The sequence below is a fragment of the Natator depressus genome, chromosome 2 (genome assembly GCF_965152275.1).
Source record: "Natator depressus isolate rNatDep1 chromosome 2, rNatDep2.hap1, whole genome shotgun sequence".
NCBI classification, from domain to species: domain Eukaryota; kingdom Metazoa; phylum Chordata; order Testudines; family Cheloniidae; genus Natator; species Natator depressus.
In genome coordinates, this window is record NC_134235.1 from 226031788 (window position 1) to 226608503 (window position 576716).

The following is a 576716-nucleotide window of genomic DNA, read 5'->3' on the forward strand; positions in this document are numbered from 1 at the left end:
GACCCAGTTAAGGGCTACCACTGAGCTTCTCCAGGAGAAGGAAAAGGAAAAGCAGACAAGCCTGAGAGCATGCTAGGGGAAGGACTGAGACCCTGGGGCAGACTACAGGGCGACACCCAGCCCCAGGGAGGAGGCAGGGGAAAGTATCATCCTTTGTTTTTGTGTTTATGGGACTATTCCCCTTTTGTTTGCTGGAGGATCACACCATAGGCCTGACCTGAGGCCTACCCAGGAAATACAGCCAAAGGAGCACAGAAAGGGGGAGCACAAATGCTGCCAGAGTAGGATGAGGCTGACTTACCCCAGGCTTGTCATCACCAGAGGGGCAAGTGCTTGATTTGGCGAGACGAAGGAGATGCCTTGCCACAGCGTGTTTATACAAAAATGTGGTTGACACAAAAATCCTTTATATCCTAATCCACTATGTTAACTGTCTGTGATGTCAATAGCTCCATCAGTACTGCCCTCAAGCTTAGATGCTTTGTAACAGTATTTGAGGATGCTGGTATCACAGAAGTATGCATTTTTCAGGGTATTTCAACATGTGGTGCTACATTAATCACATTATCAGCTGCAGCACTGAGAGTAAGAACTGCATTCGGGCTCATCTCCTCTGGAGCTGACAGTAGATATTCCATTATTCTCTTTTTCTCGTTCCTCGTCTTCTGAAGGAAGAATTTGATTAAGCTGATTCCAAGATGTAGCAGCTACTATGGGTATTTTGAAAGTGCTTGTCTAGTGATTGAATGGAATGAGTGATGCTCTTCGACGGGCTCCAGGGAAAGTGGGCAATGTATGGAGAGTAAGATGAATGAGGATTAAGCTGCCTTTGCAGAGGAAAACAGATTCTGGGAGTGACACCATTTAGGAAATGGAAAACAAGGGCTCAAAGACTCAGAAGAATAGCAAGGAGTATTAGAGGAAAGAGGACAAAGGTGTTTTATTAAACCTGTATTTGATCTAAACTAGTGCAATAGCTTAGGCAGGAAGTCTCTGGCAATTTCATGGTCTGGACGATATCTTAACAGAAAGTCCAATTCAGCAAGGTTCTTAAGCACCTGCATAACTCTCAGCATAGGAGCAGTCCCTTCTATTTTAGGTGCACCTGGTGCCTATTACCATAGTATCTGGGCATCTTACACTATTTTATGTATGTATCCTCTCAAACCCCCTATCAGATAAGACAGTGCTATTATCCCCATTTTACTTCCTCTAAACCTTGCTTCTCCACCTCTAAGTGACTCATCCCAGGTCTCCCAAGTGCCAAGCTAATCCCCTATCCCTACACCATCCTCCTCCTCTGCACATGCTTAAAGTTATGCATGTGCTTAAAAACCTTGATGAACTGGAGCCACAGAGATTGCCTCATGGTCACCTTCCTTCCACTTGATGACTGTAGATGATTTCATTCATAATTGTGGGGACCATGTACTCTCTCATTCTCAACTGCATAACATTCTTATGGACACTACCGCAATTGTTTGCATGGGAAAGAGCTGGTTTGGGCGCGTGGAAAAGAAGGAATTAAAATTAATAGGTCTCCTGTGTCTTCATCTAAATGTGAAAAATGTTGACCAAATCAATTGTTGATTTATAAAAAAAAACCTGAAAAAATTAGTGAATATCACTGATACTTTTTCACCTATTTTGTTATTTAAAAATCATTAACCAGCTTTAATTTTTAAATGTGTGATTTATGGTTTAGAAATAGAGGTGACACAGCACCACGGAGCAGCTAGCTCTCTGTGGATCGCCGCTGATCCACAAACCACAGCTGGGGAACCACTGTCCTAATACGCTGAAATCTGCATAGCACACTGCTGTTTAAAACAACAAAAAACATTGCACTTTCCACTCCCAAAACCTCTCTTATTTTTTTTTTAAGTCCACTGTGATTCTTTTTTTTTTTTTTTTGCCTTCTAATTCCTGATTCCTCAAGAAAATAAAAGATCTGAGTTGAAAGAAGACTCATTCCAGGCATACACATGAACTCCAGATGGGAGTTCCACCAATTAGAGAAGCAGATGAGGTGACCGTTGGGTCCTGATATGGCAATTGCTATGTAGTGGGCATAGAATTGTTGACCTTTGGCTTTATCAGCTCAGACCTCTACTTACTGAGATGAAGGATAAATTCTAACTGAGCCAGAAGTGAACTAGCAAACATTTGAACAAGTGTAATATTTGAAGCAGGCAAGGACAGTAATACACACAACCCTGCATTCTCCGTTGGCTATGGCAGAGCCCATCTTTGGGCTCAGGACAAGAGATAGCGTTCACAGGATTTCACTGCAGTTAAATAATACAAACTTGTAATGAACTGTAGTTGCAGGATAATACTACCTAACTTCATACATGTTGCAGGAGAAATAGACCAAAAGAGCAGGCCTCTAACCAGAGCTAAAGAAACAACTTCAGTAACTTACTCAGCTTCCAGCCACTCAAGAAGTCTGATCTCCTGTCTAGTATAAGGCAGAGGTACATATACAAGCCAATTCATTACATGCCTCATGTTATTTTTAGTCACACTAGCTGATAGTTAAATTTCAGAGTGGGTGGGGGGCGAGAAAACCTTTTGAAGTGATAAACACCCATTTTTTCATGGTCTGTGTGTATAAAAATATCCTCACTGCATTTTCCACTTTTATGCATCCGATGAAGTGAGCTGTAGCTCACGAAAGTTTATGCTCAAATAAATTGGTTAGTCTCTAAGGTGCCACAAGTACTCCTTTTCTTTTTGAGAATCAGGTGTAGTGTACTGTAACATGTTAGGCTTCTGTACAGATTAAAAGTAAATACCATGTGTTTAAAACTTAGATTGCAGTAGGAAAACAGCCATTTTCAAAACTTCATCGGGGTCACCAGCCAGTGCCAGACTGAGAGACTGCTGAATACTCAGCAGCTTTCTTAGAATGGGCCTAAGCCTCAATATCTTTGTTGGGTGAAAACTGCCTTTGATTTCAGTGAGAATGGCCGACTCAGACACTGCACCTCTGCTTTACGGTCCAGATCCTCAACTGCTGTAAACTGGAATTGCTCCATTGACTGCAGAGGAACTACTCCAGTTTACACATGTTGAGAATCTGGCCCTATATTCCTATATTTCCTTTACTATAAGGATCCTGTGGTTGTTACATAACTGGAGCTCTCAAGTGAATTTCTAGTATGGGCTTCCACACAGCAACAGGGATTGCGGGAGGGGAGAAACTTTGTTAAGTGATTGTAAATTCACAGCTGCAAAAGGTAGGAGGACTCACAGGCAGGTGAAGTACCCGGAATTTTTTTTTTTTTGGTCAACCACCAAATTATATTGGCTCTTTTAAATGGACCAAACTCTTAGCCAGGGTAAATCACTATAGTTCCATGACTTCAATGGAGTGTTGTGATTTTACTCCAAGGGAGAATCTGTCCCTACGATCCTAAACCTGTCATCTTTAATCAGGCAAACTTATCTGACTCCAATAAAAGCATGTCTAAGTAAAGACTGCAAGACTTGGCCCGATACATGTTAGTGCCTGGCAAAAAACAGTATTATAGATATGACTTGTTACGTGTAATAGCTGGAAAGCAGAACAGAACACAGAATGTAAGGAACATGATCTCTTTCCTAAGAAAAAACTGCATATATATCTCTAAAGCATGTAAAAATGTTAACATACTTTGCTGGAAACAATTCTGGAAGACTTATTCTACTATCAAATTTGTAAAACCCATTTACAATTCACTTTAATGATTAAGATTGCAAATGTTTGAAGTATGTTTGAAATAGTTGTAAACTATAGACTGTGCAAAGAATCCTTTCTGGCTTCAAAGCACCATTCTTCTCTCACACACACCCAAAAAGAGTGAGCAAATAAAAAAGAAAAGAAATGGATGATGGGCCATAAAGGGTTGGAGTTTCTTCAGCACAATAAAGTCTTACTTTCTCCTTTGACTGGACAGTATGTTTAAGGTGGACCTCATGATATATGTTAAAACTCATGGTTGCCAAAACACATGATAAAATTAAATTTAGACAATATCCCCAGATTTTGAAATAGGATATTAGCTATTTAGGCTTTTATTTTATAGTAAAAGGAACTAATGAGAGGATTTTGTTTCCTTTTCATCATCTGTTCTATGATGCTGTGTAGCTAATTCTTACCACCACATTAATTAACGTGGAGACTGAATCATAACTGTGGCAAAAATATTCCTTCAGCTGAAACTTCCCAGGTGCAGCCATGGTCTGAGAATAAATTAGGTTTACCAAATTTGACAAAATTTAGCATGGTTCTTTTTGAGTTACCAGTATTCAAATAATATTTTTTGTTTAAGATGCCTTTTTGAACTCTGATAACTCAAAAATGGCTTTGTCTCACAAACTCTGCTTGGAACAATCAGTCTTCTATATGTATCAATCACTTCGAGTTAAAAAAAACAATGAACCTGATTTCTCCTTGACTTTAGTAGAGGTACTCTTGATTTACACTGGTGGGCTACTGAGATCGAACTTTGTCCTAACATGTAAAACTGACATATATGATTTACTGAGTAAGTTGAATATGATTTACTAAGCATCACCTTATCATTTTCATAGTGATATCAACACCCCCGTGTCAGAAAATAAGATGTTAATTGATAACATGACTACTGAACACTTCACACTGGTGGCTCGTTGATTTTAATATTGTAAACTTGTCACATCCATTTCAGTCAAACAGTGTTGAAGGAACAAGCTTTGGACTGTAAAATTCCTGAGCCAAATCCTGATGCTTTTACTCAGGTTTACTCAGTCCTTACTCAACCAAAACTCATACTGATTTCGTTAGATTTTGCCTGAGTAAAGGCCTTATCATGTAAATAACTATTGATGTGAAACATATTTTCTTGCTACACATAACGTGAGAGATGTTTATTTGCAATTTTATGTTTAGGGAAAGAACAGTAGACTGAGAAGAGACTAGGAACATTTCTGAGTGTAATGCAGCATATATAGAAACCTGCTACTGAGCCTGGAAATGTTACTCAAGATGAACAAAGCTCAACATCCTATTTAGTAATAGTAACCCTTAACTCTACTGCTTAGACAAGTAGAGGTAACCGTGTAACAATCATAAATAAACAATGGATGCATAAATATGTATGTTGGACTGTTGCAGTTGACCTTTTAAGAAGGATGTAACAGTTTCCCCTTTCAGGAGCTGGAAACTTGAAAGAGGTTGTCAGGACTAGGACTACAGCTAACAGAGAATCTGCTGCTGCTCCATGGTGGAGCTAATACCTAGGGATCCAAAAGTTCCAAGATAAAGATTTAGCTGGGATGGGTTCTGACCAAGGAAAAAAACATCAAGTAAGTGAACAAACAAAGTGAAATCCACTGAACAGGAAAGAGCTTTGGAGCTGTTCAGGGAACTCTTGTTTAATGAGATCCCTACCCCCATCTCAGTGCTGCTCCCAACACTGCCCTCTTTTGTACACTGTGGTTGAGCAGGGAGCAGTTTTAGGGCTGTAGTAATCCTCTTGCATGGACTGAGTTGGAGGTTAACATGGGAGACTAACCCCCATCCCACCGTTTTAAAAATAACACACCTGTCTTTTTGGATGGAGCCACTGCCACAACTCCCTCCATTTTGCAAAATCCGAAGAGGGGACTCCTGCTCAGGTTCAGCTGGTGCCTTATGGCAGCACCTCTCTGCACAATCCCCCATCTGGACATATCTCAGGAATTCTCCCTGTTTTGGAAACTTTCCAAGCAAAGCAGGGAGTCCCATCACCAACTGAAGGAAGAAAATCTTCACTCTGACTTGCCAGCCTGCACTTCCCTTTAAAGAAATATCCCCTATTCAGACTGCCAAGTGTGCATGACACATGTATTTTGCAAATCTGTCGTGCATTGCCACACACCTGGTAAATGTCACACATTTTGAGCTACCCTTCCTCATGCAATGGGGGAAGGATGAGCCCATGGGTTCAGTGATGTTGACAAACTAGGCCAGCCTAGGGCCACAGGCCAATACACTTGTGTTAGTGTAGATCAAAGCAATTGTTAATGTATAAGTGTGTATTCAGATGTTTAAACTTCATGAAAGCTAATGGGTCATTATTTGTATTGTTCTCCCTTATGGATTCCTGTTATAATGTAACAGCAAACATTTACATTTTTGTATAACCCTGTAACTAAATTGCCCATCAAAGAAATCTTTTTAACAGAAAATGCTAATTTCAAAGCAAGTGGTCATTTTGTGTGATGATCAAGGTCAAAAAGTATAAGTGTATTCCTCACTGTCATCAAAGAAAAAAAAACAGATGGGTCATCTTGCTTTCTGTGTAAAGGAGCTATAAATATGATTCAAGAAATGATCCAGCATCTCTGACTGTTTGGATACGTACAGGGAAGGTACCAGATGCAAAGCAGAGATCCCCAGAGACAATCTGGGTTATCCTGAAAGGGTTACTTTTACCTTTTGGAATTACAAACTGTGATTCATCTGTTCATATGTTTTGCCTGCTTTAACCTCTCAATAACTCTAATTTCCTTTTCTTAGCTAATAAACCTGTAGTTAGTTTACTATAGAATTGGCTACCAGCTCTGTCTTTGGTGTAAGGTCTGGAGTACCAGTTGATCTGGGATAACTGACTGGTCCTTTGGGACTGGGAGAAACCTAATGTGGTGTGATTTTTGGTTTATGTGTCCTTTATCCCTAAATTCAGTTTGTCTGGGTGGCAAGATAGGCTGGAGAGCCTATGGGGACTGTCTGTGACTCCATGGTAAGACTGGTATAGTGAAACAGGAGCTCACATTTGTTAGTCTTGATTAATGTAATTACAGGACACACCACCACCGTGGCGTGTCTGCCCTGTTTTCTGATCGTCTGCCTTGAGGCAGGCATTCACAGTTGTGAGCCACTTCAGACAGCATGATAGATTCTATTACTTGCTCCTCTAGTGACTGGTCTTAATATTTCTGTGTATTTCACATCTCATTAACTAAACTGTTGGTCCTGGGGTGCATTTACACATCCCTGTACTGTTTCAAGTCTGAGTCCTTTAAGACTGAGGGACTGAATTCAGGAAGCACCTGAGTCATGTGACTGCAGGTGGCAAGCAACATCTGCTGTAACTAGAGACTGCCTGCCCTGAGTAAGGAGAGAGCCAGGATCAGTGAACAACCTGCAGGAAGTAGGGGAAGCATGTGTCTTCACTTCCCAGCTTGCAGAAAGCAGGGAACCATCTGTGATTAAGTGTTATGTATTATGTAGACTTTATATTTTCTGTTGATTAATAAACTCACCCTGAGGAAAGGGACATGAACCTAAACTGGATTATCCAGCTAGGCCACCTGACACTTGGTGTACACAGGCCTCATACAACCAACTTAAGGAAGGTAACAATAATCACCCATTTAACAGATAAGATAATTGAGTGGCTGAACCAGGTCTATGCAGGTAAAACTGAGAATAAAACCCAGGTCTCTAATATGACAGACTTAATTTGCCACACAGAGACAGGGCATGATGATGACCTGTTCTGTTAATTCCTTCTGGGGCACTTGGCATTGGCCACTGTCGGAAGACAGGATATTGGGCTGGATGGACCTTTGGTCTGACCCAGTATGGCCGTTCTTCTGTTCACATTGCCTTTCAGAAGAAATGGGACAAATTATTTGCAATCTAGTGCACACTAACACTAAGTTTTATGAGTCTGCAACTATCTCCATGTTAATTTGCATTGTCCTTTAGCTCAAGTGGTAGATATTCATGCTCAGAGACCCTAGGTTCATTCCTTGGATGTGATGCAAACAGGGGTTGTGTTACACTTAGCTATACTGTGTCTAACTACTAGACAACACTCTGCTCCCAGAGCCAAGAGTAGAGCCCAGGAATCCTTGTCCCCAATAGTCCAGTGTTGGTTCACAAATGATTATACAACCAGTGACACAACATTTTGTCTCTCTCCCATGAAGAGCTGTTCCTTATAGACCATGGCAACATGCTTGCCCACTTCAGTTACAGCTCAGGTCTTCTCCTTGGGGGTTCAGACTTTGCTGATGACCCATGTTGCAGAAGAAAAATACATGTAAGTTAGGCTGAGGACCGTGGAATAAATTTTGAAATGACTTTATATTGCAAAGCATTGTTTTTAGAGGTGAATGCGTGTGTGCTGTTAATATTTGGTTTATTGTTGCAGGTTTAGTGTTTGTATTTTGGTTAATGGGAGCTGTTCCTTGAAGAAAAGGATGGGCATATATTATAGACCTCGTGTGAAATGACTGAGAGCAGGAGGTAGGAGAAGCTGTTTGTGTGTCCAGAGAAAGGAAGACCGTGCCTGTGTAAGTGCCAAAAAAAGGTCAAAACTTGATTTAATAACTTCTCTTCCCTGAAAGCAAGCCCCATTCTCAAAGATGTAACATTAGCGTTTATTAGGGGACTGGTTGCCTCAAGGCACTGCTACTGAGGTACAGTGCCTTCTGCCTATTAGGTCACCTATTAGAAGCCAGCCCAGCTCTGCGGGGATTAAAAACTGTGCCCATCTAATGGATGTTTGGTAGCTCTGACATATGATGAGTTTGGGGCTTAGTTTCAGCTCCCACATCACAAACTCCCACCACACATTGGACTAGTTAGCAAACTTGGCTGAGAGACAGGGCTGGATTACTTCATAGGCAGACTAAGCACGTGCTTAGGGCACCAGCAAAGCAGGGGGCACCAAAAAAAATGAGATTTTTTTTTTAAAAATTGATATTTGATATTTCAAAAAAAAGTATCGAAGTAGTCATCATGGGAAAAATCAGAACTTTCTTAGACTTTCTTACACTCCACTACACACACTTCCCCTGGTTTTCTGTTCTCTTTTTATTACTTATCCCCACCTAAACCAGAGGGGCGTCCTACTAACGTAGATCGAAATAATGCAAGGAAATCAGATCCTGTCATGTATTGCAATAAATTTGTTTTATTATTGATATATTCTTCTGAGTTATACGTACTTGATTAGTTTTCTTTCTTATATATATATATATACACATTAAAATAGTGTACATTGTGTAATTTCGCGCATCTACTTACTACGCTATAATTGATACACTTGAAGCTCATATGAAGGCGAGAGGTGAAGTGTAAAAAGAAGTATCAAGTAGATTTTCTTTTCTAAACAATATGGACTTATCTGACAAACAATATTCACAAGGTTCCCAAAAGCTAGTTGACTTACCCTGTTGACTTGAACATGAATCTCTGTGGAGAAATACGGCAGTTCCACTGTTATATGCGGGCAAAGTTTAATGAAACAGAAAAAATGAAATTCAGTCACATTGATCTTCATGACACAATATTGAAAGATGGAATACAATGTATATTTCCAAATGTAGAGATCGCACTATGTGTTTTTCTAACATTGATGACTACTAACTGCTCCGCAGAATGCTCTTTTTCTCAGCTGAAAAGAGTAAAAAACCCTCAGAGAACAACAATGTGTCAGGACAGACGTGATTCACTTTCCCTATTGTGCATGGAAGCGGACATGCTTCGTCGAGTCAGCTTCGATGAACTTATCCAGAATTTTGCAATCAGAAAATCTAGAAAGAAGCTATTTTAATTTCAGCATACATGTAAGTTTTGTGTCATTTCAAAAAATAAAATTTTATTTTACGGTATAGTATTGTTTTTATTTTGAATTACATAGGGGGGGCATCATAATCTTTTCAGTGCTTAGGGCCTCTGAAGGTCTTAATCTGGCCCTGCTGAGAGACCAAGAACTCCAAGAGCCATGGAGGCTGAGCTCCCTCTGTTACCCAAGAAGAAGCTCTCCCTACCTTAGGGATGAGGCATGCTGACAAGGCAGTGTGTGTGTGTTGCCCTATAGATATGCTTGACAAGACTGTACCAGCACTCCAGTAATTTTAAAGCCAGAGTTCAGTGACGTTAATTAGTTGCAATTAAGCAAATTAGCTCATTTGCATAAAATGTCATGCAAGGAGCTTCACAGAACATGGCAGCAATGCCTGCTGAATGGGAATCAGCCAAGAAAGAGCCCTTCCCCTATAGAATGCTGAGGGAGGCTCATGGCGTGCCCCAGTCAAATCTGAGCTGTCACAGATTCACAGCCTGGGAAGGGCAGAGAATATGATGTCTTCTAAAAGTGTAATACAGCTTCTCCTGAAGGTTGCTATATTTCCCTGCTTAACTAAGGCTGTGTCTTCACTAGAAACACTGCAGTGGCACAGCTGCGGCACCACTGTAGTTGTAGACACTCACTACAACCATGGGAAGGTTTCTCCTGCCACTGTAGTTAATCCACTTCCCTGAGAGGTGGTAGCTCCATCAACAATATAATTCTTCCATTGACCTAGCGCTGTCTACACCGGGGGTTAGGTTGAGCAAAGGAGCTGGCTCAACCCAATTTTTTCAGTGTAGATCTGGCCTAAGGAAGCTGCTTCCCTGCCAATAAAATGCAGAAAAGTTGTGGCCCTTTAGTGAACTAGCAACCACAGAAGCAGCTGTGGACTGAAGAAAGCCCTACATTTTCAGTGGAGAAACTCAAAGGCTATGTCTACACTACACATAGTAGCTCTGTGAAGACACTCACTACAGCAATGGAAGGGTGTGACGTTCCCCTGTAGTGTTATCTGGACCGGTGATCTGCTATGTCACTCCAGTCCAGTCTTACCCTGCTCTGCTGTGAGAACCCCCACTCCTGGGCTGTTCACACACAGCCTGTAGCATGTAAGCTGCTCCTTGGATTGTGCAACCGAATGACATTAGCCAATATCTCTGGTCCCAGACACAACTCTAGGAACCTCTGTCTTGCAGTGTCCAGTTATGCCTGCTGGATTCTGCAAGCTTATATGAGTTCATCAGTTTAACAAAGAAATAGATATGTACCAAGCTTGTTATCACAAGGGGAGTCTCTGACATGCTTCAAACCTAAATCACATTGCTTCAGGAATAAACAAACAGATTTATTAACTATAAAGATAGATATAAGTGATTATAAGTCAAAGTATAACAAGTGGGATTTGGTCAAATGAAATAAAAGCAAAACACATGCTAAGCTGATCTTAACACTTTCAGTGTCCTCACAAACGTAGATGCTTCTCACCACAGGCTGGCTGGTTGCCCTTCAGCCAGGCTCTCCCCTTTGATCAGCACTTCAGTTACTTGATGGTGATTTCTGTCAATGGAGGTGGAAGAGAGGGTACGAGCATGGCAAATGTCTCTCCCTTTTATCATGATCTCTTCTCTCTTGCTTTTGCTCCCCCATGTTCAGAGTCAGGTAGGCATTACCTCATTGCAGTTCCTGACCAGTGCAAGATAGTAGTGTTCTGGGGTGAAAAGCTGGGGAACTGGGGGAAATTGTCTGGAGCCTGTTGTTGGTTCATGCGTGGCTGGCAACACATTCATGTAACTCAATTGGGTGTGTCCCTGCCTGTGTAAGTACAGTACCTCTCAGAGGTTTGTAGCTTCACAACAGTATCACAGAATTACAGAGTGAGAGAGATACTCCTTGTTCGTGGGACAGAGGGCTCAGCAGTCCGAAGGTCCAGGTTGCACCCCAGGAACCCGTCACAATACCATTAAAACATTTTGATTTACAACTACATAGAGACTTTACTCTAGATTTGGTACATCTTTTTGCTACCTTAAATGTTTAGTATATATAAACTTCTCTTATCAAAACATGTTTCACATCGACATATTATTTATTAAAGGAACAGTGTGAATAACAGTCATTGAATTACACTGCTTATTTCAGATCAACCTGGAGAAAATTTCAACTTTGTGTAGTGAAAGGAACTGGATCTTAAGTTCCTACTCCCCTAAGTCTCTTGAAAATGAAACAACAGCCTCCTAGGTTACATAAGCTGTTCTTCAAACTTTTAAAACTAATAGATTTCATCTCCTCCCTCCTCATTTTTATTCATAGACTGGAAGAGAAAGACAAGTTTTACTGCTTTTTAGCCTTCCAATCAATTCTCAACTTTGAATGAATTTGTCCAAATGAAGAAAATATTCTTTCGGTGTCTGCTGAAGAGGCTAGTGCTGTCAAAAACTGGTTTAGCACTTCAGTAAGTTCTGGTTCCAGGTGCTTACCTGGTGACTTCCACCAATACAGCAGGATGACCTTCCTTAAAATATCATAAAACATGTACTGCTTGAATGGTTCACCAACAACCCTGAAATTTACTATGGGTGGCATGATTGATGAGTAATTATTAGATGCCCATGTCAAGGCAGCAACACCTTCTTCAGCAGTTAGGCATTTACTCTGGTACATTGGGTTGAAAATACTGGGAAGAAACTAAGTGTTTGATCCATCTTCTTCTTTACTGCCTGCAGTTTAACTTCGTTGTTGTGTATTTCTTTCTTCAACGTATCTTGAAGTTCTTTCCAAATTCAACAGCATAAGCTGTACAGCAGCAATCTTTCTGCGGTTTGTCCAGTGCTACGGAAATAGGTTTCAGTTATTCAGCATATCTTCAGTTATTCAGCATATCTTCTACATTTCTCTTTAGTCCAATGTTGACTACTTTGGCTGTGATAGTTCCATTTATTTTGTCATGAGTTTCTTCACAAATTGTCCTCAGAATAGGTCAGTTCTTAATAAATAGCTCAAAACAGTCAATCATTGAATTCCATTGTACATCTTGGGGGAGAATTAGTTTGGATTCTCCTGCTCTCTTCAGTGAAACTGAAGGTTATGGAAGTATTTTGCAATTTCAGCAACATTTTCCTTTATTCCTGGAGTTGTACTTAAGTCTTTGGCTAAAAGATGCATCAAATAAGCACTGTACCCTTATGTTATAAGTTTCAGGTTCCCTTCATTATCTTCTTTCTTATCTTTGCTACATTTGCAGCCTTGCCTGGGATAAAGCTACACACTTGATACTTGAATTTTTGTTCACAGCTTGTTATAGCTTTTACTTCTACTTCTTGTAAGTATTCTGCTGTATGGGCATTTCCTGATGTATCAATTGTTTCTGTAAAATAGACAACCCCCTCTCCTGTTGTCACACAAGCACATATTACTGGATCATTGTGTACATTGCTCCACCATCAAGACTCAAATAATGAATTTCCTGTCAATGTTTTTTGCACACTGTTCAATTTCCTTCTCATATACTGTATCCAGTATATGAGATATATATACTCATATAGTGGATACAGTATATGAGTATACTTCCAACAATGTCTGCTCTGCCAGGTGGAGTGTAGCCTGGTTGTAACAATTGAACCAGGTCAATTAAATGTTTGTTCTGAACTAGCGTAATGGGGCGGTCACCCCGCTCCAGTTTGGAAGGGGTTAAAAACCAGCTCTGGGAAAGGGCTGCCCTGGGGAGCCAATCATGAGTGGGCTTGTGGCAGCCAATCAGGGCCTGGCTGGGCCAGTATAAGAAGGGTTCCTGGGGAGAAGGAAGTCAGTCTTACTCCAGCAGTGGAGCAAGAAGGACCTAGCTGCCTGGTAGAGACAGGGGTACCTTGGACAGAGCAGTACTGGGAAAGGGCAGGCTGAGCTGGCCTGGTGATTTTCCAGGCTGAAGCCTTGTAGCAAAGACCTGAGGAGGTACTAGGGCTGTAGGGAGGCAGCCAGCCAGGCCAGGAAAAGGCAACAGGTCCAACCGCCTTGCCAGTGATTAGTGTCCATTTCAGACTGCAAAATGTGCCTGAGAGAAGGATCTAGATGATGACTGGCAGTAGCCACTGAGGCAAGGTGGGCATAGGGGGTGGGGGTTCCCCTGGAAGGGGAGACCCAGAGTTTGGGGGCACTACTCTGGGGCAGCACCCAAAGGTAAGGGGCACTACAGTCTAGGACGGACATGGGGCCAGAGGTGGTGGAGACAACAGGGCAAGTAACTGAGGGTGAGAAACCAGCCAGAGGAGGGTGCTCCTGAGCTAGATGAGCTAATTCCTGGACTGACCAGCAGGAGGCGCTGTGCCAGTGAGTCAGCGCTTTGCTACAACTAGACAAAAGGGAGAATTTGTTGCATAAATGAACTCAGCAATCTCTAAATCTATGGAATTTTGCTGGTCCTGATTACAAATTTATCTGTGGCTTTACAGGATAATGAAGGCAGTCCCTTACTTTGTTTTTGTTATCAGTAACTTAATGTTTCATTGCAGCACTGCTGGTGGTACCAGTAGATAACTTTGAAGTTGTAGACATTGTAACTGATGGACATTCATAATCCCTTATGTCTAAGATGGACCCTGAACAAAATGGGGTTTTTTTTTAAAGTCACATTCACTCACTGTGAGTGCACTGCATTTAAAACAAACAAACAAACAAACAAACAAAAAGATTGCAAAGGAAAGATTCCTCCTACTTCAGCTGTTTGTACCACAGTTTATATTATATATATTTTTTTCTAAACCAGTTTTATAGGGAAAACAATGCACAAATCATAGGGATTATCTAAATCAATGTAGACCCTTATCTCTAGCAACATATGAAACAGCTTGAAGTTTTTTTAAATGTTAAAATTCATAAATGCCTAATAAAACTTTAAACAGGAAATCTTCACCGGTTTGAGCAATAAAAAAATCACTTCCAAAGTCCAGCAGTAACAGTAAAAATGTTATTGATAAAAACTCCCACAACAAACATCAATTATATTTTGAACAAAAAACACTTTCAAATTCTTAAATAAGCAATCCAGCTAACTTAGATTATTGTCATAAATTTGTGTTTTCTCATCTACTAGCATAGTAAGACCTGGTAGGCAGACCCTAAGAATGGTGCAAAAATAAGTCTACTATCCAGTTGCTCCACATAGTTCAGACATGTCCAATCATCATCTGCAAAAACCTTGTCTTCTGATCAGCATTTCTCATAATGTTGATTCATTCTGACAACCAGGTCTTCAGGCCTTGCATCTTTTTACTGAACTCTTTACATTTGGTACGTGTTCCTTTTTTTTAACCCAGAAGTGCAGTAATTTCTTGAAAATATTCCCAAATTGGTGGGGGGAGGGGGAGGTGTTATGACTTGTAGCTATGGCAGGTTTTTTTTCCTCCAGTGTCCAGGTGTTGAAATCAACACTAGAGGCTGCACTCCAAAGAATGTTGTCCCTTCTTCCCCCACTGTTGGCACTAATGTTGCTTCTTTCTGGTAGCACACTCTGTTCCTGCTCCCTTGTTACATAATTCCCACTCCCCTGTTCCCAGAAACATAAAAGAATTAAAAACAGTCTGGGACTTCTGCTCATATAACCCACATGCCATTTGCACTACAGAATTTTATTTGTTTAGAGACTGAGAGGCAGTTAAATTAATGGATTTCTGTTTGTTTGAATCCTTGTCTGTGTACACATGCAAGGAGACAGAGGAACACCATTTACTTGAAACATCCAGATGCAAGAGCTAGTAGTTACTGGGTAGATCAGTGTTTTTCCATGAGCTGGAGAGTAAAGTTCATGATGGGTGGAGTCATAAATATTCATTATTTGAGAGGTGATCCAACCAGAGCTCAGGTAGGGAGAAGCTATAAAATAGGTGTATGATTCCACACAGATGGGGTCAGTGGATGATCCTGTTGAGATACCTTATGGCGTCTCCCGGAGTCAGAGGCCCCGTCCCAATGCCTGTGATGTCTTTGCCAGTCTCTTGCTCCCAGTAGCACAGCCCCTGAGTCCCCCACAGGATCAAGCCCTTAATACAGTACATGACCAACTGCAATATTCATAAAGCTTGCCCTCAAAAATTAGATGATGTTCCCCTGATTCTTTATATAGAAAAGCAGCTTTTAACTCAAAGTTTTTGATACAGGCTCATGGATTAAGCATATTTACTTTTTATTTAAATGTTTTAAGAGATTATAATTTTAGTCCTTAGCCCTATTTTGTATTAAAGTCAGATTTCATTTTAAACAGGTTTATGTTTAAAAAGAAAAACTTCTTATAATTTAAATAACAATCTGATTTCCTCCCCTGCCCCAAACAAAAAAAAAAAGGGGTTTTTTTTTCTCCATCTTGCTGCATTGCTACCGCTTAGTTAAGACATACCGGTATGTTCATTTCACCCAAAAATTTAAAGGAACATTCCTGGAACAGAAACACTTCCAAAAATCAGTGACTACTTTCAAACCAATGCAACCTGAGTTCTTTTTGAAACTCAGTCAAATACTTTCACTCCTAGTTATTATTGACTTTAATTTTGGTCATTTTTGTTTAATATTTTTATAACTAATCTGAAAAACATGATCTACAAATAACTGTACCTAAAAGACTTCATGGTCAAAAGATTTATAAGATTAGGTCATGGAACAGTTGCACAGTAAGGGCCGCACACTACAGTTCTTGGGTGGAACAACCCTTGCAGACAGGACAGTCTATGGACCCTAAAAGCATGGTGTATTTCTTAATTATACTAAGACACCACATCTACAATAGAAGGTATTGTTACTTGTGGTCCACTTATAGTGAGCTAGCACAAGCAGCCAACATTTCCCCAGGTAATGACTGTAGGTACAACTTCATTATACATTAAAAAACCCACATCTGTTTCTTGGTGGAAGAGAGTACAGAGGTAGCTCCTCTCTTGCTGCTGATGCTACAGGTACATACCATTTTCTCCTTTCCTGGATGTAGGAAGAAGAGACACCCCATCCCAACAACATCCTCTCAGAATGACTTCCAGAGTCAACATGGGAGGAGTCCCTCTGGGGGCTATGTGTGTACACACCAAGGAACACAGTCACCTCACCAGCACACTCACTCTTTTGTCATGATTTTAAAAAAGGTAGTATACGTGTCAGTTCTGGGTAGCTGCATCTGAATTTCCCCTTTACGGTCCAACAAGAGCACCTGCTGTAAGCTGCAGGCTTCTCAGCCATCCCCTCTCTCTGGTGGAGACAGGACTCTCTCTTCCCCTGACCTGGGTATTTCCAGGCTGCCCAGGCTCCTGACTGTACAGTGTCATTCCCCAAAAGACAGAATGTTACAAGTCAACAGCTCTAAATTACCACACAACTCTTGTGAAGCAGGTGCTTTTATTCTTAAAGTAAACGCATTACAGAAAAAAAAAATAGTGAAACAATACAAGAACCAAAATACATGCTAATAAGCTTACCAGAGATCACCCCAATTCCAGCCATGGCCATGGCTGGTGACTAGTCCTACAGACCGCACACAGGGCTTTTTTTCTGTGGGCACAAGCTAATCATAGCTTCAGCTCAGAATCAGCTCTCCAAGTCTTATGGGGCCTCAGTAGGTCAAAGACCTGCCAACCCTTCTCTCAGGGTTGGGGGCCCCCTTTAGCTCAGAATTCCTATCCGTTTGTTGAATCAGAAAGAAGGCTCTAATTTGGGGTTTTTTGTTTGCTTGTTTTTGTTTTATAACTTGGGCTATATAACCAAAAATCCTTTCTTTTTCTGTTTATCCCTGGAGAATCAAGTCTGAACCAGTATTTCTGAGCCTTCTGCCCAGTGGCGGTGTAGTTCTCTGGAGGTATTCCAACCAGAGGGAATCTGCCTAATCATGCCCCTGCCCCACAGTTCCAAGAGGACTGTGGTCCCTCTCACTCATGGAAATACATACAATCCCTTATTCATGCGCAATATCTTGCATTTTTAATATACAGAACTCCTAGGATACTTAATTCAACAAGGGTAGCCCAAGATATTGCAGGATTTGTCATATATGTCAAATAATGTGAAGGGGAAAAATATGTGGTTAAAGCTCTGCTCTACCAAGATGATGCAAAAGCTGAGAAGGCTGTGGGGTTGAAAGACTCTGATACAAGAAAAAGAAAAAGTGAAACCCGTGTGTGGGCGAGAGAGAGAATTTGAACGTAGTGAGGCAGTTCCAGACAACAAATGGGTCTCTCCTAGCCTCCTGGGATGATTGATGATACAATCAGGAATGCTGGAGTTAAGTAGGAAGATAAGAATTTAGGACCATATCCTTGTCTGATGTAAATCAGCGCAGCTCCATTGATTTTAGTGGAACTACACTGATATAGGCCAGCTGAGGAATGGCTCCTTAGAGACATAGGACAATATGTAAAGGAGGGAGTAAAACAACATTATAGAGATGAAAAATTATCCTGTCCAAAACAAGTTAAATCCATTGAGTCAAAGAACCAACAAGGAAAGGTGCCTTCTCACTATTTGTTATATTTTATTAATATAAATGAATAAATATGCTCTACCTTTGCTATGAATGCCTCTTATCAATGACATATTGCCATTAATCACAATAGTATTATTAACTTTCACCTGATTTTTTTTCCTGGCACACTATAAGGTTTTACTTGTCTTTTTACACACAAATTATACCAGGACGTGTGTCTTGGTTGCCTTTTATAGTGCAGAAGAATAATGTATTTATTTTTCACCTTTGGAGATCTATGTCCTAATTCTAACTCATCAGAGCACAAGTGAAAGTGAATTTGATGCTCTTATCCTAATCCCTATGTATCAACATCAGACAACCACCACCAAAGTGGATTGTTTCAGTTTATGATTGTAAGTTGTCAGAGCTGTGTGGGGAATCTTGTATGATTCCTATGTACAGATTGCTTGCGCTCAAGACAGTATAGTCCCTCACTTTTTTCGAGTACTAGAGTATTTGTGAGGCAAGTATAAGGAATATAAATCTAAAATGATAAATCCAGGTAAATAATAATATTTAGCACCAAGCTGCAAATGAAGAAAGAAAAATTGGCTTTCACTCATTTTGGCTTCTTTAAAAATGCTTTCAGGCCTTCTTCATACACCATAATCTACAAAGGAGACTTTTTTTATATGAGAAAAGCTGTGTATAAGACATTCAGATCTTTCCTTCACTGGAAGACTCTAGTGTGACTGAAGAATGAGTGAATGTATGCCATCATAACAATGCTGACCAAAACAGAGGACGTTTTTACTCAGACTGCTAAAGGTTCATTGGTTCTTATTTTACTTTTGTTCTCACCTTTTTAATGTCAATGCCTGATTAACACTTGCAAGAAAGGATGTCTTTGTTGAAGATTCAATAGCTGCTCCTTCCATGAAAATGTGAGAGTTCACGATTCGCATCTCTAGCACCAGCAAAAGCTGGGAAGACTGGACTTGCATTCCTGGTACTTCTAAGGTTAACGAACAAAACCTAGCAGGTATTCTTTATGCATCATAAAGTTAAAAAAATCAATTTTTAAAATTTCACCTTTTTAAAGATCATTTTCAAGTGACTTGGCCAAAGTCTGATTGTTTGTGGCAGGACCCAGTTCTCCAGAGGGAATTCCTGACCCCACTGGACTAAATGGCAAAACTACCATTGATTTCAATGGAGCGAAAATGTCATCCTAGTCTTCAATTTAGCACATTCTCTCCTCTTCAGTTTCTCTTTCTAGTACAATGACAGCATTTCTAAAATTATTTGTTAGCAAATAATATCTGGACTGATTGATAAATCTTTCTGCTAATCTCCTGCAAATAATAAAGACCCTTAAGAAGGACGAACACAATGGACCCAAGCGTATTTATCTGTGTCAGAGATATAGTCTATTTCATAGTGAATGACTGTGCAAAGTTCTGCTTATAGGGAAAATATGCATTAAGACATGAGTGTTTTGGTATGCTTTATGCATTAATGTGTCAAGTCATTAAAGGGTAAAACAATTGTAAGAGAGCCAATACATTTTTAATCTCACAAACAGTGGTATAAATTACATGAAGATAAAATCTCATGGCTGCTTCTTTTAGTGGTTACATATTAATAGTTAATTTATTTTTGAAGCGCAGCAGCCCTATTTAATTATCATGGGTTGAAAGGGTTTGTGGCATATTAAGGTTTCTCCATGAGAATTGCTATAGCAATTGTCTGCTTAACTGGTTAATACAACCGGGTGAGTTCTAGCACAAACTGGTCTCTATTTCATTTGTGTGCCTGAGACAGTCATATGTGCCTTCCGCTAGTTTAACTCGCATGGACCCTTGATCCTTCAAACATTTATGTACGGGATAGGATTATTCAGAGTGCATTAAATTAAGCACGTGGATAAAACCTTGCAATGTATAAACCGTAGTTCCGATACTGTTTAGTACGGAACATCTATCACAACCATTTACTTTGCATCAGAAGGGGCTGACTTGTCCAGAAAGCATTACTAGTGACACCTCCTCATTAAAAGTGTTTCTTGGGATGAAATATTCCATATGCATCTGCTTTGCACAAAGAAAAAAAAAGCATTTTGAGCAGAGGCATTTATAAAAATCAGGATCCCTGTTCCATAGACTTTGTGCGATATTTCCAGTACTCACCAGTGTAAGGGTTAAATGGAAGGGGCTCTGGTTGGCTACAGTGATACTTTCCAGAGCCATACCGTGACCTTCCCCACTTACACTGGCTGCTGCTCTTTCAGCCACCTCCTGGCTATCAAATAGCTCTAGGGAGCAGATTGTCACTATTCCTTTCCCTTGAACACCGCTTATTCTCCAACCCTCTTTCCCGATCTCCAGCTGATCTAAATGCCAGAAACTGACATAAGCAAAACTCAGGACCAAGCCAGTTTCTCTAACTAATACTCTTCTTTGCACTTTAGATGGCAGCAGCAGGACCATGAAAAACTCACTGAGTTGGGAGGAGGGGGACGGTTCAGGGACATTCCTCCCACCAATAACCAAAATGCCTCTTTATCCTCCCGTCTAAGCACAAATCCTTTTTTAATTTGATTCCCTTTCTCCATCCTCCACCAACTCCCCCCCCGCCCCCCCTCCCACACGAACGCTACCTACGGACACGCTGCTCCTCGCAGAACCCCCCGCTGTGTTTGCTGGGGGCCGGGAGAGCGGTGCCCTCCGGCAACCCGGGCGCCAGGGCGGAGCTGGGCTCGCCCGACGTGGGCTGGGGGGCGCTGGGCGCGGAGCTCCAGCCGCCCCTCCCGAGGAGCAGGGGGTCGGGGGCCCCCCCCCTCTCTCGCTATCTCAGCCCCAGGAAAGTGCAGCAATTGGGCAGGTCGTTTCCGGCAGCCTGGCCCCGAGAAAGGGGCGCGGGGCCGCTCGGGGCACCCAGCCGGCGGCGCGCGCTCCCCACGTAGGGCCAGGCGCCCGCGCCAGCCCCAAACTAGTTCCCCGCGCGGCTGGCCCCGCCAGACACCGGCTTCGCCTGCGGGGCTCCTCGCTGGGACCCCCATCCCGCGCCTTCGCCGGGACTGCAGCCGCCCGCTGCGAGGAGCCGGCTCTGCCTGTCTGGCCTGAGCCCACGGGGCTGGAGCAACAAGACGCCCAGCCGGGGGTGGGGGGAGAAACTTATTTTGTTTCCTCCTCCCCTCGAGCCGCGCAGAGCTGGGTCGCTCCCGTGCCGGCGCTGACGGGCAGGGGGGAGGTTTTGCCTTGAACTGCGCGTGGACAGGAGCCACCAGCCCCCCTCCCACTGGGCGGGCAGCGGGGGTCCGGCCAGCCGCCGCCGCAAGGAGGGAGAGTTGGGCGCTTGGCGGCCGGAGCTGGGCTTGTCCTCGCCAGCTGCTGCGTTCTTGGGGCTGCTCCCGCCGGAGGGACCGAGCCAGGCGTCTCCCCGCGGCTGGAGGGGAGCCGATGCGAACCAGAGGCGTCCCGGCCGCGGCTAGCAGTGGGATCTGCAGGACGCTCCCGGGGCCCCCCCGCAGGCGAGCGGCGCAGCGAGCGAGCCCGGCAGGCGCGGGGCGATGGCGAGCCCGAGGCACGGCCACTTAGCGGCTGCAGCGCTCTTCCTTGCCCAGTGCTTGGCAGCCCGCTTCCAGCTCGTGGACGGGGAGGCGGCGCGGCGACCTCAGGGTAAGGGCTGCTGCTGAAGTTCCCGTGGCCGGGCTGCTCTGGAGGTGGGGGGAGCGGCCGCTGGGGGTGGGCGAGGCACCCGGCCAAGCACACGCCGATCGGCAGCCCCCGACCGTGGCCTCTGATCCCACCCCTCCCCCCAGGCGCCAGTGCTGTGTGAGGCCAGCCCCCGCTCAAGCCCCCCCACCCTCCCGTTGCTGAACGGCCGAGGAAGATGGTGTCTGCAGTGAGATGCGGCGCTTTGCCCCTTCCCCCTGGGCCCGTGGGAAGATCGCTGCCTTGTAGCTCATGGAGCTGCGACCTCCCCGCCCCCTCTTCCCGGGTTTATTGTGGGTAAATCGGGAGCCGCTCAGCTGAGGGTCCGGGGGGGATCTTCCTCTCCCGAGTCCCAACTTCTCACTAGGGCGGGCCCCAGGAGTCTCAGTCCCAGCCACGATACTGGGGCGGTGGGAGAGCCGCGCTGCAAAGGCAGAATGGCCTTAAGTAGTCCCCGAACTGGGCTGAACGCTCAGGGAGCCTGAGTCTCCGGAGACCTGTGACCCGGCCCCGGCCCCCATCGCCTTTCGGAGAGACCCTGCCTTTGTAAAGCGCAGCAATAATTGCCACTTCCCCGCTCTGGCCCTTCGCTCACCTTTGTATGGCCAGCGGCTTGCAAAAGCGAGCCCCTGTTCTCCCTTGGGCTCAGCGGGTTCCTTGCTGTTACTAAATAGGCTGCTTTCTCCATGTGGTCTCTAGTAATGGGTGTTGTCTTCACTTATGGCCTGATTTTCAGAGGTGCTGAGCAACTGCAGCTCCCTCTGACTTCAGCTGGAGTTGAGGTTGCTCCTTACCTCTCAAAACCAGGTTATAAATGTCCCTGGTAAACTTTACCTCCCCTCTTCAGCACACATTAGTTCAGGTACTGGCAGGTGCTTAGCACCAGCCCTTTCCCTGGCACCATGGGCTGACCACGTTTGCTTGTAACCCTTTTAGGGTCCTCTAGTTCAAAACTTTCCTAGAGACACCTGTTAGTGCATCAGGCCAGCCACATGTAGTGGATGCTCATCAGCTACCCAGTCTTTCCCAAAACGTGGTCCCCTTCCTGGTCATCATATCTCATAGACCTCTGCATGCATGTAATCCATCGGGGGAACTGCCAGGGAAATCTTGGCATGCTTGGGAAAAGTTGGGTGATGAATCGGGTGGGGTGAACATTTTTTAGCATATTAGGAGGATAAGAATAACAATTGAAAGCTGCTGTGTTTAACATTATGGGTTAGGTTTGGAAATGCACGTATTGTATTATCATTAAACATCCATCTTTAGAGACATAAGGACACTTTACTTTCCCTCTCCTGCCACCCAAAAAGTTAACCCCAAACTGGGTCCTGTAGCCCATCTACAAATAGTCTGTAAGAAAACTAACCCCATTTTGCACAGAAGGTTTGATACAAATGTGAAGAGTTGAGTTACTCGAACAGGATAGATGTAGGAGTTTTAAAAACATCCACTTAGGGCTATGTCAGACAAGGAGGGCTTACCGCTGAGTTCAGGAATTGCTAAATGACAAGGTAGCCCAGCAGGTTGCTGAGGGCTCTTATGTCAGTTCAGGGAAAACCCAGAAGGAAGGTTTTAATATACTCCTGTTCAGCATGTATGTGTCCAACCTGGTGCTACCATTTCTAGGGCTTTGCCTTTAGGAAACATACACTAATATTATTTACAGTAAATCACTGGAGAAAATAAAGGAAAGAGGTGGGGCTCTGAAAAAAAAAAGATGTAAGGCTGTGTCTGAGCATGTGAAGTTCATTAATCTTCCACTGTAGGTGTGTTTGTGCAGAAGAAGTGTCAATAATTTCTTGATTAAATACAGTCTGTTGATGAAGTGAATGATCAATGTACACTGCTGGTCATTCATTGCTGATTTAGGCTTTAGAGTTGCATTATTTTAATAAAGTCTATCTCAGCACTAAATAGAATGGCATATCATCTGCTCATTAATCTTTTATTGGTTTATTAATGTGGTGTGTCTTAACAGGTTAAGGAAAAATATTTAAGCTTTGAATATGATCTATGGTGTAAAGTACCAAGATGATTATTATACAGGTGAATTTTATTTTTGTGTTTAAACAAGTCCTGATGAAATAATCTGTAAGAGATAATCTTCTCTCATAACAGTAAAATGGAAATTTTAAATGACAATTTTTGACAGGCTGCTTGTTGTGAGGTTTGTTACCTTTTAAAATCCTGTTTCTGAAAATATGATGTTACTGTCACAAGCATGCTGCTGAAATTCAATAATAGAAACTGAAATTCATTCAGCCTTAATATGTATGGTTCTTTCTTTCTCTGATAGAAAAGCACAATAGATTAATAGACTATATTTCTTACAGCAAGTAGAGAGTGCTGTTTTGCAGAACAAGGAGACCTGAATGCAACAAAAAATGTATTTTGAAAGTTATTCCATGAATTTTTATATCCATATGTCCAAGAAATACCATTTTGAAAATGAACATCTGTATTCAACTTCAGTTAATGTGGTCTGAAATGTAAAAAGTGCCATTTAGAAGTTTTACTTATACACTAAGGTCGATACCATGCCCCTCAGACACGTTTAAATGTAGTCTTCTAAATTTTAAACTGAACCAAAAATCTTTGCAGTAACTGCAAATGCTTAATGGGAGTTTGATTATAGTTTGTGTCTGGGCTGTGCATTATTTACATTCTCAGGAGTAAAATACATTCTTGCAATTGAAATGAAATAAAAATAGAAAGGAATGCAAACAATACATGTGGTATAGGTTCTTGAATACCTGGATTAAAGAGAGGATTTTATGGAATGTTATCAAATGAACATCATGATTTCATATAAAACTGACCTACAGTTTGCTGAGCCATGGTTTTGTATAGCTTTTGCCAGCAGTTCAGAACTAGTCCCTTCAAACTTCCTGAGATAATAATCATTTGTCTAGTAGCCTTGAGGTCTGATGTTTAGCAATCAGTAATTTTATAGCAAATGTGTTTGGCTGTAAACAAACAAAAACATTCCTGGTTGTGGAATTAAATTTGAAATATTTGTGCTGCTGATGAATAGGAAGGATCTCCACTAGAGGGCAGAACTGTTGTCTCTTGCAACTTCGTCTTTCAGCAGACAGGGTTCTTTTCAAAAGGCTTCAGATCAATTGTCTTATACTATCTTTTTTCTATGTTTGTGTTTGTATAGAGCGTCATTTTGCTGACTAGAAATGCACAGATCAGTGGTCAGGGTTCTTAAATGTAAGATTTGGGTATATGTGTGTTTTAAGATAATCACAATGAATATGAAATAAGTTCAGTGAACTGAAAAAAAATGTTCTTTTGGAAGTTAGCTGAACAATTAAAGCTTCCGGTTGTCTAAGTCAGGGGTTACTAATTGTTGAAGTATTCCCACAAGAAGCCTTGAAAATGTTACTTTTCTGAAAATACGATCAGTCAGAATTAGGAGGCTCTTATTGTAATTTTTATTCCATCAAAGTGTGTTCCAGTGTTTTGGTATAATTTATATTAATTGACAAACAACCGTTTCAAAATATTGCTATTTAGAAGGGGATAGAACAATTTTTATTATTAGATTAACCTTTAGCTAATACTCAAACATTCAAACCTGTTGCACTGCTTGAGTTGCTTGTCTGTGTTACTTTTTTCTCATTAGGCCTTAGGAGACTTTGCTGATTAATATTTCATCTTAAATTAGCAAAAGAAACAAAATATTAGGCAGTACATATGTTTGGTAACTTCTGTTTCTTTTGCATTAAAGATTATACCTTATTTCTGTGAGTTAATGATATTTGTAAACGAAAAATCAAATAGAGAAATGCAGGTGTCCATTACTGATACTTGGGTTTAGCAGTAAAGCCAACACATGTCCTATATAAGTAGTACTTAGAATTCCCTTTAAGGAACTCACCTCCGTTTATTTACATCCTTACTTTTCCTACTTTCTCCCCTTAATTGTATTATCATTTTTTCTAAATGTGTGGTTTGAAATATTGCTGATATACAAAGGTGTTTGTCCCAGATTAGACACACACACTATCAGGTTGATTTGAGTCTCTAAATTCAGGTTTTGTAACATGTTTCTACAAAACCTGCAGTAAGATCAGTAGTTATAGTTCACTGACTTTTTAAAAATTACTCTGAAACCATCGTGTTATCTGTAAACATTCCCTTGCATCATTTGCATCAGACTTGTGACTGGCTCTAAATTTGAAGTTGACTATAAGGCATAGTGGAACTGACTATTGTCCCTTGTCCAAGCTGTCAACAAATATAATTAATGATGAAAAGTAAATCAGACTTTTAAAAGTTGTCATTTGGGTAATTTAGTTTATTACCACAGGTAAATTAATGTAAAGGAAAACATTAATGGACTGTAGGGGCCATATCCTACAGTTTTGTGAAAACCCCAGGGGACTCATGGAAACTCCATGAGATTCAAAAATTGCAATTTCATTGGAATACTTTGAGGGGAATGGACTTGAGGGACTGTGAAGGAGGTAGCAGGTGTATCCGAGGTATCCACTGGAAATGAGAACTGCAATCCCATGGTGAACTAGGCTGTATATAGAACTGCCTGCCACACTTCCCTGAGAAACTGTGCTGTTCTTCCTCTGCGCTCTCACAAAGCTTAAAAGGGTGCAGTCTTGGAACTGGAGTTAGTGTTTCCCAAAGTACTATTGAGTCCTGTGCAGCTATCTACTGGAAATCCACGCCACTCTGAGAGAAACATGCTACACAGAGCATGTCTGAATCAAGCTGGTTTTCTTCACAAAGCAGATAGAAAACTTCTTCCAGGTTGAAACATTTGACTGTGTTTCTGATAGAAAAGGCCCTCTGGGTTCACCAGACTATCTGATGCCCTGAACAGTTTTGCTGGTTAGGACTGTGAGTACACCTGCAGAAAGAAGACTCCAACACAGCCACAGTTTCAAAACCTCTCTAAGCTGCAATCTGTCAGACTTGGAGCATGATGGCTCCCACTGGTGTTAAACCATGCCCTATGTGTTTCATACGTAACAAGCTGACTGTATATCTAAGTGATCTGCAAGAGTGATTTTTAAGGTGAAAATGTTATTAGAGTCTCCAGATTGAGAGCAGAGGACAAAAGGTACATTGATGGGCCCATTTCGGAAAGCGTAGGCATTCAGTTTTTCACACAGTTACTTCAAAAAAAGAAAAAAGAAAAGGAGTACTTGTGGTACCTTAGAGACTAACAAATTTATTTGAGCATAAGCTTTCATGAGCTACAGCTCACTTCATCGGATGCATGCAGTGGAAAATACAGTGGGGAGATTTTATATACACAGAGAACATGAAGCAATGGGTGTTACCATACACACTGTAACAAGAGTGATCAGGTAACGTGAGCTATTACCAGCAGGAGAGCGGTGTGGGGGGGGGGAGCTTTTGTAGTGATAATCAAGGTGGGCCATTTCCAGCAGTTGACAAGAACGTGTGAGGAACAGTGGGAGAGGGAGGTTAAACATGGGGAAATAGTTTTACTTTGTGTAATGACACATCCACTCACAGTCTTTATTCAAGCCTAAGTTAACTGTATCCAGTTTGCAAATTAATTCCAATTCAGCAGTCTCTCGTTAGTCTGTTTTTGAAGTTTGAAGCGCTAAGATACAACCGCATTTGCTCCAACCCCTCAGACAGCGACAAACACCTACAAGATCTCTATCAAGCATTCTTACAACTACAATACCCACCTACTGAAGTGAAGAAACAGACTGACATAGCCAGAAGAGTACCCAGAAGTTACCTACTACAGGACAGGCCCAACAAAGAAAATAACAGAACGCCACTAGCCATCAGCTTCAGCCCCCAACTAAACCTCTCCAACGCATTATCAAGGATCTACAACCTATCCTGAAGGACGACCCATCACTCTCACAGATTCTGGGAGACAGGCCAGTCCTTGCTTACAGACAGCCCCCCAGCCTGAAGCAAATACTCACCAACAACCACACACCACACAACAAAAACACTAACCCAGGAACCTATCCTTGCAACAAAGCCCGTTGCCAACTGTGTCCACATATCTATTCACGGGACACCATCACAGGGCCTATTCACATCAGCCACACTATCAGAGGCTCGTTCACCTGCACATCTACCAATGTGATATATGCCATCATGTGCCAGCAACGCCCCTCTGCCATGTACATTGGCCAAACTGGACAATCTCTACGTAAAATAATAAATGGACACAAATCAGACCTCAAGAATTATAACATTCAAAAACCAGTCGGAGAACACTTCAATCTCTTTGGTCACTCGATTACAGCTCTAAAAGTGGCAATTCTTCAACAAAAAAACTTCAAAAACAGACTCTAACGAGAGACTGCTGAATTGGAATTAATTTGCAAACTGGATACAATTAACTTAGGCTTGAATAAAGACTGGGAGTGGATGTGTCATTACACAAAGTAAAACTATTTCCCCATGTTTATTCCCGCCCCCACTGTTCCTCACACGTTCTTGTCAACTGCTGGAAATGGCCCACCTTGATTATCACTACAAAAGGTCCCCCCACCCGCTGCTCTCCTGCTGGTAATAGCTCACATTACCTGATTGCTCTTGTTACAGTGTGTAAGGTAACACCCATTGTTTCATGTTCTCTGTGTATATAAAATCTCCCCCCTGTATTTTCCACTGTATGCATCCGATGAAGTGAGCTGTAGCTCACGAAAACTTATGCTCAAATAAATTTGTTAGCCTCTAAGGTGCCACAAGTACTCCTTTTCTTTTTGCGGTACAGACTAACTCAGCTGCTACTCTGAAACAGTTACTTCAGTCACTCAAGCAAGTGTACACACAAATAGCTAATTCTGTTGCAGATATAATTTTCAAAACTGTATACATGATTAGGCTTATGCATGTGCATAAGTTTATGTGCATAGGCTTATGCGTGTGCATTTCGCATACACAACTGCATGCCTATACTCTTTCAGAATTATTGCCCTATTAAGATGTTACCCCATCCAAAGGTAAGATATCTTCCTATCTTGAAGGCCACTGACAGACAGTCACCAGCTTAACAATGTCTTCTTCTAGAGAAATTAGAAACGCAGCTGTGTCTGTCAGTCTTTATGGGTGGAGCAATGATGAACCCTGACCTCAGCTTGGATGATTTAATGATACAACCACAATAAGGTTCTGTTTTCAAAGCCTCACACATCTTCACCCCAAATCTTAACCCCAAGTATAATTACCTATATGTATACACCTAGAAATCATTTAGGTTAATAGAAACTGTTACTAAAATACAGACAGTTGAGAGCCGTCTGTCTTAAAGTAGACCTCTTGCTTTTTCATACTTCCTTTCCCACAGTGGTAAGTTGAATATGATACAAATCAAAATGACTAGGGTAATTTTCATTTCTTTTGGGAGTAATTCCTATCTAATTCTATCCATGGTCCCCCCCCCCACTAATTTAACCTGAAGCCAGAGTTTAAAATAGACTCAAAATAGTACCAGGCTTATCATTGCTCTGTGATGAAATTTAAGTAGGTCATAACAACACTCTAAAACTCAGACAGCTTATAGCAAAACTTCATTTAAAGCAATGTTTGGGGAGAGGAGATGGGGAGGCACAAAGAAGAGGATTTTAGGATGTGAGCAAATAGCATTCCTTCTCATCTAGTATTAACTTGCCAACAGTGTGAGATATCATCAGATCACTGAAGGGCTAATTAGAGATGGGGCTGAGAATGCGGGGGGGGCAGTGGATTCTAACTTGTTGTTCCCCAATTGGCAAATGTCAGTATTACCAAACTAGAGCATTACAGAAACAAAAAGGAACTAACATCCACCCATGAGATTTCTTTCCACCCTGAAATGTATGGAGAAGCCACATCAAGTTCATGTTTCTGTGTCTTGGTGCTCTTTATGGCAAATGATCATGAAACATACCAGAAAATGCTGTTAGATGCTGTTTGTGAATGCTGTGTGGTTTGTTTAATCATGGAGCACTACCTCACTTAATTTTGTTCTGGCCCTCCTTGATACAGCCCATTTTAGCCTGGCCTCACATATCTTTCCCTCTGCAATCTGCAATCTGCTTTGCTGAGTGTATTTATTAATTCTGGGTTTGAAAGACTTTATGTAACATAGTGACTCCATTGACTAGAACACAAATATGTGGGAACGTATTCTCTGCTCATAGTGGTCTTATTCCCTTTGATATCGTGTTTGTGTTGATTTCAATGGGAGCGGATCAGGTCTCAGCACTGATACAGGAGAGACTATTTTGGATCCCCAAAGCACTTACACATGCATGTAACTGTAAGTATGCAAAAAGTGCCATGGCTTTGCTGGATCGGGACCTGTGCTCCTTTGTCAGCAGTATATATAGTTTTAACCTAAGTTTTCTAGCATTTCAGTGACTACGTCCAGAAAAGAGACTTTTTAATGTCTAGTTTATTTAGAGTTTCTCCCTCTTGAAATGGCTTTGATTCTCAATTGTTTTAGGGGCTTTGGACTTTTAAAATAAACATTATTGGAGTTCCACAGTGGCCAGTTAATACCTTGTGCTTCGTGAATAGCATTGTAGAGACATTTTATTAGAGTGTATGTATTTCATATCTATCACATGTACTGTATCTTCATGCAGTAATTGATCATTGACCTCTACTAAGAAATGCTCACAAGTACCTGCACAATGTGTAACCCTCTCCATTATCCCAACTTTAATAACACTTTAAATATGTGTTCTATCATAATGAGTAGATGCTGGAATTTCTGTACCTTTTCTTTGTAGGTGTTCCATTGTAATTTAACTTTAGTCAGTGGCAACCTATACTAAGGTTCTGTTATAACTTTTATAGCTTTTACAGTTCCTTCTTTAATCCCGCTAGAGAATAGAGCAAATTCTGTCTGGGTTACACCTATGCAGCTCAACTGACTTCAGAGGGTAGGATTTAGCCCAATGACTTTTCAGTAGCAATTATGTTACTGCTGCATCTTATTGTTTTCTTCTATTAAATTATTATTTTGGCTCTTGTTTTTGATCAGACTGTGACTCTTGCAAATCCTGAATGGGCAATATCCAATTTGGGTTTGTAATTCTGACTTTCCTTTGTATGAAAGCTCTGGCTGGACTGATTGTAAAAGGCAACCTTCTCTCATTGTAACAGTTAGTAAGTAGTATTAGCCAAAATTTTCTAATCTGAGTGCATCAAGTTAATCTTGTAAATCAATGTTCAAGCACCTAAATTTAGTAGCCTGATTTTTGAAGGTGATGAGCACCTCACGTTGATCTCAGAGAGATTTTCATGTGCTCAGCCCCTCTGGCACCACATTTATTTATATGCCTAAATATGTATTTAGAAGCTCAACTTTGAATGCTCAGAAATGTTGTCTGAAGCTGCTATTTTCCAACCATTAGAAAGAATTGTGTAAGAGTTTATTTTCACCCTGATGTTGTTCAAAGTTTTGTCTGCTTTGAAGGTGTCATGATTGTGCCAAATCTATATTTAGATGTTTTTGTTCAAGCTCAAGAGCATGATTACAACTTCCTGTATTTTATTACTGTTTTGTTGCCAAGAAATGGAAGGTTGGGGAGAGAGTGGTAATATTTATATAGGGCCTGCATTGCTTTATGCTCTGTTTCCGGAGAGTCAGCAGAGGGAGTGGAAGACAATGAACAAATCCTGTCCTGAAAACCATACTTGTATCATATAAAATGTTGAGTTGGAGTCAAAGTCTGTTTTTTGGATTTCTGTGTGGCTCTCTTTGATGTCAGTAGAAGACTTGATGTCTGGAAAATCTGTGCCCCCCCCTCACCTTGTGGACATACAATGCCAAAGTTGGGCCCTGATGGTGAAATCCAGGGGCTTAGTGTCCAGTCCGACTAGTGAGCTGAGAGGTGGATGTCTCCCTGGAAGTGACAGTGAAGCAGAAGGACTCTTCCCGTCATTGTCCACTGCAGAGCTGTTTCATGAAGACCACTTCAGCCCAGTGGATGAGGTAGCATTTGCTGTCCTAGTGCATCTTTGTAACAAGGGGAGGACTGGAGGATCAGGGTGGATTTGAATCACTAGTCAGGAAGTGATTAATCATGTTTTTCTACATAAAAGTGCATTCTTGTTGGTTGTTATGACCTTAATACATATTCTTCACAACTCAGAGATAGACGTAGGTTTCATTTTTAGAATGTACACATTGTATATTTTTAAACAGATTTATTTTGAAAACTTTTCAGATTAGTTTTACAGCTATATCAGAAAATGAATGATTGTTTGGTTATTTCATTTACCAAAGGTAATTGAAGCAGATATTTATGAAGTCATTGGGAGCTGAACTATCTCCAGTTCAACAGGTTAATCATTAATATTTGGAGGATTTTCTTGCCATCTGTATTAGGAGGAGAACATCACCAGACAGACATTTAAATTGTTTTATTTAACTAAAACAACAATGTTAGGTATTCTGGATTTTTTTCTTCAACAGCAAACATATAATATTTTAACAAAACAAGCATATGTCCCTCGCTTCTCACATTTATCTCCCAACTTCTTCTCCTTGTCCAGATCTGTTCCACCCCCAACAATCTTCTATTCATTGCACTTTTAGAGAGAGGTAAGGGATTGACTCTGTGTACACAGATTTGCAGAGGGACAATAGAGCTGAGGTCTGTTTTTTCTCACCTCTATATATTATTTATTTATTTAAAAACATTTTTGCTGTTAACAAGCATGTTACCTCTGGAGACACAAATCCACAGTTCTCAAACTGCAAAACTAAGCATCTCTGATGGTATCTTCTAGACTGAGCACTGAGTCCCACTAGAAAGATTAACCTAAATAATCTATGCAGAAGCCTGTTGAGCCCCATAAAATGTGGTCCCTAATCCATGAACTATTGGAACTCATTTACAAAACTTTTCTTAAACATTACATGAATATATTGTCTCATACTCTAGAATTAGAATTTATAATCCCTATTCCATGATGAGATAACTTTGAGCTATAGTTTTAATAGGGTTTTTTCCCTCAAAAAGCATTTTATCAAAAAAAATCCAATTGAAATTAAAAAAATCCCGTTCTTTTAAAATCATTAATTTTTATCCACCCTGTGGAGGATATACTTAAAGGTAGCTATCTAGGCCCTGCTCTTCACCCATGGCATGCCACTCCTCTCTATGCACTACCACACACAGATTTCCTGCAGAGTTGGGCTCTGAACTGTACACTTCCTCCTCTTCCGCCAAACACAACATACTTTCCTTGCCTAGAAAACTGCACTAGTTGAATTGCTACAGGTACCTCTGTGACACCCAGGCTGGGGGACTGGGAGTACCTCAATAAGGCAGCAGGTACAAAGCCTTGTGAGCTATATAAGAAACAGGGTAGGTGTAGCAAAACTTGCTACTGTAGATGGAAAGAAATAAAATCAGTTCAAATGGGCATAGTTGTTTTTTTTAAGTCTGTAGGTATTACAAGCCCTCAAAGAGAGAGTACAGAAATGGAAAGGGTAGAGAATACTGGACAGCTCCCTTTAACACCAGTGGTTATTTTGATTAGAGTGGGTCAAAACGTTTTCAGCACAACAGTTTTCCATTGGAAAATGCAGTTTTGTTTGGATTCTAACCAAATTTTCAATGAGAAGGTGTCAAAACAAATTTTTATGACTTTCACATTTTGTTTCAGAGTCAAAATGTTTCATTTCAACTTTGTTTTAGTTTGTTAAAGCTTTAATGATATTTTATTTTAATATATTTAATATTTTATAAGGTAAAGTTTCAACATTATGTAAGAAAGCAGTTTCTGAATCACTTTTTTTGGAGGGGGTGAGTGGGGGATTTCCATTCTGCGAGAAATTTTGATTTTTTGCTCCACCTGGGAATATAAACACATTTTAAAATGTCAGAATTTCTAAGGGCTGGAAATTCCATTTTCTGACCACCTCTAACTATGAGTCCTCATTGTTGAGCGTTTTTGACCACATGCTGTGATCTCTTTCAAAATCGATCATTTTGCTTTGTGAAAGCTGCAGTTTGGGTTGTTGTGGGATGGTTGAAATGAACAGTCCAGCTGGGTCATTGGCCTGGGGTTAGTGAACTCCTGGCTTTATGGCATATTGCTCATTCAGGCTTGCTTCTTAGTTAATATTGAAATTCATGAGGGAATTAAATTAAAAGAGGGCACATTCTCCAGATTGCAGCTGCGGTAAAGATAATAGACTTATGGGTTATTTGCAGCGAAGACATTTATGGAATGGAAGCTTAGCATTTTATATATTGCAAAACCCTGGCCTCAGTATCAGCACAATTTATTACTGGATCCTAATCAGAACACATACATACTGATCCAAATGATCTTCTTAATATAAAGTAAATAGATACAACAAATTACTTGCTTATAGATTAATGCCACCTTTGTTTATCTTTTCATATATTTTACCATCTTACTAATTTTTCAGATTTTTTTTTAACCAAGTATATTTAGCCAGTATATTTAAGACAATATTTTATAATTGAAGTGGTGCAGGGGTTGCATGATAAACAGTGGAATATGTTTCTGAATCTGAAATGCAGAGATTTCAAATTTGAGTTCAACCAAAAAAACAAAACAAAAAAACCCCACCCCAACAAAACAAAACCCCCCAAACCAAAACCTTCTCCAAGAAACAAACGAAAGGAGAAACAACACCAGATTTTACTGACAAAAACTGTATTTTTGGTTTCCCAAAACTTTCTCCTTCACTGCTAATGCTGCAAGTCATTGGCGGCATTGCCTTTTTTCCAGTATAAAAAAAACAACAAAAAACGACGGACAAAACAGTGTTTAGTATACCTCCTTTACTATATCCTGTTTACTTACTCTGCCTTGGTCTACACTAGGAGTTGAGGTCGAATTTAGCAGCGTTAAATCGATTTAACCCTGCACCCGTCCACACGACGAAGCCCTTTTATTTCGACTTAAAGGGTTCTTAAAATCGATTTCCTTACTCCATCCCCGACAAGGGGATTAGCGCTGAAATCGGCCTTGCTGGGTCGAATTTGGGGTACTGTGGACACAATTAGATGGTACTGGCCCCCGGGAGCTATCCCAGAGTGCTCCATTGTGACCGCTCTGGACAGCACTCTCAACTCAGATGCACTGGCCACGTAGACAGGAAAAGGCCCGCGAACTTTTGAATTTCAATTTCCTGTTTGGCCAGCGTGGCAAGCTGCAGGTGACCATGCAGAGCTCATCAGCAGAGGTGACCATGATGGAGTCCCAGAATCGCAAAAGAGCTCCAGCATGGACCGAATGGGAGGTACGGGATCTGATCGCTGTATGGGGAGAGGAATCCGTGCTATCAGAACTACGTTCTAGTTTCAAAATGCCAAAACCTTTGTCAAAATCTCCCAGGGCATGAAGGACAGAGGCCATAACAGGGACCCTAAGCAGTGCCGCGTGAAACTTAAGGAGCTGAGGCAAGCCTACCAGAAAACCAGAGAGGAGAACAGCCGCTCCGGGTCAGAGCCCAAAACATGCCGCTTCTTTGATGAGCTGCATGCCATTTTAGGGGGTTCAGCCACCACTACCCCAGCCGTGTTGTTTGACTCCTTTAATGGAGATGGAGGCAACACGGAAGCAGGTTTTGGGGATGAGGAAGATAGCTCACAGCAAGCAAGTGGAGAAACCGGTTTTCCCAACAGCCAGGAACTGTTTCTCACCCTGGACCTGGAGCCAGTACCCCCCAAACCCACCCAAGGCGGGCTCCCAGACCCTGAAGGTGGAATAGGGACCTCTGGTGAGTGTACCTTTGTAAATATTATACATGGTTTAAAAGCAAGCATGTTTAATGATAAATTTGCCCTGGCATTCACGGCTGGTACAGCTACTGGAAAAGTCTGTTAACGTGTCTGGGGATGGAGCGGAAATCCTCCAGGGACATCTCCAAAAAGCTCTCCTGGATGTACTCCCAAAGCCTTTACAAAAGGTTTCTGGGGAGGGCAGCGTTATTCCATCCTCCATGGTAGGACACTTTACCACTCCAGGCCAGTAGCACGTACTCAGGAATCATTGTAGAACAAAGCATTGCAGTGTATGTTTGCTGGCATTCAAACAACATCCGTTCTTTATCTCTTTGTGATATCCTCAGGAGAGTGAGATATCATTCATGGTCATCTGGTTGAAATAGGGTGCTTTTCTTAAGGGGACATTCAGAGGTGCCCGTTCCTGCTGGGCTGTTTGCCTGTAGCTGAACAGAAATGTTCCCCGCTGTTAGCCACGCGGTGGGGGAGGCAAAATGTGACCTTGGAATGAAAGCACATGTGCTATGTATGTAATGTTAACAGCAAGGTTTACCGTGAAAGAGTGTACCCATTGTTCTATAAAATGTGTCTTTTTAAATACCGCTGTCCCTTTTTTTTCCTCCACCAGCTGCATGTGTTTCAAGGATCACAGGATGTTGCTGCAGAGTATGGTTGAGCTGCAGGAAAGGCAGCAGGAGCACAGACTGCCACTACAGCCCCTGTGTAACCAATCACCCTCCTCCCCAAGTTCCATAGCCTCCTCACCCAGACGCCCAAGAACGCGGTGGGGGGGCCGCCGGCCACCCAGCCACTCCACCCCAGAGGATTGCCCAAGCAACAGAAGGCTGGCATTCAATAAGTTTTAAAGTTTTAAACTTTTAAAGTGCTGTGTGGCCTTGTCCTTCCCTCCTCCACCACCCCTCCCGGTGCTTCTCTCCTCCACCACCCCTCCTGGGCTACCTTGGTAGTTATCCCCCTATTTGTGTGATGAATTAATAAAGAATGCATGAATGTGAAGCAACAATGACTTTATTGCCTCTGCAAGCGATGATCGAAGGGAGGAGGGGAGGGTGATTAGCTTACAGCGAAGTAGAGTGAACCAAGGGGTGGGGGGTTTCATCAAGGAGAAACAAACAAACTTTCACACCGTAGCCTGGCCAGTCATGAAACAGGTTTTCAAAGCTTCTCTGATGCGCGCTGCGCCCTCCTGTGCTCTTCTAACTGCCCTCGTGTCTGGCTGCACGTAACCAGCAGCCAGGCGATTTGGCTCAACCTCCCACCCCGCCATAAACCTCTCCCCCTTACTCTCACAGATAGTGTGGAGCGCACAGCAAGCAGTAATAACAGTGGAAATACTGGTTTCGCTGAGGTCTAACCGAGTCAGTAAACGGCGCCAGCATGCTTTTAAACGTCCAAATGCACATTCTGCCACCATTCTGCACTTGCTCAGCCTGTAGTTGAACAGCTCCTGACTACTGTCCAGGCTGCCTGTGTATGGCTTCATGAGCCATGGCATTAAGGGGTAGGCTGGGTCCCCAAGGATAACTATAGGCATTTCAACATCCCCAACAGTTATTTTCTGGTCTGGGAATAAAGTCCCTTCCTGCAGCTTTTGAAACAGACCAGAGTTCCTGAAGATGCGAGCGTCATGTACCTTTCTCGGCCATCCCATGTTGATGTTGGTGAAATGTCCCTTGTAATTCAGCAGTGCTTGCAGCATTATTGAAAAGTACCCCTTGCGGTTTATGTACTCGCCGGCTCGGTGCTCTGGTGCCAAGATAGGGATATGGGTTCCGTCTATGGCCCCACCACAGTTAGGGAATCCCATTGCAGCAAAGCCATCCACTATGACCTGCACATTTCCCAGGGTCACTACCCCTGATATCATCAGATCTTTGATTGCGTTGGCTACTTGCATCACAGCAGCCCCCACAGTAGATTTGCCCACTCCAAATTGATTCCCGACTGACCAGTAGCTATCTGGCGTTGCAAGCTTCCACAGGGCTATTGCCACTCGCTTATCAACTGTGAGGGCTGCTCTCATCTTGGTATTCTTGCGCCTTAGGGCAGGGGAAAGCAAGTCACAAAGTTCCATAAAAGTGCCCTTATGCATGTGGAAGTTTCGCAGCCACTGGGAATTATCCCAGACCTGCAACACTATGCGGTCCCACCAGTCTGTGCTTGTTTCCCGAGCCCAGAATCGGCGTTCCACCGCATGAACCTGCCCCATTAGCACCATGATGCCCACATTGCCAGGTCCTGTGCTTTGAGAGAAGTCTGTGTCCATGTCCTCATCACTCTCGTCACTGCGCTGACGTCGCCTACTCGCCCGGTTTTGCTTTGCCAGGTTCTGGTGCTGCATATACTGCTGGATAATGCGTGTGGTGTTTAATGTGCTCCTAATTCCCAAAGTGATCTGAGCGGGCTCCATGCTTGCTGTGGTATGGAGTCTGCACAGAAAAAAGGCTCGGAACGATTGTCTGCTGTTGCTCTGACGGAGGGAGGGGCGACTGACTACATGGCTTGCAGGGTTGGCTTACAGGGAATTAAAATCAACAAAGGGGGTGGCTTTGCGAGAAACAGAATGACCCCCTCAAGGATAGAACTCAAAACCTCAAGGATAGAACTCAAAACTGGATTTAGCAGGCCGTTGATGTCATGGGGGGAGGGAGGAGAAAATGAATACAAAACAAATCTGGTCTATTTCTTGTTTTGATCCACTTCATCTACCTTTATACATCTTGCTGGCAGCAGACTGCAGTACGACTGCTAGCCAACGTCATCTCCTGGATGCTCGGCAGAAGACGGTGCCGTATGACTGCTAGCCAACGTCATCTCCTGGGTGCTCGGCAGAAGACGGTGCCGTATGACTGCTGGCCATCATCTGCTGGCTGCTGATTAAAAGACAGTGCACTGCCGGTAGGACTGAATCGCCATGAGACGAAACTTAAAAGGGGAATGACCTGGCTGAGTCACTCCCATGTTTGCCCAGGTGCCCCTGACCTCATTGAGGTTGGTTAAAAGAGCACCCTGGACTACATCAGTGACAGCTACCAGTCATACTGCACTGTCTGCTGCCAAAAGGCAATAAACTGCTGCTGTGTAGCAATGCACATGTCTGCCAGCACCCAGGAGACATACGGTGACGGTGAGCAGAGTGGGCTCCATGCTTGCTGTGGTATGGCGTCTGTATCGGTAACTCAAGAAAAAAGGTGCAAAACGATTGTCTGCCCTTGCTTTCACGGAAGGAGGGAGGGAAGGGGGGCCTGACGATATGTACCCAGAACCACCTGCGACAATGTTTTAGCCCCATCAGGCATTGGGATTTCTATCCAGAATTCAAATGGGCAGCGGAGACTGTGGGAACTGTGGGATAGCTACCCACAGTGCAACGCTCTGGAAGTCGATGGTTGCCTCCGTACTGTGGACACACTCCACTGACTACATGCACTTAGAGCATTTGTGTGGGGACACACACAATCGACTGTATAAAAACGCTTTCTACAAAACCTACTTCTATAAATTTGACCTAATTTCGTAGTGTAGACATACTCGAATAAGTGTGGTCTGGCAAAGCAAAGCCACACTTGCTGGAGATTCAGCTCATTAGACTTTGTTAGTCCCTCATCGGCACCCTATGCAGGATTATGTGAATGCTCACCCTCTTTTTTTCCTCATTCAACCCAAATTAAATTGGGACACTTCTTGGAGAAGCCTAAATGATCTAAAACAGGTGTTGTTCCTTTGATATTAGTCATAAAGTTGAGTTTGAATGGAAAAGAATACTATTATCTATAACAGGGGTCTCAAACTCAAATGACCATGAGGGCCACATGAGGACTAGTACATTGGCTCGAGGGCCACATCACTGCCCCAGCTCTGCCCCCACTCCACCCCTTCCATGAGGCCCCGCCCCTGCCCCACCTCTTTCCACCCCTTCTCTGCCCCCATTCCAACCCCTTCTGCGCGCTGTGCTGGACCCGCCCCCCGAACCCCTCCTGCAGCTGAGCCCCCTGCCACACCCCACACCTGTTCTGCACCCTGACCCTCTGCCGCACCCCACACCCGTCCTGCACCCCGACCCCCTGCTCCACCCCGCACCCCTCCGGACCCCCTGCCCTGAGCCCCCTGCCACACCCCTTCTGCACCCTGACCCCCTGCCCTGAGCCCCCTGCTGCACCCCGACCCACTGCCCTGAGCCTGCTGCCGCACCCCGCACCCCTTCTGCACCCCAACCCCCTGCCCTGCCCCCAGTGCGCACCTGGCCAGGCCGGGCTGGGCTGGAGCCGCTCTAGATAAACGCTGGGGGCGCCGCGGGAAGCTGGCGGGCTGCAGAAAATAACCCCACGGGCCGCATGCGTGTTTGAGACCCCTGATCTATAATAATTTTTCATTAAGAAGCCCCTTAGACCTGCAAAAGAGGCTAGTTCTTAATTATAATTGACGACTGCTAGGATTGGCAGTTCTGTTGTGAGGGACTTGGCCACACAAGGTCCAACCTTTTGGGCAAATTTCACTTTTTGGGGGAGTAGGTTGGGGTGTGGAGTTCAGATATTTCAGCCGCTGTGAATTGGTCTCATCCTTTAATGTTTGCAACAGTCCAAGCCCAAATCTTGCAGCTTTTCTCATTTTGATCTGTGAACTCTCTATCATCCAGCACCAAAGTTGCTCTTCCAGAATGGGCTTATGATTCATTTAATCCTTGAAATCCAAGTCTGCAAATCACTCCTCCCTATTCCAGGCCATGTTTGTCTCTAGGTCTGTCTAGTTACCCTCATCACCATAGTATTTGAGCACCTCACTAACATTAGTGAATGTATCCTCTGGGCAGTAGGGTGATATTGTCCCAATTTTACAGATAGGGAATCAAGATTTGGAGACTGTGAGTAATTTGCTTAAGGTCACATGGAGGTCTTTGACAGAGCCAAGATTTAAACAAACTCCAAAGTCTGAACCCTATGGCCATCATCCATTCTGCTTCATAGCAAATGAATCATTTTCTTCCAATATACTCCCAAATTTCACCAACGTTCAGGGGTTTGGCACCCCCAATCCAGGGCTGTAATTGACCCCAGCTGACTCTAAATTCACAAATTCAACTTGTGGAGGCCACAACTTCACTTCTATCTCCTTCTATCTAAAAAAATCACAGGCCAGATGGCCAGTGACTTTAGTCTTTCTGTTGGGCCCCATCTGACTTCTCATTCTACTGCAGGTGTTATTTTAGAGCTCCCTGTAAATTGCACTTCCTACTTCTCTGTGCATCCATGAATGGAAAGCCTGAATTGAGGAAGTAGCTACCTGTGAACTTGACTTATTTTTTCATTTGGTTGAAGTTAGGGAGGAAGAGAACTGCAGCTAGGGTCTAATCCTGCAAGGTGCCAAGTGCCTGCAGTTGTTCATAGACAGTCATTTGTGTGCACCGTTCTGTAGGTGCACTCCTTAGTGCGTGGGCATGACAAAATTTCCATATAAACACAGGGCCGGATCCTCACACCCACTGAGAATCTGGAACGCTGTTGCTATCACTAGCTTGTACTATTGACAATGCCCACAGAATTGCAAGAGCAAATAACTGTGTTTGTAAGACTAAAGGCCACAGCCTGCAAATTTGGCCTCTGAGAGTTATACTTATGATGAAATAAAGGAACAAGCCACAATAATTCTTATAAATTCTAGTATTATATTGCACAAATGTAATAGCACCACTCACTGGGAGTGTGTGTTCCATGAACTTTTAAGCACAAGCATTACCAACATATGCAGTATAGCCTGTGCTTGTCGTGCTCTAAAATAAATCATGTTGACGTTTCCTGCAGAGTGAAAAGGTATGAATCCAAATGGAGTCAACCACTATGCCATCTAATAAAATCACTGTTCTTTGGTGTCTGCTAGTTTCGTAGTGATGTGCCCTGGTGTATACCTTACAAGAGCTGTGGTAGGTGGTTGAGAAATGGAGGCAGAAACAAATTTCTAAAAGTAACTCTTGTATTTATCTTGCAATGTTTTTCTAAACCTGAAAAAGGGATTCATGTGATCCTTTCCAGAGGATCAGTGAACGTCAAAAGATGGATGCAGTCCTTTGAAATGTCTCGGTTTACATCTTTAGGCTCCCATTCAGGGAAGCATCTCCATTAGAACCACACTAAAATATGTGCTTGATGTTTCATTAAAGTCAATGGAATTTAAAGCATGTGCTTAATATTAAACACGCTTAAATGCTGCCCTGAAAATGAATGGACTTAAGCACATGTTGTATAGTTTTTTTCTGAGTCAGGGCCATAGAGCTCAGTTTGCCATGAGCACAGTACATTGCTGGTATATAGTTGTAATATCCCAAAAGGGTCTCTAGAAGGAATTATACTCTGTAGGCTTGTAGAGAAAGAGATTTATGGTGCTGTCTCCTCCATGCACCATTGGGGTGTTTTGCAAACAGGAGGAATACAGAGAGAGTAGTCCCTGCTTTTCTGTATGTGCCGTCACCATACTCCCCCATAAGGGCCAGGAATGATCTTACTTACGGTGTACAAATGATATTTAAGAGCTATAAAAACAAAATATCCTCTTATATTTTATAATCTCCTGGTAATGAGGGACTGAAATATGGCCTGATCTTGAGAGGTGCCTCAGCTGCCATTAAGGTCAATCTGTGGAAGTGTAAACACCTACCACATGCTACTACTTTACTTTAGATTAATGGTCTTTACACAGACAAAATTCCCATTAACCTCAGAGAATGGTTCAGAAATATTAATGAATCATCATCCTTCTCCCAGGTGTGCGTAGATAATACTCTGATTGTAAGCTTTTCAGGACAGGGAAGTTATCTTCAGGTATGTCTGCAAAGGGCATAGTAGTCAGTAGGTGCTGTATAAATAATAATCTCCTCTTTGTAACTTTGGATATGTGCCTTCTCTGTTTGTATTCAAATCCCCTTCTCTTATCCTTATTGCACTATTTGATGGTGCTGCTGAGTGAAGGTGTATTCCATACTAATGTTCTCACTGAATTTTAAAAACTCCTGTGCCACAGAGCACTACCCATGTTCAGTGACCTTCTGCACTGCACAACTATGTCTTGTGGATGGTAATAAACATCATACTCTGTAAGCACTGATCAACACTGATGCTGCTTAGCTGGGCCAGCCCATATTCCCCACCATGACACTCTCAGCCACCAAAACTGCCCCTCTTTTGTTGGGGAAATGCCTTCTGGACTTTTATTTAGAATTAAATATTTCGAAGACCATTGAATTCCAAAGTATTTTTAATACCACTACATGGCTGGTGAACACACTGTCGCCAAAAGATTCAGTTGTGCGTTAAGGTTACCCATGATGGACATAAACTGAATAATCAGCCAGACCTTCTGAAACACCTAGCGAGAGATGGGTCCAGGTGGCATTCGATCTGCAAGGAGGCTACTACCCTTTGGGATGATGATAACCTATTTGAGGCTGTCAACAAAGGAGGAGGGAAAGAGAGAGTAGTTGTGCATTTATTGTAATAAAACACACAAAAGAATTGCTACTCTTTTAGGCCCTGATCCAGCACAGCTCTTAAGCTCATGGTTAAATTTAACAACTTGCTTAAGTCTCATTTTAAGTCAATCACACTTAAGTATGTACTCAAAGTTAAGTACATGCTTAAATGTGTTGCTGAATCTTGGCATTAGCACTTACCATATCCAGAAGTTCTGAAAAAAATGGTTAAAGAAAATAATTTGTGTATCTATAGAGGTGTTAAATTAGCAAACTAGGGCTTAAAGTCCGCCCTCTGATAGAAGTGATTGTATTCATTTTTGGGAGCTATGTGTTCCCAATTGAAAGGAGACTTTAGCTGTAAAGTTTTTGCTTTAATTCCATACTGTCTCAACATTTTCTAAATTTTATGTGGAAGGTTTTAGTGTAGGATTTTTGGTCATAATTTTGTTAGATACCATTTTCGTTAGTTAAATATGGATTGTTTCCCATGAAAGACTGAATAGATGGGAGTCATTTTATTATTGTTAGAAGAACGAGGAGTACTTGTGGCACCTTAGAGACTAACAAATTTATTGTTGTCACTTTTGCTATTGTAAATGCTATATTGTCTTTCTTAAACATACTGATATACTTTTTGAAGATGTTTTATAATTTGGAGGTCCTAGGAAACCTGAAATAGTCTAGTTGCCTTTCTGTTTTTTATTTCCAGTGTTTGAACTGTGTTATTAAAAGCTGAATGTGAAATTGGTTTTAACCACAATATCAAAGCAAAGTGCATTAACTTTTAGCGCCTCAAGCTCTCCTAAATACAAAAGAGGGGATAAAGAATGTGAAGTCGTCAGATGGAAGTGAGAGCTATTGGAAATCTACAGTAGAACCTCAGAATTACGAACACCAGAGTTACAAATTGACAAGTCAACCATACACCTCATTTGGAACTGGAAGTTTGCAATCAGGCAGCAGCAGAGGCCGAAAAAAAAGAAAAAAAAAGTAAATACTGTGTTAAACATAAGCTACTGAAAAATAAAGGGAAAGCAACAGTTTTCTTCTGCATAGTAAAGTTTCAAAGCTGTATTAAGTCAATGTTCAGTTGTAAACTTTTGAAAGAACAACCATAACATTTGTTCAGAGTTATAAACATTTCAGAGTTACAAACAACCTCCATTCCCAAGGTGTTCATATCTCTAAGGCTCTACTGAATTGGAAACTAAAGGGCTGCTTTTTCTCACCTATTCATTTGAGCAGTTGTACTGATCTCTGAAGAAGTAGTTGTTTGCTTGAAGCTTTAGACTAGAGGAAAGGGACCAAAAGATCCAGTTGTTGATCTAATGGACTTTTAAAGAAAAGTAAAGTCACTCTGTTCTTTAATCTTCTGCAGGAAGCCAAACAGGCGGGAGCTGGGGAAGAGTCTAGGCAGACGCTCTTCAAAAAAGCAGAGTAGCTACAGTGCAAATGTGTTCCTTATTCTAATTCAGTCCCTGGTTTAGCGTTAGAAGAAAATGATTCTTTCTGTGATTGTTTAGCATTGTCGCATGACAGTCACATAAAGGAGGATCTGTCCATTGCATACTTCTGAGAATGTCAAAACCTTCTTTATAATAAAGGGCATATGAACTGGAAGAGGAAGCTGGTGTTTGTTCCCTACCTGTATTTCCCTCCCATGGGACTGGTCTTATCAATGGTTGCCTTGTAAAAGTGTCTGAGGAATGAAAAGACTCATTGTCTGCACTGTGCTGTTCTTCTAGGGATTCCTGAGAAATGTGTCTTTGAATTACTGGACACCTGTTTTAGCTAGGACAGGAGGAGGAAAAAGCCTTCCAGTCTGTAGCATTTCTTTTAAGATTCCATTGGTAATATAACCATATAAACATGCTTTACTGAGGGGGAGGGGAGAGAGAGAGAGAGAGAGAGAGAATGAATAATGATGATAATGACAAGGCTAGGGTCAGCTTTTTTGGCCCTACAGTAATTTTTTGTATGTTTACAACTGTACCGTGGCTTGGACTGCACTTTAACAAAGTCTCCTCTGACCATAATTCTGGTTCTGTGAGCAGAAAGGACTATAATATAACCAGAAGTCATGCATTCATTTTATAGGGGATGTTGAAATGTCAGTGTATGCTTCTATAAATGTGCACCCATCTGCAATTGTGGGCTGCATTTCCTTAACCTGTTAACTGGCACATAAGATCATTTATCTTAGTTTCCCAAGGCAAATCACTTGCAGTCTCATATTTTCTCATGAATCATAGAAAATGTTTCTGTCTTCCTAGACATCTCCCTCCCACCCCTGCTTCTCTTTTCTTTGGTTCTTGTTCAGCTAGGGACTTTGATGTCCACTTGCCAGGGTATTAGTAGAAAGCTCACTGACTTGTAACCACTCTTGCTGTTTATATTTATCCATCCAAATGGCATTGGAAGAATAATAGCCATCCTACAGAACAGACAGAGAAATCCTGTAATAATTTTAAGATTTAAAGTCATGTCACACACACTTTTACCTGATATATATGCGCTAATATATTTTACTTATCACCTGTCAACTTACAGAAGATTGCTCAGTATTTTGGAATAATAACTTGTTTATAAGCTTTTCTGTGGTTCTCCTTACCATTCTATTTGAGTGCCTCACACACAATGATGGAGTTAGCCACTAATCAGCCACATCAGATAAATTGATGTTATTTGTTCCCACTTTACAGATGGGGCATTGAAGCACTGATAATGCTTTACCCAAGATTATGCAGACAGAATGTGGCAGAGTCAGGAATGAAACCTAGGTCTTCTGATTCTTAGTCCAGTTTTTTAACCACCAGACCAAACGTTGTGCCTTCACAGCAACGGAACAAGAGATTACAAAAACCTGTTAATTAAAACACAAGCAGGTATCGGCTATGCAGTTTATGTTTGAACTCTGGTCCACACTTCCTTACTGGCAGCCTCTTCCTGTCTCTTAACAAATCTTTAATTCCTAATTTAAAATGTCTGGCAACCCAATGGCAGGTTGTTCCTCTCTCTGCTTCCATAGAGGCAGTTGAGATCTGTCACTGAGGGCAAAGCCACCTTCGTTCAGAACAATGGCTGGATTTGTTCTGTCTCCACAAGAGGTAACAGGCTGTCCCAGAGCATAAGAGGCCAGGAAAAAGTTTATTTAGGTTTGACAATTTTGATATTTTATTTCTTTGCAATTCTAAATTTCAAAAATATCTAAACGGCACCACAGTTCTTCTTTATCTTCATCTTCCTCAAAGGAACAATAACATAAGCTACATAAAGTCAAAGAGGAAGGCAGAGATCCTAGCTTTCCTCCTTTTCTTCATTCCCAGAGGTGCAGTCAGAATTTGTCGAGATGGTAGAAACCCAGTAGAGGGTTACTCCCTTCAGCTTCCTTTAAGGTTATGCTAAGAAGGGTCCTAAACACCTTTGCTATCAGCTCAGAATAAGACAATCTGAGGAAAAACGTGTCCTTAAGGGTAGCAAAACTGCTATGAAATATTCCCCTTCTGTCCAAAGAGGAAACTTTGTACTCCTCTCCAAATAATCCTTTTAGATGCAATTTATTCTGAATGGGAATTTCTTTGTCTAAGCAGGCAAATTCAGAAATGTTGTAAACATTATTTGAATTTCCCTAAAGCTGATGTGGCCATTGCCATATCAGTAAAGGGCATCATCCACGCTCCTTTCTGAGGAGGATAGAGCCCCCACACAGGAGAGTAGAAAGAGAAACATCAAGATGTCTTATGCAGCTCTCTGAATTTTGATAGGGTTCTCTTGTCATGAAGTGGATCAAATCTACTTGATTCACATCCTTTCAATTCCCATCCTTTTAAAGGCCAATATTACAGAAAATATCCTTGTCTGTTTCTTTTGTATGGGTTGTATTCCTGAATGACCTTTTGTCTTTAGATCCATGGTTTCAGACATTGTCACATGCACATCTAGTAGAACCTTGACTCCTGGTGTAAACTTTTATGAACGCTTTGAAAGGCAGTTGCTGCAGTCTCCCCTCTTTCAAGTAGTCTAGAAGCCATATTCATGGCCCATTGGAGATTTCTTTTAAACAGGGTAGTGGAGAAGTAAAAGCAGCACTGCAGTCTCCCGAGGGAGATGGAACAGGTCAAAAAGGGGAGGAAGATTCAGAGCCAGCTTTGCTTCAGAAATCTCTGCCACCTCAAACTACTGCATGACTCTCTTCCCTAGAAGTCTAGGAAAGCACAGGGTGGCATCAATACTTTAGTCAGCTATGCATTTGCATGACATTTAATGGGTGAATCTGAAAGATACTTCAGAGAGGCTATTCTTTGAAATTGAAATACCTGTGGAAGGAGAGATTCACCCAGTCTCCTACATTAAAACAAAACAAAATAGTATCTGATAGAAGATACAACAGTGTTGGATTTGAAAGCCTGTGTGACTGGAGTTGCTGTCCCTTTGCATCCCCTGTGTTAGGGTTCCCAACTTAAATCTGCAGTATTTTCCTTTGCATCTGTATTCTTGCACCTGATGGAGAGGCTGCATCCACAATGTAGGGTATGTCTGGAAGACCCTATACGTGGCTATTCCCTGACAATATGATTTTTCTCCAATAGTAAAATGAGCATGCTCAGTGTTTAGGGGATATGCACAGAGGCATCATAAATACTTTGTGGTGACTCTTTAATGAGCCTCCACATTTGTGATTGCAGCCATCAAACTCTGCTCTCAGATGCATGTCTCTGCCTCCCAGTGGTCTGAGGTCAGAATTCTGAGTGTTTTCTTTCCCCGAGAGATGGTGATTCCTTCAGGAGGGTTAAAAGCAAATTTAGCAGGTAACTGTGTACAGAGTGGATGTTAGTGCGCTTGACGTATCCAGGCACTTGGATAAAACTAGAGGTCTAAATGTTCCTGAGCTTCTAGCTTCCTAGGCTTTAGAAATAAATATCCATATACAAAAGAGCAGGAAAATACAGAGAGTGAATTCTAAGCAAAATCATTCTCGATTTATTGTTTTCACTTATATTTTGGTAAAAGCCAAAGGGACAGATCCTCAGGACTGGCCATTTTGGCATGCAGCTCAGCTTGGGAGGAACCACCTTCTCTGGGCCACAGCCTGGTCCTGATGTGCAAGTTGGAGCAGTCTCAGTATTGCGCTAAATTATGTTAGTGGGAACAGCAGACAGAAATTGACTGGATAAAATGGTTCCCCAGTCATGTCCCTGTTTCCCCAGCAAAGTCCTCTGTGCCAGCAGGAAGGCCGGGAAGGGGTGGCTTAAGAGCTACAGTAGTAGTCCTGTGCCAAGTGTGGATATTCCCCATATTAGAGGTATCTTAAGGCTTCTGGTTAAGATGACTTTGCAGCTCCCACAGATGGTGTTGGCCCAAAATCTGTCAGGTGCTGTTCATGCCAAGGGGAAAGACTCAGTCCTTGCCCTGAAGGGTGTATAATCTAAGTATAAAATTTACATGAATCATTCATGTATTGAAATAACCTTGTTAAAGGTATGTCAAGTTGTAGAAGAACTGTTTCACAAAGAAACGGTGACCAAACACCAGCCAACTGTGAGATGCTGATTTTCTTGTGTACGTTTAAGCATTTCAGTATAATTTATAGCCCTTTCATTGTATAACATTAATGGCAAGTACCATTTACGTAAAGACCTGCTATTAATTAAATGCCTCAGCCGGTTGTCTTATTTTTCCTTTTGAAGAACAGTTATCTAGTTTGGAGATCTAATTAAGTCATCAACTAAAATTGTCTGGATTCAGTAAAAATATTTTTTTTTCTTGAATCTTCAGAGTATTTATAAGTGGAAAATATAGTAAGTTTTCTATTCTTTTGTTTATGCTGTTTGTCCATTGTTATCTTTGATAACCTCCTTGGAACATTCAGAGCTCTTTCAGCAGAGCTGATAACATGTGACTCTGGTTAATATGAAGAAATTACCTTTAAAGTCATAGCATTTAGTTTTAAAACTGTTATGGTGTGATTTCCTAAGTACTACATCCTCAGGTATTTAGCACTGATGTCAATAAGATCTAAATGAAGTAATCGCTTTAAGAATCTCTGTGTGTGTAATCTACATGGGTATATTTTGAGTTCTGTGTATATAGGCTTCTATTGTATTCACTTCTAATAACACCAGATAATATGAAGGCCGTGTAGTGACCTGACAAAGCTTTTCAGCTGGAAGCAAACTGGATTCCAGTCATTTAGTCTTTGGAGACAAATATCAGAAAGGTGATGTAGAGCAGGGGGTGCGAAAAGTACAGCCCACAGGCTGGATCCGGTGCATCAGGGTTTTGGATCCGGCCCATGGGATTTCCACCCCCTTGCGCCACGGGCCCCGCACCGCGGCTGGAAGCAGCCGGCACCAAGTCCCTGTGGTCCCTGGGGGAGTGAGGGCAGAAGGCTCCATGCACTGCCCTCACCTGCAGGCACTGCCCCCCCACAGCTCCCATTGGCCGGGAATAGGGAACTACGGCCAATGGGAGCTTCAGGGAAGGTACCTGCAGGCGAGGAAAGTGCGCGGAGCCCTTTGCCCATCCCCCGCCTCCAGAGGCTGCAGGGACGTGGTGCTGGCCACTTCCGGGTGTGGCGTGGGGCCAGGGCAGGCAGGGAGCCTGTCTTAGCCCTGCTGTGCACCGCGGCCACCCAAGAGCCGCTCCAGGTGAACGGCGCCGGGCTGGAGCCCGCACCCCGAACCCCTTCTGCACCCTAGCCCCCTGCCACACCCCACATCCTCCCATACCCCAACCCCCTGCTCTGAGCCCCCTGCTGTGCCCCCCTGCAGCTCAACACCATGCTCTGAGCCCCCTCCTGCACTCCGCACCCCCTCCTTCACCCTAACCCCCTGCCTTGAGCCTCCTGCCGCACCCCTCACCCCTCCTGCGCCCCAACCCCTTGCCCTGAGCCCCTTCCTGCACACCGCACCCCCTCCCACATACCACACTCCCTCCCGCACCCCAACTCCCTGCCCCAGCCCTACATTCATGGCCCTGCATGCAATTTCCCCACCCAGATGTGGCTCTCGGGCCAAAAAGTTTGCCCACTCCTCATGTAGAGTATAATATTCGGACCCTTGTGACATTATGACTTCTGATCTCTCATTTCATGTACTTACAGTGCATTAGAGTGTGTATATCTTTAAAAGAGCTGTTCACTTTGATTCGTGACTTGAGATGCTTGTACCACACAATTGGTTCTCTATCTGGCCTGTGGAAAGCTACTGGTCTGTAGGACACTTTCTTGTCATCTGCAAAAAGCTGGCTGGTCACAGGGTTCAGGCGGTCTTTATTTCCAGCTGGTAAATTTCATTTAAAGAAGACTAAAATACCTTGTGATTGCCACTGGATGCAAATTGGATAGGATGTTTTAAGAAGGCATTGGGGTGCTTTATTGTGGCAGTGTTGATAAAATGGTAATTTTTCATCATGGATGATGTTTCATTAAGAATATTACTAGGACATCACTAGAAAGATAACATTTGAGTGTCCATTAAGGTACCATTTAACTAGGTGCATCCAATTACCCTTTCTGCATTTATCTTCTGATAGAAACTAGGATTGTCATAGCCTTATTTCTGAAAAGAAATATTATGTGGGAATGAATATGGAAGGTTTAGGCAATCATCTCACTGGAGAAACCAGTGCATGCTGAATATGGGACCTAGTCTTTATTTACATAAACTGCACTGAATTTTTTTGGTTAAACCTGCTTCTTTGCCTCATTTTTACTCTTAACTTGCCCAGTTACATGCTAGTCTCCATGGTCTCTTTCTGTAATAAGAATGTGATTGTGAGCATTTAATGTATGTATTTCCCAGATGAATGAAGCCTATTACTGTTTGGAGGATGTTATTTATATACATGTTTTTCTGTTTATTAAAGTTTTACTTTGACTCAGTTATATATTTTGATTTATTCAGGGGAGGACAATTCTGTTTGTTCTAGTATAATTGCTCTGTTTTCAGTAAGTCCACTGCTTTTCTTATAGGCAATAACTAAGTAATCTGTGGAAGACTGCAAACCTCCTCTAGTAATGATCTTTTATTGAAATTTAAAGATTATGATTTGATTGAAATGTTCATTATAGGGAACTTAGTTTTAAAATATGAGCAAGAGTAGAAATTAACATGTGCTGTAGAAGTGGGGAGAAAGCTGTTGCTGCTGGAACTGCTTTAATAAAAAGAAGGCCTTCAAGCTCTTTGCAATTGTAATTTGCAAGAATTTCTGCGTAGTATGAACTCATTTTTGCAGTTTAATAGTACTTGAGACTATGCACAAATAAAATGCCTAAGCACTGGTAACGGGACATTGCTCATCACACTTACTGCAATATTTGGCCTGTGCAATGATTTCAGTATTTACAGATGATAGCCCAAACCCTATTGCTCTTATTCTGGCAATACTCCCAATGACTTTAATAACATTTTTTCTCAGGCTATGTCTACACTACAGCTGGGATCGACACTCTGAGATCGATCCACCAGTGGTCGATTTAGTGGGTCTAGTGAAGACCCGCCAAATCGACAGCAGATCTCTCTCCAGTCGACCCCTGTACTCTGTCCCTGACAAGAAGAATAAGGTAAGTCGATGGGAGAATTTCTCTTGTCAACCTCCCAGAGTGTAGACCTCTCGGTAACTCGACCTAAGGTACGTCAACTCCAGCTACGTTATTCACATAGCTGGAGTTGCATAGCGTAGGTTGACTTACCGCCGTAGTGTTGACAAAGCCTCGGTGAGGTTTACAGGATCAACCTTACTGAGCAGTTTGGGCCAAATTGTTTCCAGTAGTCACTGCCTGTGTGTGCAAGGGGAGGGAGGATGTAAGGAGCCCATGGAGCTAGTTAGCCATCCTTGGGGAAGGGGGTGCATATTTTCCCTTAGTGCAGTGGTTCTCAGTCTTTTGTACTGGTGACCCCTTTCACACAGCAAGCCTCTGAATGTGGCTCCCCTTATAAATTAAAAACACTTTAAAATATATTTAACACCATTATAAATGCTGGGGCAAAGCGGGGTTTGAGGTGGAGGCTGACACCTCGCGGCCCCCCACATAATAAACTCGTGACCCCCTGAGGGGTCACGACCCTCAGTTTGAGAACCCCTGCCTCAGTGGAAGTGCAGCAACCATGCCCCTTCTGCACCTGGGAGGCATTGTAACTCACTGAAGCACAACACCTTCTGGAGCTTGCCTTTTTTGACTCCCATGCCTTGTATCACCATCCGATGGCTGGGGCTTAATGCCACAGTGGAGCCTTCAGTTTCAGGACCTTGATCCCCAGAAGAGGAAAGTTCTTCTAAAGGCTGTTGTTCTGCTCCATTTGAAATCAATGGCAAAACTCCCATTTAACATAAAATGGGAGTTAGGATGAAGAACTAAGGTTGTAGTAGACACCAAGGGCCCAGTCCTGCAGTATCAGAATAGTAACCATCAACTTCTCACACAAACTGAGCAAGGACTGCAGGATTGGGCCTGTGGAGAGAAACAATGGTCTGTTTATGGAGCGTGTTCGTTTCCCACCAGCAGGTGGTCTCATTCTAAAGTTTGCATGAGATCCAGACTTTACTTACAAAAGTAAAAGGAAAGATAAGCTTAGATGACATTGAAACAAGATGGTTTGAATATGCGACTCTTAAAATACTGTTCTTCTATTCAAAGAATAAAGAACTGAAGAAATTGGGAAGTGCCTAATGAGTTTTGATAAATAGAATGAATTGGCAGATATGCTCATGTAATTTCCTGCTCTTGAGAGCTTTATGACCTCTTCAGCCTTAACTGTCTTTCTTTTACTGCAGTCCTCCATCTGTTAAAATAAATGAATCTCGGAAGGAATCATTGTAAGAGGAGAAAGCAGCTTCATGCTATACCTCAGCAAGCTATGTACCAGCATCCCTGGACTACTTCTTCATTAGGACTGTAAAAAGATGTTTTTTTTAGAGAGTCTAATTATAGATCCAGTGAAACATGAATAAAGAAGAATCTAAGCAGGGCCACAGATATTAAAGATACTTATGCAAAGGATTTTCTGTATTGGAGAGCCTTCCGTGGAATAATATGTTCAGTAGGCTGGTCTGTAAATTTGTGATGATCCAATCAATCTCAAGAAACAAACAAGCAAAATCCCTGACCTGAACTTCAGCCTAAGTATTGAACTGTGTGTCAGCTCTTCTTTAGGTGTGAAAATTCTCATTGAAGGAACAAGTTTACTCTGTGAGCCCTAAAAGGCTTACTACTTTTTATAGTCTGTCAACATTTTTTCAAAATTTGACACTTTGAGAAAAAGTGATGATTTTACCTCCCTGCCATGGATTTTTAACAGCACTGCTACTTTTACTGCAGTCCATCTGAGGAGCCTAGAGAGTATCTTTGCTGCACTGGGTATTGCCATCCAATGGCATGAAATCTTAATGAAAACAGGAAGCAATGCATTCTGGGATTCTTCTGAGGTTAACAGGAGTCAGAATACAGGAAGAAAAGCTGGAGAAGGGAAAAATCAAAAGACTTGGTTAAGCCTATTCTGATCAAACCCTATGTCTTTTGAGGTTCATCTATTACTAGTTTCAATGTGAAAGTATTGACTGCATAGTCACTTACACTCAAGAGTTCTTGTTCAGCTTTCTACTTATATATCCCCCCATAACAGTTCTTCCCAAGGTTTAAAAATAGAAATAATAACAACAATCTCTCTCTCTTTTTCTTCCTCCCCAGATAATAGGAGAAATAGTTTGATTATGTTTTGAGTATGTATGAAGAATTTACTGGGGGAAAGCTAAGTTTGAACAATTGTTTGCTCTTGGGCCAAAATTTTCAGATTCAAGTTTCAGCTCCATAATAAAAGTGGCCTGATACGTTCTCTCTCTTTCTCTGCCCCCAAGGTGGTTAGCACCTGCAGCTCCCCCTGACTTCAATGGCATTTGCTGCCCATCTCTGAATGTCAAGCTGACTTAGTTTAGGTACCTCAGCATCTATTTAGAAGCCTAGAGAAAGTGGGTGTGTGGAATAAGTGAATTGTTCACAGGATCTAAAGCACAGTCAGTTGGCATGTTCCACCCTTGCAATGCACATACAGCAAAAGTCCAAAGAGAAGCTTAAACTGAAAGCAGAAAGACTTGAGTCTAAAGTAAGTGCCACAATTCCGGCTGCCTGGAGAGCAGGCCAAAGGAAGGGTTGTCAATGAGCCACTGCTTGCTAGGTTACCAGTAATGCTGCCTGTAAACATGGTTTATGTCATATTATGGCTGTTTCTTCTCTACCCATTCCTACTGAAGTCATTTCTTAGCATCACACATTGCTTGTTTGCATGTAATACAAGACAGTGACATTTTCACACATTGGCCATGCTCTTATGATCTCTTTTCTCTCGTTTTTATGAGTCTGCTGTACCCTTTCCTTGATAAAACCTGGCAGATTGCCATTAGTCCTGTCTATTCCTGGCTGCCATCCTTCTCTTGCTTGTCTGCCCTACTGGCTATTGCACAGTCTTGATGGCATAGCATAGTTAAGCAAAGAATTTTCCCCCCTTTTTGCAATGATACTCTGACTTCTCCTTACATAGATATATTCCTTGGTACTCCACCCTGTGAAGACTGCACCCACACCCTTCAGTACACTGTTCAGGGCCGGCCCACAACATTTTGGCACCTGAGGCTGGAAGCTCAAATGATGCCCCCATGCCCCCTCGCTTGGACCAAAACTTTGAAAGATCTCAATTCTGCCTTCTTCCTGTTCTACTCCTCTCATGGTACTGCTCTGCTACCTACCCCAATAAAGGAGAACTAACAACTTAAAGTACCTTGTTCAAAAATTTTAAGTAACACTTCACTTTCAAACGCCTGAACAGTAAATGTAACTTTTCTTGTCTGCATAGTAAACACTGGCATTTTTATCTGTTTGAATAATCAAAGTGGTGCTTTCCGTGCCTTCTTGGTTGCAAAGATTTGAACTGCTTCCTGCTGAAGGTCCACAGTCTGGGCCAGCTCATGCTCTGTTGAGATGGTTGCAAGGCCAACCAGCCTCTCCTATGTCATTGTGGAGCGTAGATGTGTTTTTATTAACTTCAGCTTGGAAAAGCTGTGTTCGCCACTGGCAACTGTTATAGGAAGTGTTAGAAGTATGCGCAGAGCAACAAAAGCATTTGGAAAGAGGGTGGTCATCTTATTTGTGCACATATATTCCAGAACAGCCTTTGGAGTTGATCCTGCTGAAATGTATCTTGAAAGGGCTTTCAGTTCATTACCTAAATCACTCGCATCAGTATAACGCATGTCATCATGTGTCAACACTGTCTCTAGTGTCCTGCATTGCTGGTGTAGGTATTCTTCAGGTATAGTGAGGAGTTTTGGAATATCATACAACGTCCCAAATATACTGCTGTGTTCCTTGAGCTGCACGAAACGTTCTTCAACTGACTGTATTGCACAATCTAGCACCTTGTTAAAGAATTCAACTTTTAGTTGTCGTTTGGGGTCTCTTATGGGATTATCCCATGCCTCATAATCAAAATGTTTTCTTCTTCGGTGACTCTCGTATTCTTGAACGGGTGGGAAAATAGCTTCAGTGTGAAGTTTCTCTGCTAATTTCTGTGCAATCTTCAGAACATTCTGAAATCCCTCATCTGACCAGTAAGACTGTAGATATGACTTTGCTTTGTCCAGTTGTTCCATTGCTCCAGATATAACAAGGTCAACACCTTGGAGTCTCTTGTTTACAACATTTATTTCAAACAGTATACCATGCCACAACACTAAGCCACACAGAAATTGAAGTTATGTATGTTTCTGGTGATTCCATTTCCCTCTGCCACTGTTCTCCTACGAACAGTTTCTGTCATAGCATTATCCTCCATAATGGCAACTATGGCATCATCTGTCTTCCCAATTTGGTGTTTGATAGGCTTTATCGCCTCCACTTGACTTTCTCATCCTGTGGCACTCGGTGGTTTCAGTGTCAGAGAGGATGTTCCCAGATGTTGTTTTAAAATTTGCCATCGATAAGTTGATGCAGAGAAAAATACATAGATGCTTTGGATTTCATTAAAAAATTCAGCAGCCTCACTAGAAGCTGATGCTGCATCACTAACCACCAAGTTCAATGAACGAGAACTGCACGGGACAAACAAAATCTTGAGGGTTTAACTCTCGGATCCGTGTCTGCACTCCTCTGTTCTTTCCTCTCATGTTGGCAGCATTATCGTAGCCCTGACCTCTCATGTCTGCTATTGCAATTCCCGTATCTTCCAGCTTTTTAAGAAGCACATTTGTCAGACTGTACTATCATCAATGTCAATAAATTCTAGAAAATGCTCTCTGACAGTCACCATTGCAGGGACATTTTCACTAGGTTCTGTTGTTGTTACAAAATGCACCATTAAAGTCCTTTGTTCCGTATGGCTGATGTCAGGTGTGCAGTCCAGAATAACAGACTAATATCTTGCTGACTTCAGAGCCGCCACAATCTTCTGTTTTGACTTTTGTTGCCAGTAACTGTATGATCTCATTTTGAATTGTTTTTCTAAGGTAGTGGTGTGTATACATTTCTTGGGTAGTGACTCTTCTTAGATGCTCCTGGAGTACAGCAACAAACTCAGCCATCAGCTCCACAGTTTTAAGGATGTTTCCATTGTTTGGCACATACAGCTGATCTGAAGTGCCACGCAGTGCTAGGTTTTGGTAGCAATCATTCTCACAATGTCAATGAGCCTTTTCAGAACATTTTGCCAGTAAAGAGACTCTGATGCAATCTTCTTTTGATGCTGATCATCTATGGTGGCCTTTAACCTTAGTCTCATCTCAAGCTCTTTCCACCTATGGAATGCTCTCTGGTGCTTTACTGCCTTCTCATGGCATGCCAGACTTCTAGCCCAATTTTTCCAGTCCTTTGTTCCTGTAGAACCCAATGTAGCTGGAACATTAGACTGGAAGAGTTGCAACAAAACAGTATGCAGCATTCTGGGTTTTTGAGTACATAAGCCATGGTCTCTCCACTTTGTCACCATTGGGAATTTCATGCCAGTAATATGTTGGATGGAAACGTCTATTTTCATTGTCTTTGGGAACATGAAGTTTTTCACTTGCTGTGGCCCATGCAGCATAAGGAAGTCCCTCAGGCTACTGCTCAAGTGGGTCCACAGTCCTGGGTCATCTAGACTTAAGGAACTAAACTCAGCAGCAGCTGTTTCTTGCGCCTCCACCACATGCTTCTCTGATCTACGCTTTTCTTCAGGAATGTGCATGGTTACATCCATTTGAGATGGAGATATGGATGCTGCAGTAGCTGCCAGGTCACCTGCACTCTGACTAACTGGAAGATCAGGCATCTCCTCATCACTCACATCCTCACTGGGGCCGGAAGGCTCACCGTGAACATTTGTGTCTATGTATCTCAGGAGATCTCCTTCCTGCTTAGGTAGAAAAGCTTCCTTTGCTTTCTTTCTTTTTCTGAATGCTGTCCCAGAGGGGAGTTTTCTTCTTTCACTCATGACTGCTGTTCTGTGCCAGCTATAGTGGCTCTCAACACTCAATTGAAGGGGACAAATAAGCAGGCTGGTAGCAGGGTCTGAGTGAGGGAAGATATCAGTGTCTTAAGGGCCTAACTGGCTCCTACTACTTCAGTTGACTGCCTGTTCTCCTCAAGTGGGTTCAGGGAAGCAGCAGGAAACAGGAAGCTCCCTGAGCCCTGGTCTACACTATGAGTTTAGGTCAAATTTAGCAGCGTTAGATCGATTTAACCCTGCACCCGTCCACACAACGAAGCCATTTTTGTCAACTTAATGGGCTCTCAAAATCGATTTCTGTACTCCTCCCCGACGAGGGGATTAGCACTGAAATTGACATTGCTGGGTCAAATTTGGGTTAGTGTGGACGCAATTCGACGGTATTGGCCTCCTAGAGCTATCCCACAGTGCTCCATTGTGACCACTCTGGACAACACTCTCAACTCGGATGCAATGGCCATGTAGACAGGAAAAGCCCCAGGAACTTTTGAATTTCATTTCCTGTTTGGCCAGCGTGGCAAGCTGATCAGCACAGGTGACCATGCAGATCTCATCAGCAGAGGTGACCATGGAGTCGCAGAATCGCAAAAGAGCTCCAGCATGAACCAAATGGGAGGTACGGGATCTGATCGCTGTATGGGGAGATGAATCTGTGCTATCAGAACTCCATTCCAAAAGACGAAATACCAAAATATTTGAAAAAATCTCCAAGGGCATGAAGGACAGAGGCTATGACAGGGACCCGCAGCACTGCTGTGTGAAACTTAAGGAGCTCAGGCAAGCCTACCAAAAAACCCAAGAGGGAAACGCCCTCTCAGGGTCAGAGCCCCAGACATGCCGCTTCTATGATGATGAACTGCATGCAATTCTAGGGGATGCCACTACAACTACCCCACACCTGTACGTGGACTCCTGCAAGGGAGTCTCGCAACAGGGATGAGGATTTTGGGGACGAGGAAGATAGCACACACCAGGAAAGCGGAGAAACAATTCTCCCCGACAGCCAGGAACTGTTTATCACCCTGGAGACAGCACCCTCCCAATCTGGGCTCCCGGACCTTGAAGGCGGAGAAGGTACCTCTGGTGAGTGTACCTTTGTAAATATAATACACGGTTTAAAAGCAAGTGTGTTTAATGATTAATTTGCCCTGAAGATTTGGGATGCATTCGTGGCCTGTACAGCTACTGGAAAAGTCTGTTAACGTGTCTGGGGATGGAGCGGAAATCCTCCAAGGACATCTCAATAAAGCTCTCTTGGAGGTACTCCTAAAGCCTTTGCAAAAGTTTTCTGGGGAGGACAGCCTTATTGCGTCCTCCATGGTAGGACACTTTACCACACCAGGCCAGTAGCACGTAGTCTGGAATCATTGGATAAGAAAGCATGGCAGCGTGTTGTCCCGTTGTTTGTTGGCATTCAAGCAACATCCGTTCTTTACATCTCTGTGTTATCCTCAGGAGAGTGATATCATTCATGGTCACCTGGTTGAAATAGGGGAATTTTATTTAGGGGACATTCAGAGGTGGCTGTTCCTGCTGGGCTGTTTGCCTGTGGCTGAAAAGAAATCATCCCCGCTGTTAGCCACGCAGTGGGGGGAGGAGTGAAGCGATCATCCCAGAGAATTGGGTGTGTGTATGGGGTTTAGTTGGATTTGTGCTGCATGTTAACCTGAAAACATCAGCCCCTCCTTTTAAATGGCCAATGTGTCTTTTTAAATACTACTCTCCCTTTTTTTCCTCCCACAGCTGCAAATGTTTCATCGCTGCCACTAGCATCTCCATCCCAGAGGCTAGCGCAGATAAGAAGGCAAAAAAAAACCGCACTAACAATGAAATGTTCTCTGAGCTCGTGCAGTCCACCCAACTGAAAGAGCCCAGCAGAATGCATGGAGGCAGACAATGGCAGAGTCCAGGAAAGCACAAAATGAACATGAGGACAGGAGGCGGGAGCAACAGGAGAGGTGGCGGGATCAAGAGGAAGGGTGGCAGCAGCGTGATGAGAGGAGGCAGGATGCAATGCTGAAGCTACTGGAGGATCAAACTGATATGCTCCGGTGTAGGAGGTGCAGGAAAGGCACAGACCACCACTGCAGCTCCTGTGTAACCAGCCGCCCTCCTCCCCAAGTTCATAGCCTCCTCACCCAGATGCCCAAGAATGTGGAGGGGGGGGGCTTCGGGCACCCAACCACTCCACCCCAGAGGACTGCCCAAGCAACAGAAGGCTGGCATTCAATAAGTTTTGAAGTGCAATGTGGTCTTGTCCTTTCCTCCTCCCTCACCCCACCCAGTGTGTCCCTCCTCCCCCACCTCTCCCGGGCTACCTTGGCAGTTATCCCCCTATTTGTGTGATGAATTAATAAAGAATGCATGAATTTGAAACAACAATGACTTTGTTGCCTCTGTACGTGGTGATCGAAGTGGGGAGGGGAGGGCGGTTGGCTTACAGGGAAGTAGAGTGTACCAAGGGAGTGGGTTTTCATCAAGGAGAAACAAACAGAACTGTCACACCCTAGCCTGGCCAGTCATGAAACTGGTTTTCAAAGCTTCTTTGATGCTTCAGTACACCCTGCTGTGCTCTTCTAACTGCCCTGGTGTCTGGCTGCACGTAATCAGCTGCTAGGCAATTTGCCTCAACTTCCCACCCACCATAAATGTCTCCCCCTTACTCTCACAAATATTGTGGATCACACAGCAAGCAGTAATAACAATAGGAATATTGGTTTTGCTGAGGTCTAAATGATTCAGTAAACTGCACCAGTGGGCTTTTAAATGTGCCAATGTCCAATTAAATGTCCAAATGCACATTCTACTATTCTGCACTTGCTCAGCCTGTAGTTGAACAGCTCCTGACTACTGTCCAGGCTGCCTGTGTATGGCTTCATGAGCCATGGCATTAAGGATAGGCTGGGTCCCCAAGGATAACTATTGGCATTTCAACATCCCCAACAGTTATTTTCTGGTCTGGAAAGTATGTCCCTTGCTGCAGCTGTTCATACAGACCAGAGTTCCTGAAGATGCGAGCATCATGTACCTTTCCCAGCCATCCCACGTTGACATTGGTGAAACGTCCCTTGTGATCCAGCAGTGCTTGCAGCACCATTGAAAAGTACCCCTTTTGGTTTATGTACTGGCTGCCTTGGTGGTCCGGTCCCAAGATAGGGATATATCCAAGATAATAGATATCCATTTATTGCCCCACCACAGTTAGGGAATCCCATTGCAGCAAAGCCATCCACTATGACCTGCATATTTCCCAGAGTCACTACCCGTGATAGCAGCAGCTCAGTGATTGTGCTGGCTACTTGGATCACAGCAGCCCCCACAGTAGATTTGCCCACTCCAAATTGATTCCCAACTGACCCAGCTTCCAGAGGGCTGTTGCCACTCGCTTCTCAACTGTGAGGGCTGCTCTCATCTTGGTATTCTTGCGCTTCAGGGCAGGGGAAAGCAAGTCACAAAGTTCCATGAAAGTGCCCTTACGCATGCGAAGGTTTCGCAGCCACTGGGAATCATCCCAGACCTGCAACACTATGCGGTCCCACTAGTCTGTGCTTGTTTCACGGGCCCAGAATCGGTGTTCCACGGCATGAACGCCAGGTTGGCCAAATTGCCGGGGCCCGTGATTTTAGAGAAGTTTGTGTCTATGTCCTCATCACTCTTGTCACCGCTCTGCCATTGCCTCATTGCCTGCTTTTGCAGGTTCTGGTTCTGCACATACTGCATGATAATGCATGAGGTGTTTACAATGCTCATCACTGCTGTGGTGATCTGAGCGGGCTCCATGCTTGCCATGGCATGGTGTCTGCAGGAGAGCAGAGTTGCCGGGGAAGCGGTGGTTGGATGACCAGTTTTGCAGATGTACTGCATGGTCTGCTGCCAGGACACAACAGCCGAGTGCGCTGCACGCTTGCCGTGGTATGGCGAGGCAAGAGCAGCCGAGCAGAGTTGCAGCGGAAGCAGCCATGTGAGACCACCAGGAGAGCAGAGTGCCAGCGGACGCGGTGGATGACGATGGTCATATAGAGGACCTGCAAAGTGGATTCGTAGCATCAGGAAAGCAGAGTTGCAGCGGAAGCGGTGGATGACGATGATGGTTTGCAGACCTACTGCACCGCTGCTGAAAGCAGCATGGTGCCTGCATTGAAAAAAGGCGCCATTGCTTTCACGGAGGGAGGGGTCGACTGACGACATGTACCCAAAACCACCCGCGACAATGTTTTTGCTCCATCAGGCACTGGGAGCTTAACCCAGTATTACAATGGGCGGCGGAGACTGCGGGAGCTGTGGGATAGCTACCCACAGTGCAACGCTCCGGAAGTCGACTCTAGCCTCGGTACTGTGGAAGCTTGACGCTAGCCTCAGTACTGTGGACGCACTCCGCCGACTTAATGAGCTTAGTGCATTAGTGTGGACACACATACAATCGACTGTATAAAATGGACTTCTATAAATTCCACCTAATTTTGTAGTGTAGTGAGAACCTGGTGTTAATCAGTCCAGGCTTCTGGGGGTGCTAGAGAGGTACATAAGAGGCTCCTGCTCCTCTCTCTCCCTGCAGCTCCTGCTGCTTTCTGTTATTCCCTCTCACCTTTTCTCCTGCCTGCCTGTTATATCTCTTGTGCCCGCCTTGCTCCAGCACAGCCCTCCACCATCTCTGTGCATCTAGAGCAGAGACAATACACATGCACCAGCAGCAGACACAATTTTCTACACTCTGGGTCCTAGTGGCGCCCCCCCCACCCCCAGTCAGGCACCTGAGGCAGGCACCTCAGTTCGCCTCATGGTAAGGCCAGCCCTGACACTGCTACATGTTGAGAGGAAGGCTGGTTGTAGATTTTAAGATCAGAAAGGATTTTATGGTCCTCTAGTCCGGTGGTTCTCAACTGGGGGTCCAGGGCTGCCTGAGCCGGCCCTGCCTTTTATATGCCGAAAGCCAGTCATTGTGGCACAGGTGGGCTGTGGAGTTTTTATAGCATGTTGCGGGGCCTCCGAAAGAAAGAAAGAAAGAAGGTTGAGAACCCCAGTCTAATCTGGGCTCTTGCGTAAGAGAGGTCAGAGAACCTCACTCAGTAAATCCATCTCTACACCCACATCTTGTTGGGCTATAGTATATTTTTTAGAAAGACATCCAAAGCTTGATCTTAAAGACTCTGTGTGATGAAGAATCCACCACATTTCTTGGTCTTGTGGTTAGGGCACTGGACTTGGACTCAGGAGATCTGCTTCAATTCCCAGCTCAGTCACATACTGTCTGCGTAAAAGGACTTAACTGAGATTTAATCTCTGTGCCTCCGTTCCCTATAAGTAAAATGGGGATAATATTTTCTTTCTCTTATGTTTTGTCTGTCTTGTCTATTTAGATTGGAAGCTCTGTGCAGCAGGGACTGGCTTAGTCTGTGTACATACAATGTCTAGCACAAGCAGGCCTCAAACATAATTAGGGCCTCTAGGTATTAGCATATTACAAGTAAGCAGTAATTATGAGTATAATAGCATTCAGTTATGCTGTTCAGTTTGTCATGTCTTTGAGCCCCGTTTTGACACTAACCTGCTTCTCTGCACATAAGGGAAAACAGGGACTAAGGAGTTCACATGTATGGCACATGTTGTTGTATCTACTCTTTGAAATGGCAGGATATGTGAGTGAATATTATTAATGTGTAATCAGTCTGAGAAGCTGTACTTTTTTGTACTGGATGTCAAAGTCAGATCATTGTTGGGTGAGACTAAGAACCAAAGGTTTCCTTTTAGTGCTGGTTTGCTGTATAATGGCTTTGTGTTTGTTTGTTGAAGCACTTAGTAGATTTACAGTATCATATACCATGTCATGATTAGCATCTAAGCATTATAACAGGGCAGCAGATGTAAGAAAATGTTACAATAATAATGACACTCGCATAAAAGACACATTTTGCTTTAGGTAGAAACCTGCATAAAATCCTTACAAAATGCAAATGCTCTGGTATTTTGCCTGTCACACTAGTTTAACATATTCTTTAAAGTAACTTTTGTCAGTCTAATTGGAGAAAATTAAATAAATGAAATTCTACACTTTATTGGGAGACGCTAGAATGTATCCAGAAAGCAATTGGGCCAGATTCATGCTGACTAGATAAATCAATTTGTAGCTCCTTGCACCTTTGGCAATAGTGGAGTTGTGTCACTGTCTTCCCAGGGTTCAGCTGTGGAGGCCACTATAATATCAAGCATTCAAAAGTCATGAGTCTGGCCACAGGAAATCACCAAAATGGCTTAAAAAACATGAGATTTTACAAATATATATTTTTACAATTTTATTTGTGCTACCGTTTTTGAGCCTTTAGGATGCATGTTTTTACAGCATTTATGTGGAACCAGGGGAGAAGAAAATGAAATATGAGATTCTTATGTGATCACAAGACTCCAGCAGCTGGGGCTTTAGGAAGAAACACCAAATATTCCAAGACTTATGATAATGTGGTGACAGCAGCACTGTGTCTGGTTGGGGTGCATAGAAGCCCCAGTGGCAGAGAGGTGTTGAATCAGCTACCCTAACCCTGCCCTTACTTGGGCCAGCTCTGGCTGCTTTTGGCTCTAGCTCCCAGAGATTCTGCATAGTTTATATTATTGCTTCCTCACTCTAGGTGAGCTTGCCGCAAGTGGGGTTCCACAACCTGGTTTGTTCCAGCTCATATATCCAGGTTGTTAAGCTGGCTTTTTTCAACCCTGTTGCTACACCTTGCTATATAGAGAGTTTATCGTCTTCCCATATGATCTGTTCAATATTTTCTATACTTTCGCTGTTTGGATTTGAACTAGGACTGTCAAGTGATTAAACAAATTAATCGCAATTAAAAAGTTAATCATGATTAATTGCGCGATTAATCACACTGTTAAACAATAATAGAATATCATTCATTTAAATATTTTTTGATCTTTTCTACATTTTCAAATATATTGATTTCAGTTGCAACACAGAATACTAAGTGTAGAGTGCTCCTTTATGTTTATTTTTATTACAAATATTTGTGCTGTAAAAACAAAAGAAATCGTATTTTTCAATTCACCTCAATCAAGTACTGTAATGCAATCTCTTTATCACAAAAGTTGAACTCACAAATGTAGAATTATGTACAAAAAATAACTGCATTCAAAAATAAAACAATGTAAAACTTTAGGGTCTCAAGTCCACTCACTCCTTTTTCTTGTTCAGCCAGTCATTCAGACAAACAAAAAGAATGAGGGATACTAGTGGCACCTTAGAGACTAACAAAATTTATTTGAGCATAAGCTTTTGTGGGCAAAAGCCCACTTCATCAGATGCATGCAGTGGAAAATACAGTAGGAAGATATATATGTACAGAGAACATGAAAAAACGGGTGTTGCCATACCAACTCTAATGAGACTCATCGATTAAGGTGGGCTATTATCAGCAGGAGAAAAAAAACTTTTGTAGTGATAATCAGGATTTTTGCTGATACAGACTAACACGGCTACCACTCTGAAATCAGACAAACAAGTTTGTTTACATTTCCAGGAGATAATGCTGTCTGCTTCTTGTTTACAATGTCACCTGAAAGTGAGAACAGACTTTCACATGGCGCTGTTGTAGCTGGCATTGCAAGATATTTATATGCCAGATGAGCTAAAGATTCATATGTCCCTTCATGCTTCAACCACCATTCCAGAGGACATGTGTCCATGCTGATGATGGGTTCTTCTGAATAATGATCCAAAGCAGTGCCGATCAACGCATGTTCACTTTCATCATTTGAGTCTCCTGCCATCACAGAAGGTTGATTTTCTTGTTTGATGGTTCAGGTTCTGTAGTTTCTACATCAGAGTGTTGCTCTTTTAAGACTCCAGAAAGCATACTCCGCACCTTGTCCCTCTCAGATTTTGGAAGGCACTTCAGATTCTTAAACCTTGGGTGGAGTGCTGTAGCTATCTTTAGAAATCTCACATTGGTACCTTCCTTGCCTCTTGTCAAATCTGCAGTGAAAGTGTTTTAAAATGAGCAACATGTGCTGGGTCATCATCCGAGACTGCTATAATATGAAATACATGGCAGAATGCGGGTAAAACAGAACAGGAGACATGCAATTCTCCCCCAAGGAGTTCAGTCAAAATTTATTTAATGCATTATTTTTTTTAATGAGCGTCATCAACATGGAAGCATGTCCTCTGGAATGGTAGATGAAGCATGAAGGGGCAGACGAAAGTTGAGCATCTCTGGCACGTACATACCTTGCAGTGCCAGCTTCAAAAGTGACATGCGAACACCTGTTCTCACTTTAAGTTGACATGGTAAATAAGAAGCTGGCAGCATTATTTCCTGTAAATGTAAACAAACTTGTTTGTCTTAGCGATTGGCTGAACAAGAAGTAGGACTGAGTGGATCTGTAGGCTCTAAAGTTTTACATTGTTTTGTTTTTGAGTGCAGTTATGTAACAAAAAAATCTACATTTGTAAATTGCACTTTCACAATAAAGAGGTTGCTTTATGGTACTTGTATGAAGTGAATTGAAAAATACTGTTTCTTTATCATTTTTACAGTGCAAATATTTGTAATAAAAATAATGATTTAAAGTGAGCATGTATTCTGGTGCATTTTGTATTCTGTGTTGTAACTGAAATCAGTATATTTGAAAATGTAGAAAAACATCCAAAAATAGTTAATAAATTTCAACTAGTATTCTATTGTTTAATGGTGCAATTAAAAATAAATTTGTTAGTCTCTACGGTGGCCACAAGTACTCCTTTTCTTTTTGCAAATACAGGCTAACACGGCTGCTACTCTGAAACCAATTAAAACTGTGATTAATCGTGATTAATTTTTTGAGTTAATTGCATGAGTTAACTGTGATTAATCAACAACCCTAATTTGAACATTTGTTGTTCCTGCGCAATTCTAACTATGTGGCTATATTCTGCAGTCCTTACTTGAGCAAAACTTCCATTAACTTTAGTGGCTGTGAGATTTTACACATGGGTTTTGCAGGAGGTCTGAATGTGATTGTGATGAGTACACTGGTTTATTTTGCAGCAGAAGTCAAATGGTGTAAACAGATCTCACTCCCTGAGGGCATCAAGGACAAAGTTTAGAACAGCAGGGACAAAGTCAAAACAATTTGGTGGTTAGGAGACTCTCAAGAGAAGCAGTAGGTGCAAAAGGTCATTATTTGCTAACAGTTAGAGCAATAACTCAGAATATGCCCTTAGCTGAAACTTTGTATCCTTTTAGTGTCAAGTTACTATCATGGGTTTGTTTTTTTTCTCCCTACAAGCTCCTGAGAGAGATTTTGAGAGAGATTTCCTGGTATTGATGGGGGCAGTGGCACCATTTGAATTGTAATTTCCTGATTTGTTTAATAAGCCTGGCTTCCTTTTTAAATCTCAATTATCTTAAAGCCGTGGTCTGTAGCTATAGAATATGGCACTAGTGTATCATCTGTGTGCATTTCCAATGTTTCCCTCAGAAACCTGTTTGATGAGATATCTTTAATGTGATCAGTGGTTAAGATTTCCAATCTTGACAAGACCTGTCATCTTAATGCTGACACAAAAACTCTGTGTATGCATGTTAGGATTTTGCATAGTGCTCATCTCCATATTATTGGAGTACTTTCAGTGTCTGAGAATTTTTGATGTATGGATTAGATAAAGTGAGATGGGATTTCTGTGTGTATGTGTAACCCATTTTCCAAAGTAGATTACTTTCAGTACTTTATTTTCTTCAACTTTCTTAGTTACATCTCTCACTTGCAAAATCCTTTATCCTCCTATATCAAATTTTCTCCTCCTTTGATGGATCTTATTTTAGGTAACTTGGAGATAATTGTTCAGGAAAATCACCACTGCAATGCTATGGCTGCAATTATCTCTTGCGTTCTACTTTTGGAACTGCATTTTCACAGTTTCTAACATCATGAGATGCTCCTGGTTGAGTTATAGCCTTGTATTCAATTAGAAATATTGTGGGTTTTTGTACACAGAATATGAAGAGAATGGCTGTTTGCCTGTAAGCACCTGCTTAATTCTCTTGCAGTCTATCTCCTCATTACACATGTGCTGCTCCTCTCGTCATTCATTAATCTTCCTTGTGAGTTGCATGTTCAATAATTCCTGTTTTACCAGGTCCCGAGGAATATATGTAGTGTTTTTTCTTGGTACAAAATATGAGGTTCTTTTATTTTTTCTGGACATTGCAAATTGAAGTCATTATCAATTTTCCCATCTATTGTTGCTATCAAATCATAGCTAATCTCTCTCTCTCTCTCTCTCTCTCTCTCTCTGATTGTAACAGTTATTTATTTGTTTGTGTTGCTGTAGGGCCTACAATGCATTCAGCAGTGTTCAATAACATATTCCCTGTCTTGAAGACCACACAGTCTGAGAAGAGTTTATAGGGGGAAAAGTACACCAAAACTGAATGCACTACCTGACTATCCAGAATCTATATCTTCTTGTTGAGGTCTCTTTACATAGGATCTTCACCCTAGTTTCCGGGTGGGTGGTGTCAGGCTGGGCTCTCCCACCGGAAGTTGGGGGAAGAAGTATAAAAGGCGGAGCCTCCAGCTCAGTTGGAGCCCAGCCAGGTAAGGAGACAGACATGCCTGGCTCACTGCAGGTCTTTGTCACTGCTGCTAAGCCAGGCAGCGCCCTCACCCAGGAGGAGACCAAGTCTGCAGGGGAGCTGCTGGGGGAGACAGGGACAGATGCTTCTCCCACACTGCTGGAGTGGGACACTGAGGAGGACCTCTGCTGCCCTGACAACTCAACCGGGCTTCCAGAACTGCCAGCCATGTCAGACACAGAGGAGCTGCTGGGACTACCACTAGCTGTATATCCCGGTGAGACGGAGGGTGACCCCAGGATCCAGGTACACCCCCAAGGAGAGGGTAGGAAGCAGCCCAGGGACAGCCGACTATAGTCTGGCTGTGCTGCTGCCTGTACCCAGGTCAGCGTGTTGTGGCTGGATTCCCTGCTGACCCACTGTTAGGGCCCTGGGCTGGGACCCGATGGAGTCAAGTGAGCCTGGGTCCCTAAACCCCTACTGCTGCCAACCCCATGCCAAGGATGGCAGCTTCCCCACCACAAGCCAAAGGGCTTGTGTTGTCTGCCATCGGCCAATGCTAGGACAACAGACTGCTTGTATGTTCTGCCCCTGCCTGAGGGCCAGAGCCCATAGGCTGCTTGGATGCTTTGTCCTGAGGGCCTGAGACTACAGACAGCATGTTAGCTCTGCCCTGCCTCAAGGCCTGACAACCGCCACCACGCCACAGTAGCTATCAGTGGAGGTATTTTCTCTTTTTGGCTTTAATGTGAATTTAGTGCTCATATATAAAGGTGAACAGTCAGCTGTGAAAACTGAAGTTATCTGGTCACAAAATGGACGTTGGCATTGCACAGCTATCACACTGGCCCCACAGTGTGCTATCCATGCCCAAGAATGTAAGTTGGTCTGCATACCCATTCAATCACTGGCATCTCTGCTAAGACTGCTGACAAGCAAACTAATTATGATGTGGTCACCCTCACTAAGGGCCTGATTCCACCCTGTTTATTCAGATTGGATAATATCTCAATGGGGGCTCAGTCCAGCTAGGTGCTGAGCACGTTTTCCCCAATCCAACAAAGCACTTAAGCATATACTTAACTTTTAAACACATGAATAGTTCCATCTAGCATTCACTGGTGTGTTTATCATCCTTTTGGGTCAGTGGCCAGTAAGCTCTTTCAGCTTTATTATAATGCTGGCTGTTCATTCTCTTTTATAAACAGCATTGTGCCTCCCCTAAAAATGAGCAAACAGGAAGCAATTGATTTCACAGCCTGTCCATGTTACTGAGTTTGATGGCGGATGAGCAGAAGGAATGTGCTAGGTAAACTTAACCCAAGATCTCAGCAAGCATTTTGCCTAGCTTAGTGAACAGCAGATATAGTGAATGCACAATTCTGAAATGGCAAGCTGTCTGTTCATGCATTTTTAGGTGCCACAACTTTGGGATCCTATTCTTGTTCAGATTACTTCTTCGCCTGCAGTGATGAGCCAAAGCTTATTATGTTTTAATTACAGGTTTCAGAGTAACAGCCGTGTTAGTCTGTATTCGCAAAAATACTATCATGCTATTACCAGCAGGAGAGTGGGGTGGGAGGAGTTATTGGTTCATGGTGTCTGTGTATATAATAATGTCTTCTGCAATTTCCACAGTATGCATCCGATGAAGTGAGCTGTAGCTCACGAAAGCTCATGCTCAAATAAATTGGTTAGTCTCTAAGGTGCCACAAGTACTCCTTTTCTTTTTATGTTTTAATTATCTTTTGACTTGTTGCTGAGGTATTTATTTGTATATCTCTGGATTTTAATTCATGGAATAGCCATGGGGATTGAACTGTGTTCTTGAAATGCCTATTCCTTTCTGGAAGAAAGAGTTGGTATATGTAGTCTGTAAATAATTTAAAGTGGAATCTTTCTGAAGCAGAATGTTGTCACTGTAGTAGAAATAAAGTTGTTAAATTCATAGCCAACTATTTTGTCTAAAACAGTTTTATATTCTCTACAGTGTAATAATTAAGGGATGTTTGAAATCACCTCCATGACTTCTGGTAGGAAAGCAACAAATTCACTTTTGCATGATGATGTGGTTTTCTGTAGTACTTAGAACACAGGTGGGCAAACTATGGCCCGCGGGCCACATCTGGCCCGTGGGACCCTCCTGCCCAGCCCCTGAGCTCCTGGCCCGGGAGGCTAGCCCCCGGCCGCTCCCCTGCTGCTCCCCACTCCCCAGGCGCAATGCTCTGGGCGGGGGGGCTGTGAGCTCCTGGGGCAGCGCAACTACAGAGCTTGGCCTGACCTGGTGCTCTGTGCTGCGCAGTGCGTGTCTGGCTCCAGCTGGGTGGCGCGACTGCCTCCCCTGGTGCAGCCGCGTTGCCAGTCACCAGTGCTCCAGGCAGCGCAGTAAGGGGGCAGGGAGCAGGGGGTGTTAAATAGAGGGCAGGGGTGTGGATGGGGTCGGGGCGGTCAGAGGGCGGGGAACAGGGGGGTTGAATAGGGGCAGTCAGGGGCAGGGGTTTCAGGGGCGGTCAGTGGACGGGGAAAAGAGGTGGCTGGAAGGGGCAGGGGTCCCGGGGGGGCAGGCAGGAATGAGAGAAGGGGTTGGATGGGGTGGCAGGGGGCAGTCAGGGGTGGGGCTTCCAGGGGCAGTCAGGGGACAGGGAGCAGGGCGGGGGTGGATGGGGCAGGAGTCCCGGGGGGGGGGCTGTCAGGGGGTGATAATGGGAGATAGGGGCCAGGCCATGCCTGGCTGTTTGGGGAGGCACAGGCTCCCCTAACCAGCCCTCCATACAATTTTCAAAACCTGATGCGGCCCTCAGGCCAAAAAGTTTGCCTGCCCCTGACTTAGAACCATGTTCTCCCTGCAGTTTGGATGACTAAGTCTGATGTTTCCTTCATATTTTCAGTCTTGTTGGGGAAAGAGGGAAGCTGAAAGTGCTCGTAACTAGCTGTGAATTAGAGCCATAATAATATAACAGCATGGGTACACTTTGTTCTGCTTATTTTTAAGAGTCCATATAAATCTAACACAACAATGACCTCTTTGTTTACTTACAAAAATAACTTGGTAGAGAAATTACACAGAATTCTAACTAACTGCAGGTGGGTGGGTTTTTTTGTTTCGTTTTGTTTGTTTCTTTTGTGGGTTTACAGATACAGGGGTTGGTCATGCATCATTAAAGCCTATGGGAATTTTTCGGTTGAGTTGAATAGAAGCTGGATCAAGCCCGTACTCTACAATTATCATTAAATTAGCGGCTAGAATTAGATAATGAAATAGTTTTTCAAGTTAGAAGGTGTTGAGCTGCATCTAGTAAAAAATCTTTAAGAATAAACTCATGGGGGTTCATGTTAAGAGAACATGCCACCTTTGTAAAACAGTGAAGAGGGCCTTACCAAAGCTGTTATTTTGTGAGAAGTACATGTGAGCATTCTAAAAATGTGTGTGGCAGTGTTTAGATAGAGCATAAGTGCCTATATATATATAATGTTTTACAGGTTCACGAATTTTCCAAAATCCATTATTGTGAAGAGAATTCTTTTTTAAACTAGGGGTATGTCTACACTACGAAATTAGGTCGAATTTATAGAAGTCGGTTTTTTAGAAATCGGTTTTATATATTCGAGTGTGTGTGTCCGCACAGAAAATGCTCTAAGTGCATTAAGTGCATTAACTTGGCGGAGTGCTTCCACAGTACCGAGGCTAGAGTCGACTTCCGGAGCGTTGCACTGTGGGTAGCTATCCCACAGTTCCCGCAGTCTCTGCTGCCCATTGGAATTCTGGGTTGAGATCCCAATGCCTGATGGGGCTAAAACATTGTCGCGGGTGGTTCTGGGTACATATCGTCAGGCCCCCGTTCCCTCCCTCCCTCCGTGAAAGCAAGGGCAGACAATCGTTTCGCGCCTTTTTTCCTGAGTTACCTGTGCAGACGCCATACCATGGCAAGCATGGAGCCCGCTCAGCTCACTGTCACCATATGTCTCCTGGGTGTTGGCAGACGCGGTACTGCATTGCTACACAGCAGCAGCAACCCATTGCCTTGTGGCAGCAGACGGTGCAATAGGACTGGTAGCCATCATCATCATGTCCGAGGTGCTCCTGGCCACGTCGGCCAGGAGCGCCTGGGCAGACATGGGTGCAGGGACTACATTAGAAGTGACTTGACCAGGTCATTCTCTTTAGTCCTGCTGTCAGTCCTATTGAACCATCTTATGGTGAGCAGGCAGGTGATACGGATTGCTAGCAGTCCTATTGCATCATCTTCTGCCGGGCAGGCAAGAGATGAGGATGGCTAGCAGTCCTATTGTACCATCTTCTGCCGAGCAGCCATGAGATGTGGATGGCATGCAGTCCTTCTGCACCGTCTGCTGCCAGCCAAAGATGTAAAAGATAGATGGAGTGGATCAAAACAAGAAATAGACCAGATTTGTTTTGTACTCATTTGCCTCCTCCCCCATCTAGGGGACTCATTTCTCTAGGTCACATTGCAGTCACTCACAGAGAAGGTGCAGCGAGGTAAATCTAGCCATGTATCAATCAGAGGCCAGACTAACCTCCTTATTCCAATAAGAACAATAACTTAGGTGCACCATTTCTTATTGGAACTCTCCGTGAAGTCCTGCCTGAAATACTCCTTGATGTAAAGCCACCCCCTTTGTTGATTTTAGCTCCCTGAAGCCAACTCTGTAAGCCGTGTCGTCAGTTGCCCCTCCCTCCGTCAGAGCAACGGCAAACAATCGTGCATCTGAGTTGAGAGTGCTGTCCAGAGCAGTCACAATGGAGCACTCTGGGATAGCTCCTGGAGGCCAATACCGTCGAATTGTGTCCACAGTACCCCAAATTCGACCTGGCAAGGCCGATTTAAGTGCTAATCCACTTGTCAGGGGTGGAGTAAGGAAATCGATTTTAAGAGCCCTTTAAGTCGAAATAAAGGGCTTCATCGTGTGGACAGGTGCAGGTTTACATCGATTTAAAGCTGCTAAATTTGACCTAAAGTCCTAGTGTAGACTAGGGCTAGAAGATTTTGTATGATTAAGAACATAAGAACGGCCGTACCGGGTCAGATCAATGGTCCATGTAGCCCAGTGTCCTACTGTCTTCTGACAGTGGTCAGTGCCAGAGGCTTCAGAGGGAATGAACAGAACAGAGCAATTAATGAGTGATCCATCCCCTGTTGTCCACTCCCAACTTCTGGCAGTTACAGGCTTAGTGTTCCATCCCTGATCATCTTAGCTAATAGCCATTCACTGACCTACACTCCACATATTTGCCTAATTCCATCTGAAATAATATTGAAGCACCATGCCATGTTTATATCAGAATACTAGAGTAACTCTGTTCAGAATGACTGCTTCCCCTCAAAGTATAAACTGCTGAACTCTTTTAATCTGTGACTTTGAAGCGGCAGGAGAGTCTTTGAAGCTGAACGGCTGTACAAGGACCAAAGCATAAAAAAGAGAATCACTGGGGGAGAATACTGGGCTTCATACCACTGTAATTCCTCAAGTAGAATGCAGGAGTTCTGCCAGCTGAGCACTCTGTCATTACTATTATCCCAGGGAATGCGTGCCACCTTGATAATTTTGTTCAAAGTATAAAAATCTGAACTTTGCTTCACTGGTGCAGTAGTTGGCTGTGGAATTCAAACTAGTTACACAAACAAGATTGTCATTTAGCTTATCTGAAGAAATCACCTTTCCTGCTGTTCTCGGAACAGACAAAGAATGACCCTATCTCATTATGGAATGTGGCGAGGAAATGAGGACAGAATTAGGAATTTTTCCTCTTGGGCTGCTGGGCTAATTTATCGCTTCTAGGTATGTCACCATCACATCTCTCTTTAGTCGAATCCATGTGAGCACTTGTAGGGGCGAATCCAGTAAACTCTTTGAGACTGTTTCTTCTTGGCTATGTGCATGTATTTCAAAAATCCTGATTTTGGTCAGCCTCTGGATTTAGGGCACTGCTGTACAGACTTGACAAATTTATCAGGCATCTACTAGCTATAGTAGTATGTAGATTCAGAAGACACAGTGGAGGGCATCCTCGGTGAGGTTCAGAAACAATGCCTTGGGAAGGAGCCCAGCTCTTCACTTCTTCCATCCATCCCCAGCTGATCAGAATTGGGAGAGTGCTGGGCTTTCTCCTGGTGTGCTGTTCCAGGACCCTCAGCAGAGGCTCCATTTCTAAAGGTGATTAAATTTTTGAGACATTTGATGCTCAATTCCCAGAGGGAAAGATGGTTAGGAATAAGAATGGGAACACCCTGTGTAATCTATATGGCTTCCATCACCTTAGAATCAGAGCAGGATAGAAAATAATACTGAAAACGTTATAGTGCCATCATATCAATCAGTGAAGCGATATCCAGTTAATGTCATCTCCTCTAAAAAAACAAAAAAAACAAAATGAGAGGGTATCCAGAGAAAGGCTATGTAAATAGCCAAAGGCATAGAAAAACTTCCAAATGAGGAGATACTGACAATTTGGGGACCGCGTAGTTTTGAAGGAAACAAATGAGAGAAGACATGATAGAGGTGTCTTCTCCTAGATGGCGCTACTATACAGTGGGTGCATAACTGGTTGAAAAAGCATTCCGAGAGAGTAGTTATCAGAGGTTCACAATTAAGCTGGAAGGGCATATCAAGTGGGGTCCTGCAGTTCTGGGTTTGGTTCTGTTCAATATCTTCATCCATGATTTAGTTAATGGCATAGAGAGTACACTTACAAAGTTTGTGGATGATACCAAGCTACGATGGATTGCAAGTGCTTTGGAGGATAGGATTAAAATTCAAAGTGATTTGGACAAACTGGAGAAATGGTCTGAAGTAAATATGATGAAATTCAGTAAGGACAAATGCAAAGTACTCCACTTAGGAAGGAACAATCAGTTGTACACATACAAAATGGGAAATGGCTGCTTAGAAAGGAGTACTGCACAAAGGGATCTGGGGGTCATGGTGGATCACAAGCTAAATATGACTCAACAGTGTAACGTTGCAAAAAAGCAAACATCATTTTGGGATGTATTGGCAGGAGTGTTGTAAGCAAGACAAGAGAAGTAATTCTTCTGCTCTACTCTGCACTGATGAGGCCTCAACTGGAGTATTGTTTTCAGTTCTGGGTGCCACATTTCAGGAAAGATGTGGACAAATTGGAGAGAGTCCAGAGAAGAACAAGAAAAATGATTAAAGATCTAGAAAACGTGACCTATGAGGGAAGACTGAAAAAATTTGGTTTGTTTAATCTGGAGAAGAGAAAACTGAAGAGATAGAACAACAGTTTTCAAGTACATAAAAGTTTGTTACAAGGAGGAGGGAGAAAAATTGTTCTCATTAGCTTCTGAGGATAGGACTAGAAGCAATGGGCTTAAATTGCAGCAAGGGTGATTTAGGTTGGACACTAGGAAAAATTTCTTGTCAGGGTAGTTAAGCATCAGAATAAATTGCCTAGGGAGGTTGTGGAATCTCCATCATTGGAGATTTTTAAGAGCAGGTTAGACAATCACCTGTCAGGGATGAACGAAACAGCTGTTTTGCAGCGGCAAGCACTGGGAGGAGAAGCGGGGACGCGGTGCGCTCAGGAGAGGAGGCGGAGGTGAGCTGGTATGGGGCGGGGCGGAGAGCTTGGGCTGCCGGTGGATGCAGAGCACCCATCAATTCTTTTCCATGGGTGCTCCAGCCCCAGAGCACCCACGGAGTCGGCGCCTCTGTGTGTGTGTGTGTGTGTGTGTTTTTGTTTTTAGTTATACACACACATACAGCAAAATGACTGACCAAGTATTCTACAATTATACTAATAACATAGTAAAAACATCCTGATGGATTAATAATTAAATCACATGGTGTTTTAATATTGTGTGCTGCAAAGAGCCGCAGGAGACACAGTAAAGGGCCACTTGCGGCTCCCAAGCCTCAGTCTGAATATTACTGATCTAACACAATGGTGTCCTGGTCCATGACTGAGGCTCCTAGGCACTACAGCAGTACACATTATTATTATTATTATTATTGTATTTTATGTTATTATTATTGTTATTATTATTAAATATAACAAAATATAATAATAATAATAATTAATATTAATACCCTTTCCTCTCACTGGAACCCAAAACAAGGACGTGGTCTAATCTTAATGAAATCACATTTCTCCCTTTTCCTGGGGTATGTCTTTGACCACTATCTGTGCAGGAATATTGATAGTATTTCCAAACCAGCAATAATCTGTTGCCAAGAGAATGCCTATATGCCAAGATATACTCAACATAATATAGAAAAATATGGTCAAGTAATGCAATGTAAAGCAATTACAAGAATCATTTTCTAGTACAAAATATTTAATATCTCTGTGGACCACTCAGTTTCATTCCTTTGAAAATGGGCGCATTTTCTTGGTCCTATCCCATCTTGCTTCTCTTGCCAGCATTTGGGGCTCCATTTCCCCTTGTTTTTCACCTGCTCTTTCCTTCAGAAATGAGCAATGGCTGTCTAACTTGATGGTGTACACCAGGGGCAGGCAAACTTTTTGGCCTGAGGGCCACATTGGGTTTCCAAAATTGCATGGAGGGCTGGTTAGGGGAGGCTGTGCCTCCCTGACGGCCCCCCTGGGACTCCTATCCCATCCAACCCCACCTGTTCCCTGTCCCCTGATGCCCACTGCACCCCCCTGACTCCTGCCCCATCCACCACCCCGTGCTCCCTGTCCCATGACTGCCCCTGAACCTCCTGCCCCTGACTGCCCCCCACCGCCCCATCCAACCCCTCCTCTCCTTCCTGACTGCCCTCCCGGGACCCCTGCCCCCATTCAACCCCCCTGTTTTCCGTCCACTCACCGCCCCAACCCCTATCCACACCCCCGGCCCCAGACCACCCCCTTGAGCTCCCCTGCCCTCTATCCAACCCCCCCCCCCCGCTCCCTGCCCCCTTACCGCGCTGCCTGGAGCACTGGTGGCTGGTGGCGCTACAGCTGTGCCGCCACACAGCACAGCGCGCTGGGTCAGGCCGGGCTCTGCAGCTGCGCTGTCCCAGGAGCTCGCAGCCCCGCCACCCAGAGCATTGCGCTGGTGGCAGTGAGCTGAGGCTGCGTGGGAGGGGCAACCGCGGGGGAGGGGCCAGAGGCTAGCCTCCTGGGTCAGGAGCTCAGGGGACTGGCTGGAGGGTCCTGCAGTCCATAGTTTGCCCACCTCTGGTGTAGACCCTTTCAATGTTTAGCGCATTTTCTCTTTTGTCATCCTGCCTCAATATTTGAAAGTACAGTAAAGAGAAAAATTCTTTAGTCTTCTATTGCTTCAACTCCTATCCTCGCTGAATGAAATTGTAACTGACTAAACTCGATGAGTTTTTGTCTTACAAACTGTTCCATCATCTAGAACACTAAGGGACAGTGCTGTTTTACTTCGGAGTTTCAGCACTGTCTCCTCTAGTGCTTGATACCATTGGTAGAGTCTTGTTTTGTTTTAATGCTACAGTCTGGTATATTGAATGGAGAGTGGCAGAATCGTGCATTTTGGAAACTAGTTTTCAGGCTGAGTTTTCCTTTTAATCTTCACTTCTTGCCCTTGTGGTTGGGTTCATCCATGTGGAAATAGAAAAGGAGTACTTGTGGCACCTTAGAGACTAACCAATTTATTTGAGCATGAGCTTTCGTGAGCTACAGCTCACTTCATCGGATGCATACTGTGGAAACTGCAGAAGACATTATATACACACAGAGACCATGAAACAATACCTCCTCCCACCCCACTCTCCTGCTGGTAATAGCTTATCTAAAGTGATCATCAAGTTGGGCCATTTCCAGCACAAATCCAGGTTTTCTCACCCTCCGCCCCCCCCCCCCCACAAACTCACTCTCCTGCTGGTAATAGCCCATCCAAAGTGACCACTCTCTTCACAATGTGTATGATAATCAAGGTGGGCCATTTCCAACACAAATCCAGGTTCTCTCACCCCCCTCCAAAAACCACACACACAAACTCACTCTCCTGCTGGGGGGCAGGATGATCACTTTAGATAAGCTATTACCAGCAGGAGAGTGGGGTGGGAGGAGGTATTGTTTCATGGTCTCTGTGTGTATATAATGTCTTCTGCAGTTTCCACAGTATGCATCTGATGAAGTGAGCTGTAGCTCACGAAAGCTCATGCTCAAATAAATTGGTTAGTCTCTAAGGTGCCACAAATACTCCTTTTCTTTTTGTGAATACAGACTAACACGGCTGTTCCTCTGAAACCTGTCATGTGGAAATAGTTGTTGTTTAATTGGTACTTTTGTTATGGATGTTTGAATAAGAAAAAAAATCTTAATTTAATAAGAGAGCTCATTTACCAGAGCTAGATCTCCCCAAAAAGATCAGTTCAGTCTGTTCTTTGTTAATTGCCACTTTCATGTTCCCATGCAGAGTGTCTAAAACAAGAACTAGACTTCTTAACTGCTGCTTGTTCGATCATTGTAACTGCAGCATAAAGATTTTTGACATAGTTCCTTGAGAGGGGTCTTTAAAAATACCTAGGTTATTCCACTTTAGCTACCTTTGGGGAATAGGCACAAGCGAGAAAAGAGCTGCTTATCAGTGCAGGTGATTAAAAAGCCACCCAAAAGGGCTTTTGTCATATAATAAAGCATAATCTTATATAGCATGTGTCACACACAAGTGTTGCAGGATGCTCCACAGCTGATTGCAGTCTTTACGCATAAATATAAGAAGATTTTGTCGGTTGCAATACATCATACAGGTGACATCTCTAGTATTGTGCTGCTCTTATTAGGCAACAAAAAGGTCAAAAGAGCAGCCTGTAGAGAAGACGATGAATGAGAACAATTTTTATAAAACTGTCTACCAGCTTAGAAACTGCTGTCTCACCTCCAGCCCAGGATTCAACCGTAGATATGGTACAGCAAGGTAAAGAATGGAATAATTAGTGGTAATTTAAAAGAAACTAGGAAGACTCAAGGATTTGATTGTTCTGTTGGAAAGAGTTCTAGAAGTCATAGGTTAATGAGAAGCAAGGAGATTTGAGATGGTATTTGAAAGGATTTGGGGCATAAAGAGAGTGTCTCTTCCTGGAGTTAATGGCAATTTGAAGAGATAATTTATGGGGACAGAAACAACCTGCTGTTTCAGGATCCGAGGAATAGTTTTCTAGCAAACGTAACTGTTTTTGGTAGATTAAATCAGTTTCTGCAGCTTTCGGAGTGTCATGCAAAGCTGAAGAAAGTTGTTAATTAGAAATATATATAAATATAATATATAATATGTATATGGGAAAACAAAACTAAAATCCCTCTATCCAGCTAAACTTCCATTTTCTCTCAGAAAATTCCAAGTAGTGAACAATCTAGACATAAGGAAATAAATAGTATACAAAAAAAAGAAAAGGAGGACTTGTGGCACATTAGAGACTAACAAATTTATTGCTCAAATAAATTTGTTAGTCTCTAAGGTGCCACAAGTCCTCCTTTTCTTTTTGCGGATACAGACTAACACAGCTGCTACTCTGAAACCTGTCATAGTATACAGAGTGGCTCATTTCAAAAGACACAGTATTTGTTGAACTAACTTTGTACATGTTTCTGTGGCCTAGAAATCAGATAGATAGGAAATCTTGGAAGCACTAAGTTTCTAGTTTCAGAGTAGCAGCCGTGTTAGTCTGTATTCGCAAAAAGAAAAGGAGTCCTTGTGCATTTCCACTGAATGCATCCGATGAAGTGAGCTGTAGCTCACAAAAGCTTATGCTCAAATAAATTTGTTAGTCGCTAAGGTGGCACAAGTACTCCTTTTCTTTTTAAGTTTCTTGTGATATTTTAGGTATTTCCTGTTTACTACAAGGTGAGAAATATCATGAGAATGATTTCTCATATATCCAGTAAGGTCATCTTTGATACTCAAAGAAATGTCAAGTTTGGACCAGTCCTCATTTTATGCTTACTGAATTTGAAGTGACTGTCTGAGGAATGTTAGTGCAGTGCACAAGAATTATAATCAGTACAGGAGAAGCAGTGAAAATACTTTTTGTCAATTGCACGAAAATTAATTTATCAGAATAATTTAGGTATTGGACACATTTCAGAAAGACCATTTATATAACTATTCTGAACAAGCTGTTTAGCTTTGGAGCTGTTCTTTCCATTTCTAATTTATCAGTTTTCATTTTGAGAAGATAAAAGATGCAGCTAAAGACTACTGATAGTTTAAAAGGCTTCTGTAGAACAGACAAGGGATGAAATGTTGAGCCTTTTATTAGCTGAAACTCTAATTCTCTAACTAATGGATAGGTAGCTTTTGTTCCTCTCCTGCGTGTGTCACATTTCAATGACTGTAATAATAGTTGTATCCCACATTCCTTATTTCACAGAATTTCCATTCTATAAAGATCAGTGAATGGCCTCTGATGATTGAAGTGGTGTTGATAGAAGACATTCTCTCTGTCATACCAAAGCATTGCACTGTTGAATTTTTTATTTCATGGAACTTAAAGGGATTGAAAATTATTAAAATTGTTAAAATTTCTGGCATCAATTAATACTGTGATCAAATAAACATATACAAGATTATCTTTATGAAACCAATAAATATTATCAGAGGTCCAATCCTGCAAGCTTTCCTCACAAGCAAGTTCTGTTGAAGCTGATAAGAGCTTTGTACAATTAAGGCTTTGAGGATCAGGGCTGAAATCCGGATCCCATTGAAATCAGTGTTTGTTTTATCATTGACGTCAGTGGGGCCATAATCTCATCCCAGATTCCTAAGTTGATACAGAGCCCAAAAGATAAGTGTATATTATAATATTATGTGGATTCACTAATGGCAACAATTACTTTGCTCAAACATTATGTTACAAGTGATATTATTTTCTGTGCATTTATGCCATGAAACATTTTTCAAAACCTTTATAAAGTATAGGGATGGATTCTGAAAACCCTAACTCATATGAATGTTCCCACTGAAGTCAGTAGAATTACCTATGTGAGTACGAACTACATTAAAGAGTAAGGGTTGCAATAGTTTGCCTACAGTATTAGAAGTATCATAGGTAGGCTTGGCAGAATTCCAATTTTTTAAATAATTTCAATGGATAATATTGGTGTTTGATCAAAATTTTAAAAACACATACAAAAAACAATGTAAATTTTTACAGTTATGGGACATTGTCGGGGGGAAGGTTGGACAACAGGGGGATCAGACAATTATTTAATTACAGAAGACAAAGATTCAAAAAGCTAAAGGATTATAACCATTACAACAAATTGTCAAGATCACCTGTCAAAATATACAAAGTAAGTATCCTTAAATCAAACTGTAATATGTTATCAAGCAGCATTTTTCGTACTTTATCCTATCTGTAGACTTCGATCATTATCGATGAAAATTTTTTCTCATCAGTTTGTGTGTGGACAGTAAAATCCACATTTACCGATAATTTTATCCTTACAAGCTTGATCATAGGTAATATATTAATGACTCAGAGCAGAAAAATAGTGTGTATAGTTTTAAATGGCCAAACACTGAATGTAGGCAAGGAATTGTTTACAGTTCCTTGACAATAGAAGATTAATGCAGGTGGACAGTGCTGTTGGAATGCTAAGGTACAAAGAAATAGTTTGGGTAAAGTTTAAACTTTGAAAGAAAAAAGGTAAGTCCTGGAAGGGGATAGTGAGGGAAGGAATAGCTCAGTGGTTTGAGGATTGGCCTGCTAAACCCAGGGTTGTGAGTTCAATCCTTGAGAGGGTCATTTGGGATCTGGGGCAAAAATTGGGGGTTGGTCCTGCTTTGAACAGGGGGTTGGACTAGATGACCTCCTGAGGTCCCTTCCAATGCTGGTATTCTATCATTCTGTGAAGGAAAATCAGTATATTTATTTTGTATTGTAATCATACATAGTTCAAGTATAAAAAATAAAACAATAAAACCCCCAAAGTTATTTAAAATGATGCAACATCCTTTGAGGATCTGTTTAAATACCGACACCGTAAACTAATTACTAAAATGTAACATGATTTTCTTCTGTACCCATAATATGCTCTCTGCTGTGTATAGAGTGAAAAACAAACAGCTCCTCTCCCCATTGTCTGCCCTGAAGACCTTACAGTCTTATAGACAGACAGACAGAGCTGTAAGTGCACTGAGGATTTTCTGATGTTATCCCACTGTTGCTCTGGCACTGGTGCTAAAAATGGTGGGAGCATTGCAAGATGTCTGAAAAACACCACCAGCTGGTGTACACTAGCAGTGCCACCATTGCTAGCACTAGCAGCGGGAGCAATACAGAAAGTCCTCAGTGTAGACAAGGCCACAGAAAAGGCAATGCACTGGAAATGCCTTTTTAATTGTATAAATGTACTATTTAAAAAATATTCCTCCTGTCTTCCTTCCCGGAGTAGCTTCTATTTCCAATATATTTTCAATTTTAAGGGGTTGGTTGCTGCAAAGAGGTTCTATAACTACTACAGATCCAAATGTGTGTTCTGTCATGAAGTGAGTCTAAGCAACAGAGATGTGGAATTTCAGTCATTTGCCTTGCAGATATTCTCAACAGACCCATGTCTACAGTAGAAAACACCCATTGAATGGATGGGGCTTGATGTGTCTTTTGAATTAATAGCCTGATAGATTATAAAAATGAGGGATGCAATCAATGGACAATGGCTCTTTCACAGGCAGAAAAATTTGTTTCAGAAGAAACAAATAGTGGGTCAGACTTTCTGTTCCTGATAAAAATCCTAGGGACCTTTTATTACTGAGTTTATGGAGAAGGACTTTGCAAGCTGGGTACAAGAATGTTGAAAGATATTTTCAGTCCTGTTACCAACACTGACTGACTACCAGAAATGCAGTCACCACCCCTGGAAGGATTTGGGGATGCATTCATAGCAGTCACTTTACTCTTGAAGAGATTAGGTAGATCAGTCACTATGCCCAAACAAGGAACACGTGTAGATTCATCACACATTGGCTTAGCCTGTGTTCATGTTTTCCTTTCACACCAGGTAAAAGGGTGGTAGGAAAGTCTTCAGGGACACTGCTCAATTCTGTGCTTGAAGGGCACCTTGAGAAAGAAAGGTTGGGGTGAAATCCTAACTCCACTGAAGTCAATGGGAGTTTGGCCACTGACTTCAGTGAGGTTGGGATTTTACCCCTGATCTTATTCCTTTCTGTTTGCTTTAATAATAGGGTGTTAAACGATTACAAAATTAATCATGATTAATTGTGCTATTAAATAATAGTAGAATACCATTTATTTAAATTTTCAAATATATTGATTTCAATTACAACACAGAATACAAAGTGTACAGTGCTCATTTTATTTATTTTTATCACAAATATTTGCACTGTAAAAAACAAAAGAAATGGTATTTTTCAGTTCACCTAATACAAGTACTATAATGCAATCTCTTTGTCATGAAAATTGATGCTAATTCTACATTTGTATGTACCAAAAAAACCTGCATTCAAAAATTAAAATAATGTAAAATTTTAGAGCCTACAAGTCCACTCAGTCCTACTTCTTGTTCAGCCAATTGCTAATACAAACAAGTTTCTTTACATTTATGGGAGATAATGCTGCCTGCTTCTTGTTTACAATGTCACCTGAAAGTGAGAACAGGCGCTTGCATGGCACTGTTGAAACTGGCATCACAAGATTTTTACATGCCAGATGTGCTAAAGATTCATATGTCCCTTGATGCTTCAGCCACCATTCCAGAGGACATGCATCCATGCTAATGACAGGTTCTGCTCAATAATGATCGAAAGCAGTGCGGACTGACGCATGTTCATTTTCGTCATCTGAGTCAGATGCTACCAGCAGAAGGTTGATTTTCTTTTTTGGTGATTTGGGTTCTGTAGTTTCTGCATCAGTGTGTTGCTCTTTTAAGACTTCTGAAAGCACTCTCCACACCTCATCCCTCTTACATTTTGGAAGGCACTACAGATTCTTAAACCGTGGGTCGAGTGCTGTAGCTATCTTTAGAAATTTCACATGGGTATCTTCTTTGCATTTTGTCAAATTTGCAGTGCAAACGTTCTTAAAACGAACAACATGTGCTGGGTCATCATCCGAGACAGCTATACATTAGGTATATGGCAGAATGAGGGTAAAAGAGAGCAGGAGACCTATAATTCTCCCCCAAGGAGTTCAGTCAGAAATTTAATTGACACATTTATTTTTTTTAATGAGTGTCATCAGCATGGAAGCAAGTCCTCTGGAACAATGACTGAAGCATGGAGAGGCATATGAATCTTTAGCACATCTGGCATGTAAAAATCTTGCAATGCCAGCTACAACAGTGCCATGCAAACACCTGTTCTCACTTTCAGGTGACCTTGTAAATAAGAAGTGGGCAGCATTATCTCCCATAAATGTAAACAAACTTGTTTCTCTTAGCAATTGGCTGAACAAGAAGTAGGACTGAGTGGACTTGTAGGCTCTAAAGTTTTACATTGTTTTGGTTTTGAGTGTAGTATGTAACAAAAATACATTTGTAAGTTGCACTTTTATGATGAAGAGATTGCACTACAGTACTTGTATGAGGTGAATTGAAAAATACTATTTCTTTTGTTTATCATTTTACAGCACAAATATTTGTAATAAAAATAATATAAAGTGAGCACTGTATATTTTTTATTCTGTGTTTTAATTGAAATTGATATATTTAAAAATGTAGAAAGGCATCCAGGGCTTTGGAGCAGTGCTCCGGCTCCGCTCCAGCTCCAGGCAAAAACTTGCAGCTCCACTGCTCCGGAGCTGCTCCACGCTCCAGCTCTGGGCTTTGCTGCAAAGCCCTGAAGGCATCATAAATATTTAATAAATTTCAATTTTGTATTCTATTGTTTAACAGTGGAATTAATCATGATTAATTTTTTTAAATCATGATTAATTTTTTGAATTAATCACGTGAGTTAACTATGATTAATCGACAGCGCTATTTAATAAGCAAGATTTTTTTCTGCATCTGTGTCCCTGCTTGTCAGAATGGCAGCATGACAGATAGAACTCCATGGAATTTATAAAGACTGGAACTAGGAATGGAAGGCATTGTAAAAATGAAAATAAATATGTTGGAACTGGAGGAGCATCTTTTATTTTATTATAGGGTTAATCAGAGATATGGCTGGTAGTTTTACAGTGGCAACTATCTTGAATTTATTCATAGTATACTTAGACATTGGAACTAGTCACTGAAACTTTACTGCCTGGCATGCTTAAGCATTCACAACTGCCAAATATGTTCATGTGTTTTTCCTCCGAACAATAAACAATGGTAAATTTGTGGATGCCCTATCCCAGGTCATGAATCATAAAATCTCCTGGTATTTCAAGCTTCTGAATTATAGTATATATGACACTTGTTTCCTCCAGGGTGCTGGTTGTCTAGTTAAAGGCAAGCTTAGTAGCATTTGACACAGTGGTGCAGGTACGGTCCAGTACGCTGTACCAGTAAGATATTTATAGCTGGTACGGCATAACGGAAAGAAACAGGAGGAGCCCGCCTCCAGCCCCACCCCGCACCCAGCTCTTCCACACAGCCACATCTCCTGAGTCCTCCTGCCTGGGGTCTCTACAGCAGGCCTGCTAGAGGACTGGGCCGGGGCTGGGGGCAGTACGGCAGCTGTGCCGGAGGAGCTGCTGGAATTGGGCTGCCCTGTGGCCTCACGTTCTTCTCCTTTAGCTGTTGCGGTTCCGGAGAGCCCTGATCTCCAGGGAACCGCAGCGGCAAAAGAAGCAGAATGTGGGGCCACCAGACGGCCCCACGCTGGCAGCTCCTCCAGCATGGCTGTTCTGCCCCCAGCCCAGCCCCCAGCCCTTCCACACAGCTGCGTCTTCTGAGTCCTCCTGCCTGGGGTCTGTACAGCAGAAGTCTCCAGCATAGCAGGAGGAGGACAGAGAGCCCCCCCCCCCATTAACGTGGGATGGATGTGGATCATGGGGAGGGGACAGGGAGAGCATGGGGGCCCCAGGCTGGGGGCAGGGAGGAGTCACGTGGGGGGTCGTGTGGGGAAAAAGTTGCGTGCTCCATCCCTTTGTTTCCCCCTCATGAGAGTAGCGTACTGGCAAGAAATGATTTCTACTTGCACCACTGATTGGACGACTAAGGCTGATGTATTAAGAACTCTACAAGACGTACAAAATAATAATTCATGTTTTATTTGAGTGTGATGCCTTGTACAATGCAGTATGTTTTCTGTTGGATCAGTATTCTGTGCTATATTATTCAGCATCATCTCTGGCTCTAAATCTAGCATGTTGCCCTGGCTCCCAACCTTAACTGGCAAACTTCTTCCTCCAGAAAGCCAACATTTTTTGGGGGCAGGGGTGGGACATCTGTAGATAACTATGTGTGAGTCCTTTGGTTCCAGCAGTCTTTAATTGACAGAGGAATCAAGAAAACTGCTGTCTCTAATATACATGTACTATTTTTTTCAAGAGACTGACTGGATGAGCTGTTCATATTTCCTCCTAGTAGTTGAGTGATCTGAAGCACATGCCTTCCTTTACAGACCGAGCTCTCCTTGTTGCAGATACAAGTAGCTTATTTCTTGCTCTCTCGTGTTATTTCTTCCACAAATTATTATGCGTTCTGGTGGGTTTCTTCATTTGCTGAGAAATGGAACAAAATCATCTCTGATTAATGGGTTCTCCAGACTATTTGTAAATATATTGTTATCCTGGCCTTCCTCTAAAATCTTTTTATTTTCCATGTGTCTTGCCAGGAACTCAACAGACAAAGAATTCTTTTTTTCCTCATGCAAAGACAGGGCCACTAATTGTGTCAGTATGTTCATCTAATTAACATAAACTAGGATTTGGGGGCCTTCCAAGGGGAATTGAAATATAAGGTAGAAGACTTAAGGAAGATTTCCTGTCCCAGTCCATCACTTCCCAAGCCAGTGGTAGCTGAGGATATAGTGGAGTTCTGCAGGAAAGGAATGCCTTTGACTGATAAATGAACAGCATCCATAGCTTCAAAAGGAGCCCTGTCCAGGACTCAGCTGAAAGCATAATGGGAAAGTAGTAAGAGATGAGCTGACCACTATTATTTCTGTGAGAGAGAACTTGCAGAAACCTGGTTTGCAAAGGAGAGCACAGAAGTGCTTGGATAGGATGTGATTTCTGAAAACCTGAGTTAGCATGTTCTGAGTGGAAAGAATGAGGTGTACTTGTGGCACCTTAGAGACTAATACATTTATTTGAGCATAAGCTTTCGTGGGCTATTCTATCTGCTACTCAAGATCCATAAACCTGGAAATCCTGGACGCCCCATCATCTCAGGCATTGGCACCCTGACAGCAGGATTGTCTGGCTATGTAGACTCTCTCCTCAGGCCCTACGCTACCAGCACTCCTAGCTATCTTCGAGACACCACTGACTTCCTGAGGAAACTACAATCCATCGGCGATCTTCCAGAAAACACCATCCTGGCCACTATGGATGTAGAAGCCCTCTACACCAACATTGTAATTTCTTTCTACTGTATTTTCCACTGCATGCATCTGGTGAAGTGTGTTTTAGCCCACAAAAATCTTATGCTCACATAAATTTGTTAGTCTCTAGGGTGCCACAAGTACTCCTCGCTCTTTCTGCTGATACAGACTAACATGGCTATCACTCTGAAACGTGTTCTGAGTGTCTGTCTGCAAGCTAGATATCCTTGAGCATGTTATCTTTGATCATAAATCTGAACATACGTTGTTTTCCTCAAAGAGTTTCTGGCATTCCTTGCTTTCTGGGTCATTGAGAGCTTCTATAGTCCAAATAATTTCTGGAGACTCAAAAAGTGGGTTTTTTTTTATTGGGGCGTATCGATGATACAAAGAAGACTTGAACAAATATGATGCTCAGTGTTATCAGTCTGATATATTAGAGGACTCTATGTTCAAGTGCCTAAACCAGTTCAATAGGTCAGTGAGCTGAACCTAAAGCATTCCATTCTTTTTTCAATCCTAAACCTTAGTGTAACGCCAACAGACCCTGGTCATCAGCGGGCACGATTGAACTGGGGACCTCTGAAGCTTAGTGCATGAGCCTCTACTTCATGAGCTAAAAGCTAACTTGCTCTTAGATAAGGCTGTAGAGCAGACTCATTTAACTTGCTCTAAGTTGTCTCAGTGCCACTAGGTGGGACAGAACACCACACCCAGAAGGTGTGTGTGGGTTACAGTAGCACCACTAAAGATGTGTTTTCACTTTCTGGAAGTGATCTGGACACAGGTTTCAATCTAAGCCATTCCCATCGGGGAAGAAGTCTGATACCTCTTACCATCTTTAGTGGGGGAAGGTACTCTGGTTGGACAGCAAGGAATGGGAAAAGTTCAAATGCATGCACAGTAGGAAAGGGACTGTCCCCTTCTTAGTTTCTCTGCTTAGATTGGCTCGGTAAACAGGGATGGGACCAGCTGATTGGCTGCTTTGTGCCCCTACTTGTCTATTTCAAATAAGCCTGGGCTTTGCAAAACCTCTTTTGCTCTAGTTAGTTGACCTGTCTGCCCTCCTTCCTTCCCTTTTAGATATAGATAAGGAGCTTTGCCACTTAGGTTCCTGCAGCTCTAAGAAATTGCCTGTTTTTAGGAGTCAAAGGGGGAATGTTCCTGTTGTGCAAAATTGCCATGTAGCACATTCATTTTTTCGCCTTCCTTCTGGTACCATAGTTGGGTTAAAAACAATAGGATTTGAAGTTATAATGCTGTGACTATTACTGACTCGTCACAACTTGCAGCCGGAGTGCACTGCAGGTAAAGGCTAAAAGGGCTAGTTCTCAGATGTGAATTGTGATTCACATCTGAGATGTGAAATCTGATCCAGGATTGTGAAGTTGGACATTGTGGTCGTGTGGGGGAGAGCTTGAAGTCTTTGTGAACTGAGGATCCCTCCACCCTGCCTTGTGGCCTCTAACACTCCATCCTCTTTACCTTGAATTATTGTTTGGTTTGTGGTAAAAGTCCTGTAACCTGCACTGGAACCAATGAAATGGCTGGTATGTGAGGGCTGGGGTGGACATGTAGTTCCCCTCACCAACATATAATAAAGTTGCAGCCTGCCATTTAAACTCATCCCACGTGTCTGTCAGTCATTCGTCTGCTTGTCCTGGTCAATGCCTTTTTTGTGGTGTTTGGCAGTCATATGAAAAAGCTGCATAATTCTCCAAGTCCTTACTTCGACAGATTAAATAATTCCATTTTCCAAGCAGCGTGATCAGAAATCTGGGAACATTCTTTGAGGTTTCATTGCCTGCTCTGCCAGAGAGATGTGACAGATTGGACGAGGAAACATCAAGTTTGCTCTCAGTGCAATGTTTGGATACAGTTTTTTGGGCAGCTGATCAGCCAGGCTTCTCTCAAGGCATTTCAGAAAGATGTGTATTATTGAAAAAAAAAAATGACAGACATCCTTCCTTCTCTGTTTCTGTTTGAATATAGGAGGGCACATAATCTAGCCGCGGGAACTATTGCCAGATGTGTACTATTCCCCTTGCTTCACTGATTTATTTAGTCTAATAGAACATCAACCTATATGTTAACAGGAAGTGTGGTGGTGACTGATGGTTGTATTGTTACCTTGAAGTTGCTCTGATGCTACCAATGATTTTACTTAATTACCCCCAATTTCATCAAAGGTGCCTATTCCCAGTTTTTTCAATGTGTTTTAACGATATGGAAAATTTGAAGAGTTAAGTTACAAGCCATTTGCTGACTCTAGAGGTGCATGAAAAACATGAGATTCAAAAAACAATATCTTATTTTCAAGGGGCTTTTTCAATGCATTTTAACGCAAACTAATGAATTTACCTGAAAATCCTCAGAAAATTTAGTCTTTACTCAGAGATTATGTGCTGTAAATTTGGGGACGATACACTCTATTCTTTGTGTGGCACAAAGAGTAAATCTTTCAGAAACGAGAATTAACTGGAGATTGTAAGAAGTGCCGTAAAGATTGTTCTGTTAGAGCATAGAATGAATGTTAGAGTGGCAGACCAATTCGCTCTGGGAAGTAGCAGTGGTCTTTGAATTCTAAGATGCATTCTTTGCTGCATTTTTTTTTTTTAAACTCTAGCTAATTTTACCTTCTAAAAGATTTACTGAATGGCTGTTTTTGTTTGGATCAGTCTTCCATCTATTTCCTTTGTTTGTAATTACTATTTTTGAGATTGTTCACTGTTTTTATTACCCTTGCTGTGCAATTGATGGATGATGGTCACTGTTTGCTGCCTCTCATGAATTATTACTTCTGACCACAACAGTGGCTATAACACAGAAGAAAGGCAAAACATATTTTCTTACCTTTTTTTGCAGTTTTGCAGTTTTTTGCAGTTTTGCTTTCTGTGGTGTTGATTCACTGTTTTGAACAGACCTTTCCTATGCTAATCTAATAACCTATGTATCTTTGGTTCAGCACTGGATTCCCTTTGCAGTTTCTCCAAGTCGAGGCAGAAGAGTGTGTCCAACAAGGCAAAATTGTCACAGAATGTCATGTACATAATGGTTGTGGTTTTGTTTTTATTGGTTCCAAATTGTACTATATGTAACTTTTATATATATGAGTTTTATATCTCCTCTGCTTTGGGGACCAGTGGCTCTGGTGCTGGAAGTGAGAGGTTCCAACTTTTGTGTTTTTTTTTTTTTAATTTATATTAAGGCAAAACTGTCTCCATTCAGCTAGATTGGGCAGAAATAGCTATGAATTATGATATTTTGATTACTGAGTAGTGGATCCAGGTGAGAGAATTGATTATACCCTTTTACATCCTGAGTCAGGGTATTAATAGGCTACAAATGGAAATTTTTCTAATTACTAAGAACTTCACTCACTTTAATACTAAAGTAACCATGTTTCATGCAAATTTAGTGTTCCTTCAGTTTTATTGTTGAAAATCATCTGCCTCAGAAATTAGGAATCGTGACACTGAAGTTGTAGAGAGAACTACACTAAAGAACAGGTTCCAGATGGTAGCCGTGTTAGTCTATATCAGCAAAAACAACGAGGAGTCCTTGTGGCACCTTAGCCCTGGTCTACACTAGGACTTTAGGTCGAATTTAGCAGCATTAAATCGATGTAAACCTGCACCCGTCCACACGATGAAGCCCTTTATTTCGACTTAAAGGGCTCTTAAAATCGATTTCCTTACTCCACCCCGGACAAGTGGATTAGCGCTTAAATCGGCCTTGCCAGGTCGAATTTGGGGTACTGTGGACACAATTCGACGGTATTGGCCTCCGGGAGCTATCCCAGAGTACTCCATTTTGACCGCTCTGGACAGCACTCTCAACTCAGATGCACTGGCCAGGTAGACAGGAAAAGAACCACGAACTTTTGAATCTCATTTCCTGTTTGGCCAGCGTGGCAAGCTGCAGGTGACCATGATGGAGTCCCAGAATCGCAAAAGAGCTCCAGCATGGACCGAACGGGAGGTACGGGATCTGATCGCTGTATGGGGAGAGGAATCCGTGCTATCAGAACTCCGTTCCAGTTTTCGAAATGCCAAAACCTTTGTCAAAATCTCCCAGGGCATGAAGGACAGAGGCCATAACAGGGACCCGAAGCAGTGCCGCGTGAAACTGAAGGAGCTGCGGCAAGCCTACCAGAAAACCAGAGAGGCGAACGGCCGCTCCGGGTCAGAGCCCCAAACATGCCGCTTCTATGATGAGCTGCATGCCATTTTAGGGGGTTCAGCCACCACTACCCCAGCCGTGTTGTTTGACTCCTTCAATGGAGATGGAGGCAATACGGAAGCAGGTTTTGGGGACGAGTCAGATAGCTCACAGCAAGCAAGCGGAGAAACCAGTTTTCCCGACAGCCAGGAACTGTTTCTCACCCTGGACCTGGAGCCAGTACCCCCCGAACCCACCCAAGGCTGCCTCCTGGACCCAGCAGGCGGAGAAGGGACCTCCGGTGAGTGTACCTTTTAAAATACTATACATGGTTTAAAAGCAAGCATGTGAAAGGATTACTTTGCCCTGGCATTCGCGGCTCTCCTGAATATACTCCCAAAGCCTTTGCAAAAGGTTTCTGGGGAGGGCAGACTTATTGCGTCCTTCATGGTAGGACACTTTACCACTCCAGGCCAGTAACACGTACTCGGGAATCATTGTACAACAAAGCATTGCAGTGTATGTTTGCTGGCGTTCAAGCAACATCCGTTCGTGTGTTATCTTCAGGAGAGTGAGATATAATCCATGGTCACCTGGTTGAAATAGGGTGCTTTTCTTCAGGGGACACTCAGAGGAGCCCATTCCTGCTGGGCTGTTTGCCTGCGGCTGAACAGAAATGTTCCTCGCTGTTAGCCACAGGGAGGGGGGAGGGTTGAGGGGGTAGCCACGCGGTGGGGGGAGGCAAAATGCGACCTTGTAATGAAAGCACATGTGCTATGTATGTAATGTTAACAGCAAGGTTTACCCTGAAAGAGTGTAGCCAGTGTTTTATAAAATGTGTCTTTTTAAATACCGCTGTCCCCTTTTTTTTTCTCCACCAGCTGCATGTGTTTCAATGATCACAGGATCTTCTCCTTCCCAGAGGCTAGTGAAGATTAGAAAGAAAAAAAAAAAAACGCACTCAAGATGAAATGTTCTCCGAGCTCATGCTGTCCTCCCACACTGACAGAGCACAGACGAATGCGTGGAGGCAAATAATGTCAGAGTGCAGGAAAGCACAAAATGACCGGGAGGAGAGGTGGCGGGCTGAAGAGAGTAAGTGGCGGGCTGAAGAGAGGGCTGAAGCTGAAAGGTGGAGGCAGCGTGATGAGAGGAGGCAGGATTCAATGCTGAGGCTGCTGGAGGATCAAACCAGTATGCTCCAGTGTATGGTTGAGCTGCAGCAAAGGCAGCTGGAGCACAGACTGCCACTACAGCCCCTGTGTAACCAACCGCCCTCCTCCCCAAGTTCCATAGCCTCCACACCCAGACGCTCAAGAACGCGGTGGGGGGGGGCCACCGGTCAACCAGCCACTCCGCCACAGAGGATTGCCCAAAAAAAAGAAGGCTGTCATTCAATAAATTTTAAAGTTGTAAACTTTTAAAGTGCTGTGTGGCATTTTCCTTCCCTCCTCCACTACCCCTCCTGGGCTACCTTGGTAGTCATCCCCCTATTTGTGTGATGAATGAATAAAGAATGCATGAATGTGAAGCAACAATGACTTTATTGCCTCTGCAAGCGGTGATCAAAGGGAGGAGGAGAGGGTGGTTAGCTTACAGGGAAGTAGAGTGAACCAAGGGGCGGGGGGTTTCATCAAGGAGAAACAAACAGAACTTTCACACCGTAGCCTGGCCAGTCATGAAACTGGTTTTCAAAGCTTCTCTGATGCGTACCGCGCCCTCCTGTGCTCTTCTAACCGCCCTGGTGTCTGGCTGCACGTAACCAGCAGCCAGGCGATTTGCCTCAACCTCCCACCCCGCCGTAAACGTCTCCCCCTTACTCTCACAGATATTGTGGAGCACACAGCAAGCAGTAATAACAGTGGGAATATTGGTTTCGCTGAGGTCTAAGCGAGTCAGTAAACTGCGCCAGCGCGCCTTTAAACGTCCAAATGCACATTCTACCACCATTCTGCACTTGCTCAGCCTGTAGTTGAAGAGCTCCTGACTACTGTCCAGGCTGCCTGTGTATGGCTTCATGAGCCATGGCATTAAGGGGTAGGCTGGGTCCCCAAGGATACATATAGGCATTTCAACATCCCCAACAGTTATTTTCTGGTCTGGGAATAAAGTCCCTTCTTGCAGCTTTTGAAACAGACCAGAGTTCCTGAAGATGCGAGCGTCATGTACCTTTCCCGGCCATCCCACAGTGATGTTGGTGAAACATCCCTTGTGATCTACCAGAGCTTGCAGCACTATTGAAAAGTACCCCTTGCGGTTTATGTACTCGGCGGCTTGGTGCTCCGGTGCCAAGATAGGGATATAGGTTCCGTCTATGGCCCCACCACAGTTAGGGAATCCCATTGCAGCAAAGCCATCCACTATGACCTGCACATTTCCCAGGGTCACTACCCTTGATATCAGCAGATCTTTGATTGCGTGGGCTACTTGCATCACAGCAGCCCCAACAGTAGATTTGCCCACTCCAAATTGATTCCCAACTGACCAGTAGCTATCTGGCGTTGCAAGCTTCCACAGGGCTATCGCCACTCGCTTATCAACTGTGAGGCTGCTCTCATCTTGGTATTCATGCGCTTCAGGGCAGGGGAAAGCAAGTCACAAAGTTCCATGAAAGTGCCCTTACGCATGCGAAAGTTTCGCAGCCACTGGGAATCGTCCCAGACCTGCAACACTATGCGGTCCCACCAGTCTGTGCTTGTTTCCCGAGCCCAGAATCGGCGTTCCACAGCATGAACCTGCCCCATTAGTACCATGATGCATGCATTGGCAGAGCCCATGCTTTCAGAGAAATCTGTGTCCATGTCCTGATCACTCAGGTGACCGCGCTGACGTCGCCTCCTCGCCCGGTATCGCTTTGCCAGGTTCTGGTGCCGCATATACTGCTGGATAATGCGTGTGGTGTTTAATGTGCTCCTAATTGCCAAAGTGAGCTGAGCGGCCTCCATGCTTGCCTTGGTATGGCGTCCGCACAGAAAAAAGGCGCGGAATGATTGTCTGCTGTTGCTCTGACGGAGGGAGGGGCGACTGACGACACGGCTTACAGGGTTGGCTTCAGGGAGCTAAAATCAACAAAGGGGGTGGCTTTACATCAAGGAGTATTTCAGGCAGGACTTCACGGAGGGTTCCAATAAGAAATGGTTCACCTAAGTTATTGTTCTTATTGGAACAAGGAGGTTAGTCTGGCCTCTGATTGATACATGGCTAGATTTACCTCGCTGCACCTTCTCTGTGAGTGACTGCAATGTGACCTAGAGAAATGAGTCCCCTAGATGGGGGAGGAGGCAAATGAGTACAAAACAAATCTGGTCTATTTCTTGTTTTGATCCACTCCATCTATCTTTTACATCTTTGGCTGGCAGCAGACGGTGCAGAAGGACTGCATGCCATCCACATCTCATGGCTGCTCGGCAGAAGACGGTGCAGTAGGACTGCTAGCAATCCGTATCGCCTGCCCGCTCACCATAAGACAGTTCAATAGGACTGACTGCAGGACTAAAGAGAATGACCTGGTCAAGTCACTCCAAATTTAGTCCCTGCGCCCATGTCTGCCCAGGCGCTCCCAGCCGACGTGGCCAGGAGCACCTCGGACATGACGAGGACGGCTACCAGTCGTATTGTACCGTCTGCTGCCAGAAGGCAATGGGTTGCTGCTACTGTGTAGCAATGCCGTACCATATCTGCCAGCACGCAGGAGACATACGGTGACGGTTACCTGAGCGGGCTCCATGCTTGCCATGGTATGGCGTCTGCACAGGTAACTCAGGAAAAAAGGCGTGAAACGATTGTCTGCCCTTGCTTTCACGGAGGGAGGGAGGGAAAGGGGGCCTGACGATATGTACCCAGAACCACCCGCGACAATGTTTTAGCCCCATCAGGCATTGGGATCTCAACCCAGAATTCCAATGGGCAGCAGAGACTGCGGGAACTGTGGGATAGCTACCCACAGTGCAACGCTCCGGAAGTCGACTCTAGCCTCGGTACTGTGGAAGCACTCCACCGAGTTAATGCACTTAGAGCATTTTCTGTGGAGGGACACACACTCGAATATATAAAACCGATTTCTAAAAAACCGACTTCTATAAATTCGACCTTATTCCGTAGTGTAGACATACCCTTAGAGACTAACAAATTTTTTTGGGCATAAGCTTTCGTGGGCTAAAACCCGCTTAATCCGATGCATGTAGTGAAAAATACAATAAGCAGTAAATATATCACAGCACATGAAAAGATGGGAGTTGGCCTCATTAGCACTGACCCCCCACTTGTAAGGCAATTCAATTAAGGTGGAAGTGGCCTATTCTCACTCCATGCATGTAATGAAATGGGTTTTTGCCCACGAAAGCTTATGCCCAAATAAATTTATTAGTCTCTAAGGTGCCACAAGGACTCCTCGTTGTTTTTACACTAAAGAAGTCACAGCAAAGGAATGTATCTACAGCATTTCAAGGTTCCTACATGAGTACACTTTTCTTTGTCCCTCATTTTTGGGTTTTTGTCACACATTTTGTTTCACATTTGGGCTTTGGTAAGTCATGGAAGTTTAGAACTAGGCCAAGTAACTGAAGCCTATGCAAAGTGCTCAACTAGTGTGATTTATCTGTTTTGCTGCCTGCTTTTCCTCATTCAGAGCTGTCAGTGGTTCTGACCCTCCCCTCTGCTTCAAGCAATGCAGTACAGAAAATAATTTCTTTTTCATTTGCTTTTTCTTGGTAACAGAGTAAAAAGCTAACTGTGTGGTGTGGCTAAGAATATGCCAAACTGATTTATAGCTATATTTAAGTCTTTGAGGGTACGTCTACACAGCCCTCAGCTGCGAGCCTCTTAGCCCAGGTGTGCAGACTTGGGCTAGTGGGGCTCACATTAGCGCTCTAAAAATAGCTGTGTAGACAATACTTTCCTAGTGGCTTCTGGGAGAAAAAGCAGAGCCTGTATCGTTAAATGCTCCCTCCTCCCCAGTACTTTCCATTCCTTGTCTCAGAAGCTATTTTTAATTACTTATTTTGAAGAGATTTTTGTCTTCCTATGTAGATATTTGTGCTAAAGTTGTATTGACACAAACATCTGCACAAATCCCAGTTCAAAATAAATATTTAGTTCAGGGAATTATTACAAAAACAGCTGCCTGCTGACATGTTCCTGCAGGGCTGGCAAGACTGGCATTCTGCACATAAGTTTTTCCTCTGCCAGTTGTGTAGAGACAGCTGGGTTGCTTAGAACTTGCATAGCATGTTGTAAGGAATAAAATATCAGGCCAAACATTCTAGACAGATTGAGCATCACTGCCCCACCTGAATCGATCCTCTGTGCATGTATGACAACACAAATGGAGCACTCTATTATTACTGACACCAAGGAGGGACTTGTCAGTGGCAGACATCACTTCACATTGCCTTCCAGTTAAATCTAAGAGCACAATGGTGCAAGGAGAACAACACCTGTTTTATTAGATCTCATTTTAAAAATCCCATTCTCACTATTCTCTTCAATGAATGGCAATTTTGTGCACAGAATGAAGGACAAGGATTTTCTATAGGCCTTACTTGGTAATTGTCCAATAAGCATTTTCATATTGCAATGATAAATGTCTGATGGATGAAACAGAGGGAGAGGCAGGGGTCATCAGTAGCTTTAAGAGGATAACAACACATGTTTTTTTCAGTTTTTCAGTCTCTGAGATAAGTGTATGTGTGACTGTTCTATATGTAAGGGGACTGTTGCCCCCTTACTAACATTCAGTGGGGGTGTTTTAGTTGCTAGCTCCCAGTACTCAAAGGGGAAGGGTCGATGGGGAATCAGGACCCTGAGACGGACAGTCCCCAGGAACAATGGGGAGAGGCCAATGCTCCAGGTCAGCCTGAATGACAGGGTGGGCAGGCTAATCAAGGAGTAAGGAGGCCACGGAGGTCCTGTCCTCCATGTGAGCTGGAATTGCCTGGGCCAGACAGAGTGGGGCAGAGCTAAGGAGAAAGCAGGGGCCCAAGCTAAGCTGGGGAGCAGAGCTGTGCCAGATCCTGAGGGACCAGAAAAGCAGCCCAGAGAGAGCAGACCCTGTCCTGGGAGCAGAGCTGCAGCCTCAGAGCCAGAGGCACAGCCCAGAGAGAGAGCAGACTTGCCCTGGGAGAGAGCTGCAGCCACCAGAGCCAGAGGGGCCAGAAAAGCAGCCCACGAAGCAGGTCAGTGCTGGGAGCAGAGTCACAGAAGCAGCCTGCAGAGCAGACCTGTCCTGGGAGCAGAGCTGTAGCAACCAGAGGCAGAGGGGCCAAAGAAGCAGCCCAGGGAGCTGGAAGCAGAGCAGCAGCAGCAGTGCTGAGAGCGAGTGGTGGAGCTGGGTCCGGTGAGCAGCTGGGGAGAGCAAGGGGGACCCTGGGCAGTAGGCCCAGCACAGGGAGACGCCTCAGCCAAGAGGCTCTGCAGGCCAGGCTTGGATCGTAACCCCGACAGGGAGGGGGCGACACTGGGAAGAAGGGTCCTACCACTTAGAGCCTGAGAGCGTCTGGCCACCACCAGAGCAAGTATCCAACCCACAGCATCCCTGCAGCACAGCCAGGGCCTGAGAAGGAGGCCTGGGACTTACAAGGAACAGACTGTGAACTGCCCTGACATTCCAGAGACACTGTTTGTGATGTTCCCTGCCACAGAGCGGGTTGATGTGTTTCCTTTAAGCTTTCCCATTTTTCTGTATTCTTTTTAAAATTAATTGTTGATTAAATAATTTGCATTTGCTTTAACTTGTATGTAATGGTCAGTGAGTCAGAGAAGTGCCCAGGGCAGAGAGAGTACCCTGGAGTGGGCACACCCTAGCCCTGTCCTAGGTGACCACAGCAGGGTTGGGGGTCGAGCCCCCCAGGAATCCTGGGCCCAGCCTTGTTGGGGTTACGAGGACTCTGCCAGACAGGAGAGTGGAAGGGGAGTCCTCAAGGGCAGGGAGGCCACTGGGTAAAGGAAGTGGGAGCGAGGACTCAGATCCTTTCGCTAGCCCACTTCACTGGAGTAGTGCAGAAGCCAGGAAAGTTCCCCACAATAGCGGGACTATTCCCCCGCTTACATATAGGAGTGCACACTTTAGTTACGTGAGCTGAGTGCCTTTCTCATGAGTGACATATTGAATAAAATTGCCAGGCACAGTCAGTGCTGGTCAAATGATGACACATTTGAGTATGCTGATCACAGTATCATATATAGATATATTATGGCCAACACTTCCAAATATTGGAGCTTAACATTAGGCTCCAAAATCCATGTTTAGGCACCTTGGCCTGTTATTTTTAAGTGGTACTGAGCACCTGCTACTGACATTAAAGTCAGTGACAGCTGCAGGTGCTTACTTAGCTGCTCTTAAAATCAGGCTTCTTTTATCTAGAAGCCTAAATATGCATTTAGGAGCCTACTTGAAGCAACCAGGTGTGCAGACATTGACCATTTGCTACAGAGCAACAGCAGAAATGAGCCTAAAACTATAAAGTTTTGTGTTATCTACATTGGCTCATGTTAATATTGGTAGAAATACTGGTAGATTTATTGAAAGTCTTTATTTTCTACTAGCATGTTAAAATATATATTTGTATAGACAATATGAAAAATAGCCTGATTTATATTTTTAAGTTAAAGGGGTCTTCAGCCTGGTATTTTACAGTGGAACAGTGAAATACATTAACTTTTGTGACTTTGAGCCAGGTCAGGTGATGGTGCTAGGAAATAAAGATTAATACCCCTGCATCCATTACTGACTCCAGCAATTCTGTAACAGACACAATTAATTATAGTGATCAATTTAGTGAGATATTAGGGGTGTGTGTGTGGGGGGGGCGGGGGGCGGGAGTCCTGCATCTTCCCATACTACTTTGCATCTTACCCAAGCAGGAAAATTCCGCAGAATCATCCCTCCACATGATGGTGCTGTATGTAGGCAGTTCTTTTCCAGCAAGCCAGCAGTAGAGGTTTGGAAGTGACTAGAATCAATAATATCATAGAGTGTAAGGCCAGAAGGAACCATTGTGATCATTGCATAACTCAACTTTGTTTCAAATTGCTACTTTCAGCGCCAACAGAAAAGAGATGCCATGTGTTGAGGGATAGTTTTCCTTTGATGGGGACCATGCTGCTGAATATAGGGTAAGGATGATATTGGATATAATGGAACAAATGGCCAGTGAGACAAAACAAAATGGGGATGGTTTAAGAGAAAGAGAAACTGCAGTGCTACAGTAATGGGACTGGAAATTAACAAAAATCCCTTCCAAAACAAAGTGCATTCCCCAAAATATGTTGGAGGGACCCATGTGATAGAATAGGATGATGCAGTAATTACAATGGATCCATGTATCTACTTTGTTAAATCAAGAGTGCTGTCTTGTTTCTTTAAAGTAAATTAACGGCAAAAGAACCTGAGCAGTTGTGTTTATTGCCATAGGGGTGAATCTTCTTCATACATCTTTCCGGGTCATTTATTAACCAGTTCAGCCATGTACTTGGCACATCCCTTTCTGAAGTGCCAGTACCCAGTGGAATTTTGACACTTCCTACCACTGTGATGGTCTGCAGCACAGATTGAGGATGGTAGCGGTATTTTAAAAAGAAAAGCAATTGAAAGTGAGCAAACAATGCCATAGCCGTAGTCTGCATCAAATACTCTTTGCAACACTTAGCAGTTTTCTCCAAGGGACTTGCTCAGCCTGAACTTCCTAGCTGTGATAGCAGACAATAAGAACCTACACTTCGATGCTTTCAACTCTCCTTCATTACAGGCATCGTATTCATTGTTATATCATATGAAGTGTTGCCTTGGAGGAGTTGTTTATGCCTCTCCCCCCCTCCCATTTTTTATGGTTACTTACACTTCACTCACATGAAACTGAAATGAAAAGCTTCTTTGTTTCCTTTCGCTCTTTACCACATTGTAGATTTGACCCTTAAAGCTAAGGAAAACTAAAGGAATTAAGGTGAAACTTCCTGAAATAGGATCTGTTTGAAGGATTTGTGTGACAATGTTTGTACATGATGTGTGAAAGGTTAATCATCCAGATAAGGAAGGGTAAAGAGGACAACCCCTAAACATGCTGGAAGAACATGGGTTTTGTTTTGTTTGTTTTTAAAGTCTTAATATCAAGCAAATAGAAAATGAACACTAGAGTTTAGTATCTGAAATTTGGCAGGACAATAGCCTATAAAGTATGTTAATGGATTGGTCTGCTTTGGGAGAAAATATTAAATAACTGTCAGGGAAAAAAATAAACAATACAGATATTTTGTTTAGAAAATTAGCTACTGAACCAGTAATAATACTTTGCAGTTATATGCCATCCTTCATCTGAGAAAGTGCTTTCCAGTGGTGGGTAAGTACTATTTCCTTTTACAAACTGGGCATAGAGATGCTGAACGATACGTCCAGGGTTACGCAGTGAATCAGTGGTGGTAGGGACTAGCACCCAGGCTTTTGAGAGTAGATTGAGGAACAGACCCACGCCTCCTGATTCCCAATCCGTTGGAACCAGTTGCCTTGTAATTTTTTTTCCTAAGGATAATTTTCTACAGTTTTCTGTATGTCAAAGATGATTGAGAACAAGACTAATAAAATAAAAAGATTTTCATAAAAGAACTTCTGGCATCATTGGATTAGCTAGAGCTTAAATGTAGGAAAGTAGCAATAGTGATCGTTTACTGACACAGCTTTCTTTCCATCACCTGGTGATACTGTGGGATAGCCAAGATAAACTGTGCAGTACAGCAGTTCTCACATTATATCCCTGAGCAATATGTGATGGTGGATCAAGTCCTAAGCTGTGAATCTGGAAGTTCACATGCCAATAATGAACAGTTAATCCTGTCTAATTCATAAGATCAATGAATTGCTATGTAAATATTGTAACACATACATGTTGGGGGAATTAGCTTGGATAGTAAGCACTAATCCTCAAGTCTAACCCAACTGAATTAAAAACAAGGCTTCTCTAACAAGGTTAAAGCAAAACTGTCTGGTTCCTGAGGAAGCAAGTTAATACTCAATAACGGATGTTTCTCAGAAGTTACCACAGTCAGATGCCTGTGTAAGGAAAAACTGGCAAATAGCTCAAAGGTTTACCTTTCTTTCTTTAGAATCCATTACATCACAAAACCAAAATACAGATGCATTATACATGGATGATGCTTTCAAGTGAACCAATGGAAAGTCTATAACTCGTAGACATCCAATATTCCTTGGAAAGAACACTGGCATAATGTGATTGCAAAGCAACATTTTTAAGATGTATAATTCTTTATCTTCTACTTTGGGTTTATGAAAGTGCAATATTCATTCTGTTAGTCAAGTAGAGAAACAAAAGACTTTGGGTCTGATTTCAGATGTATTCGTAAAGATGCAGATAGGTGCTTAGTGGGATTTTCAAAAGCGCCTAGGTGCCTAACTCACATTTATTTCAGTGAATATATGTGCCACCTTCGCAGGAAAAGCGAGAGCTCTGATTTCCCATGAGGCAGTGCATGACATTGCCATTAGTTTACTGACTGGCATTAGAGTTTAGATGTTATAGGAATGTGGTGTTCACTTAACATATTAGGGACTTGATTTTCAGTCAGTTGGTTGGCATGCAGATACACATCTGTTTTGTGCTTATGGTAGCAGATACACGTGTATGAAAGTGACACCCAAATATGGCTATAAAGATGCTTCTCTAGCTACATGTGGGTGCACATTGGGAATTTGTGTGTGGAAAAAATAGCCAGGTATTCGCACACATGCAAATATTTCCCGACAAATGTACTGTAAATTAGGCCCTAGGAGTAGAATTCTAATTCAGAAATTGTTGCTGTGCTATAAAAAATGTTTATCTACATAAGTAGTAATTGTAGTTTACCTTAAAGATCCCAGGCAGATAGAAAAAACTCTTACCTGTCAGCTTATTAGAGCAAAGAACTAATGTCCAATATACCTCTTCATGGCAGTGTCTGGAAGCAGCTAGAGCTATCAAACATCTGGGACTATAGTGGAAATTCACACCTATTATTTTCCTGCGCCACAGAGGGTTCTTCCAGAGCTGACAGTGCTAGAGATATAACACCCATGAAAGAAACATTTTAAAGGTTACAACCACTTCGCTTTTCAGACAGGCTGACTAGGAACTATGACATACTTTGCTTTCGGGATTGTTGGATCATCAGATGCTAACACTTGAGGGGGAAAGAAATTGACAGCTTTTCTTTTTGAAGTGGCCCCGATCTCCATTAGAGGAGAACTGACTACCAAAGAGACAATAGAAATGAGAGAAGGAAGATCTTCAATAATTCCTTACTCCCTTGTAATTATCTGGTTAGGTAACACAACATAGAATATCTTTTTTAGTAAATGCTGCCTTGGAAGAAACCTGGAGGAATATAAATTCTGGAACAGTTGGTAACTTTGCAAAAGTAACTTTGTTGAAAGCTGCAGATTCCTCCACAGAAGACATGGGTGTTATTTTTGGCTTTTGGAGCTTAGATTCCTTTTTTGTTTTTATTAGTTTAAATGCTAATTTGGATCCATATTGCTTGCTAGTGCAGAGTTTTCCCACTGTAACTTGGGTACAAAACCACAGAGAAAGAGGTAGACTTCTGGATTGCCTTAGTACTTACCAGATAAATACTTAGTGATCTCCTGACATATGGGCTGTGTCAGGCTTTATCCTTTCCATGTGGTGGATTTGGGCAAAAAGATAGGATCAAAGATTGTTTTGGATTTGTGAAGTGATGAGTTGCATATCCATCCATACAAAATCTGGTGTAGTCCATAAGCCTGCTTTATCTGAATGGAGCATTGTTCTTCTATAGACACAGCTCTCAGCTCAGATTCTCCTGGCTTCAGGAATGGGCATTTGAACAGTTATTCTGATAGAATGGATTCTGAAGCATTACGTTCTTCTTGACCGTGTGAGTTTTGCCAAAATAAGGCCAGACTAAAAACTAAGGAAGGACTTCAGGATTTGATCTCTGATGTTGTTAATTATTTATTTTGATGTTAACCACGGGAGCTAGTTGCTTCTATACAAGCTGCATTGAATCACAAGCTGTGAAGAATGCCTAATACATTGTTCAACTTAAGTTTAATTTTATCTTTTCCTATTGAAGAAGGCATGAAGGTCATCACTGTTTAGCAGAAAGCATACAACACAATACAATAGTAATCTCTGAAAAGTCAATGTTCTGTTTTCTGCAGTGTTGTCAGGTTCTTCTCAAATCAACATAAATGATCATCAAAAATGTGTAAAGCAGAGTAGATATTGATTTATTTCAGTTAGAGGAGGGAATAGTTTTCTGAAAATAAGGGAACTAATGAGAATTAAGTTCTTTAAAGCATATGCTAGTGAAAAGACCTTGAGTTCCACTTTCTACAATTTCTGAAAAAAAATTCTCTGCTAAAAACTTTCTTCACTTAGGACAGTCACATTTCTCATAGGTATTGCCAATAACTTCAGCGTAGAAGTAATTCTGTACTTACTGGGGACTTTCAGCTCAGGCCAGTGGTGCCTCAGGCCCATAGTAAAGATTATTTTTCAGATGAATTGATGATAGGGCATTTTTTTTCACTTTAGGGTATAGAACTATCAGACATTCAGAATCCTTTCTCTTAATAAAAGTACCTTTTGAAACAGGGTTCAATAAAGGCTAGGGAAAAAAAGAGATGGTTTTGAGTGGTACAAATATAAAAACTTTTACAAGAGTCTGTTTCTTGGCATGCTAATGACCAGGATATGGAAAGTGTGCTGGGTCTTCTCCTTTGCATGGGAAATTAACAAGGATGTCAGATTACCATTGAGTCCCAAGTGCTAGGCCCACTTCTGCACATCAGCCAGGGACCACATGGCATTTATTTGATGGTTTTTTCGTATACGTTATTTACCTTAATAAAGCAACCAACACCAACATCATGGCCAACAAGAACAGCTTGACTGAAACAACAGTAATTGTTTCTACTAAAAGAAAACAAAATTTGCTGAGAAATCTGGAGTGAAGCAATGCTCTGACAGAAGTTGATTTGCATTTCAGATTTGGAGTTATGTGCTTTAAAAGGTTACTGGCTAATAGTTAACACCTGAGAGCACCTAAACATCATATGACACATTTCATTGGAATCCCTCTTAAATTCTTGATGTATTTGCAAGCTATTTTTAATTAGGAAGTAAAATAACTTAAACCTTGAGGGAGTCTAAATATTGCTGAAACATTGGCTGACTGTAATTCTGAGCCAGATTTTTGCAAAGCACATGTACAAAACTCTGTAAAAAAACAGCTTCTCTGTCCTCCTAGCTTCCATATCTGCAATTTCCAATGCATGCACACATCATGATTTGTACACTTCATGGCTGGATGCATGAGCTAATCAGGAGTTTGTGTGAGTGCACATCAGGTGCACACACTTTAGGAAAAATGGGCCTTCCAAAAGTATTCTTGAAAATATATCATGGAGACACAAATAGTTTAATGTATAATGTGAAGTTAGCTGATAGGAGCTAAACTGCAGGCTTTGAGTCATTGTGTTACAGTATTGTGTAAATTTTGTATAAATTAAGAAAGGAATGTATGTGGGGTTTTCAACCTTTTTCTTTCTGAGGCCCCGGCCAACATCCTATAAAAACTCCATGGCCCACTGTACCAGCCACAACAACTGGTTTTCTGCATATAAAAGCCAGGACTGGCATTAGGGAGTAGCAAGCAGGGCAATTGCCGGGGCCCCATGCCACAGGGTGCCCCACAAAGCTAAATTGCTCAGACTTCTGCTTCAGCCCAGGTGATGGGGCTCAGGGCCCCAGGCTTCTGCCCTGCATGCCTGGGCTTTGGCTTTCTGCCCTGGGCCCCAGTGAGTCTAACACTGATCCTGATTGGCGGACTCCTTGAAACCTGCTTGCAGCCCCTCCAGGGGTCCCTGGATCCCTGGTTGAGAACCACTATTCTACAGTACAGATAATTGTTCAGATTTTTGGATTAAAAAACACTAAGCATGGTAGGATTGTAATCATTAGGCATATAAATAGTTAATTTTGTAAAGTTCAGCTATTAAATTAGTTCTGGAAAATGGAGAAAAACTGTAAGTGGAAGGACTAGGCAAGAGAATTTTTCTAGACTGTTGTTTCTCTCAATGTGTTTGCCACTTTCATATGGAATGCAAGGAGCATAACTGAAGGCAGAGCTTGTTGTTGTCACTGATTTCTGTTACCAAAATATGACAGGAAGGAAAGAATAATATTGGAGTGATTAATGCTGCTAGGTTTCTTCCATTCCGCGAGGCAGAGGTCTAAGTCACTGAGCACAAGATTAAAGGTACAAATGGTGGCTGAATGGCATGGAAGGAGATAAAACAGTCAACTTTAACAGAAAGAAACTTGTGGAAGTTTAATTAAAAAAAATTCATTTTCACGGAAAATTGTTTCGTTAACAATTGAAAAAGACTGAATAAGTGTGCTGCTCTGCCAGTTTTTAAATGAACCTTTATCCTATCGCATCTAGCTAGCTACAGGGCTATTTGAAAGGAAATGGCTAATGCTTTGTTGTTGGCTATGGCAGAGGGAATAAGGGCAGGTCTAGCCAGGACTTCTGTAGCATTTTGGGGGTTGGCCCCAGAAAGAGCATGTTCTGGAAGGCAACAGCAAGGCCTGCTGAGAAAGGGACAGTACTCACCAAGGCTTCCAGTGTGCTCAGCATGAGGAGATGTGGGGGAGGGGAAGAAGAGCAGCAGTTTACTGGAGAGACTCTCCTGGGGCTAAGGGACTGGACAAATTTTGGTTCCCTGCTGAAAGGGGCGTTGGGAGAGGCTGTGTGGGAAGGAAGTTGTTGGAAGGTCTAGGAGGAGGCCTAGGAGCAAGATGCAAAAGTACTGTGGAGATGGGGGAAAGCAGGTGAAAGAAAATTCCTGGTGCAGATACAGTAGTGTAGCTTTGAGGCCTGGTGAGTGCAGCTGCTCTTCTTTTGGGGCCTTACAATGGAACTTGCAGAGAGGGGGGAGAAAGTCCTTCCTTCATGTTAGGGGAGTTAAGCGAGAGAAGCCCTGCTTGATGGGAGACTATTTCACCTTGGGAATATGCAGGTCTATTTGGTGAAGCTCCTTGCAGCAAGAAACAAAGGTCTATTTAGCCAATGACTATTGAGCTCCTTCAGTTGATGGCAGAAGTCTTGTTATCAGAATGTCTATTTGGGTTTTTTTCTTTGGAGGTGGGGGCTCTTGTTAACCCCAGAAGGGGAAGACTTTTTTCATCCGTCTTAAGGGCTAATTTGCTAAACTGCTAGTCCAGCACGAGACTGAGACACCGCTGACATCAGAACAATAAGTTGTACCTGCACAGGAGGGGATATAAATTTGTGTGTGTTTGTTCATGGCAATGAGATGGGAAATAGATATGGAGAGAACAGAGATTTTTTTTTTTAAATCATTCATTGGCGTTTTCAAATGGAGATTAAATAGCTATTGGTTCAACCTCCTTGTGACTAATTCTTTCTTGTATAAGACTGGATAGCTTGCTGCCAATCACCAATGGGAACTAGCAAGTTAGGGTTGCCAACTTTCTAATTGCACAAAACCTAACACCCCTGACCCTTCCCTGCCCCTTCCATGAGGCCCCGCCTCTTCTCTGAGGCCTCGCCCCCTGCTCACGCTATACCTCCTCCCTGTTGCTCGCTATCCCCCACCCTCACTCACTCACTTATTTTCACAGGCTCGGGCAGGGGGTTGGGATGCAGGGAGGGTTTGGGCTCCAGCTGGGGGTGCAGGCTTCAGGGCAGGGCCAGAAATGAGGGGTTTGGGTATGGGAGGGAGTTCAGGACGGGGGCAGGGGGTTGGGGTGGGGGGGTGGGCTCTGGGGTAGGGCTGGGGATGAAGGGTTTGGGGTGCAGGAGTGGGCTCTGGGCTGGGGTAGGAGGTTGGAGTGTTGGAGGGAATGCGGGCTCTGGGAGAGAGTTTGGGTGTGGGAGGGGCTTCAGGGATGGGACGGGGGTTGGGGCATGGGAGGTGGCTCGGGGTGCAGGCCCTGGGTGGCACTTACCTCAAGGGGCTCCCTAGAAGTGGTGATATGTCCCTTGGCAGCTAGGCAGAGGCGCAGCCAGGTGGCTCTGCACATTGCCTCCACCTGCAGGCATTGCCCTTGCAGCTCCCATTGGCCGCGCCTCCACCTAGGAACTGAGGGATATATCGCCACTACCGGGTAGTCATGTGGAGCCAGGTAGGGAGCCTGCCTTAGCCCCGCCAACTGGACTTTTAATGTACTGGAGTTGCCAGGGTCCCTTTTCAACTGGGCATTCTGGTTGAAAACTGGACACTTGGCAACCCTGTAGCAAGTACATCTGTGAAGAAGAGACTTTGCCCCTTCTGACTCCTTGCCTTCATATTTTGTCTTATCAGAATATAAAATAGGGGCTAAACTAATGAGTGGGCGGGGGAGGAAAGTGTCACTGTCTAATATAATTCAAATGATGTTATTGGTAGGCATTTGGTTCAGATTCCTTATTGTGTTTTCTGATTCTGGGGATATCTTTAAGTATTGTCACTTCTTACAGCACAGCACCTAAAAACATACCATATTTCTACATAAGCAAAAGTAGTTATGGGGTATGATGTAAAGGTTATGGCCTAGCTCTTTGCCATCCCTTCACCCTGCCTCATTCCTCTTCCTTTCTGTATCCTACTCTGTCTTTTATGTTGAGTGCTTCTAAAGTCTGGAGAGCAAAGTTAGCAGAGCTTTTATATAGCAAAAAAGGTTAGATGCCCCATCCACGTAGGTTGACATCAGTCTTCACATGCTTTGAGACCTGTAAGATACACTCACTCACCTGGTAATATCTCAGTTTTTTCACAGAAAAATGGTTTCTGTGCTCCATACATATGAATGAGAGCCTGAAATCGCAGTCCTGTGCCTCCTGATCTCACTTTTGATTTGAGTCAGAATACCAGTCTTGTCTTTGGAATAGTCTTCATGCATTTACTGTTGAACAATATCATCTCTATAGTTTTCCCAGGCCTTGGAGCCAAGGCCTATGTAGACAAACCTGTTGCTGTCATCCCTGGCTGTGTTCCTGTGTTGTAAATGCTGAAGTGAAAAAGTGTGTCTCAAGAGAATGTGAAAAGAAGCTGCCAACACCCTCTACAGGGGTGGATGCGGGGGGGATGTGTAAATGTTGATGCCATAAGCATAGAAAACCCCAGCAATAGTGCATTAGATGCACACAATTAGTGCACTATGTTGAAATGGTGTGAACTGGAGCAATCTGGCAAGAATCCTTAACACCAGCTTAGAGTCAGAAATTCCTAGGCCAGGAGGGACCATTGTGATCATCTAGTCTGACCTCCTGTATAATACAGGCCATAGAACTCCCACCCTTTCACCTGTAAAGGGTTAAGAAGCTAAAATAACCTCACTGGCTGGCACCTCACCAAAATGACCAATGAGGAGACAAGATACTTTCAAATCGGGAATGGGGGGGACAAAGGGTTCGTCTGTCTGTGTGATGCTTTTGCTGGGAACAGATCAGGAATGCAGTCTCAGAACTTCTGTTAGTTAGTAAGTAATCTAGCTAGAAATGCATTAGATTTCCTTTTGTTTAATGGCTGGTAAAATAAACTGTGCTGGATGGAATGTATATTCCTGTTTTTGTGTCTTTTTGTAACTTAAGGTTTTGCCTAGAGGGATTCTCTGTGTTTTGAATCTGATTACCCTGTAAGGTATTTACCATCCTGATTTTACAGAGGTGATTCTTTTACCTTTTCTTTAATTAAAATTCTTCTTTTAAGAACCTGATTGATTTTTCATTGTTCTTAAGATCCAAGGGTTTGGGTCTGTGTTCACCTATGCAAATTGCTGAGGATTTTTATCAAGCCTTCCCCAGGAAAGGGGGTGTAGGTCTTGGGGGGATATTTTTTGGGGGAAGACGTCTCCAAGTGGGCTCTTTCCCTGTTCTTTGTTTAACACACTTGGTGGTGGCAGCATAGGGTTCAAGGACAAGGCAAAGTTTGTATCTTGAGGAAGTTTTTAACCTAAGCTGGTAAGAATAAGCTTAGAGGGTCTTTCATGTAGGTCCCCACATCTGTACCCTAGAGTTCAGAGTGGGGAAGGAACCTTGACAATAGATTTTTAGAAAAACATCCAATCCTATTTTAAAATTGTCAATGATGGAGAATCCACGACTATCTCTGATAAATTGTTCTTATGGTTAATTACCCTCAGTGTTAAAAAGTTAAGTCTTATTTCCAGTCTGAATTTGTCTAAATTCAATTTCCAGCCACTGGACTGTGTTATACCTTTCTCTGCTAGATTGAAGAGCCCATTATAAAATATATGTTCCCAAGATAGTACTTATAGTCTCTAATCAAGTTACCTCTTAACCTTCTTTTTGTTTAGCTGAATAGATTGAGTTCCTTGAGTCTATCGTTATACAGCATGTTTTCCAATCCTTTCATCATTTTGTGGCTTTTCTCTAAATCCCCTCAAATATATCAACACCCTCTTTAATTGTGGACACCAGAACTGGACACAGTTTTTCAGCAGTGCTTACACCAGTGCCAAATACAGAGATAAAATCTCCCTACTCCTACATGAGATTCCCCTGTTATGCATGGAAGGATGGCATTAGCCCTTTTGGCCACAACGTTGCATGGGTGCTCATGTTCAGCTAATTGTCCCACAACCCCCAAATCTTTTTCAGAGTCACTGGCTTCCCAGAAATAGAATCCTCCATCCTGTAGGTATGGCCTGCATTCTTTGTTTCTAGACGTATACATTTACATAGGGATGTATTAAAACTCGTATTATTAGCTTGTTTCCAACTTGCCGAGTGCTCCAGATTGCTCTGTATCAGTGACTTGTCCTCTTCTTTATTTACCAGTCCCTCAATTTTTGTGTCATCTGAAAACTTTATCAGGGACGATTTTATGTTTTCTTCCAGATCATTGATAAAAAAGTTAAATAGAGTGTAGGGCCAAGAACTGATCCTTGTGCATCATTGGATCCGCCATGGAATATGCAAGACAACTTTCACTGCAAGTTAACACTGTTTTGAGTAGCCATAATTTACAATACAATATGTTTGGTTGGAGGTGTGGTAGGTAAATTAAATTGCACAAAAGAAGTAAGATGCGTACAGCATAGAAATAGTTAATCGTGGCAGTAATATTTTGGAAAGACATACACAGTTACCGTGTGGACAAGCATGTGCTTTCTGACTCTTCATATGAGACTGATGCCAAGAAATTAGATTATTGGGGAACATGCTAGTGGTGGGCATATTTACACTGTGATGTTCTTCCTCCTTCTACACCTTCATGGACCGCATCCGTTGCTGACAACATATGCTGTGCTGGTTGTAGAGGTTCTGCTGCAGCATATTTTTCTTTTCTTTTCCTTTGTATTTGGTGGTTTATTGTCAAATTTTAAACTTAGAGGCAGAAAAATCTGAATATTAATATGGCAGAGCCTATGAAATTGAAAATCCGTGTCTTGTGTGTGAAATGGACTATAATGTTATACAGTCAGAAGCATATGATAAATATAAGTGATCAGTTTAATTTACCTTTCTCTGTATACTTTGTTCCCATTACTGCTAATAGGAGTTATGCATGCAGATCCAGAGTAGAATATACCAGACCTCAGAATGGCTAAATTATGCAAACTGGTACCTTTCGGAAAACGGCTTTTTTTAGTTTTATTTGTTATTGTACATTACCATTAATCTTGAATCTAGTGATCAAGATTTAAGTGTGTGTATGCACAGGATTTTCAAACTAAAGACTTTGGCAACTGTTCATCCCAGAGTTAGGTGTAATTTAACCTTTATGGGACAAATCTTGCAATCCTTATGCTTTGTTAAAACTCCCATTGACATCAACAAGAGTTTTGCCTGAATAGATACTTAAATACTACAACAGTAGGCCTTATTTCTGATACATATCATAAATGTTAAGCATTAACAATGAATATGCTGTACAGCGCTTGAAGTTATGCAGACATTTGTCATCACCCAAACTATAAAACCCCTCCTTTTTTCATATTAAAGGCATGTTTCATGGCTTGATTTACCTTTACTGGCATAGCAGTTTGCTGCACAGTTTTCTAAAAGTGATACTCAATCTTAACTCAAACAGATTGAAGCACTCCATAATTTGAAATGATAGCCTGGGCTTTCTGTCCTTGGCTTTCAGTCCTTGGCTTTCCCTGGCACTCTCTAGGAGCCATATTATTGCATCCTTCCATATCTGATTGGTTCTGGGAGTAACATTGTTTGGAGGAAGTTTTGAAGCCGGTGTAACTTGCAGTGTGTAAAAGTAACAAGTGAATACTTCATTAAGAGACTAAGAATTCCAGTAAATTCTGGTGAATTCCAGTAAATCAGTTACCTGGGCTTGGATCTGAATATTGTACCTTGGAGGTCACAGGCAACTATGTTAGATACATGTCACCCCATCTCATTCTCTCCAGAATATTTAAGAAGCCAATGTTAAAGCTGTGGTTTCTCATCCCTGAAAAGGACATTCTATCTCTGTTTGTTTGTGTAGTAATTTTAGCAATTTGGCAAACTTGTCATAGATCCTCCCTGAGATCCTATTGTGGAATTAGCTGGCAAATGAGCTTTCTCTTAGAAATTATTCCAGTTCTCAAGGTGGGATTATGGAAACCTCAAATATTGCATGTTTTTCTTATTCTCTTCAGTTGGAAAACATCTTTCTTGGACTTGCTAATTCATTAAGACTTGGGATAGGCTATTCATCACCTGGATTGTTTCGAATTTTACTCTTAAAATGTTGGGTATGGTATTCTCTAATTACTGTATTTTTTAACAAGGGAGGGACTTGTTTTATTTTAATTGCACAGTTGTCTCAGGAATCATCTCACAATGATGGTGTGGTGTAAGGTGGCATCATGAATGAATCCTGTAGCTGATGCTTTAGTCCCGATTTACGTACAAGGAGTACTATGATAATTTAAAACAGAATAAGTATGAGACTCAGAGAAAGGGAATGACAAGTCCTGTCCCATCTTGCATGGTGGCCATAAAATGACTGTGCTTTGTATCTCCAATGTATGCATATGTGGACGAAGAAATGACAACAAATTTGCAACTAGTGAAGTAACAGCTTGATCTATATGAAACCTATTACAAAGTACATACCATACACTTTTTCTGCTTCTAGCAAAAATATGCTGGGTTATAAGAAGAGCTGGGGAAAGGGAAAGGGAACCTGAACACACTTTAAGCATGTTTAGGGTAAACTCATCAGGGACTGCTTCAAAGATCAGATCCAAAGCCTTAGTAGAAACTTAAGCTAGTTTTCTGCCACTGCTGTTACACTGGCCACACTGATGCACTGTACATGATTCTCAACTCTGCTTCCCTTGGGCACTATAGAGCTGGGCTCCAGTTAGTAATCACAGTCCTGTGTAGAGGAGTGTGCACAAAGGCCACACCCTCTGACACTGGAACAGGAACCTTGGTGGGGCTGCTCCTCATCCTTCAAGCAAATTATGGGGAAACTTCCTATCCTCATTCCTATGTAGTTCATCTACCCCTTTCCTCTCCCTCTCTCCCCAACACACAGATCCTGCTTACTCGGACTCTGTCCAGTGAGAAGTTGGAGTGGGAGTGAATTTTACCCAGTAGTTAAAAATCAAAGAAACAAAGAAAACTGCTGCATAACTCTGATAATTTTTTTCTATCCAGTAGGCAGTGCAATGGTAGGCTTTGCAATTCATGTAGGTTTTTTGAAGTATTTTGCCATTTGTTCATTCTTCTGCAGTATCAACCCCTATATTAAGGTTGCCTAACATTTCCCATGAAAAAAATATGACTTTTGGAGAATTTCTAATGTCTCATGAAATTCTACTGTTTTCATCACGATTGTGAAAAATTGCAAGGGGATGGTCCTGTGATCAGGGAGGTGCTCTTTTGTTGTCTCCATGAAAAACCAGGCAGGTTTGACGTAGCTATTAATTATTGATAATTCTCATTTGCAGTTTGCATTACGCACAGATAAGCTTGCTAGAAGCTAAAATCGCTCAGCATTCCATTAGCACTGAGCATACTCCCCAGTGTCTCACTTCCCCATGGAACTGAACATCCAGATGGGACTCTGGCAGAATGTTCAACACTTCTGAAAATTGGGCCCAGATGCCTCATGAGGAGACCTCAGTTAGAGGCCACCTGTGAAAAATTTCATTTTAAGTGATCTCCCCAGCATGACAGAGGAAATCTGTGACAGAGGCAGGGACACAATCCAGTTCTCTTGTGTGTCACATCTTCCATAACCACAAGTCTGTCCTTTTTTTTTTTTTCCGCAGTCCATGTCTCATTCTCTACCTGTCTGTCTTCCGACTTCTAGAGCAAATGAGGGAAGCGTCCTACAGAAAACCTTACTCAGTACACAGCCTTGATTTACTCCCAAAGCACTGCCCATTGTGCTGAGTGAGGCAAAGGTCTTGTAAAGAAAATAGTATGTGATTGTTTAATTAAAAACTTTATCATAATGCATGCACAGAAGGGGGAAGAGGATTGAATTAAATCTGTGTTGGTGTTTCCTAACTATTGAGTGCTTCACTTTCCAACATTAATGGCAATCATTTAGTGTACTTTTTATGTGATTATAAGACTAAAGTCGACTTTAGTTACTGATGATCCATGATACCTCTTTGACAAGGGATGCAGATAGTTGGCTCCATTTTGTTGGCCATAGAGCCATATTTTCTAGTCTATCTCAGCTTTCTTCTCCTGTCCATCTTTTGGTCACTGGTACTGATTGCCTTTTTTTTTCAGTGCATGCACTGGTGAGGAATATTGATCCTATAATTGTGTCTCCTTGCACTTTGTATTGATTAAAATAATTACACTGGCCCAAATTCATCCCTGGTAAACTCTAATGAATTAATTTTTGCATGTTATTGATTTACCAGGATCATCAAATTGCACATCTGGCTCAGAGTTACAGCTGATGATCAGGTTTTTTTGAAAGATGTCCTGGGCATTTATCCACATTCATCCTCTTGTACAGAAAAAGAGGACTTGAGTCTCCAAGGCTGTTAATCCAGTCCCTTTCACAACCCTCACAGTAACATATTTTCATTTAATTTGGAAGAAACTCAGTCAAGTGAAGTTGGTGTTATTTGCTGATGATGATAAACTGCTTTTATGACAGCATCATAATCCTAAAGAGGTCAAGGCCTCTAGATATGTTTAGTGATCAGAACCTGATATATTACACAGGAGGGGCAAATGGAGATCAACTTTTAGTCACACAAAGTTGTTTACCTCAGAGAAAAATGGGCAAGAGCCAGTGAGGGGCAATAAATGAAACAGACTTATGATCTAGGAATTAGTAACTGATTAGTCTGAAAGAAAAACCTATGGTTGTCGATTAATTGCAGGTAACTCACGTGATTAACTCAAATTAGTCATGATTAATCACAGTTTTAATCACAGTGTTAAACAATAGAACACCAATTTATGAAATTTATGAAAGTGTACAGTGCTCATGTTATATAATTTTTATTACAAATATTTGCACTGTAAAAATGATAAACAAAAGAAATAGTATTTTTCAATTCACCTCATATAAGTACTGTAGTGTGATCTCTTTATCATGAAAGTGCAACTTAAAAATGTAGATTTTTTTTGTTACATAACTGCACTCAAAAACAAAACAATATAAAACTTTAGAGCGTACAAGTCCACTCAGTCCTACATCTTGTTCAACCAATCGCTAAGAGAAACAAGTTTGTTTACATTTACAGGAGATAATGCTGCCGGCTTCTTATTTACAATGTCACCTGAAAATGAGAACAGGTGTTCCCATGGCACTGTTGTAGCCGGCATCACAAGATATTTACGTGCCAGATGCGCTAAAGATTCACATGCCGCTTCAGCCATCATTCCAGAGGACATGCTTCCATGCTGATGACACTTGTTAAAAAAATGCATTATTTAAATTTGTGACTGAACTCCTTGAGGGAGAATTGTATGTCTTCTGCTCTGTTTTACCCACATTCTGCCATATATTTCATGTTATAGCAGTCTCGGATGATGACCCAGCACATGTTGTTCATTTTAAGAACACTTTCACAGCAAATTTGACAAAATGCAAAGAAGATACCAATGTGAAATTTCTAAAAATAGCTACAGCACTCAACCCAAGGTTTAAGAATCTGAAATGCCTTCCAAAATCTGAGAGGGGATGAGGTGTGGAGCATGCTTTCAGAAGTCTTAAAAGAGCAACATTCTGATGCAGAAACTACAGACCCCAAACCACCAGAAAATGAAAATCAATCTTCTGCTGGTGGCATCTGACTCAGACGATGAAAATTATCATGCATTATTCCGCACTTCTTTGGATTGTTATCAAGCAGAACCCATCATCAGCATGTATGTAAATATCTTGCGACCCCGGTTACAACAGTGCCATGCGAACGCCTGTTCTCACTTTCAGGTGACGTAAACAAGAAGCGGGCAGCATTATCTTCTGCAAATGTAAACAAACTTGTTTGTCTGAGCTATTGGCTGAACAAGAAGTAGGACTGATTGGACTTTTAGGCTCTAAAGTTTTATATTGTTTTTTTTAATGCATTTTTTTGTACATAACTCTTCATTTGTAAGTACAACTTTCATGACAAAGAGATCACACTATAGTACATGTCTGAGGTGAATTGAAAACTACTATTTCTTTTGGTTTTTTACAGTGCAAATGTATGTAATGAAAAATAAATATAAAGTGAGCACTGTACACTTTGTATTCGGTGTTTTAATTGAAATCAATATATTTGAATATGTAGAAAACATCCAAAAATATTTAAATAAATGGTATTCTATTATTGTTTAACAGCACAATTAATCACGATTAATTTTTTAAATCATGTGACAGCCCTAAAAAACCCTTAAATCTTGCTGCTCAGCAATTTTAAACCTTTGTATTAAAGCTGGTTATAACTTTTTTTTTTAAAGAAAGTATTATCAGGACACAGGACTAGAGTAGTGGCCTGTCTCTGGGGTAAGGAAAAGAGGCAGTCATTACATCTGTGATATATGGAAGATCTGCCTCGTCCTATGTGTAGCTCAGATTTGTTCACTGCTATGCCTACAAATAATTTATCCATCCAAAGATGTATCAGTGCTCATGCAGGGTGCATGAGTGTGGTGTGAAATAGTCACCATAGGCAAATAAGTGAATTCTTTGAAGGTATGTGTGGGTGTACGGGGGTGTGTAAGTGTAAGTATTCTGGGAAAGCTTAAAAAGCTCTGTTTCATATGCATTTGGGTTTCATGACTGTTCTTTTGTCAAAGGTGAATCCTACACTGCATGGAGGGTCTTTGCATGGATGTTTTTCCATTATACAGAAGCAAAGGAGGCTTTCTGGAGCTCAGACAACACTATTTGCCTTTTGCTGAGCACAGCTGCTGATGTTGGGTGGGGCGGGAGAAGATTGCTTCAAACTGCTATTTTTTCTTTTGTGTGCTTCTAGGGACTAGATGTCAGTGCAGAAAGCAAGTAGAAATCCTTTTAAAACTAGGTGCAAAGGATTTGCCATACTGGATGGACCAATGTCTAATCTGATTGGGCCGTCTCTCTCTGACATTGTTTAATGCCAGAAGCTTCAGAGTAAGGTGTAAAACCCACATCTTGCATCTAACTGCAATATTACTCTTTAGGGAGATTTTTCCTGGCCTTAACTGGTGATCAGTTTATTCCTAAAGCATGCTTACTGAGAGCCTACCAAGCTACTTAATTCATATAGCTCTTCGTTCTTATTTTTGAAATCTTATTTTAGTTGCATCTATACTGTTCTGTAGTAGTGAGTTTCATAGGTTAGTGTTTCAGAGTAGCAGCCATGTTAGTCTGTATCCGCAAAAAGAAAAGGAGTACTTGTGGCACCTTAGAGACTAACAAATTTATTTGAGCATAAGCTTTCGTGAGCTACAGCTTACTTCAATGGATGCATTCAGTGGAAAATACAGTGGGGAGATTTATATACACAGAGAACATGAAACAATGGGTATTACCATACACACTGTAACGAGAGTGATCAGGTAAGGTGAGCTATTACCAGCAGGAGAGCGGGGGGGGGCACCTTTTGTAGTGATAATCAAAAAGGTGGGCCATTTCCAGCAGTTGACAAGAACATGTGAGGAACAGTGGGGGGGGGGTGAGAATAAACATGGGGAAATAGTTTTATTTTGTGTAATGACCCATCCACTCCCAGTCTGTATTCAAGCCTAAGTTAATTGTATCCAGTTTGCAAATTAATTCCAATTCAGCAGTCTCTCTTTGGAGTCTGTTTTTGAAGTTTTTTTTGTTGAAGAATTGCCACTTTTAGGTCTGTAATCGAGTGACCAAAGAGATTGAAGTGTTCTCCGACTGGTTTTTGAATGTTATAATTCTTGAGGTCTGATTTGTGTCCATTTATTCTTTTACATAGAGACTGTCCAGAGCTTGGCCAATGTACGTGGCAGAGGGGCGTTGCTGGCACATGATGGCATATATCACATTGGTGGATGTGCAGGTGAACGAGCCTCTGATAGTGTGGCTGATGTTATTAGGCCCTATGATGGTGTCCCATGAATAGATATGTGGACACAGTTGGCAATGGGCTTTGGTGCAAGGATAGGTTCCTGGGTTTGTGGTTCTGTTGTGTGGTTGCTGGTGAGTATTTGCTTCAGGTTGGGAGGCTGTCTGTAAGCAAGGACTGGCCTGTCTCCCAAGATCTGTGAGAGTGATGGGTCGTCCTTCAGGATCGGTTGTAGATCCTTGTTGATGCGTTGGAGAGGTTTTGTTGGGGGCTGAAGCTGATGGCTAGTGGTGTTCTGTTATTTTCTTTGTTGGGCCTGTCCTGTAGTAGGTGACTTCTGGATACTCTTCTGGCTCTGTCAATCTGTTTCTTCACTTCAGCAGGTGGGTATTGTAGTTGTAAGAATGCTTGATAGAGATCTTGTCGGTGTTTGTCTCTGTCTGAGGGGTTGGAGCAAATGCGGTTGTATCATAGAGCTTGGCTGTAGACAATGGATCGTATGGTGTGGTCTGGATGAAAGCTGGAGGCATGTAGGTAGGCATAGCGGTCAGTAGGTTTCCGGTATAGGGTGGTGTTTACGTGACCATCGCTTATTAGCACCATAGTGTCCAGGAAGTGGATCTCTTGTGTGGACTGGTCCAGGCTGAGGTTGATGGTGGGATGGAAATTGTTGAAATCATGGTGGAATTCCTCAAGGGCTTCTTTTCCGTGGGTCCATATGATGAAGATGTCATTAATGTAGCGCAAGTGGAGTAGGGGCATTAAGGGACGAGAGCTGAGGAAGCGTTGTTCTAAGTCAGCCATAAAAATGTTGGCATACTGTGGGGCCATGCGGGTACCCATAGGAGTGCCGCTGATAGGTTAGCTTGTATGCTGCACACATTTCCTTTTGCTTATTGTACCGTGGGAAGGAGAAAATAGGCCTGCCTGGCTGACCAATAACTTTGTTTATTCAGCAACATTCCTCTTCACTACCCCCGCATCCCAATCAAATGCAAAAGTGCTTCGGGGTACTAGATGACATCATAAAAGTAAGTTAGTATACATTTTAAAACATGAGACTAAAAATATCATGTTGTGAAAAGTCAGATGAGTATCTCCTTCCCAAGCCAAATAGTCCTTGTCTTTTTAACTTCTCCTAATACAGAAGCCTCTCTCCCTGCTTCCAGTTATTTTCATAACCTTTTTCTAAACAGCTTGTGTTACTGCCATGTGTTTTTTTGAGATTTGATGTTAGAGAGGAAAGCAGTAATGCTCGTGGGACCATACCACTTATTTATAATATTGTGAAATATTTTGTATTCTTTGAGTTCTTCTAAATAAAGCATATGTACTTATTCACTTTTGTAAGGTTCTATACATTCCCCAGACGATGCGATTAACTATCTCAAAATGATGCCTGGAGCTTTTTTCTGAGGGGACAAAATTTGTACAGAACCTTCCAGTGTGATGTGTAATCACAGTTGTTCCCTGCAGCATGCATTGCCCTGTCCTTGTCTGTGGCAAATTTCATCTGTCCTTGTGTTTTCAAGTTATTTAGTTTGGACCCCGATCCTGAGAGATGCTGAGAATCTGCCTCTCCCAATGAAGTTCTTCCAGCATTATTTACAATCCCCCTTAGTCTTTAGTAAGTTTTCACATCATCATTCACCCTTTCTCCCAGTTTATTAATAATAAATATATTGAAGAAATCAGGTCCTGAACCCTGGAATAATCTATTATTAACTTCTCATGTTAAGAAAGGACTGTGTATCTCTGCTTTGTCTTTCCTATGACTTGACCAGCGGAATGGTGACTCTTCATGAGAAAGTGCAGCAGCAGCCTGCCATGAAAGGGTTAACAGGATTTGGGAAGTCTGACACTCAAGTGAAAAAAAACAAAATAATTAACCAATTAGTTTGTGGTGGGGAGAAAAAGGCAGTAGCTTTTTCTAATCACAGTTAGACATTCCAGGCAGGGCATGTGTCATTTTGAAACAGCATTAAAGCTGAGGCAGCTGAAGGCATAAGACAAACAAGGCATGCGGGGTCTAGAATTATTTAGCCCAGCCTACACTCTTTCATGTTTAATTGCTTAATTACAGTTTACTGTACATTCTAATAGCAGAGACAATGCATCATTCAGGCTAAAGCAATGCATGATGCTCTGGTGCTCACTGCATTTTTTCCAGACTCAGTGAAATTCATTAATGTGCCCAGTCAAGTAAATGAAATGATCTTTTGTGCCTTTCGCTTTTATTCCTATTTTGTTTTCTCAACTGACTGGCGACCTTTTTGAGTTAACAGCTTTGCGAATAAAGGGAAGGAGGGAATGGCAAGTGATTAATGGGATTATTTTCTTTTGGTGGGTACTGAGGATGGTAAAAATATTGGAAAATGATACTGATCAATCCAATGTTTAGCAGAGAACAGTAGATTTCCATTTTTCAAGCAGGAGTCCTTGATCTGTTGATTATTGATCTATCTTGGCTACTGGAGCATGCTATTTGGCAGTTACTGTATTAACACACTATTGAATTGCTGGCTTTTCTTTCAGGGAAGCTTTAACACCTTACTGGTGCTTAAGAAATTCTTTGACTATTTATTAAACTGTTCACAATAGGCCAACCTAAATCCTTTTTATAGGAATGGTTAATTTAGGAACAAATTATGTAGCTTGATTTATACAATGACTTAATAATTTCAATGTGTATTGTCCATCACCATAATTTCACAGGGGAAAAATACTCGCTGGGGAGTACTTTTATGACGTGTTAAGCTAATTGTCAGCTTCTGGCATGCTATTCTGAATTGCACAGTTTCTATGGCATATTACAAATGACAGACCCCAAGGCCCAGAGCGCTCTCTTCCTGTGTCCTGGTGATTTCAAATGCTGTCATCAGTAAGGCCTAAATTAAACCTTCGAAATAGTGAAAAGGATAAATGTTAGTTAGATGTTCATTAGAAATGTCACTGGCTGGTTTTGATGATACACTTGGTGGGAAACAAGTCCTGTTAGCAGTGGCATGAGTGAATCCTGTAGGTGTCCCTTTGGCCCTGATCATCCCATCCCACGTGCACTTTGCAAGAGAGGAAAAGAGCATAATGGGCAGCAGCTTCATTGAAAACAGACACACAGGGTGAGACTCTGTCCCCACTGAAATCAATAGCAAAACTGTAACTGACTCCATTGGGGCCAGGATTTCACTCAAGAGTGTATAACAAGTTCAATGCTCTGATGCCCCTCCTGAGTCTTTCACAGAGCTGCTGGAGGCTGTAGTGGAACTGGGCAGGCTTCAGGGGGAGGCCTGTTCCTTCCTCTGCTGTGAGGCCTGTCTGATACCCCCCCCCACCAAAAAGACTGCCAACAGATAAGTGAGGCATTGTTCCCACTTGGCAACACACTCCACTCATTTCCCAAACAACTGCTGGTGGTGGATCAGCCATTGCCAAAGAGCCCTTGAGGGGATGGGGATAATGAAGGCCTGAAGATCCCTCTCTCTGAAGACCATACTGGTATGTGGGGTGGGGAGGGAGGCTGATCCTGTGGAGGGAGAGCTATTCAAAAAGGAGGTTGCTGCCATTTTGTTTTGGATGACTGAATCCAAATTTATTTGTTAGTCTCTAAGGTGCCACAAGTACTCCTTTTCTTTTTGCGAATACAGACTAACATGGCTGCTACTTTGAAACCCTGTACTGTAACTCTGGCAGCATTTGGATCCAGAGCTGAATGGAGCCACCTTGGTCAGCCTCTAAATGTTGGTACTACTTGATCTTGATTCCAGTGTAATATGTAGATTTGTTATGCTGAGCCTGGAATTTACATGCATATTTTATTCCCTGTATAATGCTAGGAGCAGGACAAGAATCATATAAAGGAGAAATAGAGAGTATAATTTTCACTTGATAATGGCACAAGTCAGCATGGGAAGCTTTGCCCTTATAATCCAAAATGAAACTGACAGTAGGGATGGTTTTGTCATTGGGAAGGCAAATGCTATGCTATGCTATGAGTGTTTTACAGAAATGCAGCTGCCTGGGTCTGTCCCTCCATCTGCAGCTTGAGCACTAAAACAATTATTTTTCAGTGCTCTCTACATTTTTCTTCCGAGCTGAACTTTTTGTCTGCTAAAATTAAGTTTTAATTTTAAAAAATATATACACTCATGAAAATGTTGAGTTAAAAGGAAGTGACAACAATATAACCTTAAAGGGACCACTCAAAGTTGACAAGTTCAAAATGTAATTTATTTTATGTTAAATCTCCCCCCACTCCTCCAAAAGTGCGTATGTGTGTACATGAGGGAGGACTTCTCTTGATCCTGTAAAAAAACCAAAAAACTATAATCTTGCTACAGCTAGAGCTGTGATGTTGATAAAATGTCATGTTGTACAACAAACAGCAACAAATCCAGTATTTTGGTTTCTTTTCGATTACAGCTGTATGCAAGGACGTTGTGTTCTGCCTGCCCATTCTTGTGAGGGGGCAGAACACTGAAATGTACCATAATCCTGCCATGGGAGTTGTCTGAAGAATGAGATTCTTGTGCATTTCAGAACTATATCTGGTGAAAAGGACAGAACTGACAGATGGAATTAAGAAATGCTTGATCCACCTACACACACACACAGTCACACACAGACACAGACACACACACACACACACACCCCCATGCATCCAAACCAACATACAACTAGTGTGACTGATTTTAGGCCTACTAGTCTCTCGTCCTTTTAACTGCGACAGTCTGAGCAACACACTAAAGCAAACACAGATAAGGACATCTAGATTTTTTTGTTCTCAAACTACTTCTATTTAGATATAGTTGCTTAGGCCCATTCCTACTTGAATAACTTTACTCATGTGTGAGAAGTCCCTCTTACTTGTGGAAGTATTTGCAAGATCAGGCCTTTATTGATCAAGTAAAGCACTTGAACTTTAAATAAATTAACCTGTTTTCCCCTTCATATTCCGTCACTCCAGTATGTATGTGTTCATCACTGAGATTTAGAACTGTACCTTTCTACTCTTCTGAAAGTAGAGTTCATCCTAAACTATGTGGCAGTCTATATGTCAAAGTTCCTGTATCTTTAGGTATTAAAATCTCATGATTCTTGCATGGGCAGGGTTGGAATCAGTGATTTGATAGCACTGAAATAAAACAGAACATTGTTCTGAAACTGCATTTTGCCATGCGTCGTGCTCATGAAGCTAATAACAGAGTGAAGAATCCAGTGAAAAAAGAAACACATGTAGGTATTAATTTCTAGCTCACAGTGCAGCGGGAATTAGACACACAGCTCTTGCTGATATTAATTGAAGTAGTGTTTCTGATTCACCTTTATAGTCTTAGGTTCACATCATCACAGCCCGCCATTGAGAAATCGTTATTTTCGTCATTTATCCAAATACAATTCTGATTAATGCACTTTGGTGGTGGTTATTCTTGAACATCGGGAGGAGAGGCTTCCAGGACTTTCTGTCCTACACACTTTCTGGTCCTTTGTTGGTAGTGTCAGTGCTACAAGCATTTGAAGTCCTCACAATGAATCCTCTGTAGTTAATACAAGGTTAATAGAAACAGTAAACAAGCAGTGTTGTTGAATGGTTGATTGTAATTTTGCTACATAATTCAGTAAAGAGATTCACAGCCTCTATTATTTCAGGTATCGCAAGTTGTATACAGTTGTGATCAACATGCACTTAGTTTATAATATATAATCCCAGATACACAGAATCTCAGCAGCTACATTGAACCAATTAAATTACCAGTTTTGGTTTTCTTACTGTTGCCAGGGGTGAAGTCCCTCTTTGCTTTCTCAGGGAGTAGCATGACCGAAGTTGGTGGGATTCTATTGTAGGTATTTGAAGACTCAGGTCTGTTTTATCATCTGTCGTGAGGGATTGGTACAGACCTTCATCACTATGGAAAGCAGTTACCTTGTTTTTGATATGACTGCATTTGTCAGTCGCATCTCACTAGTCGTGCTTATACAGGATTTCAGGAGGGCTGGCGTGGAGGATTGACTTAGCGAACATTCTATGGAGGTTTTTGCTGTGACAAGCACAGATTTTTGCAAGGCCCAAGTGCTCATGTGATTTAAAATTACACAATTCCTAATCCTTACAATATTAAGCCTTCTAGGTCTATGGAAAGCTGCTACAGTGGAATAAGCTGTGGCAGCGCTGCAGTCTATATATGAATAAAGTCTCTGTAGTGATTTAACCTAAATATACCAGTACATTGTATCTACTACAAAAAAGAAAAGGCAAATTAAGACTAATGGAGAAGCCAGAAAGCATTGTTAGCTAGAGGTGGATACATGTCCCAGTCATATTCATCTGCTAGAATGGAGAAAGTTCTAAACCTAAATCCACATAATTTCCTCAGATCCCATCTTTACAAATGCATGTTAGTCATGAGTACAAAACTGTTTAAAAAACGTACATGTGCAAGCTAAGCAGGCTAGTACAGAAATAAGGTTTGTAAGACCATACAGCAATATTTGTGACAACACAGTTTCCGGACAATAACCGTGAAAAGAGATTGTGCAGAAATAGTATTTCCCATGTACAACATCTCATCCGCTGGCTGGCCTTTTTTCTATGGTTCTCGTGATAACAGCTGCCCTTCTTCTTGTTTTATAACATTTTTATACCATTCCAGTAAGGAATGTATCTGTGCAAAATTACTGCATTTAAACTGAACTCCTATATTGCAACTGGATTATACATTAAAATATTCAAGCTCTGACTTTCTCATTTATTTTCTGTTCGATGTGACAAATCTTTATTATAAATAGTCAGTAATCTCTCCATACCTAAGGCTGCAATCAGCTTCCAGTATAAAGCCCTATTTTGGGTCCCCTGCAACTTTTGGAAAAATAACTAGGCCTGAAAATTGTCATGCTTACCCTGAAGGTGAAGGAGAATATTTCTGCAATTTTTGAACAAAATTGGCAAAACCATTTGAGTGGCAGGTGTTAATATGTGTTTCAAGTCAGGGATAATATTTTAATGTATACAAAGAAAAATTCATAGTTATAGAGGATACATGCTGGAGGTCTCATGCTACTACTAGTAAAATATCCTTTAAAAGGAAACAGTAATAATTTTAATAATATGCTTTTTAGTCACTCTTACAGAATGGGGGAGTGTATTTTGGAAAGCAATGACTTTAGGGGTCATGGTGTATAATAATCTGAACATGAGCTCCAAGTGCAATGCTATGGCTAAAAGAGCTCTGCAATCCTTGGATGCATGAGCTGGGGACTATTCAGTGAAAGTAGGGGTGTAGTATTTCCTTTGTAGTAGGTATTAGTGACACCAGTACTGTGCCCAGTTCTGGTGTCCGTACTTCAGAAAGGATATTGGTAAACTGGAAAAGGTTGAAAAAAGAGCTACAAAAATGATTTGAGGTCTGGAAATCCTGCTTAACAGAGAGAAACAAATAAGCACAATCTTTTTAACTTATCCATGATCAAAAAATACCTACATGGGGAGAAGATTTCTGATAGTAGAGAGCTCTTTAATGTAACAGACAAAAAGACATAATAAGATCCAATGGCTGGAAGTTGAAGCTAGACAAATTCAGACTGAAAATAAGCCACAATTTTAACAGTGAGGGTTATTTAAACACTGGGACAACTTACCTAGGCATTTGGTAGATTCTGTCACTTGAAGACTGTAAAGCAAGATTGGATGGCTTTCTGAAAGATATAGTATAGCTCAATGGGAAGTAATGGGCTTGTTGCAGGAATAACCAGGAGAAATTCTATGGCCTGTGTTCTGCAGGAGGTCAGATTTGATGATCACACTAGTCCCGTCTGGCCTTAACCTGTGAAGCTGAAATTTTGACTGCTGTCTAATGGTTCTTTGTCTACCTCTATCTCAAAAATAACTTGTTACTGCCACTTCATTCTTTTCACAGAGTGAAAGCTAACGTGCTGCCTATATTTCAAGAAAATAAGCAGCATTTGAGCAAAGTTATGAACAATTTTATATCACTGATTTCAGTAGGAGCAGGATACAGCACTACATATTTGAGAGCATGATGCACTTCATTGTCTGATTGCAGCTTAGAAGGAAGAAAACTTCCTTCTGTAATTTACTGAGGTTTTCCTTTGGCTACAGTGTTAGGAGATTGTGGTTTTGGAACTATGGGGCTAGGGTTCTGTTCTGTTGTGGCGTATGGTCATAGCCTGTTGACTGTTCAGGTTTATTTATCTCTCCCTTTTGACTGCATAGAGAGAGAAATCCTCAGACTTGCACTTTTTATAGGTAAGTCTCGTTCAAAACCAGAATTTGTTCTGAAAATTTTGAATGGACTGCTTGAAATTAAAGCTATTAAAATAGCTCCATCTGAACTTTTTTGTGAAGCATCTAATAATTTTTCATGTCCTCTGTATACCCAATAAAACCACATTACATCACAACTTTCAAGGTTTATCAATGTCCCCCAGCCATACTGGGGTGTAATCCATGTGCAGCACTGAGGTGCAGAACCATTGTGACACAAACCATGGATAAATGCATATAGAAAAATATGCTTGTAACATTGGCTTGTGCAGCAGGCAGTTGGAAAGGGAAGGGCTAATAAGAGTAACTGAAATCGCTCCTCACGAATATACTGTGTACAATCGATACATCCCTACTCTTTGATTTGATCATTGAAAGAATCCATCAGTGACAGGGTTGCTTGTAGAATATAATCTCTGCCAAAAAATTTCTCTGCTCCTGCTCCATCAACTTTAGCTATGGAGAATTGTGCCTGCCACATATCAAATAATGGCAATTTATGAAACACAGTACTGTTTCTTCCCTTGAAACTGTCTGTTGTTCAAGCCAGTGTCAATAATAATTTCATCTTGCTGCATTCATAAAGCACTTATCACTGTATTGCTACACCACATGAGGCAACCTCTGGTAGCAACCTGCATGGACCTGGCAGGGAGGAGTACATGTTGCAGCGGGGAAATCTTTGGAGGAGGCATCAGAAGATTAGTCTGTGTCCACATGGCTTGAATGGTAGCTTCAGGTTCAGTGTCTCTGTAAAGAGTTCTCTTAATAAAAAGCCAATTTTAGTTTTATAAGCATGGAGTCCTCTTGTGTTATTAACCAGTGTGACTGGGTGCCTGGGATGAACCACACTGAGAATACCACACTTAGGGAAGACTGCACGAAACTGGGCAGACAATCCTCCAAAACTGGTGGTTTATGCTATAATTAGATTCACCAAACCAGTATCAAAAGAACTTCTGTAGTACCGCACTGGTTAGCAAGAAGCGAAACACAGTTTCCTCTACCCATCCAGACAAATTGGTCCAATTTAGTGAGAGGTTACTGAAAACCTCATTTACCATATGTGAGGTTCTACCAATCCCAAGAGATCAGACACTTAGCTTGAGGTCAATATGTATCTCAGATCTTACCCAACTATCACACTGTCAGCCAATCCTTAGTGACCTAACTAAACATTTATTTATAAAAGAAAAGAAGAGCATTATTGAATGGTTAAGGAATCATGTGGATACAAGTGATTTTCAGTGTTCAGAGTCCAGGATCCATAGTAATGATGTAACAGGCTGCTGGCTTGCAAAAATCTCTCTGGTAACTTCCAAAAGATTGGAAGGTCCTCAGTCTATAGTTCAAAATACTCCTTTTAGTTGTAAATCCACAGTCCAGAGAAGTGGAGCAGGAATGAGGAAATTGGAGGTGTCTCAGGTATCTTTTATATCTTCCACCATGTACATGGAAATTTACTGTCCCAAACAAAGCCCACAGGCCCTGTGTATGGAAAGTTACTGACAAAGATGGAGTCTGAGGTCACATGTCCGTGTCACATGCCCCTGCGTGTTTTGCTGAATCATGGGGGTTGCCATTGGCTCCTTGCAGTCTGAGGTGTCCTCAGGAAGAGCCATCTGGAGAGTTGATTCTTCTTAATGGCCCATCAAGCTTGAATAGTCCATTCACAATGGGCTGGTGAGACTGGATGTAAACTACCTTTTTGGTGTCACCTTGAATACAAACACATTTGAGGTACAAATACAGGGCCAATATTCATAACTTCAGATACAGTGATGATACATGGATTTAACAAGGATAATCTTACTTGACAGATTTTAACTTTTCCATTGACACCTTCCATGATACAATTTGTATAAGATTTGTTGCAATTGTATAACAATGGTAGCAACAAATGGTGATCTTCAATCATACAGCATCACACCCAGCACACATACATGAAACACCTAACCTGCTGTAAACAAAGGAAGTGGGAATTTAAGGGATGATTTTGGCCTTAAGCTATTAACAGAAATGGTAGATCATTTGATTTAACAAAATTGCTCGTGAGAATGATTGCAGGGGACCTGTATTATGATGTCAGCACCTAGATGCTACTATGCATTAAAAGCACCGAGAAGTGCTTACTGTGGATTAAATGTGAAGCTGGCCAAATAGGGTTTGATCCTGTGCTTCCTCAAGTCAATGGCAAAGCTCCCGATTAATGGTGCAAGGTCAGGGCTATAATGCAAGAAAGGGGTTTAGCTATTTGGCTGAATTTGTAAATCACAGCTAGCAGCCTCCTGGGCTGTCTCAGCAGCATTCCTTAAAATTGGCATGGAAGCTGAAGAGCTTTCATCCTCAGGGAAGGGTTGGGGAACATTTGCAAACAATCTGTTTTTGTCCATGCTGTGCCTGTGCAGTGAATAAAAAAATGGCTGTAAGTCTCTACCAACGTTAGCCAATCACTATATATGTGCACCAATCTCACTTAGAAAAGGGTTAAAAAAACAGATGAAACACTTTTTCTGTATGTTTGTGGAGGGGAATAAGCAAAGATTTACAGTAGATGGAATTTGCAAAAGCGTAATTGTGGGAAAATAGGCCATATTTTGTGTCTCATGGTATGTCTACTCAGAAATTGAAAACCCACAGCTGGACCGGGTCAGCTGACTAGGGTTTGTGGGGCTCAGGATGCAGGGCCATAAAATTGCGGTGTAGACATTTGGGCTCAGGCTGGACCTGAGCTCTGGAACCCCAAAGGAGGTGAGGATCCCAGAGCCTGGGCCCCAGCCTGAGCCCAAACGTCTACACCACAACTTTTTAGCCCCACAGCCCGAACCCTGTGAACCCGAGTCACCGGAGATGGGCCAGCTGTGGGTATTTAACAGCTATGTAGATATACCCTTAGTGATTTTCCCCATGTCCCTTTCAATCATAGAGAACTGAATCATCAGTATAGCTCTGTAAACATTATAAAGAATATACATTTGTCCCTTTTTAGTTTATTATATGAAGTTCAGTAGACTTTTAATATTAAATAAAAAATAATAATCAAGGTGCAATCACTTTTCATTGGACTCCCACATTTGTATTTAAATCTTTTATACAGAGTGCCTTTTTGGGTCCTGATGTCTTGTCACTGCATCTATCTTTTATCATGATTTAAAATGAGAGAGCGAAGCATTTAAATTGCATTGTTTGGCATCTGAAAATTCCCACACACCTTCTCCAGTTACATGGGGATGGGCAAAGTGATGTTTATGTAAATAAAACAATGATATCACATACTACAGTCTAGTCTAGGTTATATAATTTAGGTAGTTCTATGTTATTTAATCCCATAAGGAGGGAGAGATCTTGTAATTAGTGTACAGTGGAAACTGGAGATTCTTGAAAAGTAGCAGTTTCGTATGTGATCTTGCAGTTATGTAAAAACATTTACCTCCCTGCTGTGTTTTCACTTTAAGTAGTTCAGCTGTACATATGTATATAGGTTATTGCATATGTTATTTTCCCCAAACTGATTTCAAATTATGTTATTTTCAGTAGTAGAATCGAAGATGTGAATGAATGACTCTGCAAGGGCTCTCCTGTTCAGTATTCCTCAGGCTTTCTCCTTGAAAGCATTCAAAGCCTATATCCAAAGACCATACTCCACTGATGCTCTGACTTCTTGTGATTGCAGTCCTATTGGAATATTATTATTATTATTATTATCATTTATCATTTATTACTGTTTGTTTAACTCTGACAGTGTGCTGTGCAAGACCAACATATCAAGAAAGTTCCTGCTACCAAGAGCCACAATCTAGACAGATATAACGCTAAAATGCACTGGGAGACCCATAGGAAGGAATCACTTTACAAGTATTTTTTTAAACAATTATTAACCTGATCATTTTCATATTGTTTCTGTTATGGTGGTACTCCAAGGCACCACTCAATCATTGTGCTAGGTGCTGTACAAACACACAGGTAATCGGGGTCCCTGCCCACAAGAACAGATCCCCATCCTGCAGACACTTACACACATACTTCACTTTAAGCACATGACTTCTGTGGGTCTAATCACAGCAGGATCAGTGCTGAAGTCAAGACAAAGATATAAAGTGCACTAAGAGGGAAGTGGTGAGGAGAGGTCGAGGATAACCGTGATAAGATCATAGTTAGATAGGATACTATGTGCAAATTCAATGGCTCTGAATCATTTGAGCAATTGAGGCTAGATCCTCGGTTGGTTTAAATTGGTGTAGCTCCATAAAGGTGTGGGTTGGGGGTGCAGCAGCACCCCCTGGCTTGAAGTGGTTTCCATCATACACAGGGTTTACAGTTTTGTTTAGTGGCTTTCGGCACCCTCACTACAAAAATTGTTCCAGCGCCCCTGGCTCCATAGAGTTCTAAAGAACAATTTAAACAGGCTGAGAAACTGGTGCCTGGTTTCTAAAATACTTCCCTATCAAACTGTAGCCCTGTGTGCTCCCTTACCAGTTACTCCCATCCTCCTCCATCCTCTGACAAGTGTCTCTTGACTCCCTGCTTCTTAGTTCTGTAGTATTTTGTTGTTTTGCCCCTACGCACCTATCTAGCATTATTAGTTTGGGTGTTTTTAAGTGATATATTTTACCACAACTCCCTCAAACAATTTGTCTCCTCCTCTTGTCTGCCTACCGCATATTCTGTTCTGTTCCATTCAGATTCCTACACCTCCCTCATCACTGTAGTACCTGAGCACCTTCCACTTGGTACCTTAAATGATGGGACTAGTATCTGTCATATGCAGTTCACTCTTTCTCTCATCCTCTCCCCAGGAGGAGAATTTTGTGTGCAGCATGGTGTTAATTTTGTTTTATAGACTACAATACTGTGCACGTATAATGTATTTATATTAGTGAAGACAAGGCCAAAGACATGCACATTGTATTTGGAACAAAAGGTGGTGAGGTTTGTGGTGGTTCTTAGGTCCTGTGGAAGTTTGTTCCACAGTCTTGGACTGGCCCCCAAGAAGGCTCAGTTGCCTGCATGGACAAACTTTTACTTTTGTGGTAGGTTGGTTCTCATCCCAGAGCTTTCTGAATTCTGGGACAAGGTCACTGAGTGCCTTGAACATAAGGAATGAGTGGAAACAACTAGGGCTATTTGCCCCCTAAATCTTGGCTCTGCAAGTGTGGGCAGGGCTTACCTATCCTGGTGCTGCTGGCAGCCACTAAAGCAGCTGCTGTGGACTCTCTTTCTCAGAGGATGCTGAGGCCTTCATAAAGGGCCATGTAAAACATTTTGTTTGGGGGCCTAGTGGAAGAAGTGAATCTCTGACAGGGATTTGAAGGTTGAGGGCCTCTGGCATGCTGGGATTGAGAACCTGTTCTACATATAGTGGACAGACTACATGGAAAAAGGCACAAAGTTGGGAGTGAAACAAGGAGGTAAAAGCAAACCAGATATGGATTTGGTTTTGCAATTTGACTTTGAGATGCATCCTTATTGCTGTGTTAAAACCTGTGTAAAGATGCAGGCCTGTGAAAACCCCAATCCTAGAAGCTAACATCAGAAAATGTATTTTCAGTGTTGAGATGACAGAATGCTGATGGGTGTATTTTTAACAGCCAAGTGTAAAATTTAGGGAAAACTTAAAGTATACTTATGGGTAAAGAAATCACCTTTCATTCACATCAATTTTATACCACTGTAAATCTGTCTTCAGTGGAGTTACTCTTGATTTACAACCCCATTAGAGAAGAATCAAGCCCAGAGCTTGTTAACATTAAGGGCATAGTGCAAAGCAAATCTGTTTACTCAGGCTTTTGCATGTAAAGGCGCAGTATATTTATATGCTTGAAGTCAGTAGGAACTTTTCTTTATTAAGCTTTGAGTAAAGGCTCTAGAACTTGGTTTTTGTTTATTATGGGGTGAGTTTATGTAATAATTGTTATATCCTTTTAAAATGGAATATATAACCAGAGGCAGCTGTAATGGGTGCATTTTAAAATTAGAAGACAAATCAGCCAATATATGTGACTTTTTCATTAATCCAAAATAATCTCTAAATATCTGTTCCATCATAGGCGACTTTTAAATTATCATATGCAACGAAGACATTGTTATTTGCATGAGTGGTAACATCTACTTTTTGCTGAAATGTAGACCATTTTATCTCATGGGTGTTAAGATTTATAGTTTTCTATCTTTTTGTTCACACGACAGAAATAAATACTCTAGAGACGTTCAGCGATGCCAAGGCCAGAAGGTACCATTGTGATCATCTAGTCTGGCCTCCTGTATAACACAGGCCATAGAACTTCCCAAAAATAATTCATAGAGCATATCTCTTAGCAAAACATCCAATCTTGATTTAAAAAATTGTCAGTGATGGCGAATCCACCCACCCCTCCATAAATTGTTCCTGTGGTTAATTATTTTCACTGTTAAAAATCCACACATTATTTCCGGTCTGAATTTGTCTAGGTTCAACTTCCCGCCAGCCATTGGATTGTGTTATATCTTTCTCTGCTAGATTGAAGAGCCCGTTATTAAATAATTGTTCCCTGTAGTGGACTGACTACATGGAAAAAGTCACAAAGTTAGGAATGGAAGAAGGAAATAAGAGCAAATCAGATATGGACTTGATTTTGCAATTTGACTTTGAGGTGCATCCTTATGTATTTCTGTACGTATACTGCAATCAGGTCAACCCTTACCCATCTTTGATAGACTCAAACAGCTCGATCTATTTAGTTTATCACTATAAAGCATGTTTTCTAATCCTTTAATCAGTCTTGTGGCTCTTCTCTTAACCTCTCAACATCCTTCTTGAATTGTGATCTCCAGAATGGGACACAGTGTTGCAGCAGCCTTTCTCCTTCAGTAACATAAAAGATACTGTCATTTTGTTCATCATCCTGGGACATTATAGCAAGGCCATTTCCTAGCAATTACTAGCATCATTTAGCAACCATTAATCAAAATTGTGCACACATTTTTTCATCTTGAATTCATTCAAGTTGCACTTAAAAATTCACTCGTTTCATGAGACCCACAAGTAATCTGTTTATATTTTAAAACAAACATGCAAAAGAAACCCCACTAAGTCATCTCTTCCTCTGGATTTCCCAATACATCTTACCTTTGTTCCTTAAGTTCTGTGCAGCAGCTGGCCTAATAAAATCTTTATTCCCTGTGCATTAATGCACATTTGGCCAGTTGCAAAAACAATCCAGACATGAATGTGTACATCATCAGCACCTGAATTAAATAGAGTAACTTTGCTGGACTTGAGATTAAACTGGAAAGTAGGTGTGAGAACCTCTAAAGCAAAAAAGCGAGAAACAAGGTGCACTTTTCTAGAGAGTATTGCAATATACAGCAGTCACTGGGAAGGGGATATAAACTCTGGAAGTAGAGGAGAAGCTCCCTGGAAATACATAGTTTCCCAAGAGAAGAAGGAAAAAGTCAATGAGGCATAACTCTTTTATAAACTGGTCTCCAGAATGGTAATACCTGAACTTAATGGTACCTCTTTTCCCCTTGGTTTGTTGCCTTTTGCTCAATTTGTAAGACTGCATTATTGCAGATCTTCTGAATTGCATGCTTAATTTGGATGGAACTGGAATGGCGTTGTCATTGTTCTGTGTACGGACTTTCTCCCCTGAGGCGAGATGATTGTCTAAAATGCAGTTTCAGGCAGGGTATTTCTACAATATCCAAGCTCGGACACTATGACATTTTAATTTTAGGCTCTGGTAATCCAGTATCTCTCAGTCCTCAAGTTCACTGAATGTTTTGATAGAACTCAGGGCCCAGATTAGTTCTGAGAAATTATTTCCAATTTTAGTCTCTCAACAGCAAAACATGAAGACCAGCATTCTGCCAGACTTGCTCATTCCTAACGGGATCAGGGCACCTTTTTTGCTTAGCAAGGCTGAAACGTCTGTCCCTTTTAATAGTGCTTACAAGAAGTCACACTCATTTAGTATTCCCACTGCAAGAGCTATTAAATAAACACTCCTTAATGAGAGTTAAAATTACAACACAGAGAAATGTGCTAGTTAGCTTGGAGTCACTTAAAAGGCTTAGTACAAAATCCATAATATTCCAGCATAGATGGAATATATTTTTCACTGTTAAATCAATAGCCTGCAGTGTGTGTTTACAAACTGGCAATGTTTATGTAATGAATCAGATTGTCTATGGTTTATTCATCTGGCATCAGTCATACTGTGAACTCCAAAACTACTTCTTAAGAGTCATCCCTTTCCCTTTTTCTGATCCCTCTGTAAATTTAACAATGGGAACTGGGTCTTTTGTTTACACCACATATTCAGTGGGAATGACTATACTCCCCGTCCTCCTCTGAACTCCTTGTAGACTAAGAAACAGAACTTGCAGTTTTCTCTTTCATACTGTTTGATTGCTCTTATTCTAGAGGCAGTCTGTGAATGTTCTCATCAATTGTCCTGACCCAAGGCCTGTTTGACAGAAATTATGACTATGCTTTGTACCTAAAAACACAGAAAGACCATATTAATTTTTATGTAGAATATGTATGACATATTTATTACAATGTTTTAAATATAAGCTTCATTCATCAAAATATCGTCTTATTGTACATAAATCTTTAGTGTTGCTTCAGCAGTCAAAAAACTGTAGATACAACCATAGATTTTATAGATATGATAACTTGAGGGTGGAGGGTTCAGTGCATTAGGAGTTGACACATGCAGAAATTTGCACTCACACATTTGCCCATATACTTCCTGAAAGTCAGGCATGGTATACACACGTATTCAAAAAGCCATCAGCAGCACTGTGAAAATCAAACCAAAGAGATTCTCTTCTCACCTGTCCTCTTTCTGGACTTTCTCCCATTTATAAAAAATAGAGCTGTTTGAAAATTTTGGATGAAAAAATATCCTTTCCATCCAAAAAGTTCACGGAAAACATTTCCCCTCCCCAATCACAACATTTTTACCTTAAAAATATTTCAGGGTTTCAGTTGCTGGTTTTTGGTTTTCAAAAAGAATCACAGGAAACTCAGGGGAAAAAAGTGAATAAATAAAAAATATGCTGTGTAAAATTGGGATTTTTCGACCAGCTTTGAGAGGTCTCCCAAGCTCACCTCATCCTACAGAGTCACAATGTATCTGTCTGTTCTAAATCTTTGTATTTTAAAAATCCTGTTAATCTGATCAGATTTCTCTATCCATCGTATGCTCATCACCATGGTACCTAATGGCCATAGCTCTCACAGTACACACAAAATAATATTTGTGTTGTTTTCTGTAAAATTTTGACACCAGAATTTCTATAAATCAATAACATTCTAACATGCTAAATCTCATTTGTTTTTCTTCTGTACTCTTTCTTCAATTAATGTTTCCCCATCTTCTCCAGCATTTTTCCCCCCTTCAATAACTTTTCTTTTTCCCCTTCGTCCCTTTACATAATGAAATCTCCTGTGTCTGGGGTCTAGTAAACAGCACAGTTGTATCCCAACACCAGGGGTGAAAGTAACTTAAAGGACTTACCGGTACGCTGGAGTCCTGAGCGGGGGTATGGCCTCGACCGGAAGAGGCGGGGACTTTAAAGATTTAAAGGCCCCGGGGCCTTTAAATCACCCCCCCCCCCGGAGGTCCCAGCTGCAGAAGCGGCTGGGAGCGCCAGGGCTCAGGGTGATTTAAAGGGCCCGGGGTTCCAGCCACCGCTACAGCAGCGGCGCCCCGGGCCCTTTAAATCACCGGTGGAGCCCTGCCACCACTACCCCAGGGTTCCGCAGCAGAGCTTGAGAGGTGATTTAAAGGGTCCAGGGCTTCAGCTGCTGCAGGGAGCCCTGGGCCCTTTAAATCACCGGTGGAGCCCTGCCACCGCTACCCCAGGGTTCCGCAGCAGAGCTTGGGAGGTGATTTAAAGGTCCAGGGCTTCAGCTGCTGCAGGGAGCCCTGGGCCCTTTAAATCACCAGCCTGGGGAAGCTGGTCCAGTCCGGCCCGGCATACCAGACTGCACCGGCTTACTTTCATCTCTGCCCAACTATTAAAAAGAGTTTAATCATACTGTTCATGAGGCTGAACTGTTTTTTAACGGTGTTCTTGAACTGGGCTAGAGCTCTGCAAAAGTCTGAGTGAAGCAGTTTGGAAGCACAGTTAATCTTGTCTGTACTGCAAGACTGAACTGTTAAATGACTATCATGTTGTAATGGGTCTTCAGCATGATAGATTTTTTTGGAAGTTGACTACTAGGAATGGGTGTTATACTGAGTAAGTTGAAAGGAGTCTAAGTTAGTGTGATATGCAAGTTTAGGGAGCTGGAAGTAGGTATAATTTACTCTAACCTAATTTCTGTTCAGACTTTTTAGACACATCTGTAAATAGGTCTCATTGTATTGAAATTCTGTTTTCACTTACACCTGAGCAACATCACTGAAGGCAATCGATATGTCCTGCAGCATTTTTATTACTGATGGTAGTGCACAAGCCAGAAAGAACAGAGTTTGACTGTCACATCTCAGGCTAAGTAGTAGAGCTGACAGTTTGAAACAAACAAACCTAAAAAAACCCAAAAACTTTTGTAAACTGAGATAGTTTGATGCGTTACTAATGAGATTAACAGAGGTGGATCCCAACAATGCCAGTTTGATAAAGTCACTTTTCGGGGCAGAAGTGCAGTTTAATGCTTTATAGTCATGTAAAAGCAAGGACGGACGTCTCCTTGTCTAGGCACTTAATTCGCAACTGTGTGGCACTCACAGAGGAAGGATGGTCCAGTGGTTACAGCCTAGGACTTGGGAGACTTGGGTCCACATCCCTGCTCCATCAAAGACTTCCCGTGTGACCTTGTGCAAATCATTTAGTCTCTCTGTGTTTCAGTTCCCCATCAGTAAAATGTGGATAATGGGGTGTTATGAGGATAAATACATTAAATATTGATAAGCACACAGATACTACAGTGTCTTAGATTGTCCTTATTGCTGTATTGTCTGAGTGCCTGATGGAGGGGTATGCATATGTATACACAAAGTGAAAGTAGCCAGTTTATTCCTGTATTGGGAAGTCAGATTCGATCCTTCTTTCCTTCTGCTTTTGCTCTACATGTAGGAGTATTTTTAGTGTCTCTGATTTTGATTCAGAGGCTTGATGTAGCCAGAGAGCCTTTCAAACCACCACTACTTCCTCCTCGCTTATTCTATGTGAGTGACCAGATTGGGAATTTCTAGATGAAAGCCCCTATGCTACAAGTTATTCTCAGACTCAGAGGAACATTGAATGAGACTGCATCCCAGGCAGTATAATACACATCTAAAGCCAACTGGCAGTTTTAGTAACTTTTCTTATTTTAGCATTCTATGATTTAATTTACTTGGGGTTTGAACAGGGTATTACAGGACACAAATGGTGACTTTGAAAATATGTCTTTTAATAATTGGCTATCAGTACTATATGGAATATATTTATTTGAGTTGCATGTACACTTTTAACAATTTTCTTTCTGTTCTGTTTCCGTAGATGACATTCTAATTCTGCTATGTAAAAGTATCACGTTTTCAGCATAAGCAGTATCTAATGTGAATTCCTTTAAAAAAAAACTGATTATGACTGATTAAAAAGCATGGTGCTGCAGTCTTGCTTTAGAATACAGAACACTCTCCTTCTCACAATGACATGAGATCTAGCAGATTTTAATACTTTCATCTATTGAGTTTTAAATCCTGCTTCCCCCCCCCTTCTTTTCCACTTTCCTTCACTTTTCTCACTGTTCGGGTCCAATGCAGTGCAGTGCTGCCCATTCTGCAGTCCTGTTGCACTTACTCAGAGTTGATAAGGCTCAGAACCTGACAGTATGCACTCAGCTCCTAACAGGATCAGGCCCTTACTGTTCTAAATCTTCTCCTGTGCTCTTAGTGTGGAAACATAACTCTAATCTTTCAGCTGGAGCTTTCACTTGGTTCTGTTTCTAAAAGGAAGTGCAAGAATGAAACTAGACAGGAATCACAAGAGTGAAATGGGAGATGTCATAAAAGGAGATAAATATACAAAACACAAAGAGGAAGTTTTAAAAAATTAAAATTGATATTACATGGAATAAACCAAAGATGGCAACTTGCTTCGTATTTCTCTCTCCCACACTCATAAAGCATTCCATGTATTTGTATTAAATTGTTTTACACTAATACTTACTGGCTCTAAGTAAAATGGGGATCCCCTTACTCTAGACTGTACAAATACATAATGAGATGCAGTCTCTGTCCCAAAAAAGCTTACAAACTAAATAGATAATATAACTGGCTGGAGGCGTCCACATTCTAGATTTTGAAATTTGTTTTTGTTCCATGTTGGAATGTAAACAAAGCCCTTAGAACTTTTTTAAAAAAAATACACTTGTGTCAAGATGTCTGCTGTCAGAGTGAAACACCACCTTTTTGATTCAGGAAGATAAGAGAACACAGAAGTTTTTTTTAATCCTAGCTCTCTATGAATCAGGTATAGTAGGGATTCAAATCTGGGTCTTCCACATTTCAGGCTAATTCTGTAACCCCCAGGCTATGCTGGATCAGGGGAGAAAATATCTTTCTGTCTCTCACTCTGTCTCTGTCTTCCTCTCTCTCAAGAGCCCTGAACCAAAAAACTCTCCTGACGAAAACTTTGTTGAAACCAATATATTTCTGAGAAACATTTGGGCTTTAACATTTCATTTAGTCAAAAATGATCCAGTCAGCTCTAATAGACAAAATGTGAGAAAGGAAGGATTACTATTCTTTTATGTTGCTTCTAAATCTGACGTGAAAATATTGCTTACATCTTTCATCTCAAGACGTGAGAACATTTTGAAGCCTGGGAATAGGACTACTCACAAGCTTTAAAGTTAAAGCACATGCTCCAGTGCTTTGTTGGATCAGGATCTCAGACACAAGTCAATGGGAATTTTGTCATTATCTTCTATGGGAGCAGGGTTGAGTACTTAATGAGCAAATATTCTTACTGGAAAATTCCCACATGGAAGAAGCCTTCTTTGCACTTGTGTATTACATAGTACTGCTTGGCTCAACGTTTCCCACAGATTAATTTATCTCTGAAGGCTATGTAATAGTGGCTGTAAAAATAGGCTTTGGAGTAGTGGGTGTAAAAATTAGTCTAATATGTTTAAGTTTCTATGTAAAAAGAAGTGGCTTCCACTTCGAAATGACTAATTATGTATATTCTGATTTTTTTTCATCAGACCCAATGTGTGTTGGTAAGAGCCGGACAATAAGGAATTTCATCCAGGGGTTAAGGCATCTACTGGAAACTGGGAAAAAGCAGGGAAAATTGATAAGCTTAATCAAGGGGAAGAAAGCAGAATTTGGGAGTAGGCATTAAAAAAGAAGTTAAATAGGGCTTCAAAAGTGTCTGAAAGTCTGACTTTCTGTATTACTTAAATGGTAGCCTAAGTGATACACAAACTCTCTTTGGCTTTGAAACCAGCTTTTGTGTGAACAATAGTATCATTTAAGTAGAAGTTGCAGTAAATAGCAGAGGAGACCCAACTTTAATGATCTCTTAATCCTTTTTCTTCACGGATATATAATAAAAACATTGGTGGAAGAGTTTTTTATGACTTGCTGTACTTTCGTGGTAAATTTGTATAATAAATGGACCACAGTATGATTTTGAAGATGTAAGTTTCTCTGCATGTCATTTAGAATATAAAACATGGCATTTTCAAAAGTATATATATAAACTTTTATTTAAAACATTTTCTAAAAACATCTTTATTTAGGGAGAAGGGGTTTTGATTGGTTGCTCTCTTATGCTCTGGTTTTGTTGGAATGATTGTCAAATCTATAATATGTTTTTCTTCTCCCCAAGTGCCGTGGATGGAGGGGGGGAAGCCCCAGTAATAGATACTACTGTCTGAACATTAATGGTACTCATCTCATTTTCATTTACATGCAGAACATGATTAAAAACACATTATTTTTCATGTAAATTCTTGCTAAAGGGATGTGGGTTCCTGGCAGAGACTGTCCAAATTATCCAATTTAATGGGGATCCTGCTGCAAAACATCTGGAGATCAGGGAAAATTAGAGAGGCAATAGCAGCTGTTATAATTAATAGATAATTTTAAAAACAAAAACAATTACCACATTATACTGATTTTTTTTGAAGCAGCCAATTAAATAGACATATAGTCAGCATACAAGAAGAGTAATCTTAGTTCATATTCCCCGTACATATAGATGATTGTTAAGCAGACAATTGTCTCAGTCTGTAAAATACTATAGTTCTTGAGCTCATTATATTTTTGGCCCAGGGTCTAATCCTGTTGCAGTCCTGAACGCTTCCTGGTGGGTAGTGAGCATCCTCAAATCCCAATGACCTCAATGTGCTTCATAGAATCAGACCCCTAATCAGATTAGGCTTTTTTAAAAAAATTTTGTCAGCAGTATTATCTAGCTCAATATGGCAAAGGCTGAAGTGGTGCTGATAGGAAAAGAGAAGGTTTTAATAGAGTTCGTTGGGCTGGTTGGAGGGGAATCTAGCTGGAGTTCTGACCTCTCTGTCCCTTGTATACAGATGACCTCCTGTTGTCAAGATTGTACACACTGTTGGAATCTTTTTGGAGTTGTCTCTCCTCAGAGACTCCCAAATGGTAGCAGTGAGCAGAAATACCTTTTTTTCATCATCAGGTAGGGAGGAAGTTGTGCCTTCCCAGTCATATCTGGTGAATCTGACCTCACTGACCAATATTTTGACTTTTCCAGGCTTAGCTGCTTTACTGTGCTTTACCTGGTACTGGCTATAAAGGCCATAGGGATGCTTCAGCTGGCCCAACACATAGTGGTCTCACATACATGAGAGCACATCCCACAGTTAGTCCATGTTCCCGATCCAGTGCTAGGTTTGTTGCCAGCTGTTGGTGCTAGACAATAAAGCCTTCATTGTTCTGGTTTCCAGGATCTCAGACTACCTTTCCATTCAAGACACACCTTGACATTTGTGATCAGTGTGGTGATGCTATGGCTGACTCAAGCCAGCTTGAAACTCTTGGGCATCCAAGCACATAGGCTTTCAACTGTGAAATTCCTGGTCCTTGGAGATCAGGATGAGCCTATGTCTTTACATTGGCTCCATGTTTAGGACACAATATAAGACCCATTGAATAACACAAGCCTTCCAGCAACGAAAATGACTACAGAATGGTCAGCAAAGCCTTCACCATAGGACAGACATGCAAAGAACAACCATCCTACCAAAAAGCCGCAAAATCCATGCCAACCTAAGAAGTGCGAACTTTATGAATGAATGGTGCTTTTTTAAATTAGGGAGGTTTGGTTTAATAACTTCATAATTGACTTGCATTTTTCAGCTGTAGTGATATTTCATTCTCTAGCTTAGGGATGTAAACAAATATTCACCATAACCAAAATTATACCACTTACTCTTAGGGTGATGAGAGTTGATGCCATATTTTGCTCTGGATTATTTTTGGTTTACAGCTGTGTAACACCATTGCCACCAATAGCATTATTACTAATTGACACCAGTGAAACAGGTCAAACATTAGCCCTTTACTACTGGCTATCCATAACATAAAATGTGTTCAGAGCTTTAGAAATTTACAACGACTCTATGTCTAAATGTAAGGATGTGATTCTCACTATTTTTCAGACCATCTAATTTACCATGGCTTTCTTTTAGCACTTCAAACTTTATATAGATATAAGTCTCTAAACTGTAACATGCCTAGATGGATTATTTTTGTTTGTGTTAACAAGGTATTAGTGTTGTTCATCACTAATGTTTCTATTCATGCCCAAGGTGCTGACAAAACATTTTCAGCATCAAAGGCCACCTGTATGAAATTTTATATATTAGAATTTTCTTGAGCCTTGGTAGGCCTCTGGGTTGGGGTGACATGGCATGCCATGGTCTTGAAAGGATGTTGGATAGGAAGGAGAAGAGCTCCCCACAGAATTTTTGTGGGACTTCCAAGGAGCCTGCCCCTTCTTTCCCATGGTGTTCTGGAGTGACAGAATGCTCTGGGATTTTGGAGATAGTGGAAGGAAAAGATGTGCAGATCCTCTAACTCTCTCCTACCCCATCGGTGGCCACGCTAGGGTTGTGGGACTAGAATACAGTAGAATCTCAGAGTTCTGAACACCTTGAGAATGGAGGTTGTTTGTAATTCTGAAATGTTAACAAAAATGTTATGGATGTTCTTTCAAAAGTTTACAACCGAACATGGACTTAATACAGCTTTGAAACTTGACCATACAGAAGAAAAATGCTGCTTTGTTTTAGTCCACGTTTAACACAATACTGTACTATATTTGCTTTTTTTTGTCTCTGCTGCTGCCTGATTGCATACTTCCAGTTCCAGATTAGGTGTGTGGTCGACTGGTGGTCAGTTCGTAACTCTGGTGTTTGTAACTCTGAGACTCTACTGTAACTTTCTGGCAGCAGCATTGCTGACACTTTGCCATCTTGGGAAAAGGATTCATTGTCACTTTGTCCACCATGCATCTCCCCAGCCCCAGCCTGAGTGATCCAGGCTGAGTTCTGGGGAGTAGATTTGGTGGTTACCTATATGGGCTATATAAGTAGGAGCATTGCCAGCAGATCGAGAGACGTGATCGTTCCCCTCTATTCGACATTGGTGAGGCCTCATCTGGAGTACTGTGTCCAGTTTTGGGCCCTACACTACAAGAAGGATGTGAAAAAATTGGAAAGCGTCCAGCGGAGGGCAACAAAAATGATTAGGGGACTGGAACACATGACTTATTCGGAGAGCCTGAGGAACCGGGCTGCCCGGGGTGGGGGCAAGAGGGGCAATTTTGCCCGGGCCCCACAGGGGCTCCCACGAGAGTTTTCAGGGACCCCCATGATAGTTTTCGGCGGCACTTCGGTGGCGGGGGGGGGGGGGGGTCCTTCAGTGCCGCCAACACACCCGAAGTGAAGGACCCGCCGCTGCTTCTTCCGCTCCGGGTCTTCGGCGGCAATTTGGCGGCGGGGGGGCCTTCTGCTCCATGTCTTCGGCGAAGTGCCCAGAAGACCCAGAGCGGAAGGACCCCTGCCGCCTGAATTGCCCCCAGGCCCCCCTGAATCCTCCGGGCGGCCCAGCTGAGGGAACTGGGATTGTTTAGTCTGCAGAAGAGAAGAATGAGGGGGGATTTGATAGCTGCTTTCAACTACCTGAAAGGGGGTTCCAAAGAGGATGGATCTAGACTGTTCTCCGTGGTAGCAGATGACAGAACAAGGAGTAATGGTCTCATGTTTCAGTGGGGGAGGTTTAGGTTGGATATTAGGAAAAACTTTTTCAGTAGGAGGGTGGTGAAGCACTGGAATGGGTTACCTAGGGAGGTGGTGGAATCTCCTTCCTTTGAGGTTTTTAAGGTCAGGCTTGACAAAGCCTTGGCTGGGATGATTTAGTTGGGGATTGGTCCTGCTTTGAGCAGGGGGTTGGACTAGGTGACCTCCTGAGGTCCCTTCCAACCCTGATATTCTATGATTCTATGATGGATTTATTCTTTCCTAATGGTTGAAATGGTCATGCTACGTTTGTATTCTGTTTTCCATGGGCACTCACAGTAATCTTATGCTGGACTTTCTTTCTGCTTATTGCTTTAGTTTTAAAATAGGTTTGACTATATATAATTGATGTTGTTTCTGTGTGTGTAATGATGTGTTGAGTAAGCTTACTGCATTTTGAAGTCTACTACACAGTTTGATTGTTTTTTGATTGATGTATGCTGTAGTTTTAGCTCCCACTTATTTTTTTGTTGTAAACAAGACTGTATTTTCCATAGATTTTTAACCTTGTTAAATATTTTGATAGATGATAGTTTTAACAGTTAGAAGTGGGAGGAAGTGGGCTTAGTTCCTGAGCTGTTGGGCATTATTTTTAAAACGTTGTGAGCAAGAAATCTCTTACGATGACATTCTGTTTAAAATTTCACAAATTCTGCCTTTTGATTTAGTAATAAATGAATATTGTTAATGTGGGCTGTGTTTCCCTCATGGTGTGGAATGGCATGATTAATCTGAAATTATATAAAGTACTGTATTTCATCTGAGGATCAAGTTTGCAACATCCTTTTGAGGCATAGTCTGTTAAATGGATTTGTAATCTGAATCCTTCCCGCGCTGTGAGGTATTGCTTAGGGCATGAACAAAGCTCTGCTTATTTTATATATGGATAAAAGGGATTGTTCAAGGTCATGCCATTGACAAAGTCAGAAAAGGAACCCCATGGTCCTGGCTCAACATCTGCTGCTCTCTCCACCGTACCCTGCCTCCCTAAAAATTACCGCAATGTTCAATAACTTGACTTTTTCGATTATTATATTGTTCAGTGGGTACAGGTTTTTCTACTAAGAGATAAGATACTCTTGGTTAATAATGCAGAAGAACTCCATTTTACAAACTTAATTGGGAATTGAGGAGTTCATAAAATCAAAAAGTTCATTAAACTGAACAAGTTATGGTAGATGCGGTGGGTAAATTGCAGTATGGCCATTGCACTAGATTCTTCCTGTCCTTCAAATCATTGCAAACTGACTTACAATGCATTGAAGACATTGGAGTGTGAAGGGACATTGACTTGGTCTTCATCCATATTACTTCAGTTATGTGATTTCCCCCTGCTCCACCTCATGTCAGGGGAAATGTTTCATATAACTGGTCATTTGTAAGACTGATGTTCATAAAATCAAGATTCTACTGTGTTATTACTAAACTAATCCCTACTTTTGCATTGTGCATAGGGATCATGCCTTAAGATAAAGCCAATCCCCTTCTACATGCCTGGCCCATAATGTGGACTGATGCATTCATGCGTGGGTTTGGTCTGGTCAAAATCATGATCCTCCCTCCTCTCCACCCCTTTTGAGGCAGTGCAAATTCAGAGACTAGAGTGATAGCCTCAGTGTTAAATCAAGATGAGTGAGAACCAGGCATCTCTCTTTGACTTCCTTCTGCCTCCATTTGTCTCTCAGTTTGGCAAATCTGTCTACAAAAACAAAGGCCAAGGTGCTGACTTCATTCCTCTAGCAGGCCCTATTACTGCCTGCCAAAGGCCCTTCTAGCAAAGAAAGCCAGGTCACAAGAGAGAAGCTCCCTAAGTCTCCACTCCCTGATTCAAAGTTGGGATGAGTTGGTAATCAGAGGAAGTTGGGATGAGTTGGTAATCAGAGGAAAGCCCGTTTATATTCTGTGTATGTGTATGTGTTTGTGAAAGACTCATCCAATTCCTCATACACATGCAAAGGTCAGTCAAAACCTGGCCCATAATTGGCTCGAACTTCTAATGTTTTCCTTGCTGGTAAGAAACGAAAAATAAGTTTTAAATAAGTACTTGCTGTACCTGACTCACAAACATTGTGGGCATTAAGACTGGGTTTTTTTCTTTATTCTACAGAGAAAGCAGTAAAAGCATAGGCATGACACTTGGATGTTTTAAGGCTGGAATTAGAAATGAAGAGCAGCATTCTATTCTTGGAGTAATTCTATATAAATTGATGGAGTTCTCCGAGATTTACAACAGAACAAATGAATTCACAGTTTGACCCAATGTAAACGTGCTTCTAAATAGTGATTCTAGATTTTTAAAATCAAGTTTAGTCAAGACTTTGCCTTTTAGAAGTTTTTGGCCACACACAGGACCCTCTTCATAAATGATTCATTTCCTTATGCAAAGACCATTGTCATTGTTCTAAAAACACTCTGCTGCATGCCCCTGCAAGTTGATTTATCTCACAATAAAATTAAAATTCATCCGATGCATCTTCAATTAAAGTTCTTCTTTTAAGAACCTGATTGCTTTTCATTGTTCTTAAGATCCAAGGGTTTGGGTCTGTGTTCACCTATGCAAATTGGTGAGGATTTTTATCAAGCCTTCCCCAGGAAAGGGGGTGGTGCACATTGTTAAGCACCCAATCTGAAAATTTTGGACTTTCATAAATGGTGGTCCTATTGTTTTATGAAAACAATAAACCATTCTATCTAGATCTTCTCTATCAATAGAGGTGCCAACAGATACATTAGATCTATTTGACCTTGCCCACCTTCAGATTTGTAATAACAGAAGTTTAATGGGTATGTGCCAGAGAATGTTGCAGTGATCTAATAGTTGTCATGGAAACTCCTAAAATGCATAGTCTAGAAGTTTTCCTGAAAAGAGAACACATGTCATTTGGGTAGTTGGGATGGATCCTTTGCTTGTAGCTGCAGTGAAGTCCCAGGCTGCTAAAAGGCAAAATTGTCCATCTGTGGAGTGAGTAGCAGGTTTGACTCTGGATTTGACTGCTGAGGTTATCAAAGAATAATATTTCCAGTTCCCATGACAGAATTTGGGATGGCTGGATAAGAGAAAGCCATTTAATGATTTTTAAATAGAGAAGTGGTTATTGCTTATAATTAGAGCTGCTCAGGAAATTTTGAAGAAAAATGGATGATTCCACTGTCTCTCCCCCCACCCCCCATTTTTGGACCATCTCTTTATAATTCAGCATAACTTTTAGTTTGTTATTCCTGTATAGAAAGAACTACTTAGTCCTTCCGTAATTGTTCTTTCAAGCCCAGTTCAGTTTTTCTTTTCTGTTTTTTATAAATAGCCTTTCATTAGCTGTGGACTAATATTGAATGCTTTTTTTAACCTGTTTTCTCCTGAACAAATGGAGACTGCTTTATTTAAAGTAACAAAAGTAATATACCATGTGGGTGGGCCAAATAGAGTTTAATATGACCATTTTCAGTAGTACTACACCATATTATTGAAGGATCCAGGAAGACACTCTTGGCCCTGGCAAACTTAAATAAGAGTTAAAGGCCAGATTGTAACTGTGACTGGCTTTTGTGGGGCAAAGCTGCAGAGAGGGCTGTTGGGCATGCATGTGCAAAGCCTCTCTGTGCTGGCCTTCTGAGTGAGGGATGGAGAGCTTGTTTTTAATGCTTCAATTATTTTTATTTAAATATTGGTAACTACCATACCAGTACCCAGAGTCTGGTGTTGACTGCAGCCCCTCCTTGCAGTTCAGAGCCCTTGCCTTCCAAAATGGAAGATTACCTTTAGTCTCCAGAGCCATACCCACATCTTTACACAACTGTGACAGCTGTTGTACATATCCTCCACCTTGTGTGGCCTGGGCAGATCACAATAGCAGCCCCTAGGACTAAGGACCCATTGGTACTTACTCCCTCAAAGGAACAAATTACCCAGGAAGGAGAGGGAATATGGCCCCCATCCTCTCTTCATTGACTGGTGGAGTGAGACCTGCACACTAAGAAAGCAATCTGCACCATCCTTATGTATGGCATGGAGTGTGCATCCACTGGGCAATCTGGGGGAGGTTTGAGGCTGGGGGCACAGTCTCTCCTGGTGCTCCCCTGTGGTCGCATGGCTCTGTACTGCAAGAGGCACAATTTAGTCTTACAGCCAAGTAACCTGTTCTATTTTACCATCTGTTGCAAAGATCTATCATTGTACAGCCAGCTGCTGGATAAGGATCAAAGATTGGCACATTTTTATGCCCACTTTCCTTTTTTAGAGCATTCTGTGATATATTACATTAAGCCCCTGTGCTTAAACTATTTCACAGTTAAAATAATAAGCTGCTGTCAGTTTAATGGTGCTCTAGAATTCAAGTGTTGATTTTAATAGGTTCATGCATGAACTTCTCTCTTAGCATGTCTAGTCAGAACATCCTTCTTCTCAGATCAAACAGTATACTTTAGAACTTAGAATGTCCCAATCAATTAACTATTCCACAGATGTTCTAGAGAGAGTGTGTAATTATATAGCTTTTTACTGCTCCAAAACTGCAAAATCTTAAAATCTTGACATCATAAAGGCATTGGGGTATTAGATATAATACAGGATTTTAGAAATCTGGCAGCCTCCAAAGGCATAGTTACACTGCAAAAAGAAACAAATAAAAAAACCCCACAACCCACAGACACAACCTGCAGCAGCAGGTCTGAGCCCAGGTCAACTGATCTGAGCTAGTGGGACTCAAGCTATGGGGCTAAAAATAGAATAATAGAATCATATGACTGGAAGGGACCTCGAGGTCTTCTAGTCCAGTCCCCTGTCCTCAAGGCAAGACCTAGTATTATCTAGACCAGTGGTCTCCAACCATTTTACGCCCAAGATCCCTTTTTGAATCTAAGGGCAACCCAGGATCTACCCTGCCCCTTCCCCGAGGCCCCATCCCTTTCCCAAAACCCCTCCCCACTCATTCCACCCCCACCTCTCTCCGTTGCTCGCTTTCTCCCACCCTCACTCACTTTCACCGGGCTGGGCGAGGGGGTTGGGGTTGGGGTGCGGAAGGGGGTGTGGGCTCTGGGCTGGGGCAGAGGGGGTTGCAGTGTGGGAGGGGACTCTGAGCTGAGCCTGGGGTAGGGGATTGGGGTGCAGGAGGGGGCTCTGGGCTGGGACAGAGTGTTGGGGTGCTGGGACAGAGTGCAGGAGGGGGCTTGGGATGCTGGCTCTGGGAGGGGGCTCAGGGTGGGGCTTGGGGTACAGGAGGGGATTTGGGGTGCTGGCTCCAGGAGGGGGCTCAGGGATGAGGGTTGGGGTGCAGCCTCCCACCAGGCAGAACTTACCTCTGGTGGCTCCCAGTAGGTAGTGGGTGCAGCGAGGCTAAGACAGGCTCCCTGCCTACCCCGGCCCCACACCACTCCCAGAAGGGGTCAACGCACCCCTGTGGCCTCGGGAAGGCGGGGGCATGTGGCTCCATGCGCAGCCCCTCTCTGCAAGCACTGCTCCCACAGCTCTCCCGGCCAATGGGAGCTGCGGGGGCGGTGCTTGCAGGCAGGAGCAGTGCGTGGAGGCAGACCTCTGCCCCCCCCCACCCGTGCCCGCTGCCAGGGCCACAAGGCTGCGCTGGCCGCTTCCAGGAGTGGCTTGGGGCTGGGGTAGGCAGAGAGTCTGCCTTAGAGGCAGCCACACTACACCACCAGAGATCGAGTTGACTGGGAGATCCTCTCCCAGTCGACCGGTTGGTGACCACTGATCTAGATCATCCCTGAAGGTAAATGTCTAACGTGCTTTTAAAAACCTCCAGTGACAGAGATCGCACAACCTCCCTATGCAATTTATTCCAGTGCTTAACTACCCTGACAGGAATTTTTTTCTAATGTCCAACCTAAACCTCCCTTACTGCAATTTTAAGCCCATTCCTTCTTGTCCTGTCCTCAGAGGTTAACAAGAACATTTTTTTCCTCCCTCCTCCTTGTAACAACCTTATATATACTTGAAAACTTTTATCATGTCCCCACCTCAATCTTCTCTTCTCCAGACTAAATAAACTGGATATTTTCAATCTTTCCTCATAGGTCCTGTTTTGTAGACCTTTAATAATTTTTGTGCTCTCCTCTAGACTTTCTTGAATTTGTCCACATCTTTCCTGAAATGTGGTGCCCAGAACTGAACACAGTTGAGGCCTAATCAGCACAGAGAAAAGCAGAAGAATTACTTCTCATGTCTTGCTTACAACACTCCTGATACATTACAGCAGGGACTGATATACGGGTCAACTGTGGGGCAAACCTGCAACCAAACCAGGGCTGCTCACTCAGCTGCCCCTCCAACAGAGCCGTGGTGAGTCAGCACTGAGGCATGCAGCAGTAGGCTATCCTGGAGTGGAGCCTGGGTCAGATGACCCCCAAGTTCAGGTACTTCCCCAATCTGCCACAGCTGCAGATCAGTCTGTGCAACAGTCCTACCCAGCCAGGAGCCCTTCTGCAGCCTTGCAGCGTAGCAGACTATAGAATCCTAGTCTGCTCCTGATCCACTTCCCGCTCCAGCCTTGCCTGAGTCCTGTTACAGTCTTGTCCTTGCCCTACCCTGACCTTGCTCCAGCCCTGTTACTGACCTGCTCCACCATTGTCTCTGATCTCGGTTCTGATCGTGGCTTGTCCCTGGATCTCGATTCCAGCACTACCCCCAGCCCAGTCCTGACCCTACATATGGCTTTGACCTGCACTCCAACCATTAGACCTGAGAATTGGGAAGCAGCACCTGACATCAATTGGTTCATCTTTGCATTTGAATTACAACATGTATTTCTACTCTTAGATGAAGGATCTCTTGTTATATCGCATAATTCAATCATAAGCCTTCATTTTATTAATGGGAATTAGGCTTGCTAAAAGTATCTCCTCAGGTATTTTTACTTCTTTGTCAGCTTTACAGTATCCACAGTTGCTCCATTTGGATACAGATTGAGTGGTCTTGGAAGGGAAAAAAAAGTTTTAATAAGTCTAATTTTCCTTTTAATTGTAAATTTTCTTTGAAAAGAGTAAATAGCTAAAGGGCAGCACTTTATTGTCTGTAGCAATATATTGTTAGTAAATCACCCTAGGGGTAGGATGGATGTGATTGTCTACTTAATCGAAGCATCAGCAGGTGGAATTCTCTTTTTGTGCTAAGTTTTCATAATGGCGAGGCAATGTAATACACAATTACTACCAAAGACTTATTAAATGGTTTGCTCCGTGTTCTAAAATGGAGAGAAAAGATGCACATCAGTTTTTTTGTTTGTTTGAGATGTTCTAGGAAAAAAAATCTGCATGCAAATTTTCTTTTAAAAACAAGTGGTTTATGTATAATATTATTGTTGTTACCAAGAAAGGTATAAAGAAATATTAAATACATTCCTAATGATAAGTGAAAGCTAGTACAATGAAGGTTGCAAAACAGTTTCTATTTTAACTCCCTGTTTTTACGAGCTCCTAATTGAAACACATAAATAAATAAAAATATAATGAGCTGATATTTCCCATACCTCATTCATGTCCAAAAGTGTTTTTTCCCTGAACTTCCCTCCTCCTTTGCTGTCTCCCACCACAAAAAAGTGAATAAATCATTTTTTAAAAAAACTTCTGATACATGAAAGAAATACTTTTCCCATTGTGCTTTCTAGAATATAGTAAATAAATAAAAAGCTCTAATGGTATTGTTTTAATAGGGTTACAGATAAAATGAATGAAGTTTTAAACTTGACCAGACTTGTTACTGAGGACTAGAGCTGTTGCTTCGTAGCAAATATATTGGTTTTACTATAACAACTATCTGAATGTTTGAAAACTGTATACAAAGCATGCAAGAGAGAACTTTACTTTGACAGGTGCCATTTTAAACATGGGTGTGCCTTTGCATGTCTGCATAGTTAATTAAGTGCACACTTGTTGGCTTAAGGAACTTGCAAGCTTGGGTCTTTATGTGACTGGGTGCCTGGGATAGACCACACTGAGAATGCCACACTGAGGAAAGACTGCAAGAAACAGGGCAGACAGTACTCCAAGACTGGTGGTTTATTCTAGAATTAGATTCACCAAACCAGTATCAAAAGAGCTTCTGTAGCACCACACTCGTTAATGAGAAGCCAAACACAGTGCCCTTTCGGCATTCCAGCCCTTGGTTCCCATCCAGACAAATTGGTCTGATACACTGAGAGGTTACTGAAAACCTGATTCATCATATGTGAGGTTCTGCCAATCCCAAGGGTTGGACACTTGCTCCCTGGTCAGTGTGTATCTCAGATCTTACCAAACTATCATCCAAGTGATTTTCAGTGTTCATAGATCAGGTTCATAGCTGGTTTTGTGCATTTTTAGTTGAGTTCCAATTTCCATCCAAATGCAGCTTGACACAAATAATTAGTATAAAAATTAATCATCATCCAGTAAATAATAAACCCATCACTCAATGTAATAAAAAAGTAAAAATTAAGAATCTGAATAAATGTGTGTTAAGCTATATAATTGCTTAAATAAATGTGTATAAATATAGTATATCCTCCTGGTTAGCAAAAAGAAATGCCAAATTATACCAGCCAAAGAGAATCAACCTGTTTTTAGGAAAATCTCAAAAGGACAAATGCAAAACCAAATTAAATTCAGTTATTTAAATCAAGGTTTCCTGCTTGCTGATTTAAATCAATACATCCTGACACAATGTGAGATGTCCCACTGGCTTTGATGGGACTGTTCAATCTGTAACTTTAAGCATGTGCTTCAGTTCCATTGACTTCAATAGGACTCAAACATGTGCTTAAATGCTCTCTTGAGCAGGGGTTGCTTTCCTAAATTAGGAACTTAGGCTACTAAGATCACTCTTATCTTCAGCCCCCAAGTATTTTTCATTTACATCTGTCTTCTATCTATATTAAGTATTTAGATGACACAGCGGTGGATGTTGTAAAAGCACCACTACCAAGTAGGTTTTGAATATTCTGGTTCTGGACAGGATTGGAGGCCAGAGTACCAAGGTGGTGCTTTTGTTATGTATTTCCAACCCAACTAGAGGTGGGAAATGTTGGGGATCTTGCAACATCTCCTGCCTTGGTTTCAGGTAAGAGAGGATGGAATAGTTGAAGCAAGCATCTGAACTTTGGGATGTTTGTCAGGGCAGTATAGTTTTGCAGAAGGTTCCACTTGCATTTTCTAGTCATTCTTCTCAACTTTTCATGTAGTCAAAACTCATCTCCTAAAAAGTTTTATAATCCATTTCAGAGAACCATCACCCAGCAAGAAATGTATTAACTTGATACACTGTCTTTCTGAAAGCACTTTGGCACTAGCTTGTTCATGCTGTTAATGAATAATATATCATTGTAGAGGTCCTCCTCACTGCTTTATGCAGAAATACATACATATGTTAAAAATAAAACATTTGGAAGAATAACCACATGGTAAAGGGCAGATCACCTGAGGAGAAATCCAGACAATTGGTGGACTAGTATAGTTATGAATAGAGCCCTGAAATCTGCAGATATCCACTTTATAACCATGGACAATTTTTGCAGATCAGATGCAGATACAAATTTTGTAGTCATGCAGGGCTCTAGTGATGAAGGGGAGCACCAAGGCCACAAGGTAGAGTAGGTTGAGGGAAGGGGGGAAAGTAATAATCCAAAGAGAGAGAAACCAGTGGTGTAGTACAGATATAAAAAGGTATGGGTACGTCTAAGTTTCACGCTGGGTGTGATTCTTAGCTTGAGGGGACGTATTCATGCTAGCTCTCAGCTAACTCATTGAGCTAGTTTATTATAAACAGACAGTAGCTGCAGCAATGTTAGTGGCAGGAGGGGCTAGCTGTCTGAGTACATGCCTAGGGTCTTGGATGGGTATGTACTTGGAGAGGCTAGCCTCTCCTACCGGTCGTGATGCTTCAGCTATACTCTGTTTTTAGCACACTAGTTGGATGAGAGCTACCATGGGTCTCCTGGAGCTGGGAATCACACCCCCAGTTTGAAATGTACATGTCCCATATGAGGCAGAAGATTCAGCTAGGCAGTCAGCCATTGTCAGACAAGTCGAGGTTGCAATATGCCTATGTGTAGTAAGTCATCATGATTTTATCTGTAGGAAGACAAAGTACACTTAGCACTAAAGTTGATATAAAAGGATGTTTTCATTATTGACAAACTGAGTTTTATAAATTCACTGATATCTCACTAAAGCACCTTACATTTTATTTTGAATGTTACAGGAATAAGGTTGAGATGTCAGCACTTTTGAACTAGACCACATAATAAAAAGGAAGGGTGGAAGTTGCTTTATTTTTGAGCTTGTCAATTTGTATAAAATGTGCCATGGATGACTAGTTAAAAAAAACACTAACAGCAATTTCTTATGCTTCTGTATTCTCAGTCCACCAGGCTGAACTGATGGTTTTTTTCTCAGCTCTCCATTTAAAAGGCAGCAGCAACAGTAGCAGTTGATGACAGGGCTGGATTTTTGGTGCCTGCCTCTCTGCTCTGCCTTTGCACTCAGGAGGCAGCAGCTCCCCAGTCTTGCTCTGCCTCACTGAGTTTGGGTCATGCAGCAGTGCTCTGCCCTTTTTATTGTTCTTTACTGACAGTGTTTCAAAAGGTTGGTAAAGAGAGGAAAAAATAATCGCAGTATAAACCTAACACCCACTCCCCCAACATTCCTAAAGAAGCTATTCTATAAAATATGTGGCATATACAGTATACACGGTGGTGAGGATTAGGGCTAGGTTTCATTGGTGCTGGTTTGGGGTGACCTGCATGACTCACTTCTTGGCTTTGCAGTTCGTGAGTAAGGAAGCCATCCCCCATTCATGTTGATAAAGGGCCTGATTCAGGAAAACAGGTGCTTAATTGTAAGAATGTTTTAATTCCAGTTCAAGTCAATGGGATTTATTCATGTGCTTAACTCTATATACTACACCATCAATTATTCCCTGTAGATAAACGTGTATGTACACACAGTATTTAATGTTCACTGAACCCAAGGGTTATTTCATGTAACCACTGTTTAAGCACAGATCATCGACGGGTCTCACTAAACTTGGCAGCATTACAGGGATCGTAATTTCACATTCTCTAATGTATTAGACCAGCAAGTCTTTTTGTCTGCACGAGGCATAAAGGTCTTTTTCTTTCTTACCACTTTCAACGAATTAAGTTATCGTGGAAATTACAAGGAAAATCTCTTCCAATTTCCTGTCTGAAGTGCTGTCCCAAAGAGCAGCATAAAAGCCTCAAACTCTTGGAGATGATCGAGAAAAAGGGATTGTTAGAGCCTGAGATTTTAAACTTTTGTTTTCCATGGCTTCATATGGCTGGATTCTGAAAAATCTTGTTGTAGAAAATACTTTTTCCAGATGTTCTAACATTTCTAAATGGGTTTATTGAATATTTAAAAACTTTCCAAAGCTCTAAATGCTTCACAAAACCCAAGACAACTTCAACTTCTTCCTTGTTAGGTTTTGCTGATTATTTATATGTAGTAATCTTAACCAGTATTAAAATTAATTATAGTATTAAACATCTATTTTATTTAGGAAAATCCCTGTGCAGCAGTACTTTATTGGTCCATTGACCACACTACAGTATGGATACTGTACTATTTATATGTTAATAAAGTAACACATTAAATGTGATTGGCAGTTAGATGCAGAAAGGACTATTTTTTGTTGGGGTAAGGTGTATTTTTTCTTGTCATAAGAGCGTAACATTATCTCTAAAATTATTCTTGTGATGGGTTGGGTCACAGACACCCTCTTGGGACTGCCATCTGATGTGCTGAGACTACCTCTAAGCCCATTTTCCCTGGCAGCTTGGGACTTCAGTACTCTGCCTTGTTGAGCCAGACATGCTAGTCTGCTACAAACACCGGCCCAGGTCTGAACCATGCCCCCCCCCCCCCCAAAGCTGCAGGCTTAGCTGAAAACAGCTTAAGAAGTGCTCCTGTCAGGGTTCCTTCCTCACTCTGAACTCTAGGGTACAGATGTGGGGACCAGCATGAAAGTCCCGCTAAGATTATTCTTATCAGCTTAGGTTAAAAACTTCCCCATGGTACCAAGTTTGCCTTGTCCTTGAACAGTATGCTGCCACCACCAAGCGTTTTAAACAAAGAACAGGGAAAGAGACCACTTGGAGACGTCTTCCCCCAAAATATCCCCCCAAGCCTGACACCCCCTTTCCTGGGGAAGGCTTGATAATAATCCTCACCAATTTGTACAGGTGAACACAGACCTAAACCCTTGGATCTTAAGAACAATGAAAAATCAATCAGGTTCTTAAAAGAAGAATTTTAATTAAAGAAGAGGTAAAAGAATCACCTCTGTAAAATCAGGATGGAAAATACTTCACAGGGTATTCAGATTCAAAACACAGAGGATCCCTCTCTGGGCAAAACGTTAAAGTTACAGAAAACAGGAATAAACATCTCTCTTAACACAGGGAAAATTGACATAAAACAAAAGATAAACTAATCCGCCTTGCCTGGCTTACCTATACTGGTTGCAATATTGGAGACTTGGATTAGGATGGGTTAGAGAAGATGGATTTCTGTCTGGCCTCTCAGTCCCAAGAGAGAACAAACACGTAAACAAAAAGCACAAACAAAAGCCTTTCCCCCCCCACCCCCGCCCCAAGATTTGAAAGTATCTTGTTCCCTTATTGGTCCTTTGGGTCAGGTGCCAGCCAGGTTAGCTGAGCTTCTTAACCCTTTACAGGTAACAGGATGTTGCCTCTGGCCAGGAGGGATTTTATAGCACTTTTTAGAGAAAGGTGGTTACTTTTCCCTTTATATTTATGACAGGTCCTGTCTCCAACACCCAGATACCTAGTTCCCAGTGGCCTCCAAACCCTCTAGAATCGGTTTTGCTCTGTATAAAGCTTATACAGGGTAAAATCATAAATTGCTTGCCCTCTATAACACTGATAGAGAGAGATGCACAGCTGTTTGCTCCCCCAGGAATTAATTACTTGCTCTGGGTTAATGAATAAGTAAAAAATGATTTTATTAAATATAAAAAGTAGGATTTAAGTGGTTCCAAGTAATAACAGACAGAACAAGGTAAGTTACCAAGCAAAATAAAATAAAAAACACAAGTCTAAGCCTGATACAGTAGAAAACTAAATGCAGGTAAATCTCACCCTCAGAGATATTCCAATAAGCTTCTTTTCTTCAGACTAGACTTCCTCCTTGTCTGGGTCCAGTAATCACTCACACCCCCATTGTTACTGTCCTTTGTTCCAGTTTCTTTCAGGCATCTCTTTGGGGTGGAGAGGGCTATCTTCTGAGCCAGCTGAAGACAAAATGGAGGGGTTTCCCAGGGCCTTTTGTATTCTCTCTCTTGTGCAACATTCCAGCCACAAGAGGGGTCTCTAGCCACCTGGGCAAGTTGCATGTCTATGAATGATTCAGCTTTTTGCAGGCCTACGCCATTGTTTACATGTTAGTTTGAACGTTCCCAGGAAAGCTCAGATGTGGATTGGCGTCTCCCAAAGTCCATTGTTAGTTAAGCATTCCCCATTACTTGAATAACCCCTTCACACTGTGTTGATCAAATCTGTTTTATGTGCTTCCTACAGCAAACACTTTAAATACAAGCATAGAGCCAATGCTCATAACTTCAGATATAAAAATGGTACATGGATACAAACAGAATATATTCAGTAGATCATAACCTTTGCAAAGATATGTAACATGGCATATCTAGCATAAAACATTCCAATTATGTCATATTTACACTCGTAAGCATATTTCTATAAAGCATTATGGGGTGCAATGTCACAATTTTGTCCTTATGGTTTATGCACCCAAGATTGTACAGGGTGGACATAAGAGCCAAAGCCATCTAATGAGTTCAGCAAACACAAAGGGCCAAATTTTCAGCTGGGTTGAAATCTTGCTTCCCTGTTCATTTATGTGGACAAATGAATATTTTATGCAATTTTGGTAGCTAATATTCTCTGCAACAAATGATGATGAGCTTTGCCTTTCTTTTTCTGCTCATTTAATATCTGCCAGCTTATTGCAATTTCCTCCAAATTTATATTTTGTTCAAAATTATTCAGTAAATGTTGTTTTAATCTGGAGGTCAATAGCACATATTCCAAAACCAAACTGTGTATTAAGTCAGCTAAATTGCATGTCATTGTTTTCATTTCCTGATTAGATGACCATACATACACTTCTGGCAATAATACTGAACTCAAATTCTGCCAACATTTGTGCCAGTGAATTGGATTTCTTTAAAATGTCCTTGGAAAGCAAGATGCAAGGTGCTAATGTGGTTGAAGTAAATTTGTTTAAAAATGTAACTAAATATTCATAGAACCTTTTTTTCATTATTCACTCAACTTTAGTTTGATGTGTAGCTATCAGATTTGTTCCTGTAATAAAGTAGTTAAATAACTACTTAAATCTGTGCCCACAGTTCATAGTACTCATAAAAAAGGGTCAGGGCACTGACAATTGCTGGTTTCTAAATATGCACAGTATAAATGTTATATCAACCGTTATATTGCAAAGGCTACACAACACGTGTGCCTTTTTTTCATCAAAAAAGAGAGTGTGCATGGGTTTTCAAGGATTTGCCCCATCTACACACTGACACACATTTTTAAGCCTTGTCAGAAGAGATAGGAATTCTTTTTATCAGCATAATAATTGACCAGAGCATTAATCTTTGGTCATGGAGTGATCATTGCTGGCAGTTAATGGTTTTTATTGATCCATGTTGTTTTAGCCCTTGGGAGAAAAAGTTATTTCTGACATGTTTCCAGAATCCATTACCCTAATTAATTAGTTGGGTTTATATAAAAATTGTTGTTATTTTTTTCTTATTTGACTCCACATACAGTAAAACCTGCCTTAGTGATCACCTTTGAAGAGAGACCACAAGTGACTATTTGAAGAGGCCATGGGACGATTTCCCCTATAATTTAACTCTGAAGAGTGATGACCTGTCATCTGTAACCATTAAACACATTTGCTTACTCCCATCCATATAAACAAACCTGTAGGAGAAACCGATATTCGCTTATTAATAGGGGTCTAGTGTACCATACCATGCCACCCTTACTTCTGCACTGCTACTGGTGATGGCACTGCCTTCAGAGCTGGGCACCCTGCCAGCAGCCTCCACTCGCCAGTGTGCAAACCTTTGAAGAGAGACCACCTCTTACAAGTCACCACTTTTGTTAACTCCCATAAGTGGTCACTCTTGGCAAGTTCTATTGCATTTTCCCTATTATAAAAACATGTTAAACATTACATTTGGGGGAGGGATAGCTCAGTGGTTTGAACATTGGCCTGCTAAACGCAGGGTTGTGAGTTCAAACCGTGAGGGGACCCATTTAGGGATCTGGGGCAAAAATTGGGGATTGGTCCTGCTTTGAGCAGGGGGTTGGACTAGATGATCTCCTGAGGTCCCTTCCGACCCTGATATTCTATGATTTATGGGTTAAATACATTTGTTTACATAAAACTGTTTTGAGCCACTTTAATCAGCCACTGTTCAGAGACCTAGACAGAAGTTTTCTTTCAGTTGCCGAGTACAGTTGGGACCGTATTGTTTACATGGTTCTAAAATAGGGGGACTGCCACCCAGAGATCCATTCCAGGAGTGGTTAGACCGCAGATTCCACCCTTAGGAGATTCAAAGGAATCTTTGTCACCTGAGGGGTGCACTTGAGAGGGACAAAACAGGATCTAAAACTCATCTCACCCTGTAACCATGACACGCTGTATCAGGTATACTGTGGCTTAATTGAATAAGCTGTGTAAGGAAGGTGGTGATGTTCCCTTTATAGCCTTTTGCACAGAGGGACTTGACAAAATAAGATTCACCTGTCATTCTCCTGCTCATAGCTGTTTAACATATAAAAGATCAATTAGACAAGCCTATTCATAAATATTAAAACTTATTTTTTCCAATAGGTATTAGATTTGTTTAATAGCTTTATCCCAGTGCTCAGGATCCATCCAAAACCAAGATCACTATGCTTTGTTTGTGAAATATTAGAGAAGACAAACCTGCCTGTGTTGCTAGTTTCCTATCGGCTTTGCTGAATTTGTAATGCTTTTGAACACAGCAAGCACAGTTCATATTTTTGCTTCCCTGGCCTCATTCCAGCCATTTGAGGAATTTCTTTAAGTAGAAAAAGTAATGCCTTGCTCTTTTAGATGTATTAAATCCTACAAAACTGTTCTCGGCAATGAATTATTCCAATGGCTTGTTTACTTGGAAGAGAAGGCAGTAATAAAGGTGATTTGTGCTTTTTTCTAGATGAGACAGACTTTTGTCATGCATTACTCATTGAGATGATCATTTACCAGGGTTGATGGAACAGAGCCTTTGCACCTTTTAAAGTAGCTTGCTATTAACTGTTACCATTTTCTTGTTTTAAAAGCTTTCCGGACATTTTCCATCTCCCAGTGGCAGTTCTGAAGGGAGAGCAAAAAATGGACTATGCAGTATATTTGATAGGAAATTGAGGGGATTTGGATTATATTAGAAACCAGCCATTAAGATGCCTATCAAATTGAAGGCAGTTTCATGTACTTTCCTGGAGAACTGTGAAAAAGCAAGTCTCACTGGTAATAAATGCTATTTCTAGACTAGAGAAGTGTGTCATATAACTCCACTGGGTAGTCCTTACTTCCCAAGGTAATTCTTTGGGCAATAAAAAGAATTAGAAGGCAGATTTATTGGCTGACTACACTCTGTGATATCTCATGCCTCTTGCTACCAAAAACTAAACTAAAACATTCTAATCTATTTCTGATTAGCCCGGGATCATTTAAAGGGCTAGATTCTGCAGATGCTTTTAGGGCCTTTAACTCTCATTGATCTCATGAGACGTTAAAGGCACTCAGCACCTTGCATGAGGGTGCATAGCAGTTTACAGGATTCCATCCTGAGGAACCAACACTGTCCTTAAGTACACACTTAGCAGTCAGATTCTAAGGGAAGAACACATCCATTTGGGTGGAGGTCATAGAAGAGGCTAGCTGACCACTCTCAATCGCTGACAGTTAAAATGACAACAGAATAAAAGAAACCTTAGCCCAAAGAAATTCATTTTTTTGGTACAATGGAAGGTCTGTGTTAGATATCAGTGAGTACAGCAAACATTAACTACTATTATATGTGCCTGCAGCACTAGAGTACTGAAAATGGGGGGTGGGGAACCATGTTGATCAAAGGCAATCAAAATTCTATTAGAAGAAAGTTCAGTATAGCTTGGGGTTATTATAAGAAAGATCTCCACCAAGGGATGTTTCAGACACTTAAGACAGTACATTGTTTCTTGCATCTAGTCTGATTAAAAAGACACTAAGGGCCAACGTTTTTAAAAGAGCTCAGGACCAGGTTTTCACTGTCTCAGCATCAGCAGCCCTCCATAGGGATACTTCTGACCAGATTTTACATGAGCTCCTAAGAAAGTCTGGCCACATATTTTGGTGTCTAAATGGGATCTGAGCTCTTTCAAAACCTGGTTTCATGTATTATTGCTGTTTTGACTTGTAGTCTTGTCTATACAACCCACACATTAGACGTAGAGGTGGGAAAAACTGGATCTTAGCAAGGTCAAATGACCAGTTAAAGCTGTGATTAAATAGTCAGTTTGAAAGACAACCTTGTAGATACAGAGTGAGTTTTTTGTCTTGGGCTCAGAACATCTGGAAGCCCTCACAGAAGCATGTTCCAAAATGGGCACTGAAATGGATACTTCCTTCAAGTACAGTGATTAGTAATAAATAATTTAGGAGAAAAGTAAATTATGGTTGCTGAAGGTATTCCATAGCACTAATCCTTAGTGATGAATAGCCTACATTAGGGATGATAACAGGAAAGCAAAGTTACTTCTAGCCCATAAAGAGAAATTAAGTTTATTTTTATGGTGTACCATTTTTTTTTTTTTTTATGTTTTATGGTGTAGAATTTCTGCTTTGGGGCTAGAGCAGGTGAGTTGAATATATTTGGTTGTATACAGTGTTCACCAACATTTGTTATTTTGTCAGTTACTCCAGTTTTTTTTAACTTTACTAACACTCTGGAAAACTAGATACTAGTATGTTCTCTGTAGTACACTATACGAGGGGTTCTCAGCTGTTTTCTTTGTGAGGCCCCCACAACATTCTATAAAAACTCCACGGCCACAACAACTGTTTTTCTGCATATAAAAGCCAGGGCCAGCATTAGGGGGTACCAAGCAGAGCAATTGCCCAGGGCCCCACGCCATATGGGGCCCTGCAAAGCTAAGTTGCTCAGGTTTCGGCTTCAGCCCCAGGTGGCAGGACTCTGGCTTTCTGCTCTGGGCCCCAGCAGGTCTAATGCCAGCCCTGCTTGGCGGACTCCCTGAAACCTGCTCACAGCCCCCCAGTGGGCCCAGAACCCCTGGCTGAGAACCACTGCACTATACACTGGCTGCTCTGTTCCGGTTCTTATTCCATGCCCCATCACTGTGGTATCTCAGTGTCTTTTAGAAGCACATTAAGCAATATGACTAACGTTTGTCATGACTGGTTCCTTCCTTCCTTCCTAGTGGCAAGATGTATTTGTTTTTTAAGCAATACATTATTTGTGCTGTGCTCTGTGTATTAGTGAAGACAAGGCCAGCCTTTAAGGTGCCACAAGTCCTCCTTTTCTTTTTAAGGTCAAAGAAGTGCACCTTCCACTTGGAATGGAACGTAATGAAGCATGCAGCATTCTAATATTGTGTATCAGCCCCGAAAAATCTTTGTCTCCTTATGGTATGCCAGAGCTGTAGAGTTGTTGACTGTGATCCTCATCTCAGAGCTTTATGCTTTTAGTTTTTACATACTCTGAGCCCAGATCACAAATAGCCAAAATATTACAGGTGTCAGGTTCCTGGGAAAACAACCCGACTCTCTCAGGCTTGGGTCAAGTCATCTCTGATCACCACCTCTTCCTGCCAAAGTCATTGGGTGGCTGCATGTCCCATTTCTACTGAGCGCTGTCACCTCGCTGCACACTGTGTGTGCACTTTGAAGTGAGTCTGCTGACGAATTGCAGCAGCTTTCACTCCACAGCATGGACAGCGCAGTGAGGCGGCAGCGGCTCGCAGGAGTGGGGCACACAGGTGACGTGCCAACCCTCCAGGCAAGAGGTGGCTGGAGACAGATTGCAGGCATGGGCCATGGAGAGTAGGAAGCCCCCTTCCAGGCTGAGCCCCAAGAACGAGGCAGTGGCAGCACTGACACAGATTCAGGAGAAGTGTCGACTTTGGATTGGGGCTGAAAACGACTCAGGTCAGTTATGCTTGGGTCAGGTTCATATCCAGGTCAGTCTTTAAAAGTAGGCCAGAGCAAACCTCCAAGCTGTAGAAAGCAGTGTCCACAAGTTACATATTCTCCCAAATGAGAGCTTAACATAAGCGAAGAACTCAGGAACACTTTTAAATTGCACACTGCTGTGACTTTTTTTTTAATGAATGACTACAGTATTTAGACACAGTTTAAGGAAAGAACTTTTTGTGGGACACATAGTATGGCTTAGTATATATCAAACAATCACGATTAAAACTGTAGTGTTTATTTTCTATTCCTATGAGACACATATTCTAAAATAATAAATGACTCAGGCCAATTGTATGTTAGACTGATTTTTTTAAAAGTAAGGTAGGTTCAGATCAACTGAAATTATGGTAGGAAATGTCTGCTACAGTAAGTATCATTATGATCGAGATTTATTCAAGCCTGCATGGGATATTAGCTCCTATGTAATGTTCAAAGTTAAGAATTAGGGCTAGTAGCTGCTCCATCCCTAGCTTTTCTCAGAGGTGTTTGCATATCTAACTGCAGTTGTATCTGCATATCTTCCGGGAGTACACAGGATGAGGTTTAGAGAGACGCTCTAAAAATGTAAGTGCCAACTTAAACTGCCACTTAACACAGTAATTGGGTAACACTAGGGAGACCTAATGCCTACTGAACACAAGTGACTGAGGAAACAATGCTAACTCTTTTCTTCAAATATATGAATTGTTTCACCTAAATAGATGTAGCTGGTGCCTGAATAATGAGAAGTTATAAAATGGTTTGCTGCAGGGGTGTTGCTCACTAGGCCCTCTTCATTTACAGAAAGGTATATTCGGCAAGCATAATCTGACCTAAAGGGTGACATGCAAAGTGTTTTTTAAATATGAGACTTGAGCCTGTTTTTGCTGCTTAATGATCTATAAAGAGGCTGTGAAAAGGTTATTGCATTTTTAAAAAGGTTTTGTTTTGTTTTGTTTTTATCCCCTGCTTGATTTTTATCTTTAAAAATATCAGAAACTTGTGGCATTCCCTGGGTTTTCTTTTAATTGAAGAGTTGAATCTTTAGCATTTTCTCCAAAAAGTTACTAACATTAAATTAATATTAAAAAAACAAATCTAAAATTTTTGTAACTGTCTCAGTACAAATCTCCTCCCCTCTCAACATGTCCTCTCTTTTCTGAGTGGCCCTGTGTAGACAAGCCCTTGGCTGTTGTGATAGCCTCATTTCACTCGCTCTCTGGGAGTCAGAGAGTTTAGTTGAGGTGTTCAGCTTGTTCCCCTATCTGTCTGTAAGGAGCTTAGTTCAAAGTTGGTGCTGTACTACTCCTGCTAACAATAAGCACTAAGTAATAATAAAAATAATAATTAACAATTAATATAATTATGTACTTTTAAAAGTTATTAAATATTAATAGGTTTTATGCTCCAATTTTTTTTTTTTAATTATAGCCTTGAGTCCTTAGACAATAAGTCAGTCTCTAGCCTCTGTTCTTGACGCACCATGAGCAGGTTCCAGTTTCTGCACCATGCAAGTGCAAAGGACACACTTGCTTCCCAGGCACTCCTATTATCCTTACACTCGTTTGCTTTTCCAACTCTAGTGCCATAGTATCTTTTTAATTTTCCCCCAGCAAATCTCAACTCAGTCTCTGACTCTATTTGCTCCTGATCCACAAGAATGTGGTAATCTCACCACTTTTCTCACTCACTTCCATTATCCTCAGAATTTCCCAGTGAGCAGAAGTAGAATTGAAGGAAAGGTGTTTTCTGCCTTTTCCCTATTGTCAACATCAAACTTTAGGGGTTTGACATAGTGGCTTGCTCCCATATTAGAGCAGGATCAGGTTTTGAGGAAATTTTGGGTGGCAACATGAAGTCAGAGAGAATAGCGTGTAACATTGCATGGTTTAATTATGTAAGGAGGGTCATGTCCTCATATCTTCAATGGATGAATTCCTGACCTGGCAGACTGGCTTTCTCAGGAGATAGGTACCATTTGAATCTGCCCTGGGATAGTAGCAATCAAAAGTTACTGCCATCGGGTTAGTGGCTGTTAATTGGTTTTATGTGAAATGAGTTGGTGGTTTTAGTTGCTAGCATTCCTAATGAACGTGGCAAAACCCAACATTGCAACTGACACCATTTGGCACCCTTTTTGTCAAACTCAACCAAGTGGCCAAGAATTAAATGATTACAGACTGAATTACCTTTCAGCTCTAAATCTGTGCCCTCCAGCTCAGGGTTAAGGTACATATAGACAAATATAAAGGGCCTCAGTTTCTAGTGCTGTCAATCCAGTGCTTTTGAACAAATGAATCTTTTTTTTTAAAGAGATTTCATAACCACTGTAGAAGAAATGATCAGTGAGAATGAGGTTTCTTGGCAGGTGTGTGTGTATTTTAAATATATGTAGAATAAAGCAAATCAAGTCACTATATTTTTCCTTTAAATGTGAAAGCAAACATTCCTGGTACTGTTCATCAAACTCGTGGCAATTTATTCAAATTTAATTGAGCTCAGCAAGGAATCTAGCAATTAATACTATTTTTTAAAGAGAGGATTCAAGAAATCAGATGCTAAGTGAATTTGGAGCTAATGATGGAAATTCAACACGATGCTTCAGACTTAGGTCAAAAGAGAGAGAGAAAAACCAGAACAACCATTTCTGTTAAGATTGAAATATTAACATTTTCAACCATAAAAACACGGCCAATAGTTAAAACTAAGTTGTTTTTCTGAAAGTACTAATTGCAATTTTAAACCAAGGGCCTGAATCACTAGTTTCAAAATAGTAGAACACCACTGAAGCCAGTGGAACTACACCAGCTCAAAACTTGGTATATCACCATCGTGAATCAGGCCCAGAATATCTATCTGTTCATATCTTTCCAAACATGTATTTACCAGCTGGGATTTTGGGACTACCAGGTCTTTAAAGCATCCATTTAATTAGATCAGAAAGGTACACGGATGTCAAAGCCTGGTCTTATTAAAGCTAGTTAATGAGAACTCCCATCAGTGAAACCAGTATTTGGGTCTCATGATGTAATTGTCAAAGGAGATGTAACTGGCCTCTCTCCTGCATTATAACTCAGGAGTGCACTAAAATTCAGTCCAACATAAACAGGGTGCTGAACGAGCATGCAGCAGCATAAACATACCACAGGTGTGTCTTTGCAACCCCCCTTCTGCCTGCAGCAGCTGGATACCAAGCCTGTAGAATTCAGGTTACATGATATAGTCTCTGTAGTGCAGATATACTCCAAAAGACTTTGCAAATGCTCTAGTCTTAATACTACCACAGGTCACGCAGTAGACTTAATATCTAGGCTGACTCTGAAAATGATCTATGTTAGTGCCAGTGTGAGAAAATGCACACTTATATATGCTTGTGCTGCTTGTGTCCTTGCATTTACAGGCATTGCTTGGCTTGTAATGATACTCCCTGCTTTGCTCACATGCAGCAGTGCATGCCACCATAGATCATGGGTTGCATGTTTATATTTCCTTGCCCCGCCCCATAGAATTCATCTTGGATCATGCGTTGTCAGGCAGGGGGAAGAGATGACTGTAGGACAGGGAAAATGAAGGTTCTTCCACCCTCCAGTGAAGCTTTGTATGAAAAGCCTGCCCACAAGCTGTAATATTTGCTATTATAGTAATGAGATTTGTTATAAACAGGCAAAGCCTTATGATGAAATGTCACCATAACAATAAAAAAGATGGTGAATTGTGTGTTACCTGACTCAGTGATGCTGGTTCCTCTGCCATATCCTTCCTGGTACATTGCCCTGTCTCGCCCTGAAGAGGTGCTGGGACTGCAGTCTGAGGTTCATGCTGGCTGTGCCCTGGCCCAGTCGGCATCTACCCCATGCTCTCTGGTTCCAGCTCTCCTGGTGTCTGCTCTTATAGTCTCTCTGGCTCTGGTCAAGTACAAGCACTTCCTGGAGACAAAATTCTGTTTAGCATGAAAATGGGCTCTGTGCTCAGGGTAGTGCTGAGCACTTGGTCCAGCTCATCGGAGAATGTGCACATTCTCCATGACTTGCTCAATGGGGAGTTCTGGACTTTGGTCTTACACTACAAAGTCTGGAGGGATTTGATTTTTCTACCTGAACTGAGGTCCTGTCCATGAAATCCCCTCCTCAGCCAGCTTCCTGAGGAGTGGCCTTGTAGACCTGCAGATTTTAGGTAGATCTCCACAAATTTTGGTTCTTAATGACACCAGTGGTCATCCAGAACCTTGGTGTCCGCCTCCAGCCAGCTGGCAGTATGCTCGGAGTATGATTTTCTGGATGCACTCTCTTTTCAAATGCTGTGAAAGAGCAGTAGAAATATAGAAAGGGTGCCAGTACAGCAGGCCATGTGCAACATGGAATTTAAACACTGAGCCAGTATATACAAACCGGTAGGTGATGCCTGGTACAGAAGAAGGGAGCAGGTTGATTAGCAAAACTGTATGTATATATTTTGGTAATCAACCTGCTGCATTCTTCTGTACCAGGCATCACCTATCAATTTATACACACTGGCTCAGTGTCTAAATTATTTATAAAATATATATACCAGGAGGAATTGTGGGATGGCACTGAAGGGCTATAAGGCTTTGATTGGCTTGAGCCCACACTGCAGAGTGGAAAGGTTCCATCTGGGGGCTAGCTAGCCCAGGTTGATAGCAGCAAACTTGGGCCAGAGGTTTTTGTGTGTGGATGGGAGCTGGGTTAAGGACAGCACTGTGAAGAATGAGTCACTGATGTAGAAAGAAGGGACAATAGTATTAAGGCCTTTATCTTTCAAACTTGGTTGCTTAAATTTAGGAACCTAAATCCATATTGAGTGACCCCACAAGAATGGCCTGATTTTGAGTTTCTGAGCACCCACAACTTCTTCTAACCTTACATGAGTTGCAGATGCTCAGCACATCTGAAAAACAGGCCACATGGTTTTTAGGTAATTAAATATGGATTTTGCTCTGTAATTCTACACCCAAATATGACAAATCTATCCTAAGTGTACTTAGAAGTCCTAGGAGGTATATTGAAATAATGACAAATCCTTTTTGTATTACACACACACACACACACACACACACGCATGCGCACATGCACATACACACACGCACACCCCTCTAAAAAAAACCACCTACTTTCCTATACAGGATATTGGAACCAACTTTTTAAAAAGTCACTGTCCCAGTCAATAGTACCATTTATCATAATAGTTCTGATTCAAATGAATACATTTGCTGTGGATTACAATAGACTTCTTCTTTTTTGTGTGCCTTGTTTAGGAGATGCCATGGTCTGTGTAAATTAATCAGCATTACAAACATGCACAATTTCTTTTATAAATTTGTTTTTGGGCACTGAAGGATTTTTTATTTAAAGAGAATTTTCTTTTAATTCCTAGAGTGAAAGACTTCATAACACTAGCATGCACTAGCTGTAGCTCACGAAAGCTTATGCTCAAATAAATTGGTTAGTCTCTAAGGTGCCACAAGTACTCCTTTTCTTTTTGCAAATACAGACTAACACGGCTGTTACTCTGAAACTAGCATGCACTGCTGTTACTCAAACCGAAGTGAATGGCTTGTTTGCAAAGTTAGTGTATTAAAAAAATAAAAGAACAAAAAGGAAATGCTGTCAGGTTGAGCCCTGCTGTGCTCCATTTGAGACAGGAGTACATTATTTGGTTGAGTTATGATCTTGTGCAGGTAGGGGACTAGAATGGAAACAGCAGCAGCCCTAATATACAGCAGTGCAAGCAACACTGTTAGGATACAAATAAAATATTAAAGCATAGTCATAAGATAAAATTATTTGATGATGTACTTGAAACTGAAAAAAATAATTCCATTATTATGAAGTGCATTAAAAAGCTATGAATTCAACTGGTTGAGTTATTTCTTTACTGATTTTACTAATATTACGGGACCATTACTAGACTGAATGGCAGTTGAAAGATTAATCAGAGTCAGAAGAGCTTTTACAAATAAACATGGAGGCACTGTTAATTTGAAGTTATCCAAACATTTGAAACTCCTTTATATAACATATTATTTCTATATCAACAGGGCAGTAAGAAATACTTTGTCAATGCACTGGAAAAGGCTATAACTAAAGAGTAACTAATTTTGCCCTTACTAGCCTATGGGGTGCAGTTCCAGTGGATTTGCTCAAGGTACTTCTCAATGTAGAGAGGCAGAATCTGGCCCTGTATAAAGGTCAGTAAGTTACTGTCTTAATTTGAGCTAGGGATATGTTTGCTTGGAACTAAGCCCAATAAACATTGCATTGCCTGCACTTCAGACTTCTGGTCTTCTGCTTTCTGTCTGTGTGATAAGAACCAGAGGACGGGGTGAAGGGAAAGTCCTCTAACAGTCCCCTCAGGGGTGACTTATCTTTATCAGTACACTTTCAATAGACGAATGATTGGGAGGGAAGAAATTGTTTAAATCATTATGTAAAATAACTACGGGAGGCTGAAGAAGGGGAGAGGTTAATTATTACAGTCATCAGAAGCTCATAAGGCTGAGGAAGTGGAGAAGTGGGTCAGGAAGAAGAAATGTGGAGGTGGAGAGAAGAGTCAGTTATCTTGTATATTGCAGTTCCACTGAGCTGTCACGTTTTTCAAATGTACTAGCTGGATACCCCCAGGCATGGAGCTGCTGTTTGTGGCAGCGACATGAGAACAATACTTGATATAAATAAGTTCCAAGTGTAGTTACTCATTAATGCACATAGTTCTGATGGCAAAAGCAAACAGCATTTGGTAGCAAGAACTTCTAATGAGGATGTCATTGAGGAAAATAGTCTGCAAACCACAAAGTGATTCTCAGTGCACGCGACTGACTGCTCTGCCTCTTTGTTTCTTTCCTGTTCACTAAACATAAAAATGTCATTTTCGGTACTTTTCCACAAATTGTGGGCCTTACTGACATCACACAACAGCTTTACCAGAAGGCTGGTGTCAGTGTCTGACTGACTGGCAACATGGAAGGAGGACTTATGTATGGCTTCTCTGGTCAAATGCTATAGAAGTGCTGCAGAAATGGAGTAGGCAAACGTGGGGTTAAAACACAGAGCATAAGAAGGGAGGAGTTAGGCAAGAAAGTACAATCCAGGTGGAATTGTGGGATAGGATTTATTAACTTGTAATACCACTGGAAAATAGGCAGGTTTTCCACCAGGGCTGTAGTGAAATATATACCCTTAGCTGTGCCTGCTAGTTTTGACTTAAAGCACCACCAAACTGGGTTAGATGTTTTTATGTGTGGATAGAAGAGGAGTTAGAGGAAACACATGGGCTATAGGCCAGATCAACTCCACAGTGAAGAAATACCCTAAGTTATTCTACCTCTGTGGCTCAGTTCTAGCCAATACTGAATCAAAACTGCTGTTGCCATTGAATTCTCTGCTGGGATTTCTGGAAGAGGTTAATTTGTGAAGTCAGGAATCTAATTTCACTTTCACCTGAGGATCTAACCTGATTTTTATCTCTAAAATGTACTGTTTTATACATTAAGCTCTGCAGCATTGACATAGAATCTTGATTCAATGGCTCAGTGCTTCCTATGGATGATATTTTATCAAATTGGTAAAGTATTTGCTAGGAAGGAACATTAATGTTAAGCTTGCCTTACTGCCTTATTACAATGAGCTATAACATGACATTTATTAGCTTTCAGTAAGTACCTAAGGCAATACAAATGTTAGGTTTGTAGAGTCATTTCAAATGCGTTTTGCTCACTTTGTTTTTAAAAAATCACGATCCTGAGCTGGTATGTACAGGTGTGTTGACTAACAGCAGAAATGCTGCTTTTCTGGGATACAGATGTGGAATACAGTGGGAAATTCATGCAGGATCATTTTGCACTCGCATGTGTGTTATGAATGTGAATCTGTGGTGGCAGATCTTCACAAGAGAATGCAGAAAAGAGAAAGTGAGTAGGTCAAGGGCTTGACTGTATTCCATGCACAACATGAATCCACATGGCCCAAAACTGGCATAGAAGAGTAGGAAAAAAATCAGTGTAAGTATTGCATCATTACTGACCTTCCAGTACCCCGCAATTCCTGGCAACTGATGAACTGTTTGAGTATTCAGAGCCTTACTAGTATGTTGGAGCATAGACCATCTCCCCAACTCTGTTATGTTACCTTCCAGTTCTCCATGAGTATTGCCCTCTTAGGAGTACTCAGCTGTGTCAGGATTCCACTCTTGGGCAAAAGTCACACTGGCCCAAATTTTTGACTAAATTTGCTACCAAGTGTGCACAAACCTTGATCCATGAGTGCATGTGCACAGATACTGTATGTGCATAGATACTGTAGGTTGTCTGTAACCTGTCTTACATGCATGTTTTGGGGTGGAAGGTTGCACGTTTATGCCCAAAGTGTACACACACTTAGGTGCATGCCTGTTTGAAAATTGGAGTCATTGTAAAGAGCTGCCTTTAAATTACTGATGATCAGTTTACTCTCTTCCACTTTTCTAAGTAATGTGAGAATGAGTTAATGTTCCTGAGATTTTTCATATTAGTGTGTATCCTATATATATATATATATATATATATACACACACACACACACACACACACACACACACTATATAGCACTTAAAAGTCCACTGCTGTGGGTTCAAAATTTAGGTTGAATGTAAAATCTGAAAATGACCAGTGAGCCCCGATGTACCATATGCCCTCTTCTCCTACCCTCCGCTGCTTCAGATCCCTGCTAAAGACTCAGCATTTCCACCAGGAAAGCAAACACTAATCAGCTAGCTGCTGCCACACCCCACAATTATGGATGAGAAATGGGGATTGAGGGTGGATGATGGATTTATGTCAGTTTTAGGATTTTACACAGCTGTCCTTCTCTGTAGTATCTGAGCAATTTCTATGTAAAATGGATGGCAACAGTGAGGCCCCAGTGGACTTGATGGACTCTCTCTGGCTTTTTTCAGGGTGAAAACTCAGCTTGGGGTGTTTCTTATGGATAAATGTGTGACATACCAGAGTGCAATCTACACCAGTGAAGTGCTGTGCCACCCCTGCCCTGCAACCTTTGGGTGCCTTACCATACCTTGCTGCAGTAGCTCCCACCTGGGCCTCTCACAAATAACTTTCCAGTATGCAAGTCACACCCTGAGTGCCTGTGTGTAACTGCAACCTGCCAGGCACACTTGGGTTACAGTCTGGCTTTTATCACCCTGGGTTACCTCTGTTGTGTGACTCCAACCTCTGCTGGGTGTCTCCTGGATTTCCCCCCAGAAAACTATATCCTCTACTGCCCAGCCATCTCCTGGATAGTTCAAATATATTAAATCCATTATTCCTTTAAGGGAATAATACACAACTCCTCACCACTTTAAATAGACGTTATCCAGAGGTGTTAACTTAAACACACTTGTTTTATTGCTTCATATAATCCAGTGTATAAACTACAAAGAGAGGTTTTAAGTGAGTACAAGCAATGAGGCATAAAAGTTAGAAAAAGTTACAAGAAAATAAAGATAAAAATGCTGTCTAGGGCTCTGCTTAACAAACTATATTAGATTCAAATCAAAGTTTTTCACCACATGCTTCCAACAGCAGTACTGACCAAAACTTTCAGGTCAGTGAAATTCCTCCCCCAGTGTCTAATGACTGTTTCCTTTGTCTTCTCAGGTGCGGAGAATGAGATGGGCAGGGACAGAGAGGAGGGGAGTCTTGGGGCGTTTGCCCCTCCTTTTTGTAGTTTCAGTTGGAAAACATTTCCATATGAGAACAAAGAGACAGGGGTCTTGTGGAAGAAAGTGAGCTCAGACTGTTTCTTTGTTAAGATTCAGATCTCTTTTTCCTTGTCCCCTTTTCTTGCCAAAGAATGGTCACTTGATAGGTGATGGCTAAGGCTATGTTTTAATAATGGGTATTTTTAGTAAAAGTCATGGATATGTCACGGGCAGTAAGCAAAAATTCACGTCCTGTGACCTGTCCATGACTTGTACTATATACCCCTGACTAAAACGTGGAGGTCGGGGACAGCCCAGAGGTGCCATGGAGAGGTTCCATGAGCTGTCCCCGCCCCGGGAGCGTCTGCTCCACAGCTCCCATTGGCCAGAAACCGCAGCCAATGCAAGCTGCTGGGGTTGCATCTGCGGGCGGAGGCAGCAGGCAGCGCCAGCTGGCCATGCCTCCGCCTAGGAGCTGGACATGCTGGCCGCCTCCGGGGAGTCCCCAGAGGTAAGCACCACCCAGAGCCTTCACCCCCTCCTGCACCCCAACTCCCGCATTAGCCCTGAGCCCCCTCCCCACACCCAAACTCCTGCTGCTGCTGGAGTGGGAGGCGCACGGTGGCCCAAGACTGCCCCAGCTGCACCGGCTGCTGCAGAAGTCTCTGAGGTCCCAGAAAGTCACGGAATCCATGGCTTCTGTGACCTTTGTGACAGACTCGCAACCTTAGTGATGGCCCATCAGCTTTTCTGAATACAGAAAAAACATACTAACTCTGCACCATCCTCTGTGTCCTTGCGGTGTTATTGGGGCTGTTTAATGGTCTGTCTTCAATGGGAGTAGATTTGAGCCCTTAGACTGTGATGGGAGAGTTTATACACCATTTAAAGTCTCATTTATGCTCTCAAAATGGGATTTAAATGGGACCATAAATCTTGTGCTGATGCTCTTTTGAGGGGGTGAATTTGACCTCCACTTCAGTTCTGTCTTCATATGTTTGTATTGTACTATGCTGAGTACATATATACCTGTGTCTATTACTTTTATTAGTTGGCATTGTTGAATTCACATTGCCAATTTACATTGAATACACATTGAGTTCATAATGTGATTTATTATACAGTTTGCTTCACCTAGCATACAAGTGTTGAGTGCTGAAGCAGATTGTTCTGACACATTTTCTGAAATGGGGCTAATCTGTTGAATAGTAGACTGGAAGATGTTTCCAGAGCCTTCCTGAGCTACGTGAACAGGCATCTGTCTGCACTAATGTGGACAAATTGCTTTGTCAAATTGGGGGAAAAATATTTGAAAATGGGTGAAACTCAAAAAACAGGTTACATTTTCAGATAACATAATGTAGGTAAACACTGACATAACCATGACCTGTTATATGTGAAATGATAACTTGCCTCCAGAAAGCTGTATACATAAAAGCACTGTAATCCTTCACCTTTACAAGGGAAAAAATGCACTTAAGAGTATAATTAAAGCAACCTAATGAAAAAGGAGCTTTGTGTAGAACAAAACTATTCAGAGTTTCCTATTATACAGCCAACAGCTCGCCACTAAAAGCACTTCATTTATTGACCTATCCTGTTATATCTGTAGTGGTTATCTTTTAGTAGTGCACAGTTCAACACTTCTTTTGTTAATTTAAAGCTTCACTGTCAGCTAGATTCAATTTAGATGTAGTGTTTTAAAAATTATTTATTTACACAAATCTAATGTTAAAAAGAACATTTTCATGGCCATCACTGTTTAAAAACATTAGTGAAAACAGTTTGTGTTTGAATTTAAACATCACCCAGCAGTGCTTGCATTTGAGCTCTCTGAAGATGTGATGTCCGTGGAGCTGCTCAGTCTAGGTCTCCTCTCCTGATCACTGGTACTGTCCTCAGGTGGGCTTCCCAGGCACAAATGACATCATTATCACTTACTCAACATATAGCCATTATAGTTCATTATGAAGATGCCACCAACATTAGTTCATATTTTTGTGACTTATCACTTCCGTCTTAGACTTTCTGTTTACTGTTTTCAGCATGCTACCATGTAGGCAACATTCTATTAGACCCTTTTTTAAGAGAGACTATCAGATGTTTAAATGTTTGTTAAAATATACATTTCTGTGTCCAGTAATGACATAATAAATTCAAGCTGGATGAATTTCTACCTTGCATTTCTCTATTTATACTCTTTTCCTTTTTGCATTTCACTCAGTTTGGGCAATAAAAATAAACAAGTCATCTGCACTTGTGTTTTAGTTCATTCCAGTATCTGGTTCGTATGAATACAATGCTGCAATATCTGGGTTGCAAACACAGTAAAGGAATGTTTAAATCCTAACTGCTTGCACTAAAATTAAAATAATCATTGACATTTAATTTAATACTAGGGATTATAAAACCTTTATTTTACTAGCAGGCAAGGAATGGAGCACCTGACATTGTCTCTTTAAAACAGCGTGGGTATGGGAAATTTTTGCTCAGTGGTGGAACAATGGTAAAATACAATTATTTCCTTCTTTTTTCAGAAGGTGGTTAATGGGATCACTTTACCCTACAAAACTACCAGCCCATCTAAACTGCAGATTCGGGAGTGTTGGGAGTCAGGATTACAATACAGTTGTTTCCCCAACCTGGTTAAAATATGGTTCCATCTTGTAGTATAAATGGGACCCTAACTGTGTCGTTCCAATGCTCCAAAGTGTGCTAAAACTTTGGATGGCTGAAGACATTACAATGACTGGGGAGATAGACAAGATTTTATCTATACTATAAGATGAAATCCTGTTTTAACTGTGGTGTAATTGGGTTCCTTGACTTGATTGTTTCTCCTGCAGTAGATGTACTTCTCAGAGAAGTCGTAACTCCAGGGTGGTATTTCTGTCCCTGGAGGATAGCTAATGTAACGCCAATTTTTAAAAAGGGCTCCAGAGGTGACCCTGGCAACTACAGGCCAGCAAGCCTCACTTCAGTACCAGGCAAATTGGTTGAAACTATCGTAGAGAACAAAATTGTCAGAGACAAAGATGAACATAATTTGTTGGGAAATAGTCAACATGGGTTTTGTAAAGGGAAATCATGCTTCACCAATCTACTAGAATTCTTTGAGGGGGTCAACAAGCATGCAGACAAAGGAGATCCAGTGGATATAGTGTATTTAGATTTTCAGAAAGCCTTTGACAGAGTCCCTCACCAAAGGCTCTTAAGCAAAATAAGCAGTCATGGGATAAGAGGGAAGATTCTCTCGTGGATTGGTAACTGGTTAAAAGGGTAGGAATAAATGGTCAGTTTTCAGAATGGAGAGAGGTAAATAGTGGGCTCTGTACTGGGCCCAGTCCTATTTAACATATTCATAAATGATCTGGAAAAAGGGGTAGACAATGACGTGGAAAAATTTGCAGATGATACAAAACTACTCAAGATAGTTAAGTCCCAGGAGACTATGAAGAGCTACAAAAGGATCTCACAAAACTAGGTGACTGAGCAACAAAATGGCAGATGAAATTTAATGTTGATAAATGCAAAGTAATGCATATTGGAAAACACAATCCTAACTATACATCTACAATGATGGGGTCTAAATTAGCTGTTACCACTCAAGAAAGAGATCTTGGAGTCATTGTGGATAGTTCTCTGAAATCATCCACTCAATGTGCAGCGGCAGTCAAAAAAGCGAACAGAATGTTGCGAATCTTCAAGAAAGGGATAGATAATAAGACAAAAAATATCATATTGCCTCTATATAAATCCATGGTATGCCCACACCTTGAAGAATGTGTGCAGATGTGGTCGCCCCATCTCAAAAAAGATATATTGGAATTGGAAAAGGTTCAGAAAAGGGCAACAAAAATGATTAGGGGTATAGAACAGCTTCCATATGAGGAGAGATTAATAAGACTGGGACTTTTCAGCTTGGAAAAGAGACGACTAAGGGGGGATATGATTGAGGTCTATAAAATCATGAGTGGTATAGAGAAAGTAAATAAGGAAGTGTTATTTATTCCTTCTCATAATACAAGAACAAGGGGCCACCAAATGAAATTAATAGGTTTAAAAGAAACACAAGAAAGTATTTTTTCACACAGTGCACTGTTAATCTCTGGAACTCCTTGCCAATTGTGAAGGCCAATACTATAACGAGGTTCAAAAGGGAGCTGGATAGATTCATGGAAGATAGGTCAATCAATGGCTATTAGCCAGGATGGGCAGGAATGGTGTCCCTAGCCTCTGTTTGCCAGAAGCTGGGATTGGGTGACAGCACATGGCCACTGTCAGAAGACAGGATTCTGGGCTTGATGGACCTTTAGTCTGACCCAGTATGGCCGTTCATATGTCTAATCCCCTGGAATGGAGGCAGAGTTCCACTTTACTCGTGTTTTTAAATTGAATATATAACAGTAAGGTGCTTAAATTTCACATCTTTGAGAAAAAAGATATTAATCTATAATTTTCACCCCCAAATCCCCTGAAATATGGAAAAAATGAAAAAATTTGGGTATGTCATGATATATGATTTTCATTCTAGTTTTTCCACCAACAAAATTATTTGTGGGGGTTTGTTCTGCTTAGCATGTTGACTAAAAAAACTAAGAAGAAATCTAAATAGTATAGTGTTGAATCCTGCAAATAGAAAATGCCTGATATGATATGGTAGCACATCCATGCCATAATTTTTGTTGAAAATGTCTAGCCTAATAATTAGAACCCGGTCCTGCATTGTGATTGAGCAGTGTATATCCCTGCTCCTTTGCAGAATCACATTAAAAGAAGGATTCCATCTCAAAAAGGATGCTGAAAAATTAGAGGGGATTGAGAGAAGAGCCTTGAGAATGATTAAAGGATTAAACATGTCTTATAGTGATGGACTCAGGGAGCTCAGTCTGTTTAGCTTAACAAAGAGAAGGTTGAGGGCTAATCTGTAAATCCCTACATGGAGAACAGATATTTGATAATGGATTCTTCAGGATAGCAGAGAAAGCCATGATCCAGTGGCTGGAAGTTGAAGCTAGAGAAATTCATACTTGGAAATAAAGTATAATTTTTAAATGTGAGAGTCATTGACCATTGGAACAATTTACCAAGGGTTGTGATGGATTTTCTATTGCTGGCAAGTTTTAAATCAAGATTAGATGTTTTTTCTAAAAGATATGCCTGTTTTATAGAGCAGGGTTGATTAGGTGATCACACCAGTCCATACTGGCCTTGGAATCTATGAATCCATGAAAAGTGATGGGGCTCTAGGGGCATAAGAGGCCACATTAGCAGACCTCAATTTAGGACTAGAATATTACCTATTAAAGGCCTGATCCAAATCCCATTGAAATCAGTGGAGTCTAAATATTGGGATCAGGCCCTAAATCTTTAAAGATGTCTTTCTTTAGTCTACAGCTTAGTTGTCAGCAAATCAGGGTTTTTTGTTTCTCATTGGTGTTTGTGGTTTTTGTTGTTGTTAGCCAAGTCACCAAAGAAACAAAATGAAGGGAGGATTTTTTTCTGCCAGGTCTGCTGTTTCTAGTTAAAATGTTTAGTCTTCTGAAATGTCCTTATTTTTGTTCCAGATCAAAATTACACTGCTGACTGCGAAATGGAATATCTTTTTTGGAAAACTGTGTAAATTAATTGTAGCTAATTGAATCTGAAAAGCAGAGCATGTGATCTTTTCACCTTTCACTGAGAGTAACTCTTGTGGTATTTTGGACAGCTAACTCTCGGACGAACAAACGAAGGAAAAAGAATGTCATCATTATTAGCTTATTAGAAATGGCATGGATGGAAGCATACTTTACTGGAAACATTGGCTAACGTAATTTTTGTACTGAAGCAATAAACAGCTGCCGTTCTTCTGATCTTTCTGGTGAAAAACAAGCTGCTGCTCCCATTATATTTCATATGTATGTTGATACAATGCCTAAGGTGTGCTAGTTGGTGTTTATATGAACTCAGTGCTGTATATTACAGTAAGGGGAAATTTCTCCCTTCTGTATGATATTCACAGAGGTACCGCGGCTTATAGCATCTGCCTCTCAGCTCCACTTCCTAAGGGTTTATTATATTTATTCATCCCTCAGTGGATGTGGGTAGCTTCTGTTAGGTTTTTCATTACACTTGCAGCTTTTTGTGAGCATTTTGATTCAGATTCTGACCTCAAATACACTGGTGTAGAACTGGAAAAACTCCATTAAAGTCAATAGAAATATTATAGTTTTACCGCAGTGTTACTGAGGTCAGGATCAGCCCCAGTGAATGAACCAGTATCCTCTCTAACTTCAGCTTGACAGAGTACTGTAAGTAGAAGGTATAAACTCTGATGGTTTCACACTGATGCCAGAACATTTTTCATATAGAGATTGAACTATAGCAGAGATCATATAATTATGACAGAAGGGGACTTGGATCATTATGGGGAAACAAGGATTCTGTTTCTATCAGCATCAGTATGAGAGCAGTAACAGCAGCCTGCAGAGCTCTCAGGAGAACTATGGCTGATTGGAGAAATGCCTTCAGTGTTGCGTTGTCTCCTGCTTCTATAATGCGTTGGAAGTCAGAGTTTGGTCTCCCGGTGGTTTCCTTTGGAGAGGAAGGAAGAATTTCAAGTGACCCGTAATGTTCGGATTGCTGTATGCAATGGAATAATTGCTAACCCAGTGGGTGGTGAGTTGGGAAGGCTAATGGTGTCTCCTTAATTCCTACTGTGGGCAATGGCCTGTGAAAGCATGGGATGGGGGTGTAGAGTGTAAAATCCGATTTATTTTTTGTTTAAGTGATGGAATAACATTTGAAGAATGCCTTTATAGTTTTACCAAGCATTCTTCCTTTCTCCCCCTTTTTACCCTTTCTTTAGGGTATATAAGGCACTTTGTTTCATTTACTGAAAAAAGTAATTATAACTATAATCATATTTTTGAATAACAGTAGCAATCTGAATTTTATGAAAAAGTAGTTATTATGGCATCACCTAAGGGCCAACAAGGAGTGGGGCCCCATTGTGCCAGGAACCGAGTTAGTAGTCCGTCCCTGCCTCAAAAGTTTTATGATCTAAATGGACGGCAATTCAAAAGGCAGCACTTAAGTGCATGGGCCATGGAGGGCAGATATCAGCTGTGTTTTATATAGTGAAAGCAGTTCTTTCCCTTAGTATGTATAATTAAGGACCAAATGTGATATCAGTTTACTATGCCTTGCCCTATGGACTTGATAATTAACCTGGTATTTTCCATAGCTGGCTACTTAGTTTGGGGGATACCATATAATAATGGCTACCACAAAAATAAAAGTCTGAATTGATTTGTAATTTGAGATCTGTGCTCTGTCATGGTTCAGATAAAACTGGTGGTGTATTTTGGAATAAAACCAAACTTAGTACGTTTCACACTGAATGTAGAAGAGGATTGCAGAAGACCTTTTACCCACATATATTTTGTAGGCTAGCGGAAAAAATTGACCAAGCTTTGAGCTATGTTTGTTGCCTCATCACCACCATAATCTGTTTATTTTCTAATGTGTTTTATTACCCTTTTTCAGATGGATTTACTAAACTATTATACTTACTTGCATACAAATTTTCATGTGACAGTGCTGTTTGAATGAACTGAATATGCTGCACTGAATAGCTCAGTGGTTTGAGCATTGGCCTGCTAAACCCAGGGTTGTGAGTTCAATTCTTGAGGGGGCTATTTAGGGATCTGGGGCAAAAATTGGGGATCCCTCCTGCTTTGAGCAGGGGGTTGGACTAGATGACCTCCTGAGGTCCATTCGATCCTGATATTCTATGATTCTAAGTACTCTGCTTATGTGAATAGAGAAATTACAGTAGTTAAACTAGATAATGGATAATTTGTGTCCAAATTGAGTAAAAGTGACTGGCTTGTTAACATCAATATTTAGATAAGAAATCATGAACACTGGCTAGTTTGATTTGGAAATAGGCCTTATTCAGAGTTTGGTCATTTCATCTACAACTATTCTTTGCTATGGAAAAGAGTTTTTCTAGCGTGTTCTTTTTATGTGTGTGTCTGTATGTTGGGAAGGAAATCTCATTCATTCTGGTGTTCTGGTGGATGTCTTGTGAAAACTATTGATTGAGCATGGGAAATACACCAGCAGATGGCATAGCCTGATGATAGGCCAGTAGTCTTGGAAGTGCCAGACTGCCAATCCTGAAATTGAAAACAGGTGGCAAAAATTTCTCTTGGAGACTTGGCATCTGTAAGTAATCAGTTACTCTAACAGCCTTGGTGGAACACAAATTAGCTTCGTTGCTGATTACATTTTCAATATCTAAAGGAGCCAGCAGCTGTATTTATTTAGAATTATAGTATACTATGTAGAAGTAACTGATCACCTGTCACAGTGCTTGATTTTCTTCTACTTTTGTTCATATAGGTACTGATGTAACAGATTTTTATTTTGGTTGAATAACATATTTCACAACCATTGCAGTAGCATGGTGGCTGATAATACTAGTGGGAAATGGTTTCTTTAAAGGTTGTCACTTTGCTTCTTCCCATCACCACAATGCCACCCTTGCCCTTTAAAAAAATAAAGAAATAAAAAAACCAAACACACACATATGCACGTGGTTTTCCTTAGCCGAAATTAAATCCCACAAAACCAAAACAGTGGTTTGCATAGAAAATGTTCATTACTAAAGTATGTTAACAGGGAGATGCTATCTTCCCGACCTTTGTCCTTTTTTATAGTGTTTTTTTTATTTTTTATTTTGTAGAGAATAGTGGGTTAGCTTGGAAGCCAGACTGAAGCTTTGAACCCTTTGAAAGATATCTTAAAGTAACTCTCATAGACTAAAACAGTGGTTCTCAACTAGGATCCAGGGCTGCCGGGGATGGGTTGTGAGCAGGTTTCAGGGGGTCCGCCAAGCATGGCCAGTGTTAGACTCACTAGGGTCCAGAGCAGAAAGCCGAAGCCCCATCACCCAGGGCTGAAGCCGAAGCCTGAGAAACTTAGCTTTGCGGTGCCCCTAACTCCAGCTCTGGCTTTTATATGCAGAAAAACAGCTGTTCTGGCACAGCTGGGCCATGGAGTTTTTAGAGCATGTTGGTGGGGGCTCAGAAAGAAAAAGGTTGAGAACTTCTGGACTAAAAGATACTGAGGGCCAAACCACCTGGAATATCTTTTTAATGTATGAAGAACAAAGCCCTTTGAAGCAGCCAAACTGGAGGACTCTAGGCTTAAAGCTGATCAGGAAAAAAAGGGTTTTGGTCTATGGGAGAAACTGAGTGATGGGGGGAAATGAACCTGATAATTTGTGCTTGTCAAAGTTTCAAACACAGAATGTTAGAGAAGGTTTGAAAATAGGCAAAATGATTTTCTCCATCTCAAATTTGAATTGAAAGTTCTTCAGATGTAGATATTTCATCTATTAACATTGCAATTGCCATATTGACTAATTTTGGAGTTCATTATCTATGACTAAAATTTCCAAAGTGGAATGCCTTAGGCTAAGCTCCTAAATCTATTTTTAGGCACCTCAAAGTAAGTGACCTGACTTTCAGAAGTGCTGAGTGCCCACAAATCCCATTGAAATAAATGAGAATTGCAAGGTTGTTTAACATTATAGTGGTCCACCTGAAGATTTAGTTCTTCTTCAAGTGTTTCTGCATATTCCCACATAAGGTACTATGCCACCTTGTGGTAGAACCTCCTTCTAGTAGTGTCGGCTAGAACATTCCTGTGCTCTCCGTCCCTCAGCACCATCACACAATGAGGGTGAGGTTATAAAGGGGGCAAAGTACCCTGACCACCGCAGTTCCTTCCAGCCATGTGCCACGAACAGATAAGAGCCTGTTTGGTTTCCCCGAAGCAGAAGCTGCTTCTTCGCAGATAAAGAATGCTATTTTGCTCTACAAAATGGTGCCCACCATGCAGTGTCACCTTGTACACATGTGTGCAAAGTCACGCTGTTGTCCTCCAATGCAGTGTGAACTCTGAAACTTGCACATGTGGTGCATGCAAGGTCACCCTGCATGGAGGATGCTATTTTTAATGCAGGAGGCAATATATCTGAAAATGGGGGCCTGCAGGGAAAATGTTTGTGAACGGTTGCTTTAATGATAAGGAGACTTACCTGCAACTCCACCTCCTGAAGAAAGCCCTCAAGGTCAGACCCTCTGGATCTGAACAGTCCTCCAATCCAAGGCTGAAAAGGCCCTGTCCCCAGCAGCAAAGTCGTGAAGGTTTCTGAAAAGTCTGCATCGCTGCTCAGGACCAGATCTATTCCCTGTGGCTCCCTCAGTTATGCCTCTGAGGCTACACATGGCTGAACCAAGGGCCACCCAGTCGGATACCGTTGCCGCAGTACCAGAGGAGAAGTTGAGAGACAGTTCGACCACCTTTGCTGGTGCCATACCTCGTGTCACACAGCCTTCCAATCCTGCTGGAACTCCTGCACCTTCTGGACCAGGATGTCAAATCCTAGATTTAGGAATATGGATTTCATGGGTTTGTCAGGACTGGGGTCATCATTGCCTTTGGTGCTAACCATTGGGGACCTGAAGAGAAAAAGGCATAAGGACAAAGCAACTATTTTAGTAGAGCCAATTCCTGTGAATCAGAGCTATCAGATCCATCTGATTTGGGCAATGGTTCTATGGCCCAGAAACACAGACTGGTTCTGCCCTCATCACCAGTAGCAAGGAAGATAGATTTGAGTATGGCGTTGGATCCAATATTGTCTCAATCTTCTGATCCATTGTTGGTTCCTGATTTGGCTCCTATATTAGTTCCAGCTACTTCCTTGGTTTCAGAGAGTTCTGTCAGTGTGGCAGCCCAAGTTCTCCTCTTGACACCGCTTCACATGTCAGATCTGAGTGTGAAATGCAAGGGTTCTAAGAAGAGGCCTGCTTTCCTGACTCCGAGGTCCTTTTCTTCATCCTCAGTCAGGAAGAAGAGGCTAGATAGTGTGGGGACCCTTTTGGAGATACTTCTATGCTCCCTCCTCATAGGCTCCTTCAATATCCCTCTCTCCACAAATAGTCCTGTTATCCCCAGTTCACTCTATCTTGGATCCAGACCCAGACTGGGTCCAGTGTTGTTTAACATCTTCATTAATGACCTGGATGTAGGTATACCGGGGACACTGATCACATTTGCAGATGAGGCAAAACTAGGGGGGATTGCCAATACATTGGAAGATAGAGCTCAAATTCAGAGGGATTGTGATAAATTGGAGAACTGGGCTTTAAACAACAAAATGAAATTCAACAAAGACAAATGTAAGGTGCTACACACAGGGGAAAAAAATCAAATGCACAAATACAGAATGGGGAAAAATGGCTTGGCAGAAGCACTGCTGGCAAGGATCTGGGAGCTGTGGTGGATCACAATCTCAATATGAGTCAGAAATGTGATGCTGTTGCAAAAAAAAAAAAAAAAGCAAATGCAATTTTAGGCTGCACTAACTGAGGCATAGCATGCAAGTCGCGGGAGTTGATATTACCACTATACTCGGTGCTGGTTATGCCTCAGCTGGAGTACTGTGTCCAGTTTTGGTCATGAATGTATAGACATGATGTAGAGAAACTGGAAAGGATCCAGAGATGAGTGACAAAGATGATGGAGTGCAAGCCATATGAGCAAAGGCTGAAAGAACTGGGTATGTTTAGTTTGGAAAAGAAGAGATTAAGGTGGGACATGATAGCAGTCTTCAGATACTTGAAAGGTTGCTATAAAAAGATGAAGAAAAGTTGTTCTCTTTTGCCACAGAGGGCAGGAGAGTTCAAACTACCGCATAGCAGATTTATATTAAATCTCAGGAAAAACTTCCTAACTGTAAGAACAGTGGGACAATGGAACAGGCTGCCTAGGGAGGTTGTGGAAGCGTCTTCACTGAAGGAGGCTGGATAGCAATCAGTCTTGGATGATTTAGACATAACAAATCCTATATCTTGGTAGTGGGTTAAACTAGTGACCCTTGCGGTCCATTCTAATCCTATGATTCTATGATCCAGAAGGTGATAAGGAACATTTGTCAGGACAGGGCAGTGAGGTTATTCATTGCACTGGCTTGGCCACATCAGCAGCGGTTTTCTGATCTTTTTCAAATGTCCAGCAGAGTCTTCATGTGTCTCCTCTGTCCCCAAAGCTCCTCCCCCCAGAAAGAGGGCAGGAACTTTTATCTGGATCCAAAATTTCTTCACCTGATGGCGTGGGCGATCTGAGACCGATTCTGTCTGCTCTTGAGCAGTCATGTTCTTCATCAGTGCAGAAGATACTACTTAACTCACCAAAACAATTTATTAGGAACTGTTACTGTTGAAAGTGGTCCAGATTTCTGACTTGGGTGAAGGAATGATCTGATTCTCCTGTATCAGCTTCCATTCCTTGTGTTCTGAAATACCTAATGTACTTAAAAAACTCATTGTTCTGTGTATTACACTCTAGTTGATGGGAGATGGCTATTTGTTCATTGTTCAGTTAAAACATTTATGAAAGGATTATCAAATCTGTATCTCCCTGTTAGAGATCCTGTTCCTTCTCAGGACCTCAATTTGGTATTGGCCATGCTGGTGAAATCACCCTTCAAACCCTTGGCTGGGTGTTCTTTCTGCCATTTATCTGTCAAGATGGCTTTCATTATTGCCAGGAGCATAAGCGAATTGAATACCCTTATGACTGATCCACCCTTCACTTCTTTCCATATGGGCAATGTCGTTTTCAGACGTGATCCCACATTCATACCCAAGGTGGTGTCTGATTTCCACATTAATCAGACAACTAATTTGCTTGTTTTCTTCCCTAAGCTGCCCTCTAATGTGGGGGTGGGAAATCAATTCTACATACTTTGGATGTTAGAAGGGCTTCTGCCGATTACCTACTTGGAATTAAGAATTTTCTTATATTGCCTAGGTTGTTTGTGTCTTATGCCAAGAACCAGATGAGATATATGGTTTCTTCCTAAACTGTTTCTTGGTGGACTAAACAATGTATTGCTGAATGCTACACACTGGCAAAGACCCTGTACCTGCTGCCATGCAAATGTATTCCATTAGAGTTGTAGCTTCTTCCTTCATCTGCCTTAGGCAGGTGCCAGTTATTGAAATTTGCCCTCAGTGCCTCGTGACTCCGAAGAGAGGTGCAGGAAGCATGGTAGCTGACACTGCTATAAGAAGGTTCTACTGCAAGCATCACAAGGTGGCACACCACCCATGGGTGTGAATATACAGAGCCATCTCAAAGAACTTGGGTTATAGGTAAGTAACCTTAATTTGCAATTGCTAGGTTGGTTGGTACCAACTTTAAGGAAGTCTGTACCTACAGATGTTCACATGTACTGAAGGGCAAAAAGACTAAGACCTTCAAAACTTTTTAGTGATTTTGGGTGCTCATATGGAGAAACCTTTGAGTGGCTTGATTTTCAAAAAGTGCTGAGCACTCATCTTGTGAAAATCCTTTTTTGATGTCTCAAGTTGGGCACCTAAAACGATTAGTCACTTTTGAAAATGTTGGCCAAAAGGTTTGCTAGAGCAAGAATTCTCAAACTTTCCCTCCAACTTTAACAGAGACACTGTCTCATGGGCTCACATCTCATTCCATTATGCAAATGCACAGATTGCCTATACTCTTGCTGGCAACTACAGCAATTGTGTACATGGAACAATAATATTAGTGAAATATTTAATGTACTTTTAGCTTTTCTTAGTGCTCATTAGCAGCCGGATACAAGGAGAGCAGCCAGCACTATGTGACCAGCCAACAGTCTGCAGACCATCACCAAGTGCTCCTTAGACCACGACCATCTCTTTGATACAGTATGTCTTGCAATGGCAGAATGTTAGAACTGTATTTTCTCCAGGTTTTTCAAAGTCTTTTCTGTGGGATCCAACATGAATGGCAGGGGGGTTAGACTAGTGGTCACTTCTAACCTTATGATTCTATGAATTCACTCTATGGCTAGTGATTATGCCTTTACAAACAATATTTATAGTTATATTCATTGGATTTACCAGCTCCCTTTCTTGAAATCAGAACATGCCATCCTTTTACTGCATATAACAATGCCTATCTTTTAGCCTAAATGTTTTAAATCCTTTTTTTTCTTTTTCAATGGGGCTTTCGTCTCAGTTCTGCACTGCTATTTTGCCACTGGATCAACTGATTTGTGGAATTTTCCATTGATATACTGTAGCCTTTATCCATGTAACAGGTTTTTTTTTAAAATTTATAGTGTTCTCTGCATGTCTAAACTCTATTTTTGCACTCTGTGCATATTAGCTATGCTGATGGAAACACTCTTCTGTTGGTATAGCTGTGTCTTCTATGCTGGGAGTTTTGTTGGCATAGTTATGTCAGTCAGAGGTGTGTTTTTTCACACCTCTGACCAACATAGTTGTAATGGAATAAATTTCAAGCATAGACCAAACCTCAGTGGCTATAGATAGCTTGGTTATGATTCTAGCATGGGTTTCCTTAAGGGGAATGAACAGTCTTTCCTTCCACCCCCAAAAGAAATTTTATCTGAAACTGTTGAGGGAGGAATGAACAGATTTACCATCATCTTCAAAGATTCCAGTCTGGAATGTTAAAACTCTTGGTGTTTATTGGAGATCTAAAAAAAAATATCTGAGCTGGTATTTGTTAAATCAGTGGTCTTTAGAACTTAAGCTGCAGAACAATCTGTGGGCAAGCTCAGGATTTCCTATGGAGAGGCAGTATGAATGAATGTACCACAAGTATCTACCCTCATTCCTCTCACTGAAAGCAATTCTTGGTCATTACAGCATTACTCTGATACTGTTCATTTCAGCAAACCTGTTGGTGATAATAAGACAAGTTGTTTTTTCCTGTCAGTTAATGAATATTTATATGAGAAGATCATATCGTGCAGGGGTCGGCAACCTTTCAGAAGCGGTGCGCCGAGTCTTCATTTATTCACTTTAATTTAAGGTTTTGCGTGCCAGTAATATATTTTAACGTTTTTAGAAGGTCTCTCTCTATAAGTCTATATTATATATAATATAACTAAACTATTGTTGTATGTAAAGTAAACAAGGTTTTTAAAAAGTTTAAGAAGCTTCATTTAAAATTAAATTAAAATGCAGATCTTATCAGTTTAGTGGAGTGGTTCTTAACCTGGGGTGCACGCACCCCATGGGGGTGCGAGATGCCCTTTCTGGGGGTGCGAGACATGTAAGATTTTTTTGGAAGGTAAATCATCGAAAACACAAATTAAGCACAGGCACGTAAGTACAACTACTTTGTTTCATCAAACCTATGTATTTATTAACATTATACATTTTTTAACAATTACTGTAGAAAACAAAGTTTTTAAGTTTTCAAGTTTTTAAGCTAATTGTAGTGTAATTTTTGATAAGGGCTGCAGAGCGCTGGGCCCAGGCCAGGAGCAGAGCCCTGGGCTGGCTGCCGGTACCCCAAGTCAGCAGGAGGGCTGAGTAGGGCAGGAGACCTGGACCCTGGCTGGCCAGGGGCTGGGTGGCTGGAACCCCAGACCAGCAGCAAGGTGAGCGGTATCCCAGGCCAGCAGCAGGCTGAGTGGGGCAGATGGCTGGGGCCCAGCTGGCAAGGGGCTGGCGGCCGGAACCCCAGATTGTCAGCGGGCTGAGCTGGGTGGCGGAAATAACACCAGACCAGTACCGGCTGCCGTTCACCCAGGCAGGCAGTGGGCTGAGCAGGGCCAGCAGTCGGGACCCCGGCTGGCAGCAGCGTGCCAGTAAAAATCGGCTCGCGTGCCGCCTTTGGCATACGTGCCGCACGTTGCCGACCCCTGATATAGTGTGTGTGTGCGCACCTGCGCATGTGGAGTCTTCCCCCCAAGATTATATAACAAATTATATACACTTTCATACATATTTAGAAATAAAAGTTACTTGACAGATCTTTAGAAATCACTTTGGTAGATCATTTAACCAGGGTATAAGCAGGAAGCTCATAAGAGTCTGCAACTTCAGTATAGGTAGTCAGGACTGAAACTGTGAAAATGTTGTTTGCATTAATGTTAATTTTGGGAGGAAGTGGTGAGCCTATGGTTGCCAATTGGTGGAAAGGTAATAAGAGTGGCTGTGAGCAGTACATATACTGTTTGGTTAAACAACTGTAATTTGAAAGACTCTGTTTTTTGGAAGTGGTCGGTGGTTTTGCAGCTCGCCTCCAGTCAAAGGCTGTACCCAAATAGAAGAGCCTCTGAGAAATTGACATACAGATAAAAAGAAATCAGTAAATTAAAGTGTAAAAGAGTTGTCAACATAAAAAGTTTATTTTTTCAACAAAGGGATATATCTATTGGACAGATTGATAAACCTAACCTTTGACAGACTTTTTTCCTCCTTAAATCTGTTCAGTTGTTTAAACTTGTGTCTTAAAAAAAAGTGACCCTGATCAGTACTTGTCTGTTTGTCTCTGTTAACATAAATCATGCGCATATGTAAAGGAAGAAAACCAGCATTCAGTAAGGAAGCACTGAAGCAGGCTAGTTCCTAAGATGTTATTCTAAACAGAACGAAATTCAGACCCATGCAGAGGGGCCAGCAAAAGTCCTATGAACCACTTAAACTCATAAAGTTGGATTGCTCATGATTTAGGTAGGATTTAGGTGGTGCAATGGCATGGTTTAAGTGAACCATAAGCAGACATTGTGCCCATGCTAACCCTCTGCACAGGTGTGAATTTCACCCAAGAATGAGAAACAAAACAAAAACGATTGTCTATATTATGAACAATATGTAGATATTATTTTTTAAAATATTATTTGTAATGCCACATTCCCTTCAGGAACTAGGTAAAGTATATGAGTGCTAGCGTACTTCCAAAGCCCTCAAATTATTATTGAATCAGTTGCACACCACAAAATGTAAAGAGTTTGTTTCCAAAACTTACTGTGGCTTCTGTGGCTCAGGATGGGCTGTCAGCCAGTCTGATGGCTAAAGCCTTGGCCACAGTTACATTAACATAGAAATATAAGGCTGTTTCTTTCATATGGCTAATGCTTTATCTTCATTGAGGATAGAGGACATGGAGAAAGGAAGCAAACTATTGGGATTGTGCTTGGGTTGGAAGGGAAAGTGATGTGTTTTGAGAAAGCATTAGTACAGTAACTCCTCACTGAATGTCCTCCTGCTTAATGTTGTTTTGAAGTTATGTCGCTGCTCCATTAGGGAACATGCTCGTTTAAAGTTGTGCAGTGCTCCCTTATAATGTCGTTTGGCTGCCTGCTCTGTCCACTGCTTGAAGGATTCTGTGGAAGGGTAGCGACTTTACAAGGGAGCATTGCACAAGTTCCTCTTCTCCACCTCCTCCCTCTCTCTCCCAGCGCTTCCCCCGCCACCAAACAGCTGCTTGGCAGCACTTAGGACTTTCTGGGAGGGAAGGGGAGGAGTGGGGGAGTGCTGTGTCTCCGCTCCTCCCCCCCCCCCCCAGAAAGTCCTAAGTGCCGCCAAACAGCTGGGAGGACAGGGGAGGAGTGGGGACGCAGCATGCTCTGGGGAGGAGGTGGAGTGGGGGTGGGAAGAGGCGGGTCTGGAGTGGAGCGGGGACAGGAAGAGGTGGGTCTGGAGCATCCCCCGGCAAAGTCGGTGCCTGTTCTTCTGGGGGGAAGCTGCTGCTGCTGCTGCGCAAGGTGCTTCCTAGTGTCCTTGCCTGCCTCATTGTCTGCAGCGGGTTGTGCCTGTGTGGGGTAAGCCAGGGGCACCTCCCAACCACAGTACAGTACTGTACAGTAGAGAATGCCTTTTGTCTGCCCCCCCAAAATTTTCTTGGAACCTAACCCCTGCATTTACATTAAATCTTATGGGAAAATTGGATTCGTTTAACATCATTTCACTTAAAGTTGCATTTTTCAGGAGCATAACTACAGTGTTAAGTGAGGAGTTCCTGTACGTGCTTGCTAGCAATAAAAAAAGTTGGTGACAAGAATGAGGAAAAAATGGGCTAATTTTTAAAGTATGTCGGCTGGGTATCTGTTCCCTCCTCATAAAGCAGTTGACTTCCCAACTAACATTTTATTCCCAGATTATTATGCATGCTGAGTAATCCTTTCTTGCCTGTGATTAATAAGGCTCAAGAAGTTTAGTGCTACCATGTCTAATAAAAACATTTTTTAAATAACCCCCCCCACTATATTGTCCCTTATCACCAAACAACCACTGTTAATTTTTCTTTCTATTTTCTCCTTTGATTTTTGCCATCTAACCAAGAAAAAATAAACAAAACCAAACAACCTCCTTCCCCCCACCCCCCCAAAAAAAACCTTGGAGAATTATTTCTAGGCAGGGTAGTAGTATGCATCATGCTGACTGCTGAAGAGAAAACTAGGCTATTTGTGAAGGCATCCTTGTTTTGCCGTTCTTTTTGTTGTGTCTGTGTACTGGGGGGTTGTTCACATCTGTTTGGCTCACTGAGTTTACATGTTCAGAGTTAATCCAAATCTAGCTCCATTGACAAAATAAAGCCCCAGAAACATTTAGCACTTTGCTGTTCTATATAAATGTGCTGTTGGCATTTGTGCTGTAAACCAAGCAAAATTATTGACTATGCATTTTACACTAGTAGAACATGGAACATCAAATATTGCATAATACATGATCTCCTGTTTAGAAAAATGCCAGTACACCAAACACCAGATATATTAGTAAATCTGTTCCCTTCTTAAGTGTATAATGAGGTCATTTTTGCTGCCTTGCCTCCTACCAAAATATTACGCATTTTGCAAGTGGAACACGAACAAAGCTTTGACTCCTATTAAGAAAAACACACAGAGGATTCACCAAGGACCCTAGCAAACCCATCTTGGGGGTAGTTTTGCAGAGCTGTAGTTTTTATCATGGAAATGGTAAGATAGTAGTGAAAATAATGTAATAAAAACCTACTTACCCAAACTTTTCCAAGATTATGCAAATCTGAATTAAAGATAGGTTAAATGGTGCAAAGAACTAATCTCCTCCAAGTAGTCTGCATGCATTAATAACTGATGGCAAATGGTGGCATGTCCTCTGATTTTATTAAAGCAGAATTAATGTGGATAAATAATTTAAAACAAAAAAGTTGTTTAAACTTAAACTTCTATAACTTTTTAAAAATGAAATTGCATTGCAGGAATTAAAAAAATCACAGTCCTGTAGTTCAGTTAGAAATGGATACAGTTCTTCAGTGTTCTAGAGAGTGTGCTTTTCCTTCACGTTGGTAATACCACAATTGACTGACTGCATGCCAACACAGAACATACTTCTGTACAACCACCTTTTGGGGAATGAAGTATGTTATACCCTGTTTACTCTGCATTTAAATTAAGCATTTCCCAAAGAATTTCATTGTTTTGACATCTCTCAGAATTGATATGTTATTTTTTCTTCTGACTCTTCCATGTTACTGCAAGTTGTTAAATACATTACTTCTGTTGACAAAATGTGTCTTATCATTCGTATCTCTAACTGGTATCATTTTTAAAATTTATTTCTCTGCTTCTTGATGGTATTAGGTTTGAAGTCCTGCTGTTTCCTGATGCTAAATGTGTAGCAATTGACACTACTTCTTGATACACATTTGTATGATCTTGTTGGCCCCCACGTCAAGTGGCTCCTGAAATAAAATCTAACAAAATCTAAATTGCTGAACAGTCTCAATTCTTATTTCATCTCCTGTATAGGTAACAAGCATAATCATGATGGTTTTTATTCAGGCAAAATTCCTAAAACTGGAGTTATGACTGAGTAAGGACTGGGGATTTTTTGTCCCAAATTCAACAAAGAAATGTCCCATAATTATCCTCACTCAACAAGACTGAAAGCAGTTTGCTTCTGCACAATAGCCACGAGTCAGATTGGAAGAAATTAACAGTGGTGCTTCAGTAAAAATAATGTAGCTCTCATCTTGTGCTTTTCATCATTATCTCTTCAAGTGCTTCATAAAAGAGGTCAGGATCATTATCTCCATTTTACAGATGGGCAAACTGAGGCACAGAGCAGTGAAGTTACCTTCCCAAGGTCAGCCAGTAGGCCAGTGGCAGAGTCTGTATAAGTATCCATAAATCCAAACACTTACTGAACCAAGAGAGGTTTCAGAGTAACAGCCGTGTTAGTCTGTATTCGCAAAAAGAAAAGGAGTACTTGTGGCACCTTAGAGACTAACCAGTTTATTTGAGCATAAGCTTTCGTGAGCTACAGCTCACTTCATCGGATGAAGTGAGCTGTAGCTCACGAAAGCTTATGCTCAAATAAATTGGTTAGTCTCTAAGGTGCCACAAGTACTCCTTTTCTTTGAGCCAAGAGAGAGATTCTCAGTGTCCCACCCCTCTGCTTTACCACACATCCTGTTCTATGTTACCAGTAGCGGTTGTGTGAGGGCAGTCCCTGTGGCCTGCTACACCCTCTGCCCACTCCCCCGTTGCGCATTTGGGTTTCGTAATGGAAAGTAGTGTCTCTCCAAACGAATAGGATTGTTAGAGCATGTTAACGAAACAATGGATAAGGAAGAAACAATAAACACAATTTGTTTGGACTTTGAACAGCCTCCTTTGCAAACCCACATTTTGAGTAGAAGTGTCTTAATCTTCAGATTTAAATGCTATAAGGAATGAAGAGACAGAGTGGGTGAGGTAACTTTTTTTTTATTGGACCAACTTCTACTGTGAGAGAGACAAGCTTTTGAGCTTACACAGAGCTTGTCTTCAGGTCTGGGAAATGTACTCATAGACGTGTAAGATCTATGGATCGCGAATGAACTAACATAGGAAATAGTAAATGACAAAAGCACCATATCATTCAGGGGTGAAAACTTTGCACAAAACGATCACCCTATATCTGACCACTCAGTCCTCATCCTCAAAGGAAATCTGCACAATGCCTTCAAAAGACGAGACTGAAAGTTTACATTCATAACTTTGCTAGATACTAAAAATCATGGAGTGAATAAAGACATTGGATGTATGGCTTATTACAATAATCTATAACCCACTAAACCTTGCCTCTCCCCCCCCCCACCTTATTCCGCCTCCTCCTTTCCCTCCTACGAATGGAAGGGTGTTAACTGGCCACTTCACCTTGAATGGTCCCTTGAAATATGTTTTAACTATTTATGCTAAACAGTCTGTTCTATCCTGTATTTAGCGGTGACACTGTGAGTAAGTTTCCCAGTCCTGAAGAAGAGCTCTGTGTAAGCTCGAAAGCTTGTCTCTCTCACCAACAGAAATTGGTCCAAAAAAAGATATGACCTCACCCCCCTTGTCTCTCTAATATCCTGGAACCAACATGGCTACAACAACATTGCCTATAAGAAAATGAAGTAACTCAGGCTTACAGCACACCAGGCACATTCCAACCCCTTCCTGTTCTAGAATTAGTCCGTAGAACCTTTGAATTTCAGATCTGTCATGTTGGCTAAGTAATACGTTTCTAGTTTTGCTGAATCACTTCTTAGTTTTGTCCTTGTGTAAGTCATTTGGTGTTAATTAGATCAAACCATGCTTCACTGGGAGTGCAGCAGTGGTATCATCAGCCTTTGGTCTGTCAAGTGCCTCTGCAACTTCTGTTAGTTGCTTTTGTAAACTTAGTGACTCACTGCAGAGTCACAATTTAATTTGTGTAAAACTCTTGTTATATTTCACTTGAACTCTGCCTTAGAGAAGTGTAAATGTGAACATGCTTGTGGTATTTATATGAAAATGTAAGGACTCAAGGCCAGTTCCTTGGCCCTATTATAATCACTTTTGTGCCATAAAGCTGTCCTAATCAGGTATTTGGGTGTTCCTTTTGTGTGGGGAAATTTTATGGATGATGTAGTGGTGGAAACAGAAAATAAAGACACTGAGAAGAACTCCCAGCTCCTCTTCCTAAGAAAACCCAATATCATCCCCGTGCCTCTGATGAACCCCTCTCCACAGGAAAAGCCTGGCTAAATAGACACGTCTTGCAATAAATATGTAAGATCAACGTCAGGACAGAAAACATGATAATAATTTTAAAGCACTAAGGTTTCAGATATTTCTCAACCATAGCCAATTTAAGCATGCAGGAACTCACTGCATAAGCACAGTGAGATAGTCTTTATTTTTCTTGAATGCTGGAGCAGCTCTCCTGGTTGAGAGTGCCATTTTTCTTTATTCGTAGCAGAGGATCCATGAAGAGCTTGTCTTGTCAGCACTGTATGGGGTGTTCAGAGGCTAAACCTTCATTTTTATTAATCAATCAATGCCTAAAACAGTCGATACATTCCATAGTAGCTGACATAATCTTGCCAAGTTCTATGCCACTATTTCAAATTGACACATTTTTTTCAGCCTTCATTTGCTGAAAAAAAGACATTCTCATTTAATTCATAATGAAAATCCCACTACAGGGAGTCCCGGGCGCTTTAAATCGCCGGCCTGGGGAAGCCGGTCTGGTCCAGCAAGGCGTACCGGCTTACTTTCACCTCTGCTTTTTATCCACCCGAGGGCCAGATTCCATGGACTTGTCTTTAGGTGTAAAGGGTTATATAAATTCTAAATAGAAGTATTACCACTGAATTTATTCAGTTCTTATTTTGGCAAACTCTCATTGACTCAGTAAGAACTGAGTAAACACCGAGTTAGGACCTCAGGAGTTTATCCATATTTAGGCACTAATTTGCTAACAAGATGATCATAGATGTTCTCCCATGGCAGGGGTGGTGTGGGACACCTGTGGTTTGGATAATATGGGTTTTTTGTTACACCAAATTATGCCACCCTTGTTCCCTTATTTCTGCTGTAGTAAGGACAATCTGGGAACTATTATCATTAAGGAAAGGTACAGTGCAGAGTTTGGATTTAAATCCTGGATTGTGTTTCTTTTCCATTTAAATTGTCATTTTAACTCAGTCATTTTAACTTTTCTCTTCTGTATTTCTTGGCTCGTGCTGTCAGATCTTGGATATGACATTGAGTCAGGGAGTTGGAGGGCTCACAGTTGCAGTCTGACAAGGCTGCCCATGAAACCAGTTACCCTCCAAACTCCAATATTACTGAGCCTGACAGGCATATTGAGAACAAAAGTATCTTGGCCAGACCGGTGGCAGTGGAATTAACATGCTTAGCCTCTGCATGCTACAAAGAAGTCAGTGATCTAACACTGTGGTTAGCTAATCCACCAGGTAAGCAGTATACTTGCATCTTTTTTAGCCTTTGGCTTTCCCTCAAGCTACAACTGATCAGAACTTCTCCACCAGGGCTGCTTTTACCATTACCTGCTGGGAAGATCAGAAACTAGCCAAACCGACACAGTTTGGAATATCACAGATTCTTTGTGGTCTTCTCCTTGCACACTAATGCAAGGGGGCTTCCAAATATATGCTACATTAAAGTTGTATAAATAGCTGATTTTGGTTTGCTTTTCTTCAGTGTCCCCTCACAGAAACTGATACTAATATTCTGTCTGCAAAATTGTCAACCTCATTCTTTCCCACCTTGTTTTATTGTGTCTATGAAATCGAGAATTAATAATGCTAGCTGTTTTAGGTCATCACACATCTGCCAGCTTAATGAAATGAAGTGTTGATTTTTCCCCCCATAAGAGCCCACAGTGTGCTGTAATGATGAGTGAAGAACCCTCAGGAAGAGATTTTACCCCATTCCTGGGCAGGCACTTGTTTTTATGCATAGTTTTGTGAGACACTTTAAGGGGGGAAAAAACGAAACCCAACAGGCTGCCTTTCAAGTTATGAGTCTGATGTGAATGTGCTGTAGTGAGCTTCATTACATGTTAGTGTCTGATCTGGGCAAACGTTTTATAATCCAGTAATTGACTGGAAAAAAGTGTTTCTCAATATATGTACGAATTTAAATAAGGTAAAGTTAGTATTAGCATTCTCTGGAAAGACCTCAGATCCAGACTGAGAAAATGAGAAGTGTGTATAAATAGAATATTAGATGGATAGTTCCGGTTTTTGTAACGGGTCAGTTTTGTTTTTTTCCGTCAATCTGATAATGATGTAGTTTTTAGGCAAACACACAGAATGACATCCATGGTTTAATTTTAACTGCATGGTAGTAATGTTTTGATTGAAAAGACAGAAATTAACATAACTTTTTGCCATTATTACTACAACTAATAATAAAAAATCCATCTGATCTAAAACGTGTTAATTTTCTGCTTTTCTGTGCTGTGCTCTGATAATTCACAAGAAAAGACAGATTAAAACAGTAGCCAATCTCTGTAAAACTGTGAATTGTGAGATGGGAGACAAAATGTAAAATTGTTTGGAGAATATTACTGACATGCTTTCTTCTGACTTTATATGCAAAGGTCATCCATCATAAACTGTACTCTTGAATGTCTGGGGGACCAACAGTATCAGAAAAGTCCTTTGTGCCACTGGGGAAATGCATATGAAATCTCGTTGTGTGGAATGCAAGCATTCATGTAGACCAGTTGTACATTGTGGACCAGATAAAGGACAACTGGAGGTACAATTTCTAGGGGAAAGTACAACTCTATTGAGCACAACAAAAAATTTTGATTTTCCCTATTCAGGCTGAGATTAGTTAATTCAGTAGTACTGTTAACCACCCCTAGATCCTAGAATGCAAATCTGATCTCTCTCTATGCTAGGAGAGAGGGAGAGGGAAGTGGGGACAGAAGGCGGAAGCTGCCCTCTTCAACAATATTGATTATTTAATGAGTATTTAATTTAATGGGGGGTCAGTTAACTACTCCTCGTTCTCTCTAATTTTGTCTGAATTTGTTTTAGTCTTTCTCTTTCTTATGGTAGACTCTTTCGTCCAAGGAAATAGTTTAGCGGAATCATACAGTTGTATGTAGAGCTTCCCTCATGCTGCCAAAGACCAGTAATTTGTGGGGTGAAGAAGGGGATGTAATAGATTCACAGCAGTTTGAAACAGATTAAATCTATAACAAAGGAAGAGTAAGCCTCTCTGTTGGGATGTTTCTTTTGACTAATTGTTTTGTATTAAGACTAGAGGTCCTGTTCCTGTATCAGGTAATGGGCTTATATTGCAGTAAGGGAGATTTAGGTTAGGTATTAGGAAAAACTTCCTAACTTCTCAGGGTAGTTAAGCATTGCAATAAATTGCCAACAGACATTGTAGAATCCCCAGCATTGGAAGTTTTTAAGAACAGATTAGACAAACACCTGTCAGGGATGGTCTAGATCAAGGGTTCTCAAAACAAATTTTTTGGTGGCTCAGAGTGCGGCCACCAACTCTTGCTGGTGGCTGCTCTGACAATTTTTCCTAAAATACTTAATTAACTTTAGGAAAAACAAATAAATATGCACATATACATGTCCCAATCATTGTAACTTATTTATGTAGGATTTTTTTTTTTTTTGCAGACACAGTACTAAAAATATTATGTAGTTGCCTCTATTATTTGCTGGGCCTAAACAGAATAGAAACACAAATACCGTGCTTTGAACATTCTTGTCCTTTTTCTTATGTCTTTTGCTTTTTTGATTTGTTTTTTTTAAGACATGTCACCCGCCACACAAGGGCTGAAGCCTGACAAGTGGCCCAGGGAAGGTGGGGAACTCACTGGCTGTCTGCTTCTCCAGCTTTTGGGTCACCAGAGGTGGGCAGGGCCCAACCACTGCTGGTGCCCCTGGGGGAGGGGGCTGCTGCTTTGCCTCCTGCCCCCAATCACCATCCAGGAGGCTGTGGCCGCAAGAAAAGTCCCTGGTCGCCACATGAATTTGAGAAACGCTGGTCTAGCTAATACTTAGTCCTGCCTCAGTGGTGGGGACTGTACTAGATAACCTATCAAGGTCCCTTCATTTCCTTGATTCTATGATCAGTAATAGTAGCTGAAAGGCACTGTGGCGTGTTTTTGCGTTTTTATCATATATGGTAGCTAAGTTTATTGGAGCTTTTCTTTTGTAAACAAAGGTTAAACTAGAATCATTGCAGTCTTCTTTCTCTGTGGGTTCACAAAATGATTTTTTAACCTCAACACAGAAATTAGTGTGTAATAAAAAAATTACACTACCCATCATCAATGTAATTATTATTCTATTTTTACTGTGCCAACAGGGTGCCAAGTACATTACAGCCAAAACAAAAATAACAAGCAAAGATAAGTCTCTGCTCTAGAGTGCTTCCAATCTAAGGGCCTGGTACAGTGAGATGTTATATGCCTTCAATTCACGTTGGCTCCAGCACCTCCTAGAATGAGGCATTGCTTTCAAATGTCTGTTGTGGAAACAGGAAGTGAAACATATGCAACACGATATGATAAAATAATGATAACTCATTGTCCTCATCCCTCCTTAAAACTTTCCTTTGTCATGAGGCCTACAAAATACTTGGCAGCGGTTAGGCCACTGGTGTGCTGACACTACTCATTATCAGGTTGACCACTATTGTCTCATTGTTTCCAGGTAGGCCCTCATCTGTCAGTATCCATTTGTTGTACATTGTCTTATGCTTAGAGTATCAGCTCATTGGGGCAGAGACTGTCTCTTTGTTTTGTGTTTATACAGCACCTAGCACAATTTGGTACTGGTCCATGATTAAAGCTCCTAGGTAAATGGTCATACAAATTATAAATAATAAAGCAGGGCCAGTTATGAATATATGCTGTGCTCAGTTAGGGACTATGTTAAATGATTTTGTTGATGTAATTGGAGATATGAAGGCTAACTGGGATTTGACGTTATTTCAGCCAACATTATATAAGTTTGTGGCAGTCAAAGGCTAAAATATTACTACTGTAAATGCCTAAACCCATTTTAATTTACTAATACTATTTTCAGGGACAAATTGAAACATAAAATTTTATTACAATAGTCTAGACAAGAAACACACTGTAATGGTCATATTAGTGATGGAAATGAGGTTCTGGAAACCCTGACTCAAATGTGTTCATTGGGACCTAACTGATGTGACTTTAAAATTACTTATGGTGCATGGATTCAACTTGCGAAGGACAAAAAGTCTGAATGTATGTCACTGATTTTATAACTGCAAAGTAGCACATATTATAATTGGCAGTAACTTTGTATTAGACATGAATCTTAGTTGACATTTACTTTATTTCTGCAGAAATTGCTTAAATAGATAGGATATATTTGTAAAATGTACTAGTAGATACAGTAATATTAAAAAGATGAGAACTGGCTGCGTAAAGTTCTATAGAAGGCCTTAAGAACATGTACTATCCACTGGGTTGCCATTAAGAAGTCAGTCTTTACCAACATCAAACACACATAATAGATGACACAACACTATTATTTGCTATTTTAAGCTTAGGACAATAACTGTGTTAGCTCTGATTATCATAATCCTACCTTATCATGAGGTACCCTAGTGGGATAACAGTTGATTGTTGATAAACAGTGACTTAACGCTGATCACTGCATGGACTCAGTCCTCCTCCCTTGAAAGGCATTGGGGGTTCTGATATTGAATTTAGTGGGAGCAGGAACAAACATTGCTTTGCTCAACCAGGCAATAAATAACTCCCTCTGACTCACATGAATTCAGAATTTCTCTAAACCGCAAAGAGAGTCACACAAAGGGACAGAAAAATTGCCTGGGGGGAGTATGAATAAGATGAGGAAAAATTAAAAAAGGCAAGGAATTCCCAACTGGAATTCCAGTACTGAGACTCATAGCAGTTCTATTCTATAATATCTGAGTGGAATCATGCTGTGTATTGGTACTGTAGTTCATGAATCCTTAAATCTGAATTTTCATGTTTTATAATAGATGTAGTATTGTACCTCTCAAAATGTCCCTGACTTGTGAGGGATGTCGCTCATTTTTGTCTCAAACATATCTATATTCCCCAGAAATTCGGTATCCCCTCCCTTTCATGGCTTAAAAAAACCAGCAAAAACACGTACATCAGAAATTAAAAAAATCACGAAACTAATCTTATTAAAAATACTTAAAGGATTGCATCCCACAGAATTTTCTATTTCTTGCATGAATAATTTCTTCTGTCTTATATTTGGTCTTTCTGACTTTTGAGCCCTGTCAGGTTGAGAAGTAGGATTTTATATCTCATAAACAGACTTTTTAATACTGTTTTTGAGGTATGAATTGTCATACTGTTTCGAGTGGTTCATGACCGTTAGTGCCAACCTCAGGGCAGACTGTCAAAAGGAAGGGCAGACACCCTAAACTGGTGGAATGTTCTATAATCAAATCAAATCAAACCAACCCAGTAACAAATGAACTCCTGAAGCACTATATACCAGTCTTAGCAGAAAGTTGCAGACAGTCCCTTTGGACTCTGCAGTCTAGCTTGCCGCCCAGGCAAGATGGACTTAGTGATAAATGGTCACCTACACCAGAGATCACAAAATATTTAGGTTGCTCCCAGTCCAAAAGACTAATCACTTACCCCAGGTCAAGTGCACCCTAGATCTCTCACCAAAGACAACACTTGTAACCAATCCTATAATAAACTAACTAAAGGTTTATTAACTAGAAAAAAGAAATCAGAGAGTTATTTACAAGGGTAAAGCGGGTAAACATACACACAAATGAGATACAGTCTTAGGTTCCAAAAGATTATAGTAGCTGCTATAATATGCAAAGGTTTATATGTCCTTTAGGGCTAACCGTGCTTGGAAATCTTCATCCCTCAGAGTTCAAGCAGCATAGGGAAACCAATTTGTCCTTAACAGGGATTTTTATTCACTTCCTGCAGGATTCAGGCTGTGATGGGACGAGGGCTTGTGTACGTTCCCTCTTCAGAAGTGTGGGGGAGTCAATCAACAATCTTTCATCCACTGATGTTCCACAATGGCTTTTCTAGTGTCTATAGGCTTTCTTTTGTTGGGGAGGAGATAACACCTCTTTTGGTAAATCGGGTTGCCAACCTTCCAGGATTGGCCTGGAGTCTCCTGGAATCGGCATTGATCTCGTGGTGAGGACTGAAAGCAATCCAGGAGATTTTAATAGGATATTTTAAGAAAATGACATTATGTCATGTTGGGAAAAAAATCTCCCAGAATAACTTCAGTAAGAGTTGGCAACTCTAGTGGTAAACTAGTATTTCATACTTGGTAACGCTTTTCCCATGATTCTGGGAGTTTGCAGTCTTAGCAAACATTTTTATAGTTGTGGCACCTTAGAGACTAACCAATTTATTTGAGCATAAGCTTTCGTGAGCTACAGCTCACTTCATCGGATGCATAAATTGGTTAGTCTCTAAGGTGCCACAAGTACTCCTTTTCTTTTTGCGAATACAGATTAACACGGCTGCTACTCTGAAACCTATTTTTATAGTTACAGAACAAACACTTAAACACTACCTTATAACATGGGATACAGATATTCTAAGTAAGATTAATACACATGCAGCATCCTACAAGCATTTTATAAAATCTAAACACATTCTTATAACTAGGGTTGCCAACTTTCTGATTGCCAAAAACTGAACACCCTTGCCCTTCCCTCTGCCATGCCCCTTCCCCAAGGCCCTGCCCCCGACCCGCCCTTTCTCCGAGGCCATGCCCCCTGCTCACTGCACCCCCCCTTCCTCCGTCGCTCGCTCTCCCCAACCCTCACTCGCTCGCTCATTTTCGCTGGGCTGGGGAAGGGGGTTGGGGTGCAAGAGGGGGTGAGGGCTCTGGCTGGGAGTGCAGGCTCTGGGGTGGGGCTGAGGATGAGGGGTTTGGGTGTGGGAGGGGGCTCCAGGCTAGGGCAGGGAGTTGGGATGTGGGACAGGGTGAGGGCTCCGGCTTGGGGTTTGGGATCCAGAGTGGGGCCAGAAATGAGGGATTTGGGGTGTGGGAGGGGGCTCCGGGCTGGGGCAGGGGGTTGGGGTGCAGAAGGGGGTGTGGGCTCCGGAAGGGAGGCCCCTGGGGTGGGGCTGGGGTTGAGGGGCTTGGGGTGCAAGGGCTCCGGGCTGGGGCCAAGGGGTTCAGGGTGCAGGAGGGGGCTTAGGGCTGGGGCAGGAAGGTTGGGGTGAGGGGTGCAGGCTCTGGGTGGCACTTAACACAGATGGCTCAAGTGGTCAGCATATCCCTGCAGCCCATAGGTGCAGAGCCAGCCAGGCAGTGCTTCCCCCACAGCTCCTGTTGGCCGGGAACCATGGCCAACGAGAGCTGTGGGGGTGGCATCTGCAGGCGTGGGCAGCGCATGGAGCTGCCTGGCTGCCCCTGCACATAGGGGCCGCAGGGACATGTCGCCGCTTCTGGGAGCCACGCAGAGCCAGGGCAGGCAGGGAGCATGCCTTTTAGCCCCGCTGAGCCGCCAGCCGGACTTTTAGTGGCCCCGTCAGCAGTGCTGACCATAGCCACCAGGGTCCCCTTCTGACCTGGCGTTCCAGTTGAAAACCAGACAGCTGGCAACCCTACTTATAACTCTAATATCTATTTTGATAATACTAACATACAAGCGAACCAAACTGGCTTCCGGCTATGCGTGTCAGTGTTAGTGAGGGCCTTGGCATGAGCTGGCACCTAATTTGCCAGACCTGCATTCCATTTGAATTGAATTACTTATTCCTCTGCAGGCTAATTGGGTGAAAACACTGAGATTTAAATGGTAACAGTAGAACACTTTGTTACATTTCCTGTAAACCGCTGTTCTTTGCATCAGCGATCCATTAGCTGCGTTCACAAAAAAAGGTGAAATAGCTTTAACCTGGGAAAGAGCTGCATTTCTAGGGCTCTGCACATTTATTTTTCTTGAGTTGTCTGACTTCAGAAGTTAGAAGACACTATCACTGATCTAATTGATTTCCATCAGTGATTAATTAACTTTACATTTACATATAGTGGATAGAAAGCAATCAATCTATTCAACCGACTTCAAGAAAGTGATGCTGTGTTTCATTTCCTCAAGATTGGAGATTCATGAAGGGGAAGCTGTTTTGCTGATTTGGTTAGAAAGGGCCCTTAATAATTTTTGGCTTTTGCTTTTAGAACAAACAATACAATAATTTGGTGGACTTTATTACATATAGAAATGTGATACAGCAATAGTTAGAGACCGTAATAAGTACAGTCAGGGGCTGAGAAAACTCCATAGTATAGCTCTGCTATTTCACCTCAGACTTAACCTGCAATATCCCTACTCTGCCAATCCTGGATCAATCATGTTGAATTCTGCAGTAGTTTTGTAATGTGAACAAACAGCCTTTATAGGTGAAGTTGAGAGATCACATGACTGACTTCATGCTTAAGGTCATAGCTACACACACAATTGTATTGCTTCAACTATACTGGCAGAGCTAGAGACTGGACACAGTTATATTGGTATGTACTGTTGGCCTTATATCTGTATAGCTTATTCTTGTAAGGGAAGAATAATAAGCTATACCTGTGGAAGGCCCCTTTGTGTCATAATAACTGTGTCCACACTAGGGCTGTTTGTACACTAGGAGTGCTTTACTGGTATAGAAATACTAGTATACTATATTGGCATTGCACTTCTAGTACCGCTATAATAAACCCACCCCCCACAAGCAAAACAAGTTATACCGGTAAAAGTGCAGCTTTACCAATCTAACATGTCTACACTAGGGCTTCTACTGGCATGACTGCATTGGTCAGGGATCACAGTTCTTCACACCTCTGACTGACACAGCTATGGTGGCAGAAATCTGTAGTGTAGCCTGAGCTAGGAGTAGCACCAATTTTACTATTTAAGTAGAAAATCATAGCCCTAACCAAAATAATTAAATTTGTATAAAAACTGTGCAAACCAGGCCTAACCTATGTTTGAACGTTGACTTTCAAATAGGAAACTGTACATTTACCTATTGCATTATCTGGTCTATGAAAAAGGGCCATACTAAGTTCAATTGTTATATTAGTAACCTGATGTAATTGTACTGAATGTGATTTTTGACACAGTGTAATTATGGGTGGGTGGGTGTACTTACCCCTGCTTTTCTCTCCAGGAGTCTGTTATCAAATATGGATGCTTACAAATATAGTAACTTGGTATTTTCAGTCATACTGTCACTGATTTGTATTGCAGGCACTAAACACATCTTTGATTGAATCTGTTGTGTTTGTCATATTTGTCAGCACTGTGTGACCTGAGGCCCTATTATCCCTTAACATTTTGATGAGCTTCTCTAAGGTGAAGCAGGTAGGGTAGCTTTGAATGGATTTGTGACTGGCAGTTGATAAAGCTTTCTGAGGGAATGGGTCAGTTCAGCTACTGAGCGGTCCCTCTGTCTCTGGCAGCTGATTGCTAGATAAAACAAGGATATCTGAAGCAGTTTATTGAAAAGTGTTTTAGGCTTTTCAGAAAACACAGTGCCTAAAAGAAACACAGTGACTAAAAGAAAGCAATGGGATTAGTTGGTTTCTGGAGATGACTAAGGCCTGAGACTATTTATTCTGCTTTAAGAATGGTCATTAAAGGTCAGATTCTTTCAGGAGCTGATCACCTTCCGCTCACTCTGCTCTGTAAGGAGTGATGGCTGGTAGATCCATCCTCATCCCCAATTTCCTTACATGCAAAAATACAGGGATTCCTTATTACTCATTTAACCTTTTGAATGCTAGTTTTCTGTTCACTTCCTCTAACGTGTCAGCAGGAAGATTACCTATTACCTATTAGGGCTTTGGAAATGCCATTTTGCTTGAGTCGCTGCAAGGGAAAAAAGTGATAGAAACTATTTGACTAGTTATTTATTTTTCAGCATCTGAAAATTCTTTCCTCACCTTTATCTCTACTGTACATCTTCCCTTGATGACCCTTATGGATCCTGCCCCTTTAATCAGATGGAGGGTCACTACTGAGTATTCAGAGACCTTTTGTCTCCCTGGGAGGCTGGATACACTGCTCTCACAGCACTCCCACCTTCATGTTCCATGGGGGACGATACTGGGGATAAGGGTCAAATTTGATCCGCTGCATGGCAATGCAGAGTACTGAAACTGTTGCTTCTGATGGTGTGTAGAGATAAAATATGACCCAAGTGTTTGGGACTGTGATTCTCCTACTCCTATATCCTGCCTCTTGATCCTCATGAATCCTACCATCATATCAGATATTTCAGAGGAATATGAAAAAACACCCCACATTGCACTCGGTCAATTATGCAATGCCATGCAAATACAAATATTATGTAACCAAGCCAAATGTTGGCTCCAGTTCTGCAAAGCCTTACTTGGCTGAGTCATCCTTATTCATAAAATAAAGGTTTTGCAGCATTGGGCAAATATTTTGTTTCTTTGTAGTGTTAATATGATAGTGACAATGTCTAATGGATTAAGCATGTGATTGGGAATCAGAAATTCCTGAGTTCTAGTCCAGCTTCTCTATGGGCATGGGTTGTGCCTTAATTTATGTTTGTAAAGTACCATGTAATTTTACACCACTATTACATTATATTTTAATAAATCATAAAGCTTCTTTGCCAGTTCTTCCATCCAGAAAATGGGGATAATGTTACTTACCTACCACACATTGGTTTTCTAAAGATTAATTACTTAATATCAATACAGGCCTTTGAAGACATACAGCAAAATATCAATGCTAAGTATTGCTATATAAATTAAATACAGTTATTGTGAATTAACAAATGCATTTTTTTATTGTCTGTTGAGTTAAGCAAAGTGGAAATTGCTCAAGAGTTTTTGATGGTGGTGTTTTTGTTCACAGCAAGAGAATAAGTTTACTTGTAAAGCCCAAAAGGACGGGGATAAAACACATGTCATGAGACTACATATTTGTGCTAAGGGCATTGTCAATCTCCGTAAACTTCACACAACATTAGCATTCATCACTAGTCACACAGTAAGCAATATTTGTTTTCTATGCTGAAACAGATATTATGGGGAAGTCTGCTGTCTTTAATATTTACAGTAACTCCTCACTTAACGTTGTAGTTATGTTCCTGAAAAATGCGACTTTAAGCGAAATGACGTTAAGCGAATCCAATTTTCCCATAAGAATTAATGTAAATGGGGGGGGGGGGGTTAGGTTCCAGGAAAATATTTTCACCAGACTTTATTATATATATACACACATAGTATAAGTTTTAAACAAACAGTTTAATATTGTACTCCGCAATGATGATTGTGAAGCTTGGTTGAGGTGGTGAAGTCAGAGGGTGGAAGAGGGTGGGATATTTCCCAGGGAATGTTTTACTACTAAATGATGAACTAAAATAGCTGAGCCCTCAAGGGTTAATACATTTTTGTTAATGTAGCCTCATACACTACAAGGCAGCACAAATGGAGGGAGGGGAGACAGCATGGCAGACAGAGACTCTCACCTGTGTGTGTGAGAGAGAGAGATGTGCATTGCCCCTTTAAGTATGCTGACCCCACTCTAAGTACATTGCCTTTTTAAGTAGATCGGCAAGTTGAGACAGCCTCTGCTGTCAGCAAGCTCCCTCTGTCCTGAGCCCTGCCGTGTCTCCCCCCACTCTATGGAGATGGGGTAAGTGGGAGGCAGGAGCAGGAGGGAGGGGGACACCCTGACATTAGCTCCGCTCTCCCCCCACCCTTGTACAGCAAGTAGGAGGCTCCCGGGAGCAGCTCCAAGGCAGAGGGCAGGAGCAGCACATGGCAGTGGGGGGAGGGACAGCTGAACTGCCCGGACATTGACAGCCTGCTGGACGGCTGCTGCACAGGGAACTTAGGGGAGCAGGGAGCTGATAGGGGGGCTGCCGGTCCACCCTGGTTCCAAGCCCCCACCAGCTGGCTGCAACGGGCTGCTCTTCCTGCAAGCCGTGGACAAAGCAGGCGGCTGCCAAACGACGTTATAAGGGAGCATTGCGCAACTTTAAACGAGCATGTTCCCTAATTGATCAGCAATGAAACAATGTTAACCGGGATGACTTTACATGAGGAGTTACTGTTTAAAATTGCCACCCATCACCATAGCATCTGAATGCCTTCCACATAAAATCAGCAGCAATAGTGAAGTCCTTAGTGGACATGAATGTCTGGTTCCTCTTCCCCTTTGGGGATAAAACTCTGCCTGGGGTATTTTTTTTATTGGGTGGTTGGTTGTGTTTGTTTCAGATTTTTGGTTTGGTTTGAGGAGAGATGGTACTTGGGTAGATGGAGGTGTCAACATGGAGAATGTCAATCTCTCTGTCATGGAAAGGCTTTTCTTAAACCATGAAATAGACAGGGATGAAAACAACAGTGCTCTGTAGAATTTAGTAAGGATCTACAAAAATCGCTCAAATCTTTTGAATTTGATAAAATTATATTCTTTCTGTAGATTTTTAAAAATCATTTTATAGCATTCATTCAGATATATAGTACAGTATTAAATTAAACAGGATGGTTTAAAGAACGTATAGAAAGATTATCAACTTTTATTTGATTTTATAAGACTCTTACGTAAGAAATAATCAGACCTTATAATTATTAGCACTATTACTTTTATGATCAATAAAACAAAGTGATTGGCTGTGATAGCTGCTTGGATCCCAACTGATAAATAACCATCTGTCCCCTACATTATTATTATTTTTCTTTTGTCAAACAGGTGTGTTTTATGAAGTTGTTCAGAGCTCCCCTCGAGTGGAGGAAAACGTACAAGTGGATTCGCATCTATACAGTCACAGGTGGAAAAGGCACTCAGAGTCTCTCAAATCAGTCGATACTAACAGAGCCAGCATGGGGCAGGATTCCTCAGAACCTGGGGCCTTCACAGACCTACTACTTGACGAGGGACATGACAACACCACACAGATTGAGGTAGAGATTCGTTCCACGTTCGAAGTTTATTTAGTTTGTGAACTACACTGTTAGTGGTGGCATGAATCAAAGTTCCAGAACCCTACAAAATGTTTTTAAAAGCTAAGAGAGGAGTTCAGTGCATTTAAACTTTGATGACTGAGGCTAGCCTAATGGCCTCACAGTTTATGTAACATGTTATCATGTGGGCTCCAGTTTCTGTTCTCCAGTTGCTAGGCTTGGAGAGTCTGGGAGGGAGTGACACTTGTGACTCTTGGGGAAAGAGGTGGTTTCTCCCATTGTACTGGTCATTTCAAGATGGAGGCTGTCGGTCTCCTTGCCGTACAAGACAGGGGAGGCTTTTTGGCATCATTAGGAGTTCTTGCTGGAGGTCCTGAAAAGGAAAAGAGAATAGTTTATAAAAAGGAAGCAACTTATTATTAATTATTTGTATTACTGTTGTACCTAGGAGTCCTAGTCATGGACCAGGACCCCATTGTGGTAGGTGCTGTACATACACAGAACAAAAAGATAGTCCCTGCCCTAAAGAGCTTAGAATCTAAGTATAAAACAAAAGAAAACAGATGGACACAGAGACCCTGATGGGGGATTATGAGGAAATAATGAGACAATATCGGTTGGCATGATAGGTCTCAGTGCACCAGCAACCTAATTGTCAATTGGCAAAGGAGAGTTTTAAGGAGGGTTTTGAAGGAAGATAATTAGATAGCGTTGTGGATGCTTAGAGGATATTTTTTACAAGCAGTGAGGGGCAGCATGAAAGAAAGCATGAAGGTCACCCTTCATAAAAGCCTTGGTAAAATCCTTAGTTTTGTGCCATATCCTCTGGTCTTTTGGTGACTCAGAACCTGGGTGTGGAAGGGGTAAGTACCCAAGAAAATTGGCAAGTAGTTGGGGAAATACCAAGTTAGACATGGAGATGAGCAGCCCCCCCTCCATTCAATCCCAAACCTTCCCACAAAGGTACCCTCCCAAAACATTAATATGTGGAGCCTTGCATGGGAAATGCTGGGACATACTTTCTCACATTTAGGACTTGATTCATAGCACATTGAAGTCAATGGAAAGATTCCCCGTTGACCTCAGTAGACTATGGATCCTTAGAGCTGTGACTGTTGTGTGAATGTGTGAATATTAGAATATAAACTTAAACTTTGATTATTTGCTCAGGAGCCTGAAGGGACATATTTTCCTCTCATTCACAGCTTTGTAAATCTAGATGAACTCTATTGACATCAGTGGAGTTACTCCCATATTACACCCGTATAACTGAGAGCAGAATTTGACGCTCAGTATTTTTGAGATTCTTCTCTCTGATTGGTTGGTGACAAGTAACTGAATATTTTCTGGAGTTGAGCTATTTTTCTGTGGAAATCCACTATCTGATTAGATTTTGTGTTTATAGATGGACAGTAAGTAAAGACTTCAGTGCTGATTGACTTGATGTTTTAAAAACAGTAATTACTTGTTGTTTGCTTAAATGATGAAAAGTACTCTATATTCTTGAAGCAGAATACATTTTGGAATAAATAATTATTTAATCTAAATCCTATACAATTCTACTCTCTATATTTTGCTTCCAGAACAACAGTACCATTTAAATCTTAATTCTAGGAGAACTTATTCTTGAATGAACAAAACAACTTTCAGTTTTTGTGGCAAATCTATTTTAATTGTATTATTTATTGTTCTTATTATTTAATAATTATTTTGGCTAAAGAACAACAAATACAAGGAACACAAAGCCATCTGTGGAGTCAGTAGTGTTTCAGTCAAAAATGATAAGGCTTTTCTGGGTGGGAGGCAAAGGGAGATTGTTTTTGGCTTTTCAGTTTTACAGTTTTCAGAGTGCTAATTGCATCTTCTATTTGCATTAACGTGGAAGTTACTGGCTGGTAAATGATACTCTTGACCTGTGTGTTGATTTATGAGTTGTTTATTGCCTCCTGTACTCCCATCTGGGCACATCTGTAACTAGTCAGTCAGGCAGGACACAGATCTTGCTTCTGATTATTTGGTTGATAAAGTAAGACACGCAGCTATAAATATATTCATATGGCTGAACTTTTCATGGCTTATCTCTAGGGGGTAATGCAGTGTTGCCTTGCTTCTCTGTTCTGCTGATGTTCTAAGATTTTATAATCTGAACTGGCTGTAATTCCAGGAATGACAGTAAAATGTGGCGGTGTGCGGGTTAGAAGAGAATACTTGCAAGCAGATGTGGGTAGTGGTGATATTTTCTCACATGCATCTTCCCTAAATATGTTTAGATTGATGAGAGCAAAGTGCACTGACAGTGTGTACTAACAAGTTTCACTAACAGTAACCTACTTTGTTAAATTCAGGTGCAGTACCCTTTCATATTGCTCCTTTTCTAAAGGCTTCACCGCAGGGTAAAATAACTGAATTGTGGCTCTGAACTGTATTGGATTCCATTATAAATTTTCATTATAACACACACCCACCTTACAAAATCCTTGGTGCCCAGCTTCATAGACTAGGAGCAGCGTATAACGAATATTCAAAGTGTAGATAGCCGTATGTAGCAAATCCCTCTCCTGAACCTTTGGAGATCAGCAGCAGCTCTGGAAAGACATACTGATTTTTTTTAGTCACCCTTCTTCCCGGTGTATTGTAATTCTTGAAGAAAATCCACAAACTGATGGTCATCTCTTATTCATATTTAATGACAATAAAGCATTACAAAACTCATTCACAACAGATATTGTTTGTCTAAATTATGTTATACTCTTTCATTGTAAATATCAAAGATGCTTTGATATACACCCTAAGGATGATATATAGTCTCTCCCCACAGCTTCCTTTACCATGATGAGCCCTGTTTCAAACCAACTGTAAAACAAACACAGAACAAGAAGAAAGAAATATGAAATATGTGTCTTGTTTTGTAAAAAGCCATAAATTTGATTTCCTAAGTGTAGTATCAAATTTGACCTTTCTTATGGAAAAAAATTCCTAGAGACAAATTCAGCCTGGGGTAAGTGGGTGTAGTTCCACTGATTTTTCCTAGTATTTTATAGTACTATAATAACAACTTTTCACTTATATATTTTCATCAGAGAACAGCCAAATGTTTTAGAAGCTATCAACTAAACCTCACAACGCTCCTCTGCCCCACAGTCTGTCATAAGTCAAGAAGGGTTAATCTTGTTGGTTATACGGATTGAAGGCCTCCAAGTGCTGGTGGGGTGATTCAGTTTCTTCTAAGTCAGGGCCAAGCCAATGACCTCAGTGCTGGACCAGTCTGAGATGATTAGATGTGCTGTACTGCTGCAGGTGCAGTCTCTCCAATGAAACATAAGTCTGAGGTCCCAAGCATCATTCAGGATCCTTCAACATTTGTGGCAAGCGTGGGAATGTTTACTCTCTTCCTGGCCAGAATTCCCTTTCTGCCTACTGGGGCTGGATTCAAAAAAGCACTTCAGCACTTGTTTAAACTAAAACACATGCTCAAGTGCTTTCCTATATATGGATATTTTCTTGAACTGGGTCCTTAGGAAGGTGGACCCTGTTGAAGAGAGAGAGCTTCAGAGCCTGATGGATTCACCCATTTAATTTTTGGTAGGGCCAGATTAAGACATAGATTGTATTGGCCTAGAGCACCTGCTGCTGGAGTCACATGATTACATCATAATCTTATCTTTCATTTTAAAAAGCAGTAAATGTTTAGCCCTTATTGTTTCAAAAAACAAAAAACACGCACACACCTTGAAAATGTGAACTGAGAGTGACCAGCACAGCAATATGTGTCTGAGCTTGCAGACAGCCTGCAGCAATAGCTCTGAGTGGTGTGAACTTTCCCAGGCATCTCTGTAGAGTGCTAACTCCACAGCTCTGGGGGGGCCCTCCCAACACCATCCCCACAGAAGACTTGTGTGTAGCAGGAAGATAAGACTACGGTGTGCCCCGCTCACCTACCTAATCAGTTTCACCCCTTCTGATGGGTTAGGTCCTAGGGGGTGGGGTTCCCCTACCTCACAGATGGGGGGGGGAGAACTCTTACTGACATCCCTACTGCTCCCAAAGGCAGGGAAAAAGGCTGGTGCCAGTCCAGTGTGGGAGAGGGAGAGGCCATCCAAAGCTTCTGCCTACCATTCTGGTAGGGTAGGAGAGGGTGATCCACCAGCCACCACCACTCCAAGTGAAGCTAGAGCCCTGTGTGTGCCTAGGGTACTGGATTGCCTTCATTACCAGGCAATAACCACAATTTCTAGAAGTGTAGGTCTGGAAAGGACCTCAAGAGGTCATCTAGTTCATCCGTCCAGCACGTCCCTTGGCCCACGCCGCTTCCCGCAGACCCCATTGGCCTGGAATGGCGAACCGCGGCCTGTGGGAGTTGCGATCAGCTGAACCTGCGGACGCTGCAGGTAAACAAACCGTCCCGGCCCCCCAGCAGATTTTCCTGATGGGCCACGTGCCAAAGGTTGCTGGTCCCTGCTTTAGCCTATATATTCCAAGATAATCCAACTAAGATTTAACTGGGTTTGCATGTTTAAGTTACAGTCATTAAGTTATCTAGTTCTCCTTGAAAACTGTTGGCTTTTCAGGTAGTTTGAGTTAATCTCCTAAAAGTAGATTTCTTTCAAAGAGTTATTTGAGGATTTTAATCCCATGAAGCCCATTAAAGTCATGCTAGTCTGGTGGCTAACACCCTACACAACTCTTTAACAATGTTTTCCTCAAAGTAAAGATGGAGGACACTAATATTATATACTCCTTAGCTTTAATAGCGTTTGATATGGAGGAAGATATTACCAATATATATTGCAGCCCATTTCTCTGCATTAGGTAAGGTTACACCACTTTTTAGTAACTACTTTCTAAACCTTGAGAATATCTTGGTTTTTTAAAATTATTTCATGGCAATTGCAGTCTGTATTTTCCCATTTATAATCCCATGTGTTTAAAGTAGATATTTTGTAATGATGATTAATATTTATCAGTTTTAGGATGCAGTACACTGTTAAAAGTGCTTAGCATTAGCCTAACTCTGTTCCCATTGAGATCAATACTAAAGGCACCTGCTCAAGTACCTTACTGAATCAGGGTGACTATGTCTGCAAAGCCCCTTGTACATTATACAAAATACCATATTAATAACAATAATAATTATTATTATTAGGTGAGGTGTAAATGATGTACAGGACGCTCTGTGGGCCCTCTGCATATGGGTGAATCTCAGCCTACGTTGCTAGTTTTGTTTCTCTGTCCCAAGTCCTGTTTACTGCACAGAACGGTAGATCAGCTCCTGGTGCACCATTTGCCAGAGGTCACTAGTAATCTGATTGGCCTCTTACTTCACCATCTTTGAGACCTGCAGGTTGTCTTGACTCAGTGAGGACAAGGCTGGTGGGTTTTTGCTGGAATAGGGACTTTGCACTTGTTGTTTTGTGTTTTCTCCTGGAGTTGTTCCCTAGCAAAACATTTTTCTCCTTAACTCCAGTCACTCATGAAAGTGAATGTCTGATTCTCGCTGGCAAAAACAACAACAGGACCTGAATGCATCTGATGAAGTGAGCTGTAGCTCACGAAAGCTTATGCTCAAATAAATTTGTTAGTCTCTAAGGTGCCACAAGTCCTCCTTTTCTTTTTGCGAATACAGACTAACACGGCTGCTACTCTGAAACAGGACCTAAGTTTTTCAATTGTTGGGATTTGAGAGTGATTGCTCTCCACTACTGACTGACAGCATCTTCAGCAAAAAAGGCTTCAATGTACACGCTCTTTTGTTCTTACTTCAAATCTGAGCTATGAAACAAAAATAATGATTACAACTAAATTGCACGGAGGTTGATGAATGAATAAGGCATTACTGGAATTAATAAATCATTGCTGGAATTATTCCATAATAGTATTACAGAAAAACTTGTCCATGCTTAATTATAAAAGTCCTTGCCTCACTAGCAAAGACTAAACAATGTCATGGTCACATATTGGCTGTTTGGCCAGTTCTTTTTTTTTTCCCCCCCTTTCACAGTGCTTTGCTCACCAATTGTGTCTGAAGGATTTTGAAATAAAAAACAGTATAGCAGATGTTGTGAACTTTAAAAAGTTCTCTCTTTTGCAAGCAGTTTGGAAGCATGTACTGTAGCCAAGAAAAAGAACCTTCTTTATCACATAATTTTGCTGAACCCATCTTCTAGTCTCTTCATTCATCCTGAGTTCTGACTGAGGGGATTTTAAAAACTATTGTCCATTCTGTGATCTTATAGCTTCTAAATTAACATAGATGAATTCAATCTATATATGTAGAGCTGTCTTTCAGTTTGTGGGGGTTTTATTTACATTTTGATGGTTTTATTTTAAATTGCATTCTCAGTATCTTGCTTTCCTACTTATATGGCCCTTTTCAGTGTAATAACTGAGTTCCATAGGCAATGTTTTCACTTGCAGACTCTAAGTAATAAAATCAGAGCTGTTATTAGTCTGCATCACGAGTTAGAGGTGGGATTTTTCCCTTGTGATGGACAATTATGTTTTAAAATATGGATTATAAAATATCAGGCAGAATAATGTAAACATAATTTTAGAGTTTTGGAAACGTGTGAAAAGTTAAACAAAAATTTGTTAGAATTTGACTCATTTTGGGTGTGATTGGGAAAGGAGCTGATTTTTCCAACTGCATAGATTTATTGATGGAACAAGTTGATACTTTAAAAGAATCCTCTAGGGCCGCATGTGCTGTAATTTATAGTCTCTAAGAGCCAAGAGAAAACTCTTTTTTATGAAACCTTCGTGAAGGAAAAACTCTCAAGAAATAAAGAAACAACTCCAACTGAATCTTCAGTACATGTTTTCATATGCTATTTCATTCTGGGGTTTGGAGACAGGAGAGAGAATTTCACATCTACACTGCTTGTCCTGGGTATAAACCTGTTGAATGCCATGAGTCAAGCAGAGGACATCCTTCACTTCAGAATTGTTGATGAGGCATTCAACCTTTATTGCAGGGATGGCCAACCTGAGCCTGAGAAGGAGCCAGAATTTACCAATGTACATTGCCAAAGAGCCACAGTAATACGTTAGCAACCCCCGATTAGCTCCCCCCATCCCCTACTCCCAGTGCCTCCCACCCACCGGCAGCCCCGCCGATCAGGGCCTCCCCCTCCTTCCCTGCACCTCCTGATCAGCTGTTTCGTGGTGTGCAGGAGGCTCGGGGGGTTGGGGGAGGAGCAAGGGCACGGCAGGCTCAGGGAGGGGGCGGAAAGGAGTGGAGTGGGGGCAAGGCCCGTGGCAGAGCCAGGAGTTGAGCAGTGAGCACCCCCCGGCACATTGGATAGTTGGTGCCTGTAGCTCCAGCCCTGGAGTCGTTGTTTATACCAGGAGCCGCATATTAATTTCTGAAGAGTCACCTGTGGCTCCGGGCCACAGGCTGGCCACCCCTGCTTTATTGGTCTTCATCATAGGTTCCTCTTCCGACTGATGACCGGATGGAAGCAGAATGGATTTAAAAAAAAAAATCAGTGAAATGGGGTATGGTGTTGTGTAGAGGGGAAAAGAGCTGTATGGTATGTAACCATGGCATTGTGTAGTCACCAGCAGCACTGCCCTCAGTCACAACCCAGTAAAAGGCAGCACCGCTTGCGAGGGTGGGATGCGCTCGGGGTTGAGGAACAGTTGCTGAGCTGAACATAGCATACTACCCTTGAAAACAGTCACAACTTAGAATGCTGTATATCCCCTGTGTTACTGTTGCTGTGAGTAACTAAACTCCCTCCAGAGTGAACAGCAGTAAGATCCTTCCAGCCATGCTGTCAGTACTGGGAGAGGGACTAAGGTGAAGCCTGCACTTATACCCTGTGTCTATGGAGCGGAGTTTTTACATTGCAAAGGGATAAGAGCCAGAGACTCCCATGAATTCCACTAGGGTTTTTGCTGTTACTATTGATTTTATGTGGAAGGTGCTCAAATACTGTGGGATGAGCCATTAGATATACATATTTGGTTAAAAATTTGTAACTGCTGATATAGTACGTATGAAAACACAATCTCTATAAGTAAAGGATCCATCCAGGAGGTGCAAGACCCTCTCTTGTGGTTTGCAAATCACTTATCTGAATTTCTTATGGACTTCTGATGCACAGCCCATACTCTTCTGTACTCATTTTCACAGTCCTGCACTGTAAATATCCCCATCAGACTTCCACAGACTGCAGCAGGGCTCAAACTAGACTGAACCCGTTTAAAACTTGTTTTACAATTGGTTGGCCATTGAAGATGACTCAAATCATGTTTTAAAGCATTTTAGATAACATTCTAATTTAGGTTGGGCTAGTCCGTTTCACGTGGAATCATATTTAAACCTAATTTCTTTGAGCAGTTCAGCAAATGTGCATTGCACCTTCTGTAGATGGGGCTTAAAAGTTTTCCAGTCTCTCTGAACTCATATTGCTCTATCCAGATCTGAGGTTTAGCTTGCAGCCAAGTGAAATATTGAAAAGTGATACAGAAATGTAAAATATTATCAAGAAAACTCAGACGTAGGTTCTATTACATTCTGAATGATTTCACCTTGGTCCTCACTTCTGCAGGTCATTATCAGCAGCATATTAAATTAAATCTGATCTAACACCATTGTATCAATCCCATGTCTTTTCAATGAAGAGAAGCTTGTAACAGAGCATATAAGTGTATAAGCTAAGCAGGTACTAGAAGAGAGATCTCTTCAGAATGTTGATTATATGCTTTAAACTATTGGGGTGTATCTTTTGCTTTGCCTGGGAACTTATTGTTCAGCAAATACTAGCATGGTAATTGTCATTGTCAAGTATGATATGATGCTGTGGGGGATAAAATTTGATCCTGAATGGTTAAATCATTTACTAACTGAAGGGAAAGATCCTAGAGAGTCTCTAACTAAATTTGTAATATTCTGTTTAGAAAATTACTTTGTTATTGAGGTGCTATTTCAAAGTGTTTTCATTCAAGCTTTTCAAAAATTTATTCCAGAAAATTACCTTGACACTGGACGAAGAATGTAATTTACTCTGTGCATAATCAAATCTCCTTTGTTCAGACAGAGACAAGGAAACAAATGGTCCTGGCATCCTTGCTACGTGGTTAAGAGAAGTATTTGAAATGTTTTCAAAAGAAGCTGCTTTTTCAGATGATAATCACAAGCGAATAGTAATTTATTGTAATTGACATTCTTTCCAGTACTCCATTGATTTCATTGTTGTTGTTGTTGTGTGTGTGCTGGTTATAAAGAAGTGCCAGAAAGTGAACTGGTCTAGAAGGAGTGTATTTCAGCTATAAAACACCCTACCCCTTTACCCCTATCCTACTAAATCAAAGCAAATAGTATGTCAGCCTGGACTGGAATCAGAATCTGGGACAGTCATTAGTTTATGCACTTTTGTTCCACTTTTAGTTCAGCTGAGTTTTCCACCAGTGATGTGGACCCATATATCATTGTCCTGTTTTCTTCCTGGCTTGCTGTTGCAAAATGGTAAACTAGACAAAAGCATCATATATCTTTTAAAATTGAATTTATTCATTGCTTACTTAGATCAAGTTAATCCTGATACATGTGCTGGGTAGGAGGTCTCGATACCTTGTTTAGGTGGAGTGAGTTCATTATAGCAAGTCCTGCGAGAGCTACTGTTGCAAAGGGTCCATCAACAATTCCATTATTCTCATTCTAAAATCAGGGGTTGATACCACCACTACTAATTCAATCACAGCTGAAAATGACAATGGCTGGGCCTGATGGTGAATCTTAAAATAATAATAACAACAACAATTAGGGCTGTCTATTAATCGCAGTTAACTCATGCGATTAACAAAAAACAAAAAAAAATTAATCACGATTAATCACAATGTTAAATAGAATACCAATTGAAATTTATTAAATATTTTTGGAAGTTTTTCTATGTTTTCAAATATATTTCTATTACAACACAGAATACAAAAAGTATAGTGCTCACTTTATATTATTTTTATTACAAATATTTGCACTGTAAAACATGATAAACAAAAATAGTAATTTTCAATTCACCTCATTCAAGTACTGTAGTACAATCTCTTTATTGTGCAAGTGAAACTTACAAATGTAGATTTTTTTTTTTGTTACATAACAGCACTCAAAAACAGAACAATGTAAAACTTGAGAGACTACAAGTCCACTCAGTCCTACTTTTTGTTCAGCCAATTGCTAAGACAAACAAGTTTGCTTGTTTGCTGCCTGCTTCTTATTTATAATGTCACCTGAAAGTGAGAACAGGCATTCGCATGGCACTTTTGTAGCCAGAGTTGCAAGGTATTTATATGCCAGATATGCTAAACATTTGTATGCCCCTTCATGCTTCAGCCACCATTCCAGAAGATATGCTCCCATGTAGATGATGCTCGTTAAAAAAATAATGAATTAAATTACTGACTGAACTCCTTGGGGGAGAATTGTATGTCCCCTGCTCTGTGTTACCTGCATTCTGCCATATATTTCATGTTATAGCAATCATGGATGATGACCCAGCACATGTTCATTTTAAGAACACTTTCACAACAGATTTGACAAAACACAAAGAAGGCACCAATGTGAGATTTATAAAAATAGCTACAGCACTCAACCCATGGTTTAAGAATCTGAAGTGCCATCCAAAATCTGAGAGGGACGAGGTGTGGAGCATGCTTTCAGAAGTCTTAAAAGAGCAACACTGCTATGCGGAAACTACAGAACCCGAACCACCAAAAAAGAAAATCAACCTTCTGCTGGTGACATCTGACTCAGATAATGAAAATGAACATGCGTCGGTCCACTCTGCTTTGGATCATTATCGAGCAGAACCCGTCATCAGCATGGAAGCATGTGCTCTGGAATGGTGATTGAAGCACGAAGGGACATATGAATCTTTAGTGCATCTGGCCCGTAAATATCTTGCGACGCTAGCTACAGCAGTGCCATGTGAACACCTGTTCTCACTTTCAGGTGACATTGTAAACAAGAAGTGGGCAGCATCATCTCCTGCAAATAGTAACCAAACTTGCTTTGTCTGAGCGATTGGCTGAATTAGGACTGAGTGAACATGTAGACTCTAAAGTTTTACATTGTTTTGTTTTGAATGCAGTTATTTTTTGTACATAATTCTACATTTGTAAGTTCAACTTTAATGATAAAGAGATTGCACTACAGTACTTGTATTAGGTGAATTGAAAAATACTATTTCTTTTGTTTTTTATCGTGCAAATATTTGTAATCAAAAATATAAAGTGAGCACTGTACACTTTGTATTCTGTGTTGTAATTGAAATAAATATATTTGAAAACAGAGAAAATATCTAAAAATATTTAAATAAATCATATTCTATTATTGTTTAACAGTGCGATTAATTGCAATTAACTTTTTAATCGTGACAGCTCTAAAAACAACCCTAATATGAAAAACAAATTATTTTTTTAGAAGCTCACCAAAGCAAGGAAATTCCTAGTTGTCATCAACAGTCCTCAGGGTGCCTAGGCATTTCAGCACACAGGAAACTTAATTTAACATGCTGATGCTAGGATCTTCTAAGGTAGCATACTCACCTACTCACCACCTGTAGCTCCTCCTTGTGTCAGGGTGAGATTCAGCAAGCGGTCCTTGTCCAGTGCCTCCTGGTGGTAGGAGAACCCAGACCCACCTTTTACTCTGGGTTCCAGTCCACGGACCCTGTATTACACAGTTAGGTCTGCCTCTTTTGTTGTGCTGCTGTTTCCCTCGGCTGCTTCCCAACTTCAAGCCCCCTTGTGCTTCTTCCCTGCAGCCTGTGCTTAACATTGCAACCCTTTGGTTCCCAGACCTCCAACTTCTCCCGGGTCCTCCCAGCTTCTCCTTTCTGTGCTGGTCTGACAAGTCTTCCACCCTTCCTGAGCTCCACTAAAGTGTTTTACTGACCCTACCTCAGGGCCTTCCCCACAGGAGCCTAACTTCCTCCTGCAGAGTTCATCCTCTGTTGCTTCTGGTTTTAGCAGGTTTTCCCTTGCTGCCTCCCTTCCCCAGGGACTCTGTCAGCTTCCCCTAGGGATCTCCTGCTCTGTGTAAGCCCTAGCTCAGGGCTTTCCTCCACAGGAGCCAGCACAGGCTCCGTGTGGTTTCTCCTCCCTGACATCTTGCCAGTTTAAGCCCTACCACAGGGCTTCCACCCACAGGAGTCTGACCATGCTCCTTGTTGGGTCTCCTATCTGCAGGAGAGTCTTGTCTCCTCTGCAATCATAGAATCATAGAATATCAGGGTTGGAAGGGACCTCAGGAGGTCATCTAGTCCAACCCCCTGCTCAAAGCAGGACCAATCCCCAATTAAATCATCCCAGCCAGGGCTTTGTCAAGCCTGACCTTAAAAACTTCTAAGGAAGGAGATTCTACCACCTCCCTAGGTAACACATTCCAGTGTTTCACCACCCTCTTGGTGAAAGAGTTTTTCCTAATATCCAACCTAAACCTCCCCCACTGCAACTTGAGACCATTACTCCTTGTCCTGTCCTCTTCTACCACTGAGAATAGTCTAGAACCATCCTCTCTGGAACCACCTCTCAGGTAGTTGAAAGTAGCTATCAAATCCCCCCTCATTCTTCTCTTCTGCAGACTAAACAATCCCAGTTCCCTCAGCCTCTCCTCATAAGTCATGTGTTCCAGACCCCTAATCATTTTTGTTGCCCTTCGCTGGACTCTCTCCAATTTATCCACGTCCTTCTTGTAGTGTGGGGCCCAAAACTGGACACAGTACTCCAGATGAGGCCTCACCAATGTCGAACAGAGGGGAACAATCACGTCCCTCGATCTGCTTGCTATGCCCCTACTTATACATCCCAAAATGCCATTGGCCTTCTTGGCAACAAGGGCACACTGCTGACTCATATCCAGCTTCTCGTCCACTGTCACCCCTAGGTCCTTTTCCGCAGAACTGCTGCCTAGCCATTCGGTCCCTAGTCTGTAGCAGTGCATTGGGTTCTTCCATCCTAAGTGCAGGACCCTGCACTTATCCTTATTGAACCTCAGATTTCTTTTGGCCCAATCCTCCAATTTGTCTAGGTCCCTCTGTATCCTATCCCTGCCCTCCAGCGTATCTACCACTCCTCCCAGTTTAGTATCATCCGCAAATTTGCTGAGGGTGCAATCCACACCATCCTCCAGATCATTTATGAAGATATTGAACAAAACCGGCCCCAGGACCGACCCCTGGGGCACTCCACTTGACACCGGCTGCCAACTAGACATGGAGCCATTGATCACTACCCGTTGAGCCCGACAATCTAGCCAACTTTCTACCCACCTTATAGTGCATTCATCCAGCCCATACTTCTTTAACTTGCTGACAAGAATACTGTGGGAGACCGTGTCAAAAGCTTTGCTAAAGTCAAGAAACAATACATCCACTGCTTTCCCTTCATCCACAGAACCAGTAATCTCATCATAGAAGGCAATTAGATTAGTCAGGCATGACCTTCCCTTGGTGAATCCATGCTGACTGTTCCTGATCACTTTCCTCTCATGTAAGTGCTTCAGGATTGATTCTTTGAGGACCTGCTCCATGATTTTTCCGGGGACTGAGGTGAGGCTGACTGGCCTGTAGTTCCCAGGATCCTCCTTCTTCCCTTTTTTAAAGATTGGCACTACATTAGCCTTTTTCCAGTCATCCGGGACTTCCCCTGTTCGCCACGAGTTTTCAAAGATAATGGCCAGTGGCTCTGCAATCACAGCCGCCAATTCCTTTAGCACTCTCGGATGCAACTCGTCCGGCCCCATGGACTTGTGCACGTCCAGCTTTTCTAAATAGTCCCTAACCACCTCTTTCTCCACTGTGGGCTGGCGATCTACTCCCCATGCTGTGACGCCCAGCGCAGCAGTCTGGGAGCTGACCTTGTTCGTGAAGACAGAGGCAAAAAAAAGCATTGAGTACATTAGCTTTTTCCACATCCTCTGTCACTAGGTTGCCTCCCTCATTCAGTAAGGGGCCCACACTTTCCTTGGCTTTCTTCTTGTTGCCAACATACCTGAAGAAACCCTTCTTGTTACTCTTGACATCTCTTGCTAGCTGCAGCTCCAGGTGCTATTTGGCCCTCCTGATTTCATTCCTACATGCCCGAAAAATATTTTTATACTCATCCCTGGTCATATGTCCAACCTTCCACTTCTTGTAAGCTTCTTTTTTATGTTTAAGATTCGCTAGGATTTCACCATTAAACCAAGCTGGTCGCCTGCCATATTTACTATTCTTTCGACTCATCGGGATGGTTTGTCCCTGTAACCTCAACAGGGATTCCTTGAAATACAGCCAGCTCTCCTGGACTCCTTTCCCCTTCATGTTAGTCCCCCAGGGGATCCTACCCATCCGTTCCCTGAGGGAGTCGAAGTCTGCTTTCCTGAAATCCAGGGTCCGTATCCTGCTGCTTACCTTTCTTCCCTGCGTTAGGATCCTGAACTCGACCAACTCATGGTCACTGCCCCCCAGATTCCCATCCACTTTTGCTTCCCCCACTAATTCTTCCCGGTTTGTGAGCAGCAGGTCAAGAAAAGCTCCTCCCCTAGTTGGCTCCTCTAGCACTTGCACCAGGAAATTGTCCCCTACGCTTTCCAAAAACTTCCTGGATTGTCTATGCACCGCTGTATTGCTCTCCCAGCAGATATCAGGAAAATTAAAGTCACCCATGAGAACCAGGGCGTGCGATCTAGTAGCTTCTGTGAGTTGCCGGAAGAAAGCCTCATCCACCTCATCCCCCTGGTCCGGTGGTCTATAGCAGACTCCCACCAATACATCACTCTTGTTGCTCACACTTCTAAACTTAATCCATAGACACTCAGGTTTTTCTGCAGTTTCGTACCGGAGCTCTGAGCATTCATACTGCTCCCTTACATACAGTGCTACTCTCCCACCTTTTCTGCCCTGCCTGTCCTTTCTGAACAGTTTATAATCATCCATGACAGTACTCCAGTCATGTGAGTTATCCCCCAATCTCTCTCCTCAACTGAATTCTCCACTCTGTATATTCTTTTCCTAACCCTTTCACAGCTGGGGTCACTGATTACCCTTAAATTGGCATATTGCCATGAGCTGGGGCCTAGATGCCAGGTCATAGCAAGGCTGAGCCAGTTTACCTTAATGGACCAGCCAGTCTGTGATAGGCCTTCAGTAGCGAGGATCCAGATGGGTTGCTCAGAATGTAATGGAACCTGCCTCTGAAGTTTCTTGACAAGAATATTTTACATTTCTATATCACTTTTCTTCTCAAAGATTCCTAAAATGCCTTACAAATATACTGGAATCACTCTACCCACCACTGAAAGGAGCTGTGTGAAATAGTGAAAGCAAACCTCATTCCCATTTGCAATGAGCCCTGAATTCAAGGTTTGATTCATTTGTGTTCCTCAGCACATGCTCACAAAAGTTCACTGACTATAAGCTCAGCTGGTAAGAACTGAATTTGCAGAGCTGGTTGAACGTAAACCACCCTCTCTCTTTTATCTCAGTCTTCTGATCCTCAAAAGCTGTCCTTTACCTTCCACCTCACCCTGGGATGGTCTCACCATGAAAATATCTAAAGTCAAAAAGCACAAAACAAACAAAAATGAGTGGTGGGGGGGAGAGAGTTCACTGGTGTTGGGGAAGGGAGAGAGATTTCTTAGAGGAGAGGACTGAGTATCATATAACCTCCAAGAAAGATTGCATGGGGTTGTTATGCTTAAACCTGTGTGAACCAAACAGCCCTATCCTGTTTAAAAGCAATGCTACACAATCAGTTCAGGGCAAGAAGTGTGAGGAGGAATACTTTATCCAGCTGTAACTGTAGCAGAATTGAGGTGGGTAGATAGACAATTGTTACATTAATTCACATAATTCTAGTTTAGATAAGTCAGATCCATAGGGATAGATTTTTTTCAAAGCTTTATGAATTCCAGTGACATTGATGGGAGCTAAATGGCTATATCATTGTGCATCACTTTGAAAAGTTCTCCCTTCATGTTACTGTAACATAGGAGAGTTAATTATCTATTACCTCTAAAAAATTATCTACTTAGCAGATAGGTACATCAATTGAATTTGGACAAATACATACACCCTTTGACTTGTTTTCCTGGTAAATTACAATGATTACAGTGCTTGCCATATGTGTCAGTAACAGTATGAAAGACACAATGGATAAGTTAATTTTCTCTCTCTCCTCTTCATCTTTTACCTTGTTAAAATGCTTAGGAGGGTATGCGTGTATGTATCTGCCTCCATATATATTACAGATTTCACAATATAGTCATACAATTACCAGATCCAAAGAGCTAAAAAGACTTCAAAATCAAATAAAAATTCTTCTTGGGAACTATCTGCATTTTAAAATTCTTTGTGCAAAACAACTTCTTCATAGTGTTTTGTCTTCTCCCTATATCCTTCTTTCATATCTTAATTAATTAGCTTGAAATTGCAAATAGAACTCCTATAAAAGTAAGAATTATACTCTGGTGCTCTGTCTTATCAGAGCAAAAAGAAAAAAAGCAAATACAATTTTAAAAGTGGAGTGATACAAAAAAGAGAGATTTGGTGAAGACAGCATAACATTAGAAATTACACGGAGAAGCCAAAATGTCATTTAAAATATGGTCAGAAATAGTCACTTTCATGAATATCTTTTTAGGAATATTTAAGTTAAGGGAGTTTATATTTTATAAGAGTCTAGTTTAAATATACCGGCCCTGATTGTCTGAGGCCAAAAGGCGCACAGCAGGGGTGACCAACCTGTGGCTCGGGAGCCACATGCGGCTCTTCAGAGGTTAATATGCAGCTCCTTGCATAGGCACTGACTCCGGGGCTGGAGCTACAGATGCCAACTTTCCAATGTGCCGGGGGGTGCTCACTGCTTAACCCCCTGCTCTGCCTCAGGCCGTGCCCCCACTCCACCTCTTCCGCCAAGGCCCATGTCCCTTCCCCCGAGCCTGCCATGCCCTTGCTCCTCCCCCTCTCCCACAGAGCCTCCTGCGCATGCGAAACATCTGATAGCGGCAGGCAGGAGGTGCTGACTGGTAGGGCTGCTGGCGGGCAGGAGGCACTGGGGGCTGGAGGGCAGAAGCTGATGGGTGGCTGCTGACATATTACTGTAGCTCTTTGGCAATGTACATTAGTAAATTCTGGCTCCTTCTCAGTCTCAGGTTGGCCGGCCCTGGGGCACACAGTATAACTTGGGGGTGAAACCAAGTTGGCTTTAAACCACTTACACACACCTACAATCCTGGGCCTACTGTGTACCAGGGCAGTCCACTGGAATAAGCTAGAGAAGCCTATTGATTTTCCGACTCATCAGAAAAAGGGATATTCACCTTGTCAGAATAACTGCTGAGTCTTCAGAGAGCCCTGGGGAAAAGAGTAACAATATAGAGTTTTCTGAATGCTTTTACAGTGCCTGATATTGTGCATACTGAGTGCCTTTGGAATGCCTGTCTAACTAGCAAGTGCCTTATTAAGTGTCTGGGTTAACTATTGTGTCTTAGTATTGTGGTTCTCAAGGGATGTTTTGTGGAATGTCACTATAATATCAGATAAGAAAATATTTCCATAAACATGTCCTTGGGAGTCCCTTGTTGCAAGAATAGTCTGATTAAATCTCTAAACCCACAGATTTCAGAGTAGCAGCCGTGTTAGTCTGTATTCGCAAAAAGAAAAGGAGGACTTGTGGCACCTTAGAGACTAACCAATTTATTTGAGCCTAAGCTTTCGTGAGCTACAGCTCACTTCATATAGATGCTGAATGCATCCGATGAAGTGAGCTGTAGCTCACGAAAGCTTATGCTCAGATAAATTGGTTAGTTTCTAAGGTGCCACAAGTACTCCTTTTCTTTTTAACCCACAGAGTTTTCTCTTTGGTTTTCCTATCTGGATTCTGATGTGTGCTGATGAATCAAAAAGTACCCCTTTGGATTTCTATAACAAAGTACATAACTTTAACAACTTTTAGTAAAGAAAAATGTTCTAAGGAGTAAGAGAACTCACAACAGCAACCTAACCAGTTTAGTTAGCAAAGTCTTTCTCTCCTGAAAGATTTTAGAAGTAATTTTGAAATTCTGAATGTTAGTTATGTGGTTTGCACAGTCTTACATGTTAGTCTCATAATAAAGGGTCACTGGCATCACAGTGTATGCACATGGCCTAAAGCAGAAATTATAATTCTGCTACATACAACACAATGTCCTGCTTTGTCACTATTATATGGCCACGGGGCTAAATTAAATAGCATTGCTTTGATATGGACTATGGCTCAATGGGTTGAATGTAGCAAACCTTTATTTGAAAGCCTCAGATTAGACTTCATCCCCACCAGTAAGAAGCTAGTGTTTTATCTTATCCATGCTCCAGCCTGTAACAACCTTAATGTCAGACGTGCATGTTCTTACAACTGATTGCTTTGCAGTTTCCACTGTGAGCCCTGATAAATCAGTGAAACAACATATTAACAATTGAAGTTCAGCACACATGGGTACTTGTGAAGGCAGAGTTCCCTGTGCTGTCCTAACTAAAGCCCTCATCAACTGGAAAGTACTACTACTAATAATAATAATCTTGCATTACTGTAATACCTTTCATCCTGCTTTAGGCTTGTGACAGACTGTACAACCCATTTGATTCTGGTGCAGCCTCTCGGTGGCTGGGCCTCAGATCCACTGGGCATGTTCTCTGTTTGTCTGTTGGCTCTAGAGACAGAGAAGGGCTAACTGGTGTGGAGCAACTGCAGATGGTTTCCATAACCTGTCAGTACCAGGTTCTGAGTACAAAGAAGAAGGAAGCAGGCAGTGACAGGCTGGGAGGGTATGGGGGGAGAGATAGCTCAGTGGTTTGAGCATAGGCCTGCTAAACCCAGGGTTGTGAGCTCAATCCTTGAGGGGGCCATTTAGGGAGCTGGGGTAAAAATTGGGGATTGGTCCTGCTTTGAGCAGGGGGTTGGACTAGATGACCTCCTAAGGTCCCTTCCAACCTTGATATTCTATGATTCTATGGGTATTGCTGTCCTTGAACTGAAGAAAATGAAACAGTACTTTTATTTTAAAAGGTTGAACTGCTGTTATATCTTAGGGAAGGGAAGGATGTATGTATTTGTTTGTTGAACCATGTGTTGTGCCCCATACAAGGTAAGACGTAGAAGGTTTCTTTTACACTTTGTGGTTTCTTTTGTTTTATATGTATATTGAGAAGGGAGAACCGACTTTGTGACAAAACTGTACAGGTTCACTCCCCTGCCACAGAAATACATCTCTTTCCAGAGCAGAAGTAGCAGCCATTCTACACCAGCAACAATTTTTTTTTAAAAGAAAAGCAAATGACCGCTTCCAATTTAAAAAACCCAGGAGAAATGTTGATATACACATAACATAGTTATGTGGAGTAGCTGTTGTTGTTATGTAAAAATGTTGGGTATGGCTGGAAAATCCAGTTGGTTGCCTTTCACATAGGCACAGAGAGCTGCCTGGCTGGCTGGAGGTAAACTCTGTTTTGTGGGCTGTTAAGTGGATGTAAAGTTAAAAATTAAAATAACATTTATTTAACACTTTTCTTAATGTGGAGAACAACACATTAGTTATCCTAATTGGAATTAGGCCAGATTATTCCTCTCCAGAGAAGTGCCAGGGGATATTTAAATTATCATGTAATGGAAATTACATATCAGAAGAGGAATCTTGCCTGATGAATCAAAGATTCAGGCGATACTGAACATTCTGAGACCTAAAGATAACAAGGGAATTCAAAGGCTGTTAGGCATGTTGAATTATGTCAGCAAGTTCATACCTAACAGTACATCTCATACAACTCACCTAAGACATCTCCACTAGGTCAGTGAATGGGCATGAATCTCAGAGCACAAAAGAGTTCAGTGATTTAAAGCACATTCTGACATCAACTCTAGTGCTGCAATTTTTTTACCCATTAAAAGACATAAAACTCTCTACAGATGCCTCCAAAGGAAGGCTGGGAGCAGTACTATTAAAGTGTCATGGAACTGATTGATTGCTAGTCTTGCATTCATCTAGGGCTGAAACAGCCCTATAGATGAGGTACCCACACATTGAAAAAGACTCTAGATCACATGTATGCATGTATAGACTTGTAGACTTTATGGCCAGAAGGAACCATTGTGATCATCTAGTCTGAGCTCCTGCACATCACAGGCCACAGAAACTCACCCAGTCATTCCTGTAATAGACCCATAATCTCTGACGGAGTTACTGAAGCCGTCAAATCATGATTTAAAGATTTCAAGTTACAGAGAATCAACCATTTACTCTAGTTTAAACCAGCAAGTGACCCATGCTGCAGAAGACAGCAAAACCCCCTCAGGGTCTCTGCCAATCTGACTTGGGAGAAAATTCCTTCCCACCCCCAATATGGTAATCAATTAGATCTTGAGCATGTTGGCAAAACCCACCAGCCAGCCGGGGCACTGGAACAATTTTTATAGTGAGGGTGCCGAGAGCCATTGAATCACACTGTAAACCCTGTATATAATGGAAACCACTTCAAGCCGGGAGGTGCTGCAGCACCCCTCGCACCCCTTGTTCCAGCATCTATGCTAGCCAGACACCTGTGTTAGAATTCTCTTTAGTAACTCAGAGCCCTCCCCATCTAGTATCCCATCTCAGGCTGTTGGGGATATCTGCTATTAGCAGTCACAGGTGGGCCACATGCCACTGTAGGCAGTCTCATCATACATAAACTTATCAAGCTCAGTCTTGAAACCATTTAGGTTTTTTGCCCTCACAGCTCTCCTTGAAGGACTGTTTGAAAACTTCACTCTTCTGATGGTTAGAAACCTTTGTCTAATTTCAAGCCTAAACAGAGGTATAATGTGACCTTTAAAAGTACAACCTGGAGGCTACTTAGTAATGACAGACACACCCTCAAGGATATATGCTCCATCTGACATTACACAGCCTGATGGTCTGGAACCAGCAGTAAACATACATGTGAACATGATAAATGTCACGTGCTGTATCTCCAGGCATATGGATTGAATTGGAGACACAAACAGCTAAAGATGAAATGTTTCAGGGAGTGATACAAGTGATAAATAAGGGAGGACAAAAATCAATATTTCTCGCCTGCATACTCCCACTGTAAAAGTCAGCTGTCAGTGATCTCAGGAATGTTCTTGAAGGGAGCACAGATTGTGGTTCCCAGAGTGATGAGAAGAAATATATTGGAATGAATACATGAAGGTGACCTGGGAATGAACAGATGAAAAGGGGAGCTAGAGAAGTTATATTCTGGACACACATGAATAGTGATGTTGAAGAAATAGTGAGCATGTGTGGAACATGTCAGAAATGCAGAGATTCCTGGCAGAAAGACCCAGTGATACTGCACAAACAACTTGCAATTCCATGGAACAAAGTTGGAATTGACATTTTCAGCCTGGGAAGACAACACCTTCTTATAATGGACTACTTTACCGATTTCCCAGAAGTAGACACACTTGAAGATACCACAGCAGCAACAGTTGTCAGGCACATTAAATATGTATTTGCACATTGTGTAATTCCAAGAACAGTAAAACTGACAACAGATTACAGTTCAAGAATAGGGAATTCCTGGACTTTCCTAAAATGTATAACTTTCATCATGAGGCATCTAGTGCCAGATATCCTCAAGCAAATAAATTAGCTGAATGTGGAATATGTATAGTGAAGAACCTGCTTAAAAAAAACTATAGATACAAGAGAGGATGCATATTTAACAAATATACAGCTACGGTGCTACAATTTGAAAAGTCACACACCGAACACCTCTATAACATACATATAAATACTTGATTACCCAATGTGGGACAAACGATGACCAAGCAGTCTCTGTTAGAGAGGAAGAGACTGGGAAAGTGCAGTCAGACCAAATGTCATAATAAGGGAGCAAGACTTCTTCCACACTTAGAAAACAAAGACTCAGTGACAACTTAGCAAGGTGGCACTGGCCTGTCAAAGTTACAATTATCAAAGAGGAGTCTCTTCATTCATACTCAGTGATCACAGACAAAGGCAAAATCTTAAGAATGTAGGGTAAGCATCTGCTCAAGGTACCTGACAACTTGGCTGAGACAAATAAAGTGAGAGCAGACGAACAAGCTGAAAACAATTCTCAAGCTGACCCTGTTATTGACTATGAGACTAAACAGCCTGTTACAGACAAGGACTTGCCTTAAGGGGGTTTTCAATACAGCAGGTTGGGGAGATTGCTGAAACACCGTAAGAGACTGATTAAGCCACTGTCCTCCAAGCAGTGTTGAGATGCCACACTTCCTATACACTCCAGTGGCAGTCTTTGGTTTCCTGGGAGACACTTCCTGCTGGGGCAGAAAAAAGAACCCCAGGACAGGGCAGTCACAGGCTGCAGCTACATGGTGTAGTAGAAAATGTGTTACCTTATTTCTATATGTAGTTCCAGTTCATAACATAAGGTTTATCTTGGCACCATCTGCTCATCAGTAAGACATTATAGCATTTACTGGTAAAAATTTAAAAACCAGAGGAAAAACACACAAGAACATAAGAATGCGATACTGGGTCCAACTAGTGGTCCATCTAGCCCAGCAAGTAGACCACTAACATTAAGAATATAAGGGCAGCCATACTGGGACAGCAATGGTCCATTTAGCCCAGGATTCTGTTTTTGACAATGGCCAATGCCATGTGCGTCAGAGGGAATGGACAGAACAGGCAGTCATCGAGTGATGCATCCCCTGTTCTCCACGGCTAGCTTCTGGCAATCAGAAGCTAGGGACACCCAGAGCATGGGGTTACATCCCTGACCACCTGGACTAATAGCCATTGATGGATCTATCCTCCATGAACTATTCAGTTCTTTTTTTGAACCCCATTATTGTTGTGGCCTTCACAACATCCCCTGACGATGAGTTCCACAGGTTGACTGTGCGTTGTGTGAAGAAGTACTTCCTTTTGTTTGTTGTAAACCAGCCGCCTATTAATTTCATTGGGTGACCCCAGGTTCTTATGTTATGTGAAGGAGTAAATAACACTTCTGTATTCACGTTCTCCACAGCAGTTATGATTTTATAGACACCTATCACATCCCCTCTTAGTCATCTCTTTTCCAACCTGAAAAGTCCCAGTCTTTTTAAACTCTCCTCATACAGAAGCTGTTCCATATCCTCAAAAATTTTTGTTGCCCTTCTTTCTTCCTTTTCCAATTCTAATATATATATTTTTAATGAAGTGACCAGAACTGCATGCAGTATTCAAGGTATGGGGGTACTGTGTAGTGGCATTCTGATATTTTCTGTCTTATTATATATCCCTTTCCTAATGGTTCCTAACATTGTCAGCTTTTTTGACTGCTGCTGCACATTGAGCTGATGGTTTTCAGATAACTCTCCACAATAACTCCAAGATCTTTCTTGAATGGTAACAACTAATTTAGACCCCATAATTTTGTATGTGTAGTTGGGATTATGTTTTCCAATGTGCATGACTCTGCATTTATCAGTATTGAATTTCATCTGTCATTTTGTTGCCCAGTTGTCTAGTTTTGTGAGATCCCTTTGTAACTCTTAATTGGACTTAATTATCTTTGCGCTGGAGAGGTCATTAAGGATCAACAACCTATCCTGAAGGATGATCCCTCACTCTCTCAGACCTTGGGAGATAGGCTTACAGACAGCCCCCCAACCTGAAGCAAATACTCACCAGCAACCACACAACAAAAACACTAACCCAGGAACCTATCCTTGCAACAAACCCCGTTGTCAACTCTGTCCACATATCTATTCAAGGGACACCATCATAGGATCTAATCACATCAGCTACACCATCAGGGATTTGTTCATCTGCACATCTACCAACGTGATATATGCCATCATGTGCCAGCAATGCCCCTCTGCCATGTACATTGGCCAAACCGGACAGTCTCTACCCAAAAGAATATATGGACACAAATCAGATGTCAAGAATTATAACATTCAAAAACCAGTTGGAGAACACTTCAACCTCCCTGGACACTCAATTACAGACCTAAAAGTGGCAATTCTTCAAAAAAACCCTTCAAAAACAGACTCCAACAAAAAACTGCAGAACTGGAATTAATTTGCAAACTGGACGCCATCAAATTAGGCCTGAACAAAGACTGGGAGTGGATGGGTCATTACACAAACTAAAAACTATTTCCCCATGCTAATTTTCCCCCTACTGTTAATCACACATTCTTGTCAACTGTTTGAAATGGGCCATCCTGATTACCACTACAAAAGTGATTTTTCCTCCTGCTGATAATAGCCTACTTTAATTGATTTGTCTCATTAGAGTTGGTAAGGCAACCCCCATCTTTTCATGTTCTCTTCCTACTGTATTTTCCACTCCATGCATCTGATGAAGTGGGTTTTAGCCCATGAAAGCTTATGCCCAAATAAATTTGTTAATCTCTAAGGTGCCACAAGTACTCCTTGTTCTTTTTGCTAATAGTGACGAAATCTCCCAGAAACAAGCTTCCTTCTGCTGCTGGCTTCATTTGGTTTAATAAAAAACAGTGGCACCAAGTTGATTCTTTGCATTGCCTGAAAGAGTGAATGGCTTATTGGATTAATAATAGGTTTATTATTAATTTGTTAAATAAGTTTATCCAGTCTGTCTCTCAGTGACTATGACCCTGCATTATGGGAGCTGTGAGGCACTCAGATAAGAGAGTGCAGTATAAAAACCTAGTTAAAATTCAAGGTGTTAGTACTAATCTATAAAACCACACATTTATATGATTGAGTTCCCGGCTCTATCTCCCCTTGTTCTAACTCAGCAGTTGATATCAGTTGAGGTGTTTGAACTAACAACCTCCAGGTGTAAATCTGTGGGATTGTATTCATTACTCAGTGAGTTGTGTGGCTCTACCACTCACTCTCCGATTGGCAAGAAAAAGCAAATTTCCTGATTGTCTCCTTCCCCTGACCAAACTTTAAGGCCCAGACACAGTACTCGCACAGGCTTTTCCCACAGCAGATGGCATGGGATAAAATTTGAGGTATTTTTGTGGGGGATACTGTTAATTTCTTGAGTTGAAATTGAGCCAGTATATTGTAAGAATTTATTTTAAGTGTATGTGTACATACGCTTAAAGACTATGATAGTCATAGTACATAAACAAAAATGTACTTCTCTACATGAATATTAAAGCATTATCATTTTAAAATTCATTTGGATGGTAAACAACTTAATTCAGGATTCAGCCCCCAAAATTAAAGATGATCATTATGTATTCATAAAAAAAATCTTCCACATTTACAACTGGTGAACTTTAGCTTTAATTCTCTAAAATTCAGATTTTAAGCAATTTTTAAAGCCCAGATTTTTCTGATAGGCTAACACAAGTAAACAGCCAAAACAATTACCTCACTATGCAGACTGGTTATGTCTCATTTGGAGAATTGCAATTGGCTTTTGGGCACCATATTTTGAAAAGATATTGACAAATAGTAGTAGGTTTGGAAAATAAGAACCATGAGGCGTGTTTGAGAGCTTGTGCCTGTTCAGTTCGGAAAGGAAGCATGATTTTGAGTTGTAGGGGGTCACCATCCTCAGAAATGCAAAGGGATATTATAAAGATGTCTGGACAATTTATCAACAAGGACAGAAAAATAAGCAATGTGACTTGGGCCAACTTCAAGGAAATCTTAATTTAACATTTAGAAAAAAACTTTGTAACTCCATCTACAGCTAGGCAATACAAAAGCTGGTAAGGGAGACTGCAAAATGATTGGGATAGTGGTATTCAATGCTAGAGAAGACATCGACCTGTTATGGGTGGATAATTAAATCAATACTTCCAAGATACAGAGGAACAGAGTAAAAGGCTCATTAGAACTACTTTTCAAACCAAATGATTCTGTATTCTCTCATCTGTGTCTTTAAGGCAGCCAAGAAAGGTTCCAGTGGTTCCTGCCTATTACAGGTAAAATATAAAGCAGTTGCAGTTAAGATTAAACATATATTCTGAATATTTACCTTGTAGTATAACAAACTGATTGATTTTTAAATATATTTCTTTATATTAAAATTAGAGAGGAGTCTGAGCCACAAATCTGAACAGCTAGTGAACTTCATTTCAGTTCCCAGATCCGGATATGGTTCTATGACTTTTGGGTCAAGATTTAATTGTAAGTAAATCTTGGTATCCAATCTGGAAAATTAATCCTATAGAAACTGATAAATTGCTCATTTAGTGAACTACAAAATTAATAGTGCTAATAACAGTGCTTGTTCAGAGCATCCCGCATAGCAGTAGAACAGGGCAAATAACTGACTCTCGTTTGCTGGCAGTTCCAGAATCAAGGGGAAACATTGGTTTGGGTGAAACTTAATCCAAAAACTGTTAATATTTGAGAGTGACTGACTAGTAACAATCAAGTTCTTCTAAATAAGCAGTTATTGTTTATATCTTGTACCAGATTTTCATACAGTAGTTTACAAAGGGCTTATCCACTGTAATTAGTCTTTTCACATTTTAGAAATGCTTGTTCTGAATATGACTTATTTAGAGGTCCTTGGCTATAACATGCTATATACGTGCAAAATAACACTATTTACTATTATGCTTTGATTATAATTTAAAGGTATTTCTGTGCTAGCAGCCTTTCCTGCTTGCTAAAGCACAATTTCAGGAGGAAGCTGCACTGCAACTCTTAGTAGGGCAATCCAATTTTCTTCCCATCCAGTTGTCCACTCTGAACCCATCCCAGCATGGATTTGAACATATGTGCACACAGAGTCTCTCACACACAACTTCCTTTTCCTAATGGTGGTTGGACATGTTCCTGACACTGCCCACAATGACGTGGATTCCTTCATTCCAAAATTTTAAAAATATTGAAAATGTGCATAAAACAGAGGCTTAATCAGCAATGCAGCACACATGCCCTTCCTCCCTGCCCCAATACCACTGAGCATGCTTGTGATCTTCTTCCAGCAAGTCCAGGGGCTGTGATGGAAATGACCTGTAAGCAGCTCCAATGCTGTTGATGGTGAAGTCATGTTAATCGTCAATTTTTGTTTTGTTTTTTCTTCATCTTCTTGCTCTTTTTTGTCTGGATAATAATATTCAGTGCTTTTCATCCACAGACCTGGAAGTGTTTTTTACAAAACATTTTTACCCACTTTTTGTATATGAGGGGAACTGGGGGCAGAGATTTTGAGTAATGTGCTCAAGGTCATAAGAGTCAGTAGTAAACCAGACAAATTGGAGGATTGGGCCAAAAGAAATCTGATGAGGTTCAACAAGGACAAGTGCAGAGTCCTGCACTTAGGACGGAAGAATCCCATGCACCGCTACAGACTAGGGACCGAATGGCTCGGCAGCAGTTCTGCAGAAAAGGACCTAGGGGTTACAGTGGACGAGAAGTTGGATATGAGTCAACAGTGTGCCCTTGTTGCCAAGAAGGCCAATGGCATTTTGGGATGTATAAGTAGGGGCATTGCCGGCAGATCGAGGGATGTGATCATTCCCCTCTATTCGACATTGGTGAGGCCTCATCTGGAGTACTGTGTCCAGTTTTGGGCCCCACACTACAAGAAGGATGTGGAAAAATTGGAAAGAGTCCAGCGGAGGGCAACAAAAATGATGAGGGGACTGGAACACATGACTTATGAGGAGAGGCTGAGGGAACTGGGATTGTTTAGTCTTCAGAAGAGAAGAATGAGGGGAGATTTGATAGCTGATTTCAACTACCTGAAAGGGAGTTCCAAAGAGGATGGCTCTAGACTGTTCTCAGTGGTAGCAGATGACATAACAAGGAATAATGGTCTCAAGTTTCAGTGGGGGAGATTTAGGTTGGATATTAGGAAAAACTTCTTCACTATGAGGGTGGTGAAACACTGGAATGCGTTACCTAGGGAGGTGGTGGAATCTCCTTCCCTAGAAGTTTTTAAGGTCAGGCTTGACAAAGCCCTAGCTGGGATGATTTAGTCGGGGATCGGTCCTGCTTTGAGCAGGGGGTTGGACTAGATGACCTCCTGAGGTCCCTTCCAACCCTGATATTCTATGATTCTATGATTCTATAAAGCTGGGAAAGGAACCCAAGTTTTGTAACTCCTGGTTCTGGTATCCAGCACTGGAGCACCCTGCCATTCTGGCTCATTTTGATAGCAGTGGTTTTTTTCTCTATGAAGTGAAAATGAAGAATATACCCAAAGTACTCTTTTGCAGTAGGGAAAAGATTTTTAATTGCTGTTATTCTAAAATGTCATTTATTGTGTTTGTGATCATTTCCTATTTCAAAATTTCCAAAACCATGTTTTATCATTATCTCTGTCTACTCTTTTTGAAATATGACCTGTCTTATATATAATTTGCCTGCCTTTCCTCCCAGTTTTGCCATTTTGCTCTCCAAATGTAGGTTTAGGAAAACATAACTGATGTATAAACTGCTCATCTGTAAATGTCCATATCTAATTCAGAGTTGAAAATTCATTCCTTAATTCAATTTTCTATAATTTTGTTTCTCTTTATGATAAATTTTGCCTCCCCCCCCCCCGTCTCTCTCTCTCTCTCTCTCTCCCTCTCGAATACAGTGGTTCTCAAACTTTTTTTCCACAGACCACTCAAAAATTGCTGAGGGTCTCGGCGGACCACTTAATGATCTTTCCAAATGTTGTCTGTACCATTAGCTAACTATTGTAAAGCGCTTTGGATAAAAGTGCTATATAAAAAAAACTAATTAAAATGTTTTTGTTCTTCAAATGAAAGCACACAACTCATATTTTAATATCAGTAGTCTTATCTTTCTAATGCGATGGATGTGCCCTCTCTCCCCTGCCACGGCAGCCCCTGAGCTGGGGCTGGGAAGGAGGGCCGTCTCTCCCCGGCAGTCACAGCCCTGGAGCTGGGGAAAGTCACCTCTTTCCCTGGTCGCCACAGCCCTGCACATCCCAAATCCGCCCCCCCACTTCTCACCCCACTGCCCCCTCCCACTTACCCCATATTTCCCCCAAGGCCACCACATCACCTTACATGTGCGTCCTCTCCAGGGTCCAGGCACCTAATTAGTGGAGCCACGCCTACACGGCTCCACTAATTTAGGTGCATGGCCCTTCATTCTCTTGTGTGCGGCCACCCATGGGTGCATCTTAGAGGGAACTATCCGCAGACCACCTGAATGGAGCTGGCGGACCATTGGTGGTTCATGGACCACAGTCTGAGAACCTCTGTCTAATACATTTTATAAGAAAGGAGGTATGGGAGAAAACTAGTAGAGTCACAGAAATGTAGAACTGGAAGGGACCTTGAGATGTCGTCAAGTCCATTCCTCTGTGCTGAGGCAGGACCACGTAAATCTGGACCATTCCTGACCTGTGTTTGTCCAACTTGTTCTTAAAAATCTCCAGTGATAGGGATTCTAAAACCTCTCTTGGAAGCCTGTTCCGGAACTTACCTACCCTTAAAATTAGAAAGTTTTCCCTAATATCTAACTTCAATCTCCCTCGCTTAAGATTAAGTCCATTAGATCCTGTCCTACCTTCAGTGGACATGGAAAACAGCTGATCACCATCCTCTTTATAATAGCCCTTTACATATTTGAAGATTGTTATCTTGCTCAATTTTTGTAACCTTTCTTCATAGGTTAGGTTTTCTAAACCTTTTATCATTTTTGTTGCTTTCCTCTGGACTCTTTCTAATTTATCCACATTTTTCCTAAAGGGTGGCATCCAAAACTGGGCACAGTAGTCCAGCTGAGGCCTCACCAGTGCCAATTAGAGTGGGACAGTTACCTCCCATGTGTTCCATAGGGCACTCCTGGTAACACCCCAGAATGATATTAGCCTTGTTTGCAACTGCATCACATTGTTGAATCATATTCAATTTATGACCCACTGTAATCCCCAAATGCTTTTCAGCAATACAACCACCTGGTCAGTTATTTCCCCTTTTGTACCTGTGCATTTGATTTTTCCTCCCTACGGGTAGTACTTTTCTTTATTGAATTTACATCATGTTGATTTCAGACCAGTTCTCAAATTTTTCAAGTTATTTGCAACACCTCCAAGTTTGGTGTCATCTGTAAATTTTATGAGCATTTTGTCCACCCTGTTTTCTATCTCATTAATGAAAATATTGAATAGTACTTGACGTGAGACTCACCCCTGCAGAACCCCACTAGACACACCCTCCTAGTTTGACAGAGAACCGTTGCTAATTACTCTGAGTACAATCTTTCAATCAGTTGTGTACTCACTTTAGAGTAATTTCATCTTGAGCACATTTTCTAGTTTGCTTATGAAAATGACGTGGGACTGTTTCAAAAAACCTTACTAAAATCAAGATATATCACATTGACTGCTTTCTCCCATCCACTTGGCCAGTAATCCTGTCAAAGAAGGAAATTAGGTTGGCTTGGTATGTTTTGTTCTTATCACTTGCCATCCAATTGGATGTAATATGTGTTTATTTTTTTTAGGTGTATAGAAGCAGTATCTTTAGTTCATTCACAATTGGTCTGTTTGCTGTTCCCATAGCAATGTTTTGATGATCATGTATTTGTTAAAACTCAGACCCCAGTAGTTCAGTTTACAGTGAGAGGATGAAATACCTATTAATGTCCAACTCCATTTCGTTGATTAATTAAGATTTTCTTCATTCTTTTTTTTTCAATGTAAGTCATACAGTACAATTTCTATAAATACAGTGTCTAAAGAAAAGGAAGCTATCTCGTTAGGTGCAGTTTAATTGTGTCTTTTATTCTGGCAAGCAATCATTTTTGTATTTGTGAAGTTTGCTTACTGATATTTGAAGTTTAAGAGCCTTGCATGTTTCATTCTTTGATCCATCATGTCACAAATGGTTCTTTAAAATTAAAGTGAATGCAGTGCTAGATTGAGAGTTGTGGAAATGAAAGTCTTGTATACACATATGATACATAGATGGTAAGACTGGAGTGAGGGATGAGCAAAGTTAGAACCACCAAAATCTAATAATTTTCTGTCTGGATGTCCCACTTAAAATGGTTTGTTTTGTGCGACTCTTCCCCTGCCTCCATTTTACTCCTTCCTCCCCTTCCAAAAAAAAAAGGTTGTCCTTCTGTTCAGACAGTACAGACAGTGGTATGAATTCTTCTACATTATCCAGTGAATGGTATAGCTCAACTCTGAGCTTGAGGAACTAGTTCTAAGAGTGAGAAAGTAATTCAGTCCAACGCTTCTCTGATGGGACTGCCAACAAGATTGCCATTTGTAATTTCTCTGGTAGGAGTTCTGTAGGACTGCCACCTCCCCTCCCATAAATTACCAAAGTGTCCTTAGGTAACAAAGACTTTATAGTTTGGATGCAAAATTTCTAAAAATAAAACCAAGGCAGTTTGGATTGAAAATATCAGATTCCTATCCCTCTTGGATTCAATCAGATCAGTGTTTGAAAATAGAACCCTTGATGCAGTTGCATCCACAATAAAACCTATCTAGGCCTAATCCTGTGATGCCCTCTGTCTCCTGGGGATTTCTAATGGATGTGATGAGGGCTAGCCAGCCTCCACTTCCATGAGTGGTTGGTAATGGTAGAAATCACGTGAGAACAGCCATTCTTACTAGTTTTCTACTGCTTTGATTTATACCACAGACACTGTGATGGTTTAGATACATATATGAACATGGAATTATAAGTGATAGGTTCTGCAAAAAACAGAGGCCACTGGGTTTTTCCACTTCTGCTAAGTGAAGTTGATACTGTAGAAAGATCATGTGTGTTTCTGTAAAAAATGACCGAAAAATGGACTACAAATGTTTTGTTTTTGAAGGGTTCCTGCTGATGCCTCATTAAGTTGTGCTCAAATGGCTAGTAGTAAAAAATTTTAGCTCTTGCAGTCTGATCTAACTTTACTGAAGATGGTGGAAAGTTTTTTGTTGATTCCAGTGGGAATTAGATCAGGCCTGCAGTGGTTTTTGCTTGTGTAACCATAGAGTGAAGCTATGGCCTTTTATGAATCCTGTCTCATTAAACAGAGCACAATGGTTTCTAGAGCAAATATATGAAAGATATTTAGATAAACAAAACTGTGTTTGCTATTGGAGACACTAGTCAGTAACCAACTGCCTTTCAGCCACATCTTTCACAGATTTCTGTACGCTTCTCCCACACATGAAGTATGAAGAAAATCTTGGGAGTTTTCATTGATTTTTAGTGTTAATTTCAGATTTATAACTTGGACTCTTAAGTGCTCCACTTTGCTTCCATCGGCAGAGTAAAACAGAGTGCAGCAGGTTCGGGCACTGAGTTGGGGCCACTGGAGTTGCCTCAGGCCTACAGAAAGATCCTGGCAGTGGAGCAGCCTGCCCCTGTTGCCCCTATTCTTAGTGTTTTTCCCATGCCCTAAATAGGGGTTCCGGAGAGTGAAAACACGTACTGTTCCTCTTGCTGTATAAAGGCACAGACTCTTCACATATATGTCATTTCTGTAGTGGTGGGGAGAAAAACTGCCCCATCCCATGAGGAAAACCAGGTGGAAGCCTTGTAAGTCCGAATATAAAGCATTCCCTGCCCCAATGTGAGAATAACCTGTATGAGGGATGATTTTGTCTTTTTCTTAGAGAAAAGTTTTTATGAGCATTTCTATAAATGTTTATCGTGGGGGAAAATGCGAAACCATGGGCCAGACAGAAATGATACCCAGACTTAATTTGCCTGTCGAGAGGACTAGTAGAGCCTCTACTATAAGTACCGGACTTGTCGTCGCAACAGCATGGGATGGTTTAACACTTGATCTTCAGTCTCTTCATCTAACAGCATGGAGAATAGGATGCTGGGGTTGTTAGAAAAAAGTTGTTCATTAAAAGTGCAAAATGTATTGTTACATTCCAGGAAAAAGTCCACATGAAAATGTTATAGTCATAAGTAGAAAATGTTGTGGATTTCCATGTGTGGTATAGATCCATACACAGCACCAATTAGTTATATATGAGAATATTTATTGTATCTTATAAAAACAGCTCTTTCACTATCTTCTGTGAAGTTCACCTTTCAGCTATATCAGAGTTGCATGCTCCTGGAAGTGGTAAACCAATTTTCATTAATGATGTAGTCAACATGTTCTTAAAAGGGTCTTCATAAGACACCATGTTCCATCTTGTGATTTGAACTTAGTGCTTTAGCAATTGATGAGACCTCCCTTTGAACCTCTGGGAAGTTGTGCTTTGTTTCATCTGTCTATTAAGATAATTGCTGCAATATGTATAAGCAAATTATATGCATTAGTGGCTGATCCACTATTCACTGTCTTTCAAAAAGATAAAAATCATTCTTCATATTCACCCAACATTTCTACCAAAGGAGATCTCAAATTTTCACATAAGACAGTATACAACTTTACTAGTGCTTTTCCTCCCAAGCTTCATGCTCAGAAAGGGAAGCTAAATTGCATGTTGCATATTAGAAGAGCTTTAGCTTTTTATTTAGACAGGACTAAACCATTTAGACAGGCTCCAAGCTCTTTACTGAAAAGCGAAATAAGGGTAAAGCTATTTCTATACAAACACTTTCAAGTTGGGTTAGAATTTGTGTTAATGAAACTTATGAACTGAAGAGTTTATCTGTTCCCCAGGGAAATAGAACACATTCTGCTAGATCCAAGGTAGACTCTATGGCTTTTTCTAGGCATATACCTCTAATAGAAATATGTACAGCAGTGACATAGAGTTCTGTTCATTTGACTAACGCTATTCCTTAGATTTAGGGTCAGATCTGATGCAAGTTTTGGCAACAAAGTCCTGCAGTCCTTATTCAGTCAGGACTCCAGGATCCCAATGGCCGCGATCAGAGTACTGTTTATTACTCTGTCCCTGAGTGGGAATCTGTGGAGAACAGTTGAAGAAGAAATTAAGGTTACTTACATGTAACTGAGGTTCTTCAAGATGGATTCTTCATATTCATGCTCGCTGCCTGCCTTTTCCCACTACCTCAGAGTCCAACTTACCAAAGGGCTTGGAGTCACAGGGGAGAAGGAAATGAGGCAGTTGGAGCAACCACACACCTTTTATACTCCCTCTCTGGAATATTTGTCATTCACTGAAGGGAGGGGCTACGGAGGCATGGGAGGGTTCCTACGGCTACTACTAGGCAGAGTTCTACCCTTGAGGCTGTACTGGATGGCACATTCCATGAGTGTAAGTACACAGACTCCATCTTGAAGAACCTCAGTTACAGAAAAGTAACATTAATTTTTGCCATAACATCACAATGAGAGCTCATATTCAGTTGGTTCTCTACTATGACCCCTAAATCCTTTTCAGAGTCACTGTTTTTCAGAATACATTCCCCCATTCTATAGTTATGGTCTGCATTTCTTGTTCGTAGATGTATAACTTTGCTGTATTAAAACTGGGGCTGCCAAGTGATTAAAAAAATTAATTGTAATTAATCGCACTGTTAAACAATAATACAAGACCATTTATTTAAATATGTTTGGGTGTTTTCTACATTTTAAAATATATTGATTTCAATTACAACACAGAATAAAAAGTGTACAGTGCTCACTTTATATTTATTTTGATTACAAATATTTGCACTGTAAAAAACAAAAGAAATAGTATTTTTCAGTTTACCTAAAGCGAGTTGAACTTACAAATGTAGAATTATGTACAAACCCCCCCCCTGCATTCAAAAAATAAAACAATGTAAAGCTTTAGAGACTACAAGTCCAATCAGTCATACTTCTTGTTCAGCCAATCACTCAGACAAACAAGTTTGTTTACATTTGTAGGAGATAATGCTGCCTGCTTCTTGTTTACAATGTCACCTGAAAGTGAGAGCCGGTGTTTGCATGGCACTGTTGTAGCTGGCGTTGCAAGATATTTACGTGCCAGATGCGCTAAAGATACATATGCCTCTTCATGCTTCGGCCATTGTTCCAGAGGACATGTGTCCATGCTGATGATGGCTTCTGGTCGATAGCGATCCAAAGCAGTGCAGACCAATGCATGTTCATTTTTATCATCTGAGTCAGATACCACCAGCAGAAGGTTGATTTTCTTTTTTGGTGGTTTGGGTTCTGTAGTTTCCGCATTGGCATGTTGCTCTTTTAAGACATCTGAAAGCATGCGCCACACATTATCCCTCTCAGATTTTGGAAGGCACTTCAGATTCTTAAACCTTGGGTCGAGAGCTGTAGCTATCTTTAGAAATTTCACATCGGTATCTTCTTTGCATTTTGTCAGATTTGCAGTGAAAGTGTTCTTAAAATGAACAGCATGTGCTGGGTCATCATCCAAGATTGCTATAACGTGAAATATATGGCAGAATGTGGGTAAAACAGGGTTTCTAGTGGAAAATACTTTGCTGTACTCGTGATACAAGCACATTCTCCTTCTTCTCCTCCTTTTCAAATATAAAACAGAATTATTTATTTAACACTTCTGCCTTTTCTGGATCTTTATTAACAATTTTACATTCTCCATGTAGTAATTGACTTATACCATTGATAAAAATTCTTTTGTTCCTAATATATTTTTTAAAAAAATCTTTCATTGTCCTTAGGCTTGCAAGCCAAAGACTTTTCCCTTTCTTTAGCTTTCCTCATCAATTTTCTGCACATTATAACATCTAATTTATATTGGTTGCTATCTCTTCTTCATTTTTCCCATTTGTCATATATTGTATTTTTAATATCTAATTGCTGCCTTCACTTTGCCACTCAACCACAAGCTGTTCTCTTTTTTGATTGTGGATTTGTGGCCTTTTGGCCATCTAAAACTTTTCTTAAAGACCTCCCAATTTTCATTTAAAATTTTCTGTTTAAATTTTTTCCTCCTAGTCAATTTCACTCATAATTTTCCACAACTTTGGAAAATTAGGCCTTCTGAAACACCAAGTATTCATGTTTCTGTTTGGGACCATTCTCTTTTTGTCTATATTGAATACAATCAGGTCATGATCACTTGTTCCCTAGGCAACCACTAACTTCTAGTCCACTGATGAATTCATCTTTAACCAGCTCAATGAGATCCAAAATAGTTACCTCATGTTGGGTTAATACCTTATGCGTTTGAAAAGTATAATTAGTATGCTTAGTCTAGGTTCTTGTATATAAGTGTCCATCTGCAAGTATGATCTGGAATGGCACTGAACACTGATCGCAGAAACTACCCCTGCATTGTCACTGATTGGCACCAATTTCTATACTCAGCACAGAGAGAGCAAGTACTCTCAAGTTTCCCATTGATTTCAGTATGCTGTGGATCAGTTTCTTAGGGGGATAGAGAGACTTATCCTCTTATTCCTAAAGGGTAGTTCCTTGAATTCAGATCTGGGGAAAATTGGCAGGGCAGCATCAATATTTCCCATGCATTATCTGTCCTGAGGATAAATAGGTAATTCCAATCTCCATGGCTGTCAATCGGACACCTTTAAAAAGACAAGCTCACTTCAAAAAATTAAACTGAACTAATAATAATAATTAATTAATCAAGGGAAAAGAGTTAAAGGAACAATAAATACTGAGTGAAAGTTTCTTAATTAAAGAATTCTGAGATGATTTCTGTAGCTGCACATGCTCTGTGCAAGTCACAAGTGATTATATTGTAACCAGCTCACGATGTCTGTACATCCAAATGGAAGTTGCTTTCCTGATCTGTGTGCTGATAATTTACAGGTTAACTAGTTTCTCATTTCACCTGCTTCCTTGGCCAGAGGCCTAACTAGCAATTTGAATACATTTTGGAGCCATTATGTGGTTATTACTTTGAAATATCACAGAAATGAACATCATGCATGGTTTGTTGTAACAGCTTTTTAAAAAATCCAAATGTTGGAAGGTCATGTACAGATAATAACTGAACTGAAGTTATATAAGTAGGCTTTCTACAATGATTGATAGTCTAGGTGCCAAGGACCATTACACCACACCCGAACTGGTAATGATAAGGACAAGGCCACAAGAATAGTTAAATCTGAGAAAAACAGGAAAACGCCTAGGGCAATGAAATAAGCTATCTAGATAATATAAGTGGAGGGATGCATAACCAAGGTATGCTAAGAAAGCATAACCCAGTCAGGAAAAGAGTGTTGTCTGTGATTACAAAAATGAAGGCTGTATATAGCTTGAAATATACCAAGTATGGATAAGGGTGATGAGTGATCAGTTAGGTAATACATGCAAGAACAAGGATGGCTCATGTGTGATGTATGAGTTATGTAGTGTATAGGGCATAAAAGAGTGCTAATTACTGACCACGAGGGAACAACGCAGGATCTACACAGCCAAATGGGAATGGACCTGATGATTACAGAAACAGCCTACCTGCACTCCAGGACTGGGTAACTGATCATTAGCCTGTCCTGCTCTATTTTACTTATACTTCATAATTGATTAAGGTGGTGATATATTGCCCTCAATATTTTCTTAATAAAACATTAAAATTGAGTAAGCTTAATAATTGGGTATGGACAGTTTGTTTTGCCCAATAAACTCACCTAACTCTCTGCCACACATTGGAAATCTTAATCTGTGAAAGGAGACCAATTTTTTTCTGGAATGGGAAAATGGTTTTGTGGTATTTAGATTGTATTCTGGTGCATTTGTAACACACTGTATATGGTCTCTGTGTTCTGTTATTTAATTTGACAAATACAGGACAAGTATGATCTGCAATGGCACTGAACACTCATTCACTGCAATGGGAATTACAGGTGCTCAACACTTCTGAATAAATCAGACCCAGTAAGACTGCTAGAATTGTATAGGTCACCATGCAACATCTCTGGTCAAAACAGTGTGAAATTAACTTCTGTGTGTTTCTGGTTTTTTTGTTTCCACACAGCTGTAGCTCACGAAAGCTTATGCTCAAATAAATTGGTTAGTCTCTAAGGTGCCACAAGTACTCCTTTTCTTTTTAGTAGGAAGACTGCAACTCCAGCAAAGAGGAATCGTTAATGATTCATATAATTAACAGTGGTGACAAATAAGTTGTTCGTGAGGCAGGGAAGAAATATGATGGACATTTCTGTCCAGCATCCACTTTATATATAGCACCAGTTGAAAAATGGTTAATGCAATAATCCCACCAACCAAACTGAAAAAGTCTGGGGAAATCATTTCAGTAAAAGCTGTATGTAGTAATCTGGGGAAGCTACTTCCTAAGCATATTTATGGACAAGATACTGCTCTAGATGAGGTGGACAACAAATAGTACCTCAAAAAATAGTGTTCAAATATCAACTCGCTAGAAATCTTCCATGTTTTTGCTCCCACAAGAAATGAGATGGAAACAAGAGTTGGCATCTTTCTCTGCATGTTGTTTATTTTCTGTCAAGCTTTTACTGCATTTGAAATATTTGTAAAGTTTGCTCTGATTCCTTAATAGCTACATTGCTTTTGTATTGCTATCACTGATTTTTACAATGTCTGCAGACTTACATGCTCATGTCTCGAGAGCTAGGGAAATAAATAATAACACATTTTAAAAATACAATGCCTGAACCCAACACTAGCATCAATTCTAGCTTTTTTGATGTCCCTATATATCTAGACTCTATTAATAGAATGTATTACAGAACAGATATACTATTGACAGAGACCCATAAATCAGAGAATAAAAATAAGCCATAGATGCTTGTTGATACAAATGAAATATGACTCATTAGCTGGGCACTGTGTTAAGACCAGCAATCTTTGTGTTGATTTCTTTACTGGAAGTATATGTACCAAATTATGTGATGTAGGAACTTGGAATAGAACCCGGATTTTCTAATTTACTAACAATAAAAAATAAAGTGGGGAGGGGCAGAGTTCTACCAGAACTAATGTTAGGCTAACTACAGTGCTCCAGTCTAGCCACACTGTAAGATTTACAAATAGTAGAAATGGGAATTACAAGAAAAGGGCATTTAACAGTGTAGTCACAGAATGTTGTCTGTGAGAAAGATGTTTAGAATGAATTTAGCCTCTTTGTTGAAAGGGCAGATGCTGCTTTCCTTACATCATCCCTGTTGAAACGATTTCATTTCCCTTCAGAAATACATGAGGTTAATGTATCTGAATTACGGCAGTGCATAAGACTGTTTTTTTACACAAAACTTAATAGCTATTTATACATCAGTTATTCTATACACATTGACTTGGTTGTTGAGCTGAAGGCTATAATTAGTGTGTAATTGCAAGATGTTAAAAGATTCTCCTTTAAGCATGGATCAAGGTACCATTTAAAATACTCTTATAAAGCAGTCATTTGGCCTTAATAATATGGCCTTATGGGGTGGGGGAGAGGGGTTATGTAGTCATTTGGTTGCTAGAGAGAGTAAATGGAATAGTTTTGATCAGTTATTAGAAATTGGCAATAAATAAAGTCCTTGTGGAGCTTTAACTGCAAATTAGCTTTGCAGTTAAAGCTGTGCATATTTATCTTTGCTTAAGATAAATAATGCAATAGTTATTTTGTAATCCCTTATCCCCATTACCTCTGGAATTGATCTCTTCCTTGGGTCTCTATGATGCCATTAACCTACATTTTAGCTTCTATAAAAACATTATGTCATCTGAATGATGAATTAGACTTGGAACTTTAAATTTACTGTACCTTTTTTGAATCATCTACCATAACAGTAATAACTCTTGACTCTAACCACTTGAAAAGAAAAGTACTTGGTTAAGTTGTTTGCATACCATCTTTCTGATAGTACGGTTTTACTTATGTTTACTTTTATTACGAATCTGGAGGTTTTGAGGCTATTAGGAGTTGCTTATTAAATGCTGTCACTGGAGCTAATGCTCTTTGGCATATAGGGTACATCAGAAGATAACCATAAAGTACCTCCATCTGCAACAGCTGTGAGTGAAGTGCATCAGTAACAACTGCTAATAAGTTGTCATTTCCAGATAAAGCAAAACTTATGGTCAGTATATTTCCCTTTAGGCTTTTTATTTATTTAAATTGAATTTAGTAATTTTGTATTAAACTACCATGGGTTCAGCTCCTGTTGCTACAGTTACAAGCTCAACAGAGTGAAAATTACCTCTGGTGCTTTTCTCACATTTGAAGGCTCTAGGAACACAGGAAGTCCAAAGATAATGACCACAGAAACAATCACAAGTACAAAGTCTTATCTGTACTACGAGTTTTATTAAAGCAATAAGTAATGTTACAATTACCTGTGCATATATAAATCCTACAAAAATGCATGCAGTGACTAAGACTGTAGTCATACTCACATCCTCAAAGATATTGGAGAGTCCGATGGATCTCTCAATAGATCAGGGATTGGCAACCTTTAGCCTGCGGCCCGCTAGGGTAACCCCCCTGGTGGGCTGCGCCAGTTTGTTTACCTGCCGCGTCCGCAGGTTCGGCTGATCGCAGCTCCCAGTGGCTGCGGTTTGCCACTCCAGGCCAATGGGGGCTGCAGGAAGTAGCAATTGCCAATCATCGATAGAGGGATTGTTCCTGCTCGAGTTTCTCATGGGGTTATCCTTTGGGGTTCTCTCACTTTTACCCAACCAGGGAACCTCTCTTATCTTGTTGTTATGATCACACCTAACACCATATGCATGAGGGTTTCAACCCTCTTTTCCTTATCTGTACTTCCATCCCCCATGAATATCGGGGTATCCCATTTTTCATAGGTTGTTCTTAGTTCCTTTTATTGTCATTAGCATCTATGCACAACATGTGTCCTTGGCAACCTGTGGTCAGGACAGAACATTCAAAGATGTTACAATCAGGTGTCTTGTGGTCTTCGACACTATATTTCGGTCTATTGCAATCTACTGTTCCATAACATCACCTATTGGCACATTTTTTTTACAGTAATCTTGTGATTTCCTTGCATAGGATTATTCCTTAGTCATTCACTCATGTCAAGCATTCTTAAGCCTATGGCCTAGTCTGGCTAAGGTAAAATCTTACAGGTCTGAGCCTGTAGGCTTTGCATTCCAGCAATGCTTTACTTATATACCTAATACACACTCATCACTCCTAAATACATGTCAGCCTTATACTTCTATAAACCTACAATTTAAATCTATTTAACATGCATTGATTATATATGAAATAGCATATGAATTGACCATAACACCACATAATACAATGACAAATAGATGATAAAATGAACTAATTGGCTGCATCCCCTAGAATATAAGCTATAATTAAGCCCTTGAAAATGTAAATATCATGTATCTACTGCAGTAGCAGTTTGTGATAAATCCGCGCACTTTGGATGAGTAGTTGTGTGTGAAAGAGCATCCATTGTGATTCCACACACCCGCCTCCAGAGGTGTGAGGGAACCTCCAAAATGATTTCGGGACTGATCTTGCAGTCCTTTCTCAGGTAAAGATCCCATTCCTTTCAATGACAATTCCAGATGTGACCAAATGTAGGATTAGAGCTTTGTACAGCTGGGAATGGCTTCCATGTTCTTAGAGAATCATAGAACTGGAAGGGACCTTCAGAGTCATCTAGTCCATTTCCCTGCACTCAAGGCAGAACTAAGTATTATCTAGACCAGAGGTGGGCAAACTTTTTGGCCTGAGGGCCACATCCAGTTTCCAGAATTGTATGGAGGGCCGGTTAGGGGAGGCTGTGTCTCCCCAAACAGCCAGGTGTGGCCCGGCCCCCGCCTCCTATCCAACACCCCCCCATGCCCAGCCCCGCTTCTCAGCCCCTGACAGCTCCCCTGGGACTCCTGTCCCATCCAACCCCCCCCTCTCATTTCTGACTTGCCCCCCCGGGACCCCTGCCCCATCCAACCACCCCTTCTCCCTGTCCCCTGACCGCCCCCGGAACCCCTGCCCCTGACTGCCACCCCATCCAACCCCCCCTTCTTCCTGACTGCCCCCCGGGGACTCCTATACCATCCGACCCCCCTGTTCCCCGCCCTCTGACTGCCCCGACCCCTGACCACCACCCCCAACTCCCCTGCTCTCTATCCAACCCCCCTGCTCCCTGCCCTCTTAATGCACTGCCTGGAGCACTGGCGGCTGGTGGTGCTGCAGCCGTGCCGCCCAAAGCACCAGGTCAGGCCGTGGCTCTGCAGCTGTGCTGCCCGGCTGCCCAGAGCATTGCGCCGGTGGCGCGGCGTGCTGAGGCTGCTGGGGAGGGGGGACAATGTGGGAGGGGCCAGGGGCTAGCCTCCTGGGCCAGGAGCTCAGGGGCTGGGCAGGAGGGTCCCGCGGGCTGCAGTTTGCCCGCCTCTGATCTAGACCATCCCTGACAGGTGTTTGTCCAGCCTGCTCTTAAAAAATCCCCAATGATGGAGATTCCACCATCTCCCTAGGCAATTTATTCTAGTGCTTAACCACTCTGACAGTTAGGAATTTTTTCCTAATGTCCAACCTAAGCTGCCCTTGCTGCAATTTAAGCCCATTGCTTCTTGTCCTATCCTCAGTGGTTAAGAAGAACATTTTTTCTCCCTCCTCCTTGTAACAACCTTTTATGTACTTGAAAACTGTTATCATGTCCCCTCTCAGTCTTCTCTTCTCCAGACTAAACAAACCCAAATTTTTCAATCTTCCCTCATAGGTCATGTTTTCTAGACCTTTAATCAGTTTTGTTGCTCTTCTCTGGACTTTCTCCAATTTGTCCACATCTTCCTGAAATGTGGTGCTCAGAACTGGACACAATACTCCAGTTGAGGCCTAATCAGCACGGAGCAGAGTGCAAGAATTACTTCTCATGTCTTGCTTACAACACTCCTGCTAATACATCCCTGAATGATGTTTGCTTTCTTTGCAACAGCATTACACTGTTGACTGTATTTAGCTTGTGATCCACTATGCCCCCCAGATCCCTTTCCCCAGTACTCCTTCCTAGGCAGTCATTTCTCATTTTGTATGTGTGCAGCTCGTTGTTCCTTCCTAAGTGGAGTACCTTGCATTTGTCATTATTGAATTTCATCCTATTTACTTCAGACCGTTTCTCCAGTTTGTCCGGATCATTTTGAATTTTAATCCTATCTTCCAAAGCACTTGCTTTTGATCAGTCATACTCTAGGCTGTCCTTTGACTAGAGAAAGTTTGAAATGGATGGTAATGGTTTTAATTTACTCTAAGTATAGCATATTTCAATAGTAAGACTCAATTACTTTGCTTGGTGAAGAAAACTGGAAACAGAAGTATGTAATCGTGTCACACTATTTCTTGCTGCCATTGAGGCAAGAAGTGTGTAATCCTGTCACAACTAGAAGTAGAGGTTAAACTCCTTCATTTAAATTATTTCTGACAGTGACAACAATTAATTTGTGACAAAGGAAAACAATTAAAGAGCAAGAAAAAGAAACAGGAACATTAGTTCTATCTCTGGCTGTCACTCAAGCACCTTTGTTTTCCATCCCTCTTAGCCTCCTCCTTTTAGGTATCCTACAAAGTAGCAGCTGTCATAATATTAGCAGGACTATCTAATCGGCTTAGATCCCCAAGTCACTGGTTTCCATTCTTCTGCAGATGCCATGCAGTTATCAGCAATTGTAAAGTTCTTTCGTTTCAGCTGTAAGCATGGATATCCAGCTGCAATGAATGTTGCAGATCCACAAGTAGAAGTGCAGATTGTAAAATCTTTGGATCACAACTCAAGTTCCTTCGTAAAGGAGAAAAAATGTGAAGCTAGAAGGGAAAATACTAGAAGCTAGCTCCATAAAGTCGTTGATAGTCCCACTGTCTTCCAGTCCCTTGAGCACATAATTTGGTTGTTCCCTTGAGCGTTTCTCTAGACCTGTACATCCAGGCCATTTCCAAATCTTTCCATTTCTTTCTCCATGATATTTCTAAACCCTGGTCTTTCCTTGCTGTACGTGCTGCCAAAACTCTCATTCGGGCCCTTATCTCCTGTCTTGAATATTCCAGCCTCCTCCTGTATAGCCTTCCTGACACCCACCTCCTTTGCATGAGGTCCAATCAAAACATGACGGCTAAGATTGTCTTCCTGGCTCATTGGCATGTCATTCCCCCACTTTTTGAGCCCCTTCCTTCTCCATTCCATTGAATGCAAGCTTCTTATCCTTGCCTGTAAAGCCCTTCTAAACCTAAGCTCCATTTGGCCAACATCACCAGAATTATCTCTGGATAATTTATTTTTAAATACGATGATCTTGAAGTCTACTAGTTGTTGTTACATGGCTAGTAGTGTAGTGGCTAGAGCAATGGCGTGGCATGCAGAAGACCTGGCTTCTATTCCTGGCTCTGTAACAGGCCTGCTGTGTGATTTGGGCAAGAGAGTTCCCCTCTCTTTACCTCTGTTTCCCCACCTGCAAAAATGTGGGGTTGTGGGAGGGGAATAATACTGACCTCCTCTATAAATTGCCATATAAGAGCTAATTATTATTATGGATCTATTTTTATCATTGCTTCTATTCCATTGCTCCTATCCCTGTTACCTCCATCCTACCTTTCCCTTCCAATTGATTGTTACGCCCACTTGTTGTATGTTATCTTAAAGCAGATGGAAAATTCTTCAGGCCGGGGACTATGTTTGAATCCATGCTACAGCACTCAGCAGAATGGGATCCTGATCCTGACTGGGGCTTTTGAACACTATTATACTACAAATTGTGTGTGTGTGTGTGCATGTGTGTGTGCGCGCGCGCACGCGTGCATGTGCATACGTATGTGCACATGAAAATTTCGACATCTTTTGTGTGCTGAAGAAGGGTAATGATTTTGTGCTATTGTGCATAAGCTGATTGCCACAGAGCAGAGTGTTGCATTTTTCTGCATGTTATACTAACAATACTTAACCCTTCTGTTGAGGCTTCTATCCAAAGATCTCAAAGCGGCTTAGAAACATTAATGACTTTACTCACTGGAGTACTATGGGGCTAATTGTTTTATTATGCTTACTGGACAAGATTTACAAAATTGACTGGTGAATTTGGGTGCCTCAGATTTTAGGTGTTCAGCTTGAGATGCTTTGGAAGGGGCTTGAACTTCAGAGTGGTGGATGCTCAACTTGGCCGTTCAAAATAACTTGTCACTTTTGAGTGTCTTGGCCATCATGTGCACCATATACAGCATTGCAGAAGTGGACATAGGCACTGAACTTCTTCTGAAACATGACGAAGTTGTCACTGTTGTAAGCAACTGCAGAACTTGGTGCACTTAATGGTGTGATCCATTATAGCAAATCCAGTCCTCATGTATTTTACTTTTGACTTTGCTTCTGTGGATGTTTAAGCATGAGCATAAAGTACTGTCAGTTTAGAAAATGCAGAACTGGAAATTTTAGTTTAAAACATATGTATGGTAATTTATTACCCTGAACAGTTAGGATTTTATAGGGGTTGAGGCTAGAACTGGGTGAATTTTTTCAGATGAATTTTTTTTTGCCCCAAAATGCAGATTCAGGCCAACTGAAACATATTTCTGAATTGGTGTTGATTTTGGCAAATTGTTTTGGACTGAATGAAAAAAGAAAAAAAAATGAAATGTTGAAATGATTCATTTAATCAAAAAGGAAACATTTCACATTTTCAATCTAGATTCACAAAGGGAGTTTGCCACCATTCACAAAGCAGCAATTATAAGGTGTTCTGGGAAGATATCTCTCAATCTCTTCTTGAAGCTATTCTACTTTGAATAAAACATTTAAATAGTCATTGGCCAGAAAAAGAGAGTGAGAATGATTCCATTGCCTACTGATTAGGACATTCACCTGGGCAGGGGAAGACCTGGGTTCCAGTTCTTGCTCCAGAGCAGGGATTCAGACATGAATCTCCAACAGCGCAGCTGAGTGCCCTAACCACTAGGCTAAAGGTTATAAGGGATGGCTCCTCTTCTTTGGGTTTTTTTTTATTTGTTTTTGTTTTGTGAATGTAGCCTCTCATTTCCTTCACTTTAATTAAAATACCCAAACTAAAAAGTTTCATTTTCTAGTTGAACAAAATGTTTAATTTGACCCCCCAAAATTGTTTCCAACTTTTCAGATTTCTCAAACACACAGACATGCGCACACAAACTTTGATTCTGGTCAACTGGGAGAAGTTTTTCAGAAATTCCAGCAAACCAAAAAATCAGTTATTCATACAACTCTAGTTGATACCGCTAATAAACATGAACCAGAGAGATGGACGTTCTGGCTTTGGTACAGCAGAATCCATTAAGTAGTTAGATCTCTTTACTGAGTGGAACATGTACAATAAAAAAATAATCTCATGCTAATTTAAGATGAAATAGTAGAGTAGTCTGACACATACCAAAGAACAATTTTTATTATCAATAATGGACATTCTAATAAAAAGCAGGTCAATAAAAAGAAAACACATTAAAAATTCCATCATTGTAAAGCCATTAGCTGAAAGTAGTACTGCTTCTTGCTGTTATTAAAGTGGAGAAGTTGTCACAGGGGATTTACTGGCTATCACTCACTTGGAAGTCAGCATTCATTTTCCCACAGATTTCAGTAAGGCCTTTACAGCAGCTATATATCTGAGTTTTGGGATGACTAAAATTTCATTTATAAGATAAGATTATAACATGCAAGGCAAATATTTGCCTCCTATTTTATTTGTTTTTAAAAATATATATATATCTTCTATAATAGATTTAAAGTTTGTACCTTTTCCTTATTAGTTTACTTGTCATAGAAACAGTTTGGTCTTCTTTGTTGCTTTAAGGAACAATAAAACTCAGTATTTCAAAGACAAAATTTAGACATGTCTGGGAGATATTTTCCATTTTAATCTGTACTTGGTTTTGTTTGTGTGTTTTCCCCCACACAGGAGGATACAGATCATAATTATTATACTTCCAGGACATACGGCCCATTTGATTCTATCAGCCGGGATTTGTGGGTGAACATAGACCAAATGGAAAAAGACAAAGTGAAGATCCACGGGATTTTGTCCAATACCCATCGGCAAGCAGCAGTAAGGGATTTGCTATACATTGATACTCTCCCTCTTTGACTGGCTTTGATATTTTTCTCCTATGACTGACACATCAATAATTATCTAGGACAACTTCTACTAAACGTGGTTCACCTCTGCATTTATAGCTCAGCGCTCTGGATGTCTGTACAATGCTGTGATAAAAAAAAAATATATGTTGCTTTAGTGCATCTGCTGCAAGTGTCCCTTGGGGAATATTTTCCTCAAGGAACTTTTTCCAGATGAACTGAAAATTCACCTTAGTTGTGTTCGAGGTCAGATCAAAAACTATGATGCACAAAGCAATCCTGCTGCTGTTGAAGTCAGTGGGAATTTTGCCCCTGGATTCACTGACATCAGGATTGGGCTCAAGATTAAATTGCTTAACTCCTATTTTTAACCCCAACAGGGAGTAGACTTGCATTTACATTTTAAATTTGTATGAAGTGCCAGCCACATCTTCCTTTTGAGAACTCTTAAATTCTTGCCAAAATATTATGATTTAAACTTTTTTTGTCAAATGATGATAGCTAAAGTGGCAGATGTAATTCCATTTCCAGATTAGAAATCTACGTTGGCTAATTCCGATCACACTGTCCTGTACCATGAATACAAAAATAAGCAGCTAGCATACAATTATAATTGGATGCTGCATGATTTCCAAGTTGTATTCCCATGTCTGACCAACTACTGGAAACTGCCTGAACAGAAGAGCCAATATTGGCATTAATTAAATAAGGAAAATTAAGATTCTGTGTTGTGACTCAAAGTTCTTGCTTCATCTACCGCCCAGTTAGTTGCAACAATGAGATGAGGTTCTGACAGTTGAAAAAACTCCAGGTAGTAGCTTTGCTTGATAGCTCAATGGTTCTTAAACATGCAAGAGGGGCCTTCTGAGGCTGAGAGAACAAAAACAAAGCTAAAATTCTTTTCTCCGCTGGGTTCTGTCATATTATTTCCCATAGCCAATAAACCCACCAGTGAGGTGACAAGCTCAGAGGGAAGTAGGAGACAGACGAATCATTGTGGGATTTAGTTCAGAGTTCAAAAACCGAGGAAGGTAATAAATCCAGTAGATTTAGGCTGACAAAGGACAGCATTCAGGCAATCTTTTGCCTAGCCAAAAGGTCAAAATAAATAGCTAAGAAGTCTGTAAGGGGCTGGGGATAATGGAAATAAAGGTGTTGAGACAGTTCCCTATCTTTGGGATGAATTTAATAAAGCTTTGTATCAGTTATCTGTGACTTTTGCACACATTCTAAGTCAGTTCGTGGGGCTGGGGGCTGGAAAGTGTGCCACAAATAAGAATCTTTCATGGTTTTGCTACTCTGCCAAAGGCTTCTTCTCGAGAGCACTCTCTTCACCTGAGTTGGGAAAAAGACTGAAAAAATGCAAACTTTGTACAAAAGAACTAACAATACCTTTCCCAGAGTTGAATATTTTCCTAACAAGAAACACTCTGGCAATAGCTGGGGCCCTAAATCTAGGGTTAAATTAAAATTAGAAAGGTTACATAATATTGTTTGACAGTCTTCACCTGGCATTAATTTTTTCTCTGAATGCACATGTTAACTTGTAAGCACACTTGTTTCAACTTGGACCATTGTGGCTAAGCATGAGAAATTTCAGTCCAAGAGCAAAATTTTGTGAAAGTTGTGAGGGAGTGAATCCAGAGGTTTAGAATGGACTGACACTTAAAATGCTGCAGTGTCACATCTGCACCATACTATAGCGCTTCAGTGAAGACACTACCTATGCTGGCGGGAGGGGTTCTCCCATCGGCGTAGGTACTCCACCTCTCTGAGAGGCAGTAGCTAGACCAATGGGAGAATTCTGCCATTGACCTAGAGCTGTCTTCACTGAGGGTTAGGTCAGTTTAACTGTGTCACTCAGGGGTGCGGATTTTTCACATCCCTGAGCAACATAGTTATACTGACCTAATTGCCTAATGTAGACCAGGCCTAAGTGTATGTCTATACTTAAACTGCTGCAGCAGCACAACTGCAGTGAAGCAGCTGTACTGCTATAGTGCTTCAGTGTAGACACTACCTACACTGACAGGAAGGGTTTTCGGATTGGTGTAGGTAATCCATCTCCCCAAGAGGCGGTAGCTAGGTCAACAGAAGAATTCTTCTGTCAACCTAGTGCTGTCCGCACCAGGGATTAGGTCGTCATAGCTAGGTCTCTCAGGGATGTGGATTCTTCATGCCCCTAAGAGCTTGTTTTCACAGTGAATATCCAGGAAAATTAATCCAAATTAACAAAAGATGTGAATTTGAAGTGGATTAGTTAAACCATATTAAACCAAAGTGAATTAAACTAAACCAAATTAAGGTCCCTTTAATTCTGATTAACAGCATCCACACAGGGATGTAATGTGGTTTAACTAATCCATTTCATATTCACCTCAGAGAGTAACAGTGAATCCACCTGCTTTGTGTCCATAATAGATAGAGATGTAAGTAATGATGTTTGCCCACAAAATTCAATTATAGGCATAAAAATCCAGGCATAGATTTTGCTATTGTTTTTAAGACCTCTCTTGAGACCTCTGTTTTATGTCCTCTCTTAAAGATGGATAAGTACCAATGAATCTACCGGTAAGGTTTTATTTCTCTGTGTGTAATTGATTTGTATTTGCATGTTGGATCAACCAACACCCACATATGCTGCATGGCTCAGCTGTCATGGAATGATAGTCTGGAATTGGACACATTCTACTACCTGGCTCCTACATGGATATTTTACAGGAAAATTTTAAAAATAACTCTCTATACTAAAAGCCTTTTTAATGAATTATGCTTTTAATGTTGCTTTCATAATTCACTCGGCTTTCTGCTAACCCAGGGATCAAGACTTTTAGTTCAAAGGGTAAAAAATAGTAATTCTAAAAGACTGATTATAGTTAAGTCAAGATTCTAATCTTGCATCTAGAGAAAAGGAATGTGGGCTATAGTTGTACTTGACACCAGTTCATAGCTTTATGCTTCCTTACAAATGATCACCGTGATGACTTTTGAAAAAATAAGAAACCACAAAACTAGTATAGTATTTAAAATGCCAAATGGGCGGTCTGGTTGGAGCTTGACAGAAACATCTCTCATCTCCTTGTGCAGAGATGAAACTCCTTCATTACTCAATGAAAGGTCAATTCACACATCTTGCTGAGACTTAGTGATTTAGATGGTGATGACTTCTTAAGCATCATTCTTTAGTATAGGAAAACAAGGATTCAGATTTGCTTAAAAGCTCAGTGTTAATGCATTTTATAATTTGGGGATTCTGAACAGATGTAATAAAGCTTGAACATATTGTATCAACTTGTAAACTGTTCGGAGCTTGAGATCATAATGAACTAGAAAGGTAATTTTGCAAAACTATAATTTGGAAAGATTCATTGGACACTTAGTTTTCCCTAGATTCACAGTAAGATCTCAAATTTGACCTCCTGCCTCAATGTTTCAATAATTTGGCAATCTAAATGTTCTCATTTCTTGGATGAGAACTTTTGCTATTTTCGTAATTTTAATTTTTAAACATTTTTTCAATAAATTACTATTTGGAATTTTGACACTGAAATTTGTATCCTGAGAGATGTTTGGGTTTGTTTACCTTCCACTTGTCTAATATAGTGGTTTATTATCGTAAGGTAGCTCATTAGTGTTTGCATTTGTTTATTTTTAAAAATAAAACATTAGTTGTGAAAAAATAGATAATTAGAAATGATAAAATAAGACAGAAAAATTAGAAATTATGAAAATTTAGAAAAAAAATAGAAAAATTCCAAAGTAAGAAAATGTACTTTCCTAATGGATATAAGGAAGGAAAATGAGGTACAAGCCTGCAATTATATATAGTGTCATTTCAAAGTTGTGCAGCTATTAGGACAGATGCAACTACCTGTATACAGGACATTAATAATGCCCACCTCACGGCCATGCTGGGGTATCATTTCTGTAACAACTGCCTATAGAACACAACGATATCTATAGGACTGACACATCAAGAAATCAGTGTTTCCGACATGGCAATTTGCCTGTAAGTATTTTCTGTATGATTCCTTCTGGGAATGCTAAGAATTATGGTGTCACCTTTCTTCCACCATCACCTCAAAATAACTAATGGACAAAATACCTATTCAGTCTACAAGTAAATAAATGTGTTCTGCAATACTGAAAGATACATATAGCTTCTGAGTTGCCCTATACCATTTCTTACTCCTGTTTTTCAAGGGAAAAGGAACAATGCAGATTAGTCATGAAGTGTGTCAGTTCTAAGTCCTGCACTATCAATGCTTAATGCTATTATTCCGCAGTTCTCATTGGAATCATGAACAGTCAATTAATACAGTCTTCCTTTGTTTCTATTCTATCTTTAAAAATAAAAAGGATTATATTTTCCCATCTACAACTCTTTCTCAACATTTTTATTTATTCTTTTTATTTGTCATTAACATTTTGGCAATAAAATTAAACTCCAGTTGTGATTTGGATGCACAGATTCATTGGTAGGGCATCTAATAACAGATTTGCTGAATCAGGAAGGTACCAGATATTTAGTAAATACACAATTCTCTTTTGTGCACACAAATTCTATCACTTGTGCATGGAAAGAGCTTCTCTCCTGCAGGGCATATCAACCCTACAGCATTATAACTGCAAAAGTTGATATAAGCTTTCCAGCTGGAAAGGTGAACATGTCTTAAATGATGGTTGTCCTTAAAAATACACCTTTAAAAACAGACGTTTATGCCCTGTATTACAGATGATTATTTAAATCCTAATATTGTATTAGACAGATATTACAGTTCCAGGATTTAGGGCCCAATTGTACAAATGAAATCAATGAGAGCTCAATATTTGTTGAATGGGCACAGGATGGGTCTTTTAATAGTACAGCTTTTAATTCAGAGTCCTGCTATATTGCTAAGGGGGCACAGTTGTTTGCCAAAGTGATTCTAAATTGCTGTAAAAGCTATTCTAAATGAGCTGAACAGGAATAAGGGGAGATATAGGTAGAAATAACAATGGTTAATGTTAAGCAAAAAATAAAAAAAATTAAAAACCCTCTACTTTCTGGTCTGGGCAGAAAGAAATAGTCTGGAGGCAAGACTTAGAACAGTGAAGATTAAAAGAAGTATGCTGAAGATGTAGATACTTAATAGGAAATATGGATGGGCTTATAAGAAAGGAAGAAAAAAGTAAGATAATTATAAACCAAAGTGGAGAGAGAAGAAATAAATACTGCTATGCTGGTCACTCACAAGTGACCATATCTATTTAAACAGTAAAATCTGCTGCTGCTTTACTCCTTTTTTATGAGTACATATTTTTCTTACCCAATATTGGGGGTCTCTTATGTTTTACCTGAGTCCCTCAGTATTGTTTTGGTCAGAAAATTTGGCATTTTTAAACTGTGCTGTTGGAAATAATGTATAACAGAAGAAGCACATGGACAATAAATAGAGTATGTACATTAATATACCATGTTTGTCAACACAGAAAACATGTAAGGAAAAAGCTGTTTAAATTAGTTCACATATTGTCAGTAGATGTGCCATCTTGCCTTGAAGTATTCAGTTTATATATAGAGAGAGAGAGTCTACATAGTTCAGTTAGCACAATGAAAATGCGTTTTGCTGTTCCAGATGTAAACAAAAAAAGTAATAACAAATCCCTTCAAAATTCTGGTTTCCATTTAAGAGGAAAGAAAATCTAATTTCAAGTCACTGTAATCTTCAGTGGTTAATTTCATGCCAAATAAGTCATTAAAAATCTCTGATGGCTGGAGAAACTAATCCTTTTGCAAGGGAGCCAAATTCAATCCAAAGGTAGTATACAAATTAAAAACAAGACAGAAGTAGGCTTAGAAAAATACATTTGAAGGATATTTTAAATACAGACCATTGCCTGCAATTGATGGAGTGGACAAATATTAGGGTATGTTGTAATATTCAGGTACTATTATAGCCATGAAATAATGAAGGTTGTCATACTAAGAAAAAAGGCAGAAATAACCTTGCTTAGTGGAAACCCTTCCCAAACATGATGATTACCCATACCGAATAGAATCATCCATTTAGTGGGGCTATATTTTTTTTTAATTAGTAGTGTAGATCCTATGTTTCCATGTGCTGTGCTTTCAGGCCTTTAGCTCGTACACTTTTTTTTCCCTCCAATTTAACCACTGGGGATTCCAAATGAGGGATGGCAAGGCTGCTTTAAAAATGGCAGGAATAAATGGGTTAATCACATTTTGAAGTGGAGGGCTCTTCATTTTTCTCTTCCTATTCTTCACATTATTGATTTTTCTTTTTTGGTGTTGTTCCTTGCAGAGAGTGAATCTGTCCTTCGATTTTCCATTTTATGGCCATTTCCTACGTGAAATTACTGTGGCAACTGGGGGTAAGTGGCTTTCTACCCATTCACTTTAAGGAATCTGACAAGAGTTTCCTGCAGCTGTTTAAAAATGCCTTTTCTTCAGATGTCAAGAGATAAAGTGTAGTATTTATTTGGGAAATATTCCTTTCCACAGAAAGCACATAATAAAATAATTGTCATGTTGGAAAAACCTCCAGCTGCTCAAGTGAAACTGATCTAAAAGTGTTTTCAGTAGAAAAACAAATAGTGTGAATAATTTCCTGTTTAAGTATTTCCCCATTCTCCTTTTGTTTTTACTTCCTTTTGTGATCAGAGCTGTAATGCTGGTTATGGAAATTGGTCAGAAGCCACAAAGGAGGGGAAACGTAAGCAGGGGAGAAACAAAATGATTTTTTTTCAATTCCAGATTTTTTTTGTTTTGCTGACCTCTGGAAAAAGTAGAGACGGGCCTAAACTACATCCCCTATTCTGAGACCCATCCCCCAGTTCTGGGGAAGATTTTATACAGATCCAAACTTTGTGGCTTGGGCTTATCTGTATAATGGGCCTGACTCAAAACTTTGGGAAAACTTGGATTTGGATCTGAACATCATAGCATAGGCCCATTTCTGTTAACAGATTTACAATTTCTGAGGCAGTGTATCCAACTAGAGGGTTCAATGCAGATAGAGGAAAGTGTGTTAGGGAAGCTACTAGTGAGATGAGAGAGTGGCACAGCTCAGCGGAGAACTGGGCTCACTGTTTGTGGAGGTTAGTGGTGGGCAGTTGTGACATTGACCAGGGTATAATCTGGACTGTTGAATAGCTGTGTCCCCTCAATTCTCCAGCCTTTTACCCTGTTTTGCTGTAAGAAGCACTCCTGTTCTGGTTACATAGCCTCTAGCATGCAAAATCACTCCCAGCTGAATTATGAGAGTGCTCTGGCCAGTCACTCCTGAATTATATCACAGGGTGACACCAGGATACTTCCAGTCCCAGACTCTCCTCCAGAAATGTGTATCGTACTGCCCGCCCCTTCCTTCTGGACACTACAAATTCATAGAAAGTCCGTCATTTCAATAATTGAAAATGAAGTGCAGGGACTGTGTTATCTCAAATGGAGGTTCCCAAACGCGTCAATCCAAACACACTGGTTTAGATAAAACAATCCTATTAACTACAGAAAGATAAATTTTAAGTGATTACAAGTATTGAGGCATAAAAGTCTGAATTGGCTACAAAAAATAAAAGGTAAAACACAAATTAATATCTTAACAAGCTAAGTGAATTTAAAGCAAAAAGGTCTCTCTTACCACATGTTCAAGCAGTCTTACTGGCTGAATCTTTCAGACAGGATCCCTCCCCAGTCCAATGGTGCTTCCTTTGCCTTTAAAGTGTTGATGCTGTGAGTAGAGATGAAGAAAGAGATGAATTGGGGCTTCTCTTCTGATTTTTTTATAGTTGTCTTTTCCCTTTGAAGATCATCTCCACTTGGGGTTCAGGAGACACGAGGTCTTGGGGATGGGAATCTTCATCTGCTTTTTTTTTTTTTTTTGCCAATATATAAATTTCTCACTCACATCCTTCTTCCTGCCAAAGAAAGGCTGCTTAACCAAATCATAGTCCATTTGATTTTATTCACTTGGCTGAGGTATTGGCTAACCTTCTGTCTCTGGGGAACTGGTTGTTTCCCCAGACTTGGATCATACCTTATACAGTAGAATGTTAGAACTTTACATACAATGTCACCATGCATATTTACGAGGACAATAATGTTCAGCAGATTATGAGTTTTCAAATTATACCTGTGTGACACTTTGTACCCCAAAGCAGCACCATGGCACCCCTATATTTACAATGGTTATATGATTATGATATGTTTTGTAAAAAGAATGCCTTGTAAAGTATCATTTTAAAAAGCCTTAATCTGTTGAACATTAATATCCTGTTGAATTGTATGTGTTATCATTGTATGTGGAGTTATGAAGTTTTGTTATGTGTAGGTTCCTGAAATATGTTATGAAGTTGGAAACACCCAGGCCCATTAAGGGGAATACACACTCACAGGCACTACCCCAGGTACTGTACACATTGGAGACCTCTCAGAGAGAGCATGTAGACAATGGAGGCTGCTTGACTCACAACATAGCAAAAGATCTTTCCAGCAAGCTGGAGGAACCTATAAAGGAGGGGAAGTGACATCATCATTTGTCCTCACTCCCCTCACATCTCAACACCTGGAAAGACATCTGGAGAACAAAGACTTTGAGCAGGGGAGGTGGTCCCAGGCTAGAAAGAAGAATCCTAACTTGTGTGTTAAGGAACTATACCATCAGGCTAAGACACTGCTTGATTTGAATTCTGTCTAGTTTATAAAACTCAGATTGTGATTTTACTTTTAATTCCTAGGTAACCATTTTTAATCTGTACGCTTATTACTTATAATCACCTTCTGTAGTTAATAAATCTGTTTTATATTGTAGCTAAAACAGTGGGTTTTGCTTGAAGTGCATGGGAAATCTGCTCAGGAACAAGAGCTGGTGCATGTCCTCTCCACATTGAGGGAGGGGTGGACTGGATAATAAATTTACGCTGGTCAGACTTCTGACCAGGGCAAGATGGTACAGCTCTGGGGTCCCAGGCTGGGGAGATGTGGGGAATTGGCTCTCAATTGTTGGTTCATGAGTGGCCAGGAGAAGCATTCATGTAATTCAGCTGGGTGTGTCCCTGCCTGTGGATGTCTGTGTGAGTGCAGGACCTGGAGAGGTTTGCATCTTGTCAAAGCATCACAATGTGAGAGGGAGCCCAAGTTGGTAAGACAGAGGACTCAGCTGTTCCCCAGTTCCAGGTTGAACCCTGGGGAACCTATCACAACCTCACAAGGCATATTTTGTACAAAATTTATCACAGTCTTGTAAAAAGGGTGAACATAGAGGTACAGACTGTCACAGCAGTGTGGTAGTTGCTTGTTACCAAGAGTACCAGTTTTCCAAGTCAGTAGCTGCTGACTGCCCCATTTCCATTGTGCAGATAAAGGCTTGGTACCTTGGATGAGACATACTTAGTCTCCCTCCAGATGCAACAGAATTCTTATGCGTACTGGTTGAGCTTGTAGAAAGGGCTGTGTGTTCAGGTTCAGGTTTTGATTCACCATGTAGTCTCAGAGTATGGGGAATTTTTTTCCTTTACCATATACGAACTGTGTGTATGCTCAGGACCCAATCCTGTGAATAGTTTTGCACAGTAATCTGCCTTGCAGTGTAATGTAACTGTGACCTCATCCTTCCTCTAGGAATACATAACACATTGCACACTTAACGTATGTACATATGTCAACTTTGAATACTTGCTATGGTTGTAATCAACGTGTGGGAGATGAATCTCTCCTTTGAAGAGGGGTTCTTTCTCTGTGGGAGAAAGCTCCTTGAAAAGAGGGAGAACTCTTTAACTGTCATTGGAAATGTGCTGTGTGTCCCAGAACTGGGTATTTCCTTGTTTTTAAGGGTTTGCATTGCTTAACCGGTCTTAATCCCTTTTCAACATAGTTGTTTTATGGAGTTTTCTATTTCCTGTATAGTGCTGTCATTGAGTTTGTTGAGTGAGATTTTTCACTTAGTATTTCAATGAGCTCTGGTCATTGTTGCTGGAAAGTTGTATACTAACATGGTCTTTAAATTGAAAAAATTGTAAAGGGGGAGGAAGGGACTAAAACAAGCAGATTCATTGGCACATTAAATCCTTATGATGGTGAAATTTTGTGGGTGCCCTGTCTACCCAACAGCTTTTCACCTATTTCACCCATAGGAAAATCACTGCTTCAGAGTTGGCTATTGAAGACACTGCGTAGATGTAGACCTTCTTTCAGTTTCATCTGTTAAACTAAAATTAGTTGCTGCTTCTGAGTAGTCTTGATGAGAAGTTATTGTGTTTGGCTCAACAAAGAACTGGGAATGAAATGATTGGGTTGGGGATTTAATGTGTCATTATGCATTTCAACAAGGTTACTGAATTTATGACTAGGAGGTAAAACTGTTTCAAGTGTTTTTAGCATAATTCATCATGTACAGCTCTTAAAGAGGTCTACATCTGTCACATGTGATTCCCGTATATGTTAACGGTGATATTTATTTATTTATTAATGCTTTCTGAATACCACTGGAGGGCTTCAGGTCTTTAATAATAGAAGGTATCATCATAAGTTGCTCAGTGTCAGTTGACTGTGAAACTTCCTAGAAACTTATGGAACTTATGGCCAACAGATTTTTTTATTCCTTTGCTCAGGTTTTTGATATTTTCATGCTAAACCTACCTGAACTGTGACCTGTCCTGTGCATAGGCAGGAGGGAGCTAAGCACAAGGAGCCTCTCTTCCTCTGCTCACCAATGCCAACTAGCAGATCTAGCTGGCTGAGCAGCAGGGTGCACACTCCCTGTGGAGCTCTGGGAGGAATTGTGCCAGGAGACCCAATCCTTCCCAAAGCTGTCCCGGGGTTTGGTGGCTTCAAATCCTCCTCAACGCAGTGTCTTTTTATTTATTTATTTTTTAATTAATTTTCCATGCTAATGGCACTAATAGCTCTTCACTATTTTCTCTTTGTATGTGGCAAGCTTTTTCGTAGATATTTCATAGATATTTAGGTCAGAAGGGACCATTATGATCATCTAGTCTGACCTCCTGCACAACGCAGGCCACAGAATTTCACCCACCACTCCTGCAAAAAACCTCTCACCTACCTCTGAGCTATTGAAGTCCTCAAATCGTGGTTTAAAGACTTCAAGGAGCAGAGAATCCTCCAGCAAGTGACCCGTGCCCCATGCTACAGAGGAAGGTGAAAAACCTCCAGGCCTCTTCCAATCTGCCCTGGAGGAAAATTCCTTCCCGACCCCAAATATGGCGATCAGCTAAACCCTAAGCATATGGGCAAGATTCATCAGCCAGCTTTGTTATTCATTGCTCTATGTTTTCAAGCGGAGACCTGTGTCACCTAGTGTAAGTTCCTTAGCAGGCTCTTTTCCTATTCCCACATCTGACCAACAACAGAGCATTTCTCTTCAATAATATCCATTGCTGTGTCTTTAGCGTAGTTATGCAGGGTGGCAGGAAGTACAGCCTCTGGTAATTCATATGTTAGCCCCCAAGTCTTATGTCGATTACTAGGCTCTAATGAGGTTTTGGAGTTTGTGTCACTACCCTTAGGGTCATAAAGTTTGTTTCCAGTCTTTCCATGGAACAAAAAGATACTGCTATAAAAATGTATTCTGCAAAGGAAGGATTTTACTAAAGTCAGTGTGTGGCTTGAAGACCATGGGAAGGTCACCTGTTTCCAGTTTTAACACAGCTACTTGGTAATAACGAAAGGTTGTGCATGTGAAGTGAAAATGATGTTTGATCATGAAACCGTCTTCAGAACCATAAAGGAACAGTTAAGATCATTAAAGAGTAGTTTATTAGTGAGAAAATGTACCCAATTAGATATGGACCTACTTTTATATTTTAATTATGGAGTTTGTCAAGATATGATTAATCTTTTTTTTAAAAAAAAATTCTGAGTTAAAAAAAAAACCGTCTTTTTTCCATGGAACCCATAATTAGACTGTGGATCTCATAGCCACAAGATGTTGTTGGGACCAAAAACTTAGCAGGGTTCAAAGAGGAATGGGACATCTATAAGACTTAACAAGAATTTCCAGAATTATAAAAGTAAAGACTTGAGGATCTGAAGATGTTTTGGAAGGGATACCAACTCTCATGCTTCCAGGTTTAAGACACTCTGTAATTATTAGCATTGAGAAGATTTTCCTGAGAAGCAAACTATCCCTCCTCTCCACACTGCAGCTTATTGCACTCTCTTCTCAAGCATCTGGTACTGGCCACTATCAGAGACAGGATAGTGAACTAAATGGACCACAAAGATCTTATCCAGTATAACAATCTATATATATATATATATACACATACATACAAAATATTTTTAAAGCATTTTCATTTTTTAAATTACAAGAATATGCACAAACATTTTTTTCTCTTTCATTAACACCCATTGATCTAAGACTGTGGTTCTCAACCAGGAGTACACGTACCCCTAGGGGTGTGCAGAGGTCTTCTAGGGGGTACATCAACTCTTCTAGATATTTGCCTAGTTTTACAACAGGCTACATAAAAACCACTAGCGCAGTCAGCACATACTAAAATTTCATACAGACAATGACTTGTTTATACTGCTCTATGCACTATACACTGAAATGTAAGTGCAATATTTATTTTCCAACCCATTTATTTTATAACTGTATGGTAAAAATGAGAAAGTAAGCAATTTTTCAGTAATAGCGTACTGTGACACTTTTGCCTTTTTATGTCTGATTTTGTAAGCAAGTAGTTTTTAAGTGAGGTGAAACTTGTAGTACGCAAGACAAATCAGACCCCTGAAATGGGTGCAGTAGTCTGGAAAGGTTGAGAACCACTGATCTGAGAGGTTTCAGAGTAACAGCCATGTTAGTCTGTATTCGCAAAAAAGTGGCACCTTAGAGACTAACCAATTTATTTGAGCATAAGCTTTTGTGAGCTACAGCTCACTTCATCGGATGCATAAAGTGGAAAGTACAGTGTATGCATCCGATGAAGTGAGCTGTAGCTCACGAAAGCTTATGCTCAAATAAATTGGTTAGTCTCTAAGGTGCCACAAGTACTCCTTTTCTTTTTGATCTGAGAGAGTGGCACTGTACTTATAAAGTGATATCTGATCAATACAAAGATATACAATGGACTATACTATGTTGAAATAATTTATTGTAAGTCCTCATTTCCTTTTGAACTGTTCTGAGTTCCGTATTACTCTTGCTGATACTTGCTCAGTTATGGGTTTACTCTGATCAAGCTGAATCTTATAGGCCATGCCATGAACACTGGTTTTTAGCCAGAGTTAGCAATCATAATAGAGCTTTTTTTTACCCATTTTTGAAGTTTTAACATCAGTAATGCCAGCAGTACACAACTATGGGATTTTAGGAACAAGAACTTTAACCGTGTCCTTCATTGTGGTCTTGGAAAAATTAATCTGAATACTTATACCAGCATCATTTCTTCCATCAAGCATGCCCTTTAATTTCATGTGGAAATGGTACCCAAGAATGCTGGGGTTTTGGCACTCACACATAGAAAAATTGCATGTAGGGCCTAAATGTGGAATACATTATTACTGTGATGGGTTCAGTCACAGAGACCCCCTTGGGACTGTCACCTGACGTGCTGGAATTACCTCTGTGCCCGTTTTCCACTGCGAGCTTGGGACTCCAAATCCTGCCTTGTTGAGCCAGACACGCTAGTCTGCTGCAACACAGACCCAGGTTTGGTCCATGCCCCCAAAGCTGCAGACTTTAACCAAAAACTGCTCAGCAAGTCACCTGTCTCCAGCACCCAGACGCCCAGTTCCCAATGGGATCCAAACCCCCAATAAATCTGTTTTATTCTGTATAAAGCTTATACAGGGTAAATTCGTAAATTGTCCGCTCTCTATAAAACTGATAGAGCACAGCTGTTTGTTCCCCCAGATATTAATATTAAGTATAAAAAGTAGGATTTATGTGGTTTCAAATAATAACAGAAAGAACAAAGTAAGTTACCAAGCAAAATAAAATAAAACACGCAAGTCTAAGCCTAATACATTTAAGAAACTGAATACAGGCAAATCTCACCCTCAGAGATGTTCCAATAAGCTTCTTTCACAGACTAGACCCCTCCTTAGTCTGGGCCCAATCTTTTCCCCTGGTACAGTTCTTGTTAGTTCCAGCTCAGGTGGTAACTAGGGGATTTCTCATGACTGGCAGCCTCCTTTGTTCTGTTCCACCCCTTTTATATCTTTGGCACAAGGTGGTAATCCTTTGTCTCTCTCTGCGTTCCCACCCCTCCTTCTAAATGGAGGTGCATCCTATGAGACCCCAAGCCTCCATTCTTTCTGGCCTGACTCACACAAACACAGGAAGGCTTACAAGTAAACAGCCATTTACAGCCAATTGTTCTAGTTAATGGGAGCCATCAAGATCCTAAGCCACCATTAATGTCCCACACTTTGCATAATTACAATAGGACCTCAGAGTAATACTTCATATTTCTAGTTTTAGATACAAGAATGATACATTCATACACACAGGATGAACACACTCAGTAGATTATAAGCTTTGTAATGATACCTTACAAGATACCTTTTGCATAAAGCATATTCCAGAAGCATATTTCCATAAACATATGGAGTGTAACATCACAATTATGTGTTTACAAAGGCTTTAGCAGCATGAGTTTGGGACGGTGTGTTATTCATGAATGGTAAAAGCCCCAAGTTAGTTAGGCAAGTTATCTACTACATGACACCTGTTTGGGTACTTGTTTATTCAGAAAATTCTACCCTTTCTGCATTGCTTTGAAAAATTTTAGAAAATTGATAAGGGAAGCAAATGGACACAAGGAGAAATCTATTGCCAACAGAGTTAAGAATAATAAGAATGAGGGGGGTTTTAAGTATAGTAGAAACAAAAAGAATCATAACAATGGTATCATTCCATTACAAGATAGAAATGGTAAAATTATCAACAATAATGTAGAAAAGGCAGAAGTTCAGTAAAAATGTATGTTCTATATTTGGAGAAAAACATGATGTGCTCATATCACATGATAACTCGCTTTCCATTCCACTGGTATCTCAAGGTGAACGCCTTCCGGATCCAGCACCCTGCCCCTCCTCCCGTGCCCCAACCCCCTCCAACCCTGAGCCCCCTCCCGCACCCAAACTCCCTCCCTCTTAGTTAACCGGAATTTTTTACTTTCTGCAACCCCATTCCCGTAACATGCTGGATAACAAAGCCTTTACTGTACATACAACATTTATCCCACGCTGTGCCATCATGTAGTCAGTATCTGTCACACATTGTAGATAAAAATTTATTCTAAGAATGCATTTGAGAATTTTTAAAAACTTTATTTTGACAGTTTTATTCATAGCCACCATTTGTAAAGCCAGATGCCATAGTTACCAAGCTCCCAATTGTGTAGTGCTCAGAGGAAACCTAAAGCACCTCTAAAAACAAGTACTCCTATCCTAAAATAGTATGTCTGTATGTAAAAATGTCACAGTTTTGGGCCATCCAGGGCTAGAATTCAATGCTGAATCTTACCGGGAATCTAGAGCTTTCCCCTTTCCAATGGTCTAAAGCTTTCTTTTCAAGACCAGCAGGGCCAGATGGTGTATTTTAAAACTGTTAAATTTTGTATCATGAAAACTGTAACCGACCAGGACTAAATTTTATCACTAGTTTATTGTAGGAGGCTGGCAACAGAGAAAATGTGGTGGGGTTTTGTGCTAAACAGGGTTCTGTGGGGCTTTAGGGGTGGTACTGGAAACACACCGGAGAGGAGACCTGGCTGTTTTCTGTGCCACTATCACCCATCGCCTAGGTTTCTGCATGGAAATCTGGGAGGTAGTTAATACAGTTACGTGCTGTACTAATGATTGTTCCATGGACACATGCCTGATGGGAGAACAGGGGCTTCCTTGCCTGTACATTCTGGTGATCATAGAGTTGGAAAGTCCAGGAAGATTTCCTCTTCCCCTTTGGGGGAACCTTTAGCAGGAAACTACACAAGGGGAACCTCAGATTATTTCCTTCCTTTCTCTTTTCCTACTATGTAAATCTACAAAGCTCTGTAGAATGAATATAATGGGCTGAACAAACAAATACCCAAGCAGGTGTCACGTATTAAAAAAAAAATGCAAAAATCATCCTCAGCATAGATAGTCCAAAACTAAAACTAGACTCTTGGCACTGTTATGACTAGAAGTACTCATGGATAAACCTAAGATTTTGTCACAAATATCTGTAGTCAAATCAGGGACAGGTCACAGGGAATAATGAAAAATTCACAGAAGCCCGTGACCTATTCCTGACTTCTACTAAAAATATCCGTGACAAAATAGGGAGCCTGGGCATCTGAGGGTGGGCTGGAAGCTCCAGGGGCCCCCACCGCTCATAGGGGCTCAGAGCTCCAGGACCCCTCGCCGCTGGAGGCTCTGAGCAGAGGGGGTTGCCCCTGCCATCAAGGCAGCCAGGAGTTGTGGGTGGGGGGTGGGGGGTACCCCACAACTTCCTGCCTCCAAGGACATCAGGGGACCCTGGTGCTGGCTGAAATCACAGAGGTTTTTGGAAGTCACAGACTATTCTTGGACTAGCCTGGTTCTCTCCTTAAAGCAAGTGATCCTTCCGCTGGGAACCCTCTTATTTCCCCTTGCTTTCCATCACTGAACTCTTACATCTCTTTCTGCTCCCACTCTTGCGTCTTATCCGTACAGACTGGATCAGGAGCTCCTAAAGGTCGGGACCATGTCTGACTTTTTCTATCAAGATCTATATATATCTACATCATTATGGCTTTGATTCACCAAAGCACTTAAACACTTGCTGGATTTTAAACATGTGGGCAGTTACACTGAGGTGTCCAGCAAGATTGATGACTCGGGGCACCTAAGTCTGGGGTTTAAGTGCCAAAGTATCTTTGTGGATCCCACCCCATATAACTAGCCAGTAGAACTGCTTACTTAAAGTCAAGCAAGTGCTGTTCCAGTGCTGGAGTGCTTTTTGGATAATTAAAATGGGATGGCCTACAACTGGCTTACATCATTCTAAGTGGTAGGTGTGACAAAGTTCCTCCTCTACCTTGGTGGGTCCTGCGCTTATTGGCAGATTTGCTTGCCTCAGAGATTAACGGCAGCCCTCAGTTTGGCCACTTTTGTGGCTCAAATCTGCCATTCACTCAGATACCCTCATTACTGGCCAGCATGGGGGAAAAGAGAAGAACAACACCTGCAGTCTCTGCTGATCCACCATGTAGGTCGGGGAACAGCCCTGAGACCTCCCCTCTGGTGGAACCCACAGTCCAGGTCAACTCCTCCTGTGTCTGATCAGGAGTTGGGAGGTTTGGGGGGAACCCAGGCCCACCCTCTACTCCAGGTTCCAGCCCAGGGCCCTGTGGATTGCAGCTGTCTAGAGTGCCTCCTGTAATAGCTGCGTGACATCTACAACTCCCTAGCCTACTTCCCCATGGCCTCCTCCCAACACCTTCTTTATCCTCACTACAGGACCTTCCTCCTGGTGTCTGATAACACTTGTACTCCTCAGTCCTCCAGCAGCACATCCTCTCACTCCCAGCTCCTTATGTGCCCCCCTACTAACTGATGGGAGGTCCTTTTTAAACCAGGTGCCCTGATTAGCCTGCTTGCCATAATTGATTCTAGAAAGTTCTTAATTGGCTCCAGGTGTCTGGATTAGCTTGCCTGTCTTAATTGGTTCTAGCAGGTTCCTGATTGCTCTAGGGCAGCCCCTGCTCTGGTCACTCAGGGAACAGAAAACTATTCATCCAGTGGCCAGTATATTTGCCTTCTACCAGACTCCTGTACCCCACTGGTGTGGATCTGTCACATAGGTTATACTCATACCTCCAGGGACTGGCTGTATGTACTCTGACTCATCCCTAATTCCTCATTATGTATGTAGAGTTTAATACTTGAACAGACATTGTGCATTCTGGTTTTTAGTTTAGCAGCACTGTAAAAAAATCACTAATTCTTGAATTCTTTCATACTGTACTTTAACTGTACATTAAATACCCTTAAGTCCAGTGTTGTGAGCTACTAGTGTTTGGAGGTGCTGCTTTCTAAATCTTATACATAGTGTGGTGTTTGTACAGTGAGCTGTAAGGTTATTTATGAGTTCAGGAGTAAGCTTTAACTCTGTTCTGCCTTCACGGTGAGTGACTGTGAAATTTACTGTGGACATCCAGTCTCACATGCAGTTTTATCATTTTTTGTTTTTTCTGTATGCTGCTACCACGATATTTGAGACTCAGTTCTCAACAGAATAATTGTACTTCACAATCCCTGATCGAAAAGTCATTTACTAGGGGCGGGAAATCATTTCCAAACCTAACAAACCAGACAACTGAAAACTGATGAGAAAAGTGGATAGTATGTTTAATGTTTAATTAAAAAAGGAAGTTCCTGATAATGAATAGAAAAACAAGCCTTCCCTTCCCCCCGGTAATATTGCATTTCACAATAACGATTCCTTACTGCAGAAAGCAATGACCTAATAAAACCTGTTCAGACCCTTCAACTTTCTAATATCTACAGAAACTATAAGATGTATTTTAAAATCAATGTTTGCACCCTACTGCTCTGTTTCATAAAATAAAATCAGTCTGACTGGCAATGGGTCAAACAGATTTAGAAAAATTCACATAACCTCTTGAGACAGAGTGCAGGGAGTGAACAGGTGAGCCTGCACTCTGATCACTTAGATCAGTGATACTCAGTCCTCAGTGATTCAGGAGCCAAATTAGTGTTTAATATTACCCAAAAGAGCCACAGTAGTGTGAATTCATTGTTTCATATACTCTCTAGATAGATAGATAGATAGATATTCTCACAGCAAAATGACTGACCAAGTATTATTATTTTATAAACTACAGTTAATAAACTACAACATAGTAAAAGCATCTTGATTGGTTAATAACTTAGGCTGGTTAATTAAATCACACAGTGTTTTAATACCATATGCTGCAAAGAGCCGCAGGAGATACTTGTGGTTCGGGAGCCTCAGTCTGAGTATCACTGACTTAGATGCTAAATAGTTCACCAGAGGAAGCTTATTGGAGTAATTAGCTAATCAAGCTGGCAGGCTGTGTGGGATAAAGATTCAATTAGCCCATCAGCTAAAAGTACAAATCTGATAAAGAGGCACAGGAAGGAAGTTGGAGGGGAAGAACAGGACTAGCTGAGCCCAATTACACAGAGGCCTCAGAAAAGGGAGACCTCTGTTCCCCTCAGGTCCTGAGGAGAGGGCCAGTAGCTCTGTAGATATGGTAAATAGACTGTGGCATGGGGACTGTAGTAGTAATGGGTGGAGAGAACTTGAAATAAAAAGTCACTGAGTGCACACCTCACGGAATCAGTGCAGTTTCTGTGGGGAAGAAGACTGGAGCAGAGCCGTGCCCTGTTATACCTCTGAACATAGGGGATTCAGGAAGGCTGGGGAAAATATTGAAAATCCAGCTAATCATTATTAATAATATAATATTTAACATTCAAGTTGTGGTAATGTCTAATGGTCATAACTAGGTTTGGCCCCATTGTGCTAGGTGCTGTACAAACTGTCCCTGCTCCAAAGAGTGTATTCCCAGTAACTCTTAAGTAAGAATTCTTCAACATACTGAATTCTTAAGGACCCTGACTTGAAAGAAAACTGCAATGAATTATAAAATGGCTTCCGCTCACTTATTCTAATGTGAGTCATGATGAAGAGCTTTCTCCAGCTTCCATGTAAACAAGTGGCTAAACTCATGTTGACTCCAGTGAGAGCATGGATTAGGCCCCAAATCATTATTTCTTTAAAAGGTGCTATTAATAAAAAGTTTTAATATAAAATAATGAATCTTGAAGCAGCTAGTATAGCTGCGTATCTTGTCATCACCTATATGAGGGGAACTGAGTGCTGTATCTCTCTGAGATGTTTTCAGTTCCTTGTGTGTATCAATGTCAAATTTATAATTTTTACCCCCAAAAAACTATGGCAATCTTCTTCTGTTACTTGTGTTTCTGGCTACACCTCTGAGCTTCCTGACTTGGCTTGTCATCAGGCTTTCCTTGTAGGAATTACTGTTAAAATGACAGCCCACAGATATTGGGTCTTGATCGTGCTTCCAATAAAGCCAGTTGCAAAACTCTCATTGACTTCAGTGGAGCAAGATGATTCCCTTAGTCTGCCATTTGTTCCATGTCAAAGGAGATTTCAACATATTTGTAACTACTACTTTGTAATTTCCTTGTTTAAATAAATCTGATGAAGTGTAACATTATGTGGTAATCTAAAACAGTACTGAACTCACTGCTGCTCTCCTTTGAGATAGCAGAGTGCATTCAGAGATTGTAACGAAGCAACAGAAATCATTACTTTAACCATTTGGGTTTGCTGTAAGGCCCATCTTCTTCCCAAAGCATTTAGGGAGGTTGGAAGGGCATAAGAGGACAGGCTGGAGGAAGATATGGGAGGAGTATCTTTAGATAGATAGAGTAGCGTTTATTCTTGAAGAGTAAGCTATTAATTGGAAAATTTATAACTGGAAAATCTAATTAACTGAGCTGTTATCCTGCAAATTTTAGCTAAACCAAATGTTTGTGTCAAATTTTGAAAAGTTCGTGGAGCTGTGGTTAGATGCCAGTGAAGTCCAATAAATAATTTTTTTACTCTATATGCTAAGGGCTAAATTTTAAAAAGTGACTAGTGAGTCTGGGTGATTCAATTTTTGGGTCCCAAGTTTGCATCTTAAAGGGGCCTCATTTTCAGAAAGTGCTGAAGACTCATCATCTGAAAATCAGGCACTTTTGAAAACAGGCACAAAATCTAGAGAGAACTTGCATTCTGCTCTTTATTTAATAAGAGAGAAGAATTCTAAGAAAATGAGACATTTACAAGTCTGAAAGAATGCCTTATGATTCTGTCTCTGTTAGTGGTTCTGATAGACACAGATCTCTTCCTTCTTTCACTTTAAGCTTACTAATTCATCATGACCCTAGCAATCTGTGTAAAGCAATGTTAGAAAATTACAACATATTTCACTCTAAACTACATTCATAAGTGTGGGGTTTTTTATTTTTGTTTCTGTCATTTTGGAGTAAGCAGCTTGTTATCTAGAAGAAAAAGTTTGCAAGCCTAAGATAGCCTTAATTACAATCAGTGCAGGATTTCGAAGCGAGCACTGAAATGAATGCAGGTAGCAAAGCAAATGTCCAGAGATGCCTGATGCCAGTCATCATCACTGATGTGATGGGAAATATCATGTGGGCCCTGCATGGAGACAGCACTAGAAAAGGTTGAGGACCATCTCCCTGATAGCACAGCACAGGAATTAAGATGTAATATATGTTTGATCACTTGTTTCAGTAGAATTACCAAAAATATGTATTGTGCCCCTTCCTCAGTGTTACTAAGTGATGACCCTCTCTCCCCCCACCTGTTTAATTTGTAATGAAAGAGGTGTTGGGGCTCAAACAATTTTTTTACATTCATAAAACTGCCACGGCAAGCCCAGAGGTGCCAGAGCTATGAACTGACAAGTCTAGAGGAGCCTTGGCAAGCCCTGGCACAAATTAAGCACAGATGACCCCACTTTGTTTCATCCTAATCCTCAGATTCCCCATAATTCTCAATTTCCATTTGCCCTTTTGAGGGAAAACAGGTAGGAAATATGTAGTATGGATGAATCAAACCGGTAAGCCTTTTTATTACTTCGGCTAAAATAGCCAGTTTCTCTAACTGGGCTCTCTATCAATGTCGGAGGATAAGTCTGCATCTGTAATGACAGTAGCACCCTGTGATGGGATCCCTGGGGTACAACCTGGAACTGTGGGACCATTGTGCCCCCTTAACTCTCCAGCGTGGGCTCTCTCTCACGATGGTCTGCTAGTGATAAGCAGCAAACCCTTGCAGGTGCTGTTATCACTCCGCCACCCGCATTCAGAGACACACCCACCTAGATTGCATGTATGTTCTCTAAGACACTCATGAACTGTACATAGGGAGACACTAGCAAATCCCCACAGCCCACAGCTTTGTACCCCAGAAATGTATCACCTTACACTGCTGTAGACCTTCTCTTGAACAATGCAAGCTCATTAATTAGTTCGCCACTTCATCAAGCACCAGTCTTTGTAACCTCAGCAGTTTCCCCCAAGCACTTTAGACAAACTCACTGGTAAGGATAAAACATTAAAATAAGTCTGTTAACTACAGAAAGATAGAGTTTAGTGATTATAAGTGGTAGGCATAAAGGTCAGAGAAAGTTACTTAAGAAAATAAAAGGTAAACATGCATTCTAAATCCTAAACTTTCAGACTAAGCAAGATTTGAATCAAACAGCTTTTCTCACACCACTGGATGTTGTGGGCAGGTTACAGTTCTTAATACACAGGCTGAATTTCCTTCTCAGCCAATCTCCTCAGTTCAAAGTCTTTGTCTTCTCAGCATTCTTCTTGCCTTCCAAGTAGGTGGGGGAGGAGAGGGGTGATCTCCTGGTGCCACTGTCCCTTATTTTATATTCTCAATTCATGTCCCAGGGAAGATACTGGTGCAGGTATGTCCTGGTGGATCTTGCTGAGTCACAGAGTTGAACAATCCCCATTGTGTGGTACTTGTCTAACTGAGTCATAGAGTTGAGCAATCCAATTGTGTAGTGCTTGTGCAACTGTCTCTTACACAATTGTAAATCTCTTGTTTACAATTCCCCTGCTGGTCAGTGGCTCATGATGGTCGCTTAAACGCTGTTTGGGTGTGGGTCACTGCCTTTGTTGTCACTGGAAAGCTAGCAGTGAGCATCTCCCAAACTCACAACTTATTTCAATAACAACCATATAGCAGAATATCACAATTCCATATACGATGATGATACACATATTTTGACAGAACAATGAGTTTCAGCAGATCATGACCTTTCATATGGTACCTTACAAGGCATACTTTGTATGAAACATTTCTACAATATACAAATGATGAATATGGGGGTTTCATATGTATTTTGAGGTACAGCATTTCACACACCCATACAAGGATAACATTAAGAATGGAGTTTTATTAATTTCTGAATTGTTCTATGGACTTGATTGAATGGCTGGTCACACCTCACTCCGGCTGGATCTTAAGTAGAGCAACTACTGTTTGCTTGCGGATAATCCAAAAAAAGAATGCATACAGCTGTTGCCTAAAAAAGCATTTTGCAAGATCCGTGTCCATGTCCCATTTATCCTTCTGTGACAATTGTAACTGCTCTTTTCTAGAGTCCTTGACATCCATCTTGTCCCCATCCAGCCTGTCCAAAATGTTGTTGCTAAATTCATCCCCCTTGGAAGTTAAGATCCATGTCGCTTCACTCTGTAAGGTCCTGATCCAAAAACCCATTGAAGTAAATAGACTTCGATTCAATGAGGTTGGATCAGGCCCTAAATTCCTTCATTGGCTCCCCATTTCCCTGGGTATTAAGTTCAGACTTGTTCTTCTTACATTCAGGTTCCTTTCCCCTGGCTTACATCACTGACCTTGAATTTAGTTACAATTCCTTCCTCACTCCAGTCCACCAGCAAGTCAGCCTCAAGTACTCAGTTGTTTTTTTCCTCCACTCATCACCGGGTTGCCAGTTATGCATGTAATGTTTGCTCCTGAGATGGGAGCTTGCATTATCTGATATAAAACAGTGTAAAAGGAGTGCAAATGACTAAGAATTGTTTTGGTTATTTAAATAAAACTGGAGCTTTGTTCGTCTTTAGAGCTTGAACTCTGTTCAGGATTTTCAATACAGAATTGTTTTAATGTTAAAAATATGTATTGATAAATTGAAGGTGGTTTTGTTTTGTTTTGTTTTTTTGTTAAGTTTTCTCAGGAACTAGGATTTTTTTAAAAATATTGTAGTCCCATTTTATTTTGGACCATTTCTTTCCTTTCTCTTTTCTATTCCAGCTTCTGTCTCAGGTCCCTCAAGATCATGAATTCAGTATTATAGGCATGGTTCATAGCATCATCTCTTATTAAGGTTTCTAGTCTCTTCTGATTATTTTAATAATACATTCATATATTGTCCATATCATATTGTTTGTAAGTTTAAAATATATAGAATAAAGCACGTAGGTGCAGATCCTTAGAACTAACTATTGCACCTTACGCAGAGGCCTACCCAGGTGGCCTTTGTGTCTTCCTGATTCTTGGGCCACTAGTTCCATCTGGAGGAGCCTTTGAAGGCAGGGTTTGTCTGCTGTACTTGTCTCCCCAGGGGACAACTGCGTATACAGAATCACCAGTAATGCTCCAACTACAATCCATTTTTTACAGTCACCCCCCACCCACACACATCATTAAATGTGGGGTGGGGCAGGCAAGGGTGTGCCTTGTGTGCGCACACAAGGGTGTGCCTACGTCAGCTCTTCACTACTCCCATGAACTTCTGCCAGCCTCAAGTCTGGTTTGTATTGCTAGAATGCGCAGCAGCACAAAGTAGCCTCATCTGGCCCTAGGATATGGCCCCATGATTCCCATATAGCTTCCAAAGGATTCTTTTAATTTCCGTGTTTTATTATACTTTAAAATCTGTTCACGCTGAAGTCTAGGCCATAACTCTTAAGTTCTGAATCAATCTGAAGAACAAAACCAGACCCTGTGGAACTACATCATACTCTCCAATGCCCAGAGCTGCACACCCTTGAAAAATCCTTTACTAGATGTTTGCTCCAGTATAATAGTGGGTTTTGATTTTTACGATCCTGTGTGTGGCAGTATGGTACATGCCTGCTCACCTGAGAGCAGACTGAGTCAAAAAGCTCTTGAGAAGAATTTAAAAGGTGACTGTATAAAGTATTTCAAAGCACTTAATTGACTCTCTAAGAGCTAGTGTTGTACTGCTATTTCAACAAAGAAGGAATGTGTATTTATTAGCAGCAGGCTAGCGGTGTAAATTACTGTAAAAGAAGTGTGTTGAACTCTGAGCTGAGTGGCAGTGATGGGGTGATTTCATGTTTCTCAGTTTTAAGTTGCACTGAAACAACAAACAAAATCAGTTGTGAGAGAGGTGATTATTTGGGGATAGCTTGACTGTGCAATATAATTCAATTTCTGTAAGCACATTCACTCACTGTTATAGATGTCCTGCTTTCACTCTTTGCCTTTCACTGGGGAGATTTGAACTATAAAGGCAATATTTTTGAAATATTGACTGAGAGTTATAAATTTCTCTTCTCACAGCTGTTCAACCCTACAGTGAAAAAATAAAGATTTTTCTTTCAAGGGAGTAGTCTTCTAATAAGTGTGATTATGTGGCATTAAGACCTAATAGTACTTTTTATTTCCATGCTCTGTATCCAACAGTTTCCTACCCATCACACAAAATATTGTTTTAAGGGCAAAATTGTGCCTATTATACAAATACAATCTTCAGACAAAGCAACAAGTACAAAACAATTTGGCAACACCGCCGTTCAAAACAGTGGCACCTCCTACACGATCATTGTAAGACAGGATCTAAGAGATGTCCAAATCACCTGTGTCATGAGAGGAGCTGATGATTGCTGGACTGACCACCACCTGGTGAGGTCAGTCGTGTCCATCAGGATTGCACCAAAACATAGAAAACAACCCAAATCACACAGATGGCAATATAACATCCAAAGACTTCAATCCTCAGTGCACCAAGAGAACTTCCAAATACTCCTCAGTGAAAAGTTGGCCATTTGCACACCTGGAAATGACAACACAAGTGTTGAAGAAGACCAGGAAGCCCTAAAACAGACCATCCATTAAGTTTGGGAAGAATCCATTGGTCTGGCTACCTGCCTCCAAAGCTGAAGTTCAAAGGAGGATCCGAGAAATCAAAAACAAATGGTGGGAGGACAAAGCAAAATAAATCCAAACATTTGCTGACAGACATTTATGTGGAGCTTTTTTTCTGAGACAAAGACCCTGTATGGACCATGCCCATGTGGCCTCACACCTCTGAGATCCGAAGTTGGTAGTACCCTTCTTAAAGATAACTAATCCATCAAAGAGCGCTGGAAGGAACACTTCCAAAAGCTTCTAAATTGAGAATCGACTGTGACTGACGACATTACCAACTCCATCCCTCAGCACCCAATCTGGGAAACTGTTTCTAACCCATCAACACCTGAGGAGGTCTGCACAGCAATTAAACAAATGAAGAACAATAAAGCACCAGGTCCTGATGGCATACCAGTTGAAGTACTGAAAGTGGGGGGAGAAACACTGACTAACAAGCTTCACTTGCTGCTCCTCAAAATCTGGCGCACCGAAGAAATCCCTGCCAACTTACGTAATGCTAACATCTTTGCCATTTTCAGAAAGGGAGACAGGGCTGACTGTGGCAACTATCGAGGCATTGCCCCCCTCTCCATCACTGGGAAGATTCTTGCTAGAAACTTACTGAATCGCCTACTCGCTGTTGCAAAGGAAGTATTCCCAGTGTGGCTTCAGAGCATCTGAGGCAGCACCGACATGATTTTTGCAGCCAGGCAAATCCAGAAAAAAATGTCGAGAACAACACCAGAAGCTGTATATGGCCTTTATCAATCTGACCAAAGCCTTCGACTCTGTCAACCGTGAGGCTCTGTGGAAAATCATGTCAAAGTTTGGCTGCCCAAGCAAATTTATCACCACTGTAAGATTCCTCCATGACCAGATGACTGCCTCCATCCTGTGCAGTGGCTCTACCTCTGAGCCCTTTGTCATCTGAACTGGCATAAAACAATGTTGTGTACTGGCACACCCACCCTTTTCTCCATTTTCTTAGCAGCTATGAAAACACTAACCCAAGACCGTCTGCCACTGGGCTTTGACATCCAATATCGGATTGACAGCAACCTCTTCAACCTTTCTCTTCTCCATGCCAGAACTAAAGTAATATCAGCAACAATAACTGAACTCCAGTATGAAGATGATTGTGCTGTAGTTGCACACTCAAAGGAAGATCTGCAAACATAATTGCTTCTCTGAAGCTTACAAAAGCCTCGGGCTAATTCTGAACATCGGCAAAACAAAAGTTTTCCACCAGCCAATCCCTGGTCAGTCATCAGACTCAGCAAGGAAGATCTATATTGACAAAGAAGAACTGAAAAATGTAGAATACTTTGCCTTTCTTGGCAGCCATCTTTCCCAGAAGGCAGATATAGACGTCGAGATTCAGCACAGAATTTGCTGTGCCAGCCTTGCCTTTGGCAGACTGTCTTACCAGGTATTCAACAATCACAACATTAGAATGCATACTAAACTTTTCATTTATAAAGCGGCGGTAATCCCAACTCTCTTCTACGGCTGTGAGACTTGGGTGACCTACAGAAAACATCTGAAAAACCTGGAACACCAGCACCAGCACTTTCTTCAGAGGATCCTCTACATAAAGTGGGAGGATCATCACACTAATGTCAGTGTCCTCATAGAGGCCAACATCTTCAGTGTTGAGGCCCTGATTATCCAGCAGCAGTTGAGGTGGAGCGGGCACTGTGTGCGCATGCCTGATGTGCGCTTACCAAAACAACTGCTGTTTGCCCAACTCGCCGGGGAGAAAGGAAACAAGGAGTCCAAAAGAAATGATTTAAAGACACCCTCCAGATAAACATGAAGAGATGTGGCATCGACACCACACACTGGGAGAGAGCAGCCCAGCATAGGGATAACTGGCAAAGACTTGTCAGAGAAGGGAACGTCTACTTTTGAGGAAAATTGCCTTGCCCTGGTTGCAGAAAAATGCCAGAAAAGAAAGGAAAGACAATGGTCATGCAGCAATTGCAGCCCAACCCTGTCTTCCAACACCACCTGCAACGTCTGCCCACAAGCCTGTGGCTCAAGAATCGGACTCTTCAGTCACCAAGGGACCCATGAAAAATAAAACCTGTGAAAGAGATCATCCTTGACCTCGAGGGATTGCCAGCAACTACTCAGCAGGAGTGAGTGTGCTACTATTTAGCCCTGGCTGTCCAGCTGCAGAACTTATTTATTTTCATTTATAAAAACTTTCATTGCTAGACACATCTGCACCTGCTACACATGGTTACACTAAAGCCATATATATTGCTTATTTATTGGATATTTTAAAATAGTGGTATGGTGCTGTTTTACTGCGAAAGACATGCTTTGTTTCAGATATCTCTATTCTAAATTATAAAAAGCACACCCATGTTGGAAATTGAAATTATGCAATTAAGCAGGCATATCTAGCCATAACTGTACATGTAAAAACATGTTGTGTGCAGTGTTGTCCACCAATATTTTAAAGCACCTTTACTTATCAATGATTCCAGTGGGACAACTTGTGGAGTTAAAGTTAAATTTGAGTAAGGGTAGTAGAATCTGCTCCATAGCTTTTGGTTCACTATGGTGGTGAGTGTGTTTTAGGGTTTAAAAATATATCTTCTGGATACTTTCTTATCTGAAGATCGTATTTCATTTGTATATGTATTACTGATTGCAAGCTTGGATACAACCACTTCTATCATATTTTCCTGCCTGTCAACCCTATAAAGCACAGAAGTAGCACAGTTTTCATGAATCTTGTGTGACATGTTTTTAATTCATGTGACTAAAAACACTTATCTCTTAGGGAAAAATGCAGAACTGACAGGACACTGTCAAAAAGAGTCTCAAACATTTTTGATACTGAAATTCCTTGCTGTGAAATATAGCTCTGCTTGTTTGTTTGATTTTAATTCTAAGTCATTTTGGCAGTCAGCCAATATGTTAAAGGTAGACTCCATTTACAAAGGCACTGATAGATCATTATGTATTTTGGAAACTAAACAAAGGCTTCATTTTCACCTTCAGCACACTATTTTTTTCTATTAGTGATTGGTATTTAGAGGACTGCATTCCCCCCCTTCCCCTCTTTATTCCTCCCCCCAAAAGGTGCATTTACAATTTATTTCTTACACTCATGAGACAAGGATGACAGAATAGACTAGCTGTTTCCTACTTTCAGTCAGGCAATAACATGGTAAGTTGAACTATAAGGGGTTTGTGTCACCTTCCCCCCTGCCAACTTATATTTTCTCCTTGGGTTTCTCCTCTGTGTTTTGTTGGGATGCAGCTCCTGATGACCCACATACTGGGAGAAGCCACCTCAGCCAGGGCCCCTTTGACTGAATCCTCAACTGTCTAAGACCTTGATGGAGTGCTAAGATTCCAGACACCCTCTCTCCTTTGCTCCTTCTCCTTGGTGGATTGAGGGGTTTGATCTCTTTTGGGGTGGTTTGGGTGAAATTACCCATCTAACAGTCTGAGACACCTTGTGACCACCTTAAAAACAAGATTTTTTTAAGGGGAGAGAGAAAGAAGAAGGAACACGAGGAATATTTATCCCACTAGAAACTATGCTTCTGACACTTGACAGATAAAAAACACTGTCTTAGAAAAGCAAGCGTAGGCTTTAAGATGCTGCATGAATGATAGAAGACAGAAAGGTCCCCTGACCTACGAGGATTTAAACATAAAAATGCATGATCCTTGACTTCTATAGAGTTGTCATGGATGGGACATAGTTCCGCTTTGAGAAATCTCTTGAGTCCTGCATATAACAATTCCTTTTGTATAGTGTGTGCTCAGGTACTCGGATATATACTCCTAGATGTGGTTGAAACTGGCAGGGTTGTTGTTGTTTTTTATTCGAGTGCACAACATGATACACTTCAGTGCTGTTGTTGCAGTTATATTCTCATCTCCCATTGAGCACTCGTCGGCTTGACTGCCCATAATGGCCAGTTGGTTCTTCCCCAACCACGTCAGAGACATGATTGCACAACTGGAGCCCCCAGTTGAAGGTTGATAGCAAGCAAACTGGTTTATAGAGCCAATGTAGCAGTCCCGTGCCTTTTTTTTTTTTTACAGTAGAATCTCAGAATTATGAACGCCTCGGGAATGGAGGTTGTTCGTAACTTTGAAATGTTCGTTATTCTGGACAAAATGTTATGGTTGTTAATTCAAAACTTTACAACTAAACATTGTCTTTCAAACTTTACTATGCAGAGGAAAAATCTGCTTTCCCTTTATTTCATTAGTAGTTTAACACACTACTGCACTGTATTGGTTTTTTTTTAAATTTTATTTTATCTCTGCTGCTGCCTGATTGCGTACTTCTGGTTCTGAAGGAGGTGTGTGATTGACTGGTCAGTTTATAACTCTGGTGTTCGTAACTCTGAGGTTCTATTGTACTTGGATAATAACAGTGGAGGAACTGAGCACCAATGCTATTGGAAATGACAATGGCATGGTAACAGTTTTGATATATTTTAGTAATGCAGCAAACTTCTGTCACCACAGCACGTGAATGTGCAATTGGGAGTGTTTTAAACAAACCCTTATTTTACAATCAATTTGTCCTTTAAACCAGAAGGTCTTAAGAACATATTTATTAGAGAGTTTTGTGGAGCAGGTGGTCTTTACAGCTAGCGGTGAAAAAGATACCCAGGCTTCAAAGTAGCATCTGTCAAGAGGAAGATGCACTGGCGGGAGAAAGTAATAGTTAGTTTGAGGGGATTACAGATATCCTTTCATCTGTTCTTTCATCTTCTATGGCGCATTACATTTTCCATTTGTATTTTAAATGTAAATTGTCTAACATTCTTTCTCCTTCAGTGTGCTTGACAGCAGTGTTCTGTTTTACTCACTTGATTTCTTTATCTTTAAATTGTTACACTTAGTTTTCATGTTCATGTTAAGGTGGCAGTGTGCTTAGTGATTTTCAGGTTGTGACACAAAAACAAAAAGCCAATAGTCTGTACTCCAGACATTTCTTGGTGCGTAAGCTACTACAGAACATTCTTTAGGTACATTTCATGCAGCAGTGCATAATGATACTGTCCCTGTTTCCTATGCTGGCACAAAGGGGTGTTCTGCGGATGAATTCTTGATCTCAATGTTGAATTTCTTGTGTTTGTCCTTTTGTGGGGAAAATTCTGAGACATGCTGAACACCTGAGAACTCACAACTCCCACAGGAGTCAATGAGAGTTTCCTTTAAAGAAGGAGTATAGAAATATAGAATTCTGGCCTTGTATCTGCCCAATAACATTAGTTAAGCCTTGTGATTAATTCCCTTTATTTTATTGTAGTTAATTTTTAAAGAAACAAATCAAACAAAACTAGACCCATTTGTAGAAATTTGTGAGAATTAACGTGATGGATTTTAGTACTCATTTTATCGCCTTTTTTCTGTACCAGGTAATTAAGGATTAGCAGATATTTTTAAAATCAGGATTACGTAAATGTGAATTACTCATATAACTTGTTGCAAAGCTCTTGACACGGCCTCCCACAGTATTCTTGCCGGCAAGTTAAAGAAGTATGGGCTGGATGAATGGACGATAAGGTGGATAGAAAGTTGGCTAGATTGTCGGGCTCAATGGGTAGTGATCAATGGCTCCATGTCCAGTTGGCAGCCGGTATCAAGTGGAGTGCCCCAAGTGTCAGTCCTCAGGCCGGTTTTGTTCAATATCTTCATTAATGATCTGGAGGATGGTATGGATTGCACCCTCAGCAAGTTTGCAGATGACACTAAACTGGGAGGAGAGGTAGATACGCTGGAGGGTAGGGATAGGATACAGAGGGCCCTAGACAAATTAGAGGATTGGGCCAAAAGAAATCTCATGAGGTTCAACAAGGACAAATGCAGAGTCCTGCACTTAGGATGGAAGAATCCCATGCACCGCTACAGACTAAGGACCGAATGGCTAGGCAGCAGTTCTGCAGAAAGGAACCTAGGGGTTACAATGGACGAGAAGCTGGATATGAGTCAACAGTGTGCCCTTGTTGCCAAGAAGGCCAATGGCATTTTGGGCTATATAAGTAGGGGCATTGCCAGCAGATTGAGGGACGTGATCGTTCCCCTCTATTCGACATTGGTGAGGCCTCATAGAATCATAGAATCATAGAATATCAGGGTTGGAAGGGACCTCAGGAGGTCATCTAGTCCAACCCCCTGCTCAAAGCAGGACCAATCCCCAATTAAATCATCCCAGCCAGGGCTTTGTCAAGCCTGACCTTAAAAACTTCTAAGGAAGGAGATTCTACCACCTCCCTAGGTAACACATTCCAGTGTTTCACCACCCTCCTAGTGAAAAAGTTTTTCCTAATATCCAACCTAAACCTCCCCCACTGCAACTTGAGACCATTACTCCTTGTCCTGTCATCTTCTACCACTGAGAATAGTCTAGAACCATCCTCTTTGGAACCACCTCTCAGGTAGTTGAAAGCAGCTATCAAATCCCCCCTCATTCTTCTCTTCTGCAGACTAAACAATCCCAGTTCCCTCAGCCTCTCCTCATAAGTCATGTGTTCCAGTCCCCTCACCATTTTTGTTGCCCTCTGCTGGATGCTTTTCAGTTTTTCCACATCCTTCTTGTAGTGTGGGGCCCAAAACTGGACACAGTACTCCAGATGAGGCCTCACCAATGTTGAATAGAGGGGAACGATCACGTCCCTCGATCTGCTCGCTATGCCCCTACTTATACATCCCAAAATGCCATTGGCCTTCTTGGCAACAAGGGCACACTGCTGACTCATATCCAGCTTCTCATCCACTGTAACCCCTAGGTCCTTTTCCGCAGAACTGCTGCCTAGCCATTCGGTCCCTAGTCTGTAGCTGTGCATTGGGTTCTTCCGTCCTAAGTGCAGGACCCTGCACTTATCCTTATTGAACCTCATCAGATTTCTTTTGGCCCAATCCTCCAATTTGTCTAGGTCCCTCTGTATCCTATCTCTGCCCTCCAACGTATCTACCACTCCTCTCAGTTTAGTATCATCTGCAAATTTGCTGAGAGTGCAATCCACACCATCCTCCAGATCATTTATGAAGATATTGAACAAAACCGGCCCCAAGACCGACCCCTGGGCACTCCACTTGACACCGGCTGCCAACTAGACATGGAGCCATTGATCACTACCCGTTGAGCCCGACAATCTAGCCAACTTTCTACCCACCTTATAGTACATTCATCCAGCCCATATTTCTTTAACTTGTTGACAAGAATACTGTGGGAGACCGTGTCAAAAGCTTTGCTAAAGTCAAGAAACCATACATCCACTGCTTTCCCTTCATCCACAGAATCAGTAATCTCATCATAGAAGGCGATTAGATTAGTCAGGCATGACCTTCCTTTGGTGAATCCATGCTGACTGTTCCTGATCACTTTACTCTCGTGTAAGTGCTTCAGGATTGATTCCTTGAGGACCTGCTCCATGATTTTTCTGGGGACTGAGGTGAGGCTGACTGGCCTGTAGTTCCCAGGATCCTCCTTCTTCCCTTTTTTAAAGATTGGCACTACATTAGCCTTTTTCCAGTCATCTGGGACTTCCCCCGTTTGCCACAAGTTTTCAAAGATAACGGCCAATGGCTCTGCAATCACATCCGCCAATTCCTTTAGCAGTCTCGGATGCAACTCGTCCGGCCCCATGGACTTGTGCACGTCCAGCTTTTCTAAATAGTCCCTAACCACCTCTTTCTCCACAGAGGGCTGGCCATCTACTCCCCATGTTGCGATGCCCAGCGCAGCAGTCTGGGAGCTGTCCTTGTTAGTGAAGACAGAGGCAAAAAAAGCATTGAGCACATTAGCTTTTTCCACATCCTTTGTCATCTGGAGTACTGTGTCCAGTTTTGGGCCCCACACTACAAGAAGGATGTGGAAAAACTGGAAAGGGTCCAGCGGAGGGCAACAAAAATTATTAGGGGATTGGAACACATGACTTATGAGGAGAGGCTGAGGGAACTGGGATTGTTTAGTCTGCGGAAGAGAAGAATGAGGGGGGATTTGATAGCTGCTTTCAACTACCTGAGAGGGGGTTCCAAAGAGGATGGTTCTAGACTGTTCTCAGTGATAGCAGATGACAGAACGAGGAGTAATGGTGTCAAGTTGCAGTGGGGGAGGTTTAGGTTGGATATTAGGAAAAACTTTTTCACTAGGAGGGTGGTGAAGCACTGGAATGGGTTACCTAGGGAGGTGGTGGAATCTCCTTCCTTTGAGGTTTTTAAGGTCAGGCTTGACAAAGCTCTGACTGGGATGATTTAGTTGGGGATTGGTCCTGCTTTGAGCAGGGGGTTGGACTAGATGATCTCCTGAGGTCCCTTCCAACCCTGATATTCTATGATTCTATGACTGGTCCAGAGCCATGGCAGTTAACTGCATAAATCCATATTTAGAAGCGTTAAATATATGGAAATTGGACTAGATAAAACATTGCTGAGAATCTATTGGACTGGCATTTATCCTAAAATTACATACAAATTACTCATGATTTTAAATACAATTTGTGTAGTCTTATAGCTTCCTGTCCCTCTTTCAGCGCATTTTAATTGCAGCTGCAAACTCAATAGTCTTCTTCAATGACTTGTACTGTAGGTCCTCTTCTTTAGCATCCCGTGTGTTCTGATCATGTCACTGATACATGCTATCTTGAGAACTTGACCAAAATAGTCTCATGTTGAATTACTTTTTATCCTATTTAAATTCCATCTAACACTCACTATCCCAAACCCCCAATCTCTTTCAATCCATTTAGTTTCCTACACTGCACCTGAGTTGTCATTAACCCAACAATATGTCCCAAAGTGCTCCATTTAAAGGAAAATGTGTAGTCAATGAATCTATCCTATTGTGGGTCTTATTCACATCCATCTTTCTCTGTTCATTGTCCTGTTGCCTCTCTCGGCACTTCAACCTTATCTTCTCCCCTTTCTCACCTCTGTCTCTAATTCTTTCAGTCCTTGTTTTCTCACCTTTCTTTTCTCCATCTCTCATTCTGACTTCTGTTCTTTTTAAAAATTAATCGTCGCCCACCCCTAGTTCGTCTGTAACATCCCCCTTGCTCTAAATCAGTGGCTAGTAATGGAGCTGGTTACTGAAACTTAGTTATCACATGCACTGGGATCTGATCCTGCTCCCACTAAAGTCCATGGGAGATTTGCCATCATCGACTTCAGTAAGGATCAAACCGTAATGTAGTACAGTCTTATCTGCTTATTGTGTCTTGTCATTAATCAAAATTGTAAGCTTTTGGGGGGGGGGAGAGACTCTCTTTTTACTATGTGTTTGCACAAAATCTAGCACAAGATCTCTAGGCAGAACTGCAACAGGAATAATAAATAGCAATCTTGCCTGAAGTATTTATTCCTATAATTTACTAAAAACCATATAAAGGGGGAAACTATATTTAATTTCATATAAAATGGATGTGAACGTAATAATATGAGACAGAACCGGATACTAGCATTCTTCACATTTTACTTATTTATTATTAGCATTCATATTCTCTCCATCTCTGTGTTATCTGGACACACTTTACATGCCTTAAATTAAATCAAAAACATTTTCCATGTGTTAAGGAGCTAAGACTCTACAACTTCTTTTTGCACTATGACTTTAATAGGGCAGAGACAAGGAAGACATGGTCAGGAGACTAAACAGTAAGGGAAACAGAGACAGCAGTAACTTCACAGTTTTCTTTGTACACCTGTGCTCTAGCTGCCATTCTGATCTCAGTGAAATTTCATAAGGATAAAACATCAGAGAGTTTTACATTACGGATTGAGTTCATTGGGGGGGTACCTCTAGGACTCCCCACCTAATATGGGTTAACTTGATCAAGCGACAGACTTGTTACATTCTGGTAGGATTCAGTGAGGCAAGGTAAACTGGCCTAGTAATTAGAGAAGGGGAGACAGGAGTCCATTGGGACTCTGGTTTCTGTTAGCTATACCACTTAATCACTGTATAACCATAAGAAAGTCAACCAGTCTAGACCTAAGTTTACCACATTAGGTACATTTTACAGGAGTATTGTGAGGTTGAACTGCTGAATCTTTGTAAAGTGTTTTGAGATCCTTGGATGAAAGGTGCTATATGAATGCAAAGTATTAAAGTATTATTACAAACAAGGAGTTACTGTCTTTGAATCTGAGAGAAACTAAGAAAAGTGTCGGGGGGAGGGGACATTCTCTGAAATGTTTTCTTAGGCTCTACCAGTCAGTTTTTGTACAATATGTCGTTCCAACTTATTGTACTACTTTCCCTGGGGGTCCTTCAAAACTGAAGGGTGGCTCTGGTGTTGTGAAGCTGTTTAATAGACAGAACAAATGTGGTGGGGTTTTTTTTTTAGAAAGGAATCATGTTAAAATGAAATGAGCTATGTCCAGTAGTCTGGAGAAATGTTGACTGGCTCAGCTGTAGAAAGCAGTGAAGCCTGGGTGTTCCAGTGTTTGACTTAGCAAAAGCAAATGACAATACATTAAACATTTCTCATCTCACCTGCTCTAGAGAATGAGTGAATCGAAGGCACTGGCCTAAAAACCCATTTGTCACAAAACCTATAAACAGGCTCCAGCCGAGGAGCTTCACAGTAATCAACCTCAAGAGGAAACAAATAAAAAATTGCCTCTTTGCTGTGAGTGCATAGAGAAATTATAAGGAAACATTGTGTGGGAGAATCTCATTACAACAGCTGATGATATCCATGGAAACCTTAACCTTGTAAAACCATAAACAGTCATAAGGAAAAGTGCTAAATGGGACACAATTCATTGTTATCAGTTAGATTGGTGATTAGTATAAAGGAGCCTGTAGCTTTGGTTACTCTAACTCAAACCTGAAGGATAGCCCTATTCGGTAATTGTCTCATTTTCTCATGTGGTTGCTGGTGTTACCTTCAGGTTGGAGGGCTGTCTGTAAGCAAGGACTGGCCTGTCTCCCAAGATCTGTGAGAGTGAGGGAAATCCTGAAACAACTACTCACCAGCAACCACACAGCAAAAACACTAACCCAGGAACCTATCCTTGCAACAAAGCCCATTGCCAACTCTGTCCACATATCAATTCAGGGGACACCATCATAGGACCTAATCATATCAGCCACACTATCAGAGGCTCGTTCACCTGCACATCTACCAATGTGATATATGCCATCATGTGCCAGCAATGCCCCTCTGCCATGTACATTGGCCAAACCGGACAGTCTCTACGTAAAAGAATAAATGGACACAAATCAGACATCAAGAATTATAACATTCAAAAACCAGTTGGAGAACACTTCAGTCTCCCTGGTCACTTGATTGCAGACCTAAAAGTCGCAATATTACAAGAAAAAAAACCTTCAGAAACAGACTTCAACGAGAGACTGCTGAATTGGAATTAATTTGCAAACTGGACACCATTAAATTAGGCTTGAATAAAGACTGGGAGTGGATGGGTCATTACACAAGGTAAAACTATTTCCCCATGTTTATTCCCCCCCCACACACACACACACACTGTTACTCTCACCTTCTTGTCAGCTGTTGGAAATGGGCCATCCTGGTTATCACTACAAAAGGTTTTTTCTCCTGCTGATAATAGCTCACCTTAATTGATCACTCTCGTTATTTATTGTGTGTATTGCAACTCCCATTTTTTCATGCTCTCTGTGTGTATATATATATCTTCCTACTGTGTTTTCCACTGCATGCATCTGATGAAGTGGGTTTTAGTCCACGAAAGCTTATGCTCAAATAAATTTGTTAGTCTCTAAGGTGCCACCAGTACTCCTCTTTTTTAAAAAATTTTTGGTTTCTTATCAGCTTGATCTCATTAAACTTCTGAGTTTCAAAAGATCATCCCTGAAATACTCATTTCCAGAATGGTGTTTTGCCAGATGACATTTTGTATTAGAATGGAAATTAAGGGACACTGCATAAAGTGTACATGTAATACCCTAAAATGCATTTGCCTATGCTCGGCATAAAGGTAATGGCTAGACAGAAAAAAATGTTTAAGATTTTTTTTCTGAGCTAAAGCAAGATCGAGCTCTACTTGAAAGTTTTTTGCATTTGTCAGTTTGGTTACATGCCTCTGTCCTGACATTATCAGGACCTTGAAAGTTCAGTTTACCAAAACTGTATTAATCTTATGACATTCTCTTTCTCCTAGTTTTCTTCAAATAAATACATAATAGGCCAAATTTAATTACTTCAATGAAGTTACACCAGATTGAAGTTGACCCAGTGATGGAAAGCTGATTTTTAACATACTCCTTTAGTGTAAGTGGTGCAGTAAAAAGCTGTCTGCAGACTTCTGTGTTTATAAGACTCTAGGAAAGGCACTTGAGTGCGCCTAGCAATGGTTTCAGCAGCTAGGAGAGGGAGAAGAAGAGATTGTAATATCCCTAGGTGCATCTCATGTAGCTTTGCTTTAGCTTCTTGGTTGTCAGTTCTCCTGTCATCAGAAGTGCAGTGTTATCCAGCCTTTTTTTCTTGCTGTTCCATAAAAAGGGGAGAAAAGGAAACCTTTGCCAGCAGTAACATGGTATAAGTAAAAAGAAAAGGAGGACTTGTGGCACCTTAGAGACTAACAAATTTGTTAGAGCATAAGCTTTCATGAGCTAGCATCCAATGAAGTGAGCTGTAGCTCACGAAAGCCTATGCTCTAATAAATTTGTTAGTCTCTAAGGTGCCACAAGAACTCATTTTCTTTTTACGGATACAGACTAACACGGCTGCTACTCTGAAACATGGTGTAAGTATCCATCTCTATAGCTTTATATATCTCATCTAATCAGTGTGCTATACGTAGCACCTACCTCCATGATACGAAACAGTTGAAGAGCACAAAAGTTAAAGAGCACAAAATTAAAAACCACAAAAGCTTATAACAAGTATTTCTCTCTCAGTTCTTCCAGGCAAAGAAGCATGAATTTGTGGCTGTAGGATTTTTTATTAAGGGTATTGATTATGGAGGAAGGTTTTCTTGAAAAAGTTTGTTTTATACCTTGATCTAAACACAACCAGACTTGGGCTCAGTCTGATCTCATTTGGAAAGGTGTTCCACGGCTAGGGTCCTGCCACTGAGAAAGGAATATCACTTTCATTATTATACTACAGGCATTGTTACCCTGCATTAACGCACGGGAAGAGAAAAGGTGATGCAAGCCTAGTAGGCACTCAACTAATTAACATTTGCTCTTGGCTGACAATCTAGTGTGTCACACTGAGCAAAGATCAGTTCCAAACAAACTAAAGCTCCAGGAGTAGCTTAAGTAAAAGTGGAAGCTCTTTAGCCAGATAGTAAAGGAAAAGATTGATACAGCAATAAGAAATATGTAGCCTTGCCTAACCTTTCCTGTCTGACTCTTTAGAATTGTGCAAACATTAGGCAGCACCTGAATGAAGTAGTGAGGGTTCTTACTGCATCCACCAGTTCCCATCCAAGGGCGGGCAACTGACAAACTGACAGGGAGGTTATCCTGCAGCTTGGTAACTAATATCTAACCAACCTGCACACAATTTTTCTTTCCATTTATCAGCTATTGCAGAAGTCACAGTAACTGCCTCAAATAAATCTTCATAGCAGGGCATTGTGGCACTACAGTACACTTTCTCTTTACTTCTGCTATACAAATTCACTCCAGTTAGGAGACTGCTGATGAGTAACCAGGAGCAAGCCATACCTGATGAGCTAAAGGATAAAAAGGAATCAATGGCCAATAATCATTTGCTCTGAGAAATAGGTTAAGAGATGGGGGGAGGGGGAGAAAGTTGCACTTGCTGGAGGTAAATGATTTATCTTCAGTCCTGTAAAGTGCTCAGATACTTTGGGGGTGCTAAGATAGAAGTACTAATAAATAAAATGAGTAGAGTCCTTTGTTGGAGTGCAGTGCGTCAAAAGATGCAAGATGGAGGACATATCAAAGAAGATTTCAACTGGATGGCAAAACGGGCAGGGACCGGCGTATGTATTTTAATATACAACTTGGAGGATCAGCCAAGAAGGTGAAACATACCTTGCATAACATATTTGGGGAAACAACAGAAGAGGGAGAGAAATAGTGTGGGATAACTTGAAGTCAAGTGCATTATAGCTGCAAGAAAAGGTAACAGGGTCAGAGGGCTCAGAACAGGACCAATTAGTTAAAAATCAGAAGGGATATTGGCTGTGTTATGCAAAGAATATACCCCCCCCCAACAAAAAATCCCTCACTTGGAAGTGTGTGTTTAGTAGTATTCACTGAATTTAAAAAAGGATATTAAAATTATTTCAGAAAAACTGTTTCAGAAAAGGCTACAAAGATACAGATGAGAAGGTCTGTTTTATGAGGAAAGACTTCAAAGAGCTGAATATGCTCAGTCTTCAAAAAGAAGAGGGCACTTGGTTACAGAGTTTAAGTATTTGAAAGGGTGATACAAGTAGTCTGGAAAAGACCTGTTGAGATAATGGAAGATCGCAAAATGAGGGGTCATGATATGGAAGAGGCAAAAGATAAGTGATATGTTTAGAACTGACAGGAAAGGAGAGGTTTCTCTCTAAGGAGGAACATACCAGCAAAAAGGAAGAGTGAAGGTAAGGAACCCACTATGCATTAATTGGGAAAATAGTGGACACGTTCTTAGGCCAAAATTTAGAAACTTGGGTGCTAAGTTGGGTGCACAGTCAAGCACCTAAATCCACTGAGAATCCTGCCACTTTTATCAAGGTGTCTAAATGTGGATTTAGTTGCCTAACGTTAGACACCTGAGTTTGAAAATGTTTTGTCATGCTCTCCATTCAGATTAGATGGTTTATACCTACTAAAGCTTTCCACCTGAGAGGTGGCAATGAATTAGATGGCCCAAAGGTTCACTTCATTCAGTGCATCTTCTATGTATCTGGATTTGGTCAGGGACTTTAACCTGGGCCTGCAGGACTACCAGGTAACCAACATATCTACCCTGTCACCTGACAGCAGCTGTAACCTAGCTGCTCCCTGAAACCCACAAGCTGCAGAGGTTGCATGCCACAGGAGGTTCTTCTAATGATCTGACTGACAGTATTTTAGCAATCCCTGGTTGGCTTCTTGATCCTATATAAGCCATGGGGCATACCAGGAAGTATGCAGGCAACAACGTGGATCCCTAGCTAGCTAGCTGCCACGGCTTCCCTGGTTCTCTGTTTCTGAACTCGCAGTGTTGCCCTCAGCTCTGACTTGAATTCTTACTCCCGATGGATCCCTAGAACCCCAGCATAGCCTCTGGTACCTGGTAATGATTCTCAGCCTGATTGACTCTGTGTCCAGCTCTGACCCTCAGCTTCACTCTTGACTCTGATACTGGCTCTGACTGCTGGCGTCAATTCCTGGATCCCAAGCTCCTGCCACTAGTCCTGCCTACCTTCACCCAGGGTCCTGACATTCAGAAACTTAAAATAAAGATTTTCTCGGATGTGTATTCAGCTATGATCATGATTTAAACAACTGTGTTTTCATACAAAAGTCCTGGTACCATGAAAAAAAAACCTTATTTTTCACCATACAAACGTGAAAAGTTTTGTCAAGTGCTGGTTTACATCAAGAGGTGTCATTGTCCGGATTCTGATTGTCATTGGGATTCAAGCTCACGGGGGAGGGATGGCTCGGTGGTTTGAGCATTGGCCTGCTAAACCCAGGGTTGTGAGTTCAATCCTTGAGGGGGCCGTTTAGGGATCTGGGGCAAAATTTGGGGATTGGTCCTGCACTGAGCAGGGGGTTGGACTAGATGACCTCCTGAGGTCCCTTCCAACTCTGATATTCTATAATTCTATAGCCAAGGAACTGGCATAACACTTGCTGGAGCACCTAGGTTAAACTAGTTTAAAATGATGGCCCTTGCCAGCATACAAACCCATGTTAATTATGCTTCATATTACTCATTATGTGGTGAATCAACTGTACAGCTTTAGGAATAGGACATTTGAATGTGGGGATATTTCGCTGTGTGAGCTTTATGGTTCTGGGTAATTGCTGTCAACACAGACTAATACCCTTTGTGCCACTTCTCATTTATGCCTCTTTTCATACGAACTAGAGGGCATATCCTTCAGGTTTGAAGTTGTTTGCTGAAATTGGATGATTCATGCCACATAGTTGTTATACTTTATCCTCTGCACTTAACAAAATCCTTCATGCTACAGCTTGACTTGAACTTCATTCAAGAAGAGCTTCTAACAGCTGCTCTGTGTACTTGTTTTACAAAGTATGAGCTTCCACGGCTTATTAACTTGCAGGTCAAGTAAAAGGTCACAATTCACACATCCAATCAGAGGGTAAAACTTGCAAATCCAAGCATATGGACATTCCCAAGTGAAAGGCTATACATGGCTGAAAACAGCCTCTCTTTAGAAATGCTTGAAGTCCCACATTCCTGTGTGCATGGCTGTGCCCAAATCAAGCAAGCCAACATTGTACAAGAGAGAGAGTAATGTGAAAATGCTGTGTAGTAAAGTGTCATTGGAAACAGAAGGTTAATCACTGGAAATGCTGCTCCATGGAGTACATCATCTGCTTTATGTGTGGGGCACAGGCTTGCTGATTCTCGGACAAGGCACCTATGTTTCTGCAGAAAAGGACCTAGGGGTTACAGTGAATGAGAAGCTGGATATGAGTCAACAGTGTGCCCTTGTTGCCAAGAAGGCTAACGGCATTTTGGGATGTACAAGTAGGGGCATTGCCAGCAGATCGAGGAACGTGATCGTTCCCCTCTATTCGACATTGGTGAGGCCTCATCTGGAGTACTGTGTCCAGTTTTGGGCCCCACACTACAAGAAGGATGTGGAAAAACTGAAAAGCATCCAGCAGAGGGCAACAAAAATGGTGAGGGGACTGGAACACATGACTTATGAGGAGAGGCTGAGGGAACTGGGATTGTTTAGTCTGCGGAAGAGAAGAATGAGGGGGGATTTGATAGCTGCTTTCAGCTACCTGAAAGGGGGTTCCAGAGAGGATGGATCTAGACTGTTCTCAGTGGTAGCAGATGACAGAACAAGGAGTAATGGTGTCAAGTTGCAGTGGGGGAGGTTTAGGTTGGATATTAGGAAAAACTTTTTCACTAGGAGGGTGGTGAAGCACTGGAATGGGTTACCTAGGGAGGTGGTGGAATCTCCTTCCTTTGAGGTTTTTAAGGTCAGGCTTGACAAAGCTCTGACTGGGATGATTTAGTTGGGGATTGGTCCTGCTTTGAGCAGGGGGTTGGACTAGATGGCCTCCTGAGGTCCCTTTCAACCCTGATAGTCTATGATTCTATGATTCTGTGTTTGAAAGCGGTAAACGAGATGATTTGAAAACAGGAATGAAAGGTAATGGCAATAGCAGTAGTGGTGAAAAAAGCACATGTCTGTGACTCCTGTGCATTAATTGGTGATAGTCAACTTCAAGGATGGAGTGTGAAATGGTGACAGCCATTTGTCATCTTCACCAATCTGGAAAGAGAGCAACCACTATATATCTCTCCAGCTCAGCCCCAAACCTTTATGTTACTGGTTGGCCTTTCCCTCTTCATTCTCCAAAACATGCTGTCTGCTTTGTTTTAATAGGCATTTGGGGGGGGAAAGATCCATCCAATGTCAGCCACATTATAGCTTTGGTGTGTAGCTAACAAGTTGATGAACAAGCTGAGTGCTGAAGGTTTTGTTGGGTGCCTTTTTGAAATATGACCTGAACTCTATGGATTTTTCATGTAAGCATGGTGGACAGACAATTATTTGATTGGCAGTTTAATAAAAAAAACTGTATAAAATAACAAAGGATTTGTCACTCTCTGAAGCTGGGTAGAAGGACACGTAGGCGAGACATGCCTCATCCATCCAGAAAGCCCCTTCCCCTTTCAGAGGTTAGAAAGGTGTTGTGGGTTATTTCAAATCAGTGGTAGGTTTACAAGGGCTGTGCCTTTCCAGTTTGGGATATGTATTTCATTCTCCCCGCAAAGCCCTTCCCCCCTCCCCCATGTGCAAATGGTTCTACTGTTGGTGATTTCCACGTATGGGGGTATGGAGTGCCTGGAATTATCCTGAAAAAGTGTGGGGTTGGTGCACAAGAAGTCTCCAGGCTTGGCTGAAGTCTTTGCCATCTCTGAGCCACTAGCCACCCTAAAGGAGTGGGAAAGAGGCAGGGCCATGGCCCCACCATCTTGGATTGCCCCAGGAGATGGCTAGCTGTGGACTGAACTGTTGGAAGCGCTCCTTAAGGGTTGTAGGTGCAGGTACACTCCCGCTGTATGCCTGAGAACTTCAAAAGAGGAGCCTCTCTCAATCACAGGGCCTCCCAAATCTCCCACAAAGCTTCCAGTGCAGGCTAGTACCTTAAATGCACAACTGGGCCGTTGGTTAAATCTGAATTCCCATCCCCTGTGTCATGTGTGGCTAAGCTTGTTATGTCAAATCTGTGCATTCTGCATTTAGGGCTTCATCTCACAAGCTCTCTGAGAAGTGCTGAGCACCCTTAGGTTGTTCCACCTCTTGCAGGATCAATCCCTTAAATATTTTCTAAAATCTGTTATCATAATGTGAAGAACTTTGCAATGTGCAGTACATTCTGCCCCTTTAAGGTTGCAAAATAGGTCCTCTCCTCTGTGCTGTTACTAACCACTTATGAATCACTGAAGCATGTAATTTATTCATAAAATGTACGGATTGCCTATACTCCTCTTTGTAAATAGTGTGCATTTATTTTATGAATCTCGACTTTCCTGACCATATTAAAAACTATGAAAATATTGTGTAAGTATAACTTAGATATGGGAGTTCTCTCTTTTTCTACTCCTTTCTTTTGGATTCTTCAGCTTTACACATGTGCACGCGCACGTTCACACACACACACACACTTCTGAGGCTTATTCCTTCCATAGTTTGTATAATTGATGGGAGTTAATGGAAGTAAGGAAGTATTTTTATATTGTCTTCTCCCCAAAATGGTTTAGTATTCAATTAAACAAAATTTACCAGACACTGGCTGTGCCATGGTGACATTTAATCCCCCAAAATAAAGCATAAGACTGCAAATAAAAGCTGTAAAACTGAAATAAACTGTAAATCTACAATTTCTAATGTATATGATTAGCCAGAGAAGAACGGGCCTGTTAGACTACAGATTTGTGATTGTAGTTATGTTTTTCCCCTAGTGTTTTTAAGTGTCTTCATGTAAGGTTCTCTGATTTGTATTTATGTTGTGATTGATTCTAATGCTGTGGCTGTAATTCTAAATATCAGGATCCAGCTTCTTCTGCTATATGCTTGCTTTCTCCTGTGCACTCATTGAATCTACACACTTGTAAAATGAGAACAGAATTTAGCTCCCAGGCATTTCTGTTGTCTCTCCTTCTGTCTGTAGTATCTTTGAGTCACTGTTGAGAACTGTCTTCTGGCAGTCCCAGAGCTATATGACTGTGATGGCAGATGCCCTGTGACTAAACTGTAATCTCTCCTTCTTTTCAAGTAATAATTTGGCTTTAAACCTGAAGGTGACCTATTTGCATATGAAACCACTGCTGCTTCCAGTGGAAACAAAAAGGAAAAAATTACCATATTTATATATATTTATACCATATTTATATTTATACCAAAGGCCCCAGAGAAGCAGATTTCCTGTTTGATTTCACTCCAGACAAAGCTTTTAAAAGTTTGGGTACAAATTGGCATTTTTGCCCCATCCAGAGAGCTGAGAGCCCCAGGGATATTCAAGGCTGATGTTTGGTCATGTCCAGGAACCCAGTGGTTTGAGAACTTCCAGTGGGGCAAGGCAGGCTTAGTCTTTCTTGGATGTACAATCCGTATTTTCAGAGGATGCCCGGGCACTCAGGGGTTGCTCCAGCTGCTCAAAACTTGGTTGGGTCAGAGACGAACAGGAAGAAACGGTTCAGAGGTTCAAGCATCAACCTCTCATGTGAGATCTTTATGCTCTGAAAAATAGTTTACACAGAGATTAAAAAACACCCTTCCCATCATGCTACCCACATATTTGAGGCAGAGTATCCAAGAAATTTTCATGGGCATTTTTGAGTATCCCACCAAGTGCTGTGTGTTCAGGCACTGAATCCCAGCTTTGCAAATCCCCTAGCTGCCCAACTCCCACTTGAGGCTCTAGCTGAGGGCCCAAATTGCTGTACACACCTTGGCCAAGCTTTTGAAAAAGGTTGGCTATAGTGTGTAGAAACTGCCTCTTATTTGCTTCGTATTCCACTTCAAGTACAGAATGTGAAACGCTATAAGCATTTCCTGCTCCTTTTTCTGTTTTTGAGGCTTTCACTTCAGTTCTCAGTGCTGGAGAAGTCATCACCCCATCTTTGCTGGAGAAAGATGCCCTGTGAGTGAATTGCTGAAGAGCCTGGAGTTACCTTGGAGCATGGGAAAGGCAGTGAGCACAGCAGTTCTTGGAGATCATAGCATCATGTAACAGTGAGGCTTGACAATGTCAGCTGAGCCTGAGCATCCAGAGAACAGGGGCACCCCCAGTGAAAGCAAATAATCAAGGAACAGAGGCAGACAGTGCCCCCGTAGCTTCCATTGTCCGCAGTTCCTAGCCAATGGGAGCTGTGAAGCCAGTGCTCTGGGCTGACCACACCTCTGCCTAGCAGCTGAGCAAGGGAGATGTCGCCACTTTCTGGGAGCCCCACCTAGGTAAGCGCTGCTCAGAGCCCGCCTCATCCCCTCCAGTGCCACAAACCCCTTCCCCTCCCAAACTGCTGCTGCTTGGTGTGGGGGGAGATATGGAGCCAGGTAGGGAGCCTGCCAGCCCCACCAACCCCTCCCCCCCAGCACTAGCAGGGGTCCCGGGCTGCGTACCACCGCCTGCCCACCTCATCACCCAGGCCACCCTCCCACAGCACCCCCGGGCAGTACCTCCCCCCCCAAGTTTTAGTCTGAGTCATATAGTAAAAGTCATGGACAGATCATGGGCCGTGAATTTTTGTTTACTGCCAGTGACCTGTCCGTGACTTTTACTAAAAATACCCATGACTAAAATGTAGCCTTACTCATGGGTGTTAGGGAGAGATGGAATTCTCCCTGGGTAGAACATAGAGGAGCATGTATCTGTATGAATTTAACTACTCTCCTGGCAGCAGGAATACAAAATATCATAGGTCTGGTTTGCTGCATTTTGGCATTTCTCACAAAGAGCCAGACCCTTCAGGCTTTACTCCCAGGGACTTCAAGCAATCTGGGCAAGAATTGCAAAATCTGGCCCCAAAGGGGAGAGGCTGAGCAGTAGAGGCAGTTCTGCATTCAAAAAAGAGAGATGGTTTTCTCTTTAAACAAACAAATACTAAAAGATAATGTTATGGAGTTGTAGCCAGGTGAAAGGACTATATTCAATGATTGCAATATAGCTCCTTCTGCAATGGCCAGCCAAACAATCTGCCTGCAGATCTTTGACAGTTGCCACTGAAATATATAATTTAGATTAACAAGACATAACTAGAAGGACCAAGCAGAAGCAATCATGGACAGAGAGATGCTTGTCAGAGACAGAGGCCCCTGCAGAGGAGGCTGCAGCTCCTGCTGCTGAATTTGGAGACAAGAATTTGTCCAATATCTTATTTACTGTAAAAATAGATGAGGATTCTGGCATACAGCCTAAGAGAATAGTTAGGCTGTACTTGGTAACAAGGGTGGAGATCTGATTGTACTGTTGATTTACTGCTGCATATATATATATATGACCTGCTTATCTGCTGTTTCTCTTAAATCCTGTGACAGTCAGTGTGAAATATACAAGCCAGAATCAGTGATGCTACTGTCTAACACAGTGAGACTTTGTTCTGAGACAAGACTGGTGGTCTGTTCCTTCTGCCGGTGTTCTGGGTGTGCAACAGTGTACACATCCTTATTTAAACTCTTTCTGCTCTTCTGAGCCTGGTTGCTGGTGGTGTGTTCTATGGAGTGACTCTGCTGATGCCTGTCTCCCCTTTGCCTGAGCTACCTATCCCATGGCTCTCTTGCTTAATCCCAGACTGACAGAAACGCTGGCTCATTTTACAGATACACTCTTGGACTTAGTGAGGCATGTGGGAAAGACAATTCATTTCACAACAGGCATGGACCACTTGTCAAGCTGATGACTATACGTGAATATACAAGCTTTGTGGCATAGACCTTGGACAGGGAGAAGGATGGTGATGCATTCTGTTCTGCAGCATGCAGCAAGATGCCAATCTATGTGAAAACGCCATTTCAGAAATATATACTGCATGTAATTTGTTACACAAGCTAAGAGAAGTAATGGATATGATATTAGCTCCTCTCTCGCCCCTAGATTTTGTGGATCAGATAGTGGGGCCACTCTGGTGCAAGTGGTGCATGAAAGAGTTGTGTCCAAGTACCTGCTATTGCATGTTTTGTGAATTTGATCTTGTAGGAATTCCTTCTTTAAAAAAAAAAAGGCAGAACATGAACAACTGCCACTCCACATCTTGCATGCTGAAATTTCAAGTGAAGTTCACTGGCATTTGTGTGTTTTCATTTATCTGAAAAGTAACCATTACCCTGAACTCTTCTGTTAACGTTTGGGTTTGCAAAATCACCCAAAGGAAAACGGAAAAGCTTGTGTGGAAAAAATTGTCCTTGCTTTTGCATAGCTTAAATTTGATAAGGAAGAAGCTGCATATTATATACTATGCCACACCTGAACATTTATCACCACTATATGGTGAAATGTCTTAAAGCAGTATTTCTCAAACTGGGGTCTGTGGACCCTGAGGGGTCCGTGAGGGTACTCCAGGAGGTCTTTGGGCTCCACTGATCAACTCCTCCCCCTTCCTTCCTCAAATCCTCCCTCCCAGCACTGCCTGCATGCCAGGGAACAGCTGTTCAGCGGCATGCAGGAGACGCTGGGAGGGAGGGGGAGGACCTGGGGTGCGTTCGAGGGAGGGGGTGGAATCACGTCCAGGGCCTCCAGCCCTGCTGATCAACTCCTCCCCATCCTTCCCAGTGCCTCCTGCACGCCATGGTACAGCTGTTCCCTGGAGTACAGAAGGTGCTGGGATGAAGGGGGAAGAGCAGGGACAGGGCATACTCGGGAGAGGGGCAGAAAGAGGTGGGGAAGAGGAGGGGCAAGGGTGTAGCGGGGGTGGGAAGAGGTGGGGTGGGGTGGGGCCTGGGGGAAGGGATGGAATAAGATATAGGGATGGAATAAGATAATAAGACAGAAAATATCATATTGCCTCGATATAAATTCATGATACGCCCACATTTTGAATACTGCATGCAGATGTGGTTGCCCCATCTCAAAAAAGATATATTGGAATTGGAAAAGGTTCAGAAAAAGGCAACAAAAATTATTAGGGGTATGGAACGGCTGCCATATGAGGAGAGATTAATTAGACTAGGACTTTACAGCTTGAAAAAGAGACGACTAAGGGAAGATATGATAGAGGTCTATAAAATCATGACTGGTGTGGAGAAGGTAAATAAGGAAGTGTTATTTACTCCTTCTCATAATACAAGAACTGGGGGTCACCAAATGAAATTAATAGGCAGCAGGTTTAAAACAAACAAAAGGAAATATTTTTTCACACAATGCACAGTCAACCTGTGAAACTCCTTGCCAGAGGATGTTGTGAAGGCCAAGACTATAAAAGGATTCAAAAATAATAAAATTCATGGAGGATAGGTCCACCAATAGCCATTAGCCAGGCTGGGCAGCGATGATGTCCCTAGCCTCTATCTGCCAGAAGCTGGGAATGGGTGATGGGATGGATCATGTGATGATGACCTGTTCTGTTCATTCCCTTTGGGGCACCTGGCATTGGCCACTGTCGGAAGACAGGATACTGGGCTAGATGGATCTTTGGTCTGACCCAGTGTGACCACACTTATGTTCTTATGTGGGGTGGGGGCAGGGCTTGGGGCTGAGCGGGGCGTTTGGGGGGGGTCTTCAAATTTTTTTAAATCAAAATGGGGGTCCTCAGGTTGCTAAAGTTTAACTACCACTGCCTTAAAGTATTGTTAGTCCTTTATAGCTATCCACTGAAGTAGTGTCTGGCGAAGACGTCTGCATTCAGTGTAGTCCTGCTAGCTATCCTGCCACAACTGTTATCTTTTTGGATTGTGGGTGGGTATGATAACTACTGTTAAATTTCCGTAGTCCATGTTATAGTGAACATATATATTTTCTTTGCTTGGAAACTAAATGACTTTTTCTTGACAAATATAACATAACTGCATGTGATAATGACATTCAGTAAATCCAAGACATTGTAACCTCCCCTCTGTCTAAAAAGGCAGGAATTACTGTTTATGTACTCTGTAATTACATGTACTTGCTTACATGTACCATAGATATCTTGCTGCTACTTGTAATTTACCTTATAATTAAATAATCCACATTTATCATCTGAGTAAAAGTGTGTTGCATGATATTTGTACCCCATAAAACAGAGCATTATTGTAATGTCATTCTTGACCCCCTTCCAAAGCTAACTTGCTTTAGTTCAGTCAGAAGGTAGATCTGTAGAACGAAGGAGAAATTATCTGCTGATCTGTTTACTGTGGCTGTTTCTAAAACACTTTAACTGTTCATTTTAAGACTACTGGATTATTGTCAGGAGACTGATATAAAATGTTTGACATCTGTTCTGCTGCTTGCCTGGAATTTCCTTCAGATTGCATAACATGGCACACTGAATTTATGAAAGGTGACCCTTCCAGTCTTTTTCAAGTGCTTTGAAGAGTTGTTAACAACTTGTATTTCCATACATTTTTGTCATAGTGAAGCATAGAGATACAAATCCAGTTTCATGCTTGCTTTAGCATACAATCCCTTGTGCTTTGAGCCAGTCTGATGATATTTATTCATCGAAAGAGTCTGACTGGCAGGGCTAGCAGCAGTATGCACTGAAAAGCATCAGTGGACCCACAGATAGGCAACTGACCCTATTGTGGGGAGACTGTGATTAAACCTGTTTAAAACGTATTAATGAGTAGTGCTTGGGAGAACCTTGCAGAATTCAATTCGGAAAGAGGTTTGCAAAGTGAACCCATGAAGTTTGGCTTGCAGGGATTAGAAGTGAATGAGATTCTTAATATTGCTTGTGGAGTCTAGTTCAGATGAACTTAGTACTCCCCAGAGAACCAACATCCGCCACCTATGCTCCTAGAGCTCAACAGATGTTATTGGAAGAGTGGACTTTCGGGGCTTATTGAGGTCAAGGAGAGGCAGCTGTTACAGTAGTGACAGAGTTCAGATGTGAGGAGGGGAAGTTCCCTCATCTTCAATAGCTCTGTGTACACAATCACCTCTGTGCTCACAGTCACCAAATATTTGCAGATGGACTCTGTGTTGTATGAACTTAAGTTGAATTTGACCCAGAATTCTTACTTTGTATTTTTTGTGGCTGAAGCAAAACCTTTCACATATTTATGTTAATGATCTCATCCGCTGACAGCACTGCTACACTGTAGTCAGGGTAGGGTACATCACTAGTTCTGTTACCCCAGTCTTTGTGTTTTAAGTTCAGTTGTAAAGTTTCTTCTGGGCTGAAATGTATTATATGCCACAAAGTTGACACCATTTTTTTCCTTTTTGGTTTTAGTGGGGTTATAAAAATTTGGGGTTAAGCAGAACTGCTACATTGCATAGTTTAGGACAGGAAGTGAAGAGGACTATCCTAGCTAAATAACACGACTGGGGGAATTGATTTAAAGAAACCATAATTACCAAATTTAACAGCACACTTTGTATCAAAACACCATCCTGAACCTCCATTCAGTACTGTCTAGAGGAAAAAGTGCTGTTTGCTGAATCATCACTCACCATTCAGCATCCCAGAACTGATTCTTCCTAAGCACAGCTCCCAGCATGGTCAGTTATTCAACATTTTCTTACTAAAAATCAGATATGCTGCAAAATATATTAAAAATAAGCAAAAGATGGTAAATAAATAAATTGAAAAATTGACCCAGGCCCAACTACCCATTTGCAGATCTTGTATATGTTTGGAGGTGCTGATTAATACAGTACTATAATGTAATCAGATGCAAGAAAAGTGACGAGAGAGCAAGAGAGGAGAAACAGTTCTGATTACTGAAGGTACTTGGGCTAGGCTGACTTTAGTGCTGTCTGCCTGCCAGGTTCCCATTGCCAAATATTGAGACCGGTATATTCTCTCCCCCTGCTCCCATACGCACACTCTGTCAGTGGCTACCCACTTTCTAATTGACTGTAGCCAGATATCTTTCAGGAAAAAGCCAGCATGTGTTTTCTGTAATTATTTACAAACGAGAAAAGGGGGCTAAATTTGTTAATTGTTTTTTATAAATTGCTCACCCGACTCTAATATGTGTATGGAGTGTGAAAAGTTATGAACTGGGGCTAGAGCCAACTGCTTTTCCCTTAAGAACTTTTCCTTTAGAAAAGGCTGATCATTTTTCTCCCATGAGGAGGAGCACTGTTAGAAAGGGAAATTCAGTATAAAATGAGAAACCAGAAGTCAGGATTCCATTTCAAATAGCTCCCAGCCCTTGACAGGAAAGGAAATGAAAAGGGTTATGAAGAAATGTGATGTTTATGAACAACAATGTAGAATAAACCACTCTCTCTGAAACATGCATGGATTTTCTCTTAAATTTCTGCATCCTCTCCCTGTCATCTCCTCCTTCACCACCATCCCACTGATCATGGTGTTCAACTGGGGAGCTCATTGTCTCAAGCAAAACCATATTGTCTGTCATGGGTCAATTCTGAGTATCATCTGAATAAACATGGCCATTAAACAAAGAGCTGCAGATGAGAATAATATTGTAGTCTCCATACTTCCAGCCATGGCAGGAAGTGGGACGAAATAATGATACACAACATCTGACAACCTTTTTGAATAAGGACTTTACTACTGGCTTAAAAAAATCGTGTCGTTTGCTATTTCAGTCTGTAAATCAGATGTATGTTTTGGGTTCTTAATTTAATCAATGGGCATTTCTAAATCACCTATCACCGTACTATCTACTGCAGCTGTAGTTCTTTTGGTGTGTTTTTTTCTTCCACACATTTATGAATGTAGTATTTGTGAAAAGATTGACCTGCTATTTCCTTTGTACACCTTTTTCATGGCCGGCTTTTGCCAAGGTTATAGCATGATAAACTCAGTAGGACTGATCCTCTGCATCGAAAATCCCTTGTCAAACACACTTGAGCCTCAGCAGTTAAGTACTTTTTCTGTTTCACAGAATTCTCAATGGAACAATGTTTCATTTTTTAAAAACTTTCTGCCATCTTTTTTTGGGGGGGAGGGAGAGTGGCCGGGGGGCACTGAGCACAATACAATGAATACAAGGTTATGTTCTGTAATTGTTTAATTTTCCCCCCTGCTGCAACTTTTCAAAACTCCAATTTTAGAAAAATGACAGTGGCAAATATGTCATTTTTCCTCCTGGCCATTCTATAGTCTTTCAGAGTTGAGGAACTTTTGAAAAGTTAGAGCTGGAAAAATGTGAAAAAAGAGAAAAATTGTGGAGGGGAAACATCCTAGAATTGCTAATTCTGTTGTTCTCAGCAAAAAAAAGGGAAGGAGAAATACAGGGAAAACCAATAATCTGAAATGTTTTTAAAAGTTTATATTTTGAAAACCAAAATAAAATTTTCAACTCAAAATTAAATACATTTTCTTTGTTTCATTTTTATTCTGAGATTTACCATTTAAAAATAAATAAAATGTCATTTCCCCTGCCAAAAATTTTGCTTTTGGCAAAACCCATTTTTTTGCATAAAACTTTTTGACACGTTCTACAGAATAGATTTTTTTTTTTTTACAATACAGCAAAGAGCCTACAAAATTAGAATTTTCTCTGCAGATGCTTTTAAACCTCTTCTTAATATTTTGCAAGTTCAAAGTTAGCTACAGTAGCATAACTGCCAAGATGTACAGCCTGAGTGAGGTAATCCTTTCTCTCCTCTCTTCTTTACTCTGGTTCTGACCCATCTAGGAACAAAGCTAAGGGCTTTGTTTGGTAGGCCAGAGGTGTGAGTGACTTGAGAGCTATCAAGTTTCAAGGCTTCTCATTGAATAGATACTATTTTCCTGTACAGGCCATTATGATTCTGTCCCCATACCTTCTCTGGAGAAATAAGTACCTGATCAGACAGGAATGATGAGTCATTGGAATCTAAATAGCCTCCTGTCTTGTTTTCTCATGAATGTGAAAGTTCTATCTCCACAATTCAGAGTATAAATATGTAATTAAAAACATAGGAACAGATACATCAGTTACAATTAAAGCTGAAGTTTGGTTATTGCCTGCCACGGTCTCTTTGCTGGCATTATTCTCCCCTCCTCCTCCACCCCTCCCTGTGATATCCAAACCTCTTTTTGACAAGGTCCATTTTTTTTGGCATTTTAGAAGAAAAGTATCTGCTGGCAGTGTTTCATAATACATAAAAACTCCTAAATCCCTTTGCTTAATTAAATGGGATATTCAACAGAATGTGTTACAGTCGACCAGATCATATATTTTTTTACAAAAGTAATGAATATTACAGCAACCTGAGAAACTCACTCACATAACTCAGTGTCAATACATTAGAGAGAGAAGGTGGGTGAGGTAATATCTTTTATTGGACCAACATCTGTTGGTGAGAGAAGCTTTTGGGTTTACACAGAGCATTTTCAATTGTTCCAGATACCACTTTTCATATTAAAAGAAGAGTAGGAAGAATGCAGAGAAGCTCATCCCCTTGGCTTTCAAACATCTACATGAGAGACCAGAAAACTCTGTCTAGAAGAGCTAAGGTTCATGCTAGTCTTTTACAAAAAGTTTACCATTAATCGAGGTTATGCAGTTATGCCTTTTGGGGTTTCCCCTTTCTGATATGCCGCCTTTCAAGCTGAGAGAAGATTATGGCTGTGCACTAAAAGGCTATCTTAATGGATATGAAAATGATTTTTTTTTAAATCTCTCTCTCTCTCTCTCTCTCATTTTTCCAGGGGGGAGACAGGAACAGTGAGAGGGCATGACCTCGAGTGAGCACTAAGCTCATTATTCAGTTATTTAACTCTCAGATTGTTTTAGCGATCTGGAATTGCTGCTGTCCTTTTGGTTAGCTATACACCAGTCTTCATGTATTTAGAATGATGATGGCACTCTTCCAAACCATAGCATTGTAACAATAACTTAGTCATTTTTGTGTGAAGGAAGTTACTCTAAATTGACTTGCTTTGGTGAGGCAATAAGGAGGTATCAATGTAATTTGGTAGATAACATAATTTCTTTATACACTCTTAACTCTTTCTAGAATCTAGTGTTCTGGTATGTATTGGGAGGTTAATGATTTCATACAAATTTTCTTAATTTTGCATCAAGTGCTTCTGTGGAAAATTATTAAAATATATCAAAAACGCAAAGGAAAAAGTATCAGTTAGCAAAGTGGTTTCTTGGTGTAGCGATCTCTAAACTATATTTTAAACCACTGAACACTGGTAAAATATTTGTCACCCTGCTTAAATGAATCTTACCATTTATTCATACAAAAAGCTTGCAGCTCTACCCCCAAGTGAAATATTAGATTTGATCTCAAATACATGAAATAAAACAATGGGCCAGATCTTCACTTGATGTAAATCAGAGTTTTTTACTGAAGTCAGTAGAGATCAAACATTTACACCTGCTAAGGACTGGCCCAATTATCCAAACTCTGCTTTTCCACCCTACAGAAAATTCTAAAACAAATGGAATTAAACCTATTTACCAAATATATTTGAAAGCATTTCTGTACAGATTGATTCCAAACAGATATCTTCCAACCTAATGAAAAGATGTGTTTGAAGGAGTAAAAGAAATTTTTATAACTCAAGGTTAAAATAGTTTCAGCAAATCTGTCTTTTACTGCCCAAAGAACTGCTTGGAAGGATTGTAGTGTTTTTTAGGAAGGAAATAAGTGGAGTATGGTGTAAATTCTCATGTCAGAGATACTTCACGAGTCATCTCACTTGCAGAACAAAACTGGAGTTCTTAGGTTCTCAGCAGTTAGGAGAAGTTTCTTCAAATCAGTGATGGTTTCTGAAAGAGTTCGAAATGAGCATATCTGGGATGATTAACCTCGAAAGAATTCTGATCACGTTTTATTAGGTCCTAAATTTTAAGATAATTGTTTTACAAAAACCTTTTGAAAGGAAGATATCTGTGTATGTGAATGGCTGATGTGGAACCATTTGCTTCAAAGGTGGCATGTTTAGGTGGCAAAATAAACCTTGAATCTTGATATTCTTCTCCATGACTTTTTCAGCAAACTGTCTTTGCCCTGTTAAGGTGGGATTTTTTGAGGTTTGAAGTCTTTAGATCACAGAGTTTTATCTAACAAGCTGAACTTGTGTTACAGTGTCTGCTTTTAACCTTAAACATTTCAGAGAAGATTGAGCTTCACTGCCTGTTTAAAGCAAAAATAAATAAATTCCTGTGCCAAATGTGTTGTGTTTTCTACAGTGCTCCTTTGCTGGATTTGACGCCATGTTAATGTTAAAATAACCATTCGGAAATCCTAGCTGAACCGTTATTTTGAATGTAACTTCTACTTTCTCCAGTCTTTTAACAGTAAATACTATTATTTTAAATACATTTCCCCTACATTTCCTTTAAAAAACATAGATGGAGAGTCATTCATTCCCCACAAGCATGCTTCATTTGGAAAGCTAATGGTTTCACCGATATACTTGTACAAATATTCTGAATTCCTATTCCACATATAAACTGTGTATAAATGCTCAATTGAGTGCATTTATATGAAACAGAACATATATTTAAATGTATATTTCAAATAACATTGAAATGCTTTAAATATATATTATTTTCTTACCTAAGAATATGGTAAATGTTATGCAAAGTCTGCAGAAGGCATACCATGTATTTTGCATACTGTTCACATAATATATTTGATTAAATGTACAAGAAAATTCTGGCTCACAAAGGAGCACAGTACTGAAAAAAAAACAAGTGCAGATGTTTGTACAGACAACTGTGCTAATCACCACCCAAATTCTGGCTGCTAATGGCAACAATGCTATCCATGTGCATATATCGGTGAAGGTATGGCGTCGGTAGCCTCTCAATATCTGCAGATTCAGCCATGTCTCCTCTTTTCCTACCCCCTCCCTCCCCCCGTAATTGCTTAAAAAAGCACAGAAGTGGGAAGGAGTTTTTGAAATAGTTCAGAAGCATTTGAACAAAAAGCACACGTAGCCCTCTGGACTCAGACTTTGCACATGTATACCACGTAGGGTGACCAGATGTCCCAATATTAGGGACTTTGCACATGTATGACACCTAAAGTTGCCAACTTTCTAATGGCACAAAACCGAACACCCCTGTCTCGCCCATTCCCTGAGGCTCTGCCAATGCCCTACCCCTTCTCCAAGGCCCTGGCCCGCTCACTCCATCCTTCCTCTCTCTGTCGCTCGCTCTCCCCCACCCTCAATCACTTTCACTAGGCTGGAGTAAGGGATAGGGGTGTGGGAGATGATGCAGGGTCCTGGCAGCGCTTACTGCGACTCCCAGGAAGCATCCGCCAGGTCTCTGAAGCTCCTAGGTGCATGGGTGGCCAGGGAGGCTTTGCACACTGCCCTCATGCCCACAGGCTGTGCCCCCGCAGTTCCCATTGGATGGGGTTCCGCGCACTGTCCTCGTGCCCACAGGCGCCACACCCGCAGCTCCGATTGGTTGCAGTTCCCAGTCAATGGGAGCTGCGGAGCTGGCACTGGAGGCAGGGTGCAGAGCCTCCCTGGCTGCCCGTTTGCCTAGAGGCTGCAGGGAGCTGGTGGCTGTTTCCGGGAGCCACGCGGACCTAGGGCAGGCTGGGAGACTGCCTTAGCCCCAGGCCCCTCCTGTGCCACCAACTGGACTTTTAACAGCCTGGTGGGCGGTTCCGACCGGAGCTGCCAGGGTCCCTTTTTGACCGGCCATTCCAGTCAAAAACTGGATGCCTGGCAACCCTAGCTGGGGATGGAGGGTTTGGGGTGCAGAAGGCAGCTCAAGGCTGGGCCAGGGGATTGGGTTGTGGTCGGGGTGAGGGCTCTGGCTGGGGGTGGGGCTGGGAATAAGGAGTTTGGAGTCCAGGAGTGAGCTCTGGGCTGGGCCAGGGGGTTGGAGTGTATTGGGGGGTGAGGGCCAGAGCCCCCTCCCTGCACCCCAACTACCTGCCCTAGCCTGGAGCCCCCTCTCTCACCCCAAAGCCCTCATACCCGGCCCCACCCCCAGCAGGAGCCCTCACCTCCCTGCCCCCCAACTCCCTGCCCCAGCCCGGAGTCCCGTCTCACACCCCAAACCCCACATCCCCAGCCCCACCCCCAGCTAGAGCCCTGACCCTCCCCACACACATCAACCCCTCAGCCCCAGCCCAGAGCCCCCTCCTTCACCCCAAACCCCTCATCCCCACCGCAGAGCCTGCACCCTCTCCTAGAGCCCTCACACCCTCCTGCATCCCAACCCCCTGCCCAGCCCGGTGAAAGTGAGTAAGGGTGGAGAAGAGTGAGTGATGGAGGAAGGGGGGATGGAACGAGCATTGGGCGGGGCCTCAGAGAAGGGGCAGGACTGGGGGTTCGGTTTTGTATTATTAGAAAGCTGGCAACCCTACTCTGTGTGCAAAGGGACCTGATCCGAAGCCCATGGAAGTCAGGGTGAGTCTTTCAGTTGATTTCAGTGGATTTTTGATCAGGCCCCAGCTGGGCATGTTGTGGTTTCTCCACCATGGGGGAATCCCTAGAACAGGTACAGTCAGCATTGCCAGTTCTATGCCAGCCCTCCAACAGCACCTAGAGTACAATTAGACTAAGGGTGGGTGATGGCCAGAATGCTCCTGCCCTTATGGGCTGTTATCAGCCAGCCCAAGTTAGTGTAACCTGATGCTGGCTCTGACTCATGCCAGGGACAAACTGGTGGCCCCAGAATCTGGGATATTAAAGAGGGCATAAAACCACCCCCCCCAGAGACCCAGCACAGGGATCATGTTGGAGCCGTGCAGACTGCTACCAGCTGGCATAGTTTATAGCAGCCCAAGATAGCTCTATAAACTATGCCGGGACCAGGGCAGAAATAGTCTGAGAATTCGGGAGCTTCAGCTATCTCCTTTACAGCTTCCCCTCTCTGCCCCATGCAGCGGTTTTAGCATGGATTTGGATGAAAATGATCAGTAGAGGCTGTGTACTTTCCCACTGATTAAATAAGGAAAATAAAAGGGAGAAATGAAAACAATCATTTCAATAGCACACAGCAAGATGGTACAGTGGGAATGAATATCTGCTATTACATCTCTGCTACCATGGCTGCTAATTTTTTAATATAAAATCACACAGATGACATCAGGGCTTCATAGCTGGTGTATCTCAGGCCATTGGGGTACAGGGGCAGATTTTTCTCCATTTCCAATTTTTTTGGAAATTCTTACGCCATTTTCCTTCTAATTTGTGTGCTGCTAGAACATAACTAATAAACCTGCAGTGAACTGACTAGCAACTCAGCCTCTGCCCAGTGGAAGTCTCTTTCATGCCAGACCTTTCACTCTACTGTCACTGCTGTTAGATGATTACTTTTCCAGCTTGCTAACCAGAGCTCTTTATCTTAGCAGGGCTTTGAACATATGGGGTCTGCCCCCGCAGTTCCCATTGGATGGGGTTCCACGCACTGCCCTTTTTTTTTTTTTTTTTTGCTCAACACTGATGATAACAAATGGGCATTTTCTTTACAAGGCAATCTGATTTTTGCATGTGTAAAGTGATGCTGTTTGTTTAGATTTTCTTTTAAAATGTGAGAAGAAAAGGAGTACTTGTGGCACCTTAGAGACTAACCAATTTATTTGAGCATAAGCTTTCGTGAGCTACAGCTCACTTCATCGGATGCTGTAGCTCACGAAAGCTTATGCTCAAATAAATTGGTTAGTCTCTAAGGTGCCACAAGTACTCCTTTTCTTTTTGCGAATACAGACTAACACGGCTGTTACTCTGAAACCTTTTAAAATGTGCTTCGAGCTCAAGGTGCATGTACCAATATATTTTTAAAATAAATACGTTTCCAATTGGCCCAATAGTCAGATTAACTATCCTTCCCAAGCCTAATACCTCCTCTTTAATCCACTGGCCATTAACCTGTCCTCTTGGGAAAGAGATGAACCTTGATATGTGCATTGGAAGTCAATGATTTCAGGCACACTCAGGCTGGCAGCCAGAGTGAATTCTAGAGCTCAAGTCTCTTCAGTGACAACTTCCTTTTTACAGCCCCATCATTCATCATCTGATTTCAGGTGCTGCAGTATTGCACAAGGGGAGAATGGTCTCTAATGTCACCAGACCCAATCCAGTTAGGGCTTTGTAGGTCACAAAACCAACTCTTGTATAGCACTGAAACATGAATACACATGTGCAGTAGGTGCAGAGCCAAGTATCACCATGTGGAGGCACCTGACATGCTGTATATTTTATTCTGGGGTATGCTATATGCATTTCATCTAATGCTCCAATTCAGCTCTTGTCATTTTCAGAGCTACAAGATCAAGAGAAAGACAATTACACTTTGTTATAGAGTCCTTCAGACAAATGTCAGAAAAATGCTTCTCTGCCTATATTTGTGAATAGATTATTACATTCCCAGTCCTGTCAAATGAACTGCTTGGTAATTGGAATAGAAGAGGACACTGTTTTATATATTTATTTTTAATAAAGGATGGTTTTGGTGAACTCACAAAGTTAAAGCCCTTCTATAAAAGCAATGACAGGAGTATTTCAAAATGGTATTCCGCATTCATTATCTATGTTCCTGTCACCTGGAGCCATGAAAACTTATTGTTGAAAGTGCAAGTGTCATGAAGTGGAAAGAATTTTTCATACGATGTTCTTGTTGATAGCTTTGTACAGCCAAGCAAATTTTTCCATTCAAGGGGTTTGTGTTTTCACTCAAGGATAACTAAACTAAACAGTGAATGCAGTGGGAGTGACTTAAGAGACGTAGATGGCGAGAATTGCCAAGTACATTATTGTCGTGTATTAAATATGCCATTTCAGTTGTCCGATTACACCTTTTCCCGCTGGCATTCTAAGTATCTTCAAATAAAATATCTTTGTTGAGCACCTACCATAAGCTTGCAAACAAACAAGTTCCTGTAAATGCCAGTCATTCAAATAAATGCCATAAAACATTACAAACTACATGTACACAGACAAAACCCTTGTAAATCCACATCTTGCAATAGCTTCAAAGAAAACCTGGACCATAATAGCTGAGCATCTGAAGTATGTGCACTCTGAATGGACTCCTTCAGACTCTTTTTTGCAATAATACTTCAGCTGAACTCTTTACTCAGTCGGATTTGTAACTGCTTTTTAGATACCACCAATTGTTCGAGCCAACCCACTACAGTATCCTGGAAATCACAATCTCAGCTTTTTATTTTGTTTATAATTCCGCAATGTACTTAAGCATGTGCCAAATGTAACCCTGAACATGTGAGTAGTCCCACTGAAGTCCATGCATGAACTCACATGCATAAAACTAGGTACATGTTTAAGTACTTTGCTGAATTGGCCTTAGAAAGGAGATTATTTCCAAGACAGAGTGTTTCATTCTTTTTACTTACCTGTGTAGCTCATGTTTTGGCATATCTTCAATGAAACAAAGGGTGCAGAAAAGTGGGAAACCTGTGTAGCCTAGTGACTAGAGCACTGAGCTGGGACTCAGGAAATGTGGGGGTTTTTTCGGCTCAGCTACTGGCTTACTGGTTGACCTGGAGCAAGTGCGTTCACCTCCCCATCCCCATCTGTAAAATGGGGACAGTGATCCTGACCTCCTTTGTAATGACCTTTGGAATCTACTGATGAAAAGTGCTGTAAAAGAGCTAGGTATTGTTATTTAATTATTTATTAAATGGCTTAGTTATTCACACTACGTAAAGCCGATATCCTACAATTTCCTTGAATTTGGTGAATAATGCAGGAAGCTTGTGTTGGGTGACTGGTGTCTAGGCATGCCTATTGAAGGTGAATAAAAGAGGAAAAAGCCAAATTCTACAATCCTTATGAAGGCAAACTGCCACTGATGTTTGAGAACCAATACTGGGCCTAATTCTGCCCTTGAATCAACTGATGAAAATCCCAAGTAACTCCAGTGAAACCGTTCAAGTGTGAATCTAGAGCAACCAGTGGAACAGAGAAATGACAAGAATGGCCCTCATTTGTGTGACCAAAACAGTTTGGTTTTGTCTTCTGTAAATGGAATTGAAATTTTGGAAATTGGCCCAGGTCAACTCTAAAAAGCTGGCCCACAACTTGTACTTCTCCATCAGTTTGTATACGTATGTTTGTATGTACATGTATACGCACACACCACATGAGATTTATCCTTTTTATTTCTGTACCATTCACCTGTACTTACTTTAGGTTTTGTTTATACTTGTTCTTGTTTTACATAGAGCTGTTTGTTATAACTTATAAAATCCTGAACAACAGAGTTTGATAAATTTCATCCGAACATTTTAGAGGCAGCTAGTATCTTGTTTCTAGCTTTAGTCCTTTTGGTTAGGTTTGCAAAAGAGCCCTCAAACTCTTCCCACAAAAGGAGGATTAAGTGGTTCAGGAAATTGTAGGTCTGGAAAATTCTTCCTTGACTATCAGAAAACTGGCTTACAGACAGTATAAGCCATTGCTTGCCAACTTTCTGTGAAAGCCCCTTCAGGGATAAGTTAAATTTATATGTGCTACATACTTGAAGTATTAATGGCAATGATAAAATATCAACAGTGGTTGCCTTTGAATCTCTGGGATGCTTTGAACTGACTTTGTGTTTCTTTCCAAATTGTTCTGAAGCATGACAGGAGTTCTCATTAGAATGACCTTTGTTCGGAACCTTCCTGGTTTCCAGTTATCATCACCCTTCCCTCCCCCTTTCCACTGTTATCTGTAGGAAAAATGTATCACTGGCAAACAAGTAGAAATATGCATTATGGCTACTAACTACCTGGATTAATTTATTTATTTACTTAAATATTCCAACAATTAAATTTTTGCCTTGTATTTTGTACCTGGCCTGAGTATTAGTTGTGATGGTAATGTTTACAAATGTGAATTGGGATGAGAGGGTGTGCAAGCATATAAGGACACGAGTTATACCAGGAATGAATTTGAGGTGCAAGGTGTTAAAAGGTAATCCTGATACATGAATGTGACTTTCAAGATTGTATATATCATCTTCAGAATATTAGGGGTGTGGTTGTAGGTATATAGATCCAGCCAAGAATATGACAAAAGGCATGTACGTGTTACCTCAGGGACCATTAGCACTCAAGTGCTGAATGAAACCAGAGATATTTAAAATGTCTGAATAAGCCAGAGGGAGAATGCTTCTTAAATGTAACTCTCTTGAGAAACAAACAGCAAGACCTGTGAACTAATAAAAATGCATTTTAGTGACTGTTGTCTGGTAGGATTTCTGCTTAACCTAAGAAGACATATGGTAGAATACAAGTCTTATTGAAAATCCATTTGCAATGGAACATCTGAAAAGTTTAGATTTTAAGTGACCAAAAAAGCACATGAAGAAAAGGTGAGGAAAGAAGAAATTACAGTTTTTTATAAGCAGTGAGAATTAATTGTTTTCTACCAGTTCACAAAAGTGAACGTTGTAAAAGATAGGTTTCAGAGTAACAGCCGTGTTAGTCTGTATTCGCAAAAAGAAAAGGAGGACTTGTGGCACCTTAGAGACTAACCAATTTATTTGAGCATGAGCTTTCGTGAGCTACAGCTCACTTCATGGGATGCATACTGTGGAAATTGCAGAAGACATTATATACACAGACACCATGAAACAATACCTCCTCCCACCCCCACTCTCCTGGAGTGTGGGTTGGGAGGAGGTATTGTTTCATGGTGTCTGTGTATATAATGTCTTCTGCAATTTCCACAGTATGCATCCGATGAAGTGAGCTGTAGCTCACGAAAGCTCATGCTCAAATAAATTGGTTAGTCTCTAAGGTGCCACAAGTCCTCCTTTTCTTTTTGCGAATACAGACTAACACGGCTGTTACTCTGAAACCTATCTTTTACAACGTTCACTTTTGTGAACTGGTAGAAAACAATTAATTCTCACTGCTTATAAAAAACTGTAATTTCTTAAATTGGTTAGTCTCTAAGGTGCCACAAGTCCTCCTTTTCTTTTTGTTGTAAAAGATGTTTGGGTTTGTTTTGTCTGTCTCTGTGAACCTCTGAAAACCAGGTCACCTGCAGGTAGGGACCTAAATATAGATTTAGGAGCTGAATAGTAGACATCCAGGTTTTAGAATATTACCATCATTTGAAACTATGAAACTGCAAACTGTGTTTTAAAAGAAAACAAAGGCAAATGAATCCTCTAATCCAGCCCATGGGAATGTAGGATGTTTCCTAGAGTATATTTTCTGATGTTTTGTCCAGCATAGTTTTTGAATTAATGCATTTTCTAACATTTCAGCAAGGGATTGCCTCATGATATTTGGTGATAACTGCTACTAGCCAGGCAGGTTGGTTTTTTTAAATACCCTCTCTAGTCACTGCATAGTGCAACATGTAAAACTGTATATCTGACAAACTCAGTTATACTGTGCAAGCATTTGGTTAAAAGGGGTCAGGAAAAAATTGTTAGTGAAGATAGCCTGTTTAACAACATGAGATGGGAGAGGTGGCTATGGTATGGACTGGGACTCAGGAGATATGAGTTAAATTCCTTGCTCTGCCACAGAATTACTGTGTGACCTTGGATAACTCATCTAATCTCTCTGTGTCTTGCTTTCCTGTGACAGAAGTGGAGTTGTGCTATAATAATTTATGAATACTTCATGTTGACTAGAGTTGACTGGAAAACAGATTTTCTGTCCCTTGGGAAAATGAGAGGGTTCCAGATTTTTTGTTGTTGTTCTGAAATGTCAAACCTTGGATTTCCTGTGAAGGGAAATATCCTGATTTGGGAACATAAAGGTGCCACCACCTATCTCAGGTATCTCTGTCCCTCTATGCTGTTCCTTCTTCCTGTGTTGCATCCAGATAACACAGAGGGGGAAGAAAGCCCCACCCCACCCCCCAGACTGGAGATGGGAGGGTGAGTAGGGGGAAGGGAAATCCATGTGCCTGAGACAGGAAGGAACATATTCACTGTCACCATTGCTGCTACACCACTCTTCCCATCAAAACTTTCATCAAAGGTGACATGTTCCTGCAAAACAGCATTTTCTGATGGAAAATGATCTTGTTAGAAATTTTTTCAACCGTTCTAATGTTGGCCTGTTTTTTGGGATGTTTACTGTTTGGATATATTGGTTTAGCATCATAGGAGGCAGAAAGGAAAAGCAAGCAGGAAGGAAACAATGGCTCAAGATAAACCGCCCCTCAGTAAACTCTAAAGGGTCCTTAAGAGACAATGTCCAAACTATTAGCTGTGAAGTATCTACTCCTGGCTCCAGCCAGCTTACAGAACCAATTTTGACAAGCAGGGCCAAAGCCTGGGAATTGACAAGCAAAAAGATAACAGTTTAGAAAGATTTCAGAGTGATAGCCGTGTTAGTCTGTATCAGCAAAAACAACGAGGAGTCCTTTTGGCACCTTCGAGACTAACAAATGTATTTGGGCATAAGCTTTTGTGGGCTAAAACCCACTTCATCAGATGCATGGAATGAAAAAAACAGAAAGCAGAATATATATTATAGTACATGAAAAGATGGGCATTGCCTTACCAAGTGCGGGGCCAGTGCTAATGAGCCAGTTCAGTTAAGGTGGAAGTGGCCTATTCTCAACAGTTGACTGTTGTAAGGTGCGCAGTGTAGCCGCTCTTTATCACTAGGAGAGAGCTCTCCCAGCGACAAAATAAAACCACCCCCAACAAGGGGCGGTAGTTTTGTTGACGGGAGAATGTCTCCTGACGACGAAGCACTGTGTACACCGGTGCTTTTCATCACCCCCGAGCAACAAAAGTTTTGAATGACAAAAGTGCAGTGTAGACAAAGCCTTACTGTGTGTCTTACAAAAAGAAGGTGTGGTCTCATCCCTGAAGAGCTGACAGCTGAAAAGACAAAACAGGCAGACTAATGAAGGGGGGAGGGGATCAACACATGAGGAAAGTAGCAAAGATGGTAACTGGCTGCATTTTGATAATGCCTGCTTTACGCAGCCCTTCTGAGTTTCGCCCCAGAACAGAAAATATCCTTCCCTGTACAGTGAGTTTCGATCTGTTTTTCTGCCACTATGAAAATCTGCTCCTTGAAATGATTCCTCCTTTGTTCAGAGCTCCTTCTGATTGCTCTCATGAAACTTTTTGTGCCTTTTATTCTGTTATTTAATTTACTGTTAGAAGTTGGCGATGGGATTAATTTATCTTTAAAACTCTGGCAATATCTAGTTAAATCAGACATTTATTAAATCTTTTTAGAAATTACTGATTTTTTTTCTTCTTTATTGCAGGTTTCATATATACTGGAGAAGTTGTGCATCGAATGCTAACAGCTACGCAATACATTGCACCCTTGATGGCAAATTTTGACCCCAGTGTGTCAAGAAATTCAACAGTGAGATACTTTGATAATGGTATGTGATAGTCCTACAAAAATGAATTTGTCTATCCCTTGGCTATTTATATTTTCCTAAATAGCTTTAAAAAAAAAGGATGAAGACTACTCAAAATATTGTATGTGGCTGATAGGTCATCTAAAGAATGTGGTTAAATATTCGTAAAATGGATTCTAAAACATGGTTAAACATTCATGAATGGATTGTATTAAATGGTTTTAAAAAATCCCACAAATGCTAGAACATGTAACACCACTTCTAGACTTGAAATATACTTTATCATTTTAAAGAGGAAAATCTATCTCCTGCCAAGGTACATAGCCCTCTTGATTCATTTGTGTAGTAAGTCCTGTCCACCCAGTAGCTCTAAAGAAAATAGCCTTGTGAGATGTAATATTAAGCATACACAGAGGCAGGGTATGTATGAGGTTAATAAACCCATCACTGATTAAATGTGCAGTGTTTCCCAGTATAGGAGTATAGCAGTCCTTCATAGGAAAATCTGAAAAGCTAAAAAGCAAAGTGAAATGTTATACTGAGGGCTACTCTTTGGGATACATTTCTAAAGCATTAACTGTGAGGACTGTAGTCATGTTGTCTGTTAAAAATCAGCATTTTGAAAGCTTGATCCTCTGCGATGAAATGACATCTAGTGCCTTAACTCTGATCTCTAGTGGCAAATCTAGTGATGCCACACAAGATACTGATTCTATATTTCATATTTAAAATGTTAGGGTACAATTTTAAAACATTTATGCTTAAAATTAGGCATTTACAGCCAATATTTTCAACAGCAGGAGCCTAAAATTAGAAAGACTGCTTTATATTTATATTTATGTTTACATTAATAGGGACTATCCCTATTCCTGAGATGGGAGACTGGCTGGTCCTGGAAGTGCCCACTCTACAAAACATTCCTTTTGTATTTGCTTTCCATGAATATTCTAACAAATGAATTTATGGGGAGGAGAGTGAATTCTAAGCACGTTTTATGGAATGTTTATGACAACATTTCATGTTTGTAATCATGAGAACTTATCACCAAAAAACTTATCTTGAAAGTTATGCTCATCCAATCAGAAATCAGCCATGTAATATGTCAATCACAGTCCAGTAATTTTTTGAAGAATTTATTTGCCAAAAACATTCGAATAAATACATTTGACAAAACCATGCTCCCTTTGGAGACGATGTACAAAGAGAAAAGTGGTGGCATTCATGCAATAAATTATTTGACATGAATTGTTCTGCCAGCTGTGGTCCTAACATAACAGTGTGTTTGGTCAGCTATTTTATTTCTTCTTAATTCAACTGATGGACAGTGGAGTCATCTTTTTAGTGATGTTTGCTGAGAAAGAAAAAGGCTATATGGAGAATTTCCATTATCATGAATTGTTAATCCAGGTATACAACCAGTTAGGAGCTATTGTTGAACCTGGACTGTTGATGTAGCACTACGTATTTGTATCTATATATGTGTGTGTGTATGTTATATGTCATATACATGAATGACAAATGCAAATTCCTGCAGATATAATGGAGCTGTCAAGTACAGGTGTGCCATAAACTGAGGGATACCTGGCTAACTGAAAGGGATCTGAATGTCCTTGAGGAGGAACTTCTTATGCTCCATACCTCCCTAACATAATTCCTTGATGCCTGGGTGGGGCAGACGCCCTTACATTGCCCTTAAAGTGAAGGGGTTGGGCAATTGCCTCAGAGTATGTGTCCACCCTTGGAAGTAGCTAATATTTCCATAGCCATGAACTTCTGCTGTGCTGTATGTGCTTTAGGACCAAGGATTTGGCTGGTTACTGTAGATGAAAAGAAATAGAACAAGTTACATCATCAGCCACTTAATTCTGTTTTTGCCTTTGTCATTCTCCCTCTGCTGTTTCTCCTTGAAGCACATTAGTTACTTTGGAAATAATTCTGTATCAGTATGGGTAGAGCTTAGTGACCTACCCATGTTGTTACCTCTCATGGAACCCAGCCCAGCAGACAGCTCCCCGGGGAAAAAAGAGCCAGTGCCACAGAGGCTGCTGACTCCCACTTTTGCACGGGAGGGCTGAGATCCATATGGATATGGGGAGCAGAGTCCGGCCCATTGATGGATTTTTGTTTGTAACATTATGCAGGTGAAAATGAATCCTGAAATGGGAAAAGTCCTTTTAAAATTGAAATTTAAAATAATCTACTTAGCATTTAAAAATGAGCTTGCACGCTTATTGCTGTCTATGAAGAATACATTGCATACAGCATTGATTTATGCAGTAAGGCCATGAAATATACACTTGCAAATGATGTGATAGATTTGCATGTTCATAGTTTCCTAAAACATATTGGCAAAAAACAGGCATATAAACTATTGTGCGGAAGATCTGTGGCTGAGGAGTTTGCAGGATTCATCAAAGATGTGTTGAGTTCGAGGCACATTGACCCACCTTGAAGCATCCTTGTGACACTACAGCAAGAAATGAAATAGAGGTTTTCTGAACCAAAGCACATAACTCCCATTAGTGTTAAAGGGAGATGTGAACGGGGGGGAGGATATAGTCCTAAATATGAAAAAGACATTTTCAGTTAACACTGTTTTGGTGATAAATTCCTTTCAGCCTAGCTCCCTGAACCTCTCACCATCTGTAAAACATGTTTGCAGGGCATCTGAGTCACTTGAGGGTACATTTTTAGTGTGGTGCATGGGGGTCCAGCCAGACAGCTCCCATGGATATTAATAGGCCTTTTGCAACTAAATCTCTGCACACCTAACTCAACATTTACCCCCATCTATGGCTTTTTAGTGGCTTTAATTTAGACTGCATAGTTAATATTTATTGCCAACCCCTAGTATTTTTCAGCTTTCAGAAACACAGTGAAACCTAATATTGTAGAGAAAAAATAATGTTGTTTATATTGCTGCATTGTAATGGAGGAAACTGAATACCTTAAATAATCACTTTTTCAATACCAGCAATTCCATTAACTTTTCAACCTTGATAGCCATTGAGTTATAGGATAAATGAAGGACACTGGTCTTGTGGTTAAAGCAGCAAACTTGGAGTAGGAATACTGGGTTCTGTTCTTGATTATTGACACTGACTCACTCCATGACTTTAGGCAAGTTCCTTAATCTGTCTTGACTCAAATGCATCTATATAATTGATATAATTAATTATAACACTGTAATAAACATGTTACAAGAGAGTTTGGTGCTCAAGTAATGTTTATGAGATCTTTGGTGCTTTGAGGTCTTTGGCTGAAATATGATATATAGGGACAAAGTATTGTTTTTATTTAATATAATTTCAGTAAATGCTTACACTAATGTTAATGAATATTTTTCTCATGTTTTTCTTCCCCTCTCTGGGGCTCGCAGGCACAGCACTTGTTGTCCAATGGGATCATGTACATCTGCAGGATAATTACAACCTAGGCAGTTTCACTTTTCAGGCTACCCTTCTCAATGATGGGCGTATCATTTTTGGATATAAAGAAGTAAGTTGGGTCTGAAAACCATCATTTGAATAATTGTATCACTTTACAATCCCACAATTTCTGTCTGTCAGGACCTACTCTGTATAATTTTTATTTTGGTTACTTGAAAGTTCAAATGTGTCAAAATCACTTTTATATTTTGTTACACATAAGATCCCTGTTCTGCTGAAACTTGAATTCCTTTGTAAAGCTGAAGGCCATATGATTACCTTGAATATCATAGTTGGTGAATTTCATTTGACTCTAAGATAATCCTTCTCTGGATGTTTTCAGTGCTGATTGTTTAGTAAAGTCCTAGTAGGGGTTGGGAGGTGGAATCTAATTTGATTCCCGGATCCAACTTGTAATTTCTTAGATAAATATTTTCTAGAAAGTGGCTTGCAAATGCACTTTGAATTTGAGAGAGGCACATTTTGTAAATTAAACTAGTGACCATTATAATGGTAACCATTGTAGTCATTACTTCCCATTCTCCTGTGTCCTGAATGTTGTGTCACTATTTACACCTGTGCAGAGTGGGTGTCAGAGACTGTCATTTTGATTTGGTAACATTTTACAGTCATTTCACACTCATTTTGTATAGGTGTAAATAATAATGAAAGGAGCCAGGCACTCTGATACCACCACATTTGCTCCAAAGATAAAATTCAGAATCAGAACACACATCTAAACACACTTAAAAACTTTCTTCTCTAAAGAAGGAAACTCCACCAGAGAAGTAGATCGCATCATGGAAAAGGCTACCAAATACCCCAGGAGAGCCTGCTTCAATAGAGAAGAAAAACTCAGACCCCTAGCTGCCACCTTCCACATCACACTGCAACCCATATAGAATCATAGAATATTAGGGTTGGAAGAGACCTCAGGAGGTCATCTAGTCCAATCCCCTGCTCAAAGCAGGACCAACACCAACTAAATCATCCCAGGCAGGGCTTTGTCAAGCTGGGCTTTAAAGACCTCTAAGGATGGAGATTCTACCACCTCCCTAGGTAATCCATTCCAGTGCTTCACCACCCTCCTAGTGAAATAGTGTTTCCTAATATCCAACCTAGACCTTCTCCACTGCAACTTGAGACCATTGCTTCTTGTTCTGTCATCTGCCACCACTGATTACAGCCTACCTCCATCCTCTTTTGAACCCCCCCTTCAGGTAGTTGAAGGCTGCCATCAAATCCCCCCCTCACTCTTCTCTTCTGCAGACTAAATAACCCCAGTTCCCTCAGACCTCTCCTCATAAGTCATGTGGGGATCCTCAAACAGTTACAATCCATATTTGATGGGCACCACATCCTGAAAAAAATAATTGTTGAACTTAGTCTTCTGGCCATCAGACAACCCCCCCAATCTTTCCCAGCTCATCATCAGAAGCAAGCTCCACACAGACTAGGACCCATGAACTCAAAGCAGCACTAGACCCTGCCAGTAACCACTGCTATGACGATCAATCCCCCCTTCTCTCTCCCCATCTTTCAAGATTCATGGGTCCTACATGAATACAACGTGTGGTATACTCATCCAGTGCACTAAATCCTCCAACAGCAACTATGTGGGTGAAACCAGACAATTACTGTGCTCTTGAATGAACTCACACAGAAAAAATGATAAAAGAGAAAAACGCCATATCACCTGTGGGCAGGCACTGCATAACTGATCTTTCAATACTTGTCCTCCAAGGAAATCTGCTTAACATCTTCTAAAGGTGAGCGTGGGAGCTTAAATGTATAACTCCACTAGACACCAGGGACTGAACAGGGACACTGGTTTTATGTCTCATTACAGCAATTTGTCACACACCATACTGCCTGCTACTCTTAATTGCCTACTTCAAAACACTGTACATAACAATCTAACTCCCAGTTGCCCACTTCATTTCACGTGACTACTTCCAACATGCATTACCTCTTCTGCTGGACAATCTGTCCCATCTTGTATTTAGCTCAGACACTCTGCTTCCTTTCCCAGACCTGAGGAAGAGCCCTGTGTATCTTGAAAGCTTGTACCTTCCACCAGCAGAAAGTTGGTCCAATAAAAGATATTACTTCACCTACCTTGTCTCTCTCATAACCTGGAAGCAACATGGCTACAAGAACATTGCAAAGTACAAAAGTTAGACATGTGGCAAAAAAGTTGGCCAATAATACTGGGAGACAGAGTTAACTGTTATCTATAAAGAATCAAGCTTAAAAATAACTGACTACATGCTTCAGGATATTGGGAGTGGAGTGGAAACTAAGGCACCTTACCTGAAGCTTTCACCTCTTGCTCCTATTTATTCAAACCATCTGAGATTTCCTTTTACATATCCTTCTTTCTGTCATCCTAGCCCACTACAGGCCTTCTGACCCCATAAATACTGTGATGTATTGAAGCAAGGTCTCCGGTCCAGCTTAACTGGGTTCTAGAGAGCTGTGCTATTAAAATCTTGCATATTCTGTGGACTCCCTGGTCAGATATACTCCAGAGGTATTGAGATCAATGCTTACCTTCAAAGCCCAAGGAAACTCTGAAGTCATGTGTTGAAAACAGCAGCTAGCCCAGCAGAGATTGTTAGCACTACTGAGACTCCACAATGTGTTCCAGGAAAATCAGTAGGTAATTTGGGTTTGGGAAGAGGGACCTAGGTACCCGAAAATTTTCAAAACTAAGTATTTAAGTTCTCTACGAAATATGGGCTTGGGTTTAGTCTAGTTCTTTTTTTCTCTGAACTTATTTATCCATCCCTAAAAAAGTATTTTTATCATCATCTCTTCTAGTGTAAGGGTTCCGGTGGCACCTTAAAGACTAACAGATTTATTTGGAAAAAGCTTTCGTGGGTAAAAAACCACTTCTTCAGATGCATGGAGTGAAAATTTCACTCCATTTTCACTCCATCCAGCTGAAGCAGTGGTTTTTTACCCACGAAAGCTTATGCCCAAATAAATCTGGTAGTCTTTAAGGTGCCACCGGACTCCTTGTTGTTTTTGTGCTTACAGACTAACACGGCTACCCCCTGATACTTTTCTAGTGTATCTTTCTGATATTCCTTTCGCATTATAATATCAGAATTGATTTACAAGAATGTAAATATGCTTTGTATAAGCCAAAGACTTCTGTGTATTATAAATTCCTTTCAGGAAATAAACTAGAAAGATTTTCAAGTAAGCTGAATGTTTATTTTTTAACATTTTAGTTTGTTTACTGTGTACACATTTTCTCTTTGAATGCTGCTTTGCTAATACGTAATGTTATTCAGCATGCAGAACCTCATTGAAAGTGTATTATATTGTCTAACTAATGCAGTTTACATTAATGAATATTTTACTGGTAGTCTGTAATGCTTAGGACACACTGAAGTGATAATTCAGTTTTGCCAGTAGAGGATATTAATAAACAATCTGCTGGGGAATGTGCTTATGTATGTTTTAATAGGGACTGCCCTCTCCTTCTATAGTAAATCTCAGAGAAGGTCAGTTTTCAAGAGCTTTACAGTTTATTAAAGAAAACAGCTTTTTAATCCAGTCTTCTGTTGGAAGTACTTAAAGCTAATGTTCCTTAGGCCAGGTCTACACTACAGAGTAGGGTAGACATGAGGCAGCTTACATCAACCTAACTCTGTAAGTGTCTACATTATAGCATTTCTCCCGCCGATTTAAGTCCCCCACTACACTGACCTAATAATTTCACTTCCACAAGAGGTGTAGCGCTTTGGTCGATGTATTTAGGGCGACGCAGTGTCTGTATACTGTGTTACTTACATTGCCTGTCAGGCTGGATTCTCAGCTCAGCACAGAGCTCCCAGCTGGGAGCCCGGCTGCCAGGTGCTGAGAGCCTGGGCTCTCGGTTCCCTGCAGATCTCCCAGCTGGAGCCCATGGGCAGCCGGGCTCCCAACTGGAAGTTCTGCGAGAGCTGAGAGCCCAGGCTCTCAGCACCGGGCAGCCAGGCTCCCAGCTGGTAGCTCCACACCGAGCTGAGAACCTGGGCTCTCAACCGCACCCTCCTACCCCTCTGAAGTCGATGCGGTGCTTCTGGTGAGGACGTGCACCACCGACAGAAGGAGGGTAGTGTGGACATGAAAAACTGCAGTACAGTAGAAACTCAGAGATAAGACTACCAGAGTTATGGACTGATTGGTCAACCGCACACCATGTGAAACTGAAAGTAACCAATAAGGCAGCAGTAGAGACCCCTGCGCCCCTCCAAAAGAGCAAATACTGTTATGTGCCTGTATTGCATCTTAAAGGTAGGCAGATCTGGGCTGCCTATCCCCTCCGCCACGCATGCGGCAGCCACTTACAACTAGGAGGTAAAGACGCTGGGGCTGCCAGCCCAAGAGAACCAGAGCCAGCAGAGCAGGAGCAGCGCTGAGGTCAGCCTGGGGGAGGGGGATGCACTGTTTTCACCCTCCCACCCCTGGTCAAGAGGGGGACATGCTGTTTTCACCCTCCCTCCCGCGGCTGGGAGGGGAACAAGCTTGCAAACTCGGTCCAACACAGGGAAAGAAACAGCCTGCAAGGAAGCTGCTGGTGCTGTGGAGGGAGCTCAGCTGCTGCTGGAGCCTGGCCTGGAGTGTCAGCTGCTGGATCTAGAGCCCGAACTGTGCTTTGTTCAGAGTTACGAACCTCCATTCCCAAGGTGTCCATAATTCTGAGGTTCTACTGTAATCAATGTGGTAGCTGTAGGTCAACCTAACATAGGTTGACTTAATTGTGTAGTGCAGACAAGGCCTTAGTGTAATATTTACTGTTTCTGTCTTTAGGTGTAATTAATGCATGGCCAGTGCAAATTAACCAGAGGTGTCAATGGCTCTCTGAATGTTTGAGGACATTTTTCTACATTTCATTGACATGAAGGCTGTCTCTGTTTGTTTAGATAGTAATGGTCCTTCAGTCATGTAACTATCCAGAAACCATTATAAAAGTTGAAACACTTGCTGAAATTGCAGAATATCTGAAGCCAGCAAATAGTTCTAAGAGAGACATGCTGTCAAGTTCCTCTCTCTTCTGAGAGGGGACAGTGGTTAATACAGATGTATAATGTCGGCATTTAGATTAAGTGAATGCTCTTGCTGTTTATGCTGGAAAATATTTTGTTTTAGGTAACAAAGTTTAAAAACTCACTGTTGCTTCATGAAAAATCAGAAAAATATTCACTTCAAAGACAGTTCTGCTTACATAATGGGTGGGGGGGGTTGGGGTTTTTTTGCATTTCTCTTCCTCTTCTTATTACTCTGGATATTTACATGGAAACGAGATTTTAGTTTTTAGGATTTTACCTGTTTCTCTGTCTCACTTCTCATTTAAAAATATCATCCCTTGTTTGTGGTTTAACATCACAGTTGGCTGATGTGAAAATGATTAAGAGATCACATAAAGAGTATTGGGATTTTAGGTGAATACAGTTTAGACAAGACCATAAGGAGCTAAGATCTGGTTTTCATGTAAATATTTCTAGTGATATAAAATCAAAGAAGAAATATTTACTGTAAGATAAATACAGTAACTCCTCACTTAAAGTCCTTCCGGTTAATGTTTCGTTCTTATGTTGCTGATCAATTAGGAACATGCTTGTTTAAAGTTGCGCAATGCCCCCTTTTAATCTTGTTTGGCAGCCGCCTGCTTTGTCCACTGCTTGCAGAAAGAGCAGCCCGTTGCAGCCAGGTGGGGGGGCTTGGAACCAGGGTTGACTGGCAGCCCCCCTATCAGCTCCCCGTTCCCCTAAGTTCCCTGTGCGACAGCCGCCCAGCAGACTATCAATTTCCGGGCAGTTCAGCTGTTCCTCCGCCTACTGCCATGTGCTGCTCCTGCCCTCTGCCTTAGAGCTGCTCCTCCTGCTTGCTGTGCGGGGGATGGGTGAGGGGGAAAGGGGTGCTAATGTCAGGGTATCCCCCTTCCTGCCCCCCTCCGTCACCCCATCCACAGAGTGGGAGAGGGGGAGACAACAAACAGGACAGGGCTCAGGACCGAAGCAGCATCAGCTGCTGTCTCAACTTGCTTATCTACTTTAAAAGGCAGTGTACTTAGAGTGGGGTCAGCGTACTGAAAGGGGCAATGCACGTCTCTCTCTCACACACAAGGTGTGTGTCTCGGTCTCTCTCTGCCACTCTGTCTCCCCTCCCTCCATTCATGCTGCCTTATAGAGTGTGAGGATACATTAACAACAATGTTTTAACCCTTGAGGGCTCAGCCAAGTGCAAGTTCATCATTTAGCAGTAAGGCATTCCCTGCTTTTTCCCACCCTCTGACACCACCACCTCAACCAAGATCCACAATCATCATTGTACAGTATTAAATTGTTTACAACTTATACTGTGTGCGTGTGTGTGTGTGTGTATATATAGTCTTTTGTCTGGCGAAAAAAAATTTCCTGGAACCTAACCCCCCCATTTACATTAATTCTTATGGGGAAACTGGATTCTCTTAACATCATTTCGATTAAAGTAGCATTTTTCAGGAACATAACTACAATGTTAAGCGATGAGTTACTGTAGGCCAGAATGGCTTGAAATAGAATATATTCCAAAGTTTAAAGTGAAAATTCAGCTTCTCTTTAAAACAATATTAGGGGTGGGAGTGATGCATATACTCCTCAAATATAATAAAATACACAATTATTAATAATTCCTTCTTCAGTGATGATGTTTTATGCAGTTCAGTGGACAGATTAATGCGCTAATGTCTATACAGAGGTTTGAAGATGAAAAGTACTATATAAAATATTAGGTATTACTAATTATTATTCTAGACCATACTCTGGGTCTTATATTTGACATGGAATTAGATTGGGGGAATATGATAATTATATCCTTCTTAGCGCCTTCTTCAGAATAAGCTCAGAGCATTGTGTAACTTTCTGGGGGGGCAAAGAATCTATTTCACTGGTCTGGCTTCCAAGAAAGATGAACCCAAACAGGGACTTCAGAACTGTTGAATGGAAAATACTGCTCACTTTAATACTGTCAATGGCTTTTTGCAACTAATACAGTGCTCTCGAGAATCTAGATCTCTCCTTTTCCAGTATTGTCTGCATAGGTCATCATGGCATACAGACATCCTAGGGAGGACATTGGTATTGGAAAGCTTATTCCCAAACTGGCCACTTGTAGAAGAGAGAGTTTTGTGTTGGCCATGGTGGAAGCTAAAATAGGCTTTTAGGGTTTGTTTTTTTTAAAATTTGCCCTTCAAGTGTCGTCCCACAGTGCTCCTGCCACCTTTCAGCAACCATTCTCACAGCTTAAAGCCACTAGGTGACACAGTTTTCGGCTAGTATTATATACACAGTACCTTCCCTACCCTCCCAAGGGGGGAAGCAGGGAAATTGAAGGTGTTTATACCACCTATATATGACTACAGTTCTCAATGTTCTCAGTCATCATTTATTGGAAATCTAATGGGTTTGTCTGCTGGATTTTACTAACAAGGCATAATAGTGAGAGAGCCTATTATTAGCTGGTATTTTGCTCAGAAGATGTTTAATCTATATAAGATGTTACTGATAGAAATAAATTACAAAAAGACTGAAATAGCCTGCCCTGTAACATAGGTCTGACTCTCCCTCACAAGAAAAATATATTGTGTGCATATGTATATTTAATGAAGAGGATGTTTTTCTTTGGCTAATTATATTATATGAATTACCAGTCTACTTCAACTGGACCATTGTTTTGTAACATTAATCATTTGACATAAGCTATATTCCACTTTGAAGAGTTGGCCTAACTGACTTACTGTATTTAACTTCATTTCCTTGGAGAATGCCCTTCCTAATCCTAAAACCTCATTCAAAGCCTTCTGTTTAAAAGCAATCAGTCATAGGACAGGGTTTCTCCTCAGCTTCAAAACATACACTGCCTTGCCCAGCCTCCTTCAAACCTGTTTATTTTTCAAACATAAGCAAACCAAACCCAGGCAGTTCCTCAGTTCACACTTCTCAGCCAGCTCCCTGCTCCTTCTGGAACACCTGCCCCAGAGCTGGTGCTAGGCATAATCAAACTAAGCAATTGCTTAGGACACCAATCAGCTCAAGGGGGCCTCCTATTCACTTTTTATTGTAAAAACTTGCCTGTTTTAGTCTTGGGGGGAGGATATTCCTGATTAGGGACCCCAGTGGGCTACTACTAGCTCTGACCACCCCCTTACTCCAGGACCCCACTACTTGAGCTAGCTCCATTCCTCTGTGGCTGTTTTCCAGTCAGAGCTTGTCCCAATCACTCCTTCCCCATTCCTGGCCTCACAAAACATTCCTTATATACTCCGGGGCTCCCACTTCTGAAACTGGACCCCAGATTTTCCCTCTCCAACCCAAACATTCATTTCACGTAACCCAAGCATTCCAAAAACCATTTCCCAGGACAGATACATTCATTGACAGCACAGAGGGTTTCCCACGTCCCACAGGAACAAACCCTTAATCCCAGTCCTTCTCAGTCCCGTGCAGTGGGGCCAAGGACACATACTCTGTCTCACCAGGCACAATCAATATAAATCGCATCTTCTTCTCTGACCCTTATTAGTGTTTTTTCCTGTAGCTGCTCCAACTCTCCTTTCAGCTGGCTCATCTCATAGGCCATGTCTATTCTACAAAGTTAAGTCGACTTTATGTAAGTCGACATTGAGCCTCTGATTTAAGCAAGTCAGTCTTGCGTGTCCACACTATGCTCGTTGTGTCGACAGAGTGCATCCTCACTAGCAGGGCTTGCATCGACACACGGAAAACTGAACTGTGGGTAGCTATCCCACAGTGGTGCCTTCCCCAGCATCATGCTCCTCTGCCAACTGGTCCTGTGAAGGGATGGGCTCCAGGCTTAAAAATATATCTTGGCTGTCGGGGAGAATGGATCCTCCGCTTGCCTGCCGCACATTCTCCTCTTCTTCCTCCTCGTTGTTGCTCAAGTTCTCCCAGGGCTCCTGGGAGGTATCCATGGAGTGTTTTGGGGTAGTGGTGGGGTCTCTGCTGAAAATCGCATGCAGCTCCTCATAAAAGCAGCATGTCTGTGGGGCAGAACCAGAGCGACTTTGTCTTCTTTTGCCTTGTCTTCTGGTACGCTTGCCAAAGCTCCTTTATTTTCACGCAGCACTGCTGCATGTCCCTGGTGTAGCCCTTTTCCCCTATCCCCTGCACGATCTTGGCATAGATGTCAGCGTTTCTTCTGCTGGATCGGAGCTCTGCCTGCACAGACTCTTCTCCCCACACAGCAATAAGATCCAGCACCTCCTGTGTACTCCAGGCTGGAGTGTGTTTGCGGCCTTGAGTCTCCATGATCAGCTGTGCTGGCAAGCTCTTCGCGAGCTCTTCTGATTTACGGGAGATAATGCTGCCCGCTTCTTATTTACAATGTCAACTGAAAGTGAGAACAAGTGTTCACATGCCACTGTTATAGCTAGCTTTGCAAGGTATTTATGTGCCAGATATTCTAAACATTTGCATGCCCCTTCATGCTTCGGCCACCATTCCAGAGGACATGCTTTCATGCTTATGACAGGTTCTGCTCAATAACAATGCAAAGCAGTGAGGACTGACACATGTTCATTTTCATCAACTGAGTCAGATGCCACCAGCAGAAGGCTGATTTTCTTTTTTAAATGGTCCAGGTTCTGTAGTTTCTGCATCAGAGTGTTGCTCTTTTAAGACTTCTGAAAGCATTCTCCACACCTCGTCCTTCTCAGATTTTGGAAGGCACTTCAGATTCTTAAACCTTGGGGCAAGTGCTGTAGCTATCTTTAGAAATCTCACGTTGGCACCTTTCTTTGTGTTTTGTCAAATCTGCAGTGAAATTGTTCTTAAATCAAACATGTACTGGGTCAGCATATGAGACTGCCATAACATGAAATATATGGCAGAATGTGAGAAAAACCACAGAGCAGGAAACATACAATTCTCCCCCAAAGAGTTCAGTCACAAATTTAATTAATGCATTATTTTTGTAACGAGCATTACATTTGTAACTTGCACTTGCACAATAAAGAAATTGCACTCCTGTACTTAAGTGAGTATTGTACACTTTGTATTCTGTATTATAATTGAAATCAATATTTTTGAAAATGTTGAAAAACATCCAACAATATTTATAATTAATATCAGTTGGTATTCTATTATTGTTTAGGAGCGTGATTAAAACTGCGATTAATTGTGATTAATTGTGATTAAAACTGCAATTAATTGTGATTAATTGTTAATTGTAATTAACAGCCATTAATTGACAGCCCTAATTCCTATGATAGCCCTAAACAATACTGCCATAACTGCAGCCTCCATTGTACCCTTCTCATAGGCACTGTTCCTTTGAAGCCCTGCCTGGGTCCCTGTTGCACACTGATCGGACCAAGGCCCTAAACAGTGTTTTACCTCTGCCACCAGCTTCCGTTCCCCACTACCCTCCTCTGCGTCAGTGCCCCCACCTGGGAAATTATTTCCCTCACTCTTAAGGCTCTCCACCTCCACAGACACCATCTTTCCCAAGTTTCCTCTTCAAAGGGCAGAACCACCTGATGTGTCCCATTTTCGCACACCTGAAATACTCAGGCCCCCTCCTACCCCTCCTGGTCCAAACCTCCCAGTAGTCACACCACTACCTGGGGCAGGGGCGTGTGCAGAAATTTAAATCTGACCCCTTTTGGAGTTCGCTCTTCCCTGCCCCAACCCCCTCCCGCCCCAGCCCCAAACCCGGTCCTGACCCTGATAGGAACTAGCTCTCCCCCCACCCTGGCCCCCAGAGCAGCTCGCTCTTCCCTGCCCCTTGGCCCTGGGGCCGGAGAAGTTCTGTGACCCTGACAATTATTGGGGAGGCCATGCCATTGCTTTCCTTCCCGCCCCCTTTTGCGCACCTCTGACTGGGGCACCCAAATCTTCAGTGTCAGTCTACATTCTTACAGTTTACATTCTTAGTGGGGCTGTACCTTCTAATGTCCTTACCCCTGCCCCCCCCCACAACAAAAGCATACACCTCCTGAGAACCCTATCGTCCTTGCTCCTTCTTGAACTGCAGTAACTTGCGAGGTTCCATGGTGGGTCTCCCCGATTTCTACGGTGCTACCCTGTGACAGACTCGATATGAAAGCATTATTGGAAAACATTAAATTAGATTTCTGATCCAGTTTATTGGTTCTGAACTTTAGGATCTTGGGTTGTTGGCCCTTGCTATGTATTAGAGATTGATTCCATGCTTAACATCTCATTAGAATAAGCACACGAAAGCTGAAATCTGCAGGGAATTTGCCAAATCTGTGAAGATATTTCTGCTCCAAATCTTTGTGCAGACGACTCTATTTGTGTTTTCCATATTACAGGACTCCAATCTCCTATTTTAATACCCAATATCACCATTAGACACAAAATGAGACATTCACAATTTTTATTTTATGGGCACACTTGATATCATTTACATCTCAGGCTACCAGTTTTGTGGGCACAGTTAGATAGTTACACGCACGCACATGCACACACACACACACACACATACACAGAACTTGAACTGAACCTGTAGTTTTTGTGACCATGAAACTCTGGTTACTTAGCTCATCTAGTGTGACCCCTCTGTATCTTACAGAACTTATTCAGTACATCATCCCCCACCAATGTCTTATTTATCCTGGTCTTGAATAGCTAAATGGATGGTGCCTTTTATGGTCTCTTTTCCTCCAGTTTAAGAATATTTCTTTCATATGCAGCCAAAGCTTTTCCTCCTTTGTCCTACAGTCTTCTGAAGCTGTGATTAATTCCCTTCTTTCATTTATACTCTCACTTTGAAGGAGTTTTCTAGACTGTTATTATATCCCCTTTGAGTGTTATATTTTGGAGACTATGAAAATATGGTTCCTTCAGACTCTTTTCATATGTCTTGTCCTCCAATGCTTGTACTAACCTGAATATAGTCTTATGTTTTTCTGTATTTTTCCCACACTATGGAGAAAGAACTATACAAAATATTCCAGGAACAGTTGCACCAAAAAGTAAATCGAATGCCAGGATATAAAGATTCCTAAGGAGGATACATATGTCAGCTGGATGACTTTGCTATGCTGATCAATATTTAATAGTAGATATTAAGTTCAGATAATTAAGCCATCAAGTTAACCGTCCCATTAAAATGAACATGGAAGCTAATACTTTTCCAGAGCAGTATCGTTCCCGTCTATTTGGCTGCAGACTCAAACAGTATTGTAACAATTATCATTGTCCAGTCTAGCTGAACACAAAAGGAAGGAAAGAAGTGTTTTGTTTTGCTTTAAAAAAGAGGTGATTATGTGAATATTGTTAAATAGGCTGTAAATCAAAGTAGGATAAAATTAAAATCTGCAGTTTCAGTCAGTATTAAAACTTATTTTAAGCATGCTGCATCCTTCTTATAATATGTTTAAACTTCTATTTTATAACTGTTAAACACACACTATATGCTCATTCTGGCAGTACTGTTATTTTTAGACTTGAATTTCTTGATGTAAAAAGTTGATATTTAATGCACATCAATCTATTTTCTCTTCCAGATTCCTGTCGCAGTGACACAGATAAGTTCAGCCAATCACCCAGTGAAAGTGGGACTGTCAGATGCATTTGTGGTGGTGCATAGGATCCAGCAAATTCCCAGTATGTAATAAAAATTCTGTATGATGTGAACTAGTGTGGAAGTGGGGAAGCAAATTTTGCATGGAAGCGGATTTAACTGAACAACAAATCACTTAGCTAATTTCAGTTTGTTAATTCAAATGCAATTTTAAATGATTTACAGATCCCACTGTGGCTTTCTGTTTTGTTATTTCTCTTGAACTGATGACTTAAGTGAAATAAAATAATTAAAGAGACAAGACAAAGTAAAATAAATCAACCAACACAATTCTGTATTCCATATAGGATACTCCACCTTAGTTGCTGCAATATGTTTCTTTATTAATAAATGGGAACAAATAAATTGTGCATAGAATGCCCTTGTGCCCAGGTGAAAGATAAAATCATGCTTTCAAAGTTGGATTTTTTTTCTCAAAACACATTCCACACTGTGAATGTCAGACCACATACCTTCCTTTCAGTGAGAGGAAGGGAGAGAAGACACAGAAATTAACTAGTATTTTGTGTTTGCATAAATCTTTTCAGTTACACTGCAATTTGCATTTTTATTTTCTCTGAGGTTAAAGGTGTTATCAAAGCTTTAAAATACTCACCTTACTTAAAATTAAGAAGAAAAGGAGTACTTGTGGCACCTTAGAGACTAACCAATTTATTTGAGCATGAGCTTTCTGCAGGAAATGGCCCACCTTGATTATCATACACATTGTGAAGAGAGTGGTCACTTTGGATGGGCTATTACCAGCAAGAGAGTGAGTTTGTCTGTGGGGGGGCGGAGGGTGAGAAAACCTGGATTTGTGCTGGAAATGGCCCAACTTGATGATCACTTTAGATAAGCTATTACCAGCAGGAGAGTGGGGTGGGAGGAGGTATTGTTTCATGGTGTCTGTGTATATAATGTCTTCTGCAATTTCCACAGTATGCATCGGATGAAGTGAGCTGTAGCTCACGAAAGCTCATGCTCAAATAAATTGGTTAGTCTCTAAGGTGCCACAAGTACTCCTTTTCTTTTTGCAAATACAGACTAACACGGCTGTTACTCTGAAACCTTAAAATTAAGACTAGTCATCACTCCTTATTTTGTTATCATTTGGTGTTCGTATACCTTGATCATAGCTCGACTTCAGTTGCACCATTAAGGATTCCAATGCACACTTCATTTTCTAGGTGTGCGTCTTTACATACATACTTTGGGCCAGATTTACCCATTACACCTTAGGGAAGGCCCCTGGCAGCAGGATATGCTTGGAAAAAAGCTGCAGTGAAACAAGCTGCCCAAGACTGTTCCTAGTGCTTTGGGACTGTATAAGCAGTCTCCAAAGTGGATAATGCTGGCAGGGGTGTGGCATAGCCAAACTTGATGTGAGCTGACCTGATTCAGCCCATCCCCAAAGCAGCCTGCAGGCTGGGCTATCATGGAAATTAAAGCTGCATTCAACCCTTACAAATGCCTTTTCTATCCCTGCACCAGCAGGAGTAAGTCTGACCTGACACTTTTCAGCTATATGAGTGGTTTGGGGGGGAGGGGTTGTTTGTTGTTTTTTTCCCTTGATTTTATGAAGTGACACTAATTTACCAGCTCACATATTATAGAGTGTAATTTTAAGCTTATTCTGTTCATTTTGTCATCTCTGGTAAATGGCAGATAAGCAATCTGGAAATTGGTGAGAGGCTCTAAGCAGTGGAATTGTATCAGCTATTTTGATAGTTTCCTTTCTACACTACCTACTGTACTCTTTAGGTTGTGCTACTTTGACTTCTTCACGTATAGGAGAGTACTGTTTTGTGAAGGGTGGAAATTCTTGGTAACTCTGTTGCTTACTAGCTTGAAGTTCTTGAGGGAGATAGTAGTATTCAAGGGAATGGGCAATTTGCAGTTGGCTTTCCTGGAGTCAAATAGTGCTTTCAACAGAACAAGTTTATATTCGTATGTGCCAGCAATATAATTGTATCCTGACAGAACTGTTAAATAGTGTTGGCCTGTAGAGAGCCAATGTCAGCTGCTCTTTAAGTATGCATGTTCTTGCATTCTTGTCTTTCAGAGGTGTTAAATCAACCAGGGTTCCAGTCAATTACTGCAAAAGTGAAATAAAATAATAGTAGTTTTAGTTTATTTATTGGTTCTTTAGGACACAGAAAGAATATAAATTGCTGCTTACTTTGTCCCTGTAGAAGGCACAGAGTTCCTATAGCTGTTTTATGGGTTCTTGTCTAATATTTTAGCTAGGACTTTGCATCAACTGGCTAGACAGGATGGAAAACTGTAAAATGGAATATGAATTTCACATAGGGACTCCTTTATAACCCTATTAGAAAAGTTCATTTGTGTTGATTTATATGTTAAATGTTCAGCACCCTCCAAGTCGTGCTCAATAACTGGTTGACTTCATACTGCAAAGTTGGGGAAATGCCCTCAGTCTTCTTATACTGTTGCTTTTTCTCTTGATGCTTGAAAAGCTGTTTTTTCAACCTGCTCACTTGGTGCCACTTCCATTTATGGCAATGGGACAAGGGCATATTTCCTGTAGAATGATAATGAAAATTAAGTTCAATGCTACTTGAAGTGAACTCCCAGCATAGATAGCTAGTATACACTCATGGCAGATCAGTCCCATTAGTGACTTGGAAACAGAACATCATCCAGAGATGGGTTTGGAATCTATTTCAACACTTCAAACCTGTTTTGGTATACTACAGAGGGTAAATGAATTAGAATTTGGATAGATCGCAAGTGAGGTTCCTTGCATTGTCTACAATAAATGCTTGTTCCAGTAAAATGAAGCCTTTGGCTTTGAATTGAATGTATACTAGTGTAACTGTCCAGAATCTGTTCTCAGGCATAACAGTATAAATCCAGTATAGTTATAATGAGGTAAATAACATTCTCTAGATTTACACAAGTGTACAGTAACCGAGTGCTTTCTCACTGTAAGGAACAAGCATTTTCCTTTCACAGAGCAGTAGAGATGTAGCACATAATATCTGCAGTGTGTTTTTACATTGTTCAGCCAGTTGAACTTCTCTTGACTGAGCAGAGCTCTCTTTAAATACACAACTAGGTGTTTGACCTTTTGTGTACCTATAATCCTCGTTAGTCTTTGTCAGAAGGATTCACTTTCTCTATATATGGCATTTCTGGCATTTCCCTCTATAGTACAGGCTAATGGGTGTGAGAAATCTGAGGTGAATCTCACTTTACCAGGACCTTTATCGGACATATAATCAAAACTTTTCCAGATGTTCTAGCATCAGTGGATGCAAATTCAAAATGTCAAAAGTGAAATTTCTTAGGCTTATTTCCAAAATTCTTCATTTGGGTGAGTTCGTCTTCTGTTACACAAGAGAGTTTATTCTTTGGTGGCTTCTAAATGGTAGGCAGCAGCTGATTTACATTTGATCTTTTCAACTTGTGTCACTATTGTTCAGTACAAAATGTAGCCATGGTATGTTAGCTATTATTAGGCACAGACAGATAATAAGCTTTTGTATTTAAAACAAAAAAACAGCACAATCGGCAATTCAGTTGGGAAAATTGGAGACATAGTGGCATAGTGATAAATTTTGTGAATCACTGTACTGATTTCTCTACATTGGATGTCTTATAGAACCACATCTGGTTTATTTGGGGCTTTTTTTCGTTGTTTTTCTTCTACCAGCCCCCCAAAAAATTAAAACCAAAAGTATTTTCAGAGTTTCAATGGGATAATATTTTTTAAATGATTATAGTCATATGTTCATGACTTCAGTATTCCAGCAGGGACTGACATTAAAGCTGTTGTCCTCTATTTACCTCAACAATTTTGAACTAGTTAAAAGGCTTAATAAGTCTGTTTTTCAGAGGTGTTGAACATCTTTATTTCCCACTGACTTTAACTGGAATTATGGGAACTCAGCACCTCTGCAAATCAGGGTCTACAACTTCAGGATACCACCCTGCTTTTTATGGAAGAAAATTTAGAGCTAACAGTTGGATCTTTCAAACATTGGCCAAAAAAGAAAATATATTTTGTAAATATTCATGAAACAACACATTTATTCCAAAGTCAGGCAAAACTGCTTAATGTTGATGGATAAACATGCTTCCCTGAAAATCTGGTTTGGAGGCATTTCATTTTTGTTATGGTTGGTTATTTCCTCTAAAAAGCATTTAACCAAGACTGGAAAAGGTTTGTTTATAAGAATTGGGAACAAAACTGAAGGATTTTTTTTTCTTCACAGAGAAGTCTTAGTCTTAGTATTTAGACAAGTATTAGAGGGGTAGCCATGTTAGTCTGGATCTGTAAAAGTGGCAGAGAGTCCTGTGGCACCTTATAAACTAACAGACGTATTGGAGCATAAACTTTCGTGGGTGAATACCCACTTTGTCGGATGCATGTAGTGGAAATTTCCAGAGGCAGGTATAAATATGCAAGCAAGAATCAGGCTAGGGATAACGAGGTTAGTTCAATCAGGGAGGATGAGGCCCTGTTTTAGCAGTTGAGGTGTGAACACCAAGGGAGGAGAAACTGCTTTTGTAGTTGGCTAGCCATTCCCAGTCTTTGTTTAATCCTGTGCTGATGGTGTCAAATTTGCAAATGAACTGAAGCTCAGCAGTTTCTCTTTGAAGTCTGGTCCTGAAGTTTTTTTGCTGCAGGATGGCTACCTTTAAATCTGCTATTGTGTGTCCAGGGAGGTTGAAGTGTTCTCCTATAGGTTTTTGTATATTGCCATTCCTAATATCTGATTTGTGTCTATTTATCCTTTTACGTAGGGACTGTCCAGTTTGGTCGATGTACATAGCAGAGGGGCATTGCTGGCACATGATGGCATATATTACATTGGTGGATGTGCAGGTGAATGGACCGGTGATGGTGTGGCTGATCTGGTTAGGTCCTGTGATGGTGTCGCTGGTGTAGATATGTGGGCAGAGTTGGCATTGAGGTTTGTGGCATGGATTGGTTAGAGTTACTATGGTGCGGTGTGTAGTTGCTGGTGAGAATATGCGTCAGGTTGGCGGGTTGCCTGTGGGCAAGGACTGGCCTGCCTCCCAAGGCCTGTGAAAGCGAGGGATCGTTATCCAGGATGGGTTGTAAATCACTGACGATGTATATCACTGATGATGTGTTGGAGGGGTTTTAGCTGAGGACTGTATGTGATGGCCAGTGGAGTTCTGTTGGTTTCTTTCTTGGGCTTGTCTTGCAGCAGGAGGCTTCTGGTTACACGTCTGGCTCTGTTGATCTGTTTCCTTATTTCCTCATGCGGGTATCGTAGTTCTGAGTATGCTTGGTGAAGATCTTGTAGGTGTTGGGCTTTGTCTGAGGGGTTGGAGCAAATGCCTCCGCGCTTGGCTGTAGACAATGGATGGTGTGGTGTGTCCGGGATGGAAACTGGAGGCGTGAAGGTAGGCATAGCGGTCGGTGGGTTTTCGGTATAGGGTGGTGTTAACGTGACCATAACTTATTTGCACCGTGGTGTCTAGGAAGTGGACCTCCCGTGTGGATTGGTCCAGGCTGAGGTTGATGGTGGGGTGGAAGCTGTTGAAATCGTGGTGGAATTCTTCCAGGGTTTCCTTCCCATGGGTCCAGATGATGAAGATGTCATCAGTGTAGCATAGGTAGAAAAGGGCCATGAGTGGACGAGAGCTGAGGAAGCACTGTTCCAGGTCAGCCATAAAAATGTTGGCATATTGTGGGGCCATGTGGGTGCCCATAGCAGTGCCACTGTTCTGGAGATATATATTGTCACCAAATTTGAAATAATTGTGCATGAGGATAAAGTCAAGGTTCATTCACCTGCACGTCCACTAATGTAATATACGCCATCATGTGCCAGCAATGCCCCTTTGCTATGTACATCGGCCAAACATGCATCCGACAAAGTGGGTATTCACCCATGAAAGCTTATGCTCCAATACGTCTGTTAATCGATAAGGTGCCACAGGACTCTTTGCCAGCGTTTAGACAGTTTATCTCAATTGATGGCAATCATCGTTGGAAGGATATATCATTCACTAGTTATAGTTTTCCTGTTAATGGTAGGATAAAGCTATGTACAATCCATTCAGAGTCTCATTGTCTAAAGGAAACCTCAACAGAGGAAATGGGCATCAGAGTTGTTTGGATTTAATTCACTCATTGGTTTCTTATCAAACAAAACATGAAAAGTGGTACATTTAGTGATGGGTCAAGCTTGGAATTCAGTAAACACACAAAGGTCTAGATATGCATGTGATTCTGGAAAGCGACCATTTTGTCTGATATTAATGTAAGTGTCTCTTCTTCCACCCCCAAAGGCTTGGCAGTAGCAACTCTTTGTTCTCTGTCTACTGCATTCATTTACCTGGGATGTTTCCTAGGATTTGCCCCATTGCTATTGTAAAGCAGTTTGGGGGCTTTTGGGGGATGGGAGAGTGAGTGGGATGTGGAATTTTGGTAGACCCCTTTTTATTTTATTTTATTTTATTTTATTTTATTTTATTTTATTTTATTGTTCCTGTTGGTTGAATATTTTCCTAGCCTAAATACTGTGCAGCGTTGCTAGTGCAGAACAACTGCTACATTCCAGATGTACCTGAGTTTGTGTGAGGTGTGAGTACATATCCAGGACACTATAAGAGGAATGTGCCACCATAAGAGGGATGAGTCTGGCAGTGAAAGTCAGGTAGGAGTTGGCTAATGCGGGTACAGGATGTCTCTGTTCTGTCTACAGACAGGCTGAATGTTCTTTAAATTAACTTTTCTGTCTTGCAAGAAAGCACACTATAAGTCTTAATACCTGTCTTCAGGTTAGGTATTGCTGTGACTGGCAGTAGTTCTGATAGTATGGCTAATTCTACAGCTGCTCTCAGCAGGTCTTTTCCTTTTCTTTCTTCATCATCCCTGCTATATCAATTACCAGCTCCTTGCCCCTCTGTTGCCACCCTCTCTTCACTGTTCCTTATTCTTTTTTCTTCTCTGTCAGACCAGCCCTTTCTTTCTACTCTCAGGCCATTCTCAATCTTCTTCTCTCTCTACTGCATTCCCTTTTCCTACTCTCAAGCTTTATTTCTACACCTTGGTCTGTCATCTCTGCTCCTAAGTCCCTTTTCTCTCTCTCTTTTCCAGGACACTCCTTTTTCAATACCTTTTTAAAATAATTGTTTTAAAATTGCTCATGTAGAAAATAATGAAGAAATATTGTCTTCAACCTGACACTGTGTTCAATTCTAAAACACCGAGCAAGTGTCCTGCTTGCTGAGTTCACACTGCACTGAGAATCATGGTCCATAAGTGCAGTGTAAAATTATGTGAATTCTCAGTTTTTCCTACAACCTCACAGTGGGTTGCTACTCCATGCTGGTCTTTTTATTGGAAACAATGGTTGGGATACTCCTATAATGAAGGCACATAAATGGCTGGACTTTGTCCCAGTGATGTTTCACACTGGGCTCTGTTAAGGCAGGTTCAGCTATTTTAGGAAGTATGGGCTGAGACAACCCAAGGTTTAAAAACACTGAAATTACTCTACAACACTGGGTATGCAAATAAAAATGGAAGTTTAGTAATCAATTAACAACATTCCAGTTTCAGTGCAATATACAGTAAAAAGAAAAGGAGTACTTGTGGCACCTTAGAGACTAACAAATTTATTTGAGCATAAGCTTTCGTGAGCTATAGCTCACTTCATCGAATGCATCCTATGAAGTGAGCTGTAGCTCATGAAAGCTTAAGCTCAAATAAATTTGTTAGTCTCTAAGGTGCCACAAGTCCTCCTTTTCTTGTTGCGGATACAGACTAACACGACTGCTACTCTGAAACCTGTCCTATTGAGTGTTTTCCCCAACCAGCTAAACTACACGTGGCAAACACTCAACTGTGTCTGTTGCTGGATGGCTTTTCTACATTACTCACAAAACAATTATTTGGTGCTTAATTCATTGGCTCACTCATTGACAGATTATCTCATCTATGTGTCCTCAACTGCCACCCTTTCTCACCATGATCTTATAACTTTTGTTGAACTGAGGTTCAAATTCCTCCAACTGCTGGTGACTTTGCAGTGTTTTGAGTAACTTTAAAGAATGTTAAAAATGACTGTTGTACAAAGAAGGACCCACATCTCGGTTGGAGGTTTAGGGCTTGTCTACACTGCCTTGCAGTTCAGATTATGGGGAGTGAAGAGCAGTGTGCACCAAAGTGCTGCACTGTAACTGCCCTGTGTAGATACTGAGGGCATGAACTAAACAGCTCCTCATTTGTGTTAACATAGTCCTCTTCAAACAGGATTACATTAATGCTAACAAGGAACCTTTTCATTCGCACCTAATGCATCCACATGGGGGAGTTATAGCACAGCCCTTTGGTGCACTCTGCTATTCACACCCCTATAGTCCAAGCTGTGGGGCAGTGTAGACACAACTTTAGACACACATGCATAATTGTGTGTTATTAGGAAGCAGCACTTCCCTAGTGTCGAACAGTAGATTCTTGTTTGTAGATTCATTAGTTAATGTTAGTAGTTTACGGACCTTTGAAGATGGAAAGTGCATGAAGTGCTGAGGGTGAATATTACTTTGAAAATAATCTTCGGGCCACTCTGACTCCTTTGCATTGTGTAGGAGTTGGCTGCCAGTCATATGGGACTAGCAGCATGATCAACCCAGAATTCATACTTGCTCCTATGGCATGAAGATTTCAGTTGCTCACATATAGTACTAGTTGCTGGATTTAAAGGTCACATTGTACTGAGATTTGCCCCACTCTCTTTTGTAACTTTTATTTGATTCATAAATTGCTGGTAGTATAAGCTGAATATCCTTCATAGCTTGTTTATTTCGTACTGAGTTGTCATACTCATTTGTAAACAGGCCATTTTTTTTCCCACCCCTTAGATTCACAAATACATAAAAACTCTCTTTACTAGGTAAGCTATTTTTGTTCGTCGTTCTTGCTGATTCTAGGGCTGGTGTTGAATCCCTAGGGGTCTTTAAGTGACAAAGCCTTGTCATTTGTGAAGATAAAATTAGAAGATTTAACTGAAATGGATTTAATAGAAGAAACCTAATCAGGGTTTACATCTGTCAAACATATGGATTCAGAATAGTTCAGTACAAGTACTAACCCTTTTGATATGTTGTAGAAGTCTCTTCTGCTCTTGTGTTACTGCACCATCTGCAGAGCCTCCTGCATTCTGTGGCTAATGTAGTGAACTCTGGCACTTCTGATTCAAGTAATGTTTATATGTCATTATTTCATTTAAACCACTGTGATAATCCTGTAGAGAAAAATGTGCTCTCAGACCAGTATCTTAGACATCTATAATTTACAGATGCATTGCTTAATCTCTTGAAAGGACAATTGGCCTTGTGACAGCGTGTTATCTTTTTAGAGGCTAGCAACAGGGCTGAGGTGTGTAGTTACCTCAAGAGGCTAGTTTTCTCTTTGGTTCTTTTATGCCGGAAGTCTGCCTTTGTTTTTGTATTCAAAGATATTACATGTGTACCATTTGAACTACATTGTAAAATGCAACAGTTGCCCACAAGGTAGAACCTGTTACTGAAGAATTATACATTATTGATCTTTTTCAAATTAAAAAAAAGATTCATGGGAGACAAAAAAAAATAAAAGAAAAGTGAAACATTTTCATAAACATGCTCCAGGACTTTGTATTTATACTTGTTTGTAAATCTGAGTGCTTGTACTTCCAGCTTCCTGCTTACAGGTGCAAATCAAGTCCTTAAGAGTGCAAGTACTCAGATTCTACCTATGCTAGGCTTTCTTACACCACGTGTCACCACAGTGTGGAAGCTCACATTATGTTCTGTGGATACCAATTGTTTCTCCAAAAGGAAGGGTCAAGCCTCCATCCATCTGAAAATGTATCGCTTACTAGGATTAGCAGTCATGCTGCATTCTGCATGATTATAAAACAAGCTTTTATATCAGACATCATCTTACATAATATTAGTATTTTTAGTAATTATCTGAAGGGTGGGTGTGTGACAGACTGTTTCATGGGGATTTTGGAAAGCCTGAATACCTGGTTTCATACATGTCCCCCTTGGGCATTTATTGTGACAGACTCAGAAATAATAAGATTATGGCTAACCAGCCTGCACTGTTCACCTCTACTAATGACAGAATGCTGCCGGATTCATTTCCAGTGCCATCATTTATATCTATGTATCCATTTGCCTTTTTTTTTCTTTCTTTTTTTTTTTGACAGACAGGAGCCAGATTTAAAAAAAACAAAACAAAACAAAAAAACAAATGAAAGCTTCAGGCATCAGTAGGAATTCATTTCAAACACATTCCATGATTGCTTTGATTTGGCAGGTGCTTCTCTTGGACAAAACATTCTGGGGGAATATATCCTTCACTACTGGCAGATCTACCCAAACCAAGCCCAGATTAGCTTCATCTTGGCAGGTTTTCCTAGCCTGTACCTTTGGAAGTCTGGCAGGTATCAGAACATCCACAGCAGATGTCTTACCTTGCCAGGATCTGCCTACTATCCAATCAGAATGGCTTTGTGGTAAAAATATATAAGTGTACCAACTTAAAAAGCTATCACTGCATCCAAGATAAAAACAGAGATCCTCCACGAGGAGTGGTTCAATGATAGCTGAAGTCAGCCTCAAATAAATAACAAGTTGAGTTAATTGGCAATGGCACCTTAAGCCTTATGGAGAGTTAGGTAGAAGTATTATTGTCTGCAAGCAAGATTCTGCCTATTCATGCCTAAAAGAGCTTGTTCAAAGAGGAGAACAGAGAGGCTGCCCAGTGCAGTCGCTTCACAAAGAACCTTGCCAGGGCAGGGCAGGACTTCACATGACATCCCAGCCCAACCCTTCTTAGGGCTGTCTTCACTGCTCCTTCAAGCAGGTTGCTTGCTGGTTGCTTTGACAGCTTTTGCTTGCTGTTGGTGGCAGCACATGTACTTGTCCTAGCAAAGCTCACGTACTCAGGCCAAACTGTGCTCTTCAAGCACAGTAGCTAGGTGTATCTCCGAGTGCACTCTAGCACATCTTGTAGGAATTCATATTTATTGCTGTTAATGTGTTTATTTCAGTGTATAATAAATATATAAGTAAAAACTTTTTGCATCTGAAAGAAGTGGCCACGACCTTCTGACCAGAAGAAGCTGGGGAAAATACTTTCTTTTTGTGACAGCTGCTATATGATTTCCTAACAACATTTGGGGATGCAACAATACTCTTAAAGTCCAAAGCAGAATGGCTGATAAAAACATGTCCCTCACACCAACCATATGGCTGTGCCCCATTTGCATGGTGCAGAATTGGCAACACAAGCCTGCCTAAGCATAGGTTTGTGGTTCTCTGTATTATTTTCTCCTCCCATCAGCTCAGCTGACAAAACTGACCAAGAGAATCCATTAATCCAATGTCTGAATCTGCTCATTTCTCTTCTGTCCTAATCGTACTGAAGTGAGAGTGTTTGCAGTGATTTAAATGGAAGCTTGATCAGGCCTCTGACAAAAAATTAACCTTGAATCCAAGGCCTACGGAAATGGTCAATCATTATAATGTAAGACCAGTAGTATAGTCTATCCTTCTAATTTGCAAATGTTCTGGTCTGCTTTGCAGCCATACACTTAATATCTGGAATATTGAAGATGACTAGAATAAATAATACAACAGTGAATAGGAAACTAACAATCAACTGATTTTTCTTTTTACATTTCCCTTCTGTTGCTTTGGGCTTGTGTGTTCAAAGCCTGTCTAAACAGTACACTTATAACTTTGCAGAGAATCTTCTGCTTTGAGAAACATACCTGATTTCAGTTTACGGAGTGATTTCACATGCAGCTGCCTTTTTAGTAATACTTTTCTTAGCTCCTTTAACATTTTTCATTTTTTTAATATTAAAAACGTTCTAATCCAATACTTTTGAGCAAAGGCTGCAGTATTAAGATGTGAAGTAACTTCCAGCTAACAAATAAATTAAGTGATTAAACCATTTTTGTTTGCACATTTTGAGAACAAATGGCATTCCGACAGTATGTTTCTGTAAGCCATCTAGCTTGGGAAACATCTTCTGGGAGTAAATATCTGAAATATAGTCTAATATGAATTTGAGTATCAGCTTTAGAAGTTCTGCCTAAATGAGTTAATGAGATGGCTGAGAGCTCATTCAGCATTTTCATAGTCCTTTATTGGTGAAAGTCTCTGATGGTTTCTCAAATGAATCTCCCACTCTAGAGCTGTTAAATTAAAATTGCGTCATGGGGGAAATGTGCTCTGTGTGTGTGTGTGTGTGTAGTATAGCAAGCAACTGGCAAACCCATTGGTTTTTCACAGGATGCAGCTTGCAAAACAATAAGATATGAAAATATCTCCTCCCTGTTTTCCTCCCTGATAGATGTCCGTAGAAGAACAATTTATGAATACCACAGGGTGGAGCTACAAATGTCAAAGATTACCAATCTGTCAGCTGTTGAGATGATACCTCTACCTAGTAAGTAAAATTTAATATGGACAGGTCCAAAATAGTTGGAAAATGCAGCATTCCAAAATATTTTCCTAGAATCTGAGGGTTTGAAAACTTTATATAGCTGAGTCAAGTAAGTTAACAGATCAGAGTTTTATCATAACTGCCAGAAGATCTGGAATGATAACTGCACTAAATGATTTTCCAATGAGTGTCTATATATCCATTGTTTGCTTCATGAAGAAAGGGAGTAAATTACAAGATTGTGAGTCAAACACAAAAACTTATGTGTGCAGTGCAGCCCAACTTAAATGAACACACAAACAAGTTTTGCAATTCATCCACCTTCTTTGCTCAAGGTAAACCTACATTGTTTAGAAATCTTAGCATTTAAATGGCCAGCTGTACTACTATGATACACTGAAAGTAGCTATCACCCTTTTTTCTTAATCCAGTTATAGTTCTTACACACTTTCCTGCCAGTCTTCTTATCAGCATATGTCTAAATGTTAGCTATACCCAGAAATGTAAGAATGAAAAGGAAAGAGAGTTAAAGAAATAACTTAATACTTAACAGTAAAATAAAAAATTAGCAACTTGAGTGAAAGGAGGTTTTTGGAAATGGGATTAAATTTACAAATGGAAAACAAATTAAATCCTGAAGATCAAAATTACCTTCTCTGCATATATCTGTACAGTACATGCTAACAGGCTATCTTTTATATGTCATGCTGCACATCTGAGAGCCCAGTGATCGCTTAAATATATTTTTGGAGAGGATTTATTCTTGCTTTGTACATGTAGTAAGAATTGTCTATAAGATTAATAGGTGTATTAATTTTTATTTATTTATCCATCTCCCAGCCTGTCTCCAGTTTAACAGCTGTGGTTCCTGTGTCACTGCCCAGATTGGCTTCAACTGCAGCTGGTGTAATAAACTCCAAAGGTAAAGAGCCTTGTTTCTTTGGCCTTTGATATACGGCCATGCTCAAAATGTATTCAAAAAAAGTTTGACCTTATATGATTCAGAATATAGGACTTGTTCTTTTGGGAATTTATTTGCTGAGGAAAGACAAGGGGGATGCTTTTGGCATTGTAATATACAGTATCATCCTAAAGTAATATTGTTCATCACTATGAACCTCAGCAGCTCCCATTAGCAGCAACACATCACTACCCCATTTAACTTTAATAAAGAAAGCTAGGAAAGAAGGGCCCAAGGGCTGACAGAGCAAGCATATGTTTCTCAGAGTTCCTACCATTATTTCCATACTCTTATCTGAAGTTCTAATTATCTTTGGTTTAAAGTGGCCGATAGAAACCATAATTAAATTCATATTTGCTCCTTGTATGTCATCAGAAAGAAATGTCACTGCATGCAGAGGCCAAGGGGCGAGTATGTAAATGTAGCTATAAAACCCTGCTGGTCCCCCAAACAGGGATGAGACTGACACAACTAGGAGTTTAAAAAAAAAAAAAAGTCTTTGAGCCTCTCATCATGGTTAGTGAACATTTTGGGTCTCATCATCCCCTCACTGCTACATTCACTCTGACAGTCATGTCAGCTGCAGGAGCCATTTGGAAGCTTTATGGAATAGCTGAAGTGTAAAGAGCATAATGACAACTCTGTGATCGTGGCTTTTCAAAAAGTTCTTCATTTGCTGACCTTGGTATCTAGAATTAAACAGCCATTCAGTTATGTAAAATACAATATAGTTATGGATGTGAATTATTTGTGTTTTGCTTTTCAACCTCAGAGATTAAGGACACAAGTCTTATTTATAAAGTGTATGAATAATGAAAGGAGAAAAGGCTATTAGCATTTTAAAAGTGTGCAGTTATTTAACAGGGTGCTGAAAGACAGGCAAATAGTTGATGAAGGTGGTATGGAATTAAGAATTTGTGGTAGTTTATATTTCTATTTTCCTAAGCCGCTTCACTTGAAGTAGGTTTGTATCAAAGCTTGCTGCAAATCAGTTTTGTCCACTTATTTTGCCAGACAGCCTTGATAAGGTATTTTATCTACTTCACATTGTATCATGCAGCATGACAAATGTTGTACAGAATAAAAATATACACCTAGTAGCAGGCTATTCCAAGGAAAGGCTAAGTGAGCAGGCCTTGCAAGTGTGCCCCAGTTGCTTGGTGTGAAGTTTAGTCTTAGGATTTGTTCCTGCTTACACTGAAGCATGAACATGCATTGACTTAGTTAGGAGCAAGATCTGATGCTTTGGGATCATGTTGCAGTCCTCCTTGCTCAGGTGAAACACCCACTGGAGTGAGTGGGAGCTTTGTTTGTGGAAACAGCAAAGATTGGTCCCTTTATGAAAGTAAAAAAACAAAACCTCCCAGCCATTGTTGTGCAGTTTTTGAAGCATTATGCTGAGCTACCAGAGCATTAGAAGTGCTGCAAAAAAGGCTTGATAAATCAATTCAGCCACTCATGAGTGGCAAGTATGGGGGGCATGAGACTTCGATTTCTATAGAATATAAGTTTTCATTAAAGAGATTCTTGTCCTTCTGGTTGTAGATCACCTTCTATCAAGTATGTAACCTAGTACTATATGGTTTTCTGCAAACAGACAACTCCAGTGCTGTTACAGTGCTCATGGCTTTGACAAGAGGTGGTAGAGTAAAATGAATAGCATGGCACATTTGTCGCTGCTATTTGTGGGTGGGAGTGAAGCTGTCAGTCATTTCATGCTACTTGTGCTTGGGAAATCTCTGACTAGCAGCAGAGGCAGGATCTGAAGTTATTCATGAGAAGGATAAAAAAAAGGAGACTAAGGTTATGTCTGCATACAGAAATTGCACTAGCTTAAATACAATTCATTTAAAAACTGGTTCTATCATTTAGCTTGTGTTTGTAAAATTACTGATAAAAAGCCAGATTCAAACCAATAGAGGAATGGGGGGAGGGATAGCTCAGTGGTTTGAGCATTGGCCTGCTAAACCCAGGGTTGTGAGTTCAATCCTTGAGGGGGCCATTTAGGGATGTGGGGCAAAAATTGGGGATTGGTCCTGCTTTGAGCAGGGGGTTGGATTAGATGACCTCCTGAGGTCCCTTCCAACCCTGATATTCTATGATTCTATGTCCACCCAGGAATTTGCACCTGTTTAACTAAATTAGTTTTTAAACTGATTTTTGTTAAACTGATGAAACTTTATGTATGGATCAGGTCTAAGAGAGGGGAAGACTAACAGAGACCTTTTTGCTCTCTCCAATTCTGCCTGCTGCCAGGAGGCTTGGGGAAGAATAGAGCAGTGGAGACACCTCCCTTAACAGTAGCTAGGAGGCTCTGAGAGAGGAAAAGAGACAAAAAAGCTCCTCCTTTCCATTAGCAACAAAGGAGGTGGGGCTTCAAATTTATCAGACAGCTACTAGCTAGAGCAGGGGTGGGCAAACGTTTTGCCCCGAGGGCCACATTTGTGTGGGGAAATTGCATGCAGGGCCATGAATGTAGGGCTGGGGCAGGGGGTTGGGGTATGGGAAGGAGTGCGGAGTGTGTGTGGGGGTGCAGTGTGCAGGAAGGGGCTCAGGGCAAGGGGTTGGGGCACAGGACAGGTGTGGGGGTGTACGAGGGGGCTCAGGGCAGAGGGTTGGAATGCAGGAGGGGTGCAGGGTGCGGCAGGGGGTTGGGGTGCAGGAGGGGTGCAGGCTGCAGCAGGGGTCTTAGGGCAGGGGGTTGGGGTGCAGGAGGGGTGTGGCAGGGGCTCAAGGCAGGGGGTTATGAGGCTCAGGGAAGGGGGTTGGGGTGCGGGATGCAGGAGGGTTTCGGGGTGCAGGTTTCAGGGTGGCAGCAGCACACAGCGAGGCTACGACAGGCTCCCTGCCTGCCCTGGCCCCACGCTGCTCCCAGAAGTCTCTGCAGCCCCTGGGGGAGGTGGGGGCAGAGGGCTCCGTGCTCTGCCCTCGCCGGCGGGTACCTCCCCGAAGCTCCCATTGGCCGTGGTTTCCCATTTCCGGCCAATGGGAGCTGCAGGAGGCGGTGCCTGCAGGCGAGGGCAACGCGTAGAGCCCTCTGCCACACCTCCTCCCTCCAGGGGCCATAGGGACATGGTGCCAATACCATGGGCCGGATTCAAAGCCCTGACAGGCTGGATTCGGCTCACGGGCCGTAGTTTGCCTACCCCGAGCTAGAGACTGGTACAAAAGATGGACAGTGAATTCTCCACTGCTGTGCACCTCATGCAGTCATTTACTTGGGAATACAGCACTGTTAGATCAAAATAGTGGCAATGTTTTACACCCTCTTTGCATAGCTGTAAATGACATGGAATTGCCAGGCAGGATCAAGGGAGAGCACCCTGATAAAAACCTCAGCACTGGAGCCCTGCATGAGGCTATTTTTTTAATCCCACTCTCATCCCACCCCGTAATACCCACTCCCACTTCCACCTGCTCCCGCATTGTTTCGTGCAGTTTTATCCCACTCCCAACTGCAAAAACTTTAGATCCTGAAAATTCCTCAACAGACAGATTCCCCCATGCTCTTAAAATAACCAAAAACAAACAAAACAAAACAAAAACATGGTCAGTTAATATTAGGGCTGTCAATTAATCGCAGTTAGCTCATGCAATTAACTCAAAAAAATTAATCGCAATTAATCACACTTATAACAATAGAATACCAATTGAAATGTATTAAATATTTTTTATGTTTTTCTACGTTTTCAATATTGATTTCAATTACAACACAGAATACAAAGTGTACAATGCTCACTTTATATTATTATTTTTGCTTACAAATATATGCACTGTAAAAATGATAAAAGAAATAGTATTTTTCAGTTTACCTAATACAAGTACTGAAGTGCAATCTCTTTATTGTAGATAGGGGTCGGGGCAGCCAGGGACAGGGGGGGGGTTGGATAGGGTGTGAGGGTCCTGGGGGGGAGGGGGCGGTCAGGGAACAAGGAGCGAGGGGGGGGGATTGGATGGGTTAGGGGTTCTGAGGGGGGCAGTCAGGGGTGGGAAGTGGGAGGGGGCAGATAGGGGGCAGGAACCAGGCTGTTTGGGGAGGCACAGCCTTCCCTACTCGGTCCTCCAGGCAGTTTTGCAACCCTGGTGTGGCCCTCAGGTCAAAAAGTTTGCCCATCCCTGGCTTACACAGAGACTTGAAGAAGAGCTCTGTATAAGCTCAAAACCTCCTCTCTCTCTCTCACCAACAGAAGTTAGTCCAATAAAAGATATTATCTCACCCAGTTCCAAAATGGGCAGTTCTGAATAACTATAAAGCATAAAATATCCAATGGTGTGCAGCACGAAATGTAGCTGAATGGTATCAGAAATTTAATGCAATGCATAGTAGTAATTAGGAAGCACATTACAATGTATCAATCATCAAATGCAAGTTCTGCTCTCAACTTGCAAAATGTTTTCTCCTTACCAGCATCTTAGATTGCTTTATGCAACATTTTGGTCCAGTGATTCTCTTATGTTATCCGGCCACTCTTCAAAGATGTCCACATTGTCCAAAGGATGATTATTTTTACAAATTACAGTCATTGCCTTCTTGCCTTGATACTGTGAAGGGAGTGAATTCATTTTCACAGTCTAGCTTGCATTTCAAGGGAAGGTGAGTTTGGAGCATGACAAATACACATCAAGTTCCCCAACACCCACTTTTGGGTAATCTATTGCCATATTTTATAACCTGGTTGGCAACTATATTTTGTGTTTCTTGACAGCAGCAAAATGCTCCAAATCATGAGCTTCAGTTCCAGCAAGTATTTTTGTTCTTTAAAAGCCAAAATTAGCTTTGGTAAAATATTTCACTGTTATGTGTGGTAAAGGAATACAAACTCGATTAAGATAGCTGAATTTCCTGGTCAAAAATTGCTAAGGATAGATTGTTGGGTGTGGCTTCATCCCAAGTACTCCATTTTTTCTGTGAACCATTGTGTATCAATTGTAATTCTTGTAAAATAATACAGCCCTGGATTTTTATCTCCCATTGGGATAAATATTGTACCTCTGCAGTGGAGCAGAATCTATTTGGGAAAACAGATAAAATACCACATGAACTATTAACATAGGCATTTTGAAAGTGCTTAAGAATATACAGAAAATTAATATTTAATTTTGGAGGGAATACTTGCAGAATTTTTTCAAGTAGTCATAAGAAGGTACTTTGGAAACTACAAGACAAGCCCATCCACAATAATCAAAATTGAAAGACTTTTGATGAGTAATGGATCTGACTCCTGTAAAGTAGATAATGGCCCTAAAAACTGTTTTAACAGATTGAGTCAAGAAACAGGACAGGAAATAACAGAATCTCCTTCCTTATACTCAGAGTCCATAGAGGAAGGCAATTAACATTTACTGTGATACCCTGAATACAGCATTTAACTTGGGCATTGGGAAGTCCTGCCATTGTCAAGTAAGGAGCAGGGAAGCAGTGAATTTATTTCCCAGTGATCAGAATGTGATAAATCAAGATCCACAAGGGGCTTCAATGGCCATTGAAATGGTCTCCTAGAGAAGCAAAGAAGCTGGGACAATAAGCAGATATTCTAAAGTGAGATTGCTTAGAGCATGTAAGCTAATAAACAAATACCAAACAAGCATCTCTTCAGTATAAAGTAAAACTCTTTTACACTCCCACAGCCCCTTTTTCTTCAGGACAGCATTTAGCAAAGCTACGTTACTACTAAACACAGCATTCTGTATTTTTTGTCTCCCATGCACAGTACAATACAATTAAAATTTTTTATTGTGTCATTCGTATGACCAAGCACAGTTGTTACACAATAAAATCTTTATTCAAAGGTCTTGTCTACCCAGAAGAAATCCACCGGCACAGCTATTCTGGAATAATTATTCCAGTATGATTTAGCTATTCCTGAATAACTCTCCTGCATGGACTCTCTATTCTGGAATAAAAATGATTTTACTTTTTTCAGCAGAATAGAATGTCCACATGGGGAGCTATTCCAGAATAGCTATTGCAGAATACCTTAGTCCACAGAAGCTATGCCGGTAACTTTCCCCATGTAGATGAGCCCCAAGAGTGTGAAAGTAGACATGAATGTGAGGCCAGGGTAGACAATAATTGACTCCAGGGCAGGGTGCTTGCTGAGAGCTCCCCAGTTGTACACTGTGGGGAAAAATGGGATCTGAGCTGAATTTTTGAGATGGGGTGTGAATGAAGAGAGGGTAGTCTGTTCTCGGTAGCTGTTCTGGCATCAGCAAAAAGATCAGCTTCCCACAAAGTGATCAGAGGGAGAGGGTGAGAAATAACACCCAGGGCTGTTTTTGGAGGGAACTGTATATTTACTATAGAATAGTTATATTTAGTACTTGTATTACTTTACATCCATAGATCTAAATGTGTCTTACCCCGGTGCATAAACATTTTTATCCCCATTATACAGATTAGGAAATATAAGTACAGAAAAGTGAAGATTTAATTTTTCAAAAGCATCCCCTAACTTTGGGAGTCACCACATTGGGTGCCCAGTTTCACACTCCCAGCAGCCAGGGAGAACCAGAAATGAGCTGCTTAACAGAAATAGACAAAACACAAAACTTGGCAGTAATAGGGGACTTCAACTACCCAGACATCTGTTGGAAAAGCAATATGGCAAAACACAAAATTTCCATTAAGTTCTTAGAATGTATTGGGGACAACTTTTTGTTTCAGAAAGTGGAGGAAGAAACCAAAGGGGGGGGATGGCATTTTAGGCTTGATTCTGACCAACAGAAAGGAATTGGTAGCAAGTCTGATGGTGGAAGGCAATTTGGGTGCATGTGATCATGAGACGATAGATTACATGAGTCTAAGGAAAGGAAGGAGAGAGAGCAGTGGAATAAGGACAATGGACTTCAAAAAAGAAGACTTCAACCAACTCAGAGAACTGATAGGCAAGGTCTCATGGGAAGATAATCTAAAAGGAGAGAGGAATTCAGGAGAGCTGGCAGGTTTTCAAGGAGACAGTATTAAAGGGCACAACTGCAAACTATCCTGATGCAAAGGAGAGCTAGGAAAAAAATAGTAGGAGGCCAAGGTGGCTTCATGAAGAGCTCTTTAATGACATGCGTGCCTCAGCGCTTTCCTGACTCTGGGCCACAGTGATAAGGAGTAGGAGAAAATAATCCTCTCCCATGTGCCGGTGTTGACACTAGTAATGGCACCTGTTATGCAAACCAGGAAGTTATTCTTGTGTTTTAAATGATGTGCTCAGCACGAAGTCAAAAGTCCGAAAGGCTTTTGAGAAGGATCCCAGTGATGTCATGTAAAGTCTTGATATTTCTGAGTTCTCTTTATTACAATCACATCTTCTACCTAAACCGATACCGAGGAAATACATTATTTTGCATTCCAAGCTGAATAACTGGAAGGGGGGAAAAGCAAGTTTGGGAACTTGCTCTTCTCAGGAAAATGATTTTAAACTGAAATATTATTTGATATTTTTTGTAGATACCTTTATAGTAGCTCCATGTTGATATACAAAACAATACCGTATCGCTCTACATTTAGATCTCTGGGTAAGCCTGAAATGTTCTTGCTTGCTTTTTTCTTCTTCTTTTCAGTAGCAGTTTCAAATATATTAAGGTTAGTTTTAAATCTGATTTTTGGATCTGAAAATTTCCAACATTCAGGGTGTTGGGGAGGGGTTTGTTTTGATTTAGACCTATCTGTACCATAAATATTTTCATATAAGCTTTTGGGGCAGGTTACTGTAATATAAATAATAATCAGGTGTGACCATGTTGCTTGTCCACCCACCCCCCATAAAAAAATTAAAAGAACAGAGCAGGGAGAGATATTTTATAAAGACACTGAATTAGATGAGAGTTAATAATATTAAAGGCCACTTTTTCAAAAGAGATCGGGACTAAAATTTCCAGTGCTCAGTATGCACAATCCAGGCCAGGCTCACAAAAGTGCTCGGTCAACACCCAGAAGCTCCCATTGTGACATGCATTATGCTAAACACTTTTGTAAATCTGGCCCTTACTGTGGATGCTAAGCTTTCTTGAAAATCGTGGCCCGTTTGTGTTGTGGTTGTGGTGTTCCTTCAAACTTCATAGATCCACCCTTGGGAGCATTGAGATGCAGGGAGGTGTCCATCGTCCAGTGTCTCACGTAATTGACCATTCAGATAGTTAAATCTGAATGATCCTGGCTCCTTTTTAAACACTTTTATTTTTTGTAATTTGGTGGAGTTTTCTTTCTTTTTTCCCCTTGTGCATGTTAAATATTTATAATCAGAATTAAGTGTGGGAGGTGTTGATTTATATTATGGATATTTTTACCGCAGCCCAATTTTAAGTGACAGCAATGGGCCGCTATAACAAAATCAGGTACAAGATCTGATCTCCTGAGTTACAAAGAAAGAAAATGAAGAATTTGTACCGATTAGGTAAACCACCAGAGGCAGCATACATAACCCAATGAACATTGTCGATTCATATACAAATGACAAGGAAAATCTAATTTGAAATGTTTTATAAGGGCTAGAGATTTCAAACAATGTGTGTTCCCTAAACACTAGCGCATTCTAGCAGCATGCAGAAAATTATGAAAGTGAGACCCAATTTGCTGATCGTTTTGCTGCTTCAAGCAAAGAAAAGTGGGGGAAAATTGTCCAGATTCTGGCTCCCTCGATAATTAATATTCCAGTTACAGTGTTTCTTTTGGGAGTGGTGCTGGAGTGGCTTTATATGAAAAATGAACAAACATGCAGAGTTCTAACATCTAGGTCTATTGTGGCAGTCTATTGAATCAGCTCAAATTTGTCCCTATGCTAAACTGAAGATAATGCTAGTGCTGTTTTTCCTGCTTGGGGCCAGTTGCTGCCCAGATTATACCACAATCACATTGAAATTCATGAGGTAAAGAATTTGGCCCTTCCTTGGGGAGAGTGCTTTGATTTTAACACAGTGTTTTGTTTTCTTCTTTTTTAGAGATCCTCTTGCGATAGGGAGGGGGTCTTTTAAATCAAGTGCAACAAAAGTGTCAGGAATGATAAGTTTTGTATGGGGAAATGTGTCAGCCCCTGATATGCTGCTGATAACTAGAACTGTATTTTATGGAGCAGAAAATTGCTCCACACCCAACTTCTTCAATTCCCTTCCAAGCTGCTTTTTTCTTAATTTGACAAGCTAATCTGAACGCATGAACTGCATGAAACTGTAAGGAAATTAGCATTCAATAATTGAGAATTTGGTATGCATGGCAAACCTGATGGAGTAAAGCAAGAAAAGAAAGCAGCACAGGACTGTTCAATGAACAAAACATTTCCTCAAACTGGGGTGAACTTAGTGATGTTTGGGATGTGATGAAGGGGGCCTTGTAAGATCTTAGAAATAGGTCTCCCACATGGGATGAAAATTGTGTCTTGAAGACAATGTAGAGTGAGTGAAGTTAAAGGCTGTCATTTACAAGTATCATCACTGAATACATATGATTATGAGTCCATAAAGCATTTATATTGAAAGTTAGCCTCTAGCCAGATGAGTTAGACTTTTATTGAGATTTATGCATTGATGAACTGCAGATAAATTAAGCAGTCCTTCTAATACGTAATATCATTGTGTAGCTTTTAGTAGCAGCTGGACTTTATGAAATCATTGTGGAATTGCTGTGGAATCCACAGGACACAAATGTGTGGAGGAAAGCCAACTTACCAAATTATAGTTTATGTATACTTCATGGCTGGTCCATACAGAATTATTTTCTCGGGAAACACCCTGGCATTTTCCTACAGCCTTAGCTTTTTACATCCCTACATATTTCACTCCACAATGTTTCTTTCCTTCCTCACACCTTCTTCTTCTGCAGTCCCTTCAGGTTCTTCTGCTCACTGATAATCCCCAATGCCCAGCTGCTAAGAATGGATATCTAAGCTGCTTGCACTGTTTTGTTAACGTGTCAGTTTATAGTTGTTATTCTCATCTAAATTATTTAGTGGATATGTTCAGGAATCCTGCTCCAGAACAGAAACCTTTCCATTCCTTCCTGGTACAGTGTCACTGAACAAGCTTTTACATATGTTATCAGCTCCTTCCTGTTGAGGCTACTTTCTCCAAAGCTCTAAGTCTGCTCAATATTGAAGAAGGTTCTTAAGAAATGTGGTGTTGAGTCCCAAAACCCTGCTATACTTGATTTTGAGTTTGTCTCCAAACAACTGGCCAAAAGGACGAATGATGTTCCCCCTCCTATGGAATCCTACTCTTGTCAGGATCTTGCTTTTAAGAATGATTTACTGGGAAAGTATAACAATAAACAGGAACAGAGCGAGAGACCCAGCCAAGCCCCACTACTAACATTTCTTGGATAAACACGTGTTGCTCCAAGAGATGATTTTTATTTTCATTCTCCTTTCCTTGCCATTTCTCTTAAAGAATTATAGGGATTTCCTAATAGCCATTGCTTAGAGCTGTTGCTGTGGCTTCAAAGTCTTAGATTATTGGAAAATAATTTTTCATTTTCCTTTCAGTCTAAGGCTTTCTGTGCTGTCTAGTTCTGCAAGAAATCTGGACACAGACTATGGAAGTCACTGCCAGATGAAATAACAATGGCCACCAGCCTTTGCTACTTTCAGACCATTTCAAAATCCATTTCTTTGACTTTTCTTTCCCAGCATAGGCCTCTCAAGCATAACAGGGTCCTCATTCCTGTTGTGTGTTCTGTAAAATAGGTAGGAGATTTTTAAAGACACAAAGGGTAATTAAACATTTAAATCCCATTCACAGTAGGGGAGCTGAGTATCTAACTACCATTTGTGCCTTTGAAAATGTTTATTTTTGCTGGCTGGGTTAGAAGAGAGATTATAACTCTTGTGTTTAGTTTTCATGGAAGATCTTCAGATACAATAGTATGAAACCCTAGATAAATAGCCCATTTTTTTCACTAGAAACACCTATGAAACGTTATGATTCTTTTACATACCAGTAAGCTATTATTGCTCATTTATAATAATGGAACAAAACATTGAAAATGCCCAGTCTTTGATGAGCCATTTGTATCAGGAGTTGAAACTTCCATGCCAGCATAAATCTCTGAAGTCTTAGTACAGTAGAGTTAATTCCTTAATTCCTGCATTGTTTGCTTATCTTGGTACTGCTAAAGCCATAACAGAGAATGTGGCCTTGTGCTATTAAGCTGGCATGTGCCACTGGATGAAATAGTCATTTGCTGTCAGAACTACAGCATGGTCAGTTGGCACAGCAGTTTCCACCATCACGTTTTCTTATGCTTGTTTTTGTACATGGATAGCTTGTATCACACCAAAGCTTGGATTCAGGCATATTCCTATACAACAGGCACCTTGAGAATCTCAGGTGAAATGTGCTCTTTAAATGCTATAATATGGTGTATAAAGATGCTACAGAATATAATGTAATTACAATAAATGTAACAAACTCAACCCAGAGGTCTCGTGGTAATTCTGTTCATTGTCACTATCTGCAAATGGTTAGATCTAGTTATATCATAGGAAGAGTGCAACTGATCCCTGACCGGATGTCTGGTATCACTCAGCCATGACCCCTGCTCCAGCAGGCTGAAGAGTAGCAGTATCAGGCTTTGAAATGATTCCTGCCCCATACTTCCCAGGCAGAATGATGGTGACTAATAAGGAGTTTTTATGTCGGTGGATGACATTCAGGGTTTTGACAGGGAAGAGGAAGAATGTCGGTGGGAATATAATTTAAATGCAAATAAGAAGTCTGCTTGTAAGTAAGCACTACTGGGCTGCAAAAATTCTCCCAATCAATTGCTGGCCAAATTTATAACCAAAGCATTTCTAATTAATTGAATTCCTTATTGTAATCCCAGCACAAATCTGTATTGTGAAAGACAGGAAACTAACTAGCTAGTTTGGTAGTCCTCATTTTCTTACCATTAATTTTACAGTGTTCATATTCAGAAATTCGCATGACAGTTTGGCTAGTATTTTAGTGTGTACGTTACATTCTGACTAGATGGCCTGAAATAAAACAATTGACTGTCTGAATCTCATAGACCCAGATATCTGTTTTAGCCATGGATAAGCTGGGTGGCCACTATTTTGCTAAGTTCTCTTCTGGAAGGACTAACACATTAAAGCTGTGCTTCTGAAAATGACTGGAGCATAACTGGAGACATGTTGACACAGTAGTGCCCTTATAAATACCTTGTTTAAGATAGGGGGAATTAAGGAAGATGCTGCTTTTTGGTGTGAAAGTATTTTAAATGGCATCATGCAGTACTTCAGATCCATAATGATTAAGTAAAATATTCATCCTATCTAAGGTTCCCTGAAAAGTGTCTTTAGGTAAACTTGAAGTCTGTACAGCTGTACATAGAATAAAAATATTAGAGATGAAGACCTACTCAGTCATTTAATTCATTCCCCCCCACAACTGGAAAATTGTTCTCTGTAGCATATATATTTTCAAATGGTTGCCCAGTCCAGTTTTGGATGTTCCAGGTGATAGGGACTCCAGTATTTCCCTTTGGAGGCAATTCCAGTTTCAGAGAATTAAGGGAACTTCTCTCAATATTTGTCCTACGTTTTCCTTTCCTTAATTTCATCCCATTCCTTTACTCTACTCTTTTGTTCCCGACCCCGTAATAGCCTAGTTCTACTAAACTCTTCCAATATAAGCATTATAATATACCAACAAATAAACCATTTGCTTTTCACCAGATACCATAATGTATATTAATGTGTATTTCTAATGAGGAAACTGATGATCCCCAACTGTTCTGTAATTCTTCAGAAATCTTGCTGAGTATTGACTATATCATTTGACTTTGCGCTCGTTTTAGGAAAAAGAGAGTGAGTTAGGTGGGAGGAAAAAACAAATACCTTTCTGAACTTAAAGGTGGCATCATCACAGCTCTCTGAGCAAAGTCAATCATTGGACATTTCAGCCCCTTTTGTTTCATTGCTCTCCTGGGTTGATTAATTCTTTGAGACTCTATAGCAGAGTTCCACATTGTTTTCCTTTGGCTCTGTTTTAATTATCCTCTGCAGTTCATCTTCACAAAAACATCAGTATGAACATAGAGCTTCTAGAATTGTATGGATTCTTAACAAGAATAGGGACGAAAAGATTTCCTATTCCATCAGGCTGCCTAATAAACCTCTTAAACATTGGCAGTCATGAAGGATCATCATATTGTGTAGATTACAACTCTTCCCTCACAGTCCCATCCTCCCATGGACCTCTTAACAACTCTTCCTCCTTGTAGCTGAAATATCTGCATTACCTTTTTGAGTGAGTTAGGACTTGAGAGGGTAACATAGCATTGCAACACCTGAATGTTTCTATAATTCCCCTTTTATTGGTGTAGGCATCACTCCTCAGTGATATTGGGATAGCCACGTTTTCTTTATTAGCTATTCCCGTTACACCATCAGCATAGTTTAGGATGGGTGTGAAAGGGATTAGACACTTCAATTTTGAAGGGACGTGTAGGCCTGCTTTATTGCAAGGAACAATTTTTTCTCCTTTAACTATCAATTCTTCCTGGTTTTCACTCTTTAAAGATGCGCCAGTGAAAAGGTTTCTAATCTAATCTCAGGAGTGGCCCTTCATGTGTGTTAATGGTGAAACAACTACAAAGGGAAGCTGAAAGGCCAGGATCCTTAACCAAGAAAGAGCTGTGCATCCATTGATAATCTATAAAATCACTCAGGGCTTTTATTAGTAGCATATTACAAAGTAAAAGTGTGAATGTAGTCCATGTAAAAATGAAGACCCTTATAGATAGCACTGGTTTGAAGCAGGCACAGTGTGAGCAGGCACTGGGCAAGATTTTTCACATAACTTTCCCAGTGCACCTCAGCTCTGATTTGCAACATTCCTCCTAATCTAGGCATCTTTAGAGCAAAATCCACCGGTTCTAATGGTTTGTACATTGGGTTTTTTAATCAAATGAAAACTCCTTGTTTTTGCACACTTGCCTGTTCCAGAAGTCAGGGTTTCTGGCTCCCTGCCCCCTCTTTATACACCACAGTACGTGCAGTAGTTTTTCTAATGACAAAAACTAAATCCTTATAATTTAACTCCTGAGCAGGCCTCTCGCTGGCTATTCCATCCTCTCCCTGTGGGTTTGCCTTTTAAGTAGGAAAAAGTTATGGTTAGGAAAATGTTAGGAAAACTGATACTACCATATGTAGGTCCTTTCTTATAGGGACCATTTCAAAAATCTAGCTGTAAGGAGAAAACGCTTGCCTTGCCTGCCTGCGAGTGAAAATCTTTGCTTTATTTTTGTCACAAGCACTAGCATTCGTTCCTAGCAGTCATAACCACCTCATTCCTCTCTGCTGCAAAAAACCCGGGGTCTTCTCTCTGAAAAGCAGTCAATCTTTTTTACACTGCTCTGTCTTCAGTGATTCTAACTTTATAGCAGCCATTGACAGAATATTTGTTTTGTCTTTCACCTCTACTCCCTGGGACTTTCTTGTGGCAATTTACAGTGGAGGTTTCTGTAAGAGAGTTGAATTCTTTCCTTTCAGAATGGGCAGAATGAGTGTTTCAAATTTGTACACCGTCAGATAGAAAAGAAACAGGTCCACTCACTTAAAAATGAGAGTGAAGAGCTTATAAGGTGTAGCAGATAAGGTTATGGGGCCAAGCTCTGCTCACCTTATTCACACAAGTAAATCTCATTTCAGTCAAACCATTTTGCTTGCATGAATAGGGTCACCTATTAGTCCATAATACTCAGTAATCAGTTTCTTTGTTTCTGCCTTTACAGAGGGATGTAGTGGAGGTCTCACAGTCTTGGGTCAGTTTTCCAAGGATGATGGCGAAGGGACCTAGGTCAGAGTCAAATTAAGGTGACTTTAGGCCTAAAGATTCTACTTTAGGCCCATACATTGCCCCAGGTCCCAGAGTCTTGTGATTACATCTAAATAGGAGCTCTCAGTTCAAAAGAAAAAAAAAAGTCTGTAATTGAACTTATGACATGAAGTAAAAATGTGCCACAGCTGTAATGGGTGCAGCAACATCTGCAGACAGCCTGAACCGTAGCTCTAGGAGATGTGAACTGTCTCATTCATTTCTATGGTCTGTTAACACTCGGAGCCAGTGCACATGGCAGCCCCGGCAACCCCACCTCAGAAAAGGACTCTATGTGTGCACAGGCCCAGCCCACTTACCAACCCACCCAACAGATGCACCCTGGCCATTGGGGTGCGGGGTCCTGCTACCACAACCCGCTTGTCCTGGAAGGAGAGGAGACCCCTGCTGACACCATGGCTATTCCTGAGTGGGGGGGAAGGTGGGGTGCCACTATTCCTGCGGGGAGAAAGCAGCCCCCTGTTGCTGCTGCTGCCTCTCAAGGAGGGGGTCCTTCTGCCACTACCACTCCCAGGGAGGGTGAGCCCATTGCCTGGGGGCTGGGAGTGGCAGAGCCATGTAAGGCCCTGTGTACTAGGGCACCAGATTGCCTCAATTTGGCCTTGAGCTAGGTTGTATATAGATAATGATGTAACTGTTTATATAAAGGTTAGATTAGTTTACAGCAGACATAGAACCATGTCTAGATTACATATATCAGTGGGTGTTAAAGAAAGTGTATCATCTTGTAGTTAAAGTATTGGAGTCCTGGGCTCTGCTACAGGCTTCCTGTGCGATCTTAGTCAAATCACTTAAAATCCCCCCTGTGCCTCAATTCCTCATCTGTAAAATGGGGATAATTGGCACTTTTTTCTCTCTGTGTTTTAACTGTTAAGTTTGTGACCCCTTTGAGGCAGGGACTAACTCTTACAATGTGTATGCACAGGGTGTAGCACAACAGGGCCCCAGTATCCGTTTAGGCCACTTAGCACAGTTGTGATGCAAACAATAATAAATCAAATGACAAGCAGCAGTAGACTAGGAAATTTAATCATTGTGGGGGATGCTTTGGAGACTATTTTATGGGACAGAATATTTTCTGGAATGCACGGATTGCCAGCAGCCAGCCTGGATTCCTATTCAAGAGGCCCCACTTAGCTGATCAGCAGCAGTTCTGTGGGGGCTGGCTTGGTGAAAGAATTGGGGAGTGAGGCTGCAGGGAGCCTGAGTGACTATGAACACTGACCTTCCTTGCTCTCTCCTTGCTGAGCTGCACCACGTGTCTGCCACTTTTCCCAAAGCAGCAGCCCTTTGATCTGCAGCTGGGAAGAAGCCTACTCCGCTTCCAGCCCCATCCTAGTGAATGGACTTCAGTGCATCCCTTTCCCTGCTTCCAGGGCACTGAGGAACAGACAAAGAGCATGTTCCTTCCCAATGGCCTGCCAAAGGCACTGTTGGGAGGTTAGCAAAGATGGGTTGTATTAAACATTCAGAGCTGGCTACTGCTTGCCATTCAGCCTTCTTCCTAGCAGCCACACTTGCCTGTATTGCTCCCCAAAGCCAGGTCAGACCCCACTGACCAGTTACCTCAGCCAGGTGAGAGAACCCCAGCACAGCTCATGCTGCCACGTGCCATGGAGAAGAGAGGGTGAACGTGCCACTCTTTTGCTGCTGATCTTAGTGCTGCTGCTGATCTTAGCACTGCTCTTGGAAACAGCAGTCTGTTATTTTTCCAGCAGCCTCTGCGATCCTTGTGCACACACTTCAGACCTTGCCTTCTGCTAATGACACAGGAAGCTACCTGCATAGCTAGAGGGAAAGGAAAGAGGAAGTGGTCAGATGCACCAAAAGGAGCTAAATTACTACTTAAAAAATAAATAAACCAAGAAACTCAATCACAGAGCCTCATTATTCTATTTAAAAATAAAAAGACAAATCAGTGAGTGGATAAGCCCAGCTGCACTCTAAAGGAAGTCAGAGTCAAACTTTATTTAGAAAGCTATTATAAAATAGTCAAATATATAATGGTCAAACTGGACAGTCTCTACGTAAAAGAATAAATGGACACAAATCAGACGTCAAGAATTATAACATTCAAAAACCAGTCGGAGAACACTTCAATCTCTCTGGTCACTCGATTACAGACCTAAAAGGTGCAATTCTTCAACAAAAAAACTTCAACGAGACTCCAACGAGAGACTGCTGAATTGGAACTAATTTGCAAACTGGATACAATTAACTTAGGCTTGAATAGAGACTGGGAGTGGATGGGTCATTACACAAAGTAAAACTATTTCCCCATGTTTATTTCCCCCCCACACCCCCCACTGTTCCTCACACGTTCTTGTCAACTGCTGGAAATGGCCCACCTTGATTATCACTACCAAAGGTTTTCTCCCCCCGCACCGCTCTCCTGCTGGTATTAGCTCATCTTAAGTGATCACTCTCATTACATTGTGTATGATAACACCCATTGTTTCATGTTCTCTGTGTATATAAATCTCCCCACTGTATTTTCCACTGAATGCATCCGATGAAGTGAGCTGTAGCTCATGAAAGCTTATGCTCAAATAAATTTGTTAGTCTCTAAGGTGCCACAAGTCCTCCTTTTCTCTTTGCGAATACAGACTAAAACGGCTGCTACTCTGAAACCTATTATATAAAGCTTATCACTTATTTATTTATCCATGGGAGGGGAGGAGGGGAGTCTGCTGATTGGTGGTGGGGAAAAGTAAATGTATTGCCTGAGGAGGTAGTCATCCTGGGAGATCTCACTCTGAAATTAAAGTGGCTATGTGGAAAAGAGATAAAAGGATTCAGACTTGTAAGCCAAGGTGATTGTAAGAAAGTAATTGTCATGCTGCGGTTAAGAAGCCAGAACTACATAGGTGGTCCCAATAGTAATATTAGGATTCAGGACCTGATTCCCCACTCCCTTGCACCATGGGGAAGCCATTTACACCTGGGCAAAGTGGGCGTGAAACACTACCAGATGAGAATTCACTGCTAACTTACACTGATGATAGCGTACACCCCCTTTGCACAGGGATCAGTTACTACACTAAGGGTATGTCTTCACTACCCGCCAGATTGGCGGGCAGCGATTGATCCAGCAGGGATCGATTTATCGTGTCTAGTCTAAATGAGATAAATCGACCCCTAAGCACTCTCCCATCAACTCCTGTACTCCAGCACCGTGAGAGGCGCAGGCAGAGTTGACGGGGGAGCGGCAGCAGTCAACTCACTGTGGTGGAGACACCACAGTAAGTCGATCTAAGTACGTCGACTTCAGCTACGTTATTCACCTTTAAATGGTTTAGGTTTATCTTAGCTGCTCAGTAGCAGGGCATATAGCAGCCACACAGGAGCAAATTTGCACTCAAACTTCCCCTTCCTAGCACTACCAGGGCATCCTACTACAGAGAGATCTGTGGAGACTCCAGGAATAGGCCCTAGTTAATCAAGGGGTTTAGGCATGTAATTAAGCAAGGAGTTAGGCATGAGACTACTCACATGCTTAAAGTGAGGCATGGGCTTAAGTACTTTGTACAAAATCTGGGCCATAGGGCACAACCCGTTTTACATCACAGTAATTTGCAGTGACACTTAAATGAATTCCATACACATTTATCCAGCTCTGGAGCTGAGATAAGCCAAGTGGGAAACAACAAGAGCAGGAAAATGCAATTTCTTTCCACCCTAAGCTGCATGAGAAGAAAATGATATTGGGAGAATGGGAGGACCAAGACAAGCCTGTCCTGGGGTGAAATGGAGGAAAAGTCAGAGTGAGCATAAAGATAACATTTATATATAGATTATCCCTTTCAGTGCTTGTTTCTTACAAACACCAGATGGTGAGGGTGTGATATCCAAGAGCAAGTTACTGCATTAAGATAAATCAGTTCAAGTGCAATTTAAATAGGTTTAAATTAGTCTTTATTAGGGGTTTGCCCCAATGTAACTAGATAGATTGTTAGCTTTACCAGTAGAAGGATTCTATTGTAGAACATTTCACAGGTGCAACGGTTACTGCCACCAAGACTGCCAGTATTTTCACTGATACTTCCTTTCTCTCTCAACGTAGTCTGAGACTGCATTTAAAATGACACTAATCCATTCAATAATTTAAAACAGTACAGTTGCATTTTCCCTGAACAATAGCGTGCTGTTTGTTTTCAGCCTGCCCACTCTTCTAATTAATCCCCCGGTTACACTTTTATTCAGAGGAATAGGTAAATGTTTTAATTGTGCTGAATCAATATTTATATACAGTGTAGTTACGAAACTGATTCAAAACCTTTGTTGCTGAGTGTGTCTTTTCTATGCCCAGGATCTGGGTGTTTGTGTGATGCTTCAGATATCCTGGGAGAGATATGTGGGTTGCTATTAAGGTGGAAGATAAATGTCATAGAAGGGGTTGAATCTCCTGGTTGTGTTTCGTTCCATCTGTCAGGTACCTAGATTTTTCATTGGGGGGGGGGTTGTCTTTTTCCTTCTCAGTTACTTTCCCGAGTGTATTTATCCTGCACAGAGCATACTGTGCTAAATCTTCTGTATTGGGTTACTATGGGAGCTGGCTGACTTTTTTCCAGCACTGGGCCTCTACAGCAGAAAAAAAGGATAGAGGTTTGGCTACTAGAGTAAATGGAAGCTCCTCCTCATCTATGTGCTCTCTACCAAACGGAGATAAATGGCCTCTAGTAAATCTCATGATGTTTATAGCTCCTTTCAGTCTCACATAAGTCACAATGGAAGGATTCATACTTCAATGTCAAGTGTGTCAGCCATGCCAAACCATCACCATCACATATGTAAACACTTGAATTTTCCCTCTGCTTCCTAAAATTGCACATCTGTGTTCCATGTAAATAAGGAAGCCTGGGATTCCCTGTTTCTCAAATAGTGTCCTTGTTCTCATTTCCTAGAACATGCTATGTTAATTGCTTTGCTAGGAGCAGATCTGGGTCATCACTTGAAAATGAAGTTGTTATAAAATGGCCGTGTTGTCAGATGGCACAAATGGCATAGCTAATCAAATCTACTCCAGTGTTTTCATGGCAATAGGGAATTATTGCCATGCCATTAAATGAAAATCTTATAAATGCTTAATGTAGAGCAGGCGGTGCGCTGCTGTAATGACAGGTTCCAGAGTCCTAACTCAGTGATGCAACAGAGATTATATCCTCTAAGACTGGCATTTCCTTGACATGTGTCTCAGGAATATTTTGCAGACAATTTGTTTGGAGCCAAAATTATCTAATTTCTGATAAACCTGCTTTCAGATAATAATGTTTGGGCTCACCAGTGCGTCAGCAGTGTCTAGCCTTTCAAATTCTTTAGGGGGCAGTTATCTTAGGAATGTTTGTTTTACATGTTTTCGATAGGAGCTGTTGCAAATCCTTGCCCAGAGCATGGCTGTATTGTTAATTATGACAAATTATATTGCCTACTGCCATATTTCAGTAGTTTGCCAAAAAGAAACTTCAAAACAGTAAATGAGTAAGTCTGGGATACATTTTGTTCATTCAACCTAATGAATTTGAAATTTGGCACCATCTCGATCCAAGATAGAATACAAGATGGTCCTAGATACTGCTAGACTCCAGTTAAGTGTGGATGTATAATTTTGCAGTAATTATCTGTTTATAATAATATACTGTGGGGTTGGGTATTTTAGTTTCTAAACTTTGGGCCTAATTTTCAGAAGTGCTGAGCCCCCAGCTCTGACTGAAATCAAAAGGAACTGCAGGTGCTCAGCCCCTCTGAAAATCAGGCTCTTTTTAGAGTTGGGCAAATATGGTATTGGCAAAGCCATTCTAACATCATTGAAAATTAGGGACTGAATGTCACGTGCAGGTAGGAACCTGGCTTTCACCAGTTCCATTCTGCTTAGGCAAGTCACCCCTCATCTCCCAGTTAGAGAGAAGAACCCTTAGATTGGGAGAAGAGGACACCATCCCTCACCCTGCTTGGCACTCCTTCCTTGGCCCCCAAGTGAGGGCAAAGATAAACACACCCCACTGTGGCCTCTGTCAGAGTGAGGTGTGTGGAAACTCATAGCCACCAACATGCCATGTTACCACCAAATTTGGGAAACCACAAACTTTTTTAGAAAAGGGTTCAAGTCGCTCCCCCAGCCTTTAACTGCACAGTTTTAACTATCCCTAATTGTTTCATGGTTTTAAAAAGATATCTAGGCACCTTTGAATTATGAAGGGGCAAATAATACCATCCATATATAGCTAATTGGAGTGGTGGGTGAGATTCCTTATGCTTGGTAATGTGAAGAAAAAGAACTCAAAACAACATAGACTGACTTCAACACAGATTGCAGGTGCCAAAAGTGTTTCACCTGTTGCAGTCTTGTACTTGAAAAAAAACCCTTTTGTTTTGTCCCTTTTACTGACCTGTGTCCCACATTCTACTCGACCTATGTTGTTTCCATTGTTGCTGTGGTACATCACCCCTGGCATGACATAATGCAACATAGTGCCACACAAAGCCATTTGCTAAGCAAATCTGGGCAAAATTTTCAAAGCAGTCTTTGGAAGTCTAGCCACTTGCTTGCCCTTTTAATATAACTCTGCATATCTATAGCGCCTTCTGTTCAGGGATCTCAAAGTGCTTTACAACCATTAATGAACACTCCTATGAGGTGGGGAGGTCTATGGGACTCATTAACTTAAAACGTTACAAGCTGCTTTGAAAGTTTTCTCATTATTTACTGAAATTAGAAAGGATTGTTAAAACAGGTTATTAACCTCAGTGAATTTGGCAAGAAATGTGTATGTAACCTAAATCTTTTCAGCTAGTAAGGAGATTGAAGCAGCTGTACAGTATTTGCAGACTGCCACTGGGAGTGTTCAGATGGGTTGTTATGTAATCCTGGCATGTTGATCGTACAGCAGTGAGTGTCTTGATGTCTCAGATCACCTAGTCTGATAAAGGGAAAGCAGTAACGACTGATACATTATGCCCTTTCTGCTATTGCTTTTTACAGACTAAGAAGAAGCCAGGACAGAATGAATTTAATGACTTAATTCTATATGCTTGAGATCAAACTTAAGCCCACACTGCTTGGTGCAGAGAAACAATTAACTGTCAAAAGGGATGGATACTCTGGTATCTAAAAAATGACAAACTGAAATAAACACCCTTAGATGAAAATGGTTAACAAACTATGCTAATCATTCAGTTTATAAATAAATCAATTAATTACAGTCTCTTTCTCTCCCCCCCACCACCTTCCCTACCTGCACCCCTCTTTCTATTTCCATCTGGACTGCTTTTATCTCTTTCATCATTTAAAGATGCTCCAGTGGATTTGATCGCCACCGGCAAGATTGGGTAGACAGTGGCTGCCCTGAAGAGGTAAGAAGGTGCTTTACACCTTGATATGACCACCAAAGGCAATTTGCAGTTATTATTAGGACCTTACCAGATTCATGGCCCATTTTGGTCAATTTCACAGTCATAGGATTTTTAAAATAATAAATTTCATGATTTGAGCTATTAAAATCTAAAATTTCATGGTGTTGTAATTGCAGTGGTCCTGACCCAAAAAGGAGATGTGGGGGGGGCACCAGGTTATTTTAGGGGGTTTTACGATGCTGGTACATCCTTACTTCTGCACTGCTGCTGGCGGCAGCGCTGCCTTCAGAGCTGGGCAGCTGGAGAGCAACAGCTGCTGGCCAGGAGCCCAGCTCTGAAGGCAGAACCACCGCCAGCAGCAGTGCAGAAGTAAGGATGCTGTGGTATGGCATTGCCACCCTTACTTCTGCGCTTCGGACTGCAGAGCTGGGCCCTCAATCAGCAGCCGCCACTCTCCAGCCGCCCAGCTCTGAAGACAGCAGCGCAGAAGTAAAGGACAGCATGGTATGGTATTGTCAACCTTACTTCTGCGCTGCTGCTGATGGGGCATCGCCTTTAGAACTGCTGCCCGGCCAACAGGTGCCACTCTCCAACCACCCAGCTCTGAAGGCAGTACAGAAGTAAGGGTGGCAATACTGCAACCTCCCTAAAATAACGTTGTGACCCCCTGCAACTCCCTTTTGGTCAGGACCCCCAATTTGAGAAACATTGAAAATTTCTTCCCCATAAAATCTGTATAGTAGAGGGTAAAAGCACCCAAAAGACCAAATTTTATAGGGGCAGATCAGATGTAATGGTCCATGATGTATTTTTTATGGCTATGAATTTGGTGGGGCCCTAGTTATTATGCCTCTGATTACATTCTGCAGATTATTAAGCAACATTTTTCAAGGCCAAGTGCATGCTACAATTATCCATATACATTACTTAAAAATTGAGTAGGTTGTATTAAAGAAACATTAGGTTGAGCAATATCATTATTATCTGAAGGTATAAAATGGGCATAATATGAATTTTTTATTTCCATGAAAATATGGTAAACCCAAAAATTAATGCAACAAAAAGGCTAATGCTAAACTTCTGACCCTGCATTGATCGGTGTAGCACTAAGATTCTCATCAGAATGATGGCAGAGGCTGGGCTGTAGTTGCCAACTGCCCTTGAGCCTTCCTTGCCTTTGTTCATCTCCATTTTAGTTGGATGAAAAGAGATCCTTGACAGACTCTGCAAGAATAGCTCTAGCTAAAGATACAGCCCGAGCATTTTGGTTGTGAATTCTGGCCAAGCCTTTAGCATTAAGTACAGATTTTGTTGTTACTCATTTTTAAAGACTTGATACATTCAGTTCTCCTGTAAAAAAAGAAAACAACAATAGATATCTGACATGAGGGAGGGTGGGCGGCGATCCTGGGACTGCTGCTGACTACAGGAGATGCAGCCAGAGGGTAAGAAGGCCCAGAGCAGGTCATTTTCAAGTCACATTCATTAGTATCTTACATTATGTTGGTCCTTTCCCAGTGGCCTCATTGTACAAGTTTTTTTTCATGTGAGGATTTGTGGTCAAATGAACTAATTCATCTAACAGACTTTGATTCTCTCAAAGGCTGATAAAGAGCAATTACTTTCTCTTTTTCAGCACTAAGGGCCAAATTCTGTCTTCAGTTACAACAGCTCAGCCCCAGTGACAGGATATGGCAGGGTATAATTAAAGGCAAAATATGTCCCCAAGTGTCTGTTTAGAAGAGCATGCTCGATTTTAGTCTCAATAATTGAGTCCAATGCGTACACTGATATGAGCCCATTGTGGTGGGGGTATTTTTTGTTGGAGTTCTTCCTCTTATACAGCCCTAATTGCAAAGTAATACTGCATGATTAGGTACAATAATTACATACTAGCTGGTTGTTATAAAGGCTTGTAGCTTCAGCTTTGCAATTTGCAAACTGAAAGTCTAGTGATGGGGTTGCCCTCAGAGTTTTAGTGCTCAGAGAGGTAACTTTTTGAGAACATGCAATTAGGGCTACTAGTAAATCTATCACTATGGGGCGGAACCTCACAGAATGGTCTCGGATTGAAGGATACTGATGGCCACAGGCCTGTGTTGTGAGTCACACAGTGTGACCACACCCCACGAGGACCTCTGGGAGGCATTTTGCCTCAGCCATATACAATGCCTTCCTGAGCTCTGGGGAATGCTGGTGGACCCTGGCTGCTTGGGCAGAATGTGTCCACAGCTCCTCTCTGCACCCATCCAGTTCTGCTAGCTAGCGACCTCTCTCCTCTTTGCCGAGATCTGTACTAGCAATGCTAGCTCTGTGAAAGGCTTGCATTCCCAGAGCACAAGGCCTCTTTCAGTGAGCTGCAAAGGGAGGAGAGAAGAGATACTCATGCCCCCTCCCTCCCTGGGGCACCTATAGAGGATGCACTCTTTCTGGCCCTATATATTTAGATATACACATAATACCTGACCTACTTATCAAAAATATTACTAACATGGTATTGAATTTGAATGAGTTACTGTGTTTTGTGACTGAGAGCAAACTTATATTTGGCATCTCCTGGGGATTTTTTTCTATTTAAATATATAATATTAACATAAGGGCTTGGATTGGGTTTTTGTAGGTGCGGATGGAAGGTGGTGGAAGGGTTGTTTGTTTTGGGGATAGTATTAGGGTGTTGTTGTTTTTTCATTTAATTTCCTAGTTTGCTCTTATGAAAGAAAGGGTAGAGGGAAGAGAGGACAAGAAAATAACCATGCATGTCAAAAGTGAAACAATACACACTTGTTTTTGAAGTTCACATTTCACTGAGATGAACACACTGCCAGGAAGCAGAGTTCACAGCTCTCTGAACTGGATGATGTATGTCGTGTGTGAGGCGGGGGTAGTTCATATATTTGCTGTTGTTTGGCTGGAAATATTTTTCTGCAAAACTGTGTTATAGATGCACTGCAAAGAAAACAAAACAAAAAAGGTTTTAATCTTTACTCCTACTGAATATATAAATGTCACCTTGAGTTAAAAATGTATACATGTGTATGTGTGTGTATACATATGCACATATTCACATATGTGATTTATTATATAAAAATAAAAAGCAAAGTTAACTATTTATATGTAAAGCTATTTTATATATATCATTATTATTGTCTTTGGTAATTTCCAAGGAAAATGTAATTAATTAAAAATTACAATTAACTACACCTTATTTTCTGTGCTATACCATATTTTCTGTATTTTTATTTTACCCAGACATGTATCTTGCTCTGACATGTTTTATGGCACCCAGAAAAAAAGATCGAATGAGGTGTGCATTCCAACTACAATAGCAAAAAAGAACAACCCCCTCCCAAACCGTAACTTCCTAGTGATGAATTTAGACGTTAAAACTTTGTAGCAGTAATAATATACATTTGGTATTCAGAGCCTTCACAGCTTTGTCATCAGCAGGTTAGGCACTGCCAATTTTCCAGTTCAATTGAATACCTGTCATTCTACTGAAACCTGTGCAGAGTATTTTACTTTAAAAACAAATAAATAAACTCTCCAAATATTCCTTGATTTAGTTTCCATTTTCATTCTTTCTGGCTTGGCAGTTTGTCCATACTCCAACTTTTAGTTTAGTGACAAATGGTCTCCACTGAAAACTAATTTTCTTCTGGCTTGTTTTTGGTGTTTCTCAATAGTCGAAAGATAAGGTCTGTGAGAAGAATGTGGACACAACTGAGAAGCCCCCCCATACCACCACTTCTCTCCAGCCAACTACCACGAGGTTCAGAGTTTTAACCACCACCAGAGGAGCCACTACATCCCATCTGCCAACCAGCCTGCCCACAGAAGGTGGCTTACCATGAAATGCTTTAGTCCATAATACAAAGTTGTCTTAGTTACAACGTAAAAGAGAAAACAAATCTTTTGATCCTTTAAGTTTGCGGGGGGGGGGGAGGAGGCAGGAGTATTTGTTTGGTTTGTTTGTTTGTTTTTGTTTTTTGGAGGGAGAAGACTTAGCATGGAGCAAATATCTGAAGGCCTTTCAACGTTTCCAAAACAAGAAGCTTGGATAGTGATGAAAAACAAAGCCCTAATTTTTCTTCTTAGACCAATGACACAAACTCTGTGTCTTCAAACAGCCCTGCCTCAGCTTCTTAATTCTAACTGCTACATCCTGGCTGCCACTACTGCTGTCTTGGCCTTTGTCTCTGCAGAGACTGCCAATTCTCTGCTCCCACTATGTTCAGTTGGAGTTATTTGTATTACAGTAACACCTAGAGGTCCCAGCAAGGTTGAAGGGTTTATTGTGCAAGATGGTGTACAGACATACGGTTAAAGACAGTCAACATTTCAAAGAATTTACAATTATGAAGCTTAGGAGGTTATTGGTGCTCGTCAGAAAAATCAGGTCTTATGGGCCCGAAGCAAAGCCCATTGAAGTCAATGGAGAGACTTGCATTATTGACTTCAGTGAGCTTTGGAACAGGTCCTGAGGGTCCAATGTTGGCCACCTGAAAACAGAGACACTCAAAATTAAAGATTTCTTTTGAAATTTGGCACTAACCTTTTGCGCCAGTACTGACTGCAGTATTCTTTTCCAGAAAGACCCTTTTCTTTCGGGTCCCAATGCAAAGTAACAGGATTGAGAGGTAATGTGGGAACTCACATTTGTAGCTGTTCCTCTGATTTCAGAGCTTAAACCTTGCCATCCTACAGATAAGATATTCTAGCCTCCTGCATCTGGTAGAAGTTCAGCTGGATTGAAAAGCTACCTAAAATGAATCAAGTAGCCACTATAAAATATCATGGCAACTCTTCTTCTAGCAGAATTGCCTGTTAATATATGGGAAGCTGTACAGTGTGGCCAGAATTTTTTAATAGATTCTGGCAGGAACATTTCTAGCTTCTAAGATATTCAAGTTGTTAAGCCTAAAACTGAAGATGTTACAAGGTGGGAGTCTATTGATGAAAAGGACTGGCTTTCATTGCAGCAAAGCAGCAAGAAAAGTTTAGAAGCTGACACTGCAGGATTTGTAGCTTTATTCCTGAATGCTCATTTGCTAATAATGCCCCAGATATTTGGCTCATCAAATATACAAGTAATAAAAGAAATCTGGAAATATATAGAGACTTTGAAATGGGTATATTTTTCCAATGATTTCTTATGGGAACAGTTAATAATTGTTTTGGTTTTTTCTACTGTCAGCTGCTACCTGAGTCCTGAATATGTCATGTGACCTACAGAGTCAGTCATACAAATAATCATACTTATATTACATAGGTAAAGGTGCTTTTAAAAGCTATGGGCTAGATCCTCATACCTTTATTCATTTTGAATTCTGCCTTACTCCACTGATAGTCCTTTAGATGTCTTAGTACTATTAGAGGAGTAAGGTACTACTCAGTGTGAAGAAGAGGATCAAGCCCTATATGAGTAGAACACCAAATTCTATTCTGATGGTTAAATCTGTTGGATATTAGAATATCATTAAAGAGATCTATGACCTAATTAAACTAGGTTTCCTGTGTTAGTAATGGTGAATTTCTTTTTTAGATGATACCAAGATAGCACTGCACCTAAAAGATAATGGAGGTAAGAGGTGATTTTTGTGTGTGTGTGTAAACAGTGTCAATAGGTTACATAACTGCTCAGCTTAATTAATCTAAATCAGAGTGTAGAAATATCTTATACCAGGCCCCCAAGGGACTTAAATTATCCACATCTCTATGGCACAGTACCAGGGTAAAAAGGCTAAGCAACTGCTTAGTAAATTAAATGTTTACAACTGTCTTTATAACTCATTAGTGTAACAGCAAAATAACTTTAGCATCCAAAAAGTTGATCTATTAAAGGCAAAAATCTAGGGGAGAAGATGATATGGGGAGTGGGGCTGGTGATAGTTTTTTAATAACAGTATTCCTATATGTGTTCTGTTGTGATGCCGTCTATATAAGATACTATAAGCTACAGTATTTGTATTTATCACAGATTACAGATGCTATCCACATGTATTCTCTGATTAAGCATATAATATTATGGACCCTTTTCAATGGGGCTCTTCAAGAGACCACACCCCACAGTCCTCCTGGCAGTATCAGCATCTCAGTTCATGCTCCCTTTGGAATTGTTGAGAGTTTTGCCATTGACTTCAAGAGAAGTAGCATTGAGTCACTAAACATAGCTCATTGAAGCCATTAGAAAGACTCCCATTGACTTCAGTGGGTTTGGATCAGACCCTCAGAGTGAAAGCTGATTTGTTCTGCATGACAAAATGCACTGGACCTGCACTGATGTAAAGGGAAGCTTTACTGTTGATACTAGTTACCATTTTACAGTTGTCTTAGGCTTGAAAGAATGTGTGGTGTCCATATGGCCCTTGACATTCTGGATTGATTTTTTGCTGCTTGGTTCACCAGTGATATCCTTGAGGGGATTTTTTATTTAGTTCTCCTCCTCTCATAAGTTAAATATCCCCCTCTGAATCATTTTTCCCGTCACTCATCTGTCTGGATAACATCTTCACCTCACTATCAATAGCAACAGCACAGCTAGGAAAGTATTGAACTTTGCCTCATGCAGGGCTGTTCATTTGTTGTTAATTGGCATGGATTTGAAATATAACTGGAAACTCTGAATAAGGTAACTTACAAATTAACCATTTAAAACTTTATTAAAAGGGATACTGCTATGGTTGGTCAGCCCCACATTTGACCTGTTCTTTCCCTTGTTTGTTTTTGAAGTTATTACACTTCGTTTTGTCAAAACAAATGCTTCAATGCTCTTCTTCTTAAAGAGCATAATAATATAAAATTACATCAAACCCAATCAATATATTTTTAAAAAATAAATTCCAGTTCTCTCCCCCACTGGGGGACCTACTTCAAACACTGTATTTGGCTTTCCTCCTCTTGCCTAAGATCTGAGAAGGAAATCTCTGAAACAGAAAGCAAAATGTACAAAACCAAGAGGAAGAACTCAGATGTAGTCCCTTGGTAGAATTTGTGGTATGGCTTTCTTTAAGCCTAGGTAGGTAGTTTCAGTGCATAAAGCTGCTTGATTTCAGAAATAGAAACCAGCAACTATAGATTCACTTTTCTTGGTTTAGTTCTTGAAATAAAAATCAAGGTGGTGATATGGACTTCAAACAGTATGGAAGCAAAGTCATTCAGCAGGATTTCTCATTCACATAGTAAACCTAGCTTTTAATCTGGGAAGTTGTTCTTCATGAATCTTCAGTTATGCATTGAGTTTTACAATAGCCCTTAGATTAGGATCTGATAAAACCTCCGTAGCCACAGGTTTGTTCTTTGATATGCTGTGATTTGTCAGCCTTTCATAAAGAGTAGAAGTTTCCAGGTCAACCAAATACAGAGTCTTTAGCCTTTCCAAACTAGATCCTGTAAAACTCAAATCAAAGTGAACCTTTTGTAATGGAAAACTAAGCTATATCTGATCAATAAGGGCCTATAGCTAGATGTGTCCTTGGATGATAACAGTCAATAGATGGTTAGGTACAACAAAAGGATTCTGTATAAATTCTGTATTTCCCCTTTGACTGGAACTTTTGAGGCCAAATTTTATCAAGCAGTAACTAAATTAAAATTTTAAAGCAGACTCCAGTTGTAGGTCAAACTGCCCTGACCTTTTAGTTGTATGAGAAAATCACTTGTAATTTAGTGCTATACCCATTCACATATAACCTTGTTTGGCACCTTTTACCATTAATTCCAATTTAGCTTTTATCTATTTCTTCTGCATTTGTTCTTCCATTACTGCCAGTTACCCGTATGCACGTCTAAGGATTTTTTACAGTCGGCTAGCTTAACGTCACACTTGTTAACTCTTCATTCTCTTAAAAGTTTTCAAACTTGAAAAACCTGGTTTAAAAGTTTAGGAAAATTAAGATGTTCTTGTATAATAGCATTGCTTTTTTATATTTTATGTTATAAAAGCCCTTCAATCCATTGTTGTTCTTATTTTCCTTTAACTTCATGTGTACCAAAGCTAACATATTTCAAAAGCAGCTACCTAATTTTTCATAAAAGAAGCAGGCAGCTGGCAATAATGATACAGTAATAGCCCTTTCATGTTGAGAATTCTTGGGTGCGTGATTTAGAATCACTCATTCAGGGAAGCTAAAAAATGGAATTTAAATAGTTTGGTTCACGTAGGATGAACTAAGCTTTTCTAGTTTAAAATTATTTATGATTGAGTGAGCCCCTTTTTCATTGAACTAGTTCAAACTGAATTTAGATGAAAACAACAGATAATTGTCCCAGAGTTCTATATATTTGTTTTGACCTTTTTTAGATAGCTCATTACCATGATCTGCTAGCTGTAGATTCTTCACTTGTCTTGAGTTTGAGCACTGAGAAAGATAGGATTTATGTGTAAGGCAATGGCCATGAGACCAACTGTTGCCATTTTCCATTAGTCGGAATATCTTCTTAAAGAATAAACTTCCATTTGAGAACTACCAGGCTTCACAAATTCATCCTCTCTGATGTGCTACTGTGAAATTCGCCATTGAGCAGAAGACCAACAAAAGGCCTGTATGAGCACGTCTGTATTGCAAAGAAAAACCCTTGATGTCAAGTCTCAGAGCCCAAGGCAATTTGCAGGGATCAGGCTGAGAGGCTAAACATATCAGTGTAGACATTCCTGCTTGGGCAGGAGCCCAGGCTCTGAGACCGTCACCCCTTGCCATGTTTCAGATCCCAGGCTCCAGCCTAAGCAGGAATGTCTACGTTCTTATAAATAACCCGAGCTCCGTGAGCCCAAGTAATTTGACCCAGGCTTTGAGATTCAGCACCACAGGGTTTTCTTTGCATTTTGTAGACACACCCCATGCCACTTATGTCCTACTTAAGCTCTCAAAACCATGTTTTAGCTGGAAGTGAGTGTTGTATAAGACATCTGCTAGTCTTTTGTATAGGGTGAAATACAGTGTGTGTAGTATGCAGATGGCCATCAAACAAAATCAAGTTTTGCAGTCTTGGGAAAAAAACGTGAATACTGTTGCATATATTTGGTACAATACAGCGTTTATTAAAAAGCAATATAAGACTGGACTTTTGCAATGGAGCCTAAGGGTTTTAGAGAAACAAGGTGGATGAGGTAATATCTTTTATTGGACCAACTTCTGTTGGCAAAAGAGACAAGCTTTTCTCCGAGCTCTTCTTCAGGACTGGGAAATGTACTCAAGGTGTCATAGCTAAATACAAGGTGGAACAAATTGTTTAGCATAAGTAGTTAACACATATTTCCAACTCCCATTGGAATTTGGGCACCTAACTGCCTTTGAAAATCCCAGTCTAAATGTATGCAAACATAACAATAAACATTAGATAGGGCCCAGTCCTTCCCTTCTTGTGCACCCTAAACTCCATTTGAAACCTATGATTATGTTTATTATACTGACACCTGCTAATCATTATCTAAAAAGTATTTTCTTTTAACATACTAAGTTTCTGCATGATTCAAAAAAGATGCTAAGAATTGCTCAGTTAGTGATAGCGTGGTACATTCAAGAGCTATATTACTGCTATTTCAGGGAGGTGGACCCTGCTCAGGATAAGATCCACAGGTCATGGCTTTGTTGTTATTCCCTCAGATCGTGGCTTGCCCAAAAGAAATAGTACCCCTGCCCTCTGGCTAATCAGCTCTGATGCCAAGTACACCTGTAGGCCAAGGAGTCAAAAAGCCATGGTTCAGTCTTCCTTTTCCAAGTCTTTTCCTGCGAGAAGGGGAGGGTATTAGCGCTAGTCTGAATTTTGGCAAAACTCCAAATGGGATTTGGCTCTACAATTTAGTCCATTTTTTATAAGTCTAACCCTGAGTTTCTCAGCTGTTTAAAAACATTTGAGTTCTGACATAATTGCAGAGTTTATGCAGTTTATGGTAGCAAAGAATTTCCCCAGTGGAAACTTGACACAGCATCCAACTGTTCTTTATTTTATTGATGCTGTGCTGTGTTTGTTTAAAACCAGTCTTATCAATAAGCAGCTTTAGGACTGTGTCATTAGTGATGGAAACAGCAATCAGAAAAAATAGAGAGATGCTACCAGAGTTCAAAGATAAGAAAAAGAGGGGTATGGAGGGGGGGAGTGTATTAATAGGATGAGGACAGATAGGTGGGCTTTGTGAAAAGCAATTAACCATCCAGACTATCAAATAAACCAGAAAGAAAATTGTCTTGTGCACATACTTTAGTGGTCTTTTAACAAATCAAAAATAACTTGTCATGTGTGATGTGAAACCAAGTATCTAGGTCAGAGGTGGGCAAGACTATGGCCCGCGGGCCACATCCGGCCCACGGGACCCTCCTGCCTGGCCCCTGAGCTCCTGGCCTGGGAGGCTAGTTCCCTGGCCCCTCCCCTGCTGTTCCCCCTCCCCCGCAGCCTCAGCTCACTGTGCTGCCGGTGCTGTGCTCTGGGCAGCGGGCTGAGAGCTCCTGGGGCAGCGCAGCTGAAGGGCATGGCGTGGCCACTGGTGCTCCAGGCAGTGTGGTAAGGAGCCGGGGGGTGGGGGGGGGTTGGATAGAGAGCACGGAAGTTTGAGGGGGTGGTCGGGGGCTAGGGTGTGGATAGGAGTTGAGGCGGTCAGAGGGCAGGGAACAGGGGGGTTGAATTGGGGCAGGGGTCCTGGGGGGCAGTCAGGAAGGAGAGGAGGGGTTGGTTGGGGCAGCGGGGGGCATTCAGGAGCGGGAGGTCCAGGGGCAGTCAGGGGACAGAGAGCAGGGGGTGGTGGATAGGGCAGAAGTCCCCGGGGGGCCATCAGGGGACAGGGAACGGGGGGGTTGGATAGGGTAGGAGTCCCGGGCGGGGTGGGGGGGGAGGGCATCAGACGGCAAGAAGCAGGGGGGTTTGGATAGGGGTCGGGGGCCGGGCCACGCCTGGCTGTTTGGGGAGGCAAAGCCTCCCCTAACTGGCGCTCCATACAATTTTGGAAACCTGATGTGGCCCTCAGGCCAAAAAGTTTGTCCGCCTCTGATCGAGGTAAATTTGCATATTTACTTAAGCTAACAAATGCCCTGTGCCGCTGGATATCTCCACTTTGCTATCTCAGCAGTATCAGCCCAACCAATTATCAAGCCATTTCTCCTCTAGCACTTCCAAGTAATGAATTCGTTCACATAATCAAATTCTCTAGACTAGTTAAAGTTGGAATAGGGTCTTGCATACATCCCAGATCACTCCTGTTTTCTTCAGTTTTATATGAAACATAGTTAGAGTTGGACTATAAACTCCAGATGTTTTGCTAACTGCAGTTCATTGGTTGTACAGTTTCAGTCTATGTGCTTGGAAGAAGAAGCCACTGTTTCCTGAGAAAGGGTAATGGGAAATCTACAGTAGCATGTGGCTGTGAGCAACGTTCTTCCTTCCCAAAACAGCCTATGTATGAACCAAAGGCATTAAAGGGCAAATATATAGTCTATTAAAGAAAATACCTCTGGCTGCTGTTAGATCTAGGTATCTACTAGATAAGAGGATGGCAACATCCATCTTAGCAAACAGTGGGGATTGAACCAGAGACCTCCAAAGCTGAAACTTTACAGCTTGAGCTAAGGAGCCTGCCTGCATAGTTGGGGGCTGTAACAGACTCACATTCTCTGTGTATCAGACCCAGAGGGGAACATGTTATATGTACTGGGTATGTCTACATTGCAGCTGGAAGTGAGCTTGGCCCAAGGGGTAGGGTTGACCTCATGTGGCTAGCCTGAGCCTCCACTGGCACTGCAATGTCTGTGCTGCTATTTTAGTACACAAGTGAGAGCCCCACTACCACTAATCTATACCCAGGCTGGGAGGCTTGCTCCCAGACAAAGCGTAGATGTACCCACTGATTGGTGGGTTATGCTGGCAATTACTAAAGCAAGTACAAACAATGAGTGCCAGCCATCGGCTGAGTTGTGAGCAACGCAGAGCAGGACCATCTTACCAGGAGTTCCTGGAGGCATTGTGCCTCAAATAAACAGTGACCACATGAAGCCCCAGAGGCTATCAATACTTGTTTGGAATCATTCTCCCAACCAGTCCTTTCTTCATGTTAACAATTGGGTGTGAGTGATGGATACCTCTAACCTATGCTCAGTTTTAAAAGTGCTTCTCCGTATTCTACCAATCATTATTCCTGTCAATATAGTCAGGTGTGGGATAAGCTAGAACCCCAACATGCACCAGTACTGCAGAGGACTCAGACCCTAAGAAGATGACACAGCTAAATTGACATGTTCATAAAGATCAAAATCAATCACCACCATTCAAATCCTGACAAAACCAACCACTCACAGCCTTCTGACATGCCCGGAGCTCAAGGAAAAGTGAAACAAACATTCACAATCCCCATCAGCAGCATTCGAAAAATTCCTCCTTAACCCTTAAAGACAAGCACTGGTTTAGCACAAAGCATGGCAGATACAGGGCATGAGTGTGCTGCCTAGGAACTCTTAATGCAGTCCAAACACAGCTAATGCTTACAAAATGGGGGCAGGAGGATCTTGATATTTTTAGCCGTAATGTTTTGTAAAATCAGTCTATTCTGTGCCAACTCTGTTTTCTGAGATATGGGGCTTGACAGCTGTTCCTTTTATAAAATAAATTCTCAATATTTCACTGCAATACCTAAATAATTTTACTTAAAAATTGTAAGTATCCTCTGCAATGGTGACAGGAATTAATTATATTCCTAGCCACGGATAATGCAGCAGTAATTTTGCATGGTGCCATGAGTTACTGAGGCTGTGCTTTATTATTTGGAAATAAAAATAATGACTTGTCGAACTGTAATCCAGCACAAGATCTTTTAACGGGATGGTAATTAACTTGTCACCACTATAACATTTATGCAACAAAAAAATGGTCTTGTATATTTTCAAGTGTTGTTCAATTTTTTTATGGTTCAATCCTTGTAAATTATAAGGCTCTTAGGCATGAGGTACTGTTTGGTTCAACAAATGTGAGCTGTACGCTTTAAATCCAGCCTGCTTGTCCAAGGACTAGTTTAAATTCTCAGCCAGAGGAAAAAGTGCTGAACTCATCCATCCTGGAGAAACAACATCACAGATTAATAATCTTTACTTTCAGGAAATTTAATCTAGTAGGTCTGATAAATTGCTTTCACTTCACTTTGCTTCCTGGTGCTTTGGGGAGTGCCCAAAAGAGCCTTAAGCTAAAGTATGTGGATTTTCTCTAGAATTTTCATATCTTCACTGCTCACCAGTTTTGCTTTCATCATCTTCTTACTGCAGTTATCCTCACAGTAAATATGGGAAATAAGGGATAAATTACCCAGAGAGTCAATACATATATCTACAAAGTCTTCCCAAAAAATAAAGCCATTGTTATTTTCTATGTAGAGAATGCATGTCAGACCCTGGCTTTGCCACAAAAGCCTTGTCTACACACGCAAACTGTAGTGGTTTAAGATATGGTGTAATGTTTAAGCAATTTAGCTAAAGTGAAACATCTGTGTGTGTAGACACTTACCTCGATTTAAGCCTGGCTTATGCTGGTTTAATTTGCCTCTGCTGCTGACGTATCTATTATTGTAAACCAGATGTAAGACCACACACACAGTTGTGCTGGTCTAACTGAATCAATTTAACACCACCCATTTAATTAAACTACTGCAACTTGTATGTGTAAGCCAGGCCAAAGGGTTTTGCTGGAGAGCAGATAGGGGAGTGGAGAATTAGGCACTGTCCAGACTGAATGCTTTTCCTTTAAAATTTCCCACTTTTGTTCTCACCAGTACAGCTCGGAGCCCTGTATATACTAACTTTCTCATCCTTGCTACCATTGGTGAGCTACACAGTTGTTTGTGGAAAATTTGGAGGGAAGACTAGTGCAGATACACCCTGAGTTAAAAGTGCTGTAAAGCTTTATGTCTTCACAGGGAAAATATAATGAATGCCTCAGGGAGCACTAGAGGCAGCTATAGAAAGAAGGTAGCATGCATAGGCCCAGTAGCTGTACCTAACCTCAACTGGTGGGCAGAGGAGACAGTGCCTTGGCCACACTTACTCCAGCTAGCCACACTCCCTTGGGGATGAAGAGCACAGGCAGGTGCTTTGCCAGGCCAAATGACACAGAACACAATTTAGTCCCTTTGAGCCCGTCAGACAGACTAAAGTTATTTCTAGTACAAGCCCCTGGAGGTTTTGGTGTGTATCTAGTGCAGAACAATGCAGTAATTTGCACCACTAGCCTATACCAGTAGAGCATTGGCACCCAGCAAACTAGAGCGCTGGTTCTCACCAGGGGTACGCATACCCCTGGGGGTACATCAACTCATCGAGATGTTTGCCTAGTTTAACAACAGGCGACATAAAAAGCACTGGCGAAGTCAGTACAAACTAAAATTTCACACAGACAATGACTTGTTTATACTGTTCTATATACTGACAGGTTTCAGAGTAGCAGCCGTGTTAGTCTGTATTCGCAAAAAGAAAAGGAGGACTTGTGGCACCTTAGAGACTGACAAATTTATTTGAGCATAAGCTTTCGTGAGCTACAGCTCACTTCATCGGATGCATTCAGTGGAAAATACAGCGGGGAGATTTATATACATAGAGAACATGAAACAATGGGTGTTACCATACACACTGTAACCAGAGAGTGATCACTCAAGGTGAGCTATTACCAGCAGGAGAGTAGGGGTGGGAGGGAAACCTTTGGTAGTAGTAATCAAGGTGGGCCATTTCTAGTAGTTGACAAGAACGTCTGAGGAACAGTGGGGGGTTGAGGGGGGGAATAAACATGGGGAAATAGTTTTACTTTGTGTAATGATCCATCCACTTCCAGTCTCTATTCAAGCCTAAATTAATTGTATCCAGTTTGCAAATTAATTCCAATTCAGCAGTCTCTCGTTGGAGTCTGTTTTTGAAGTTTTTTTGTTGAAGAATTGCACCTTTTAGGTCTGTAATCGAGTGACCAGAGAGATTGAAGTGTTCTCCGACTGGTTTTTGAATGTTACAATTCTTGACGTCTGATTTGTGTCCATTTATTCTTTTACGTAGAGACTGTCCAGTTTGGCCAATGTACATGGCAGAGGGGCATTGCTGGCACATGATGGCATATATCACATTGGTAGATGTGCAGGTGAACGAGCCTCTGATGGTGTGGCTGATGTGATTAGGTCCTATGATGGTGTCCCCTGAATAGATATGTGGATACAGTTGGCAACGGGCTTTGTTGCAAGGATAGGTTCCTGGGTTAGTGGTTCTGTTGTGTGGTGTGTGGTTGCTGGTGAGTATTTGCTTCAGGTTGGGGGGCTGTCTGTAAGCAAGGACTGGCCTGTCTCCCAAGATCTGTGAGAGTGATGGGTCGCCCTTCAGGATAGGTTGTAAAGCCTTGATGATGCGTTGGAGAGGTTTTAGTTGGGGGCTGACGGTGATGGCTAGTGGCGTTCTGTTATTTTCTTTGTTGGGCCTGCCCTGTAGTAGGTGACATACTGTACACTGAAATGTAAGTACAATATTTATATTCCAACTGATTTATTTTATAATTATATGGTAAAAATGAAAAAATAAGCAATTTTTCAGTAATAATGTGACCGTGACACTTTTGTATTTTTATGTCTGATTTTGTAAGCAAGTAGTTTTTAAGTGAGGTGAAACTTGGGCATACACAAGACAAATCATAGAATCATAGAATATCAGGGTTGGAAGGGACCTCAGGAGGTCATCTAGTCCAACCCCCTGCTCAAAGCAGGACCAAACCCCAGCTAAATCATCCCAGCCAGGGCTTTGTCAAGCCTGACCTTAAAAACGTCTAAGGAAGAAGATTCCACCACCTCCCTAGGTAACGCATTCCTGTGCTTCACCACCCTCCTAGTGAAAAAGTTTTTCCTAATATCCAACCTAAACCTCCCCACTGCAACTTGAGACCATTACTCCTCATTCTGTCATCTGCTACCACTGAGAACAGTCTAGATCCATCCTCTTTGGAACCCCCTTTCAGGTAGTTGAAAGCAGCTATCAAATCCTCCCTCATTCTTCTCTTCTGCAGACTAAAAATCCCAGTTCCCTCAGCCTCTCCTCATAAATCATATGTTACAGTCCCCTAATCATTTTTGTTGCCCGCCGCTGGACACTTTCTAATTTTTGCACATCCTTCTTGTAGTGTGGGGCCCAAAACTGGACACAGTACTCCAGATGAGGCCTCACCAATGTCGAATAGAGGGGAACGATCACGTCCCTCGATCTGCTGGCAGTGCCCCTACTTATACACCCCAAAATGCCATTGGCCTTCTTGGCAACAACGGCACACTGTTGACTGTTGACTCATATCCAGCTTCTCGTCCACTGTAACCCCTGGGTCCTTTTCTGCAGAACTGCTGCCTAGCCATTCGGTCCCTAGTCTGTAGCGGTGCATGGGATTCTTCCGTCCTAAGTGCAGGACTCTGCGCTTGTCCTTGTTGAACCTCATCAGATTTCTTTTGGCCATTCCTCTAATTTGTCTAGGTCCCTCTGTATCCTGTCCCTACCATCCAGCATATCTACCACTCCTCCCAGTTTAGTGTCATCTGCAAACTTGCTGAGGGTGCAATCCACGCCATCCTCCAGATCATTCAGATATCTGAAAGGGGTACAGTAGTCTGGAAAGGTTAAGAGCCACTGAACTAGAGAACCATGGCACTACAGAGCCTGTTCATGTCCAGCATCCTGAACAAAGAATCCCTTTGGGCTTGCTACTTCCAAGTCTTCTTGATTCCAGTCCAGAACAGACTGAGTGAAACTAAGTGACTTGCCCATGGTCAAACAGAAAATCTGTGGCAGAGCCAGAAATTGAACCCAGATCTCCTGGGTCACAGTTTGTAGTACTTGAATAAGACCATCTTTCCTCCCTTACATGCAGGGGGAAAGATAGTTTTAAGACATTATCTTAACCACAAATGCAGTGGCAGATTACTGCCACAGCCAATTTGGGGGACTCCAGGGGTGCATTCACACCCTGCGATATGTATCTCATTGTGCTGGTAGTGCTAGTGCCGTGGTGTAATAACAGCATTATGCTAGAAATATGAATCTTGAAAATAGTACCCTGGTGTGATGATCACTCTGGGCTGCTAATGTGAATCCTCCATTTTTGTATGCAGCGCTGTCGTAGCCCTGTTGGTCCCAGGATATTAGCGAGACACGGTGGGAGAGGTAATATCTTTTACTGGAGCAACTTCTCTTGGGAAGAGACAAGCTTCCAAGCTTATGCAGAACTCTTCTTCAGATCTGTAAGTTTGAAAGCTTGTCTCTCTCACCAACAGAAGCTGGTCCAATAAAATATATTTACATCACCCACCTTGTCTCTCTAATGTGAATCCTGTCATTCAGGGCCTGTTGGGTGCATCCTAATATACTGAGAGCATGATTTTTGGCCACGAGAGGAGGAGTATAAATCTTAATGTTAGTAGCTGGCTGTTTCGATCTTACTCTACACTGAGCCTGGGAGTTTTAATTTTGGCATGTGTATCCTGATGCCAATCTAGGAAGGCAGTAGAGTTTGGAAATAAGGTGAACACAGGGTCAGCCTCACAGATCGGGGGGGCCATGGTCAGGGGGGTGCTGTGATCAAGAGGCAAGGAGCAGGGTGAGCCTGGGGTGCCATGCCATGAAAGGGAGCTCGGGACAATGGAGAGGAGGCAGCAGGGTCCAGGGGCAATGTGGGGGATTCCTCTGCCAGTTTGGCCTTGCCCCCCCCCACACACACACACACACACACTTTTACAAGGTTCTGGCACCATTGGGCTCCCCACAGCAAACCGTCTCCCTGGGCAGCTGCCACAGTTTTTACCACTGCCTAGCTCTGGCTTCTGGCCTGGCTAAGAGGCAGGGCCTCAGGGGAGAGGAGGAGCAGGGGATGGGGCGCCATGGCGAAGGAGTGTGGGGGACCCAAAAGTTCTTTGTGCCTCGGTCCCCAATAAATCTTAATCCACTTCTGCATAAATTTATTACTCCTTGTGCAGCAAAGCAAGTAACAGTGAAGCAGAAAGCTCAAAAGTATTAATGAATGCTAAGGGAAATACTTCATAGAATCATAGAATATCAGGGTTGGAAGGGACCTCAGGAGGTCATCTAGTCCAACCCCCTGCTCAAAGCAGGACCAATCCTAAATTTTTGCCCCAGATCCCTAAATGGCCCCCTCAAGGATTGAGCTCACAACCCTGGGTGTAGCAGGCCAATGCTCAAACTACTGACCTATCCTTCCTCCCTCCTGCCCCCCCAAAACCCAAAACAAGGACATCATACTCCATTACAGTGAAGAAAGATGGAAGCATTAAGTTGCTGCAACAGCAGTAATGCACTGTTATGGATGTTCCTTTGATTCTCTGTAGGGTTCTTCAAACAGTAAATCTCTCTCTGCTTTCCCAACATGTAAGATCCTAAACCACCTGTTTTCTGAGATGACTGCAGATAGTTCCCCATCAGCCATGTGTGGTAACTAAACAATCCTTGGGGCTGTCTTGCAACTTCTTTACAGCTAAGCATTATGCACCAGGAGGAGCATTTCTGCCCAGTGGGGAGAGAGGGAACATGTGGGAAGGAACCTTTGCCTGGTGATTCCCAGAAGATTCTGTTACGGGGAAGCAGCTATTTGGTATCTCCTGAAAATCCTGGGAAAGGGGGCAATTGGACCAAGTAGGGAGCAAGAAGTAGCTTAGGAGAGAACACTGTGGGAATGATGTTAGCCTAGGTTCATTAGTATTTTGAATGGATGACTGGGGTTGTAGTGCAATGTGGTGAGAGGGGCTCAGTGTCTCAACTTCAGATACAGAACTGAAATCTCCCAGTGTTTGAGGGTGTAACCCTGCAGCTTCCCCAAAAGCAGAAAATACGCAGCCCCTAAACCCAGCTCTCAGCATATCCCTCTTTCCCCAAGACCTCAAGATTTGCAGATTGTGCTATTTTTCACAAACAGGTGAGTGGATTTTTTGTAAAGCTGAGGGCCCACCCTGGAGAATACTCTACCAACCCCATTCTCTCATAAAACACAGGGGCTCATAGGGAGCAGCCGTGCATTGCCATGTGAGGCATTAAATCATAGAATCATAGAATATCAGGGTTGGAAGGGACCTCAGAAGGTCATCTAGTCCAACCCCCTGCTCAAAGCAGGACCAATCCCCAATTTTTGCCCCAGATCCCTAAATGGCCCCCTCAAGGATTGAACTCACAACCCTGGGTTTAGCAGGCCAATGCTCAAATGACCTAACAACTATAGGTCTTTAGAAGTCTCCAATTTCTTTGATTCCATAATAATTGTGTGATTAAAACCCTTTGTCATGTGTGATTATGGGACAAAGGGCTCATCTGTAAAACTTCCATAGCTCAGCAGTTTCCATGTAAGGTGCAAGGGTACATTTCCATCTGCTTTGAAAAAATGATTATGAAAAAAATGGCACCTTCCCCCAGGACAGGCCTGTTCTTTGTCTGTACTCTGTCATTTCTGCTTATTTTAGTGTCTCTCTTTAGGATCAGCACTCTAGATTGTGAGCTCTTTGGTGATCTGACCTGTCAGTTGAAGTGTGTGTAAAGTTTCCCCCCCACCACCACTCTTTGATGCTATATACACAAAATAATAATAATGTATTAACATATTTTAATATTCCTAAGCCAGTACTGGAAAGAGCTTGTTTATTAAGAACATGCGGGAATTACTATTGCTTTTGCATTAGTATTACGAATACATAATAAAAGTACTGCATGGTTTCTCAGCCAGCACAATCTCCATGCTACAATCCTTTGCTTAAAAATCAAACCCAATCTTGAAACATTAATTTTTTCGTCCTTACTCATGCAAATTGTGCCAATCAGAGTTCTATCATTGACTTCAAGGAAAGCAGGAACAAGCCGAAAATCAGCAAAGACAAAACCAACAAAACAAAAACAAAAAAAACCCAATCTTTACCAAGTGGCATATTCACACAAAGACCCTGAAAAACACATTGTACGTTCTATTTCTTTAACATTTAAATTACTATAGGACAGTGGTTCTGAAAGCCGGTCCGCCACTTGTTCAGGGAAAGCCCCCGGCGGGCCGGACCGGTTTGTTTATCCGCCGCGTCCGCAGGTTCGGCCGATCGCGGCTCCCACTGGCCGTGGTTCGCTGCTCCAGGCCAATGGGGGCTGCAGGAAGGGCAGCCAGCACATCCCTTGGCCCGCGCTGCTTCCCGCAGCCCCCATTGGCCTGGAGCGGCGAACCGCGGCCAGTGGGAGCCGCGATCAGCCGAACCTGCGGACGCGGCGGATAAACAAACCGGTCCGGCCCGCCGGGGGCTTTCCCCGAACAAGCGGCGGACCAGCTTTGAGAACCACTGCTATAGGACGCTAACTCACTAGTTCCAGAGATCAGGGTAAATATGTGACGGTGCTTTATGCTACTACAATTACTCATGTGAATGGTCTTTCATTCATCTGAATAGCCCAATAAATTCATTATTTTAGAATGATCATTAATAATACATTATAGCATTGCCACATGGCCTAACAGCAAATGCATTTTTAAAGCACTCACAGGAAAACAATTTCAATGCCCAACTTGTATTCCTTTGTTTTGAAATCAGGGCCTGATCCTGAAAGTCTACTCATCAGAGTAGTCCTTTTAATTAGTCACACTAATGCCAACAGGAGTTTTACCATTTGCTTTAATGGGACTACTTAAGTCAATAAGGGTTATAGCATCAGCCCTTAATAATTTTTGGTGTTAAACTGGACTCACACTGAAATACAATTTCAACCTTAATTTTTTTTAAAGAAAGGTTTTGTTTGGGTATTTCACTGTTTGTTTGGTTTGGTTTTATTAAGAACCAAAAGTTTAACTTGGATTAGCTCATAAAATACCCAGGTAGGGGACCCATAGATAGATCTCCGATAGATCTTGTGAGGCCATCAAAGCAGGGCTCCCCTCCTGCATGTTTCATAGCAAGCCCACAGAAGGGGGATAGAATCATAGAAATGGAGGGCTGGAGAGGACCTCTCTAGTCCAGCCCCCTACACTGAGGCAGGATTATGTCTGAGAGGGATATGGGAGTAGTCGACAGCAGAGCAGGGGAGGAGGAAATCTAAGAGGCTTTTGTCCACAAAGAAAAAATTACTCTCTTATGTTTTGTATGTAGAAAATTTTAATGGTTCACAATGTTTAATGTGAATTACAAATTTCACCTTTTTTGCCTTTCTACATCTCTCAAGGTCTTCTGTGTCCCCTCCAACTCTGCTGTGGTTCCCCACACCTCCCCCAAATTCCCTTGAGGCCTTGTGCCCCACTCCACATGGCCCACAGGTGTTGTCAGGAGATCAGTTTACATTGATAAATGTTTAAACGTTATTTTTAAATGCCTCAATATATAAGTGAAGAAGAGTTCTGTGTGGATGTGACCTGGGCCATAGCTAGGAGTAACTGGAAAAGGAAAACAAAAACAAAAATGCATCCTGCCACTTTCAGATGCACACATATGTACAGCTATATATATGAGCAGGGCTTTTTGGAGCCTGGTCTAAAATATAAGGGCAAACTGATAAGAAGGGCTGGCTTGCTTCAACTTAGGCCTAAAAAAGAAATGCATAACTTAGAAAATTTCTTTCAAACAAAATAACTTGTCAGTGTAGCTCCTCAGTTCCTCCTTGCTTCCCGGTCTGGAAGTTCACTAACTCTGTCCTGTGGGGGTGGGCAGACAAGGCTCCCACCGAAGAAATAGTAGTAGACCTTCAGGAATTTTCCCTTAGCCTTCCACTCTCTCCTCTTTATATTTCTGCTCAAATGGATTCCTAGTTAGCCCCTTCCCTTCCTTCCTACATTATTGAGGGGCAGGTGCACTCACAATCTCTCTCTATTATAATAATAGCATAGTGGAAAGCTAGCATCAAGCTGAACTATGGAGCAGATCTTGCAGGCAGTACACTATAGTACTGTCTGTCATGTACACTGTTCTATGGAGCTGAATGGTTAGTGTGCTATAGGGAGGCGAATGCTATAAATACAGCAAAATGGGTTTTACAAGATGTGTGTGTACCATTGCCAGTTTGGCTTTTTTTTTTTTTAATTAAGATTTTGGATACATTCTTGCAAAATTCCCATTGAATGTAAAAGGAACAGGGTAGGTCTCTTTATAATGTATCTTTGAGTCTCTCTGAATGTCTGAAGGAGCTAATCGAACACTAGAATGTCTGAAGGAGCTAATCGAACCATAAGCCATGACATAATCTAAAATCAAATCAGATAGTCTGTGTGTTTTTAAAATATGTTTTTAAAGGTATCCAGTTATGAAAACATTTCTGATTTTCACTCATCGTCTGTATGGGCTTGTCTACACTTACAGTAGTGCAGCAGTGCCCGCTGTAGCACCCAATGTAGGTACTCCACCTCTCCAAGAGGTGGTAGCTATGTCGACAGGAGGGCTTCACCGTCAACATAGTGCTGTCTACATTTGGAGTTAGGTTGGTATAGCTATGTCTCTCAGGGGATTTTCCACAGCCCTGAGCGATGTAGTCATACCAACGTAAGTTGGCATTGTAGACCAGGGCTTCCTTGGAAGAACTTCCAGCAGCAGGAGACTGAAATGAATTAATATTTAGCTCATTTGTGTGTTTGTTTTTTAAAAAGCATGTAATTACCCTCTGTTTCCTTCCTGCTCTACAGTCCATAATGAAAAGCAGACTAACCTGCACATTTGAACATGCTCCTTTGGTTTAAGAGTTATACTAGAACAATTTTTATTTGAGTAATTGGGTGAAATTGCAAAGGCCTTATACTCAATTCAGTGGCATGTCTGTCTGTCAGGCCATCCAATGAATTCCAAAATTTCAGGGAATGTTGTAGGCAACCAGAACCCTGTGGATTTGGGAGGAACTTGGAAAACCGAAAGGTGGGAAATGGGGACACATGAAGCCCCTGCCAGATCTTCAGCACAGCCAGGCCTCAAGCACCTCTGCAATTGTCTGTAGGACAAAGAACTGATTGATGGCACCCATTAACACCTTCCAGCCTCTCATCTCTGCCCATCCTTCCAATAGAGTTTTAGCATGTTGACATCCTGAATGGCTTATATCTCCCAGACAGAAAGAAGAATAAGGATGGAGGAGAAAGGAGACATGAAGAGATTGGAGACCCTGATATGGAGGGAGGGTAGAATGGGGCACACAGAACCTTTGGTGGATGGCAAGTTGGTAAAGGAGGAAGAAGGACATACAGAGCCCCTGGTAAGCCAGAGGAAAGGAGGAAATGGGGGGGAACAGGAGTTATGAAGGTTCAGACAGAGCCCTTGGAAAGGGAAGAGAGTGGAGACAAACAGAACACCTGGTGATGGTAGAGATTGGGGGCCCCTAGTATGGAGGGATATGAAGAGACAAAGTGGACTGAGGTGCACACAGAGCCCTATCCATGGGGAGGAGAATGTTGGATTCTGAAATGGGAAGAGAAGGGAATGGGGAGCACACAGAACCTTTGGGGGGTGGAAATTGGTATGGAGATTAGTTAGTATGCAGAGCCCCTGCCATGGGATGAAAAGGGGGAGTGGGGAGCATGGGGGAAGTGGAAATGGAAGGGCACACAGAACTTCTGGCAAGGGAGTGACTGGGGGGAGTTATAGGGAGTCCCTGAAATAAAGGGGGACCACACAGGGAGCTCGTGGTGGTCGGGCGAAATGAAAGGATGGAAGAAGACCTTGGTGTGTGCCATACACTCAGCCTACACAAGCTATGATGAGTGTGACCCTCTAGTAAACAGAACATGCTATATGTAACACCCACAGCTGGAGCAAAAGAAAAGGAGAGTATGAGGGAAGCTCATTGGTGAGAGCTGCCATCAGGAAGGGATTGGTCATCAAGACAAATACCCTCCTTACAGGTTTAGCCTTGACTGAAGCAGGAGATGGGCTGTGATAAGCTTAATGTTTTTGCACCTGAAAAAGATTCCAAGTCTTCTTTCTAGCATTCCCCTTTGTGGCTTTTTAAAGACCTGTCCTTGATTTATGGCAGAGGATATTTTCCACAGTTGACAACACTGTTTATTGTCTGTGCAAACAGAGTGAAATCAATTTCTCTTCAGCATTCTAACACTGAGGTCAATGAACTGAATTTTGATTATGGAACTCATTAGTCACTTACACTTGTCATTTAGAAAACCATGTATTTATATTTTATTATTTTTTGCATTTGCCATTCTGATCATTATTTCAGTGTATTTGGAATGCTTTACACAATGGGCTAGAAGAAATACTGACAGGCTGCTATCATTTGGAGTCTCTTACAAATCCAGGTAGTAAACACTGACAGTGTATCAAATTAAAGGGATTAACTTGATCTGGTCCTGACTCCCTGGCTAGAACCTGTCTTTCAGATGTCTGTAGCATATGATAGTCCACAAAGTAGTGATACAAAGTACTGGTCAGGCATAAATTGGTCAGAAAATGGGTATAAATGGTCAAGTAAATTTAACTTGTGCTAATCCAGCATTCAGTGGAAGAGCAAAGGAATAGGCAGTTGTAAAAGGAAAAGTAACTAGTGGGGGGCCAGTTTATGAATCTCTTACTCCTACTGGTGAGTCAATGGGACTGTTTGTGCAAGTAACTGCTCATCACTGCAAATAAAGGGTTCACAGTCTGGCCCAGGGCATGTAACATAAAGCAGGCCTCTCCTGCTGGCCTCTAGATAAATTAATTGATGTTTGTACAGTGCTTTGAGCATGTAAAGCTTGTACACGTACTAAATATTATTATCCTTATTACAGTGTATAAACTGAAAATTTCAGTTTGAGCTTCTATAATGCAGTCTAGTCTCAGGTGCAGCATATAGCCATTTTATAAATTACTTAGGGCCTGTTTCTGTCACTCTCACTCCACTGAGTGGTACTTTACACCATGCGTTGTCCCATTGACTGCCTGATGAATTATACAGCCACACCACAGGGTAAAACTGCCCTATCTGAAGATTTTGGTAATCCTGGAGAGGAGCAGGGGAAAGCTGAATGATTCCAGATTCTCCCCTTTTCCCCACAAATTTGCTCCTGCGGCTAGATCAGCGGTTCTCAACCTATTTACCATTGTGACAGGTTTCAGAGTAGCAGCTGTGTTAGTCTGTATCCGCAAAAAGAAAAGGAGTACTTGTGGCACCTTAGAGACTAACCAATTTATTTGAGCATAAGCTTTCGTGAGCTACAGCTCACTTCATCGGATGCATAAAGTGGAAAATACAGTGAGGAGATTTATATCTGTGTGTATATAAATCTCCTCACTGTATTTTCCACTTTATGCATCCGATGAAGTGAGCTGTAGCTCACGAAAGCTTATGCTCAAATACATTGGTTAGTCTCTAAGGTGCCACAAGTACTCCTTTTCTATTTACCATTGTGGGCCGCATATGCAGCTCTCTATGTGGTATGTGGACCGCATCCAAACAATATATATACTACCTGTGTGGCCCTGAGGATGTCACATGGGCCGCTGCTGTATGCTGATTGGGCTGCAAATGGCCTGCAGCTGCAGATTGAGAACCACTGGGCTAGCTTAAATTATCTCTTGGTAAAGGTAAAATCTTTTAAAGCCATCTTCTTTTTTTTCACTGGTCCTATAATGGCCCCGAATGCAGCCAGTCATGGGAGCAACTCACATCTGCACACTTCATCTGGTGTACTTGTGTCATAAGGAAAGATGGCAGAATGGGACCCATGGTAGTAAAAAATTGTGCAGTTGGTACAAAAATTAATTAGACCCCTTGAAATGTGAAACATGATTAGCATAGCAATTTTGAAATGTATCTGCTCCTAGCTGTGAACAGTAAGAAAAAAGAAAGTTAATTCAATTTAAAGTGCACTGAAACGGCAAAGGCCCCACAACTTCTTTTTGCTGTAGGAGCCCCCACCCCTTGTAATGATGTGGGCCCCCCAGCTCTGTTCCACCATATTCAAGCACATTTGTCTCCTCTTCTTTCTTTTCTGCCCATTTTCTTTCTCTCTCCCATCCTTTTCTGTCTCTTGTTTCTCTTTCTCTCATCTTTTACTTTCTTCTTCTTTTGCCTGGCTTTGCAACACCCCCAAGCCCACAGGCTACAAGAAGGGCAGGATGGACCTGGGCCCCATGGGCTCTTGTGGTTGAGCTTAGTGCTGTGAAAGCAGAGGAGAGACGCTTAGGCTGGTCAACTGCTATCTGAGCCTGCAACATGTGAAGTGTTCCATAGCCAGCTGCTGCAAGACCTGGAAGAGAAGACTACTGGCTTCCAAGGAGTTTCCTGCTGCTTTACCTATAGCCACGAAAGGAAATCTGTAGGAGGAAATAGGATCAGATGTTCATGCTCTTCTCCAAGATCCCAAGTTAGGGTAGCATTTTAAATTCCTTCCCATGGTTTTGTTTATGGACCTCTAGCTTTATACAGTTTGATTCCATCTGAGAGTACTACTGTGCATGAACATGTGTAGCTGGGATCATGAGAGTTAACCATTCATCCTAAGTGCTCAGCTGGTACCGTGACAGGCATCATTGTGAGAGAACCTAGATAGATAGTCCCTTTCCTGTTCTTTTTCAATTTTCCTTGTCTAAGATATGCTTTGAATGATCTGTTGACCAGCTGGCGAATGCTAAAAGATCATGTACAGTAGTTATTACTATTTTTATGTATCATTTGTTTGCAGTGGTGCCTGAGAGGTACTAGGAGCTTTTCAGGCACATGAGAAGGTGCAGTCCCTGCCCTGAGGAACTCACTAATTAAGGACAAACAGATACATCCTAGTCTGGGAAAGGGAACAACAAAAGGGATTTCAATACAACTCAACAAGCGTCATTATAGGCAACATGACAGAAATGTGTTTTGGAGAGGGGCTTAAAAGTGAAGGGTCCTTGTTAATGAGTTCAGCTTTCAGTTGCGTAAAAATAGAACTGTCACTCAATCAGTTACCACACTATATGTAGAAAAGAAATAAGAAGGGGGTGGCTTTGGAGTGATACAGAAGCCCGGAATGGGTCACGTGAAAGCAGATGACACAGGTGATTGTTAGAAAGACAAAATGGCAGACAAGGATGGGAACACAAGCACCAATATTAGCTTTTATATGCAAATCACGTGTTCCAATTGGTCTTAAAACTAAGTCAGGGCTTTTGAATCATTTTAAGGCCTTCCCCTTCTTCTTGTTTCTTTTCTATGTACAGTATGGTAACTGATTACTTGTGAATTCGGTTTATAGGCAATAGTAGCTGATTAACCTACTGTTGATGTTTGAAATTGCTAAAATTCTCTGGGGTGCCCAAAATAGGAATCAGACTCGCCCAAGTGCAACCAGTACCACAGATGACAACTAACTAACTTAATGAGATTCTTTCATCATGATGATAACACTGTTAATCAGATTTTCAATTGGTTGATTTACCTGGGAGTGGAGGTGTTATTTGCTTTACAGGATATACTCTGGTATGTCTTCTTTCCCCAAGGCAAATGTATAATACAACAAAAGACCCATCAGTATAAAGTTTAACAAAATGATCAACTTCAGTAATACTTGTGCTCCCTTCATACTAAGATTTAAATATTTGAGGGTCATTTAACATTCATTTGTTACACTTTTGCAATGTGATTCAGTTGCACAGGACTTTGGGAAATCATTCTCCAAGCTAATGAATCAGGCTTTCAGAATGTGTTTTTTAGCTACCCCTCACAGGGAACTGTGACATCTCTCAAATTGAAGCTTGCAAAAAAAAATGACAAAATACATATTTCAAAGCATTAATACTTGATGTCTGTAGGACAACTGTGATAGTTTTTTGGGTAGATCAAAGTCAAATTTTGTTCTTATGTAAATTCATTATGTAGATAATTAGGAACTTTAGAATGTCCAAATTACTTTCAGAAAGAAGGATATTAATTTTGTTTATTGAGCTAGAAATGATAAAACATTTGGAAATGTCATTTCATTAACATTATATGAATACGCATATAGGGGAAAGGAAGATGTAATTTCTTTCTGCAACATGGGCCATTGAGAATAGTAGGAAAATGTAGGACAGAGAAAACAAATGTTCAATTGTCATTTTAATAATTTATTGTAGATGAGAAGAAATAATCTCTCTTAATCGCAAAACAGTTGCCATGCTAATAAGTATTCCATGCTTGTAGCTTCTACAGACGATAGCGCTGCAGAGAAGAAAGGTGGAACTCTCCATGCTGGTTTAATTGTTGGAATTCTGATATTGGTCCTCATTGTAGCAGCAGCCATCCTTGTGACAGTCTATATGTACCATCATCCAACGTCAGCAGCTAGTCTCTTCTTTATTGAGGTAAGTCAACGGTACCATGATGGGTCACTAATTCTGTTACTTGTTTAACATGATTATTCAGTCTACAGAATAGTACTTTCTAAGCTTAAACTACAGACTATTCTTAGAATCCTGATTGGTACTAGCTTTAATCTGTAATGTTTAAAGCCTCTTAAATACCTAACCCAAAACCTGCTGCTATAAGTACAGCCACTTCCCCCACCCCTCACGACACTCCTTTTATTTCAAGAAGGTAGGCGTTTTTTACCCAATATGTATTCAAAGGCCATATGCAGTCATTTCAGTTATCAGTCATAGTCACAAAATCTCTTGCTATCTTACATTTTACTCACTTAAAATAACATGTTGTCACTAGATTTATTGGTAACTGTGAAATAGATGCACATTGTCATTTTATTTGCGAGCTTGTATTTATTTTTTAATCTGCTTATTTGTCTAGCATAAAAATAAAAGAATATGTGCACTAGTAAATTCTGCAAAATGCCTGACCTATGGCAAGTTTAATAACACTTGGGGTAAGCCAGATACTTTTGCAACAGATTCATTTATTGAAATCCTTTAATGCAGTACCTGACAGTGTCTGACAACATGAGACTGGAACATTATTCCTATTGCAGGTATTTGTGGCTCCAGTATATTGTTAGGATCTGCACTCTGCTGTGATAAATATTTCTTTTGGAGCTCAGCAGAGTTCATCTGTATCAAGCTAAATATATACTTGCTATGCAAAAAAGAAAACTGAGACCATGCATGAAACCAACTTGCAGTATTGGCTTACTTTTAAGAATATGGATACTTGCAACAAACAACAATAAAGATGCATAACAACTGGAAATATCATGAAGGAGTTACCTGGGGATTGCTTAGGTCGAAGATCAGCCAAAAGGGTCTGGATTATTGATAAAACATTCATTCTTAGTAACAGGAGCATGAATTGAAATGTAAATTAAACATGGCTTCATCTTTAAAATTACTTTATAGTTAAATAGAGAACTTACATGCAAGAGTAGTGACAGAAATCAAAATGAAATGCTTACAAGTATTGTGAGAGCTCATGCTATGTAACTACATTAACCATTTGGGATCAGGATCCAAATAACAAACTCATGAATTTTTCATACATATCTAAGTGACATACTGAGGCAAATTTCTGTTCGCGTAAGTGAACCCAACTCCGCTGAAGTCAATGGAGTTGTGTCTATTTCCATTAAGCAGAAAATTTGGCCCACTGTATTTTTCACTAGCTTTAATTGACCCTGGCATGGGAAACTTATTTATCTGTTAACAAAACCTTCCAAAAAGGCTTGATTTGTGTGGTAACACCATTTTTCAAAAGGACAGAAACAAGGTACTGGCTAACAGTAAAATGCATATTAAAAGGAGGTTTCTGAGGTGCATAGTTACATGGTCCAGAGCAGAAATTCTACAAGTTAACAATTTATTATTATTAAACCTTTGTATTATAGTACAATTGTACACAGTTCTCCTTGGAATAGTAGAGCCATCTACTACATAATATATTTACTGTCACCAAAAGTGAAGTAATCCCAGCATTCAATGCTAATGAACTAGCTTACTAGTTTTCAAGACAGGCTGTTAGAAAATGTGGTAACATGATCTTTCTATCCTACCCAAAATGAATAGGATGCATGAAAATAAGGACAGTTATTGGTATGTAACAAACCAGTGATCATCAAAACTATGACTATTACCCTTAGTACTAGTGCTGTAAACTACATAATTCTTTTTTTTTCTGGCAATGATATAATATTTGTGAAAACCATAAGTTCTGTGGAAATTAACAAAAGTACAAGCCTGAGTATTGTGCCAGGAAGGGGTAGGCTTCTTGTGGTCAGTTTCATAATAACAAGTAAAGATGTTCCTTGAACACTGAGACTCAGACTTGCAGAGTATTTTTATTGATTTTTTAGGTGTTCGAAAATGAGTAGAGAAAAGGATTATTCTGAATTTTAGAACATTACCACGGCTTTGGAAATATAATAGCAAGTATCTGCAGCCTACAGTATAGGAGAATGCTATTGCTTTCTGAAATACAGTTGGTTCTTGCACTGATTGCTTCTATTAAGTATAGTTTTATTGTTTGATCTTTTCAGATCCTTTCTTAACTACTACCACTGATCATTTAATTTCACAAACAAAAACTATAAGTAGTTTGGCCAATTGAGAAAATGCATGATAAAGATTCATCCTTCTCACCTGGTGCACAAGGGTATGCACATGCAACTCCCACACATGGAGATGAGAATGTATCCCCCTAAGATTTGCTTTTGGAAAGAACAAATATGCATATGTGGGAGGGAATGTAGAGAAAGATGATAAATTATAATTGTTATATGGAGACAACTTATACAAAAGCATTTACTCATTTGGTTGTAGAAACAATACAAAAGGTTCTGTCAGCATAAAGATTCATGACTGGGAATAAGAGAGATTTCTGAGTAAGTGATGCTGGTAGCACAATGATGTAAAGGAATCCTTGTTAGAGGGTGATCTGAGACCAAAATACCCAGTCAACAGGGTTAGCAAGGTTCTCCAAAATAGCTAACTTACCTTATTTATTGGAGATGAATATAATATAGATCTGGTGTTAGTATTGTAGGATATGGATTGAGAAATGTTGCCACAGGCTTGATCAAATAGCATGAAAGAAATCCTCCCTTCCCCCGAACACACACACACACAAATGTTAGGTAAAATAAGAGTAGTGAACAGGAAAAAACGTTGTTTTCATATATTTTGTATGACTTAAAGCACGGGTAGGCAGGCAGGCAACTTCTTCACATAATTGTATCTGAACAATTGACCTATAACCATTCTGCTTTTCCAGAATTGGTGTTCCTTGAGCATAGAGCATGAACTGTACCTCCTTGCCTTGAGTGGTGGTTTAGTCAAGGCTCAAGGTGAAGCCAAAAATTCATTCTCATTTGTCATACTCAATCAAGATTTGAATCTAGGTCTCCAGAGTGAAGGCTAGTCAATGCAATAAATAAATAGCCAATGTACTGATGGGGAGAGAAGAAAGAGAGGAAGTGGACCTGGCTTTCCTATGCTTATAAAAACAAGCTATCTGCACCCTTATAAAACATCTTATTGAATTTAATGATAACCTTTGTACAGAATTTTTAACCCAAGTTATAGAATTCTGTAACAGAAGTACAAGAATCCACTCTTAAATTCTGTAGGATGATCTTTTAATTCTCTATGAAGTATGTAATTTTCTACTAGATTCTGTAGGTTTATAGAGAGACTGCTATAGAACCCTTTGGGTTTTATTAAACTGTATAAGACTTTTTCCATGCGGAGGGTGTTTGTGTCTGGACTGGGTCTAAATGCTGTGACCCAGAAATATTTTGGTTGTCAGTTAGGAAGTCACAGATGAGCCCCTTTAATTGGAGTTTGTATGTATAGCTAGTTCCACTTGTTTGATTACATACTACAATTATACATTGTTCCTGCATCATAACACAGTAGGAAGAGACTGCAGTGTGATTTCCATTTGCAGTCTATATATCATTATGCTGGATAGCCAGTCACCCTACATAAACCAACTGCCCTGTAGCATGTACTCTGACTGGACCCCATGACACCTGTACAGTACATACTCTTAGTTAGCATCGACAGGTTTCATTTGCTATTTATACAATGTTTTTTTGAAAGAAGACCGCAAACTGCAATTAATTTTCACTAATCAAAGCATTTTATTATTCACTGCTCTTCATTATCTATCTATCTATCTATCTATCTATCTATCTATTGCCATCTATTTTAATAGCAAATATTCACCATAACAACAGATGTATAGGACAATCTCTGCTGATGTTTTGTTAGCTTGTTAATGTAGTGAACGGAAAAAGATTTTATTCCTCTTTTAACTTTGTGTTTTGAAATAGAAAATGTTTTACTTAAAAATGGAATAATTTTGACATGTTTTAGGAAATGGTAATAAAATAACAAATGCGATACTCCTTAGTTGGAATGTAAACGGATACGTCTACACTAAGAGTGAGGGGTGTGATTCCCAGTTCATGTAGACATACTTGTGCTAGTATTCATCTGAGCGAGTATGCTAAAAATAGCAGTGTGCCTTCAGGAAGCACGGACAGCCACAGTGGTAGCACAGGCTAGCCGCTCTGAGTACAAACCCACCTGAACCCCAGAGGTATGTACTCAAGGGAGCGAGCCTGTGTCACCAATGCTGGTGTCCACGCTACCACGGCTACACTACTATTTTAGCAGGCTAGCTCGGAGGAGAGCCAGCACACTTATGTCTCTGCAGGCTGGGAATCACACCCCTACCTAGCAGCGCAGACGTAGGCTAAGTCAGCAAGAATTTGACATCATTTGCAAGGATGGGGGATTCTTGGTGGAGATTTTAGTACTGCTCAGCAAGGTCAATTTTCACTATAAAAGAGGTAGTTATTAATCAGTCATTTCTTCTTATCACATATTAATGAATTTGCAGGTATTTAATAATCCTTAGTATATTTTAGAGTCTATCCAACAATCAAGTACAGAGTAATGGATATCAGCAATGAATTGATTATAAGAGAACTTCATAGATTGAAAATTGTGTATCAAGTTCCATGGCTGGCTTTCAAATTGTCCACTCAGACGGCACTGCCCCTTTTTCCACTCTTTGGATTGGAGGAGAATAAATGTATCCAAATGGAGCAGGGAACCCAGACAAAGAAAGCAGGAACAATGTATTAGTAGTGCTTTCTATGGCAACTATGTTTCGATGCTTTGCATGTTTTCAGGAGGGAATGGGTAGAGAGAGAAGGATTATTTTAGGCAGCATGATTCCTTTATAGTTCCAAGCTGGAACACTTATTCATCCTCTTGGAAGTGGTAGTTCATGTTTATTATTCAGGAGAAAAGCAAACAGCAAATATTCTGAGCTGGATTGCTGCCAAAGGAAAAGAGGACAGGGCAATTAAAACAAATTTCTTTGAAGTAGCACACATGTAGCTAACATTTCCATGTCAGTTAATGACATGATAGAACACAGAATACCTCTTGTGTCATTTCCCAGAAAATTAGGGTTTTTTTTCACCTTTTGACTGGAAACCCAGAATTCTACAATAATGGAACCTACCCTACAGCTTGTAGTAATGTTCTTACAGCACTGGGAACCATTACGTGGACCACAGTAGTATTTCTTTTAAAAGGGAAGGAATTGTCTAGAAGTGTACAGTATTTTAGACATACCTTAGAATAAATATGTAGCAGTTGATGCAATTTCTTGGGAAATGCTATTCCAAAAAGATAAGTCCAGGTTGTTCCAACAGCCATCAGCAACTTTATCAAAAAAGAAACCAGAAAAAAGGTCAAAACCAGAAAGTCCACCAGAGATTGTAGTAATACCAATGCAAGAAGAACATACACCAGAGGTCAGCATACAGTCTTACAGCTTCCACTAATTCTGGAGATGGTAAAAGAACAACCTAGCTCTCACTTTCTTCAGTGGAAAGACTCCCTTTGAAATCAATGGATTTGGATGGAATCCTAAAAGAGCATGTCAAAGACATGCCAAATTCACAGCTGGTATCAACTGCCACTGCTGCAGTGAACTAGAAGGGCTGTGCCAGTTTATACCAGCAGAAAATTTGGCACTCAATTGTACAATAAACAAAAAAGATGAAGGGCTAACTCCTCATTCCATTGCTACAAGCAGGAAAACTCACACTGAATATTGATAGAGTATCTATGTACTAAAGCACTTTTGAGTAGTCTTGTAGCTGTACAATTAATAAAGTTTTATACACACACACATACCCCTCTGGTCTCTGCACTAAGAACTCATCTACGCAGAGGAGTAATGCATTCTACATGGGGTGTGATTTTTTCAGTGCTCTAACATAATGCATTTTAATTGGTCTGTGTAGAACCTGTTGATGTGCACTAAAGGTTCCCCAGTGCACTTTAGCATAGTGCTGTTTCAAACCGCACAACATTAAATTACACACCAGCAGGGGCTACACAGACCATTTAACATGCATTATGTTAGTGCACTTTAGAAATCACAACCCCGTAGAGGGTATTAGCCCACTGTGAGTCTGTATATTTTAAGTTGTACATTGGTTACATTACTGAGGTTGATTAGCAAACACTCTCTTTTTATGTAAGAGCACAGAAAAGGGTGAAGCTGAAGTACGTTTTTCTCTGTTTCATCATTTGTGTGATTTATGGGCATCACACTGCATGCACGAGAGCATACACACACTCTTTTTTCATTCTTTTTGAAAACAAACCAAAGTGGCGAAGGAAGGAAGCTACAGTCTGCAGGGGCTAATTTAACTATGTCTACATTCTTAGTGGAATACTGGGTTTCAACAAATTATATGCCCAAGACAAGAAAAATGCTATTAACTTCAAAAGAAGCAGTGTTCTTGAGATTTCTGTGAACTTTTCCTTAGAGTGAAGCAAAGTAGGTGCTGAAGTGTTTGTACTTGGTTTATTGAGCACAAAACATATCTTCAGTTACACTTGGAACAGAAAATAGATATTGAACTGATAGTCAGGTGACCAGAGAGCAAGGGTGAAAAATCGGGACAGGGGGTGAGGGGTAACTGGCATGAATATAAGACAAAGCCCCAAATATCGGGACTGTCCCTATAAAATCGGGATATCTGGTCACCCTAACTGATAGTATGATTTTTGTGTGTATTTATTAGTTAACTAGCAATGATATCTGTATCATTTATACAAAATGGTGTCAAGGTAGTTTCATAATTTTTCAAAAAAAAATCCTTTTTTTATTAATCAGTTGGAAGATTGAAATTGTAATCTGACACCTCTCTATTTCTTCTTCTCTGCAATGTATCCAACATGCATTTCCTTGTTTGTTATTGTTGGACTACTCATAATTAAGTGCTATAGCACTTATTTAGGGGATAATACTGAAAATTTCTATCTCAGAAAATAAAATGTGTATGTGGTCAGGTGGAAAGAATTATGAACTTTTCAAACAAAAGGACCACTCCTGTTCTCATTGACATTTCAATGGGAACAGGCCGCAAACCAAGAAAAATGTTTATTACCATATGAAGCCTATTTACTTTTAGAGGATTCCTTTTAAATAAAACATAAATAAAACATAATGAGTAAAGATGCATTTTCAGTGTAATAGAAGAGATATTGCTTGCTCAGGTCCTTTTTTAAATTATTGTTAAGATCTTTTTTCCTCTCTTGGAATACAAAAGTAAAATACATTTAGTTGCCAGGGATACTTCCTTTTGAATCAGGTCACAGATTGACTCTGACTCTCAGGAATTCTTTCACAGTGTCTCTTGAGAATAAGGAATGTTGCAGCAAGATGAGACTTTAAACTCCCCCTTGCTGATTTTTGGAGGATAATGCACATATAAAGATTGATGTCTTTCATATTTGTTTTAACAAGACCACAGCTCACATTAGGCGCCTTAAATACAACAAAATTAATGAACCACAATAATAGTTAGCTATAATACAATTAAAAAATAATTAATTTTCCACTAATCTATGTAGCGTAAAATATACTGCAGTCAGGATGTAAGATTTGTCTGGCAAAAAGCCAGGCATGATGTGCCAATTATGGTGGATTACATGCCTGTGAATACAAGAACATATGAAACAGATTAATTGAAGGGTGTGCTGTATAAAGATTAAATATGAGAAAAAATGGTTCAGGAATTTCTGAAGTTGCATTTGAATGAGGTTATATTCCTCCCTGTGTAACTTGGTTGATTCAAATGTGAGCCTTAGGGGTGAAAGGGAATTATGCGTGAAGGACAAACTAGACAAAATTAAGAGGTAATATGTGAGATGATAAAAATTAGACTGTCTTGTATCCAGGCATCTTTACCCTAGTTGCTCCCACTTATCTGTGTGTAAGGCTACATCTAAACTATGCAGCACTGGTGGAGGTGTATAGTGTCAGTGTAGCTACACACCTCAGTGAAAAGCAGGCTCCATCCACACTGCAGTGTGTAGCTACCCATGTCAGCAAAAAGCTCTGGCAGAGGGAGAGAACAGAGAAAGGCTTCAGCAGTTCCCTATGGCCAGAACCTTTCACTGTGTTGAGGAAAGGCAGAGCTGGCAGGGAGCTGGCAGAGCCTTTCCCCACTAAGGGAGCCTTTCCCTGCTGCTGGTGTCTTTCACTGCAGTGAGGAAGGGCTTTGCAGCAGGGAGTGTCTGGAGCCTTTCCCCGCTGTCCCCCTCCCACCACCAAAATAGCATTGCTAAAAATAGCAGTGTAGATGGGAAAGCAAGGAGAGAGTGTATAGGGTAGGTACTTGGATACATACTCACACCCTTCAGGCATGTCTCTACTCTGCTTAACTAAACCATGCATCACCAGCTGTGCTGCTATCTATATCCATGCTGGCAGGGCTTTGCAGGTATATACGCTACACACTGCCAAAAGAGGCGTGCATTGTTGATGTACCCAAAGAAAGACTATGCGGATGTAACTTACATAGAGAAGCCAAAGCAGGTGTAAAGTACACATAGTGGTTTTCTCCGCTATACTTCCTTCTCCAGGCCCCATAGTGTATGAGCTACATTACTTCTCACCCCAGTTTTGTCACCTTTTCACTGCCTAAGTGGCACAAAGGGGACATAATCTGGCTGAAGGTGGACAGCTGAGAATTCCCCCAAAAGAATTCTTGACTGGTATAAAGCCAAATGAGTCAGCTCCTGTGCCATTCTTCGCTACCTTGGCATGGGGGTGTGGTGGCAAGTGAGCGTAAGTAAAGCACGGCAACAACACAATGGTATTCTTCTATGGCAGTTCTCAGCTGGAGTACAGTGCTGCAGGAACCATGGCCAGCTGTCATGAATTAGGTTTGGGTTTAGATTGTGTGTCTTACTTCAGGGCTGGTGCAGGGGCAGCTTGAGAATCAGGGAGCCATTATCAGCTCTCCATTACTGAGTGGATCTTGGCACAGGAGAGAATCTGGCCCCATTAGAATTACTTCCCTTCATCAGGCTCAGTGTGCCAAATTCAGAGATTGGGTGTCTGTGTTGGTGAGAATTACACGTTGGTAAGTAGTTCTGAGTGTAAGTAAATCTGATGGATTCTAAGTAACTGTACAGGTAGTTTAGGTTGGTGTGAAGTTCACACTGAGGAAACCAAAAGGTGTAAATTATCCCTACCTAGCTGTCCTGCAGTGACTAGGTACCAATCTCAGGGCAGACTCTTGAGAACCAGGGCACAGACCCCAAGTTGGTTGTGAATTCTATACTTATATTCCACCAGCCAATTTTCAACTGTAAACTCCTCAGGTACTATAACAGCTTTAACATGGAGTCACAGGCAGTCCCCTTGGGATCCCCAATCTCTCTTGCCACCCAGATATGCCTACCTTTGTGATACACCAAGAATCACAGCAATCACAGGTTACTCCCAGTGCCAAAGGACCAGTCGCTTACCCCAGGTCCACTGCACCTTAGATTTCATACCAAAGGTAACGTTTGTAGCCAACCCTATAATAAACTATCTGAAGATTTATTAAATAGGAAAAGGAAATGAGAGAGTTATTTACAAGGTTAAAGCAGGTAAATGTACATACACAAATGAGTTACAATCTTAAGTTTCAAAAGGTAATAGAAGCACCTATAATAAGCAAGCTCTGTATTGCCTTTTGGGCTAACCCAGGCTAAGCAGCTGGAGATCATTTACTTTTGCCTAGAAAACCTTGCTGCTAGAATCCAAGCATCATAAAGATACAGCTCCTTCTTGTTTATGGTTTTTATTCACTCCCCCCCATGCTTTGAGCTGCAAACTCGGCTGATGGGAGAATCCACTTGCATACCTTATCTTCAAGGGAGTGGGAGAAGGGCAGAGCAACAAAGTCCTTTGTCTTCTTTAATGTTTCCCAATAAACCATCTGGTGCTGATGGACCTTCCTTGTCAGGCAGGATGTAACATCTTCTGTTGGAGACCAACACTTTGCACTAGTTGATGTCTCTCTCCTGTCTGGTGATTTACACAGTCACAGAGGCTTACACTACAAATGCTCGACTATTACCTTATAACATGGGAAGCAGATGCTATAAGTGAGATTAATGCGTTCAGCAACTCACACGCATTCAATGAAGACTAAACACTTCCTTATAATTCTAATACCTATTTTAATTATATTAACACACAGGTGAGCTGGACTGATTCCAGCCATGTATTTGTCAGTGTTCATTTGAGACATGGGGACCTTGGCATGATGTGTCATCAGGTCTGCCAGCATCACAGTCTCTACTTTGACTCCCAATAGAATCATTTAGAGTCACCTTTGAATTTGGTTCTCTCTGCCCCACTCTTACCCCCAACCTACATCCCAATTGGCTGTTTGAAAGGAGACAACTGAAGAAAAAATAATATAATAATTGAAAATCTAGTTTGCAATATTTTTCCTGGTGTTGACTTTCAGATTTCTTGTCTTGATGGGCTTTTTGGGCTCCATCTGAGGTTCAGCATTTTACATCTTTGTATATAGCAGCACACAGCAGACAAGATTGCACAGTGATAGGTAAGGATTTTTCATAACTATTTCTAACAATGCAGTGATTTCACAGATGCTGCATAGCTCTTTAAAATAATGCAAAGTAAATAGGAGAAAGAGAAATGTAAGGCCAGATTCTCAGCTGGTTTAAATTGAAGTTGATGGAGCTATGCTGATTTACATCAGCTGAGGATTTGGCCCATAATTTCTTTTTTTTTTTTTAGTTTGAAAATGGCCAGGCACCCCTCTTCATGAGCACTCTCACTGATCTAATTCTTCCCTGCACTGACAGATGAGTTCCGCATCCTGAAACTAATGATTAAAAGAAAAAAGAACAAGTATAATTTTTCTGTTCTTTGAAAGTTCTACATTGTCCTGGCATTTTGAATACTGCTATTGATCTAATTGTTATTGCACTGCACTGACAATACATTTATATCTTCAAGAGCTTATTCAGCTCAGCAGGAACCAGCAACTCAGCGGGGAAGACCCAGATCATGTCAGTTGGAAAACCTGTAAAATAAATAATTATCACTGAAAATAAAAGTCAAAAGGGTAAGGAAGGAGGCGTCCAGTTTCTCATCATTCAGCAGCTGACTGCTTAGATGATCCTACCTACTGCTGGTCCTTAAAGTTGCAGAAACTTTTTTTATAAGGAGAAGCATTTTAAATCGGAGAGGTCTATTTTGGAGAAGGATTTGTATCAAGTGAAAGAAAGAAATGAATGAGGTATTTTCATTGGTGTCGCCATATCATCCTTTTGAATTGTACAGCTTGGGTCAATCCGTACATTAAAATAATTTTAATTTATTAAAATTCTTGTGGTACCAGGCAAGTCGTGTTACCCAGTTACTTGGAAGTTAGGTATATTGGAGACACAGTGTTTGTAGGCACTTTGGGTTGGACCTGATATTTCAATACCTGCTCATGTCTGACTGACGTTTAGTCAAAAGAATTGGGTTTTGGGGTTCGGAGAAAAAAACAGGTGGGGCTGGCACTAAAATTGCAAGTATTCAAAAAATACTCGGATAACTGTAAGGGTGCAGATGACCCATAGAGCAATCCTGTTACAGCCAAGATCATCAGTGGTAGACAAGACTAGGCATTTGATTACTTGTCATGGGACAATGGTAGTCCTGGATATCATAATCAAATATTAGTTTATTTGCATAAGGATGATATGGGATCTTGTTGATACTGTGTTAACATATGCCTTTATTTCTTAGTGGAAATTACAATTTATTTTAATTAATGTTGAAGACTGCAAAGCTATCCCAGACAATAGTTGTCTAATATTGAGTAAAAAGGAACATGATTTATATGTTCCTATTGAGAATGTACTAATATTGATTGGATAAACTGAATAGTAAGATCAAAATGTAATAGATTAATATACTTTCTTCCTCCTTTCTTGGTTCATTGGGTAATTCTGTACTGTCGTTTGAAAGCTTTGGCACTCAGTCCTGAGAGCTGTGAGGAATCTATCTTTAAATCTCTCTTCTTGTGAGACATAAACATCTGCTGTTGTCAAAGACTGACGTTCAGTCAAAAAGCCCATAAGCACTTCTAATAAACTTTTCACTTCATGTTAGACATCTTTACAAGTCTTATCCACTGAGCTGGATAAGAATATGTGCCATAGACAGGACTTCAGTGAATTGTGTGAGACATAACATTTGTCAGAAACAGTGGAGGTTCCCTTTTAAAGTTAAAAAGAATGGTCGATATAGAATATAGAGCTAGGGAGGGCAGGGTTGCATTAGAAACCTGAACTTGAAAGATGCTCAGTACCTTCAACTTGCATGGATTTTAATGGGAGGTGACGGTGTTATGTCCCTCTGAGAAGGCCTTCAGGACTTCGCAGGATCAGGCTCTTACACTGATGTAAATCAGAGGAACTCTATTAAAGTCAATTATACACACGTAAAATAGGCATGGGGGGAGACTCAAATCCCCCCATGAATCAAGGTAAGACCACATGATGAAGTTGGTAACTGGTTAGGGATGAAACTGCACAGCAGACTCTTTGGGATTTGGTGCTGGTAGGATGATACTATTAAAGCAAAAGGCAAGTTTTACTAGTAGTTTACAGGCTTCTCAGTACAGGAAATGGAAAGAGACATGACTGTAATGGAGACTGTCCTTGATTAGTTTTCTGACACAGTAGCTGGTCTCACTGCATAGGATTGTACTATTTCTGTAGTCCTCAGTGTGCAGTTGTAGAGGATGGTAAATGTCTCCAAACTACTCTCCATGGATAATATTATCCACAGGTAATACAAACTTATTTTGCAGAAGCATGAAAGGAAATGTAAAAAAAGAATTATTAAGAATTGCAGCAAACTAACAATGAAGCACAGTGCTCAGTGTGCATCATTATAATTACTGTAAATGAATTCCTGTCACAGGTGAAATGTACCATACTATTGACTGATCTTTCATAGAGATTATATGGATCTTTATAAGGGAAAACAATATGTTTCTCAGTTCCTTCAGGAGGCCAGGGAAAGCAGTCATTAGGTGCCAGTACTCCCATACTATAGTGCTTGTACTCTATCTGAAAATGATTATATGCCAGTGAGCACATCTGTTCAGAACTTCTATAATCGATCTTCTCCTACATCACTTATCCCCTAATCTTTATATTCCTGTGGCATCTGCACAGTAGACTTTTCCCTCCCTCTGGCTCACATTCAATGCATTTCCTTCTTCTTGTTTTTATATATATTTACAAACATCTTCCATTTATTTTGTAGCAGTTTCTTTACTGAAACACAGAAATGATGGTTTCCTTTGTTTTCAGGATAAAATTGATTAGAAATCCTGACTGAATTCTAGGCTGTAAAGAAGTATAGTCATTTATAATTTTCTGCAGAACTTCTCAACTGAATTGCAGTTGTCTGTTCAGCTCAAAGCTATGTACTATATTATTTTATAGTTATGTCATCAGTGGTCCTGTGAATAACTATAGATGGGAAGCCTTGTTGGCAATAGAAAATCCATCACACCTCTTTAAATGGTGTCTGGTTGTTCAGAGTGAGTCTGAAGATTGAAACCAAAGGTTTGTTTTCCTTTTCCTCTCTTGTAGAACTATACCAGAGGTAATGTCATTTACTAGAACCCTCGTCATGAAACTCAGCCAATCATATTACATTTCTAGATGGCACTAATTTATATGAGAATCTGGTGGAGGGTTCAGCTTGGGACATGTCTGGGGTTCTTTTAAACACATTACTCTGCAACTGAAAATCAGCTGATTTAAAGCTGACCTGCAAAGGATTTCATAAAAGTCCCTCAATTCAGTATGTGTTGAATGCCCTCAGTTGCCAAACTAATTGGGGCATTCAGCTCATTACAAGCTCTATCTCTTAGAAAGCAGCTTCATGGGTCTTCTGAATCTCCTGAACTAAGCAGCCAAGCTCCTAATGTGGATCCTTCTGTGGTTGACTGAAATTCTGTCAGCGAAGAAAGAATGCTACGGGGGCATATTTGTTTGCATTCCATATTTATTTGTGGCTGATAACTCCATTCTGATGCCCAGCCAGGAATAAGAGTGATGCCCTGAGGCCCAGGATTCACCCAAATGAAAAGGTGGTGAGGGGAATAGTGCTACCCACTGGGATAAGCCTGGAGACCTCCTAGTACAATAATAACAAAGAGAAGAAGCCCCAAATGTCCACACTGTAGTACTTGGGTTGGGAAACACCTCACCTGTGCTCTTAAAAAGGAGACGGGCAAAACCTATCCTGTCACTGCTCCAGGTTCTGCATAAAGATGTTTATTCCAGGCTAAGGGCAGTAGGAACTCCAGCAGACTGCATGGTCCCCAGCAGTGGCACAATGGATAGGTCCATCAGAGGAGTTTGAGTTTGGAAATGTTATTTTATGAGTTATTCTGCTCTGGAACTATTTCTCTTTTTACTTTGATGGCCTTCCACAGGGAACCAACCTCTTTCCCCACATATGGCAGGTCATTCTTCTGCACGCTCAGTATCCATGGCCTTCTGGGGGTTGCAAGACTGGGGGTATTTTCCTCTAGCAGATTTGCTTAGGAAGATAAACTTGGGACCTATTTCTGGAAGATTCACTCATGTGTCAAAAATCCCAGTGAATTCAGTTGCAATACACTTTGTAATACATGCTGTGAGAGCAAGCGAGAGTCTTAGTAGCCCTATTTACAGTACAGCAATTCAGAAAATAGCCTCAAAGGTTTCAAATTCTAAGGGAAAGAATCATGTTTTCTACCTACTTGAGAGAGAGCAAATGCAGAGAATTCATTATGCTGTTCCTGGGCTGCTGTGGTAGCTTGAGGAGCTTCAAATCGCATGATGCCCATTAAGTTACTTTTCGTTTTATCAATTAAAACTGTAATATCTCTACAGTTTTATCTGGGTCAGCAACAAAGTCAAGTGAATCGGTAGCTTGTCAATGCTCTGTTTTCAAAGACTAGATCTTCCCACATACACACATACAAAAAACAACAGCAACAACAACAAAAACCCTACTGTATGTTATTAGCAATGTAAAACCTGACAAGGTAGCACAAAAATAGTTCTCTTACTTCTGGCATGAACAGAATCTTCACAAAGTTTCAACTCTGATGTTTGAAGATGACCTTCAGATTTATTGTTTGTTAGTTTCTGGGGCAACAGCTGACATTTATGCTCTATCCCATGTTAGGTGAACTCATTCATTTTTCATCAAAAGGAAATGCCAATTAAGAAGTATCTTGCCCGTAGACAGCAGAGCTAAAAATGGTAAAATCAGGTTGGAAAACATCTTAATACATTAAAACTTAGGTCATCCTTAGTCACTGTCTTCTGCGACGCTGTTTTTAATTATTTTTCCCTACCGGTTTTCCATTGGTTTTTCATTTTCTCTTTTCATTAGAGACCTATCAGGTCAAATTCTGTTCTAATTTACAATGGTGTAAGTCTGGAATAACTTCATTGGATTTAATCTGGATTTACACCAGTGAATCTGAGAACAGAATTTGATCCCTCTTCGTTAGCAATAACCTAACTATCCTTTTTAATTTTTAAAACAATCTGAATCAAGTATACATGGAAAGTCTAAAAAAAAGTTGGAATGGGCTGAGTGTCCGTATTAGGAAAAACCTGTCCTGTCAAAAGAACAGCACTATACATTCCTACTTTTAATGTTGCGAGGTTTTACACAAAGAAGCCATAGGTTTTAAATAACTGTCAAATAAAATTTAACATTGCACACCTCAAAAGCACACCTGACCCTGAAGGGGGCGGGGGAGGAGGAGGAGCAGCAGCTTTTGTAGTATATCTGCATGACAGTGATCCCCATGTAAGCCTTTCTTTGTGCCCTACCACCAAATTCCTCGCAGTTACAGTCTTTTTGAGATTGGAATTCAGCAGTCCCTGAGAAATTCTTTAGCTAATCCTGCTCTAAATCAGCTTCACTAATCCCAATATAATGTAACAGCAGCGGGTGTTCAGTGGTTCTTAGCACAGATTCTCTCTACCATCAAATATACTAAACAGCAAGAAGCACAGTAACACTACAGCAAAAGGAGACATTTAGAGGAATTTATTTTCAGGACAGGAAAAGTAAAAAGATCTTGTGGTCAGAACAGAGTTTTTCTCACAGTCAAGTGTGAATCTGAGAAAAAAGCCATTTAAGCTGTGTCTCGGTCTCAAAATGAAACTATAAAATTGTAAATGATTTTCTTTCCTCATCCTTCTGTTTAACTTGAGCACTTTTGGAATGTTCGTTTTGTAATTCAGCAGTCCCCCAAAGCGGACTGCTACTTTATGTAGCAGCTTTGAAGAAGAAACAATTGATAATTTAATAATACATTTACTTAAGCCAAAATTTTCAGAAGCGACTAATGACTTTGGCCACTTAATTTGAGATACCTTGAAGGGGCTGCTTTTCAGAAAGTACTGAGCAATCACCCCTTGAAAATCAGCATCCTTAAATATGCATCAGCTTGGGCACCCAAAAATTGAGCCCCTTAAGCACTAAAAGAAAAGGAGTACTTGTGGCACCTTAGAGACTAACCAATTTATTTGAGCATAAGCTTTCGTGAGCTACAGCTCACTTCATCGGATGCAACATAAGCATAAGCACCATAAGCACTAGTTACTTTTGAAAATTTAGGGCTTAGAAGTGTCTTTCATCTCAGAAGGCATTATAGATACACAGGAATCTCATTTCATCTACCACTGAAATGAATCCACTTCACTTGGCTGGTTCTTCGCTGCTGCTTAAAGAACTGATCCAGGGCCTGATGAAGTCAATAGAAAAAAATTCTGTGGGAGCTGGATGAGGCCCTAACAGTACAAAACACATTGGGATGGTTGGAATGAAGATACTACATGTATTTGAAACGGCTGCAGGGAAACTTACTCAGGCAGAATGTAGTTGTCTGGCTCTACCAAAAGAAGTACCAGAGACATTTGATATGGTTTTAATCAGGCTGTGATTTTATTATTAGATGTCTGGGATGTCTTCTGCCAGCCCCCACTCTTTTTCCATCCAGGACTCCCAGCCAACCCATTACTGGGACCATACCAACTGCCCCCCTCCCCCCCCACCCCGTAGCAGGTTTAAGGTGGACTATAAGAAAGCGGGGGTTGGTTCCGTACCATACCATTCATAGGAGCCCCAAACCCTCCCCCCATTCCATTCCTTTAATCAATACCTCCTTTTTAAGTCCTTTACGAGGCCATTTATCTGGTCACTCTATGCCTTTCCTATGGTGTGCCTGCACTGGACAACTGCCACAAGGAGGTGTCAGGTGTGGGTGTGGCTGCCTCCCCCACAAACCCAGTCGCGTTCCCAGACATCTCCCACTGCCCTCTTTTTTATTGGCCAAAACCAAATCAGCACCCAAATCTGGCAGGGGAACCCGACCCTCCCTAAACAATTCTGGTGCACCAGGTTGCAAAATAGCTGAGCCTCTTATGACCCCAGGGAATTTGTTCAGATCCTTGTTCAGATCCTCTTCGCCTTATCCAACGAGGTGGTGCCCCATGGCTCCCTGCCAGACCATGCATTAATGCTTGTCTGACTACACAATTTTTACACCTGGCAAAATTCAAGGATCAATACTGCATCTACTTGAAACTGCTGCAGGAAAAATTATTCAGGCAGAATGTAGTTATTCAAATTGGAATTTTAATTTCTTGGAAACCCAGGTAAGAGTGCCAGAATTTGGCTCTAAGGACTGATATGAAACAGAAATATCTGGTGTATTAATATAGATGGAATATATGGGCCCAAAGAGTCAAACGTGTTAACATGACCCTGAAATGGCCCCATATCAAACATTTTTAAACAAGGTTCGGGCTTAATACCATGGCAAACACATCATCAGAACTCTTTTTAACCTTTTATAAAAGGTACAGAAGAAGAAGGATAAACAGTTAAAGCATTTGAAATGTAAAGTATTAAGTAAGGCTTTCATTTTAACAACATCCCTGGTTCCCTTTCTTTTTGGCTGGAGAGAGTCTTTCGAAGTAAAAACACTTTCTTTGACAGTCTCTTAGATGGTATTAAAGATGGTAATAACTGTTCTCTTGGAAAAAAGAAAAGAAGTTAGTTGAGATGAGCCAGAGCTATTGTCGGTAAAGTCCAACCCTGTTTCCTAGAAGACAAACCAAGACAAACATGCACAAGACGAGAGAAAAAGATAGGAAAAAACAGCTTCCATCTCTGTTGAATGTTGATCCATTTGCAACCGCACTGTATGAAAAACACAGGCACAGTCTTGTCAGACAGTCTGAGACCTAGCAAACTTGTTACAGCCTTGGCTGTTTGGGGCATTGCTTTTAGCTCCCTCTTTCTAAGCCCAGGCTCACAGCAGAATTGCAAAATATGCAGTCTTGGCTGGCTAAGCCAGACCTTTGTTAGACGGAAGGAAAAAGGAGAGGGATCGGAAAGAAAAAAAGAGTGGGAGGAAAAAGAACACATTTGGGCAAGGGTTAGACAGAGTCACACATCCTAGGTGGTGACTGAAATTTAGCTGGCGCCAGTAGAAGCGGAGGTAATGATGACATCTGGTCCCCTCTCTCTGGCCCAGTCTCCTCAGAATATCTTTCAGGCTTAGGACAAAGACAATTTGGGGTCCCCAGAGCTAGTGGGGTTTGCAGTCATGATAGTGAAGCTCGCTCCTTCCTCTTAGTCTGATTTTTCAGTCAGCCAATGTTGCATAGTCAGCTGTCCCCCCCTCCAAAAAAATCTCCTTTTGAGGACACCAAAAGGGAGCGATAGGTGGAATAGCCCATCCCCCTCATTATTTTGTCCACCAGTTAGGCCTCATTTCCAACATGCCAATTTTGGTTAATTGATTTCCGGTGTCACACAGTTTTTGTTTATCAGGCAAGATCTTAACACGGTCCTTGAATTATATCAGTAGGCTGTTTTGTTTGGACTAATTCGGTCTTTCTGTCTCACTTCTGCACTTTTTCCCATCAGCATTTATTGTGATAGATTATTGTGACACTTCATAAACTTTTATCCCCTTTTCCATAGTTAGGCTCACAATTAGGGTAATTTATAGGCCCAAGTACCACATGTCACATTGCAACCTGGACTCCACCTTTCTGCAGTGGAAGAGAGACCATTCAGTGGGACACAGCGTAGAGCTCGATGGGAACTCTCTATGCAGGCCTATGAAAGGAGGCATTGTGGGCAGGCCTGGGAGTGGGTTGATTGGCCAGTGACTCAGAGCACGGTGAAGATCTACCAAAACCCCAGATGGAGAGGGAGGAGACAGCAGGCAACACTAGCTCATCGTCCCAGGACTAGTAGCTAGTGCTGGGCTGCTTGAGAGTGCCAGACTTTTCTTATGAGTTAAGAAGGAAGGATTAACTTCTTCAGCTCTGGTTATCTATCCCTTCCCCACAGCTCCCAAAATGCCCTACAGCATTAGCCAATTGGATTTTAGTATCAAGGCAATTGAAATTACAAGGTACTTTTCAACACTTGCTTTCTTGTTGTTGTCCCTTACATATTCTAAAAAGGATTTTGTTCTTGTTTCTTTTGTAGCGCCGCCCAAGCAGATGGCCTGCAATGAAGTTTCGAAGAGGCTCGGGACATCCTGCGTATGCGGAAGTGGAACCAGTTGGAGAAAAAGAAGGCTTCATTGTATCAGAGCAGTGCTAAAATTTCTAGGACAAGAGCACCAGTACTGGTCTACAGGTGTAAGACATTTACTTTGCCTCTCTCTAAAGAAAAGGAGGCCTAAGCTGCTGTAGCTGTAAAGAAAGAAGATTGTTGGATAAATCTTGTCCAAGAAGAAAAAACAATCTAGGATAGCAGATTACCCACTGCGCTGTAGTTTCCCTTCGTGGATTGACATACAATAGTTCATTCAGAACACCCTGAGTGGACATCTACAGTCTGAGAAATGTGGCACAAATGCCATGTTATTGGCTGAGGTATGGGATTGCATAAGAATAAAAAAATATAATAAAGCTTTAGTTCATCAGGGTGCTACCCTTTTGTTCAAGCATTCTTCTCTGGTTTCTCAAAGATAAACTGTGTTACAAATCTGTAACCTTTTCATGCAAAGAGCAATGATCAGTTTTGACAAAGTTGCTAAGAAAATAAATTCAATGGAGGTAAAAAATAAGCAATTTTCTGTACTTCTACAAATGAATGTGGAATACAATTCTGAGTGTTCAATGCCAAACTAACATAACCAAGTGAGTGAGTGAGTTACGGTACAACATCTATTCTTTCCAGGAGTAGTAGAATGTTTCTTGTACTTCGTTGGTTAATATCCCTTAAACAAGCCATGATAAAGAATTATAAAGTTAGCACAAGGCGGTTAGAAAAAATAGCTGGGAGTTTTCACTATGGTGAAATTGGGCTGTATAATTGGAGTTCATGGTGAAATTGGAGTAATTTTCAGTGTCAGTGTTCACTGAACAATTAATTATCGGATTTGTTTTAAGGGATGTTGCTTCCATTTCCAAACAGTGGGCTGAAATGAAGGCAACAGATGCTTTTGGCTGATGCTGGCAGAAATCAACATAGACCATTTCTCAGACAATGTGATGAAAAAATGTTAAGATTTTAAACAAATGGGTTTTTATCCTCATCATGAGTCCTTCCCGAGAAGCGTTGCAGATTCCAGTGCACCCCTCCCAGAGATAGAGATTCAAAGTATTGCAGAACCCTGCTGATTCATTCAGTGATTTTGTTTAATACACATAGTAGTTGCATAAATATATATATAAATATTTTTTTTTTTATAGCTAACACAAGGCAGGCTCTTGTGGCTGTTAAGACTGCATTTTTGTCATCCAGACGGAGGAAATGGATTGCATTACTGCATATTTCCACTGAGTTGTAAAATAATCCTTAATATTAGAATATTTTTATGTTGCTTAGGGATGGTGGTTCGTTTAGTTGCAGTGCCATAACTTTTCTGCCGACTGGAACCACATTTCTTTTCATATCAACCCTTTTCCTCCCTGACTAGGGAAAAACAATATGATAAATTCCCAGTGAAAAGAAAATATATTCCTTTGGGTGGAAAGGGGTTAATATACACTGAGCTACTAAACTTTTCAATTCAGGTATTGTATGTACATTTTATTGTGGTCTTTCACTTTCAAATCTTTTACATACTGTACAAGCAGAGGCCCTTGAATCATTTTAAGGTACAGTATTCAACATTTGCAGTTTTAGGTCTCAAGTAGTTTAGACACCTTGTAGTTACAACCTTAATTAATCAGTTATTTACATTTCTTGTCAATGCTCGTATGGTCTAAATTTGTTTACTTAACTCTGTTTTAAAAATAACATGATTTTTACTTGTTATTTTCTTCAGTAAATTATACAATACTGTATTTTCTGTATTCATTCTTTATTCTGTGTAACACACATTTTACTGTCGACTTTAAATCATCCACTGTGAGGTTTGAAATGTTCAAAATCTAACCAGCATTAATTTGAAACTGATAAAAACCACATCTTGAGGTCTGCTGAAATCTTGCAGCGATCACTCTTTTCAATTTGTGTGGCTCTATCAACACCTGTTTCTGATGGGGGAGGGATTAACGTACTGGCTATTAATGCAGATAGCAGTAATCAAATATATGCACATGCCTATCTGGTGACACTAATTTTTAAAATAAAACACATAACAGTACACATAATTTAAAAAACAAACTTCCGGGGTCTGATACTTATAATCACTTTTTCTATCTTATTCCAAGTAGATTTGCAATCATCAGCTAGGATCTATCAGCCTAATAAAACAATCACAGAACTCGCACTTGTGATTTTTGAACCATGATGTCCTCACCAGTTAAAATACATGTTATTCCAGATCACATCATGACACATCAGCCAACATATAAATGTTGTGAATCTGACTAAAGAGTATCCACATGGTACTGCAATATGTGTGGTTGTCTTAATGTTCATGTAAGTAAAGACTACTCACAGAACTCTGGGTTTGAAGGTGAAGTATTGGCTTAGTAAAACAAGCTGGATTCAGTTTTACTTATGTATGTTATACAGAGTAAACAGTGGAGCTGGCTGAATAATACTGGTCATGTTATTTGTGAGTTTCATGATTTTTTTCATAGTCAGCAATTTTTTCTGTTTTCATTCCTATCCCCTTTATGGAGCTGGATGAAAAGTTTGTGATAATTCACAAATAAACATACATTTGATGACATTTCTTAATTGAAATATTCATGCTTTTTTTTTTCACTCTTTGGCCATCCCTGGTAAATTGGTGACAGATTTCACTGAATGGCTGACATAAAAGAAATATCTTAATAGAGTTGATTTGGCTTTCCCATACTTCTGTGTACTTGGTTATACCATTATTAGTTGCTGGATTTATTCAATAGGCATATTCCTGTGTCTGAAGAGAACTGATGTCTGAAGGGGAAAATTCCTGCATACCTGTAGAAACTGATAGTGTCTCATCAGTGTCTGCTTTGATATATTCTGTAGTATGTTCCATTTATCCCAGTGGGCGAAGGTAATTAAGTAATCTGTTGTTTTATGATTCCATCTGCTTTTCTACATTTTTAAAAATTAAAAGTGATACAAATGTGATTCTTTGCTCCAGCAGTTGTAGTGAAATATCAGAAGACGCAAAGAAGCCTATAGTTATCACTTTATAAACTGTAACATTGATTGATCCAGGTGTCCCTCTTCATGACAATCCAAAAGCCTGATAGCGGTGGAACAATGGCTTCACTAACAATCTCCCTGGTCCTTAGTCTTAGCATACTTCAGAATTATTCATCTAGGTAATTGTTTATTTAAAGTGCCATTTATTGTAGCAGTTACTGTATCTCATAGCCCATTTCTCTATGCACAGGTATTTGCATACAAATAGATGTTGAAGTGATTAGAAAAGTTTCATAAAATTAGCCTTTCCTATTTTTTTCTAGATTTAGTAGAAGTGTGCTTTTAAGTCTAATGTCCCCAATGAAATTATGACATTTTCTGCTGCAGATTACAGAAAAAAGGCACTTTCCAGGAAAAAGATTTCAAACTACTTTGCCAAATGGCACCTTAGACTCTTAGTAAAATAAGTCAATAAACTAGATACATGTATTATACACAGAAAATATTTGTTAAAAGAACACTATTAAGATTGCAAAGCAAAGCACTCACAAGTTGCCTGTGAAACCTAAATTTAGCCCCTTATGAGCTTGCATTATGATACAGTGTTTAATTACATGGCTGCATATTAGTTTTTCTATAGGATGCCTGCCTCATTCAGTGATGGGGGTTATTTTCTTTTCTCCTCATTGTTCAATTTGTGGCCCCATGTCTTATTTATTGTGTGCTATTCAAGTCCTGCTTTGAAGACAGAATGATTAATTTCCTCGTGGGCTTGTCACTTGTATCCCATAGGGCTAGCTTGCCTTTATTATATTCAGCAGTAAGGCAAGGAACCTACAGAACTGTATCCTTTAAGGCATTTAAATAGTACTGGGTCTGATCTTGGGACAAGAACCTGTCAACCCTCAAAGTGATAAAAGGGAATTCTTAAGTAATCTATATAATTAATACATAACCTATAGCTCAGGCTACACAATGGTGCACATCACTTTATCATCTGAGTGCTTCACAAACATTAATTTAGTTTCACAATATCGTTGTGAGATGGGGGTGGTATTATTCTCATTTTACACATGGGGAACTGAGGCACAGTGAAATTAAGTTTCAGCTAACATTGGGTGCCCAATTTGAGCCACCTAGGACCTGATTTTTCAGAGTTCTTAGCACTATAAAGCACTTTATGCATCCAAAGTACAAGTCTCCTTGACTTTAGTTGTGGTTGTGAGTGTTCAGCACATCTACAAAGCAGAGCCCAGGGTATCAAAGTGGGCACCCAGAAAATGAGGAACACACAATTAGTGACCACATATGAAAAGTCTGGGATAAGTGACTTGTCCAGCATTACACAGTAACTCTGCAGTAGAGGCAGGGATAGCATGCAATTCTCTAGGTTAGCATTCAGCTGTTTTAACCAGGAACCCCTCCTTTTTCCTCACAGCCCTAATTCAGCCTTTGGGCAATTCCATCCTGGCATTTTCTGACCTTTGAGTGATTGACTTTGCTTGAAATTTAATAATGTTTCTTACCTCTGTGTGTGTGCGTGGGTGCATGTGACAAGCAAACTGAAAAAACATATTCTACCATGTGGCATCATATCAACACGTGGGTCATGAACAGAGACCTTAAGATCTACCACACCAACCTCGGCCACTTGACCTAACCATGCAACTGACAGTAGTAGTAGGTAGTCATCCTCTCTGTGAACCAACACTAGATGGGGATGAGAGCCCTGGGCTGGAGCATGCTCAGTGCAGATGGAATTCTCACAGAATTTAGCCGCCGTGTTCAAGCAGGTCTCTACTGAACATATGCAAACTGAGATTTTTTTCAAAGGTTTAGAACATGGCCACATTTTGGCAGATTTTCAAAGGGATGCAAAAAGCTGGCTAGCTTACTTTCACAGCTCTATCTTTGCTTTTAAAAAAGAATAAGGAAGGGGAAACCACGGCTTAGATCCATTTTTCTTTTCTTTCCCTACTCTGTTGGTTCTAAACTTAGCCACAGTTTTCAATTTCGCAAACCTTTCCTTAAATCAGCGTGTCTCTCCTGATCCACCTTAGTAAGTGCCCAGTGGCATGTAAGTTATGAATTGCTTTTGTAAAATAAGTGCCCCAACAGATCTGACAACACTATTGGAAGGAAAAGATAATACAGAGATGCTTTAAAAAATCTGCATATTTCTGCTAGCCGTATTTTTAATCTTAAAAGCAACTATAGTTGTCTGTGCAGTATATAAACAAATTCTAAAGAGAATACTACAGTGTATGCACTATACACCACTCTTCTGACATATATGTATCATCACTGCTATATAATACAATTTGCCATAATTTTAGTTTAGAAAAGCAAAGGTTTCCATTAACCCCTGCTCCCCACCCTACGCACATACAGACTTGTGTTATAACTATGTGTTGTTTAAATAAGCCATTCCGCTTTAGGATGGAATTGGAAGCAAGAGAATGCAGCTGGCATATGAACCAGTGAGAAAAGAGATGGACAGAGTACTCGTGTCCCTTAAGAACTGACATGTTTAAATAAATTGCCTTAGTTCATCCTGATACTGAGTCTTTCATTTCAGTTAAATGGAACCCAATGAAGCAGAATTCCACCTTGGATGAATTTAATACAAGCTCTAGAGTGACAGTTACAAAAAAATCAATTAATTAATTTAATTAAAAGAAGAGCGAACGCAAAACATTTACCTCGGACTATGGCTCCAAAAAACTCTTAGTGAAAAAGTTAAACTGAATATTGGTCCAAATTCATACCCTTAATGAAATTACACCATGCATAACCTGGTCCCTTTTGGCCAGATCCCACCTGATGTATAGCAGCGTAATTCCACTGACTTCAATTGAGCTATGCTGATTTACATTTAGCTCATTAAGTTGACAAGTACATCAATGCACATTTGCTGAAATTATCATTCTGCAATTAAAGTACAATTTTACTGTGACAGGTTCCTGTAAAAACAGGTTGGCGGGGGGTCCATGTTTTTTTTCCTCCCCAATGATGCTGTATCAATGACTTCAGTTTACAGGTAAAACATTTTTTCTAACTGCCAGCGCTAAAAACTCATGATGGGCTCTGAAGCTCAAGCTGGGTGTTTTCTTTCCTACATATTGTCTCCAGTAATTAAGGTTCTTGCATCTATAATGGCCAATAAATGCATGCATTTATCACTTTCCTGTAGTTTTATCTATGCATTTTCATTACAAAAATTACATTCCATGTAGAGTATTTCACAGTGATTATTTATTGCATTTCTCAGATGATAAAGTCTCTTGGCCTTTGGTGTTGTCATTTAAAACAGCAAGGCGTGCTATAATTGCTCATTAATAAAAGACTGCTTAATTAAAAGACAAGAAGCTAATCCTGCGAGGTGATTAGCACCCACAAATCCCATGGGTACTAAGCACCTCGCAGGTTCAGGTCCATTTTTAGGTACAAAACTGACTAAACTGGAAGCAGTCTAATGACTCAGCGCAGATTTTTCATCTTGGTTATAAAACAAAAACTGCTACCTGAAAATTCTCCTTCCAATAGACACATACAGGAACAGAAAATTGATGCATTCTCTATTTGCCTGCATGATATTTTGCCCTCTTCACAGTAATCTTAAGGTACATTTCTCTAGCTCTATGTCAGTCCAGGACACAAACAACTTTGTGTCTCGTCTCCCATCACCAGAAGCTGTGTTTGAACTGAGGATGTATGATACTTACACTTTTAAGCATTTCTTTTTGTGATTGCTACACATTGTTCATCTCTCAACGCTCAGGAGAGTGGGCTTATTTCTCTTCTGGATATTTCTTTAGCTTCTTGATTAAGCACACGCATTACAGCTACATTTTGTAACTTTTAGTTATTCTGTCTACCACAGGCATGCCACCAATTCAGAAAGTAAAAAATCTGCTAGTTTGGTACACCTAGAATTTGTTATGGATATGACAGAAAAAATCTGTGGCTCCTTTTATTTATACCATATTTTCTAGATTAGCATTATCAGGACCTGAATAGGCAACCCTGGTCACAATGAATAGTGCTTACTTATATCAGTAGTCCTATTGAAGTCAAGAGGTCAGAATAGTGTGTTCTATTACTTCCCTCTTCGCACCACATCCTATATGCATAAGATTCATAGATTCAAATAGTTTAAGTTTTTGTGGTTCTTTTGTGATCCCACTCACTATGCCCCTGTTTATATGTCCCCCTCTTGCTACAGTGTTGTACTGGGAGCTCATGTCCACTATGGTGCCCTAAATCCATTCCAGAGTCACTACTTTCCAGGTTACAGTTCCCCCATTCTATAGGAATGGCCTGCATTCCCGGGTCCTGTTGCCCAATCTTTAGATTATGTATTAATGAAGTGAGCTGTAGCTCACAAAAGCTTATGCTCAAATAAATTGGTTAGTCTCTAAGTGCCACAAGGACTCCTTTTCTTTTTGCGGATACAGACTAACACGGCTGCTACTCTGAAACCATTGATTACTTAAGAATTCCCAGTTGTCACTTTGAGGGTTGACAGGATAAGGCCCAGATAAGATAAGACCCAGTATTAAGATATTATTAAGATAAGGCCCAGTATTATTCAAATTACTACATAGCTGGGAACCCCGATGTGCACACTTGCAACACTCACACTATAGCAACTCTTTTATATTTACAAATATAGTTTATTAATATATTTAGCACAGTCACAAACACCCCAACTCAGTAAGGTAGATATAGTACAGAATGTACATCTGCACATCCATATACTCACACCATCCCTTGTAGAACAACCTGAAGTGTTAGCCATCATCTTCCTCATCATCACCAATGGCCACCATTCTGGCACCTCCCAAGGATTACAACTCCCTCTTCTACCGCTCCTGGCCTGGGATGCCACTTTTATAATACAGGCAGTCCTCAGATTTACAACACAATTGGTTCCTGAAAATTGCGTCGTAAGTGGAAACATTGTAACTTGGAACCACAATACACTCCATGCAGGGCCCAGCATTGTAAAGTCGAAACCAATTGTCGTAAGTCGAATCAGGATGTCAATTCAGAAATGTCGTAAATGCCATTCATCGTAAGTCAAACATCGGAAAGTCGAGGATTGCTTGTATGTTACGCTGACACCGTTATGTTTGATCCATATTCAATAGGAGATTTTTCCCCTTTACCTTATTTGTATTTCCTCACCTTATTAATGTTGGGGTGTCTGTTTTCTATAGGTTAGTACTAATATCAATTATCTCAATTTATCATATATGTCAATTTGTTACCGTTGCCCTTTTGTGAGTAGGTATCAAATTTGTTATTTCTATGCTAACCAGTTATTTTGGTTCTTTCCAAGTTGTGTTTAAAAGGATATGATCTTAGGAAGCACTCTCTGCCAGCCTACCTCAACTCATCCTCTATTCTAAAGGTCGCCATCTGTGGACTTTATGCTTTAGCTCATCACCATCTATCTAGGTGAAAGGTCCCAAACATATATATACTAACTTTGCCTTAGCTCAACATACAGGACGTGGCCTGTAGGTCCCTTGTTTACAGCCAAAATATAATCTAATATAAACCTATAGCCCTATTATAATAAAACAAATAATCACATCCATAAGAAACTATTAAGAAAAGATATTTAGGCAAGCAAGCAGGCTGGTCTTAGATGTATCTCATGTACCTGTTATCTACGTCAGTTCATTGCCAGGACACTTCTGTGGCTAAATTATTTACCTGTGGTCAGAACTTCCCCTTAAACTCTATTTCCAGAACCCCAAATACTTGTGGTTTTCCACTGGGTTGTTTATCTGTGCAGCTCTGGCCAAGAGACGGCACACGCAGGAAGGCAGCAGGGAAAGTTCCTTCCACCCCAGGGGCACCTGTTCCAAACCCCCCAGAGTGAACACACCCTCACTGGAAAAGTACATTGAATATAGGAAAGGGAAATGTTTATTTACAGAGGGATGAGAGGAGAAAAACAAAAAGGGGAAGTATAGGGGGAGCAGTAGAACAGAGTTGCATCCAAACCAAGGTCCCACAGGCCCAGCGGTAGCACAGTTTGAAAGGGCAGACACCCAGCAATGTGTCTGCACACAGAGTTCAGGAGGCCTGAGCAAAGGTCCAGTTCAATGGTGAGTCTTGGGTGCTCCCAGTCATTGTCCGCGCCAGTGAACTTCCCCCAACAAACCCCTCTGGTGCCCTCATCTGCCACTCTCTGCAAAGTCACTCAGGGCATCAGCCTCCCCTCTTAACTAGCTAACAGCCTCCCTCCTTATTCCCAATGCAAAGTCACAAGCCCCAGTACTCACGGCCCCATGCAGCACTGGGTCTAGCTCCGGCCTGTCCTTCTCGGGTGATTCCTCCCTGGCACAGTGCTCCTCCTGGCTCCTATGCTGGGGTGTCCCCGACTGGCCGCCCTGCCCTTCCCAGCCTTCAGGCAGGTTCTCTCTGCTTCACTTCGTCCAGGGCCTCCAGGCTGCAGCCCTTCTCTCTCTGAAACTCCAGCGCCACACCTGACTTTCCCTCGTTTCTCTCACTGCTCCCCCTCCCTGCTAGGAAAAAGATTTAAAGGGGCCATGCTCTCTAAACCCCAAAGGGGTTACACCATTATTTTTGTTTATTATGTTGACTGGCAATAATTATATTCCTATCCTTTAGTATTTTATCAATTGAATCCTGTATCCTCTTTTCCATACTGTTCCCCTGGACTGATTTCAGGCTAACTGGCCTATAGTTACCATCTCATACACTCTATTCTGTTACTATCAGCTTTCATGCACAATTGTGCTTTAAATATATCATGTGTTAACAAAAATAATTAATAATAATTAACATACACACATAGGGTAAGGTTCTCTCACACACCCCAGGGCCTTTATGTGCATACAAGTGTTGTAGGCCCATCAGAGAGCCCTAAAAATCCTGGGTCCAGACAAGGGAGGATTATGCCAGCACAGGCACTGTGGAACACAGCTATAAAGCTGATTCCCTAGGACACCTTTGCACAGTTTGAGGGAGTGGGCTGGGAGCAGAAGGAGCGCGGCTGGGGCAGGATCCCAGCTCACCACTCTGGAGATGCCGGGCAGCGCCGTGACCCAAAGCGCAGACTGGGAGGCTGCTGTGATACAGCCCCACCCAACCCCCCCGCAGCGTGTCTAAGTTACATCCAGGGCCCTGAAGCACCCGCAATCAGGAAAGTGCAATGATAGTTTTCAACCAATATAGGCTCCCCCTCCACTCCCCAGGCTGTGAGCTCTGTGCTGCGCCGCTTAGCAATGTAGCACAGCATCTCACCCTTAGAACATACACTCCTCAGGGCAAGGGCTGTTATATGTGTGCAGCAGGCCTAGCACAAAGGGACCCATGTCCACAGATTTGGCCCCTTGGCTCTACCACAAAACAAATAAATGATAACAAAGTAGGTATCATGGCAACAGCAGTGATTTATGCATCAGAAAATCCACATTATGTAATGGAAATTGGCAAAGAAGCTGTAAGTAGACGAGTGCCACGCTTTTGTCATTACTGCAAGGTGGCATTTCTCATCTGACAAAAAGGAGATGCGTAGGATGCAGCGATTAGCAGAATACATTGGCTGTGTCGGTGAAATCACCACTAACTGTAGAAATCCTGCTCTCCGCATTTTGTTTTTCCTCCCTCCATTCTTTCTTCAAGACTGTCACGTCTCTGCCGTTAATATTTAGCTATCAAGAGGCAATACCATAATCATCATTGGTACTACAACGACCTAGCTATTTGCAGTAGGTGCTTATATGGCTCCTATCATCCTTGTATCTAAGTGCCTCATAGACATAAAATGAATTTAGCCTGACAACAAAACTCATCTGTGAAATAAGAAAGACTGCTGGGGAACTGAACCACAGAAAAGATAAATGACTTGTCCACGGTTACATAAGAAGTCTATGACACAGCCAGGAACCGAAGCCAAGATACCTGATTCCCATTCCATTGCCTTAATGACAAGACAATATTTTCCTCCCTTCAGTCTCATGAGAAGTAAAGTTTGTCTACCGTGCTGGGAATGTCGTTGTTTTGTCTCGTATTAAAGGAGTCGTCACCTTTTTATGCCTTTTCCATAGAAAAAGGGGATGGCCCAACAACATTTTTATTTGTTGGAAAAAAAGGAGCATGGTCACTTGTCTGAAGACATCTTTTAATGCATACTAAACATCTGAGGCACTGCATATAATTAAAGCTACTGTATAGTAGTAGTGGCATTTATTATGTGAAAATCTGCCCATCTTCTCTTCAGCAGTATTCATCATTGTAAAGCATAAACTTGTTGACCTATTGAGAGAATAATGGATTCCTGAAAATCTTTCTGTCCTTCAGCATGTGCAACTCTCTGCTGTTGGGAATCTTAGCACTGTTGCTGGATGGCAATTACACCTTGAGCTAGGTGATGTTACAGATCATACTGTCCTTCAAGGCTCCAGCATGTTTTATGGAACATGTCTCCCTTGGGATTGCATTTAAGTCCTGATACCCATATGGTGAACCACAGCAGCACAAATCAGTTATTGGAGGAAATCAAAGTTTGAGGTAGTCACTTTAACAATGCAATCAAAAGCCCTTCTAGCTTTAAAAGCTTGTGATTTGTTGTTGTAGGTTAAGGAATGTATACAGGACTAGATGCAGAAGCAAAGCAATCTTGATTGTTATACTAATGGTAGGAAAGCTTAACTTTTTTTTCCACTAAACTATTTTTAAAATCCAGAAGCAAGGACAGATCAGATGAAAACATCTTATCAAATTTTGGAATTGTCATTTCCAGACATTAAAAACAATTCTAAAGATATTTATATGTGTAACAGAACAAAGGTTCCTTTATTATCTTATTCAGTGAGCTGTAGCTCACGAAAGCTCATGCTCAAATAAATTGGTTAGTCTCTAAGGTGCCACAAGTACTTCTTTTCTTTTTGCGAATACAGACTAACACGGCTGTTACTCTGAAACCAGTTTTAACTATGTGTCTTTTCTCCCCCTCCTGATGTAGTCAGAATTTTAAAATAAACATCAGGGTAAGGTAAAACAGTGTATCTGTACTGAGCCTTCAGTTTCACAGAATGAGGGAAATTTTTATGTCATAGACACTATAAAATCAGGATTCATCAAAAGTCAATAATATGTATGCTTAAACACAGAGTTTTATAGCTTTCTGCAGTCTTCTGCTAGTAGATTTATAACACAGGCCATACTATTTTTCAATTTTTCAGTGTCGTATGCTTTTTAATGCTAAAAGAGTCTGACCTTTTGACAGAGATGGTTTTATTAACACACATCACTAAAAGGTGTCTTTCTTCATAGATCGTAGAAATGTAGGGTTGGAAGGAACCTCAAGAAGCCATCCAAGCCAATCTCCTGCTCTGTGGCAGGACCAAGTATACCTAGGCCATCCCTAATAAGTGCTTGTTGAACGTGTTCTTAAAAACCCCTAACCATGGGGATTCCACAACCACCTTTGGAAGTCTAGTCCAGAGCTTAACAGTTCTTACAGTTACAAAGATTTTCCTAACATCTAACCTAAAACTCCTTTCTACAGATTAAGCTCATTACTTCTTGTCGTATCTTCAGTGCACATGGAAAACAATTGATCACAGTCCTCTTAATAACAGCTCTTATCATATAAGAAGGTTCCCCCCTCACTCTTCTTTTCTCAAGACTAAACATGTCCCGTTTTTTTAACCTTTACTAATAGGTCAGGTTTTCCAGACCTTTATCATTATGTTTGCTCTCCTCTGGATTTTCTTCAGTTTGTTCACATCTTTCCTAAAGTGTGGTGCCCAGAATTGGACACAGTACTGCAGCTGAGGCCTCACCAGTGCTGAGTAGAGCCAGACAATTACCTTCTGTGTCTTACATACAACACTCTGTTAATAAACCCCAGAATAGCCTATTTGGAATTGCTTCAATTTATTGACATATTCAATTTGTGAGACACTATAACCCTCAGAGACTTTTCAGTAGTACCATGTGGCCAGTTATTCTGCTCTGAGAGCTTGTTCATGTCCATTCCATTCTAGGTGTGTGCACGCCCACATGCACAGTCATCTAGACTTTTGCCTTAGCAGTATCCGTAGGGCCAGCTATAATGTCCCCTTGAGTGCTGCGCTCATGCGTCGGTATATCAGGTTTCTCCCGGTATATCAGGTCTTACGCCCTCTCAGTTCCTTCTTACTGCCTGTGGTGGTTAGCCGAGCACCTTTTCCTTGCAGAGCAAGGGCTAGCGGTTTCATCTCTTCTGACCTCGAGCCATAGGGCCTTGTAAATAGTTGTTAATAGTAGTTCGTGTTAGAAAGTTGTTAAGGGGCATGCCCGTCTCAACAGGCCTATGCCTGTAAGTGACTTCCACAGCAGCTGCCTCAAGCACTTGGGGGAATCACATGTGAAGGACAAGGGTCAAATTGGTAAAAATTTTTGACTCAGGCCTCAGAAAGAGCGGGATATTCATTGGCAGGCGTTCCTCATCGAGGCTGTCACGGCCAGACTCTACCCCTAATACCTTGGCCTCGGGGCACAGCACACCCCTGGCACCGGGCTCCACCCAGCACCACTCCCTGTCGCTGGTGCCCAGAAAAAAATGAAGTAGCATGGCTCCCTGGCACTGGCGGCAAGATCTTTGCTCATGACATGATGGCATGGGTTTTGAACGGTCTGGAGCATCTCTACCCACATATCCCATCTCCCCCAGGACCTGAATCTCGTGCTGTTGAGGCTCATGAGGCCTCCCTTTGGGTCTCCGGCTTCTTGCTCTCCCCTGCTTCACTCCTGGAAGGTTTCATCCTGGTCATGATAACATCAGCCCTCAGGATGTCCTAGATCAGGACACTTACCTTGGAGTGGCTGTATACGGTCTTCTGCAAAGATAAGGTCCAGCTGTGACCACACCCAGCATTTCTGCCCAAGGTTGTTTCCCAGGACATACACTTACTGGTCTTCTTTCCAAAGCCTCGTGCGTCAGATGAGGAGTGCAGGCTACACACTCTGGTCGTCAGGAGGGCACTGGCCTTCTACATAGATAGAACAAGGCCGTTGCCTAAGTCAACACAGTTGTTCATTGGGTCATAGACAGAATGAAGGGTCGCCCTGCTCAGAGGATTTTGTCCTGGATGACAGCCTGCATCTGCTACTGCTATGAGCTGGCAAAGGTGCCCTCCACCGGCGATAATGACTGCCTACTCATCTAGGGCACAAGCATCGTCAGCAGCCTTCCTGGCACAAGTACCAGTCCAAGAGATCTGTTGAGCCGCTACCAGGTCATCTATCCACACGTTTGCGTCTCATTAACCGCTTACCCAGCCAGCTCGAGACAACTCTGGCTTTGGCAAAGCAATGTTGCAAGCTGCAAGACCATGAACTCTGAGCCCACCTCCATTGATACTGCTTGTGAGTCACCTACAATGGAATTGACATGAGCAAGCACTCGAAAAAGAAAAAACGGTTAACTACCTTTTGTAACTGTTGTTCTTCAAGATGTGTTGCTCATGTCCATTCCATTATCTGCCCTCTGTTGGAGTTGCTGGCAAGAAGGAACTGAGGGGGCATAGGGCCGGTGGCGCCTGATATACTGATGCATGAGCGCAGCACTCAAGGGGGCACCACAGCTGACCCTCTGGATACTGCTGAGGCAAAAGTCTCTGACGCCCATGTACATGGGCACACACACATCTAGAATGGAATGAACATGAGCAACACATCTCGAAGACAACAGTTACAAAAGGTAGGTAACCATTTTTTTCCCCATTTTGTAGTTGTGCATTTGATTTTTCCTTCCTAAGTGAAGTACTTTTGCACTAATCTTTATTGAATTTCATCTTGTTGAAATTCTGCAATTTTTCAAAGTTGTTTTGAATTCTAATCCTGTCCTCCAAAGTGCTTGAAACACATCCCAGACTGATGTCATCTGCAAACTTTAGAAGCATACTCTCCACTCCATTTTCCAAGTCATAATGAAAATACTGAATAATGCTGGACACAGGACTGATCCCTGTGGGACTCCACTAGATATGCCCTCCCAGTTTGACAGCAAACCATTGAAACCTAGTCTTTGAGTGTGGTCTTTTAACCAGTTATGCACCCACCTTCGAGTAATTTCATCTAGACCATATTTCCCTAGTTTGCCTATGAGAATGTCATGTGGAACTGTATCTAAAGCCTTACTAAAACCAAAATATATCAGACCTACTGCTTCTCCCTTATCCACTAGGCCAGTAACTCTGTCAAAGAAGGAAAGTAGGTTGGTTTTGCATGGCTTGTTCTTCACAACTCCATGGTGTCTGTACCTTGTAGCCCTATTATCCTCTAGCTGCTTACAATTGGATTGTTTTATAACTTGTTTCAGTATCTTTCCAGGTATCAAAGTTAGGCCGAATGGTCTATAATTCCCTGGGTCCTCTTTGTTTCCCTTTTTAAAGATAGGTACTATGTATACCCTTCTCCAATCCTCTGGGACAGAACATGTAGGGATAAAGTGAGACAGGCTAAAAGTCAAGTAGAGTTGGACCTTGCAAAGGGAATTAAAACCAATAGTAAAAGATTCTATAGCCATATAAATAAGAAGAAAACAAAGAAAGAAGAAGTGGGACCGCTAAACACTGAGGGTGGAGTGGAGGTCAAGGATAATCTAGGCATGGCCCAATATCTAAACAAATACTTTGCCTCAGTCTTTAATAAGACTAAAGAGGATCTTAGGGATAATGGTAGCATGACAAATGGGAATGAGGATATGGAGGTAGATATTACCATATCTGAGGTAGAAGCGAAACTCAAACAGCTTAATGGGACTAAATCGGGGGGCCCAGATAATCTTCATCCAAGAATATTAAAGGAATTGGCACATGAAATTGCAAGCCCATTAGCAAGAATTTTTAATGAATCTGTAAACTCAGGGGTTGTACCGTATGATTGGAGAATTGCTAACATAGTTCCTATTTTTAAGAAAGGAAAAAAAATGATCCGGGTAACTATAGGCCTGTTAGTTTGACATCTGTAGTATGCAAGGTCTTGGAAAAAATTTTGAAGGAGAAGGTAGTTAAGGACATTGAAGTCAATGGTAAATGGGACAAAATACAACATGGTTTTACAAACGGTAGATCGTGCCAAACCAACCTGATCTCCTTCTTTGAGAAAGTAACAGATTTTTTACACAAAGGAAACACAGTGGATTTAATTTACCTCGATTTCAGTAAGGCGTTTGATACCATGCCACATGGGGAATTATTAGTTAAATTGGAAAAGATGGGGATCAATAGGAAAATTGAAAGATAGATAAGGAATTGGTTAAAGGGGAGACTACAACGGGTCCTACTGAAAGGTGAACTGTCAGGCTGGAGGGAGGTTACCAGTGGAGTTCCTCAAGGATTGGTCTTGGGACCAATCTTATTTAATCTTTTTATTACTGACCTCGGCACAAAAAGTGGGAGTGTGCTAAGAAAGTTTGCGGATGATACAAAGCTGGGAAGTATTGCCAATTTAGAGAAGGACAGGGATATCCTACAGGAGGATCTGGATGACCTTGTAAACTGGAGTAATAGGATGAAATTTAATAGTGAGAAGTGCAAGGTCATGCATTTAGGGATTAATAACAAGAATTTTAGTTATAAGCTGGGGACGCATCAATTAGAAGTAACGGAGGAAGAGAAGGACCTTGGAGTATTGGTTGATCATAGGATGACTATGAGCCGCCAGTGTGATATGGCCGTGAAAAAAGCTAATGCGGTCTTGAGATGCATCAGGAGAGGTATTTCCAGTAGGGATAAGGAGGTTTTAGTACTGTTACACAAGGCACTGGTGAGACCTCACCTGGAATACTGTGTGCAGTTCTGGTCACCCATGTTTAAGAAGGATTAATTCAAACTGGAACAGGTACACAGAAGGGCTACTAGGATGATCCGAGGAATGGAAAACCTGTCTTATGAAAGGAGACTCAAGGAGCTTGGCTTGTTTAGCCTAACTAAAAGAAGGTTGAGGGGAGATATGATTGCTCTCTATAAATATATCAGAGGGATAAATACTAGAGAGGGAGAGGAATTATTTAAGCTCAGTACCAATGTGGACACAAGAACAAACGGATATAAACTGGCCACCAGGAAGTGTAGACTTGAAATTAGACGAAGGTTTCTAACCATCAGAGGAGTGAAGTTTTGGAATAGCCTTCCAAAGGAAGCAGTGGGGGCAAAAGATCTATCTGGCTTTAAGATTAAACTCGATAAGTTTATGGAGGAGATGATATGATAGGATAACATGGTTTTGGTAATTAAATATTCATGGTAAATAGGCCCAATGACCTGTGATGGGATATTAGATGGGGTGGGATCTGAGTTACCCAGGAAAGAATTTTCTGTAGTATCTGGCTGGTGAATCTTGCCCATATGCTCAGGGTTTAGCTAATTGCCATATTTGGGGTCGGGAAGGAATTTTCCTCCAGGGCAGATTGGAAGAGGCCCTGGAGGTTTTTCGCCTTCCTCTGTAGCATGGGGCACGGGTCACTTGCTGGAGGATTCTCTGCTCCTTGAAGTCTTTAAACCACGATTTGAGGACTTCAGTAGCTCAGAGGTAGGTGAGAGGTTTCTCGCAGGAGTGGTGGGTGAAATTCTGTGGCCTGCGTTGTGCAGGAGGTCAGACTAGATGATCATAATGGTCCCTTCTGATCTATGAATCTATGGGACCTCACCTGCCCTCCATGAGTTCTCAAAGATAGTTGCTAATGGTTCTGAAATTGCTTCAGCTAGTTCCTTAAGTGCCCTAGGATGAATCATAATCATAGAATCATAGAATATCAGGGTTGGAAGGGACCCCAGAAGGTCATCTAGTCCAATCCCCTGCTCGAAGCAGGACCAATTCCCAGTTAAATCATCCCAGCCAGGGCTTTGTCAAGCCTGACCTTAAAAACCTCTAAGGAAGGAGATTCTACCACCTCCCTAGGTAACGCATTCCAGTGTTTCACCACCCTCTTAGTGAAAAAGTTTTTCCTAATATCCAATCTAAACCTCCCCCATTGCAACTTGAGACCATTACTCCTCGTTCTGTCATCTGCTTCCATTGAGAACAGTCTAGAGCCATCCTCTTTGGAACCCCCTTTCAGGTAGTTGAAAGCAGCTATCAAATCCCCCCTCATTCTTCTCTTCTGCAGACTAAACAATCCCAGCTCCCTCAGCCTCTCCTCATAAGTCATGTGCTCTAGACCCCTAATCATTTTTGTTGCCCTTCGCTGGACTCTCTCCAATTTATCCACATCCTTCTTGTAGTGTGGGGCCCAAAACTGGACACAGTACTCCAGATGAGGCCTCACCAGTGTCGAATAGAGGGGAACGATCACGTCCCTCGATCTGCTCGCTATGCCCCTACTTATACATCCCAAAATGCCATTGGCCTTCTTGGCAACAAGGGCACACTGTTGACTCATATCCAGCTTCTCGTCCACTGTCACCCCAGGTCCTTTTCCGCAGAACTGCTGCCTAGCCATTCGGTCCCTAGTCTGTAGCGGTGCATTGGATTCTTCCATCCTAAGTGTAGGACCCTGCACTTATCCTTATTGAACCTCATCAGATTTCTTTTGGCCCAATCCTCCAATTTGTCTAGGTCCTTCTGTATCCTATCCCTCCCCTCCAGCGTATCTACCACTCCTCCCAGTTTAGTATCATCCGCAAATTTGCTGAGAGTGCAATCCACACCATCCTCCAGATCATTTATGAAGATATTGAACAAAACCGGCCCCAGGACTGACCCCTGGGGCACTCCACTTGACACCGGCTGCCAACTAGACATGGAGCCATTGATCACTACCCGTTGAGCCCGACAATCTAGCCAGCTTTCTACCCACCTTATAGTGCATTCATCCAGCCCATACTTCCTTAACTTGCTGACAAGAATACTGTGGGAGACCGTGTCAAAAGCTTTGCTAAAGTCAAGAAACAATACATCCACTGCTTTCCCTTCATCCACAGAACCAGTAATCTCATCATGAAAGGCGATTAGATTAGTCAGGCATGACCTTCCCTTGGTGAATCCATGCTGACTGTTCCTGATCACTTTCCTCTCATGTAAGTGCTTCAGGATTGATTCTTTGAGGACCTGCTCCATGATTTTTCCGGGGACTGAGGTGAGGCTGACTGACCTGTAGTTCCCAGGATCCTCCTTCTTCCCTTTTTTAAAGATTGGCACTACATTAGCCTTTTTCCAGTCATCCGGAAAATCCAGAATTTCTTAAGGATCTATCAACTTGAATCTAATTTATGTAAATAGTCTTTAACTTGTTTTTCCCTTATTTTGGCTTGTGTTCCTTCTACCTTGTTAAAATTTACTCTGTTGAGTATCTGGTCACCATTAGCCTTTTTAGTGAAGACCGAAGAAAAATAGATATTAACCACCTCAGCCTTCTGAGGTCAGTAATGATTAGCTCTCTTTCCAAAATAAGCAGAGGACCTACATTTTCCTTTGTCTTTCTCTTGCTTGTAATGTATTTTAAAAACCTCTTCTCATCGCCTTTTATGTCCCTTGCTAGGTATAACACATTTTGTTCCTTAGCCTTTCTGATTTTGTCCCTGCATGCTTGTGTTATTCTTTTGTACTCCTCCTTAATAATTCATCCATGTTTCCACTTTCTGTAGGATTCCTTTTTGATTTTCAGTTCATTAAAGAGCTTCTTTTTCACACCCAAATGCCTTCCCACTCTGTAAAGATCTCTGCCAGTGAGAACATGGTGGCAAGAGTAGCTTTGAATATATCTGGATTTAAGGGGCACAATTGTAAGACTTTCAAAACTTATCACATCACAGTGTTTGGTGGTTTTGATCCCAATTCTCAATGAAACCAATAACTATTTAAGTCTGTGAAGATAAAAATAGACAAGAATTAGTCAATCAAACCTTTTTAACCCTAAATGAGTTTTGGGCAAAGTAAAGGATTCAGTTCTTTTAGCCTAAACCTTTTTGTCTATTCCTAATAATCAGGAAGTGTTGATCATAGTAAAGAAAAATAAGACTATAATTATTGCAATAAATAAGGGTATTTTGCCAATAGCCATGACGCTAACTCAACTCACCAGTGAGCCAATAAGGAGTGAGTTTTGTTAAAGTTGTCATGACAATCTCATTTCAACAGACAATGGAAAGATTTCCAATGGCAACAGCTGTGCTACATGTTGCAACTTTTGTTTATTCATATTTGGCCCTGGTCCTGCAGCCTAAGCTCAGGAAAATCTCACTTCAACATTGTGACAGACAAAAGCCTCATGCCTCCAATATGTTTCAACATTCCCCTACAAAAGATTTTCTGGTTACTGATACACACATCCTCCAGTTCTGCAAATTGTAATGGTGAGTAGATAGCACATGAAAGAAAAGAAGTGGTAGTCCTCTTCATTAATGGCCTTTAAACACTGGAGTAACACTAGGTAGCCTGTAGCATTTGGTGCCCTTACTGTACAGTTCTGTAAGAATACTATAGGCTATATTTGAAACAAGAGGTAATATAGGGAATATATTAGATACCCCTAAAGAAACTATTCTCTATCAGCTAATGTGACAGGATGATTTCTATCTGGCTTAGAGAAACTACAGAGATGGTTGCCCCAGAAATATATAGGTAGGTAGAGAGAAGTAGATATCTGATTGTTGCTGACAGTTTCCCCTATACGGATATGGGTTCAGATTCTGGGCCTGATCCTGTAAACTCTTACATGAGTGCAAACAAACGTTCCCACTGACTTCAACGGGACTATTTGCTTAGGGCCAGATATTGTAAAACTGAAGTCAATGGACATTTTGCCACTGATTTCCGTGACATAGGATCAGGGCCTTAGAGCTCCGTCCCCTTGGTATGGGTTTGCAGGATCAGGCCCTTCATTTGTAAACACTGGTCTGCTGAATGTGATTCTTACGTGCTGAACATTTTATTCTGAAGAGACAACTTGAGCAACAACCTTCCCCCCACTATGCACAGAAACACTTTGAATAAAACCTTAGAACCATGTCTCACGGCAGTGGTCTAGCTAAGGAGTAATTTTCTCTTTAAATTGTGCGTGTAGTTGTAGCAAGCAGTGCCAGTTCCCTGTATGCAAAAGTAGCAGGATGACAGATGACTTATCATCAGCACCGGCTTTCTGAGTGACCAATCCAAAGGGCAGAGAAAGGTAACCAAACTGGAGGTCAGAGTCCATTATCTGAACATTTGTAAACCTGCCTCCTTGTTGAAAACTAAACTCAAAGACAAACCGAAAACCTCCAGAGGGGCCTATGCAGATCTATTTCATTGTCAGCAGCAAGTCTGCTTTTCCTTTTTCCTGATGTCGATTGCAACAGTAAAAGCATATTTGTCTTGCTAATCGATATGTATTGAGGGGGCATTTTAAGCCCAGTGCTGGAGTGGTGCAGCTATACAGGTAGTTTCTGCACTGGCCACTGATTCATGACCATGTAAAGGGGGATTAACAACTCGGCTAATGGAACATCATTTAGATGGATCCAGTGACTCAAAAACACATGCAAAGTACACAGCATGTCAGCAACTTCGATTTTAGCCAATGACCTGGAACAGCAGCCGACGAGGGGCTTCAGTAGCATCAGAATGGAGAGACAATGGTATTCAGGGAAAGGAGCAAAGACAGGACTCCATGGATGGCTTGGGGACAGAACAGCAAATCCTGTGTCTACCATCACTACCACCTCCAAGGAGAATGGGGATAGTCTTTTCTCCCTTCAGATGAAGGGGTTGGGAACAGCATATCACTTTACATGTTGTAATTCTCTGGTAGGTCCCTCTGTACTAGGCCTTCCATATGCACTGGCCTTTTGCCATATTCCGCCACTTGCATTTGCATTTAATACGCTGGTATGCTATGCATTATGCAGGTATGAGGAATAATGTCCAGTACCACCATCATCTGGAATAAGAGTGAGGCTTCATGTGGGATTCTGATGCGCAGAATCTAGAATCTCTTCTAAGTTCTGCAGAAAACTCAACATGAAGATTCCATCCTTGTACCAGCTGGGTGTAGTGACCTCACTGCACTTTTGAAAATGACAGTTGGAATTCTCTGATTCTGTGTCATTTAAATGGGAAGAAATATTCACTTCCAAACACATGGCAAATTTTGTACAGCGCTGGTGCCTTCTATCTGAGTATCTCAAATAACTCTCCAAATATCATCTTAACTAAGCCTGATAATATTCAGCCTGTGAGGCAGGTGAATATTATTATACTAATTTTACAGGTGTGGAAAGTGAGCCATTGAAATGAAGCAACAGTTCCAAGTTTGCACAAGTCAGTGTCACAGCTAGGAGTAGAACCCAGGAGTCCTGCCTCCCTCCCCACAAGATTGAATCGGGTTATACAGTATGATTCATGGACAAATCACGGGCCATGAATTTTTGTTTACTGCCCATGACCTGTCCATGACTTTTACTAAAAATACCATGACCAAAACGTAACCCAGGTCATCCCTACCCTGTCAGACCTTTATGCCAATCTTGTTTGCCCCTCAGAGAATTACCGGCGGTGGGGGGGGGGCTCCTCTGGCTTTACCAGATCCCTAGACTTAACCTGGGTTTCAGGGCTGAGGGTAGAACATTAGAAGTGGGACAGGTTGGAGAAGGGAGGGGTGGCTTGGTGAAGATGGATCCAAGCCCCTGCTATTCTGCTCCTCTGCAAAATAATATTGAGGCCATTGAAGCACAGCACAAGTTCGGGCTATTGTCAGGGGCTCCCTGCACAGCAATGAATCTGCTTCATGGGTGCACTGTGACTTTTTATTGTTCACTTGGATTAGGGATTTGGCTTTAAAAATGTACGTGATGTGTGTGCATTTGACTGTGAACACACATAGTCCCTAGATTTTCAAGTCCAAAAACCAAAACTGTATTAAGAGGACTTGAACAAAGAATGTGCTCAGAGTTTCTCCTGATAAGAATTCCCTCCTTGTATCCAAAGCCATATTTTTGTCATTCCTTACTCAGTTTTCATTGCAATACCCACCGGTAGCAATTAAACTGCACTGCAACTAATCCACACATAAATCTGGCTTCACAGTAACTTTACATATTTTAGGATTACAGCAGTGTTCAACCACTATGTTGTTGTTGGCACTGTTAAATTTCCTCTAAAATTTGATAGTATAAATATTGAAATGCAAAGTCTGCTCTTGGAGCCGTAATACTAACTGTGTGATTATTATGCTAAACATAAAATACAACATTGAGATCTTCATCTCCCTGATAGCTCTGGGTCAAGCCGAAGGCAAACAATCTCTAACACTTTGGACTGAGAAACAGCAATAGCTTGTTGTATTTTAGTTGTATTTATTTGAAGAAGGACCGCTAAGCAGAGATGGGGAAGAGCATATTCGGATAAAGACTGGCTAACCTACTAAGGAGGGCTTTAAATTAGGTTCTAAGGGCAGGTGACCAAACCCACAGGTAAGTCAAGAACATGGAGACCTGGGAGAAGGTTCAGAATTTGCAGGGAGCATGGGCTGTTATAGCAAGGATAAAGGAGAGACAAGACAGAACTGGATGGATCAAATCAATATCTTAGATGTCTGTATACTAATGCCAGAAGTATGGGGAATAAGCAGGAAGAATTTGAAATACTAGTAAATAAACACAACAATGAAAGAGTTGTCATCACAGAGACCTGGTGGGATAATACACATGACTGGAATATTGGTATAGAAGGGCACAGCTTGCTCAGGAAGGACAGGCAGGGAAAAAAGGGAGGAGGTGTTCCCTTATAAATTAAACATGTATACACTTGGACTGAGGTTGAGATGGAAATAGGAGACAGACTTGTTGAAAGTCTCTGGGTAAGGACAAAAGAGGTAAAAAGCAAGGTTGATGTGATGGTAGGGTTCTACTACAGACCATCTAACCCGGAAGAAGAGGTGGATGAGGCTTTTTTAAAACAACCAGCAAAATCATCCAAAGCACAGGACTTGGTGGTGATGGGAGACTTCAATTACTTAGACATCTGTTGGGAAAATAACACAGCAGGGCACAGATTATCCAGTAAGTTCTTGGAATGTATTGGAGACAATTTTTTATTTCAGAAGGTGGAAAAAGCTACTAGGAGAAAGGCTGTTCTAGATTTGATTTTGACAAATAGGGAGAAACTAGTTGAGAATTTGAAAGTGGAAGGCAGCTTGGGTGAAAGTGATCATGAAATGATAGAGTTCATGATTCTAAGGAATGGTAGGAGGGAGAACAGCAAAATAAAGACAATGGATTTCAAGAAGGCAGACTTTAGCAAACTCAGGGAGTTGGTAGGTAAGATTCCCATGCAAAGCAAGGCTAAGGAGAAAAACAATTGAAGATAGTTGGCAGTTTTTCAAAGAAACATTTCTAAGGGCACAAGAGCAAACTATCCCACTGCCTAGGAAAGATAGGAAATATGGCAAGAAACCACCCTGGCTTAACCAGGAGATCTAAAAATCAAAAGAGAATCCTACAAAAAGTGGAAACTAGTTCAAATTACAAAGGATGAATATAAACAAATAACACAAGTATATAGGGATGAAATTAGAAAGGCCAAGGCACAAAACGAGATCAAACTAGCTAGAGACATAAAGGGTAACAAGAAGACATTCTACAAATACATTAGAAGCAAGAGGAAGACCAAGGACAGGGTAGCCTCGTTACTTAATGAGGGGGAGGGAAATAACAACAGAAAATGTGGAAATGGCAGAGATGCTTAACGACTTCTTTGTTTCCATTTTCACCAAGACGGTTGGTGGTGATTGGACCTCTAACATAGTGAATACCTGTGAAAATAAGGTAGGATCAGAAGAAGCTAAAATAGGGAAAGAACAAGTTAAAAATTACTTAGACAAATTAGATGTCTTCAAGTCACCAGGGCCTGATGAAATGCATCCTAGAATACTCAAGGAGCTGACTAAGGAGATATCTGAGCCATTAGCGATTATCTTTGAAAAGTCATGGAAGACAGGAGAGATTCCAGAATACTGAAAAAGAGCAAATATAGTGCCTATCTATAAAAAAGGGAAATAAGGACACCCCAGAGAATTACAGACTGGTCAGCTTAACTTCTGTACCCAGAAAGGTAATGGAGCAGATAAGTAAGCAATCAATTTGCAAACATCTAGAACAGTGGTTCCCCCCTGTGAACCCCTTTCAATAAAATGTCAAGTCTTGCGAACCCCCTCCTAAAATTGCATATTTCCAGCGATTTTCTCCTTTACCTGAGTACAAATTATAAAGGTAGTGATCTTGGAAATACAAAATGTATTTTTATGACATGCTTATTACACACTATTTATTATTAATTATTATTTATCATTACAGTATTTTTATTACATTATGAAAATGGCAACACTTTTCCAAGATCTCACTTTTGTAGCTTGTCTCACTTTGAATAAGCCTGTTATAAGACAAGGCTCCTATATTTCATCAAGGAGTATCAGATGTGAAATAGCATGAAGATATTTAAGAAGTCAACTCAAAGAGTTCCTCCTACACAAGCAGTCAGGTCTTGAGCAGTCCAGGCAAACAACGCTGGGAGGGGGTCCCCTGCTGCCCACTGGGGCTGGAATCTGCATGGTCCCCCCCTCCTGCTGGCGGCTAGTGAGATCTGGGGGATTCCCCTTTGCTGGTGGCAGCTGGGGGGCAGTGTATGGGGGGGGGTCCCACACCACCCGTGGGGGGCTGGCAGCTGGAGGGCCCTCCCTCCCCCACTGCCAGAGCAGCTGGGCTGCTACAGGGCCCCAATCCATGTGTGTGGGGGGGGGGGAGGGGGAATCTGTGACTTCTGTGACTATGGGTGATATGGTGTTTTTTTGTCTTTGAGTTCATTCAAGCAAGTAATGACTATCTGGTTGTGACACTCTGTACCTTGGGGGAACACCCAGCAGCCCCATGTTCATCCTTGTAAAATGATTGTGTGGTATCCAATGCAAAGTTTGTCATGCCAGGTGTCTTTGGAAGGCTCATGATGCACTGAGCATTGTTGTTACAGCAATGTTATAGTAAGGTTATGGGTTATAATTTCATGTGTATAATTATGAGGCTGAAAATGTATCCTCATGCTTAAAATAAGCCCAGGCAAAAACTCTCCAAGAGCAGAGGGGCAGTTCATACCTCATCAGGGCAGGTATGGAACTAACCCAGCCCAGCCTCACAGGAACAAAGGACGCTGGCCTAGGCAACAATAAAACAATCTGTTGGACTCTAAAGTGAGTCTTCCCCCTTCCCTTGGTCAGTTTGAGATTGTGATGAGGAAATGCTCACCTGACTCTGAACAGAGGGATGGAGGGTGGGGGCAGAGCCAAGAGGGAAGAAAGGATATGATAAAAGGGAGAGATGTTTGCCATGCTCTGTCTCTTCCACCTACACATACAGACACTACACCAAGTGACTGAAGCACTGATCAAAGGGAAGAGCCTTGCTGAAGAGCAACCAGCCAGCCTGTGGCTGTAAGGGCATTGAAAGTGTTACGATCAGCATAGACTGTGTTTTGCTTTTATTTCATTTGACCAAATCTGACTTGTTATGCTTTGACTTATAATCACTTAAAATCCATCTTTATAGTTAATAAATCTGTTTGTTCTACCTGAAGCAGTGTGTTTGGTTTGAAGCGTGTCAGAGTCTCCCCTTGGGATAAAAAGCCTGGTACATATCAATTTCTTTGTTAAATTGACGAACTGATATAAGCTTGCAGCATCCAGCAGGCATAACTGGGCACTGCAAGACGGAGGTTCCTAGGATGGTGTCTGGGACCGGAGATATTGGCTAGTGTCATTCGGTTGCACAATCCAAGGAGCAGCTTACATGCTAGAGGCCATATGTGAACAGCCCAGGAGTGGGGGTTCTCACAGCAGAGCAAGGTAAAGCTGGTTCTCAGAATCAAGGATTGGAGTGACCTAGCAGATCACCGGTCCAGATAACACCAGAGGGGAACATCACACTGATTTCACCCACATAGTTGTTATTGGGGCATTTAGTGCACTGGCTGTAGTACATCAAATGTTGTGATGGGCATGTGTAGGAGCCATGGCTCTTGGAATTTGTGTTGTGGTGTTACCCCAAAAAATGAGTTTTGGGCACTGCTACAATAACTTGCCTATTGCCCTCTTAATTGGTTCTTGCCAAGGTAAAAGTTCCCAGGACTGCTAAGGAAACACTAAAGGACACAGATATAACCTGTGACCCAGTGTGCCTGGGGCAGCCCTCACTGAAAATGCCCAGGGCAGAATGCAAAAGCGGGAGCATATACTCCCCAAACTGGTGGTTAACACTGAAGTTAAACTCACCAACTGGTCATAAACTGTGCTTCTGATCTCCTAAACCAGTCATCAAGAAGCTAAAAGAGAAATCACACAGCCCCCTTTACTGCATTCCAGTTCTCTCACTCCCAGTCAGCACCTAGATCCAGTACAGTGAAAAGTTATTTAAACTCTGCTCACTATACAAAATGTTCTTCTGAACCCCAAAGGGCCAGGTCAATATTAGGTTGGATCTTACCTAAAATACCATGCTGCCCGCCAATCCTTTAGTGTCTAAAAAAAAAGGTTTATTATAAAGAAAAAATAAAGAACAAGAAGAGAGTTAAATGGTAAAGCAGTCAGATACATACAGAGATTTCAAAGTCCATATATCAGGTTCTTAGCAGCATTGGTGAGTTTGCTGGCTTGAAAGTCCCTCCGGATCATACCCACAGCCTGGGCTCGGGAAACAAGCACTGGGTGGTGGGATCACATTGTCATGCAAGTCTGGGATGAAGAGCAGTGGCTGCAGAACTTTCAGATGAGAAAAGCCACTTTCATGGGACTGTGTGAGGAGCTCGCCCCCACCCTGCGGCACAAGGACACGCGATTGAGAGCTGCCCTGACTGTGGAGAAGCGGGTGGTTATTGCAATCTGGAAGCTGGCAACTCCAGACAGCTACCGATCGGTTGCTAACCAGTTTGGAGTGGGGAAGTTGACCATTGGAATCGTGTTGATGCAAGTTTTCAAGGCCATTAATTGCATCCTGCTCAGAAGAACTGTGACTCCGGGTAACGTGCATGATATTGTGGCTGGCTTGCACAAATGAGTTTCCCTAGCTGCGGAGGGGCGATAGATGGGACACATATTCCAATTCTGGCACCAGCCCACCTAGCCTCCAAGTATGTTAATCGGAAGGGCTATTTCTCTTTGGTTCTCCAGGTGCTTGTGGATCACCGTGCGTGTTTCATTGACCTTAATGCAGGCTGGCCCGGAAAGGTGCATGACGCACGCATCTTTTGTAACACTGGCCTGTTCAGGAAGCTGCAAGCCGAGACTTTTTTCCCAGACCAGAAGATCACCATAGGGGAAGTCGAAATGCCCATTGTGATCCTTGGAGACCCTGCTTACCCTTTGATGCCGTGGCTCATGAAACCCTATAGAGGGAGCCTTGACAGAAGCAAGGAGCGGTTCAACAACAGGCTGAGCCAGTGCAGAAAGACTGCGGAGTGTGCTTTTGGCCATTTAAAGGGTCACTGGCACTCTCTGTATGGGAAGCTGGACCTGACCGATGACAGCATCCCCATGGTTATATCCATGTGCTGTACCCTCCATAACATTTGTGAAGGGAAGGGTGAAAGATTCACTCGAGCATGGAACTCAGAGGTTCAACACCTGGAGGTTGAATTTGAACAGTCAGAGAGCAGGGCTATTAGAGGGGCCCAGCGCGGGGCTGCAAGGATTAGGGGTGCCTTGAGGGAGCAATTTGAGGCTGAAAGCAACCAGTAATGTCTGGTGTGGTGCCCTGCATGGGAGTGAAGTGCAGCAGGAATCTGTGTTTGCTACATATGATGCACTGCCTTGCAGTGCCTGTTGCCCACTGCCTCCAACACCTGTAGCTTCACCACCCAGCCCTGAAAACTACGACCCTTACCCACTGCACTCAACCCCCATCACCATGCAGGATAGCCATCCTGAAGTGCAGCACGCATTGCACAGCACTCCAGACAGGACATACGCAAATCTGTGATTGTACCGTTCCCCACCCCACCCCCTTGCCCTTTGTGTTTCCCAAGCAGTTGTGTTTCTTTTCAATAAATTGATTTTTTGGTTTTGAAAACATTCTTTATTATTGCAACAGGCACTGCAAGGTGGCGGTAAGAACCTGGATGTTGGGGAAAGTGGTTTGGAGGTGACATGGTGGCACAAGGGAAAGAGTTTTGGGGCAAGGGCTGCGGGGGGGGGGGGGGGGTTGGGGGGAGGTGCGGTAGTGCTCCGCCTGCGTGGCTATGAGTGCCTGGATCAAGTCCGCCTGGCGCTCCATGATGCTTATCAGCCGCTCTGTGCTTTGGTGCCAGCCATCCACATTCTGCTGGCGGACCCTCCTTTCACTCTCCCGCCACTCCTGCACTATTTTATTTTCTTTAGTTGAATGCTGCATGCATGTCCTCTCTGCTTCTATGTGGCCTCTTCCTGATTCTTTGCAGCCTCTCGGCCGTTGATAACACAGACAGCTGAGATCTCAAGGTTGCATCTGTAAAGGCAAAATGCAACACTTAACAGAGGCAGCATTGTTCACACCAGACAGAGCAATGATTCCCCCCGTATTCAAGGGCCAGCACAGTCTACACAATAGCATAATTTGCCTGTCCCAAAGCGAGAGCACATAACCCACGGGAGCCCCAAAATGGTGAGTAAGCACAGGGTCAAGCATGACTGATTGTTTCACGGCTGTACTGTCCTCTGGGTTTCTGTGCCTTGGGGAGAGCCAAGAGCAGCAGGAGGCCCCTATACTGAACACTGTCCCCACATTTTCCACAGGAGTTCGTCCAGGAAGGTATCTCGCTGCTGAGGGTGACCTGGGAAGCAAGGGAGGGTCTTCTACTGCAATGTGGCTTCCGCCCTGGCCCATATGCAGCTTGCCTGTGTGCAGCAATGGACCCCTCCCCTCCACGGCACAGTGGCACGGACAAGTTAGCCTTACTGGGACAAGGACCACAATGGCTCTCCCGAGAAACCTGCGCAAGCGCATTGCCCAAGTTCTGGATGAGACCTTTGAAGAGATCACTGAGGCCGATTACCACGATGTGAGAGCACATCAACGCCCTACTCTGCATCTAGGCATGCATGCAGCCCTAACCCTCCTCACCCCAAGAGCCCGCACCGAATAACTTCCTTCCCAAAATAAAAGCTGCTTAGTGGGAACCTCCTCTGGTGTTTGTCTTTCCCCAAGCACCGGCCGTCGCGACTGGCTGCCTTCCTCCTGGCTTGAGAACAGCTCCTGGCTGCATGCATCTAGGGATTCCGGGGTGTCTTCCTCTGCCTCAGCACCCTTGCTCCCGCTTTGCTGCTCCTCCTCCTGCCTTGTTGCACTGGCCTCTGAGGTGTCCATGGTGGTACTCAGCATGGAGGTGGGGGTCACCCCCAAGTATCGAGTCCAGCTCTTTGTAAAAATGGCAGGTCGTGGGGGCAGCACCGCAGTGGCTGTTGGCCTCACGGGCGGCATTCTGCAGCTCCTTCACTTTAACCCTGCACTGCAGTGTGTCCCGATCATGGCCCCTTTCCAGCATGGCCCTTGATATCTGCCCAAATATATCGTAATTCCTGCAGCTGGAGCACCACTGGGACTAGACAGCTTCCTCCCCTCAAACACTGATGAGGTCCAGCACCTTGCCATTGCTCCATACTGGGGATCGCCTGGCATGTGGAGGCATGGTCACCCGGAAAGATTCGCTGAGAGCACTCACACCTTGCTGAGCAAACAGGAAGGGGATTTTCAAAATTCCCAGAGAATTTAAAAGGCGGGTCTGATGGTTGGTCACCTGAGGGCTAGAATAGGCATTGTGGTACACTTCTGGAGGCCGATCAGAGCGCACTAACAGACCAGGGCGTCCACACGGGTGCTGCAGTGCTCCGGGGGGGCGCACAAAATGTTATTCCACTCGCCGAGGTGGAATACCAGCAGCGCTGTAGCCGCGGAGTCAAAGCGCTCTACGTGCCTTGCCAGTGTGGACAGGCAGTGAGCTAGGGTGCCCGGGGCTCCTTTATTGCGCTGTAACTGGCAAGTGTAGCCAAGCCCTAAGTGAAGCAATTTGTTGGAAGTGTCCAATGTGCAAGAAATTGCTGACAGCAGATCTTAAATTGCTTTAAAGTTTACATAACTAAAACGCACACATATATTGATTATATTATATTCTTTCCTAAACTATAATTAAAAGAATATTAAGCTTACACTATAAATCCATTGCTGCTTTTGTTTAAAATCAAATCACTGCTGCTGATGTTCAGCTCCTGGTCAATCCGCTCTGCTCTGCTCTGCTCCAGCTTTCTTCTCTCTCTTTGGCTTCTCTTGCTGGCTCTCCGGTTCTTCCTGCGAGCTTCTCACCTTTTCAGATGCAGCCTCCAGACTCTGAACCTGTTGCTGGGAGCTGGCCTTTTATGCTACATTGGAGCTCATGCTTTATATACCTTCCCATTCTTAGCAAAAGTTACCTCACTCGCATGGGCTCAAGCTTGCCCATTATCTCAGAATTCTGATTGATAGCTCTGACCTTTAAAACAAGTTGTGGCCAGTATGAGTGGGTTCTGACCACCTAGCTGCTTAGCTGACTGCCCTCTCTATCACGCCTTACTGCATATGCTTAATAGCTGCCAATCTTGCACATGCTCATTGTTGTCCTTTACCTCAGAGCTGTGATTCTGTGGAGCCACACCCACACGGCTCTTTGCCGGAGTACCTTTTTTTTTTTTTTAAGAAATCCTAAGTTCTTACTTAGCATGCTCAGGGTGCACATCGCCCCTCTCAGGGTAGAGTGATTTTATTTATTTATGTATTACTTATTCAGGAATGGCGATCAGAAATACAAAGTAGAGACTGGAGATTTTCTCTAGTAATAGTGGGGGGCATTGATCATCATTTTCATGGAAATATCTCAGCAGGTTTTGCATCCGTTGTTGTGGCAGGGTCGGGTGCTGCTTTAAATTGGTGTGTCCTAGTCTGTGAGGAGATTGATTTGGATATTGAGCTTGACAAGGTTGGGGGCTTGTTTGAAGGACAGACGAGGGAGGTTGGGAAAGATGGTCTTCAGAATGGGGTCCTGATTGAGCATGGGTTGTAATTGTTTAATGAAACCCTATATGGGTTCCAGTGCAGAATGGAAGGTGAAGATTAGGAGTGTGTTTAAAAGAGTATTTTTTTCTGTATTGGAGAAGACTCTCCAACAGTATTTGGATGGCCCATTCCATGATGGGAATCCACTATTAAAGCAGAGTGTCCTTGTTTGGTGAAGGTGGTTTTAAGTGTGTTAAGGTGTGTATCCTGGAATTTCACCTCAAAGCATATTCTGTGGTATCGGAGTGCCAGGCTGTAGATAATGGATTTCTTGGTGTGTTTGGGGTGGTTACTGGATCTGTGAAAGTAAGCGTGGTGATCTGTGGGTTTCTTGTATATTGTTGTCTGGGGGTTCCATTACTGAAGCTGATCGTGGTGACGAGGAAGATCATGCTGGTGCAGAAGTGTTCTAGAGAGAGTCTGATGAATGAGTGGTGGTTGTTGAAGTTGAGGTGGAAACCCATGATGGAGTTTAGGTCACCACCTTTACATTTTGTACTGCCAGAAATACTGTACTGATATGTTTCAGAGTAACAGCCGTGTTAGTCTGTATTCGCAAAAAGAAAAGGAGTACTTGTGGCACCTTAGAGACTAACCAATTTATTTGAGCATAAGCTTTCGTGAGCTACAGCTCACTTCATCGGATGCATAAAGTGGAAAGTACAGTGTATGCATCCGATGAAGTGAGCTGTAGCTCACGAAAGCTTATGCTCAGATAAATTGGTTAGTCTCTAAGGTGCCACAAGTTCTCCTTTTCTTTTTGTACTGATATGCTACTGCTATGTTATTGCTATATTTTGTACAGCCAGAAATGCTTGTATTTGACAAGATTACTTTCATATAGTAAGTTGGAAAGATTCAATTTGTTAGCTATTAGAAAATAGATCATCATAATTAAAAAATAGACCTCCTTGTTTATAAAGCTAAAATTTTTTACAGTATTCCTGGAGCACTGGATGCCTCAGGGCGTCATTAATGAAAAACAGCCTTTTAACTATATGCCAAGTTTAGCTGGTTTGACTACAGCTAATCAGTTACTGACTACTAGAGCAGGTTGATTTGTTAACTGTGGATAAATTGTGGATTGAATTCAATCCTTCTTAATATCTGTAAAATGTTCATAACCCAACCTTGATTTCTACACATGCATTTGTTGTGAAGAAATATTTGCTGAATAGTTGATGCAAACAATTTTCAACCAACACAGTTGCAAAAACCGTTAGATTTGACTCTTTGCTAGTTGTGTGTAACTGGTCATCAAGGTGATATGGCATTATTTCTGCTCCCTGATTGGATGAGTGAAGCTTTTTAAAGATGATGATAATACATCACAAGTACCAAATAAAGAATAGGGAATAATGAGTATGGAACACTTTTATCAGCATAAATTACTATTCTTCAACTGTGAATATGGCTATTCATATATAGAACAGATGTTCCCTAAACTTTTTTTTTTTTTTAAACACAAACAAAAGCCAGTTTGTGTGAATGTTCACAAATAGCAAATAAGGTGTATGAGCATGTTAGCACCATACAGGTGTTTAGAAACTGCATGAATGTTTGCAAACACTTTTTGCCAAACTGACCAGCTGTTGTTCTAACTGAAACTAGAAGTAAGTGTGAGGGACATGTGTTAAGTTAGCAACTTAACAGGCTTACATTATCCACACCTTAGAAAACAGTTTGAGGAAAAAGTCTGAGCTTTTCCAAATTGGCCTTGATGTAGCCTGCTGAATGAACCCAAATTTTTGACATTGAAAATTTGTGCTATGAGGTGAAGACTTAAACCAGGTTAGTTTCACAAATCTGTTTCATGAACCTGATTGCACCCCAAAGATTAATTTCTGCACTGCAAGTTTTTTTGTTTCTCTGCTGCCCCATACTGCTATTCCTATGTTGCCACTCATTCTACAGAACTGACCTCCCACAAGTGGGCTCTTCAAAGGCTAACATTGCAATGTGATGATGTTGCAATATATTTCACATTTGTGTCACATTTTGGTTTACCAGATTTTATAGGTAGAACCTGCACGCTCTTGTTTAATAAAAATTGCCTTTTGAGGTGGTCCTTATAGGTGAAGTTTGAGGCACATTACCTTACCAAAGTGGAGAAGCTTGCCTTGCAATTGTCTGTGCTCAGCCTGGTTCCTTGGGTGAAACACAGGACTTCATTATCCACAGTTGTCAATTTAGCACTTTGTTAAATTCACTTAGAGGGGAACAGCTTCTCTAAATGAGCAGAAGGATGCTAAAAAGTCCATTTTCTCTGAAATCTCATAATTCATGTACTGAGTTTAAAATTTTTAAGAATGCTGTCTAACGTTTCCTATTTAGATGTAATGTGGGATTATTATTCTTAGATTTTACCAATCATTTGAGAGGCTGACAAATACCTTTCCAGTGATGTGGAATGATGTTCAACCTCTAAGATGCTAAGAGAGTGGAAATAGAGTTGGTCAAAAGTCACTGTAAATCAAATTGGTGAGATCATAGATTAAATCTGAGACCTTGCCACTAAACTAAAAAAAATATTAACTTGCCAGTTACATAAAGGACAACCAGAAACTATTTATTTATATAGCTTCCATTGTTATATTATTGAACAATGTCACAAACGTTAATGAATTGAGCCTCACAAGAAAAACCTCTGTGGCAGGGAAGTATTTTAGCTCCTTTTTATAGATGGGGAACAGAGGCACAGGCAGATTAAGCAATGTGTCCAAGGTTATCCAGGAATTCTGGAGCAGAGTCCAGAAGTGAACACAAGTTTCCAATTTCTAATACACTTCCTGAATCATAGGGCCACCCTTCCTCCGCTTTGTCTAGACTCTGCCCTGATAATGTGTGTGTGCAACAAATAAGGCCTACCATCAGAAGAAAACCTTTTGTACACTAGTTTTTCCTACTGTCCAATACTCTTCCAACGTCTATATTATTTCCAGTCTGAGATTAGTGCTGAATTAGGGCAAAGACATTTCTCTGATCATTAAAGCCATTGAAAAAAGACAGTCCTCAGCACCTTTCAAAATTAACCAGGGATATGCTGAGCATGAAAGGGTCATATTGAGCTAAATTCATTCTCGGTGTAGCCCCACTGCAGTCTGTGGACTTGCATCAGAAATGAATTTGGCCCATTGCCTCCAAATTCAGACCACAAAACTGAAAATGTGGGTTTCTAGGCTTAAGCCATATCAATATAGCCAGGAATAAGGAATATCTAGAAACTTAGGGATTCATTGATTCTAACAAATATTTTACTTTTCATTTCCTGAATCGCCATCTCATGAGAAAACAATAATAAATGCTGCAGTTTGTGTCACCCCAGCATAACTTATGGTTAGGTGTTCTCTGGATATTCATTGGTTGAACAGGATACAAACTACAATGCACTCTCAAATCTTAGTGGATAGTAAAATAATCAAACCCAAACTTTCCAATCTTTTTGGTATCCCTGCAGCTTACTCAGTTCTTTCAATGCCATCACTAGGCTACCAAAGCCTCACCGTTAAAAAAAAAAAAGCAACTGGAAAACAATTGTAATTTCAGCAAAGCATGTACTTTCATTACAGCCCAGAAATTACTTCTCCACTCTCCATTTGTGCCTTTGTGTGCTGCATGTGTCTTTACTCACAGGTTTCCATTTTGTCCTCCAACTCATCGGTTAGCTGTTCAGCTGCTTTTTTCCCCTCAGTACAAATATATCAGTTTTCACCTCTTCCTTTTCCTTCAGGGAATAGAGGGCTGATTAAACCATTTTTAAAGAGCTCTCGGGAGGATAAGGCACTTGAAAGAAAATTTGACATTGAGAATAGAGGATGGTGGAAGAGACACTGAAACCTGTTCTTGTTCTCTCTCATACCACTCTGCGTTCATGCAGGAGTAAAGGGTTTTACCCTTTTTGTTTTCTCTAGGAGTTTGTCTTTCTCAATGACATTTTAATTCACAAGTCGAGAGTACTCAGATGTCAAACGATAATATTTACCACTTGCAGCTGGTGTTATGTTCCATATCTAAGATGCGATGTACCATGAAACAGATCCTGACCACTTGTGGATTTTACAAATTTTCTAGGCATGTTAACCGTACTGTGTCAATCAAATTTCTGGCTCAGCAATTACATTTTCCCGTCTATATTTTCACCTGAAGTAGAATTTCTTCTTCATTTCATGACCTAAATTATTTTGTACTGCTGCTTTGAGTTGATAAAGAGTTGCTAAAATTCATATATTTTAAGGCCAACAGGGACCATTATGATCGTCAAATCTGACCTGCATAACACAGGCCTCAGAATTTCACCAAGTGATTCTTGCATCAAGAGCATAACTTCTGGTTGAGCTAGAGCATCTCTTTTAGAAAGATAGCCAGTCTTGATTTAAACACTTCAAGCGATGGAAAAATCTATCACAACCCTAGCTAAATTGTTTCATTGGTTAGTTAACCTCACGTTAAAACTATGCAACTTATTCCCTCAGCACTGGATATATTTCAGTGGTAGATGAAGTGGCTCCTGTCCTTGGCTATCATTTTAAGTCTAAAAGAGACTTTGCATCCTGGACAAGTTATTAATAATTAAATATAGGGGAGAAATGTGAAAAAGCAAGGTATCAAGTAGAAAAACAAATTTCTCACCACACTCTCTACAAATGGCTACACAGAAATCAAACCAAGAGTGCAAACACAATCTCAGAAGGTAAATGTTCACAGTGGCTGACACAATTACTTTAACGCAAATGACTGAAGTCACCAAACAGTACAATAAATAGGGAAAAAACCATCTATAACAGATTGTATTAATAGATTCTCAGATCAGAAGGTACCAGTGTGATCCTCTAATCTGACCTCCTGTATAACACAGGCCATTGAATTTCCCCAAAATATCTCCTAGAGCATATTTAGAAAAACATCCAATCTTGATTTCAAAATGGCTGCTTCTAGAGAGTCCACCACAACCCTTAGTAAATTGTTCTAATGGTTAATTACCCTCATTGTTAAAAATTTATGCTTTATTTCCAGTCTGAATTTGTCTAGTTTCAGTTTCCAGCCATTGGATTGTGTTATACTTTTCTCTGCTAGATTGAAGAGCCCATTATCAAATATTTTTCCCCCATGTAGGTACTTACAGACTGTAATTAAGTCACTCCTTAACCTTCTCTTTGTTAAGATAATCAGATCGAGCTCTTTACATCTATCACTATAAGGCATTTTTTCCTAAAACATTCCCTTGTTTATGCATCCAAGGGATTGCATTAGCCTTTGTGGCCACAGCATCACACTGGGAGCTCTTGTTCAGCTGATTATCTACCATGACACCCAAATCTTTTTCAGTGTCATTGCTTCCAAGGATACAGTCCCCTATCCTGTAAGTATGGCCTTCAGTCTTTGGTCATAGATGTGTACATTTATATTTAGCTGTACTAAAAACACGTATTGTTTGCTAGCGCCCAGTTTACCAAGCAATTGACCCATGCTCTTCATTACTTTTTTGTGTCATCCGAAAACTTTATCAGCAATGATTTTATGTTTTCTTCCAGGCCATTGATAAAAAATGTTGAATAGCATTAGAACAAGAACCAATCCCTGTGGGACCCCACTAGAAACACAACCATTTGATGAGGATTTTCCCTTTACAATTACACTTTGAAACCTATCAAGTAGCCAGCTTTTACGTTATTTAATGTGTGCCATGTTTATTTTACATCATTCTAGTTTTTTAATGAAAGTGTCATGTAGTACTAAAATCAAATGCCTTACAAAAGTCTGAATATATTACTTCAACACTGCTACCTTTATTAACTAATCTTGTAATCTCATCAAAAAAAAGATATCAAGTTAGTTTGACAGGATCTATTTAACATAAACCCATGTTGATTGGAAATAATTATATTGCCCTCCTTTAATTCTTTATTAATCGAGTCTTGCATCAGCCATACCATTATGTTACCCAGGATCAATGTCAGACTGACAGGCCAATCATTACCCAGGTCACTCTGCTTAACCTTTTGAAATATTAGAAGAAATTTAGTTTTCTTCCAGTATTCCAAGACATTGAAAATCATTAATGGTCCAACTAACTCCCCAGCCAGCTCTTAAAACTCTGGGATGGAATTTATCTGGACCTGCTGATTTAAAAATATTTACCTTGAGTATATTTAACATTCTCCTGAGACACTAATGGAATGTAAAGAGTTCTCATATGACATGACGACAACAGCTGTTTTTCCCGCAAATAAACAGAAATATATATTGAACATTTTTGTCTTTTCTGCATTATTATATAAATATGATTAGTCAATGGAAGATTATTCATTAGTTCAGCAAAAAGAAAGTAGTATGTGCTTGCATTAGTTAAAAATAGTACTCGCAGTAAGTATAGCTTTCAATGGCAAGCCTGGCATAGCTGTATATGAAAACGTTGGTGACAGGGTATCCAGAGCCTCTTTTCTAAAAATACTTGAAAAATCAGGTTTAGGTGCAGCTCCTTAACTATCTCTTACAGCAGTCTTAAATGAAAGGCATGTTGACACAGCCGTTTCCTCAAGTTTTTAATTTAACCCATAACAAGATATAGCTGAGTGCATACTGGGACCCATTAAAACCAAAGTCAGATCCATGTTACCAGTTTCATTGCTGGAGCCTGAAAGTATAAATCCTTGGCCAAATTTTATTCTCCTGCACTACCTCAGTAAAATCATTGGAGCATGCATAGGTGTAATTGAGGGCAGATTTGGGCCATTTCAATGCCTTCCTTTTCTATGCCCCTATTTTTATCTTTCTTACCAGTAGTAGGATGTATCTTACAGATATTTTTCTGCTTACTCTTCTTTGATTTGTCTCATGATACTGGCTTTTGTTATTCTACATTTTGCCTTAAAACTGCAGTGCTGTAATAATGTTTGTTCCAACAAACATTATTCTATGTAGACTTCCATTCACTAAAAATAATTGAAAAAGGCTTTCACACGGAGATAAAATGAAGGTGTGAGTCAAATTACAACATGCAATGTTGTGTTTTGGAACAAAATGCAGTCAGACATAGGTTGGTAAACGCAAGAAAATGCTTTAAAATACCCAAGCAGATTCCATCACATATCTTACTCTTTTCAGTGATTAAAAAACATTGCAAGAGGCAGGGGGTGCTTAGTTCTTCACCCTGCGTGAAGGCCCCATCTCAGCACATCTTTGTTGTGGAGTTCCTGCAGAGTGGTTTATCTGTACAATTGTGGGGAAACAACTGGGGCAGAAATCTTGAGCTCCTCCCCCCACAACTATTTTTTGCTGTGTGCAACATCATATCAGAATTTGTCTCATATTATTAAAAAGTGCTAAAATCCAACAAAACAGCAACAAAAACAAGCATATTGGAGAGAGTAGTGGGTTAGCTGTGGTCCCTCCCTGTCTGGGTCAGTGGGAGACCACTCCACTTCACTATATTGCTGGGCAACACCCACAGGTCGGGAATTAGCTGAGCAACACACAGCCGATGGCTCTCCGACAGTCCAGGCAGAGCGTTAATCGTTGGGGTCTGTAGCCGGCAATCAGGGCAGAGGAGCAAACAGTTATGCATCCCGGCCCCAATCAGGGCAGAATAAGAGTCTGTGACTCAGGCCTGTACTCAGGGCCAAGCAGCAATTGTTGGGGCAGGGCAGTAAAGAGTCTATGGCTCAAGCCTGTACTCAGGGCTGAGCAACAAGGTGGTCAGGCATCCTAGCTCTAGTAGACAGCCAACGAACACAGGCTCCTTGGGCTAAAGAGGCGGGACTGCCACCCCAGGGGCAAGGTGGCAGGGTGACACAGGCCCACCTGACTCCACTTCATCCCAGCCCAGGGCCTTACCAGTGGCAGAGTCTGCTGACTGGGTCTCTGGTAGCAAAGCAGCCAGACAGACTACGGTTGGCTGTCCCTGGGCCACTTCCTCTCCTCGGGGTATACCTGGATCCACAGGAGGTTCTCCAGTTCATCAGGAGGCCTGTGGTAGTCCCAGCAACTCCTCCAGGGCTTGGTCAGTGGGTGGCTCCAAAAGCTCTGGCTAGTCCTTAGCTCTGCAGGGGTCTGCTGCAGTCTCCCAGCTCAGGAGCAGGCAGGAGGCCCCTAGCTCCTTTGGCAGCTGCAGCCCAACTGAGCTCCAGGACCCGCCCTTTATACTTCCTCTCCTGTGCTCTGACTTCTGGTGGGAGGGGCAAACACAGCCTGGCTCTGCCCACCAGGGTTCACAAAGTGGTCCCTCCCCGTCTGGCTCAGGGAGGCCACATGTCTGGCTATTATCTTCATAAGGATAAAAAGTAATAGTAATAAGTATTTAACATGTGACATATAAATACTGGATAGATAGAGACAACCTTATTGTATCCATGGAGGTTTGTCATTTACTTTTCTGTTGCTCATCATTGATTAATGCTCCTTGTTGACTTCCTGCATGAGTTTCTGACTCTTTCTGTTCCTTATGCAGTGTTGTTGTAGCTGTGTTCGTCCCAGGATAGTAGAGAGACGAGGTGGGTGAGGTCAGACCAGAAGAACTCTGTGTAAACTCAAACGTTTGTCTTTCTCATCAGCTGAAGTTGATCCAATAAAAGATATTACCTCAACCACCTTGTCTCTCTATTCTTTATGTCACACAAACTTGTGCAGCAAATTCTCAGTCACAATTCATCTGGGTTGAATTGTTTTTATCATGTATTAGACTTTTAATGATTTATGCCTTTCTCTATTTAGTTACATCGTTCCGCCATCACTTACTGCAGTTCTTTCATCTGTTTGTTTTTTTTTCTGACGCAGAGTAATATAATACAGGGCATTTCAAAAAAATTTACATTGATTTTTTTTCTTCACCAATATGTTCCTTCTGCTTCAACAGACTGTTTTCTTTCTTCTGTTAAAGCAGAACTTGCCACTGGCACTGTTATATAACACTGAAAGAAACACTTTCTTGTCTGTCCTCTATTTTACTCCTTTTCCTCAGCAGTCATATTTAACACACTGTAGGTAAGTGTAGCGAGGTGGCCTGGTTCCCCACCGCCCCGGAGAGTGACGAGCCTCTCTGGTCACCAAAGTGAGTGGAGCCAGCGAACCCTGCGCCCGCCCCTCAGAGGTCAAGGCGCAGGACAGGAAGTATAAAAGCCTGCCCCCAGAGCTCAGTTGAAAGACAGCCACCGGAGAGGCCAGATGCCTGTGGCAGAGCTTCCAGCAGGGAGACCATGGCAAGTGGTGGCTGACCCGAGGATTGGCCAGATCAGCCAATGCCTGATGCTAGCCTGAGCCCAGAGACGCTGCCAAGCTTGCCGCTCGCCAGTTACCCCGAGGAGCTGCCAAGCCAACTGTGCGCCAGTTACCCCAAGGAGCCCATGGTGTGTGACCCCTTGGAGGACGCCGGCCGGACCCAGGTACCTCTAGAGGAGGAGGTAGGAAGTAGCCTGGGGGCAGCCGACCCTAGTCAGGCTGCACCACTGCCAGAGCCAATGTCAGTGTGTTGCGGCCAGGAACCCCACTGACACAGCAGTGGGTCTTCTGCTGCTGCTAGGGCCCCGGGCTGGGACGCAGTGGAGTGGGTGGGCCTGGGTCCCTCCTGCCACCCATCTGCCGCTTGGAGCCAGGAGCCTGGATTTGCTATTGAACTCTTTGCTCAGCCCCTGCCAGAGGGCCTGAACTACTGACTGTTTGTTGCCCCGCCCTTACCCAGGGCCTAGGTAACAATGGGTGTTACCATACACACTATAACGCTCACCTCAAGTGACCACTCTTGTTATAGTGTGTATGGTAACACCCATTGTTTCATGTTCTCAGTGTATATAAATCTCCCCACTGTATTTTCCACTGAATGCATCTGATGAAGTGAGCCACAACCCCTCCTGAGCTGCTTAGCATATCATTTGAACTTGTAGACAAGAAGGCTGACTTTCTGTAAACCAATCTCAAGTGTGAAATTCTCTTGTTCACTGAATAAACTGGCTTTGTTGACCTGTTAATACCTTGTCTGCTTTATCTCCACTTAGTAGAGTTTATTGAAACCTGAATCATAAATCTCTCTTTGGTCTGGTAACAAAACATTTAATAATAGGAATTATATTTCCTTTAAGCAAGATTTTTTGGGACACGTCTATTTTTGTGCCTCATTAATAAGGCTCTACCATGAAAAATGTCACGGACTGTCAAATCTGGTCTCCCCCCATGAAATCTGGTCTTTTGTGTGCTTTTACCTTATACAATACAGATTTCATGGGGGAGACCAGTGTTTCTCAAATTGAGGGTCCTGACTCAAAGGGAGTTACAGGGCGGGGTCACAAGGTTATAGTAGGGAGTTTGCGGTATTGACACCCTTACTTCTGCACTGCCTTCAGAGCTGGGCGACCAGACAGCGGCAGCTGTTGGCTGGGTGTCCGGCTCCGAAGGCAGTGCCTCGCGAGCAATAGCGTAGAAGTAAGTGTGGCATTACCATACCATGCCACCCTTACATCTGCACTGCTGCCTTCAGAGCTGTGATCCCAGCCAGTAGCTGTTGCTCTCCAGCTGCCCCGCTCTGAAGGCAGCGCCGCCACCAGCAGCAGCACAGAAACAAGGGTCGCAGTACCGCAACCCCTCCTACAATAACCTCACAACCCCCCACCCACAATTCCTTATTGGGTCAAGCAGGGCTGGCTCTAGGGTTTTTGCTGCCCCAAGCAAAAAAATTTTCATCCCCCCCGCACCCCTCTGCCCCAACTCCGCCCCTTCCCAACCTCTTCTCCAAATCCCCGGCCCCGCCTCCTCCCCCAGGCCTGCTGCACTTCTCCCCCCCCCCATTGCTTCCTGCGGCTCCCCCCAGCAACCCGCCACCCGAGCTCACCTCCGCTCAACCAGCTCCCCTGAACATGCTGCCGCTCCACTTCTCCCGCCTCCCTCTCAGGCGAGGGAGAGGCAGTGCATTCAGGGAGTAGGCGAAGCGGAGGTGAGTGAGGATGGGGGGGAGCGCAGGAAGTAATGGGGGGGGTAGAGGAACCGCTCCCTGCCCCAGCTCTCCTCCGCTCCACCACCGCCGCCTCCCCTGAGCACGCCGCCACTCGGCTTCTCGCTCCCTCCCTCCCAGGCTTGCCGTGCCAAACAGCTGTGTCATGCGCAGCAAGCCTGGGAGGGAGCGGGGAGAAGCGGAGCGGTGGCGGCGCGCTCAGGGGAGCAGGCAGAGACGGAGCGGAGACGATCTGGGGCAGCGGGGGCACATTTCTAGGGGTGGCATGGCCGGCGCCGGAATGCCGCCCCTAGAAATGTGCCACCCCAAGCACCTGCTTGTTTTGCTGGTGCCTAGAGCCGGCCCTGGGATCGAGACCCCTACAATTACAACACCGTGAAATTTCAGATTTAAATAGCTGAAATCATGAAATTTATTATTTTTAAAATCCTATGACCATGAAATTGACCAAAATGGACCGTGAATTTGGTAGGGCCCTACTCATTAAGGGTTGGAATTCTTAAAGGTTCGCAAGAAAAACAAAACTTCCTACTCTGTTTTTTATCTTAGAAATATCAGGTCCTCCCTTACTTCCTTTTGCTGAAAGAGACCTCAGCATCTTTGAAGGAGCTCAGTACAGACGTCAAGTGAGTCTCATACTGAGCTCCTTCTTTGCTAGTTTGATCATGGTATGACATATCCACACATCCTAATATTTCTCACTATTTATTTGACTCAATTATGATTTATTTTGCATGAGAACTCAGAAGGCCATACAGTGAAAGATGTTCAGTTCTTCTGACGTTACAAAAGGGTGTCAGAACCTAGGACTTCTATCCCTTACTCACATTCATAGTTCTTACTCGTATCAATAGTTCAGTTGACTGCAGTGCAGTTACCCATGTATAATCTGCTGGATAGGGCACAAAGTTGTACTGTAGACATAAGTATTGTCAACTCTGATAACGTTCTACAATGTCCAAAGTGATTGTTTTCAGTTTATGCCCTGAAAAATACTGCAATCAAATCTGACTATGATTAGCTACTATTTTTCTTGCTGTTGATGGGAATCAATCTGTCACTTTGCCTCTGATTTCAGAACATAAATCATTATGTGAAAAATCAACATGCTAACAAAATATCAGTGCAGCTTTGTTTAAAATATACAGACACCAGCCGATCAGAAAAATCATTGCATTGCTATATGATCACAATGTGGTGTTTAAAGCTTCCTCAGTGAGGATATTAAAATGTGCATTTTTAGCATAAAATAAATCTATTACACCTGACAGCCACTACATCTTACTTACCAGTATGTTTTATCTTCTGTTGGAAACATACGAACTGCAACTACATAAATAAAAAGGGATTAACTACTGAAGATAAACTTCTTAACCTTGGAACTTTAAAACAGGGCAGTATTATGGACAGTATCTTTTTGTCAGTATAGCTGTATTCCCATATGAGGAATTTGATTGGGTGGGTAGTTAAGTTAACAATCTGTTAGAGAAATGACATGTTCTTCACTGGTATAGCCACAAACAATGACAACATGAAGTCCTTAGTTGTAGGTGTGCACCGGTAGAGCTCTTGGAGACATTATAATTCAGATAGACACAAAGGGCCACATTGTCCAGTGTAACCCAACTGCAGAGTTGGCATCAGGGATGGATGGATGTATGCAAAGATGGCATAAAGCCATTTTAATGCATCTGTACCCTGTCTGATGGTATTCTAATTTTTAAAGCTATTGAAGGGTTGCAGCTTGGTGGCTCAAGATATTGCAGTCCCACTTAGAAGGACAAGCTGAACACAGCTTGACTAGGCAATAGTTCCAGAATATATAGTCCTCAGATTGCCCAAGTCAGTGGAAACGGCTTTAGATTTACTTACAGGAGGAGTGACTCTCATTAAAAATACAAAACTCATGCACAGACTGTTTTTTACAGCTTTGCAACTTTTTTATAAGTTAAAAGATCAGATGGCGTTTATGTATAGCGTGTGTGTGAATAGATAGATGTATTCTTTATAAAACAACTGAAGTCTTGCGTAGACTTTTGGGCAATACATTTTTATAAGTCCCTGGTTTTAAAGAGCAAGAGGCTAGCTCTCAATTGTGACTAAGATAATTTTATGCTTGCTTGTATTTGAGTGGCCTTATCAAAGTACTGTGTTGAATATTAGATTTTATATTTTAGTCTTATAAACTAGTTTGCAGTTTCACAATTTCACTCAGTTATTGCTTGCAATCCATACAAATGGCGAAAATGAATTTTCATGACTTCCATTAATATGGAAATCAGTCAGTCAAGTGTGCATTTCCAATGCTGTCAGCGACATTTTTAGGTGCTATAATTACTTGCTGGTATTTGTTTTAGGAGTTGCGAGGTTTGCTGATAACTAAGAATTGTGAGGAATATTATGAGAAATAACTCCTGGGTTATCTAAGATAAAATAAATTTATTGGAAGTACAGTTGGAGCCCTTAAAAAACTTACCAGTATTACCTAAGATAAATAGGGAATCTACAAATATTGAGGTTACCTAATTGCAAATACATCTCTAGGACCAGAATCTGCCTGCTCCTTATGTAGCTGTGAAGTGGGGGCAGTGTGTGGAAGGAGGCTCCCCCCCTCCACCTATACATCCACCAGGTAGAATTGCAGACTCTGTGCTCTGGAGTGTGCCTTTTGGAGTCAGAAGTTGCCCCAACAGTTTGGGAGGAGGAGGTGTTGGGTATAGCCAGCCAGTCACAGGGAAGTAGAAGGAGTATATAGGGTTATAGTAGTGCACGCACAGTCATAGTGGCCTGGAAGCTCCTAGAGGCATTCTGCTCTTCGTGTGGTTTTGGCTCTCAATACAAGGCTGCGCCTACAGGACAGAATCAAGACTTTAGTTATCTAAGGAGTCTGATAGGTTTAGGCTTTCTTTGGCATTTGGTCTGTGTGGCCATCTTAGGGTGTGATGGTTATTTTGACAAAGTAACTGCCTCAGCTGAGCAGGCAGGCAGTTTGCACTGGTCATATGCTGCTCAGCAGAGGGCATCTCAAGAGGGTAATGCCAGACTCAAAATGGAGGTTAGAGTTCATTTAAAACAGGTCCTGCAAAGAGGTTTCTCCTCTGTCTCCAGAAAAAGCAACATTGGTTTAAAACAGAGTCTTTCATAGACAATATGGGCTTCAACTCAAGCAGTCGTGGAGCACTGAGGAACAAAATTTGAGGTGAGGCGAGTTCAGAAGCTTGTAAACATACCTTCATAAATTAATTCTAAATTATAAAAAATAGACACTTGCTGTTTTAAAAAGGTAAACACACACTTCTTTTTCCTGCTAAGTAATCTAGGCATTGCACAAGTGCTAATTATGTGTTATGAGGTGTTTCTTCATAACAAGACAACACAGAGACTTCTTGGGTCTGTTGAAGTATTTGATTCTTTCATGCTTCAGTGAACCCCAGGTGTACATGCTGTTTGTTGGCTGGGGAGCATGTGCTATTGCTCAGACACTACAGATTATGGTGGCAAGGATGCACCTAATTTTATCAAGCTCTATATCATTCAAATGACTTTATCTTTGCTATTGAAATATTACTAAATATAATGGGTCCAATTAACTACCCCCCTCAGAATCCATCCACTACAATCTACCCTCTTAGAGTTGGGTGGAGCCCCCCCCCTGGTAGGCATACAGGCAGACACACAGATGCGCACTAAATATAGAGCTGTTCCCCATAGGGAAACCTGATGAGGAGGGTCGTGGCAATACCATTCACACAGGCCAGCTACAAATTGTGTTTATGCAGAGACACTATCAGTGATGTCCTCTGTGACCTTTGCTGGCACTCCTGCAAGAGAACATTGAGATACCCCCAAACTAATTCAATACTCAAATATTACTCATCAAGTGTTATATGTGGAAATGCACATAATTTATTGTGCCTTTAAATGGATCATTGGTGAACTCCCTGTGGACTTGTTTCAGTAGCGTTGGACTTATAATGGATAATGCTGAAATGGGTCCCTAACATTGTGTGTTTCCCTAACAATGTAGGGATGATGCCTGTAGATTTTCAAAAGCTTCCAAATAAAATAAGCTCTCGAGCTTCTCATTTATGATTAAAAGTACATCTGCTTTTTCTTTTCTCCACTGAGCGCAAGCAACTAGATGTTGTTATCCTCTCAATCATATAAGTGTTTCTGTGTATTTTTTGTTTTCCCAATAAGAAAACATCCCTCTAGGAACGAATACAGTATGCAGCAGTATAATTCTTGGCAGGACACCACAAGCATTGAATTGCTTCTACTGAACAGTGCATTTCACATTTTAATTCCCCTGTGGTCTTTTGCCACCAAAATACTTACTCAGAGAACTTTGATACACTTTAGCCAAAACAACTGTAGCTGGAAGTACAATAGTAATAATTCATTAAATGCACAGCATAAATGCACTTAGACAATACAGTTGGAACTGTATTTGCCCTGTAATAATGTGAGTAAACAGACTTAGCACATGGTAATTGTACTTTTCGTTACCTATCATTCCAAGAAAATTAATTGCTGAATTCTGTAGTTAAAAATGAAAAAAGCATCTAGTTTTTTTAATAACTAAACAATAAGACCAGAGAGGGAGTGACATTTTAGACAATTATAGCCCCTGGGTGGTAATATAAGGGATGGAGGTGTAAACTCAGCAGCTTTAACCTCTCGTGAAAAACAATAATCTCTCCAGATGCTTCCATTTTTAATTTCTTACTACTACAGTATACATTCATTTCTTGGTTCCCCCAATTCTTTCTGTTCCAATAACAAACATTTTCCAGCAGCTGGAACCCAGAGGTTAGTCAAAACTCCCTAGTACTGTGATGTAGATGACACCCACACAAAATTATCCAGCTCTCAATGGTTGCTAAATAAAAGTTTCTTACATGTTTGGCCAATGAGAATGTTGTAATACTGTGAAACTACAGGGACAGATCATCAGCCAGCCTAAAACAACTACAATCAGATACATTCTCTCCAGTATTTCATAAGATGAGAATGTTGTTCAATATCCTGTTGGGAGATCTTTGCTAGCGTCCGATGAAGTGAGCTGTAGCTCACGAAAGCTCATGCTCAAATAAATTGGTTAGTCTCTAAGGTACCACAAGTACTCCTTTTCTTTTTGCAAATACAGACTAACACGGCTGTTACTCTGAAACCTTGCTAGTCAGAGTTTCTGCTTGTGTAGCTGGAATACTCTCTCTAACTTTTATCATTTTTCTGCTTTGGATTTTTCAGTTACACTGTAACTATTGCTTGTTTAATACCTTCCTAGTAATAGAAAAGCAATAGACTATAACACTATATTAAAGTAGTATTTTTTCAAACACATTGATTATTTGTTGATAACATTTATCAGACTTGCATCATTGGGTAGGTGCTAGCTCTGTGCCAATGAAATATTTAGCATGTGCTCATAGGTAGATTGCTTACTTTTTAGAAAGATTCAGGATAGGATTCTTTGTAGCTTTGAATAATATTGGAAAACTTAAGGAAATATTTAATACCATAAAATATAACATTTGTTATGAGTAAAATTCACTTTGCCCTCAAAGTTTGAGTCATCGAACCTTCCGTAGGGCAGAGAGCAGGGAGCTTGGAGAACTGAAATCCAAACCCCGGCTCCCCGCCTAACATTGCCAGTAGCATCCACAGACCCTTCAGTCCTCTTGCAAAGGAAGATAAGACCATAGAATCTGCATTTCATGGTCCTTTCATTGTCCCAGCCCGAGCACCAGACTATGCAGTGCAAGTGCAGAGCCTTAGGAGACAGGGCTCCCAGTAGGAACCCATGTGGCTCCCGCTATGGGGATTAAGTGGTGTGTAAGGGTTTGCAAAGGTCCTCTCCACAGTCTGAATTTTAGCCTATGACTGCAAAGTGCATTACATGTAAGGTGCCTTATAAAGAATATCCACAGTAGCTATTTTTACTGCTGATCACCATAAACAAAGGAAAAGTTTGACTGTAATGCATATTCATTTTTGTAATTGTAATATATAAATATATTAACATGATAGGAAGAAACTATTTGAACATACTATATTTTGCTTTGAAAGACATATACATTTTATCTTCTGTAAAAAAAAAAAAAAAAAAAAAAAAAAAATCCACATTGTTAGAATATTATTTCTCAGAGAAAATAATCTGAATTGCAAAATACTCTGGCATTAGTAATTTGCATGTAACTGCTTATCCAGAAAATATGAGTAGTATAATTTAAATGAACTATTTTAGAGAGATTCCAGGGCCCAGGGGGTTGGTAACAGAGAATGAAGGCAGTGAGACGGTGATTGGCATTCCTAGTACACAGATGTCCATATCACAAAAACCATGTTACAACTGGCACTAATTGAAAACCTGTTGGCCATCTCAGTAGAGGCCATGGATTGAGGACTCAATCCTGCCAGGTGCTGATTTATTAGAGTTGGTAATCAACACCTCACGAGATTGAGCTCCTGAATTATGATGAACTAGCAGGTGGCCCTAGCTGCAGTCTCTCTGAGTGCGGGTAGAAGCAGATTGGTGGGAAGTTTGGTCTGCTGCTGTGAATGCTGTACCTTTCTGTGGCTAGATGCATTCTCTGGAGCTGTTTATATGGCACCTTTTGAGAGCTGGAAGCAAAAATCAATTTAATTGGTCATTTATTCATTTAACAAAATTTTTTAAAGCAAGTATTCATTTTTTATATAGTACCCAGATACTACAGTGCTAGTACTACGTAAATACCTTACATTGCTAGAGGTACAAAACCCAGTGCTTTTTTGTCTTTCTATTGGTCTTGTAACCTTATAAACCTCTTTTATAACAATTAAACTCTTCTAGTAAATTCTCATTTTTTCCTCTTCTATGTTGTTCCAAAGATAAATTATACAAATATCCTATAATATGCATTTTCCTGCAACAATATGTATTGTTTGAAACTGCTATGAAATAATTTATCTAAAATAATATGTTACACTTTGCACAGTGGAAAATATACATACCATCCTGGTGAATTAAAGAGGTGCATATATACATTATCATACATGATATTTATTCAAATATTGACAATTACATCCCTGGACTTTACACTACAATGGGCCACATTTATCTCTGATGTAACTCTTCTTATAAGATTAAGGAAGCAGAGGCAAATAGAAACTGGGAGCCTTCAGAGAGTGAGAGTGACAAAGGAGGAGGGAGGATGAATGCTGATGCTAGGAGATAGAGTCAATATAAGCACTGCAGTTATAAAGTCAAGTACCTCTTGCCTCTATAAAGTCAGGCCCTTGAACGAATTATATTAAAAAGATCAGAAGGAATGAGGAGTAGAAATGAAGAAGAGACTTGAGGAAGAGGGGATGCAGGGCCTGGCCAGCTGGCTTGGTCATTTTCTATAATGCTGAAGACACAGGAAATATTTGGTCATTTTCAGCAGTGTAAATTTATGGCTAACGATATTCATGTGGCTTAATCATCAGCTGCAGCAGAGTTCCCTTCACTCAGTACAGCTGGTTGGATAAAGCAGTTAGGAGTAAGCCCCCAGGAAGCTGTTAGATCAGCTGGGAGTTGAGAGGGGGGTTGTTATATCAGCTGGGGGTTGCTGGAATGTCCCTTTCCCTAGCCATGCTCCTGGCAGGCCTTCTATGCCAGGGACTCTGAGGGGCTGGTGCAACATGATCTATGCTCTCTCTACACCACCGGGGGATTCCCCACACTGGGGAGTGTGTGGCGGGGGGGGAACCTCAGCTGGCTGCTCTGCACTGCCAGAACACTACAAAAAAGGCCATACCTGGGTTGTGGGGGAGGGTACATGATAGCATGAGAAGACAGTTCAGTTTAATCAACCATGCATGTTATAATAATGCCCACTATCCACAGGGAACACATGATTGTGCCCATTCATTTCAAAATGCTACAACACAGTTCAACCCTACTAGAGAAACACATTTTATATTTTCCCTCCCTTGTAGTAGTTAAGGCTACTTGTTCCACAGTTAGATCTCATTATATTTATCCCGAGGGTTTAACCTGACAGCAAGATAAACGGCTGAAAGTCAGGAAGCTCTCCTTGCATAAGAAAATATTCTCAACTATACTGTAAATATGAAGGAGTCCCATGAATCTGAAGGTATTTGCATAAAATGTGTGATTAATCTGAATGTTTGGGTAGGATGGAGCTGCTATGCCGGTGTACAAAATGCTGTGGAAAAAGATAAAGAATATCATTAACTCACTTGCAAAAATCCAAAGGGAAGAGTTCATAGGGTTTGCTTTTCTCTAGTTTCTAAGAAAATATAGAGCAAAACCTTATTCTTATTTGTATGCAGTACTAAATCGGTGAGTTGCTGTGATTTCTCCCAGAAGCGTGCTAATTCACTGCAAACAGAATTTTTACTTTGACTAATACATGCACATTACAGTAAATTGGGTAGTATCACTATTATCTACACCATCTGCTGTGTACAAAGTTTGTGTCATCCAGCTACAGGGCCAGCCCCAGTGTTTCACTTCTGGGACCACATCACCACAGAGGGAAATTCCTAGGCCAAGCCTGTTAAATTAAAAGGAAAAAGGTGTGTGTGTGTGTGTGTGTGGGGGGGATTTTAAACACTTTTCCTTCTATTTTCCTTCTCACTGCATTTAACTCAATAAATGGGAGGGAGGGGAAGGTTCTTTATTACAGGCCAGATCCTTGGCTGGTGTGAATCAGAGTAGTTCCACTGACTTCAGTGGAGCTCTGCTGATTTAAATCAGCTGAAGATCTATTCCTTTCCCCCCATTCCTTTCTGTTCTTCTCTCCTAGATTCCAGATCTCAGAATACTGAAATGGTGACTTTAAAACCAAGTTCCAGTTCATCCCTCTAGCCTCAACTTAAATGTAAAAGCTGCCAGGACACCTCTGGAGAGGCCAGACAGGCTGGGAGGTAAAGAAACACCACTGGGCATGCTCCTCTTGCAGTGTCACTTTAAAGCGTATCTGCCATTTCCCTCCCAGCCTAGCAATTGCAACAGAGGCAGCTGTGCAGCATTTACAGTTTACTTTTCGTTTTAATTTCTTGGAATGCAAAATTTAGCAGAAAGGAAAGTACTAAAGTAGAGAGGAACATGAAAGGGGAATGGAGGAACTGGAGTGGAACAAATCTAGTTTTCAACTGTCCCTTCCACTGGGAGCTTGTCTGCCTGATTAGCTAGAGCAGTGGTTCTCAAAAACATTTTTTTCTGCAGACCACTTGAACATTGCTGAGGGTCTTGGCGGACCACTTCATGATCTTTTCAAATGTTTTTTGTACCGTTAGCTTAACTGTTGTAAAGCAGTTTGGATAAAAGCGCTATATAAAAAAACCCTTAATAATAATTAACTTTTTTTGATCTACAAATAAAAGCACCCAACTCATATTTTAATATCAGTAGTCTTATCTTTTTAATGCAATGGATGTGCCCTCTCTCCCCTATCACGGCAGCCCCCGAGCTGGGGCTGGGAAGGAGGGGGATCTCTCCGCTGCCACAGCAGCCACATTGCTGAGGCTGGGGAGGAGGGCTGTCTCTCCCCAGCAGCTGCAGCCCTGGAGCTGGGGAAAGTTGCTCTGTCTCCGGCCACCGCAGCCCTGCACGTCCCAAATTCCCCCCACCCCCTCTTCTCACCCCACTTTCCCCTCCCACCTATCCCCCATTCCCCCCAAGGCCACCAGCTCACCTTACATGTGCGTCTTCTCCAGGGTCCAAGCACCTAATTAATGGAAGCACGCCTACACGGCTCCACTAATCATGTGGGTGGCCCTTCATTCTCTCATGTGCGGTCATCCAGGTCCACAACTTAGAGGGAACTATCCGTGGACCACCTGAATGGAGCTCGCAGACCACTGGTGGTCCATGGACCACAGTTTTAGATCCTCTGATCTGTTTAGTCCAATAGCCACTTGACTATAGTCATTGGGACTAGTCATGTGAGTTAGGAAAGCAGGGTTTGCCCTACATCAGGCACCAAACAAATTCCACTTCTGAGAATACTATCCAGCTACAGCTTGCCAAAGGTGGAGCTATCAGGGAGACGAATGGGCATACCCTAATGTCTAAAATACCTATATATATTACACACAAAACACTACATTAAAAGAACATGAAGGTTGCAGGATAAGCACTCAAAAGCTGCCAGAACTAAGGCTGCCTGTGCAACCTAATTTGAGCCCCATGTATGTACGCATTGTGATACTGTCTTCAAATATATGATTCCATACTATGTTTTCCACCACAGGACCCCTGCCGAGCTTTCATCCTCTCTGAATTTGAAGTAGACAGTTGCTTACTCTGTGCAACCTGGATGCAAGCAGGGGGGTTAATGAGAGCACATCAGAGACAGGTTCCCTGCTCTCAGTTCCAATGTCCAGCCCCACCCCAGGCCAGAGTGGCCATTATGGGGAAGACCTTTCTGAGTCCCCATAGCCCTGGGCTGAAGCATGTTCCGTCATTCTGTCAGGATGGTGTATGTGCAGTCTGGTCAGCAATAGGAGCCGTGAGAGGCTGGTGAGTGCTCCGTGAGAATGGACCTCTCTGGAGAGTTTAGCCGTGAAAATTAAAAAAGAATCTACTGAGCATGTGCAAAGTGATTTTTTCAAAGACTTGTAACATGGCCAGATTTGGATGGATTTTCACAGAGGTGGCAAAAGGCAAATCCCTGACACAAATACCAACCCCCTGCCAAATTTCAGATCCAGGCTCCAAAGCATGGTCTAGCACCCCCATTGCAAAGATGAAGACTGAAGATTTTTTTTTTTTTTTTTTTACATGGGTAAAACATATTTTTACCTAGCTTCATTCCTGGAAACAGCTGAACAGTTCTGACCAAATTCAACCTGAGGCAGACAGCCAGCATGGAGAATTTTAGCCCAAATGGTTAAAATTTGGCAAAGTTATAAACAATTGAAAAGAGAGTCTTATAATGGAAAGTGATGGGCAACCTTAATAATATGCAGCTGTTAATAATAAAAGCTAATGTAAAGGTTACATCAAATATTAAGAATCAAGACCATCAAGTAGACATAGCCTAGAGGATAAGTATTCTGATATCCTATGAATTGGAGTTGGCAGTTTGTCAGAGGTACATCCCAAGTCCAATGTAGCTCAGACAAACTCACTGGAAAATGTATTTGTGCTCTTTACATCAGTATAGGAAAATGTCAACAGAGTCACCTGTCAGCCAAAATTCTGTCTATTTCACTCTCCTAGGTATACTTAGAGAAGGCCAGCCACTGTACTATCTAGGCACTGGCAGCATCTGGAGGTCTCTAAGGGAATGAACACGTGAGTGGGAGCTCTTTTCCCTGTCACAAGTGTATGTGCCTTCCTGTGACTGCTGAGCTACACTCGCTGGTACAGAGGGATGGGGTTGGGGCCATAGCTCCACTCTCTCCCAACTCCTTTTGCAAAAGTGATCGGCATGGATTTTCATGGTGCTGAGCATCTGCTGCTCCCGTTGACTTCTATCAGAGTTGTGGGTGCTTGGGACTTTGGAAACTTCAGGATTGTAGTGACTTGCCCCTGAGTAAGACCACAAGACAGAGAAGGCGGCCTCTTTTCTGCCTCTTGGAAAACCTGCACAGGGCAGCCACAATCTGATCCTAATTTTGATTTAACATTTCTTCAAGCAGCTCAGCAGGGAGAGCACTTGGAATGGAATGGGCCTGATTTGTAAATAAAAATCTTCAAGGCAACCACCAATTCAGCAGGGGCAAGTCTGTGCTGACAATTAACTGCACATGCATTTACTGGCAGGTATAAATAACTTTTATACCCTTGGTTATACGCACAAAAACTGACGATTTCTGAAACTCAGAGCAAGTGCATTATTCTGCCTTGTAGTACATGTCTGCCTGATGAGATGATAGACCTGTAGTGCTGGTGCACTTATTTGGACACACAGAAACCTTTGGTAATGGCTGGATGTTTATTAGCAGGATAGACAAGTTACACATTTAATTTTTTTTTAAAAAATCTGAAACTGTCATGTCACTTTGTGCAACGAAAGGAGGATGATATCTACCTCAGTGATTCTAAATTTAAACTCATTTCAAATTTCAGCTTTTACTATTTATGATCAACTAGGCTATACTTCATTTTTGCAAAAGGGACTGCATTAAAAATAAATCTAAAACCAAGCAACCTTTTCTTTCTTCTTAAAATTCCTTACAATCAGAAGCTAAATGCCATAGTAACCTCTGAGATCACTTCCTGATACCATTTTTATATCCTTATAATGATCTCCATCCGTCAGACTTTTGTATTGCTTATGTTTGAAATGTGCACATCAGTTTGAATTCAGTAAAGGCTGGTTTCTGTTACCTTGTGACTCAGTGTATCTATTGTAACAAGAAACAGGTTGGAGTCAATATATCCTCCCAGAACAGATGTCTTCAAAAGGAAGATAATCTGGTAATCCAACTTGTCTGATAAGGTGGTAGAGAGGCATGGACACTGCTCGTTTTTGTTCAGGTGTGACATGGGGGAATCTTTAAGAGTTCAGGGTTTGCTCCAGAATAGGGAAAGAAGGATGCTTTTTAAAGATTTATACTTTCATATGTGCCTGAGTATCAAAGGCACCATTTCTGGGGAAAGTACACATTTAAAAGGCAATATTTGCATGGTGTCTTCAGCCTATGTACTCTTTGTTAACAGAGTATTGTTGAATTTGAGTACATGTTTGATACATACAGCATGGAAGAGAGCTAGGGATCCCGAAACTTTTATATTTGGGTAGGGGATATCAATCCTGACTCACAGCCTGTGGTATTCTGGGAAATGTAGTTTATGGGTCAAAAGGCCATTTTGTTCCTATTGATTACGATTGGTTATAAAGGAAAGTTTTTGTTTTTTTTTAAATTGTTTTTTGTTCATATACGAGGATGAGTTAATTTGCATTGCCTGTGAGTAAATGGGTTTTCTCTTGTTTTTATTAATGTAAAGGAAGCATTCAACTGATTGAGGTGAAGGCTATGGGTGGATTCCTCCCTCAAGGGGGGTAGAGTTGAACAGCTGGGAAAGTTAGGCGGAGGACCTCAGGTACTAAGAATACTCAAAGGAGTAGAGTGGGATAGAAAGCTCAGAGGAGTAATAATGGGAAAACAAAGGAGGGGAAGAGCTTTCTTTAAAGTCCACAAACAGAGCCCTCCAAAATGCTTCCTCCATTTTGACAAGAGGCAAATGTCAAAACTGATTCAGAAGTAGAAGCTGCATCTCCTGCTGAAACCACCAAGAACTATAAACATCATTCCTCTGCATAAATAAATGGAATGTGCAGTGCATCTGGATCAGTCATATCCCTTTTCTATATTCTGCAGATAACAGAACTGCATTACTAGAAACACCCAACTCTCTATTATGTTCATTTGAGGCCAGATTCTCATACACTTATTCATGTAGAACACAGCTTTACCATACAAGTGGTGCCACTGACATTAGTGAGATCACTTTTGACCTAAGCTACCGCTCAGTGAGAGTAATGGTTTCAGAATCTGTGCCTTTAGGAGTGCTCTGTCATTTTACATGATTCTGTATCTACCTTTGTAGGATTTATTTATATCACAGCTTGTAGACAAAACACCAGAACCAAAATAATTAATGTCACAATGTGAGCAAATTAATGGGATAATCCAAAAAGGAATACTGGTAGGATCAGTGCTGCTTATTTCAGTTCAAATATACATACATACAAATATTTCCTTTCCTCTTCCATTATCTGGGGAAAATATTAACCCTGATCCACATTTAAAAGAGAATATGAATAAAATGAAGATGAAGAAAAACTTGAGGCTCTGTTTGCAATAATCAAATTGGTCCAAGAGTGTAGGGTTGTCTGTCCAAAATAGTGAATGTTGAAAAGGTCAGCACTGTAGCATGAAATTGTTAACAGAAAGCCCAGTGCAAATCCTTATGGTTCTGCTGTGGTTTTGTCCATACTGCAATATTCAGACATTCATGAATATTGCAAGTTCCCCGTTCAGTTAAAAGTGAAGCCGGAGGTGGCAGGTGCAATCCTCCCTGGGCTATTACAGGCATCTTCAACAGCAGCCATTCTTCTCTGGAATAAAAGACCGTGAAAATGAGAAGAGATGGTGCTATAACAGCAATCCATTCTTATGACAATAAGTCTGGTTATAAATGATCCAATTTAAAATCATACTAATACAGTTTTAAAACTGCCATTTCTTGGTGCAATTTGGATGTCAGTTCAGGAGCACTAGTGATCAGTCAGATATTCACTGCTTTAGTTCATAGTGAATTGTTCCTTTCATGGTTTGAGTTCTTTTTAGAGCTGGATTGATATGGCTTGCAGAGTCTGTCTGGACACCATATAGTTATATATGCTGCTGTTAGGCCACATAATCTTGATTCCAAAGGGAGACATGACTAAACTTCTGAGCAACTTTTTGAATATCCCTGTTGTCAGAATCCATTATCATCATCTTTTCTCTAATGGATAGAAAGTGGCTCAGTCATCTTCACTTTAAGGTCTGAGTGTCATTATGGAACCACATCTAGTCTTTGAAACACATCATCAATGGCAGGAGCTGAATTCTGCTTCCTGACAGTCACAACTAATAGGGACGAGTGAACCTCAGAAAGTTTAGAGTTTGGATTTGGGCTCAAAGAAACATCTAAAAGTTTGGGTGCTTATGTAAACAGTCCAGACTTCTTGAATCTGCAGAACCAGTATGGCAATCCCCCAAGAATAGGTCTCCCATAGGATTCTAGCACTCCCATGTCTCTGCCAAGCTGGACATACTAACAGTCTTAATGTTTCAGCACTTACAAGTTATGCATGGAAACTGGAAATGAGAAAAATATTTTTGAGCCACAGTGATGCAAGTTCAAGTCTAGAAATGACCAAAGGTTTGTTTATGGGGGTATATGGGAGGTTGTGTGTTGCACAGAGTTCTTTAATCTAAACATAGAGTACACTCTCATCTACTCACAGCCAGCCTTTTAATGCATTTTCTCACCAAGATGGACAATGCAGCACTTGTCCATATAAGGTCCTCTACTATCTTTTTTGCACACTCAAAGTTCCCCAATATAATCAATGAGATGAGATTTGTGAGCGTGCAAAGGATGTCAGATCAGGCCTCTGGGTTATATCTGACAGTAGCAACTGTATGCAATTACCTCTCGACACTTCTCTTCCAATGTGCCTCACCCCTGAACTGGAGAGATCTGAATGGAAGGTGAGAGACTAGATTAGTCCCCAGGCCAATTTAATCTTAGGCCTCTCTGCTGGACTGCTAACAAAGCTGCCAAGTATTGTCAATTGTGATAGTGGGTTTACTGATTATTGTAAAAATATAATCATTAATATTGATTTCCACACATGTATACAGAGCTTTAGAAATAATAAGAAAAGGATCTTAGAAGCTAATTTGGTGACGAAAACACTTGTCGTCCCCTGGGAACTGTAACGAGACAACCAACTGATTTCTGATAGGCCATCAGACAGACGGTAGCAACTTTTGATCATTACCGAGCTCAGCTGGATTCAAACTGATAATTTAGAGAGAAAAGACATCCTTCCCCATTATCAATTCTCAGAGCCATCCAGTCTCCAGTTGTTATAATTCCTGACAATTTTGCCCCTCAGACTGTGTAATTAAATTTTTTTTAAAAAAGCTTCTTCAAAATACTGTTCAGAAGAGGCACAAAATTTCACTATTATATATACTACTTATGTTCTGCTCTTTAAAGACAGATTATGAAGCCCTGACTCCCACCGGTTAAACAGTTATTCACACTAGTCATCCCTAGGGTGACTAGACAGCAAGTGTGAAAAATCGGGGCAGACGGTGGGGGATTATAGGCACCTATATAAGACAAAGCCCCAAATATTGGGACTGTCCCTATAAAATCAGGCCATATGGTCGCTCTAGTCATCCCACTGACTCACAGGTTCACCAGAGAAAGTAAGAGGTTCACAATCTGATCTCCACCCAAAAAAGATTTAGAGCTCATTTTAAAATGTGGTTACCACTTTCTGTTCTTCAAAGAAGGTTAATTGGTAGTGCCATATAAAAATTAAATCAGCAAGCACAACAAAGAACATTTGTCAAAGGTACAGAATTTCTACCCCTACCCAGCTCAGCTTCATGCGCTTGTTTCAAAGTAAATTAAACGTATTTCTATTTTCTTCACTTTTCGATGAGTTGAGACATAATTTTTGGCTTAGTTTGTGTAATGTCTTATGGTGCTTGATATGCAAGTCTCTCTGCATTTATTATGTTATACTGTATTATCAGTTACATATTTAATATGCAAGCATATATAGTGCTTATTCCAGTTGACCTTTATTCAGGCTATGTAGTATCTTTAAATCTGTTGCATTTTCATCACAGGCTGAAGCTTTATTATAAAAGCTGGCCCAAATTAAATAAATATGTTAATATTTAATTTTTAAAAAATGGGAAAAAAATAAAAACAAGATTTTACAAGATTAAGTTTTGGAGGTGCAATCTGAATGTTGACTACCCAAGTCTTAGCAACTGGGTGGCCTGCAAATCATGCAATTAGACATCCAACTGAAAATTAGTTTGCGTGAACAGACACAAACACACACACACACACACTCAGTACAATTTTGTGGGTGGAAATGCATTCACCCACCCACAAAAAGAATTTGGGCTGAAGCCTGAATGAAAGTTTTAGTTGTAATTTTTAGACTGTTTTTGGACAGACAAATTTGATCCTGATGATGATGAACATCTTGAAACTTAAGCCTTACTTCCTCAAATTGTGAGGTTGGTTTTCCTAGACCTAAATTAGCCTACTGAAAACGTTACTAGTTATTATTTGTAGGCTGACAGAACTATACAAAATACAGAGGAAGACACATTCCCTTCCCCAAGAAACCTACAATCTAAACAAGTATTAGAGAAACTGCCACACAATGCACTGCCTTGATCCAGAGCATCGTTGTGTATTGAAACATACTTTTGTTTCTGGGTTTTACACTTTTTGATCCCTGAGTATATTAGTTTACTGAAATGGATTGGGACTGGCAGACTATGTGTTAGAGTGTGGTTTAAGGAGGGAGAATGGAAAAAAGAGGAAGCAAGCTAGCACGCTATGGTACGAAGGGAATTCCAAAGAAACAGGAGGAACAACATGCTGGAAAGTGCAAAGTTAAGAGGAAGGAGGATATTAGGCTATGTTTTGGTTTTTACTCAGCATGTGGCAAAACCCTACTGCAGTAATGATTCAATAGACATTCTACGTTCAGACTTACCATAAGGAGAAACAACTCTGCCAAGAAAAATTAACAAGATACCCTGTTGAAAGGAGATTTGGGCTGAGGAGGTGAGGTTTTGGTTTTGACAAACCTCATTAGAAGGAATTTGGTTTTGTAAAATTAAAACCAGCTCTGGTATGGATGTGGTTTGCATTTTATCCTGACTACCAAAGTAAAATGGAGGTAGAATGTGGGTTGGGAAAAAATGTTTGGTAATGTCCATCTCTGTAGTGGGCAAAACAGAGCAGGTTGTTAAGGATCAGCAGCATGGTTTGGGTTTTGCAAAACCAAAAGCAGCTTGAATCCAGGTTCTATTTTATCTGATCCACCAAAGATTGAGTGGGAGAGGTGGATGATTCAGAGAAGTTTTTGAGCCCTCTTTGACTTATTATGGGCCTGATTCTCTACTACCTTACAATTTTTGTAGCTATTTACACCTGTACAAGTTGTTAGGCTGTGGAGAATCAAACCCTGTGCTTCAAAAGTTTATGAAAATGTGCCACATATTAAAAAATGTACTTGAAACACAAATAGGCCTTCTAAACTGTGGGAAAGCAATACTATGTTATGTTAAGGTTTTGGAAACTCTAATATAAACACATCTCAAGAATACAGATAGCCATTCAATCTGTTATGGGTTGGGCTAAACCTCAATGAAAGTGAGGGATGCAGCAGCTGCTGCCTTTCATAAAGGAGCTTAAGTTAAACAATCTTAAAGGAAACAGTAGCGACCTCCACCCTAAACACAGGCGCATATCACCCCTGCAAAACAAAGGCACATGTAAGGCTGCTCAGGAATTTAAGAAGAGGACCTTGGCTGGGTGTTTTAGCAGATGCATGTGAGTGAGGGAGAAGCAGGAGAAACGCCACACAGACAGACACAGAGCCGAAAACCAGACAGCACTGAGAGGGTGGCCCTGAGAAAAGCCTAGCGAAAGAGCTTCTGGGCTGGTGCTGGCTGAAAGCAACTTGGAGCTTGTTGTTTGATTCCTACTGTGCTCAGTAAACAGGACTTTGCAAATAATCAGGATTGCATCAAAGATACTGGACTCCATTATCAATTTCTCATTGTAATGGAAACAATCCACAGGGCCCCAAACGTTGGCTAACTGTGCAGGTCAAAAAGGGGAACAACATATTTCTGACCTTACCTGCCTTTTCACTTCAGGAACTTCCTGATTCTTGGCCACAGTTCAATGCTTTCACTAAATCACAGCTTTCAAGTGCTACAGATAGATAGTTAGCAAATAGATATGAATGGCATTTTGCAAATCAACTCAGCAATAAAATGTCAGTCTCATGTCCTACAGAGCACACACTTTTCATTCCCACATTAGCACCAGCATGATGCCTACACAATATATGTGTTTACTTTATAACATGGAAATCTTTTCTGAAAAGAAATATTAGAAATGCACGGTTAGGTAGTCTGGAGACCAGAGAGCTGCCTTGTAAGGGACAGTGAAACGGACTCCACATCTGAGCATGTAAGCTCTTGAATATGGCTGCTCTGCTGTGGCACATAGATAATTTCAAAGACTTAAGAGTCAGGGTATTTGATTCAGCCTTTGAGTTGCATGTGCCTTATTCAAGAGGGCACTGGCCTGAACTATGGAGGAGTTTAATTTAGTCTTAATTGGATTCAGTGGCAAAATTCAGAGGTGATTTGTAAATGGGTGTAAGTTACACGTCTCTAAGTGCATGAGTACATGGGAGCATCATTGGGTTTGAGATAATCTAAAGAAGTAACTAGTACGTTGAGGGAGTCAGAAGAAGAAACCATTAATTATGCCACTTTAGGTTGCCTTGAATTTACCTCTGATTTTTGCCCATAGTAACCAAGGCATCTTAGCTTTGCTCTTTAAAGAATTACCGTATTTCAGTCTATAATACACTCAAATAGCAGTTTTAACATGAGACAATAGGGTTGGAGTGGTGCAGGAGAAAGGGATTTCATAGTAGTGGCTACCTTTCACCATTTCGTTCTTGGTATTAATATGAGCAGAAGACAAATAATGGATTAGTATACACATTTCAGCACACAGGACAATCATGAGTGGTTAAAAAGGCAAGGAATCAGGCTGCAGAGAGAAAGTATGAGATAGATGAGTAAGCAAATACATATGGTGAATGAAATCCCACACATTCCAATATTCTATCTGAAGGGGTCCAGATTTTGGCTTTGCAATTTGGAGAAAAGAAGATGGCACACACACATTTGAATAAAGGAAGTTCACTGTGGTGGTTCTAGTTCTAATCTTATCTATAATCATGGCTGACAGTGTAATAGCTCTGTTGAGGCTCCATTAGCACTCGTTTCCATGTCAGAGTGTAAACAGAGTTCACTGGTTGCTTGGCCTAAGCTGCTGTAAGGAGTCCATCAGATATCCAGTGCAAAGGAACCAGGAGCAGTCGACAGTGATAGAGAAAAAAACAGCACCACTTTCAACAGACAGAACCAGCAGAAGCAAATGAAGTTGTCCTACCAATCTGAAAGAGGTGTAAGAGTGCATAGGACATAGGAAGTTCTATACCAAAGTTCTATACCAGTTTTTGCTCACTTCTACAGACACCTTCAAGGGACAACAGGGACAGAAAGAAGACTAGAGATATTTATCTCCCTACCACCATTAAGAACAGTATCAAGTAATTTCTCTCCTCTGGCCCAGCCCAGGTTAAAGATATGATAACATTATAGAAATAATTTTAAAAAAAACAGTCTCTGGAGCTAAAATAATCTTTCAAGAATATGGGTATGTTGTATTCAAAGCTCAGAATATGACTAAGGTCAATGCTTGAATGGTACCTGAGGACCAAAAAATTCATGTAACTAGTCAGGGATCTTAACTAATTTGTTAGACAGGAGTGGATTGGGTCAATGCTGTTACTACAGATATTATCTACAGATAGCGCATTGAGGAAAAAAAACCTCTTCATACACTTCTGCTACAACCACTAGCATTTGAAAAGTGTGGCAGAAACACAATACAAACAGTAAGATTGTCGCAGGTTACAAACATCTGAAAAGGCTCCTTGTCTATTTGTAATTACTGTTTGCAAAACTATTGAGGACTCTTACATACCAAGAGCAAGTGTAAGTTTCTAAAGAGAAACAACACCTTCTCTGTATGTGTGTATATATAACTTCTTACTATATGTTCCATTCTATGCATCCGATGAAGTGGGCTGTAGCCCATGAAAACTTATGCTCTAACAAATTTGTTAGTCTCTAAGGTGCCACAAGTACTCCTGTTCTTTTTGAAGATACAGACTAACATGGCTGCTACTCTGAAACTTTAAGAAAGGGTACAAATATAATTATGTCACTTCTAGTCTTTCAGTTCAGAAAAATATCTAGCCTGCATTCCTGAAATCAATCCATATAATTAAGCAATTACTGACATAGGTATGTGGAGCAGAAAAGAGAAATCTATAATTTTTCTCATTGCTGGATTTTGAGAGTATTGCCTATAAGATCTTTCTCACAGAGGCTGTGATTTTGTACCTCTACCTTTCCACCTTACCTACTTGAATAATAACAGCTGAGAACCCATATTTCTTCAATAGGTTCTTTCATAGTCTCCTTCTGTTAAGAGCACCTCTTCTGGAGTATTTCAGGGGAAGCTGCATTTAAAGTCAACAGCCACAGTTGTTTCTGAATGTATCAGGAGGGAGAGGTTTTGGCTTTATGTTTCAGGGTTCTTGGTTGTAGAAGCTTGGCTAGAGTTGTGGAAAACAAAGGCAGTACAAATACATTCCTGGAACTATTACAAGTACTGTTGCTATTAGTCATCTGGGACTAACAGCTGGGGAGTCATAGGGTAGGTTTTTGGTCAGACAACTTGGGATTGTTCAAGTAATTAACAAGCAGTCAGCAAATTCTGGGCCAGTTATTAAATTATCCAGGGTTTTTGTGCTGATATGTGCGCTCCTCAGCATGTACTTTGGTGCCAGGCATCATGTGCTTCTAGGTAGAAGCCAGACTACTGATTCTCTCTCTCTCTGTCTCTGTCTCATCTTCAATGGTTTCATTTCCTGACGCTGATATGGAAAACCAAAGAGTGGCTTTGTCCAGCCCTGATTTCTCACAGATATATGGCTATAGAGGGCGGGGCTCTGAGAAAATCTACAGATGGTAGCTTTATCTTGGGCTTCCTGCCAGACTTCTTTCGTTAAGTAAAGCGAAGAGAGTCAGGCATGTTAACAGGTCATGTGGTCTTTTTGTGAACTAACACAATAGCATGGCGATCTGGCCTTTCTCTTGACAGCTGTGAGTTGGGCAGAACACCAGTTTTTCCAAAGCTGGGTGCCTAATGGGATCTCAGAAGCCTTTTCTTAAAGAAAGAATTTGCTTGATGTTTTCAGAGAAAGCAAAACTCTGTTAGAGGGACCTTATGATATTTCAGGTGCTTAGGTTGGGTTAGTGTCTATACACAGTGTCAAGTATCAGAGGGGTAGCCGTGTTAGTCTAGATCTGTAAAAGCGGCAAAGAGTCCTGTGGCACCTTATAGACTAACAGACGTATTGGAGCATAAGCTTTCGTGGGTGAATACCCACTTCGTTGGAGCTTATGCTCCAATACGTCTGTTAGTCTATAAGGTACCACAGGACTCTTTGCCGCTTATACACAGTGTATTATGTGAGATGTTTTCCATATAACCTTGTTTAAATTATTATTTCATTCTTTTGTAGCTCTTTTTTGAGATTATTGGCATTGCTACTTAAAAATTGGCACATGGTTTTCATACCCACATCACCACCAACTTAATGTTGCCTTAAATGAGCCCAGTTTATTTGAAGATGAGTATATTAACTATTGCAGTACTACCTTTCATAAAAAAAATTAATATTTGGATAATTTCACAAAAAAAATAAAATTATTATTTGTATTCCAGTAACTAAAGGCCTTGACTGGGGCACTGTATAAACATTTAGAAATAGACAATCTCTGTTCTGAAGAGTTTACAATCTGAGGTCGCAGTCTCTCAGTTTATATCATCTTTTTTTGGCTTCTCCATCCATGCAGAGCTCAGATCAGTGGTGTTCTGCATATGCACCAGGAATCTGGCTGTGTATGCAAACTTGCAGGATCAGGGTCAGAATAGGTAAGACAGAAGAAGGGTAGAAGAAGACATACTTCAAGCAGGTAAGTGGTCAAAGTGTTGTTCAACACACATTATGTTAGGTCCAGGGTCTTTTATGGTTTTAGATATGGTGGGTGTGATGGGGTTCACTTTCTGCTCGTGGTGCCTCCTGCTCAGGGAATTAGCTCTGTCTCTCAGCTGTGCTCTCCTCAGCAGTCTCTCCACTCATCTTCTCTCCGTATGCAGCCTCTCACTCTCAGTGCTGCCACTTCCGGTGCATGGCTTGGCCCTCCAGCCAGGTCACTAAGTCCCTCCCCTTTCAGGAAAATTTCAGTCTTTCCAGACCAGCTCTCTGGCAGGCATCTCCTGAGCCACTATCCAGTGGTAGGTAGGGGAACTCAGGCTCACCCTCTACACTGGGTTCCTGCCCAGGGACCCTATAACATGAAGCCAAGGCCTGTACTGCCTTTGACCTGGCTGCTGTTTCCCTGGGCTTTTGCCTACCTATCTCTTCCCCTCCCCCGAACCGGGTTCACTAGCTTCTCCACTCCCTCTTCTCAGGGAGTCTCTGCAACCTGCCTTCCTGCAGCCTCAAACACTTCTCTCCCTTTCGAGGGAGTCACTGCCCTTCCCTAGCCACCGCTTACCCCTTCTGCCCTGTCACCAGTTACCTGGCTTTCTGCAGGCCCCACCTGTTCCTGCCCAGGTGAGCCCGTTGCTCCTCAATTAGCTCCCTGGCTTGCAGCCTAATTAGTAGCTTGGACCCATCCGCCCCCACACAGCTCTTGCTGAGCCAGTGTGGGTTGCACACCCCATTACAGTGGGGTATTTTTTATGCGGAAGGAATGGAAAGGAAGCTGAGCAGTAGTCGGGGGGGGGGGAAAGAGGGAACAGAGAGAGTGTAAGAAGGGAGAGATGTTGATGGACTGAGGGAGGGAGGAGAGGAGACAAAAGGAGGGTGTGGCAAGCAGGAGGGTGAGGACTCAGACCATGATAAAAGTAGCGCTCAAACTCCAAGAAAGTCCCAAACTTGATCTTAGTTCTGACATCCTGGATCCAAGAGACTGAAGACAGGCTCCTGCTGCTGCCGCAGCCACTGTTCTGTGTGGGCTCCCTCATGCTGGTCACAACCATGTGGTGGGTGGGTGGGTGGGGAATGAAGGCTTCTGAAGCCTGGGCCCTGGCATGGTGGGTGTAGCAAGGAAGGGGCTGGCAGTCCCTGAACATATCCCCATTCCTAAAGGAACCTGCTTCTGGAGGAAATATTCTCTCTCTATTTGTAATGTACTGAAATATTTGCTTCCTCTTGAGGGATTGTGGTGTGAGAGAGAGCAGGGAGGAATAATTTAACACAATAACAGCTTTCTCTAATCCCTCTTACATTTGCACATTTTTTCAGATGACTCAGGGATGATACATGAATACCAGTCTAAACCAGATATGTTTTTAAAAAGTTAAGGTATTTGATTATCATAGAAAGTAGAGATGGATAAGCCCTGTCAGATCTATTCCTTCTCTCTGCCAGTGTAAAATTTTTACCTATTGTACATTTACAAGTGTTTTGTCCAGTCTTTTCCTAAGGTCCCAAGAGATAGGACTTTCAGTGTTTTGGGAGAGTGTTCTACAGTTTAATAGCTCTAACAACTGGGAAGATTTCCCCTCCCTTGACAGTTTAAATGGCCGTTTTCATCATTTAACTCCATTACTCCTAGTTATTATTAGTAAATATTTGGGAGAAGATGAGGGAGCAAATACATGACAGATGTGAAGGCATGTTGCTTAATGCATTACAAGAAGACACTTAGAATCTACAGTGCTCAGTGCGATATAAGATCCTATGTAGAACAGAATAGAAAAGAATTTGTATTATGATAGGGCTAAACTTCCAAATTGGGACTGGGGCCACACAAAAATACAGACGTAAAAAAGAGGCAGTGCCCTGCCCGAGAGGGCTTACACTCTTACTCCTTTCTACTATTCTAAATAAGTCCTATCACTCCTTGATGTTTCAAATACCTTGAAATATTGGTAGACTTATCATATTCCCTGTAATCATTAATCACTTTGCCAAGCTATCATATACTTATTTAACTCTTAAACTTTCTTTCTAAGTCCATCCCTTCAGCTACCTAATCACTTTTGTTACGCTGCGCTCCTGCCAATTTATCAATAACTTACATGGCATGGTAACAAGCTGCTCAGAAATGAATGAAGTATTGCAGCAGAGCTGTACTGAAAGGGTCCGTTATCACCCGGTTCTATGGCATGATGCCTGTTATTAAGATAAACAGATTCTTAGATCAGTTATTGATCCAGTACACGTAACATCTAATGACCTTTGAACAAGCTAAATTAAAAAGAAAATATACTTGCACGCATGTGGACAGAACACCTTTATCAGTTTTTACATACTGAAGGATTTAAACAGGTAGAATTTAATCAAATAACTTTCCACATATGTTCATTAGGATTAGGATAACCCACTTCACTTATTCAGTTTTGAGTGACAAAAGCCATTGTATTTCAAAACTGGCAGTTAATACCACAACTGTAGCCTTAGACTTGGGGTAATTTAATTTATTCATGTTGGCCTTTGCTCATAGATTATGCAGCATAAACATACTCTATACAGATTTCCAAGAATTTCCACAGACTGTGGTATGCATAGAAACAAATGACTGGGAATGAGGAGCTCTGTTCTTATAGATATTGGTCAATGACTGTAGATTGTACAACAACCACTGACCTATAAGCAGTAGACTTTTCATGCTGTCTGAGAAATAAGTATATAGTTGAAATTTCCAAAGAAGTGCAGGGGAGTTAGACCCATAATTTCCATATTTTTCAATGGAAGAAGTGTGGTTAGATCTCATTCACTGGTTTGAAAATCTCAGCTGTGCTTTTCCTGGACAGATTTATGCTTAAAGAGTAGCGTGAACAGCAAAATGAGAGCTACAGCTTCTGCTATTATCTGTTATTTACAGGTAGATACCCCTACCACACTACAAGCAAAGTGAGTCTGGCCACTAGCATCTCTTCAGACAGATTAGGGGAACGTGCAATTGGAATTTCCTCTGGAAGTCATCAAGATTCAGGGCTGGTCTACACTACCGCTGTAAGTCGACCTAAGTTATGCTACTTCAGTTACATGAATAACATAACTGAAGTTGACGTAGCTTAGGTAGACTTACCATGGTGTCTACACTGCACTGTGCTGACAGGAGACGCTCTCCTGACAACTTACCTTTCTCTTCTCATGGAGCTGGAGTACCGGAGTTGACAGGAGAGCACTCTGCCATGACTTAGCAGGTCCTCACCACACCACCTAAATCAACACTGCTGCATCAATCGCAGCAGTGCTGATCCACCGGTAAGTGTAGACATGGCCTCAGAGATTAAATTAAAAGTAGTGACAGCGAGTGGGTCTGGATTCCATGACTCTTTCCCCCAAGCTTTGATGGTACACTTAAAGCTTGCATAATTTGAATTTAAAATGATTTTGCTGTCAACAGTAAATATTTGACAAGGCTTCTCTGGAACGGTCTCCTCACAACCAAGCAAGTGTGGAAGTGCAGAAAGGCCATTAACCTGACTGAACAGAAGGAAAAATTAACTTCAACTCAATAACTTTCATTTAACTACAATGTGTCTTTTTTTTTCCTGTGAGTGTGCAGAATCCATCAATTTTTAATTTAGAAGCTTCCCATAGTGCTGTGACTTGACAGTTTTGTAGCAGTGTGCAGTGCATGGATGATATCAGTTCATCTTTCTGGTCAGAAAAGCCTCTTTCAATTTACAGACCTAGTAGAGATTTTCATTTACAGTTTGAATCTGCAACTCTTCCTCATACATGTTGTTTATTTCCAAGTTACTCTATGGCACCTATCCTCATAGTGCCTTCATAAATCACAAAAATTTGTGGACTTAACCATATAACATACCTACAAAGGAAGGAAAGATTAGAACTCCTATTTTACACAAGAGAAACTCAGACAGAGAGAAATTAAACAATTTGTCCAAAGAAACATAGGAAATCACTGCCAGAGCTTGAACAAGAACACAGATCTAAGTTCCCACCATGTACCTTAACTAGAAGACCATCCTTGATGCTGATGATATGGCTCCCATGGGTGAGTGCTAGTAAATGTACCAGATTGGATCCTTAGTTTTGAAAGGACATGACCAATTTACTGCAGAAACATTTAACTGTGTCTATGAAATTGTGACTGAGAGGTGTTTAGATATTGATCCATTTTGAAGTTTCTATTGAAGACAATTGCATTACAGGGAGGTTTGGCCTAAAGAAGGATTGGGGCTCATTTTCTGAAATACAGGACATGTCTCTAGTCAAGAGGGTACAAACAGAGAATATTGGCACTTTTGATGAACCAGGAAAATGATCTGGTACTCCTAAACTGGGGTGGAGAGGTTTAGGATGGAGAGGTTTCTTAGCAAGTTCAGAATATTATTTGGGGTTCAGAAGTGGCCGTGTTTTCTTATGAAGTGCTTCTCAGCTTGCATAGTGCAGCACTATGTAAATATAGCTGTGATTGTTAGCTTCTCATACTTCTGTGGACTGAGATAATGCTGAGAAGAAGAAAGAAAAGGAGTACTTGTGGCACCTTAGAGACTAACCAATTTATTTGAGCATGAGCTTTCGTGAGCTACAGCTCACTTCATCGGATGCATACTGTGGAAACTGCAGAAGACATTAGCTAGTCTTCTGCTAGACATTAGGTAATGTCTTCTGCAGTTTCCACAGTATGCATCCGATGAAGTGAGCTGTAGCTCACGAAAGCTCATGCTCAAATAAATTGGTTAGTCTCTAAGGTGCCACAAGTACTCCTTTTCTTTTTGCGAATACAGACTAACACGGCTGTTACTCTGAAAGCTGAGAAGAAGGAGACTCTGTAGAAAGAATGGAAATAAGAACACTTAATCAGTTTTTCTTTTGAAGAACAGGTATGTTGTATGAATATTTCTGTCTGTGTACATGCCTCAGACAATATATGATTTCAGAAAATTGAGCTTAGAAAGGTGGAGAAGTAATGAGAAGATAAGATGACTGTACAACAAGTAACAAATTAAATCCTAAAGAAGGAAAGGAATCTTTCATTTTTTCATTGTCACCTCCAATATTCAAAAGTTAAGGCAAAAGCTGGATACCAACCTGATAAAATAATGGCTGACTTAATTTGATTCAGATGATACTGCCCTTTATCTGCAAAAGAACAGATGCACTCGCTGGTTCCAGATTATGAAACTGTAACTTCAAAGCACATTCTTCCCTCAAGTAAGTAGATTTAAAAGTAAAATCAATGTCTCTATGCTGCATGCAACTCAAGTTCATTTTTCTTGAAAATTATGGAGATCATGTGAAAAATGTACTTCAATGCTTTCACCTTAGACTTCGGTCTCAGCAAATATAATGTATTGTATGTACAATGAACTGTGAATGACTGTTTAAAAAGTAAAAGCAGACCAAGCACCACTACATGTGCTGGCATAGGAGCTATCAAAAAGCATGAAAACTTCCTGTGCCAGAGAAAAACAGCCCTTACCTTTTCCTGTTTCTGGTTCAACAGAAGCCAATTGAGTCAATAGAAACCGATATGACTGTGACTGGGTTTGACCTCGGTAACCTTGACCTATGTCATCTGACCTGCACCAGGAAGTAAACTTCTTACCAACACTACTAGGTGTGTGTGATCTTTACTACTTAGTATAAGAAGTAAAGCACATTACAAACCTTGGTTATCCTAAAAAGATACATGTCTTGTCCTGAACAAAGAGTTTTCAACGAATAGGGGAAGAGGGGGAAAAAACAATCGCTTACTCCTTGCTGACTTTCTTTATTCAAGAAGGATGGTGGTGTTCGCTTCTAGAAAGCTGTTTCCAGAAAATTACATAAGTCTCAGATGAAAAGTCTATTCTAGTTGGAACATTAGAGTATGTTGAAAGTCCTTGAATATTTCTTCCTTACTTCATCCCATGCTGAAGACCAGCTGGTACAATATCTGGGAATAAAAAAAGAAAAAGATTGTTACCTGTCTTCGAATGGCTTTACACTGGAAGCCTCTACAGGATTACCAAATTATTTCAGTGCCAGTGAAGAATCATTAAAATTCCCTATACTGCACTCTGTTTCTTGCAAAGATGTAGCCAAAATCATGGGCAAATTCCATTCTGTGTGCTAATGTTAATTGCCTGTGACATGGTCCAACTAGCCCCTGAATTATCCAAAGGCTGCACAGTCTGCAGGACACAATAATATGGAGGGAAATCAGGGAGTGGGGCTGAAGCAGGTGTTGAAGGTGGTAGTGGAAACAGCAATCTGGAAACCATGAGCACAAGTAATCACTCGAACACTTTCTTCTGCTGCGCTTTGCCTTCCTCCCTGCAGTCATGTTCCATGAGTATGTCCACCAATCTCTCATCAAGATGTGCAACTCCTTTGTCTCTTTCCACCCTTCCTTCTTCCTTATCCATTTTGTACTCCATTTGGTCATTCTGGAGCTCTGTCTGCTGATTCATTTTTTCCAGAAGCTCTCCCATCAGCTCATCGAATTCTTCCTCCTTGCCTACAGTAGGTGCTCCTTTATAGAATCATAGAATATCAGGGTTGGAAGGGACCTCAGGAGATCATCTAGTCCAACCCCCTGCTCAAAGCAGGACCAATCCCCATTTAAGTCATCCAACAGATTTTTGCCCCATATCCCTAAATGGCCCCCCCAAGGATTGAACTCACAAGCCTGGGTTATCCCTCCGGCCCCTCCCCAGGATCCTGGTGCTGTGTGTTTTTTCCTGCAAGGGGAGAAAAGCTTTGAAAAGAAAATGAAAGAACACATTGTCTGACCATGATAACAAAAATTAAATTTCCCACACTATCAAAAGGACTGCTTTAATTCAAGGTCAAAAGATAATACTTTTAATCAATGGGCTTTATGTTATCCATGCAAAAAATACCAGTCACTTTCAGACATCCTTTGGAGCAGCACTGAAAGCCATCACACATTATGGTAAATTTAATACAAAATTCAATTGAAATGATTTCTACATGCCCTTCACTTTTTTCTGGGTGTAGGGTGCAGGAGACGGCAAAGGACTTATGAATGGTCTAGTCTCTAGCTATGGTTTTTCAATCCTTTCAGGAAGGGCAAGCTCTACAGAACACTGATATTCTGGAGGTCTCCAAGTAGAAGCATGAACTGCTGTTCCAGGCCAGTGGAAGATCGTTATCTGTATATAGAGGGGCCAGAGGGGCTTCTGGTTTGAGTCAGACTGATTTCTGTGTGAACAGACGGGGGACTTGATCTTAAACCTGAATCAGAACACAAACAGTGTGCTTACATTACCTGTGACTCCCAGGATAGGTCTAATTTCCACACCAAGAGCCTAGGGTGTAGCAAGATGTTGTAGGATAAAATAGGAAGTAGCCAAATTCCCATGAATATACTTAAATTTTTAAACAAGCGTTTGTGGATTTTTCCCCACTGTGCATGTAGGTGTAATACTGACATACCAGGCCAAATTCATCCCTAGGATGAATCAACTAATTTCAATAGTTACACCACAGATGAATTAGATCTTAAAAAGAAGATATGCTAAAGTTATAATAGCACACACACTGAAAAAAGGAAATGGGAAAGCACTTGAGATGCACAAACCCTCTCATTATGTGTGTGCACGGTGTCCAGAACAATATGGCTCCAATCCCCAAACAGGGCATCTAAGTGCTACCATAAAACTAATAATCCACTTTGAGTGTAGGTTTGGAAGGATTTTTACCCCATTCAAGATTCAAACCAAACCTTTTGGGCAGTTCAAAAGAAAATGTTAACTTGTCACTCTACTGCCATTGTTTTTTTCTACCTCTTTATTCTTTAGACACGTCCAGCCCAAACAGAAATAGCAGAACCAGACAGCTTAAAATAAAGCTTCTTAACAATATTTCCAGTCCAATTTTTGCAGATGGAGGAGATTCAAATAGTTTGGATGAGCCTCAGACAAGCATGCAAAATTCTAGATGCTTATCTGGAATGAATCTAAATTCCAAACATTGTAAGGTTCTCCCCACCACTATAAAGCTCCTAAGCAGAATCTAGAGTTTAATGGCAAAGGAGGTAACAAAATTAATCACAGCATATATGTTGAAACCTAAAAGAAAAGTAGTCCTGGAGAACTGGTATTATTCTTTCATAATTGTTCCTCAGTCAGTGGCAGATATGATCTAAGGAAGAAGTACCCATAATTTGCCTTCATGATGTTTAATATCAGTCTCAAAAAGATCTTCAGTTTCCTACACTTAAGAGATATCATCACAGATAGGAATATCTTTGAAAAAGTTGCTCTCAACAGTTGCATAGATCAAAACAACCTGAATGGGCTGGAGTGCATTCAGGCTAATGAAAGATATAATGAAAAAAGTGATATTCCACATGGTCTAAAGAGAGATGTTTTTAACATCCTTCTGATGATGAAGCATATAGCCCAAGCAGATGGTGCCTCACTAAGAAAAGTCAAGTAGACATTTGTCACTACCAGGGGAAATGGAAGGAAGACCATAGTGGGATTTATGTTACCAGATAAGAAAATGTTTCAGCAGCCAAGTAACAGATGTCATTTTAGAACGTTAGCTACAATTGCAAATATATATATATAATAAATAACTGGAATGAAAACAAAACATTGCCCCTGCTAGAAGATCAGGGAACAGATTAATATAATCAAGAAAGCATCCAACTGAAAGCCGATGACTGTGAAATACAAGTAGAAAGTGGGACAATACTATCTATTGTAACTAGTTTTGTGTGTATTATATGTGGTGATCTTTTGTGATGTTTTCCTTTCTGTGCACTTATTCTCTTCTGCTGAAAAGTATGGGTTGGTTTGGTGTGCTAGTTTATTCTATTCAGATGTTATAAGCACCCAAAATGCATAAAACTATTTTGGGTGGGATCTGACTGAAATATTTACTTATTTGAAGGCACGGCTCCAAGCATGCTTCTGTTCACAGGGAATAACATGTTTCAATATAAACTGTGCAATTTAAATTGGTTATTAACAGCAAAGAGGCAGCTTCTGAAATGCATAGCTCATAAAGAACATGTTTGTTTATAGAGCTGCGTAGGAAATGGTTTTCCCATCCTGCAAAAAATTTTAAAAGATCAAAAAAAATTTGGAATTGTGACAAAAAGTCAAAGTCTCAGCAACTTTTGTGAACTGAAAATCCACCCCCTCCCAAAAATTCAGTTTTGGGGTCAGTTGAACAGTTCATTTTAATAATTTCAAAATGTTTTTTTAAACCATTATTTATTTATTTTTACTAAAATTAGCTTAAATAAAAGGTCATTCCAAACCAGAAAAACAGAATTTTTCATTTCAAAAATGTCAAAATGAAACCTTTCCACAATTTTGAAACTTTTTTCCAAAATCATTTTGAATTGATAAATTCATCACAATGGACCCTTTCCTACAAAAAGTTTTGGTTTCAACAAATGGCTATTTTCATATGAAAACCATTTTACAAAAAATTTCCCAACCGGCTGTGTGTATTTAATATGGCAGTACAGGAGATCTCTGGCAACAGTCTTCAGACTTATGGCCTGGTGATCAGAACATGGGGCTGAGAGGCAGAAACACTTTGGAACAGATCCTCAGCTAGTATACACTGTTTACACCAGCTGAGGATCTGCCCCCTTCATTTGAATTCTGATCCAATAACAATCCCCCCCTACAGCTGTGAACTATGCACAACCTTTCTATATTTCCTTGTCCCCATGTTGCAGATAGGGATACCAGTACTTAGCATACCTACCTTACAGCTGTGTCATGAGGGTTAAGTAGTTAACATTTGTAAAGCATTATATCAGTGCAATGTATTATTATAAATTTGCATTTATCAATTCATATTCCTTAATATTGTTCCCAAACAGACACTGGCCACTCCTCAGCAATGGGCAAACCTTCTAAGACTCAGAGGCTTGGGTCAGTTTAGACATACAAAAGTTACTCACTCTATTTTTATTTTTAAGCTCCATTTTGAACAAACACATGACATGACAAGGGCAGCGGGTTCAGCACATCCGCCAGGCACCCTGGCCACACACAGTGGGAATGGCTATCTGCTGGGACTTCAGCCGGTACTTTGAACTGTCACAAAAGCTCTCTAGGCAGACTGTCCATCACTGGGTATCCTCTGAGTGAATCTAGCTCTCAAAAACTAGAGATGAAAGAAACCTAGAGGTAGGTCATCTAGTCCATTCCCTACCAACGTTGGATTGTTCCTTCAAGCGCTAGCGCTTTTACTTTCAGTTTTTCATGCCTTTGTAGTCTACTGTAATTCATAGAAAACACACACTATATTATTCTGACTCCATGAGAGACAATGGCTAGTGGATCCATGTATTATAGTGACAGAGCCACTGGCTCTGGCCAGCATCAGCTCTGACTTATTCCTGCTATGCTTACAAGCCCCTCTTCCATTACTGTGCAAGGAATCCTAGCTAGAGCTGGGCATTTAGACATGTAAAGGGTGTGTATCCACTGTATGAACTCCATGAATCCTTGCCTACTCCTTGTAATGGAAGTGCACCAGTTCCACTGGATCGGGGGCTCTGCAGCTGCTGAGGAGATGACATGATTTGCCATCTGACAACCTCTCGCAAATTGATTCTTGCACTAAAAAGGAAGTAGAGGCTCAAGAAGTGGAAGAATGACTTTCCAGCAGGACAACATATGCCTTAGCAAAAAAGTCATGTCTTTTCTAGATCTCAGCAGAGATGCCTACTGTATGTGGTTAGGAACAGTCTTTAGAGAAAATACATCTGAGAACAGAAAAGAAATGGAAATGAATAAATGTGATGAATCAGTTTTAAGGAAAGATAATTATGGCTAGAGAACATTTACTAAACCTTAGGATATCAGTCAAAACCAAGCTCATAATTCATCAGGGCTCCAGTCACTCATTATTATTCTGTTATTTTATTACCTCATCCTTTTGGGGGATTGATTTTCTCTTTCAGTTTATTTCAACTCATGTATCTTCTCTGCTACAAATAACTGTCACTTTGTGGTTCAATAGTAATGTTTCTATAATTCCAATTCTATAAACACCTATACATTTAGATTTTTTGGGGTCAACTATTTTTCTAAAGTGTCATTATGGATTCTTATGATGATATGAGAGTGCTGCCTACAGAACTCAAATGCAAAAGATCTGAACTTTTGCCCAAAATACACAATGCATCTGTGTCCGGAAGTAGGTTTTTAGCCTTCTACTAGATTATGTGATCTAATCATTCCTTTCACTTTCCACATCTGTGCTGATATGTAATCAAATTCCTTTACTCTTCAAAAAAGAGGTGGTTAAGCATGGGACTGAGAACCAGGAGATCTGGGTTCCATTCCTCACACTGCCACTGCTTCAATGTGTTGTCTTGGGCAAATCACAAAACTTCTTTCTTAGAGATCTGCAAAATGGAAATAAGCCAAACTTTTGTGAAGCAATTTGAGATTTGTGGCTGGAAAGGGTCGCATACTGTAAATATTAACTATTATTTTTTATAACTGGTTCAGGTCAAGAATTTTGGCTAGAATTGAAAGGATATGGATAGAATAATGCTCTTTCCCATAAAAACATTATTTAGGGCTCAGTATGTTAACAATAGGTCTCTTTCCAAATGGTCTGGTGGCAAGCAAACAGAGATAATTCAATCAGCTCAGTTTGAAGCAGTCTTAATGAGCAATGGTCTACACCGACTGTAGACCATTGTGCTGGCTGTATTCTAAACATGTTTTACCCTTTGCATATAAATCTACTAAGCAGACGCAAATACATTTAAATCTTCAAAATATAACTTCAATTTCTCAGATTGACAAAGGATTAGCAAACAGCAACAAAGGATAATGGAAAAGTGTGTAGGGCTTCTTTGTTAAAAACAGATTAGAGATGGGCCTAAATCAACCCGATAGATCTGAACACCGTTGAACTTTATCAAAGTTTGGAGTCTGAACATGGATTTGGACTGATTTGCCCCCACCTGCCCCATACACATCCGCAGAAGCCACAGCATCCCAGAGGTATTCACCCTCCGAGGAGGGCAGGCAGTGTTTGATGTGGGTAGGGGTGGTGGCATTTGAATGGGTCACCGTTAAATTATGGTTGGAGCTCTATCAATACAAGCTACGTAAGTAGTGGTTGCTTAGGAAATGCTCTAAATCAGTACATGCCCAGTCTCCTCACTGTGCAATGCTGCCCACTTCCAGCACTGACTTGGATGGCCACAGGCCGGCCTACACGCACACAAGGATTATTCTGCTGCTAACAACGCAAGACTACAGGGAACCTCCATCTCTGTCAATGTGCCCATCCTGTCAGCACCACCGGCTCTTTGCAGACAGATGGGCTCATTTCCCATCCTGCATGTTTTATTATTGTAAATAGAAAATAAATTACAGTGATGTTAGGACTCCTTCAAGACTGACAGTCAGATCTAGTCGTGTGCCTGTTCCAGCATAGGATCTCCCAGTTGGGTAGGGAGATGACAAGACACCCTAGGCTGCCTCTCTACAGTTAGGGCTGTTCTAGGTGTCATAGTTGGAGGTCTTCATTCTCTCTGTGCTGACCCATCCAGGAAGGCTCTAACCACAGAGATGGAGCCTAGAGTATAATTCCGTGAACCACCTGTGCCCTGCAGCTGGCATGACACTGGGAAGTGCTCTGGCCATCTCTCCCTGGCCACAGGGTCCTTGAGCAGTAACCAGATGCCCATCAGCCAGGAAGCAGCAACCAAAAGTCTAGGCCAGAACAACAGCACCACCTCAGCCAGAGAGCAGCAGCGAGGGGCAGCCAGACTCTCTCCCCCGCAGCAGCAGAGCAAAGGACAAGGAGCAGACAGAGCTAGGCACCCAGCTAAGGACCAGCAGCCAAGCGAGAACATCCCCTGTTGATGCCTGGCAGGTCCCCCATCCAATTCAGGGCAAGCAGCAACCAGTACAACCTGGCCACAGACCTCCACGCAGTCCAGGGAAAGGTACAACCAGGAGCAGAGACTCAAGGAGTTGCCAAAGATACCTTGACTCCAATGCAGGTTGATACTGGCACCAGCCAGAAGAATAGCAATTCCTGTGCTCCTAAAGCTCATTCCAAGCTGCAGCCTTTTCAGATATAAGTTCTGGTAATCAGGATGTTTGTCATAATTCATGTAAATAAGATGATGCTGGGGGGAGAGCTCCCATTTATGGGCACCAAGCCAGCCTGTTAGCTACAGAATCCCTCTTAGTAGCTGTTCTCTACTTGCTTTACCTGTAAAGGGTTAAAAAAGCCCATAGGTAAAAGGAAGTGAGTGGGCAGCTGACCAAAAGAGCCAATGGGAGGGACAGAACTTTTTAAAATTGGGGAAAAAATTTCCCTTTGTCTGTCTCTCTTCCAGAGAGAGAAGACACAGAGCAGCAATGCTGTAAGAAGCTTTAATCCAGGTATGAAAAATCATCAAAGCATACCTAGGAATTACGTATCTGAAACCCCAGATATGTAAGTAGATCAGGGAATGTCTAGGAAGACACGATTAGGTTTATCTCTTTTATTTCTCTAAGGCTTGCAGTCTCCTCTGTGCTAACCCCCAAATGCTTTTGTTTTGCTTGTAACCATTAAACTGGACCTCAAGAAAACCATTCTTGATGCTTAATTATTATATTTGCTCTTTTTAAATCTAGCAATAGCCCAAGTTCTGGATGTATTTTCTTTCTTTTTGTTTTTAATAAAATTTACCTTTTTTAAGAACAGGATTGGGGTTTTTTGTGTCCTAAGAGGTTTGTGCATATGTTGTTTAATTAGCTGGTGGCAACAGCTGATTTCCTTTGTTTTCTGTCTGAGCTCTTCCCCAGAGCAGGAGTGAAAGGGCTTGAGGGTACCCCAAAGGGAGGAATTCCCAAGTGTGCCTTCCTGGGTCCAAATGGGACTTTTTTGCACTTGGGTGGTGGCACCATCTACCCATCCAAGGTCAGAGAGAAGAAGCTGTAACCTTGGGAGTTTAATACAAGCCTGGAGTGGCCAGTATTAATTTTTAGAATCCTTGCAGGCCCATACCTTATGCACTTGAAGTGCCAGAGTGAGGAATCAGCCTTGACAGATGCATATTCAAATATGCAACATTTGGAAATCAATTCACCTTGATCATCTTGATCAATCTATCCTTCAGCCCTTGTATAGATTGTGCTGATCACAACACATTTTCCATTCTTCTCATATTCTGGCCTTCCTTCTCCATGTGCGGCCATGTCTTTTCACGATAATGTCTTCCCATCTCTTTGGAGGTCAGCCAAGTAGTCATTTCAGTTCCTGAGGGTACCACTCAGCAACAGCTGCAGTCCATCAATTGTCAGTGAGCCTCACTACATGCCCAGCCCATCACATTTTACCATGCCTGCTCTCAACAATGACGTCCTGCACTCCACTCTGCTGTCTGATCACTTCATTGGGGACTTGGTGGCGGATTGAAATTCCCAGAATTTGTATTCCCTTGAGTGTTCCAATAGCTGGTTTATAGTGAAAATATGGTCCATTGTGCTGAAATTCCTTCGAAAGCCTGCCTGCTCTCTCAGCTGCTGCTCGTCCAGACTCGGAGAGAATCGGTTTGTTATTATTTTGGTGAACAGCTTGTAGACATGTGAGAGCAGGCATACTGGATTATAGTTCCTTAGATCTTCACGATAGAATGTTGTTGGACTCTGTGACGGGCTAGATCAGAGAAACCCCCTGGGAGCTGCCATCTGATGTGCCCAGACGACTTCTGCCCCTGCTTTCCTGCCCTGGCAGCTTAGGACTTCAATGCCCTGCCTGGTTTGAGCCAGGCCCGCTAGCCTGCTGCAAACCCAGACCCAGGTCTGAACCACATTCCCTAACAGCTGTAGGCTTAACTGAATGCAGCTTACAGAAGTCTTCCTGTTTTTAATACTCAGATGCCCAACTCCCAATGGGGTCCAACCCCTAAATAAATCCATTTTACCCTGTATAAAGCTTATGCAGGGTAAACTCATAAATTGTTCGCCCTCTATAACACTGATAGAGAGATATGCACAGCTGTTTGCCCCTCCCCCCAAGTATTAATACATATTCTGGGTTAATTAATAAGTAAAAAGTGATTTTATTTAATACAGAAAGTAGGATTTAAGTGGGTCCAAGTGGTAACAGACAGAACTAAGTGAATTACCAAGCAAAACAAAAAACCCGCAAATCTATGCTAATACAGTAAGAAGCTGAATACAGATAAAATCTCACCCTCCTAGATGTTCCAATAAGCCTCTTTTACAGACTAGCCTCCTTCTAGTCTGGGTCCAGCAAGCACTTACACCCCCTGTAGTTACTGTCCTTTGTTACAGTTTCTTTCAGGTATCCTTGGGGGTGGAGAGGCTATCTCCTTAGCCAGCTGAAGACAAAATGGAGGGGTCTCCCAGGGGTTTAAATAGACTTTCTCCTGTGGGTGGAGACCCCCTCCTCTCTCCTATGCAAAGTCCAGCTACAAAATGGAGTTTTGGAGTCACCTGGGCTAGTCACATGTCCATGCGTGACTGAGTTCCTTATCAGCCAAGCGACATTCCTGGGAAAGCCCAGATGTGAATTGGCATCTCCAAGTTCATTGTTGGCTTAAGGGCTTCTTGATTGGGCACTTACTGAGAATAGTCTTTTCTCAGAAAGCTGACCAACTGCTTCACTAAAACCTACTCAGAATCAAACAAGTATGCAGCCAATATTTGTAACTTCGAATACAAAAATGATACATGCATACAAATAGGATTAATAGATTCAGTAGATCATAACTTTTACAGAGATATGTTACATGGCATCTGTAGCATGAAACACATTCTAGTTATGTCATATATACATTCATATATATATACACACAAATATAGGTAAATTTCACTAAAGCCTTACGGGGGGCACCATCTCAGACTCCTTCCAGCTAGATGGTATCTTCTGCATTTCCAAGTAAGGGCTAAACCTCTGAGCAAGGGTTTCTCAGAGGCCTTGGCCTACAGCTCTTATCATTTCGATTGTCAGTCTATCTTTACCTGGGGCTTTTCCTTCCTTCATTTGGTGAACTGCATGTTGAACTTCGCTGACAAGGACTGGGAGTACATGCTCGTTGGTCTGTTGGTACTAGGACATTTATCTGAGATGTGAACAGTTCAGTGTAGAAATCTTTGCAGACCACTTCTATCCCTGTTCTGTCAATTACTAGTTTTCCGTCCCTGTTCTTCAGTGCCATTATTGTTGACCTGTACAATATCAATTCCCTTTTGCATTTTTGAGACTTCTGTGATGTTCAGCCATCTTTAAGAGTCTTTCATTTTGGTACTTCTCAAAGTCCTCCTTTAGTCTTCTGCTTATCAACCTGCAGAGGAGGGAGTATTCAAGTTTGTCACCATCATTTCGCTTCATATTCCTCCACTTCTCTAGCAAGTTTCCCATTTCCTCCAAGATTCTTCCCTTCACTCTTTTCAGTCTTTCTTTCTCAGCTAATTTCACACATTGCCTCAGTTTATCAGTGAAGTTTTTATCATCCTCATTGCAGTTATCTATAAGACTCCAGTCTTCCTTGGAAATGTTCACTTTCAAGATTGCCTCATCTAATATTTTTGGCTGCTGTCTCTGATTTGCCATCTGTAGCGCTTTCTTCTCTAACTTTTTCATTGAAGTTGAGCCATACTCTGAGCAAGCAATGGTCACTATCAGTGTTAAATGATGGTACTACTGAGATGTCTTGTACAATGTGTCGCTTATCAATCAGAATATAGTCAATCTCATTCTTGTTCTTCACATTGGGCACGATCCATGTCCCACCTCCTCTTGACCTTCTTCTTAAACCAGGTGTTATCAATGAACATTTCTTTCATCTCTGGTCCAGAGTTGCCAGTCGCTCTCATTGTGGATTCCTTTCTCCTATGCCATGCCTTCCAATTAACTTTTCACCTTCTTTCCCTCTTCCAACTTTGGCATTGAAATCTCCCATCACAATCGTATATGTGGATTTTTGAGTGAGGGTTTCCTCGAACTCCTGATAGAATTCTTCCACATTGTCATCTTTGCTTGTGCTTGTGGAAGCATAGATCTGAATAATCTTTAGGATGCTGTTCTTATTCAGTTGGGTATGTAGCACTTCGATGCGCAATGACTTGAACTTGCAGGAGACGATTTTTGAAGACCATTTCTTATTGGTGATGAAGTCGATTCCTCCAATGATTCTCGCACCTTCTCCTTTTCCCAACAAGATGGTACTTTCATCTCTCCACTTCACTTCCATCTCCTTTCTTCATCATGTTTCTCTGAGACCAAGGATGTCTCAGGCTGTCCTTGCCTTCTTCTCCATTAGATGGTTGAGCAAATCGTCTTTCGTCAGTGTCCTGCAGTTATAGGTGCACACTGAGAGGGCTGTCCTTTTTCTGGCCCCTGAGATTCTTAACAGCCTCTCATCGACTGAACTCCCCACCACCATCGTAGAATGGATTGAGGAGCACACAAGGACCTGGGCCCATTTATTCATGTTGTTTTAGCCATTTCTTCATCCACCCACTGGCCATGCTGCCAGTGGCACATTTACCTCCTCAACTTAGCTAGCACCCAACCTCAAGAAGGAGGACAGCTGTCCTCTCCCTGGGCTGGTAGTCTGACAAGTTAATAGCATGGTTGAACCTACTGAAGAATACACTCCACTATCCTCGATTTCAAACAAGCCAGGGTCACTACTGTGCCACTTTGAGATGTTGAGGTAGGATTTTGCAGCAGAATCTATTCATTTTAATAAAATCTCTAGACTTCTGAACCTTCAGCCTTAAAAGATATGCAGTGTCCAGCATCTGAATGCCCAGTGCACCACATATAACCCTACAAATTAAAATAATTTTTTTAAAGAAATATCTAAGCCGAGGTCTTCCTTCTGAGCTGTAGTGAATTCAATGAAGTTATTCCTCATTAACACCAGGGTCACTGAAAGCAGAAGTTGACTTAAAAATGTAAAGTCATCTTACTCACTTTATAGATTCAATAGGTCATGATGTACATGATTGATGACATAAAAAACTCCTGCCAATCCATTGCTGAATATGCTTTACTCATGCACTATTGGCAGTAACATTATGTACAGCGGAAAAAAATGCATCAGAAGCAGAAGTCCTATGCAAAGTAAAGAAAACAAAAATACGTTATTTTAATTGGGTTTACAATTTTGTTTTCTCTTGTTTTTCTCTGCTATCCCAAGGCAGCAAGTTAGCTGCAGCTTGATGCAGGAATTCTTCCTCAAAACTCACATCCCTTGTTGTACTTCTTAATCCTTTTCAAAGAAGTTAGTTAAGAGCATAATATCCATACAACACAAGAAAACATTACCGAGACAGGGACCATCTTTTTGTTCAGTGTTTGTGCAGTACATAGCACAATTGGGTCCTGGTCCAAAACTGAGGCACCTAGGTACTATCATAATACAAACAAACTAATAATAATAATAATATTGGTTCTACAAGCTATCCAAAGGTTGCCACTCTGTTAGAAAGACAGGCCCCTTAGTTTTCCACTGTGCTTGGAGTTTGATCTTTAGTGGCCATTTCATAGCTACAGACAGTTTGCTTTGTAACACAATGCCATCTCTGCCACATTTTTAACTTGACAAGTACAGTATTGAACACTTGAGATCTATGAGACTCTCTTGATTTTTCTAGCGGCTTCTGTGTTATTGCTACAAGCTGTATGCTTTGTAATATTCTTCTTTCTAGAAATTATAAGTTTAAAGGACATATTGTTTGGTTGGTGAAGTCTCTATTGTTTTTTGTTTTTATAAAGTAGTAAACAAGCAAGAAAATAAATAAAACCACTTAAAAATTTCCAGGAGTTTCTGAAAGTTAAGAAAAGAAGAGAAGAGAAAAGGATCTCCATAAGAATATTATAATGTAGAAGAAGTGAAATTTTTATTCTGCTGAGCAGTATATAACAAGTGCAAATGTCGTTAGTGTATTATCAGACTGGCCATAAACTAAGAGAATAGATTCATATTGACGAGCAATAAACTAAGAGAAGAGATTCTTATTCTTATTGTATGATAAAGTATTTTCTCAACTTATTTCGTGTAGTTTTCTATGAAGCTATGAATAGAGAAAGTATATTTGCATAATGTTAGCATTCATCACTTTCCCCCCATCTTTTTAAAAAAAGTCATTAGTATTGTACAGAAATTGTTGAAAATCTGAGTAAATGGAAACAGGAAAAATAAGATGAGATTTATGTTAACAAAACAGTCTACATCCAGGGACTGCGTACATCATTTACACAATTCTTTATGAAGAATACAAACATCTCCGCCAGAGCCAACTCCCTCAACTAGTCCCATTCCTTGAAGAGGACCCAACTGTTCACAAAAGTGGGATTTACTTTCTTCTTTTTCTTTTTTTCTGCAGGGGTGAGGTCCCACAACCTCCCAGTTCCGAACAGAATCGAAAGTCTAAAGCCCCCAAAAGGCTTACTGCAGTCCTGGTCTAAAGAGAAAAAATTAGTACAGCTTGCTCTAGCAACTGCAGTGAAAATTTGAAGACACTGTCCAGAGATACCTCCTGTCTGCCAAAAGTGTCACCTTCTTTATAGTAGCCGCATATGGGTCCAACTGGTCCACTTCCTGTCTCCTAGGATCTGAATTTATCCCTTCCCCACCTTCTTGATGTCTGGGAAATATACATCTGTTCACAGAAAAGGAGACAATATTTTTGTTTGCTACTATGGCCAGACTATCCGTATAACCAGGTGTACATAGAGCTGCCCCGCCCTCAGGGGCAACACATTCAGAAATGGTGTCAATGTCCTCTAGTCAGTATTCTAACTCTCTGATATTATTCTATGAAAAACAGTTTTTGAGCTGGTAGCTCTGAAAATGACAAGAAGATACAATATGCTCATTACTAGGTAGGTAATGATGTGAGTACCTGCACTGTCAGTATACCTAGCAGCCTCCAAATGCCTGCATTTTGAGATCCCTTTGTCTTTCCAAACCCTCCTTATACTTAAAGATTTCTGTTTTAAAATACAGCTAATAATGAATAAAAATGTCCATCCAAGACGGGCATGAGCATCCTCCTGTACTGACTTTCCTACCTAGTGAGGAGGGCTTTAAACTAGGTTTGGGGGGGGGGGGGGGCAGAGGATGACAGTAACCCACAAGAAAGCATAGAAAAGATTACCTTAACAGAGGGCTAGATTTTGGGGGGAACACATAAATTACAAAAGGATCATAAGAGCAACAAGAGGAATCAGTGGGAAAATCTGCTCAACATCTTACATTCTATACATAAATACAAAGACTATGGGGAATAAACATGAAGATCTGGAAATATTAGCACATAAGCTAAATTATTACTTCAGTGGCATCACAGTTACTTGGGATAAATCTCATGACTGGAATATTGTATACAGGGGTACAGATTGTTCAGGAAGGACAAGCAGGGAAAAAGGGAGGAGGTGTTGCATTACACCAAGAATATATGCACTTATTCTGAGATCCAGAAGGAGATGAGAGAAAGCCCAGTTGCAAGTCTCTGGGTGAACATAAAACATGATAAAGGATGACATCATGGTAGGGGTCTACTATAGACCACCAAATTAGGAAGAGGAGGTAAATGAGGCAAGTCTAGAACAAATGACAGAAATATCCAAAACACAAGACCTAGTAGTAATCAGGAACTTTAACTATTTAGATATCGCTTTGAAAAGCAATACAGTAAAATACAAAATTTCCAATAAGTTCTTGGAATGTATTGGGGACAACTTTTTGTTTCAGGAAGTGGAGGAGGGTAACTGGGGGACAGAAATTTTACACTTGATTCTGACCAACGGGGAGGAATTGATTGCAAATCTGAAGGTGGAACGCAATTTGAGTGAAAGGGATCGTGAAATGATTGATTTCATAATTCTAAGAAAAAGAAAGAGTGAGAGCAGCAGAATAAGGAGAGTGGACTTCAAAAGAGTTGACTTTAAGAAACTCAGAGAACTGCAAGGTAAGATCCCATGGGAAGAAAATGTAAGGGATAAAGGAGATCAAAAGAACTGCCAGTTTCTCAAGGAGACAATGTTAAAGGCACAACAGCAAACTATCCCAATGTGAAGAAAAGACAGGAAACCCAGTAAGAGGTCAATATTGCTCCCTTGGGAGTTCTTTAATGACCTGAAAATCAAAATAGAATCTTAGCAAAAGTAGAAACATGGAAGAATTGCTAAGGAGGAGTACAAAAGAATAGCACAAGCATGTAGGGACAAAATCAGAAAGAAAATCAAAACAAATTACACTTAGTAAGGAGCATGAAAGGACAATAAGAAGAGGTTCTTTAAATCATTTGGAGCAAGAAAAAGATGAAAGGAAGTGTAAATCCTCTACTTAGCAGGGAAGGAGAGCTAATCTCTGATGACATCAAGCAGGCTGAGGTTTTTAATGCCTATTTTGTTTCACTCTTCACTTAAAAGGTTAATGGTGATGAGATACTCAACACAATAAATATTAACAACAAGGTGGAAGGAACTCAAGACAAAATAAGGAAAGAACGGGGGGTTAAAGACTCGTTATTTAGATAAGTTAGATGTATTCAAGTTGGCAAGGCCTGATAAAATTCATTCTAGGCTATTTAAGGAACTAGCTGAAGCAATCTCAAAACCATTACAATTATCTCTGAGAAATTAAGGAGGATGAGTGAGGTCCAAACAATGTATAACCTATCTTTAAAAAGAGGAACAAAGACTCAAGGGAATTATAGACCAGTCAGCCTAACTTCGATACCTGGAGACATACTGCAACAAATGATTAAACAATCGGTTTTAAGCACTAGAGGATAATAGGGTTATTAGGTATAACCAGCATGGATTAATCAAGACCAAATCATGCCAAACCAACCCCTTTCCTTCTTTGACAGCGTTACTGGCCTAGTGGATAGCAAGGAAGCAGTACATGTGCTATATCTTAATTTTAGTAAGGCTTCTGATACAGTTCCACATGACATTCTCATAAGAGAACTAAGGAAATGCAATCCAGATGAAATTACTGGAAGGAAGGTGCATAACTGTCTGAAAGACCACACTCAAACAGTAATTATCAATGGCTCCTTGTCCAGCTGGAAAGGCATATCTACTGGAGCCCCACAGGGGCCAGTCCTGGGTCCAATGCTATTCTCATTAATGATAATGGAGTGGAGAAATGTTTATAGAATTTTCAGATGACACCAAACTGAAAGGGGTTGCATGCACTTTGGAGGTCTAGATTAGAATTCAAAATGATCTTGACAAATTAGGGAATTGGTCTGAAATCAACAAGATGAAATTCAATTAAGACAAGTACTACATTTAGGAAGGAAAAATCATATGCACAGCTACAAAATGGGAATAACTGGGTAGGGGGTAGTACTGCTAAAAAGGATCTGGGGCTGATAGTGGATCACAAATTGAATATGAGTCAACAATATGTGACCTATGAAGAAAGGTTTTTTAAAAAAACATAGGCTTGTTACTCTTGAGAAATGAAGAGAGAGGGAGGACCTGATAAAACTCTTTAAATATGTAAAAGGCCATTATAAAGAGGATTATGATCAACTGTTCTTCATGTCCACTGAAGGCAGGACAAGAAGTAATGGGCTTAATCTGCAAGGGAGATTTAACTTAGATATTAGGAAAAACTTTCTAACTATAAGGATAGATAAGTTCTGGAACAACTTCCAAAGGAGGCCGTGGAATCCCCATCTCTGAAGGTTTTTCAGAAAAAGTTGGACAAACATCATCAGGGATGGTCTAAGTCTATTGTTCCTGCCACAGCAGAGGAGGCTGGATTTGTTACCTCTTGAGGTCCCTTCCAGCCCTACATTTCTATGATTCTATGAGATTTAGCACACTAGAATGAAACAATCTCTAGGTGATCATATGCACTGGATATGATAGTCATGAATTGCATGACTTCTCTTTTTTCTGAATGAATAAATTCCACTCTTCCCCAGTTCATTGAAGAAAGAGAGGACTTGTATTAGGGGAAATAATAAGGCTCAACAGAAAGAGCTTTAAACTAAAAAGGAAATCCAGCCTCTTCATAAACATCAGTAGATCAGAAGGTTACATGCACCAGAATGGATGTAGTTCCATTATGCAAGGTGGGCTGAATTTGGGAGAACTGTACAGAGAGTGCATATTTCTGTGGGGCAGCATGACAGGTGCAGCACAGAATGGGGTGAGAGCAAGCCAAAGGCTCCTTTGGGCTAAGGTACACTCCACAGCACCTTCACAGCCTCTCCATGTTTATCCTCAGGGTCCGTTCTGGCTACTCAGGTTTGGCAATTGGGGAACAAGGGACTTGTCTGAGTTTTAGCCTAATGACAGACCTTGATGAGCTGAAAATAAAATAAACTGCCAACACTTTGGCATTCTTTATTGAACCCAAAATCATAAATCCAAATAAGTTATTTTTCCTTCACTGTTGTCTGAAAGACAGAAGTGCAATAATCTTCCAACGTCCTCCTCCCCCCATCAACAGTATCTTCCAGGTAAGAGTATGGTCAAAAGAAGCCACATACCTTACTATCACCCCCTGTCCAGGGCTGAAAATCAAGTACTTTATTTCACTCCGAGGTACTACTGTGATGTAGCAGCAGCAAAGAAATCTGTGTCTTTTTCAAGGAAAAAAAAGGCTTTAGCACAAAAGGCCCTGTAACACTAAGCATCTGTGTATTCACACCCTACCCACTATTGTAATAATCTTTGTACAACATATGCCTTGTGAGGTGTCAGTTGAAAACTAATAACTCATTGAGCATTAACATTCTTGTGTGTTGTATGAATGTGGTGGGTATTGAGAGTTATGAATATGGGGATATTATAACTAAAGTGTATGTAAACCAGGTATGCCAGAGAGAGTTAGTAAACTGGTCTGCACTAGACAAAGGAATGGGTTTCTCCACCTGGGATTTACTTCGAAAGCACTTTGAAAGACAATGAGACCCATCAGACCCATCACGCCAACAAGGGTTAGCGGCAAACCTCACACTAACAATTGAGGGGGGGAAGAGGGGAAGGCAGCATGGCATCTACACCCAGCAAGGGAGAGAAGCTTGATCTGGGTTTTACTTTTCAGTGAATACATAGCAAAGGTTTACCGGTCTCTAGAGACAGGGGTGCTGAACTTCAAGTAATAAGCAATTGGATCAGCTGATTTCATACTGTATTATAAAAGTATATAGAGTGAGGTCATTTCTGAAACCCTATGACACACTGGTGATTAATATCTTTGTGAATTGTATGTATTAAGACAGTATAAGAAATTATAGATACTAATTGATATTAGGCTGTACAGTCTGCTCAGACAGGAAGGAAGGGCACATGTCTCCTATGTAAACTAAGCCTGGAGAAATTAGAAACAACGGAAGCCCCATTTACACAGAAATCATATGGAGGGATGAGAAGCCCACAGAAAAGGAAGGACAGCATGAGGTCATCCTGCTTCTTGAAACAAAATCATTGAACTTTGAAAGATATAAGCAAAGACAGAAGCCATCTTTGGCCTCCATCACTAGACAGACACCAGAGAGCAGAGCTCTTGCAAACTGAGAAAGATGGGTCTTTCACCAAGGGGGCTGCTGAAGTCTCTGGAACTGAATATAGGTGAGAAACCTGCTTAGGCATAGATCTTTCACCAAGGCAGACAAAGGAAACCATCACCTTGTGCTTTTGTGGAAGGTCCTGTCTAAGGGAAAATCAGCCATGGCTGGGAAGAAGAATGACTGGTGAGAGAAACCATCTTGATCAAAGCCTGAGTGTATATCTTCACTACCTGCTGGATTGCGGGCAGCAACTGATCCAGCGGGGATGGATTTATCGCATCTAGTCTAGAGGTGATAAATCGACCCCCGAGCGCTCTCCCATCGACTCCTGTACTCCAGCGCTATGAGAGGTGCAGGCAGAGTCAATGGGGCAGTGGCAGCAGTCGACTCACTGCGGTGGAGACACCACGGTAAGTCGATCTAAGTACATCCACTTCAGTTACGTTATTCACGTAGCTGAAGTTGCATAACTTGGATTGATTTCCCCCCACACCCCCCAGTGTAGATCAGGGCACAGTCTTGCTGGGTTAAGTTTTAGACTTTTAGATGAGTGTTTTGACTTTTGTTTTCTTGTAACCCTTTCTAAATTTATTCCTTTTTCTTGAATTCACTTAATCCTATGTAGAGTTTGTTAATAAATGTTACTATTAATATCAACCTACTCACTGCTGTGTTTAAATGGAAGGGTGTACTTATTCCAGTTAAGTTAATAAGCTTGGTGTGCTTTTGGTCTTGAGTGGAACAAACAAACCTTATTATTTCTCTGAACCATTCAGGAGAGAGCTAGATGTTACAGAGCACACAGGTTTGGGAAAATTCAGGACTGGGAATGAGTCCTGCAAGTAGTAACGCTGGCTGGTGAAAGTCAGAGTGGAGCTGTAGATAGGCTGCTGGGATCAGAGCTACTGAACCACGGCTGTCTAACACACAGACACTCAGGGTGTGACCTGTATGCTGATAGACTAGTTGTAAGCCATCCAGTTTGAGAGCTACCACAGCAAAGCATTATGAGACACCCTGAGTTGTAAGGTAACAACCTCTTTCTGGTCTGGATTGTACCCCAAATTGAATGCTGTGATAGTATCCACCTCCCCCTCACCCCAAGCCAAAATGTCAGATTTCTTTTTCTGCCTGTATTGCGTTTGATGTGATGTTTCTTGCCTTTCTTAAGAGAATTACACTGAAAGTTTATTGCACTTTGGAGAGTTCTCCTGGATTGAAAAGCACATCAAACTGTTTCAGAGGATGCACCACATACTTTAAGCATGTTATAGTTTTCCAGGCCAGAAGACTGTTAATCGGTATAGGATTCAAATATTTACTGAACTGATTTTTTTGTTCTCAATGCTGTCAGTATCCTAACTTCATTTCATTATCTGGCGTTATGTCAACCAATTTATGGTGATATAAGTAGTAGAAAATAGTGACCCCCCAGTCACAAAGCATCATAAAAATGACAAATAATAAAGGCTTCTGATTGGAAAATGAAATAATTTTATTTAAAAATAATGTTATTTTACAATGTGTCACATCTTCCTTTCCAAAATGATGTCTATAATAAAGGTTGCCTTGCACTTTCTGTTATAAGACCCTATGTTCAGTGGCTATAACGTTCCCAACCTTCTATGTTTGGGCTAAAATTTCCAATGCCAGGTGTCTGCCTGAAGCCGATTTCTTTCTTTTCAAAATTTCAACAAAATTCGTGTAGCCATTTGTGAGAACAAATATAGGGGAAAATATCTCTGCCCATATTAAAAAAATAATATAGCCATTTAATAGAGAAGCTCTTGTTCATGCATACTTTGGACCAGGGATTTGAAATTTGGATTGTGACGGAAAAGTTACCCTCATGTCAGGAATGTGCCCTTTCCTCTACCCTATTTGTGCCAAGTTACAAGCTTCTGAAAAATTGCAATTTGCACCTGCTCAGTACAGGTATGCTAGGGGGCTGCCCGCTAAATTCACCAAAGACTGCAGCATCTTCACTGAGCATGCTTTATCCCCACAAAGTGCTTATGTGCCATCCCAGGCCTGCAGGGAATACGCAGGATTTTTTTTTGGCACCTTCCATCCGCTGGTCTGCTATGGCACCAGAACTAAGAAGAGGCAGACTGCTTCTTCTGTGCTCCCCCTGCTGCTAGTGCCCAGGCAACATGTAGGAGGAAGTCGTCTGTCTGGAATGAAGAGGGGAGATGGGATAGGATAGATTGAAACAGGAATCAGGAGCTGGGCAGAGAATGAAAGAGGAACCAGTGGAAAGAAGACTGAGACAGTGCAATGACTGGGGAATGGGTGGTCAGGCCTAGTGGTCAGAGCCAAGGGTCAAAACTGAAGACACCAGCAGGTACCAAGCTGAAGATCACAGCTGGAGACAGTCAGGTGCTAGGACAGTGGTCAGAGCCAGCATCAGGAATAAGTCAGAGGAGCAGGGGCCTGGAGTAGGGGAGGACAGCAGGAACTGGGAGTAGGCAGAAGACTGGGATAGGAGGACAGAAACCAGGAACAGGCAGGAATGCAGGACTTCAGGCTCTAGGGTTGTCAATTTTGATAGGTCGTATTCCTGGAGGTTTCATCACATGATATAATTTTTAATTAAAAGATTAATCTTTAATTCCTGGAGACTCCAGGACAATCCTGGAGGGTTGGCAACCCTATCAGGCTCAGGCAAGCAGGAGACATCCATAGTAGCAGCCATCCAGGGATTCCCCTAGTTGCTCAGAAAACATCCTGTTGTTACTTCCTGGGTTATATGCTGACCCTCAGCCAATCAGGGGGCTGGATGTTCCCCCCATTCAGGAGCTTTGGGGTCAGGGCCCTCTAAGAACTATCCTTATACTGTGCTCTTCCCTCACTACTCAGGTGAGATGCAGGGTGGTGGTTGTGGCCTGGGGACCAGTGGCCCTGTGTTTGAGACCTGTGTTCCCTCACAGATAGGCGCTTGGGCATGGGGGAAAGACTGGGAGACAGAGAGCAGCTTTGTAGGGAAAGGGAGGAGAAGAGACTGGATCAGGAGGAGGCTGGGAGGTAGGAGGAGACTGAGCCAGGATGAGAGGAGTGGGAAACTTAAACAGGAGCTGGGGGGAAGAAAGGGAGAACGTGACAGCAGCTGGGGGGAAGTTAACTGAGACAGCAGATGGGGGTGGGGACGAAGACAGGGACAGGCTGGAGGGGACAATGGTAGAAAGATTCGGTCTTGTGGGGGAAAGGAGAAGAAGGATCTGTACCACTAAGCACACTGCCTTCCAGAACCCACATTTCTGAGTCTCAGCATTCCTGTGTTGTCTAGCAAATACTGGCATTGCACACTGATAAAGAGTGTTTCTCTTGCCCTTCTGCGGGATGTCCACAAAAGGATAACAGCCTACTTTTCCCACCAGTTACTCGGGTAGCTGAAGTGGTAGAGATCTGTGCTCTGGAGCTAAAGATCCCAATTCTGTTGGTGACAGAAGTTCAGTGATCAATATGATTTCACATGATTGAATGCTGGGGGTGGGGTTTTCCACTTTGCTTTTTAAATCATAAGAAAATACATTATCTGAAAAGAATAGTAAGGTTGCAAAGACAAGCGCTCAAAAGTTAGGAAATGCTAGAATTAAGATAGATTCGTGTGTATGCATTAGCATACAGTCATTAGTTACATGATCATATGCTATTCTCCTCCGCCCCTGGATTCTTGTCTTTTAAAGTAAATTTTGTTGGCTTTTTAAATATATAACATATTGATTGTATTCCTCTCCACCACTTTGGGATAGCCACCAATTCTTCCTATATGTTCATACAGCATTTAGCACAATGAGTCCCCAATCCTAATTTGGACCTCTTGGTGCAACCCTCGTGGAAACAATAAATAATCTTCCCCTACGATAATTATTGTCTAGATGCATCTGATATGTACTATATGTAACAGTAGTCCAGTGTCTCACTATTAGAAAAAGCAATAGATTAGTGAATAAGGTTTCCTGACAATGAGTTGTATTGGGAAAATATATTCCCACTTTGCTCATTTTATTTTTCCCCAATCACGTATTTGCTGAGTCTGGGAGGAGTAAAAACAACAACAAAACATTAATATTTTCTAACTTTGCATTTGACTTTCTAGTGATAAGAGAAGAAATACAGTATGTTGGCTCTAGAGTTCATCATCCTGGTATTGTTTATAGCTGTGTTACACCTTATTCCAAGGGCTGAAAATGTACCTCAATATATTTTGAAGATATCTTCACCTAGGTGACAGTTAGTATAACTTCTGGTCTCTCAAATCTCTTGCTGGCAGTGTGACTGTGCCATCCACTTAAACTGTCTCTCTTACTTAATATACAGTGCAGAGATAGTCTATCACTTGGGTAAGTGCATGCATGGAACTAATGCAATGGGGGTGGGGGGCAAATGGGGCTCAGGGAAAGGGAAAATGGGCTCAGATTGTTAGAAAATAAGAGGAGCTTGTTTAACAAATGTGTTTACAAAGTTAACTGCTTCATTTAGTTTTCCTCCACTCTTTTGAGTATATCATCATTTTGTGATGCTACACTTCCACTTATTCAAGGCCCGTAAGTGGACTCGGAAATGTGGATATGTTGTTGATGTTATCCCTTCTTCAAAATTTGAGGCTTGTCTCTGTCTCAGCCAAACCCCCTGCTATTCAGTAATAATATATTGACGTTACAACTAATAGCTTGAATACATTTTAAAGGTGTCAAGATTGCTCTATGAATTTTTCTTCACTATAATGGCAGACTATACTTTTCCAAGTGGCAAAGTTGAAAGATTTGAGAACTAACATTTCTTAACTAATAATGACTATGTTAAAACATTGCTCTGGTGGAAAAGAAGCTTTCTGGAGGATCTTGTATTTCTCTATGGGATAACATATTGAAATAGGAGGCATTTTAGTAAGTCATCACAGAGGCCACAATTCAACAATCCATCCCTATTCAGCAGGGCACTTAAAACAGGTATTTAATTTAGGTATATGATTAAGTCCCACTGAAACACTTGTTCAACTGCTTAGCTGACTGTTTTTCAATGCCATGCTGAATTAGAACCAAAGTTCTCCATAATTCAGTTATGGGGCACCATAACTCCCATTTTCTAATAAAATCCAATACATATTTCAGCTTTTGAGGTCTCTTGGGTTCTACAGATGAACAAGGAACATAATAAGGAAATCCTGTTCAATCTTTTTGGCAGTAAAGATTGTTTGGGTGAAACACTGCAGAAAATACAAGATCTGATTTTCTTTTAATCTACCCAAGGGAAATTGTCCTAATTACCTAGGAGAATGACTATGAAGTCAGTCTGACAGAAACGTGGGAGCTCACAGCAATCTCATTATGAGATTCAAATCCTAAAAGAAACCTTGGTTGACAGTATCAAAGAGCAAAATGTCAATGTAGTGAAGCAGAAAGCATTAGCGCATTGAACTATTACACAGTCTTTAATTCTTTTACTAAAGGTAGTGTTAATGAATTATCTTAAATGAAAGAGTTGAACCCTAGATTTTGTTACTGTAATCAAAGGGAAAAGTCTGTAGATATCTTTTGATAAATGCATTAATTTCAAATTGAAATTCTTGCATTTTAGCCATCCTGAAACATGAATTCCTACATGAATACTCTACTGTGTTGAACAAAGAAAGTGTCAAGATATCAGAGATAGTAGGAGAATAGAGACAAAGGAATGAAGGAATGATATTTTTGACCAATTAAAGTACAGTGATTTGTTCTATCTTTATCCATCCCTTCTTTATTCCTGTATTGATATTGAACTGATTAATAGTTATCCTTGCTAGATTATATATTAAGTAGAAGTTGTAATAAATTTCCAGTATTTCTGTACTACTGGAGATACATATTGTGACGGGACGAGGCCAGATGGCTATAGAAAAGTAGTGGGAGATAGATATATTAGCTCCAGGCTAAACAAATCCCTGGTACCAGGATAAGTGAAATGGCAGCTGCTCCAGGTCAATTAAGACACCTGGGGCCAATTAAGAACTTTCCAGAAGGCAGGGAGAAGGCTAGGTTGATTGGGACACCTGAAGCCAATCAGGGGCTGGCTGAAACTAGTTAAAAGCCTGCCAGTTAGTCAGGTGGGTGTGCATGTCAGGAGCTGTGGGAGGAAGTTGTGCTGTTGGAGAGGCTGAGTAGTACACACCATATCAGGCACAAGGAAGGAGGCCCTGAGGTAAGGGTGAAGTGGAGCTTGAGGAAGTGAGGGCTGCAGTGGGGGAAGTAGCCCAGGGAATTGTACATGTAATGTTTCTAAAAGGTCAGCTACCATAGCTGATACTATTAGGGTCCCTGGGCTGGAGCCTGGAGTAGAGGGTGGGCCCAGGCGCCCCACCCCCACCTTTGCCCCCGATTAATCACTGAGACTGGGAGACAACAGAGACTGTGCAAGGAAGAATAACTTCTCCTCACCTCCCTTGCTGGCTTATGATGAAAATGGGTCAGTAGACTGTGACCCTTGTCTGTAGAGAGAGAAGGGTTACGTGCAGGGTCACAGTGAGCCTCTGAGGCTAGCGAAATCCACCAGGAAACGCAGGACCCTGGAGGCAAGGACAGAGCTTTGTCACAATGTCTAATGTCTATCATCATTCCAGGAGGATTCCCTGGAGGTGCTTGAGTTGCTCAATGATAAATGGACCACTGGGGCGTAATGAAAGGCTTGGTAGAGCTATACTTATTTTCAAGTTCTAATCTTCTTTCATTTCATATATATTGAATCAATCAAAGTCTGGATATCAAAAAGCATTATTTGCATAAAATTCCAATAAAAATATTATTCAAAGAAGCATTATAGATGTTTCTTTTTTTAATATTGACTCTACCTGAGTGGGTCAGATGCGTGCTATTTCTGAGTTATCTGCCTCTTTAAAGTCATGCTGGATTCTGGACGACACTCTTTTCATGAATTAGAACTATTACAAGAACTATGAATTAATATACATACAAACACTCTCTGACTAGCAGGTCTTTCTCAATAAAGAAAATGCTTTAGGTTTATGTCTACATAACCTGTGCTGGAGATAAAGAATCAAGGGACAGATGAACAGATGTCTCTAGAAGGAAGTTCTATTCGGGTTTTTAAAACTGAGGTACTGATTATTTCATTGGTCAAAATCAGTGTTCAATGACATTTAATAATGTTACCTCTTCTTCTGATACCAGTGTCGCCCCTCTCTCAAGAAATAATAGATGTCTGGTTCCTTGCAGATTGGCTACCAACTAGAGTGGGTATCAGTGAGTCTGGGTACACTCTAAGTGTAATTTGCTTTATTTACACATATACATCAGTCCTGAAATGAAATGGTCAAACAACATGCAGAGCAATGCCTACCTCCAGGAAGCTCAGCCCAGCACCAGTGCCTGATCCCCAGAGAATAATTCTGCCTCAAAAACTGACTAATCAGAGCCTCACAAGAAGGGGTGGGGGAGCTCTCTTCATGCTTGCACAGAACTTTGCATAGCCCAAAACTAGCAACCCAGTATGCCTTTTCCATAGTCAAAACTTGATTACATACCGAGAAAAAAAACTTGGAAGACTATATCTGTAACAACTCCACCTGGCAATTCCTGCCATAGCAAAATTTAGACATGAGTACTCAGAAAGCCTTATTAAAAACTCTGTTGGATTACTGAAATAAAGTAATAGAGTCCATGCAAAATGCACTTTAAAGTAATAGGAATTGGAATAAAAAAATTGGCCTATTCTCTTCTTGTGGCTTTATTTACGTTTCCTTCCAATTCTATTCTACACGGGTAATGGAGTGTCGGTTTAATCATGGCATCATTTCCTTGTCATCCTCTTTTCCATCATCTTGGTTGAGAGTCAACCACTGGGGTAGGTGGTTGAAAAGTGTATGGAGTGAATCAAAAGTTGTAAACTTTTCCAGACGGTATTTAATAAAAATAATGGATTGGTTATTATGATTTGGTCCTGTTTGTTCAGTATGGCAAGGGGTGAATGAGTAACATAATACATTTAAGGTTTTTATTAACTCACATTTCCCGTGTTTCAAAGCTTATGGAACTGCAAATATAAATTTTTACATTAACGATGTTGATAAATTGTTAACATTAGTTAATTGCACTATGCAGTGATTACAAATGACAACGTATAGCTAGTGCTACTAACGAGACATCACATTACCTTGGTGTAAAACAACCTCTCAGACCCCTTCAGACTATTTCCAGATGTAGTATCACCACAAAGATTACTTAGTAGAAGGTAAGTATCAGACATTTACAGTATAGCCACAAAAATATTTTGTAATCAAAAAGTCTGCAGTTGTATTAAGCTTATATTAACTGTGCAAAATAACCTGCTCGTACAGGAAAGAAGTGTAAACCCAAAGAGAGAGTAAGGCAAATGCAAATTTTGCGACACAAACAAACTTATTGAATCATGAGAGTAAAAACAGATATAAAAATGGTGAGGCCTGTTTGCATTTTTCCATTGCCTGACATGTTCTGCTTTGAAATCTGGAACTGCATATTGGAAATTATTAAAACATAATTCTGAAATGGCTTCTCAAGCATGGTCATGCCCAACAATAGCCAAATGTGGAACATCACTTATGTATTGTGTTGTGGTATAAAGGCATCTATAAACACACCAGTAATCACTGAGATCCAGATAACCTGATAAGGTTTTGTCTCTAAACAGTCTTATCATATCTCAGCCATAATTTGTTGCTAGTCAAAATCAAACGTAGTAGTGCCACCACTCATTTACTGAACATGTGGCCAGATCCTCAGCTGGAGTAAGTCAGCACCACTATACAGAGTCCAAGGAAGCTATGCAGATTTACACCCGCTAAGGACCTGAGCCATTGTTTTTATGTATTCTGTCAGTGAAGGATTTGCTTGAGTAGGCTGTTAATGATTTATTGGGTAAACTTTGCTTCTGAAATACATCTGTGGCTTTCATATAGACTGATATTTCCCTTCTTCATTTGTATGTGTTGTTTCATACTTGGTTTGGCTTGAAGATTCAATACATCACAGTTTGGCAGCAGCTACAGAAAAGACATTCTTTTCAATACAGCACTTTTCCGTATTTGGAGGAGTATTTTGCAGATGGATCAAGAGCACTGCTGACCAGTACAGCTTCAGGACTTGATCCTGTAAATTGCCAAGTTCCTTCTACAAGGTGCTCAGCACCCTCAACCTTGCCTGAAGACAAGGAGATGCCAGTTCAGGACTCTCTCATTGAACCACTGGTTGCTACCTAACTATATCTGTCCCACAGGACAAAATCATGTTACAGTTCCATGAAGCTGTATCAATCACACCATTTGTATTTTTATGCACTGATGTAACCATCATTAGGTCAGGCCTAAAAAAACTAGGCTTGCAGGAAATCCAGGAAAACAAGAACTGTCCCATAAAAGTCAATATAGTTTTACCCTAATCCTACCAGAGACAGCGACAGTGAAGCCACCAAAGCCAGATGGAAGGAGCATTTTGAGTTACTCCTGACCCGTGAGTCAACTGTCTCCGATGCCACTATCGAATCTATACCTCAATGACATGAAAGAGAATCTCTTGCTGACACCGACCCCTCGAAGAAATAACATGACCCATGATGCAAACTAAGAACAACAAGGCAGCAGGGCCAGATGGCATACCAGCTGAAGTCTACAAGTTTGGAGGTGAAGAACTGGTAGGGAAGCTTCACACACTTTTTCTTCCTATCTGGTATAATGAGAAGGTTCCAGAAGACTTGAGAAACGATAACATTGTAACAATATTTAAGAAAGGAGATAATTCAGAGTGGGGAAACTATTGAGGCATTGCCTTGCTATCTACAGCAGGGAAATTTCTTGCCCGTATCCTTTTAAACTGATTACTTCTCCTTGCTGAGGAAATATTGCCGGAATCTCAGTGCAGTTTTAGACCATCCCGCAGGACAACTGACATGATCTTCGTTGCATGCCAAATCCAGGAAAAAATCTCTGGAGCAAAATCAGGATCTGTGCATGGCTTTCATTGATTTGACAAAGGCCTTTGACTCTGTCAATCGCTAAGTCCTGTGGAAGGTGCTGGCCAGATTTGGCTGCCCTCCAAAATTTATTAAGGCTTCCCCATGATCAGATGACTGCCACGGTTCTCTGTAATGGCCTTGAGATGGAACCTTTTGTCATCAAAACTGGGGTTAAGCAAGGATGTGTTGTTGCCCCACCCGTGTTTTAATCTATTTAGCAGTCATTTTGGTCCTCGTTAAAGATCATCTCCCCAATGCAGTTGACATTCAATATAGAATGGATGGGAAGCTCTTTAATCTTCAGAGTCTCTGCTCAAAGTCTAAAGTCTTCAGAGCATCCATTACTGATTGTCAGTACGCTGATGATTGTGTCATCCTCGCGCACGCTGAGAATGACCTTCAGTCAATACTGGATTTTCTTGCAAAAGCTTACCGAAGCCTAGGACTCTCACTCAATATTGAGAAGACTAAAGTGCTCTATCAACCTGTTTCATGCCTTGCATATGACCCACCACAAATCATCATTGAGGGTCAGACTTTGGAAACGGTTGAGCACTTTTGCTATCTCAGAAGCCAACTTTCTCAAAATGCAAAAATTGACAGTGAGATCCAGCACATGATCCAGTGTGCAAGTCCTTCCTTTAGGAAATTGCTTTGACTCATTTTCACGGACCATTACCTATGGCAGGACACCAAGATCCAGGCTAAGACGACAATTGTTGTTCCTACACTCCTCTATGGATGCAAAACCTGGGCAATCTATCGACAGCACCTCAAAAGTTTGGAGAGGTATCCCCAACAATGCCTCCAGAAGATCCTTCGCATCAAGTGGCAAGATCGCCACACTAACGCCAGCATTCTCGCTGAAGTCAATGTCACCAGCATTGAAGCAATGATCCTTATGCACCAACTTCACTGGGCAGGACATTGTGTGCGGATGCCAGACTCTTGCCTCCCAAAAAAAGTCCTCTACACTCAGCTCATGCATGGTCAGAGATCCCATGGTGGCCAGAGGAAACGCTACAAAGACACACTGAAAGCATATTTTAAGAAAACTGATGTGGACATCACAAGCTGGGAAGAGCAAGCCACCAACCTATCCCAATGGTGCCATATTCTCCATCAGGCAGTGGCCTGCTTCAAGGAGAAGTGTCTTGCCTCAAAGCAGAAAAGAGAGAGAGGAGAAAGGAAAAAGAAATAACTTTCTCCCAGCAGGCCGCTGGCCTACCACAAAATGTCTGTACCTACTGCCTGGATTTGCGGTTTCAGGATCGGACTCCTGAGTCATCTCAGGACTCATATGTAAATCCGTGGTAGAGATCATCCTTGAATCGAGGGATTGCAATCATCACCAGAAACAGGGTTAGGAAGAAGCTGAGATGCAAACATGTTCCTCTAACTCAGCTTTGGTTGATAAAAGAAGGCTCAAGCTTGGGGGATTTTGATTCTTTTTTGTTCATTTTCCAACTTATATCGCCATTGAGATACATTAATATATATATTAATTAGTTCCAGATAGTGATTTGGTGTAAGGATTCTGCATCTGGGGAGGATAAACATGACTTGTTTTAAACAAATGCATTAACCAAAGCTCACAATAGGGCAGAGAGGGGAAGATAAAAGGAAAAAGCAAAAGCTAATTTTTATTACAACAGTGTCAGTCACAGAAATTTAACTCTTGCTGTATCAGCATTTTCATTGTAAACAACTGTCAAGGTTTTATACCTCAGCTGTCTCATTTCTTTCTGTGCTGAAACTTATCGTCCAAGGAGGCCAGATTTTTGGTATCCACAAATAGCTGAAGGAAAAAAAACCCACGCTTAGAAGGATTTCTTTAGTGAGACTGCCACAGAAGCATGGCAGATCAGCATTGTAGTTAATGTAAATTAAGAATGGATATAATTCAACAAAATTGTTCCATTTAAACAAAACGTTGCTGCCACATGTTTTAGGGCAGTGTTTCTCAACCTTCTTGATACCAGGGACTAGCTGCTGCCTTCCTAAGCTGTGTCAGGGAGATCTCAGGGACTAGCATTAAGAAACTCTGGTTTAGGGTATGTCAACACTTCGGTTAGACACCTGGGGCTGGCCCGTGTCAGCTGACGCAGCCTATGTCTACAGTACAGAGCTTGCAGTAGTGCAGCTGTACCTATGTAGCTGCGGCACTTTAAGATCTCTTGTGTAACCACTCTATGCCAACAGGAGAGAGTACTCCCGTCAACATAATTAATCCACCCCCAGTGAGCAACGGTAGCTACGTCACCTGCAGAAGCTCTCCCGCCGACATAGCACTGTTCCCACTAGCGCTTAGGCCAGCGTAACTGATGTTGTTCATGGGCATGACATAGTCACACCTCTGAACAACGTAAGTTTTGCCGACATAAGTGGTAGTGTAGACATAGCCTCAGTCTCACAGGGCTCAGGCTAGGAGGCTGTTTAATTGTCATGTAGACGTTCGGGCTTGGGTTGCAGCCCGAGTTCTGGGACCCTCCCACCACATAGGGTCCTAGAGCCTGAGCTCCAGCCTGAGGTCAGAAGTCTATAGTGGAATTAAACAGCCCTTTAGCCTGAGCCAGCTGGCATGGGCTAGCCGCAGGTGTATATTTGCACTGTAGATGTATCCTTAGTTACTTATAAAAGCTTAAATAAACCCAAATTTTTATTTCACTTCAAGGGGAGTTTTGCCTGAGTAAAGACCTGTGGGATCAGGCCCTGTGTGAATAAACCAAGGCTGTCTCAGATTTCAGTCTGGCACCTTTTCAGGAGCACTGTACAGATGAGAAAAGCTAACTGTGTGTTGGCTGTTACAGGTTGGCACCTGCAGATGGTAACTGTCACACTAAGTAGCTTTACCTGAGCCACTGATTCTGCATTTCCACACTGCATTGCCCTGCCAATATCAGTCTGATACCATCGGCATCTGGATGATAGTCTACTTGTAACATTGCGGCAGCGTTTTTCAATACAACGATCTGTTCTTAAATTAAAGTACTATATTTCTGGCACACTGCCCTCCTTTTGAGATAATTTTACATTTCCTGGACTGTGGTTTCCTGAAATTATTTTCCTATTGTATGACAGTTATGACTTGCCAGCCCAAGATATAACTACACAATTGAGAAATTATATTTGTATTTATTAACCTCTGTATATTCCTATTAAAATAATTTAAAAGTTAGTCAAGATTTTTGTGCTCTGATTCAGTGAATGACTACTTTTTTTCAGTTATTAAAAGCACATTATTTGTTTATTTAAGAAGGTTCTGTACTGGATGGACAATATTTTTAGATTGTTTTTAAAGGCTGCGTGTAACTTTATCATGTGTGTTGTTATGATAGTTTAACAATAATATACAGTAAAACAAGTGTGGATTGCACTTTATTTGAGAAAATAAAAACATGGGTTCACATTCGGAGGTGAGTTTCATAGGGCCTACATTGAGTATTAGTAGCTGTACCTCACAGCTTCTACCTATCCCCTCAATAGTTTAACAGACTTTAAGGTCAGAAAGGACCTTTAGATCATCTAGTCTGACTTCCTGTATATCAGGGACCATTAAATTTCACCCATTTACCCCTATTATGAGCCCAGTAACTTGGGTTAGACTAAAAACATTTCAGTCCTCAGGACACTCAACTGTGCTGCAAGCAGAGGAGAGACCGAGGTGCCACTAATGCCCAAAGGCCCCTACAATTGTAGGAAAATTTTAGGTGAGATATGACCAGATGAATCCAGCAGCTGATCCATGCGCCATACTGCAGAAGAAGGTGGCACCCCCACCCCACCCCCAATATCCCTTCTAATCTGACTTGGAGGAAAATTCCTTCCAAACCCCACATCCAGACATCAGTTTGACCCTGAGCATGTGAGCAAGACACACCAGCCAAGCATTTGAGAAAGAGGATTCTTTGTAGCATCTCAGAGCACTGGTCCACTGCATCCATTGTCCCATCTCCGCTATGGCCATTCCTGATGCTTCAGAGGAAGGCAAATAAATCCAAGAATACATCTGTCCAATTCCTGCCTGACTTCTGAAGGCAACAAAGCCTGGAAGAGTGATATTTAATTATAATCATTGTTTTAATGCAAAGCTGCAAGCGTTATGAGTATGTTGAGGCCACTGCAAAGCTTCCTGTTCTACCCATGGTCCATGAAGAAAGGGAATGAACACGAACATTCATAGACACACAGATGCACAAATTGCAAGTCCGGAAGGATCACCAATATATAAAACTCCCACTAGTCTTCCTTATTTGGACTCTCAGAGTCACATAGTGTCTTTCAGAAATGATATGAAAGTTGCACTTACACTATCTCAGACTCCCTTAGAATTACTTATATCCATTCTATTGATATCTACACAACACTAAGTTGATGTAATTTACACACCGAGGAGGTAGTGGAAGATATGAGTTAGAATGACTCTCACCCTGCTTTAAGTTACACCTTCTTCTACAGCCTCAGTATGTTAAATTAATTCAGTGTAAGATCCTTTTAATTTTGGTAGGAGGGGTATATGCTGCTCTAAGGGAGTCCGAGCAGTAAGAAAAGCTGAATTAGTGTTGAGGGGTCTGATTCTGTGCTGCCCCCATGGAGAAAAGCACAGAGGGGGAGGAGGAAGGGATGGAAGCAAAGATGGCTTTAAGCCACCTATACCACCTCTACTGATATCTAAGGGAGACTAAACTGGAGTAGCTTAACACACTGAGGAGCTGTAACGAGGTGTAATTAAATGCTTAGAGCAACCATTCTTTGGACAATATTCATCAGTAATGAGGTTCATTTTCTCTGCATTGCTGTACTTCACATTCTCTCCCCTGGGCCATAGCCAATGTGATATTTCACACTTCTTGCATCTCTTCCATGATTCTGAAATTATGAGAACATTCTATGCCCTCCTAAAGGGATGTATTGCCTAAACTAACAGGCTAACGGTGAATCAATAACCTCTTCAAATACAAACATTTGTAGGTTGAGTGGCAGTAGAGATGTGCAGCAAATTGCTGCTTGCCATGGAACAACAGCAAAAAAATTGCAAGCACAGCTGTTAGCAAACATCCTTCATTCACTCTGAGATCACTGTCTAAGCCTTCCCAGTTACTCGTGTTACCATCCTTGTTCACAGGTTTGCAGTCTGTCCATCCACCATATCACATTGGTTGCAAGTGATGACTGCCAAAACACTTCTTCAGCAAAAAATGTTTTGTGAATTCATTTTAGCATCACAGAATTATTCCTGATGAAAAAAGCTACGAAAAATCTGGTAACACTGAAATGTTGCATTTTGACATTTTTTAAACAAAATGGTTTGACTGGTTCAAAATGACTTCGTTTCAAACATTTCTTTTAATTTCATTTTTAAAACAATCAAAATATTTTAAAATGGTTAAAATCAAAAGTAAACAATGTTATTTTGTTGGAATGAAACATTGTTTGACCCCAAAATGATTTTTTTTTTAATTTCCAGCAAATCAAAACATCTATTTTCACCCAGCAGTACCAGCAACTCATGAGAATACAGAAATCAAATGTCAGGGGAACTAGAATTTGATGTGTGTATTGTTAACCCTTGAAGTCAATGGAAACTGCTGGGTACATAACAGGCCGCTTGTTTAGGTGCCCGGTTGTGGATTTAAGAGCCCAACTTTTAGCTCTCATTTAAAAACCATGGCCACTTCACTAGCTTCACTTGAAAAGACTTCACATATGAGAGGAGATCTTTGAGAAGAGAGTCAAATGTAAATTGTGTAAGTTGCATGAGCAACAGGCAACAAATTAAAACCACACATTACTTTTAAAGCATCTTATTATATTGCCTTACCTTCGGCAGCTATAACATGACATTTCCTTTACCATGCCATGACATGACACTACCATTTCCTTTACGTTCTCCAGATTAATTTGTACAATCAGCACATGAACCATTAAGGACACTAATAATCATTATGTAAAATGGCTTACTTATTACTCGTCCTACACATATGTGTCTACTTGCACTGAGGATCAATATTTCTTTCTGTAAATCCTTAACACTGTACGTGTGCACATAACTGCATCTTTGAAAAAAACATTTACATCAAAATTACTCAAGGGGAGGTTCATTATTCTCCGATTTGTCATTCCCAATCAAATGCTAGGGAAATTCAGTGGTCTATATTATTATTTTCTTGGTGTTTAACTCTACAACTAAATATACAGTACATGGATCCTTTACCATGATTTAGTCCTCACTGCCAACACCTAGTCTAGATTCAATTCACCATTAGTCTGGGGTACTTTTAGGGAATGATACAATTTTTTTGTATAATTGCTTAGGAATGAATAACTTTGTGTTTCTTGTGAGTAATATAATAGACCTAACATGACAAGCAAAACATTTAAAGGCAAGTTAGGTTCATCCTCCCTCAAGCCCTCCTCCCCCCTCAAAAAAAAGAAGAAAGAGAAGGCATGATGGAGAGGGAGGGGGTCCAACCTTTTATACATATAAGCTTGTTAAAGTTATGTACTTAAAAATACAAAACAAAGAATTGTGAGCTGCTAATCCACACTGTACTGTATATCCAGAGAAAATAACATTCAAATACACTCCAAAAACTGGATACTGAATACAATGGGACACAAAGTCTCAAAAGGATGGTGTTTTTTACTTTCTTTAAAGTTGCCTAAAATAGGGAAACTAGAAGGATCCCTGTCTCATTTGTTGCACAAGTTGCCAGATATGTAGGTAATAAGGCAGGTGATTGTGGGAAGAGAAACAAAGTTCTCATAGTTAAGAAAGCTGAATGCCACCCTGGACAACTGGATTCTATCCCTGCCTATGCAAAAGAGCTCCTATGTGATGCTGGGGGAGTCACTTTAAGCAAGATGTTCAGCTGGACACTAATTGTGTGTTTCTCGTTTTCTGGGTGCCCTATGTGAGACACATGGGCCAGAGTTGCTGAAGTGATGCATGTTCATGACCACAACCAAAATAGGAGATATGCTTTGAACATACAAAGTACTACAAAATGCTAAGTACTTTTAAAAGAGACAAGCCCTAGGTGATTCAAGTTGGCCACACAAAACTTAGTGCACACTTCTGACAAATTTGACCTTAATCTCTCTGTGCTTCAGTTCCCTAACTGCAAAGTGGGGATAATTATACCTCCCTAATCACATAGGGGTGAAGATTAATTCATTAAATGTTTGTGAAGCACCTAGAGACTTTGAATACCATGGAAATTTGTTTCTATATTGAGTTTAGAGCTTGAAGGGTAAGTGATAAATGAGGCCTGTGGCCACACTTTGAATGAGGAGGATTTTAAAAAAAGAAATACTGAATGACTAACCATTCACTAAATGAGACACAGGTTCTGTGAAAAAAATGAGTATGTGATTATGGAATTACAGACTGCATATGCATTGCTACAAGGAGGAGAAATTAAGATTGCACAGGAGACTTTTAATTCTCTCATTTCCTAATTTCTGAGTGCTTGACTTTGCAACTTTAATGTTCTTTTAACATAGCTTTTTGGATGCAATTTCCTTGTCACATATCTAGTTGTGCTCCCCTTATTGGACATTCACCAAAACCTCACGTGCTCTAAACCTCAGGAATCTGAGCACTGCCCCTATGGGGGTCCCTAGGCACACTCTCAGGTGCAGATGCTGTCTAGCACCTCTTACAGAGAGCTGAGGCTTCACAGTCCAATTGCCCAGTGCTGACACCACCACCCCCTGTCCCCCGCGGGCTCTCTCATAGCTTAAACACACCTCTCCCAGCTATGTAGACACTCCTCAAGAGCATGTGATAGGTTTTTCAACTAACAGTGTTTGCATAGGTTTCTAAAACATCATTGCGCTTTACATGAGAGAAAAAAGTACAAGAGAGCACAGATCATTTAGCAAAACAGATATCCTGAACACAATACCCTTCTCACCCACCCTTGGGAATCTTTGGGGCACTGTCCAAGTTCAGGTAGGCAGGGTCCCCCTGATCCATCAGGCTCCTGCAGCAGCTTTCCTCAGTTTGAGCTGGTGAAAATGCCCAAAGACCCTGAGTAGACCAGCTCCTGTCCTTTTATAACCTTCCCGTCTCTCTATCGGGTGACTCCCCAGTCAGCCTCCTCAGCTGATTACAGATCCCTACCAAGTGACAGGTGACCTCTCTCCTGCCATACAATTTCTCCTGAGTGGCAGCCAGCCTATTGTGTGGCATGTTTGTATTTGAAGAGGAGAGCATCCAGATTTAGCAACTCTATTGTGCGACCTGTATCAGTACCCCCTGGAGGTAAAAGGACAACAGAGCTGCTGCATATTCAAACTGGGGTTTGAAGCTTGTTCAAGATACCTACAGAGTTAATTATCTCTCACAAAATTCCTAAATTGTACAGATTCCCCAAATTGTCACATTTCTGACTGTGCGTACAGGTTCAGAAATCCAGCACTGTCTTGAATCCACTGCTGGCAAAAAGGTTCCCCCTTGTCCTCACATGCTGTGTTCTGCACAGTGTAATCCATAATAATGCAGACTGCATTGACAACAGTGGCAATCAAATGGTTTTGAAGGCAATGCCAACAGAATTTCTCTCTCTCTCAAATGCACATTCCATCACCACCCTCAGTAGCTATAGGATGTAGTGGAGCCTTCTTTTTCAGGTCTTCTGAAATCAAGATATGGTTTCAAAAGAGCAACAGGGGGTAAGTGGGGTGCCCTAGAATAACTGGGGATAGTGACTCCATTTATAACAATGTCATTTGGTGAGAATAATGTTCCATCTTATCCATGAAGGTAAAGTCCTGATCTACAGAACAACCAGGCATCATGCACCCTGCCAGTGCATCTCCCATTAGAGTCCATTAATCTGCCCCTGTGGTCAACCAGGGCCTGCATAGCAGTGGAGTAGTATCCTTTGCACTTTATGTACACAAGTGCTCCTTGCAGTGGACAAACTATGGGCACAGTTCCATCAATGGCCTGGTGCAATTTAGAAAGCCTATTTGCTGAAAGCCAGCAACTATTTCAGGAACATTTGTAATGCCCAAAGTAAGCTGTCATGGGATAAGAGGGAAGGTCCTCTCATGGATCAGTAACTGATTAAAACATAGGAAACAAAGGGTAGGAACAAAGAGTCAATTTTCAGAATGGAGAGAGATAAATAGTGGTGTCCCCCAGGGGTCTGTACTGGGACCAGGCCTATTCAACATATGCATAAATGATCTGGGAAAAGGGGTAAACAGTGAGGTGGCAAAACTTGCAGATGATATAAAACTACTAAAGATAATTAAGTCCAAAGCAGACTATGAAGAGGTATAAAGGGATCTCACAAAACTGGGTGGCTGGGCAACAAAATGGCAGATGAAATTCAATGTTGATAAATGCAAAGTAATGTGCATTAGAAAACATAACTATACATACAAAACGATGGGGTCTAAATTAGCTGTTACTACTCAAGAAAGATATCTTGGAGCAATTTGTGAATAGTTCTCTGAAAACATCCACTCAATGTGCAGTGGCAGTCAAAAAGGCTAACAGAATGTTGGGAATCATTAAGAAAGGGATAAATAATAAGACAGAAAATATTATATTACCTCTGTAGAAATCCAGGATGCCCACATCTTGAATACTGTATGCTCAATGACCAGGCAAAGGGGTCCCTGTAGCACTATCTAGGGGAATCAAAGTGTCTGCTGCAGGGTTTCCTAGGATGCCCATCACCATGGCAACCACATGTGAGTCACTGCAGGGCAGGGCTGGCCCTATGGGTGGGTGAGTGTTCGAGGGTGCTGTGGTTAAGAGGCAAGGAGGAGAGCAGGATTGGAGTGTGAGATCATGGATGGGAGCTTGGGGCAAGGTGGGGGGCAGAGTCAGCGGGAGCTGGGGCAATGGGAGTGAGTGAAGTGGCAGCGAGGACCAGGGCAATGGGGTGGGGAGGACGCTGGGGCCAGGGTGCCAAAATACAAGTTTGTCCAGGGTGATATTTTCCCTAAGGCTAGCACTGTCTGTCAGTGTCCGGTGAGAGGGACAGGCCACTGCAAAGAGATATCTCTGGGGAACTTGGGAACAGGAGTTCACTAAATGTTACCTGCAAGACAAGGTTAAGATGGCAGAGTCTCAGGTAGTTTGCTGGTGAGGCTGACAGAACTGTGTGGCAAGGAGATGACACAGTTTAAGCTCCAGCAAAGCTCTCCCTTGTGAGGCGGAGAGGTAACAGTGGGTTACAGTTCTGGGAACCCTGAGGAGAGCATCACACCACCACCTTTGGATACCTCACAGTCCTGATGGTCTAACAAACCTTTCAGTTGATTTGCCAACTCCAAACTGGTAAGCCACAGACTAGTAGCAGTCTGGGGTAGTCAAGTTTCAGATCGCTATAGCAACCTGCTTTTGGACCAGCATGGCTTCCCTCACACAGAAGTTGTGGTGCTGGAGGGTGGGGCAAGCCGATCACAAACCTCCAGGAATGACTGTTTTTCACATGAAGTACTGGACCCACTGATGGTCTGTGCCATGCAACCCAGAATATCCAGGAGGAGCAATTGTTGGGAAAGCCCTGCTCAGACCATGCAACCAGGCTGTAGCATGCTAGTGCTGACAAAATTCTCCAAGAATTTAGCTGCCAAACTCTAACAAGTCTCTACTGAGCACATGCAAACTATCTCATTTCAAAGGTTTATAACTGGGCTAAATTTGTGTGATTTCTCATGGGAACAGCAAACGGCACATCCCTGACACTAGGGCAATCCCCTGCCAAACTTCAAACCCTTGCTCCCAAGCCTGCAGATGTTAGAACTTCCCAACAAAATGGATGAAATAATTTTTTAACAGCAAAAATAATGTTTTTTTTCCCTAATCTCATTCTTAGGGATGGCTGAACAGTTTTAGCTGAAAGTTTCCAAAGAAAACAACAACAAAAATTAAACCTGAGGCAGACTCCCATCCTGGAAAATTTCAGCCCGAACAGTAGAAGTTTGACAAAGTTATAAGCAACTGAAAAAAATGTATTGTGGGTACAGATGCAATGAAAGGAGGCGTCCACCAAGAATAATTCTATTCGCTATAGTGTTATGGACATGCATGACACTTTGCAAACAAACACAAAGGACAATTCTCTGCCCCAATAAGCTCTCCACCTAAGTTATGAATCTGGTTTCAATTACTAGTGAAACTGTTCCTCCAGCCCATTATTATGAGAGAACCAGAAGAACGCATAATAAAAGTGAAGTCTTGTAATTCAATCAATACAAGTGGCTGAAGGCGTCAGCCAGATGGTTTATCAGTATGGAGGTGACATTGTAGCTGCTGGGTCTATTGGATTGGGCTCCTAACTTCCCCAGCCTTCCTAAGTGTTTCACCCCATCAATCCCATTTATATGCGGAGGTGCTTGTGTGCCTGAAAATGAGTGGTTAAGAACCTAGCTGAGTCAGCTCAATTTGCTAATCTGTCTGCTCAGCATCAAGTCTTTATTTAAGAGAACCAGGAGGTTTTTGTTAGGAAACAAAAATGGATTACAAAGAAACCATTTCTTCCATGACTTACAACTGTTAATGTCTCCCAAGCCTATTACTGAAAAAGCTTAATGAGCAGAGTTAGAAAGCAAAGAACCATGGCAATTAAAATGCTGGGAGTTGGAAATGTATTTAAATATCCAGAGACCAAACATTTTCGTTAGTTTTCTTTTCTCTTGTTATTCTTTCTCTTTTCATTTTCTTTGTTTTTAACCACAAGCAGGGGATCTGGATCAAGATTTTCCCAAAGTTTGGAATAGGTGTTCAGTTTTAGGGTTCCTGTTTGGGCATATTTCAAAGATTCACTTTGCAGAAGAGAAGCTACATTGTCTGGATTCAAGCTTTCCCAAAGTTTGATGGTGTCCCAGACCAAGGTAAGCTCTACTTTTCACTATTAACGGTGTACTCAGAAACTGAGCTAGTCAAACTTCAAGAGATTTAGAGTTTGGGCCCAGTTTCGTTATACTTCTAGAAATATTTGTTAGCTGCCACTTTTTGGAAAGGAAGAAACTGCATTAGGCCTGAGACGCTGACCACCCCTGGCAGACCTAGTGGTCAGAGCAGGGGTGGTCAGAACAAACTAGGGGTCAGAGCCATAATTAGGTATCAAGCAAGATCAAGTCCAGCCAGGAAGTCTCTCAGTTACTCAAACAACTTTCTGTCCCTCCTTCTGGCTTAAATAGTATGGTTGGGCCAACTGGCAGGTCTAGTCATTGCTTCCAGTCAGGATCCTTGTGAGTGGTGCTTCTGGGAGTGGTCAGAATTCTGCTAGCCCCTCACTTTCAATAGTTCTGTGTGGGTTGCCCAGTGGCAGCCAGGGTGTAAGGACAACCTGGGAACCCCTGGGCCCAGGTTTGAAGACCCACAGCTGCCCTTACACAATGGCTTCTAATCATTCAAATTGCGTGAACGAGCCCCTTGGAAGTAAGAAGATGCTAGTAGGTATTAGATAGTCTACCATCATTTTGCTTGTTTCACACAGGATAAATCATTTGAAAAAATAGGTATTAATTATGAATTATTTTCATATAAGTGCTCCAAAATACACCACCATTTAGCAAACAAAATACTCAGATTGTGGATAGTCACAAGTAAGATTATGAATCTGTCATGGAGGTCACTGATTCCGTGATTTTACGAGACCTCCGTGACTTCTTGAAAATTCCAATAATTCAGCCTCAGGCAGCGGAGCTTGGGCTTTAGCTTCAATAAGTCAGTGATTTATTGTTTATTGCCCGCGTCCTGTTCGTGACTTAATAAAAATACCCATGCTAAAACTGTAGCCTTAGTCATAGCTTGCCAGCAGAGCTGCTAATTGTGCAAGGTAGATAGAAGGATGAATATTCAATGTGTTAAACTTGATTAGGCTTGTTTCCATGTAACTGCTGCATAGCATGAAAGTTGCAATGAAATCCCAATGTGCGGGCAACTCCTTTTCTTTCCTTCATAAAAATTTGAGTGATTTCTTTTAGGAACAGAAAAAATAAGAGTAATACAGCAACATATTTTCATACCATTTCTGGAAGGAAGCCTGCAGTATTTCATATAGTCCCAATACATCCAGGCAGTGGGCAGCACTTATTTTCTTGAAATAAAAATAAATGCTCCCAGCCACAGAAAAATAATGGTGTTTAGAAAAAAAATATGGTTGGCAGTTCAGTTGTTTGGCTGGGACCAAAAAAAAAACAAAAACAAAAAACAATCCACCACCCAACCAACCAAAACTCAGTTCCCACAAAACATCTTTTCATCCACCCTAAGCCAACGTGTTAAGTGGTCTGACTAAAGGTGAATGCAGTCACAATGCGCTATAGTGTAGAGGAACTCTTGGCTTATTCTTGTTTATGAGCCTGAAAGACATTACATTTTGAAACACACCATTCTGGGGCTGAGAAGTTTTGAAAACTAAAATCCAAAGATTTGAGGTGAAATCACAGACTGTTGCATTTTTCACAGAGCTAATAAGAAAGGCAGGGAGGGCTTTGCCAATCTGACAGTTCCTTAAAGAAAATGTATTTCCAACGTAAAGCATGAACACTAAAAACAAACAAAACAAAAACAAACATTTCAGTTCCATACCTAAGGCCTGGCTGGGAGGTGCTGGACCTGAGACGAGTGGCCAAAGGCATCTGTATCTTATCTTTTCACTCTGATTCCCCCAGGCACATTCAGCACCTGACAAACTAGAGAGGCCTTAAAGCTATTGTAAGTTATGCCAGGTTTTAATGGCCCTGTGGACTGTTCTACTGACCAATGACTGCTGAAGCACAGCGGGTTCTAGCTAAGGCCCATTCCACTCCTGTCACATCCCCAACATGCCCACCTATGATGAAAGGGGTGTATAGAGCTGGTTATACTGTTTCTACAGAAGCCAGGGATGCCTCTATATCAGGGCATCCTCAGTTGTCCCATTAAGGCTGATTTCTAGCTTGTTGTGATGGCAGAGCTGCATAAAGGGACTGGAACAGGGACCAAAATATACCCCCTGAATAGCATTGCTCTTGGGATAATGTTAGGATTTTTTTTAAAACAATTTATTGGTGATGTTAGCAATTGGGCATGAAGCCATCAATTCTTAGGAAATGCCAACTAGGACGGAATGCGGCAGCACATTTTCTCAGCAACACAGGCTACTGCAAAGACATTAAACCTGTCCTCTACTATCTACACTGGTTTCCCATAGAATATCAAATCAAGTTCCAGGCCTCAGTCCTTATCTTAGAATCATAGAATCATAGAATATCAGGGTTGGAAGGGAACTCAGGAGGTCATCTAGTCCAACCCCCTGCTCAAAGCAGGACCAATCCCCAACTAAATCATTCCAGCCAGGGCTTTGTCAAGCCTGACCTTAAAAACTTCTAAGGAAGGAGATTCCACCACCTCCCTAGGTAACCCATTCCAGGGTTTCACCACACTCCTAGTGAAAAAGTTTTTCCTAATATCCAACCTAAACCTCCCGCACTGAAACTTGAGACCATTACTCCTTGTTCTGTCATCTGCTACCACTGAGAATAGTCTAGATCCATCCTCTTTGGAACCCCCTTTCAGGTAGTTGAAAGCAGCTATCAAATCCCCCCTCATTCTTCTCTTCCGTAGACTAAACAATCCCAGTTCCCTCAGCCTCTCCTCATAAGTCATGTGTTCCAGTCCCCTAATCATTTTTATTGCCCTCTGCTGGACATTTTCCAATTTTTCCACATCCTTCTAGTGTGGGGCCCAAAACTGGACACAGTACTCCAGATGAGGCCTCACGAATGCCGAACAGAGGAGAACGATCACGTCCCTCGATCTGCTGGCAATGCCCCTACTTATACATCCCAAAATGCCATTGGCCTTCTTGGCAACAACGGCACACTTCAAAGTACTCAATGGCCTGGGCATCTAGAAGTTTGCCTAATACTCCAGGATGAAGACTGTAGTTGACAACTCCAACTACAAAGTCCTATACAGGAAAAAGCTAATTTGTCCATGAGAGGGAGCTCTCTCAGGTTTGGTCTGAGACTGTGCAATGAACTCTTACAGGAACTAAAGGCGATCACAAACCTCATCACCTTCTGCTCCAAGTGCAAGGTGCACTTCTCCAACCTGCCGTCTCAGACATGTAGCAGCATATACATAAAAAACAAAACAAATCAAAACACCACACTGTACATACAATTCTCCTTCTGGGGAGAGGATGAAAGAGAGAAGGAACCACATGACAGATGTTAGTCACGGCACTTAATGCACTACTGGAAAGTGTTCCGATACTACTGAGAGGAGATTGGTAGAAGAACCTGTATAGAGTACAGTTGTAATTTGGAAATAATCAATGATTGAGAAGTGGAGCTAACTGATTTCAGTGCATTGTAATTGAATACTGGTGGATGTGATGAGGAAAATATTTTTAATGAGCTATTTATGACAAAGATTATATAATTAGGTACTTAATAGGATAATTTCAACATTATTTAGCAGTTTGATTTTCTCTAATGTGTATTTATATTTAGAACTATGCACCTGTCACTGCTTTTCTTACTGTGATTGATGTGGAGTCTATTATTAGCAAGTCTGACTTCATTTTGACTGCTAGCATGTCTTCTTTTTTTGGTAAACTAAGTGGCCTTGTTCTCACTGATTCACTGATTCACAGGAATTGTCAATGTGTGTAGCAGCAGCTCTCTCTTTTTGACCTATGGCTATTGAATTTTTAAAATTTAGAGAGTCTGGATTAATCTTCTTTCATACAAACATCTTGGTACTGTCTGAACATACAGCAAACAATTAGCAGCCACAAAAATTCTCTAAGCCAATTGGACAACAGGTCACTGAGTCTGTGCTACCTAAGATGCCATCATCAGTCACACTTATTACTCCAGGTTAGAGCAACTATCAGGAGAATACACTATTCTCCTCTATTCGGCACTGGTGAGGCCACATCTGGAGTATTGCATCCAGTTTCCCCACCCCCCCCCGCCCCCCACTACAGAAAGGACGTGGACAAATTGGAGAGAGTCCAGTAGAGGACAATGAAAATGATTAGGGGGCTGGGGCACATGACTTATGAGGAGAGGCTGAGGGAACTGGGCTTATTTAGTCTGCAGAAGAGAAGAGTGAGGGGGGATTTGATAGCAGCCTTCAATTACCTGAAGGGGAGTTCCAAGGAGGATGGATCTAGGCTGTTCTCTGGTGGCAGATGACAGAACAAGGAGCAATGGTCTCAAGTTGCAGTGGGGGAGGTCTAGGTTGGATATTAGGAAAAACTATTTCACTAGGAGGGTGGTGAAGTACTGGAATGGATTGCCTAGGGAAGTAGTGGAATCTCCATCCTTAGAGGTTTTTAAGGCCTGGCTTGATAAAGCCCTGGCTGGGATGATTTAGTTGGGGTTGGTCCTGCTTTGAACAGGGGGTTGGACTAGATGACCTCCTGAGGTTTCTTCCAACCATAATCTTCTATGATTCTATGAAAACAGCATCAATATGACAGCCTCTGAGCCCATTGAAAACAATTATTAATTATTATTATTATTACACCCATTGCTCAATGCCTGATTCATTTGAAATAAAAAGCCATGTAACATAAACAATAAACTATAAACAAAATTATTAAGCTTATCACAAAATTTCAAAATTTCAATTTGCACTTGTTTAAGTCCTTTGTGTTTTAACTTGTACCAACTTACACAAAATTAGACTCTCTTACTGATACCTGTTTATACTTACATGTGTAAATATACCCCTTGTTCATCCCCTCTGAATTTGTCCCCCTGGGCCTTCATGAGTGAAATGAAGTCTAAATTGGTAAAAAATGCTGAGGAGCAAGATGACAAGATGTCAGAAAAACAGCTAACGGAGCAATGTAAGGGGATGTAACTGGAAATCGGTCACCACCCAACTTTAACTTAAACTTCTCACACCCTCACGATACTTTATTTACCACACTCCGCTCTTCCAATCACTCATCATGTAAGTTACTAATGAAGACTTCCTTAGCTTCAGCAGCATGAATTCAGGGGTGTGGCATAAAGATTTGTAAATTACATGTCAGCAAGAGGAAGGGTGTCTGAAGAAGTCTAAGTTATTATAGCTTTCAAGATGAGAGGGCTAGGGGAACCTATAAGTTTGTTCAGTGCCATTACTCATTTCTGAATTCAGGCCTACTCTCTCCAATTTACCTGTGATAGTGACTATTCTTGTTCTAGGTGATTTTCAAACACTCGGGAAAAGTGGTCCCTGCTCCAAGGGGCTCACAATATAATGACAGTAAACAAATAGACATAACTTAGGGGAAGGTAAAGCATAAAAGGTAATTTATACACAAGTTAACTTGAATCACTGTAAGTGCAGCATAAGCCAGACTTTATGAGGGACTTAAAAATGGCCAGGGAGGGGGCCTTGCAGCCTGTCATAAAAACAATCCTCTTCCATCTCTAAATGAAAAGCATTATGGGATAAATGATACATCAAGTTTCTTGGTATTATTCTAACTGATAAAAGAGTATCCTTCTCCCCAAAACAGAGCCTTAACTTAGCAGCTAAGTGAAGTGGATTTGCTACATCAGGTAAAAGATGAATTTGTTTGCATTGTCTGTAGTACGAAAAACAAAAACAAAACTGAAATGGGGCAGAAATTGGGGATAGAATCACTGCTGACATATCACATACCAGCTAGCAGATCATCCACTCTCACTCAAGTGTCATCAGACCTTTTCTCCATTTTAACTCTAAAGTCTGTACTCTTCAGATCTAATGCTGATTTCCGTTACTCAGAGGTAGAGTCAGTAGTATGTGGTTACAATGATGTAAAACTGGCATGAGATCAGAATCAGGTCTTTTATCTCCAGTGACCTTCACTGATATCAGATTCATTATAAATTACTCAAAAAAGTTCTTGAATTTCTCCCTGCAACACCAAAGGTTTTTCACAGTTCTCATTTTAGGGAGGAAATAGCTTTGCTGTAATTAACAATGAGTTTTGCTTTCCAATACAATGCCTGATCCAACTACTAGTGGAGTCAGTGTAAGTCCTATTAGATCCTCTACATGTCAACAATATCCATCCTTTCAAGATTTCTTGAGAAAAGGTGTTGATTTGCACTTCAAATTATATAGAGGCTGTCTCTGGGCAGAGGACAATTTTTGCAAACATTTGAGATGTTTTATACAGACCATTTTTGAAGATATGGGACTGAGAACAATAGAGGTTAATCATGCTTTGAAAATATAACTAAATGTACCAGATGAAATTTGGCAAAGCTTGCAAGGAAAGGTTAAAGATTAGGCAATGATAAATGCATATAGGCCTACAATGTTGTACCCTTTGCTCTGCGCGCTTTGTACCTTTGGGTGAATAAGCTCTGTTTTGAAGCAGCTGGTTTTGAGTCACTCTAAATCAGCCCATCACATGTCCCCAGAGTAAAACACAGCAGGACTTGTCGCATTGACATGGTTGGGAAACAGGGGGGCTGATATCTGGAGATCCAACCCAGGAGGTTGAACTGATTGACTCCTCACAGAAGGAGGAGAGGTTTCAGAGTAGCGCCATGTTCGTCTGTATTCGCAAAAAGAAAAGGAGGACTTGTGGCACCTTAGAGACTAACAATTTTATTTGAGCATAAGCTTTCGTGAGCTACAGCTCACTTCATCGGATGCATTCAGTGGAAAATACAGTGGGGAGATTTATATACACAGAGAATACAAAACAATGGGTGTTACCATACACACTGGAACAAGAGTGATCACTTAAGGTGAGCTATTACCAGCAGGAGAGCGGGGGGGGGGGAACCTTTTGTAGTGATAATCAAGGTGGGCCATTTCCAGCAGTTGACAAGAACGTCTGAGGAACAGGGGCGGGGGAGGGGGATAAACATGGGGAAATGGTTTTACTTTGTGTAATGACCCATCCACTCCCAGTCTCTATTCAAGCCTACCAAGGCCTATCCCCTAAGGGACTAAAAGGTGTCTAAAGTGCAGTTTGCCCTGTAACCATGACAGACAGAAACTTCAGACTGATCTCTTAGATGCCAGCAGACTTTTTCGAGGCACTAAATATGACTTAAGTGCTTTTTAAAAAGCAAGTATACTTTTTCTGGCTCGTTACCTTTGGGTAGAGCCTGTACAGCACAAATTTCTCTCTAGGAAGGTTTGTCACCATGACCTTTCTGGGGCAACAAAAGCCAAGAAAAATACCATAGACCAATCACCAAACTTTCCAGCTACTGCCTTGCACAATATACCCCAACCACTGGCAACCAGGGCTCCTAACCTCAATATCTTCTTCTCCTTTCCCCCCAGATATTCTACCAATGGGGCAGATCTCACTACAATGGCACCTGGGCTGCTCCCTGAACTCCTGTCTCATAGAATCATAGAATCATAGAATAACAGAGTTGGAAGGGACCTCCGGAGGCCATCTAGTCCAACCCCCTGCCCAGAGCAGGACCAATCCCAACTAAATCATCCCAGCCAGGGCTTTGTCAAGCCTGACCTTAAAAACTTCTAAGGAAGGGGATTCCACCACCTCCCTAGGTAACGCATTCCAGGGTTTCACCACCCTTCTAGTGAAAAAGTTTTTCCTAATATCCAACCTAAACCTCCCCCACTGCAACTTGAGACCATTACTCCTTGTCCTGTCATCTGCTATCACTGGGAATAGTCTAGATCCATCCTCTTTGGATCCACCTTTCAGGTAGTTAAAAGCAGCTATCAAATCCCCCCTCATTCTTCTCTTCCATAGACTAAACAATCCCAGTTCCCTCAGCCTCTCCTCATAACTCATGTGTTCCAGTCCTCTAATCATTTTTGTTGCCCTTCGCTGGACTCTCATCAATTTCTCCACATCCTTCTTGTAGTGTGGGGCCCAAAACTGGACACAGTACTCCAGCTGAGACCTCACCAATGTCGAATAGAGGGGAATGATCACGTCCCTCGATCTGCTGGCAATGCCCCTACTTATACACCGCAAAATGCCATTGGCCTTCTTGGCAACAAGGGCACACTGTTGACTCATATCCAGCTTCTCGTCCACTGTCACCCCTAGGTCTTTCTCTGCAGAACTGCTGCCGAGCCATTCGGTCCCTAGTCTGTAGCGGTGCATTGGATTCTTCAGTCCTAAGTGCAGGACTCTGCACTTGTCCTTGTTGAACCTCATCAGATTTCTTTTGGCCCAATCCTCCAATTTGTCTAGGTCCCTCTGTATCCTATTCCTACTCTCCAGGGTATCTACCACTCCTCCCAGTTTAGTGTCATCCGCAAACTTGCTGAGGGTGCAATCCACACCATCCTCCAGATCATTAATGAAGATATTGAACAAAACCGGCCCCAGGACCAACCCTTGGGGCACTCCGCTAGATACTGGCTGCAAACTAGACATGGAGCCATTGATCACTACCCGTTGAGCCCGACAATCTAGCCAACTTTCTACCCACCTTGTAGTGCATCCATCCAGCCCATACTTCTTTAACTTGCTGACAAGAATACTGTGGGAGACCGTGTCAAAAGCTTTGCTAAAGTCGAGGAATAACACGTCCACTGCTTTCCCTTCATCCACAGAACCAGTTATCTCATCATAGAAGGCAATTAGATTAGTCAGGCATGACTTTCCCTTGGTGAATCCATGCTGACTGTTCCTGATCACTTTCCTCTCCTCTAAGTGCTTCAGAATTGATTCCTTGAGGACATGCTCCATGATTTTTCAGGGGACTGAGGTGAGGCTGACCGGCCTGTAGTTCCCAGGATCATTCTTCTTCCCTTTTTTAAAGATGGGCACTACATTAGCCTTTTTCCAATCTTCCGGGACTTCCCCCGATTGCCATGAGTTTTCAAAGATAATGGCCAATGGCTCTGCAATCACATCCGCCAATTCCTTTAGCACTCTTGGATGCAATGCATCCGGCCCCATGGACTTGTGCACGTCCAGTTTTTCTAAATAGTCCCGAACCACTTCTTCCTTCACAGAGGGCTGGCCACCTCCTCCCCATGCTGTGCTGCCCAGTGCAGTAGTCTGGGAGCTGACCTTGTTCGTGAAGACAGAGGCAAAAAAAGCATTGAGTACATTAGCTTTTTCCACATCCTCTGTCACTAGGTTGCCTCCCTCATTTAGTAAGGGGCCCACACTTTCCTTGGCTTTCTTCTTATTGCCAACATACCTGAAGAAACCCTTCTTGTTACTCTTAACATCCCTCACTAGCTGCAACTCCACGTGTGATTTAGCTTTCCTGATTCCATTCCTACATGCCCGAGCAATATTTATATACTCATCCCTGGTCATTTGTCCAATCTTCCGCTTCTTGTAAGCCTCTTTTTTGTGTTTAAGATCAGCAAGGATTTCACTGTTAAGCCAAGCTGGTCGCCTGACATATTTACTATTCTTTCTACACATCGGGATGGTTTGTCCCTGTAACCTCAATAAGGATTCTTTAAAATACAGTCTCCAAGCCTTCACGTCGTCCTATGACCACAGAAACCCAGCTGATCTAAAAGCAAGGAATTTTTAAAGCCAGGAAAATAACACATTCCCCTACTTTAAGTGATTCTGAACTCTAGTAAATCTCAAGAGCTGAATCTCTTTGTAGCCTACTTAAACAGGGCCAATCTCACTTTCACAGCTGAAGCACTGAAAGTCCTGATATTTTGAAGACAGCCCAAGCAGCCTAAATTAAGCAGTAGAACTGGTCAAAATATTCCAAATTAATTCTGTTGTCAAAAAATAGCCTTTTGTCAAAATCAAAATTTTTTTTTGCAAAAAGAGTTTTTAATCTTCCATTTTTGTTTAGTGAAATTGGAAAACACAGTTAATTGTTTTGGTTCTTTGTTTTAGCATTTTTCATACGCCCTCCCCGCCCACATTTTCTCACACTTTACTCTTTTCTTTTCTTTTTCATTGGCAAAAATGGAAAAAGGTAAGAAGTGGGGAAAGGGAAAAAATGAAAAAGGAGAAAAGGAATAAAAAGGTGCATGGAGGGTGACAAACTAAATACAAATTTCAAAAGAATTTTCTATAAATATTTCTGCAAATAAAATTAAATTAAAATGTATTCTTCATTGAAACCTGTAGACTGTTAACTGTTAGGTAACTACATCAGTGTGAACTCCAAAGTAAGCCTCATTTATAGTCAACGTGCATATGCTTTTTCACACCTGTGATAGCTCTGATCTCATGTACCTGTACTATTTAAAGTGGGAAATGCCAAATAAAGAGAAAGAATAGAGATTTATTTCAGCATAGGTTTTATGTGGTATTATTTGCTATTGATACAGAAAATGTGGCCTCACAGAGAGTGGGTTCTGGGCTATTAATATGATCCTTATAACATATGCATCCACTTTTCCAAATTGTTGATAATTGATACCAAATTACCAGCTAGTTGGTTTGTTTTCTTTTCTAGGTTCCCAGATTGATTTTCTATTTTATTATCCAGATGCTGTACTAGTAGCAAAACATTGTAAAGCTCACTGTCCTTATTTATCTCCGTTAGGCCCCTGAAAGATAATATGGCATCTCCTGAAAGGCTCCTTGCTCACCATGTTTTCTCAAGCCAGACCCAGTGATTTAAAATTCTAATGCAGAAAAGCATTCCCTGACATGACCATACCTATTCCTTCCATCTCTGTACTATGTTTCAGAAACAATTCCTGTTTGAGAGGCAGTGTGGCCTCTAGGTGCTACTATAATATAAATAATAATACATATTTAAGTTTGTTTAAAAAATACAAGGTAAAACAATTAGAAGTTCCTAATCAAAGATCAAACTAAGACCCAAAAACAGAAAGGAAAAGGAATTGAGTCTCTCCCCATCTCTCACTCCTCACCCAAAAAAGCACCATCTCTCTGTCTTCAGTCCTCCACAAGACCTGAAGCATTGTTGCAGTCCTTATTCTGCTCTTCTTACACGCATTCCCATTAATAAAAATGTTCACTGGGAATGTTTTGTAAGATAAGCAGGTTTTAGCTAAGATGTCATGGGTGAAATCATGGCTCTACTGAAATCATGGGAGTTTTGCTATTCACTTCAACATAACCACATAATCTTCTGTTCCTCCAAAACACACGTGTGAGTAACTATAAGCATGTGAGTAATCCCACTGAAATCACATGCAGAAATGTTTGAAGGATCCAGACCCAAATAATTACCAGCCAACACCCTGACCTTAGACATTGTACCCCAATCCACCTAAAGCATTAAAAAAAAAATCCTCTGAAAATATATGCACAGCCTGTCAAGTCTTGTTGCTGATATATCTGCATGGATATGAAATCTCAGCTTGCACTGGAATTTTTATATTCAGATGTCTTATACCTCTTACTGATAATTAATAGCAAGCTCAGGAAAGGAAAATGAATTGGATATAAATGTATATTCATTTTACTAAAACCATTTCCAGAAAACTGCAATCCTCCATTTTTAAGATAAAAAATTATCTACATAAAAAGCATCTTGTTTCAGTTAGGGATTTGATTGAATGGAATCCAGACAGCACTGATGTAATACAGATCTTTAAACTTAGACATGTTTATTCTTTAATTTCTTTTTTTTATAAAATATTGTTACATCTTCAGAGATTTTTTTATGATTTAAAGGCTTTCATTTAAGAGTTATCATGCTTTTATTTGAATATTAATTGCCAGTGTTTCACTTCATCACTTGAGACTCATTTAAGTGTCTTAATAACTGATAATGCTAATTCAAAGGTTTTTCTAATTTCTTCTCCATTAAGCTTCTTCTTTTCAGCCATAGCGCTTAGATGAGATTCCCCCATCAGCAGAGACTTAGAACCCATCTAAGCAGCACATACTGTCATTATCTTCTCCACCAAGTGTGAAAAGAAGAGTTTGTTTTAACTTCTCTTTTTTAAAAAAAAGAGCTCGAGTTTATATTTATTAAAATCTTTTTTATTTCTCCCATGAATGAAGCATGTCTTCATTTCTACTTTCTCCAGGCAACTTCTTTATCATCAGTGGTTATATATTCAGACTCATATTAAACCTTTCTTCAGGCCTTTGAAAAATGTATTATAATTTTAATAGCTTTGAAAGTTTACATTTAAGTTCCATAAGTACATTAAAGCCTAGTTTACTATTCCTAAACTAGGACTGCTCAATATGCCAGATTCCAATGTGCAAACTCACTGGAATTACTCTGGATTTGCTTTTTGTAACGGAGATCAGAATCTGACCCAGCTTGTGCAGTTGGTTGGGAAGAAATGCATATGCTGAAGCCAATTATACCTCAAGTTTATCACCTACCATTTGACTATTCAACTGTACTCCTCCCTCTTAGATTTGCAGCATCAGGTGCTGCTATACATTGCAAAGGGCAACTCATGTTGAAGATCACTTATTTACACAAGCAGTCCCAGCAAAGTCAGTAGGAGTACTCATGAGACTAAGAATTGCCCAATCTATCTCAGAGGAAGAAACAATGTATAATTTGTAGCACCCATGAAGAGTGAAATCAGATAACTATGTTTTCTGAGAAAAGTTATTTTCCTAGATGATGACAGTTTAAACCAAAACAGAGAGTAAATCTGTAACTTTTGAGACCCATGGGATTGAAAGAGAAAATTTGGAAATGTAAAGGTGTCACAGTACAAGGCTCCCTCACCCTGGTTTCCTCTCTGCTAACAATCCTCCCACACGCCAGTGACAAGTTCAACACCATGTGCTTTGTTTACAGCGTTCTATACAAGTTCTTGTCTCCCCCTTCCCCCTCACTTTTACCTTCTCTCTAGGTACAGGGCAAAGAGGGGAACAATCTCACTTCCCTGAGATACTGGGCTTCTCTAACTCTTCATTCTGACCTTCCCATCTCTCGTTCTTCCTCTTCCTGTCTCTCTTAACTGTCCTCAGCTGACAAATTGAATCACTTTTCTTAATTGATTAATCATCCAGTCCTCAGCCAATTATCTCCTCAATTTGATCCATGTGGGGAAGTTTGCCAAATGCACTGAGTGGTGAGTCAGGCTGAGGCTACTTATACTCTGTCACAATAAGAAATATCCAATTTAGGTCATATTTTCTTCCTATTGTAGTCAGTTTTAAAATACCCATCAACTACCATAGTAACCAGACTTGGGTCAGGTCAGTGCTACTGCTGTATATCACATCACTGCACAGACAGCTTTGCATTGCTGCTTGACTGGTCAGGCCTCATTGCAAAGTCAACTATGCACCTCTGCTGCTAGTCCAGTCAGACTTTGCAGTCAAGTCAATTCTGCATCACTACCACTGCAGTCTAATCCCACAGATTCACTCCACCACACAGAGTAAAGAATTGCCAGAATCCCTATTCCATGGGATGGAGTTCCAAATCTCCTAGACAAAGCCTTCCATCTTCTCTGTTGACCTTGAGTTTTGTTACCAAGTCAAAGACTACTTGTATCGTCAGAGTAAGCCATTCATTCCTGGTTATATCCTGCACAATTTTATGCCCTTTCATCAGTTTATTAATAATAGTAATCACTCATACAATTAAAACAAATTCCAACTAAAGCAATAAAATTCAGTAGGCAGCATTATGGGTAAGCAATATTATAATTCATGTAAATAAGCTGGCCAGAGCTGGCTTTTCCCCTTCTCCCCAGAATAGGAGCCAAGGTTTCCATCCCTTTAGGTCTTCTGGCCCTGGGTTTAAACTTGTTCATTGTTACATGAAATATTCTTGTCTTTAGGATTTACTGTCTCAGTGTTTTTCATTGCCAAGTCTTGTTTAATTAGATATGATTTTTAAAAAGCCTACTTTGATTATGATGCTGATGCTGCAGAATCTCTGAATGCACAAATCTAAGAACGGGATGATCCAGTCTATGAAAACTTGAATGGGTCAGGTGAAGATTTGACAACTGAGTTATTATTGTCTGAATATAAGCAGTATTTTTATTAGCAGTGGTTTATTTATTCTCATTTGATGCTTCAATTAGATGTGGGCTGCCAATGTAGGTAGTAAAGGATGCCTTGCACCCTTTTTGCCCCTGAGCAGCTACGCTAGCTGAGCCGCAATTTGGCTGCAAATTTTCAAAAACTCTTTTATCAAGATGTGGCTACTTGTACCTCTCTATTTATTTGTTTTCCCATTAACTTTGCCCTGCATCTATTTATCTACCTGTTACAGACTGTAAGCTCTTTAGGGCAGGAAGTGTCCCTTTTTTGTGTGCCTGCCTGGTTTTGATCACATTGTGGATGCTATCAGAAAATAATGTGTGTTCTTCTGTTTAGGGTTTTTTTCATATGTCATGGGCTAAACTTATGCGTATAGCTGTGGACATAGTAAACTAGTGTGTATAGCTGTGGACATTTTTATTTGTTAATGGATAATTGTAATATAGCCATGAAATGATAATTGGCACAATGAACTAAGAATGATACATATGTCATACAAACTCAGTATTCATAATCAGACATATTGCAAGGATGATTACATGTTTGGGAATAATGGATATCTGGAAATCACATCTAACTGTGAGGGAAGTGTTAGTAGCATGTTTTGTCTAACAACAAGGATCTGAGCCCGAGCTTGCAAGGAGTAGTGCCAAATGTAGCAGGTCAATTTGGGAATTATTCCAAGGTTGAGCAATGGGAGCTGGAGATGGGATGGCAAAGCACTCAAATCAAAATGACTTTCCCTCTTCCTAGCTCTCAGTTATGCCAATGGAATTCCAAAAACTGGTCCCCGTGTAATATTGTGGACATAAATGACAGAATAGAGGTTTGGTAAATTCACACGTGGACAATCTGGACAGGAGAATGGCAAAAAAGAGAATGCTGATATCACTGCTTTGCTTCTCATTGGGCTTACTATGACTAGAGAATTTACTTCTGCTAAACTGAGACTTCTGTTATTGTGCAAAGTTCTTCAACAGGAGGCTGTTTTTGGGAAGTGCTACTGTTGATATTTTCTGCAGCACTGGGTCCATTACAACAGCCTTGAATATTCAGTATTATGAAAACTCCAGCCTTTGACCCTTGATAAAGATAAGATGCAGCTACATGAGCATCCCCTTTGGCATTAAAGCTTCATTACGAAGATTGGTCTTACTAAGACAAGTGTTTATGTTACTAAAGTGCATCATGAACAAGGGAATATGCAGCAAAAGACAAATAACTTTCCTGAGAGTTAACCCAGGTACCATGACTTAGTTATAGTATGTGCCAAGAAAAGGTCCCTGTCATAAGACAGCCACCAGTATTATTCCTTATTGTGGCCCATAAAAAGTCACTGGATTGCTTTAAAGGAACATGTGAAAACCTATTGGGAAAAAATTATTAAAAAGTAAGACTAAATAGTTACAACTTTTGAATGACATATTTTTTTAAGAAAAGTTCTGTGTAATGTATTTAGAGTAGAAGTTTCCATAGGAAGTCCATTTTTATTATAACTAAGACTCAGATTTTGTCATGGTTATTTTTAGTAAAAGTCATGGACAGGTCATGGGCAATAAACAAAAATTCAAGGAAGCCATGACCTGTCTGTGACTTTTGCAGCTGTGGCTCCATGGTTTCCCCTGCCACCATGGCGGCTGGGAGCTGCAGGCTTCCCCCTTTCCCTGCGGCAGCTGGAAGCTGCAGGGTGACCATATTTCCCAAAGACAAAACGGGACACCCCCAGCCGCTTGCCCAGGGCCCCTCCCAGGCTGTTGCCCATCCCTGGAACCCTGAGGAGGGCCCCCTGCAGGGTTACAGTGACAGGCGTCAGCTTCCTGAGACTGTCGCCCATCGCTGGAACCTTGCCGGGGCCCACTGGCTGCCAGCTCCAGTCCTGCGGCCCCAGTGCTGAAACAGAAAATGTCATGGAGGTCTCTGGAAGTCACGGATTCTGTGACTTCCATAACCTCTATGACATAAACGTAGCCTTCATTATAGCTAATGAGAATTGTTATTTATTTAATCTTTCTAGGCTTTTATACTGCAATCACATCATTTTTTCTACAAGCCATGCACAGATCTTCTGGACACAGATGAGAAAATAGACCTTCCAATAATATCCTCTAATGTTGTAAATTAAACACAAGCTATGACCCCCACTTTTCTGTTCCTCCATTCCTATGATAGGTGTAGGGTGACCAGATGCTAAATACAAAATATCGGGACCGCTGAAGGGAGAGCACCTTTTCAATTCTTACACTCACCTGGCACGTTCAGCGGTGGGAAATAAATCTTGCCAGCGGAGAAAGAAGTACCTGCTGCCGAAATGCCGCAGAAGCCTGTCAGTGATTGAAGTATTCGCCGCTGAAGTGCCGCCGAAGACCCAGATGTGTAACAATTGAAAAAGTGTTCCCCCTGCCTGTCACCGACGCCTAAGGAAAAAAAACGCATCCAAAACAAAATATCGGGACAATCTGCTCAATATTGGGACAGTCCTGATTTTATTGGGACACCTGGTCACCCTAGATAGGTGCAGGAATGGAATGAGGGGATAGAAGTAGTCTAAAGTCACTTTTGCACCTCCTGAATTCTGGGGCTGTCTGGTTCTTGAGCAAATTAGAGTAGCCTCAGGGCTGCACTAGCTTATGCTTGGACTCCCCATGCTTCCTTAGGGAACTCAGAATAGCCAAGTGCTGTGTGTTCCAGACATACTCCTCACACATTTTGTCCATGCACCTGGAACATACCTATGCTGGCAACCATGAGGGGGCACCAAAGAGCACTTCTGGCAACTCTCCCACAGATGGGGAACCTCCTCCTCGTATACTGGATTTATCTGCAGGGGTAAATTCTACCCACAGTACTGTTTCCTTATCCTACTATAGCAATATAAAGAAGCATGAGTGGCATGAAAAAAATCAGGGCTTATATAAATAATGAGAAATAACACATATTGCATTAGAGACCCTAGAACCATGCTGGCTTCTGCTTGGTGTCCCTTGAAATTATAGTTTTAGCAATGTGTAATATTTGGTTCCTGGTCCTCTTATAACACACAATTAAAAATCACACCCTTCAAAGATGCAGGGCCAGAGTCCAGAGAGTTCAAAGTCTTACTGTTTAATTTTCATTTGGATCGCTGACATGTTGATTAGTTTGTACACTGGAATAGTGAAAGAGCCTTTAAAATCTCAAAGGCATTAGCTAATCTGCCAGATGCCAATCCCTGGGAGTTGGGCATTCTCAATATCTCTCTGGTTTTACCCCATTAGATTATTTTGGTGCATCCAATGCCAGAATCTGGAGTCACAGCACCTTTCAAGACATAAATCACAGCAGGTCATTCACTGTTTTCGTCTATTCCCTGAGCATCTGACCAGTAAACAGTGAAAAATGTATCCTTCAAGGGCTCATTTTATATGAACCTTTGGATTTCTTTGCATTTGCTTCCCTTTGCTTCACATTTTAATTGTATAGTAAGAGGACTTGAATAATCATCTGTGTGACTAAACTCATCCAGAAGAGAATGAGAGAATAATGATTTATAATTAAAAATGAATGCAGTTCTCTTACTGACAGTAAGAAATATTAAGGCATTTACAGACATCCACAATAAATATTTCAAGGATAAAAATTCTTGGTTGAAGAGGTCTAAAATTTCAATGAGAATTGAATTTTTTGCTCATTTCCTTTCTTCCTTCTCAGCACTATTTAAAAACACCTTTTACCACTGCTTTGAAAAGTAGCAGCCTTAAATCATATAAAACTCACATTACCTCACTTAACTTTTCCATTCACTCTTAGAAAAATGCATACTGATATAGCATTTTCTGTTTTCCATAGTTAGCAATGTGCATCAGGGCTAATGAAATGATGCAAAGATAGAAGTACAGGTGGATGCAGTATATACTAATAACAAAATAATTGGAATGTCAAAGCTCATGAATTAGCACTTTTCATATTCATCTCTAACCAGAAGATTATGGTTTTCTTGCCTAATATAAACTCTAAACACTGCAATTTATTATGTGCACATCAAGGGACTCTTTTTTTCTCCCCCGGCTTGGTACTTTGCTAGTGGGAGCTAAATTAAGAAATTAGTTCTTAAGAGGTCAGTTTTGCTATTCACAAAATTAAACAGTCTGAGCATCAAAAATGGAAATGAGGTGAGTTAAGACTATGGGTGCTCAGAGAATCAGGGCTCCTCTTTTTGTGCTACTGCCTAAATGTAGATTTAGAGTTGAAATTCATCCCATGCAGGGAGCCAGCATAAAGCCTTTGACCACTCGCCAGTGTTTAAGTGGAGTAAAGGACCTATGCTGGCCCTCTGTGAGAGGGTGAATTTCACCCACAATGCATTGCAAACTCATATTACTTGCTGTTCATTATCACCCCTACAGAAAATCTTTTTTGTCATTACTGCCATCAACATTTCTCCCTCCCATTAAGTATCTGTGTTTTATCTCATGCCATATCGTGTTCATATTTCCAGTCTCCCTATATAACAGCATCATGAAAATATAGGGCTGGAAGGGACCTCAAGAGGTCATCTAGTCTTTCCCTCTAGACTGAGGCAGGATTAAGTATATTTAGACCATTCCTTTTTCTCATTGGTGTATTCACTTCTCTCGTAATATAAAGCCAAACTGAGGTTCACTTCTATAAAGGTGTGCAATAGGGAAGGAGGGTGTAAGGAAAATTCCCCTTGTGCAGGGTTAGCCACAATTGCAGCTATTCCACTGTCCCAAACACAAATGCTGTTCAGGGTGAGTGCCTCTCACTCTGAGACTAGCCACCCCCAAAGCAGCAGGCCCCAGCCCAGCTCATTCAGCAGTGTTACAACGGCTGCACTCACCTACAGGTATTGTGTTTGACACTCTGCCCTCTCCTACTATCTACCCCTTCTTCCAGCTCAATAATGAAAATATTAAGACTGGAGCAAACAATGAACCACACTGCATTCCTGTGGACGTCTCCTCCAGCTCAGCTCAATATAACAGCACTATGCTTTTGTTTAGTGTTCATTTCCAAGCCATTTGGAATGAATTTTTCAAGTTACCATGAAGATTCAAATAGCCTTTCTATTCCTGGATTATTGCTCTTACACCTGGAAATTCTAACCTCTCTGCTGTCTAAGTTTTACACTACAGAAAGAATATTGACTTAACCTTCCTATTTAAATAAAGTGTGGGTAAAGTATGCTTGGTTCCTTCCTCCCTGAGCTAGTCCATCAGACCTGCAACCTCTCCTCCTTAAAATACACTTCTTTCCCCAAAGCCTATGAACCCTAATCCTCTCACTCAAGAAAGAAACGTTTCCACACACACACAGAACCCAAACATAGTACAGCTGATTATGCTGTGCACCACATGTATTGCCTTGTTTGCATACATACACACTGTACTCTCTTTGAAGGCAGTGTATGCTTTGTAATGGAACGCTAAACTCTATTATGCTGTGTGGCCCCTAGGTGGCACTGTGTGTAAAATACCTTATTTAAACGAACTTCAGCCATACCTGGCAGAGCATTAGAGGAATGTCTAATGAACACGTTTGGTGTGTATAAGCAAGCTCTGTAACAAGTCCATAACTGATAAAGGAACATGACATGGTGTCAGGAGTAAACTAACAACAGAAACAACAGGAACAAAGCAACAGAGGTTGCAGGACCTCATTAACATGTCACTCTTCAATGCCCCCAGAGAACTTCAGCTTTGACAAACCTTCACAATGGACGTACTGGAAGCAGTATTTTGCACGATTTCAAATGGCAAAAAAACTCCACAAAGAAACTGAAGATCTACAGGTATCTTCTTTAATTTATGCTATGGGGAAGCAGATGGAGCACCTCTTTAAATCCTTTGACTTTGCCAAAGACAATCACCAAGATGACTATGAAAGGGTTCTGGCTATGTCTGATGCATATTTTATACCTCAGAGAAATGTGGTTTATGAAAGAGCATGTTTCCATCAGAGAATTCAAGACTGAGGGGGAAATGGTGAATGTTTCATAAGCGCTCTGCATACAGTAGCTGAAAATTATGATTTGGGGAATGCAAAACATGAAAGTATCAGAGACAGGCTGGTTATTGGGTTAATAGATAAAAATATTTTACAGCAGATACAAGTGAAGGCAGATGTAACCCTAGCCACAGCTATACAGAGAGCAACGCAATCTGAACTGGTGAGACAGCAAAACCTAGACCAACTTGACAAACTTGAAAAACCTGAAACTAGCTTAGAAACTGTAAACAGACACTTGAATGTTAAATCATTATCATAAAACTCCTGAGGTGAGGAGAGGGGACTCCCAGGCTAAGAGAGACAAATTCCAGCCTACATGCACATGATGTAGAAAAAGTCATATCCCAAGACAGGATGCAAGTCCAGCTAGAGGCACAGAGTGTAATAAATGCATGAAATATGGACATTTTGCAGCTGCTTGCCACACTGAAGCAGTCAGGCCGTTGACTCATATTACAGCAAATCAAGAGCCATTGTTTCTGGAATCTAGCACTTGTGATGACATAGAACTTGCCTGGAGAGTGAAACTGAATATTCATGGCAAGACTATTGACTTTAAAATTCACTCAGGAGCTGACATCACAGTCATCTCAGAAGAGACTAACAATCACCTTCAACCCCTCCTAGGGCAGAAGTCACCTGACACAGCTCTGATTACCCCCAGAGGTTTTCTGAACTGCATGGGCCTGTTCACCATGGAAACAACTTTTTAAGACAAAAGATATGCATTCAGACTGCACATGATCACAGGATGAAAGACCACTCACCTTCTCTGCCACAGTGTGGCAGCCATAATGGGCCTAGTGAGAAAGGTAGAAGAACTGGAAGGAATATTTAGTCATATTGGACTTTTGAAAGGAGATCCAGTACAAATAACCTTAAGAGACAATTTTGAACTATATAGTGTACAGACACCTTGTAGGATTCTTATCCTTTAACTTCATAAAGTGAAAACTTACTTAAAAAGAATGGAGCGGTTTGGAATACTAGAGAAAATCTCCGAGCCAACAGCATGGTGTTTCCCAGTCATACCAATTATAAAGAAATATGGAAAAATACAAATCTGTGTGTGGATCTTAAAAGACCCAATGAAGCAGTTGTGAGAGAAAAATATACCCTCCCAATACTGGATGACTTCCTCCCAAAACTGAAAGTAGCTACAGTATTCTCCAAGCTGGATGCCTCAAGCAGATTCTGGCAAATTCCTTTAGCCAAAGACAGTGCTACACTGACCACATTTATCAAACGCTTTGGGAAATTTTACCTTTGAAGATTACTTTTGGGATTACCAGTGCACCCTGACATTTTCCAAAGTAAGATGGCAGACCTGCTAGCAAACACAAATGGAGCTGTAGTTTTCATGGATGATATTTTGATATATGGATCATTGATAGAGGAACCAAAACAAAGCCCTCAACAAAGTCCTAAACCTAATCAGTCAATCTGGGCTGAAGCTAAACAAGGAAAATTGCATTTTCTGCCTATCCCAAACCAAATTTTTGGGACAGACAGTAAACAGAGATGGAATCAGTCCTAGCCTTAAAACAATAAAAGCAATTTGAGAGCTGAATGCACCAACTAATGTACCAGACCTGAACTGTATACTGGGGATGGTAAATTACCTTGATCAATATCTAAAAGACCTTATTACAGTGCAAAACCACTGAATGAAATGTTAAAGACATCTTGTCTATGGAGGCCAAAATAAAGAAATTGCCTTCAAAAAGGTAAAAGAAATTATCTCAGCATCTTCAGTTTTCTAGCACTGTCAGGGTTCCTTCCCCACTCTGAACTCTAGGGTACAGATTTGGGGACCCTCATGGAAGACCCCCTAAACTTATTCTTACCAGCTTAGGTTAAAATCTTCCCCAACGTACAAACTTTGCCTTGCCCTTGAACAGTATGCTGCCACCACCAAGCATTTTAAACAAAGAACAGGGAAAGAGACCACTTGGAGATGTCTTTCCCCAAAATATCCCCCCAAGCCCTACACCTCTTTTCCTGGGGAAGGCTTGATAATAATCCTCACCAATTTGTACAGGTGAACACAGACCCAAACCCTTGTATCTTAAGAACAATGAAAAATCAATCAGGTTCTTAAAACAAGAATTTTAATGAAAGAAAAGGTAAAAGAATCACCTCTGTAAAATCAGGATGGAAAATACTTTACAGGGTATTCAGATTCAAAACACAGAGGATCCCACTCTGGGCAAAACCTTAAAATTACAGAAACCTCCCTCTTAACACAGGGAAAATTCACATAAAACAAAAGATAAACTGATACGCCTTGCCTGGTTTACCTATAATGGTTGCAATATTGGAGACTTGGATTAGGATGGGTTGGAGAAGATGGATTTCTGCCTGGCCTCTCTCAGTCCCAAGAGAGAACAACACGTAAACAAAGAGCACAAACAAAAGCCTTCCCACCCCCCTCCAAGATTTGAAAGTATCTTGTTCCCTTATTGGTCCTTTGGGTCAGGTGCCAGCCAGGTTAGCTGAGCTTCTTAACCCTTTACAGGTAACAGTATGTTGCCTCTGGCCAGGAGGGATTTTATAGCACTGTATACAGAAAGGTGGTTACCCTTCCCTTTATATTTATGACAAGCACTATGCTGTGAACAAAGCCACAATGGTCAGTGTGGATGTTGCCAGCTATGACTAGGTGGTGTATGGTTGCAATAACACAGCTTTGAGTGGAAGCCAGTTGCATTTTGCTCTTGCACACTCATGGAAGCAGAAAAATGACACACACAGATTGAAAAGTGCCTGGCAAGTGCATGGGCATGTGAGAACTTTTACAGATATCTGTGTGGACTGGATTCATTTACACTGATAACAGACCATAAATTGCTTGTAACCCTCGTCAACGGAAAAGACCTGGATCAAGCACAGCTGAGATGCCAGTATCTATAGCTAAGGTTACTGTGATTTAACACAGTTGCTAAATATGTTCTCCGGAGTAATCTACTTGTAGCAGACACTCTGTCATGGAGCCCAACATCACACTCACTACCTGTGAATCTGAAGATGACATAAAGGCATACGTGGATGCTTTGGACACATACAGACCAATGTCAAGAAAACAACGGCAGCTACTAAAAACAACCTCAACAGAACACAGCTTCAGGAAGTTCTAAGTTACATTAGCAGTGGCTGGCCCAAGTATCTAAAGGGGACTAAGGAAGCGAAAGAATTGAGTCAGATGGACTTGTGAATAAAGGCAATTGAATCACAATTTCAAATGAAATGAGAGGAGAAATTCTAAACCTCACCCAGGAAGAACATCAAGGATTAACTAAATTCTGTGAATGGGCCAGCTGGTCAGTGTGGTGGCCGGGCATCAGCAAGCACATGAATAAAATGTCTGCATGTGAACATTGCGAAACTAACAGAGCAACACAACACAAAGAACCTTTACTAACAACAACACCTCTACCAGACAGATCTTGGAAGAGACTAGCTGCAGATTTGTGCGAATGCAGAGGACATCATTACCTGGTCACTGTGGACTATTTTTTCTAGGTAAATAGAAATTTTTTTTTTTACCAAAAGGCCAACCCTGTCCAGGACAGCCACCTTTACTCTATCATAGTCCCAGGTCCTTCCTCACTAAGGGCCATGTAGGCCACCTGGGCTTCTCCTGGCAAATAGGGTGCCACTCGGAGGGCCCATGATCCCTTATCCCATCTGGCTCGCGTTGCTACTCTCTCTGAAGTTAATAAAAGTGCATTGGGTCGTCTCTGGGGCCCATACAATCATAGGATTGGAAGGGACCTCGAGAGGTCATCTAGTCCAGTCCCCTGCACTCATGGCCAGCAGTTCTCAATGTATGAGGTGTGCCTCCCAAGGGAGACACGGAAATGTGTAAAGGGAGGTGTGAGCTGTGGGTTTTTTTATAGCTCCAGCTGTCAGCCACAGGCAGCTGGGGCTCATGCAGAAGGGCCGTGCAAATCCAGGGCTGATAGCAGGAGCTGCAGTCAGCGGGAGCCCAGGTTGAGAGCCAGAGTCTCAGCCCGGCAGTGTGAGCCTGGGCTGACAGGGGGAGCTACAGCCCACCTTGCTCTGACAGCAGCAGCCCCTGAGAGCCAGAGCCAGAGCCGAGCAGCTCTGATAGCGAGAGCCCAGGGTGACAGCTGTAGCCGCAGCTGCACAGGGCTCTTCACTAGTCCCACTCAGGGCTCTCTTAGCAACTGTGACAGGTCAGACATCTGTTGCGTGGTTTTGCCCCAAAACGTAAAAACAATATCAGCAGCACACTTATAGTGACAGTTTATATGAGAAAATGGACCATTTTGTGACAAAGGGAGAAAAGCGTATAACACAAGCTGAAGAGAGGACAGCAGCTGAGGTTCCATCAAAACACAGAAGCTGAAAATATAACAAAGCTTATTTGAAACTGGGCTTTACGTGGAGTGGGTCCAGCAATGCACTGAGGCCTCAATGGGTTGGATGCAGCAAAGTACTGCAAAAAAAAAAAAGTACTGCAAACAAAAGTATGCAGCCCTGAAAACTACGCCAGCATCTCGAAACAAGACACCCTACACCTTGGTATCTAAACCATAGAAGTTTTTTTTCAGAGGAAGCTCAATGAGTTAACAGGACTGATGGAGTGAACTAGGTCCAAAGGCCAAACTCAGGGTTCTGCCATACCCATCCCAGGAAAGGAGTACTGGAGAGGTCCTCCAAACAGGCTAGAGTGGCTGCAGGAGAATCAGCAAATCAGGGTCCAGGAAGACCATATAAAAGGAGCTGCAGAACAGAGCAACACTTAGGTGCTACTGGAAGCTGGAGAAGAAATGACTGCATGCCTGGCTGGCTGGCTGAGGGAACTGCAGCACAATGGACAGCTAAGTGGGGGCAGGGACCAGGGGAATGAGAAGCTCCTGGCTGGCTGTTAGGACTGAGCTAAAGAAAGTTTGCTAGCAGGGACTGGGGAAGCAGTGAAGGAGCTCCTGGCTGGCTGTGGACACTGAGTAGGAACTAAGCCTGGGGAGGGCCACGGGAAGATAGTGTCTCGGGGAGGAAGCCCTGGGGATACAGCCCCATATCAGGGCTGGACTGGTTTAAAGACTGTGGACACACCCAACCAGAGGGGGTGCTTGTGAGAGGTGGGTGCTGACCCTGTTACAAGGATAAAAAAAAAGTGTTTAAAGTGTACAGCACAGTCAACATGAAGACTACTGAGGCTTCTTACCATGTGGCTTTGTGCATTGCCAAAGCTGGTAAGCCACACAACATAGGTGAGAAACTACTACTTCCAGGTACAAAGGATATGTGTGCTGGGATGATAGGAGAAAAGACAGCATCACAGCTAGACATGATCCCACTTACTAATGACACAGTTTCATGCCATATTGTGGAGAGGGCCACTAATGTAAAAGAGGAGTTCCTAGATAGCGTTCATCAAAGCCTATATTCAATTCTGATAGATGTGTCTACCGATACATCAAATGCTGCACAGTTACTGGTGTATATTTGTTTTGCTATAGCAACAGATTTTAAAAAGGAATTTTGGTTTTACTGTCCACTTCCAACACAAGCAACAGGTGAAGAGGTTTTTAAACTATTAAATAATTTTGTCCAAGACAGAGGACTTGATTGGGGACATTGTTTTGGAATTTTCAGTGATGGAGCACGGTCTATGACAGGATGGCACACCAGATTTGTGACAAGAGTACAAGAAGTGGCCCCTACAACTACCTCGAATCATTGTATGAGCCACAGACAGGCATTGGCTGCTAAGAAGATGCCAGAGGAGCTCAGCAATGTTCTTTCAGTTGCTGTAAAAATTATAAACTTTATAAAGTTAAAGCTCGGTTAATTCTAGGGTTTGATTTAATAAAAGGGTTTGCCATTTTATGCAAAGAGATGGGGGCACACTTCACACAGTTGTTGTTACATACAGAAGTTCATTGGCTGTCCAAGGGCAAAGTGCTGACAAGACAAGGTGAACTGCATGAGGCAGTCTGTATTTTTCTTGCTGATGATTACTCTCCACTTGTACAGCATTTCAGTGACACTCGTTGGGTGTCCTTGTTGTCATATCTGGCTGACATATATGAGCAACTGAATTCTCTGAATGTGTCACTTGAGAGACAAGATGCACATGTTTTCATTGCTAATCATCAGATAGCAGCATTCATTAACAAACTTGAATTGTGATCTTCACATGTTTCCATGTTTTCAACACTGGAGAATGTTCTGCAACAGTGTGGTGATCGATCTGTTGACAGTATCCAGGGCGTAATTGTTCAGCACGTAGGGGGTCTGGAGGGGCAGTTTTGTCAATACTTTCCTGAAGTGGGCAAAGACAAATGTAATCAATGGATGAGGAACACATTCAGCTTTAAGCTGAACCCCACAGATATGCTGTCTTCAAAGGAAGAGGAAAGCCTTATTGACCTGTCATGCAACAAGAAACTTCAGCACAAATTTTCACAAATGCCAGTTGCAGACTTTTGGTTATCAGTGGAATCTGAGTTTCATCAGGTAACACATGGGGATCTTACAGCCCTCATTTTTTTTTCCTCCATCCACCTATGTGTGTCAGGTGTCTCAGCATTAACCGCAATCAAAACAAAGTATCACTCCCAGCTTTCTGTTGAAAATGACTTACGTCTCTTCCTTCCTACACTGCAATCCGAATCCCACTACTTTATACACTGAGGAAACAAACACACCCCTCACACTGATCAGATGTGATGGATATTATACTGAATTAATATATCATTGTTTGGTGTCATGTTTCCTAAAATGTTTGTGAAGTTTTACTTTAGCTGCTTCCATTTTGAACTTAAAATTAATTATTCTGAAACTCATACTAATCTATAATTGATCAAATCTCTACTTTTTACTAATTTTTTGCAACATATAGGATTTTCAGTTTGTTATATTGTTTTAGTAAACTATGGGAGGCACAGTCATTTTTCTCATAGCTCAGTGAGGCTCACTATGACAAAGTTTAAGAATCCCTGATCTAGACCATCCCTGACAGGTGTTTAAAAGTCTCCAATAACGAAGATTCCACAACCTCCCTAGGGAATTTATTCCAGTGCTTAACTAAGTGAGTATGTTTTTCCTAATGTCCAACCCAAACTGCCCTTGCTGCGATTTAAGCCCATTGCTTCTGTCCTATCCTCAGACGCTAAGGAGAATAATTTTTTCTCCCTCCTGCTTGTAACAACCTTTTATGATAACTTGAAAACTGTTATCATGATCCCTGTGACACTCCGTGCCCCAAAGAGCCACTCTGCACCCCATATTCACCATAGTGATATAATGATATGTTTTGTGCAAAGTATGCCTTGTGAGGTATCATTCTAAAAGTCTTAATCTGTTGAACATTAATATCTCTGTTAAGTTGTATGTACTATCATTATATATGAAGTTATAAAGTTTTGCTACTCATATCCTACTGAAACACATTGTGAGGTTGGGAACACCCACAAGCAGCCTTTCAGGTACAAAAATAAAAAGGCCAAACAATGTTGATGGCCTGTTGAGGAAATGCATCCACTCACAAGGATTACCCCAGGAACTGGGTACAATAGAAACCTCTCAGAAATAGCACTACACAATGGAGACTGTATGACCCAGGTCACAGCAAAAGAGCTTTCCAGCCAGTTGGAAGAAGATATAAAAGGGGGAAGTGACATCATGAGAAGGCCTCACTCCCCACACAAGAGAACACATTAAAACACCTAAGGAACAAAGACTGAACTGAGGAAGGGGGGGCTGCAAGCAGGAAAGAGAGAAGCCTGCCAGTGTATGCAAAAGCTAAACTGCTTGTACTATCTAACTGGCTGAGACACTGCTTAATTTGTTTATTTGCTAGCTAATCAACTTTGATCTGTTTGCTATCACTTATAATAATTTAAAATCTCACTTTCTGTAGCTAATAAATCTGTTTTATATTTTACCCAGAACAGTGTGGTTTGAGTGAAGTGTTTGGAAAAAAATCTCAGCTCAATTAACAAAGGTTTTGTGCATATTCCTCTCCACAATGAGGAAGGGGTGAACTGGGAAATTGTAATAATCTATACTGGTAGGGCTTTTGACCAGGACACAATAGTACAGCTCTGGAGCCTGGGTGGGGGTATTTTGACTGGAGCCTCTCTCTTGCTGGTTCATGCAATGGCTGGCAGAGCATTCATGTAATTGCAGCTGGGCATGTCGCTGCCTGTGTGAATGCTGGTGGGCGTGCAGGATAGGGAGTGGTCTACAGCTTGTCACAGCAGTACAGTGTGAGAGGGAACCCAGGCTGGTGAGACAAAGGGCTCAGTCCGTGGTGCCCCAGTTCCAGGTGGCACCCTGGGGGGGATCTGTCACAGTCCCCTCTGAGTCTTTTCTTCTCCAAACTAAACAAACCCAATTTTTTTTCAATCTTCCCTCATAGGTCATGTTTTCTAAACCTTTAATCATTTTTGTTGCTCTTCTCTGGACTTTCTCCAATTTGTCCACATCTTTCCTGAAACATGGCACCCAGAACTGGACACAAAATTCCAGTTGAGGCCTGATAAGGGTGGAGTAGAGCAGAATAATTACTTCTCGTATCTTGCTTATAACACTCTTGTTAATACATCCCAGAATGATGTTTGCTTTGTTTGCAACAGTGTTACACTGTTGACTCATATATATCTTGTGATTGACTATAACCCAAGATCCCTTTCTGCAGTATTCCTTCCTAGGCAGTCATTTCCCATTTTGTATGTGTGCAACTGATTGTTCCTTCCTACATGGTGAACTTTGCATTTGTCCTTATTGAATTGAATTTCATCCTATTTACTTCTGACCATTTCTGCAGATCATTTTGAATTTTAATTCTATTTTCCAAAGCACTTGCAACCCCTCCCAGCTTGGTATTGTTTGCAAACTTTATAAGCAGGGCCGGCTCCAGACACCAGCGAACCAAGCAGGTGCCTGGGGTGGCAATGTAAAGGGGCAGCAGGACGTCGGGCTCTGGGGCAGCAGTCCGCCCTCAGTGGTGGTGGGAATTTGGCAGCCGCTCCATCACAGCGCGATTCGTGCTCGGCGGCAATTCGGCGGCGGGAACGCGACTCTTCTTCAGTCACCGATGGCAATTCGACGGCCGCACCATCACTCCGCCTCCGTGTTCGGCAGCAAGGTTTTTTGTTTTGGTTTGGTTTTTTTGCTGCTTGGGTCGGCAAAAACGCTGGAGCTGGCCCTGTTTATACGGTAACTCTCTGTGCCATTATCTAAATCATGGATGAAGATATTGAACAGAACCAGATTCAGAACTGATCCCTGCGAGACCCCACTCGTTATGTCCTTCCAGCTTGACTGTGAACCACTGATAACTACTCTCTGGGAATGATTTTTCCAACCAGTTATATGCACCCACCTTATAGTAGCTCCATCTAGGTTGTATTTCCCTCGTTTGTTTATGAGAAGGTCATGCGAGACAGCATCAAAAGCCTTACTAAAGTCCAGATATACCACAGCTACCACTTCTCCTCTATCCACAAGCCTTGTTACCAAGTCAAAGAAAGTTATTAGGTTGGTTTGAGACAATTTGTTCTTGACAAATCCATGCTGACTGTTGCTAATCACCTTATTATCTTCTAGGTGTTTGTGAATTGAGTGCTTACTCATTTGCTCCATTATCTTTGCAGGTACTGAACTTAAGCTGACTGGTCTGTAATTCCCCAGGTTGTCTTTATTTCCCTTTGTATAGATTGGCACTATATTTGCCCTTTTCCAGTCCTATGGAATCTCTCCTGTCTTCCATGACCTTTCAAAGATAATCACTAATGGCTCAGATATCTCCGCAGTCAGCTCCTTGAGTATTCAAGGATGTATTTCATCAGACTTTGGTGTCTTGAGGACATCTAACTTTTCTAAATAATTTTTAACCATCTTACACAGGCTTGCCCCCTGTATCCTAGTTCTGTCCCCAGTTGCAGGACTCACCAGACCACATATCAGTTGCTGCTGCACTTGTGCTTGCTCCTTTATGAACTCCTGCAGACTCTTCTGCTGCTTAGCCTTCCATGCAAGGAGGGACTGCCATTCCATGAAGTAGGATTCCTGGAATGATTGCATAGCTTTCTGCATCTTTTTGTTGCTCCACTAACCATTATAGGGTCTGCTCCATCGCCCAAATGCCAACTCTTCGCACCAGCTTTCCCCATCTGGTCCTCTGTCACAATGGCTGGGGGAATCATGATCCTGGACAAGCCCTCAAATGTAACAGGGGCACAACTCCACCCCCATCCTCTTCTCTCCAGAAACCACATGGACTCCACTGGGTGTGCTCTCAGTGAAACTTTATCCTGGTTCCTCCATACCAATATCACCTCAGTCCCCCATGATCCTGCCTTTTTACAATATTTGCTGAGCTTTAGACTTCCTCAGTAGGACCTGAGGGGAACAGAAGTCTCCCTACTCTGAGGCCTCTGTGGTCATGTCTACACCGCAAAGAGAAACCTGAGGCTGACCTGGGTCACAGCTCACAGGGCTTGGGCTGTGGGGCTGTTTCATTGCTGTGTAGACATCCGGGCTAGGGCTGGAGCCCGAGCTCTAATACCCTCCCACGCTGCAAAGTATTAGAGCCCGGGCTGCAGCCTGAGTCCACAAGTCTACACAGCAATGAAACAGCCCCCCAGCCTGAGCCCTGCCTGCCCGAATTGGCTAGCATGGGCCACCCATAGGTGTCTAGTTGCTGTGTAAACCTTCTCTGTTTGACTAGACTCAGCTAGCCCTGTTCATCTCTGTCTCTCCCGCTGCACTACCTTTTTGTGCTTATCTGCCTTGGGTTGATGGATTCAATTGAGTTTTTACACACACACACCCAGCCCACCCTGTCACAGGGAGGTATAACGGAATACTGCTCAGCTACTAGATGGCACCACATGCAAAATACCTTATTTAATCGAACCTCAGAGCAAAGCATTAAAGGATCTTATGATGAACACATCTGGTGTGTATGAGCAAGCTCTGTAGCCAGTCCCTATCTCAGGCAGAAGAATAAGACATTCTTCCTCTTTTTCTTCTGTATTGCACTAAGATGCTGTTCGAGTTAAACAAATAATAAACAGTAAGTCACTGGTGGTCATACTTTATAATTTAGCAGATTTAGTGTACCATCATAGGCACTGCTTTCATTTTCTATTATTATACAGAGCACAGTTCAGACTAGGTAAAGATTCTGTGGATGAAAACAGGGAGGGAATTTTGAATTTTTTTATTTACAGGACATTTTCCCCAGACTGACTGCATGCCAGAATAATATAGAATACAATAGAATGCATTATTTATGTGTTAATGTGTGTGTGGGGTGGGGGGGGGGGAGCGGAAGTTTCTCTCAAAGAATCTTCTTTCAAGTTACAGATTTTATAAAACTTATCTTTAGAGGCACCAGGGAAGGCATAAAAATTGTCTGGAGCATATCCAGCTGTCCATTCCTTTAATAAAACACGGGTGGACAATTATTTCTCTAACTCCCTGCAGCATGGTTTGCAGGAATACACATGCCAAAATAGCAGAGCTTGTGGTAGAGCGTATTGTGACAACAATAAAGTGCATAGTTTGTTGTCACAGTGCCTCCAGGGTGACATCTTTTTCTACTTAAAATATTTCTTTAGTGGTACATACAGTAATAAGTGGAAAAGACGGCATGACTAGTGATCATATTGTACAAAAGAATAAAAAAGGCTAACTTGTATTGAAAGTTTGCATTAGTCTTTTCAATCTCGCTGCAACAATTTTTTTCCTTTAAGACCTTTATATTTGCAAATATCAGGCACCGTGCTGTGTGTTATAAAACTGATCTCTTACAGCTGTCAGTTAATTTATTTAAATACCAAATTTAATACATTTGAAATTAAACAACTAGTGAGGGAACAAAAAGGAAAACACTCACTATCTTTATCTGCCTAGCAGCATCGTAATCTTGTCTGAGATCCGCAGGGTTTAGGGAGTAAGTAATCTGTCAGTAAATTCCACAAATAAGCACTGACTGGTCATTATCATTTCAGAATGTCCAGCAAGAGGAAATGAAGCATCCAGGGGGATAACAGAGTGTTCTAATAGCTTTACACAAATATTGGATAATAGCCTTCCCCAAAGAGATTTGCAATGCTCCAATATCAAAAGACTTCTGCCTAATAAATAACAGGAGCGCACATCAGATCTACTTCATTTTAGACTTTAGAATCGCAGACTTTGAACTGTACAAATTTTGCTTGAGTTAAACTGTCCAAATCAAAAGAAAACTAAGGTGCAGTCAGTGCAGACTGACCTCACAGGGTGTGGGGAGTACAAGGAAATCAATCACTTTGACTTATTTATGAATAAGGGAGACATTTAGAATATTTTCCTAAAAACTTCTGGCCTATAAACCAAATCATCTAAATGCCCAGGCCTGCAGTAATCTATGTAGGTAAAAAACTCCACTCATCTAAATGGGAATTTTCAGTCAGAAAATATGCCCATAGACTAACTGGGAAGTTTTCCCTCTGTAAGGACTGCAGTATCAGGCCATATAACATGGCCACGTTTCATTTGTATGCTAATACTATGATTCTGAGCTCCTACTTCCATATCATGAGCCTCTGTTGATGTTACATGGTACACAGAGTTGCCAATCTGTATTAGAGATGGAAAAGACCTACTCAGTCATCTTCTCCATCTTCTGTCAGAGCAAGATTGTTTCCCACAGTATATTCACCAATGCTTTGCCAAGGCTGGTTTAAAAATTTGTCAAGCAATGGAGCTGCATTAATTCACCCACATTGCATTGCAAACTCATTATTTGATTTTCACTATTACCGCTACAGAAAGTGGCAATGCAACTTTCAAAATTTCTCCCTCCTGTTAAGTATCTGAGTTTTATTTTTCTTCTCCAATAGGCTGCATTATTCCAGTATGATTCTCATGTCATTTCTTGCTTACATTTCCAATCTTCCTCCAGCTCTTTATCTCACTGGCATTTTCACCCCCTTCCAAATATAAGGGCAAATTCAGGCTCACTTCCATACAGGTGTTTGCCCTGGGTACTAGCTGTAGTAGGAAGAGAGCCTAAGACATAAGCCCTTGTATCAGAGGTCTGGTATGAGGCAGGACCTGCTCGCAGAATCTGGCAATAACAGGGTTGATATTGCAGACATACACATTCCTAAGAAGTGCTAGTCACAGAATACTCACACACACACATCCCGATATCAAGGATGGTACAAAAACATTCCCCAAGGATAACAGGAACACACTGAACCCTCCTAAAAGATAAAGTCATATGACAGTACGTAACAGAGATGTTTTGATTGAACCAGCATGTACAAGGTGATAACTAGCCACGTCAGGGGGCAGTGACTAATTATGTCAGAGGCAGAACTAACTTGTTTGTAACAGGGTATAAAGATGTATCTCAGAGGGAGTATCTTTGTCCAGCCGAGGGGGGAATGGAAAGTTTTGCCATTCACTGAGCTGCATGCATTGTCACAGGCATACATATCTTAGTATCCTTGTAGAGTCTGCCAGGTGCTATTACTGTGTTTTGTCAACAATAAACCTGGCCTTGTGCCTTTGTACCTTAATGGATCTTTGGTCATTGGGCAGTTCGCTCGAGGTCTGCTGTGCCAGCTGTCTGCGCAGAGCTGGGGCAGCACACAGGGAGAACACACACATGCAGCCAAACATCTAACTACACTAGCCACCTCCAAAATAGCAAGCCCCAGACCAGCCAGCTCAGGAGTATTACACTGGCTGCACTCCCTTGGAGTTTTGGAAGGCATTGTACCTTCTGGAGCAGCTCCTAATGCACTGCCCCCTCCTGCTAATTACCCCTTTTTCCCGCTCATTAATGAAAATGAAAAAAGGCTGGAGATGACAAGGATCCTGTGGACACCTTCCCCAACTCACTATGAGCATTTGTTTAGTGTTCATTTCCAAATTATTTGGAATAATTTTTGTAAGTGGACTTGAAAATTCAAGTAGCATTTGTAGTCCAGGATTATCGCTCCTTATACACAGGAATTCCCCTTCTGCCTAAGGTTTACACTACAGAGTGACATCATTTCCTTGGGAGAATACTGTTCGCAATCTAGTAGTTCTTACCACTAGGGGAATTTTCCTAACATATAGCCTCTATTCTAATTTGCTCAGCTTTTATTCCATTACTCCTCATTAAGCTACTCATCCTGCAAGGTGCTAAGTACCCTGAGCTGCCCTTGAAATCAATAGGGTGCAATCTTGCAGGAGGGGAATGCAAGATTTGGGGATAGGGAGCAGGTGGGCTGCATGCATTGCCCCTCCCCAAAACCCAGCAGTGGATCTTAATCTAGTGAATATATTCTAAGGAAGTATGAACAGAGACAGAGACCATCTGCACTATGGAACCAACTCTTGGGAGGCTCCAGGAGCAGTGGTAGCCAAGGGAGCCTGTGACAACTATGCTCCAATACAGTTGCACTGCCAGGAAGCTGGCTGAGAGATACAGGATCTCCACCAGATCTCACGGGACCCATGGGTTCATCAGCTTCCTTCTTGGGGGAAGGGAGATCAAGGGAGGCCCCTAAGCCCGATGGGACAATCTGGTGAGAACTCAGTGAGAAGAACCTAACAGAGTTTTTCTCCTTCCAGTCCTTTTCTGTAAGCTTTTCCATAGGAAGGGTGATCTTGCCCTAAATTTTTACTCAGGCAAAATTCTATCAAAGTTACTTGGGCCCATCATTTGGAAATGTTTCTAGATATTCCTGTATAAACCTTCCAGTCTACAGGTGGGGGAGAATATTTCTTTTCCCAGCAACCCTTCCCCTTACCAACTTACTTGGTCTATGTGTAGGAAGGGTAAATCTCACCCATATTACATAAGCAAGGAGTGACAGTGATTTGCTTTTGAAACCATTAGGGCAACTCTTGTTAAGATTATTGGCTGGGCTATAACAGCAGGTACATTAACTGAATGAATTAGTGCTCTATGAGTGCTAAGGGCCAGATTCTGATCTCCTCACTCACACTTTATTACTTTACCTTACTCCACCTTACTCCTTACTCCACTTTATTACTTACCTTACTCCACAAGCACTCTCATTGACTTCAAGCAGACTACTTGCGGAGTCAGTGATACTAAACAGCAGTAAGGGTATCAGAGTCTGGCCCTAATTATTATTATTCTAGTTATTGTGTCCCAGGTTTAAAATTTTCCCTGTAGAAATGCAAAATGCAATTTATATGGTAAAATGCAGAACAAAATGTTATATATAATACTAATTACTAATGCCTAACACAATCAGACAGTTGGAAACTACATGATTCAGCAGGATTGGTTGGTTTTGGTGAGAGAGAGAAGGTCATTAATATCAGGTAAGAAGATGTTCAATAATGTGGAGCAATTCCTGAAGCCTTTACTTAATCTTTATTCAGGTAAAACTTTTATGGATTTTTTAGGGGGAATTTTGCTAACATAAGGAACAATTGAACAAGGAATGAAGGATTTGACCCTTTTTTTCTGAGTGAGAGAGAGAGAGAGAGAGAGTGAGTATGTTCAGTCAGGACAATATATTTAGCTTCTGTTTTATAAAATTGTGCAGATGGCTGCAAATTCCTTAAGCTTTTTGCTTAAACTTCATCACATTAAAATCAGAGTTGAGACTTAAATAAAATTAATTTTGCTTTATGGGGCCTCTGCAAAATAAAGAAGCAGTTTATTTGAAAAGATCACGTTAAGTTAAGATGTGGATTTCTCATATACACCAGAAACCTAATTTCTTTTTGATTTCTTATGATTCATGCAGGCATAAAATCATTTTGTTCAGTAAAGCAGCCTGAATTAATTTGCCTAGAAGAAAACTGGGATTTATTTATACAATTATGGCCTGTTCTCAAAACAATTACATGCCAGTCAAGCATTCTTACATAGTGTATACTCAGATACAAAAAAATTATATACAAGGAGGAGTTGTAGACTTTCTTGCAAAATATACACAGAATATTTTCTAATGTATTACGTTGTAAGACAATGTGACCTACAGGATCTGTTTACACAGTATTTTGCAATATTCCAGGATGTGGTCAGAATCTTGACACAGTAGGAATACCCTAATAGACAAGTTTATATAACTGTATCCTCTTCAATACTCTTTAGGCCTAATTAGGACTAATAATAAGTAGACCTTAAAAGTTTTGGGAGTCAAATTCAGGTTAGATAAGAACCGAAAAGTTTGACTGATTATCCAAACCTTATGTAATATGTCCAGACCCTTTGACAACCCCCTTCCTGTAATTCCCCAGCCTTTAATGTGGGACATCTCACCACAGCTCAAGAAATACAATTTAGGGAAGGCATCCCCCAACTCCTTATAGAAGTCCTAAGGATGAGGAAGATCCACTGTCACTCAGCTATTCACTGTTCCCTTCCTCAGCAGGAATCTTTGAGAAAGTTCTACAGATCTCTTCCAACAGGCAGTGACGCTGGCCCCACTAGCCCCATTTTTAATTTGATGCAGTCATGGCAGGAATAAAAATTTGAGGCTTTTGAAGGCATGTGTGCTGGCTGCAGCCTCAGCGCTGGAGGAGCTCACTCTCCCCCCCCCCCACACACACACCCTAGGGCCAGAGAAGTTCTGTGCCCCCCTTGATTATTGGGGGGGGCTGTGCCCCTGCTTGCCCCCCTTTGAGCATGCCCCTGGGTGCAGTGAGGGGCTTCCCTGATCAGCACATTGCAAAGTGCACAGTGTGCCTATAGCTGGTACTTCAGAAGCACACTGAACTCTCAGTTGCTCCGGCTGGGGATGCACCAGAAGAAGTGCACTGAGTGGAGGTCTCCCTATGAAAGGTAAAGAGTAAGGGTTACCTAAATTTGTTCCAAACTGGAACTTGTTGCAAGATCTGAACTTTCCTATGCTGGTCAGCTAAACAAACTTCAGTCAGATGGAAATAAGGCGATTTCCCCTTAGGTTGTATTAGGCTCTCTACTACAAGTCCAGATTTCTGTGAGAGCTTCTGTCCGTGTCTCTTAGAAAATATGCAGATGCTGCTGCACTGCTTCAGGGGCATCCTGAGAAAACCTTGGGTTTCAATCACATACAGCAAGCAATAAGAAAATCCATCCTAAAAGAAAATTGCCATTGCTTTGTATAGCTATAAAACTAGAAAAACAGATTGTGAGGCATAAGAACAAAAAATACCATGCAGAAAAATAAATAATCCAAAACCCAATAAAACAGAGTTTTGATACATTTCGTACACCTGGGTTTAGCCAATGTGGATCAGTAAGTGAAACACCATGAGTGGTAGATTATAGAATATCATCAATTTATTCTTTTTTCCAAGCAAGCCTCAATATTGTGCTTCCATCACAAACTATTGAAAGTGATATTAATTTGCAACCTTCATCCCCATTGTCATGTGAACCAGAAATCCTACTTAAGGCCCTTACTGGCAAACATTTACACATACGCTTAACTTTATGCATATGGGCAGCCTCATTAATCTAAATGGGAAGGCACTGTATGAAAAGCCCTAGTGTAAGTGTTTGCAGAATCGGTGATTAATTGTGGAATTGGAAAAATAAGTAACTCACAATGAAATTATTGCTTGTAGCAAAATTGTTCTGAAATTCACAGACCTGTATTTCCTGCAAATAAATTACATCCCTTGTTGACACTAATTCTGGAAACTGTTACAAAATGTACCGCATTACATCTAACAATTTAAAAGAGCTGAATAATGCTACCAAGAAAGATTGTTTTGTGTGTATGTAAATTACTTTGTAAAGTGACTCAAAGGCAAATTCTGTGTAACACTCCAATATTTTCTTTGCAGTTTTGGTTCCAGCAGCTACATGCTGTAGTTGACATAATACACATTTAACTGATAAAATATTTATCATCTGGGGACTGCACCAGAATTCTCCATAGGGACAGCTCAATCCCCTTAAACCTATAAGAAATTGTTTTTCACTTAATGGGAAAAAATGCTGACAAACAGAGACCAATTATCAATCAATTCTTTCATTCAGCAAGTGGAGCGTGAGCTTATGTATGGACTGGACTGGAACCCGTGCACAGCAAGAGAACATGCTGCCTCATCCCCGCCAGCCTGCCTGACCCTATTACTTTTTAAAGAATGTTGCTCTGTTGGTAACTTGATCTCATTTGATTGCCTGAGCTACCTTTCTTGATGTGTGAACAAAATATTTATGCTCCAGTATACAGTATCAAACTAGAGTGGCTTGTCTGATGATTGCGTAAAAGCCTAGAAATTAAATGTTTTGTACAAACCGGTCTTCAAAGATAAGGAATACAGTGGCTTTGGCATCTTTGGGATGGAAAACCTCCAAATCACAGGTGTTCGGAGGAACTGAAAACAAAGCTTTTAATTCTCTGGGACACTCAATGACTGCATTCTTGTATTTAAATATCCATGCAGCTCTGTAAAATGATAAATAGAAGGACTGAATTGTATTTGATCCAGTCATTTAATTTACAAGATCTTTTAAATACAAAATAATTAAAATAGGTACGCTGATGGAAGATCAAATTTTGCTATTAATTCTCATAATGAAAAATGACAACCACTTTTCAGAAGGAAACATAGCTTCCATTGGTTTCCCCTGGGCTGCCAAGCACGCAGTAGCTTGTTTTCATACTGAGTTTTCATCATCAGTTCATGATAAATTTAAAATATTATTAATTTAGTTCCTCCACTGTGGAAGATTTATGCAGTAGAACAGTTCAGGCAGAGTCCTTTTCCCCCTCAGCCCCAACCTCTTTTATATCAATGTAATTAAGAGCTGAAATGTAACATTTAAGAAATGTACTGAAATATATGTGAAATGCAATAGGGATTGACATTTGTGTTGTAGTAAGGATGGTTGCTGAAGTGTAACAAAACAGCATTCTTTTGTAATAAAGGAAAGAAATACAATCGTGCCATACAATAGGAAACTAAAAGTTATATGCATCATTCTATTAAGATGGCCCATCATTTTTATAGACAGCACTAAAAAATAAATTAAACTGGCTATTCTTTCTTATTCTTCATTTGAATTTCAAATTTACAAACCCCTCACTTTTCCAGTCTCAGCATTACTGCAGCAGAGAAGATGAAAATAGCGGCTTATTTCAGCCTCTCCTTAATTTTCTCCTGATGGATTTTCAATGCAGCTCCATTTTTCTGCAAGTAAAAACAAATTATCCCACACATTCCTCAACCTTTCTTCTTGCCATAGTACCAATCGTAGTGAAGGCAATACATTTTCCTTGTATTATTTTCATAAAACCATAATGACATCAAAGGTCAGCCTAGAAAGACAAGGCCAACAGTTAATATGGTGGACACTGCTAAATACGCTCCAAAAATCTAAAGAGAAACAAGACCTCTTTAAGTATTTTACACCAAAGGATTTAGGGCTCAATTTTGCTCCCATTGAAGTCAATCGTGAAATTCCCAACTAATTCAATCTGGGCTTTCTAGGCCAAAGTCTCCTTTCAGTTATAGCACTGCAACTCACCTGAAGTCAATAGGGATAATCAAACAAATTAATAAAAGAAATGGTGTATTCCTTTTCTATAGCTAATTTAGAGCTAAGTCCCTTACTTATATACATTTTAGGATCTTATATTGCCACCCATTACCGTAGTATCTGAGTGCCATCCATATCAAATCAATAGCTACAGCAAAGTCCCTTCGTGGAGTCCGTTGCACTTTTCCCTTTTGGGGTCAAAACTCTGCTTGGGGTAGGGACTTTTTGTTTTGTTTTGTTTGGAGGGAGTTGGGGGCAGAGTGGGAACAAAAGGGGTGTTTGAATTGTGAGCATCACTTATGGTGGAAAATCTTTTTCAAAGAGGAAGGCCTTGCAATGTTTCCTATGGCTGGTCAAACTCTGGCTTTTCCTGATCTCCTCTGGAAGATTGTTCCACAGACATCCCCAGCTCTCACATGCTTCATCCTGGGCTTTGACAGCTACATGGTCCCAGAAAAGCAAAGCAGCCAATGTTCCATAGATGCCCATTGTAATTTGCCACTATTATTGATACTATTTTTCATTTCCTTACTTTTCAAAAAAACAACAGGTGAATGATCCGGAAGAGTTTAGGGAAGAGGGCAAGTCACTTTCTTGTCTTGAAGGGCTGTCTGCTCCTTCAAAGCAGACTACTGTGTTTAATGATTTCAGTGCCTGAAGCAAAGAAATCCCCTATTTTAAGTCAATAAGAACAAAATCATGATCAACTTACATAGCATAAGGCCAGGAGAAAAAACTCTTCATTTTAAATGGCATGATCCATATCATAAATATATTCCTCCTCCTCTCACCTAAGACTGTATGACACATTACAGGGAGGGACTAATTTTAAATGAAAACAACTTGCCACAGTGACCCAGGGGATTGGGGTTCCCCAGGGAGGGGAGACCCAGAGTGTGGGGCAGCACCCCCAAGGTAAGGGGCACATGGGTCTGGGAGGGACATGGGGCCTGAAATGCTATAAGTGGTGGAGATCAGGAGGAAGCAGGCACCTGTAGGAAGACACCGGCCAGCAGGAGGTGCTCCAAGGCTGGAACTGAGCTAACCCAGATGACCAGCAGGAGGCGCTGTGGTGGTGAGTGCCTGCCGTGCTACGTGTGGTGGAGAATGCGGGCATTTGCAGTCCAACCCTGACACAAGGGGAACTGTGGGGACTGGGCAAGTTGTGCCACTATTGAGGAGATGATGGATCCAGCCTATGCAGAGGTTTTCTTTGAGGAAGGTGCTTATGCCATCTCTGACTGGGCCTCGGCATCAGCGCCGTGGTGGAAGGGGGCAGATGATCCACAAGGGAGACGGAGTCCCTGCTGCAAGGAAGCTGGGAAACCCAAAATGGTCAAGCCCCAGAAGTAATAGCCAACAAGATAGTTTACTTTTGCTGTGTTACTCCTGGAAATATCAGAGTTGTTTTCTCTTAATACTACTACACACCTCTGAAATGGGAGTTTAGCATTGTCTACTGACCAAAGATGCCTATTTAGCAGAAAAGAAAGATGTGCTCTTTTTTCCTGTTGAAGGTCTGCCCCCAAAGTTGTTCAGAGGGTATAGTCCCTTTAGAGAGTCATGCCTTCTCTTCCCTTCCATAACGTTATGAGATTTTTTGTCAGTGATATTATTTAAATACATAAAAATGTTGTCAGATACAGCAGCCTTGAAGAAGAGAATTCCTTGTCTTCCTGCTTCCACAGACAGCATTACACAGTTGTCTAAGTGGTGTTATTTTGAAAAGATATATTGTTTTCCACTGTGGAGACTTTTTGGGTGGGGATGGCTTGCTGTCCTACAAAGGTATTAACTATTGCGAGAGGAAGGATGTTAGAGTAGACAGGCCAACACCCTAATCCAGTGTAGCAAATATCAGTTCCCTAAACAAACAAGTTTTCAGAAGACATCAGCTTCTTAATGAGACCTCTGGGAGACCATTCCATTAATGATACTTAATTAGGTGCCACTGTTCCAGGCATGAGAGGGTCCTTCTAGTGACATTCTATAAGAAGAGCATCACACAGTCTATATCTAGAGATGGGTGGAAATGAAGTGTTTGAATCCCGCAAACACCCTCACTAGTTACTGTAACAGGTATGGCAATTTCCTTCAGCATCCTGGACAAACCGTCTTGAATTAAATTTAAGTATTTTAGGAGCTCAATGTATTAAAAATGCAAATGTTCCTGTGTTACTGCGGGATTGTTAGGGTGACCCTAACAGCACCAGTGCCAGAGGGTGAGGAGTTCCCTTGTATGTAGCAGTGTGTCTCAGCTGGCCTGACCAGCTCAGTGCACCCCAAACACTCTTGTCATATTTAAAAGGTATCTAGTAATATAGCATTAATATTCTTGCATGTTGTACGTACTGTTAGCATGCAAAAAATATACAGATGTGCTGGAAATATGCCTGAGCCCAGTTGGTCCTAAACAAAGGAATGTTGTTTCACAGACTTGACTGTATCTCCAATGTAAATTAAACAATGAAAAGCACATTTACATGTAAAGTGAACAAAGCCATCAGGAAAGTAAGTGGGTGAAGATGACCATGTAATCTCAATGGAGGATGGAAACTGCACCCCCCAGGAAGTCTTCCTGTCTCCTGAAAGAGGTCAATGAACTTTGGGAAGATATAAGTGAAGGCAGCATGCCATTTTATCATCCTTCACCTGAGGCGAGAAAGAAACGAAGTGTTTTGGGCTCTGTTTTAGATTCTGGCTAAAGACTGGCAAACCAGGCTGGAAGAATGACTGGGTGCAAAAAGTCTTTTGAACAAAAGACTGTTTGTTAAGTTAGATTTTAGTCTTAAAAGCATATTTTTACTTTTGTTTGTTTTAGACATTCCTATCCTTATTCCTTCTACTGATATTACTTAAACCTATGTTCTAGTGTTAATAAACTTGTTTTACAGTTACTATAAACCATCTTAGTGCTGAGTATTTGAATGGAGACTGTGTTAACCTGAGTTAAGCTAACAGGCTGCTGTGTACTGTCTCTTAAAGAGGCAGCAAATTTGGGAAGGTTTTGTCAACGCTATGGTGAGAGAGACTGAGCACTGCAAAGAAATGCTTTTGGGGAGAACTTGGGGCTGGAAGGGTTGTTGACATGCCCCTGAAAAGATGTCAACAACAGGGTGGTGGAAGCCAGCGTAACACCTTCTTGCTTGTAGGCTGGCTGTTGGTATCAAGGCTGTGAGCCACAACAGAATAGCATTTAAGGCACTCAGAATTGTAAGACAAGTGTTGACTGAACCCCTTACTGGACTGGGTAAACCCCAAAACGTCACAGTTGTATGTAACTTTTCTAGGAGATGTGACTAATGTGAACCTTGAAGTGTTATGAGCATCAAAGGACTCTTTGAAACAATGTGCTGGACAAAGTTAAGTGGGATTCCTAGGAAATATTTGGGAGGAGGGGAAGGCAACTTCTCATCTCTGAACCCATCCTTTTGAAGCTACACCTTGTGGAGAAACCCACTGGCTGCTGATCACCTGTTACATGGGGACCAGACCAGTTGCCCAAACTAGACAAGTGAGATGAACAGATTCATGAACATGCTTGTTCTGAGATAACAGCTGTATGAACATGTGATTACAGAAAAAATCTTTGGTGGAGTCTGAAGGACTGTTCACTGGACAGAGTCCTTGCTGGAGCTGGGCTGATCTCTGGTAAGCTTATTAGCTTGCATGTAGGTTTTTCTTGGCTTGAAGGTTTTTCTCTAATGCTTTTCACTTAAGAATAAATGTAGTTGCTTAGAAAAAGTAGTCTGGTAACTTATAAGTATGGCAATTACCCTGTTTATAGACCCCCCCCCGAGGAGAAAAGCAGAGCAGGCCTGCTTCGGCAGTCTGACCTTGCTGGGGAATTCACAGTGTAGGCAGGGAACTGTGCAGCCTTGGAATACACTGTGTGACACTGTATGGAAACTGGGGGACACGTTAGAATATTATGAATACCAATATTGTAAAATTGTGATGAGTTGTGCCAGATATGCCATGTAAGGTATCTTCAAAAAATGTTAATCTCATGTATGTGTTTGTATCACCTTTGTATTGTAAGTTATATGTATGGTATGTCTGTAGTTCCAAACTTGTGCTGTGCAAAGTGACACTGCCTAGCCTGTTTGACAGTCCATCAAGGGACATCAGCTATACAAATGACCCGTTGAGAGAAAGCAAGGAATATACCTTATGACTTAGCTAGGCATGCAGGGGCACACCTATAGACTTTAAGGTCAGAAGGGACCATTATGATCATCTAGTCTGACCTCCTGCACAACGCAGGCCACAGAATCTGACCCACCCACTCCTGTAATAAACCCCTAACCTATGTCTGAGCTACTGAAGTCCTCAAATCATGGTTTAAAGACTTCAAGGTGCAGAGAATCCTCCAGCAAGTGACCTGTGCCTCACGCTGCAGAGGAAGATGAGTGCCCCCCCATCAGGGCTTCTGCCAATCTGCCCTGGAGGAAAAATCCTTCCTGACCCCAGATATGGTGATCAGCTAAACCCTGAGCATGTGGGCAAGACTCACCAGCCAGGCACCCAGGAAAGAATTCTCTGTAGTAACTCAGATCCCACCCCATCTAACAGCCCCTCATAGGCCATTGGGCATATTTACCTCTAATAGTCAAAGATCAATTAATTGTCAAAATTAGACTATCCCCTCATACCATCCCCTCCATAAACTTATCAAGCCTAGTCTTGAAGCCAGATATGTCTTTTGCCCCCACTGCTCCCCTTGGATGGAACTCTAAGGCTTCTAGGCCATGTGCTGGGCAGCTTGTGTTTGGAACAAAGGAAATCAAACTGCATGGCAAAAAAAACCTATAAAAGTCAGCTGTATCTTCTCCATTTGGTCTTCATTCCGACTTCTGACCTCTGGATTAACCTTTCTACAAATGAAGCTCTGAACAAAGGGGGACCAGCTCTGACTCAGTAGTCTAGATCGAGCAGC

General features: G+C 41.4%; 1 protein-coding gene across 3 annotated transcripts; it reads left to right on the plus strand.

Annotated features, from left to right (window-relative positions):
• Positions 1 to 20979: 20979 nt before the first annotated feature.
• Positions 20980 to 423182, plus strand: PLXDC2 (plexin domain containing 2). 3 transcript variants are annotated; one of them, XM_074946054.1, is made up of 14 exons: positions 20980 to 21707; positions 207896 to 208107; positions 254740 to 254886; positions 261221 to 261290; positions 321007 to 321129; positions 324488 to 324606; positions 337066 to 337165; positions 349480 to 349575; positions 350413 to 350494; positions 372646 to 372706; positions 376390 to 376543; positions 378249 to 378287; positions 400783 to 400943; positions 420466 to 423180. In XM_074946054.1, the coding sequence occupies exons 1-14, from the start codon at positions 21599 to 21601 to the stop codon at positions 420580 to 420582; spliced, it is 1590 nt and encodes a 529-aa protein (XP_074802155.1). In that variant the 5' UTR covers positions 20980 to 21598; the 3' UTR covers positions 420583 to 423180. The 3 variants fall into 3 exon arrangements, with proteins under 3 accessions (XP_074802155.1, XP_074802156.1, XP_074802157.1); XM_074946056.1 differs by lacking the exon at positions 20980 to 21707 and adding an exon at positions 130053 to 130166 and having other exon boundaries at positions 420466 to 423182; XM_074946055.1 differs by lacking the exons at positions 400783 to 400943; positions 420466 to 423180 and adding an exon at positions 395740 to 395845.
• Positions 423183 to 576716: the final 153534 nt, after the last annotated feature.

Excerpts from the sequence above, each read along its gene's own strand:
- PLXDC2 (XM_074946054.1), top strand. The coding sequence starts at position 21,599 with ATGGCGAGCCCGAGGCACGGCCACTTAGCGGCTGCAGCGCTCTTCCTT. Across the intron at positions 21,708-207,895 it reads GGCGGCGCGGCGACCTCAGG|GTGTGTTTTATGAAGTTGTT; the intron begins GTAAGGGCTGCT and ends TTTGTCAAACAG. Across the intron at positions 324,607-337,065 it reads TCATTTTTGGATATAAAGAA|ATTCCTGTCGCAGTGACACA; the intron begins GTAAGTTGGGTC and ends TTTCTCTTCCAG.